The sequence below is a fragment of the Astyanax mexicanus genome, chromosome 7 (assembly GCF_023375975.1).
Source record: "Astyanax mexicanus isolate ESR-SI-001 chromosome 7, AstMex3_surface, whole genome shotgun sequence".
Taxonomy (NCBI): Eukaryota; Metazoa; Chordata; class Actinopteri; order Characiformes; family Acestrorhamphidae; genus Astyanax; species Astyanax mexicanus.
In genome coordinates this window covers 51,492,617-52,069,332 of record NC_064414.1, presented here as the reverse complement: position 1 = coordinate 52,069,332, position 576,716 = coordinate 51,492,617, and the positions used below count along the sequence as shown (strand labels likewise).

General features: G+C 38.1%; 5 protein-coding genes and 3 long non-coding RNA genes across 11 annotated transcripts; 6 read left to right on the top strand and 2 right to left on the bottom strand.

The window, feature by feature from the left end:
• Positions 1-66,377: 66,377 nt before the first annotated feature.
• Positions 66,378-69,541, top strand: hand2 (heart and neural crest derivatives expressed 2). The gene is made up of 2 exons (XM_022684499.2): positions 66,378-67,441; positions 68,821-69,541. Exons 1-2 carry the CDS (start codon positions 66,938-66,940, stop codon positions 68,917-68,919), a joined length of 603 nt encoding a protein of 200 aa, XP_022540220.1. The 5' UTR covers positions 66,378-66,937; the 3' UTR covers positions 68,920-69,541.
• A 7,898-nt stretch (positions 69,542-77,439) lies between these two features.
• Positions 77,440-88,784, top strand: LOC111195947 (uncharacterized). The gene is made up of 3 exons (XR_002651881.2): positions 77,440-77,754; positions 85,652-85,788; positions 87,402-88,784. It is a non-coding gene; the product is annotated as an uncharacterized LOC111195947 (long non-coding RNA).
• An 18,291-nt stretch (positions 88,785-107,075) lies between these two features.
• LOC107196899 (scrapie-responsive protein 1) lies at positions 107,076-112,185 on the top strand. Its single transcript, XM_049481416.1, has 2 exons — positions 107,076-107,353; positions 111,791-112,185. The coding sequence occupies exons 1-2, from the start codon at positions 107,118-107,120 to the stop codon at positions 111,855-111,857; spliced, it is 303 nt and encodes a 100-aa protein (XP_049337373.1). The 5' UTR covers positions 107,076-107,117; the 3' UTR covers positions 111,858-112,185.
• An 8,285-nt stretch (positions 112,186-120,470) lies between these two features.
• On the top strand, positions 120,471-124,551 carry hmgb2a (high mobility group box 2a). The gene is made up of 5 exons (XM_022684424.2): positions 120,471-120,618; positions 121,579-121,751; positions 123,512-123,660; positions 123,762-123,936; positions 124,032-124,551. The coding sequence occupies exons 2-5, from the start codon at positions 121,605-121,607 to the stop codon at positions 124,200-124,202; spliced, it is 642 nt and encodes a 213-aa protein (XP_022540145.2). The 5' UTR covers positions 120,471-120,618; positions 121,579-121,604; the 3' UTR covers positions 124,203-124,551.
• Positions 124,552-135,472: 10,921 nt separating this feature from the next.
• Positions 135,473-185,397, bottom strand: galnt7 (UDP-N-acetyl-alpha-D-galactosamine: polypeptide N-acetylgalactosaminyltransferase 7). Of its 2 annotated transcripts, none has more exons than XM_049481390.1 (12): positions 184,714-185,397; positions 181,116-181,561; positions 149,056-149,222; positions 148,049-148,179; positions 147,555-147,634; positions 146,233-146,415; positions 142,875-142,992; positions 141,305-141,427; positions 140,210-140,428; positions 139,552-139,650; positions 137,903-138,031; positions 135,473-136,607 (listed from the first exon to the last, which is right to left on the bottom strand). In XM_049481390.1, exons 1-12 carry the CDS (start codon positions 184,843-184,845, stop codon positions 136,470-136,472), a joined length of 1,965 nt encoding a protein of 654 aa, XP_049337347.1. In that variant the 5' UTR covers positions 184,846-185,397; the 3' UTR covers positions 135,473-136,469. The 2 variants fall into 2 exon arrangements, with proteins under 2 accessions (XP_049337347.1, XP_049337346.1); XM_049481389.1 differs by lacking the exon at positions 146,233-146,415 and adding an exon at positions 145,797-145,979.
• Positions 139,554-139,996, top strand: LOC125802953 (uncharacterized). The gene is made up of 2 exons (XR_007439995.1): positions 139,554-139,667; positions 139,855-139,996. It is a non-coding gene; the product is annotated as an uncharacterized LOC125802953 (long non-coding RNA).
• A 165-nt stretch (positions 185,398-185,562) lies between the features above and the next one.
• LOC111195934 (uncharacterized) lies at positions 185,563-201,754 on the top strand. Of its 3 annotated transcripts, none has more exons than XR_007439997.1 (3): positions 185,563-185,958; positions 198,842-198,973; positions 201,130-201,754. It is a non-coding gene; the product is annotated as an uncharacterized LOC111195934 (long non-coding RNA). The 3 variants fall into 3 exon arrangements; XR_007439998.1 differs by lacking the exon at positions 185,563-185,958 and adding an exon at positions 190,076-190,370; XR_002651878.2 differs by lacking the exon at positions 185,563-185,958 and adding an exon at positions 193,853-194,127.
• galntl6 (polypeptide N-acetylgalactosaminyltransferase like 6) lies at positions 191,814-505,513 on the bottom strand. The gene is made up of 13 exons (XM_007232148.4): positions 505,089-505,513; positions 501,544-501,839; positions 432,504-432,612; positions 422,812-422,950; positions 415,665-415,831; positions 261,466-261,651; positions 252,771-252,954; positions 227,372-227,489; positions 218,368-218,475; positions 215,049-215,270; positions 201,173-201,289; positions 198,832-198,981; positions 191,814-192,718 (listed from the first exon to the last, which is right to left on the bottom strand). Exons 2-13 carry the CDS (start codon positions 501,676-501,678, stop codon positions 192,551-192,553), a joined length of 1,803 nt encoding a protein of 600 aa, XP_007232210.2. The 5' UTR covers positions 501,679-501,839; positions 505,089-505,513; the 3' UTR covers positions 191,814-192,550.
• Positions 505,514-576,716: the final 71,203 nt, after the last annotated feature.

Genomic DNA, 576,716 nt, shown 5'->3' with positions numbered 1-576,716 from the left:
CTTTACCCTGGCCATAGTTTCAGCCCATAACCTTAATTCTAATCCTAATTTTTATTTTAAGTAAAACTAGACCCTGGATGTAATCATATCAATGATTTTAAATTGAAGTAAATTCAAAAAACTTATCTTAACTTTGGTCCCACTTTATAATAAGTGTCTCTAAGTACTATGTAGTTACACGGTAACAATCCATGTAACTACAGTGTAACTACTGATGAAGTATACATTGTTACAGATTAACTACAGAGGAACAGGTTATGTAATTACACATGTGTATTAAGGTTAATTTTGACTTGTGTAAGTACACATGTGTACCAGGGGGAGTGTACTCACACAAGTGATAGAGTAAGTGTACTTACACATGTGTAACAACGTGTGTGTACTTACATATGTGTAATAGTGTGTGTGATAAGTTGAGTATAAACTTATCCAACAGCTATTGTCTAGTATGTAATTAGAGCTGATTGAGTACACACACATTGTTACACATGTGTAAGTACACTCACTCTATTACTTGTGTAAGTACACTCACCCTGGTACACATGTGTACTTACACAAGTCAAAATTAACCTTAATAAACATGTGTAATTACATAATCTGTACCTCTGTAGTTAATCTGTAACAATGTGCACTTCATCAGTAGTTACATTGTAGTTACATGGATTGTTACCGTGTAACTACATAGTACTTAGGGACACTTATTATAAAGTGGGACCTTAATTAAATGGCTCTAATTTTAACTTTAACATTAGTTAGAACCAGAAATTTTTCTATAAACATTTTCTATAGCCCTAATCAAAAGCCAATAACCCTATTTAACCTGAAAGCAAAATATTAATTCTAATGAAGAGTCTCATTCAACGTGACCATGCAACTTTCACTCCTGTATAACACAAGTCACAATCAGAACCGTGAGTATTATGGGATTATGGGTATATTGGATTCACTGTCTATAAGAACCTCCTTTCTTAACAAAGTCGGCAAAAAGCAAAAACCCTCTAAATCACTGCAGCTCTATTATTTCTCTCTCTCTCTCTCTTCCATTCTCTCTCTCTCTATTTCTCTCCCTCTAAAAGTCTCTCTAAAACTCTCTCGCTCACAGCTTGGAAAGAAATCCAAGCACAAAGCTCACAAATCCCCCGTACAGCCCTTTGGCTGCCATGGACACTGTGTAGGATTGGGTGGGTGCAGTGTGTGTGTGTGTGTGTGTGTGTTAGTGGAATGTGGTAATGCGGTATCTTTAATGGTATCTAGTACTCAGAGAAAAGTCATGCAGCTCAGATAGTCACTGACTGGTACCAAGCAAGTGATCCACCACTGGGGAGAAAGAGAGAGAGAAAGAGAGAGAAAGAGAGAAAGATAGAGAGAGGTGTGGAGAGGGGTGATAGAGGTATACATTCATTTAAGTAGCCTATTTTATTTTTCTGTTCCAAACCTTCATCAGAAAACATAAGCCAAATCTTAAACCTAACTCTAATTTTAACTTAAGACAAAAAACTAATCTTAAACCACACTGTGACCCTAATTCTTACCCTTGTCATCATGTAAAACAAACAAAAAAAACAATTCTAACTCTAACAAAATTAAAAAAGAACCCTAACCCTTCCACTGGCAAATGCCTGGCTCTCTCTCTGCTCCTAATCTTAACCCAACTTAAACGCAAACCAAAAACTAAACTAAACTAACAAAAACTAATTCCAATAAATAACTCTATTTTATTTACCTTTACCCTGACCCTTAACCCTCAACCCGAGCCTAAACTATAAAGATAAAACTTAAACTCGTCCAGGACTTTGTTTCATTCCTAATTACAACTGAAAACCAAAAACTTAATTCTGACCCTCACAATGCTCATAATTCTAAACTAATTCTATCAGAGAGAAAATTAAAGAGAGAACGAGACAAAAAAGATAATACAGACATAGAGATACAGACACATAGATACATATAGACAGACAGCAACAGAAAAAGAGAGAGACAGACAGAGACACAGAATGAGTGAGAAATGGAAAAGAGAGACAGGAGATAGACAGACAGAGAGACAGCGGTACATGCAGACAACGAGGGACAAAGAAAGAGAGAAAGAATCAGAGGCAGGTTGAGGAAGATAGACAGACAGAAAAAGAAAGAGAATGACAGAGAGAGAGAAAGAGACAGACAGACAGAGAGAGAGAGAAGTAGTGAGAGAGAGACACACAGACAGACAATGGGGGAACAGAGAAAGAGAGAAAGACTCAGAGACAGATTGAGGGAGATAGATAGAAAGACAAACAGATAGACAAACAGAGACAGAGAGACAGAAAGAGAAAGAGAGAGACAGACAGATAGACTGTGTACAGTCAAGCAACAGGAGAGAGAAAGAGACAGAGACAGACAGACAGACAGACAGAGAAGTAGCAAGAGAGACATAGAGTTAGACAGACAAAAGGGCACAGAGAAAGAGAGAAAGAGTCAGAGATACATTGAGGGGGATAGATAGTCAGACAAACAGAGACAGGCAGACAGAAAAAGAAAGAGAGAGAGACAGAGACAGACAGACAAATAGACATACAGTATACAGTCAAGTTATGGAAGAGAGAGAAAGAGACAGACAAACAGACAGACAGACAGAGATAAAGTAGCGAGAGATAAACACAGAGATAGACAGACAACGGGGGGCAGAGAAAGAGAGACAGAGCCACAGGCAGACAGACAGACAGCTAGGCAATAGAAAGCTTCAAAAGTGCATTTTGTGTTTCTAGTGTCTCTTTGCTAAAATGAAAATGACAAACAGACAAAGAAAAAGAAAGAAGAGTCAGAGACAGACAGACAGAGATAAAGAGATATAGAGAGACAGACACACAGAGACAGACAAACAGAGACAGACAGACAGACAGACAGACAGACAGACAGAGACAGAGAGACAGACAGACAGACAGACAGAGACAGAGAGAGAGACAGACAGACAGACAGACAGACAGAGACAGAGAGAGAGACAGACAGACAGACAGACAGACAGAGACAGAGAGAGAGACAGACAGACAGACAGACAGACAGACAGACAGAGACAGAGAGAGAGACAGACAGACAGACAGACAGACAGAGACAGAGACAGAGAGAGAGACAGACAGACAGACAGACAGAGACAGAGAGAGAGACAGACAGACAGACAGACAGACAGACAGAGACAGAGAGAGAGACAGACAGACAGAGACAGAGAGAGAGACAGACAGACAGACAGACAGACAGACAGAGACAGAGAGAGAGACAGACAGACAGACAGACAGACAGACAGAGACAGAGAGAGAGACAGACAGACAGAGACAGAGAGAGAGACAGACAGACAGACAGACAGAGAGAGAAGTAGCCAGAGAGACACACAGAGATAGACAGACAAACAGAGACAGGCAGACAGAGAAAGAGATAGATAGAGAGAAAGAGATAGATAGAGAGAAAGAGATAGATAGAGAGAAAGAGATAGATAGAGAGAAAGAGATAGAGAGATAGAGAGATAGAGAGATAGAGAGATAGAGAGATAGATAGATAGATAGATAGATAGATAGATAGATAGATAGATAGATAGACACTAGAAAGCTTCAGTGTCTATCAAGTGTATTTTGTGTTTCTAGTGGCTCTTTGCTAAAATGAAAGTGACAAACAGATGCCGGCGCTCTGGCAGCCGAACTCGGCTCTTCCCAGCTGTTTCAAAATAAACAGAAACGGCGACCCTCGCAAAGTTTACATTCCCCACCAAACTCTGCCTTTAATTATTTTGTAATCTGTCCACAGAGCACTTTTTATCAATGGGATGTTTATGGGGCTGATAGATTAAACAGAACGCATGTTAAACACAGATAAGTGCTACTCCTTCCTGCACTGCCTTTTAAAGCTCATTTCGGTTTGGGCACGGTCCCAGCGATCGGCGACGCTCTGCGGCGCAGCGCCCGATTACACGCTCCAGAGACGGCAGCCAATGAATCGAGGCTCGTGCGAGCCCTGGGGAGCGATTCGTCTCGGGGTGGGGAGGGAGGGAAGGAGCGGAGGGGCGGGAGGGGAGGAAAAAAAGGAAGAAAAAAACTTGAATGAACTCATAAATATCAGGTGACAAATTATAAATGAATGTGCCGAGATGGCTGCCTATTCCTGTGTGTTTATTGAAAAGCAAATGTTTGAATAGATGTAAGAATTGTGTGGTATAAACAGTGGAACGGCCGGAGGAAAAATGATGGGTTCACATGACAGGTATTGGTGTAGTGTTTATTCAAGGCCACGGACGAGAGCGGCCCGGACTCTTCGAGGAGCGGACCACTGTTTCACCCTCGGGGGCCCGGCGAGGAACAGCCCACTTCAGAGAAGACGAGCCGGGATCAAAACACGTCTACAACAGCAGCCGTCTACCAGAACCAGAGAGAAAGAGAGAGAGAGAAAAAAGAAAGACAGAGAGAGAGAGAGAGAGAGAGAGAGTGTGACAGAACAAACAAATTAGTTTTCAGCCCTGTTCTGTCCCTGCTGTATTTTCTCAGTGCATACACATACACAGCTATTTTTTCCATTTAATACTAATTCCCCCTTGTAAAAGTTTAACATTCTGCTAGCTTGGTACATTTAACATATTGTACAGTTAAAAGTATGCTACTGGGACACACATTCCTGTTTTAATAGCTGCCGGTACAATTTTTGCATTTCATACACTCACCTGTACTCTCTTCCTGGTCTGGCAAAGGGCCCTACAATTGTTTTAGCTGCTCTTATATAGGGCCTGAGCAAAATTGGGGGCATGCTCACTAGGCCCATTTTGGGCCATACCATTTTGAGGGGGTTCTTTAGGGATTTGAAATATTTTAATTATTCTTTCCTTTTCTTATTTTCATGTTTATTATATTGGATTGTGGCCTATGACATGAATAATGATTATTTTGAGAATGTATTTTTCCATTGTCTGTTAATTTGATTTATTGTTTGTTTTGTTTATAATTGTATCCCCCTGCAATGGAAAATCTGTTGGTTTTGGCTGGGTTGGGTAGACCAGTGGTGGCCTATTTAAGGCCTCATTTCATGTTGGATAGATGGATGGTTAAGGTTGAGATATGGTATGGTTGGTTGTCGTGTGAACCAATGTACGACTTAAGGAATATGTTGATTCCTTATGTAAATTTTTGTAAATAGATTTTGTTTTGTTTATTTTTTTTTTTGTTTTTTTTTTTTTTGTTTTCTTTTGGTATTTTTCTGCATTTGTGCACCTTCACCAAATAAATTCACTTGCACTGGATGTGCTACTGCAGTTGCCAAATAAACAGATCAACAATTAAAATCCGCATTAACCCTTTGTACGTTCCTCTTTCAGGTCTTAATAACACAGTAATTATATCAGACAGACACATGACCTGATCTCTTTTACTCCAGAAGACATACGGCTGCTCAAAAATATAATCATTTAAAATGTAAAAGGAAGCAGAATTGTAATATTTTCCTGGAACTGATCATGTTTTGATCAAAATTTTACCAAGTGCCTGTTTATATATATATATTTTTTTACATATTTTTGAATGTATAGACTTTATATATATTTACACCTAAAAAATCCTTTCAAAAATGCTTAGACTAGAGTGTTTATGAGTTAAAAGCATAAGAATATTGATGATATATAGTTCAATACATGGCTTATTATTACTTTGATAAAATAGGTAGATTACTAAAAACCTGACACTCAGAGCAGCCTATGCCTTTAGAGCCAATATGGCCATTAACAAAACTAATTTACTATCCTAGATATTTATTTTCAGCTGCTTTTAATAACAAAACGAATATTACAATAAAGTTATATAGAGTCATTCCACAAAATCATGAGTAAAACACTTTTATTTAGGACACATAATAAAAACTATGTACAAAAATGTAAACCTTTCAGTCTAAATAAAAAAAATGTTTAGTGAAAAATAAGTAGTTAGTAAAAATGTGCAAGTAAAATAAAAACTTGTCACGTCGCCTGCATCTCCTTCCACACTACCGGACTCCATTTCCCAAAATCCTAGCAATTATGACGTCACCGTCAGTCGCTCTCATTCACCCAATCACGTTACGCTCCGATGCTCTGACTCACCTGTGTTCTGAAGAAGTTCCTGGTTATGCTCATCTAACTTCCTGTATATAAGCGTGCAGTTTGTAAATAAACACTGCGAGGTATTGTCGACTTTCCTTTACCGCGTGCTGAGCGTTATTCTCCTGTTTTTTCCTGTTGCCTTCTCTTTACGACTTTGTTTTTGGGGATATCAGTTTATGTCTCTTGTTTTGCCCCTTTTGGATTCGATGCATTGTTAGACTGTCTTTTGGTTTCGAACCCGGACTGTGTATTCTACTGCGACTTCTGTATCTGGTGAGATTATTGTTTTCCTGGCTATTCTGTTTGTTATATCAGGTTTTCTGCCTGTTGTTAAACCAGTCTGTACATTTTACTCAGCTAGCGTCACTCCACTCTGTCTGGCGTTACAAACCTATATAAAGTAGTGCGCACACCATACCTAGCTTTAGTTTGAGTAAAAGCAGGTAGTTTCATACTTTTTTCTGTGGACACTTTTGGGTCATTTACTGTGTTATTTGGTTTGAAACATCATATAAATATGTTTGAAGCACTAAAAGTAAATAATATTGGTTGGGGAAAAGCAAATTGCACTTATTTTTTTTTTTTTTTTGTTATGAGTAAAGTCCTTTTTTTCAACACTTTGAGGAATTAGTGGCGATGATGACTTTATGTGATTTACTCAGAGACCCGAGAGTGAATAGAGTAAATACAGCTGATTATGTGTGTTTTGAGCAAATAAATAGAGTTATAATGGAAGAATAAAACAAGAAACTTTGAAGGAGATTTTATTTTTTAGGTGTTATACCCTCATAGATTTTTTGTAGATGCTTTAATGAGATGTATCTTCTTTTTTTCAGATTAAGATTAAGTTCTGCCCTTTCTAACCATATATGGATTATATTTATGTATGAAGGCATTCCTAAATAATTAAGCTGAGAACATAAGGTGTGATTTTGGACGTAAAATTCGTCTGTAGGTTTCTATGGGTTAAACAATTAAAATCTGCATAAAAATCCAATGCTTTGTTTACGGGTAACTCTGTGAACATAGCTTGTGAACAAACCATGTGAAGATTTTGTCTAAAGATACAGAAGAGAAAATGGTAACACTTTATTTCAAGGAGCACATATTAGGCGCTTATTAATGTCTTATTATTTGCTTAATAAAGCCTTAATTATTTATTCTGTGTTATTAAGTGTTATTGGTGCTTAATTAGGGGTCTGTGATTGATTAAATATTGATTCAGTTCTTTTAGTGATCAATTAGTGATGAACAGAACCTCAATTTAGAATATGGTGCACTTCTTGGTCTATTAGTGATTTATTAACCTCTTATTAACTCAATAAACTCCAGCACAGCCATAACCTTACCAAACTCACATATAGATAAAACTGCTGCCAATTCTACACTAATAACATGTAGAATTAGCTAATAGTTAATGTTTAATAATCTAATCAGCTTAACAGGGTGCTAATATAACAGTTTATTGTGCACTATCCAAGAATTCCCCCCCAGGGATCAATAAAGTATCTATCTATCTATAATAAATAATACAGCAATTATTAATCATTTCCACATAACAGACCCCTAATTAAGCACTGAAAACACTTATAAGTAATTAGTAGTGAATAAATAATTTACAAATGTCTAATTAAGGCTTTATTAAGCAAATAATAAGACATTAAAAAGCGCCTAATTTGTGTTCCTTAACATAAAGTGTTACTGAGAAACTATATAGAGAAAAAGGGAGAGTTAGGATAATGTATCTCCGACTTTAGCCTCAGTTTAACTTGAAGTGTCTCTCTCATGATTTATGGTCCTGTGAGGAGTTATGTGGAGTGGACTGTCCTGCAGGAATGTTGTTGATGCTGCACCTCACTGAAGAACTTCCTTCTTCCCACTGAACTGTCTGTTTGAGAAAATGGATGTGTGCAGTGGTTAAACTGTAAAAAAGAGAGAAGAGAATGGAAGGTCATCCTACAGCCCAGTATGCACTGGACATCAATTCAAGATCAGAAAGAAGTTGGACACTAAATAAGGCTCCTATCTTTAACAGCCTTCAAGATAATGTTTTTTAATATTAATTTCCCTTAAGATAGAGGTTACAGATCCAGGATTTTATGGTCATAGTGAATTTTCTTAAATTCATCTCAGTTTTCAGATGCTGGTTCTTTATGCACATTATGGAAAGGGTGGAAGCCAGTGTTTTAGGGCGCCCTCATGTCTATGTTACCTTCTGGCTCTCTTCTTTTAGTTAGGCTGTTATAGGCAGCTCTGTCAATAGAGTCAATAGCCAAACTTAGATCATCGATAATAAATAAGTCACATATATCTCTGTACACTGTTCATATATCCATTAAAGTCAACATTGGGTAGACATTCACAATATTCTACAAAATAAATGGTATAAATCATTCTTTAAGGTCACTTAAATATCAAAAGACCTTTTGAGATTGTTTCAAATCTTATTGGACAGACAATGTTACCATCCAGGAAAAGGTACCGAACCAACTGCACATGGACCAGCAGGATTAGGAACAGCTTCTTTCCTAGGGCTGTTGCCTCTATCACACTCTACAAACTTTAACAGCTGTATAGAAATTTCTTTTTACTCATATTTCATTACTGGTGTATATCATAATTGTTATGCTGTAATCTAGTACTTGCCTATTTATTTGCACTTATTTGCATATTCACACAATGTATTTAGTATTTAGTATCACCATTTACCTCAACACCGCACACTTCAGCTACTCCCATTTTTCAGCTGCTTGTGTCAACAAAGTTTTGTTATACTCATGTATAATGATAATAAAGATTCTCATTTATTCATTCATTGAATTTAGTTTGAAAATCAATGGAAAATATCTATCAAAATCCGAGACTGGGTTGATTTTAAGCTCCAGTGTTGGACAGATTTTGGTTGGACATTGTGGTTGGAAATCAGTGAAGTCACACATCAGTTAAAAAAAACACCTGTTGCGTTTGGTGACTACAGTATGTGGGTGTAATGATTCATGCTCAGTGAATCACTGTTCAGAGAATTGATTGCACATTTGGTTCAAGGGTCGACTCCAGTGAGGTTGAGCTTCACAATGAAGAACTTCTTGGTTTTAAGCAAAATTGTTCTAGTTCTGTAGTGTAAATAAATTAGATCATTTACATTGGAAAAGTCAACAATACGTTTAATTAGTTTGATGTGATTTATTTATTGTATTTATGTGATGTTATGTTTTATAATCAGGGCAATTGCATCAAAATGTATGCTTTTGATTGAGTAGATTCAGTAGTACAAATTTCTTTGGCAACTTGTTTGAGATAATGAAAAGGTAATGTGGGTACAGAATAAGGAAGAAAAGAATGATGTATTGAAATACATTGAAATATTTTTTGCACTTAAAATTTACGTATGAATTCTACCTGTCAGGTATTAAGGAGCAGTAATGCCACTCTGCTAGGTACACCATTATAAGAGTGAATTTTTAGAGAAGTTTCTCCAGCACTTAGGCTGGAGCATTAGCCGCTAACCACGGCACTGGCTCTTTTACTGTTCAGAGTCTAGTATATCAGACTGTAGTCTGCCTGTATGTCTTGTTAAAACAAGCTACAAGCTAATATAGCCCTGGGTTAAGCTCTGCCACTATCTTCGAATCCTGTTCATGCAGTTTGCCATCAGCTTCCAGAGCCCTGAGAGAGCACAATTGGCCTTGCTCTCTCTGGGTGGGTACAGTAGATGGCGCTGTTTCCCCTCATCACTTCTGTTGTGATGTGGATCAGCACAAGGCTGCATCTGTGAGCTGATGTATCAGAACCGAGTCTCTGCACTTTCCTCCGATATAAAAACTTCTGACTTCTGACTTCACATGTGTTGGAGGAGGCGTTTGCTAGCCTTCACCCTCCTGGTGTTGGGTCATCACTACTGAGTAGGTTGTGTGATTGGCCGTGTAAATTGGGGAGAAAATAGGGAAAAAATAGAAATGCAATTACATATATGTGTAAAAAAAGAATGACAGTTTTGTTAAAAATAGACCAGAAAATAGCCGTTCGTTGATTGAGCGCCTTAAAATACGGTGTGCCTTAAAGTTCCCACTGCAAGATTTGTTTAAAACACCACGAACCCACAAAATCTGACTGAACAACATGTTCTCATTAAATCAAAGAGCTGAGAGAAAATATCTGGTCATTTAGTCACTGGACAAGTGCTGCGGCTACAATAACACACTGTGTCAGTTTATGACCCCCTGAATCTTGAGCTGTTGGTAGAGGTAAACATCTGGAAACACTTCACACATCATAGGCTGGTCTGAGGCGAGGGTCCGTGCTGAAAGTTAACTCCAAAGTGGAAAAAGGATGTAACAAAACCTCCCCCATTACTGCATAGAGCCCTAATATTCAACAATTACAGCACTTCATTACATCGCCTCAGATTACGACTAATATCACTGATTGACTCCATCACTGACTAGAGAAGTGATTGGTTCCTGGACCACGGATGCTGAGGGAGCATTTACAGAGTTATCCACATATAAAATAACATTTTACACAAATTATCACATGTATGTGTCCATTCTAGTACAATAAAAAGTCGTGTTATGTCTACTTTAATGGGCATGTATCATGGAAAACTTACATTTCCTCACTTAACAGCTTGTAAAATTTGTTGTGAATTCAAAATGTACTATTAACCCCAGTCCAGAAAGTCCAGCATGGACACACAGCTGAATAAATGAAACCGCTTTTATAGAATTTACCAGTATTACTTGGAGCAGTACAGCCCCAGCCATTCACACTGAGGTCTCACAAAAATGCTAATTGAATGAGACACAATACCGAACAGCCAATCAGAACAAAGCTTTTTAAAACCCCAAATCAGAAAAAGAAGGGAATTATAACAGAATGGAAAATGCAAAAAACAGGTTTAAATGTTGTTCTGTGTTCTTTTGGGGACCTCAAGGATGAGTTGTCCCTGCCTTTTTGGAGTAATTTAAGAAGGCCAGTCACTCCTGGGAAGGTTCACCAGTGTTTCATGTTTTCTCCATAGCTTATTCCTTTAATAAATTAAGGTATCATTTGAAAACTGTAATTTGTATTCACATCAGGTTATCTTATTAAAGTTTTCTTGTCTGATGACTGTAAGTACGAAAAAAAAAAGCAAAAACAAAACAAATCTGTTAAAGAGGGCAGAAATCGTTTTCCACCTATTCACACTGAGGTCTTACAAAACTACTAATTAAATGAGACACAATACAGAACAGCCAATCAGAAAAAAGCTGCTTTACAACCCTAAATTAGAGAAAGGTAGGAAATATGAGAGAATGGAAAATGCAAAAAATAACATATTTTTGTTTTCTATGGACCTCCTGGAGGAGTTGTCCCTGCCCTTTTGGAGTAATTTTGGCTGGCCTGTCACTCCTGGGAAGGTTCACCAGTGTTTCATGCTTTCTACATTTGTGAATAATAATAGCTCTCACTGTGGTCCTCTGGAGTCCCAATCACTTTTTAAAAAACTGCAATTTGTATTTACATCATTATATCTAATCAAACATTTTTTTTATTATCTGATAAATGCAAGTATGACAAAAAAGCAAAAACAAATTTATTTGCTTTTTCAAGGGGGCAAATAATTTTCCACCCATTCACACTGAAGTCTTACAAAACTGCTGATTAAATGAGACACAATACAGAACAGCCAATAAGAAAGAAGCTTTTTTACAACCCCACCCCCTAAAAAGAAAAGATAGGAACTATGACAGAACGGAAAATGCGGAAAAAACAAACAAACAAAAAAACATATTTTTGTTCTTTGGGTACCTCCTGGATGAGTTGTCCATCCCCTTTTGGGGTAATTTCAGTCGGCTGGTCATTCCTGGAATGGAATACTGTGAATACTAACTGTCACTGTGGTTCACTGGAGTCCTATTACTTTTTTACTTAGGGCCATATTTGTTTGGATAGCTTATTCCCTTAATAAATAAAAGTACTTTTTTTGATAATGATAAATGTTAGTATGACAGAAAAAGCAAAAAAGCAAAAATAAATCTGTAAGGGACAAATAATGTTCCATCCATTCACACTGAATCAGAATTAGATCAATCAGCTTCTTTACAACCCCAAATCAGAAAAAGGTGGGACATATAATAATATTGCAAAAAAGCATATTTTGGATCTTTCGGGACCTCCTGTATAAGATGTCCCTGCCATTTTGGAGTAATTTTGTCAGGCTGACAATCTGATAAATTTTGACAATCTGATAAATGTAAGTCAAAGTCAAAGTCAAAGTGGTTTTTATTGTCATTTCAGCTATATACAGAGTACACAGTGAAACGAAACAACGTTCCTCCAAGGACCATGGTGCACATAAACACAGTGTAGACAGAACAATAGTGCAACAGTACAAATGTGCAGACAGACAATACAACACCATACAGACAAAGAAAATAAATAACAAGACAGTGTGCAAATTTTGCAGTGTGCAAAAAAGACCAGGTGAGGTAGTAATTACTCTATTACACAGTGTGCAATAGAGTCCAGTGAGGTAGTAGGGTTTTTAGTGCTTTCCATTTTCTGGGGTAAGTGGGGTAAGAGTGTGTGTGCATGTACAGAAAAACCATCAGTTCAGTCTCTGCAGTTAAGGAGTCTGATGGCTTGGGGGTAGAAGCTGTTGCAGAATCTGGTCGTGCTGGACCGGATGCTGCGGTACCTTCTTCCCGAAGGCAGGAGGGAGAACAGTTCCTGTGAGGGATGAGTGGAGTCATTCACAATGCTGGTTGCTTTGCGGATGCTGCGGGTGGTGTAAATGTCCGTGATGGAGGGGAGAGAGACGCCGATGATCCTCTCAGCTGTCCTCACAATACGCTGGAGGGTCTTGCGGTCAGAGACGGTGCAGGTCCCAAACCAGGCAGTGATGCAGCTGCTTAGGATGCTCTCAATGGTCCCTCTATAGAAGAGTGTGAGGGTGGGTGGAGGGAGACGGGCCTTTCTCAGCTTCCGGAGGAAGTAGAGACGCTGCTGGGCTTTCTTGGCTGTAGAGCTGGTGTTCAGGGTCCAGGTGAGGTTATCTGCTAAGTGGACACCAAGGAACTTGGTGCTCTTAACAATCTCCACAGAGGACCCGTCGATTTTGAGTGGAGAGTGGGTGTGTTGTGCTCTCCTGAAGTCAACAACCATTTCCTTTGTCTTGTCCACATTCAGATGAAGGTTGTTGACTGTACACCAGTCTGCCAGCCGCTGCACCTCCTCTCTGTATGCTGACTCATCACCTTTGGTGATGAGACCCAGCACGGTTGTATCATCGGCGAACTTGATAAAGCTGTTAGAACTGTGTTTTGCAGCACAGTCATGAGTCAGCAGGGTGAACAGCAGAGGACTCAGGACACTGCCCTGGGGGGCCCCCGTGTTCAGTGTGATGGTGCTGGAAGTGCTGCCCCCGAACCAGACTGACTGGGGTCTCCCCGTCAGAAAGTCCAGGATTCAGTTGCAGAGGGGGGTGTTGAGGCAGAGCGAGCTTAGCTTCCTGGTGAGGTTCTGTGGGATGATGGTGTTGAATGCTGAACTGAAGTCTATAAACAGCATTCTGACGTAAGTGTCCTTCTTCTCCAGGTGGGTGAGGGAGAGATGAAGGGTGGTGGTGATGGCATCGTCCGTGGAGCGATTGGGACGATACGCAGACTGCAGGGGGTCCAGTGAAGAGGGCAGTTGTGTCTTGATGTTCCTCATGACTAGCCTCTCGAAGCACTTCATGATGATGGGTGTAAGTGCAATGGGACAGTAGTCATTGAGGCAGGACACTGCGGACTTCTTCGGCACGGGGACGATGGTGGTGGACTTGAGGCACGTTGGGACAGTGGCGCTGCACAGGGAGATGTTGAAGATGTCCGTGAGAACATCTGTCAGCTGGTCTGCGCACTCCCTGAGCACTCTGCCGGGGATGTTGTCTGGTCCTGCAGCTTTTCGTGGGTTGACTCTGCGCAGAGTGTTCCTCACATCCACTGCAGTCAGGCACAACACCTGCTCGTCCGGCTTGGGCATGGTCTTTCTCGCCATCGTGTTGTTTTGTGCCTCAAACCGTGCATAAAAGTTGTTTAGGGCATCAGGGAGGGAGGCATCACGTTCACAGGATGGTGGCATTGTCCTGTAGTTGGTGATTGCCTGGATGCCCTGCCACATGCGCCGCGCGTCACCCGTGTCCTTGAAGTGGCTGTGGATTCTCTGGGCGTGTGCGCGCTTTGCCACTCTGATGGCTCTTGACAGGTCGGCTCTCGCTTTCCTCAGGGCCACCTTGTTACCCACTCTGAAGGCGGAGTCGCGGGTCCTCAGCAGCGCACGTACCTCAGCAGTCATCCAAGGCTTCTGGTTTGGGCGTGTGGTGATGGTCTTGGAGACAGTGACATCATCAATACACTTGCTGATGTAGCCAGTGACTGATGCTGCATAATCCTCCAAATCAACAGAATCGCCTTCAGTAGCAGCCTCCCTAAACATGTCCCATGCAGTGCACTCAAAACAGTCCTGAAGGGCAGAGATGGAGCCTGCCGGCCAGGTTTTCACCTGCTTCTGAACTGGTCTGGAGCGTCTGATGAGTGGTGTGTATGTTGGTGTCAGCCAAACACACATGTGATCCGAGAAAGCAAGGTGGGGGCGGGGCTCCGCCCGGTACGCGCTGGGGATGTTTGTGTAAACAAGATCCAACGCGCTCACTCCTCTCGTTGCAAAGTTCACATGTTGGTGGAATTTAGGGAGCACTGACTTGAGATTTGCGTGGTTGAAATCTCCGGCGATAATAAACAGTCCGTCTGGGTGTTTGTTTTGCAGATCGCTGATAGTCCGATAGAGTTCACACAGAGCCTCTTTAGCATTAGCACCAATGCTAGCGCTGGGTGGAATGTAGACAGCAGCTATTAGCACGGCGGAGAACTCCCGTACTGCACTTGACTATCAGGAACTCCACCAGCGGAGAGCAGTGTTTGGCGACAGTCACAGCGTTGTTACACCATTCCGTGTTGATGAAAAAACACACACGCCTCCACCGCGGGTCTTCCCGGATAGAGCCGCGCTTCTATCGGCTCTGAACGCGGTTAGCCCGGCTAGCTGAATGGCGCTGTCCGGAATGTTGTCGTTAAGCAACGATTCCACAAAAACCAAAACACAGCAGTCTCTGAACTCATGCTGGGTAGTTCGCTGGAGTCGCATGTAGTCCAGTTTATTGTCAAGGGAACAGACGTTTGCAAGAAAGAGCGATGGTATAGCCGGCCGGCTAGGACTAGCCTTTAGCCTCGCGTGGATCCCGGCTCTCTTTCTGCGCTTACGCTTACGCTCGCACCGCTTGCGATGGCACTTCCGCTGGGCTCCGGCATCAGGAAACACCGCGGGCTGGCAGCCTGGGTCTCTTAGCAGGCTAAGCTCAAGTAGCGTCTGCAGAACCTCGTCCGGTAGCGTGTTTTCTGGCTGGTTTCTCCACTGTAGCAGGGTCTGGCGGTGGTAGAACATGTGCACGGGTGTTCCGATGCACATATTTGCAGGAAATAAACGGAAAAAAACGACAGATAGTAACACAAAAGCACCATTTAACGGACCCGGAGCGGCCGCTGCGTGTTAACGCGCCGTCCATCTTGGGAGCAATGGCAGTATGGCAAAAACGTAAAAATCAAAGAAATCTGTAAGGGGTAGATCATTTTTTGTGGCAATTTAAGTTCCGGAAAATTAAAGAAGTTGAAGGCCAAGGCTAGTAAACACAACTCCCAGATTAACATACACATTTAGTGAGTAAACTGCGCTAAATCTGTGTTTAAATGGTGGGAATTCACTAGGCTGTTCTCTAAGTTCTCTAACAGTAAACAACAGTAATATATGGTTTCTAGCCAGCTTAGTTCCATTCTTTATAGCCGTTGTTAGAGCTTGCCACAGTGTCTGTAGTAATTATGAGCATAATTAGCACTCTCATAATTATGTCACTTTCATTTTTGGCAGTGACTGAGAGAGGCAACTAGAGCAGTAAAGCAGGCATGAAAATATACTTTACCAACAGCATTACACACACTGGAATTATGCCCTTTCCCGGTGAATGCAGCAGTCAGGAAAACAAATTGCAATGTAATTTTAGCATCAGTCCAAAGTGGTAATCCTTCCCTGCCTTCAGTTGGACGTTAAGGCCAATGGTCAACAGCACTGACTCCTTTAATTATAGCTACTCTGTAATTCCACTACACCGGGCTTCCTCCTGATGTCCAATTACCCAAAACACTGAGATGCCAATATAAATGTGCTAAATACTGCAGCATTCACTTAGAGAAAACAAACAAGAGACAGAGGGTCAGATTCATTCAACTCACTGCCAGATTTAAAGTTACATTGAGAGAAAACTGCATTAAAACAACCTGTTTGCTCATTTCTAAAAACTACTGTCCAGTTCTACAATTTAGATAGATAGATAGATAGATAGATAGATAGATAGATAGATAGATAGATAGATAGATAGATAGATAGATAGATAGATAGATAGATAGATAGATAGATAGATTGATTGATTGATTGATTGATTGATTGATGTCAATGTCATATTAAATCTAAACAATTTAACTTCAAAAGAAACATTGCACCTGCATTTTGTTTGTTAATCAAAAAACACATTTCGTTTTTATTTTATTTTACATTTTTTTCCCATTTCTCCCCAATTTACACAGCCAATTACCCAACACACTCATTAGGACTTCCCCTATCACTAGTCATGCCCCAACACAAGGAGGTTAATAACCAGCACACACCTCCTCTGATACATGTAAAGTCAGACTCCGCCTCTTTTAGAACTTCTGCTGATGCAGAATTGCAGAGTAGCGACTCGGTTCTGATACATCAGCTCACAGACGCAGCCTTGTGCTGATCGACATCACCCTAGGAGTGATGAGGGGAAAGAGTACCATCTACTGTACCCACCCAGAGAGAGCAAGACCAATTGTGCTCTCTCGGGGCTCCGGCAGCTGATGGCAAGCTGCATGAACAGGATTCGAACTTCTGATCATAGCGGCAGCTCGAAGCCCTGCATTAATAAATTATTTAATTCTGAATGTTTATGCTTCTGTTTTCCAAAAGCCAACAGCTATATCTAAAGTTAAAAAAATGATCCAGGCCAAAGGTGGAACTCGCGTATCCACAAGACAAGCTGTTATCTTTAATAAATAAATCCTCACCCCTGGGCGTAATCTTCTAACCACAGTGTGGGTGAAAATCCTGATGATGTGAGGCTGTGGTTAGTTGCAACATACTGTGAGCAATGCGCTCCAGCACTGAACTGGAGGAGTCAATCAGGGGTCAAACAGTCTGTGTCTTCCCAGCCCTCAGACACCAGCATTACCAGAACAGCTTCACACTGTTTACGCTAAATTTACTGAAGGTTCTGTCTCGTAAACGTTCAGAGCTGCAGAGCTCTATATAAGCAGAGCAATGAATGGATTATATGGGTCCAGTCTACCAATAGTTAGCAAGCAGATGAAGGAGTGAAAAGTTCATCATGAGTTATAGTACCTGTTACAGCAATTACTGTATTTCTTGCTCTATAAGTTACACTTAAAATACTTTCATTTTCCCCAAAATTGCCAGTGCTTTTTAATCCAGTGCGCCAAATACTAAAGTCAGAATACACCACATTTTTGTCCCTCACGATGTTCACTATGTCAGATTTGTTTCGTGTCATACTCAGGGGACTGGCAACACTACACACCCATCATCGTCCACGTCCTAGCATGTCCTTACATGTCCTTGCGTCCTTGCGTGTCTCGTCCACGTTTTTTATTTAACACTAATGAATCTTCTCAGGAGTGGCCTGCCGACCGAAATTACTCCAAAAGGGCATGAACAACTCATCAAGGAGGTCCCAAAAGAACCTAGAACAACCTTTAAGCCCATAGTTTAAATGGTTAGTTTCATGTTTAAAATTATTGTAACATTTTTTTTGTCCTGTTTGTGCTTTTCTGGTCTGTAATTATTAAATTATTTTAAATTTGTCTGCTCCAGTGTATATATATATATATATATATATATATGTACAGTTTTTTTGTGTTTCTTTGTCTGATCATGTGTGTGTATGTTTTCGTCACATGTTACTTTCTGTTTTTCTCAGCCTGGTTGGTTTATATTTAGTATTTTCAATTCCTTCCCCATGTTTTTTTTTTCTTATCCCTTTGTTCAAAAAGTCAAAAAAAAGAACCCAGAACAATACTTAAAGAACTGCAAGTCTCATTTGCTTTAGTTAAGGTCAGAGTTAATGATTCAATAATAAGAAAAAGACTGGTGGAAAATGGTATTGGTAAGAGAGTTCCAAGGCAATAGTGTGCTTTACACTCAAAAACACTCCAATGTGTCAGAATTTAACCAATCCTGTAAAGAAGAGTGGGCCAAAATTCCTCCACAGAGATGTGAAAGACTCGTTGCCAGTTATCGGTAAAGCTTGATTGCAGTTGTTGCCGCCAAGAGTGGCAGAACCAATGTATTAGGTTTAGGGGCAATTTTTTTTTTTACAGAGCTAGATTGGTTTTAGATTTTTTTTTTTCTTTAATTAATTACAATTGTCATTTTAAAAGTGCTTTTTATATCTACTTAGGTTATCTTATCTTAGGTCTGATATTAAAGTTTGTTTGACGATCTGAAAAATATCAGTATGACAAAAAACACTTTTTCATGCTTTAGTATATAAAAAACATTAGTGTATCTCAGAACATCTGTAAAAAAAAAGGCACTCATGGGTTTAAAGGACTAATGTCTGTTTTCTTAAATCTCTTTCTTAGCCAATTAAGGCCCAGTGTTTTTTGACCAGTGTGATACGGTGGTTTGAGATTTTATGGTGCGGTATTTGCTAACCACTTAACAGAACCCCTAATCACAGCATTGTTTGTTCTGAGGCCTCCACTTGACTCCAGTTGGTACACGTCAGATGGTTTTCAGCATCACTGAATGTGTGTTTTCTGTGTATACTTACAGCAGTGTGTTTGCAGTGGTTTCTCACTTTTACATCAACACTTTATCTATGTATGTGTTTTACTGCCCATTCCTAGACAATAATATCACTCAGGTTTAAATGTAGGTCCCACTTTGATTCTGCCAACGCCCCGAATATACTGTAGTATATAATAGGAATTGTCTTGTGCCACTTTGGATCAAAATTGGCCTACATTTGGCCTAATTCCACATACGCTGCCGTACATCTACTTCGGCCCGATTCTTCATGCTATCCAGGTACCTAAAATAAAAAAAAAATGTTTGTATGCATTGTTATATATTTTATATTCATCCGGTATATTTAAAAAAAATAGACATTTTTTATTTTATTTTGATGTTTTTTTGTTTTATTGTACACATATCCAATTTATCATAAGGATGTCTTCCTAAAAAATGTTTTAAATGAGAATTTCAAGTTCTTTGCACAACATCACTCTCACATAACGAGATCTCACCAACTCTGTTATGGCCACACATATATATATATATATATACACTTAGCATTTACCACATGTTAGTATTAGCTAAATGCTAATTCTAGCTAAATGGCAAAACACCAACAAGCCAGTTCATGCTTAACTGTGCTAGTAGCACAAACCTCATTAGTTGAAAGTTCTTACATCTCCCTCATCTGCTGACCTGTCACGGACAGTAGGTACAGATCCCTCCCTCAGACAAAGTCTAGTGGCTCTGATAGGGGTTGCAGGGTGGTTCTATGCAGGTTTTCTAATTGTGAGGTCACAACAAGCTCATAGAAGCTGATGATTCCTGACACCAAACTCTTTCAGCTGATTCACAGAAAACGGATGGATACATTTTTTGGTGTTTGGAGTGTTTATAGGGGCAGTTTAGACCCATGTTGAAATACAAAAACATGCAAAAAGTTAGTTTTAAGATCAAGGAAAAGCCTTAACAAAATAAGGAACTAAGAAAATATTTGAGATATCATTGTCCCATTTTTGTCTGTTTGTGCCTTTCTGGGTCTGTAATTAAACTGTTCATTGTCTGCTTGTTTTTCCTACCATGTGTTCCTGTAGCACACGGTTCTGTTTAGTTTTACGTTGGACCTGCCTTGTAATTAGTGCACCCACCTGTGCCCACTTTGTAGCTCCGCCCTCTCGTTAATCTTCCCCAGGTGATTCTTGTCTGTTCGAGTGTATATATACAGGTTTTGTTTTAGTGTTTCTTTGTTTGTGTGTGTGTGTAACATCAGTTCATGGTTGTTTTCAGTTTTCAGATTTTTTTAGTTAGATGTTATTTTCTATTTTCTCCTGCCTGTTGGTTAGCTAACATTTTACAGTATATTTTATATATATATATATATATATATATATATATATATATATATATATATATATGTATATATATTTTTCTCATCTATTTGTTCCTGAGTCACTGATTTGAGAGAGCATATTTTTCTCCATAAATGATTCCTTTCAGCATATAACTATAAATCAATCGATCAATTAATCAGTCAATTAACCTTTATTTAATTTTGAAGTAAATTGAGGGGGGCTTAGATTTACAATGTAGTCAAGCCAATACACAGGGGAGGGATTGTCAAAAAAAAAAAAAATACATAAATAAAAAGACCAAGCATTTTAATAAGATATATAAAATATTTTTTTAATAAAATATAAAACAAATAAGATAAAATATGAATTTAGTAAGAATCATAAAGCCATAGGTAAGAAAACTTTAGAAAAGCATGCATTTTTAAACTTTGAAATGGGTAAATTTGACCTTCTCATAACATGAGAATTAATAAGGCTTCACATGGGCAGGGAAAGAAATACAGCTATATATATATATATATATATATATATATATATATATATATATATATATATATATATATATATATATATATATATATATATGGATGCTTCTGATCTTTTGAAAAGAGAAAAAAAGAGGTTTTCTTGCTGGTTCATCTCCAGCTCACCACAACGAATCAGAGTTGGTTTTTTTTACTTTGAGATTTCATTTTAAACATTTAAAAATAGATCAATAGACCAATCATCACTCAATTTGCTACTTCAGTAGTTAGCGAGAGTAAGCTGCCTATTTAACTTGTCGTAATGTGTCAAAGTGGATACCTCATTTGGTCGCAGCTCAGCCGGCCCCCCTCCCCTCCGTCCCTGCTCCTCCATCCCTCTATCTTATCCTGGTTGTGAGGATGTGGCTGTGTGATGGCACTAACGATGCCTTTGAAGGAAGATTTATAGCTTTACGGGGCGAGGCAGTCATGCGGTGGAGCAGCAAGACACTGCTAACAGTCCCAGCGGGGCGGCGGGAGCCCCCCCTGACCCCCCGCTGGGCCCTGCAGGAACCCAGTGATACCACCACCGTCAACCCTGAGGGCACGGTCTGGCCTGCAAGTGGACGCACCTTGGATCCATCACTCTCTGGTCCTGATCGTGAAAGATGTCTGTGCGTAATGATCAGGAATGCCTCCGTTTACTGTAGCGTAGATGACCGGACAACAGGGATGTCCATTTATTTTTAGTAGGCTGTTCGTGGAATTCAGTAAAGAAGCCTCTGGAGAAGATGGATCAGGTATGGCCAGTTCAGGTTCAGTTTATCACTGCCGTAGTGTGCAGCAGTGTGTTTTATTCTACAGCTCTGGAAAAAAAAACTAAGAGACCACTTCAGTTTCTGAATCAGTTTCTCTAATTTTGCTATTTATAGGTATAAATTTAAGTAAAATAAACATTGTTGTTTTATTCTATAAACTACAGACAAAATTTCTCCCAAATAATGCAAATCGATTGGTTCATACAGTTTTAAGAGTTTTAAGAGTTCAGAAATCAATTTTTGAATTGGAATAAGCCTGGTTTTTAATCACAGTTTTCTTGCATCTTGGCATGTTATCCTCCACCAGTCTTACACACTACTTTTGGATAACTTTTTGCCTTTACTCCTGGTGCAACAATTCAAGAAGTTCAGTTTGGTTTGATGGTTTGTGATCATCCATCTTCCTCTTGATTATATTCCAGAGGTTTTCAATTTGGTAAAATCATAGAAACTCATAATTTTTAAGTTTTAAAGCTGTAGATGGTCTATATGCATGAGTGTTGAGCATCACATCACATCTCTGAATAAATTGAATAAAGAAACCAGCGCTAGAGTTTTATTCTAGAGGAGAAAGAATCTGATCCATATACAGTACCAGTCAAAAGTTTGATAAAATACCAAGAGTGTACACATCTGTCCTCAAAGCTAAAATACAATGTATAAAACATTTTCTGGTTTATTTACAAAATAATTCTGCATGTACTAGTGTATGGACACAGTAGCCTCGGCAATAACCATGTAACACTACAGTTTATTATATGCTTCTGCATTAATGAATGCAGAACTGTGATAATTTACTATAGTGAGCAAAATTTGTAACCACTGATAAAATACATTAAATTGTTGGCCTAAAGTTCTATAATAAGATCTAAACTATGGATCACTATACACCAATCAATTTGTTCTAAATTACTGATCTAAACCATGGATCAATATACAGGAATCGATTTGTTCTGATTCGCTGATCTAAACTATGGATTTCTGTACACCAATCGATTTGTTCTGATTCGCTGATCTAAACTATGGATCACTATACACCAATTAATTTGTTTTAAATTACTGATATAAACTATGGATCACTATACACCAATCGATTTGTTCTGATTCGCTAATCTAAACTATAGATCACTATACACCAATCGATTTGTTCTGATTCGCTGATCTAAACTATAGATCACTATACACCAATCGATTTGTTCTGATTCGCTGATCTAAACTATGGATCACTATACACCAATCGATTTGTTCTGATTCGCTGATCTAAACTATGGATCACTATACACCAATCGATTTGTTCTGATTCGCTGATCTAAACTATAGATCACTATACACCAATCGATTTGTTCTGATTCGCTGATCTAAACTATGGATCACTATACACCAATCGATTTGTTCTGATTCGCTGATCTAAACTATGGATCACTATACACCAATCGATTTGTTCTGATTCGCTGATCTAAACTATAGATCACTATACACCAATCGATTTGTTCTGATTCGCTGATCTAAACTATGGATCACTATACACCAATCGCTTTGTTCTGATTCGCTGATCTGAACTATGGATCACTACCAATCGATTTGTTCTGATTCGCTGATCTGAACTATGGATCACTATACACCAATCGATTTGTTCTGATTCGCTGATCTAAACTATGGATCACTATAGACCAATCGATTTGTTCTGATTCGCTGATCTAAACTATAGATCACTATACACCAATCGATTTGTTCTGATTCGCTGATCTGAACTATGGATCACTATACACCAATTAATTTGTTTTAAATTACTGATATAAACTATGGATCACTATACAGCAATCGATTTGTTCTGATTCGCTAATCTAAACTATGGATCGTTATACAGCAATCAATTTGTTCTAAATTACTGATCTAAACTATGGATCACTATACACCAATCGATTTGTCCTGATTTACGGATCTTAACTATGGATCACTATACACCAATCGATTTGTTCTGATTCGCTGATCTAAACTATGGATCACTTTACACCAATCGATTTGTTCTGATTCGCTGATCTAAACTATGGATCACTATACACCAATCGATTTGTTCTGATTTGCTGATCTAATCTATAGGTCACTATACACCAATCGATTTGTTCTGATTCACTGATCTAAACTATGGATCACTATACACCAATCGATTTGTTCTGATTCGCTGATCTAAACTATGGATCACTATACAGCAATCGATTTGTTCTGATTTGCTGATCTAATCTATAGGTCACTATACACCAATCGATTTGTTCTGATTTGCTGATCTAATCTATAGGTCACTATACACCAATCGATTTGTTCTGATTCGCTGATCTAAACTATGGATCACTATACACCAATCGATTTGTTCTGATTTGCTGATCTAATCTATAGGTCACTATACACCAATCGATTTGTTCTGATTTTCTGATCTAATCTATAGGTCACTATATACCAATCGATTTGTTCTGATTCGCTGATCTAAACTATGGATCACTATACACCAATCAATTTGTTCTGATTCACTGATCTAAATTATGGATCACTGAACACCAATCAATTTGTTTTAAATTACTGATATAAACTATGGATCACTATATAGCAATAGATTTGTTCTGATTCGCTGATCTAAACTATAGATTTGCTGATCTAGACAGTAAATTCACGAGTTTGAGTCAACACTGTGTGTGTTAAATTAACACTGTTTATGTTAAATTACCACTAACAGTGTTGATTTAACACTGACAAATTTACTGTGTAAACATTTTTTTTTTTTGCTGATCTAAACTTTGGAATCACTGTCCAGAACTAATTTGCTGATTTGGGGTCAGTTTTCCAGACAGTGGTTTAAACCTAGCCATAGACTATATTTTCATTTCAATTAAAAACCTCTATGATGATGTGTAGTCCAGAACCAGGCTTAATCCCTGTCAAGAAAAAAATATATCCCTAAGACTTTGCTGAAAATGACTGAATTGGCATTTAGGAACTGCTGTTTTAAAAATTCTTACCACTGTTAAAAAAATGCAATTAGTATTAAATTGGCTGATTAAATTACTTTACATACCAACACCAGGCATGTAGGAAGAGAGGGGAAGAGAGAGATGAACAGAGCAAAACAGAGAGAGAGACTGAAAAAGAGTGGGGGGGGGGGCAGATTATGAAGATGATGATGATAATCTCGGTTGTTAAGATAACTCCAGGACCTCCAGCTGGTTTCTCCTCCAGATAACGAGGCAGAGACAGCCGTCCAGATCAAGCTCCATTATCAGCAAGTCTTGCTGAGCGCTGAAGCTTGGAGGAGACACACTTCTCCAGTCCTGCTGGACTGTGGGGTCAGGTAGAATTGCAGGGGTCCTGTAGCCAGATCTTACCAACCATCCTAACTAGGATGGTCTTCAATAGATCTTACAGTATACAAGTACTAGTGCATCTCAAAAAAATTAGAATAGCATTAAGAGATCATTTCAGTTTCTGATTTTGCTATTTATAGGTTTATGTTTGAGTAAAATGAACATTGTTGTTTTATTCTATAAACTACAGACAACATTTCTCCCAAATTCCAAATAAAAATATTCTCATTTAGAGCATTTATTTACAGATAATGAGAAATGGCTGAAATAACAAAAAAAGATGCAGAGCTTTCAGACCTCAAATAATACAAAGAAAACAAACAAGTTCATATTCATAAAGTTTTAAGAGTTCAGAAATCAATATTTGGTGGAATAACCCTCGTTTTTAATCACAGTTTTCATGCATCTTGGCATCATGTTCTCCTCCACCAGTCTTACACACTGCTTTTGGATAACTTTATGCTGCTTTACTCCTGGTGCAAAACTTCAAGAAGTTCAGCTTGGTTTGATGGTTTTGATCATTCATCTTCCTCTTGATTATATTCCAGAGCTTTTCAATTTGGTAAAATCAAAGAAACTCATCTATTTCTTAATATTGATGATTATGGCTTACAGCCAATGAAAACCGAAAAATCAGTAAATATTATACAAGACCAACTGGTACTTTTGTCAGTGTGGGCAGTGTGCCAAGTCCTGCTGGAAAATGAAATCCACATCTCCATAAAAGTTGTCAGTAGCAGAGGGAAGCATGAAGTGCTGTAAGATTTTGTGGGAAAACAAAACTGCACTGACTTTAGACTTGATAATAAAACACAGTGGATCAACACCAGCAGATGACATGTCTCTCCAAAACATCACTGATCATCAGTAAATTTTACATTTCATTTGTAAATTAAGGGATCAGAGTCTGGAGGAAGAGTGGAGAGACACACAGTCCAAACTGCTCGAGGTCTAGTGTGAAGTTTCCACCAATCAGTGATGCTTAAACAGAGACACTTTCAGACTTCTAAATATCATATTCCTGTTTGAGGACAGATCTACAGACTGGTGAGAGTTTAATCTCAGTGTCTTCATGAGGGAGAATCACCTGGAATAGTTTTCTCAGCATCTTGAAGGAAGGAGTTTCTGGAGGTGCTGAACAATAGTTGCTGCTTTTCCTTCACGCTGTGAAGCTCCAGCTCATCCCAATTAAATCACCTCAAATCACCATCTCAGTTCATCAGGTTTAGATCAGGGGATTAATGTGGAGGAATAACACTATTCTTTCTGTTTAGTAAATAATTCCATATGTGTCCCTTTATTGTTTTCCTGTCTTACACTGAATGAGAAGGTGCACCCAAAATATTGACTGGTGCTGTAGAATGACAGATGTTATCTGGTTAAATGTTGGTCTTGGCATTGGGTGACTAAAATTAAATTTTAGGAAACCTAAATGTAAAACCAACATCTGCTCAATGTAGAATATTGATAACAGTGGATAAAAGTATCACAAATCTGATTTTGCAAAGGAACACTTTGTATCTTGATGTCAATCCAATGTTGGTTTTTGATGGGCGTGACTTCGATTTACAATCAATAATGATGAGTTTTGTTAGTTTTATTCTAAATTTCGACATTTCCAACATTAAAGTGCCGCAACTTTATGGCATAAAGTTATGGGATTGTTCTAGACTCTAGAATCACTGTTTAAAAGTTTGGGATCCCTGTTCTAAAAACCTAAATTAATCCCAGACCTGATGCTGGTTTTAAACAGCAGGAACTGGGCACGTTGCTGGAGTTGTGGACAAAACAATCTTATCCACCATTTCACCCAGCATGGGTCTGTGAATACGAGAGAAAGAGAGATGAAAGTAAAAGATTAAAAGATTAAAGCTCTTCTCTTTTACAATATATATTTATTGTATCGTTTGGCTGGGCTGGAGATGCAGTGGTGCAGCCATGGTGTCCTGGTGTGCTTTTCTGGTTTCCAGTCCATTTTGTTATATTGAAGCCTGGGGCCTGTAGGGCAGGGAACATTTGTCATGAACTCTGTTCCCTTAAAAGCCATCTGTGTACTGGGTTAATTCATTTCCTCTGCCTCTCCGCTGACCGCTTCTCAATAAAGCCCAACCGAGTCAGTCGTTACAAATAAAGTCTTCAATAAAAGCCCTTTTACCACTCAGCAACACGGCGGCCCAAACCCCGGCACACAGTAATTCAGTATCCTGGGACAGATTCATTCACAGGGCCTGGACCAGAGAGAGAGACAGAGAGAGAGAGAGAGAGAGAGAGAGAGAGAGAAAGAGAGAGAGAGAGAGAGATAACAGGGATGTACAGGCTGTTACAGCTCTGAAACTATACTGTCCATAAGGATAAAATAACTTTTAAACACAATGGAATCAATGGGACCACAATTTAAAAATAGTCCTAAACTTTTTAAAGTGTGGAATTGTTTAAAAAAATTGGAATAATCGTCCTTAAACTTATAAATATTATAAATATTAAAATTGCTGTTCCAACGTGTAAATTTCAATAATGTTATTTATATAGCGCTTTTTACATCAAAGGTTGTCACAAAGCCGCTTTACAGGTAAAACAAGTCCACGCCTCTTATGAGCAGCACCACAGAGATGCCAATTTTATGGTGACACAGTGGCAAGGAAAAACTCCCTTTAAGAGGAAGAAACCTTGGAAGGAACCAAGACTCAGTCCGAGGAACCCATCCTACTTGGGTTGACCCACTCAGTACAAACAAATAACAAACAACAAACAAATAACAGAACAAAACAGTACAGAGAGTTAATGTGAACTATGGCTAATATAACAGGTACTAATTTATGAATATAAGAATGTGATGGGCACAAACTATAGAGCTATGGCTAATACAGAAACAGATACTGAGTGTGTTAATGGTAATCAGTGCAGGGTTGCAGAGCCGGAGAACAACACAGCGGGCAGTGGAGAGCCAGGCTGGGAACATCAGGAACAGCATCTCCATACTGAAGAGATAGATAGAGAAAACAGAAAGGAAAGAAAAAGAAACAAAAAGCAGGAGTTTAGAAGGGTTGTGTAATAATTCTGATGAGTAGAAGGACAGGGCTGATTCCTGAAATTTGGAGTGACTGTTCTATTATGTGGAATTCATGTCCAAAAATATGAAATTATTAATAGTATTCAGATTTCTGTTCTCTTCTATTGTTTGGAATTGCGAGAAAGCACTGTAAAAACTTTGGAATTGCAGCTCTATGAAATCACATAGGTTAACATTTACAATTTCTGTTCACAAAACATTTAGAAATATCGTTAAAAGAACAGATTCACTTTAAAAACATTTAAGATTACTCTCCTTAAGTATGGAATTCCTATATGAAAGTTTGGGATTCCTATTTTAAACATTTGAATTGCCATTCTAAAAAAAATAAATCTAATCTCAAAAAGTTTGGAATTTATCTTATTTTTTTAGGTCAATTTTTTATTGTTTTTTTAACAAAAGTATAGAATTTACAATTCTAGAAAACTTCTTCACAAAAATAGAAAATACAACAGAGGGAGATACAGATATAAAGGATAAAGCATCTCAGCCACTGTCACACCAAACAAATGGAGGGGGGAAAATGTACAAGCTGAGTGTCTAATATTGGCTAATGAGACAAAAGCAAGTGCTTAAGGGTTGATCTAATGGTGTCCCACCCCATAAGTGCAGCTGCTTTAGTTTTATTCATCATTGCAGTCGTCTCTTCAAGAGAGACAACGTCATGATAACAATGATTAATGAATAACAGCCATTGTTTCGAGAGTATTGTTTTTGGATTAAACCAATTAAATATTATAGTCTTTTAGCTGCTTTTAAGCCAGCAAAGATTATTCTCATCGCTTAATAAACTAAGACATGGATTTTTGTCAGTATAAATTCCAAGAATATCAGAAATTGTAAGTAAAATGTAGCTCCAGAATTTAGAAATCACAATGAACTCCCAAAACGTGTAAAAATGTACCAACAGAATTATGAAAAATGTTACAGACAGTACAGTAAGGCGTGGGAACCTTTCTCATTTTATATCTTAAGTATAGGGTGAATTAAGCCCTGTGTAGACTTTTATAGTTCATTAATTGATGAGCTAGATGGAATTGCTTTTATACAATTATAATTGCTGTTGTAAAGTTTAGAATCGCTGAATTACTGATCATAAATTTGGATTTTTTTTACTGTTTTATGGAACATCAATATTCGCAGAGAGACTGTGGTCATAGAGATGCACAGGCTGCAATTCCTGTCCACAAATATCACAGTAGAGTCACTGAAATATCATTTGTGATTTAATATTAAAAGCATTTCTCTCCCACATGCATCTCTAAAACCAGTGCTCCCACACAGATATATCTATATGGATCTGCTGGCTCGTACTGGTCAGGGCGGAGAGGACGGCGGGGTGAATAAATCAGGGGGCAGCTGAACTTCTGGAAAGCCCCGGATCTATTTCTCTTCCTCAGGCTGCAGACGAGGCTCGTCCTCCGCCCGGAGCCGAGCTGCCAAGCGCTTCATCTCAGCTTCTGGCAGCGAAATAAAGGAGACGTGGAGCTTCAGCCTCATCGTTCTGCTCCGTCCGACTGTCAGGATGAGCCTGAAACAGGGTCAGATACAAACCTCGCACAATTCATCAGCTCACGGCTCACTCTCTCCATTTCAGCTCTAATCGCTCCTCCTATAAACATTTTATAAACACATCACGGCTCTGTACACCAGCGTTCAGAAATCTGGATCCTCTGTTCCACAGAAAAGCTGCAGTAAAGGTCACAATCACTGCACACCTCAAAAGCATGCACTTCTACATTTAAAATCATTCGTTAGAAATTTTGGAATGACTATTAAGGACTTTTAAATCACTTATTATGCTTGAAATCAATGTAAATTGCAGTTCTAAAGTTCTAAAGCACTTTTTTAAATTGTTTTATTTTTTATTTTCTCCCCAATTTACATAGCCAAATACCTCACCCACTCATTAGGACTCCCCCTATCACTAGTGATGCCCCAACACACCAGGAGGGTGAAGACTAACACACACCTCCTTTGACACATGTAAAGTCAGACTCCGCCTCTTTTTGAACCACTTCTGATGCAACATTGCCGAGTAGCATCACAGCGCTAACGCTCGGAGGAAAACACAGTGACTCAGTTCTGATACATCAGCTCACAGATGCAGCCTTGTGCTGATCCACATCACCCTAGGAGTGATGAGGGGAAAGAGCGCCATCTACCCACCCGGAGGGAGCAGGGCCAATTGTGCAATTGGCAAAGAGTTGCATGGGTTCGAACCAGCGACCTCCTGATTTGGAAACACTTTTAAATTGCATTTCTAAAGTTTGTAAGCCCTTTTAAATTGTAGTTTTAACATTTGGAAGCACTTTTTAATTGTAGTTCTAACATTTGGAAGGACTTTTAAAATTGTAGTTCTAACATTTGGAAGGACTTTTAAAATTATATTTCTAAAGTTTCGATGCACTTTTAAATTGCAGTTCTAACATGTGGAAGGCCTTTTAAATTGCAGTTCTAACATGTGGAAGGCCTTTTAAATTGCTGTTCTAATGTTTTTTTAAACACGTATTATGTTTGAATTCAATGTTCCAAAAATTTGGAATAATTCTCAACCGTAGTTTTAAAGTTTGGAAGCACTTTTAAATTGCATTTCTAACATTTCAAAGCCCTTTTAAATTGTAGTTTTAAAGTTTGAAAGCACTTTTAAATTGCTGTTTTAATGATTTTTTAAAAATGTATTAAGTTTTGAATCAGTGTTCTAAAATTTGGAATCATTCTTAACTTTAGAAGCACTTTTAAATTGCAGTTCTAACATTTGCAAGCACTTTTAAATTGCAGTTCTAAAGTTTTAAATTACTTTTAAATTTTTTTATATTTTTTAAATCAGTATTAATGTAACAAAACATTTATGAATGTCGCTAAAATAACAGATTCAATTTAAAACACTTGGGGTCTTTTTCCTAAAGTATGGAAAAGTTGCGGATTCCTATTGCAAACTGAACTGAATAATTAGAATTGCTGTCCTAAGGATCAGAACTGTTTTTTCTTGAATTTGGAATTGCAGCTTTTTTGCTGAACAGCAGAATACATAAAATATAGGAAAAAAGAAAGATTACAATCTCCACAAATGTAAAAAAAAATTTTTAGGTTTGTAGTTTATTGTAGTTTATTGAAAAGTTCAGTGTACAGACACCCATTAGACTGGTCATTTCCACTGGAGTGGAATTTTTCTAGAGATCAAGTAGAGAGGTCATTGTTTCTCTTTCTCTTTTCCAAACTTCCCAAAGCATGAAAGCTTATCGGTTATCATAAATTAGAACGTGACCATCCATCAGCAGGACTGAGAGGGATCCTTCATCCAGAGCTGGACCAGACCTCTTCCTGGTCCTCCAGGGAGCAGAGGAAAGTTCATGGGGGGGAGACGTGTCCCCCCACTCACCACCCTCAAAACGCAGGCCATGTTTACTGTAAAAGAAGCGGCTATCGCGCCATGCCAGAATTCAGCTCGCCCGTTTATCTGCGTAACCTTCTTCAAATGGCTTCCTGACCGTCCATGTGAACATAAACATGCTGTGGGAGAGAGGCTCTGGTAATTGGACAGTGCACATCCTTAGGCCTCATCAGTGATAGGGCCCATGTGATCAGAGGTCACTGGGTTTTCTATTGAATTAAAGTTTATTTATTTGTTGTTTAGTCCATTAAAAGATGAGTTTGCATTAAATCAAATGTCCTTAAATTTAAATCCTTTTCTGGCTGTGATTGAATGGGAAGTGAGAGTAGCATCACTTATCAAACACAAGCACAGCCATCACCTTTGACCTACTGTGCATTTGAAGTTTAAAATAACATTTAACGTTTTTAACGTTTTTGGTATCTCAGTTAACTTTAAAATCACTGTTTAAAACTTTCTAAAATTTGGAATTATTCTGAATCACTGTTCTGGTGTTCAGAATGGTCTTCACTATGGTCTTCAAATAGGGCCCATGTGATCAGATGTCACTGGGTTTTCTATTGAAGACAGAATTAAGGTTTATTTATTTGTTGTTGTTTTTTTCCATTAAGATGACTGTGCATTCCAAAAAAATCCCTTTCTTAGTGTGATTGAATGGAAAGTGACAGTAATATCACTTATCAAACACAACAGGAGACATCCCCTTCAACCCCTTCGCAGCTAACTTGGAAATTACTGTTTAATCCCTTTAAATGCCGTGTCCCATATGCAGACTACAGGTGTAGGTAAAACAAAACCCTTTTTATCTGCTGTAAAATAATGTATTTACAGGTTTGAAATCTCCTACAGGTCACATGGAGAAGCTGCCTGTTTTCTCTCTACTCCACTTAAAAATTCCAGATCAGTAACAGGAATCAACCCAAATTCTACAATTTTACGTAAAAAACTAGACAAACATAATGAAACTAAAGGTTTGGAGGACATGAACTCTTTGATTTGTATTCAGGAAAATATTGATTTTAAAATGAAGTTCAGAAAAAAAGTCAATTCTGTCATTTTATTCATTATTTTTTGTCATCACAGTTACATTTTAAATCACTATTTAAAAGTTTAGAATTATTCTATATTTTGACATGTAATATTTTGAACATTTGTAAAAATCACAGTTATGATGTTCAGGATTGCAGTTCTAAGGTTTAGAGTCACTGTTAAAATGTATAAAGTCACTGGTCACATTTTGGAAATGCTGTATTATTTGTTTGAAATTTTCATTGAAATTGGTATTTACATGTTACTCATTATAATTTTAGTCATGTTAAATAATCAGGTTAAACCTTTTATTGACCAGAAGTTTGTTATATTTAAAGTTTTTAGTCAACAATGTGTAACTTGAAGTTTAAAATCACTGACAAAAATCTGGTAATCACTGAAGTCATTCTGAATATGAAATCATTTAAAGTGCCCTCCAAAAGTATTGGAACAGTGAGGCTTTATTCCTGCCGTAGACTGAAAATATTGGGGTCTATGACTAAAAAAAAAAAGCTGAGAGATTACATTATAAAAGATTATAATATAAAAAATTTGGCCATAGCCAGTACAATCATTTGGAATGCCCTGAAGAAGAAAGTCATCACTGGTGTACTAAGTAATGTATGTCGAACAGGTAGACCAAGGAAAACCACAAGAGTTGTTGCCAGAAACATTGTGAATGCTGTAGAAGGATCAAAATCACTAATTAACAGGAAGTATAGGAAATTTATAAAATATATATATAGGCTGAAATTTATAAAGAATACAGATACAAGGTTAAGGGCTGATTATGGACTGATGAGACAGGGATTAACTTTACCAGTGTGATAGAAAAGCTAAAGTTTTGGATAAAAAAAGGATCTGCTCATGATCTTAAACATAGAAGCTCATCTGTAAAACACGGTGGAGGTAGTGCCATGGCTTAGGCTTGCATTGTATCTTCAGGGACGGGCTTATTAACCTTCGTTGATGTACAATGAATGAACCCAGACGTCTACAGAAACATCACTTTAGAATCACTCAAAGAGCTTGAATGCTGTTTATGACGGGTCACTGGGGGTTTTCTTATAAAGCTTGAATTAAAGTTGTTTTTCTGGTGTGGTTTTTCCTGAAAAGATGGCTGTGTGTTCAACTGTTGGCAGTAAAGGTGGCGTGAAATGACAAAAGCGTGTCTGTTTTTGCCTTTGTTTGGCTTCCAAAGCCACAGATAATGATATGAAACAAAAGCAATTAAAAGGGGTTTTGCGAAATCACAATGACACATATCAAACACAACCACAGAAATGCCTTCAACAACATCACCACATTTTTAAACCACACCAGAGATTAAGGCGTACACATGCTGCCTCTGTTAAGAGCAGCTGTCTTCTAATTTCATTTCTGTTTTTCCTCTCAGACAAATGGATGCAATACTGCAAAAGTTTAAAATTAGAGGAATATGTTTTGAATCTTAACTAAAGATATTATGCATGTTGTGGAAGATTTATTAGTTTTTCTTTTTGAACCACAACATGAAATTCAATACTATATTCAGAACAAGGGATTATTTTTTGTTTGTGAACTTCCAGCATAGACAAGACTCATCCAATTGCAAAACAATCTTCTATCAAACTGCCTGATTAGAATGCTTTTTATATGAGCCGCCAGAGCCCCACCCACTAGATCAGTTGAAGAAACAAAATGTCTGTAATTTTGGTTGAGAACCTCAGACAGTACACAGCAGGGTTAGCCAGCAGACTTCGTCTGAGGGAGGGATCTGTACCTACACCGTTAAGCAGCTGTCTTCTAATTTCATTTCTGTTTTTCCTCTCAGACAAATGGATGCAATACTGCAAAAATACATTTAAATTTAAAGAAATATGTTATGAATCTCAGCTAAAGATATTATGCATGTTGTGGAAGATTTATTAGTTTTTCTTTCTGTATCATAACAGAAATTCAACACTATAACCAGAACATGGGATTATTTTTTGTTTGTTTGTTCTCTTATTTTAAGTTAATACTGAAAGGGGCAAACATTGTTATTTCTCTTTTTTTGTCCACTCAGTACAGTGTGCAGTAAACTAGCTAAATAGATTTTATATCCAGGTTAGCTTTTAGCCTAGCACCTGCCTAGAATGATTAAGATAGAAGTTTCCTCACAGTTATTTTGGGTCAGTCATTTTTTTTTTGTTTACAGCTTTTAAAGCATTATTAACAAGTCTTAAAACAAAACAATAAGTAGCCACAGAAGTCACAACAGCACTCTAAACATTAACAAAACGAATGTCCACAAATCAGGAGAAGTATAAAAGACAACAGCATATAGTTTTCAGGTAGTTATTTCTTCAATTTATTATGCAATTGAGATTCAAAGGTTTAAAGGGGACATATTTACTGAAACATAACTCACTTTTTGCGTGCTTTTTTGCGTGCTACTTCCACATTCAAGCACTATAAGCTCAAAAAAAGCTTCATTTTTCAGTCATTTGCTTCTATGAGCCGTTTGGATGCTCCCTTATTGAGACTTCACAATAAGGAAACGTGCATTGAACCACTCATAGAAGATTCTATGATTTTGCTATTTATAGGTTTATGTTAAACATTTCTTCCAAATTCCAAGTAAAAATATTGTCATTTAGAGCATTTATTTGCAGAAAATGAGAAATGGCTGATATATTAAAAAAAAGCACAGCGCTTTCAGACCTCAAATAATGCAAATAAAGGTTTATAAAGGTTTAAGAGCCCAGAAATCAATATTTTTCATAGTTATATATATTAGATATATTTTAATCACAGTTTTCATGCATCTTGGCATCATGTTCTCCTCCAACAGTCTTACACACTGCTTTTGGATAACTTTATGCCTTTACTCCTGGTGCAAACATTCAAGCAGTTCAGTTTGGTTTGATGGTTTGTGATCATCCATCTTCCTCTTGATTATATTCCAGAGGTTTTTAATTTGGAAAAATCAAAGAAACTCATCATTTTAAGTGGTCTCTTACTTTTCTTACTTTTTATCTTCATAATAATATCTATATACAGATGCTATGGCTGCCTTAATTTTTTAATGCCATTTTCAGACAAGTAAACTGCTTTACCTGGAAAGGTGAGCACTTTTGAGTGTGTGCATATAGTGTGTGCATGAATGGGGGGCTTTGCTACATTATCAGGGTCAAAATTAGCCTGGTAATTAGCCCAGAGGTTCTGTTTGAACAGTAGCCGGTTTAACAATGGAGCTCAAAATGCAGGCGAGCGGTACGGCGCATGCAGGAATACTTAATTTGGTCATGTTTGTTGAACTTTCCAACAAAGAATGTGTTTTGACGTTTGGCCAAACAGCAGCCGGTGCCACGTGGAGCTGATACATAATTTTATAATGCATTTCCACAGACTTCAGCTTTGAAAAAATAGGTGCAGTTTACAGAGAACAAGCGCTTATTGTGCTGCTGTCAGCATGGTGTACATTAGGCCTATCTTGTTGTGCTTGTGTTTGAGTGTGTGTGTGATTGTGTGTAAAATCTATTATTTCTGACAACCTGACCAAACATTACTGAATAATTATTACCTTGGAACGGATATCAAAGGCCACTTTAAAATAGGAAAATAAACATGGAAAATCTGATGTTAAGAAAAATGAGCCAAAGAAGGTAACAGGACTACTAAACCCTTGTGTAAAGGCTGTTAATTGTTTCATAGAACAATGATGAACAATGCAAAAGTTTAGCAGCAGAGCAAGAGTTAGCAGATTAGCACTTAGCACCCAAATACACAATTCTTCACAGTCTATGTTTAGCTAACTGTGGGTAACCATCATCCTCTGCGAGATTCTGACAGGAAATCTGACAGGCAGCCTTTATAAGCACCTATGACTTAATAGGATCTGCTTTACTTTAACATTGCAATAAAAATCTTTACCTCTATTACAATTCCATACGATTTTATATTGCGCTCCAACCCATAAAAACATTTATTTATGGCGAGATCGTATTTTATTTTAGGACTGAAGCATCGTGTTCTTTTCTCCGTATGACGGAGGAGAAATCGTCCAGAGTCTGGAGCTCATCCTCAGTTGCACATCCTGATCTCTCGGGGCTTTTATGATGAGTGGCAAAACAAAATATATATCTTCCCCCTCCTTTTGTAACAGGCCAGCATTCCCCGTACATGCAGTTGGATCGAATCCCGGAAAAAGGGATTTGGATGTAAACATTGCAAGTGTTTGGACTTAAAGGACATTGGCGCACAGTCCGAAAGATAAGTGGGATTCATAAAACAGAAACATCAAACGCAATTGATTCATTTCCAGAGTCGAGAAGGCAAAGATTTGGAATAATTCTGGAACGGCTGAGGTTGTGAAGTCCCTTCACAACGAGACAGCCGTGAACTTCTTTAACTTATATGGAGATATGCTAGAAGCTGAACTAAACTTGGACACTTTTTGAGGACATGGACAAAATAGCACATATTGGCAGTATATTACTGTATCTTTAACCCCTTAACAGGACAACTTTTCTGTCAGTTTTCTGCCTGATATTATCCACCTAAATCTCAAAGATTTATATTCAAGTATTATATGAAAAGGTTTTATGGTTGATAATAAACGTTACTACAAATTCTAATTGTAATTGTAATAGAAATTATTTTAAAAAATGGAGTCAACTGACTTAATAGGATCTTAACTCCACATTGCAATAAAAATCTTTATGTCTATTACAATTACTTACGATTTTATATTGCACTCCAGCATATTACTGTATGTTTAACCATGTAACAGACCAACTTTTCTGTCAATTTTCTGGCTGATATTACACACCTAAATCTTGAAGATTGATATTCAAGGTTTTATGTTTGATAAAAAAAAAAACGTTACAACAAATTTTATTTGTAATTGTAATAGAAATTATAAAAAAAAAAGTTATGTAATAAAAGTCTGGGACCACGCCCAGACTCCACACTCTAACTCCACCCCTTATCAATCAACCGCCCTATAAATACCAGCTCTAACTACCTACCTTTCACAACAAAAGTTCGCATCCCACCACCTCCCCATCATCCCCCTTTATCCAATCTACTACCACTTTTCTCAAAAGGTGTGGATATAACTGCAGACTCCTTCAGCTAAGCAGTTCAGAACTCCAGCCTGAAATCCTTGAGTTCCCCCACTTCACTCTTTTCTTTCCATTATTTTCCAACTTGAAATTGTATGACTTTTCTTAAAGGCACCCCATCATTAAAAAAATTGATACTTTACTGTTTTTGTTTATGTTTCCATGTGGGCTGTATACCACTAGGGTACAAAGATTGTCTTATTGGGCATTTAAACGCATTTAAACATCAGAAAAAAGTATAAAGGCCACACAAACTCTCTCTAATACACACAGCATTAAACATCATAAGGATGACTCCAGGGCCAACAGTGTATTCAGCTGCCCATGACCAGGACATTTCATCCCATCCATCTTTCTCCTGTTCATCACACCAGCCATCCAAAAAAATAATCATCTTGAAGAAACAAATTTGGAGTATTCAAAATTCAATTAAGCTGCTTTATTATGGTGCTTTGGTGGGGCCGGTTATTTTTGACCCGTAGAACAAGGGGAGTAAACAAAATGTTAAGATCGCTCAAGGATGGCCTTCCTAAAAAATAGATCATTGAATTCTCTGATTGTTGTAAAGGAAAAATCTTACATTTCCAGAAACGTTACCAGACAGTGACGTGCAGACGCTATGGCCCAATGTGCTTGGGCAACTGCCCTTTTGCCGTCCTTGGCTGATATTGCCCTTCCGAGTAAGGGGAAAAAATAATACAGGCAAATATAATTTCATTTTTCAACAAGATTTTCTTTAATTCGTAATTTTGATTGAAGTTTAGTAAAACAAAGTTTTCAGAGTCAATAATTCAGATTCAGACACCTCGAGAGAGAGGCAAAAGGGAGGGGCGCGGGCGTAGCGGGGGACACGCAGCACGCTTCACTAAAAAAAAAAAAAAGAGCAGCACGAGACCGGGCGACGTTTCAGCCGACTAGCAGAGACCCAAGAGGAGTTTGAAGATGCTGTGTGAGTAGAGCGACTGCCCTGAAGGTGAGCTTGAAATGTAGCCTTCACAGTACTACAAGACATGATCACAATCAACTTCTCTAAAATCCGATGTCGTCGAGTTTAGGATGTTTAGTGATCCTAAATAATCTGACAGCACCTACTGTCCCACGTTTAGGTAGCAAAAAAAAAAACACAGCCAGCTAGCTTGCAGTCAACGTTTTACATGGCTCAGGTTGTTTTGTGGGAGGCTAACCAAGCTAAGTTACATGCAGCTGAAACATTTCATTTTATCAAGCAAGATGAATGACGGACATAAAGCATGAATGAATATGAATTATTCACATGCACGTTGTGTTAATGCAGAAAATTCGAAATGCCCACGAAAAGAGACAAATACAGGAGAGAGAGAGACTCTTTTTTTTTTTGTTGCCCTTTCTTCAGATTAGAGCAACTGCCCTTCAAGATTCCTGTGCACGTCCCTGTTACCGGAACCTTTAAAATAAAATAAAAACCTGTTCAATAAACATCCAGAAAACATGACAAATTAAAAGTTCGAAGAACGTTATCTGTAACATTCAAAAAACATCCTACTAAACAAAAATTGTCAGCAGGGCTTCTGATCCAGCAGATCAAACTTGACCTTCCAGTATCCAGCCTGCTTCTCAGTCCTTTAGGCCACAGTTGCCCCAGTGTCTGCTGATACCATTGTTCTACGAGCATGAGGGCCAATTTCTAGGCTGCAGAACAACGAAACTCTAAACAAATTTGAAAGCGCTAAACTTGGCTCGGACCAGAGTCTCCGTCCTGACGTGGGAGAGCTCGGCACCGACTGTCAGCACTTTCTAAATATCACACTTTCACACGTTCTGGGATCAAAAGAGGTCTTCCACCTCCACTTTCCAAAAAAACGAGAGACACAAAGCTCATTTTCCCATTTCCCACGGCTACTCCAGCTCCCTGCTGACGGTTATCTCCAGCTCCGAGCCCTTCTCTCCCTCATTCTCCTGCTCTGACACATCGGAGTTCACTTCCCCGCGTCCTCTCCCGCCTCGGAGCCATGCTTTTAGAGCCATCCTCAGAGCTCACGGTTCAAAGGCCTGAGGAATGCCTAGCATGCTCCGAAAAAAAAGCTCTTTCTCTGGTGTTGCTTAACTCGGCTGATGCATGGGTTCCTGTTAAGAGCGTTTTTAGCTGGGGCACGTGACCAGCCTCCCTCCCCTCAAATCAGCTCCATATCCTGAGAAAATATGATTCGGGAAACCGGAACGGATTATTTTCTGTCACCGTGTCTTTCAGGGAGGAGATGTGCACATAAATACACACTTCCTTCTCTGCCAAGGTTTCCCCAGCGCCGAAGCTTTAGCCTAAATTATGGCAGCGGCTGTAATTCACACAGGCCAGATTTGTGTTCTCTGAAAATGCGTGGGACGGAGACATAAATTATTTCATCTTGTTCATCTCAGCAAATTAAAACACGCCACTGCGCTTCTCTGGAGTCTCTGGAGTCAGTGATTCACGGTCTCTGTTCAATGGAAGCTAATAGCTGATATAACAGCTGTGCCATCTATTGCTAAACATAGTTTTATAACAGACCCATTTTTTGTGTACGTTTTGTTGATTATTGAGGAACAAAGTGTTTCCTAAAAACAGTGGCAGCTTCAGGCTGTTTAAAGATCAGGAATAAAAAAAATGAAAATTACAGTAAATTGTATCCTTTGAAGCACTCTAAAGAAGGGGTGGAAGGCCCTTTGCAACATCTTAGTATCTGGTGCTCACCACTAAGTATGTGGTGTTCACTGCTTAGAATCTGTTGGTAACCAAATAGTTTGTGGTGCTCCCCAATTAGTATGCAGTGCTCACCACTTACTACCTGGTGCTTAATATCTGTTGCTCACCACTTAGTAGGTGGCGCTCACCAATTATGAATCACCAATATGAATATGTTGGTCATCACTTAGTATATGGTGTTCACCACTAAGAATTTGTTGATCATCACTTGGTATGTGGTGCTCACCAATTATTATATGGTGCTCACCAATTGGTTTGTGTGCTCACCACCTAAAATTTGTTGGTAACCACTTTATATGTGGCGCTCACCACTTTTTACCTGTTGCTTACCAATTAGTATGAGGTGGTCACCACTTACTATGTTTTGCTCACCAATTAGTATGTGGTGTTAACTACTTAGTATCTGGTGCTTACCACTTACAATGTTTTGCACACCTTTTAGGATGTGGTGCTCACCAATTAGTATCTGGTGCTCACCACATACTATGTTTTGCTCACATTTTAGGATGTGGTCCTCACCAATTATTATGTGGTACTCAACACTTAAAATCTGTTGTTAACCATTTTGTATGTGACGATAACCACTTTTTACCTGTTGCGCACCACTCTTTACCTGTTGCTAAACCCAATTAGTGCTCACCAATTGGTGCTCACCAATTAGTATGTGGTGCTCAGCACTTAGTACATGGTGTTCACCACTTAGCATCCGGTGCTTAGTATGCAGTACTCACCACTTTTTACCTGTTGCTTAACCCTTAGTATGTGGTGTTCACCACTTAGTACATGGTGTTCACCACATAGTTTGTGGATTATGAGACTGGGACTGAGACATGGGGAGAAAGTGCCACACAGAAAGACCCCTGTAAACCCTGGCCAAGAATTGAACCCAGGCCTTCCTGCTGCACCACTTACTAGTTTGGTTAAAATAAAAAAAATAATAAATACATAATAAGCATATATATATATATATATATATATATTTTTTTTTTTTTTTTTTTTTTTTTTTGATATTCTGATCATATTTGACCAGATATCTTCTATACATCTTCCAGTTTTCTTGAAGCAAGGGCACATTATCATAATTTATTACAAGAAGGGTCTCTGTAGTGAGCAATTGATCAGTTTTTCCCCTGTGAGAATCACAACCTATAGGACATTTTGGCGACTTTTCCAACTTCGGGGGCACTGGGAGAGGCGGGTGCCCCCCCTGCCCCCCTCTGAGCCTGCCAGTGCTCCTTATAGCTCATCTATCAGATCTTTCCTCTCCCTCCCTCCCTCTTATTCTCTCTTTCTCCTTCTTTCTCTCTCTCTTTCACTCTCTCTCTCCTCTTTAGATTATCCTTGCCAAATTAGCACTAAGCCCAGTGTCATTTGTTACAGTGGTTTTAAAATGCCTCGGCCGATGTGAGATTTGGGCCGTCGCTGGAAGAGCAGGAGCGTTGTTTCTTCTCTCTGGAGAAGGGTGTTTCAGGTCCTCTGAGAGAGCTCAGAGCGATGCGCCGAGGCTTTGAGCCCTGGAGCCCTGCCATTACTCCCATTACCGCACTTTCCTGGGCGCTAACTCTGGCCGAAGCTCCTGACAGTTTCAGCCAATTAAAAAGCGACGGATCGAGCGGCAAAGTGCGATTTGTTTCCCCCTCCTCGGCTCGGCAGGTGATGCCAGTGGAGGTTACGCGAAATTTATAGGAGAAACACTAAAACTGCCAGGCGGACTTAAACAAATGAAGCCTCATCCATCACGATCGCGCTAAAGTGGGGATCATGGGCACGGAGCTCCGGTGCCTCCCGACCGAAGCCCCTGGCCAAATATAGGAAAGCCCGTTATTCCTCCGAGACTTCAAATGGAAAGGACATCTTAGTTCACATTAAATATTGCCCTGAAAAATGACCTGGAGGCGGTTCAGCCGTAAGAAGTGTTAACGTTGGCACTTCCACTGTGTACACTCGCGGTAAATTGTTTTAGTGTTTATTTGACGGGATATGCGCCGGGGATTGATGGATGGGAAATCAGACATCTCCTCTCATCTCCTATCTTTCCTTTTTCAGTCATATTGACTGGGGAAAGTGGTCGAGCGAGAGAGAGGCGCGTGAAAGGCCTGTCATTGAAAACTTCCTCAAGTGCCAAGAAGAGCTAGCTGACTGTACGGCCGGGGAAGAACTGCCTGCCAACTTACCCAGCTTACCCGGCAGGTGCCCTCCATGACTCTCTAGCATGCATCCACTTCATTCATAATAGTTCAAACTTCTTAAAATCCTTTTGATGACAAATAGATCAAAATGAAACCTTATCACACAAATGTGTGTGATAAATTATAAAAACATTGCCATTAGCACTAGTGTAACTTATCATGAACATATGTTCATGATTCAGCAACAAAAAAATACCAATTTTACCACTTGATATCTGTAATATTTACATTTTATTCACATTTAAAGGTCTCATTCCATCGTTTTTTCATTCATTTTAAAACGTCTAGTTATGGTTTCTAGTATGATTGAATGCCATGAAAAAAAGTGCTCTGGTGATCCGGTGTAACGCTGCTTTAGTCTGGTGGAGGAGTGGGGAGAAGGGTGATAGGATTTCAGTACATGCATACATGCAAATATATCGCCTCTGATTGGCTAACAGCACTGCAACACCAGGAGACAGTGAGACGGACAACAGTTAAAAGACATTTTTACACTAATAACAGTCTTTGCAATGTCATATGTTACTTTACAACATGTGTAATAATACCCTGCCAAGTGCAGTTAAGAAACTGACCTAGTCTTAGAGTCTCTGTATAATGATAATGGCGCAATAACTAAAAATATGGTTATGTAATTGTAACTAGTTATGTAATTGCACACATGTCTCAAGGTTAAATTTAATTTGTTCGTGAATTTTCACGCGTAATATTGTATGTGATTAGTTTTGCATAAATTCTTTAGATTTTATTATGGGAAGTTGGACATAACATTCTGCTATGTCTAACTGACACTGATACACATGAGTATTTATAAAACCTGTAAGACTGAAATTCATCTGTAAATTCATTTCCACACATACACTATAGATATCTGCACATCTATATAACATTGTATATTAATATATGCAATCATGCTTAACATATTTCAGTGCAATATCATATGTCAGTATGTCTATAATGTAAGTTATTGTGTGTATTGTTATTGTGTGTGTTGTGGATATTGTGCATACTGTAAATTTATCTGTATATTTTATTTTATTTTACTTTTCGACTGTTGTAAATATTGTTCTCTGCACCCAAGTTTTTCACTCACCTATACACAGAGTACACCTGGACTCTGTGACGTGACAATAAAAAATCTTGAATCTTAATTCCTGGATCAATGTGTACTTCACCAGTAGTTATACTGTTATTACAGTTTATCAGTAGAGATTGTTAATGTGTAACTACATATTTATTATTAGGCATTTTTTTTATAAAGTCTGACCAAAATAACTTTATTTCTTTGAATTTGTTTTACAAAATTCATTTACCGTACACATTTTAAATTCACTATTCATTGTGTCAGGGTGAGGTGCAGAGAAGACGTGGAGGCGGACGTAAACGCAGGTAAGAAATAAATAATTTATTAAATAAATTACAAATAAACAAAGAAACAAGGAACCAGTAACACAAAACAAAGATACACAAATAACCAATAACCAAAACAAACCAGAGAACATAAACTAAACCAACTAGAGATAATTATAACAATAAATAAACAGGGAATATATACAAGGGAATAAACTAGAAATAAACAAGGAAATAAACTATAAACGTGAAAACAAGAAATAAACGAGAAACAAGGAACTAAGGCTATAGGAGACAAGGAAACACTGAGAGAAGCTATAGAACACTTAGAGACAAACAACAGGGGTCAGTGCAAAGACCGACGAAGACAAAGTGGCACAGGGGATCTATTTATATGAACCGGAAACACACTAGAAGTGAAAACACCTGGGGAAGGGGCGGAGCTACAAATGAGACACCTGGTGGAAAACTACTGAGACAGGAGAAACAGAGGAGCAGGGGTCACATGGGGCTAACACACAGGCACGAGAACAGACAGGAAGAGGGCGAGGACGTGACACATTGTTTTATAGCATGTTAATACTGGCCCAGTCATTCAAATATGAATTGAATTGATGTTAAAATTGCAATTTTGCTTATATTTTCAGTTCATCCTTTAGGTTTGTGTAAAGCACTGGAACTTCCTTGAATAGCTGCATGGTTCCTCATGGTTGAGGAAACCCTTGCTTTAAGTGTAGGAAATCTCTGCATGGGGTTCTGGGAGGACACGACAAGATGACTGAAAACAGCAGCATACACACACGGCCTAATTTACAGCCCCACACACACACACACACACACACACACAGCTCACCCAATCTGACCTAATCTGAGAGCTGCAGGACTGGAGCTCACGGCTGCCAGGTTACTGTGTGATTGAATGATCCTAAGTAAGGCAAAGGGGCTTGCTATTCATGGTAAATTATCACAGAAATGTAAAGGCATAGACATTGTAATTGGTGCAGACTGGCCAGGGATGAAGTGAAACCTATTTTGCCACCTGCACAATCTGACTGGTCTCTCAATCAGTGTTTGCTCTAATCAGGATGCAGATGACATGTCTCTCCAAACCATCACTGATCATCAGTAAATTTTGCATTTCATATGTAAATTAAGGGAGCAGAGTCTGGAGGAAGAGTGGAGAGACACACAGTCCAAACTGCTCAAGGTCTAGTGTGAAGTTTCCACCAATCAGTGATGGTTTGGAGAGACATGTCATCTGCTGGTGTTGATCCACTGTGTTTTATTATCAAGTCTAAAGTCAGTGCAGTTTTGTTTTCCCACAATATCTTACAGCACTTCATGCTTCCCTCTGCTGACAACTTTTATGGAGATGCGGATTTCATTTTCCAGCAGGACTTGGCACACTGCCCACACTGACAAAAGTACCAATTGGTCTAATATTTACATAATATTCTATCTTTTTGAGACACTGATTTTTGGGTTTTTATTAGCTGTAAGCCATATAATCATCAACAGTAAAATAAATAAAAGCCTAAAATAGATCACTCAATGTATAATACATCTACTTTATAATATATGAGTTTCACATTTTAAACTGAATTACTGAAAAGTTCTTTAATGCACCTGTACATTTTTTAACCCCCCTGTTATGTTCCGGGTAAATTTGACCCGTTTTAAAGTTTGAAGATCTAGAAAAAATAGTTAAAAGTATTTTTTTCAGTATGAAACTTCTCCAGCTTTCCTTAATTTGTGTGATCAACATATAATATGAAAATGGTCTCACATATTTGCCCCCTGCAAAATCAAAAACTAAAACAATATTGCAATGTTATGTTTTAATGCTATGTATAACTATTGTGTTTTATATGTTGGTCTCTAAAAAGTAATAAAGTAGTGAAACTTTTAAAAAATAGATTTTTTTTAATTCATTTTTTATGAAAAATGAGTGAATTATCCTAATTGAACTATTACCTGTTAGAGGTAAGGAACACCACTGCACTAAATAGTGATAGAATAATTAGTAATGGAGTTAGTAATTAAATATTCACACTGCTTGTAAGGATTTTTGGGGGGTTTTAGACATCTTTTGGATAATTAAACATGCACCGATTCAAAATAACCCCAGAACCATTGCTGTTCCTGACAAATGAACATAATAGGAGGGTTAAATCATTTTATTGATAAATTTTACTTCTCTTTTGACCCCCTTTGGCACTTTTGGTCTGAGACTGGCCTGAGTGGGTGAGGTTTAAGAATGTACGAAAAAGTTTGGAGGGGGGGGGGGGGTTTAAGAGAAACACAACCGCACCTTTGTTAGCACAACCAAACGAATATCTCATGGTCGCCTTCGGAAAATGAACCGGGCTGCACTTTGCGACTTTTCATGGAAAACCCTGTTGTTCTGGCGGGTCAGGTTTTCCATGCATTAGCAATTAACACCTATCATCCATTCATCAAAATCAAGTGTGAAGTCAGCAACGCGGCCGCTCTGGACGTCGGCACACGCTTCTAAACACAGCGCTCCTTCCCTGGCTTCACATCCTGAGAGCGAAACGCCGCTGCACGCCCTCAATCACACTTAACAAATAAACGACTGTGCGGCCTCGGCGCTCCAGCACTCTCCCGGCGTCTTTTCCAGGCGGCTCCAGGCCGGAGAGGTTTGGGCTTTGAGCACTTTTCACCTGGATGCTCCGTTCTCACCACAGAAGAGCCGAAATTTATGGCTTGTTATCCTTTTCTTAAATCTCCCTAACACCATTACATAACATGCCGAAGGTAATGTACACACTAATGGGCACAGGGATGTAAATCCGTCAGGGGGCTGTAAATTAGCGCCAGGCACTTTTGTGTGTGTGGATTACATTGCTGGGGGGATAATGGCCGGCAGGAGAGCGAGCCGGCTTGATGGACGGTGGTTTTGACGCGACCGGTGCTACAATAAATCGGCCGTGGCCACAAATGTAGCCCAATAACTCCCAAACAGCCTGGCCAAGATGTCACCGGATGCCTGAGGTCTGGCTGGTATCGCAGTACTTATCTCTCAGGAATCCTGTTGTATGTAGTCTTCTCTGTAGGCTTCACAATCTCCCTCTGCTTTTAAAAGTCTAATTCCATCATCTTTTCATTCATTTCAAAATGTCTAGTTGTGGTCTCTAGTATGAATAAATGCCAGTGAGCTGTTTTTTGTGAAAAAATGTGCTCCGGTGATCTGGTATAACGCTGTTTTAGTCTGGTGGAGGAGTGGGGGGAGGGGAGAAATGATAGGATTTCAGCTCTTACATATCATATCGCTTCTGAGAGGCAGTGAGTTAGAAAACAGTAAGAAACGTTTTGAAATAAAGACATTTTTACACTAATAACAGTCTTTGCCATGTCATATGTTACTTTACAACATGTGTAGGAATGCCCTGCTAAGTGCAGTTCAGCCACTGACCTAGTCTTAGAGTCTCTGTAAAATTCGAAATCCACCGAAGATCCTATTTAAACCTATTGATACACACAGAGGTGGGTAGTCCAGTTCCTGAAAGTATTTTTTTTTTACTTTTAACTTGTGTAAACAGAACTGTTTTGAAAAAATACACCTACCTATCTCAATTGTACTTGGTGGTGGTGTTCCTCCATAGACTAATTCTAACCATTTGTTCCTTAGCTCTGAGAAATTACTGGGTAAAGCATATAAACACTGATGTGTTATTCGCACAAATAACACAGGAATGAACTGCCATGCTGTTCCTAGCGCTGTTATCTATATATAGCGTCGCTGCCCGGCTTCAGCTCTGCCTGTGGGTGGTCCCATGAATACTAATATACTAACTGATGGGCTATAGTAGACACGGTGCTTTTCCTGATCGACTCGTTTTTTTGTATATTTTTCTTTTACTAGCTAATGCAGACAATGGAGGCTGAGGAACAGTTTCACATACAGCATGCATATACAACTCAGACAGACCTAATGTATTTAAAAAGAACAAGACAAAAAAGATTTTAGCAGAAGGAGACTTTTAAGTGAGGAAAGATGGTCAAGTGTACGCTAAAGCACTTTCAGTACTTGGAGGCAGAAGCACTATCTACTATCTATCTACTATATATTTTGAGGTTTTCAGACTATACTAAAAGTATCTATTATGAATTTTCATTATAGCATCAACCTTAAGTGTATTATAGCAATTTTATCACAGTTCCGTTATCACTGTTTATTGAAAGATTTTGAGATAAAGTGGCTAAAAAATAGGATCTGTTTGGTTATAAACAGATAATTCCATTGCTGCTCTGTTTTTAGCTGCGCTGTTTGGCTTGTAAGCGCAGCATCATTGCTAGGTTACCTGTATGTGGCGGGTAATACATGGAGAGCTTCGGTTACAGTGCATTACCAGCTGATAACAGCACTGATAGATTACCTCTCAGCCAAACACATTGTAGGGTCGGAATTAACTGTGGTATAATATTAAATATTCAGTGTCTGCTAAGAATGGTCCATAAGGGACAAACAAAATTATTCAGTGTCTATAATGAATTTTCCATATACTATTTAATCTTCAGAGTCTACTAAGAATTTAAAAATTATTTTGTATCTATTATGAATTTTACTGATACTATTAACTACTTATTGTCTTCTATTAATTATTCAGTGTCTATTAAGAATGATCCAGAATGTACTAAGATAATTAAGGTAATTATTTTTAGTTTTTCAGTATTTTCTATGAATTTTCCAAATACTATTAATATTATTAATTATTTAATGTCTATTAATTAATTTGTCAGTATCTTCTCTAAACTGAAAAGTACCTTCTACCCTTTTCATTGCTTAAAACCGGAGCTAAACTAAACTCAGAGCAGCCCTACTGCCTCTAGTGGAAACCAGCCTGAACCAATCCTGACGTTCCTGCTGTGGAAACTCACCTGTGGTTGTGTGAGATCTGCTGGTCTAGAATGTAAAAGACAACTTTGGGTCCCTCAAAATGGAATTCCAAACACATGCAGGGATAGAAACGGAAATAATATCTCACGGTTAGCGCTCGCCTCTGCTCATGTTGCAGTAATACCGGGAGAAGCTCCTGCAATTTGGCATTAGCCGCATTAAAAACACATGTCTATCAATGAGCTGTGAAAGCACAAAATAACCCACTAAAGACTCAGTGTTTTCATTCCTGCTCTGGAGGAGAGAGGGAGGAAATCAGAGAGAAGGAGAGAGAGAGAAAAAGAGAGAAAAACAATACAACAATACAACGGCAGCAGAGCCAGAAAGGAGGAGGCCTCACACATCTGAAAAGAAAACAATAACTTATTAGCGCTGACCCTTCATACCAGAGGCTCATTCTGGGCTCACTCTGTAATATCTTCCATTCAGAATTAGCTTAGCATCTCCAGCTCCCTCTGGACACTATTTCACTGCAGGACTGAATGGTTCTGAGTGTTTTTTTCCACACGGCCCAGATAGCAAAAAATTACACAGACCATTTCCAGGCCAAATACGCTTAATTCACCGACATCAAGATCATCTAACAAACCTACACTGAAAAAACTGATGAGTAAAATTTACTTTAAAAAAGTTTTGCAGCTTTCTATGTTTGCTTTTTTTAAGTAAATTAATTTCAGATAAATTTAAGTAACTTCAACTCGGTTTTAAGACTTAAATGTTACACAGAGTAAATAAGTGAACTGAACTTCAGTCAATCCTTTCTTTTATTAAAATTTACTTAATTTCTGCATACAATATTACCTAATTAAAATTACTTAATTTATACAATATTACTCAAATAATCTATGATACATAATATATTATAATTCCTGAAATTCAAATATTTTTAGTTAAAACACACATATTACACTGTCTCAACACATGGAAGGCATGTAATACATTCTTTATACTAGCATACTAAAAAGAATGTATTACATGCCATCCATGTTTTGAGACAGTGAGACTTGGTCTGTTTACAAAATAAATCTTTGAGATTATGTAAATATTTGAATGTGTGTTTTAACTAAAAATATTGAAATTCTAGTAATAGTGTATAAATAAAGTTATTTGTAATTAGGTAATATTGTATGCAGAAATTAAGTAAAGTTTACGAAAATAAAGGATTGACTGAAGTTCAGTTCACTTATTTACTCTATGTAATAGTCAAGTCTTGAAACCGAGTTAAAGTTATTTACTTTATCTGAAATTAAATGCAATTTAAAAAAAAGCAAATGCAGAAAGTTGCAATTTTTTAAAAGTAAATTTACGCATCATTTTTTTCAGTGTAGGCTATGGGGGACAGAAGTAGCAATGGGCCACTGGGTTCTTGCAAAACTGGCACACTACTGCATTCCCAGATTCATTTCTTCAAAAAGAAAGAAATCTTATAAAGGTCAAACCTCCCATAGTTTTCCCAAAGATTCTCAAAATCAGTAGAGATCAATCGCCATTTCAATTTACGATGTATGTTACTGTGCTAGCTAGCTAAAGCTAAGGCTTGCCATATGATCCATATTACCCAGCCAGCCAATCTAGCTAGATGAATGTTAGCAGAGAGAGACTAAAGCTAGCTAAACCCAGATCTCCGGCTATGACTTAATGAACCCTGAACTGGTCATTTTCTCAGATTGACCTCAAAACGAGGTAACATTAGTCAAGTCGTTAGTCAATAGCTCGGTTATTGTAGTATCCGGCTTTTAAAAGACATGTCAAAATAACAAAAAGCTAGCGCTGAACCTTGAATCACATCAGGGCTGAGTGCTGCCTGTGCCAACATACATTTTTTTATGGGCTGCATTGTTACTTGTTACAATCATAAAAATGTTAGGAATCATTCCAAACCCACCTAACTGAGTGAATCAAGAAATCAAGCTGATCTTATTAGAATACCTTGTTGCTCCCATTCTGTCTTTTACTCTGAGAACTTTCCTCTTCTTTCTGTAATAGGCCTTTTACTTTCAGTACTACTACATTTTATAATAAACTACTTGTAATACTTGAGTACTAAAATCAATACTCAAATACTTTCACTTTCAAATTATTTCCACTTAAATGTTGTGCTTACAGAACACTTCAACTTCTTTCTACTCAAGTCATGATTATTATCTAGTCATATTCTGGAGTTAGAAGTAGAAGTTAGTTGTCAACAAACAAATATAGCAAGTGACATAAACTTGGGTAAAAATGTTATTGTTATAATATATAATTTTCTGTAGTAAATTGCTGGAATCTAATTGACCCCAAACATAAAGTGTAAGTCAATTTGATGGTAACAAGAGAGTTAAAGAACATTTCAACTTCTACTCAAGTCACTTTTTGATCTTTTTAATAGAGCATTTGTACTTTTACTCAAGCCTGGGTCTCTAGTACTTTATACAGGGCTGGAAATATCACATTTTTGTGCATTATGGAGTCAAATTAGTTTTTTTTTCTCAGATTTTATCAGTGATGTAAAATATGTTGCTGAAATGATAATCTGGCCTTCGGATTTTAGAATTTGGGTCTTTCTACAGTCAAAGAGATGGACGACTTGACCAGTATGAGTGGATGTAACTATAGCAAAGATGGCCACCAAGTGATCAGATTTGACTGGCTCCAAAGATTTTCTGTAACAGGCCTACCTACATAACACAGTACTGTGCTTTTACTTTCAGTACTGCATTTTACAATAAACTACTTGTAACACTTAAGCACAAAAATGAATACTCAAATACTTCCACTTCCAAAGTATTTCCACTTAAATGTTGTGCTTACAGAACACTTTAACTTCTACTCAAGTTATGACTATTATATAGTCATTTTCTGGAGTTTATTATTATTTTTTTTTTTGATTGGGCTATCACAGACATTACTCAACAGGTCCAAAGATGAGGCACTGGATTAAAAAAAAAAAAAAAAACTTATGGAAGTCTAGAGAAAGGTCATCACCCGGAAGACTGGAGAATGAACACGGTCCCAAGCCACAGAGCAACACAATCCATCCTGGGTTAGTGACTTCATTCCATCCTCCATCCTCCATCAGTCAGCTCTTATGTACTGTAGCTGTCTGCATTCAGTCTTCAGCCAATGGAAAGTTCCAGATTTGGACCTGCCATGCTGCAGCTCATTGCCCTGAAGATTGGGGAGTTAATTGGGAAGAGGTCAGAGCTCTCGCTTGATGCTCCTCATCCATCATCCATCGGCCCGATGCGGGAGAACTGGCGCTTTGGCGTTTAATTCACCATTACAACACTCCCGCTCAATGACCAGCCATCAATATGTATGTTTTGAATGTCCAGACCAGCTGTAGGAGACACGGCGTCTCACAGCCCAGCAGCGCATTACAAATGTTTTCAAGATAATTAGATGTGCAACCATCCATATTCCAGAAGAACACACAACCAGCTGAAGTAACAGCCTGAAAATACGAGCCCTGCATTCACACAGGGCTTTTTTCCTCCTCACACAGCTGTGCTGCGGTTGGATAAGTGCAGGTTTTTCAGGAATTATGGCCCAGAGAGCAGAGCAGGTTAGAGCAGAAGCTGAGGAATCTGCAGGAGTGTGATTGATTGAGGGAGAGATAGAGGCAACCGCACACTGTCGACAGAGAGGACTAATATTGTGTTAAATTGTACAGGGAGGCACCGAAGTGCACAACCCAGATATAATACACATATCCTGAGTTCTGAACTGTGTAAGTGTGTGTGTAAAATAGAGTAGAATAGGTATCCTGGGGTTAACATAATCTTAGTATAATAACTCTGACCTGTCCAGCATATTTATTCTACTGTATTCATCACTGTAACAATAACCACAATACAATACAAGCTTACAGTCTATTCTCATGACAGATTATTGTGTTTTTGCTTCTTAGTTTTGACTTAGTTTTGCAGTGTTAGAAACTGTAGTATTGTAGTAGTAGTTTCTTCAGTATTAGCTAGGGTTTATTAAGTATTGACTATTAATTATTCAGAAATTACTATATTTTTTAAAGTGACCCCTTTTGGGGGGTTCACTTGGTATCTGGTATTATTTGGTATCTATTATTAATTATACACTATCTACATGTTTAGTATTAATTGTATAATAGTTTTAGTATTTAGTATTAATAATTAGTGCTAATATGAATCATTGTATACAACATTAGTGCAGGATCTACTATAAATTATAAAATATCTACTATGTATTATGCAAATTCTGTAATGATTAGTTATGCATACAGTAACAGTTTAGTGCTTTTTCTTTATTTTAAAATGTTCGTCATTGAAGATTAATACTTTTCTAAACTATGAAGAAAATGTATGGGATCATATAGCAAACAACCCAGAATATATTTTTTTATATTTAAATAATTCAATTTTACATTATTCATCTCTGAATAAGCTGTGCTGAACTCAACAAGAGTTTATTACTTGAATTTCTTGTCTCTTAATAAAGTGTTTGAGAGCATCAGTTGTGTAAAGTAGTGAAGAGGTAGAGTTACAGGTATACAGTGAATAGTGAGTATTTGAGTAAGGTTCTAATCCAGATTATGAAAAGCAAGAAATAGAAAAAGATTTTAAGAAATGAAGGTCACTCAATTTGAAACATTTCAAGAACTTTGAAAGTATACTTAAGTGCAGTCTCAAAGACCAAAAACATTATAATGATAAAACTGGCACTCATCAGGACTGCCCAGGAAAGAAAGAGCAGGAGTTCCCTCTGTTGCATCAGAGTTACCAGCCTCAGAAACTCCCAGATTAGAGCACCTAATTGCTAAATGCATACACAGTTACTACATGATTCATTGTGTGTTCCTTCAAATGCTGGATCAATTCAATATTCATTTCCAATGTAGAATTTTTTTTTTATAATAAAATGAATTTATTTTGAATCAAAAGGTGTGTCCAAGCTTTTGACCTGTACTGTATATGATAAAGCATTGTTGTTATTTTCCTGCCTTTTCTCGAGTTTATTTACTTCTCTGAATTTATCGACACTGTGTGTTGCCATTTCCGCAGTGTGTGTGTGTCTGCTATCAGGCATGAGCCGCCATGTTGCGATGTGTGTGTACAGTGCTCACTGTGAGCACGGGTGCATATGGTTCCGATTAGGAGCCAGATTCCCCTTGTTTCATTGGATTTTGGATGTACTGCATAAACTGGTTAGTTGTATTGTGTTAGGAGCCGGGATCATGAGTTATGAATCTCATTTGTCTGTAGAATGGCCTTGCTCTGGGTAAAAAATGAAGGCTTGCATACACACACGGGCTGAATGGAGAGCCTCAGTGTGTGTGTGTGTGTGTGGAGGGGATGTGGCATTGCTGTAGTGGGTGTAGCTGTATTAGAGTGACTTGGCAGAAACCCATTGGCCGGATTGATGATGATTAGAAGGCAGCAGTAGGCCGAGGCTGAGCTGTCCCTCATTAGTCTAATGATTTTTCGGCTTCATTTTATTTGGGGGGAGATTGATTGCTGATAATGCGTAATGAAGCGGCCGGCAGTGGATGAAGAGGGGAAATGGCTGATTGGCTTGTCAGTGTGGATTTGAGCATGGCGTGCCTGCTGTCTTGTGTGTGTGTGTGTGTGTGTGTGTGTGTGTGTGTTATGAATGTAACTAAATGTAAATGCATTATTTAGAATGGAAAGATAACAGTTTCCAAACATACAGCTCTGGAAATAATAAGAATTCACAAAAAAATAATGAGATTTTTTTATTTTACCAAATTGAAAACCTATGGAATATAGATCACAAGCCATCAAACCAAACTGAACTGCTAAAATGTTTGCACCAGGAGTAAAGCAGCATAAAGTTATCCAAAAGCAGTGTGTTAGATTGGTGGAGAAGAATATGCCAAGACGGATGAAAACTGTGATTAAAAAACAGGGTTATTCTGAACTATTAAAACGTATGATCTTGTTTTCTTTGCATTATTTAAGGTCTGAAACCTCTGAATCTTTTTTAATTAATTTCAGCCATTTCTCATTTTCTGCAAACAAATGATATAAATGCTCTAAATAAATGGATTTTGGAGTATTTGCCTGTAGTTTATAGAATAAAACAGCAATGTTTAAAATCATTTTACTCAAATATATACCTATAAATAGCAAAATCAGAGAAACTGATTCAGAATGCAAGTGGTCTCTTCATTTTTTCCAGAGCTTCATATCTGTTAACATGAACAGAGTGAAATGCTGTATTCTTTCGCTTTGTTCTATTTACCTTGAAAGTTGCATGTCAGAGCTGGGAATGACATCAAACTCAAGATACCAGTACCAGTCAAGAGTTCTAAATGAATAGTGAAGTGATCTATCATATTATAAAGAAATACATAAGGAATCCTGTAGTAAGTCTTAAACTAACCAAAATACTCTGTGAAAAAGTATTAAGGTGCTCTTATCTGGGGAGCCGTTCACTTGGAGTTTCTGAGGCTGGTGAATCTGATTAATTCTTGGTCTTCCTTTCCTGGGGTGGTCCTGATGAGGGCCAGTTTCACCATTATAATCCTTCTTTTCGGATTGACTGATCTTCATTTTTTCTTAAAGTATTTTATTTCTTTACTTAGTTGAGTAGTTCTTGCTTCTAATAATCTGAATTAGAACATTACTCAAATATTCACTATTCACTGTATACCTGTAACTCTACCTCTTCACTACTTTACAACTGATGCTCTCAAACACTTTATTAAGAGAAATTAGCAAGAAATTCAAGTAATTGACTCTTGACGAGTTCAGCACAGCTGTTAACTGAAATCCTGGATTCCAGGTGATTCTACCTTATAAAGCTGACTGAGAAAATGATACCAAGATACTGTACAAAGTGCTCATCTAAGCAAAAGGTAATTTGCTAATTTAAAGAATCTAAAATATTAAACATATTTTGGTTTGTTTAACATTTTTTTATATTTACTAAATAATTCCATATATTTTTCTTCATTGTTTGGATGACTTTAATAATAATCTACACTTCAGACTTTTGTTTAAATAATGAAAAAACACTGAATTGATGGTGTGTCCAAACTTTTGACTCGTACTGTATATAGTATGGACTGAAAGCAGGGTGAGGTTACATTGTGAATGTTCCTCAGTGTTTGCTTTGTGTATGAGTGTAATTGTCGTGTTTGGCCCAGAAGGCTTTGTTACTACGCGAGTGTGTGTGTGTGTGTGTGTGTGTTCACACATGTGTCAGGTGTATTCTCATCTTACTGTCTCCAGGCTTTTCCAGGCTGGATCTTGGTGGAGATTAACGCTACTGAACCGGCGGCTCTTTGTTTCTCCACTTTCTGCTTTATGAGATTAGGAAGCAGCTCAGGAGAGCAGGAAACAATGAGCGATCTGACCCTGAGTGTGCACGTGTGTGTGTGTGTGTGTGTGTGTGTGTGTGTGTGTATATATATATATATATATATATACATACTTGTATGGACAACTGTGTGTGTTTGGAGCTGCACTATTCAGTGTATTTTCATTGTAAACCAGTATTGTGACATTAGACTGTTTTGGATTAAGCATCATTATGGAGCACTTTTAAAATATTGGCTCTTAAATTTTTTATTTAAATGATTCTGTAGAACAGCCACGTTTGGTTCCATTTTGCATGATATGTTAGTAACCCTTTAAAAGTTCTTTACCAGTACCTAATGTTTTTTTACGTACATTTCTGTTGAAACATGGTATTTTACTGGGCCAAATGTAGTTCTAGTACATTAAATAAGAAGGTATTTAAGATAGATCAACAAAGGAATTGTACGTTGTATTGCATTCAGCCTGCACATGTTTGGTAGGTACTGACTATTGCATATTGGTAACACCCCACAAGACCTATGTGATGCAGAGCTTTCAGATCTAAAAAGAAATGCAACGGAAAACAAGTTCATATTCATAGTTTCAAGTTTTAGAAGTTCAGAAATTAATATTTGGTTGAATAACCCTGTTTTTTAATCACAGTTTTTGTGCATCTTGGCATCATGTTCTCCTCCACCAGTTTTACATACTGCCTTTGGATAACTTTATTTCTTTACTCCTGGTGCAAAAATGTCAAGCAGTTCAGCTTGGTTTGATGGCTTGATCATCCATTGATCCATTGATTATATTACAGAGGTTCTCAATTTTTAAGTGGTCTCTTATTTTTTTTCAGAGCTGTATCTTATATTTATTTGGTTTAACCTTTATTTAACCAGGAAGTCCCTTGAGATCGAAATCTCTTTTTCGATGACCAAGATGGCACACCATTTCCAGATACAAAAAAATCACAACAAAGTGTTTGCATAAAAGAGAAAAAACAATTAGAACAAACATAAATCAACATTAGAGAACAAAATAGACAAAGAATACATTTAACCAAATAAGAGTAAATATTGTATGTTTACATTACAGAACTCTTCACCATGCAGGGTTTTAAGGAAACCAACTTATTATTAAGCTGTAATTTGTTTTGAAGGTAATTCCAAGACGAAATAGTGCAAAATAGGAGAAAGCTTTCCTGCCCAGTTCTAAATGGATCTTGGGAACCTATAGATACAAAGTTTATGTCCAACAGCAAGAAAAAAAAAATGTAAATGAGTTTTGTTCACGCAACAATAGTTTAATTAACTCAACTGTTTTTTTTTTTCAAGTTTTGTGGGCTTAAATAATTTAGTTTGTTTAATATATATATATATATATATATATATATATATATATATATATATATATATATATATATATATGTTTTCTCAACATATATAGCATATTTTTAAAGAACTATCAATACTATCAACATAATACTGCAGCAACATAAGAGTGAACTCTGTAGCTCCAAACCAACATACTGTGATCACTAGGGAACCTTTAGATATATATTTCAGTGCATCTGGTCAGTCCATGTACTCTGCAAGTATGCATGAGTGTATGTGTGATTAAAAACAGTGAACACCTAAAGTGGAGGTGAGGTGCTGACTCTGATCCATCAGGAAATAAAGTGTGAGTAGAAAGAGGCTGAAAGCAGAAGTGGATGGTGATGGAAAGATGGAGAGGAGGAAAGGAGGAGGCAGTAAAGGCTGAAACACACCCAGACCAGGATCTCTGATAAGCTGGACAGGAGTGGAGATAGCGTTAGCAGAGCACATTCACATCAGAGCCGTCCAGTCTACGGCCATCGCAGCCCAGTGTCCAGCCAATGGGAGAGCGGCTGGCGGAGCGCAGGGGGAATCCTGGGAGACTGTTAAGGGTGCTGGCTGTCGGCAGATGGAGGGATGAGCTATTAGGTGCTGGAAGGGGGAACAGGTGCTATGGGACGGGGCAGAGGAAGTGATGAATACTGGTGATAAGTGTTATGGATGAGACAGAAAGAGAGGAAAGAGTGACAGGAGAGGAGAGAGAGAGAGAGCGAGGGAGGGAAGGATTGCATGTAGTGAATATGTACTGCTGGACGCTATTCAACTTTGCAGTAGTGGACAGTAAAAACATATATATACAGTACTATGCAACCGTTTTAGGCACCAAAGCAAATTACACTATTCCATTTATCTCAGCAATATGGGTGTTTTTACCTGACAAAAAACACCACATATGATTTTAAACAGATGCAAATAAATATACATACAGTAAAACATAAGATTTTCTCATTAGTAACTAACTATAATATATCCTGTGATCCTGTAAGCTGAAGAACAAAGTGTAGAGATTCCAGATTTCTTTGTTTAGTATGATGAGAACTAGAAATAATAACTCTATTAAACTCGGATGAGGAGGAGAGATTAGGGGATGTTTTAAGGAAAGAAAACAGGGCTGTTAAAGTAAATTAACAGTAAAATTGCTGTTTGTATTTATTGTAATGTTGTAATATGTTTTACTGAGTTAATAAACACTTACTGCACAGATAAGTAGATTTTTCTTTACTGAAATTCCCACAGATGCCTAAAACATTTGCACAGTACTGTACATTAATTATAAAAAAAAAAAAAACTAAGCACAACAAAGTAAGAAAATGTGTGTGTGTTTGGTAGATGAATTATTTGTAGTATAAATGCTTCTATACTATAAAATACCATTGGAAAGCCTGGTAAGGAACTTGTAAGGTTTGACTTCTTCTTGGGACACTCACTTCACAGCCTGTCTCTGCTGACATCCCACATTACATGGAACTTGGCCTTCAGTTCGGAGATACTGGGACCAGGGCTCACTCCAAATTATTAGTTTGAAGTTGATCTATTGCATGGGCGCTGTTCAGATCAATCAAATGTGGCATGATGTCCATTTTTGGAGAAGATACCTACTGACCAGTTTAGTAGAACCCAGAACTCATACTCATAGGTGCTGCTAATAAGGAACCAATCACCTGGGGGAACCAGAAGCTCAAATCTAAATCAAAATAAACTGTTTGGCATTGGAAGAGAAGATTTATCAATTTCTTTTGGGCACAACCTCAGCACATACTTTACATTACATTACATTTGGCAGATGCTTTTGTCCAAAGCGACTTACATTAGTGAAGTACAAAAGTAATAGAAGTTAAAGGTAAAAACGTCTTTAGATAGGGTTTAGAATGAGGTTAGAAGTAGTTAGTGTGTTGGAGGTGTTAGGAGAGTAAGTGCTCTTTGAAGAGCTCTGTCTTCAGGAGTTTATTAAAGATAGTGAGAGATTCTCCTGATCTGGTAGTGGAAGGTAGTTAGTTAGAGGTGTTAGGAGAGTAAATGCTCTTTGAAGAGCTCTGTCTTCAGGAGTTTATTAAAGATAGTGAGAGATGCTCCTGATCTGGTAGTGGAATGTAGTTTGTTCCACCATTGGGGAACTCTGTAAGAGAACAGTCTGGATTGCTTTGTGTGAATGTTTGGCAAAGCTTACTTAGCTCTGCTGCTCATCCCACAAATGCATGTTCTTCACAAATGTGGCTCCATTTAAAAGATAAATGAACAGACTTTGCAACTGTATAATATTTTTTTTCAAGAAGTATTGCTTTAACAAAGAAATACCCAATATACCAAACACAAATTTCCTTACTTTTTATGCTAAGTGTCAGTTTGCAGTGATATTCTGTGATATGTTGCCAAGAACATTAAAAGATAAAATAAAATAAAAAAACATTTTGACTAATATTGTAGTCTCAGCATGGAGTTGTAGAGGTTCCTAATGAAGTCTATTCTTCCCATGCACTTCCAATTTTCTCATACAGTTCCTGTAGATTTTGCTTGGTAGGTTTGTTTAATGTTCAGTGTTGATAGCACATCCAATAGCATCAAGGATCAGGTCTGGAAATTCAACAGGCCATGGCGTAATATCTGTGTCTTCAAGACAAGCACTTAAAACAGCAGCAGTTTGTGGATGAGCATTGTCCTGTTGGAATAGCTCACTGGAGTGTGTTGTTTCAGGACCTCATAAAAGTTACAATGAAGACCAACATTGATCTGGCATTGTATGAAATTTTACCCCATCAAGACAAAAGCTGGACTCATCACTGAAGTTAATTCAGGAGAGAGCTATGAATACCCACCAAGTGCCATTCCTGTCATGTCCTTTTCTTGTATCTGTACTGATGTGCTCTCAGTTAAACTATATATTATTAATGTAATACTTGAGTGATTACATGTAGAAGAATAAAGCTAGATTTTATACTTGTAAAGAATTTTAACTTGTAAATAAGGTAAAAATAATAATGTTTAAAAATTACATTAGGCACTTGATTCTAGATAATTAAAATGATTTGCTTTTAAAGTTTTGCATTTATGATCATTTTAATAGAAATCAGCGTACAACATAATTAGCATAATGACATTCTATTAAACATTGGCAAACCAAAAGTAATATTAAAGTAATTTCTGCTAAAATTAGTTTATTTATCAGTATATTAGAGCCATATTTTAAAAGTACTTTTATTCCGGGGAAGTTCTACTCTTCTCTACTCAATTTAACTCAAATACATAGTTTAATAACTAATAGAGGTATACTGATGAATAGAAGTGAACTGAGGGCGAACTTACTGAAAGAGAGAACCAGAGAAAAAGAGAGAGAGAAAGAGAGAGAGAGAGAGAGATAGAGAGAAAGCGAGAATTCTAGTGGAAAACAGCAGGGTTGATGTGGAAGTAGGGAAGTAGGTGTGTCCTCTGAGGACAGGCCTGGGTTAAATACTGGTTATAAATGGACTGAATTACAGTTCCTGCACTGTTTTTCTCACAGCAAGAAAACAACACTCATGACCATTCCTTCATTTGCTGGTGGACAAACTACTGATGAGACTACTGCATTTAGTCTCAAACAAAAGTCTGTGTTTTTCCATTTGCAAAACAGTAATATCATTAGCATGAATAATATTTAAAAATCATACACTTGCACTATTATTTTTAAACAAATAAATAAAGTAATCAAACAAAACCACTTCTGTATGGATACTAAGGTCAGGATTATTGTTTATGTAGAGGTTTGGGTGGTGTGACCTCAATATGAATCAATATTTCAATTAATTTGACTTAAATTACAATTTTTGAGTGATTATTTTTAAGAATTGAAATGGGATTTTTCTTTAGTACAACATGTATGAGTTGCTCAGTTGAGTCAGTGTTTAAGCAGCACAGACTGGAAGAGGTGAAGTCACGTGACTAGAAATTGTAGTAGTATGAACTTTTAAGGGGACAGTACATGAACACACAGGAAAGTATGTAAGGAAAGTATGAACAGAAATTCAACCAAGATAACCTTAGTGGTTAGTGGTTCTGATTTTCGTTCTGAGTTTCACCTGATTTTGATTAATTGGCCAGGCATAGATTTAGGCTTACAACATTTAGCAACACCTCAGTTTAGGACTGTCTGAAAGGGGTTAACCTATTGATGGATTGGCACCAAATAGTGTATTTAAAAAGCAAAAAAGCATTAAGTACTGAAAAACAAAATAAAAAAAGTGTACACTATTAATGTTTAATGAAGAAAAGGACATTCTATTGATATTTATGTTTAGTTTAAGACAGCCAAACAATCTTTCTAAAGGTTGATCAAATATATATTTTATATATTTGTCATGAATAAGCAATGTTTATACATACAGTGTGGGTTATTATTTAATCGTTTTCAACTCCTGTTCAATTTTTTGAAGCTTAATGTGAACCTGTGTGTTGTTCTTTACAAAAAATGCAAAGTTTATTAAAAATGAATAATATATATTTACACTGAAATCAATGGCTCATAACTTTTTCTTGTATATTTAGTGTTACTATCCAGTGAAAACGTTTTCCAAAGTGGTGAGTTTAAAAGAAATGCCGAAAATGCTGTAAACTGTGTAAAATAAGAGTTTCATACACTATTTACACAGTGTACAGAGCAGTTATAGGGTACAAACTATGGTGGAAAAGACAAAAAAATGAATGGACAACAGCAATAAATTCTAATAAAGCATTTGGTATGCTGTTCTTTTATCAAATTGAGCTTGCACAGTTTTTGCACAGATTTATACAACATAGGCATATTTAATATATTTTAAATACACAAAATTAAATATATAGAACAAAGTCGGAAAGAGAAATTACTGTTTCAAACAGTGTTCAATTAAATTCAATTATTTATAAATACAACAAAATTGAGTCTTAATTAAACGTTTATTAAGTTTCTTTAATTATTCTTTGAACTGTGTTCCAAACACTTCTATTAAATTTAGGGGGAGAAAAAACTGGCAACAAAAAGGGAACTGTTCTTTGCAGAGTTGCATCCTCTGCGTAATGGCTGCAGTTCACGGAAGCAGATGAATTGGATTAAATTCTCGTAAATGTCCCTTAAATCTGGCCTTTGCCTGTTCCCTATCAGCTGCCATATCAGATGGGCTTAATGCTGGTATAAATTAAGCTGGCCTGCTTGTTAGGGCTTACCTGAGTGTATAGGTGGGGGAAAGTGTGTCGGCTGGCTGAAGCTGTGGCCGTGGATTAGAGGGCCGACCTGCTTTAATGAGTCCTCCAGAGGAAAAAGCTTTACTTTAACTTTTTTTTTGTTATTTTTATTTAGTTTGGAAATAATGTTTTCAACCTTCAAACGGCGGTAAACCACATCTCGCTTCTTTAAAAAAAAAAGAAATAAAGAAGGGAACACATTGGACACACATGTAAAACATTTTATTGAAAATACATTCATATGCAGTCTTCTGCAATCGTTTGTGCAGACCTATAGTTAAATTGCCTCTGTTTTAGTTTTTTTGTCTGTAATTAAGCCACACCCACACTGTATGCATAATTTTTTTATTCATTTAAACTTACTTTAATGTGTAATGAAATGTAATGTGAATCGGTGCATCGGCTAGATAATAGTATATTAAATGCAGCATATATTAAAAATAAATTACGCGCGTGCAAGCGTTTAAAGACGGAGGCCACATCCGTCTTTGACTCCATTAATTTTAATTAATAATAATAAAAAATAAAATAGCAAAAAGAGAGTGTTTGCTTGGAAAAGAACATTTCATCACGTGTTTAATATAATTAAACACTGATTTACCAAAACAGGTGTTATCTACGATATCTACGGAAATGTTTTGATGAATACGCTGATGAAAACCCAGGACTGTGATTTGCGTGAATTTGTTTATTTTTTTATATATATGCAATTTATTTATAGATATTGATTCAACGTTAATTCAACTGGGATGGTTTATTAAAGGTTCAACGTATAAAGTTGAACAACGTTGCAATATCAACGTTGATTTAATTTTCAAAATCAATACCAAATCCAACTTTGATTCATTTTAAAAACAAATATTTTAAATATTTGTTGTTTTAACGTTGAAACAACAACAGACATCACTTTTTAATCATATATTTTAACCACATTTCAACGTTAAAGGTCGGTGGTGTGCCAGCTGGGCACTCACCAGAAGATGACTATGAGCACGCTCACTCTCTACTGTTATTTATCCTGCAGTGGTTTTAAGATAATGAATAGAGAGAATGGGATTAGAAAATCTGCGGTCACTAACAGAAATTACTAATGAACGTCTGTCCTAAAAGTACTGTCCTAAAAGAACATAAATTATTAAATTAGTATTCATTCAGAAAATTGTATTTTAACTCGTTGAACTCTATTTTTCTCCGTCGGTATATAATATCTATGAATAAATTATGTAATCAAATTCAGCGTTGATTCAACGTTGAAATGCCATCTGGGTCAGATTCACAGGGCACCGCTTTGATTCATATCGCGTTTATTAAACACTTGTGTCATGCTTAAATATTTGGCTGTGCATCAGTTGATTTATTCCCGTTGAATTCAGTGTGAAAGGAGATTGTGGGGTTGGGGTTTTGGGGGGTGCAGGAGTCTGACCAACTGACCTGCAGCATGATTATGGGTCATTAACTGGAGACTCGGTGTGTTTCAATTACTCAAGAACCTCCAATCAGACAGATAAATTACACTGGCGCGCTCACACACAACCACACACACATACACACTACTTAAACACGTATAAATCACTGGCCTTGCAGAGGGAAATTTGTGAATTTTATACATACACTCACTCTCTGACTCCCTCGCTTTTTTCTTACACACGCACGCTCGAGCGTTCACACAGCATTGTTTAACATATAGGTTGTGTGCGGACTCTGCAGAAAGTGAGAGAGAGAGAGAAAAAGAGAGAGAGAGAGAGAGAGAGAGAGAGAGAGAGAGAGAGAGAGAGAGAGAGAGAGAGAGAGAGAGAGACTGACTGCACATTATCCAAATAAAATAACTCACGTGTCAGCTTCAAAATCCTCCCAAAGAGCTGGCGATAAACACACACACACACACACATAACGGACCATCAGGCCTTTTTACATTTTTAGCTTTACCTTTTTACCTTTACCTTTTTTTTACCTGCAGTACAAAAAGGTTAAATATACATTATACTAATGCATAGAGATTTATCGTGTGTGTGTATATATATATATATAGAGAGAGAGAGATACTATTGTATAAATATATACATGTATATACATAGGTTGATCGCGCGTGTGCAAATGTGTATTGGAAGAAAGTGAAGTGCGTGCGCGTGTGTGTATGCATTTACCTTTATTCCCGAATTAAAATAAGCAATTAATAAAAGTATATTATTCAAAAGTAATAGTAGTATATTGTTTTACTAATAGTAATGTTTGTAAAGCTTAAGTTCAAAGATAAATTGTTCTATTCTATTTTATTCCACTATGCCACAGTTTTTACTAAGTAAAACATCCCGCGCGGCGCCCTCAGATGGATCGTTCCTACGTTATTTATATCTTTGCTTTTTAATTGATTAATTTGCATTTGATACAAAAGTTATATATTCAAAACTAACATAACTAGTTATGCTTATTATTATTATTTAATTCGTTTGCGGCTCCTGTAAAATTCCAATTTTGTATCTACATTGGGTACATTATTTTACCTTAAACTTAAACACAAAGACACGGCTTAAAATTGGGCCTCCTTCAGTGTTGTAATACGTCATATGTTCAATTTGATTCATAAACGAATAATTATTTTAGAATAATTATTTTAGAAATGTGTTATTGTCCCCTAATTCCCTTATAAGTGTAAATATTCCAATAGTCCTGTCCAGTCTGTATAGCTTTCTATTAATTCCATACACACTTTCGACCTTCTGTAAAAGTGTCTACTGACCATGTTGGAAAACATAAGCAAAACGGCGATAGATCTTATGCACCTTAAAATTAATTCATTAATGTTTTAAATGGGCGGTTAAAACTATATGGGTAAAAATCAGACAGACAACAATATTCTAATATTTAACACTGAATAAACAATGAATGGAGTGGCAGTCGGAAACACTCAAACACGGAGTTTAAATAGTTCTAACAGCACGTTATGAAGTAGGATATCTTTATAAAAAATATATTTATAAAAATGAATTACCTTTTTTCTATATAATTATGTATACATTTAACTTTGTAAGGAGGCATTTTTATATAGATAGATAGATAGATAGATAGATAGATAGATAGATAGATAGATAGATAGATAGATAGATAGATAGATAGATAGATAGATAGATAGATAGATAGATAGATAGATAGATAGATAGATGTATTTATTTATATATTTGGCTACATGTATAATTCTTTAAGAATACTCACTTAATTGTAAATTCTACCGGGCTCTACGAAGTCACAGGATAAATCCTGCTGTCTGTCTGTCAGATTATTGGTTTTACTATTTACTAACTTAAAAGCAGCGCCTTCTATATGCGTGTAGTTGTCTATATATTGTTAAGAAGCATCAGCTAGCGACTATAACTTAGTGGTAAAATCAAGACATGGTTAAAAATAAAAATACCAATCTTAAAACCTAACTGCCAGTGTTCTATTAAACCCGCCATTAAACCAAAGTTTAGTTTGCAATTGTATCCTCAATATAATAGCACTATATTTAACCACCAAGCAGCAAAACATCCTCTAATCTGCACGATAAATCCAACAGTTTCCGATATAAATGTATTATATATTTCAGAATGCTGTAGTTATCAACAAAACGTTGCCAAAGTTTAAGAGAACTCGTGTAGTGTAGGGCTTTGACGTATTTTCGCCGCACCTCCTATTGCAACATGCAATTGGCTAGGCTGAGGCTCTCCCCTCCTTCGGACCAAGCGGATTGGTGGAGCGATGCGCGACCCCTCCTTCTTTAAAACTTGATTGGCTAAGAAACGTTTTGAGCACATATATGAACTCAGGCATCTCCAAGATGAAGCTGACACCGAGAGCTAAAGAAGATATTCAAGTAGTGCTGCAAGCGTAGAGTGTATGTTTACATGCACGTCCACTGGGATAGGAGCTTTATTTTGTTTGTTTACTTTGTCTATCCAGTACTTTGACACTGAATCGAGTTTCACTGCGGATTTGAAAGCCACTTCAAAACTGCAACTTCAAGTTTCTGATGAAGCTTCCAGCTCGCAGTGATCACTAATGGAGTTTTTTCATGGTGGATATGGACAATGGAGCACATAGGCGTATGTAAGTAGTTGTTTTCCAGTGTTTTCCAGCTTTCCGAACCACGTTTTGGGGGTCAGTTTTGGGTGCTTCTGCTTCAAGTATGCGTCCATGAATAGCATTGCTAGTTTACTGATGGACCAGTAGGACGGTGTTGGCGCTTTGACTCACTAGAAAAGTTCTACACGGCTTCCTGTCCATGGGAGTGCAGTGAGAACCTCAACACGACCAGACCAACCAAAAAATAACCAAGAAAATCAGAACTTTACAGTGGTTCTTCAGTTTTAAATCAGTCGCGATGAGTTTAGTTGGAGGCTTTCCCCACCACCCTGTTATGCACCATGACGGCTACTCCTTCGCCCCGGCCACCCGCTGTCACGAGGAGAGCCCTTATTTTCACGGTTGGCTCATCGGTCACCCGGAGATGTCCCCCCCGGACTACGCCGTGGCTCCCTCGTACAGCCCCGAGTACGCGGCCGGCCCACCGGGGCTCGAACATTACGGCGGCGGGGTTCCCGGGACGGCGCCGCGGCCGGGCAAACCCCGGAGGCCCACGGCCAACCGCAAGGAGAGGCGCAGGACTCAGAGCATCAACAGCGCCTTCGCCGAGCTCAGGGAGTGCATCCCCAACGTGCCTGCAGACACCAAGCTGTCCAAAATTAAGACGCTGCGACTGGCTACCAGCTACATCGCCTACCTCACTGACATCCTAGACAGGGACGAACAGCACGGCGAGGCCGAGGCCTTCAAGGCGGAATTCAAGAAGGCTGAAGCCAAAGAGGAGAGGAGGAAGAAAGAAATGGTACGTGTGCTTTAAATTCTATTTATGTACAAGGGAAATCATATTTGGGTATATTTTTAAAGATATACAGCTTCATAAGATAGTCAGACCTTTCCTTTGCTTGTTCTCTTGATTGAAATGATGCTTAAACGCATTTGTAGTGTTTTCTTTCAAAGATTCTTGAAGTGTGAACTTCACGTACGTACGAAACGTAAGCCCGAGTCGTGGGCCTAATTAAAAACATATATACCAGACAATATGTTTACTTGACAAAAAATTTAAAAGATTTTCACAAACCAAAATAAAAGCGGAACAGCGGTTAATCGTTTCTAAAGTTTTGACATAATATAAATCTGTCAGATGTTATTTACGTTTTGCAAAAAGTTTGAGACAAATTGGCTATTAGAAATATCTTGAAATTAAATATTGTAATTAAGTATTTTTACACTGTGATACAATGAAAGTGAAAAGGTTTTACCTTTGCTTGTAAAGTTGATATTTTGGAACAAGTAGTTTTTTTGCGAGACAGCAAAAATTTTACAACACAAAGATTTTACAACACAGGCCTTCTGTGTTCGTGGTGGCGTTTCTAGAAGAGCTGAAAAAATCAAAACAGCGGATAAATCGGGAAAAATTAGGATGTTGAGATTGTATGTACAACCTCAAAATACGGAAAATGTTTAAAACCTTTCAAGACTGTCATGCAACCTAATGTATCTCCAATATGGCAACTTTAAAGTAGAAAGGGAAAAGTCTTCTTCAATGTCAAAGTGAATATAAACAAAATATTTTAACATAATTATTGACATAATATAAAAAACAAAAGCTAGATTAAAATTATGGCAAAAAGTAAATGACGGATGAAAAAAATAATGTACAAGATATTTACGTAACAACATTATATATATGTTGTTTCAATCAGGCGGAAAAGTCGAGTGCTAGCATTCAGTGTTTTAAATATATATATATATATATATATATATATATATATATATATATATATATAAGGATAGCATGCTTGCTAATAAACAAGACACTGAAGACTATTTGGTATAAGAGATTGTTTAAGTGTACTTTGTCAAGATGTTAAACGGAGCTCTTTAAGGCCCCCTGATGCTAAACAATCGGAGCTGTAAATTCTCATTTTTTAATGTATTTCATTGTTTTTTATTCATGCAGTTAGTATTTACTATATATCATATGCCTGGTATATGATTGCCTATATACATATCGTTTTATGTTATGGATAATGCTTTCGAATCAAAAGATCAATAAAAGATAAAGTAATTTAGGCACGCAGTTTCAAAAATAGTGTGATCTTTATGCTCCTCATGCATTTTTTTCTTCTGTCATTGTAATCTTTATATAAAACTGATTACTTCTCTTGTATTTGAAAACAGAATGAAGTTTTGAAAAGTTCAGGGAGCAGCAGTGAAAAGAAGCCCAAAGGAAGAACTGGTTGGCCTCAACACGTCTGGGCTTTGGAACTGAAACAATGAGAACACAAGTCCGCAAAAAACCCAGAAACCCTTTACGAAAAGACCTTGAAATGCAGGCCTTCCTGTCCCTCTGATTTTTTACACTATAACTTTATTTAATGGAATATTTATGTGCAATTTCCCGCTCCGGACAGTGGATCCCTGAAGAGAAAAAAACATTGCAGAGCTTTAAGAGGAGGATGCCCTCTTGGTAAGGGACTCTGTTGTTGTTGTTATCGTTGTTACTGTTGTTGTCTAGTATGTGCTGAATGTTTTATTTTATTATTTTTTTTTATTTTGTCCATGTCTCACTCTGAAACAAAACCGAGATGTGTGCCACTAAGGTGTACGTGAAGTGTAGGTCTCTCTCTTACTCTCTCTCTCTCTCTCTCTCTCTCTCTCTCTCTCTCTCTCTCTCTCTCTCTCTGAGTCGAATTAAACACTAAGGGGATCGAATCTATGATACAGTTAAAATAATAACGTTTTATTTGAAACAAAAAAAAATGTCATGAAGTGTTAAATATATTGTGATGTTTGTGGTCGTGTAGATCCAAGTGCACTTCCGTCCAGACACGAGAACCTTAAATAACATTGGAGATGTAAACAATGTAATTAATTCAATAAACCACTGTGTTTTAACGAGCTTAATCTTCTTCTTGCATTAATTATTACAAACAATAAACAATTAAATATGTTTCGGAAAATAAGGGATGGCGTGACAGATACAACCAAATGCTATTCTTAATTCAGGAAAACAGACTAGTTTGCGATCTTAACGTGTTTCTTTGCACGTTTTGGAACAAAATCTAAACTGCGGGAGTAAACCATGAGTGGGCCGTTTAAAAATTTGTTGAACTTTCCTCACATTAGTTTGGAGCCATGCCTTTCAGCAAGTGTTTATATTAGATAAAAAACTGCTGCTATCAGTGTCAGTTAATGTGGGTTTGCTGCACAGCTAAATGATGTATGCACCCTTATTTTTACTGCGCAATACAGAACAATGTTGCTAATTGTTAATCGTGTAAGGCCAAACTTAAATGTATAATTGACCAGAATATGGTAGGATTGGACAGACTAGTCTGTTGGGGCTGAGCGACACTTCAAACACCCCTGATACCACTCCCCACACACACAAAATAACAGAATAAAAATTCAACACATTTCTTTACAACTACTTTGTTATTATTTAACGTTATCAAGCTAAAGCTGAGTTTCTTTTTGTATTTTGACCTAAATTGTCAACCACGCTAAAAAAAAATCTAAAACAAAACTAAATTGCATGCATACATACGGGTTCTTTTTCGTTTTTTATGGTTTGACATACCATAAAACTGTAATTGTAAAAAATATATTTAAACATTGACATCCATTATAAGTTAAGGTCTTTTCGTTCTCCTTTTTGAAACAGATTTGTTGCAGGTTTTTGCAAAACAGACACTAAACATTTGAATTATTGTTATGCTAACCTTCCCGCACCAGTAAATATAGTTACTTGATTGATACAATATTGTATCCATAGATAAATATATATACACTAATTATATAACCTAGTTTAACAAAACTAAGTAGGGTTGGGACGTTGGATATCATTGTGTTGTCAAAATCAAGAAGAAACGTGTCTAAAAGCTAGGAGTGAAATTCCAGGAGTAGACTGCTCTCCATTCCACTTTTCTTGCCTAAATCACTGGAGGAGCAGACTCCGTGGAGCCTCAGAAAAAAATGCAAGATTGACATTAGAAGCAGAGTGCTGAGGAGGGTCAGTGTGGGGTAGATTGTGGCCGAACAGCTATCGGATGTGCAAGTGATTGATAAGGTGCCGATCAAAGCCGCTGCTGAAACATTGCATTGGGGGAAGACCATGGAATAAGATTAGCTATAAAACAATAAGGATATACGTGTGTAATTATGAGCGTTCATTGTAATTGTACCTAATTTTCCATAGTGGTATTAAGATGATGTAATTAAGTGTGACATCATAAATGTAAATCTTACATGTAAGGATGCCTGGTGTTTCAGCAGTATTATAGAAAAAAAAAAATTCAAACAGGATGAATGGGTGGGAACCCTTTTAAATGATAAACGGTTCTTCACACTACATATATATAATCACCCCAAAACGTTTCTTATATTGAACGAAAATGATTATGCAATCGCATTGCTCAAAGCTGTGAAAACAAATCACTGAAACGCCTGTATTGCTAATAGTTTATACAAGATGGCATAAACAATATTATATGCTTATAGTAAATAACGATTATGTATAGTCTATAAACTTCTTTTATAGTCTTTTCCTATATTATTGTTAGAATAACCATTAGTAGTTTTTTTTAATGTAGTAAAAGTGAAATTTCTATTTCGATTTAAATTGATTTACATGCAAATGCATTCATGTAGGCCTGTCAGATCTTCATATGAAGGCATGTATATCAGACACTTAAAGCAGAACCCATCAGCGCAGAGAAAAAGACGATTTAAAGCCCATTAGATCGCGTTAGATCATCGCTTGTACTGTACTGCCTGTTTCCACGGGACTCCGAGCGCGCGCTGATAATTATAGTCTGAGATAATTAGTTGTCTCTGTCAAGATGGCGTCCGAGATAAAATTAAAGAGTCTGCTCTCTCTTGATTAAAGATACAGATAATTGTCTGACCTGATGATGACCTGCCGTTGTCAGTATTAGTTCAGTACTAATGATCGAGGCCCGTCCTTCATACCGGCCAGACTTAATGTTGCAGAAGGAAGGCCTACACTAAGGTAAAAGAAGATATACATGTAGCATCATTAAGTTGAGTAGCCCGAGGAAAAAACACTCTAAAATGTAGAGTTTTAAAGTTGCCTTTAAATATTGCGTGTAAACAATAGGAAGAACATAGGCTAATGGTAAAAACGTAGGTTATACATTTTTAAATTGGGCTGGATTTTTTACTCTTTTGCATGTAGTTCAGTGTTTTTTTTATTCGCTATGTGTTAGATGTTTTCAGATGATAACCCCTAACTCTATTCTACCTATCCCTCTTGGGTAATAACATATTGGGTTTTGTTAATTACCATTTATGTAAACAAAAAAAAAATCATTCACATCACGGCATCAAGGCTCACAGGTCTTCTTAACAAATATCTTCAACGGCACCCATCAAATGACTAATGTTAGATAGTAAACCCGTATATTTGTGAGAAAAGTAATCTAGCATCCATTGCAGCATCTTTATATTTAAGAGTGAAATATATTTATAAGCAACTCAATTGAACCCCCAATGCATCGCATTTATTATTTAGAGTAAGATCTAGAATCTAGATGATATGCTTATATATGAAAAGTATGTTTTTGTAGCAGCATCATTTTAAGTAATCTAGAACTCTTTGTGGCACCTTTACATTGAAGAGTGAAATATATTTGTGAATGATGTATTGTGTAGCCATTTGAACAGTCTTTCTTATCTTATTATAGTTATACTTATAATAGTCTAGTCTTCACAGCCACACATCTTTGTTACAACAAGAGTTCTTTAAAGTCAAAGTTAAAAAAGTTTGTTTTAGTGTACAGTTAGGAATTAATATAAATGTTTTATAAGTTATTATGTTTTCTGTAGTTTCTAAGTTACTCCCTACTTTGGTTCTTCTAGTCTATTATATTTTGGAACGAGACGTTTGAGTCTCTGGAGACCATTCTTGAACTAGAGTGTGGGTTCTGGCTACTCTGAAATAGTCCTTAAGTAGGGCAGTGGAGTATTTTGACTTTCCAGCTTGGGCAAAATCCCCACATAAACAAATAGTGAGGAGTGGGTTTCCTATATGTACCGTGGCCATAAGATCACACTGACTGAACACTCTCTCAGAGTAAGATGATCTTAACCCTGCAATGTTTCTTTAGGGGAAAACTGGGGTTTAGAGCAGTGGAATACAAGCCACTTCATTCCCATAGCAGACTGGACACTGTTTGTACACTACGATCAAAAAACTAATTTACAGTAAAAATGACGTATAACTTTAGCTTTAAATGAGTCAGTAAATGGGTAAACCGTTGAGGTCATTAAAACTAGAGTTGCGGCACCAGAGCAAACCCATGTTATGGTGCTATAAACCACAGTTGTGAATCTAAAGAGGTACAAGAAGAAGCTTAAGAGGTGCGTAGAAAATGAACCGTAATTTTCCGTTGTTAGATAACGAATCCACGAATAAACCCGTGTTATTTGTCCCAATTACATAATGCATGATTTACCGGGCAGTAACCAGCCTGAGCAGTCTTGGCTGTCTTTTCTGTGCAATTGTGTTAAACTCCATGCTAAAGCTCTCTCGCACTTACTGAGTCGTGATAGATTTTAAAGCATGTGGACCAAATAAGATCTCTTTCCTGGTATTACAGACATCTGTAAGCGATTAGTTCATAAGTCCCTCCTCCACTTTTGGACTTTTTTTTTCTTCTTCTTCAGTCTGCAGAGGAGTTTAGCAGACACGCTGACGTCACATCAGACGGCAGGGGGGCATCCTGCGCATAAATTGAACGTCATCTTACTGAAAGCATACACCATAAAAAAACAATCTACTGTAGTATTCAGGGGGCCTCTATCACTTGAGTCGTGCCGTAGAAAAATAAAAAATATATATACACACAGTTTTTAAAAAAGTAAACCCGCCACAAATTGACATTTGAAAGATGCCAAATGAGAGCTATGTGGGTTACAAATAAAAAAAAATCGATTTTTGCAACAAATATGAACATTTAACATGTTTAATAACATTTAGCTTCTTTAAACATGTAAATATTTTGTTCGCCAATATGTCGCAAACCGGATCTTCAACACTTTGTCGCATCTTTATTTGTTGAAGAGTTTCAGTAATTATGCATAGACATTCTGCAATGTTGCTCTGTCCTGAAAATGTTATCATGACAATCTTATAAACTCATTAATACGTCCTTCACGAGGTGAACTGAAGCATAGGTTCTCATATATGTATATATAGTTTGGTGAAGAGGGAATGGATCAGGAACGCCACATGCCAGCGCATCATGAATAAAAGTTACCAGCTAGTACCTAATCTAGATAATCAGGGCTTATTCAGGTACATAAGGTATCATAATGCTGTTGCAACTTGAGAAATGTATATAGTAATCAAACATTTCCTCTACTAGAGCACAACACGTCACCACAACACACTATTTTCCGATACCGATTGTTTTTTATCTGTTTTCTCTACATACTACATTGTTTATTATTATTATTATTATTATTATTATTATTATTATTATTATTATTATTATTATTATTATTATTATTATTATTTTATCTTTGCTTATACTTTAACTTTTAGGGTTACAGTTGCTTTTAAATGCAGAATTCTTAAATTCTTAAACTTTTTCCGAAGTTTAAATATAAAATAATGGTCATATATATTTAATGAGTAAAATTCAGTTAATGACAGCCTTAATAATAATAATAATAAGAAGAAGAAGAAGAAGAAGAAGAAGAAGAAGAAGAAGAAGAAGAAGAAGAAGAATGTTTTTCATGTAGCATGCATAGTTTCATTTGAGTGCCTTAACTATTAATATTATTGTTATTATATTTGATGTTTTTAGTATTGTTTTTTGCATTAACGGTGTGGCGCATGATGCCATGTAAGGTGAATATTAATGTTAAAACGAATATCTTTTCCTGACATTGAAATAAATGAAAAACAAGCGCACGTCATTACAAGTGCGGATATCAGTCATTCAGTTAATATCTGAAACTGTGTCCTGCAAGACATCAGCCAGCACTACGTGGTCATTGCCTTTCACATACACATACACAAAATGAATGAATATATATAACATTATAGTTTTGTATAGTAAAATATAAAATACATTTTGCAAACCCAACACAAGAAAATGTTTAAGTGATAATATTTAGCATTTAAAACAAATCTTCACATTTTTAATTATTTATAAACATAAAAGCCTGCTGCTGCTTTGGTGTTTTAATATGTTAAAAAATCGTTGTTGCCCTCTTTATTATTAGTTGGTCATTAATAATGTGTTTATTGTTCCTAATATTATTAGAACGGTTTATGATTCATTATGATTAATATCCTTGCTATTATTTTATTTTATAACAAATAATAAAATAATAATGCAAATAATAAGAAAAAGATTGCTGATACTGTTGTATTAATAATTTAACTCCTGCTGTCGCTGGCACTGCATTATATATTATATAATGCGCATTATTGTGTGTGTGACAAGTCCAATGTCTTACCTGACTGCTTTATAATCTACCATATTTTTATCAGTTTATTGCCATATTCTACTTTTTTCCCCGATTTACTCGAACTGAGAGATTCAATCTTTAACTCCATACCATATAAAATGTATAAGCTGGGTAGCTAGTAATAAAAGATATGTGTTTTATTTGTTAAAAATGTCATACAGATTTCGGTACATATTTTAGCACGCCTACATAATGCGAGATGGGTGTTACTCTGTTACCGAGTAACAGTTCTTTCTAACTGCTGTCTTCGTTGTTTGTTGTAATAAATCATTTTCCTCTGTAATCGAGGATCTGAGCCCATGTTACCGCAGCCATGGTCCATCAGAGATATCTGCCCGCACTAAATACATCAAATTCATACATTTTTAATACACTGCAGCAGAACGGTAGGCGTCATTGCCTTTATGACACACAGTGGAAACACAACAGTGCAAATAGCATAATACTGCACAGATATTATATTTAGTTAAATGTAGAAGTGTTTGTTGTATTAGTTCTGACAATTTATATCACCTGTAGGCTACATTTAGCCAACTATTTAACTACATAGATATCACTTTTTATGTTTGAAAAAGGTTTAAATTTGGCCTTATTTCATACATTTTCGTTTACTTTCCGATAAAGCTTGTTTTCATTACTTTTTAAGCTGTTTAGTTTAAATATAGCTTCTGTAGTGAATAGAAATCAGGTATACTAATAATAGGTATACTAATACCAATAAAGTAACATTTATAGTGTTTTGCATTTAAAATAGCAACTTCAGAATTTATGGTACTATAGGAAAAATAGCGTCTCTATTATTCTCACTCTAGGTCTGATTGCTGCACTATGGAACTTTGATGGAACTACAAAAGAGAGTATAGCCAAAGTCACATTTGTGTAAAACCCTTTAACAATACTTTAAACCTATTTTCACATGCTTCTTTCAAGCTCAGTTGTCACCTATACAAATTTGTTTTGCGTACAAGAAGACCTAGAATTTCTAAAGTCATTTGTGTTTTCCATTATCAATCTTACTGTGTATTATACAATCTTAACTTATATTTATTGTATTAGGAATTTCATTTGAAATTTTATTATATTGACCTAAAGCAGTGATTTGCGCTTTCTTGAAATTCTGCCTCTACTTCTGCTGGCATAATTGTCTGATGTGTTACTTTTAGCCTATTTGCATGTTACTAAGATATGCACTGTAGGAGCATGAAATGACAAGGTAGAACAACTGTGTAAAGCATGCCCTTAAGAGGGAGCTCAACCCGGATTTGCGGCTTCATTGTGCATTCAAGAGAATTACATTTTCTAGCTGTAGGGGGTGTCCAGGAGCAACACAAAATCATTTCCTATAATGCTGCTTTAAAGTTGGGAAGCTGTTCGGCATAACTGTTTCCCTTGTCCCTTTAAATTTGGAACTTTGCTCAGCTTAAATGGAGTTCTGTTAAATTTGGAAATCTTTTTCAACATACAATATATATATATGTATATATTTATATATACATTATATATATATATATATATATATATATATATATATATATATATATATATATATATATATATATATATATTGCTGCAATAAATAAAAACAGATACTGGCAAACTGATTAACCCTCCTATTATGTTCATGTGTCAGGAACAGCAATGGTGTTCCGGGTCCAGTTTGACAAGGTGCATGTTTAATTATCCACAAAATGTCTGAAACCAAAAAAATCCTAACAAGCAGTGTGAATGTTCCATTATTAACTTAAATGTAATTATTCTATCAATATTTAATAAAGTGGTGTTCCATACCTCTAACAAGTAATGGTTCTATTAGGATAGTTTACTCGTTTAAAAATAAATACATGTTTAAACTTTTTTTGTGCTTCGCTACTTTATTACTTTTGAAATACCAACATATAAATTTTAGTTTAGTTTTTGCAGGGGGTGTTTGCAAATATGTTAGATGAATCATGTTCATATTATATGTTTCATACCGAAAAAAATACTGAAAATAATTTTTCCTACATCTTCAAACTTTTAAATGGGTCAGTTTGACCCGGAACATAACAGAAGGATTAAAGGGAGCTCTGTTAAATTTTACATTTTCTCAACTTAAATACAATGCAAATTGGAAAAAAACTAAATATTGTATCAATAACTCAATACAGATACTAGTAAACTGGTTAAGCACCATCAACCAAACGTTGGTTGATTTGAAACGTAATTTTAGTGAGGTCATAGTCAGAGAAGATATTTTTAGCCTGGCCACTTCCATTGCTGGCCTCAAGTGGCTTGCTATCTGTGTATTTTTGTCCTGTTGGTGCAAGACTGCTGATATTACTTCATCGCTTGTTCTGGACGTTTGGCCTTCAATATTACGCAAAAATGAGGCAACCCAACACACACCATCAACTGCACCGTTTTTTGTCCGCCGGAAGATCAGGCCTTGTGCCCCGTTGGTGCTGTCAGCAGTGACAGTTCCCAGATGGAGGCCGCTACTGTATGAGAGATTGGGTTTCTCACAGAAAAAAAAGAAAAGAGAAAACCTCCCTCTCTCAATCCAAACCGTCCTCCCGAAGCCTCTGCAGGCACTTGTGAGCCCTGACGCTGCGGAGAAGAGCCGCCACCACGGTCAGTATATATCCCTAATTATGCGGGAGGGCTGGGGGTCGGGGCTTGGTGGGCTCTGTAGTGGGTATTCTAAAATGTTTGATGATTCGTAGCTTACTTTAAAGCTGCTATTCTGGCGTTTTCTCTGGGAATTTCAGTAAAGAAAAAGATTCTTATCTGTGAAATAAGTGTTAATTAGCTCAGTAAAACACTATAGCATTAAATACTAACAGCATTTTTTTTTTACAAAAAGCAGAGCTTATACAGCCCTGTTTTCCTTAAAAAATCTCCTAATCTCTCCTCATCTGAGTTTAATAGAGTTATTTCTCATCATATTAATCAACACCTGGTTTGGTAAATTCGTAAATTTGGTAAATCAGGTGAGCTGCTGACGGAACTGAACATAATATACACATGCTGGCTGAGGAGCATCCAAGAGAAATCTGGAATCTCTTGACTTTGTTCTTCACCTTGGCTCACAGAATATAACATCATACTTAGTTAAAATGAGAATTCCTTGTTGCGTTTTACTGTGTGTATGTTTATTTGCATCTGTTCAAATCATATGTGGGGCTTTTTTCAGGTAGAAAAACACTCATATTGCTGAGATAAATGGATTAGTATAATTTTAGTGTAAATTTGGTACTGAAAAATTAGTCCCATGTTATAAAGTAATTAAAAGCTTAAGGATCCACAGTTTCATCCCACTTCAAAAAAGCGCACGTCTATAGAATAATACATTAAATCCTATTTATTTAGAAATAAGCAAAGTGTTGTTTTTGTTGGTGGTGGTGGCGGTGTTGTTATGCGAAAGTGGTTCCAGCAGGGGCAGCCTTAAAGGTATTAAATGGTTGTTGACTCGGACCTGTTTTTCTAGGAAAAGCGTGTGATTTGTTCTTTGCAGGTCAATCCACTAAAATCCACTTTTTTTCCAAACAAGGAAATAATAATAATAATAATAATAATAATAATAATAATAATAATATGCGGTAATGCAATATATTTAATAATACAGAAGGCGTGTAAGCCTAATATTAAATATTCAGTACAAAAAAAATACAGTATATGTAATTTTAAGCATGCACAACAACTTTGTGTAATAAAATAATCGGACAACAAGGTTTTTAGTAGCGTATGTTTTTTTTTTAAATAATATTTTAATGCGTGTATATATTTGTTTCCAAAATGTGTGCAGATATAGTGCCGCCATAAAGCGATACAAAACGATGTTAAGTCGTTATATGAAGTGTTTAGCTACATTTATACCAGCCTCTGAAACAGAGAAGCAGGTCAGACCCCCCAAGTAGAGCTCGGACCCCCAACACCCCATTCATTCCGGAGAGCAGGGGGCGACCTGCTCAGTTAAAAACCTTTAAACGAGAGCATAAATCCACACTACACACACACACACCAAAAAGAACACCTCTGCGGTGTGTGTCCACGCGTCCATATCCTTTACAAAAGGAAAACAAATCAATATCGCGACAAAGAAAAAATGTAATCTTTGTGAACACATAATGTAAAGATAATCAGATTATATTGGTGGAAAAAAATATGATAAATCAGTGCCTTTTTTTCGAACCACAATTATATAATAAGGTCAATCACAATCTGAATTTTAATCAATTCAGCCTTGGTTAACCGGTGTAGGCCTATGTTAAATGATAAAGCAGCTTATTGGGAATAAACGACGCAGTTTTAAAGCGACACTTGTTTGAAATTAGCGGTACTTTCACTATATTTATTACAAATAATATCATTCGTCTAAAAAAACAAGGAAAAAACAAAAAAATATATTTTGTGTTGAATTCTGTTTGATCATTTATCCCATTAACAGACTTCTGTAAAAAAAATATATGAGACATCAGTTATAACATGTATTTTATTTGATTTAAAAAGTACTGATGAGTCGCTCTTTCGTTTTAATCCTAAAACTAGTTGAGCAGACATAATTCTGGTTCTATAAAGATCTACGTTTGTGAACACGATGAGTGAGTATGACGAACATCAAATGTTTTTATAGAACAGTTAAACGTTCTTCACTCACACAGCTATAAAACAAGCATGGAACTTTATGAAAACAAAAGTAGTTCTTATTCTATGGCATTTCTCAAAGAATCATTATTTTTAAGCGCATGGAGTGGTATATAAAAGTGATTCTTTAACCAATTAAAACAATTTAAGCAAAAACTCCAATAACACAATCTTGAACATCTTAAGGCTGTGTGCTTGGGGAATTTTCCATTGGCCATATGCAAAAGAACCCCATCATACATGCAAATAATGAAACCTAGGTCGTATAATGCATATATTCTTTTTTATTGATACTGATATTAATACTGATATAGATAACATTGTGTTTGATGGACTCGTATCATTATGTCTCGGTTTATTATTTGATTTACAGCCGGTCATTCCTTAATTAATGTCATATATGCTCTTACTTTTTGTTTTTGTATTCATTAATTTATTCAGAGTTTAGAACTGCAATACGTTTCATTGTGTTCATTAAATATTCAAAACACAGGTACCACGTCATTAAACACATCAATCAACCTTTATTTTCACTCGGGAAAAATATTTAGGATGACCCTCACTTACAATGCTGCCGAGCCTTAACAGCATTAAAGGGACTGAAAACATTGAATAAGAAATTAGAAAGAATATGTAATAAAATAGAAAAAATAAATACTAATTTGAAATCAACATTTAATATAAATGAATAAAATATATATGTAAAATAGAAAATTCTAAAATACCATGAAAAAAACAAATTGACACATAAAAAGTAAAGAATTTATAAAATATAAAATATTGATAAAATGAATAATAATGAACTAAGAACATAAGAATCAAAATATAAAACATTATAATAAAACAATAAAAAGTAATACAAAATAAATAAAATAATTAAAAGTTAAAAATATTAAGAAAAATATAAACTAATTTAAAAATAATAAAAAGAAATAAAAATAAGAAATAAAAATAAAACTCATTTAAAACAGTCACATTAACCTTTGCTACCAACTGATCAATCACATTTTAGTCAAAATATTCCATCAGATTCAGCGCTGTTCTTCAGGTAAATTAGTTAAAAGAGTCTGTCTAAAGTTACACCGGAGTCCTGTAGCGATTCTGAATTAATTGTAGGATTCACATCGTGTTATCGTGTTAAATCATTTACTGTTTCAGGTAAAAATGTATGTATACGTTAAACATTTGAAAAAAAAAAACTATATGATGATGTATTAGATGTATTTATTTAGTGTATATTGATTTTTTCCATTACTGGCAGAATTTAATATTCCATTATATTTTAGCAGAACATAACTGTTTTACTTAAAAAGTGAATATTAATGTGCCTTTTTTACATTCTAAAGTAAGTATTCTGTAAAACAATACTCTATATATAATACTCTTATATAGTTTATAACATACAGTTTAGGCGCCTTGTTCAAATTACTTTTTGACAAATTATTTGTTGTGTGTAATTGAGTGTAATAACTTCACATTCTTTACAAAGACAAATGTCTGCCAGCGATAATGCATCATTTTTGTTTATTTATGAAACCCACTATCTTGCAAAAACCTACACGTAGCGTGTACAAAAGCAATGGCACATTAAATAAGTTATTGTTTTCAAAGTGTATATTGATGCTGTCACGCAAAAAAAAATAGTCTTAGTCGTTTTTCATGTTTTGACACATTTTGAACTTTGTTTAAGGATGTCATGATAAATTGACTAATAGAAATGCTCAAGAATTACTAAAAATATGATTTTTTCTTTTTATTACATTTCATAAAGCTTTAGGAATGTTTTTTTTTTTTCTTTTCCGGCAAAGCTACATTGAGACACGATGATTTTGCGTGACAGCGACTATACACTTCACATCAACGATTAAAGGAACATATGGCATTATAATTTATTATTGGATTTAATATTGAAATTATGCATAAAACGCATGATGTTACTTGTGCCAATCGCGTAGCTTTAAATGTACGTACAGTATTTAATGTTTTCCTTACAACAGAAATAGTTTCTTAAAAGCAAATTTAAAATTTAAGTTTGCTCCCTACGGAGGATTTTTTTTTTTCACCCGTTGTTCGAATGAGTTCTTTTAATTTTTTATATTTATTTTACCATTATGTCTAGAAACTCTAAATTGATTTGTCTGAACGCTATCAACCCAAATATCATTAGTTAAGCCTAAATTATCTTTACCTGGCCGCGCACACGCATAAAATACTGCCCAAATATTACACAGACGGGTTATTCTGGGATGCTGCTGTACCCTTCTAAGAGAGAGGAGACACCAGTCATAAGACACCTACATTATTGCCCAGAGGGTGGGGGTGGTTTTCTTATGTCCAGGCAGAGCACAGTCAGATGGCCAGTGGTCTGTTAGAGCTCCATGCCAAGTTCTTATTTTCAGTAAGATTATACTACTAAATAATAAAAAAAAAAAACATAAAAAGGGCTTACACTATGTTCTTTCTTTGGAGGCATAGAACAAGGTGATTCCACATCAAATAAAAAACATAAAGGGATTACCACATGCTAGAGAGCATCTACTGCAACTTTTGCAAACAATTATATGTAATAGTTCAGTAGAACATTGAGTAATGCAACAATAAATCATTTTTACATTGGAAGTCCACAAATTAGTGGAATTTTTTGTCCTTCTAGGACCCGCGATGGTAAAACAATGGTTTTGTTCTTCTGTCTCATCTGTCCTGCTCACGTTCTTGATAACTGGACTAAAATTAGACTATCACACCATGCTCATGGCTAGACGTCATGGTGTCTATTTGGAGTTGTAAAGCCATTCATAAAATATTTACACACAAGGAGATGAGAGATATTAACTCAAGCATTCCTGAATACGTCTACCCACAATTCTCATCCCTCTCTCTCTCTCTGAGCCTGTATTAAACATGTGGCCAGTTACTTTTCTCTCATGAAAACATCTGTTCTTGTGCACACACCACAGCCCTTGCATTTGTGGCAATGGCCGGCGAAAATAACCTCATATGGCATGCGGTATAATGCAAAACATCCAGTGCATGCTTGTCACAGATACAGTGAGGTATTGGAGAGAGCTGTCTAGTAAAAACACAGGATGTGGCCTTCATTGTAGAAGACCTATATTTTGGCTTTTGTGGAACAGTGGAAAGGCATTGTTACATTGTTCTGGCATTGTTTTCTGTGTTTTCTATGGGACAGAAAGAGGGCTATGTAATTTTAGACATCACTAATGAGAAGTATATAAAAAATTAAACATAAAAATATTTGTGTGGAGATTTTAAGGTTTTTAACTCACAACAATTCACACAGCAATCTTTAAATTCACACAGCTGTTTGTATCATATATTGAAGGTTAAAATAATTTAGGTTACAAAAATGGTTGTGCAGTAAAAAATGCAGATTTTTTTTTGCTTAATCAAATAAAAAACAAATCCTGGAGTAGCACAATAATGAGTACTGTATAGCAACACAGAATAAAGGTAACTTGCTCTTACAGCCTACAACATTTAAGAACCGGCAGAAACTCAATATATAAAATGCAAATGCACAATCAAAAGGATGTAGATTTAAGTAGAATGACTACACACTTAGGATAAGCATTTACATTTGGTGATGAGAGCCAATGAAAAGGAGTTTTTTTTTTTTTTTTTTTTACAAACCATCACTGATGAAAGAGTTGAATTGGTGCTTGAATAGTACTTTTTTAATAAAAGTTAAAAGTTTTCTTTGGCTCAACAGAAAAAAATTCAGGTTGAAGTTTTTTGAACTTGTTTGATTTAGTTGTAATGGTCGTTATGTTCGCTCACTTACTAAAACACAAAATGACTTTTTTCGTGAATTTTTAGGAGTGTGATACCATGGGCAGCTCAGGTTTGTCCACCGTTCGGGGGCCTCTCGGGCCTGGTTCCTAAGCCATCCATCACAAGCAGTAATGGAGAGTTTCTGGAGCAGTCTGCGGCTGACTGTGTTAAACCACAGCGATGACAGCTATCTGCTCTCCCTTGCTAGGCTACCATCACACACTCCTGCCCTCTCTCTTTTTTTTTTTCTTCTTTTCCCCATGAATTCCATAAAGAATTTCCCTACTTATGCATCCCGACCCCTCCCTGCCGTCAGCCATGTTGAATATGTTTCCAATCTGTGTGCCCTGTCATGGTCAGACCTCTGCCCTTCTTCCACAAGGGGAACCCACATCTTTCCAAATCAAACACATCGGATATTCAGCGACAGACATATGACTGCCCGGAATGATTAATGGCAGGTCCGCTTGGTTTATTTAAGGCGGCTTAATCAATACACCATCACGCTGATTAATTTTGAATAAGGAGAGTATTGTGTTTTAAGAGAGGATGTATTACCCTGGCACTCAAAAATCAAACATCGGCTCAATGGATCGGCTCATTCCTACCAAAGCAGGGAATTCTCCAAATCCAAATTCCTAGCAGAGCCAATCTTGGGCCACATCTTTTCAGAGTTTTTTCAGCAGGACAGCTGCGGTGCAGTCGAACACACACACGTTCGTATTCTTTTCCACCAGGGCGAGATGTTTGTGTTGGGAGTTTCAATTTTCATCTTCAACCAACAGGGTTAGCCAATAAAACGCTGCCATGGATCGCACACAGCCCTCAGAGTGTTGGAGTTTACTGTAGGGCTTCAGGTGTTATCCCATTTCAGACCCTGTTTCAGCCCTGTCGGACCGAGGGCTTAAAGCCGTGTTACGTGATCTGATGGAGTGCGGCAAAAGCTCCCCTCCAAAAAAACCCACCTAGATAATCCTGAAGTTGAATACTGAAACTCAATCAGCTTCTTCAGTTTAAAAAAATAGACACAGTTTTACTGTATATAGTTTCTGTCTGTATTTACTGTGTTGTCTATTAGATACATACATGCTGGAACAAAGGATTCTAAATTCTTTGAAAACTGTAATAGTAGAATGACCCTTTTTGCACTATAAGGTTGTGGAGTTTTAGACATCAATAATGAGAAGCAAATAAAACAAATAAAATAAACAAATATGTGTTAACTCAACGTAACACAGTCATGTCCTCATTTTGATTTGACTTAGTTAAATTGTAAAAACATGAACTGAAACAATCTTTAAATTCACTCAACTAGCTATTTCATGTATTACAGGTATAAATATTTTGGCTTTGACAATTTATACAAAATTGGTTTTACAGTCAAATTTCCAGATTCATTTCTTTGTTAAAAAAAACAGTTTAAACTATATTTTTCTTTTTTTTTTCAATCTGTCAAAACTGACAGCACAAGTGTGAACACTGTAGCAACTGTAGCACTGTAACTTGCTCTTACAGCCTACAACATTGAGGCCTGACAGAAACTCATTATATAAAAAGCAAATGCACACTTGAGAGTATATATATTTACTGTGTTGTCTACCATACTCTACTGGTAAAAATGGTTATATATAGTGCCAATAAGATTCTTTGAAACTTGTAATAGGAGTAGAAACCTTTGGAGATTCATATGGAGCACTTTTTAATGGTAATGAACAGTCATTCAAATGTTATTAGGATTCTTTTGTGATTGCAGATCTATTAAAACACATGTTTTGCTGTTTTCACATTATTTTCCACCTAAAAAGTTTCTTTTTACACTGAATTTTGTCAAAATTACTTGGAATTAAATATTTTTTTAAATCTTTCCATCAAAAAAAAATATATATATTTCCCTGCAAAGTTGTCTTTTTTAGATTTCAGAGGAAAGAGTTTTGTGTGATATTACTTATATTTATTGAAATGGCAAAAGTGATTGGATAGCCTTATTTAAATTGATCATAACCTGTATATGTTGTGAGGTGCTATTTCATGAGTTAGGATAGAAATTTAATTTCTGAAGTTGTTTGGATATTTAACGTTCCTTCTTCCACAGTGTCAAGTGTGCACGGAATATACATCACAGAAGGAATTACCGCCCACAGTGGACAGCGCAGTGGGAGATAATGATCATGACCAGCAGCATCTGGCTCAAACTGTCAATGCAAAAAGAAAAGCATCTCAGTGGTGCAGGTCAGTGCAGTGCTCTAAAGATTGCATAGTATATAGAATTATGAAGAATGACTTTTTGAAGGAGTAGCAACTGATGGACTATAATAGACTATAGATCCAGTCCTGTGATACTGTCCTGTAGTGATGATGCTCTCAAGATGTTCAGTATGTGTCACTTACAGATTTAATAAGTTAAAGTGAAGGACAGACGGATTTTTTATACAGAATTTAAAGGTTAATGTGAATGCTAATGTTATTTGGGCAAAAACCTGAAATTATTGGAGTTGTTATTATTAAGACGTAAAAAGCAAATATCTGTTTTTTTTTTAAATAAAATAAACCCAAATCTAATGTTTTATTGTACCTCTCTCTCTCCCTCTCTGACTCCTTTCCTTCTCTTTTAGCTTTTATTGCCCAATCTCTAACAACAACTATTCCAATTTAGTCCTGTTTTTAACCCATAAGAGTCCAAACCAATATCTGAATACTGATGCCCAATTTAAAATTGAATCGAATAAATTCAGTGAGCAGCTTGTTCATGTTTTTTCTTATTATTGTGGGCACATGACTTAATATTTTATGGTTAAATCCTGATGTTAGACAAATGCCACAATAAAAAAAAAACATTAATTAATTGAATGTAACAGTTTTAATGGTTAAAATGGTTGGAAAAGGTATGTAAAACCAAAAGGTGTATACTTTTAAAATGAGCTAGTTTTTAGTTTATCTCTAGAACTAACCCAGTACTGTAATACTGTTCTGCAGTGATGATGCTCTCAAGATGTTCAGTATGTGTCATTTACAGATTGCATGAGTTGAAGTAAAGGACAGACAGAGTACTGTAAGGAATTGTTTTAAAGCTTTTAAAGGTTCATGTGAATGCTAATGTAAGTTGGGGTTTAATTAATAACAGAGCAAGTTATTATTAAATAAGTAAAAAAAAAGCAAATATAATCTAATAGAATAAACCCAAACCTAATGTTTTATTCTCTCTCTCTCTCTCTCTCTCTCTCTCTCCTTTTTTCTCTCTGTTAGCTTGTATTGCCCGTGTCTAACAACTACTTTTCCTATTTAGTTTTTACCCCATGAAAGCCCAAACAAAAAAAAGATTAAAAATGAATGAAATGAATGAAAATAGAATAAACTCAAATATAATGTTTTATTGTACTTTTTTACTGTAGTGGGCACATGAATTCATATTTTAAGGTGAAAAATCTGATGCCAAAATAACACTGTAATAACTTGTATTTTAGCTTCTTGTTCTAGAAATCATAACTCAGATCCAGTTGTATGAAACATAAACCATAATTCAAGTTAATTTAACAGTTTAAATTGTTAAAATGGTTGGAAGAGACAAGTAAAAGCAAAAAGTACACTTTTAAAATGAGCTAGTTTCTAGTTTATCTCTAGAATTCACCCAGTATTTAGATACTGTCCTGTAGTGATGATGCTCTCAAATGTTCAATATGTCACTTACAGACTTAATAAGTTAAAGTGAAGGACAGACTGAGTGCTGCAACCTGAAATTAATGGGGTTATTGTTAAAAAAAGTAAAAAAGCTAATATTTATTTTTCTAATAGAATAAACCCAAATATAATGTTTTATTGTACCTCTCTCTCTCTTTCCCTTTCAGTTTTCAGGCACTTGCTGATTTAAGGAGTGGGTGTCAGGTTGATTTCATGTTTATTGGCAACACGAAAGGGTCCGGGGGTCTGCCGGTGTTAGGGCCTCTCACGGGTGGCCTGGCTGCAGGCGGCTGGTGAGCTCCACCACACCCCGCTGCTTTCATTGCTTTTCATTGCTTTCAGTGCTTTCTCTTGATCATGTTGGAGAGAAAAGGCCGCACCTTGATTAGATGTTGGTGAGGGTCGCCGACGCTGTGGGGTTGGATCCCTGTTCCAGTATCAGCACCACACTGGACCATGCGGACGGTGCAGCTTTATCAGTGTTTAACTAACAGGGACGGTTTTAGAGAACTGTTATTGTAGATTATTCACTGTTGAGGTTCAGTCAGGACAAGCACAGCTTAAGGGATTCAGTGGCACCAAAACAATTGCAGCAAATGGCCAGAGAGTGGACATAACAACAGGAGGCTGGAAATTATTACAGAGCCTAAATAGATCACCAAATTTCCAGATGTTATATCATAATCAGGAGTGCATCAGTTTGGAAGGAACAAAACAAACGTAAGCTGCATCACTGTTTCCATTGTTCATCCTAAAAGCTGAAGCTTTAAGTGGAAGCTTGTGGTTTTCCATGCGGGGAAGAGTTCAGCAGAGATAACTACTGACACTAAAAATACTATTAAGTAAGTCTAATTTTGCTTATCTATTGTTTTAAACTAAAAATAATGTTTTTTCTAAGAATTAACCAATTAACATTCCCTTATTATGTTATATTGCATTATTGTCTGTGACCTTGTTTTGTGTCTATTCTATTCTTATATACAGCTCTAGAAAAAAAAGACACCACCTAAAAATAATGAGTTTCTTTAATTTTACCAAATTGAAAACCTCTGGAATATAATCAAGAGGAAGATGGATGATCACAAACCATCAAACCACCGAACTGAACTGCTTGAATTTCTGCACCAGGAGTAAAGCAGCATAAAGTTATCCAAAAGCAGTGTGTAAGACTGGTGGAGGAGAACATGAGGCCAAGATGCATGAAAAAACTGTGATTAAAACCAGGGTTATTCCACCAAATATTGATTTCTAAACTCTTAAAACTTTATGAATATGAACTTGTTTTCTTTGCATTATTTGAGGTCTGAAAGCTCTGCAACTTTTTTGTTATTTCTCATTTTCTGGACATAAATGCTCTAAATGAGAATATTTTTATTTGGAATTTGGGAGAAATGTTGTCTGTAGTTTTTTAGAATAAAACAACAATGTTCATTTAACTCAAACATAAACCTATAAATAGCAAAATCAGAGAAACTGATTCAGAAACTGAAGTGGTCTCAATTGTTTTCTAAAGCTGTATCTATAATTTTATCATCTGTATGCCTTGTCCAATAAAAAAAAACATGTATCTCCAAAAAAACAACTTCACAGGAGAGAGAAATAAAACCTTCTTAACGTAAAATGGAAAAAGAGTTTATTTCAGGTAATTTTGAAGCATTTCTATTGGTCACTACATCAGGAAATTCTGACATATTATAAGTTAAAATCTGTGGGTTCAAATTCTGTGCTACATTTACAGTTCAATCGACAAAAATGGAGATACTTGTTTTTAATTGAACACCGACGATATTGATCATAAAACTACTTGACTTGACTAACAGTAATTGTTAATATACGTATATCACATTATACACTAAGGTGCATGTTTATATATTGGTGTATATAGTGTAAAACATGTATTTACCTATTTACTTGAGTGGTTTGTTGGTTCTTAAAGATACAATACTGTAAAACATTGTTTAAAATGTTTAAGACACCTTGTATGTTATTTTTTGCAGATTTATTTTGTAATTGACAGAATTACTAAAGAATAACATGCTTTTTACTTTTTTCCAATTAATCTAAACCATAACCGATCTTCTAATCAATTATTTTTCAATTATGAAAAAAACATTAGTTGCAGTTATTAGTAATTTTACTGCATTTTTATCTACACAAATAGATGTTTAATAAAAGTAAATGTCAGATATACAGTGATGTGGACTAGTTTTATGATCTTAACCTTTGCATTATTATCAATAATTTATTGGCAGAAACAGAATCTGGGTACCACTTTAAAATAAGACCACATTTATAAAGTGTTTATAAATAGTTTACAATTAGTTTATTAATGGTTACTAATTAGGTTCTAAATGCCTTAAAAATCATTAATAATCAGTTATAACACATACGTAGAAAGGGCAACAATGACCTGTTGTTTGCCAAATAGTGAACCCACAGCCATCTATATTTTTGCCCTTTCTATGTATGTGTTATAACTGATTATTAATGATTTATAAGGCATTTACAACCTAGTTATTAACCATTAATAAACTAATTGTAACCCATTTTTAACCCATTTTTAACCCTTTATAACGGTAGTCTTATTTTAAAGTGGTACCAAAAACTGCATTATAACGGATGCTGGTAGACATAAATACAGTATAAATTAACTACACATTCTCATTCTGAAGGAATTAGTTGATTTCTTGTGAGCTTGTCTGGTTCCATCACCTGATGTACTATTATTATTACGCTCTAATTTACCAAACCAGATGCTGATATGATATGATGATAACTATAAATAATACTAAGACTCCATTAGGAGAGATTTAAAGAATATATTTCAGTGTTAATAAACAATAAAACATTTTATTTATTATAAATTAGTAGTTCATACAGTTTTATAGGTTTTCTAATGTTTACAGGGGTCTAATCTTTTTGGAGAGAACTGTTTTCTGTTTTCCACAGTGTTTGTGCAGATACACAAATATGCACTTTTTCATCACTAACACACAAACACACACTTCTGAACACAAACACACACTTCTACACACACACAGCCCATATCCCACAGCAGAAGATAAGCAGTGTTTTAAGATTCCAGGCCGGTGACAATTTATCAGCTCTCAGTGGTTTAGTGGAAGAGGCCTGTAGCCCCTCACTATCTCTCCCTCTTCCTCTATATCTCTCTCTATCAATACAAACTATGGGCTTTAGAATGTAAAATAAATATTACTATGTAAAATCACTCATTTGTCTCCATATTAATCAATAAACATGTCTCATAATGTTTTGTGTGTGTGTTATTTTATATTTATAGATAAGGTCCAATGTTTGGGCACTTTTGGAGCAATTATTCTTTATTATTTATGAATATTTTCCACAGTCGAGACATCAAAATTATGTAATACCACAAACACGAGATTTTTTCACAATTTAATATTTTGTCTATCTGAAAGAAAAGGTTATCCAAAATACTATACAGATATTTTATTTATATAATATTTAATTCAGCATTTATCAAACCATACAAAATCATATATATATATATATATATATATATATATATATATATATATATATATATATATATATATATATATAATTTGTTCATTCATTCTAATATATATATATATATATATATATATATATATATATATATATATATATATATATATATATGAATTCGCTTTAATATGTTGTGTCACAGTCATAATAAATATAATCATATTGTCCAACTGTATAATGCACAAACCAAAAAAAAGATTGTTCAACCAAATAAAATAAGCCCACAGCTAGCTTTAGCCAGGATGCAGAGTTACACAATCTCAACTTTGTTATTTCAAACATTTAGGAATGTTTTTCCAACAGGATTAAAGAAGATACACATTTGCTAATACCTGGACTGCTGGACATTATTTCAGAAATAACATTTAGAAGTTTTGTTTTGGAAAGTAACTCATTGCTAGGCATCTACTGAATTACTCATCAAAATCATATTTTGTTATGTTGTTTGTTATGTTGTAATGATAATAAGTGATATAATGCAGATTATATGTCAGTGTATTTGGGCAAGAATGAAAAACAATATAATGAAATTATCTATTTAAAATGACTTATCACCAGTCTGAATTCATAAGGCATTCATTTTATCAGAACTATATATTTTTTTAGTTTTATAGCTTAGTTTTAGCTTTTGTATCATTTTAAACATATATAACTACAATGAATGTCATTGGTTTTTATTTAGATTTTTTTTAACAAAGTTTATTTTTTCATTTTTTTCATATCTATTATAAATGCATTACATTCATACTTACATATTTAACACTTGCTACAGATAAATAAATATGTTTATTTATTTTTTCAAAACATTTAGTTCCGATTCATTTGATTTAGTATGGTTTAATAAATGCTGAATTAAATATGATATAAATAAAATATCTGTATAGTATTTTTCATAACATTTTCTTTAGATATATTACAATATTAAATTGTAAAAAAATATTGTGCATATCATAAAAAAAGTTAAAAAAGCCAATTTCCCTCCCCTATTACACAATCTCGTGTTTGTGGCATTACATTATTTTATGCACATATTTATTTATATTATAATAAATATTATTGACACAGCATTGGTTTTAATTTACATGAAAAAAGTGGATAAAAAGTGATGAACTTTGGGTATTTGTTTTATTAGAACTTTGTTATTTGTGCTCTACAGCTTTCTCTCTATGTTTTTTAGCTCTGTTCTTTATTCTAAACATCTAGCATTTTGTTTTGTAGGTACACAGCATTTGTATATATATATATATATATATATATATATATATATATATATATATATATATATTTTTTTTTTTTTTTTTTTTTTTTTTTTTCAGACAAATGAGAACAGAGAGAACAAGTTAAATTGAGAGAAATGGGCTGAATTGTGTTCCTGGAAGCTCGTGGTTAAGCCCATATGCTTAAAAAATAATGTTAAATGTTTATCTACCCGCTTTTGTATAATTGTTGAATGGTTTGACCCTCCTGTTATGTTAAGGGTCAAATTGACCCGTTTTAAAGATGAAGATCTAGGAAAAATAGTTAAAAGTATTTATTCAGTATGAAACTTATTTTGCTTGCATTAATTAGTGTAATCAACGTACAGTATGAAAATGGTTCATCTCACATATTCGTATCCACCCCCTGCAAAAACTAAAACTAAAACAAAATTACAATATTATGTTTCAATGTTATGTAAAACTAGTGTTTTATATGTTGGTCTTTCAAAATAATAAATTAATAAAACATAAAAAAATATATATGTTTTTTACAAAAACGAGTAAATTGTCCTAACTGAATACCACTGCACTAAATATGAAGAAAAATGGAGTTAATAATGAAAAATTCACACTGCTTATTAGGATTTTTTTGGGATAATTGACACGGGAACACCATTGCTGTTCCTGACAAACATAACAAGAGGGTTTACATATTTTATTTGATTTTATTTTATAATTATTCTATACACACCTATAAAGAATGACATTAAGGTCATGTCAAAAACTAATCACTAAAAACACTTTTAAATTGGCCATGCACACAACACAAGTTTGCATTGATGCCCCAATATTGTGCAGAACCAAAGCAATGAACGCAGTTGGCTTCAGAGAGTCTCCTAAAAGATATACTTTATAAAAAGAACTCAGAGACAGTTTTCCGGGTATTTTATGAGATTACATCATTATAAGAGGTCTTCTCTGAGCCAGTGTGGTTCAGCAGTAGCTTAAAGAGGGTCCTGCTGTACTTTTAAATGGGATTTGTGCTTTTATTACATTGATTCCAGCGTGCTGATGAAAGAAATAAGTTACTCTTGTGAAATCTGCAGTTTTCCTTCTGCCCAGACTGTGACTGCGTTTGATTAGGGATGCTGAGCTTCACCATAAATCCAGTGTTGAGAATAAAAACAGCTACAAGACTTGGCAAATTACAATGACTTCTTGTTTGTGTACGATGCATTTACTTTTTCTGAATCAACTGATAATAAAATAAAGCTTCAATGACAAACTTAAATTAAAATTCACTAAATGTTCACAATAATTTTATATAAGTTTTCTAAAAGCCAAAAGGATTTAGCTAGGGAGGAACATTTGTGAAACTTTAGACCCCTCTAACAATACGCCAATTTATGCAGGCCTTTATGATTAATTGCTGAGTTAAATGTGTAATTGCACATTACAGGACATTGTATGTTATTTATCCGAAACATAGGTAATAACCTAATTCTTGATACTAGATTTTTGCTGTTGTTTAAAGTTCTGTATTACATCAAAAATCCATAAAAACACCACCAAGTGGAGTTAACCTCATAAATTATTGGGTTTCAGTGGCACCTGTCCAGGGTTGTGTGTTCATTATTTATAAAGAAAGAATAAATTAATAAATAATGATTAAAGAATTTGTAATACTAGGAATAATACCCTTAAGAAAATACCATTACCGCATCAGGCCTTGTCTAAACCCGTGCGGTTCAACAGTAAAGCTTTAATCTTTTCTAAATTAGCGTTGACTGGTGCACTACCTTTAAAATATGTTGCCAAAGGAAAAAGTTCAGAGTAAATATTAATAAATAAATAAAAACGTTATAGGAACGATCAGAAAACTTTATTGAACATCTAAGAACCAAAAGTTGAAACGTTGGCACCTGCACATAGATTTACAATATTTTAAAATATAAAGGATATTATATAATAGGAAAATAACATTATATTATCATTACCCTGCTCTACTTCTAAATTGGATTTCTTCTTTTAATACATCGATTCCATCATTTGCACTGATGAAAGAAAGTAATTCTTGAGAAATCTTCATGTTTCCCTTCGGCTGAATCTGTAACTGGGTTTAATCAGGGATGCTGAGGTTCACCATAAATCCAGTGTTGAGAATGAGAACAGCTACAGCACTTAGCAAATCCCAGTCGAGTCGTGGTTGGGTTCGATATAGGAACGCGTCGTGCTTTAGTCTGTCTCATCTTTACAGCTCTGAGAGTAATTACTGTAAGAGTCAAAACCCTGCTGAAATAAAACTGCACGGAACTGCTCAGTGTGGTTAAGCTGGTTAGAATATGTTTTTCTTTGAGTTTGTTGGTTTAACTGATCCCAAGAATGACCAGACTTAACAATGTTCATCAATGCTATGCTATGGTGTTTCTAAGCAGTTGCTAGGTGGTTGCTAAGGTGTTGCTATGGTGTCTGCGGTTGGTTGCTATGATGTCATTAAGCAGTTGCTAGACGGTTGCTAAGGTATTGCTTTGGTGTCTGTGGTGGTTGCTATGATATTGCTAAGGCGTTGCTATGGTGTCTGTGGTGGTTGCTATGATTACACTAAGCAGTTGCTAGACGGTTGCTAAGATGTTGCTATGGTGTCTGTGGTGGTTGATATGAAGTTGTTAAGCAGTTGCAAGGTGGTTGCTAAGGTGTTGCTAAGGTATCCATAATGGTTGCTTTGATGTTGCTAAGCAGTTGCTAGGTAGTTGCTAAGGCATTGCCATGGTGTCTGTGGTGGTTGCTATGATGTCACTAAGCAGTTGCTAGGCAGTTGCTAAGGCGTTGCTATGGTGTCTGTGGTGGTTGCTATGATGTCACTAAGCAATTGCTTGGCAGTTGCTAAGATGTTTCTGTGGTGTCTGGGGTGGTTGATATGATGTTGTTAAGCAGTTGCAAGGTGGTTGCTAAAGTGTTGCTAAGGTATCCATGGTGGTTGCTATGATGTTGCTAAGCAGTTGCTAGGTGGTTGCTAAGGCGTTGCTATGGTGTCTGTGCTGGTTGCTATGATGTCATTAAAGCAGTTGCTAGGCAGTTGCTAAGATGTTTCTATGGTGTCTGTAGTGGTTGCTATGATGTTGCTAAGCAATTGGCAGGTGGTTGCTAAGGTGTTGCTATGGTATCCGTGGTGATTACTAAGATGTTGCTAAGCAGTTGCTAAGGTGTTGCTAGGGGGTTGCTAATGTGGTTGCTCCACACACTCACAGTACTGGAGAGCAGGGGACAGAAAGGGTTCCGGAACTCTTGGAATTTTGGGCCCCCCATTCATTTATATGGGGAAAATTCTACAACACAACAATTGTACGAAAACCGTAGGTCGTATCGCGATAAGTTCTGTAGGTCTTCTGATTGGTCTTCGTATCCCAAAAATTGTGACATGAGAGTGAAGGCCTGAAGTGTAGGCTTACCTATAAGTTCTAATGAGTAAAACACCAAACACAAGCAATGTAATGTTAGGAAAATTACAGGCGGAAAATTTATCCTCCTGAGAACTACCTTTTAACCAGTAAGTCAAAAAACAAAATTTTATCTTTCGACAGTGAGCAGAGCAAAAAAAATACAAGGAGAATAGTTTCAAACATAAAATTGGATGAGAGCTTTGTATCTGGCCCATGTTTCTGTCTGAACTGGCTGTAGAAACCTTTGACTGGGATTCCCACCCTAATGATTTCAATCAATTGAGTGTTGAATGATGTCACGTGGCCACTAGATGATACAGCAGTGTGTCCATATGAGGCCAAAGGGTTAACGTTATGCTAAATTATTAAGTATAATGTTGCAGAGAAGCAGAAATGTGATGTCCTCATATGAGGACGCAGGGTCTATATTTAGGTTATAGATTAAATGTATTTTAATGCAAGCTGAATTTTTTTTTGAGGTCATCTAGTGTACCACCCTGGGATGTGTCAAGTACAACAGTGGTACCTAGGGTTGCCCCCGTCCCGTAAAATACGGAATCGTCCTTTATTTGGCAACTAAATGTTATGATTTATTCCATATTTAAGTAAAATCCACACACCTGTCACTCACACATCAAAACTAAACCCCTCCTCTCGGCTCCACCTATAGACCCTCTAAAACCCTGTGGCTTTAAAGGCAAGTGTTTTCGGTGGCGCGTGTAGACTATTGAGGTAGGATGTTGAGTTTTATGTCGAAAGAATGATCATTTATATAATGTACAGAAGTATAAGCCAATATAAATATTATATAGGGCCATTTAAAGAACAAATCAAACTAATGGATTAAAAATTAATAAATAATAAATTAATTAATTAATAACTATTTTTTATAATATATACCTCCATGTCCCCGGGAGATCACTGGGCAGTGTATTCCTCACAATTATAAACATTTTAACACAAAATACACAAAAATCTGTAGGCCTACGAAGAAAAATACATAGGAAATTAGTTCTTAGATTACACATTTTTGTACAGATTTCTGTGTATTTTGCGTTAAAATACACAGTGATATTTTTGAGGAATAAAGTGTTTAGTGATCTTTACATTAAATATTATAATAAATGGTTTACTCAAAGCACCAGAACTGTGGTGGACATGCCCCGGAGGAGCTGTGGTGGGCGTCCCTTATTTGAAATTCTGAAAGGTGGCAACCCCAGTGGTACATGTAGAATGTACATGAGAAGCACTGATCTAAACCATCTACCAGCAGAAGCTGGTCTGGAGCTGGACTTTTCAGCAGGGCTATAAAAGCCAGCAAGAGAGCTTATAGTGCTCTCAAGCACACCCAGGCACTGCAGCTGTGTTTGGCCTCATCTGTCAGTGCAATGGCAGAGAATGAAACTCAAGAGGCCACTTCGTGATTGCTGTTTCTGCAAAAACAGACTCATTCTTGAGTCTCTCAACCCGAGGCATTAGCCCAGTGATCTACATGCTGTGTTTCTGCCTGACACCCACCCAAACACTCCCCGCCACAACAGCCCACTCAACCTAAACTGTTTGCAGCAATTGAAGGACTTAACTTAATAATGGTTACACAGTGGACATTATTAGATAAATCATTTCACTTAATGCTGAAACACTTACACGGGACCCTTCTTGCCTATTAAAGCTAAGATGGGTTTTACAGCCCCATTACTGAGTGTTGCTTTACTCTGACTAAGAGAATCAGTGTTTCTGTTATTTAGGTCTGTGATTTTTATTTTTTTTCTTAATGCTGAATGACTTGCAGCACCTTTGTTACCTGAATATCTGTTCCCTTCCCAACAGCGCTCTCTTGTGTTCTGAACGGGTAAAGAAAGAAATGTCCATGTCAAGTATGGGGGAATTAAAGGATGGATTTTTGCTGTAGTAAAACATGATGAAAAGTACTTACCTTTGATGAATAGCACACCTCCGTTCTCCCACAGTGTTCTGAGTACAGAAACTTTAACAGTTTGTCCAAACACCCTTCAGACTGGGTGACACGGGGCATATTTGCCACCGTTATCCAGCTCAAATAGCATTTAAAACGAGGCATTAATAACTTAAAAAGTGCACAAGAAGCTTATTAAAAAACACTATTTACATCCTATAACGCGAGCTTCAGCTCCGAGCACCTCCATATTTGTATTGATAATGTCATAGACATAGACATATATATGCATATACTCTGCATAGCGTAGAAGCCAGCGCCAGGAGGCAGGCTATCTGGAGTCTATGTATTTATATGTCTATGTTTTTTAAATTTCAGGACTCTCCGGATTCTAGCAAGGAGGTGTGGAGCTACTTTGAGCTGGATAACTGTGTAAAAAGTGATTTATCAGGGGAAATTATTCCCCGTGTCACCCAGTCTGAAGGGTTTTTGGATAAACTGTTAAAATTTCTGGATCTCTGAACACTGTGGGAGAACGGAGGTGTGCTATTCATCAAAGGTAAGAACTTTTTATCATGTTTTACTACAGCAAAAGTACATTTAAAACAAGGCATTAATAACTTAAAAAGTGCACAAGAAGCTTATTAAAACCACATAATTACATCCTAAAATGCTAGCTTCAGCTCCGAGGGCCGCCATGACTGTACTGATATATATATAGACTCTGCATAGCCTGACTCTTGGCGCCGGCTGCTAGGCTATGCAGAGTCTATGTATATATATGTCTATGTCTTTTTTTTCAGTTCAGTAATAGGAGCACCAGGTGCTGAAGCTCATGTTATAGGATGTAAACAGTGTTTTTTAATAAGATTCTTGTGCACTTTTTAAGTTATTAATGCCTCGTTTTAAATGTTAGGGCTCTCTGGATTCTAGTAAGGAGGTGTGGAGCTATTTTGAGCTGGATAACGATGGAAAAAGTGATTTAACTGGTCAAGTTATGCCCCATGTCTCCCAGTCTGAAGGGTGTTTGGACAAACTGTTAAAATTTCTGGATCTCGGAACGCTGTGTGCTATTCATCAAAGGTAAGAACTTTTTGTCAAGTTTTACTACAATAAAAGTCCATTTTACACTAGAGTTCTCCTTTAAATGACTTGAAGCGCCTTTGTTACCTGAATATCTGTTCCCTTCCCAACAGCGCTCTCTTGTGTTCTGAATGGGTAAAGAAAGAAATATCATTACAGCAGTCTGTCCATTACTTAAACACATACAATTCCAAAGTGACACACGAGTATACTGAACATCCTGGAAGCATTAATCAAATCAAATCAAATCAAATTTATTTGTATAGCGCTTTTTACAACAGGTGTTGGCACAAAGCAGCTTTACAGAAACATGATTACAGGACAAAGAATCAGGCAAAACATTAAACATAGAAAATACAGAATACAGAACCCCCAGTGAGCGCGGAGGCAAGGAAAAACTCCCTCAGAGCTGCAGGAGGAGGAAGAAACCTTGGGAGGAACCAAGACTCACATTTGAGGGGGGACCATCCTACCACTGGTCAAACGGCTTTTAAATTAAAATTTAAAAAGTCTTTTATACATCCATATAGGTTTTATGTATTCAGGAGTGTAATAGCGCCACTAATGGCTTGGATGTAATCTGTAGTGGAGAATAAGATGGACGATGAGCAGCTGATCTGTGGTGGTGGTGGAGAAGAGCTGACTTCAGAAACTTCCATCAGTCTGGCCGGACAGGAGACGCGAGAGCCTGAGGGTCCAACATCGGTATCGGGTCAGACAGGTGGGCAGTCAGTAACTCGGAGGAAAGCAGAGAGATGGAATTAGTTTTGACTGGATTTATGCAAAACCGAGAATATAAAACATTATCAGAGTGTGGCAAATGACTCCGGCAGATCTGAATAAAACAGCCTAACTAAAGGCAGAGAGCCAGAAGGTAACATAGACATGGAGGCTCCCTGAAACACTGGCATCCACCCACTCCACCGTCCACAAACCTGAGTGACCGTGTGCAGTGGGAGAACAACAGCACCAGCATCTCAGTTTACCACAATTCCCTCTGTCCATGAACCCCTGGATCTGCAGCCTTATCTAAAGGAAAAAACATTAATTACCAAAAGCTAAACTAAACAAGTACGTTTTCAGTCTAGACTTAAAGATTGAGACTGTGTCTGAGTCCCGAACATATTCGGGGAGATTATTCCAGAGTTGAGGCGCTTTATAAGAGAAATTTATAAAAAAAATCTAAATTTATAAAAGCATTACACACAGGACAGTGTGTAAGTATATATATATATATATATATATATATATATATATATATATATATATATATATATTATTTTATCTGACCTTATTTACAAAATGCAGGAGCGCTGGGTTAGTCCTGGAGATAAAACTAGCTAGTTTTAAAAGTAATTTTAAAAGATTTTTGTGCTTCCATGCAACCTTTCAGCTTTCTTTATCCATTCAAATGCTTTTAATGAAATGTTTTACATTCCATATAACTAGTTCTGACTTGTTTTCTAGAACAACGCAGTTTTAAATGTTAGGAAATTGCTGTTGCATCATTTATATTACATCAGGATTTTAACCTAAAAATATTTACTATTATTCAGAAATGGGCGAGTTTTTTTTAAGACTTTTAATACCACTCAGAGACAAAATGAAGAGAAAAATAGACATTAAAATAATTGCAATAGCAAAATGTCAAAAAAACACACACAACCTTTATTAAGCAATATTTCAAACAAGCAAAATTTAGCAGTTTTGCACAAACAAACAAAAAATAATCCACATGCCTACAGTTCTGTCTCCTGTAGCTAAAAGCTAGTAATTAATTATCGGAAAATTGTGTCACTGATCCATAAATAACGGTGTCTGTTCTGCTTATTTTAGTTTGTTGTTACATCAGTAAGCTAATTTACCATATCAAATTTGGAAACTGCGGAATTAAAACTAAAATGATATTTTGGCATAATAAGAAAAAAATAATGTCTTTATTAAAATAAACGCATCTTCGTCTTTTTAATACTTTTGAGTATGGATTTCCTGTAGCCTATATAGTGAGGATCATTTATGAAAATATATTCTTTAAGTTAAGTAACTTAAATGGTTTGATATACTATTTCCATTCATACACTGTAAAACATTTTCATCTCACAATAATCAACACAATAAAAAAAAATTATAATATTTTCTGATAGCTACAATCAACTTGATATAAATAGTCAATCAAATGAGCCCCCTACTGGCTCATTGACCAAATACAACTGCTTGTAGCAATACTGAGGAAGATAGATAAAAAGATATAAAAGATATGAAAGGATACATGTAAAGGAAAAATAGTGAACAAAATATAGTAATTAAAAGAAGATGAAATGAAGAATTGCATAAAGATGGAGATACTAAGAAAAACGAAATAAAGAAGAAAATAAATAAGTGTTAAGAAAAAAGAATAAATGCAAATAAATAGAAAAAAGTGAACGAATAAAAGACATTAAAAGGCAAAAAACAGAGGAAATAAAGAGAGAAAATAAAGAAATATTAAGAAAAAGAAAACAGGAAGAGAAAGAAAAAGGTTACAATAAAAAAGAGAAAAACTAATAAAAAAAGATAGAGAACTACATTCAGAGGTAGACAAAGTAAAAAAGCAGGAAAAAGAAACAATAGAACGGCAAAGAAAAAGGAAATAATAAAAGAATGAAAGAAAGAAAGAAAGAAAGAAAGAAAGAAAGAAAGAAAGAAAGAAAGAAAGAAAGAAAGAAAGAAAGAAAGAAAGAAAGAAAGAAAGAAAGAAAAAATGAATTAATGAAAATAAATAATAAAAATGAATGATATATGTATAAAGATGTATAGGAACAAAGCAAGAGAGAGAGAAATAAAAAAGTTAGAATAAAAATAACAAAATGAAAAATAATAAAGATCTAATTATTGTCACAATTGTTTTATTGGAAAATACATTTAAAAATAAATAAAACAGCAGTTTAACGCAAAACGCAACGCAATGTCCAGCAGATGGCGCTGCAGAACCAGCTTTCAACTCGGAAGTCAGAGAATTTCAGGACACCAGAGGGTGCTCCTGATTCAGTACAAAATAAATTGGTTTATATGAAGCAATTGGGCAAAATCAAAGTTTATAACTGTTTATATTTACCACTTTTATTCTAATAATTATACATAGTTTACTAAATTGTTTTAGTACCTTCGACATCATTTTAAAGCTTTTAAACTGTAGTTATAAACCTTCTAAACAAGCACTGATTGTATCTTCAGCATCAGCTCACCAACCACTCAGCATACAGTAGCAGTAGGCTAAAATCTGAAACATGGAAATATACAGGTAAGTTGTCTTTTGTTTTTATTGAATACATAATTTCACTTTCTAAACTTGATTAAATATCTTGGACAAATAGCAAACCCACATACACACAAATTAAAGGTCGGAAATAAAAAAAATATATGAAATTTCCCATCAGAATACTTAAAAATTGACTTACTGTACGTTTACAGTATTTCACTGCAAACTGTAAACTAATGTGTGAAAACTGCCAAAAAAAAAACAAAAAAAAAACATTGAAATAACATTTGTATATGAGTTACTGTCATACTCAGAATCAAATTACAAAATTACTGGTAAATAATAAGAACCTCTAATAATAAATCTCTATGCTCAACCAGAAAAAGCCCATAGAGTCAAGACATAAACTTTATAATTAATATAATAAACTTTACATAATCATTAACAATAAGAAAAGACTGTTGTGATATGGGGCGTCTAAAATAGTGATACTAACATGCCCCATCTTTAGTTTAATATTAAAAGAATTTAGATATTTAACCATAGTTTGATCAAATTTTTACTTGGTAAAGTCAAAATAAAATAAAAAAAACGTGTTCTTTATTATTTTAGTCAATACAGTTTTGCATAATAAAAGTATTCTTTTTTTAAATACATATTTCCTTTACATTCCTTTACACTCTGCCCTGGGGCTTTTATTATGAAGCCCAAAATGGATAGAGCATTAGCCACATTAGCTAACAGCTAACTGGTGATGCTAGTTGTTTACCTGAGATGATGATGATGTTGCTGTGCTGGTTAGAAATGGTAAGTTTTGATGTTTGATATGATGTGTGTGCGGTGTCTGTACATTACTCTGCTCTTCAGTTATGAAGCTCAGAACTCCAGCATTAATTAATTTATCGAAATTAACAGATTAAAATGACATCCCTATAAAATATATGAAATATACACCAAATATAACAGAACTTCTCTGTTTTTTGATGGACAGAAAAACACAGTAAGTTTCTGGCAACAGATAACTGTTATTTACCATTTATACATTTATTTTCTTGAACATTTTCTGCAGTTATGAACTGTATTCCACAGTGATATATCCACACAACAACAGTATTTTGTAAGAAATATAAAAGCAGATAATTTTACTAAGAAAAAAAAAATATTTTAAAAGAAATGTGTAAAAGCATTTTTTATACAGAATTGTTTTTCTTTTTATGATTTTTTTTACATTGTAAATTTAATATTGACGACTATATTAAGGCTTTAGATTCTTCTGTATAAGTATCACATGTATCTTTAAGGACAGATCTGCAGACTCTTGGTTTTAATTTTAATCTCAGTGTCTTCATGAGGGAGAGTCACCTGGAATTAATAGTTTTCTCAGCATCATGAAGGAAGGAGTTCCTGGAGGTGCTGAACAATAGTTGTTCTTTTAAAAAAAATTAGCTACTGCATCTACCTCATCTGTTTTTTTTTATTTAATACATATATATTGCTGCACTAAAAGGTAGTAATTCTCATTTGTGAAACTTTGGTTTATTATCACTTTGAAATAAAGTTGGAAAAAAGTAAGCAATTATATTATTTAGTCATATTTTTCGAAGAATAACTGAAAACATACTTAAATGTGATATATCATGATATATATCGTTATCGTGATCTAAAAAAATCCATATCGTGATATATGATTTTTCCCATATCTGTATGTGCTACAGTAACAGGTTGTGATCTGAAGGGTCTGAGATTGGTGAGCACTCTGTTATATAAACACACGGCTGGGCTGAAGGCCAGGGTGTGAATCCAGTTTAAATAGTAAATCCTTCCACACAACTGATCAGGCTAACACTGATACCCGTCTGTGTGTGTGTGATAGTGTCTGTGTGTGTGTGTGATTAGTGTGTGGTGCTTTGTGTCTTCTCCAGGCTTAAATCCAAGTCAGACTAAAGGCTACAGCAGAGTAAATCTGCATTTCAATACAGCTCATTCACTCAGTGAACTCCACTCATTTACTCCGCCTCAATACAGGGGCCTCAGTTTACACTCGCTGATCACAAACACTGCATAATCCTGGGCGGTATTACCAAAAATGTATATCATGGAATTTTTCAAGACTCTTTAGACTCTTTTTATTATATTTTATTTTATTTTATTTTTTGCATGACTGGGCTTTAATATCGGTTTGTGACTTACTGTACTGTAAGGAGTACATACAGCTCTGGAAAAAAATAAGAGACCACTTAAAAATGATGAGTTTCATTTGATTTTACCAAAGAATTGAATTTTATGATCACAAGCCATCAAACAAAGCTGAATTGCTTGAATTTCTGCACCAGGAGTAAAGGCATAAAGTTATCCAAAAGCAGTGTGTAAGACTGGTGGAGGAGAACATGATGCCAAGATGCATGAAAACTTTGATTAAAACCAGGGTTATTCCACCAAATATTGATTTCTAAACCCCTTAAAAACTGATCATGAACTTGTTTTCTTTGCATTATTTGAGGTCTGAAAGCTCTCCATCTTTAATTTGTCATTTCGGCCATTTCTCATAAATGCTTTAAATTACAATATTTTTACTTGGAATTTGGGAGAAATGTTGTCTGTAGTTTATAGAATAAAACAACAATGTTCATTTTACTCAAGCATATACCTTTTAATAGCAAAGGTCTTTTTTTTTTCCAGAGCTGTATGATATAAAACACTAAGGCTTTAAATTAAGGCTTTGATTACTATTGGGTTTACACAATTATATGAAGAATATCAGACTGCATTAGCAGAAAAAACAGCTGAAGAATGTAAAAAATGCACCTCAAAAGCATAATTGTGATTGTAAAAGAAAATAAAAAAAAAATTTTCAGAATATAAAAAAGTAATTTTACTGCAGCAAAAAGGTTTTTTTTATCACCTACATCTGTAGCCTGTATACGGGACAAGGCATTTTAATGGGTGAACTTATCATATATTACAAAATAAATGAAAGACATCTCCATGATCTGAGTGGAGCATTTTGAGCCACTGTACCTGATGTTTGTTTTAATGAGCTAAATCTGGCATAATCTGTGGCTGCCTGCCTCTGCTGGCCTCTCTGAATGGGTTAGGACTGTACATTCATGTTTTTGGCAGCTTCAGCAGCAGAGTTAAAGATGTGAGCTGCAGTTCAGCTGCAGTGTTTAGTAGATATGATCTTCAGTTATTATAGTGTTTTAGCACTATTTTATAAGTTATTACCTTAAATTAAGACACAAGGCCGACCCTGCGCTCTGATGCCAAATCATTGCAACATATCATCGCTGTCCAATGAAAATCAAGTATCTCCAAAACAGCAACTTTACAGGAGAGAGAAAAAAAACCTTTTAAAAAACTTTCTATAGAAGTCAATGTAAAAAGAGTTTAATTCAGGTCATTTGGAAGTGTTTCTATTGGTCCGTTCATCAAGAAATTTTGGCACAGTGTAATGAACAGTTTGTTTAAATTTTGTAGAAAATCGACAAAAATGGAGATACTTGTTTTTTATTGGACAGCGACAAAATACACCTTGGGCCTTCTTTTTGTAATCTAAAGTGCATTATTTGCATATCGCCCAGCTGGATTTAGGGTCTTTCAGTGTGTCTTTGGTATCGTAGCGGCACAAAAAAAATACGCTTTGCGCAGCTTGAAACACGCAAAAGGCATGTACTACTAATTCTCTTAATTAATCATAGGAGTGTTTTACGCATAATGTGTAATACACCATATAAATCAGTGTGTCACTTGAGATTTCCTTTAAGAGGCAGGTGCGCTCTGACTTTGGCGTGTTCCAATCTTAACAGTGCAGCACTTCCTTCATTCTAACCTGCGTTAATCTGATTATTGTTCATGTAAAAGCTGTATTTGTTCTGCAGCTGACTGTTGACTGTTGTCAGGGTTTAAACCGGTCAGTGGCACACCAAGATAGATGTGTTGCCAAGATAGAAACACACTAGAAGTTTACCTGAACACACAACTACCTTTAATACCCTTGAATCTGTTACTTTTGTAATATAGTGTATTTTAATAGGCTTCTAAAAGTGATGTCTTATTGGCAGTATTTTCCTGCCCCCTGTTAAAGAAGTGAATGTGTATAAATGCTCACACTGTCCACCCTATGGGACGTGGTCCGATCTGCTGGTGCCGCCCCCCCGGCCCGTGGGAGAGAGATGGTGCTGTCAGAAAGGAGAGATATAAGGAGCTCAGTGTGTAAATCTTTACTTTAGATGAGTCTAACCGAGACATTCACCCACAGCCCAGCAGCTTGTACAGGAAAACACACTCACACTCAGGTAAGCTGCTTCTGGACTTTAATGCATGGCATTTAAAAATACAATCTGCTGCTATAGCTGGCAAAAGCAATGAAAATATCATTAATATCAAAAAATCTATATTTTTTCATATGGTGTGCTCATTTTTAGTTATAATTTATTATGGTTATTTAATCCGTGACAGTGTTTTAAGTACAATGTAAAAAAAAGGTAAAATGTAATTATGCATTTATTTTCTTTTATATATTTTTTTCTTTTAGAATGTACATGTGTGTTGATATGCAATACAAAAAAACAGTTAGTCACAGCATATTTTGCTAATCTTTATTTGTAAAGAATACTTTTTATGTTTTATGTTGCATTTTGTTACAATTGCCAGACAAAATATGCTAAAAACAGGTTTCTGGCACCCCTGCTGCCAAAGTATAACACAAATTCTCAGTTTTTTCCTCGTTTCTTGCAGTTAAAAAAAAAAAGCATTTGTAATAGTATTTGTGACAGTGATATATTCTCATAACCAAAGTACTTTTGTGTTAAATTACAGAAATTGTAGCTACTCTTTTTTTTCTTGTTTTTCACAAAGAATACTTTTTATTTCCGGTTTATGCTTTGTTACAGTTGCCAGATAAAAGCTGTTTTAAACAGATTGCTGCCAGAAAATAACCTTTTTTTTACATTATTTTTAAACAATGTTCTTAAAAATCACAAGGTATAACACACCCTATTTGACAGAACACTGATATTTCTGGCAGCAGGGATGCTCGAAAAAAAAAATTGTTTGTTTTTTTATATTTATTTTCTTGCAGTTAAAAAAAATAGAATTTGTGATGGCATTTGTGACAGTGATATGTCCTCATAACAAAATACGTTTTTCAGCATTTATACAGTTAGTTTTATAAAAAACAATTGGCAGTTGATTTTTTTATTATTATTCATGCATTCCATTTATACTGCATATTGTCTTTAAATCACATAACACATTTTAGTAAAGAGTGTATTTTTGTCATTTTAGTGTGATATTTATATTTAAAAAATAAATGATTTTTTTTTTCCTTTGGGGGAATTGGGTGAAGCTAAATATACTCTTAACAGTATAATCTACATAATAAAAGTCCGATATTTAATTAATTATTCAAATTTTACCTAAAATTAACCTAAAATTGAATTGTTTGCAGGATCATAAAGATGAAAGCGGTACTTCTGGTGGCCGTTCTCCTGCTCGGGCTGCAGGCCGGAGATGCAGTTCCCTCCAGTCGCTGGTCCTGTTATAAAAAGGTTCTGAAGGACAGGAACTGTCACAGCATCGGTTTTGGACTTGGGTCCATGAGACCCATTGGATCCCTAGAGAACCATTTCTGGGAGGGGAACAGCTGTGACATGGTCTGCTACTGTAACTTCAGTGAGCTGCTCTGCTGCCCCAGGTAATTCCAGCCTGACACCAGGAGGTGGAGCTATAGAGCTGAAGCTGTGGAAGCCCACTGGGCTGTGAGTGTAGGTCAGGCCAGCAGGATCCAGTCCCAGGCAGCTGCTGAACACAGGCAGCATTGTAGCCATCATGAGGCTCCTATTAATGCCTGCACGTGGGCAGCTGGAGCCGGCCTGGCCTTCTGATTCAGTGCTCTGTTACACACAATTTCCCTCAGCACTGCTGCTGCTGGACAGCCTGAATAACTTACACTGATCTACACTGCAAATAAAAGTATCTTAAATTGGTAGAAGTGTAGATACTATGGTTTAAAATACTTCTGTAGAAGTTGAAGTATCAACTCAAGGTTTTTACTCCAAGGTTTTAGTAAATGTGTAGTAAAAGTACTGGTTTCAAAACTACTTAAAGTATAAAAGTTACAATAATGTAAGAACAAAAGCTTAGGCCGCGCCACAGAGTCCTATAGTGCACTTACTCCCTCCTCCCCCAAAAAACTCATTTTTCTAAAAGTCATAATGACTATAATGTTAAAATGAATTTGGGCGACACTAGGCTCCCTAGTGTTTCAGCTGCATTTAGCTCATGCCTATTGAAAATGAATGTATTTTAGTACAATGTAAATACAGCTTTGAAACAAAAAGAGACCACTTAAAAATTATGGGTTTCTTTGATTTTACCAAATTAAAAAACTCTGGAATATAATCAAGAGGAAGATGGATGATCACAAGCCATCAAACCACCAAACTGAACTGCTTGAATTTTTGCACCAGGAGTAAAGCAGCATAAAGTTATCCAAAAGCAGTGTGTAAGACTGGTGGAGGAGAACATGATGCCAAGATGCATGAAAACTGTGATTAAAAAACAGGGTTATTCTACCATTCTTTATGAATATGAACTTGTTTTCTTTGCATTATTTGAGGTCTGAAAGCTCTGCATCTTTTTTGTTATTTCAGCCATTTCTCATTTTCTGCAAATAAATGCTCTAAATTACAATATTTTTATTTGGAATTTAAGAGAAATGTTGTTCGTAGTTTATAGAATGAAGCAACAATGTTAATTTTACTGAAACATAAACCTATAAATAGACAAATTTGAGAAATTGATTCAAAAACTGAGGTGGTTTCTTAATTTTTTCCAGAGCTGTAAATTAAAGAAGTTTAGTTGGACTTGAGTTTGTCTGGAGTTTTCTTGAGTCTCTGCACGGATCATCTTCATACTAGACTACATAAGTCTGTGCAAGTGTGATAGATCACAGTATAAACCAATAGGGAGTCAGAATGGTATATGTTTATACTTCTCCACATCCAATCACAATCAGATTCACTCTATCTGGATGGAGAGATTTATCTGGATAGGGGTTTTATTGAACGAAGAGAAGACGGAATGAAAACGAGGATTGCTTTAGCTCAACACAATTTAGTCATAGCCAAAAGTCATGGGATAATTTGATGAAAAGTTACCTCAGGGGATGGTTTGAGAATGCCCGTAACTGTATAAGTTATGAGTGAGGTTGATTGTAGTATAGGTCTATGTGAATTATGTATGTTGTGAGTCTGAAGTTGTGAGTAAGTGTGGGTATGTAACATTCCTCCATCCACAGTGTCACGTGTGAACCGGGAATACATCAGAGGAGCTAGTATTACCATCCACAGCAAACAAACAGGGGCAGGTCATGTTCTTCAGCTTTCAAGAGACATGGCTAAAGTAATGAAACATGATACGATAGTGCTTTTCCCATGAAATTTGCCATGTCCGTGTATGTGTGAAACCTTTAAAGTTAAGATTTTTTAACAATTCTTCACAAATATGGTTCTTTAAGAAACCAAAAGTTATTTTATGGCATTGTTCAAATAATCCTTCCATGAATCCAGAAAGAGACTGGGCTATTGAACACGGTAGGGGTGGTGGTGTTATATTCTATTTTAAAGTTGCCATATTGGACATACATCATTTATAAGTTACCGTATTTTTCGGACTATAAGGCGCACCGTATTATAAGACGCACTATCAAAGAACGCCTATTTTCTGCTATTATAGGGCGCATCGCATTATAAGGCTCGTTAAGTGACACTAGAAAGGGTGCCTATATCAAAGTGAACAGGGGTGGCGCCATGTTTCCCTTCCCCCACCGGGGGTGGTCGCTTGCCGGTGGAGCGTCTCAGTATATATAAATCTAGCTCTCTCAAAGTCAAACGAGTGCTGGATATTAATCTACACAGATTCCTCTCCTGAAAACTGTTTATTTGGGTGAGTAACGTGCTTCAGTTTATTTACAGTAAGCTTAGATTTCCAGATGTCCACTAAGGCTTGCTGCACCAGCGTTAGCATAGCTATCCGCTAGCACGCTAGCTAGTCACCTAAACTAGTAAAGTTAACCCAAACTTAAACGACAGCGTTACACTGAGTAATCCTGCGTGTTCTGGTAAGACAGTGAGATATTAGCTAGCGATTCGTCCCCCGTAGCTTGTTTTAACACTGTAAACAAGCAGATTACAGGCTGATAAAACTCACCTCTGAGAGAGTTAGCGCTTAGCATCTAGCTAATGCTAGCCAGGCAAAGCAGCACAGACTTACAGGCCGATAACTCACCTCTGAACGGTGAACGCTTAGCGATTAGCATCTAACTCTAATAATACTGCTCCAGCAGTATTAAAAGTGCTAAATTTAGAAAATACTGATCTCTGAACAGTGAAAAAGCTAGCTAGCTAAGCGGTTAGCATCTAGCTAATGCTATTGCTGCTCTGCACGGAGTGTGTGTTTACTGCTCCTTACACCTGACGGGTAAAATTTAGATAATACTGATCTCTGAACAGTGAATAAGCTAGCTAATGCTATTTGCTGCTCCAGCCTCGGAGCTGCACGGCTCTGGACTCTGTATAGCACTGAAACTCTGTATAACGCTGCACGGAGTGTGTGTTTACTGCTCCTTACAACCTGACGAGTAAAATTTAGATAATACTGATCTCAGTGAATAAGCTAGCTAGCTTAGCGGTTAGCATCTAGCTAATGCTATTGCTGCTCAGCCTCGGAGCTGCACAGCTCTGGACTCTGTATAGCACTGAAACTCTCTATAACGCTGCACGGAGTGTGTGTTTACTGCTCCTTACAACCTGACGAGTAAAATCCATACAAAAGGCGCACCGTATTATAAGACACACTGTCAATTTTTGTGAAAATTAAAAGTTTTTAAGTGCGCCTTATAGTCCGAAAAATACGGTAATTGTTAATCTACTAAATTAGACATTGTAACAGTGTGACAAATGCATATAACAATGTTTCTTCCATTTACTTTATTTGATTACAGGCAGTATAGGCAGTATAAGTCCAACATATTTTATATTCTATCAGAGTAACCCTTTCAATTTCAAATTCAAAATTATGTGACTGTTTTTATTACATCAAATACAGGATAAAGTACCTGGATTGCCTCAGTTAGCTTTAATATGATATTGCACATATTAGCCCTATTGTAAAGCCTCTGTACTACGTTGGTGGGCGTGGTGGTTTGGAAATAAGATAAATTCAGGTTCAGGTAAATTTCTGGCATGTTTCTAGGAAATACAGGAGCGCCACTGACTGATTAAAACCCCTGTCTTAGCCATGCATTGCACACTCTAAAATCCAGCTTTTACAACAGCAATAAACATATTAAAGAATAAGAGGGACCACTTTAAAATAAGACTACCTTTATAAAGGGTTTATAAATGATTTACAATTAGTTTATTACTGGTTACTAATTAGGTTGTAAATGCCTTAAAAATCATTAATAATCAGTTATAACACATATGTAGAAAGGGCAACAGTGACCTTTTGTTTGCCAAATAGTGAACCCACAGCCATCTATATTGTTGCCCTTTCTATGTATGTGTTATAACAGATTATAACAGATTATTAATGATTTTTAAGGCATTTACAACCTAATTAGTAACGATTAATAAACTAATTGTAAACCATTTATAAACCCTTTATAAAGGTAGTCTTATTTTAAAGTGGTACCGAATAAAATAACTTTGCTGTTCCTTTAAATAAACTGCTGGTGTATCTTTACAGTGTGAATGAGCAGCTACCAATTTTAGATTAGTATTAATTTTCTTTTGAGTTTTATGGATGTTTTAATATTTGTTTTTAGGAATGTAATTTGTAATAATAATTCTTATAATGTTAGTATTTGTCTAGCTGGGAATGTTATGTGATAAACGTTCTAATACTGTTGTGATGCAATCTATTATTATGTCACACTTTCTTAGAAGGTTTCTGGATTTTTATGTCTGTAACATTATAAACTTCCTTATAATGTTCTCTGTTAGCTGGGACATTATGACTTATGTATTATGTACATTATGTACATATTATATACATAAAAAAGCTCTGCCAGATTCATACAATATCAAATAACTTTACATTTGCTGACAATAACTGTATTATGTTACAGAGATATCTTCTTTGGACCAAAGATCTCCTTTGTGATTCCCTGTGAAACAACTGAGAATGTGCTCTGAGTCGTCTGAATGTTTCCTGCAGTCAGGAAGAGGACGAGTGACGGAATCATCTACATCCACAAACAGAAACGCCAAGAAACCACATCCAGCACTATACCTGTTCACACCTGAACACTTCATTACAGTTTAGCCAGATGGTTTTACATTTGGTAATAAAATGCATACTCAGATATGTAACTGTTTTAAATTCGGCTCAGACCACCTCCTGAAGTGGTTTAAGTGATCAGGTTTGTATCTGTCTGATAAATGCCATAAATGTTCAACCCTAATCCCCAAAAGTTGGGATGCTTTGTAAAATGTAAGTAAATGTAAATAAACGCAGAGTACAATGCAGTGAAAATCTTATAGGCTTATGTTTTATTCACAATAGAATATACAGTAGAACACCTATCAGATTTTACCTACATTTTACCATTTCATGAAAAACATTTACATTTACATTTTGATGCACCAATGCATCCCAAAAAGGTTGGAATGGGGCACAAAGGATGGAAAAGTAAATGTTACTTATGATTGGGTAGCAAAAAAGCAGAAATGGAAAGAGCTTCACAAATCTGTGACAAACTGTGTCTAAAGAAATCTGGATAAATTTTTGTAAAATAAATTGCATTGTGAAAATGTAACTGATTCTTAAAGTTTAAAATGAAATCGGCCCTGGTTGTGGTTTGTAGTGAAATTTACCTCAGCTTTCCAGAAAGTGTGATTAATCACAGTTAATTTATTGGGTGGCCAACACTTTTCACACAGAACTAGATTGGTTTTCATAGTTTTTTTCACTTAATGAAATAGATCAGCATTTAAAAAAGTGCTTTTTATATTTTTTATACTTAGATTATCTTTTTCTGATATTAAACTTTTTTAGAAAAAACGTAGGTATGACAAAAATGCAAAAACGAAATAAATCTATAAGAGACAAATTATTTTTCACATCACTGTATCACACCAGAATATAGAATAGTCTGTATTCTTAAAGCTTCTCAGAGTATTAGAGCTGATTGGGGATATGTTTCTGCCAATAAAAATAATAAATAATAAGAGAAGAACCAGAAATGAGCATTCATTCATGAATACAGCCCTTGATCCATCTAAACAAGTTTATTCATCATGAGGATCTGAATATTAGAGCCAGGTGTGCTGGATTTGGATGGAAACGAGTCCAGTGGCTCTTTGGGACAGAGGTTAGTCCCTCAGTCTTATGGGATTTAGTGCTAAAATCAACCGATGCACATGGAGCTTACAGAAACCATCATTACTGCCATTTATTAAATCTATTCAAAGCCGGACCTGGCGGCAGCCCAGTGAGAGAGCAGAGCGGGAAAAGTGTGTTCTTAGTTAGTCTGGGGGGCTGAAAGCATACAGGAAACTTTTAACACATCCAAAAGTGATGTTTGATGTGCAATTTTTGATGACAATAATGCCAGAGTGTCCATACAGCAGAGACAAAACACCATAATGGTTTTAATAAATGTTCACTTTTTATAATGTTATTTTTTGACTTTTGCAGTCATGGTTTAACAGATGGGAAATATTGGAGTAATTCTACTCAATATCTGTACTTAAGTTGTGTTTTGGAAGTTTTTTTTTATTACTTTTTATTTTATTTTATGTTTTTACTTTTGAATTAGACCAAGTCAGATTGTGATAAAGTGCTCATACTCACACTATAGTAGTTTCTGCTTTTTAATTGAGTTAAATTGGGTAATAATATTCTTTCTCTTATTGTAGTGTAGTTTCCAATCTTTTAATTGAGTTACATGGTGAAGCAGTACCTGTATTTTCACTATAGTACAGTTTCTGCTCGTCTAATTGAGTTACATAGTGATGCTCTACCTGTAATTTCACTATAGTACAGTTTCTGCTCATTAAATTAAGTTACATGGTGGTGCATTATCCATATTTTTACTGTATTACAGTGTCTGCTCTTTTAATTGAGTTAAATAGTGATGCAGCATTTGTATTTTCACTGTAGTACATTTTCTGCCGTATTAATTGAGTTACATGGGGTTACAGTACCCATGGTCTCAGTATAGTGCAGTTTCTGCTTTTTTAATTACATAGAGTTACATAGAGATGAAGTATCCGTACTTTTACTGTAGTACAGTTTATGCTCTTTTAATTTAGTTACATTTTGATGCAATACCACTTGTCACAATACAAATGTTCACTTTAGTACAATTTCTGCTCTTTTCATTGAGTTAGACTGTAATACACTAGACATACTAAAATACAGTTTTTGCTCTTTTAGTTGAGTTACATGGCGATGTAGTACTTCTACTTTTACTATAGTACACTTTTTGCTCTTTTATTTCAGTTACACATACTGTAGTACAGTGTCTGTATCTTACACACCCCTGGATGACTCTACAGTTTGATATAAAACTGAATAAAGAGGGTGGAGCTACACCACTCCCATTTTTACAAGCAGGGTTCCAAAAAAGATAGAAAAGGCAAATGTACTCTTAAAACTGCATACACAGTTTTTTTTTTTTCATTAAATGTATTTTTCCATCAATCCAGCTTGAAGTGGCTACTATCTGTATCTGATATGATTTTACTCAACTTTGTTCATACATACTGTGTGATTGATTTCATGTGTCTGTGATGCTAAAACAGTAACACACTTAAAGTCCTTAGTTGAGAAAGAAAAGCAACATTACAAAGTGATCAATTCTTAGCTGTCCATTATTTGAAGTGGACCAGAAAAAAATTAAATATACTGGGCTTATACTGACTGCAATCAAATAAAAGCCAAAGCAAATGTGAGAAACAATGTGTTTATATGTACTATATCTGACCTGAGTTTTACAGTAAACATATTTAAACTATGATTCTTGCTGTTCTTTTTCATTTTTGAGATTTGAATAGTCATTCATCAGGACTAGGAGATTTATATATGGTTTAAAGTTTTATTTTAGTCTTACTCTGGTCAATCAACCAACAACACCATAATTTAAGTTTGGGCTCACCTCTTCCCATTCAGTGTTTTTCTTTATTTCATTATTTAATTAATTTTCTACATTGTACATTTATATTAAAGACATGAAAACGATAAAGGGGCACATATGGAACTACGTAGTAAACAGTGAAAAAGAGTTAGTCTTCTGATCTAAACCTGATGAACTGAGATGGTGATTTGAGGTGATTTAATTGGGATGAGCTGGAGCTTCACAGCGTGAAGGAAAAGCAGCAACTATTGTTCAGCACCTCCAGGAACTCCTTCCTTCAAGACGCTGAGAAAACTATTCCAGGTGACTTTAACTAATAAAAAATAAATGTGCTACTTAGAAGAATCTAAAGTATAAAACATGTATTGGTTTGTTTAACACTTTTATTCACAGAATAATTCAGCATGTGTTCCTGTATAGCTGTAATATAGTCTTCAATATTAAATTTACAGTGTAAGAGAGAAAACACAATAAGAAAGGCTTGTTCAAACAAACAAATATCATTGTTTAAAAGCAATATTAATAATGCAGATTTTTAAAGGTCACCTTCCGTCGTTTTTTCTTTCATTTTAAAATGTCTAGTTGTGGTCTCTAGTATGAATGAATGACATGTGAGCCGTTTTTGTAAAAAAAAAAGTGCTCAGGTGTCTCTGTATAGCTCTTTTTTAATGGACTGTTTTAGGGGTGTGTCCAAAATGACCGGATTCCAGCTTTGCTCATGAATATTCATACATGCAAACAGAATGCAAATATCTCTCCTCTGATTGGCTAGGAGCACTGCGACGCCCCTCCACCGCTCTGCCGCTCACTGCCTCCCACCTCCTAACTGATGAGCGGTGATGTTGCGTCGCTTCAGCTCCGCCTCTGGGAGTTTCTCGAGCCAAGGTGGGCTGGTCTGTGAGTTTCTGCCTACGTAGGCAGAAAGATAATTCAAAATTCACCCGTTTTTCGGAGGGGCGGAGGGAGGATTTCTTTGCTTAGCTCCTGCAGACAATGGGGGCTGCAAAACAGTTTAATGTGCAGGTGTACACATTCAACTCGGAGAGACCTACTGTATTCCACAAAAAACAAGAAAAATCGGATTTTCGCGGAAGGTGACCTTTAAATAACAACTGTATGTTTTTTGTAAAGTTCATGTTTTTAACAGTGTTTAAATCTTCTCGGTACAGCAAATCAAAAACTATGACACTGAACTTTTTTTTTTTCACTCATATACCTCCATCCCTGCAGACACACCCTCCTAGATGCCCTATTTTTATTTTTTATCATCTTATCCAATTCTGTTCTCCTAGTTTTCCTTTTTTTTAATTGTCCACTGCTTACATGTTTGCAAATTCACACTGCTAAATTTTTATATAACTGTGTACTTGCACTGTCTGCAGGGCTAACATCAGTCATATTCTCAATATGCACAGAAACTGGTGTACATTGTTGTTTTTACTGTGTTTAACTGTACTGCCGTAGTTATATCTATCATTTAAAATCAGTTTTTAAAAGTATCCAAATTATTTTTCTCCTTCATTGCTCCCTAATTTACTCTCATTCAGAACAAACTGCCGCACAGGGTTCAGTCTGGCCCATTTGCCCCCCTCATACTCACCTTTTGTGGTGTGTTGAAAAACTCTCATCTGCACTCATTCAAAAGCAATGTGGCAACTTCAAAGTCCCCCAACACCTGAGATTAGCAGGGGGCAGTCTATCGTTTAACCCCACTGGACAGCCATCATCGAGGTGTGTGTGTGTGTGTGTGTGTGTATGGACTGGTGGAGGGGTGAAGTGAGAAGAGTTGTTACAGGGCTTTAAACACACAGGCCTGGGTTACAGTATCATGGTAATTGCAGCCCAGACGGTTTAGCATGTGAGAGAGCTCTTCATTGTGAATTATGCAATAGCAAGACCTCCAAGTGGAGCAAATTAACCTACAGACAAATAAGACACTAAGACAGGGAGATTTCTATTTCACATAAAATAGTGTGCAAAAGCTTTAGGCACCTATAAGTAGTAAGTTTATTTAAGTGTACTATTAGTGTACTTTTTTAAAATTAAAATTAAACAAGTATGTTATCAGTTTACTTTTTTGTACTTTTTGTATCCGTGACATACTAAACATAATTATACGTAATTATACTTGGCTTATACTGTCAAGTATACAAAAAATCTAGGTATATTTGTCCTTCTCCTTAATCTTTTGATGAAGATATACTTCAAAAAAAGTATAAAAAGGTATATCTAAAGTACTTATATAAAAAGTATATAATTTGGCTTGTAGTTTGAGGTAGAAAAGCTAAAAGTACACTAAGAGTAAATAGTACACGAGGGGCTCTGAACCTGATCATTTAATGTTTAAACAACACAAAACAGATAAACATTTAGCAGATTTTATAAAAAAAAAAATATATATATATATTCTTTAAGATGTGAAAGTTTTGTAACAGGCTTTATTATTACTATAATCATATACATACTTAATAGTCTAGCTTTTCTTTATATGTGTAGTCTAATAGTAAATCTAATTAAAGAACAGTTACAAAGACCTACAGCTAAACCTAGTAGTAAACTTCACACTGCAAAAATAATAAATTAGAAGTAAACTGTAAGTATTATATCAAGAAGTTCACTTAAAGATTAATAAGTATATTTTAAGTCTAAAACCACTAGACTAGTAGTTTACTGAGAGTATCCTTAGAAGTGTATTTTAATAAGTCAAAAAGTGGAAAAGTTCACTTAAAGTATACCTGAACTACTGAATAATTTTGTGCACAAGTAGTAAACTTAGAGTACATTACTAGTAAGCATACATAAAATTATACTTTTATACACTAAAATTGGGCCAAATTGTAAATCAGATGATTCAGTTCATTTAGAGCTTTGATGGCAGCAACTTATCTTTAAAAAAGCTGAAGCAAAGTTCCTGTATAATTTTTAGATGCATTGTTGCAAAAAATAAATGTGTTTATGATATATCGTGAAAAACATGTGTCTAAGACAAATCATTGTATTCTTTCTTTTTTAATGTAATTTTAATTTCTTTACCTTTACAAATCATCCCAACATATTTGAAACTGACTTGGAACATAATTTTATTTGTGATATATACCACAAAAAACACAGAAAAGACATGAAAACAACTTTAAATTTTGCTTTTCAGGATTTTTTGTGTCTTTTCCCAAATACAGTATACTGACCGTTACTGTATAATTTGTAAAACAAATCAATGTATGACAATGGCAGATACAATAAAGAGAAACTGGTCACCAGAGCCATTAAGAACCTCTTTAAAGACGTTAAATCAGGGTTGGAAGTTGGGTTTGGGGGGTTGGGGTGTAATCAGAGCTCCAGTTGTTCCATTCAGTCAACAACAGGATAAGCCCCCCAGGCCTGTAAGTGAATCTGGGGACACTTTGGTGCATAAAACACATTTATTGTGAACTTAAAAAAAAAACAAAAACATTAAAATAAGCTTGCAGAATAAGTAGTGTGCTTGTATGTATTAAATGTTTGGAGTTTATCTACACCCAGTGGTCTACATATCTAAATTCTCCTCCTCCTGTTGTTGTACTGTGGTGGCTGTGATTTGGCTGTGTATCTTATATTCCAGCCTTTTGTTGCCTTGTCCCAACATTTTTGTGATGTGCTGTTGCCATCAAGTTAAAAAAAAAACATTTTTTGCATGAAATGGTAAAATGCTGTTAGTTTAGTTAGTTTATTTGTGAGAAACAGAAAGAACGCAGAGTAAAAAAACATAAAATCCGTTCAAAGACCATTTATTCAGCAAAAAATATATATCTTACCATGTGAAAACTCATTAAATGTAGGATAAATATCCAATATTTCTTTTCCTTTTACTTGTTTTAAGTGATTTAATCTACTAAAAGTGTCTTATTGTATTGGCAATTGAACCTGCCATTGGAATAAGACTAATTAACCAATTAAATGACTCGAGCAAAGAAAAGTTATTCTTATAAAACTCAGACAGTGCAAAAATTAGACTTTTTTTATAGATTTAAGTTAGATATAAGATGATTTAACTTGCTAAGATTTAAATTTTTGTTGTGTCCAAGAACTTTGAATTTGACTTTTCAGAAAGTGTGTCTTCGCAATGCTTTGTATATTGAAGCACATTACAGAATTTTGCTGTATTTGTTATATAGAGCCTACACAGGCGCCTGATTTCTAGTGATAGTCGGTATGCAGTTGATATTAACGCTATTTTAATAATGCCCATATCTGAACATTACTGTGTGTACACTAAGAATTGTTACCCCAGATGCAAAACTCTCCAAATCAATGCACAACTCTTCAAATGCACAAAGCTTAGTAATTCAGCACAGCTCAAGTAAATATGTGATCAGTGGTCGTAATTTTTTCATTTACTTTTTATTTATTTTTCGTCCACATCTTGTATGCAGGTATATGTTGATTTTTTGTGTGTAAAATACTTATGATGTTTTATTGTTATTGGTTATGTCTGTTGGAGCTATAGTGGCTTATGACGATAAAAATAAAACAACAAAACAAACAAACAAAAAAACGGTCTACATACTTTCAATTTCAGTGCACTGTGAATTCCATTGAATTCCATTCCAATATATATATATATATATATATATATATATATATATATATATATATATATATATATATATATATATATATATAATAACAAGATATATATATATATATATATATATATATAAAATAACAGGATGCAATACAGGCAAAAGTAAAACATGGTCACCAACATGGATGATGTATGGGTTTAGGGGCGGGGCAGAAACTTAGCTGGTTGGGCTCATCTGTGTGCCTCTGATGGTGGTTTTTTTTTAAGTTTAGAAACAGTTAATATAGATTTTAAGCAAGACTGATATGTTTCATTACTTCAGAGGAACATATTTCAGCTATTATTGACAAAATATTAAATATGATTTAGGGTTTAGAGGCTTAATCTTTAAAGACATTAAATCACGAGTTGGGATTGGGTGGAGGGTAATCAGAGCCCCAGTTGTTCCATTCAGTCAGCAACAAGATAAGCCCCCAAAGCCTGAAGTGATTCAATCTGGAGACAATTTTGGTTCATTAAACACATTTATTGTGATAATTTTTTGACCAAACACATTGAAATAATAATTAAACAACATCTCAGAAGACATTTGATTGTGTGCATTAAGTGTTTGGAGGATATATATGCTGGAAATCCCCCCAAAAACAGATCCTACACTGACAGGACCTGGATAGATAACTATCTATCTAGCAGCCCTGCCTCCTCCTCCTCCTGTTGCTGTAGCTAGGTTAACTACAGTGGGGGTTTGGCGCCATTAACCAAAACGAGCAAAACAAGAACGGATTACAGCTTGAAAACACCTTATCACACGTTATTTTCTCTCTTTAAACGGTTTTAAAGCCTTTAACTCTCTTTTTATAAGACCCCACACGTCAAATATCCGCCTTTTAAGGCTGCTAAACATTAAAATACGAGTCAATCCCGCTTAAATCGCCGCAAAACCGCCGTCCATTTTAAATCCTCCTCTTTAGCCAATAGCGAGAACACAAACATAACCGTCACCCGCTGGGGCTGAGGGGGAGTGATTGATAAATCCAACAGCCAATAGAGGCTTGACATTCTCTTCGGTGGGCGGGAAAGTTTTGAATTTTGAAAGTGAGCAGCCAATCAGAACATGCCCTTGAGGGCGGAGCCCCGGAGGCATTTAATCAGGCTGGAGCTGGGACCGTATCGATAGCAGAGACTACAGCAGTGGGGAAGAGGCGCAGTGTGATTTTTCTGAGGGATAGAAGTGGATTACTTTGTGTATTTATAGGTAAGTGTTCATTTTTCTGCTTTAAATTAATAGTTTGGTCCTGTTTTATCTCGTGTCTTTGAGAGGGATGGGTTAGTTTGTTGGAAATTGTGTTTTTAAATAGTTTTATTAGAGCTAGAAATGCTACTGGCTTTAAAATTAGGATTGTTTAAAATTTAGTAGGCTTAAGTTATAGTTATATTCTTGCGTTAAATGTAAGTCTTAGTTAATGTGTTTTGATATTAGCTATTTATTTTCTTTATCTAAAGTATTAACATATCTAACCAACCTTAACACGTTTCTACAAGTAACTAAGCTAACTAACTTAGCTAAATAAAATAAAAGGGTGAAAAAATAGGGAAAAGCACATAGGTTAGCTTAGCAACATTTTATAGCCAGTTAGCTAACCTAGCTATTTATTTATAACGTTAGTTAAAACTAACTTTAAAGTTATCTAGATATCTACAAATACGCGAAAATATAATAAAATAAAGCCGTATAGAATCATAAAGGTTCTAAATTGGTCACCCTAGCCGACTTAAACTAATTTAAGAGGGTAACAGTGTTTTAAAACCCTTTAAAACAACTTTAAAATGGTATAAAACGAGTAAGCTAAGCTAATGTACTAGTTTAGGCGGGAAACAAAATGGAGGGGCGCTTACAGCAACGCTGAAGTTGGCTTCTTGTTAGAGCTGTCCAGTCCACCTTAAATGGCGCATTAGCTAACGTGTTACGTACACTATGGCGCCTTCACCGCCCTCCTCGGCTCTACAGTGTAACAGCCGCTCTATTTAAGGTGGACTGGAGAGTTCGTGCAGCTCGTGCGTCGTGGTGCGCTCAGTCTAGCTATTGTTCAGTGAGCTCCACTGGCAGGAACCTGATCGGATTAAAGCGGCTGATACGTTTGCTGTAACTGTTGGCTGCGTGATTCGGTTCTAAGAAAGCTGTTTATTCAGTTTTGTGTGTTTTTCCTCTCCGCAGCTTTTTAACCACAGACTTTAGCCGCCATGGGTAAAGATCCGAACAAGCCGAGGGGAAAGACTTCTTCCTACGCGTTTTTTGTGCAGACCTGCCGGGAAGAGCACAAGAAGAAACACCCTGGAACTTCTGTCAATTTCGCAGAGTTTTCCAAGAAGTGTGCTGAGAGATGGAAGGTGAGTTATTTTTATTACTTTATTATTTAAACGCTTTTAATAGTTTTAAGCTTCTTTTTAAAACTACCCGGATTTTTTTCCTGGTTTAAGTTCTTTGCGTAAGCTGAGATTCGACTCGTGAGCGAATCGTTTGTATAACTCGGTTCTTTTGGATTTATTTGAGCTAAACGAGTCTTCCGGGCAAATCTTGTTAACGTTATATATTTTCTGTTAGGTTAAGAGTTTGCTCTTTTTATTACTTTATTGTAAAACTGTTAACACTTAGCTCCATTTGTTCTGGTCCAAATTTTGAGCGAATCGTTTGTTTATCTTATTTTGAACTTAACAATTAGCTTATTTCTTCTAGACTATTTGTATTTTTAAGTTATAACTGCAAATTCCTAATTTCTGTAATTAATTTAAAATGTGTTTACACCAATTAAGCTTCGTTTAATTTTGGTTTGTTTTTCCAGGTTTAAGATATTTGCGTAAGCGAATCGTTCGTTTAACTCGACTCTTTAGGATTTATTTTTGAACTGAACGAGTCTTTCAGACTAACTTGCTTTTTGGGTTTTGTTTTATAGTTTACATTTTTTATACGCGCATGTGAACTTCAGAGTTTGTATATTTTGTTACTTGAATGTTTAACCATTTAAACTCATTAAAACTACACTTTATTCCTTTGCGCAAACTGAGATTCGACTCATGAGTGAATCGTTCGTTTAACTCGGTTGTTGCGGATTTATTTTTAAACCGAACGAGTCTTCGAGACTAATGCTTGTTTTTTTGGGTTCTTCATTCTTTTTATACTGGATAATACTGTTTTTTTTATTTTTATTCTTTTAATCTTATTTTAAAACAGGCTTGTTTAGTTAATTTAGTGCAAATTCTTTGCTCAAGCTGAGATTCTTTAATTTATAATAAATGATTACAGTTAAGTTATTAATTTTAAAGGTCAGGTAAAACATGTTTTGCAATGACTTTTGTAAACTGACATTTGATTTTATAAGAAACTCCTTATTTAACTGAATTCCTTAGAATTTCCGGTGCAAGTGAGAAGTGCAGCTTAATATAGCTGACGAGTGTTTGTGTGAATGCTATGGTTAATGTAAGAACCGACTCGTGATTGGCTTGTTCATATGAACCGATTCACTTGAATGAATCTTTCCAACGCAGTTGTTGCAGTGCGTTTCCCATCACTGCTTCACACTGGGCATGTTTTGAGTGTTTTTCCCCTCCCCCTGTGGGGGTTGGTAGTAACTGGAGGTGTCATAGCAGGAGGCGTGGCTTAAGCGGAATGGATGAGAAAGCAGGGCTGTGCTGAACTGACAGGATCTTCTTAAAAGCCTTAAATTCATATATATATATATATATATATATATATATATATATATATATATATATATATATATATATATATATATATATATAATATAATGAACCATTATTTGTTTTAAATCATATTTTTTGAAAAAAAAAAATATTTTGAATATTATCTTCCATATTAAATAGTTGGCTTAATTACTGCCTGTAGTTTATTATTTGCCTTTATTTAGGTAGCAGAAATGATGCTGTGTAGGCATGGGGAGATTTAGATTTAATAAATAACCCCAATATTGCACTGAACTCTAATTTTAGTTTAAGAACAGGTTCATATTTGTTTGTGCAAAGCAAAATGTCAAATAAAGGGATCATAAACTTGCTGGAATTGGTCTTAATTTTGTGTTGGTGGTATTTTATTTTATTTTTTTAAAAGTTTTTTAATTTGTCCTGTTTCACAGACCATGTCACCCAAAGAGAAAACCAAGTTCGAGGACCTGGCCAAAAACGACAAGGTCCGCTACGACCGGGAGATGAAAACCTACATCCCACCCAAAGGTGCCAAGAAAGGAAAGAAAAAGAAGGACCCAAATGCACCAAAGAGGCCACCGTAAGTTTAAATGATTGATTTTTTTTTTTTTTTGACAACGTGAAGGAACATATTGTGTTTTAAGATTGCTTTATGTTGACTTATTCTTGTTGTTCATGCAGATCTGCTTTCTTCGTTTTCTGCTCCGACCATCGCCCCAAGGTGAAGAGCGAACACCCCGGTATCTCCATCGGTGACATCGCAAAGAAGCTTGGAGAAATGTGGTCCAAACAGTCTCCCAAGGACAAGGCCCCATACGAGCAGAAAGCCATGAAGCTGAAGGAGAAATACGAGAAGGTAAAAATGCACACACTAGTGTCTATTTTCCTGTGTTCAGTTTGTTTTTGATGGAACTTTAAATAAACTAATTCCGTTCGTTGTCGATTTTGAAGGATGTTGCCGCGTACCGCGCTAAGGGGGCAAAGGCTGATGTTGCAAAGAAGGGCGGACCCGGCCGGCCAGCAGGCAAGAAGGTGGAAGCCACAGATGATGATGACGACGATGATGAGGAGGATGAAGATGATGAGGAGGAGGATGACGATGAGGATGATGACGATGATTAATAAGTTTGTCAGGAAACTTGAGCTGAATTGTTTTTCAGAACAATGTGAAAATGCATTTTATTTTTTTAGCATTTGAGTATTTTCAAAACATGTACAGGAATGTGTATAGATCAAATACATATGAGGTCATGTACTGTTTTGTAAATTTGTCAGCTGTTCTTGTTTCTTAAGCACTGCTTTCTTTTGTTTGATAGCTGTGGTTTCTCTCTATACCCAACATTTTTTCCACTGCCATTGTAAGGAAAATGAGGAACAATGTTATGTAGTAGAAGTCTCAATTTTTTTAGACATTGAGCTTTAAATTTGTGTAGACAATTTTTATAATAAAACTTTGTATATTATGATTAAACTTTGAGTTTTTATTAAACTGTTTTATTATTTGGTAACATGCTTGCTTTTTTACCAAGTGCTAAAATGTAGAAGCCACATATGCATCACCCCCAGTAACTTGTTTTCATCAGGTGAAAACCTCCAATTTATAGCCGTTAATCCAAATAAAATAAAAATATATTGATGTAAAAATATGCAGGTGTAGGCATACCTTAATTGATGTTTGAGAATAACATGTCTGTATTTTAGAACAGAACTTAAGTGGTGTTGAAACACAATTTGTGGTAACATGTTTTTGAAAAATAGCTAATTGGGGAAACGACATGGATCTTAGGAGCTTTGTTCGTCTTTATTATTTTTCCCCACCTACTAAAATTGTCTATCCCAGACTATTCTTATCTTTGTCTGCATCTTTGGACTGTTTTTGAAGTATCTTAGTTTAATGAAAATTGGGTTTCCCTAAACAGCTGATCCTTGATTTTGGCCCTGTCATCTTTAGCATAATGCATTTCCTTCTGAAAATGGACTTTTATTAATGTGAAAGTAATGGTCTGTAGTAAGATTAAAGTTATAATAAATATAAGTTGATACTTTTATTGCTAAACATCAATTTTTTTGAAATACAGAAACTGTTGCCATTTGTGTTAACAGTTCTATTAATGAAAATAATGCTGAATTGTTAAATCAAGTTAAAACAAAAGGTTTTACAGGATCATTATTCAAAATAATTTACTTGAACATTGTCAATGAAATATTGACAGTCCAAAGAGACCATTTTTGAGAGTAATTGTTATGAGTAAGTACAACAATGTAAAATAAAATCTTGATATGCAAAGAATATAGATCTAGAAAAAAACAAGATTAGAGGAAGTATGATCCTAGTATGTATGCTTTAAACTAAGCAGTGACCAATATTATTGCACATAGACTGAGGCAAATAAGTATCAACGATTACATGAGTGGTAATATTACATATATTGATGGTATATAGGTCATCATAATGAGACACTAACTTACTATTATGAGATCTAATACTTATGGCATACTATCTCAATTGTGACTTATTTTAAAATGACATACTACCTCATACCTCATACTTTCTGTCTCAATTATGACTTACTATCTCATTACTGTCTCATAATTACAACTGAGTATGTCAATATGAATTACTTATAATTATTACTTACTATTTTGTAACAATGACTTACTGTCTTATAAAAATGACTTGCTGTCTCGTAATGATTTACTTTCTCATAATTATGACTTATTATCTAATAATTATGACTTACTATCTCATAAAAATGAAGTACTGTCTGATAACAATTAATTACTATCTTATAATTATGACTCTCATAATAATGACATTGTATGTCTGTATGTCTCATAGTTATGGCTTAGTATCTATAGTTATAATTGAGTATCTCATAATTATGACTTATTATCTTATAATTCTGAATTACTGTCTTATAATTACGACTCAGTATCTCATAATGACTTACTGTCTCATAATGATAATTTATTGTTTCATAAGTATGTCTTACTGTCTTATAATAACGACTTACTGGCCCATTATAATGATGTACTGTCTCATAATGATTTATTTTCTCATAATTATGACTTTCTAGCTCATAATTATGACTTATTATCTAATAATTATGACTGAGTATCGTAATTATGAGTTAGTATTTTATAAGTATGACTGACTTTCATAATTATGAGTTAGTATTTTATAAGGATGACTGAGTATCCCATCATTATGACTTATTATCTAATAATTATGACTGAGTATCTCATCATTATGACTTATTATGTTATAATTATGATTTATTGGAAGACCCTCGTTTTTGTTTAGTGTTGGAAATGAGCTTTAAACAAATCCACGGTAATAAATGTAGAAATAGTATTTAAAATATAAATGGAGCTCGGAGACTGCTTGGTAATCAGGTGACCCCCAAGCTGCTTTCTGGTTGGTTGTATCTTGTAGCCAATCGCGTCCGTGTCAGTGTTTGTATCCTCGTGTGATTGGACAGTTCTCAGCTCGTTAAGGTGCGCAGGTCATACCTGTCAAGTCTCCCGTTTTGGCCGGGAAACTACCGTATTTTACTCCTCGTTCCCGCCGTCCTCCCGTATTAGTACTTTCCCGTAAATTTCCCGTATTGTATTGAAATTTAAAAAACTTTATTATTAAGGATACGGGGCACTGACCGCGGTGTGCCTCTAAACCAATCGTGGTGCCGGTTCAAGGAGAAAGTCCCGCCTTTCAGAAGAAACAGCCAATCAGCGGAGCGCAGAGGAGGGTCAGTGTGGGAAAGACCCAAACTGAACTGATCAGGGGTGGAGTGATCAAAAGAAAGAAGTATCAATTAAAGATTAGCAATTGTGTAGGCCCCTTAGGACTAATTTTTGCTGTCCTTTTAGTAAAACCTCATAATACTATTTTTTAGGTCACCATTTTGCAGAATTTGTGCACCCTTTGTTCAATTTAAAGGGTTTTTAATTTGGCTGTATTAAAAGAATGACATATGTAGGAATGTCCACAACATTTCAGTGTCAACAGAGGTAGACCTATCAGATTCTGATAATCTAATTGTAGTGTGTAAAGCCAGGCGGACACTGTGCGATTTTTTTAATCGGATGCGTTCTGGAGAGCTCAAACAGCACGTTTGAATCGTTTGTCGTGTATGAACAACGCCTGCGATTCATCTGCACACACTGTACGGTCCGACTGACCTGCTGCGACGGGGGAGCTTACACTGCACGTCTAAACGCAGCCCGTAGGCGGAGCTTTCTTTGCGTACAAACTCTCGCTTCAACACAACGCCTTGCAAAAGAAAGCGCTTAGCTTTGCTTATTTGTGCCCTGTTGTGCGCTGAAAGTCCACGGAAGAGACGTACATGGACTCGCAGGTGGCTGAGGCGACGTGGACTCTACGGGTTGTCCGTTTTACAGAAGGAGAGCGCATAGAAAAATGACTGCGCGTCAGGCTGCGAAAGAAACACCAGCAGCTTAAATAAAATAAAATAATTTTATTTTTTATTCTGTTTATTGTTTATGTAAAAACTGGTTTTGCAACACTGAATATTAAACAAGCAATCGGTTATTCACACTGGATAGGGACCCTCATTTACAGTGCCGCTGAGCATTAACAGTTTAAAAGGGATTAATAATATATATAAAAAATAGGAATAAAAACTGACATTTATTATAGACGAATAAAATATATACGTAAAAAAGGATAAATAGGACCTTAAAAAAAGATCATAAAAATTGACATAAAAGGGAAAAAAATTATATCTTATGAAGATATATATTTAATGATTTGATTAATAAAAGAAGAAAAATAATTTAAATGAATAAATAAAAAATATAAAATATAAACTCATTAAAAATTCGTTTAAAATAACCCAGGCTTTCTGCAGAATAATCAAAGTTTCAGTTAGTTTCAGTTTCAAATCATGAAAACAGCTCACCAAAACCTCAAACTATTCTTTATATTTGACTATATTTACTTACAGGTCCTTTGCTTGTACTTACAGGCCCTTACTTATTTTTATTCAACTGAACTGAGTTCCTGTAGCCTCGCGCTGAATTCAGCTCCGCGCTGCGAAAGAGAGCGAGAGAGAGGCGCAGCGCATTTTGTCTGATTTATCTTGATTAATTATCAGTACATTTATTAGCTTTAGTAAGTTTAATAGCACTAATTATACTACACTTGTCCGACCTTATTTATTAAAACGTTTATTTTAGAAGACAGAGGTTATTATGCGGGCAATGCCGCGCGCAATGCCACGCGCTGCGCTAAGCTGGCTTTGCGTGGCTAATATTCTGGAGCACTGGACGAGATTTTAATTAATAAATTAACATATTTATAATTTTAATAAATTTGCCCTGGCGAAAAGAAACGAATTATAAAATATAGCTTTATATTTCTGTGCATGTTTTAAGTTTTATATAATTGACGGGCAGCACCAGAGGCTGACAATGTGCTTTATTTTTCAGATATAATAGCAAAGTGAAATAAAATAAATTTATGTTTGTCAAAGATATTTTCTCTTTTAATTTTTCTTTTCAAAAACTCCAGCTATTGACTGAGAATAAGCATCTGTTGAAATTCTTAAACAGCAGAATGCCTGTGTCTGCTATATTAAGCTATAAGTCTGTGTACCGAACATAAATATAAATCCTTATAACTGACAGAAATAAATATGACTAATAATTATTTATAGTTACTGTGCAGATTTTTGGGAAAACAGGTCGTGACGTTAAGAAATCGGCCCGCAAAACAGCTCACACTGTGAGACAAGCGACCAAAATTTCTGGCATGTCAGAAATCCCTGGTCGCGTCCGACTGCTCATTCGCAGCTCCTATGGGCAATTAATCGGACATCGCTTCCCCTCTCACACTGCACGACAAACGACGCACGATCAAGCTAAAATTCGGCCCGATCATGAAATTCAGTCGCATCCGACCAGATCGGGCTTAAAATCGGGCTAAAATCGCACAGTGTCCGCCTGGCTTAAGTGGTTCACAAGTGGTTATTTTAGATTTTTTGTAAACCTGTCTTAAAATGTAAGGGATACTGAACCTCAGTTGGGCTGGTGGGACGGCTTTAAGCGGACGGATGAAAATATCCCTTATTTTTAAATCCAAAACTTGACAGGTATGGCGCAGGTGCGCGTGATTAGAGCTGTAGGCAGTCGCCGCGTTTGTTTGATATGAAGGAAAATTCGGTTTAATCTGTAAATTAAACGCTTTCAGTCGCGTTTAAGAAGAAGAACATGGAGATACGAGCTCTGAGCAGGTCCAGCAGCAGGTCAGTTATACAGCTCACTGTTCTCCCGCTCTTTTCAGCCCAAACAGAGCTTTAAACCGTGTTCTCACAGTCCTTTACAGGAGCACCTCACTACATTACAGCACCATCAAAAAGTTTCAGTATTTCAGTAATTCAGTTAAAAAGAGTGAAAATCATATATTATATAGATTTATTACACACAACGTGATCTATGTTATGTTTTTTTTCTTTTGTAGTTGATTATTATGGCTTACAGCCAATAAAAACCAAAGTAAAACGCCTCAAAACATAAGAAATATCACCAAAAAGTTAATTTACTTCAGTAACTCAGTTCAAAAAGTGACTATATTATATTATATAGATGTATTACACACAGAGTGATCTATTTTAAGTGTTTGTTTATTTTATTGTTGATTTATTATGGCTTGATCAATGAAAAACAGCATCTTAGCAAATACCAGTTGTTTTAAAAGCTTAGTTTAAAAAATGAAGCTCATTTTATATATGTTTTTTTCAAGAAATACAAAAATGTATGTGACACAGAGCTGACAGATATTGTAAGAAAAATAGTGTTGATATTCTCAAAATATAATTGAGTTCAGTAATTGTTAAAAATGTGAACCCATTATATTATATAGGTTCATTTTACACACACAGTGATCTATTTCAAGAGTTTATTTCTTTTAATGTTAATTATTATGGCTTACACACAATGAAAAAAACAAAAAATAGCAGCTTTTAGAAATTTTTGAAAACCATCAAAACATTATTTTATTTCAATAGTTTAGTTAAAAATGCGAAGCTCATATTATAATTTAAATTTTTTTCTTTTTTTTTAACACTAATTGTATGACACAGGGCTGAGCGATATTGTAAAAAAAATAGTCTTGATATTGTTAAAATATAGTGATTGTTATTTTCAGTTACGATTGAATTACGATTAAAAATTGCTTATAAAATATAAGAAAAGGTGTAGAATATGAAAATTCCTGAAACATAAAATATTTCTTTACAGGTTTTTGACAAAAAAAAAAAAACAAGCCTGAATCTCTACTGCGAGTCACTCTGCAGCTTCTACTAGTGCATCTAAAAAATAAGAATATAATTTGAAAAGTTAGTTTATTTCAGTAATTCAGTTCAAAATTTGAAACTCATATATTATATAGATGTATTAAACACAGAGTGGTCTATTTTAAGCATTTATTTCTTTTATTGTTGGTGATTATGGCTTACAGCCAATAAAACCCCCAAAAATCAGTCTTAATTGTTAGAATATCAGATTTAATTTAGTTCAGTAAATCAATTTAAAAAGTCAATCTAGTATATTATATAGATTCATTACACATACAGACTGATCTATTTCAAGAGTTTATTTATTTTAATGTTAATTATTATGGCTTGCAGATGATGGAAAAAAACAACAACTAAAATCAGCATCTTTATGCAGAAATAGGAAATTTTGAGTACCATCCAAAAGTTATTTTATTTCAGTAGTTTAGTTCAAAATGTCAAGCTCATATTATATGCATTTTTCAAGAAACACAAAAATGTGTAAAACACAGGGCTGGGTGTTATTGTAAAAAAAAAAAAAGAAATCTTGATACTCTTACAATATAGTAATAGTGATTTTCAATCATGATTTCATTTTATTTGAAAATCACTAAAATATAAGAAATATGAGAGAGTGTAGAATATGTAAATACTTATTCACAAGTTTCTGACAAACACAAGCCTGAATCTCTACTGAGATTCACTCTGCAGCTTCTACTAGTGCATCTCAAAAAAATTAGAATATCATTGAAAAGTTACTTTTATTTCAGTAATTCAGTTCAAAATGTGAAACTCATATATTATATAGATGTATTACACACAGAGTGATCTATTGTAAGAATTTGTATCTTTTATTGTTGATGATTATGGCTTACAGCCAATGCAAACCCAAAAGGATGCCAAGTCCTGCTGGAAAATGAAATCCCTATCTCCATAAAAGTTTTCAGCAGTGGGAAGCATGAAGTGCTGTAAGATTCTGATTCAACTCCCAGCACCTAATGATTGTTATAGCTATTTAAAAAAACTAATAATAATAAAAAAAAAACAGTTTAGATAAAAGTTTAACTCCTTTTATCATGTTTATTTTTGTTTGTTCACATATACAGCTAAAAAATAACATTTCTCCCAAATTTCAAATAAAAATATTGTCATTTAGAGCATGTATTTGCAGAAAATGAAAAATGGCTGAAATATGACCTCAAATAAAGCAAAGAAAACAAGTTCATATTCATAAAGTTTTAGAAGTTCAGAAATCAATATTTGGTGGAATAACCCTGTTTTTTAATCACAGTTTTAATGCACCTTAGCATGTTCTCCTCCACCAGTCTTACACACTGCTTTTGGATAACTTTATGCTGCTTTACTCCTGGTGCAAAAATTCAAGCAGTTCAGTTTAGTTTGATGGCTTGTGATCATCCATCTTCCTCTTGATTATATTCCAGAGCTTTTCATTTTGGTAAAATCAAAGAAACTCTTAATTTTTACGTGATCTCTTATTTCTTGACCATATGACTTTAATAGATAAACTCATGAAGTCATAAGAATATTGGACCAATTGTAGGAATGAAGTTTTGTTATATAATAATGCAAACTTTTCTGTAAAATCACATTTAAAAACCCATCAGAATAGAGTTAATAGGAGAGTTATGCATGTAAATAAATAACCACCTTTAACGTTTTTTCACCAAAATTGTCAAAATACGTAAAACTATAGACTTATCTTCATCAGCATTTTTGACGTGTCTGAATTTACTGGAAAAATCACCTATTTCTGTCTGAAAATATCTCTCCATGGTGCATCATCTTAAAAATAGTGCATATTTTTATGCACATAGTTGTGGTAAATACTTGTTTCTAAAAAAAATGCTGAATTTAATTCCAAATCTGGTGAAAATGTGATGCCAGGGTTTAGTGAAATTCTACATCCAAAAAAAACTTTTTTTCATCCAATTTTCTACAAAATACGTAGGACTATAGTGTGATCATCAGCTTTTTTGAGTAATTTTCTAAATTATAAGTGTCTAAATTTAATTTAAAAAAATCACATATTTCTGTCTGAAAATGTCTCCACATGGTGCATCATCTTCAGTGTAATGCATATTTTCCTTAACTATTTTTTATTTATATGAAAAACACTAGACCGTAGCTATATAGGAATAGTTATATTTTTGAGAATAATGCTAAATTATGTCAAATCATGTAAAAAAATTCACCATAGCATTTATAGGAAAGTTATGCATCTAAATAAATCATACAAATCCCGTTTAAATTTTTCACCAAAATTGTCAAAATATGTAAGATTATAGTCTTACATTCATCAGCATTCTGGACCATTTTTGCAGTGTATGAATTTGCTGGATTTTTTCTGTCTAAAAATGTCTCTATACAGTTTATCATCTTAAAAATAGTGCATATTTTCCTTAAAAAAAGATTTTTTTATTGGTATGACAATCACAAGCAGTTGTGGGGAATATAAATATATTTTTCTAAATAATTCTAAATTATCTGTTAAATCACAAAAACATCAGTATAGAGTAGGGGTGGGCGATATGGCTCTAAAATAATATCACGATATTTCAGGGTATTTTTGCGATAACGATATACTTGGCGATATAGGAAAACTAAAATAATTCATTCATTTCAGGAATATAGTATAATAGTATAACAGCATAATCATAATGTGGCAAAATAAATAATATAGCATAAAATAATATAATGCAGCAAAAAATATTGCAGAATATTTAGTGCATGCATATAAACTGCAAACTAAAACAATTATACAATAAATACACCTAAAGCTTCACAGTAAATAATAGACTACTTTTAAGACAGAACATCTCTATTATCACGATATGGAATTATGATATTTCTGTGTCACGATATATTGTATAAGATATAATATTGCCCACCCCTAGTATAGAGTTTATAGGAGAGTTATGCTTCTAAATAATTATAAAAATCCTGTTTAATTTTTTCACCAAAAGTATCAAAATGCTAAAGTCTTGCAGTCCTACCTTCATCAGCATTTTTGGACAAGTTTTGAAGTGTCTTAATTTAATGGAAAAATATTTATTTTCTGTCCGAAAATGTTTCTATATTTATTCATCTTCAATATAATGTATTTGAATTTTTTGAAAATTATGCTAAATTAGCTTTCAGATCAGGTGGAATCATAGCATCTGACGAGAAAAAATACCTTTAAACATTTTGCCAAACTTCAAAATACATAGAACTATATAGTCTTATCTTCATCAGCATTTTTGGAGAGTTTGAAATGTCGTAATTTAATAGAAAAATCACTTATAGACATAAATCACCACCACTGGTGCTTAAAAATCTCCAAAATAATGTGCATTTTCCTTAAAAATCACCTTTTATTGATATGATGATAATCACAACTTGTTGTTATAAAGTAATATTTCTAAAAAAATTAAAAATTAGTTTCAAACCTGGTGCATGCCAGATTTCAAAATGTGATGCCAGTATTAATACTAGTATTCTACATCCAAATAAATAATACAAATCACCTTTCAAATCACTATAAGACTATAGTCTTACCTTTATCAGCATTTTGGTCCATTTTCAAATTCAGTGTCTGAATTTAATGGAAAATCACTTATAGCCAAAAATGTCACTACATGGTGCTTAATCTTCAAAATAATTTGTATTTTTTTTAAGAACTATTTTTTTTATTGTTTAGAAAAATCTTTACCACAACTTAATATTTTTTCTATACAATAAAGCAAAATTTACTTCCAAATCAGGTGAATATTTGATTCCAGTGATGAAGTATTCTTCATCCAAAAAATGTGAAATCGATCTTTAATTTGTTTTCTCCAAAATTGTAAAAATACACAAGTGTAGTCTGACCTTCATTAGTGTTTTAACCCTTTATTAAGTAAGTTAGTATTTAATGCACAAATCACTCATTTCTGTCTCAAAATATCTCTATATGGTGCCTCATCTTCAGTTTAATGCATATTTTCCTCCAAAATCTACTTTTATCGCTGTGAAAAAAAATTAAAAATCAGGTGGAAACATATTAACTGTTTACAGGAGAGTTTATGCATCAAAATACAACAAGAACATTTTTTTCGCCAAAATTGTCAAAATACCCAAGACTATAGCCTTATCATCTGATTTTTTGGACCGTTTTGGAGTGTCTCAATTTAACGCAAATTAAAAATAGCCATAATAAATCACCACATGGTGCTTTATCTTCAACATAATGCGTATTTTCCTTAAAACTATTTTTTATTGTAATGAAAAAAACTTTCCAGTTGTGGTAATAAAGTTCTTTCTAAACATAATGAAAGTTTTGTTCCAAATCAGGTGAAAATGTGATGCCAGTGTTAATAAAAGTAAAAATTCAAGTATTTTTCATAAAAAATAAAACCTCTTTCATTACCTGTAATTCTCCAAAATTGGAATAGAATTAGAAATTCCATAGTCTTTCCTTCATCAGCATTTTAGACCCTTTTTGAAACGTCTTACTTCAATGGAAAAATGATATAAATATTTATATATATATATATTGAAAATGTCTCTATATGGTACATCTTCAAAATAGTGCATTTTTCTTAAAAATCATTTTTTATTTGAATAAAACGGCACAGTGTAGAGTCTATTTTAGAGTTATGCATACAAATAAAACATAACAATGATCATCTTTTTTTAACCCAAAAAATCTCAAAATATGTAAGACTGTAGTCTAATCTTCATCTACATTTTGTTTTAACTGTCTTTATTTATTGCAGCCATCAATCATTTCTGTAAATGTCTACATGCTTCATCTTAAAAATAGTGCATATTTTTCCAAAAATCAACACCAGTGGTGGTAAGTAATTTTTTGAGAATAATGGTAAGTTGTCAATTTATATGAGAGTAATAATTTTTTATTTATTTATTTTTTAAACACTTGTTTTACCTTCCTCAGCATGGTCACAATGCTATGGCCCTGTTGTCTCGTGATAATATTATTCTTTGGCATCTTATTGTGATATCACACGTGATGCCCTGTGATTTCCACCCCGTGTCCCATGACATGTGGCATATTTTATATTTAGATGTATGTAAATAATCACAACAACAAACTCATGATGTTTACAACGACTGTAAACTGGTAGAAAGTTCAATTTATTCTCTTGAGAAAACAGTGCCAATATAACTTTATAAGTTAGATATTTACACCTTCACGAGGCTCACTGCGTCTCAAAATGTTAATTTAGAAATGATCATATTTACATTGTACAAAAAATAGCATACGCTGCAGTTATTTAATTTTTGCCCACATGACGCGCCGCTGCTCCTCATTATTGGGATTGCTGATATTTGGCAAGTGACAAAACCCATTGTCCAGTGATTCTTATTAGATTTAAATCATCAGTTTTCACATAACAAGTAAACATTCCCGATACCAAGCAGACATCAATGCAAATAGAAAAAAATAAATATATACCCTCATTTCTATTGTTAACCCTTTGCCTCCAAACCCTTTTCCCAGTTCCCAGAACTTCATCCCCAGACATTTCTTTACTCATACTTCATGGAAAAATGCAGTTTTCAGATTTAAAGTTTCACTGTGCCAAAGACCAGAGGATTTGTGTGGAGTGTTTCCTCTCAAACATGATGAATGTCCAGTGTTAACCTCAGTATTAAAACAAAAAGAAAAACTTCTCATAGTGGTATTAATCCATATGTCTTGCAGTAAAGAAGACTAAAAGCTTTCTAATGGAGCAGCGTAGAGTTAAAATCGTGGTTTTAGAACTTTCAGCTTTTCCATGAGCACCTTCTCCCTAATGCTGCAGTCAGAAAAACCCTCAAACCCACAAAAAAATAAAATAAAATAAAACAAAGCCCGTAGCAGCATGAAGACCGGGAGAAAAAAACGCTTGTAAACATAATGTGCGATGGAGTGGGGGATAAAAAAATAAACATAAAAAGTAAAAAGTGTCCGAGTTCATGATAGGCGCTCATGGCTGGAGATGATTTAAAATGCAGGACGTCTCCTTCAGATGTATTTACACTGTGAACACCTGGAGCTGTAAACAGAGCCGGAGAGAGTCTGCATTGCTTTAAGTCCTCAGTCGTGGAATCAGACCGCCATGATGTTGTTCATTTCCCATTTCTGAGTGCTCTTGCTGTTGTCACAGTCAGAGATGAAGACTTTGTGCAGGACGTCCGAGCGATCTAAACACTTCCCCGTCGGTATGTGTGTAAACCGGTGTAGATCCTGAAAAACAGAGAGAAAATAATAATCAAAAAGGTAGATGATTAAAACCCTAATTAATGTAAAAGTGTGAACAAAATGCATGTTATTATTACAGGGTTAACTAAAGGGGAAAAATATTTTATATACTAGTAAACATTGAAAATTACTTTATTTCAGTAATTCATTTCAAAAAGACTTTAGACTTGATAATAAAACACAGTGGATCAACAGCAGCAGATGACATGACTCTCCAAACCATCACTGATCATCAGTACATTTTACATTTCATTTGTAAATCAAGGGAGCAGAGTCTGGAGGAAGAGTGGAGAGACACACAGTCCAAACTGCTTGAGGTCTAGTGTGAAATTTCCACCAATCAGTGATGGTTTGATATATTGGAGTGACATGTCATCTGCTGGTGTTGATCCACTGTGTTTTATTATCAAGTCTAAAGTCAGTGCAGTTTTGTTTTCCCACAAAATCTTACAGCACTTCATGCTTCCCTCTGCTACTGACAACTTTTATGGAGATGCAGATTTCATTTTCCAGCAGGTCTTGGCACACTGCCAAAAGTACCAATTGGCCTTATATAATCATTTTTTTTTTGGCTGTAAGCCATAATCATCAACAATAAAAGAAAAACACTTCAAATAGATCACTCTGTGTGTTATAAATCTATATAATGAATTTCAGAGCTTGTCCTGCTCATGGAATCAACTGGAATGCTCTAATAGCGCTTTTCCTCTCAGGTGGAATCGGCACTCTTCTGGTTCACAGACCTAATTTTGACTCGTTTGCTGCGTTTCCACCAACAACAGTGGCTGAAAAGCACTTTAGCCTGAATAGAACTGGTGAAAAAGTTTTCATACATAAGGTGCACCAAATTATAAGGCACATTAAGCGACACTAGTAAGGAACAAGGGTGTTGCCTTGTTTTCTTTCTAATTCAGCAGGTCTCGTCCATAGAGCTTGTTTGAACACCCAGACTCCACTCAGATATACTCGTCTCTGAACAGCAAAAGAGCTAGCAGTTAGTGGCTAATGCTAATACTGCTCCAGCCTTAAGTGCTGGAGAAATTTCTATGAAAACTCACCCTTAAAACGCTGTACTTCAGCAGTGTGGCTTTACTGGCCCTTACACTCTGACTGGTAGAATTCATACACAAGGTGCACCCCAAAATTAAATATTTAAATGTGTCATAGTGCAAAAAATGTGGTACATAATGGCCAAAAATGTGTTTGCTTATGTTTTTTCTTATTAAAAGTATTCAGATATGCTCCTTTTATCATAATGTTGCCTACAGGCTCCAACTTACCTTAAAGTACCTCCATTCAGTGTTTTCATTCATATTGCAGTGTGTGATGATGACAGCTGAGCCATCTGCTCCCTTCGTCAGGCACTGGTCGTACTGCATCAACTGGTTGGCTTCATTGATTCTGAACAGCTGTAAAACAGACATCAACACCAGCTGTAACACAGCACAGGCTGCAGCAGGCACAGAGCATGTGCTCTACTGAGGTACTGGAATGCATATGGCACTGTGTAAATGAACAGAGCTCAATGGATTTGGTTCCACTGTAGAAATGAACACCCTCACTTGATTAGATAATTTAATTCTACATCTTTAGGATGATGCCCTATGTCTAGAGTGTGATTAAGCCAATTTATTATTCCTAATTCCTAAATAAAATGAGACTTTTTAAAAGCTTTCCATAACTAGACTTCTTCACTGAGCTAATTTACATGATTCAGAGCTGGTCCCCAATCGGTAAATGGTTTACTTCTAAACACTAACAAAATATAATAGCATAACACAGCAATTATACTCTTTTAAGGACAACTAAATTTGTAATTAATTATAGTTGGGGTTAATATATATATATATATATATATATATATATATATATATATATATATATATATATATATATATATATATATATATATTATTCACAGACTTTAGTCCACACTGTATGTATGGAGTCTGCAGTTATTGAAGCACTGATTGGTCATTTAGCATGACTGGATAGAACACTGTTCACTGTTATACATGTGAACAAACATACAAATAAATACAATAGACCCTATCGCCATTATTAAGGTCATGTCAATTTACTGTAGGACAAGTCAATAATGTAGTTATTGTGACAGGCCTAGATACAGGCCAAAAAACATCGTTTAGCATAGTTTTTTTTAGTCTTGAGTTTTATAGATTTAGCAAAATTGCTAACTCCTAAAATTAGCCAATGCTCTATAAATGTTTTTAAAATCTTCTTTTCTAGGTGGTTCTACTGCTTGACTGTATGATAAAATGATAAAATATCCTATAAACCATTGCTCATTTTCAAGTAGTCCTAACGTGTTTCAAAAAATAAAACAAAAAAGTTGATTATATATTTAGATAATGATACTGGCTATCTAAACTTTCCACTTTCCTCACTATAAAAGTTCAATAGTCAAAATAGCTTATAATGCATTAAGTCTTAAAATTATGGTATTTTGTAAGGCACAGCTTTGCATGTTATTAAACACTTTTATATTGTTTTAGTCGCTTTGGACAAAAGCGTCTGCCTAATGTAATGTATATTTCTTTCTCTTTTATTCATTTGTTTCATTGTTTATTTTATCTGTAAATGTTGCAATAAAAGGAGTTAGCAGTTCCTCAGTGTGGATGTATAATATCGCTGTAAAAAAAAAAAAAAGTGATCTAAAAAAATGCCAGCTTTACAGAAGAAAATTGGTCCATGTATATATTGTAATTTTGCAGCATTTCTATTGGTCCGTTCATAATGAAATTCTGACACAAAGAAGAAACAACTGCTAGAGTCACATTATATAACATAAGGTGAAAAAGTTTTTGTGTGGCAGCGACATTATGCATCATGAGGGGTTTTTTAAAGAGTAAATGTACTAACGTAAAAATAAATAAATAAATAAATAAATAAATAACCCAACAATTCTCACCTGATTTCCTCCCATCCTGTGGCACGGCCCGATCTCCACATTCCCACCGTTTGTGTGGCCCATGCTGTCTATACAGTAACTCGTGTCATATCCACGGATCTGAGCAGAACAGATGAGTGAGTGATCTATATTGTACTTATAAAAATGGTTTAAAAAAAGGGTAGACTATATATGTTCTGTATATTGGAAAAGCTTTTAAATACAAAAACCATTTAGTTTCAGAAACTAAATGGACAGATGTAGATGTGTATACAATAATAAACAGAGCTTTTCAATGCAGTCTTGATATTCTCTCTGTTTCAGGAATTCTCTTGCTCAAGGCTGAACTGGAAACTGTCCTGGACTTTCATGCAAGCTGTACACTCACTACTTTACATTGTACCAAAGTGTCAAATCTTCAGTGTTGTCACATGAAAATATATAATAAAAAATTTACAAAACGTGAGGGATGTACTCACTTGTGTGATCTTTTTAACAAATACAAATACAAAAAAAAAAGAGGTAATTTTTGGTCACATGCCATCTAGCCTAAATCTCAAAAGTGCCCATTTTTTCCTCAACTTCCAGAACTAGACCTAATCTCTGCCTGAGAAACCATTCCAATATGGTTATTTTTGAGCTGATAAAGTCTAAAGGGTTAAATGTGAAAGCAGTGTACCTCTCCCCACTCCACGTTCTTGGGCGGTAAAGGATAGTGGATGGGAATATCGTAAGCAATTTCCTCCATGAACCACTTGAAGCTCTTGCAGCGATGCTCCTCTCTGAACTTCTTCAGAGGGCCGATGTCTCCGTAAGCCAGAGTGAGGGTTTCAGGACGACTGGCGTAGAAATAGTCCTTATACTCGTCCCACCAGACCTCCACCACACGCACGTAGTTCTGCACACAAGATCAGATCATTCAGGTTTGTTTCTTATTGTACATGAACATGACTGCAAATATGTAACTGTAAAGTCCTGATGTAACATGAATAAAAACAATTTCATAACTTGTATTTGAACCCTTTCAGACCTGAATTATGTTCCAGTGATGGAACAATAGAACAATGCTGTTTTCTGTCTGTAATGCACACTAAATAAGACACTATTATACTGATTTAAAATCTATATTAAAATAAATCAAATTAATTAAATCTAAACATAATAAAAAGCATTTTAAACGACTTAGCTTGTATTTCGTTGCCCTATTTGTTCTGTAGTGCTGACATGATTTTTATTTTTTGTTGTCCAGTGCAGTGGGCGGGGCTAAGCTACTCTTTTATTGGCTGGTTTATGATCTTTTCAGATGGACAACAATTAGTGTTCTGTGCAACAACACAATAAAAAGAAACTACATGATATCCATTGTAATTAATGCAGGGTCTACAAGGGTTAAGATTTTGTTCTATACATAATTTCAGAATCTCGGATATATCGGGTAGAATTCATACATAAGGCGCGCCGGCAATTTTTTTGGAAAATTAAAGGATTTTAAGTGCACCTTGTTGTGCGCAAAAATACGGTAATGAAATATCGAGAATCTTTAGCTTTAAATTTTGTTGCCAAAGTAGAAATTCTGCAGTGATCATGCATCACTGATGTGTCAGTCAATATCAGCATCACATATAAAAGCCATAAAAAACTGGATGGACCTACAACAATAAAGCAGTTTTCTTCGATTTCCCACTGGGTAGTTCCTGCTCTTTGCCTTTGTAGGGCAGAAAAGCTCAGCAAAATGAGAGGTCTAAGTGTACTAGTGTGAGAATGGGGGGCTGACCTTAAGTGTGGGGGAGGAGCCCACATGTGCAGGAGGCGGATTTCCCTGCCATCCAGACAGACGGTAGATGTGTCCCACACGAGAGCAAGGAGTGAACAGAAGCTGTCCTCCACACTGCCATATCTACACACAAACAGATACATACAATAATCATACAGAGGTAATATACAGTAGCTCCGGAGCCCAATACTGAGAGCGAAATACCCCTCTAGCCCACACCTGGCATAAGGCATATATATGTACAGTGGCTTACAAAAGTATTCATACCCTTTGAACCTTTTTTACATGTTGTCACCTTACAACCACAAACCTTAAATGTATTTTACTAAGATTTTAACTGTCTTCACAGAACAGGTGTATTTATACTGAGACTAAATTACACACAGCTGGAATATATTAACTAATGAAGTGACTTCTGAAGGGGATGCAGAGTAAAGGGGGCAGAATACTTTGGCACATCACACTTTTCCTGTTTTTATTTTTTAATCAAAGTCTGTTTTATTAAAGATTTTTGGCACATACAGGATACAAACATTCTCGTGCCCTTTTAACCCCCTCCCTCCCTGCAACATCACTTCCTTTAGACCTGCATAATGTAAAAAAAAGTCAAATAAAATTCCCTTCACACAAATGTCAAATATAAGCATGTAAAAATGTAAGGATAAATAGGAAATACATAAATAAAATTAATATGTATATAAAAAAACAGATTTATACGCAATGAAATAGTAAAGAATAAATAAATAAATGCCTGCTGTATATTACATGTCAAAATTTAATAGGTCATGTTTCCAGCTTCGATGTTTTCCACAAATATTAATAGTTGCCAAATAAAACCTCTGTACTGTACCTGTGTGTTTCCAGAATTTCAGAAAGAGTGTCAAAAATGGATTGCCAAAACCAATATAGCTTTGGCCATGTCCAGAACATGTGTAATAGATTTGCTGTTCTTATTTGATTACAATTTTATATCATTTTCGTTCCACTTCGCAACTATGTTCTACTTTTTTGTTGGTCGATCACTTTAAAAGATTTATTTCTAATTTTCTACCATTTTCCTCCACAATTTAGCTAGGCAGATTGTACCATGCATACCAAGCTGCTTTCCAGCTGTATATCCGGAGGAGTGATGCCACGACACAAGGAGGGTGGAGACAAGCACATGCCTCCTCTGACACATGTGAAGTCAGACTCCGCCTCTTTTTGAACTGCTGCTGATGCAGCATTGCCGAGTAGCATCACAGCACTAACGCTCAGAGGAAAGCGCAGCGACTCTGTTCTGATACATCAGCTCACAGACGCCATGTGCTGATCAACATCACCCTAGGAGTGATGAGGGGAAAGAGCGCCATCTACTGTACCCACCCAGAGAGAGCAAAATCAACTGTGCTCTCTCAGGACTCTGGCAGCTGAAGACAAGCTGCTTGACAGAGATTCGAAACACAGACACAATGAATAAGCAGGTTTCCCAATACTCAAGAAAACCCAACTAGTCATTGTATTTTGTCTTTAGATTTCCACAGTGCAAAGTATTCCGTTTCATAAAATAAGATAACAGAAATTAACATACCTTATATGATATTTCAAAGTTTTCTCCTCCCCAGATCTGCAGGCCGGGATCATACAGGCCCAGCTCGAAGAAGAACTCTCGCTCAATAGCAAACAGCCCACCGGCCATTGCCGGAGACCTTACAGACGCACAGACACAAAGAAACAAAAAGTCAAACTCTCAAACTGTAAACTTTCTAATCTAGCACAGAAGTTACTGAAACCACTGTCTTTTGGGTTGGGATCCTAACTAATAAATGGGCTTTTTGTCTGACTCAGAATATCTAAGGATCGGGTTGGGACATGGATATGCAACACAGGACATAAAGGGAACCAGTTTTCTGGACATAGTTTAAAGGGTCTTAAAGGTTTTTCAAATTAAGCTCTAGATTTCATATATGTAGATTCAATGAAGTTTATAGTTTAATTGCTATTGTAAATATCATGGAAAAAAAAAGACAGAACAGGGCTGGTTTGTTAAGTTTAACTTATACTTTAAGTGTGTTTTTTTATGAAGTATACATTATAATCCCTAAAATAAAGTCACTAGCAGATGACATGTCTCTCCAAACCATCACTGATTGGTGGAAACTTCACACTAGACCTCGAGCAGTTTGGACTGTGTGTCTCTCCACTCTTCCTCCAGACTCTGCTCCCTTAATTTACAAATGAAATGTAAAATTTACTGATGATCAGTGATGGTTTGGAGAGACATGTCATCTGCTGGTGTTGATCCACTGTGTTTTATTATCAAGTCTAAAATCAGTACAGTTTTGTCTTCCCACAAAATCTTACAGCACTTAATGCCTTCTTCTGCTTTTATAGAGAACTTTTATAGAGATGAGGATTTTATTTTCCAGCAGGACTTGGCACACTGCCAAAAGTACCAATTGGTCTTATATAATATTCTAATTTTCTGAGACACTGATTTTTGGGTTTTCATTGGCTGTAAGCCATAATCATCACCAATAAATAAAATAAATGCTTAAAATAAATCACTATGTGTGTAATACATCTTTATATCACATAAATTCCTGAAATAAAGTAACTTTAGAATGATATTCTTTTTTTTTTTAAATGCACCTTTATCTATAAATGCAGTGAAATCCTACTTGGTCTTGGCTTAAACCATGTCTAGAAAACTGGTTCATAATACCCTTGATTTCAGAAAAGAATGGAAAAAAATCTAAAAGACCCCTATAGGGACAGTGTACACAGTACTGTGCCAATTCCAGACTTCATGGTGTATGTATATTATGTATTTTAAGCCTAGTCAAAGACTAAACACATTGCTAATGCTGCTAATTCTCCATTTAAAATTACAGTTAAGTGCATTTGGCCTGGACTAGGCTGCATGTTTATAAAGGAAACAGCTAGAGTAACCTAAATTAATGCCCACATGAGTCATTTCATACTGTTATCATCATTACATACTGGATGCCACAGAGCCTGCATAATGCTGTAAAAGCAGGAGCTTCCAAAAACATGTTATGAAGCCTGCAGCAACAAACAGTTTTGGAAGTCAAAGTTCTAGAACAGACACACATTCATTATGGAGGCTTCATGGCACATACTGATCATGGTATTCATTTTAAGATGCTACAAAAGCCTGTGTTTGGGTGTAATCAGTGTATTTGTGCACAGAACTCAGTGTTTAAATATGAATTTATTCATGCAAGGCGGTGAATGGTTAGGGGTTAGGTAGAATGGGGATGACTGATCATTAAGATGATTAAATGGACAAGCAATCCTGGATATATATTATTCAAGATATTAGCTTATTGTTGTAGTGTACATTCATGTGAAAAAACAAAACAAAACAAAAACAAAACAAAAAAAAAACTAAACAAAACTAGATCACCCCATATATATTTTTTGTTTAACATATTTAAACATATGAACAGTTAAGATATTTAGAGTATCTACTTCTTGCACCATGTATGGTCATTATTTAGTCATTTTGTTGACATTATTATCTTCTATTGTGCTTTTTGTATTTGTTTGAACTCTGATAAACGTATCCTGTGTAACAGATAAAACTCTTGCTCTTTATTTTCTGTAATGTTCCTGATGAGGGCCAGTTTCATCATAATAACGGTTTTGATAGTCTTAACAACTGAACTTGAGGTTACTTTTAAAAGTTCTTAAAAGGTTTTGGATTAACTGACCTTCATTTGTAAAAGTATTTTTTTCTTTACTTAGTTGAGTAGTTCTTAGAACATTACTCAAATATTCACTATTCACTGTATACCTGTAACTCTACCTCTTCACTACTTTACTTTAACTGATGCTCTCAAACACTTTATTAAGAGACAAGAAATTCAAGTAATTAACTCTTGATGAGTTCAGCACAGCTGTTAACTGAAAGCCTGAATTCCAGGTGACTCTACCTCATAAAGCTGACTGAGAAAATGCAGTGAAGATCTGTCATCTAAGCAAGAGGTGCTACTTTGAATAATCTAAAATAGACTTTTTTTGTTTACTAACTAATTTGATGTGTTTTTCTCTTCATAGTTGGATGACCTTAGTATTAATTTACAATGTAGACAATTTAAGGGGTGTCCAAGTTTTTGACTGGTACTGTTTAAAACCTCCATCTCTCCTATGTTTAAATAAATAATAATAAAAAAGACATTTTAATGGGTTGTCCTATTTCTATTTCTTTTTTTCACATGATTGTACATATAAAACAGTCATGTTACGGTGGTGGTAGTAGTAGTAATAGTCAGTAATATAATGCATTCCAATCACACTCAATTCAATTACATGCCATTGTGCTGAGATTATTGCTTAGCCTTGTTATTGTGAGTATATATATATAAAATCAGCCAAATCTTCAGTGTCAGCATTCAATGCAATGCAAAAGCACAATGCGCACAAACCCATCACCACACATTAAACGGGTTATAGCCCCCAATCAGTTTGGAATCAGGTTGGGAATTACCGATAGGGCTCAGTTCTAGTTAATCTCAGCTGCTTCTCCCTGCTATTGAGCGGCACACGCTTCCAGAGCATGCTCCAGTCCCATGCTCCTCTGGCAAAGCCATCCTCGTCCCCCCCGCCCTGGGGCTCTATGTTGTAAGTCTGGCCATTGATGGAGTCAATGAGAGGCACCGTGCACACCGTTCTAAAGCCAGCGATGGAGGATGGATTGGGATAGGGAATGAGGGAGGGAGGGGGGGACATGCAAACCACATATACACACGTATACACAAACATATAGGCAATACAGGGGTGCAATCATACACATTCACGTCCACGGGATGGATGGATGGGGAGACATACAAACAGAAAAACAGAAAAAGCGAGAAAAAAAAAAGAGAGAAACAGAGGGAGGTTTAATGACCATGCTCTGGGTGACCTGTAGGCTGTGTGTTTACCGATAGGGCTCAGTCTTATGCTTTCTTTTAGCCTTCTCCTTGCTGCTCAGAGGAACCCTCTTCCACAGCAGGCTCCAGTCCCAGGCTCCCCGGGCCAGCCCGTCCTCGTCCCCGCCCTGCTGCGGCTCTATCGTATAATCATTGCCGTCTATGTAATCTATCAAAGGCACTGTGCAAACCGTTCTGCAAACGTTAACCACACAACACAAGAGCAACGTTACACTGTGGGAGAACAGAAAACAACAGGAAACAGTCTCCGGGGTTCGAGGCACGGCCGCTGCTGCTGTAACGTTTCAGAGCTTACACCCATTCCTCGCGCTACAGTTATGAGTCATATGTAGTTATGTAGTCTTTGCAGTGCGCTCTCAAAAATGTACCCTGTGTTGGTTTAGAATAAACATATCAAAGTTAATGTCAAACAAGAAATAAAAATTCGCTCAACATATGCAAACACAGTAATGATCTGGGGTTTTATCAAAATTAATCAGTATTTAAGTATTTTATTTGATTATACAAATACAAGTAAAGGTCATATACAAAAGTAATGTATAACAGTCATTCTACACAGTATACACAATAAGCACTTTATTAGGAATCCCTGTACTCAACCTTGGATACTCTAAATGGTTTTTAAATATGGCTCAGATTACAAACATATACAGTTAAAAAATCCTTCAATTGACCAAATACTGAAAGTGCAACTTATAATCTTGTGCGGCTTATGTATGAATTCTTGCAGTCAGGTATTAAGGAGCAGTAAAGCCACTCTGCTGAAGTGCAGCATTGTAAAGGAGTTTTGGTGAAGTTTCTCCAGCACTAAGGCTGGAGCAGGGTTAGCAGTAGCCACTAACCACAGCGCTAGCTCTTTTGCCATTCAGAGGCAAGTATATCGGACTGTAGTCTGTGTGTTTGCCGTGTTAAAACAAGCTATATGGGATGAACCGCTAGCTGATAGCTCCCTGTGTTACTTGAACATTCAGGGTTGCTCAGTCTAGCGCTATCGGGCGGCACTTGCTAGCGTTGCTGCTAACTGTGATAAAATATTGGAAATCTAAATCTTAATGTTAATAAACTGAAGCGCTTAATCTACACAGATTTCTTAAAACTGTAAGTTAACATCTAGCACTCATTTAACTTTTAGAATTACAGTCTGTTTATGGATTGTATTAGTACAGCATTTCTAAAAAAGTGCTTAGTAAGTTTATTCTAACAGTAAATGTCTGTATATCAACATAATTTCTTTCTGCTAAACTGCATCAGAAATGCCTATGCTATTGTACTACTTCTATTTTGACTTTGGCATCAGTAGCTAATGGACATACCTGTCTTTAGATATGGGGGCCACCAGTGGAGCATACCAGTTCACCCCAACTTCACAGTGAGCATCCAGGTAGATCAACACCTGAGAAGATGAAACATTTTAAAACCAAGCTATTCTATTATGTTTATTTACACTCTGTCAGAGGATGCCAATTTCATCGTTTCTGTTCAATGTTGAGTATTAGTGTAGTATCTTGTAGCATTTGAGCAAAACAAGTAATTTGTAAATAATTATAATTTTATGCTGTTAAATTACACTTTTTGTGTTATATACCTGGCCAGTGTGCCCTCTAGTGCCCCCTAGCTTTCTACCCTGTCTGAATCTCATTAAGCCCTGTCTCCACTCACTGAGATGGATGTAGATGGAGACCAACTAAAACTGAGGGTGAATGCATTTCTTGGGGGCACAGTCTCTGACATACTGTATAAACTACAGCATAAAATGAACAAAAAACATATTTATAGTATCTTTCCTGCAGCAATAAACAGTACATACCTGTCCAAGTGTGGCTTTGCGGGCCCCTATACTCCTGGCCTGGATCAGTCCTTCTCTTTTTTCATTGCGGAACAGTTTAACCAGCCCGTTCCACTGCTTTATATACTCCTCCAGTCTCTCCTTCAGGTGAACTAAAAAGATAAAAAAGAGATAAAGAGATAAAAAAAGGGAGAGAGAAAGAGAGATTTACGTCCACTAATGTAAATACAATATAAAGTGCTTATAATTCTAATAACATTGTTTTTTTTCTTAGATTTTTACCCCAATTTTCTTCCCAATTTAGGTATACTGATTATCCCACCCACTCAGCTCGTCAGCTGTATATCTCCCATCAACAAGGAGGGTGAAGACTAGCACGTCTCCTCCAATACCTGTAAAGTCAGACTCCGCCTCTTTTGGAACTGCTGGTGATGCAGCATTGCCAAGTAGCATCACAGAGCACTCGGAGGAAAGCACAGTGACTCAGTTCTGATACATCAGCTCACAGACGCAGCCTTGTGCTGATCTACATCACCCTAGGAGTGATGAGGGGATAGAGCGCCATCCACTGTACCCACCCAGAGAGAGCGAGGCCAATTGTGATCTCTCAGGGCTCTGGCAGCTGATGGCAAGCTGCATGACTAGGATTCGGACCAGCGATCTCCTGATCATAGTGGCAGCGCCTTAGTCCACAGGATATAATCGTCATTGTCACCTTCAAATTTTAGTGTCGACTAATCATTAATTTGTAACGCCACCACACTACACAAAGTACTAAATATGAGAACATCTCACTTTTAAACATCTTTCGGTCATTGAAAGGGCATTTAAATGCCACCTTCAGCTGTTTACTTAATTTTAAAGTGATGGAGCACGGGCAGAAATAATCATTGATTAGCTAACTAATGAAAAAAAAAAAAGATCAGATCATTCTTACTACCTAATACTCATCAGTTTCAGCCCTTTTTATCCACACACAGGGTTTGTAAACATCTTTCCTATACATGCTGTATATCTCTGTGCAGTACCTTTATTGCTGAAGTCGTCGATCATGACGATCTCGGCCAGGTATCTGCGGGGCGTTCTCTTGATCACGCTGTGCACGGTCCTCATCAGGGTAGACCAGCCCTCGTTATGGAACACAATGATCACGCTGGAGGTCAGCAGGTTCTCGTCATAGTGCCAGTACTTACATCTAAACACAGAAAAAACAGATCAGGGTTTAGTCAGACAGATCAGATTTCAGCTTTAGATTTTATGTACTAAAAATATTTGCCAATAATTTATATATGACCACCTTTTGACCAGATCCACACATACAGCTGTCTATGTTTATGTATTTACTGCAGTGGTGTAAAACTGAAACACAAATGTCCAGTTACAGGCGGCGCACAAGAGCACACATGTATACCTTATGCAGTTCTCACATAATGTTCAGACTGGAGTTTTTAAGGGAACTCTCATTTCAACTGCATCCTGCAGCAATTTAAATCATCACGTAAACCTTGTATCTCAATCTTCGTTGTTTTTTACTGCCATTTTGATAATAAAAATCTGGCAGCTGATCTTTACATGTTTATTACACAACAAATAATTTATATAATATCAAACAAATTAAGTACAAATAAAAGGGATGCATAATCATATCATATCGATAAAATGTTTGTTTGGAATCATTGTATCATCATTGTTCTAGTTTCTAGAATATAACATCCAAAACCAATTAATTTTGGGGAGAATCTAAAGGAGTTTAGAGCATTTTGAATTTCAATATAAATATCCATATTTGACACCATTTATCAATAATGTATGTATAATACATCACAAATGAAAATTATACAATATATCCCTTTATCGATACTTTGTCCCATCCCTAGTTTTAAAATAACTGGTCTTGTGTATGCGAAAGTGCTAACAAAATAACCACTATGCAACAAAGTGTTACTTAAGAAAAACAAGCAAAATGCACTTTTTTGTTGTTTTGTGTATGTTGGTGTGTATGTTGGTGTGCGTGTGTGTGTGTGTGTGTGTGTGTGTGTGTGTGTGTGTGTGTGTGTGTGTGTGTGAGAGATTCTGAGTGCTGCAATTTCTGCTGTAACAGGATCTGACCACGTATATATGTACACACACACCCACCCACAATTATGCAAACACACCCACCCACCCACACACCAAACACAGACTTAAGAATCTGCCGCTGCTGTAACAAGATCTGTATGCGCGCGCGCACACACACACACACACACACACACACACTGTGAAGGCCATCTGTGAGACAGGAAGGCAGCAGCCTTGCTCAGTATTTCCTCTCTGTGGAGTGCCCAACACGCTTCCTTATTCACTATATCTCTATAGTTTCTCTCTCTCTCTCTCTCTCTCTTTTACTCTCTCTCTCTCTCTTACTCCCCCTCTCTTTCTCGTTCCCTCTCTCACCCCATACCTCCCTCTCTCGTGTTCTCTCTCTTTCATTCTTTCTCTCTCTTTCAGTATCTCTTTTATTCTCTGTTGTACACTTACATTCGTTTTCCTGTTTGACTGAACAGTGATCAGCCCATGCACTTGAGTTGAAGTTAGGGGTGTAAGTAATTAACAATATATATTGCTTTATTACAACATTATATTTTACAGTACTTTATCAATCTCAAAACACAGTATTGGTGTTTAATGAATACTTTATATAGAAAAGATTGGTGTGAGACTGTGGCTCATTTTATTTAGTGTTTAAAACCCCACCAACTTCTCAAGGGTCTAACTTTTTTTACACAGAATTTATGCATGTAATACTGTGTTTTAAATACCATACTTTCTCCAAATATCTGATAAAAAACTATATTACAGAGCTACACAATATGACTATTTTACTGTACAGGGACAAATTTATTATTGTGATGTGTGCAAATGTGCTCATTGTGTGGCATTGATTACTTGTGTTTGGGTGGCGCTAGGAGGAATTTCAGTTGCTAAATGCCTCTTTGAGAAATAAATGCATCTCACACCTCCTCCTGAAGTGTTTTGGGTGTTCAGATTTTTATTTTTTTTTAAATGTCTCTTGGGTGTGTTTGCACTTTACATTTTTTAAGCGGCATGGCCTTTTCTATATATAATCCTGATGCACAAGGCAAACACAGTTATCAGGTATAAACAGGGTCTGAGTTAGAGCAGGGCAATGTTATGATTTTTTTTATTGTATCATGATAAATGTATTATTGTGATAAATGGTACGCATCTCTGAATATATTGTGGATTTCATCAGTGCTTAAAAAGTCCACTGTTGGGAAAAAAACTGCACATTTCCTTTCAATGAGAGTAATTGGTCCTATTAAATTGGTTAAAGTGAAACATGTCAAATAAAAAACACAAATTTTAATAACTATAGTATTTAATTTGCTTTTTAAGGAATCTGCCACTACTAACAAATTCTATGTATGTGTGAAAATATAAAATGTATTAGAGGTGGGAATCATAGGGCATCTTATATGATATCACGATACATTGCCCACTATATCGATAAAATCACAATAGTGTAATTCTGTAATACTCAATAGGTTAAAAGACAGTTATCTACGATGCGTCACAGCATCTGTGTTACGGAAGAGAATTAAATGTTCCTAAATAATCAAATACCAGCAATTATAGATTTATTGGCGATTTATTTCACAGAATTTAACAAACAATATGCTTCACTGCAGGTTTACCCTATTCATTGATTATAGCGCCACCATGTGGAGTAATGAAGCAGTAACTTTAGTCACTTAAGTCTGATTGGGGGCAAGTTTTAGGGAGTTTAGAGCATCTCCGTTTTTATAAATATATCCGAATTGCATCACTAAAGGAAACTAGAGGTAGTTGATTGTTTCATCAATATTTTGACCCAATCCTATTGTGTACTGTAAAAAAAAGATATATACATTTAATATGTTAGCCCAGCCCTAATATATCGTCTTGTCTACAGTATCACAATATTTTTTAACATATTGAATTACCAAAACCCATGTATTGTTTGATGTATCATATAGCCCGGATCTTGCTCATAAACAGCTCTAGCTGGAGTATCTGAATAGTTGTGTGTGGAGTTTGGACAGGGATGGCTCTGTAAACCACAGGTTGGCAGTAGCCTGTGGCTATTTTTAGCCTGTTTGAGCTCTAACAGATCTCACACACACACACACACACACACACACTAAAGAGAGTGGCGGTTGGGAGTTAAGGGAATTTCTGGGTCACATGGGGCAGAATAGCATCTGCAGACTGCAGGCTTACAGAGAGAGTGTGAGCGCGAGTGTGTATGCGAGAGCGTTTGTGTGTGTGTGTGTGTGTGTGTGAGAGAGACTTGTTGAAGTCACTGAATGAGTGTGTGAGCAGTTCTCAGTGGAGCAGATGAAGAGCTGAGCTCCAGGCTGCTTTATTGCATTAACTCTGAGTGAAGGGTCTCTCTGTGAAACTCCTTCAGCGCAGTTTGCTGGAGTATTTTCCTGCGTGTGTTTGAACTGTGTAAGTGTGTTTGCAAATTCTCTGTCAAAACCACTCAAGTACAGAAAAAACACTATAGATGTATGCAAATGCTAATTTATGCTGTTGTAGCAAGGACTGCAGAAAGTCTACACAGTACAACATCTCTCAGAAGTGTCAGCTCTAGCGCCTCTGCTGGCCTGTTGCAGTATGTGTTAGTTTCTATCTCTTCTATCTAAAAAAAAAAAAAAAAAAAAGACAAGCTGTGCACTTGCACACCCATGTCAGCAATAGGTGCAACCTACCATAGCTGATTATATAAATTAAAATTAGGAGTATCCACAAACATTTGTACATAAAATAACTTCATCTTAAAAGGAGAAATCGGGTGTGAAATGGACCTGGTTTTACTGAAATGTGATAATGAGTACCAAATTTTGTTGAATAGCCAACCTCCATTCTCCCCTAGTATTCCTAAATACATTACTTTTAGCTGATGCTCCTAACAGGCTTACAATGCTATTGATAGCGGCATAGTGTTATTAAGGCAAAGAAATGTCTATTTTAACAACAAGCTCAAAGTAGCTACAAACTTTACTGTTAGAATTCTGAGGCTCTGATATTTAAAACGAGGCACTAAGAGCTTTAAAACTGCACAGGTAGTTTATTAAACACACTATTCATACACACAATACTTTTAAGTAGTTCTCTGGTGCAGTTATCTTGAAAGTAAGTCACAATAATCCAACTGATGAGCTCAAATGAATAGGTAGGATAGGGGAACAGATTGCAAAATTAATTATTTGAAAATGCAGGAATCCAAACTGCAAAAATTAATTTTACAATCTGTTCCCCCATGTAGGTGGAATATTCAACAAAGGTCTGTATTCATCATGTTTCACTAAACCATTCAGTCCATTTGACACCAGATTCCTCCTTTAAAGCGACACTAAACCCCTTTAATTTGGTGAATCCACCTAAATCCACAATTTAAAAAAGGCTAAAAATGGACAGGGGCAGTTTGGGAGGGGCACTGGGTGATGTATGGGTTTAGAGGCGGGGAAGGAGGGAGAGCTGATTGGCTAATTGAGCTGCAGCAGCAGCAGTGTACCTCTGATAGTGGAGAGATGCAGATGATTGGACGTCACCAAGGGGGGTGGTATTACTGATGAACTTATTTGCATATTGTGATGTGTACCAAAGTACACGGACACATCACCCATACCTATAGTTATACCCACAGTTGTACCTGAGAGGGCGCTGCAGAGGCAGAGGTTAGGAAATGTTTATAAAAAAATTAAGCACAAAACGTTGGTATGTTTCATTACTTTAAAGGAACATATTTTAGATATTAATATACAAAATATGGTTTAGGGTTTAGTGGCTCTTTAATAAGACAATGTAAATGTACTTGGAGTCTGTTGCTAAGCAATAAATTGAAAGATGTTGGTTAATAGCTGGTAAGCACATTTTAACACACTTTATTTTTACAGGTACTTAGTAAACTAAACAGTCCACTTCTTTACAACACAATATTAATAAAAGCAAAGGGATCAATTTTATAAATAGAATTCATATTTATGTAGAGTTTCTAAAATTGGTTTGTTCACAGTTCACTCCTCTCCCCTTTAAAGTGTTTAAAGGGACGTGTCTGAGTGACTCACGGCTCTATAAAGGAGGTAAAGCCGTCTGGTTAATCTTCTAAACAGCACACACACCGACTCCCTGCAGGAGGCTTTGGGACGCCTCCATCAGATTCTGCAGTGCTCAGAATACCTGCAGCAAAACACAGCCTGAGCCAACAGACGGAGGAGGAGAGAAAACAGCTACACTGCAGTACAGATATACCGTACAGTACAGGGGAGAAATAGAAGACTCAGGTTAATGTATTAAATGTATTTATTACAGAGCTCCAGCAGAGATATGCTGCAGCGTGATAATCAGTGTGTGATCTGTGAGTACTGGCAGCTCTGCTGAAGTGTCAGTGAGATGTTTTATACAGTAAATGTTAAACCAAAATCGCCTGTAAAATCAATGATTTTGTGAATAAAAGCAGACGAGAATTTTTCGACATTGGGGTCAATTTGGGGTCAGTCTGTATACGAGTTGTGCCATATTGTTCTGTACATGATAATACTGATTTAATTTCTGTATGTTGTGATATGCAGTATTTAGCAATCTATATACTGGTTTGTGTTAACTTGTACAGTGCTAGGAAAAGGTTTATACACACCCCTTCTCATTTAATGTTTTATGCATATCATTTTTGTTTCTACATTGTAAATTTAATACTCAAGATATAAAAACTATACAGGAACAAACATGGAATTATTTTGTAATCAACAAGTATTAAACAAGGCAGAATATGTTTTATACTTTAGATTGAAGTATTCAAAATAGCACCCTTTTGCTTTTGATGCAAACTTCACCCACTCTTGGTATTATTTTCTCAGTCGGCTTCATGAAGTAGAACCTGAAATGGTTCTCCACCTGAGGTTTTGTTCACTGCTTTTTCTTTATTCTGTTCTCCAACTCTGCCTAAAACACCTGGGTTGGGTTTTTATATCAGGTGTGTACACGTGTTCCTTTATAGTAGTAAATAATAAAAAGTATATATAGAAGTTTAAAGTTTGTTTCTATTAAATGTTTAACACTTTTTATTAATGTTAAATGATGAAAAAGTAATGAGAAAGACCATGGGGCAGTGATACATTTTAAGAAAAAAAAAAAAAAAAAAAAAACGGTGAAACCAATTTTTGTAGTTTTTTTTTATTTATTTTGCCACATTTTTAATCACTGCATAACTAAATTGTACAAATATATTAAATGTCTCATTATAAAATAATAATACTAAAATACATAGACATTTTCCCTCCAATTCAAAAACCAACAAGTAGTATCAGAGCACTCTGATGCTCAGATAAACTGACTATTTCCACAACCGCTCACTCAATTCCTAAGAAACAGCAGGATTAGCCTGAACTCCACTACAACTGGAGCTTCAGTTCACTTTTATCAGTTTGGAGTACGATGTGTGTGTGGGTGTCACTAAAAACACTTTCAGCTACTGAAGCTACAGAACAGGTAGAGCAACTCACTTTTCCGATGTAGCAACAGAGTACAAGACTCTAGAGAAACAGAACAATGGCCTGGGGTAGAATGAAGCCTCAGAGGACAAAATAAGCTGTTTGGAGGGTCAATGGGTTATTATATACTTTAAAAACACAGATAATTAAAACATTTACTTATTAATTTTACCGTATAATACAGTGATAACTTTTTCAGTCTTATCAGTAATGGGCCAGCGCGGTTACAAAGTCTAAAATCCTAAACAACTAGTTTAATTTGTTTAATTAGATACTTTTAACTTTTAAACATATGGTAGGGCTGAACGATTTTGGAAAATAATCTAATTGCAATTTATCTATAAATTGCGATTGCGATTTAAAATGCGATTTTTTTGTCTTCAAGTATTTTTCAACAACAGAAGCAATAAATCAATCTGTTTAATAATAAACAATGTCAGATTTATTTAAAGCACAGATAACAATAAAGCAAAAAAATCTATGCTTTTCCTTTTCATCATTTGTTTTTTTTATAGAAAAATAAATAGATCAATAGCTTTCCCTTTTCACCTTTTTTTTAAATTAGGAAAAACAATAGATATACAAAATTTAACTTACTGCTCTCCAGCTAGTAACATCATGAAAAATTAAAGTGCAAAAAACATAAAGAGAATCTGCTTTAACCAACTCGTTATTTTCTGTATTTGAAGATGCAGCACTGGTCGTTGGCATTTTAGCCTTGCAAATACCACACAAGGCTTTGTGATGTTTTTTTAAATGCTGAAAAAGGTTTGTAGTGTTACCTCGCGTCGTAGCAACAGTAGCAAGGCACGTTTAGCACAGTACCTGTATCTTCTTTTTTAAAGCCAAAGTAATTCTACACAACTGATGTGTTCCTTCGAGCCTGAAGCCATTGTGCAACAAGGGCGTGTTCACACCTGTAGTTCGTTTCTAATGAGTTCGTTTACTTGGAGCGTTTTCTCGCTCTGTTCGGTCTGGTTTCCCACAGGCATAAATGTAAACGCACCAAAATGCCCATCAATAAACCACGCGAGCAGCCTGTGTCCTCTGATTGGTCAGAGCTGTCTGACACGGGAGGACATTAAATATAAATATACGAAAAAAGTAAATACAGCGAGAAGATTTTGTGTTCCAGCACAAATATCTGTGCTTTAACACTGAACGCTGAAACGCTGCACTTTCAAACAGCGCAGATTTATACATAATAAACAGAGCAGTGAATGCAGCGCGTGCATGGACACAGTGTTTGTTCATAGCTGTGGTAATTAGCGTTATCTAGCTAACATATTAGTTTAAACTATGCTTGCTTTTTTAGCAGTTTAGCTCAAATAAATGGCTTATATTTAATAGCTGGATCCGATCGAGACCGGATCACGTTCGCACCACAAGTGAACCGCTCCAGAGTTCGTTTGGTACTGGACCGAGACTACCTCCTCTAGCTGGTCTCGGTCCGGTTCTTTTGATCCGCACCCCAGTGCGATTACTGTTTTTACACCTGCTCAATCGAACCGCACTAAAGTTACAAACGGACCAGAGTTCGTTTTAACCGGACCAAATAGTGCTGGTGTGAAAACGCCCTAAAGTGCGCTGTGTTGGCTTCACTTCTCCACCTCCCTGCCTTCTGCTCGGGTATGCTCCGCTCGTCCTCGGCTTGGCTCGCTCCCAAGTCACGTGACCAGTCAAATCGCAGCCAGTGCGGTTAGAGAATAGCGTTTTAAAATATCGCGAGATTATCGCAAATGCAATTAATCGTTCAGCCCTAGTAACACCCAACAATTATTCAGACCTGTGATTTACTAAAGTGCTATTTTTATTTTACCAAATAAATACAGTCAGTTATCTCTGCTGAAGAAAAAAAAGTGCATCTCCAATTGTCTGTAAGGTAATGTAAAATCATTTTATCACAAGCAGTGTTGGGCTTTTATACAGGTTTATTTATCGTAAATTTATATCCTGCAGTATAAAGGACATCTGCTGAGCTCAAACCTCAAACGATGCAGAAAAGTGGGAGAGAGGGAGAGGGGGAGAGAGAGAGAGAGGGAGAGAGAGAGAGAGAGAGAGAGAGAGAGAGAGAGAGAGAGAGAGAGAGAGAGAGAGAGAGAGACAGACAGAGAGAGAGACAGAGAGAGAGAGATTTACCGCACAGCCACAGCCTGTACTGTCAGCGTGAACACTCGGGCCCTGTCTCAGAGCGCCTGCTGTCCTAATAAACCAGCCTGCTGCAGACATGGACATGCCAGTAAATGTCCAACACTAATGAATAAACACTGAAACGACCCCAGAGAGAACGTGTCTCTGTGGGAATGTGTGTTTGAATGAGAGACACAAGCAGAAAGAGATTAAAAAGAAAGAAAGAGAAAGAGAGAGAGAGAGAGATAATATAGGAGTGTGTATGAGGAGGGAAAAGGCCTTGTTTTGGGGTGAGGTCAACAGCCTTCCTGCCCAAGTTGTGGTTTTACAGAACACCACAAGAATCTAAATTAAGGTTCAGGGCATTCCATATACATGACCTGTATGTATTATGCAGTACTGTGTAAAAATCTCAGGCAGTGTTGGTTGCGTTTCTGCTTGTAAAACAGTATACTGTAGGTTATTGAGATTTTGGCTGGAAGAACACAGTTAGAAGAACCACCCCGGAGTTATTATTACCGGTATTTGGGTGGTGGGTCATTATTTTCAGCACTGATTAGCATGGTGATGGTGTAAGAGGTGTCGGTGTGTGTGCTGTGCTTGTTTAAATAAGTAGATCAGATACAGCAGGGCCGCTGGAGTTTTTAAACACCTCAGTCCACCATCAGCATTCTGTGAGTGGTGTCCTGTATCCACTGATGAAGGACTAGAGGAAAAAGCAGCAACAGATTCAGATCTTCTGTCTCTGACTTAACTTTATCTACAGGGTAGAGCAGCTGTAGGTAGGAGTGTGTAAGAGAGTGAAGGACAGTGAGGGGTTAAACACTGTTTAAAAACTCCAACAGCACTGCTGCAGTTAGTATCTGATCCACTCACTGTACCACCAGCACAACACACACCAACACCTCATACACCACCACCATGCTAATCAGTAATAACTAGATTGCAGTTCCTACAGAAACTGCGAGTGTGATTGCAGTGCTGGCTGGTATCTGCTATGGTGTTGCTAAGGTGTTGCTAGGTGGTTGCTAAGGTGTTGCTAGGCGGTTGCTAAGGTGTTGCTATGGTATCTGGGGTGGTTGCTAAGGTGTTGCTAGGTGGTTGCTAGGTGGTTGCTAAGGTGTTGCTAGGCGGTTGCTAAGGTGTTGCTATGGTATCCGGGGTGGTTGCTAAGGTGTTGCTAGGTGGTTGCTAGGGTGTTGCTATGGTATCCGGGGTGGTTGCTAAGGTGTTGCTAGGTGGTTGCTAGGTGGTTGCTAGGGTGTTGCTAGGCGGTTGCTAAGGTGTTGCTATGGTATCCGGGGTGGTTGCTAAGGTGTTGCTAGGTGGTTGCTAAGGTGTTGCTAGGCGGTTGCTAAGGTGTTGCTATGGTATCCGGGGTGGTTGCTAAGGTGTTGCTAGGTGGTTGCTAAGGTGTTGCTAGGCGGTTGCTAAGGTGTTGCTATGGTATCCGGGGTGGTTGCTAAGGTGTTGCTAGGTGGTTGCTAGGGTGTTGCTAGGCGGTTGCTAAGGTGTTGCTATGGTATCCGGGGTGGTTGCTAAGGTGTTGCTAGGTGGTTGCTAGGGTGTTGCTAGGCGGTTGCTAAGGTGTTGCTATGGTATCCGGGGTGGTTGCTAAGGTGTTGCTAGGTGGTTGCTAGGTGGTTGCTAGGGTGTTGCTAGGCGGTTGCTAAGGTGTTGCTATGGTATCCGGGGTGGTTGCTAAGGTGTTGCTAGGTGGTTGCTAAGTGGTTGCTAGGGTGTTGCTAGGCGGTTGCTAAGGTGTTGCTATGGTATCCGGGGTGGTTGCTAAGGTGTTGCTAGGTGGTTGCTAGGTGGTTGCTAAGGTGTTGCTAGGCGGTTGCTAAGGTGTTGCTATAGTATCCGGGGTGGTTGCTAAGGTGTTGCTATGGTATCCGGGGTGGTTGCTAAGGTGTTGCTAGGTGGTTGCTATGTGGTTGCTAAGCTGTTGCTAGGCGGTTGCTAAGGTGTTGCTATGGTATCCGGGGTGGTTGCTAAGGTGTTGCTATGGTATCCGGGGTGGTTGCTAAGGTGTTGCTAGGTGGTTGCTAGGTGGTTGCTAAGGTGTTGCTAGGCGGTTGCTAAGGTGTTGCTATGGTATCCGGGGTGGTTGCTAAGGTGTTGCTAGGTGGTTGCTAGGTGGTTGCTAAGGTGTTGCTAGGCGGTTGCTAAGGTGTTGCTATGGTATCCGGGGTGGTTGCTAAGGTGTTGCTAGGTGGTTGCTAGGTGGTTGCTAGGGTGTTGCTAGGCGGTTGCTAAGGTGTTGCTATGGTATCCGGGGTGGTTGCTAAGGTGTTGCTAGGTGGTTGCTAAGGTGTTGCTAGGCGGTTGCTAAGGTGTTGCTATGGTACCCGGGGTGGTTGCTAAGGTGTTGCTAGGTGGTTGCTATGCAGTTGCTAAGGTGTTGCTATGGTATCCGGGGTGGTTGCTAAGGTGTTGCTAGGTGGTTGCTAGGTGGTTGCTAGGGTGTTGCTAGGCGGTTGCTAAGGTGTTGCTATGGTATCCGGGGAGGTTGCTAAGGTGTTGCTAGGTGGTTGCTAAGGTGTTGCTAGGCGGTTGCTAAGGTGTTGCTATGGTATCTGTGGTGGTTGCTATGGTGTTTCTAGGTGGTTGCTAGGTGATTTATATGCATAAATTAGATTAAATGGTGTTTGCACGTTGCTACGCAACGTGCAAATACATCAATCAGCTATGCACGCTAGGTTGCTCTGGCCGTTCGGGGGTGTCCAAACTTTTGACCCGTGGCTCCATTACACACAGTACTGGGGGGCCGGGGTGTCCAAACTTTTGACCCATGGCTCCATTACACACAGTACTGGGGGGGGGCCGTGGTGTCCAAACTTTTGACCTAACGCTGATTTATCCCATAGCTGCTCCATACACTCACAGTACTGGAGTTCTAGCTACCTGTCCTTCGATCTAGCTGCCGTCCTCCGATTGGCCCCATTCATTCCAATGGGGCCACTTCGTACGACATTCGTACGAAATCCGTACGTCGTAACGTTTCGTAACGCATATTTTCGGAAAGAGCTCAATAAGTTCTACAGGTCCTCAATTGGTTTCATCTTCGTATTTCAAAAATTGCGACGTCCACGGGCGTGCAAAGTTCTGCCCATTCATTTTCAATGGTCAAAAAAACGCGTACTTACGAAGTTTTTACGAAAAACGTAAGTCCGATCGGAAAGCTGTATACAAGCCCACCATTCCCGATACGGACGCACGTTTTCTCTTTTGAACGAAGTCGATATTTCGAAAACTGCGGCACTAGTTAACCGGACAAAAAACAGGTGGAATAATAATAATAACTAGATTGCAGTTCCTACAGAAACTGCGAGTGTGATTGCAGTGCTGGCTGGTATCTGCTATGGTGTTGCTAAGGTGTTGCTATGGTATCCGGGGTGGTTGCTAAGGTGTTGCTAGGTGGTTGCTAGGGTGTTGCTAGGCGGTTGCTAAGGTGTTGCTATGGTATCCGGGGTGGTTGCTAAGGTGTTGCTAGGTGGTTGCTAGGTGGTTGCTAAGGTGTTGCTAGGCGGTTGCTAAGGTGTTGCTATGGTATCCGGGGTGGTTGCTAAGGTGTTGCTAGGTGGTTGCTAGGTGGTTGCTAGGGTGTTGCTAGGCGGTTGCTAAGGTGTTGCTAGGTGGTTGCTAGGTGGTTGCTAGGCGGTTGCTAAGGTGTTGCTATGGTATCCGGGGTAGTTGCTAAGCTGTTGCTAGGTGGTTGCTAGGTGGTTGCTAAGGTGTTGCTATGGTATCCGGGGTGGTTGCTAAGGTGTTGCTAGGTGGTTGCTAGGTGGTTGCTAAGGTGTTGCTAGCCGGTTGCTAAGGTGTTGCTATGGTATCCGGGGTGGTTGCTAAGGTGTTGCTAGGTGGTTGCTAGGGTGTTGCTAGGCGGTTGCTAAGGTGTTGCTATGGTATCTGGGGTGGTTGCTAAGGTGTTGCTAGGTGGTTGCTAGGTGGTTGCTAGGGTGTTGCTAGGCGGTTGCTAAGGTGTTGCTATGGTATCCGGGGTGGTTGCTAAGGTGTTGCTAGGTGGTTGCTAGGTGGTTGCTAGGGTGTTGCTAGGCGGTTGCTAAGGTGTTGCTATGGTATCCGTGGTGGTTGCTAAGGTGTTGCTAAGTGGTTGCTAGGTGGTTGCTAAGGTGTTGCTAGGCGGTTGCTAAGGTGTTGCTATGGTATCCGGGGTGGTTGCTAAGGTGTTGCTAGGTGGTTGCTAGGTGGTTGCTAGAGTGTTGCTAGGCGGTTGCTAAGGTGTTGCTATGGTATCCAGGGTGGTTGCTAAGGTGTTGCTAGGTGGTTGCTAGGTGGTTGCTAGGGTGTTGCTAGGCGGTTGCTAAGGTGTTGCTACGGTATCCGGGGTGGTTGCTAAGGTGTTGCTAGGTGGTTGCTAGGTGGTTGCTAGGGTGTTGCTAGGCGGTTGCTAAGGTGTTGCTATGGTATCCAGGGTGGTTGCTAAGGTGTTGCTAGGTGGTTGCTAGGTTGTTGCTAGGGTGTTGCTAGGCGGTTGCTAAGGTGTTGCTATGGTATCCGGGGTGGTTGCTAAGGTGTTGCTAGGTGGTTGCTAGGTGGTTGCTAAGGTGTTGCTAGGCGGTTGCTAAGGTGTTGCTATGGTATCCGGGGTGGTTGCTAAGGTGTTGCTAGGTGGTTGCTAGGTGGTTGCTAGGCGGTTGCTAAGGTGTTGCTATGGTATCCGGGGTGGTTGCTAAGGTGTTGCTAAGTGGTTGCTATGCGGTTGCTAAGGTGTTGCTAGGCGGTTGCTAAGGTGTTGCTATGGTATCCGGGGAGGTTGCTAAGGTGTTGCTAGGTGGTTGCTAGGTGGTTGCTAAGGTGTTGCTAGGCGGTTGCTAAGGTGTTGCTATGGTATCTGTGGTGGTTGCTATGGTGTTTCTAGGTGGTTGCTAGGTGATTTATATGCATAAATTAGATTAAATGGTGTTTGCACGTTGCTACGCAACGTGCAAATACATCAATCAGCTATGCACGCTAGGTTGCTTTGGCCGTTCGGGGGTGTCCAAACTTTTGACCCGTGGCTCCATTACACACAGTACTGGGGGGGCCGGGGTGTCCAAACTTTTGACCCGTGGCTCCATTACACACAGTACTGGGGGGCCGGGGTGTCCAAACTTTTGACCTAATGCTGTTTTATCCCATAGCTGCTCCATTACACACAGTACTGGAGTTCTAGCTACCTGTCCTTCGATCTAGCTGCCGTCCTCCGATTGGCCCCATTCATTCCAATGGGGCCACTTCGTACGACAATCGTACGAAATCCGTACGTCGTAACTTTTCGTAACGCATATTTTCGGAAAGAGCTCAATAAGTTCTACAGGTCCTCAATTGGTTTCATCTTCGTATTTCAAAAATTGCGACGTCCACGGGCGTGCAAAGTTCTGCCCATTCATTTTCAATGGTCAAAAAAACGCGTACTTACGAAGTTTTTACGAAAAACGTAAGTCCGATCGGAAAGCTGTATACAAGCCCACCATTCCCGATATGGACGCACGTTTTCTCTTTTGAACGAAGTCGATATTTCGAAAACTGCGGCACTAGTTAACCGGACAAAAAACAGGTGGAACTAGATTGCAGTTCCTACAGAAACTGCGAGTGTGATTGCAGCGCTGGCTGGTATCTGCTAAGGTGTTGCTAGGTGGTTGCTAAGGTGTTGCTAGGTGGTTGCTAAGGTGTTGCTATGGTATCCGGGGTGGTTGCTAAGGTGTTGCTAGGTGGTTGCTAGGTGGTTGCTAAGGTGTTGCTAGGCGGTTGCTAAGGTGTTGCTATGGTGTCTAAGGTGGTTGCTAAGGTGTTGCTAGGTGGTTGCTAGGGTGTTGCTAGGCAGTTGCTAAGGTGTTGCTATGGTATCCAGGGTGGTTGCTAAGGTGTTGCTAGGTGGTTGCTAGGTGGTTGCTAGGCGGTTGCTAAGGTGTTGCTATGGTATCCGGGGTGGTTGCTAAGGTGTTGCTAAGTGGTTGCTAAGGTGTTGCTAGGCGGTTGCTAAGGTGTTGCTATGGTAGCCAGGGTGGTTGCTAAGGTGTTGCTAGGTGGTTGCTAGGCAGTTGCTAAGGTGTTGCTATGGTATCCGGGGTGGTTGCTAAGGTGTTGCTAGGTGGTTGCTAGGTGGTTGCTAGGGTGTTGCTAGGCGGTTGCTAAGGTGTTGCTATGGTATCCGGGGTGGTTGCTAAGGTGTTCCTAAGTGGTTGCTAGGTGGTTGCTAAGGTGTTGCTAGGCGGTTGCTAAGGTGTTGCTATGGTATCCGGGGTGGTTGCTAAGGTGTTGCTAGGTGGTTGCTAGGTGGTTGCTAGAGTGTTGCTAGGCGGTTGCTAAGGTGTTGCTATGGTATCCGGGGTGGTTGCTAAGATGTTGCTAGGTGGTTGCTAGGTGGTTGCTAGGGTGTTGCTAGGCGGTTGCTAAGGTGTTGCTATGGTATCCGGGGTGGTTGCTAAGGTGTTGCTAGGTGGTTGCTAGGTTGTTGCTAGGGTGTTGCTAGGCGGTTGCTAAGGTGTTGCTATGGTATCCGGGGTGGTTGCTAAGGTGTTGCTAGGTGGTTGCTAGGTGGTTGCTAAGGTGTTGCTAGGCGGTTGCTAAGGTGTTGCTATGGTATCCGGGGTGGTTGCTAAGGTGTTGCTAGGTGGTTGCTAGGTGGTTGCTAGGTGTTGCTAGGCGGTTGCTAAGGTGTTGCTATGGTATCCGGGGTGGTTGCTAAGGTGTTGCTAGGTGGTTGCTAAGGTGTTGCTAGGCGGTTGCTAAGGTGTTGCTATGGTATCTGTGGTGGTTGCTAAGGTGTTGCTAGGTGGTTGCTAGGCGGTTGCTAAGGTGTTGCTAGGCGGTTGCTAAGGTGTTGCTATGGTATCCGGGGAGGTTGCTAAGGTGTTGCTAGGTGGTTGCTAGGTGGTTGCTAAGGTGTTGCTAGGTGGTTGCTAAGGTGTTGCTATGGTATCTGTGGTGGTTGCTATGGTGTTTCTAGGTGGTTGCTAGGTGATTTATATGCATAAATTAGATTAAATGGTGTTTGCACGTTGCTACGCAACGTGCAAATACATCAATCAGCTATGCACGCTAGGTTGCTCTGGCCGTTCGGGGGTGTCCAAACTTTTGACCCGTGGCTCCATTACACACAGTACTGGGGGGCCGGGGTGTCCAAACTTTTGACCCATGGCTCCATTACACACAGTACTGGGGGGGGCCGGGGTGTCCAAACTTTTGACCTAACGCTGATTTATCCCATAGCTGCTCCATTACACACAGTACTGGAGTTCTAGCTACCTGTCCTTCGATCTAGCTGCCGTCCTCCGATTGGCCCCATTCATTCCAATGGGGCCATTTCGTACGACATTCGTACGAAATCCGTACGACGTAACTTTTCGTAACGCATATTTTCGGAAAGAGCTCAATAAGTTCTACAGGTCCTCAATTGGTTTCATCTTCGTATTTCAAAAATTGCGACGTCCACGGGCGTGCAAAGTTCTGCCCATTCATTTTCAATGGTCAAAAAAACGCGTACTTACGAAGTTTTTACGAAAAACGTAAGTCCGATCGGAAAGCTGTATACAAGCCCACCATTCCCGATATGGACGCACGTTTTCTCTTTTGAACGAAGTCGATATTTCGAAAACTGCGGCACTAGTTAACCGGACAAAAAACAGGTGGAATAATAATAATAATAAGAAGAAGAAGAAGAAGAACTAGATTGCAGTTCCTACAGAAACTGCGAGTGTGATTGCAGTGCTGGCTGGTATCTGCTGTGGTGTTGCTAAGGTGTTGCTAAGTGGTTGCTAAGGTGTGGCTATGGTATCCGGGGTGGTTGCTAAGGTGTTGCTAAGTGGTTGCTAGGTGGTTGCTAAGGTGTTGCTAGGCGGTTGCTAAGGTGTTGCTATGGTATCTGGGGTGGTTGCTAAGGTGTTGCTAGGTGGTTGCTAAGGTGTTGCTAGGCGGTTGCTAAGGTGTTGCTATGGTATCCGGGGTGGTTGCTAAGGTGTTGCTAGCTGGTTGCTAGGTGTTTGCAAAGGTGTTGCTAGGCGGTTGCTAAGGTGTTGCTATGGTATCCGGGGTGGTTGCTAAGGTGTTGCTAGGTGGTTGCTAGGTGGTTGCTAAGTTGTTGCTAGGCGGTTGCTAAGGTGTTGCTATGGTATCCGGGGTGGTTGCTAAGGTGTTGCTAGGTGGTTGCTAGGGTGTTGCTAGGCGGTTGCTAAGGTGTTGCTATGGTATCCGGGGTGGTTGCTAAGGTGTTGCTAGGTGGTTGCTAGGTGGTTGCTAAGGTGTTGCTAGGCGGTTGCTAAGGTGTTGCTATGGTATCCGGGGTGGTTGCTAAGGTGTTGCTAGGTGGTTGCTAGGTGGTTGCTAGGGTGTTGCTAGGCGGTTGCTAAGGTGTTGCTATGGTATCCTGGGTGGTTGCTAAGGTGTTGCTAGGTGGTTGCTAGGTGGTTGCTAGGGTGTTGCTAGGCGGTTGCTAAGGTGTTGCTATGGTATCCGGGGTGGTTGCTAAGGTGTTGCTAGGTGGTTGCTAGGTGGTTGCTAGGGTGTTGCTAGGCGGTTGCTAAGGTGTTGCTATGGTATCCGGAGTGGTTGCTAAGGTGTTGCTAGGTGGTTGCTCGGGTGTTGCTAGGCGGTTGCTATGGTATCCGGGGAGGTTGCTAAGGTGTTGCTAAGTGGTTGGTAGGTGGTTGCTAAGGTGTTGCTAGGCGGTTGCTAAGGTGTTGCTATGGTATCCGGGGTGGTTGCTAAGGTGTTGCTAGGTGGTTGCTAAGGTGTTGCCAGGCGGTTGCTTAGGTGTTGCTATGGTATCCGGGGTGGTTGCTAAGGTGTTGCTAGGTGGTTGCTAGGTGGTTGCTAGGGTGTTGCTAGGCGGTTGCTAAGGTGTTGCTATGGTATCCAGGGTGGTTGCTATGGTGTTTCTAGGTGGTTGCTAGGTGATGTATATGCATAAATTTGATTAAATGGTGTTTGCACGTTGCTACGCAACGTGCAAATACATCAATCAGCTATGCACGCTAGGTTGCTCTGGCCGTTCGGGGGTGTCCAAACTTTTGACCCGTGGCTCCATTACACACAGTACTGGGGGGCCGGGGTGTCCAAACTTTTGACCCGTGGCTCCATTACACACAGTACTGGGGTGCCGGGGTGTCCAAACTTTTGACCTAATGCTGTTTTATCCCATAGCTGCTCCATTACACACAGTACTGGAGTTCTAGCTACCTGTCCTTCGATCTAGCTGCCGTCCTCCGATTGGCCCCATTCATTCCAATGGGGCCACTTCGTACGACAATCGTACGAAATCCGTACGTCGTAACTTTTCGTAACGCATATTTTCGGAAAGAGCTCAATAAGTTCTACAGGTCCTCAATTGGTTTCATCTTCGTATTTCAAAAATTGCGACGTCCACGGGCGTGCAAAGTTCTGCCCATTCATTTTCAATGGTCAAAAAAACGCGTACTTACGAAGTTTTTACGAAAAACGTAAGTCCGATCGGAAAGCTGTATACAAGCCCAACATTCCCGATATGGACGCACGTTTTCTCTTTTGAACGAAGTCGATATTTCGAAAACTGCGGCACTAGTTAACCGGACAAAAAACAGGTGGAATAATAATAATAATAATAAGAAGAAGAAGAAGAAGAAGAAGAATAAGACTTAAGAAGAACAATACTGTGATTGCATTACTGCAATCACACTAATAATAATAATAAGAAGAATAAGACTTAAGAAGAACAATACTGTGATTGCATACTGCAATCACACTAATAATAATAATAAGAAGAAGAAGAAGAATAAGACTTAAGAAGAACAATACTGTGATTGCATTACTGCAATCACACTAATAAAAGCTGCTCTGTAAGATCCTCAGAAGTGAAGAGACAGAAAATGTAGAAACAAAGTGTTTATATAATAGATACTACTACTTATACTACTGCTACTACACCATAAATGTATTAAACATGTGTAACAATAACACTCCTCCTTCACTCTTTAGGCTAGAGGTCACAGAGCCTCTGTGACTGTCGACTGTCCAGCTCTTTCCTGTCTGTTTATTTTGGTCGCATGGAGAAATGCCTGACCGTGCGTGTATGAGCCACAGTGCTGAGGACATTCTGACAAAGCCAAGAGTCCCACCCTGCTGGAGATGAGGTCGACTGGGTCGATGATTAGAGCAATCCAATTAACCCTTTCAGACCTGAATTACCAACAGTGATGGAATAAAATGTAAAAATTCTCTGTCTGCAATGCACAGAGATGGACTTTAATATTCTACTATAAAATAAATCCAATTAACATACATATATATATATATATATATATATATATATGGGAGCCTGTCTGTAATATTCTACATTTTAAATTGACCATTTTATTGCATAAATCATCCTTAAACAGTAAAGCATGATTAAAAAGTGTTCTTAATTACATTAAATTAGTAAAAATAAGCCGTTACTTTCCCTAAAAATGGCTCTAGTATTGCTGTTTTTCAGTGGTTTGCAGTGGGCACGGACAAGTTACTGTTCAATTGGTTTATTACTTGTTCGTTGGCTGGTTCACGGTCTATTCTGATGGACAACAGCTCTCAATAGTGTTATGTGCAAAATTTTAAATTAAAGAAAGAAAATACATGATGTCTGTTGTAATGGCTGCAGGTTCTGCAAGAGTTAAAAATCACAAACAACAAACAGGCTCGTTTTTCTGTTATGTATTTCCATTAGCTGTGTGACTTTTGATCAAAATCTTAGCACAAGGCAAAAAAATACAAGAATTTAGTTTTTTTTTTCACCAATTGTACTGAATATTTTTCAATATTTCTAAGTATTTTGAATCAAAGAAGACGATATACTGTTTAATATTTGATTAATCAGGCTGAGGTAGGTATCAGGCTCCAGCATGTGACTGAAATAAATGAGGTTAATTTTGAACCGCTTTGCAAACACTGCCATCTACTGGTCTGAAACATCTGAGGCAAACGCAACAGTACAGAAACTCCAGTACAGGGGGAGTAAAACCCTGACTACACACTGATTTCACTTGATTTAACAATTTAATTCAGATTTTTTTAGGAAACCATTTGCAAATTTCATACATTAATTATTATGGCACATTTTAGTATTCCTCTTAAATGCATCAAGAGGAGCTAGTGCAACACACACCAAACAGCCATAAGATATTACAACAATCCAAGTGAATAACATGGATTACCTAGTCCCCAATGGCACCACTCAGAAGGTGGAACGTATATATTAGGCAAAGAGTGAACAGTCAGTTACTAAAGTACTGAAGCAGGAAAATTGGGCAATTGGGTAATAGCTAGAAGACTGGGTCAGAACTCCGGAACATCTGGTAGATCATGTGGATTTTTTCCCAGAATGCTGTGGACAGGACCCTATTAAAAGCTCTCCCTATCACTAGTGATGCCCCAACACCAGGAGGGTAAAGACTAGCACAAGCCTCCTCCGACACACGTGAAGTCAGACTCCGCCTCTTTTTGAACTCCTGCTGATGCAGCATTGCCAATTGTGCTCTCTCAGAGCTCTGGCAGCTGATGGCCAGCTGCATGACCAGGATTCGAACTAGCAATCTCACGATCATAGTGGCAGCATTTGAGACCACTGGCCACTCAGCACCCAACACAATACAAGATTAATCACTATCTGCCATAGGAGTGGGACAAAATATTGAAACTGTGATATACTATTGCAGCGATTTAGTATGAGATACATTATCCATACGTGGTGTCAAAAACGCATATTGTTATTGTTATTAGGCGCTCCAAACTTCTGAAGACTTGATTTCCAATACGAGTTACTGAAATTACAGCTTCATTACTCCACATGGTGGTGCTAAAATCAAATGAATAGGGTAAACCTGTGGGGAATAATACTGGTTGTTAAATTCTGTAAAACTGACACCAATAAATCCATAATATATGGTATTTGCTTATTTAGAATCATTTAATCCTTTTCAGTAACACAGATGTCAAAGTATCGTAGAGAACTGTCTTGCGCTATATTGTGTATCGAGAAATCACAGTTATATTTAGTATATTGTATACCTTGATATCATCATTATTGTAGGCAACATATTGTGATAATATCCTATAGTAAGATGCCCCTCTGTGAGATGAACACCTTCCCAAAGTCTAATAAATCTCTGCTGTTTTCCACCAGTATCAACCTCCTCTAGATTAAGAATGGATGATCCTAGGGTTCAAGAGTGTCAGCTTTCCAAACCCGGGGAGCTAACCCACAATCCTGTCATCTAACTGCTGAGCACCTCTCCTACAGCATCAAGACAGCATAGTGCAGTGCACATGATATGGAACATTAAACATATCAAAATCACAACTCAAATTAAAAAGCTAATAAAAAAACAACTTTACTATATCAAGGGTGTATGGGTTTCCGTGTGGTAGATAGCGGTGTGCCATATCGTATCGCACGCAATATCATTGCCAACATTTTTGAATATGGTGAACGATATTATACCCTGAAGTATGGTTCCACATCACCCACCCCTACTTATTACTACAGGGTAGTACTTTTTTTTTTTGCCTTTTTTTAGCAAAATAAAAATTCACACTGTTCTCATTTCCAATTACATATATCTACAAGAGACAGATTATATCTGTCCAGTATCATTTATCTTACTTTAATCCTGGATATATGGAGATATTTGGAGTGCATTATTAGTAGTTATTATTAGTTATTATTATGACTTTCTGGATCATTGACTTCTGTTACAATTCTGATAAAATTCTTGTATTTTTTAAAATCTCAGTTAGGGGTGTGCCATATCATATTGTATGCAATAATACAATACAATTTTCATTTTGTTGCCATATTAACAATAGTGTTTTCTTGAAATTACAGTTTTAATTAAGTGTTTTGTCATATCACCAAGAGTATTGTTGTCGCAAAAATACCATTAAGTATTGTAATATTATTTTAGAGCCATACCGCCCACCACTAGTGTTAGGGCTGCCAGAACATGATTTTGAGGATCAATTTAAACTCCAATACTTTAGATTAGTGCAGATTAATGTTATACAAACAAAGGAGGGCCAGGCCCTGTAGTGATGCAAGAATGCCAGCGCTAATATTTATACCACTTATATCAATTTCAGGCATCAGAGAGCACAAATACTATAAAGCAGTTACTCAACCAGTAAATACTGTTCATTCAAACTAAATGACTGTTTTTTGGTACAGAATATTGCCTATTTACCAAAACATAAAACTTATAAATAAACAGTACATTACAAATAACAGGAATTATAAGCACCTACTGAGTAGTTAAGTCGTTTAGAGTTGGTATCTTCAGGTACATTAAAACCTTCATGCATCATTATAGGTATCAGTAGGGGGAAATGTTAGTAGGGGTGTTGATGCATTCTAAGTTACAAGATTAATACTGTTTCATGTATATAATGTTTTGGCTCATCGGTGTACGTTGCGTTGTGTACGTTGCACACAAATGGCGGCTTATTATCTAGTGACAGACAGTGTTATCAGTGTTAGTGAGGGAGGGTGTGTTATATTTAACACACGTCACACATCTGTACTTTGAATTCCAGCGTCAGGTACAGAACCAGCCAGACAGGTTTCACACAGCTGCCGTTATTACCCTGTAATCTGATTTCTTTATCAGTAAAACGTCCTTGTGTCTTCAGCCTAGTCTGTACTATATGCACCTTCACCTACACAACCTGTAGTAGACTAGCTTCAACTGCAAGGACAAGTTTATGTTTATGTCGCGGTTACAAACACAGCCTTTTCTAGCATACAAAAAAAGACTAAAATCTTCAGCAGGAAACTGACCCATTCTAATGGAGCATTCTGGACTGTGTCTGGACACCAGCCAGGCCTAAAACAAAGGGCACCTCTATTGAAAGAGCATTTCTTCATGTTGGAGGTGCGATTCTGGGTGTGAGTGCCCAGGATACAGAAGGTGACTGCTATTAGAAGCTGAACACAGCTTTACAGATTCTTTTATAGGCATTGCTGTGTCCTCAGAGATGAAGAAATAAATATTGCATTATGGTTCGGAAGTGATGATTCAGAACCACACTAGATTTTGGGCTGTGTATTGGCAAGAACGTGGCAATACGATACATCAGATCATATTAAACAGAGGTTACAATTTAATATATTACAAAATATATATATAACAAAACTGGGAGCAGAGGTACAAAAAGTTAACTTTTTATCCAATCAGAACAGTGAAATTGAAATATATATATATATATATATATATAAAAAAAAAAAAAACACTGCCCTCTAGTGGGTGGAGTTTGACACAAGATTAGTCACTTTCTGCCATAGGTGTGGGAGAAAATATTAATATTGTAATATATTGTGCCATTTTCGGTTAAGATATTTTATTGACATGTGGCGTCAAATATGGGTATTTTTCTTGAAGCTAGGCGCACTTAAAATCCTTTAATTTTTTTTCCAAAAATTGCCAGTGGTCTTTATAAATCCAGTGCGCCTTAGATATAAATTCTACCAGTCAGGTATGAAGGAGAAGTAAAGTCGTTCTGCTGAAGTACAGCATTAAAAGGGAGTTTTAGTGAAGTTTCTCCAGCACCAAGGCCGAAGCAGTATTAGCATTTGCTGCTAACCGCAGCGCTAGCTCTTTCATCATTTAGAGGTGAGTCAGGTGTGGTTTATATAGTGTTGTGTTTAACCTCACCAACTACATTGCTGTGCATACTCTGGCATTCGATCAAAGAGTTCTGACTGGATAGGAAGTAAACTTGTCTTTTACTGAAACTGTAAAGGTGTCATTATAAAAACACACAATCAAAAAATATTGCCTTTCTTACAGTATAACAATATGCTGCAATATACTGAATTGTAACTTCTATACTGTGATATGTATTGTATCAGCCAGTACACAGCTCTAGGGGCAACAGATTAATGTTCAGAGAGTCCTAACCTATTGGCAATACTTCTTACAGGGTTCATACACTTTTTAACCAATAATTTTCCATGATTTTTTCATGACCTTTCCATGACTTCAAGGCACATTTTCATGACCATACGATTTTTAAAACATCAGTGCAAACATAGACAATAAAACCAAAAATCAACCAAAAGTATAATTGAAATTGATTATAGTAGGTCTAAAATGAACCTGACACACAGTCTTCAATAATAAAACGAGAGCTCAGTTGTGCAGGGCTGAATTACTGGCTCAAAATAGATTTTCTCCATCAATAAACGGAAACCGAATTTCCATGACTTTTCCATAACTTTCTGGGCATTTTTATTTTGACTTTTCCAGGTTTTTCATGACCATATAAACCCTGTTCTTAACAGGAACTAAATAAGCTGTGTGTATACATTTACACATCTGTGTAACAATAGGCACAGCTTAAAGTTATCATATGCATTGATAAGAAGTGCCCAAACAATAAACACAAAGCACATAGTGATTCTATTTTACTCCCATTAAAACTCCAACTCTGACACACCTGTTCTAGCTAAACAGGTCCTCTGAATTCAGCAGCTAATTGGTTTAGGTGTGGTGGGTTTAAGCCGGAGCTGAACTATGTGTGACGTTAAACGTCCAGTAGGATGATTGAGCCTGTGGGATGATTCGGTTTCGCATAAACTACAATTGCATCTTAAAAAAATTGAATATCATTAAAAAGTTACTTTATTTCAGTAATTCAGTTCAAAATGTGAAATACATACATTATATAGGAGGTACAACACACAGAGTGATCAATTTTAAGCGTTTATTTCTTTTATTGTTGATTATTATGGCCTACAGCCAATGAAAACCATAAAAATCAGTATCTCAGAAAATCAGAATTTTATTATATAAGACCAATTGGTACTTTTTGCAGTGTGGGCAGTGTGCCAAGTCCTGCTGGAAAACGAAATCCGCATCTCCTTAAAAAGTTGTCAGCAGTGGGAAACATGAAGTGCTCTAAGATTTTATGGGAAAACATGGTTTGGAGAGCCATATCATCTGCTGGTGGTTTTTATCTGCAAAATCTTACAGCACTTCATGCTGCACTTCTTACAATAAAGATGAAAAAAAAAGAAAGGTGTCAGTTTCACAAAATTTGACAACCAATAGCCTCTTCACCACAGGTTTACTCTATTCATTTGCTTAATGGAGTAATGAAACAGTAACCTTAGTCAAATGGGAGATAAGTCTTGAGGAGTTTAGAGCGCCAACATTTTAGTGAAAATATTGACATTTACGTCATATATCTACAATGTTTTGGACAGCAAAATTTGGCAATATATCGCAATATTGATATTTTGCCCAACCTCTACTGAAGGCATGTCCATTAATTGTATGATAAATTAAAAAAATTATATATTGTAACAGGCATAGTAAATAGTAAAGCAAAGGCAGAGAAGAAACTGCAGGGCCACAGCTAGTTTCTGTCACACCAGTCTTTACATACAGCATTACCACAGTACTGACATTCAGATAATCCCCCCTAACACAGAGACAGAGAGAGGAAGAGAGACAGAGAGGCTTTTCATCCAGCCATAACAGAGCCAGATGACATTAAATCAGCAGAATTTACGTAACTGGGCTGATACGACCCTATCTGAGATGTGATTATGCAGAACGGAGTTAATATAAAGCCAAGGATTGAGCAGCGAGACTGCATTACTGCTCTGTGTAAACTCTCACTAGCCTTCACTGGTATCTCCAGCCAGAGTTGGAAGAAAACACACACACACACAAAAAAAACTGTTTTAAATACCTAAATCGAGAAATACCAGCCTTGACACACTTGCCTAAGCCACGTCACAGAAAAGGCTTGTTTGGAAAGCAGGTGTGGTACCTGGTCTAATATGCACTTTGCATGGGTGTGATAGCTTGGAGGTAAAAAAAAGAGAAAGGAATTGCTCACAAAAGCAGCAATTTCAAACTGAACTGATCGCTTATCTCAGAAAATATCTGAAACATCTGCCCTGCCCAAAATCTCTACTTGCTTTGTTTGGTCCGCACTTTTAGTCTTTTTAATCTGGGCGTGAAAGGGGGGCGTAAAACACAGTCTGAACCAAAGCACCAGAGTTTGATCCAACCAAAAGAGATGTTCTCTGTGGTCCGGATCTACTGAACCATGATCCGGTTCTCCTGCAGTGTGAAACACTTTTCTAGATGGTTCTAACTCTTTGACCAATTACAGGAAGTAGAGTCAGTCTTTAAACTTTAAATCAGAGGAGTAAAGAACTGGTGTTGTGCCGAAATCCGTCTCCCCTCTGCGTGCAGACGTGTCCCGCAGCATGATGAACACAAACACTTAGACTGGGAATTAATTTATTTACTGTAACAGTAGATTAACCCTTATTTATAAACACAAATAAAAGGAATCTGTGGAGAATCTTTTACACTCATTCTGCTGCAGAAACTCCCTTCAAGCCAAATTCCAGACATTTCACAAATTGTTTGCGTAATTAAATCAAATCAAACACATAAACAAAGTGATTCAGAGTGGGTTTGGTCCAAAATCCTAGCTCTAAAGAAGTCACAGCATTTACAGTGCTGGAAAACTGTTTCAGATGTCTATTAACTCACTATATTCCACCATAAGGATCACTGATCAGAAACTACAATCTACACATCAACACAGGAGCTAATACATCCAATGAAACTTATTAGTAACACTTTACCATAAGGGTACATTAATAAACAGTCCCAATGACAGAACGTCAACTAATTATTAGCTGACGCTAGTTAAAACGTTATTTATCATTACAACATTTCAAACTAAAGTCTCAATTCATTTTAAATAAAAAAAAATCTTAAGCAATCTTTTTCAATTATTTAATGTTTAAAAATGTCCTAACTAGTGTCAGTTAACAATTAGTTGAGACTAACAATGTGTACTCCTGTCACAGGTACTGATATTTGTGACAATTAATTGTTATAAACATGCTCACCTTTCCTGTCTTATTTTTTTTTTAATGTCTCATTCCATAGTTTGTTTTATTCATTTTAAAATGTCTAGTTGTGGTCTCTAGTATAATTGAATGAATGCAATGTGAAGTTTTTTTGTAAAAAAAAGTGCTCTGGTGTTTCTATTTAGCTCTGCTTTAGTTCACTGAATTAGTGGTCTCTGAAGAAATACAGGATTTGGGGTCTTGCTCATGAATATTCATACATGCAAACATATAGTATTTCACAAAGAACAAGAAAAAGTGGACTTTAAGGAAACAGTGTACTAAAATAATCTATAACTAGTCTTATATAACAAATCTAATACTAATACTAATACTAATATAATAATATAAACAACATACTATAATATATAATATAATATAATTTAGTATAAACAATATAATACAATCATTATAGAGCCCACTCCTACATGAACCTATACCAAGCACCAGTCTTGTACAGCCTGCAACAGCATTTACCCCCCTGCAAAAAGTCACAGTGACCTCAGTGAAATAAACAATTTCTTCCCAATCTGTAAGCAGTGCTCTGATATCTGTACAGTATCTCTGCTATCATTATCACAGACACTACACCAGGATCCTGTTTACACACCTTCATACATTAACCACTTTCAGTATCTGCACTTCAGAGGGTTTAAAGTCCTGGAATTTACTGTGTTAGAGCTCCATTTGAGTCAAAAATAATCCCTCCATCTGAAAGAAAGTAGAGGATTTGTCAACAAATGGCACAGAGTAATGCAGTGCCACAGAATGTTCCCTCTGTGATGACACTCAGCCATAGCTGAGAGCTGAGCAGAAAGTTGAGCTGAGGTTTAAATAAGCTACCTGTGTGCACTCGCTAGAACCTTGTACTAACAATTGTCTGAAAGCCTAACAAGATTGACAATACATCTTTCTTTTATGTCAAAGTTAAAATATATGATAGGAAATATTTTATTTGACTAAAAAAATGCAAAACTGCAGGTGATCTTTTTAATATTTCGTAAGTAATCTTCAAGTGCAATTTATCATATGCAGCAAAATACAAAACAGCATGTAAGTACTGCAGTTTTTTTTTTTTTTACCATAAACCAAACAACTTCTCTCCTGTATGATCTCACATGAGTCTCTTCAAACCTCCCCCAAACCTCCCCCAAATCTCTCCCCCCCCCACCCCCGAGTAAAGTTTCTGTATTCAACTGACCCCTTGAGGGTTCTATACAGACCTGGCAACCTTTTAACGAAGCTCATTCCATGTCATTCTGCAGTTTAAACCATGAATGCAGGAAGGTGTTGGAGAGGAAGATGAGAATTGTTGGACCACATGATTAACGGATAATGGAACAATGAAAAAGAGAGAAAAAAGGCAGATCGCACCAGTGCTTATTTTTTATATACCAAGGATTAGGTGATAATACTGCATATTCCACTTAAAAAAACAATTAATTATTATCAGTATAAATAGTTATTTTTGACCTAAGCAATTGATATGCTGGCTTTTTCTTAGCACCAGTGGTGTTTTCAGTCTGACACACTTCCTACCCTCCTCTCACGCTGTCTTTGATCCACATCAAGTGCAATCTGACTTCAACTGCATCAGAGAAACAGTGTCTGCAACAGAAAAACCACATCAAGTGGAATCCGAGGGGTTTTAGAAGTACAGGTTTACCCTACAGCAACAGCAGGATGCTCTCAGCAGGGCTCCAATTAGAGCTGGACATCCATCACCACTCAGGCAGGTGTAGCTGCAGCGCTTGAACTGTATCTACGAGCCGGTTTCTTCTGGGATCAGATTCTAGTATCTCAGAAGCTGCCATGTTAACAGCAGCGCTGGCAGATGTGCGCAACAGCACAGATATCAAAGGATAAAAAAGATAAAGAGGAGGTGAATTTAACGGTCTCACCACACAAAACACGCACAGGCCTCACAGTATATGGTGACTTAATCGGTATCGATGTACGAGGATATGGCAAAAGTCACGGGACAGGAGCTAGTTCTCATGTAGGCCTGTCACGATAGTTACATTATCAACTTTTACAATAAATGAACATGACTTTAATAATATGTCATAATATCATTGTGATATTGTCTATTGTGGTTATTTGTGTTTGTTCACACACATATATTATATATATATATATATATATATATATATATATATATATATATATATATATATATATATATATATATATATATATATAGAGAGAGAGAGAGAGAGAGAGAGAGAGAGTGAAAAGTATTTTAGCCAGTTATCCAATAATACAATATTGTTTATCGCAATAATTTCTAGAATGATATATCGTCAACAAAACATTCTTATTGTGATTTTTACTCCAATGAAAATGAACGAATGCTGCACTGATGTGTGGGTTGGGATGTGTGTGTATGGAGTCTCTAGCTTTGAATGTAAATGGGATTTCTGCCAGACACACTTGATGTGTTCCAGGGTTCATACACGTTTTAAACAATATATTTCTAGGATAATTTTCATGACTTTTCCATGCATCCAAGGCAAATTTTCATGATTGTGTGATTTTTAAAACATCAGTGCAGACATGGACAATAAGATCAAAAATCAACTAAAACTATAATAAAACTATACAATGTATTATAGTAGGTCTTTAATGAATCAGATATCACATTTTTAATAGCAAAATGTGTCAGATCCTGAGAGCTCCATTGTGTAGGCTTAAAATTATTAAATTAACTCTGAGCTGACGTATTTTTTAACTCAAAATAGATTTTCTCCATCGATAAACTGACACACAAAGATTTCTTGAGCAAATTTCCATGATTTTTTCAAAACTTTGTGTATTTTTATTTTTCCAAAACTTATCCAGTCCTGGAAATTGCTATTTTCAAATCCATGACTTTTCCAAGTTTTTCATGACCGTATGAAACCTGCTGTTCATACAGGTAGTTTCACAGACAGACACTGCCAGTCTCCATCATTACCACACATTGCACTGTCCACTGTGGGTAGTAAATAATGCCTTCGGTTACACAGACTGTCACATCGTCTACCATGAACATGCTGGCTAGTAAGGCAGCACGTTATATGGGGAAAAAATGACAGGATAAGATAAAACCTTACAATGTATTAAGCTGTGTGCATTCCTAAACCATCCTCATAATCAATTTACATACTGGTGTTCATTTTAAATAGCTATTTAAAAAATGCAGACACATATAGGGTAAATTTACTTAAAGTTAAATGTAATATTTGTAGTTCAAGAATTACCCATTCAAGAATTAATTCTTGAAGTAGGTAAATTTCATGTTTGATGGCTGTAAGAGTAGCATTTTAAAGCAAATTAACAGGGTCAAACCTAACCAGGCCAAGTACACCCTCCCAACATGGTGAAGAAGATAGGTTAAACAATGAGACATCTGCATTGCCCACAAAGTAAACAGTGACAGTAGTGATGAGACACTATTTGGAACAGGCTCCTCTGACAGATCATAATAATAGATATTATTTAATAATAATAGATATTTTGGTTGGAAAAACAACCTTCTAGCATTAGGCTTAACCCGTGTTAATGTGGTGTAGTTGCACGGAAAAAAACAAAAAAAGATTTTCCAGAAATAGATTAGAATGTGATGTGTGATCAAATGAAAAATCTAAAAAAAAAAAAAAAAAAAATAAGACTTTTGCAACATAAACATACATACAGTTCATATATATGTATACCCACATGTGGCACGCTCAGAGATCTGGCAATGCGAAACAAAGAAACAAACAGCTGTAATGACTAGCCCTACAGACAATTGATCTCTCCTGTGAAGTCAGTCGTTACCTATATAGCGCACCCACAATAATGCACATATTGCTGGTGCCTGAAACAGTTTTTCCACTCTGTTGTTTGTAGCAGAGATGTTTAGATTGCTAGTGTAAAAATGTGTGTAATCTTGATCAAATACTTTTTAAAAGTAGTCAGCATGAACTAAAAGTGTTCACTGTTAAAACAATGTGAATCAGAATAATTACAAGGCATCAATAAGCAATTACAGTAGAGAACATTTTTCCACACTGTCTCTGAGGGGGATTCCCACCATCTGAGGGCACTTGAGAGCTTTTTACTCTCATTGTAAGCATCCTAATGGTTATGATGAATTGTAAAATGATTACAATATAATACACAATGGTTTACCACATGCATATATTGCTGAATCCAAGAACTTATCTAATAAACCAGGGGGAAACCTACTTATTCTGGTTTTCTGTAAACACACTGTTCTGTAAATTCAGATTATTTAACATTCTAAGCACATTTAGAGTCAATATATCCTATTGCAAAAAGTGTTAAACTTAACTCGACCTGACTGGTATATTATAGATATTCTGAAGTTCTCTAGTAAGAGGCAAGTACTGCAACAGATATAGCAATGGTTGTAATGAATAACTACAGATTACAGTCTGAACACACCCTCTAAAAACACATTCTCTCCATTGTAAAAGTGTAGGAGCAATACAGTTTTTATTAGCTCCATTTGGGAGTAGTTAACTGGGGAACTTTTTGAATCCTTATCAGTGTTTTTATCACACACACACACACACACACACATATATATATATATATTAGGGGTGGACAATATTATATTGTATACAATATATCGTGACAGAAATATCATGATATTTAAAATCCATATCGTGATAAAAGAGATGTTCTGTCTTAAAAGTAGTCTGTTATTTACTGTGAAGTTTTAAGTGTATTTATTGTATAATTGTTTTAGTTTGCAGTTTATATGCATGCACTAAATATTCTGCAATATTATTTGCTGCATTATATTATTTTATGCTATATTATTTATTTTGCCACATTATGATTATTCTGTTATACTATTATACTATATTCCTGAAATCACCTATATCGCCAAGTATATCGTTATCGCAAAAATACCCTGAAATATCGTGATATTATTTTAGAGCCATATTGCCCACCCCTAATATATATATACACAGCATACCATTTGCCTAAGTGGTGTGAAAGAAATGTTCTTTTATTGTAGTATAAATTGGCATTATAATTATCATGACAGGCCTAGCTAGGATAGTGACGATAGCTCAATTAACTTAGACTTAGCATTTGTTTGTTTATCTTCTCTCTGTAAATTTCAGTCATGTAACTTACTAAGAAATTAAAGTAGTACCGTCAATACTACCACAAGGTGCAACGTGATGAATATTTGAAAAGTACAGGCGAATAAATCTTTTTGCTCTGAGGGGCCAAATGGAATGGATTATTTATATACCATACTGAATCTTTGACTTTTGATCCATATTTTCTTTACTTCAGATGTGGGTTTTCGATCTATCATCTTGTAAAATGCATGTGAAAAAAAACACATTTTTAGGGGCAGCTCAAAGTGTTAACTACTCTTTCCTACTGAACTGGACTAAAAACAGATTTCAATCACTAAACAAAACAAGACGCAAACCATAAGCTGCCATAAGTGTCATAAATACAGAGTTTACAACTCTAGACACACACACACACACACACACACAAAAAAAACCATCATACTCACTCTTCGTGCCGCAAATCACCGACAGTCCTGTCCAGTGAGATCATGTCGCTGGCCACCATGTTGAAACCGAACTCCTTGATGCTGGCCTGAACTGCATCTTTGTACTCCTGTCCCAGAACAAAAGGTTTACTGCCCTCCCCTGGACCTTCAGGAATCCCTGGTGGTTCTGGCTCTTTGGGCTCAAAGTTGCCCAGACTGCCCTTGCGCAGCACGGGGTCAGAGTACACGTTACTGTGGGGTTTGAAGGTGATGTACTGTTTCTGAATGATGTTCTGTTGATCCTGGGCTTTGAACTTCGGGTTTGGCTTGTCTGCACCGTTCTTCTGCCGGATGGAGTCCAGGTCCACCTCCACACCTTCTACATGGGGCCAAGGGACGACGGGTTTGAACTGATCGGCTACTTCGTTTTGAGGGTTGGGTGGGAGGTTTGGAGCATCTCTTCCTTCCTAAAACATGAAGAACATTGGCAAAGTGAATCAATGATATTCCATCTCCTAATACTAAAAAAAAAAGGTTAATAAAAAGCCCTAAAAAAGATTAAGTAAATCAGCCAAGGCCAGTTTGATGCAGTTGCACCTGTAGGGGTGCAACAAATAATAGACTTCGCAGACTATAATCATATGAACTGATTACATGAAACTTTTAATGTGTAAAATAAGGAAGAGAAAAAACAGAGTATGGGAGAAGCAATTCCCACATTATATCAAAGTTATCTTAAAGTAATAAAAACAAAGTATCTAAATACAAATAATTATAGCAATTATTATAAGAAAATGCATTTTAGTTTTATTTGTATTTTATATTTGAAGAAAAGTTGATTTAATCAATTAATTTTTTAGTTAAGTTGCTCATCTATTGTTCTCACATTTAGTTAGCAGATTGGTCTTAATATATTTCATATGTATGAACTACTAAACAGTCCTACCTACAAACCTACAACAATAACACCATCTGTGTTAAATGATGTCTTAAAAGTACACTCTTATTGTTGCATTTTCACATGTACCATCATTGCTGCATGATATTTTTACTGTGTCTTAAATGAGTCTACAATGTTACATCCTCTACGCTAGTATTAAATGAACTATGAGTGAAAACTGCTGCTCATCTGCTAGGCTGGTAACCACTTCCTATTTCTCACCACTGTCTCGACCTGACTAACAAGCAGCTGCCAGAACTGCCACATATGGCAGACAACAACAAGAACTGAAGCCATATTCAGATAGCTCTTTGCCATTGCCTCTTTCACTGCTTTGGGGTATAAAACACACAACCATCTATACCCACTCATACAAGATCACTTCTTTACTTCTTACTTCAAAGAAATTCTTCTTCTCCTCTTATTGGCTGACCATCTTAAGCACAAAACAGGTTATTTGAGCTCATTAGCCAAATTTTCTGTAATGTTAAACATCTCATGCACCATCGGATCGCCTTGCTGTATATTTGCATAACCATAGCACACATTTCCCTGCTGCATTGCCAAGCCTGCTGACCAACATGACCATCAATACAAAGTTGACCAACCAACATGAACAAGTTGGTTGATCAGCATGGCCTGCAAGAACAGCATGAACAAAATGCCCAAAATACAACAAACACTACACTGGTTGAGAGCTGGTTAGCCAGTTACCTTACCAGTATATAACATGTCTTCATCAGGATGAGCAGTTCTCAAATCACCCTGACCATCAAAATTGGCCAATAAATACCATCTCCAGCTCAGCTTAGAACATCTAAAACTAGTTATCAGCAAGAACTGGTCTTGAACTAGATTTTTCATTAACAAAATCTATTGCGACAACATTATACTCGCTACCGAAGACAGGCTTAGAACATCTGTTACCAGCAAGACAACTGGGTTTTTCATGACCGCAATGCAACAACAATATACTGGCCATTAAAGACCACCAAAACCAGCTTAGAACATCTGAAACCAGTTACCAACAAGATACCTGGGTTTTTCGTGACCAAAAAACAACATATACTATACAACATACACTATACTGCCCATTAAAGACGGTCAAGGCTAGATTGGAATATCTGGAACCAGTTAGCAGCAAGAACTGGTCTTGAATTAAGAACTGGTCTTGAATTCATGACTAAACTCTATGCAACAACAATATACTCGCCATTGAAGACCATAAAGACCAGCTAACATCTGAACATCTGAAAGCAGTTGCCAACAATATAACTGGGTTTTTCATGACCAAAATGCAATTTTCTTTTGGGATCAATAAAGTGCTATCTTATCTTATCTTATCTTATCTACTAAACAAGATAATTTTACAACATCTGAAACCAGTTACCAACAAGAACTGGACTTAATCTGGATTGTTCATGACCAAAATCCAATCCAAAAACACTATACTATACACTATACCAAAGTCAAATTTAGAACATTTGAAACCAGTTACCAACAAGATAACTGGGTTTTTCATTACCAGAATGCAATGAAACATACTATACTGGCCACTAAAAAAAGACCAGATTGGAACATCTAAAACCAGATACCAGCAAGCACTGGTCTTGAACTGGATTTTTCATGACCAAAATCTATGCAACAACAATATACTCGCCATTGAAGACCATAAAGACCAGCTAACATCTGAACATCTGAAAGCAGTTGCCAACAATATAACTGGGTTTTTCATGACCAAAATGCAATTTTCTTTTGGGATCAATAAAGTGCTATCTTATCTTATCTTATCTTATCTACTAAACAAGATAATTTTACAACATCTGAAACCAGTTACCAACAAGAACTGGACTTAATCTGGATTGTTCATGACCAAAATCCAATCCAAAAACACTATACTATACACTATACCAAAGTCAAATTTAGAACATTTGAAACCAGTTACCAACAAGATAACTGGGTTTTTCATTACCAGAATGCAATGAAACATACTATACTGGCCACTAAAAAAAGACCAGATTGGAACATCTAAAACCAGATACCAGCAAGCACTGGTCTTGAACTGGATTTTTCATGACCAAAATCTAATGCAACAACAATATTCTCACAATTAAAGACCATCAGGACCAGCTTGGAACATCTGAAACCAATTACCAACAAGATAACTGAGTTTTCCATGACCAACATGCAATGAATTACCAGCCTTTCAACCACACTGACCATTAAAAACCTGACTAACTTGTTTAAAACCAGTTACTTACCAGCAAGAACTGGATAATTCAGCAGTTTGGTGAGATTAGCCATAACAATAAATCATAAAGATCATATAGAAAAATAAGAGACTAGCTGAGTAGCTATGTTTAAATAAGTCAAAAACATCAGCAATATTTAATTTAATGTATTTACGTTAGCTAGCTAGTTACGTTAACATCCTACCTCGCTAAGCTAGCTTCTACGTTAGCTAGCCACCTAGCTAGCAATCTCCATGACAACGGCACTGGTTAGCTGGCTAGCTAGCTTAGCACGTATACATACAGCGCGCTACAGCTAGCCAACCGGCTAACCTGAACGTGTAAACAGCGCAAATACAACAAAAATGACCTAAAATAACCGATTAAATCGTGTAAATTCGCGAAATAAAACCACAAAATTATTCATAAGCAACAGAACAAGGCTTACCAGCTTAGCAAAGGGGCTGTCGTCGCCGGGTTTGGGAGATAGAGAAGACCAGAGCAGAACCAGCCCCAAAAACGTACCGATTACCAGCAAACTCCGCAGTAAAAACCCAATTTTCACCCTCATGGTTCGCATAGAGAAAGGAGCAGCTGGTTATCCCGAGGTGGAGGACATTAAAGCCTGGAAACTAAAGCCCCAGACTGAGGAAGACTTGAGTGGAAAGCTTCCGTCTGTTTCAGAGAGAGAGCTGCCCTTCAGAAAGCTGGAGAGCTTGAGAGCAGCCAACGCCACTAAAGCAGGGCGAGCAGAGAGGCAGATCTTCAGCAGCTACAGGAGCTAAAAGAACCTCTGTAGAAGCTCAGATAAGATGAAATCTCTCCACGTTCACACATCTACAAATACCCAAACACCGTCAGAAGCTGCCTGATGATTATAAACACTAACAGACACCTATAACTGATGCTAGCTATGCCTCACTGCTCTAGCTTAGCTAGTTAGCTAACTAGACAAGCTGACTCTGCTCTATACTAATTAATATCTACAGCAGTACTGAGGCTGATCTTAAGCTACGGGAGCTAAAAGAACTTCTGTAGAAGCGCAGATTAGCTGAAATTATTCAACAGCTACTCATAGAAACATCTAAACACCATAAGAATCTGTCTGATTACTAAAAAGACACTTAAACTCTACATAAACTATATATAATGCACAAAATCAAGCTTCAAACTGACTAATACTGAATGTAACTAGACCAGCTGACTCCGATCTACACCATTCAATATCTACAGCAGAATTAAGGCGGATCTTAAGCTACAGGAGCTAAAGTAATATAATATAACACTGTCTACACATAGGCTGACACTAAAACACTGTAGGACTATAGGTCATATACCCTATTATAATGTGCTCTAACTATATATCTATAGACTCTGCTCTATTACTACAGTAGCTATATCTACAGCCAGAACTGAGCTGCTGAAGCTGCTGTAGTTAGTATTCTTGAAAGAGCTCCAGCAAAAAGAGTCCATGTGCCACCTCACACACTCATCCACTCCCACCCACACTGCCACATTCACACCTAACATGAGCACACACGGATATTTGCCTGAAACACACGGATATGCTGACTAGGCTAATTGCCTATCCCCACTGCCCTCTATAGACACCTCTAATGACCCCATTAGGAGACTTCTTACACAGCAATCATGAGTATTAGAGGAAGCTACAGCAGGCAGAAGTCAAGCAGAGGTAATGGCTGGTTCAAGCAGAAGTAACTAATAGAAGCAAAAAGTTATAGTGAAGTAAAAGTTTGTGCACAGTAAAGCTTTCATAGCTTTAAAACTAATTTATATAGAAAGAAAAGTTGAGTCAAATTGAAATACTGGAAAATCTCCAGCATCTATCAGCACAGGAAATAAGGTATTCTAGATGCTGTTCTCTGTTCTGCAAAAAATGTTGAGCCTAAAATAAAATGTTAACCTCAAAATAAAGAAGTGAGACTGACCACACAGCTGTACAGGCTGATAAATACTATTGTTTTCCCCACTTGGTGTAAGCATAAACTTAATGGAAGGCATGAGCTAGTGTTACTTTTTTCTTTGGTTAAAGTTTGTTTCTTCTCTTGTAAAACAGCCATTATGGAGACAGTTGTGTTATAAGTTGCCAGACAAAAATTGGACATACCTTCTCATTCAATGTTTTTCTTAATTTTTTTTCTATTACATTTATTATATACATTTATTAATTTATTTTCTATATTGTAGATTAATATTAAAGCCATGACAACAAAAAGTATTTATCCTCCACATTAATCCCCTGATCAAAACCTGATGAACTGAGATGGTGATTTGAGGTGATTTAATTGGGATGAGCTGCAGCTTCACAGCATGAAGGAGAAGCAGCAGCTCTTTTTCAGCACCTCTAGGAACTCCTTCCTTTAAGACGCTGAGAAAACTATTCCAAGTGACTCCACCTCATGAGATTAAAATACTAAGAGTGTGCAGATCTGTCCTCAAAGATAAATATGCTAATTAGAATAATCTAAATATAAAACATATTCTGGTTTGTCTTCACTATTAAATTTACAAAAAAAAAACAAAAAAAACAAAATGCATTTAATGAGATGAGGTGTGTCCAAACTTTTGACTGATACTGTACTGTGTGTTACACATACATTTGTATATGTTTGTATGTGACTGACACATTTGTAAATACGTTTGTATATGTGTCACATATTTGAATATGGTGCAAATACATGTTGTATGTAAATTGTCCATGTGTATGTTTGTTCACATGGACAATTCTAGTCATTTTCCAGTCGATCACAGTCATTACCATCCACTGCACTGTCCAGCAGAAGGCAGATTCTCACTGAAAACTATAGGAAGCGTTTAGAGGCTGTTATTCCTGTAAAAGGAGGATCTACTAAATATTGATTTGTGCCCTAATTTATGCACCTGCCTAATTTAGTTTAAAGAATTATTGTACACTTTCTGTAAAACCTATAAACTTAACTTCTTAAATATCACTCTGTTCGTCTGCTATATAATATATTTAACTGAAATTGCTGATCTGAACAACCAATGATTTATAAAGGAAAATCATGAAAATGCTAAGGGGTGCCCAGATTTTTACATACCACTGTACATGACACAGTGGATTGAGTTAAATACCCACACAACTTCAGAAATTAAATATGAAAAATGCTGTTACTCCTAATATTTTTCTGAGACTGTCTTATATATAATCTGCTCAGAAAGATATCCTGAAAATTAATATCTAGAACAATAGATCTGCACAATACTGCACATATCGTGCACATGATCCTCTGCAGTTGTTACCAAGAGATACCACAAGATATGTTCACATAGGAGAGAGATCAGATTGAGAGTACAGATAAAGTTCTGAAATCTGTTCTCTGTAACAGCAGACAATAATGAGTCAGTCTGATTTTCTAAAAAATTAACAGCGTTTGAAAGAACATGATGCCCCTATGAATAATAATGAAAATATTTTTGCACTGATACCATTTAAGACCTATATATGGGCCTGGTGAATACCGTATGTGCTCTGACATTTGAAGCAACACTCTGTTTCTGCTGTAAAATTGTGCTGTGAAAGAGGATGAACTGTCAGATGTGAAGTGGAACAGCAGATGGCTGTCCAGAATTAGAACAACACAAAAGTTGATTAAAAAAAGAAAGAAAGAAAGAAAAAAAAAAAAAAAAAAAAGAACACGTCTCACTCCACTTGTATGAAAGGGCCTTAATCCAGCCTAATGTTGTGATTTCTCTATTTTTACACTGACAAAAATGTCAAAAGTCATGGGACAGCAGGATGTAAGTTGTACATGATGTGTTCGCTAAGGAGATTATTCAGAAACACCCACACTTCTTTATGTTGTGAGGTGCTATCTTGTGAGTGAGGTTGCACACTGACCAGTGTGCTCATCAAAAAGGTGACAGGAAATCTGGAAGCTGAAGTGAGGTCTGATAGTGGGTGCAGATGGATAGGACATTTTGGACCATTTCCAAAGCTGTGTGGGTATTTGACATTCCCCAATCCACAGTGTCACATGTGTAGTAGGCTTGCCCCCTACTATGAGTGCATTTATCAGTGCATTCATTTGGAGAATTTGTGCTTTCACTTCATTATATTTCCAAGAAAGTCTTGGAAATTTTACCAGTCATGTTTCTGAGGATAAGTTTATTGCTTAACATGCCATAAAATTCATACAAGTACTGTTGTTCTGGGAAACTATGATAAACTGTCTTTGTTTAAGAACAGAGACCCCCCATTAGTCATTGTATTATATACACCATTAAATACAGAAATGCAAAAACTTCTACATTATCTGTCAAAAATTTCTTTGCTTTTAAATATTTTAATGCTGTTTTGGCTTAATTTTCAGTTTCTTTTCTCTGTACTGTTCCGTGTGCAGTTACCTGGGAATTGTGAGTTGAATCAGTTGGGTTTCAGCGTAATAATCACTGTGCTGTACTCTGGCCTTCTGGATCCAGTTATGTTATTTCTGAGTGTGGTCCTGTTTCCTCCAGGAAGTGGGTCAAACCAGTGGTGTAAACAGGCTTTTTAATAGAAAAAAAAAAAAATTCTAACTCTAACTCTCATTAAAGAAATATTTTTATTTTGTACGTGTTTGTACAGTATATTGTTGCAGCTGTTGTATCTTACTTTTTGATCCCTTCGCCTTTTGTCCTTAAAAACAATGTGAAAGTTCTTTAAATTGTGTCAATATTCATTGAAAATCCATGCAGAAATAACAATTCAATATTGATTTATTTATTATATTATTCCAAATGTGCCCTCTCTTTAAAAGGGAGTAACTGCATGCTATGCTCGTATATTATCATTGTAGCTGGTGCACAAAATGGTCTTAAAATAACAATAAAATAATGTAACACAATTATTTCTGGGACAATATATTGTCCAAACAAAAACAGTTACACACAGTGTACCTACCATAAGTATTAAGTCTCGTACTCCATGCCACCAGCAGTGCTGTGAATATGAAGGAGCAGGTTGGTGGAGAGCGCCCCCAAGTGGACACCTACTGGAACATACCTTTATTTTGATCCTGTTGATGTTTTTTTTTCTGCTTTTAAGAAGAACAGAGTCTCAGACAGGCAGCCTCCACAACAAACACCTAACTGTAATTCACAGTCAGCCCTGGCAGAAAACAACAGCAGCTTTCATTCTGCGATGAACGATAGACATCTGCAGTATGATCTAAATCAGGGGTTCTCAACTGCTCTCAGCCTGTGACCCACATTTTCTTATGGTCATTAAGTCACGGCCCACTTTTATAGAATACAAAACAAATCTATTATTTGAAAAATAGCCTTTAGAAACCCATTTACACATAGATATGCATGCAAAGTGAATTTATGAGCTTTTTTTAGAAACTGAGAAGCAACATGACAACAACTGTATTAAAATTACTACAAAAAAATAAAATTATATAGACATTTTTATATCAAAACTGAACAAAATAAAAAAGGCCACAAAATTAGATATATTTCACTTCTCTGCATACCTCTGCATTCAGAGTACATTTGAAAGAAACTCTCACTGTCACTTTTTCCCCCAATATAATACAACTACAAAATCACATTTTTACTAGCGCTCACTGGGGGTTCTGTATTTTCTATGTTTAATGTTTTACCTGATTCTTTGTCCTGTAAACATGTTTCTGTAAAGCTGCTTTGTGACAACACCAGTTGTAAAAAGCGCTATACAAATAAATTTGTTTTGATTTGATTTGACAAGCTGTCCGCAACCCGGCCAGAACGTATTTGCAACCCACTTTTGGGTCCTGACCTACCAGATGAGAATCACTAATCTAAATACCGTATTTTTCGGACTATAAGGCGCACCGTATTATAAGACGCACTATCAAAGAACGCCTATTTTCTGCTATTTTTCCATACATAGGGCGCATCGCATTATAAGGCGCGTTAAGTGACACTAGAAAGGGTGCCTATATCAAAGTGAACAGGGGTGGCGCCATGTTTCCCTTCCCCCACCGGGGGTGGTCGCTTGCCGGTGGAGCGTCTCAGTATACAAAATATAGCTCTTTCAAAGTCAAACGAGTGCTGGATATTAATCTACACAGATTCCTCTCCTGAAAACTGTTTATTTGGGTGAGTAACGTGCTTCAGTTTATTTACAGTAAGCTTAGATTTCCAGATGTCCACTAAGGCTTGCTGCACCAGCGTTAGCATAGCTATCCGCTAGCACGCTAGCTAGTCACCTAAACTAGTAAGTTAACCCAAACTTAAACGACAGCGTTACACTGAGTAATCCTGCGTGTTCTGGTAAGACAGTGAGATATTAGCTAGCGATTCGTCCCCCGTAGCTTGTTTTAACACGGTAAACAAGCAGATTACAGGCTGATAAAACTCACCTCTGAGAGAGTTAGCGCTTAGCATCTAGCTAATGCTAGCCAGGCAAAGCAGCACAGACTTACAGGCCGATAACTCACCTCTGAACGGTGAACGCTTAGCGATTAGCATCTAACTCTAATAATACTGCTCCAGCAGTATTAAAAGTGCTAAATTTAGAAAATACTGATCTCTGAACAGTGAAAAAGCTAGCTAGCTAAGCGGTTAGCATCTAGCTAATGCTATTTATTGCTGCTCCAGCCTCGGAGCGGCACGGCTCTGCACCGGAGTGTGTGTTTACTGCTCCTTACACCTGACGGGTAAAATTTAGATAATACTGATCTCTGAACAGTGAATAAGCTAGCTAATGCTATTTGCTGCTCCAGCCTCGGAGCTGCACGGCTCTGGACTCTGTATAGCACTGAAACTCTGTATAACGCTGCACGGAGTGTGTGTTTACTGCTCCTTACAACCTGACGAGTAAAATTTAGATAATACTGATCTCAGTGAATAAGCTAGCTAGCTTAGCGGTTAGCATCTAGCTAATGCTATTGCTGCTCAGCCTCGGAGCTGCACGGCTCTGGACTCTGTATAGCACTGAAACTCTCTATAACGCTGCACGGAGTGTGTGTTTACTGCTCCTTACAACCTGACGAGTAAAATCCATACAAAAGGCGCACCGTATTATAAGACGCACTGTCAATTTTTGTGAAAATTAAAAGTTTTTAAGTGCGCCTTATAGTCCGAAAAATACGGTAAGCCATTCCAATGAATAACAATATAACAGATATATTTAAATCGGACTCATAATGACAGTTTATGGAGCGGACCATGTCTGGCTCAGACAGTATGGGCTCAGGGAGAGACAGGCTGGATCTTCTGAACCATTACAGCTTTACGCAAGTCCAAGATATGCATTTAATAACGTTTAGAACATTTTTAAGAAAAACATTTTAAGCATTAAATCTAAAAATAAAATATTATTTTGAATTTTCATCAATCCAGCACCTGTTCAACGAAATTGAGTTAGAGTCAGTGTGTACTGTATATAGTTAACCAGCAGAGGGAGACAAATCCTCACTTTAAAAAGCAAAACACCTGCATAGAAACTAGTAGGCATTCTTGTCTGTACTGTTAAACAATACAATTCATTAAACTGGATCACTCTATCATAAAAAGAGATTTCTTTCGAACACAATATCATACTGTTTTGTTTAGATTGACTTTATTCAGAATTTTGATGGGAGGAACTGGGGAGGGAGGAGGGAGGATGTGGCGATGAAAGAACAAAAGTAAAACAACTGATTTCATCATTTCATTTCTTGAGGGCAAATCTCATTATCAGCCATTCCCTTGATGTGGTGGTGAAGAAAATCGATTATAAGCATAATAACTTATCCTTCTGAAGATACTACCAAATAAATAGAAATAAATATACAGTTTAAACACACCTCCTGGAAACCAAATGGCAGTACTAAAAACAGCAAATCACGTCCGGTCTCCTGTACAGTACAAATCCACCTGGCGATACTGAGAGAGAGAGAGCGAGCAGCAGTGTTTAACGTTCATCGTTTATCAGACTCGCTGCTCAAATCGCTGCTCTGGATTTCAGTGTGTTAGATATGCCCGTGGTGAAGGACCTCCAGAGACAGATACAGAACCAGTCAGAGAGAGAGGGTGACTGTGCACAGGTTCTCCTGGACCTGCAGGGTGTTTGTGAGTTTCCCATCAGCCCTGTGTCTCCCAGACTCCGTCCGGTCCAAGTTCCCTTCCTAACGAGCCGAATCCACGAATCCCCTCCCTCGTCTGCTCCGGCACCTCGCGGGCGGTGGATGGGGTGGGGCAGTACGGGGCCACACTCGGACGCTAAGTACATCTACCCCCCATGCTAAGTGTCGCGAGGGCCAGTCCCCTGGCCGACTGCGCCTCGGGGTCCGGTCCTAGGAGCTGGTGACACTGTTGAATTTGTCCAGAATGGTGGTGTTGACTCTCTGGAACAGCCACTGCTGCGTCTCGGACTGGGGATTGCACTTGTTCATGAAAATCCGCTTATCGGCAGGGCTGCAGTCCATGCAACCGCTGCTCACCAGGTGGTAAAGAGACTTATCCTACAAGCAGGAGAAGAAGAAGAGAGAGAGAGAGAGAGAGAGAGGAAATAAATAAATAAATAAATAAATAAGAGTAAAGGGGAAACACAGTGGCAGTGACTCTGGCAGCGGTCTAATCCTTCTCTTATCTCCCGTTCTCCTTCAGTCAGATTACAGGGCCAGAACTGAGCAACCAAAACCACTGCGATTTCTACACCCCCCACCCCGATACCCCCCTCCATAATCAGAAAAGCTGACTTCATTTCATGGTTTGGGCTTGGAAGTCAAACCAGTGAGAAAGCTCAGAGCACCAGAGAGAGAGAGAGCAGGGAGAGGGACAGGGGATGAGAGAGAGAAAGAGAGAGAGACAAAGGGAGAGAGAGAGAAGAAATTAGAGAGTGTAGAGAGAAATAAAAGAATAAAAATAAAGAAAGAAGAAGGGCATTGCAGAGAATAGAAAAGAAAAGAGAATGAGAGAAAGTAAAGAAAGTATAAAGTAGAGAGTGAAATAAAGGTAGAAAGAGATTAAGAAAGGAAGAGATAATAAAGAAAGTAGGGGGTCAGAAAAGCATAGAGAGAAGAATGCATATAAAAGAGTAGAGAGAGAAATGAAGGAAGAAAGAAAGTAAGACAAGACAGATAAAGATGAAATCGAGAGAAAGCAAGAGTAAAGAAAGAGAGTAAAGAAAGTATAGGTTTTAGATTTAGACAAAAGAAGAATGAGAGAGATAGAGAGAGAGACAGAGAGAGATACAGAAAAAGAAAGAAAGTACAGGGTTGAGAGAAGAGAAGCATATAATGAACATGAGCGTGTGAGAGAGAAAAAAAAGGAGAAAGAAAGAACGTAAAGTTGGCAGAGAGAAGAGAATAAGAAGGGCAGTGTATATGGAGAAAGTAGGAAAGAAAGAAGCAAGAAAGGGAGGTAGAGAAGGGAAGGAATGTTGTCAATATTTGAAGCTGCAGGTTGTGAGCATGCTAAGCAGAGTGTCAGGTGGGAGGAACAGAGGCCGTGTCCCTGAGGGAACGCTGGGATTGGACAGGGGAACCGGAGGAGGAGGTGCCTCAGGGCTCCAGCTGCAGCCCTCTGTGCATTTTCCTCTGGCTGAATTACGGCTCTCTCTGCCTCGGGCTCCTTCCCTGCCGGGCCCACCTCTGTCCTTTCAAGTGCATATTGCCTTTCTGCTGCGCCGCCATTGACCTATCCCACAATGCTGATGATTTCTCTAGTGGAGCCGGGATGCCCTGCGAGAGGAAACAGCTGGGTGTTGCTTCATATTCTCCTGCTGGAAGGCTGAAGAAATGCAGGTGCCATATCAGTCTCCATTATTTATGGCCGGCCGTAATGTGGACCTCGGAGCAGTGAGCGTGGCTGTGTGGAGCTGCGCAGTAATAAGGCTACCACCTGGTCCTGGCCCGGCCCTGCAGCTACGGTAAAACGGGTTATACTTTATTGACCACGCAGAGTAAGGGGAATTTCAGGCCAGGAAAGCGAAGCAGCAGAGTTTTTCCCTTATTTCATAAGGGAAGCTGGAATCAGTATGTGAGTGAAAATCAGTGTATCAGCAGTGTGTATCAGCACCTCTCTTTCTATACTATAGAAGCAAACTTTAGACATTGAACATAGTTTGGTTAATTAACTGTATCTGCACTCTTTCTACTTTTCTACTTTTCACCTATTTCATTAATTCAAACCGTATTTTTGCATTCAGTCATATATAAAACACTGCTGTAACATTGGCCTTCGCTATTCTGCAGGCTGCAATTGAGGCTTACAGTGTTTATATTGTGCATTATGACCAACAAATATAAAGATATACATTAATTTGGATTATTGTGTCTATTTATTGGAGGCCCAGTTCATTCATATACAGGTGTGTATCCTTGCAGTAGTTCTAGGTTTGGAAACATTCATTTTTATTTTAATATGTAAAGGCAGAATAGGTGAGCCTTGAGTCCAGCGTTTATTAACAACCATAGCCTAGAACCTCTCTCTCTTACTCTGCGATGTATGATGTTAATACGACTTTTCACCTACCAATTCCATTAATGGATGTTCTGATTGGAAATTAAATGAAAGAAAAGGTGATCTATGACCGTATCTGTGTTCAGTCATTTTATCCAATGTTGTAATATTGGCCTTGGCAGTTATGCAGTCTGCAAATGAGGCCGAGATTTAATCACAGTTTTTTTTTTTTTTTTTTACTGTGACCAACAAATATATAATATATAAAATACTAGTGCATACAATTTAACTGAAACTTTTATCCACTATTATTGTAAAGCAAATTAATCATGTTAACAAGTTTGGCCCCAGCTTTCTCCTATAATTCCCTGTTTTCATAGAGATTGATGGTGTATTAGTGGTTTTGTTCCTTTTGTATCTGTAAGAGTACAGTTAGAGTAGATACAGAATCAGCAGCACTGTAATCTGTTGTACCCATACTGCTGCGTAACATGCCTACACATTGCCAAGGGGAGATGGAGTTCAGCACAACACCTATTCTTTTTCTTCTAGTTTGTTTTACAGTTAAGGACTGCCTGCCTTAACTTGCTGTAATTGGTCTGAAAGTCTGAATCATCTAGAAAAGTGCTTTCACACTGCAAACAAACTGAACCACGGTTCAGTAGATCCCAAATCTACTGATCCCAAATTTTGATCCTTTGGAAAAGTCCAAACTTTCAAACCAAACAAGATTTGTGTGAAAAAGATACACATTAAATTTGGTTATTTTGTGCACATGAAACAGGCCTAGTGTGTGTACATACGTGTAAGCTATAGCTCCCCATTATCTCTTTGTACTGATGTTTTTGTTCTGTTATTTGTTTGCGTTGTCCGGGTCGACCAGAGAAGGACATCACTTGTTATAAAAAGCTCTATATACAGATGCATCTCAAAAACTTTAGACTTGATAATAAAACACAGTGGATCAACATCAGCAGATGACATGTCTCTCTAAACCATCACTGATTGGTGTAAACTTCACACTAGACCTCGAGCAGTTTGGACTGTGTGTCTCTCCACTCTTCCTCCAGACTCTGCTCCCTTGATTTATAAATGAAATGTAAAATTTACTGATGATCAGTGATGGTTTGGAGAGAGATGTCATCTGCTGGTGTTGATCCACTGTGTTTTATTATCAAGTCTAAAGTCAGTGCAGTTTTGTTTCCCCACAAAATCTTACAGCACTTCATGCTTCCCTCTGATGTGGATTTCATTTTCCAGCATTTGGCACTCAGTCAAAAGTACCAATTGCTCTCATATAATATTCTAATTTAGTAACTTTTCAATGATATTTAAATTTTTTGAGATGCACCTGTAAATACATTGTATTTAACTGAATTGTGTAGGTGTTTATGTGTGTGTGTGTGTGTGTGTGTAGCAGATAGCCTGATGTCTCATTGTGAAATCACACTCTTAGATCCACTTAAGAAATTCCACTGGAGAGCAGAGGGTGATTCCCCCCAACCTTGAATGATAACACTTTAACGACTTTTACGACCATTTGCTGAAAACATCTGTCTCGCTAAAAGCATCTGAACAAAGACCCATAAACTTTGGGGATTAACATGTCACCTGCTGATCCGCTATCTTCGGAGCACACCTCTTAAACAGTCACATCTAATTTACACACTCACGCACACAGCATGACCCTTTTACTGGCCCAGGACCCGTGGACCATTTAACAAGACAATACTGCCACCCGCAGGAGAAGAAAGGAACTTTTCTTGGAGCACGAGGCTATGATCGAAAAATTACATATGTATATGTTTTTACAATAACTTAAATAACTGTTGGTTAATTCTAATATTGTGAGAAGCAGGGTATCAAGCAATGTGATGAAACACTTTCTAATCAAGAGAACAATTTTGAGGTTTACCTTCATTTTCTTCTACAGGTTCCAGGCTGAAGAATTATGTCTTGTTTGTCATTGGTTGAACTATTGCAACTAGTCAGCGTAATTTTAACCTTTGCTTTGGTTATATAGATACATTTTCCTGTTTAGTAAAGAACAAAGTATGAAAGTATAAAGGTATAGTGAATTTCTGATTTAAAGAGGTCTGAAATTATGTTAACCAGAGCAATGAGACCCGCATTCCTTAGTGGGGGAGAGGTGTGAATTACGACGGCCAGAGTTCTTATCTCTTCAAATACACAAGAGAGTCTGCCTTTTCAAAAAGGAAATTTAAGGCTGAAAAATGTTAAAACATTAAAAACAAAATGTGTTCTTAAGACGTGAATGAACATTAACTACAAAAAGAATACGGATGGCAACAAACTAGCAGTCTGGTTAAAATAATTACTTAAAAGCTATCAGGGCATGTTTCCACAATACTTTAATCAGGTTAATAACCAAATCTTGAATTAATAAGTTTAAAGTTCATAACGAGTTTCTTTCTTTCCTTTCTAAGAGTCCGATGCGTGGAAGTTAGTGTATTCCCTGGTCATGTGTTATATTTCTTTCCATTCTTACACCTCAAAATCAACTATGATTATCTAATTGTCTGGTTAGGATTTCAGTTCTGAGATGTTTATTCATATCACTAAAATGCTATGCAACAGTGGGTGAATGTGGGGAAATTGTGGGTTTTCTATGTCAAAGTATATTTTAAATAAGCAATTGTTTAATCTGATCATTTAAGAATGTTAAGGTTTAAGTTAATAAAAGAAAAAAAAGGGGGAGTCGTCCAGGCAAGACTCCACCTACCTGGAGCTGATTGGGTTTTTAGAGATTATACTTGCAGTTAGGAAACCTATCACAAGTTAGGGCCAATACGTCACGAAGGGAACGTGTTTTCCAATAAAGGGGGATGTTAGTTCATTCAGTTCGTGGTTCGTGGTTCGCAGTTCGGAGTTCGTGCGCTTTTTAGGTTTAGTTAAGTTCAATTTTTTTCTTAGAAGTAATTTTAACTTAGAGTTTTAGTTAGAATTTTGTACTCTCTCTTTTGTTTTACTTTCTCTTAGATTCAGCTTAGTGATTCTTAAGTTTTTGAGTCATAGATCTAGCTTGAGCTGCGCTTGCAGCGCATCCGCGCTGACCAACACAAGTCCAGCGATTATCAACAGAATTAGAGAATTAGGTGCTTCCAGCTATTGAAACCACCTTAGCGCTACGGAGCTGCCTATAGTTCACCGCTCATCTTTAGCGTTATACATCGCTCGCCGTACCAGACCCAGACGCGAAGAGAATCCTGAATCAATCAGCTGCCCGGAGCGATCGCTCCCGCTTGCCGTTGGAACCGAAGCCCTGCTTGCACCGTGAAGTCCACCTGAAGAACCCGCTTCGGCCACTTGGATCGAGCTACCCTTCCTGGCGGTCGACACCAACGGTTCCCTTCGCGGCAGAGACGACACCGGTTGCCCGAGGCCGGTCAACGCAAAGTGAGGCGCTGGTTAAATCTCTAATTCTCTGGTGGCGTTCTGTTGGTCTGGTTAGGTTGAGTCTTGCTAAGTTTTCAGTTATAGTTATTCCCGGTTGAGAGATGGTGGGATCTCTGTCAGCTCCATAGTTCTAATGTAATCTAGTTTAACTCAATTAGCTTGGATTTAGAGCGTTTTGCTTCTTTAGTAGTTAGTTCGTTTATAGCAGTATATAATCACTTATAATCTTGTTTAATCTCCTAATATTCTTATAGTGGGTTTAGTTATTCATATTTAGGTTTATCTCCTAGTGGGTTATCATAATTACTTCCCCTTTGGTATATTAAACTGGGTATTGATTTGTTTATTTTTATCTACTTATACATTTCTGTTGTTTGGGTCTAAAGTGTTTTGAGTTATTCATATATGCGATGAGAAGGTTTGGTTGTAAGACTGTTATCATCAGCGTGCTTGAATTTCACTCTGAAATTGTTGTTTGAATTATGCCCCTTATCTAATTCTGCATATATCCATGTATTACTTTTATTCTAAATAAACATTACTTGTTTTAGCCAATTCTTGACTTAAGTGTGTTCCTCCCGTGGTTCAAAGACTTTCTGAAACCGACAAGAACTCACCCTGAGGTTAAATATAAATTTTGTAGCTAGCCGCTACTGGCGCCCTATTAACCTTTAATATTAATATTAAAATTAATATTGATATCAGGTAAATAGTTCGGTATCCCTTGTAACCACTACATGTGTGTGTATGTTACCTTGCGGTAGCTCCAGTGTTGGTTTCCCCTCATGCCGTGGCAGTCGTACAGGGTGACGGGGCTGCTCTGAGAGATGGCGTCGAAGCAGAACTTCCTGGTGTGTAAAGGATCCCCGGGCCTGATGTCCTCCCTCCAGCCAAAGGTGAAGATCTATGGAAAGTTGGCACACACACCACATTACACTCTCTACAGCTGTACTGGTTCATTAGCTACACTGTGATTTTGCTGATAGAGCAGGGATGTCCAGCCTTGTTCCTGGAGATCCACAACCATGTCGAGTTTAGTCCCAAATCTAATCTAATGTACAGTAACTAATGCACTAATTAGCACTACTAACAGGCCAGTAGGCATGTTGTACTGTAGTTGATTATATTTGGTTTAATTACATTGTAACAGCGATACAAACCAGTTCGAAGTGCATCATAAATCCTGTTTGTACAGCGTATAATCTAAACCTAAAAATAATTCAATTAAATGTAACAATGTCTTTAACTATGCAATTATGTAACTTAAATTAGAATGTATTAAAAAGCAATAATATTAACCAAACTGTTGAGCAGTTCTGAAAAATAGAGCTATAATCTCTTATAAGATGTAACTTGTAGTCGCAGCACATTAGCTGTAGATGATTAGAACATGGTCAGAGAGGATATGGGACGAGTCTTTCTCTTATTTAAACTTATTTAAAGTGATTGAATCACCATGGTCAGACCCAAAGAGCTTTCTGAGACCTTCAGAAAGAAGGATGTAGATAAAGATGAGTTGGAGAAAGGGATTTAAAAAAGCAAAATCGGAGCAATTGTGTATTGTATTATATGGTGTTTATTATATGTGTTTGCATTATATGGTTATTACATTATATGTAGGATCATCTTTTAAAAAAATAATACAGTTAGCAGAGGTGGCTCATGCGACATGACAATGACCTGATAAATCTACCAAGCAACAGCCCAAAAGAGTTTTGGAACTGGCACACACAGCTGAAAATATTCTGAATGGAGGAGTGGGGGAAAAATGCTCCAGTCAGTGTTAGCAGACTTTTAGATGCCTAATTGAGGTAAAATTGAGGTAAAATTCTAGCTCCCATATGTCAAACACAAGGCCTGTGCTCCACAATTTTTATTTTGAAATTCTATTAATATTAGCCTTATTTCACTACAATCCTCATCATGCATATCACAAAAATATCTGAAATTGTTTAAATAAAGATATAATAAGTAAACATTTTCCGATTAATGATGTGCCATATCATTCACAGTAATACTGTCATAATTTGTACGTTGTACGTTACAAAACAGACACAAATATACAGATTTTTTATTTCTATTGAATGTTTGCAACTGTTAAATCAGGGTTTGTACGGTTATGAAAAACCTGGAAAAGTAATGGAATTTGAAAATAGCAATTTTCAGGCCTGGATAAGTTTTGGAAAAATAAAAATACCCAGAAAGTTTTGGAAAAGTCATGGAAATTTGGTCTACAAATCTTTGTATTTCAGTTTATCGACAGAGAAAATCTATTTTAAACTACAAATACATCAAATACGTCAGCTCCGAGTTAATTCAGTAATTCAAGCCTACACAATGGAGCTCTTAGGATCTGACACATTTTATTATTAAAGATTGTGTGTCAACATTTTATCTGATTCATTTTAGACCTACTATAATCAATTTTAATTGTAGTTTTAGTTGATTTTTGGTTTTATTGTCCATGTCTGCACTGATGTTTTAAAAAAATGTATGGTGATGAAAATTTGCATTGAAGGCATGGAAAAGCCATGGAAATGTGTTGGTTAAAAGTGTATGAACTTTTATGAATGTAAATTTATTTGTATAAATGTAAATTTATACAAAAAAAATAGTTTATTTTATTGCAGCATTATGTTGCTGAAAGTAATAAAATACTTTTTAGTGTTTTGTCATAGAATATCAACAAAAATATTGTTTACAAAAATATTGTGCAATATTGTGATATTATTATTGAGCTGTATCCACACCCCTATTTCAGATGACTGTATTTAACTATGCGATCATGTGAATGTAATTTAAACATGTAGGAAAACAAACAAACAAACAGCAGTAATATCTCCAGACCTCAGATCAGTGTGAAATATCTCTGAGACTGGAGTTCTGCAGCAGGAGCGCACAGGCTGTTATATATAGCAGGCCTTGGTAACTGAATTCCAGGCCTAATGGCAGATTTCAACCTTTCTCGACATGTAACTGTTCTAATGAGTTACTGAACACCTCATTACATTTGAGGCTAATGACTGGGATCTAATGAGGTGTTTTGTGACAGACGCTCCCCCGGCTGAAGGATGCTGCTCTCCAGACTGCGCTACCTGTTCGTGTGCCCAGGTTCTCTCTGCTCCCTCCTTCAGGCAGGTGTCGAGACGGAGCTCGGTGCCTGTCGAGCCGTGTTTGGAGTCGACGCACAAACCCGACGCGGCGTTGCGGATCTGCGCACACAGAAAAGCATAAGGAGATCAATAGGAATATCATTCATGCACACTTCTGCTTCCTCAGGGTGTATAGAATACCAATACTCTGTTCTTTCTGTTGTTTGTTATTTATGAAAAACTGCTGATGCCTTGCTTAAAACAGCAAGTTTTGGATATTTTTCTCCATAGTTTTAGTTTCTGTGCCAACTTTAAGTCAGCTCTGTGAAAGAGTATCTTTTCTGATTCATAATTCATATTCATGTAATTCAGGTTTTCTTACTTATATGGGTGATTGTACTATTAGAAAAACGTTCATGATGCCAGGTTATAAATGATGCTAGATATACATATACTTTTTTATATGTGACAAAATATACAGCTGTAATTGCTCTGAAAATGTTTAGGCATCAGTACATTGCTGTTTTGGCCTTGTTCCCAACACAGACTTTCAAACCTGTTGTAATAAAATGATAAAAAACATGATTAATGTTGACTCAACATTGACACAACAACCTGTGACTTTGGTAAGGAACGCATTAGATGGCGTTTGAGGAAAATGTAAGCAGAGGTGGACCATGCACCATGACAATGACAAATGACCTAATCCATCCAGCAATGGCTCAAAAGAAAGAGACAAAGTTCTGGAATTGCCAAGTCAAAGCCCAGATCTGAAAACACACAGATGAAAGTATTCTGCTAAGAGGAGCAGGAAAAGATAGTCCTAGTCAAGACTCTCAAATGATAAACTCTCATAATATAAATTTAAATAACTTATGATGTTTTGTTTGTTTTTAACAGTTTAATTATTTGATGTTTTGTTTGTAATTTAGTTGTTTTGCTTGTTATTTTCTCTTGAAATCATATTTCTTGCATTGATTGACAATTAACTCATACTGGTAAACTCTTAAGTTGTTCAGAGTTGGCTCTGGCAGGGAGTCTAGGGAGAGAACCATCATTAAGTCTTTACTTTAAAGCATGTAAAAACTTTCTTCATATATTCACAAAAAAATTATCAAATTTATCAACTGTTGAGATATAAAAAGAGCTCCTAAATTCAAATATGTGGATGATGCAGAAATACCTATTTAAAAGCAATAGAGAACAATTAAGTGTTAGTTCACATAGATGAGCCCTGACACTACAGCATTATAAACTGCCCTTCAGAAATATCGATATCTTCAGGGTTCTCAGATAAGATGAGAAAAACATCTTTGTTACTCTTAGATCTATTTTATTGATCCGGATGGAAAACACAAGCCATTATACATGCAACGTAAATAAACCTAATTACACACTGCATATATAATTAGAGATATATTACAGGTGGAGTGGATGAGCAGAGCTGCTGTAAATGTTCTGCAGGTCTGATGTTGTGCTCTTCTCTGCCCCCCTCTCCAGAGTCAGTGCTAGTCTTTCTTATCAGTTTATTGAGAAGCTGGGCTCCAGCAGAACACAGTGCAGGAGGGAACACTTCCCACAGCAGACTGATAGAGTGACTGCAGCCGGCTGCACACACTGAAAGAGCTGAACCGCTGTTCTATACACACTGTCCGTGTTATCAGTTCAGCTGGACTCTGACTGTTGTTCAGGTGGACTGCCTCTTATTCTCTGGACTGAACTCTCTCTGTATACTCCTCCTGCATGGTCAAATGGCCTCTTATCCCCTTCTTTTATATAATTTTATTATACTAATTGTCACCCATTTTCTCTCAATTTAGCTAGGCCAATTGTCCCACCAATTCAGCTGCTACTCAGCTGTATATCCCCCATCACAAGTGATGCCACAACACAAGAAGGGTGGCACAAGACTAGCACATTTGAAGTCAGGCTCCGCCTCTTTTTGAACTGCTGCTAAGTATCATCACCCTAAGAGTGATGAGGGGAAAGTGCGCCACCTACTCACCCAGCGAGAGCAGAGACAAGCTGCATGATTGGGATTCGAGTGATCTCTCGATCATAGTGGATGATGCAGAAATACCTATTTAAAAGCAATAGAGCACAACTGAGTGCTAGTTCACATGGGTGAACCCTGACACTACACAGTAACAAACTGCCCTCTAGTAATATCAATATCTTCAGGGTTCTTGGATAAGATGAGAAAAAACATCTTTGTTACTCTTAAATCTATTTTATTGATCCGGATGGAAAACACAAGCCATTATACATGCAACATTATTTGGTCAACCGGCCTCTTATACCCCTGTTTTTATCATTTTTATTTCTAAATTCTCCTATTGTCTCCCAATTTAGCTACACCAATTGTCTTATCCATTTAGCTGCTACTCAGCTGTATATCCCCCATCACTAGTGATGCCACAACACAAGAAGGGTAGCACAAGACTAGCACATGTGAAGTCAGACTCCGCCTCTTTTTGAACCGCTGCTGATGCAGCATTGCCGAGTAGCATCACAGTGCACTCGGAGGAAAGTGCAGCGACTCGGTTCTGATACCTCAGCTCACAGACGCCTTGTCAGCTAAGAGTGATCAGGGGAAAGAGCGCCATCTACTGTACCCACCCAGAGAGAGCAGAGACAAGCTGCATGATCGGGATTGAGTGATCACTCGATCAAAGTGGCAGCGCTGTAGACTATTGGGCCACTTGGTGCCCCCTCTTATCCCCATCTTGACTTTAACTAAACTGACTTGTAGGAAAGGAACTGTGGAACTGTGCATGATAAATACAATACCAAATGATCAGCCATAACATTAACACCACCTTCTTGTTTCTACACTCAATGACTCGGTGATCTCATCGTCTCCACTGATGAAATACGAGCTATTTGTGACACTTTACACTCCAGTCTATAGTCCACCAACAACATCCTGAGTGGGGTCCTGAGTATTAAAGAACAGTAATATTTTATTTGGGAGAAATAATGATAATCAGTGTCCTAAAACAGCCATTCTTGCAGCATCTAATATATTTATTCCAAAACAGAGTGGTCTAATCAAAAGGTTGGACACACCTGTTTTAATTCAGTATGTTTTCTTTCGTTTTATGATTTTTGATATTCTAAATTTAATATTGAAGACTATATTTAAGCTATATACAGAAACATGCAGAAATTGTGTTAAAAACAGAATATGTTTTATATATGATTTTTCTAAGTATCACATTTATCTTTGTGGACAGATCTGCACACTGCACACATTTTAATCTCAGTGTCTTCATGAGGAAGAGTCACCTGGAATAAGTTTTTTTTCAGCATCTTGAAGGAAGGAGTTCCTGGAGGTGCTGAACAATAGTTCACATCTATCAGGTTTATATCAGGGGATTAATGTGGAGGACTAACGCTTTATTACTGTTTACTAAACACAAAATTACATATGTGTCCCTTAATTGTTTTCAAGTCTTTAATATTAATCTACAATGTAGAAAATCAATTAAATAAAGAAATAAAGAAAAATATAAAAGTCAGCATCAGTGTAGAGTATATGCAGCATTGGCTCGGTCTGTGTTCAGAGGCTGACAGTAGGCCTGTGTGGGAGGATGAAGGCATTGTTTCTGAGTTTCTGTTCTGATCTTTCTGATTGTGCACAGCTGTGGGGTTTTTAGAGTTCTTTACTGTTCTTTTAGATTCTGTGCTGAAGTTTCAAATGCTACAGCCATCAATCCAGTTAAACTACTGCGTTTAACTGGATTAGTGCATTTACTACTCTCACTTCATAGTCCGATTACTGCAGAACATTGGTCAGTAACATCGGTCAGTAATCTGATCAGCATGTTTACGTGAACTTGGGAAATCAGACTTTGAATGAGTATGTAATCAGATTTTTGCAGATTTTTGCTTTGCGACCAGCCAATAAACTCACAGTGAACATCACGTAAAACCCGAAACTGCAATATAATCATACATCAACTAGAAGATGCAGATTATTTAAACCTTTATTATTTAAAATAAATATTTTAGCTGTGTTAAACACATCACTTATTTCCACTACTATGGTCTGTTTTTACGCATTCGCGGACTACGACATCCCAGAATATTCTGGTTGAGAGACTACATGCACTTTACATGTGCCAAGAAATTGGCAATACAATACATATTGCGATACAGCTGTTTGTGATTCAATATCTCAATATATTGTGATACTGTACACAAAGCAATATATTGTGATTGGTTAAATCTAATTATAGAAAAATAAAAATAAAAACAGTCATTTTATAAAATCTGAATAAAATAAAAGTTTACTTTTCTTATCCAGTCAGAACACAACACTGCCATCTAGTGGCTGTGGTCTAAACAAGGCACAAAATGAACCACTGTCTGACACCAATCTTTACAGGTAAACTATTAATAAAAAAAATCAGGCTGTGTTTAAAAAAAAAAATGATACAGTACTGCAAAACAAAATATTGCAATACTTCGATATGTCAATACTTTCTTACACCTCTAAGTGTGAGTGCATGAAAAAGAGAAGGAGAAAGAGAAGGACGAGCAGCACCGGAACTTTCTGTCATTCTCACAGCAGGGAGACATTCACTGCTTCGTTCTCCATTCCTTCTATTTTTTCCTTCCTTTTTTGATTGACTGTCTCATTTGCCTAATTCTCGTTAAGGCATTCAGGTGTGCTGGCTGGTGTGATAGAAGAGTTCAATAATGCATGAAAACTGGAGCTGCAGTGTGTGAGGAGCACGCTGGGCAAGCAGGTTCACACACACACATACACACACACACACACACACACACACACACACAGACAGAAAGTCATGAGGCCAGCAGGACTTGGAGAAAGTGCACACACACACACACACACACACACACACATTTACATTGGTTTTGTGTGGCAGCGGGCATTAATGCATGTGCCCTCTACTCAGCTGGTCGCATATGGGTACATACAGTACACTAACACCAATCGACAAGAAAACCTCCAAAAATGTCCTAAAAACCTCCTAACCTTTCAATAAAAGTTAATATAAAAAGATTGGATTTTTTAAAATAATTCAATACTAATTTTACCCAATTTTCTTCAAAATTTGAAAAGCCAGTTACCCAATCCATTTCCATACGAACCCCCCTTTCACTAGTAATGTCCCCAACACTAGGAAGGCAAGGACCAGCACATGCCTCTTCCGAAGTCTGACCACAGACTCCGCCCCTTTTCAACTTCTGCAATACTGCAGCATCACTAGCCATTCAGTGCACTTGGAGGAAAGCCCCAGATCCCCAGCTCTGATACATCAGCTAACAGATGCCTGTGTTGAACAACATCACAGTGGGAGTGATGATAGAAGAGAACGCCACCTACTGTACCCACCCATAGAGAGAATGGCCACCTGTGCTCTCTCGGACTCCGGCTGCTGCTGGAGAAGAAGCATGATCTGAGATTCGAACCTGCGATCCTCAGATCAGTTCTGGATCATTTCTATTGGTCTGTTCTCCATAAGTTAGTTCAATGTGAAGAACAACTGCCAAAAAAAAACCCCAAAAAATTGGATTCTCGGTTTTGTGTGACAGTAATGTTGATAGCTACAAATAATAAAAGACTAAAATAATACCAGAGGTTGAAAAGTGATGTAAAACCATCACTTTTTCAAATTTTTATATCAACACTATTAGTACCATATATTTCTCAATATAAGGTGCACCGTATTATAAGGTGCACTATCAATGAACATCTATTTTCTGGTTTATTTTATTAAATAATTCGCATCAGATTATAAGCCGCATTAAGCGACACTAGTAAGGAAATGGGATATCACCATATTTTCCTACTAATTCAGCCCGTCTTGCCGCTGGAAGTAAAATGAGCTTGTTTTTTCCCCGGTAAACATGCAGAATACAGTCCAATATACTTGCCTCTGAATGGCGAAAGAGTTAGCACTGCGGTTAGCGGCTAATGCTAATGCTGCTGTACCCAGCCTTAGTGCTAAAGAAACTTTACTGAAACTGCTTTATAACACTGTACTTCAACAGAGCGGCTTTACTGCTCCTTAATACCTGATTGATATAATTTATACATAAGGTACACCATATTATAAGGGGCACTGTTGATGTTTGGGAAAATTAAAAGATTTTAGAAGCGCCTTATAGTGAAATCACATGCAATGCAGAATGCAGATGCACACGCAGTGTTTTCAGCTCAGTTTCTTCTGGGAAAATTACATCTACTGCTTCCAGGCCCTGAATAAATCACTGATTAAAAGGAACATAACCAACATCGCTGCTGAAATGAGCTTCATGTACACTGTTGCAGCTTGTTCTGATGGTTCAGGCCTCTAAACAAAACTTTTTACAGTAAATTTGCTGAGGCTGGGTGCTGTGTGACACATTACATCTCCCTCACACTGTTCTTTTATTACGTTTAGATTATCTCTGAATTACCGGCTCTGTCTCACACAAAGCTCCTAAAGCGCATTAGTGCCTACACGTACCCGCCGACAGGATAAGCATTTTGCCATGTCATGTTTTAAATGAAGATATAAAGCTGTAAACAAACTGAAGAAAGCACAATCAAAGGCTAAAACAATGGTGCTCTAACTCCCTGCTTCAGCCATGAAAGCGCTCATAACATAGACATAAAAAAGTGCGGCATTTTAGCACATATGTATTAGGGGTGGGCGATATGGCCCTAAAGTAATATCACAATATTTTAAAATACTGAACATTTTTGAATTCATTTCAAGAATATAATACTGCAAAAAATCTGTAAACATTTATCTATTTTGTAAAAACAGTAATTTAGTAACAAAGTTAATGTAATGATGTACCAAAATAAATGATTTGGTATATGTAACATAAAAATAATGTAACAAAAATATCTAATGAATTTTTAAATATTTTTTAAAATGTTGATTTTATTGTGAACAATAATATTGCACACCCCTTATACACACTGGCATGCCAAAAGTCATGGTAGCCATGAAGCATGATGTAATTTTACCCTGCTGCCAGATTTAAATGTTGTGAGGAGCTATCTTGTGTCATGTATGTACCAGAAATACACCAAAGAAGACTAATATAAATTTACTAAAAATAAGACGTCTTGTTTAAACAATCACCGTAGACCCAACAAATAAATTATTAAATTAGTTGTCAACTATTTTATGTCATACTATGTCATAGGTCATACTATTAATAACGCACTCTTTGTATGTAATATTTAAACAAAAAAATAGGGGCCAAGTGCTCCAGCCGGTTAAGCGCTGATACTATGATCGGACAATGGTTCGAACCCCAGTTTGCAGTTTGCCATCAGCTGCTGGAGCCCTGAGAGAGCACAATTGACCTTGCTCTTTCTGAGTGGGTCAGCACGAGGCACTTGTAAGCTGATATATCGGAAAACCTAGTCGCTGAGTCTTCCACCGAGTGGGCTGTGATGCTACTCAGCAATGCTTCATCAGTAGCAGTTAAAAATAAGGCGGAGTCTGACTTCACATGTATCGGAGGAGGCCTGTGCTAGTCTTCACCCTCCTTGTGTTGCGCCATCACAAGTGATGGGGTGGGGGGGGCAGCTAAATAAGAGGGACAATTGGCCTAGCTAAATTGGGAGAAAAAATGTGCTAAACAATAGGGCTGGCCCGAATAGCGTTTTTTGAGCTCCGGATATTCGGCACTGATTCGAAGCGAATATTCGAATATTCGTTTTTAAAAAAAGAGGTAAAAAAAAAAAAAAAAAGCAAATCACGGCCCCTTTAATCCACTGAAAAATGTTCAATTTGCTCTGACCGACGAGACATATTCACCCCGGATTTTTGGTGTTTTTATCCCGGATTTTTGTGTTTTCACCCCATATTTTTTCTGTTTTTAGCCCAGATTTCTTTGTGTTTTCATCCCGGAATTTCTGCTGCCCCACACCGCGGCTTATCCGCTGCGTAAGCAGGCTAGGAGGCTGCTGCTGCACGGTTTCTCCGCTGCGCAAGCCAGCCCAGTAAATTGCTGTTTGTGTTTTCACACTTAGGTTATTTGCTTAAAAAAACAAACAAAAAAAACGTTTGTTCAGGAAGTATTTTATATTCTTAAACATTGTTAATTATATTAGAGGACAGTCATTGTAAACTGTACTTGGTCTATTTCGGTTAAAGGATTGTGCAGGGCATATTACTGATTTTGTATTTTTGCACTTGGGCTATAAGCTCAATATTAAATATTTCGTTTGCTTAGAAATTATTTTATATTTTTAAACCATTTTAAATTATATTAGATAAGAGGAAATTCGTTCAGACATAATTTTTGTAGGCCAGGCTTTTGTAACCGATTTAGCCCCTACTGTTGCCACATTACCCCTTACGTTTTATTATATAAATCAGTTTCGAAGAGCCTGCATTTTTTTATCATGTATAATAGAGGTCTGCGCGAGACTGATTTTTAAACCCACTCTTCCACGCTCCCGCGTTTCTGTCTCGTTACCGTGCCGCAAAAAAATTGCTTCTTTTAATCCCGCGCCCGTCCGCCACATACACATTTCTGCCGCTCCCGCCCCACGTTCCTAATATAAATTAAATAAACTACATTTAATGCTTCAAATTTACTTATATATTTATTAAAACAGCAGCGCTGAATAGTGTGGTCCCGTTCCTTACCCCAGTCCAAACACCATCGGTGTGTGCGTGTGTGTGTCGGTCCATCCTGCGCGTTGAGAGTTTTCTTTAGGTTTTTTTTTTTTTTACAATTATTACAGTTTTCTTAACTATTTATTAATTTGCTCCCGCATCGTCTGGATTAAACTCCCACTCCAGCCAATAACAGTTCAGTTCTGTCCCGCGCGCAAGATATTCTGACGGGACCCGCGAGAACAGAAGTGGTTAGAGTGAAAAAAACGAATATCCGAATACCAAAATTAAAAACCGAATACCTACTCAACGAACGAATATCCGAATACCCGAATATTCGGGTCCAGCCCTACTAAACAATATATTGTGCATCCCTACTTCATGGTTTTAGAGTCTCCACAGAACACAGAAACTGCATCCAGTGAGGAACCCAGGACCCCAGTGATGGGAGGCAAACATGTTAACCACTAAGCCACCGTGCCACACAAAAAGCCATGTGTGTCATGTCACATTTCAAAACCGACACGTCAAACAGTAAACAAACTAAAGAAGCACAAGCTAAGGCCAAAACTACAGTGTTCTGCCTCCTGCTTCAGCCATGAAAGGCTCTATTTTTTCCTGAGGCAAGAAAAAAAAAAAAAACATTACATTTATTTTCCCATTCATTATCAGTCTCTCTCTCTCTTTCTCTTTCTGAAATTGTGTGCTCAGGACTCCCCTGCTCCCAGGTTCTCAGATGAGTGACATATTCAGGACGAGTGAATTGACCTTTCTAGCATTCTAACAAAGCCATCCATTAGGACAGGTCAATTTACTGCTGGATGCAGACAATTTGGTACGAGACCCCATTTCTGTAAGGTCAGCGCAACTAGAAAATGTGTTCAAATATATATTTATATGTATTTTTTATAGTCCCTCGTGTCTGCGCTCAGCCATTTAAACGTGTTTCCCCGTTCTTCTTTTCTTTCTCGAAGCCGCTGTTGTTAAGCCTTGAACTACACTAAGTGGCTGATGTGAATAGAAATCACCAGAAAGCACGGCTCCTTTCATAGCTCTGAACGCTCTCCGCCAATGCTGCGAACACAACACAGACATCAGTGATGGAGAAAAGCGCTTTGATTTACTCCAAATAAACCACCTACGGTAGCACTGCCACACATATGCACACACATTCATCACTCATACTTAATGTCATTCACAACAACCTAGTACAATATGCATGAATAGACATTGCTTATTCAAGCCAAAGCATTCAACAACAGACTGCTCAAAACAAGTGTTCAGTAAAACTATGGCCGTGTGAACTGTTACTATTGTTGTTACTATTGTTGTTATGGTTTATCCTTGTGTTTTTGGACATCACTATTTAGCCAAATTCCTGTGGAAACACCACAATAGAAATCACCTGGTTTACCATAACGAAAACCTGGCAGCATTTAGCAACCACTTAGCATTTACCTCAGCATTCACCTGGAATACCATAGCAACCAGTGGGGACCACAGTAACTCAGCAACGATCCTGTGTTTCCCTCAGAAAATGCACGTTTCCAGTTTAAAATGATGATCTTTTTAGCTGCAATCATGACATAAACCAAAATAAGATCACAATAAGGAGATAAAGTGCAAGTCAAAAGTTTGGAAATGGCCCCTTCATTCAATTATTTCTTTCTTTCTTTCTTTCTTTCTTTCTTTCTTTCTTTAATTTCTTTTCCAAAAGGAAAAACTGTAACTTTCAATGAAAGACAAAGTAAACTGATTTTATTCTGAGAGACCTCACACCTCACAACTTATACAATCTTTCTCAAGCTGTTTTCTGTGATAATTGAGCTATCCCATCATTTTTGGCATGTCTGTGTTAAATATACACTACATGTCCAAATGTTTGTGGACACCCTTTTAATAAATGCATTTTCAGGTACTTTAATTTTATGGGCCCCTATTGTAAAGATGCTCATTGCTGTCTTACACCCCGCCAACAGTCTACTTTTAAACTTTGTTCCCTTAAATGAGCTGCTGGCGTATCTTCACAGCGTGAATGTGCAGGTCAGTATCCTCTACTGAGACGCACAAAAGCGCTGCACAGTTAAGATACAAACGGGCCGAAGTCAGAGCTCACCTGCCTCTTAGGTAGGTAAAGGTAATGACAAGTGACACTCTGAATTGGTTTATTTCACTTTATGAGTAAAAAACACCCATGATTAATTCTAATCATCATATTAATTCATGCCTTTTGCATGCTTTGCGTATTTTTCCTGCTCTTACAATACCAAAGACACACTGACACACCCTAAATCCAGCCGCGTGATCTGCAACTGACTGCTGCACTATAAATTGCTACTGCCAATAACATAAAATTAGAACTGGCACCATGTCTAATGCCAGGCTTGGGATATAAAGGTGTATAAATCCCTCAGTATTGAGCTGTGGAGCTGTTAAACTGTATTCTCTGGAATAACGGAGCTCCAGACAGCTGCTTTACTCTGGAGGTCTAACTCTCAACTTCTAAGAGTTGAGCCAGACTGACTCTCTGCATTGTTTGACTTAGCTGAAGTGCTAGTGCTATTGGAGGTGTGTTAAAGTGTGTTTTAAAGTGTGTGTGTGTCTGTGTGTGTCTGTGTGATAAGGAGCTGTGCATACATCTGACTTGTTTACCCACGGTGCCATTCTGCCAGTCAGGGAGGATGGTGCATTGACCTTTTGCCCTCTGCAGGAGCAGATCTAGAGACACACACACACTGACACACTGATTCTATTGCTCTCTCTCTCTCTCTCTTTCAATCTCTACCACCTTCCTTGTTCTCTCTATCCTTTCTGTTGTCTGTTAAAAACACCCCCCCCCTCTCTCCCTGCACCCATAGGGATGGTTCTGAATAGCCAATGAGGCTGTATTATTGTGTAATGCATCAGGCTGGGTGGCAGACGTCTGGCTCAGGCGAGGTGGCATATGAAGCTATCAGCCTGACAGTCCAATTACTATCATTCGGCCTCAGGAAAGGAGATATTTACCGCGCGCAATTCCCCACCCCGAGCAGCTTCCCAAGACCTACACCATTCATTCCTGCCTTTTACCGCCTATTCGAGGTGCTAATGCAGAGTAGCCCAATAAATGGCAGGGCGGAGCCGGAGCTATAGGTGCTCTAATGGGCTTTCTGATCTGCCTCGTCCAGAAAAAAAATTTACCTGGAAACTGAAAAAGCCATCAGAGGCAGAGAGAAACCCACATAAACAGAAGCCTTGATGGTGAGTGCCAGAACTCCAATTAAATCTGATGTGAAATTAATTACATTTGGAACTTATTACTCACCAGCTCAACCACATTTACGCCACTGAAAGGAAAAAATGTCATTCCCTCGTGGAATTAATTTCGACGCGACGCCTATAAACCACATCCATCAGCCGTAATTAAAAACGTCCAATCAAAAAAAAAAAAAAAAGGAGCATGCATATTAAGTCCAGTGTTTCCTCAGCAGTCGTGGTCATATGCTGTTGCAGCAGAGCGTCAGGAGTCGCATTATAAGGAAGATGTCAGTAACTGACGGACGCTCCCCCTCTGCTAGGCCTACACAGGTGATATTACAGCCAGTAATGAATTAACCGAATAGCCTGTCCGTCTGCATTAGGAGTAGAGGCTGAACAGGCTCACACAGCTGCTGTGTAGTTAGGAGCTCGTATCTGTGATGGAAACAATGATGGTGTTATATATATCAGTGTTTTAACCCTTTAAATCTGAGCCCTTTAAATAACAGAGGAATAGCTTTTTTGTATTTTGTACAATTATTTTATTTCTTAAAGCTATAGAAATTAGATTTTTTCATTTATTGTTATTACCATACATATATTTTTTTACATTTTATTTCTAATTTCCTCCCATTTTTCTCCCAATTTATCTGAGCCACAAGCAACAAGCAGGGTGAAGACTAGCACATGCCTCTTCCGATACATGTGAAGTCAGACCCCGCCTCTTTTTAAACTGCTGCTGATGCAGCATTGCAGAGTAGCATCACGGCGCGCTCAGAGGAAAGCGCAGTGACTCGGTTTCAGACGCCTTGTGCTGATCAACATCACCTTAATTGTGCTCTCTCAGGGCTCCAACAGCTGATGGTAAGCTGCATGATCGGGATTTGAACCAGCGATCTCTCGATCATAGTGGCAATGCTTTAGACCACTTTGTTTGTACATTATGTAAATGTAGCACACCTGCTAAAATCTATGGCAGTGCATCCAAAAAAAAAAAAAATAGCGTGGCATTTTTTTATTATAATATTAGTACTTCTGTCACGATAATACATTTTTTGGACAATATGTACACATCAAAAATAACCCAGATAAACAGTAGTATTGTCATTTTAAGACAATATTCCATGCCACTGCTAAACTCTGCAAGCTTTGATTCTATATGCCGATCCACTGTCCACTATTCTGAAAACAGATTTAAATAAATGGGACAGAGACAAGGACTGGGAAAGCATCTCTGAAGATATGTGAGATACAGCAGATACAGCATAAGAAGTGTGTCTTTAAGAGAAGACTCGACCACATGCCTGTAACCTCAATGAAAAATACATCTCCTCCCAGCCTGCAGTGTATCTCATAAATCAGTAAGCATCTGCCCATGGTCTCTTTCTCCCTCTCTCACACACAAATACAGATACAAACTGGGCTGAGTTGTCTTCAAGAGGCAGGACTGACAACTGACGAGAGCGCTGTTTAGCTGTGTAACAAAGTAGTACCTAAAAATGTGTGTGATAGCTATTGTTCAAATGAGAAATTAGTAATAGTCATGAAAGAAAATTTTACTCTGATATACATCTGATTTTCTTATACATTTTCTAGTGCACTCATCATTAAATGTTCAAATTGGGCCCTATCTTTCACCCTGCACAAGACGTATCATGATGCTCATTGCTATTACAGTCTCTATGGATGATACTGAATTACAGTATTGTGCAGATGTTTTAGGGATGTGAAGGAAAAAAAGTTTCTTATCTGGGTATTAAAACACTGATAATAAAATCAGTGCATACAGAAAGTAGTGTTTTATCACAAGCTCACAAGTTCTCAACTACTTTATTCAGAAAAAGACACTACAGTATTCTAATTCTTTTTTTACTGGATTTATGGAATCTACAGTTTTTACAGTATAAACTCTCTTACGAAAATTATTTATGTGCCTACCTCTTTGAAATGTGTGTACAATAGTTTATAAATATAATATAAATGTATGCGGCTGCACGTGACTGAGTGTGTGTGTGTGTGTGTGTGTGGTACAGCTAACCCACCTCTCCCCATGCAGCAGGCAGGGGCTCCACAGGAGGGTAGTATTTGGGCAGGTCCCAGGCCACCGTGTTCATGTACCATTTGAAGTCTTTACACTTGAGGTGCTTGCGCAGCTCCTTCTGAGCCGTTAGGTCTCCTGTGGAGAGGTGGCGGTACTCAGGTCGGCGCTGGTAGATATATTCAGCAAACTCATCCATCCATGTCTCTGCCACTCGCTTCAGATTCTGAGAGAGAGAGAGAAAGAGAGAGAGAGTGAGAGAGAGAAAGAGAAAGAGAGAGAGAGAGAGTTAGTGTGGTAGTGGGGAGCTGCACTTCCTCCTTCACTGTTTAAAATCAAACCAGATTGATTCACACAGATTCTTGTTGGAGAAGGTGTTTATTTTTTGGTAAATAATGTATGTTTTCTTTACAGTAAACTATATTATGAAGTCTTTTAAAATTAAATTATTTAAGTTAGCAGGTTGTAGAAAGAAAGAGAGTAAGACAAAAAGACAGAGAGAGAAGGGTTATGGGGAAAGAAACAGAAATGAATGAATGATGATGAGTGGGATGGGATGAGCACAAGAGACAGAGTGGAAAGAAAGAAAGTAAGAGATAGTAAAAGAGCAAAACAATGGATGAATGGAGTGGCAGAGAAAGGGATGGTGGGGTGAGAAAAAAAAACAGAGGGAAAGAACGCAGTACAGAACAGAGAAATAGTGAGAGAAAGGTCATGGGGCGATAAAGATAAGAAGGAAACAGAAAGAAGGAAGTAGGGAAGGAGAGAGAGAGAGAGAGAGAGAGAGAGAGAGAGAGAGAGAGAGAGAGAGAGAGAGAGAGAGAAAAGCATGATAGAAGTGAAATTTAAAGAGAGAGGCCAATAAAGCAAGGGACTGCATGGGGAGAAAGAGAGAACATGAGAGAGGGCTAAATAGAGAGAGGAAAGGATGATGGGGTGAGAAACAGACGCCAAGACTAATGTACAGAATAGAGATAAGTAGTTAGGGAAGACAAGGAAACAGAAACATGGAATGTACATAAGGAAGTGTTGGGTTTTTTTCATTCTCTCTTTTCACAACATTAGTTATCTCAAAATCAAAGTCTTTACCAAACAAAAAGTGAGCAGATTTCAAGAGCAAAGAGATGCAGGCTGGCTATTGGTTACAAACTGCCTTGTCTCCTCTGACCAGGAACATTTATATATTCATATATTGCATTGTATGGACATACATGGTCATTTGCATGCTAGAAGCTATCTTTACCTTTGAATTTACCTCTACATTAGGACTGAGCACATTGTTTTTCCACAGATAGATCTCCTAGCTCATAGGTCAGCTTCTTTTTACTCACTGGGCCTTCTCTGCTGCCACGTACACCAAGAATTCTCTCTCTAAAAGATCTTGGTACACAAGTATATTTCTTATGCATGTTCAAACTCCAAAAGAAGAAAGTAGGGAAAGATGGAGAAAACAGTGACAGAAAGAAAACAAGAGAGAGAGGAAAGCAGAAGCAGTGGGACTGATAAAAGGGAGAGAAAGAGAGGGATTGAAGGAAATAAATTCCATCAAATAAAGTGACGTGATTTCATGGGGAGAGTGTCCAGCAGATCCCAGCAGAGGGCCACGTGTTCTCTGAGTGACATGCAGAACCCTCTCCCCAGGCTCATTAATATGTGTTGAGTGAGGATCCACTGGGGGAAGAGTCAGATGTTCATTAGAGCAGAGCATGTCTGAGAGGTTTGATACAGAGCTGTACATGAGCTACACAGAACACTGGAGCGAGAACAAAAGCAGCACAACTCGGCCTGTTAATCACCACACACTGAGCAGTCTGAGCGTCTGCAGCTGATGCTATGCTCTCATACACCATAATACCACCCTGGAACAAACTGTTTACAGAGAGCATTTGTTCTAAACGTCTGTTATAAAGTGATGTGCAACTATGAGCTATGTGCTGCACACTGTTGTATGCTATTGTTTACCCTATTATTACTGTCTTCCACCAGAGACTATGCTCAACTTTTTTTTTCTCAGTTTACTACATTCGCCATCAAAGAAACAAATGCAAAAATGGCTGCACCCAGAAGGAAAGGTTGGATTGCAATGCTATTCAGAAGGAAGATTCATTTTTATCATAAAATAATAAAAACTTACACTGATATGAGTAATTCTTGATCATATTTATGGAGCTAAACAAACAGAAGTAGGGGGTAAAGCATGTGTAACATGGCAACATGCAACATGCCAGATATCCTGGCTTTTTGAAGTTTTAGAGGTTCCTAATGGTGTCCAGTGACAATCCATTTCATGCAGATCCAATGTCCTCACACAGTTCCTGCAGAGTGTGCTGTAGGGGTGGAGTGTGGATAGCGTGTCCAATAGCAGCATCCCACACATTTTCAATCAGTGATATATCTGGAGATGCAGTTTTTCTTCAGTAATTCAGTTTAAAATGTGAAACTCATATATTATATAGATGTATTACACAAAGAGTGATCTATTTAAAAAAACCAAAAGTTAGTGTCTCAGAAAATTAGAAAATGATATAAGACCAACTGTTACTTTTAGCAATGTGGGCAGTGTGCCAAGTCCTGCTGGAAAATGAAAATGAAGCCATAATCATCAACAATAAAAGAAATAATCGCCTTAAATAGATAACTCTGTGTGTAATCTATATAATATATGAGTTTCACATTTTGAACTGAATTACTGAAATAAAGTAACTTTATACTTTATAAATATGTAAGAGTTCTGGTCTCCTGGCAGGGATGAAGCACAGCATATCTCTACTGGATTTTGGTCCATATGGCGACTGAAGCCTGAATTATACAGTGCGTGGCAATGGGTGGTAGTGGTGAATCACTGAGACATGTCTAAAGCTGGGTCTGATGACTCACACAGACAGATCCCAGAGTTACAGCACTCCAGGAAAATCTCCCGAAAAGAGACTTTTTCTTAGAAGTTTCTTAGAGAAAGTTTGAAAAGCGTGATGCAGAATGTACTGGAAGCCACAAAACCAGACTATACAAACTGCTAATATAACTATATAAAATATTTCTTATTACATTTTACACTGATGTGTATAAGCTATGGCAATGTCATTTATTTGAACAACGCAGTAAATAAGTTATACATTTAAAAAGTAAAGTGTGAGGGGCTCTGAATGGTATAGTACATGCTGCCAAAATTCTGCATCATGCTGCAGCCAGAGTCGGTCAGCACAGGCGTCTGTTAGCTGATCTATTCATTCTAGATTGCTTCCAGACCACACATACGCTAAGTGCTAAAGGAGACAGCATGTATGGATGCAGGTGACTGGACTATGACGTTGTTCTGTACTCACTCTAGCCAGGCTGGTCCCTGAGGGCACTTTGTACGGCACGTACTTCCTGTAGATGTGGCCCACCCTGGAGCATGGCACATCATACATACTACCTCCACACATCCACACCTGCAATAAACACAAAAACACAAAATAAAAACATTTCAATGCTGATCTGATTTCTGATTTATCCTCTTTCATATAGTGAAAAAATCATCACACAACAACTACCAGTACTCAATATCTCTAAACACAGAACAGGCAGAGATGCAGACCCAGGCTGACAATAGTTCTGAACAGGTCTGAAGAGACTCATGTGAGATCATACAGGAGAGAAGTTGTTGTGTTTATGGTAAAAACAGCTGCAGTAGTTGTGCGTACTGTTCTGTCTTTTACTGCATATGATAAATCATACATAATTCATAATACAGAGTAAAATTAATTTACATCCAGTACAAACTGATTCCTTGCAAATTTGCCTTTTGCAAAATTCAATCATGTATTTAAAAAAAAAAAAAAAAAAAAAAAAAACATATATTGTTAAAATCTCATCTCGTCTCACTGTTGTGAACCCAATATCTTGTCTTGTCTCGTGTGATGAGTGTCTTGTCACAGCCCTACTACTAGTGCTACCAAAAAGGCACCAACCAAAATGTCTCGGTGCTTGTACTGTCCCTCTCTCACTCTCATTTGCGCTGTCTCTCCTTCTCGGTCTTCTTTTCTTTCTCTCTTTACCAGGAGATATTATAACACGGTAAAAAAAATAAGATCTGTCAGACCTGTCCCCTCTCAGTAATAAAGGGAAACACCAGCATTAAAAAAACAATCATGATTTGAATTATCATTTTTAAATGATAGACACCACCAGCATAAATATATAATTACATTTTGCCAATCTAATGCTGATATATATACAGTGCCCTCCATAATTATTGGCACCCCTGGTTAAGATGTGTTCTTTAGCTTCTCATAAATTGAGTTTTGTTCAAAATAATATAGGACCACGATGGAAAAAAAGAGTAAAATACAACCTTTAACTCAAGTGAATTTATTCAGTAGGAAAAAAATCCCACATTTAGAAATAATTATTTAACATCAAATCATGTGTGCCACAATTATTAGCACCCCTGATGTTAATACTTTGTACAACCCCCTTTTGCCAACAAAACAGCACCTAATCTTCTCCTGTAATGTTTCACAAGATGGGAGAATACAGAAAGAGGGATCTTTGACCATTCCTCTTTGCACATTCTCTCTAAATCATCCAACGACCTGGGTCCTCTCCTCTGCACTCTCCTCTTCAGCTCACCCCACAGGTTTTCAATGGGGTTGAGGTCTGGGGACTGAGATGGCCATGGGAGGAGCTTGATTCTGTGTGCGGTGAACCATTTCTGTGTAGATTTGGCCACATGTTTAGGGTCATTATCTTGCTGAAAGACCCAGTAACGACCCATCTTCAGCTTTCGGGCAGAAGCCACCAGATTTTGTTTTAAAATGTCCTGGTATTTTAGAGCATTCATGATGCCATGCACCCTAACAAGGTTCCCAGGGCCTTTAGAAGAGAAACAGGCCCACAGCATCACTGATCCCCCGCCGTATTTCACAGTGGGCATGAGGTGCTTTTCTGCATACTCAGCTCTTGTGTTACGCCAGACCCACTTAGAGCATTTGTTGCCAAAAAGCTCTATCTTTGTTTCATCTGACCAAAGCACACGGTCCCAGTTGAAGTCCCAGTACCGCTTAGCAAACTCCAAACGTTTGCGTTTATGATTGTGAGTGAGAAATGGTTTCTTCCGTGCATGCCTCCCAAACAGCTTGTTGGCATGTAGATAGCGCCTGATGGTTGTTTTGGAGACTTTGTGACCCCAAGAAGCTACCATTTGTTGCAATTCTGTAACAGTGAGCTTTGGAGAACTTTTTATTTCTCTTATCATCCTCCTCACTGTGCGTGGTGGCAAAATAAACTTGTGTCCTCGTCCAGGCTTGTTTACCACTGTTCCAGTTGTTTTAAACTTCTTAATAATTCCTCTGACAGTAGATATGGACAGGTGTAGGCGAGTAGCGATTTTCTTGTAGCCATTGCCTGACTTGTGAAGGTCAACACACATCTGCCTCACTTGAATTGTATGTTCCTTTGTCTTTCCCATGTTGAAGATAAATGGCCTCTGTGTCACGTCATATTTATACCCCAGGGAAACAGGAAGTTGTGAATTACTAATTAAATGTTCCTACATACTCTGATCAACTTCGTAAACTACTGTAGAAGTGACAGAAATACTTTTATTAAATTTATTTCCTAAGAATTGTTAGGGGTGCCAATAATTGTGGAACAGGTGATTTTATGAAGAATAATTATTTCTTAGTCAGGGATTTTATTTCCCCCTTAAAATTTACTTGAGTTAAAGGTTGGACTTTACTTTTTTTTCCATCGTGGTCCTATATTATTTTGAACAAAACTCAATTTATGAGAAGCTAAAGAACACATCTTAACCAGGGGTGCCAATAATTATGGAGGGCACTGTATATATATATATATATATATATATATATATATATATATATATATATATATATATATATATATATATTTCAGTGTCAGTTTGATATATCTAATAACTGATGGACACAGTGCAAAAGCACACCTCAGATGACTCTATTTGTGGCGTGCTTGCAGAAATGGCTTCTTTTGCATCACTCTCCCATACAGCTTCTCCTTGTGCAAAGTGCGCTGTATTGTTGACCGATGCACAGTGACACCATCTGCAGCAAGATGATGCTGCAGCTCTTTGGAGGTGGTCTGTGGATTGTCCTTGACTGTTCTCACCATTCTTCTTCTCTGCCTTTCTGATATTTTTCTTGGCCTGCCACTTCTGGGTTTAACAAGAACTGTCCCTGTGGTCTTCCATTTCCTTACTATGTTCCTCACAGTGGAAACTGACAGGTTAAATCTCTGAGACAACTTTTTATATCCTTCCCCTGAACAACTATGTTGAACAATCTTTGTTTTTAGATCATTTGAGAGTTGTTTTGATGAGCCCGTGATGCCACTCTTCAGAGGAGATTCAAATAGGAGAAAAACTGGCAATTGGCCACCTTAAATACCTTTTCTCATGATTGGATACACCTGGCTATGAAGTTCAATGAGGTTACCAAACCAATTTCGTGCTTCAGTAATCAGTAAAAAGTAGTTAGGAGTATTCAAATCAATAAAATGATAAGAGTGAAAAAAGTTTGGGCACCCCTATTAATCTTATATATATATTAATTCTTAAATTCTTAAAAACTGAAATGCATCCAGTAATATGCTTAAGGAAAATATTTGCAGTTTAAAGCAGTTAAAATAATGCTGTTGTTTTTGTTCTTAAGAAAACACTACAAACAAAATGCTTATTGTTTTTATTTTTTGTTTCAAAAGATGGAGTCTCTCATGGCATGTATAGACAGTATGAGAATGAGATTACTGTCAGCTGTCAGAAAAAGCTAAAAAAAGTATTAATTGGGTATCAGTATCGAATTTTAAGCTATCATACCGGTATTGGTATAGAAAAGTTTAACACGATCCCCAGCCCAATCTACTACCTATCATGACCCCCCCTAACCACCAATGGTGACACACATTTGAAACCATTGAACAATCCTAAAAATACTGCTGGCTCTGTGGAACTGCAGACAGATGATAGATGATTATGATGAGCTGCTTGTTGTTGAGAGCTTGTTCTTTTGAAGTTTAGTCTTCTTCAGTCTGCAGCTCTGGGCTGGAGGAGGAAGAGGAGGAATTCTGCTGGGCCTGTGACACACAGGGGGAGGTGAGTGGGCCTGAGGGTAGGTGGAGACACTTCCTGTCTCTGAGGGACGAGTCTGAAGCTCTTCTCTTTGTCCCCTCTTGCCCTCCTCCTCTTCCTCACCGTCTCGCTGCGTGAGAGAGAGCTGAGTGCGGATATCAAACGGCACGGGTCTCTCTCTCCCCCGCTGGGGCAGCTGCTTTAGCACTCAGCCTGACTTCACACACTCGGTCCATATGGAGATCCATCTCTCCTCTGAGCACAAACCAAAGACAGCCATGTAACAAATGAGCTTTTTATGAATAATTTTCACAAGTTTATTCATGTTTTTTCCGTCGCATGTGGAGAGGCCGAGTAACGGAGGGGGCGGCGTTGCTGGGGAGGACTCGTGCTGCATTTTTGATAAAGCCGCCCACGTCCGACAGATGGACGCGGCTCGGTTAAGGACAGCTGACCGACACACAGAAGTAGCCAGACCTGTGCATTAGTCCAAGTTTCACTGTAAACGGCTGTAAAACTGCGGAGGCTGAATGTCAGTGCTGCTGCACCGGAGTGATAAGCGGAGTATTTCTCGCTTTATTATATTATTTACACGATTAACTTCTCCTGAAATTGCAAATGTTAAATGTCACAGTTTTGTGCAGCCTGATTTAGCTCATTTTTGCACTGTTTAAGACTTTTTACAACCTAAAGTGGTCTTTAATCACTGTAATAGCAGTAACTGCAGTCTTCAAATGAAACCTATGTGCTAACTAGGGGTGTGGCATACAGTATCAAACATCACATCATTTTTAACATGATAAAAAAACTCAATTTTGTGATAATTGTGACTGTATTTACTTTTAATTGTTGGTTCACAGTTTATATGCATGCAGATTTTTGTTGCTTCTTCATTTTGTTACACTATTTTTATTTTATACAAAATCAGGGTCATGGTAAGTTACTGTTTATGAAATCAATGATGGTTTGGAGAGACATGTCATCTGCTGGTGTTGATCCTCTGTGTTTTATCATCAAGTCTAAAGTCAGTGCCGTTTTTTCCCACAAAATCTTACAGCACATCATGCTTCTCTCTGCTACTGACAACTTTTATAGAGATGTGGATTTCATTTTCCAGCAGGACTTGGCACACTTGGTCTTATATAATTTTTCTACACACTGATTTTTGGGTTTTCATTGGCTGCAAGCCATAATCATCAACAATAAAAGAAGTGAACACTTTTTAAGATGCACTAGAACGCTCTTACCATTCTGCAGAGGGAAATGTGGTTATAAGGCTTGGGTGAAACAGATGTGTTGGGTGCTGTAAGACTGTCAGCAAAGGCGCTAGCTGAAGAGCTAATCTATGAGTATGGGATTTCGGGTGTACAGGGTAAACCTCACAAGCATATCTAACTCATCCACATTACTGGAGCTTCAGAAGTGAGCCATTTCTCTCGGCTTGGATGATCTGGTGTTGGATTCTTTTCTACAGAATGGTAATTGCAGACGTATGGAGATGTGAGTGAATGTTTCAAATTTAGCTCCTTCAACCACAGATGCAGCTCCTCTTCTGTGGAAGGTGGTGGGTGGAAGTTTAAAGAAATTCCTCAATACTACAATCTTTTAGTGTTGTGTTGAACACTGCTGTTCAAGCTGAATTCTTCTCTTCTTCCAGTTTCTGTGACTCTCTTTCACTTTTAGTACTCTTAGTTCTAACACAAAGTGAATAAACATGGCGATCTCTCTGTCGTCATGCAGAATACTGTTGATATATTTCAGATTAACTGTCAGTGAGGAGATATGAAGCTATGAAATTCTCATGTCATATCCAGGTTACTTTATTATAAGGTTGAGGATAAGGATATGCATCCAGAAATGAATTTAGTCTAAAACTTTGAATGGATGCAGCTCAGTTGAGGACATCTGACCTACCAATAGATAAGAAGACACCCGGACTGTGCAGGAGTCCAACTTTCACTCTAAATACGGCTGTAAAATTGTGGAGGCTGAACGTCGGTGCTGCTGTGGAGTGATAAGCAGCACATTTTTCACTATTTACAGGATTAACTTCTCCTGAAATCGTGAATGTTAAATGTCAGAGGCGTCTGTGCATTTTAATTTTTAAGATAGGAAACAGAATTTGACTGGCAAAGCAGAGAGAAACAAAAAGAGAATCAAATAAAATCTGCCAAAGGTAATCTTAAAAAAAAAAGAGGCAATTTAGCTCCAGTACTATTTTTGCCGTTGCCATGGTTTCCCGAGGAGGAAGAAAGGGCTGCGTTCCAATAACAAAGTTCAGTGATGGTGCGCGAGAGGAGAGAGCCTAATGAAAAAGGAAGGATGGCAGGTATGTCATCTCTGATAAAGAGAACACGTTCCCTCCCTCGTTCGCTTGCGTGCGCCGCCTCCGGTTCTGGCCCTGCTAATCAAAACCGAATCACCTCAGAGCCGCTCGCAATCACAGGATCACACGCGCTAATTAGTTTCAGCAGAGGGGCCAGCCTAAAAACCACGCCGCCGCCGTCGCTCATCTCTTCATAACAGCCCGTCTGTCCTCTCAGCTCCGAGCCCGCGGGCCATCGTACACACGAGCGTGCGAGAGAGAGAGAGAGAGAGAGAGAGAGAGAGAGAGAGAGAGAGAGAGAGAGAGAGAGAGAGAGAGAAAACAACGAACTCCAGCCCGCAAATTCACTACGACTTCATAGAGCTGTCAGAAAGCAGAAACGCTCGTGTGAAATCACGGAAGCAGACGGGAAGCTGATATACGTCACGCAGGGAGGCGCCCTGAGAGCTGTGCGTTTAGTCTATCTGCTTTTTTGCTCCGTCTGAAGACCGAAATTTAAAGCAAGCGGCAAAGAACTCTCTAAAACACTGGATCACAGACTGAGCCTAACAGCAGCCTCTGAAAGCAGGATGCTCCATTTATAGTCTGTGCAGATTTGATGGAGCACTATATGGAGGGATATATTATATATATATCAAAATCACTTTCACCTTAAGAGATCTCACCAACTCTATTCTCTTCAGTTTCAGAATGAGCCGTTTAGTTAATGCTAAACTTAAACTATTCGAAAGTACTTACATCTCCCTCATCTACTCACTTTCCACAAACAGTAGGTACAGATTCCCCCCTCAGACAAAGTCTGCTAGCTATCCTGCTGCAGGGTTCATACACTTTCAAACCATTTTTTTAAATTATATTTTTTATAACATTTACATGCCTTAAAACCAAATTTTCATGATCATATGATTTTTAAAACATCAGTGCAGACATAGACAACAAAAGCAAAAAGAAGCATATATACATCATGCAGGGAGGCGCCCTGAGAGCTAGCGTTTAGTCTATCTGCTTTTCTGCTCCGTCTGAAGACCGAAATTTAAAGCAAGCGACAAAGAACTCTCTTAAACACTGGATCACAGACTGAGCCTAACAGCAGCCTCTGAAAGCAGGATGCTCCATTTATAGTCTGTGCAGATTTGATGGAGCACTGCTCCATATTTTCTAATCGGTCCAGGGATGCGGTCACTGTTCTCTCCGACTGACCCACTTGAGTTAGCCCGGGTCAAGAGCTCCGGGTGCAGCATCTCAGGACCAGCAAAGATGCGAGCACTTACTTCAGCCCAGTTTTGCTCAGCCTGATTTAGCTCACTTCAAGTGCTATGGAATCACTGCAACAGCAGCAAAGTCTTCAAACTAAACATACAGACCTTAAATTAAGCTTTCTTTTATTATTTTAAAATGCTCTCCATTGTAGATTAATACTAAAGTCATCCAAACTTTCAAAACAGAATATGCTCTTGCTTAGATTAAACAGTTTTGCACATCTCTGCTGGATTTTCTCAGTCAGTTTTATGAGGTAGAGTCACCTGGAATTCAGGCTTTCAGTTAACAGCTGTGCTGAACTCATCAAGAGTTAATTACTTTAATTTCTTGTTTCTTAATAAAGTGTTTGAGAGCATCAGTTAAAGTAAAGTTGTGAAGAGGTAGAGTTACAGGTATACAGTGAATAGTGAATGTTCGAGTTGTTCTAATCCAGATTATGAGAAGCAAAAAATACTCAACTAAGTAAAGAAAAAGAATTCTTTAAGAAATTAAGGTCAGTCCATTAATAACATTTTGATGAAACTGGCTCTCATCAGGGCTGCCACAGAAAAGGAAGACAAGGAGGTACCTCTGTTGCACAGAAGCAATTTCACTGTCGTTACAAATACAGTTTTTAAGGAAAATGTAAAACTAAAACATACTGTCATGGCCGAAAGTGTTGGCACTGCAAAACATTTTACAGAAAATTATTATTATTTATTTTTTTTAGTTAAAAAAGAAAATTCTTAAATACTTAATTTACACATTTTGTTAAATACATTTATTTCCTTTGCGTGTGTTGGAACGACACACACTATATAATTTCATGCAAAAATGGACTGGACAAATAATTGGCACCCTCAACTCAATATTTGGTTGCTGAATAAATAACTGAAATAAGTCGCTTTCTATAAAAAATAAGCTACTTACACCACTCAACTGGAATTGTGGACCACTCTCCTTCTGCAAACAGGTCTCTTATATTTGAAGGGGTTTCTTCTCCAAACAACAATTTTAAGATCTCTCCACAGGTGATCAATTAGCTGGCCAATTCAGAACTCTCCAGCGTTTGTTTCCATCCATCTCAGGGTGTTTTTTAAAGTATGATTGGGGTCATTGTCCTGCTGCAAGACCCATGATCTTTGTTAATCTTCTGATTTTATGATTAAACACAGTAAAGGCGTCCACTGCCAGAGGCAACAAAAGAAACTCAAAACATCTTTGAATCTCCACGGTCTTATTTCACTTCGTTAAACAGCAGAATGATGTGCTTTACCAAAAAGCTGTATCTTGGTCTCATCCGTTCATAAGTCATGTTTTCAAGAGGGATTTTGGCCTTCTCATTAACATTTTGGCAATTAAATTGTTTCAATACACATGAAGAAAATACATATGTATCCAAAATATTTGTGAAATACTTTATTTTATGGAAACATTTCAGAGGTGCCAAAACTTGATTATGGCCATGATCATTTGCATATGTACTCTGGAAGCTTCAAGCTTACACAAATGATAAAAAGCTCCTAACAGGAATCCATTTGCAGCATAATTAGACATAACTGGTTTCTTGCTGTGAACAATTTAAGTGATTGCTAATTTCTAAAATGATGTTGAACACTCTCACAGAGCTCGCAGTGTGTGTGAGGATCGCGCTGTGTTGTATAAGGCACTTACTTACCTTAAAGGATATTTCATACTGCTCTCCTCCCCAGATCTCCAGGCCTGTGTCATAACCTCCTAACTCCCAGAACCACTGCCGCCTCACAGCAAACAATCCTCCGGCCATCACTGGAGACCTGTGGAGGACCAAGGAGGACCGAAATGTTCAATACTCTCTCTCTCTCTCTCTCTCTCTGTGTCTTCCTCTCTCATACAACACACACACATTTCATAATTCATTTATTACTCTGGGTCCTGTTGAAGCTCAAGGACACCACAAAGGAATTCTACTCATAGAAGGTCATAGAGAGAGTATGTGCAGTCTATAGGTCCACGGGTAGAGTAAAGTAAAGATGCTGGGAACAAAACCGAAAAAGGAAAGTCTCTAAAGCAGAGAAGTGCTTCAGTAGCCTCAGGCTGCAGGGGTACCAGGCTTTCACTCACAGGTTTTGTTCTTTTTTTCAGAGTGTATACGGAGATTACACTTCAGCTGAAATTTACTGCTACACACTTCACTGAATACAGAACAGCACAAAACAGAATCAGTCCAGACCACACAGGTATTAATACAGAAATAAAAAATGTGGTGTAAAGTTTTACATCAAAGAATTCTTCAGTGTTCATTACAGCATCTATCAGCTCGTCCGTGTCTCAAGGCCGTTCAGGCTTTCATGCTATAAATGGATCCGCTGTAGCACTCAGTGACCTGATCAGATCATTCTCCAGTAATATATACACCATCAGCTACATGTACAGGGGTTGGACAATGAAACTGAAACACCTGATTTCAGAGCACAATAATTTATTGTGGTGACGGACAGTTTTGGTGGAAACAGGAGAGTTGAGGTGCACATTGAATTCTGCGTGATTTGATCAGCCGTGGTTTTATGTTTTTTGGATAAAATCCGGGTTAGCACCCGAACATCCCTTTCAGACAGCTTCCTCTTACAGCGTCCACAGTTAATCCTGTTGGATGAGGTTCGTCCTTCTTGGTGGTATGCTGACATTATCCTGGATACCGTGGCTCTTGATGCATCACAAAGACTTGCTGTCTTGGTCAAAGATGCTCCAGCAAGACGTGCACCAACAATTTGTCCTCTTTTGAACTCTGGTATCTCACTCATAATGTTGTGTGCATTGCAATATTTTGAGCAGAACTGTGCTCTTACCCTGCTAACTGAACCTTCACACTCTTACAGCTCTTACTGGTGCAATGTGCAATTAATGAAGATTGAACACCAGGCTGCTCCAATTTAGCCATGAAACCTCCCACACTAAAATTACAGGTGTTTCAGTTTAATTGTTCAACCCCTGTAGATGCTGGATGTAAACCTGAGATCACTGCGGTTAACATTACAGATATGTACTACACTCCTACACACTGTGTTCAGAAGTGGACTGAACCCAGATCAAAGCGAGACAGGACCGCTGCCCTGTGGGTGGAAGGTACTAATGCAGAGCTAATCCTGCGGCCCTGTCCAGTTCTACCACGTGTTTCAGGGTTTCATTCACTGCGCACTGGCATGACTGGGAGGAAATGTCAATACAAGTTGAATCAGGCCATTTTGAGAAATTATAATCTAAGTTTACGATAAGTTAATAATATTGTAAGAAATTGAATTACAATGTACCTCTATAGCCTTTAAAGGGGATATTATATATATATATCAAAATCACTTTCACCTTAAGAGAGCTCACCAACTCTATTCGCTTCAGTTTCAGAATGAGCCGTTTAGTTAATGCTAAACTTAAATTATTTGAAAGTACTTACATCTCCTTCATCTACTGACTTTCCACAAACAGTAGGTACAGATCCCTCCCTCAGACAAAGTCTGTTTGCTATCCTGCTGCATGGTTCATACACTTTCAAACTAATACATTTCCATGACTTTTCCATTTCTTAAAACATATTTTCATGACCATAATATTTTATAAACAAAACGTATAATTGATTATATTAGGCCTAAAATAAATAATATAAAATGTTGACACACAAACTTTAATAATAAAATGTGTGTCAGATCCTGAGATCTTTGTGGGTGGGCTCTGGTTTAGGTTGCCGACTGAAGGGTAGTGCCAGCTTCCCTCTACTGACAATTTTCATAGAGATGAAGATTTCATTTTCCAGCAGGACTTGGCACACTGCCCACATTGCCAAAAGTACCAATTGGTCTTACATAATATAAACATATTATTTATTTTCATTGGCTGTTGGTCATATTCATCAACAATATAATACATAGTTGTACCATTTTCAATAATGTAATAAACCCACACATTTAACAACATTGTGGTGATAAATGTAGTAAAAATTAAATAATCTAATTATTTAATAATTTGCCCCCAGTGTACAGAGTCTGTGTCTGTGCTATACTTCCAATAATGTAATATATTATTTATTACATGTTTAAGTTACTGCATGACATTTAAATTGCATGTTTAAGCTTCATGACTTTATTAAAATATCATGTAGTCAATAGTTGTATTGTCTCTACAGTGTGCTGCTGGAGTTGTGTGATTTGTAATAGTAGCAGTCAGAGTGATTAGATGGGAGCACAGCTACAGAGATTTACTGAAAGAATATTTACCAACAGATTAACACTATTTCAACAGAATTAAAGCACTTCAGTCTTTAATGAATATTCTGGGTTTGTCTAATCACTCTTAGAGTTTACTAAATTCATTTTTTTAACATTTCTTGTAGAACGTTGGGCTGTAAATATTTTTTATAAACACTACTATCACAAGCTCATTTTCTATTTTTTCTTGAACTTTTTAATGGTTTTACTGCATTATTTCACCTTGTAAACAAATCTCGCAATATAAAATGTCTCAATAATGGTGATATATTTTTTAAAACACTTTTTTAAAACACAACTATTATTATTATTATTATTATTATTATTATTTACAGTGTCTGCTACTTGACTTCAATTCATAAAATATCAAACATATTGTGATATACATTTTGAATGCACACATTAAAAGAGCATACATTAAAAGAGCAGAACATTAACAGTACATACAGTTGTATCTAAAAAATATAATATAATTGAAAAGTTACTTTATTTCAGAAATTCAGTTCAAAATGTGAAATCTATTTTAAGCGTTCATTTCTTTTATTGTTGATATTTATGGCTTACAGCCAATAAAAACCCAAAAATCAATGTCTCTGAAAATTAGAATATTATATAAAACATATTGGTACTTTCGGCAGTACCTCGGGCAGTGTGCCATGTCCTGCTGGAAAATTAAATCTGCATCTTTATTAAAGTTGTCAGCAGAGGGAAGCATGAAGTGCTGTAAAATATCATATTTTTTTGAGTTTCACATTTTGAACTGAATTACTGAAATAAAGTAACTTTTTAATGATATTCTATATTTTTTTGAGATGCAACTGTATATCTGGACCTCTTTTTCTGACAATCATTTAGAAAAAAAGACATACACACCATATAACCAACATTTAATAATCAAACACAGACATGGATAATAAATTAAAATGTGCCCAAATGATGAGAGGAATAAGAGACACAGGGGACGGAAAGTGGGAGAGGAATAAACAATAATCATGGGAGTGGGGTTTGTGGTGAGACAGCCAAACAGGATGAGCAAGAAGGCGCCAAAATCAATTTGCTCTCATGTAATACCCTCCGGCCCACTTCCCTCCAATTTAATAAGATGCTGAAATATAGCAGTCGACTCAATTAAGCCTGCTAATGAAGGAGCAAGCACTTCACTGGCAAAATTACCCAAGTCTTTCTTCCCTTTCCAGCACTCGTGCCAATAATAGCGAAGGATAAGCAAGCAGATTCCGAGGCTTTGTACAGAAAATTCTGGAGGACTTAAGCTGGACCAGTCTGCTGCTCCTGCTGATGATGAGTCTGAGGAGGGATGGCTGGTGGGCTTGGGGGAGGGGATGGAGCTGGTTATAACTGTTTGATCAGATCAGTTCTTGGACAAAATGAGAAACCAGATCAAATAAAGTATAGTTGAGGTGGACAATAAGGATCTAAAGTAATATCACAATATTTCTTGGTATTACTGTGATAACACTATTTTCGTTATAAAAAAATGATATGACAAAAAAATGAAACTTAAAAATATACCACTGTACTAATTAAATTATAAGATTTAAAAATAAATCCTGTAGTTTTTAATAAAAAAAAAAAACATCAGCACCCTGATTTTGTATAAAACAATAGTGTTACAAAATAATGTAAAAAAAATCTACCACAAAACTAAGGTGAAACATATCTAATGTATATAAACTGCAAAGAAACAATTACAGGTAAATTTAGTATGTAGCAAAATAAATACATAATTGACTGCCATCGAGAATATTGCAATATCACTATATTAAGTTTTTTATATTATTTAATACAATACGATAAGGCTAATACTGGCTAATAATGATAAAATAGTGGATAGAGTTCATTGAGGAGACATGCCAGAAGAAGTATAGGCTTTTTAAAGAAAATTAAATCAAATCCACCTTTTCTACTTATCATTAGATAGACAGACAGATAGATAGATAGATAGATAGATAGATAGATAGATAGATAGATAGATAGATAGATAGATCCCTAAATTTTTTGTGACCCTAAATTTTGACATGACCTCAAATTGTAAACTTTAACGCGTTAAACAAAAGTGAAATAAAACTTTTTAAACTGAATAGGAAAAGTCTGTAGCTTTTTATACACTAAACATTAATCCATTTAAACCAGATCTTGTGACCGAATGGTCAGAAGTGAAGAGAAAAGAGGGAGAAATAAAGGAGGAAATGAAGAACCTGCACCTCTTTTACTGACTGCTTAATTAGACAGAAATCTGGGGGGAAAGTTTAGGTCGATGGGAAGTGTGTGTGTGTGTGTGTGTGTGTGTGTGTGTGCAGGTGAATGAACCACTGCAGTCTCTGATCACGGGTGTTCCGCACCAGTGAAGCATGAAGTCAGGTCAAAAGCCCTTACAGCCTTACAGACAGATACAGACACAGAGAGAGAGAAAGAACGAAAGAGAAAGAAAGAGAGAGAGAGAGAGAGAGAGAGAGAGAGAGAGAGAACGAGCAAGAGAAAGATAGAGAGAGAAAGGGAGAGAAAGAAAGAGAGACAGAAAGCACAATTAAATGACAAATTCCATTCAAATGCCAATTCTAATTTGGCTTAATTTATTCCAGTCAATTACAGAACCAGTATAGCTGGTACCCTGATATTCAATGTTTTTTTTATGAAAAAAAAATATCAGGCAGAGTGAAATTAGTGAAAATATCTACCAAAAAAAAAACATAAAAACAAAAAAGAACACCTGTAGACCTTAATTTGGACAATGTCCATGTTATAAACACTTCAATAGCTGCACTCAGAAGGACGTGTTGGATTGCAGTGCTATTCTAAAGGAAGATAAAGGTCACCAAGAACTACAAATGGTATATTTTTGCGCTTCACATAGGTGTGTGTCACCATCTCCATCAAGAAAAATGCAGAACTTATCACTGAAGATGACCCGATGCCATTTCATCCCTGTGTGTAACAGTTTGCACGTTCTGGTGCAATGTTCCAACAGGACGATGCTTATCCACATGCTGCTGGCACCTTAAGAGTCTGCTTTGAAGATACATAAGACTATGCTATGGCCAACAGTATCACCAGACCTTATCTTTGATGATGAAGCTGCATGTGATGGATTATCACAAAGACTCCATTAGGAACCTCTACAACTCAATGCTAAAATGTCTGGCATGTTGCAGCTTTACACATGCATTACACACTACTTCTGTATGTGTAGCTCAATAAACATTACCCACATCAGTCTAAATTTAAAATGATTTGTTGCTGCTGGTAATCTTTATCTTTTTCTTCTGCCCTTTATCTTTCTTCTGAATAGTTTTTCAATTTAACACTTCTGTCTGGGAGTAACTATTATTTTAATGATCAATGTATCAGCAATACCTGAAACCAGTGACCCCTATCGCAATCACCATAAAGAGTCCCCTCATACAGGTGGTTCTGATACAATCACACACAGAGAGAAAGAGAGAGAGAGAGAGAGAGAGAGAGAAAGAGAGAAGACAGAGAGAGGAAAGAGAGAGGGAGAGGAAGACAGTGAGAGACCTGCTGCTCAGACATGTGTGAGACAAGGTGAACCCTTTCTGTTGGAAGTCCACTCTAGACAGCAGGCACTAAATCAGTGTGACCGTATACACACACACACACACACACAGACACACACACACTGTTTGCTCCTCATTCTGCTCAGTAAGCCTGGGCATTGTCAGATGTCAGGTGTGGCTCTCAGCTTAAGCTTAGTTTCCTCTCATCACACACAAACTCAAACAAACACCCTTTTCCTTTGTTTATTCTTTATTATAAAACTATATAGTTGTTAAAATGCATGTTGAAAACACTGGTCTAAGACACTATGTGAGGTCTTATTTTTTTTAAAGTTGCTCAGATCCCCTATTCAACCACTAGACAGAACTGTGGATGTGGTGCAAGGCAGCAACCTCTCACTTATTAGCAATGTGTAAGACTAACATGTTCAATGGAAATAAGATAATAACACCACTTCTAACTATTAACACCACTAACTAGACTCCCCTCTCCAGAGTGCATCTTTCAGCCCATATATTGAATAGCTATTAGCACATCAACACGTCAGATTTAAGAAATATCGCTAATCACACAAACCAGCAAACAGTGCATAGCACATTTGATCTCAACTTAAAGGAAGCAGCAGCAGTCGAAAAGATTAAGGAATCATCTTCAAAACAATGGAGTTTTTAGCACCTTTTAACAGCAGATGTAGCACATTTCAGTTTGTTTCCACTTTTAGGTTCACAGTACAGTATGAACCAAGGATTACCAATCTGAATCCCGGGTAATGCTGCTTCTCCATCAGCAGCCAGAGTCCGAGAGACAATTGGCCTTGTTCTTTCTGTCTTATAACTCCTAGTGTGATGTTGATCATCACAAGTGTCTGTTAGCTGATATATAAGAGCTGGGTGTCACTGCACTTTCCTCCAAGAGTGCTACTACATTAGCGGCAGGTTAAAAAGAGGCAAAGGCTGGCGTCATGAACTGGAGGAGGCTTGTGCTAGAGTCTTCACCTTCCTAGTGTTGGGGCATTACTAGGGGGGAAAGGGTGAGTCCTAATAAGTGGGCTGGGTAACTGGTCGTCCAAATTAGGTATAAATGCGACAAAATTAGGAAAAATCCGCCTCTAAATCTTTACTCCTGGCTGGTATAGTGTAGTTGGTACAATGCTACCTTCTGCAAAACAATTAAATTGTTAAAAAAATCAAGACAGAGCATTCAATGTTGCCAAATGCCATAAATGTGAACTCACACACAGAACAAAACAGGTATTGTTTGTGAGTTTTTCTTTTTTGTTTGCTATGTTGATGCAGTTTTTAAAATAAAAAGTTCAGAATAGGGTGAGAGAGAGAGAGAGAGAGAGAGAGAGAGAGAGAGAGAGAGAGAGATGTTGACACATAGATCAGACTTGGCATTTAAGCAAACTCTGAGTACGGCTAATGAAAAGCTCTGCTGAGTGAATATGCCACATTAATATAAATGGCACATCAGGCCAGCACAACCATGCAGGTCCAATAAATTGGCAGGGCTGATATAAATGATCCAGCTTACTTTTACCAATTTGAGTCTGTGCAGACAGGAGCACACACACTAAGAGAAAAAAGCTTACACGACTCTATCTGAAATAAAATCAAAGTCTCCCCAAATTCATCAAAAAACATCGAGAAATATTCTTACAAATACACTCACTTAAAACAGAGTTAAATTCCGGAGAGCGAGATAAAAAGATAAAGATAAAGATAAAGACACCGAGTCAATTAGCTTTAAAACTTAAATTATTTAGACGATTTTTGAATGATTTATTCGGTATATTCAAAGAAAATGAATATACTGAATGATAAACCATTTAAGAGAATAAGGATAAAAATCCCTTAAGAACAATGTTTTGTCATAATAACATTAAAGTAACAGTCTGTATTATTTTGTTTCTAAACTAAAGGAAGAAAAAGCATTTCTGTGTGGAGGAGGGACTAAATATTGTGTTTAATGGTATCAGTGTGCTTGAACCACACTGAACTGGCTCAGTTTTACTGAACGTGAACGGCTGGTGGAGCAACAGAGACTTCAGAAGAGGAAACTGCACCCTTCAGTTACTGTCTGGTTATGTGCAAATGCACACACACAGCTTGTCTAGTCCCTACAGAGAAACCATGTCTAATACCAGGCTTGGTTAGAGGGGTTGAAAATCTCCAGTATTAAGCTGTAGAGTACTTTGTGATTGGATAACATTAATAACGCTCTTGTCTCTGAATGCAATCATCTGCAAAAAAATGCATGCAAAATGCGATTGGCTGAGAGGAATTCTATGCATGCAAATACATTACAATAAAGGCTTTCTGTATAAATCTCTGAAGGACGATGATAACAATTAAACAGCCAACTTTACAATGACTGATAACGAGTCAGAATACAATTTTTTCGGGATACTGTTTGAATTGCATTGTTGGATAAAAGTGTCACTTTAATTTATTACTATGCATTTGCAATGCTAACCATAGAGAAAGATTTCCTCATGCCTTCTTCATTCTATCCTCCCTCACAGAGCATCCCTAACAACAGCTTAAAACAAGCAGGCTTCTCTCTCTCTCTTTCTCTCTCACTCGCTCGCTCTATCAAGGTAAAGCAGCCTGCCACGCAGATGTCAATCACAATTTACATTCAAGGGATGAGCTGCTGAAATCCAATTAAGTTCCTTCCAAATACAACATTTATGAAGCTTAAATGTCTTTGTGGAAGGAGGAGGACACAGCGCTCTCTCCCTCTTTCTCTCTCTTTTTCTCTCTGGCCCCCTCCTCTGATTTTCGCCCATCCCTTGCTGCCATTTCCATAAATATAAATGCACTATTTACTCCGGTCTCTGGCAAAATTCAGCAGGAAGATTTTCATTCCCAGTACAAAAGACCCATTTGGCAAAGTCCAATCTCTGGAGGGAGAGGGGAGGGGGGGGGGGGATTGGAATAATCAATGATTTCTCCGTTCTATTGTAGCGCTCTGTATTAAATGGTTAAAGTCGCTGAGAGCTGGGGGGATTAGGGGGAGATTTGCAGAGGGAAATCATTTGCAATGCACATCCATACAGCCAAGGTCAGTGTGTGCCAATGAAGGAGAGAGAGACAGAGAGAGAGAGAGAGAGAGAGAGAGAGAGAGAGAGGGAGAGAGAGAGAGAGAGAGAGGGACAGAGAGAGAGAGAAAGGGTGAGAGAGAGGAAAATTGGGAGAGTAGTATTAGATGGACAATAAGAGAGAGAGAGAGAGAGAGAGAGAGAGAGAGAGAGAGAGAGCAGGAAAGCAGGTAAAAGGGTGAGAGAGAGGGATAAAGGGAGAGAAGTAAGTACTGGATAGACAGAGAAAAAGAGAGAGAGAGTAAAAAAGGGAAAGGCACACACACACATACACACACTAATGAGTGAGGCTCGCCCTCTCCGTTTTGTCATTTATCACCCATTTCCGTAATCCCTTTACCCTGCACCGTGAAACTTCATGCATGTGCACATTCCTATGTTTAAGCCTTGGCTACGCATGCACACACACACACACACACACACCCCTCAGAGTGTGTGAACCACCGCCGAAGCACATCTACACACATTCATTATTCATCTGCCTCATCAGCACACAGCGGCGGAGACCACGCCGACCCATGTGACCCCATTCTGGCGCGACCTTTCTAATGAAGCAGCGTCCAGTAATGCCTGCAATCTATGGAAATGGGCCTGAGCTGCAATCTTCTCATCCGTCCGCTTTATTACACCGGTCAGCTGGGAGAACTGTGTGCTGCGAGGGGCGGTGCTTTCCTCGCCTGGCCAGAAGGGGGTGATATGAGGACAGAGATAGAGTGGAGGCTGAGGGCTAGAGGCTGAAACCCCAGCAACCCCCCCCAAACACACACACACACAATCACTGAAGAAAAATAGAAGAAAGAAATAACTCAAACTCTACTTTTTTCTTCTGACAGAAAAATGTTCATCAGCACTTGTTCATATAGTGTAACAGAAATATTCAATTTTCTAATATAAATAATAATAAGAAGATGATCAATTAATCAATCAATGAATAAATAAAAGATTCAAAGCATATTTCACATAACAAGGATACACTTGTTAAAAGCTTAATAAAGAGGATTTATCAAGATTCCTGAACGTAGGAGTATAGAGTTTTATTAAAAATATAGGGTCCGTTTTCCAGACGGGATTAAGCACAGTCATAGACTTAATGTGTTTCAATGGAAAATCTCTATTTAAAATGCTACAAAGCATATTTTAAAATATCTAAGCAGTGTTTAACACATAATTTATTATTGTCGATTGAGTGTTAATGAGTAAATTAACACTTACTGCTCAGATAAAGATCTTTTTTATTCTTATGAAAGATACCTATGAATTTTAAACAGTTCTGTAACATCACAAAAAGTATACATTTGTTTCTTTTGCGGTTTAAGTTTGGTCTGGGAAGTAAAGGAAAAAAAACATTGGTTCAAGAACCACATTACATACTTTTATTTTAAATAAGAACAGAATATGGGACTATGAGGGGTTCAGTGGGTTCAGGATTGCTGGTCTGAATATTTGAATACTGAGATAATGCTCCTTCGCTATCGACAGTCGGAGTCTGAGAGAGCACAACTGACTATGCTCTCTCTCTGCATTTACACAGCTCCATCGCACCAACGCACATGATCGCACTGCCCCCCTCCAACTGGTCACATGTGGGCATTACAAAGGCTGCGTTTCCTGCGTTGTCCAATTAAATCGGTTTAATGAATGGGAAATGCTTTTATATAAGCTTTATTTCTTATAAACTAATACATATAAAAGTGTATTTCTAAGTATAAATGTTTGATTGAGCTTTATTACACTGTCTAGTCAGCAGCATATAAGCTAACAAAAGCAAACTTTTTCCAATTAAATTAGATATTAATATTTAAAAAACCCACAATCCCCAACAATCCCAACAATCTCTGCAACCTTTCTCCATATTGTATTACTCTGATCAGAGTCCTGTAAATCAGCAGGGATTTAATATAAAGGACAGGAAAGCCTGAAACTTCTACTCCATGAGTCTCTGGAACGCTTGAAAGTGGAACTAAAATGTTTTCATACACTGCACTGAGGGCGCATATCAGGCAAACACCTGCTCTCTGATTGGATAGAGGCATTGTGTTGGATTCATTTGTTTAAAAAGCAAACCTTGGCTCAACGTTTCATCACATCTCATCCCCCACACTTGACTCATTGGACCCATGATGCTCCTCGTGACTGTGTCTGATGGAGCTGACGCTTCCCATTGAAAATGAATGGGATACGCAGCTGTGCGTTGTCATAAAGGAGCAGTGTAAATGCACAGTAAGAAAAGAGGCGGAGTTTGTTTTCACACGTATCAGAGGAGGCATGTGTTGATCTTCACCCTCCTAGTGTCGGGGCGTTACTAGTGATAGAGGGAGTTCATACTGTATAAACAGGGATTGGGTAATTGGTCTTCTAAATTGGGAACACTGATTCTTTAATTCCACCACACCCACCATATCTGTGTATTTCTCAGCCCTGCTCCTCTCTGTCTGAGTAACGCATGGAAGCGTCCGATCAGTCGGCACACAAATGAGCTGTGATCCAGATAGAAGCATCTCTTTCATCTTGTAACAGGCGCTAAGATCTATATTAAGGCATCTTAGCCGAGTACGTTTCACACATGAGAATGCAGCAGCTGCTCACTCTGCCAGCAACTTCCTTTTTTTTTAAGCAGCCAATCTGAATGCAGGCCTGCTAACTGGCGAGGCTCTTTACCCCTTCGTTAGATCAGGAGACTTGATTTCTCCATCTTCCAGCAGAATAATCTTCTGCTGTGAATCTTTTCCCCCTTCATGCTTTCCTTCTGAGAGAGAGAGAGATGGGGTAAAGAGAGGTAAAGCGAGTGACATCTTCACTTCCTGTGGCGTAGTGGTGGAGGAGTGCGTGCCCACGCAGGAGGGATGAGCGTGCAGAAGAGACGTCAGCTTAGCTTCTCCACTCTCTGACTGACTGCTCTCGGCTTCAGGAGGATGCTGGAGAGCTTCACTGAGGGAGAGGCTGGATATTAATGCTGAAGTGTTGCCAGTGAATGAGGGATTAACCTCCTGAGACCCAGATAAAAAGGTTTTAAAATTTCGTGTTTTTCTAGTTAATTTAAAGTGACAGAGCATTTAGAGATTTCTGGAAAGATGAGGATGTCTAGTAGTTATGCTGAGTATACGGAAAAAAGTACATTAAAAACATGCACAGTAGTGCTGTCTACTTTTTTAGAGTACATAGATCTGATGGTTTTAGTAAGGACTCTTTTTTAGCACTCTCTTTCAGCACAAAGGCTGCTTTAGTAATTTAAAGAGTTTGCTGTATTAATATCTCCAGGATCACAGGAGCTCTTGTATCAGCATCATTAGCAGTGTCATGGTTGCCCAGGTAACCAGTGAAAAACCTATTTTTGGAAAGCCCAGGATGTATGTTAGATTTTAACACTCACAGTGAAAATTTAAGTCTACAATGGACAAGAATCAAAGAAGGATGCAGTAAAGCATATAGCTCAAAATACGATTAATTTTAGTTATTTTCACTTACTTGTTTACTTACTTACTTCACTTACTCTAGTACCAATAAAAAGGTTTGGACACATTTTAAATTCTGTGATTTGTCATTATTTTAAAATGTTCTGCACTGTAGATTAACACTAAAATCATTCAAACTATGAAAAAAAACATGCAATTATTTATTAAACAAAAAAAGTGTTGAACAAACCAGAATATGTTTTATATTTTAGATTCTTCAAAATAGGTACCTTCTCTGGCATTTTCTCAGTCAGCTTTATGAGGTAGAGTCACCTGGAATTCAGGCTTTCAGTTAACAGCTGTGCTGAACTCATCAAGAGTTACTTGAATTTCTTGTCTCTTAATAAAGTGTTTGAGAGCATCAGTTGTAAAGTAGTGTAAAAGGTAGAGTTACAGGTATACAGTGAACAGTGAATATTTGAGCAATGTTCTTATCCAGATTATGGCAAAAACTACTCAACTAAATAAAGGATATTTTATCATGTAGGAAAAAAAAAAAAACACTGAATGAGAAGTGGCGTTCCCAAACTTTTGGGGGACTAAAAATATTTTAAGGCTTTATGTCTAAAAATTAAAATTATCAGTGCAAAACTTATTTGTTTTTAGAGCTCATCTCTGTATCAGTGAGAACAGTATTTTTTGGAGTTCAGGCCCTTCCATCAGCATGTAATAATATGGTAGGACACTGTAAGATAGGGGGGAAGTTTGGGCTGGACTTCAGACAGATTCTGCTGTGTGGCAGAAGGCCAGGACTCTCTGATAAAGTGGAGCCAGAACTGAGAGATATTGCAGAGTTTAAAGGAGGAGTTAAGGGTGCTTAGTTGTAACACTGTGTTGAAACCAACATCAAAAGCCTGTTATAAAAAAAAAAAAAAAAAAAAAAAGTGTGTGGAGCTGTACTTACCAAATAACAGGCTCTGTAACTTGCTTTCAGTGTAATAATGATGAAATAAATGCATGCATAAACAAATCAATAAAGTTACTAATTACAGGGTATCTGAAGTTAACTTATTTTTTACTTTTGCATCTCAGTCAGATCAGCAATATAAATTGAGTTAAGCTTCGGAAACATTAGTAAAGAAGCTGCAGCTACAATGAATTGAATATTGTTTAAGATCTTTAGTCTGTGGCTCCTCCCCCTCAATTTGTTTCTTTCAATCTGTAGTTTAGAACTACACCTATAATATTAAGTTTATGTTCCCAGACAAAGAATTTGTACAAAACAGAGTGCTGAGCTCTTGCTGGGGCTTGAAATTACAATCTTCTCATATTTGAAAGGCAGCAGTTAGACTGTAGGGCCACCCTTAAAACTAGATTTATGGGAGCACAAATGTCTAACTGCCTGCTTGTCAAGAGGAAGAAAATCATATGTTAAAATTAAAACATTAAAACATGGTTCAGGAGGAACATAATTTCACTACACTGTGTTCCTGTACTCAGATGTATTAACAATAAAAGCCTTTTGACTTGACTTGAAAACCATTAAAATCACAGCCCTCTGTGGTCTGGAGTCTCAAAATAGGAAGTTCAATATTAAATATTGAAATTTGCAGTGTTTGATTTTTTTTTTTTTCTGACCTTCTGCCAAATGTCAACTTTGCTTGGTTCCAGTTTTTTCAGACAATAATGTACATTTCTGGCATCACTAATAAATACCTACACTCAATCTAGCACTGACCACAGATCAGCTTTCAAAAACAACCAGTCAAAAACGAACCACACACGCAAAATCATTAAGATACACAAGAGCATCATATGTAAAGGAAAATGTGATGCTTTCCATTTTTTCCAAAACAAAACTAAACAAATTAGATCTTGAATTGTGAGAGTCATGTGTGGGCTTTTATATTTTCAGGACATTGGACAGCAACCCAGACACACAGTCCAGTCAGTTTTCACCTGCAGCAAATCAATTACCAGCAGTGATGAGAGGGGATTTACTGCAAGTGTGTAAATCCTTCAAGTGTCTCTCTTTCTCTTCCTCTCTCTCACAGACACACACACACACACACACACACACAACCAATCATATATCCAAGCACAACACACACAACCGGCTGCAGCAGCCTGAGACGTCACTGTGCAGTTCAGGACCAGACATTACTCAGATCAGTACCTATATACCTTTATAAAGTACACATTTTTATTAATGCACACAGCACTGTTTTGGTAGCCAGGTCATAGCCATGAACTGAACTGAACATTGTGGGGTGGAGGATCTACTGGGGGGAGAACTCAACAGTTCATGGGTTGAACTTTTTATGAGCATGAGTAAACATGGATCACTGTAATGACTGAAACTGTATTCAGATTTGATACTCGATTTCTAACAAACAACAAAGAAATTAAAGGCTAATGTACAATTTTTATTAAATAATTATGGGCGTGTTTTGGGCGTAATCAATTGTCGAGTCAATTGTCGATGTAAGCGTTTGCATAGCTGACAACAGACACCGCTATGAGGAGAAGTAGTACATTTTTCGCATTCAGTAGCTCCTCCATTTCCATTGGCTGTTGTGCTTATTACATGGATCTCCGTGGAAACGTGCGCCCAAAGTGTAATTACGGTGTGTGGCAGTGGACAAACAGCTATTTTATTAAACGTGAGGTGATGAAACTTAGCTTAGAGATAGCTGTGCAGACAGGAATAAAATTATTGGAGGACCACGGAGTTTAGTGAAAAACAGTAAGTAATTCAGCCTGTAATTTTTGTCAGAGGACGTCTAAGAAAAACACGTACATGGTCATTCCAGACAGAAATAAAATCACAGAGGACCCCCATAAAAGAGAAAATTACCCCAGAACCCCCTGAGAAACTAATAACATCCGGATAGGGATAAAGATTTACAAAAACAACGGCGATTTATGGGACAAAAAAGAAGAAAACGCTGTTTCCATGGGAGAAAGAGATCTTGTGACATCATAGCCCCTCCCCCTCCCTCTTCTGCCCCCAGCACACACACACACATACACACACACACACACACACACCCTGAACCCCCCTCCTCCAATCAACACAGTACAGGAACTTTTCAAGAACTGATATTTCCCCCCCACGACTGTAACATGTAAAGAATGTATGCACTAGTTCACTTTACCAGCCTTAAGCTTTTATATCTCTACATTTGCACTAATGTATATATGGGTTCTGTTTATACTGATACTGTCATTCCCTCTTTAACCCCCCATCATTCCTAACTGGTACACTCTCACTCTTACTGTATATTGCACTATTGTCTTGTGTCTCTTGTCTCATATATGTCTATATCTGTGACCTTGTTCTATTTTACATTTAGATAGATAGATAGATAGATAGATAGATAGATAGATAGATAGATAGATAGATAGATAGATAGATAGATAGATAGATAGATAGATAGATAGATAGATACTTTATTTATCTCGAAGGAAATTTGGTATCTCTTATTCTTTTACATATATATTTTTTATTTTGATGTGCTTGCTGTAACTTTGGGAAAGAGAGTAAAGTAATTTCAATTCTCTATATATGCAGGATTGACAATAAAACTACTTGACTTGACTTATATCCCTAACAATAGATGGAAACATTGACAGATCCTACATTTTTACATCATTATATGGGGCATATCTGACAATAAATACATATTGTGAATATTGCTGCCTGGCAGAGATGGTCAAATGAGAAGTCATGAAAAGTCTGGAAAGCTAAGTTATTTCTGAACCCCCCTATAAAGACAGTGTGAACACACAGGGGATACAGCACTGTGTTTGTCAGCAATGTTTTCTCAGAGCTGATCTTTTCTGGTAGAAAGACAGAAAGAGAAATGCTCAGCTAAACAATATCCAACACCACACAGAGATACAGCTATTCTATCTACAACAGAACAGCTCTAAAATGAATGCTGATCGTCCTCATTCTGACACTGTAGGGAGGCAAGCTGACTTCAATTAAAAATGAAAAACTGATGAAAATGCTGACTTTGTTCAGACCCTGAACAACTGCATCTGTCCACCACACTGACCACTGCACTGCTGAGAGAGAACAAATGGCTCCCACTCTGACCTTGCAGTGACTGAGACAGAGTGTCCTCAATGCCATTCAATTAGAAAAATGCTCTATAAAAATCTCACAGAATACAGCAATGGAGAGAAATCAGGGGGTGAGAGTGGGTGATCACAAAGGCAGCAAGTTTCAATACATTTAAACTTAAGATAAGGATTTGTACACTTATATACTCTTCTGTATGTTATTTCTTTCTATTGTTTTTCTTATTTTCGCTTATATTAATTGCACTGACAGTAATGACAGTAATGTATAAGCCACTTAAAAGTGCTTCTGAATGCAATTTCAAGCACATTAATAGCTTAAACTGAAAACAGACATTTCCATACACTGTAACTGATTGCTGTAGTTTTTTACGGTATAAATCATACAGTAAAACAATTAATAATTTTTCATTGTACAACTGTAGAACATAGAACATCGAACATTTTTTTATGTACTATTAAATGCTTCATCTCAATGTCCAATTTAGATAATATTTAGCTAAGATATGGAGTAAACTCTACCCAAATAAGGTGAGAGCAAATATAATCAGTAGAGGGCACCGAGCGGACCAATGGTCTAATGCAGCTGTCACTATGAACAGGAGATCACTAGTTCGAATCCTGGTCATGCAGCTTGCCATCAGGTGTAGCCGGAGCCTCGAAAGAGCACAATTGCTCTGGGTAGATGGTGCGTTCTTCCCTCACCACTCCTAGGAATCAGCACAAGGCGTCTGTGAGCTGATGAATCAGAACCTGCGAGGTGCTGCGAGCTGGAAAAGAGTGCTAGTCCTCACCCTCCTTGTGTTGTGCCATCACTAGTGATGGGGGATATACAGCTGACTGGCAGTTGAATGGGTGAGACAATTGGCCTAACTAAATTGGGAGAAAATGGGAAAATTTTGAAATAAAATTATTTTAAAAAATGTATTCTGTAGATTCTATAGATTCTGTTACTTTTTACAGTCTATAATTGGGTAAAATTAGGAGGCTTATGCATGAAATAGATTTCTGTGTTTTTGCCTGATGTTTAGTTTCACAGCAAAGCAGTAAATTCCTGGAAAGCATCTTAAATATAACCACCTGTTTTTTTTTCCTTGAATGCTAGTATAGTATAGAATATACAGGTGGCTGCTGTTTCTATAAAGCATCCCAAGATGCATTGTGTTGTACAGTTTTACAACAGAACATTGCTAAACAGATATATACTGTATGTTTTAGTGTAAAAGAATACAGGAAATGGTAACAGTGTAAAATATCCCTCACACACATAATTGTGTAAAACAAATTGTAGAGACTGTGCAGGCATATTTATTTGCTCTCTCTCTCTCGCTCTCTCTCTCGCTCTCTCTCTCTCTTTCAGTCACAGCAGGCTACTCCTTTATGTCCTGCTGTGTGACTCTCGCTCGTCCCTCTCTCTTTCTCTCGCAGGCCGTAATGAGGATCATCTCCCGCCATTCAGCGTGCATTACTGTGGCTATAAGGAAAAGCACTATTTTGTATTGATCTTTTCCGCTGGCTTCGATTTTTCAGCTTTTCTCTTCACAGCTCCTTTCATGAAAGGTCTAAAACTCAAGGAATAATAGAAACCTTGTCACTGGTAAAGAGGGGGAGGTGCGAGTGTGTGTGTATGAAAGTGAGAGCGAGAAAGAGAGAGAGAAAAAGAGAGAAAGAGAGTGTGCGTATGTGTTTGATTGATTACTCTGAATATCACATTGTGTGTAAAAGCTTATAATAATTAAAGCATGCCCAGTCTCAGTGGTCTTTCATCAGCGTGCGAGTTGTGAGCATACAGTCCGTGTCTTAATTAGCACTTTTGTACCGAGCTTCAAAGCCGCTGTGTTTCCAGAACCAATTTGAAAAGTTTTAACAGTACTTTTCACAGTGATTTAGCTAATTGGGCAGGACTTAATAACGTTTTGGACGTCTCGGAGCCAAGAGTGACAGATGGAGATGGAGGAGTGTGTTGTACAGTGGTCCTCTGTCCTCGTTGGGATCTCTGAGCGGCGCTCTGTCTCGGCAGGTGGGGACGGTCTGGCTGGAGACAGGCAGGACGAATGAGCAGGGAAAGGAAAGGGCGGAGCATTTTATCTCTTCTACAGGTAGCCTGCCTCTGGCTGAGTCCCGGAGGGCTTAGACTGGAAACCTGCCAAAAGACTCATGTCTCACTATGTGCAAATATCTTCAATCTTGGCAATAAATCTCATATTTCTCTCTCTATGAGATCTCTGTTATCACACCCACACAAATCTCTCCCAGCCAGTTTCTACTTATAAATAGACACACATTTTTTTTTACTAGTTTCATCTAATCTTATCAAGTGAAATTCACCCCATTGCTAGATAATGAATCATTCCATTTCCTTATCGTTTACTTTTAGATAAGATAAAATATGGTAATTTTATCTTCTTCTTGGACAGGCAGCATTTATAGACTATATTTTGTGGGTGCAGAGTGAGTGCACACAGTTTAAATACACGATATACGAAAAATAAATAAATATATAAATAAAGTTTCACTTTATTCAGAAAGAGATGCATTAGTATACCGTTGTTAGTTATACTATAATACAGTATGAAAGTTCATGGTTATCATACTATTTACATTTACTAGGGCTATAAATATCATGTATATACAGTCCTTAAAGACATTTTTCACAATACACAGTATTTGTCTTGATACATTTATCAAAATCTCTACTGCAGACTCTGTTGAATATATAATAATAATGGGACAGTGACGGCTCAGTGGCTCAGGTAAGAAGCACATTCTGCACATATACCAGCACAAATATGATCATTATAGTTTCTCGCCTTATCTAAGAGACTCCACTGCAACAAAACACAAGCGCTGTATTCATGAGAGTGGGAGTTAAATATGCTATATACGGTGAGTGGGTGAAATATGCTGGTATATGCTAGTTTTTTATCTTATATATGTTGTACATAAAGCACTCACTTGGAGCTCTTTGAGAAGGCAGATTCTATTAGTAATATACATTATTATTTTTGTAACACAATTAATTACACCACCAAGTTTGACCCCAACTTGTGCTGTAATCTGTCCCAGCCTCGCCCAATGGGGACTTTTTTTTCTGGATTGGTTTGTTGGTTTGCTTGTGGTGAGAACGTGATCCGGTCCCGATCCGACCCAGCTATCAAATATACTTCTTTTTCATTGAGCTAAACTGCTGATAGAGCGCAGTTAAATCTGATATATTAGCCAGATAATATACTGCTATGAACAAACGCTGTCTCTGCTGCTCCATGCTGTTTGCACTTGCAGTGATGTGCAGTGTTCACTGCTCACAGCCCCGCAACTCTGTGTTGCACAGATATATGCACTGCAATACAGAATCTTCTCACTATATTTACTTTCTTGCTCCTGCTCCAGACAGCTTTGACCAATCAGAGGAGAAGGTGTGCCCACATGATTTATTGATGCGCACTGTGATGTGTTAAGGTTTACACCTGTGTGAAACCAAACCAAACAGCGGGAGAAAACGCTCCTAGTAAACAAACTCATCAACTGATCCGGACCATAGTAACAAACTACAGGTGTGAAAACTTCGTTTTATACTCAGATAATTAAATTTTAATTTAGAAATTCTTACCACCAAGCTGTGATGTTTAGAATTAAATAAAAACTCCTCTGTCTTTATTCCAGTGCTACACATTGGTTTTATCTCCCCTCAAACATACAAGTATATAGTAATATATTAATTAACAACACTAATATAAACATAATTACATTTTATTTTTTTTACATTCATTCTTTAATTAATATTTAAATATCTACTATAAAAAAACTTGGGTCTAAAGAAGAACAAGTTGATGTTGATTTATCGTAGATTTATCGTAGTTAATATCAGAATATTGTGATTAATCGGATTAAATTTTTTTGGCACGGCTTTAAAATAAGGCTCCTTTATAAAGGGTTTATAAATATTTTATAAATTAATTTATTATTGGTTATAAATTAAGTTGTGAACACTTTAAAAACATTATTAAGCATTTACAACACATACATAGAAAGAACAACAGTGACGATTACTTTTTTAACATACTATAAAAAGTCTGTTTAGTCATCTGATATGTTATTATAGTTAAATGAATTAAGTTATTAACAGAAACGTTTATAATGACTGATTAGAAAAAATAAAGTAAAATAAGATATGAGGTTTAACAGTATAAATGAAAGTGGAATCTCTATTTGGTACACAACATGCCAGTGTTGCCCTTTCTATTTATGTGCTGTAACTGCTGATTAATGGTTTATAACCTAATTAATAACCATTAATAAACACCTTTATGAACTATTTATAAAGCCTTTATAAAGAAGCCTTATTTTAAAGTGGCACCAATTTTTTTTTAACCGATTGACACCACTAATATATAAATAAACATTACTTGCTAACATACTAATTTCTGCAGATAATAAAAACAGGTATCTCTAAACAAACACTCTCTTATTTTTTACACTAACTCTCCCACACACCTGCAGGCGTCCTGAGGGAGGAGGACAGAGCCCAGTGGCATTCAACTGCTCCAGACACTCACACACACACACATACACACCACAGGAACTGCAGTTTATCTGAGGTGTGTGTGTGTGTGTGTGTGTGTGTGTGTGTGTGTGTGTGCAAGAACGTATGCCACAGAACCATCAGTTCAGAATGAACACACACACACATACACACAAACACACACAAACTCAGAAGATGATTTCCTCCAGACCTCACCGCCACCTCTAAAATTAATCCTCGGCTTAATGCCTGGTGTGGCTGGTCAGAGGCAAAACGTGCTATGGTGTGATAGGGGACTGAGAGTGTATACACACATGAGAACACACACACACAAACACACACACACACACACACACACACACAAACACCAGGATCTTGCATGCACAGGCATGAACAGACACATTTAGCTCTGAAATCCACACAAACCCAAACATACCACAATCACACAATCACTCACACACTCTCTCACTCTCTCTCATACACACACACACAGGCTGTCAGACTGTGCTGTAGTCCTGAGTGCTCATCTGCTGTGTTACCCTCCACACTCGTGGCTGAGTGAGGAACAGAAGGCTGAGATGAGGAGTGGAGTGGACACTGATGACCGGTCTGATTCTGCAGGTGAGGACCACAGCTCAGCTCTCAGCTCCTTCCCCACTGAAGCCTGCAGGTCTTTCCTCTGGCTGTGTGGAACATTCAATCTAACAGCTCAGAACACACACAGAGGAGTGCAGCTCACACAGACAAGCTATAGGAACCTTTTCCAAAACTGTGAACTTCTCACTGTTTATGTTCCACTCTGGATAGTGCATATATGAGCTAGAACTGGGTGATATGACCTGAACATTTTACCTTGATTGCGACAAATGGTATTATATGGTATTAAATGGTAAATGGTAGCATTAAATGGTATTATAAGAAAAAAAAATGAACAGAGCATTTTTCTTTGGTATAAATAGTTTGAGTTGCTTATTTAGATTTAGAGTTTCTCCTCTATGACACTGAATATAAACCCAGCCTGTTATGATGGGAAGGAGTCATGTGATTACACGCACGTTGGTATATTTTTTAGAGATGGACCGATCCAAAAAACAAACTGTTGAAACTGTTGCAATTTTATTGTGAATGGTATTGTATAGCACAGTCCTATTCGATAGACTTTCAATAAGAGGCAGGAAGGAAAGAAGAAAACCGTAGCGCTGTAGCAAAGTGCCTGAGTACACTAAACACGAGCGAGCTAGCTATAAAAAATCAGATTAAAAAGAATCTCATACATCCATTCATTATAATAAATAAATAAACATCATTACACGCATATGCACATACAGAATCTCTCTCTCTCTCACACACACACCTGTTATTTCAGTCTCCGTCAGCCTCTGGCCATTTGAGAGAAGGCTAGCGATGTCACAGCGAGATGAAACGGCGTGAGATGCCGGCAGAGACTCCTCACATCCTGCTGTGAATTCTATCAGCGCTCGGCAGACTCTCTTAACTAGAGGTCACACACCTCTCTGACATTTCGTGCGTCTTCCATTTGCGGCGCTCAGTGTGTTTTTAATGAGGCCGTTCTCAATCTGAAACAGCAGCCCTACCCCGACGCAGATCAAAAGCCCGACCCGGCGCCCGCCGCTGGGTCTGGGAGGAAGTTAATGCATAGTTGGCGGCAACAAAGAGGGAAAAAATGTCGCCGAATTCAACAAATGTGACACCTGACATAATTGGACATGGAAGCTATTTGCTCCTTTGAGATGCATCATCAAATGAAAGGAGAACGGCGCTGGAGGGATTTGTTCCATGTGTTTGTCAGGAATGTGCTGCTTTGAAATGTCTGACAGCGTCTGTGGGAGCTGTGCTGAAAGCAGAGGCAGATTAGGATGGCACCTGCCTCACACACCGGCTCTCCATATAAACAGCCCCGGCTGATCTCACTCACAGAGTATAAAGCCAGCGGTCAGCGGTCAAGCGTAACATTATGACCATCTCCTTGTTTCTACTCCTATTATCCATTATTTTTTTAGCTTCACTGATCATATAAGACAATTTGTAATTCTATAATAATTACAAACTGTTTCCTGTATCTGTTTCTCTGCATACTTCATACTCATTATCCTCCTTTTACTCTATTCTTCAATTCTCAGGACCACACAGAACCACTAATGAACCACTATTGCAGTGATTGGCACTGATTAGCATGGTGGTGGTGTATGAGGTGTTAGTAGAGTGTTGTGCTGGTGGTACAGTGAGTGGATCAGATGCAGCAGTGCAGAGTTTTTAAACACTGTGATTAACCACTCTCCACTATATTTGTCCTTCATCGATATGCTGAGCACAAGGAAGCTGTTTGTGGACTTTTTTCAGTCCAGCAGTGAGATTAAAATGTTTAACACTCCAGCAGCACTGCTGTGAGTAAAAACAAATATGATATTTATTTATAGAGGATTTTCTTACTATGGTCTAAAAAGTGAAAAAGTTCTGTTTTGTAGGACAAGCTTATGGAAATGAAATAATATTGTCACACAAACTCAGTGTAACTGACTTTAAATTTAAAAAGTATGTGGAGATTTACGGCACTCTGAACAAACATAACTGCACCAACAAGGCTAGAGTTAGTCTCTAGTTTTATACAGGAATGTTCTGTTCTATCTTAAGTGTTTCAAGATTACAGGAGGCAGAATGTAACTGTGGCACTGTTTTAAATATACACTTCTGTTGTCATGCTGTGAGGGAATGCACACAGTGAACTTTGTTGTTTATACCTTTAAAATTATACATTTATATTATATTGATAAAAATACCACCATAATGTTTATTTTTATTTTTCAAAGCAGTAGATAAGGTCTTCAAGCTTCATATAAATATAAATTAGCTGTTAATACACTTCATTAGCACCTGCAGGTTTTATACCTTGGCTTTGTTTATTGGCCTAGTTTGTAAACGTATCAATAACACTACAGGTTTAACAATGCAAATGCTATTTTTTTTTACTTTTTCAACATAAAAACTACTGGACTGTCCCATGGTACTGCAGTGCAGTGATACGGAGGGTACTACTCCAAATGATGAGGAGTGATGAGGGGTAAGAGTGCCATCTACCCACCCAGAGAGAGCAAGTCCAATTGTGCTCTCTCAGGGCTCCGGCAGCTGATGGCAAGCTGCATGACTAGGACTCAAACCAGTGATCTCCTGATTGTACTTGCAGCATTTAGCCCGCTGGCAAAAAAAAGCCAAAAGAAAAATTATCAGATTCAGAAAATGAACGAAGCATGCGTTTAACTTTTGACCTTACATTAATTTCCTGTTAACCAGAGCTTATTTTTTTGCAACTTATAACAATATCCAAATGGAGCGTTTTTAATTTCATACACGTTCAGACTGTAGAGTAGAGACTGACCCTGAGGCTTCAGATGATGTTAATAGGTCTCATGAAGGTGCTGACCGTGCTTGTAGTCAATGACCTGCACCAAGAAAGGCGAGAGGATGGAGAGGTAGGCTGGCTTACGAACGCTAACGTTTAATAATAATACAGCGCGTGTTTAACAAAACCTCACATTGTAACTACTGTAGAGAGGATAGTGTGAATGACTGAGTATCAGGGGTGGGATAATATGAAAGCCTAAGTTATAGAGCACCGCTCTGAAAAGTCAAGCTAGCCCAAAGCACCAGCAAAGAAAAGAAAATCACTGAAACTGACATGTTTCCTGTACACATGTCTGTTTGCTCTTGCACTTTGCGAAGTATTGCTAATCTTTCCTTTTGTGTACTGAGAGGTCTTTCCTGTTTTCTGTTTTGTCTACCTGTTTTCAATATTTTCTTGCTTTGGCTTTTAACCAATTTGTATCCATGGTTCATGTCTCTGCCTTGCCATGCCTGGACTGTTAGCTCTTATATATTTACATTTATTACATGTTCATTTTATGGCATTTATCTGATGCTCTTATCCAGGTCTTATACAAGGTTATTCCTATTACAGAGGTGAGCCAATATAACGTTAGGAGTCTTGCCCAAGGACTCTTATTGGTGTGGCACAGCACAGTTACCCCAGTCTCCCACATGGTAGCTCACTCAGAGAGTATAGTTGGTCAGACCATCCATACTCGCTTTGGGTAATATTTGTCATTGTGAACAACAGCTGTCTTGCTGTATCAGTGCTTAATGATGATAAATCAGATGCGTTGCTGATGAGAAAGTGTACTCACTCGTATGGGTTGCTGGGGTCAGACCCCTGGAGCTCAAGAGGAATAGGGATGCGCTTGTAATACATCTCCCAGTCAAAGGCCCCTCGCATGGCGTCCCCAGCCTGAGCCTCGTATCCGAAGTGGTTATGGTCGATGACGTCAATCATGGGACACACAATGGTTCTGGGGTTCTGGGCTATCTGGTCTATCAAAAGGGAGAGTGAGGTAGAGGAAGAGAGAGAAAGAGAGAGAGAGAGAGAGAGAGAGAGAGAGAGAGAGAGAGAGAGGAAAGGAAGTGAGACAGTGTTAGTCAAGGCCGCCACATCTATCATCTATATCCTTTTCCTTTGGTGTGAAGAGGGAGAGGTGGCTGCCGGGTGTCTCGAGAGTCCGCGTCCGTCCCCGCCTCGCTTGGCCTCTTTCGCCGCACTCGCCCGAGCGTGGAGGCCCTGTGAAATTGAAGCCTCTACGGCCACCCAGCGATTAGAAACAATTACACAGCTTCAAAGTGGGTTTGGTCTACGGAGGCATGGAGAGAGCGACTCGCGGCCTCCAGCCACAGCCCCCGCCACTCAGCCGCCACTAAAGCTGGCCCAAATCTGTCACCCATACCACTCTCTCAACACTGCTGCTCTACCAGAGAGAGAGAGAGAGAGAGAAAGAGAGAGAGAGAGAGAGAGAGAGAGAGAGAGAGTGAGTAACAGAGGAAACTTCTATTGTACTTTAATTCAAGTGTTCCTGAAGGACTGTTGGATGGGAGACAGCAGTAATTTACACTCAGTCACCACAGGGACAGATCCAGCCTTAATCCCCTTTACCACACTCTTAAAATAATAATAAAAAGGTGCTTCAAGGTGTAGGCCTGTCATGATAACTACTTTTACTGGACGGCATACAGTATTCTCCAGACAATAATTGCAATAAATATGCCTGTCACAAAAAACTACTACTTCTTGGATGCAATATCATTAAATAAAGCATTGCAACAAACAATATATTTGTTACTGGGTACCTTTTTTATTCTACTGATACATAATAATAATAATAATAATAATAATAATAATAATAATAATAATAATAATAATAATAATGTAATTACACTCTTGAAAAAGCAAGTACATTTAAGGCAACTACTCTCTCCAGAACTCTTTTATTGCTGTGGTAATAAGAGAGTTTTTACTGCATCATATGTTTTTATAATAATGTGATTAAGTGCCTACATTCTCTACTCCGCACTGCACGTGTGGTAAATTCCTTTTTAAAAGGTAAATGCAAAAGTTCACACCCATGCAGCTCTTTTAGTTCCAAAAAATGGTTTGCATTTTCTTCTTCTGCCACAGTCCAATCTGTGTGTATGTAGATATAGTTTTTGTTTATTTATCAGTCTTTTTGTGATTGGCTAGAATATTGGTGAAGTTGCATGCTGCCTCATGCTGATTGGTCAGAGCTGTCTGGGACAGAGCAGAAAGTAAATACAAGAAGAGGGATCTGTGTTTCAGACTAGTGTATATTTTAGTGTAGTTTAGCATGGGGCAGCAGAGATGCATTATTTAATAGCTGTAGTAATTATCTGGGTAATAGATCAGTTTAAACTGCACCTGAAAAGCCATTCAGCTAAAAAAAAATGAGGGATAGCATATTTTATACTTGGCTCGGTTGAATCGAGATCTGATCGCTTTCTCACCACAAACATGCTTAAGTAAACAAACAGGTGAGGCAATGCAATGGATGATATCAAGGTCAGCCAAAAAAGATTGATGTTGTGAACATTTATTGTGCAAACCACTATTATGTTCCTGAAACCTTATTTCTGTAACCTTACAGGCTTATCTTCCTGGAACCTAAAAAGGTTAAAGCATGGCAAGTTCTTTCTCCAGAATTAGATTTTTTTTTTCTTTTATTAATGGTTAACTGAATCTGTTTTAAGGGGATGTGGAGTGCGGATCCTTTTAAAGTAAAAACTTTTTCATTGCTGTGATAATAAGAGAGTTTTTACTGTATCATGTGTTTTTATAATCATGTGATCATGTGCCAACATCCTCCACACCGTACTGTATGTATAGAAAATCCCTTAAAAGGTTTAAAAAGGTAAATGTGAAAGTTCACACCCTCACAGCTCTTTTAGTTTCAAAAATGGTTCTCCTACAGCATCACTCAAAGAACCCTTTGTAGAACCTTGCCTTTGTAAGTGAGCGGCTGCTGAAGTGTTTGAGCTAAGCTTGAGTAAGAGCGATTGTTTGGATTGCGTCAATATCATGTGATGACAGAAGAACCTCTTATAGCGTGATGCAAGATCATGAAAATATCAATTCCCTCAACATTATATCAGCAGACGTCCTGTTTGGAGGAGTCTTGTGCGTGTGTGTGTGTGCAGTGGAACAGAGACAGAAGATGCTTTTCCTGAATAGCTCTAAGCACACAAACAGGCTGCCGGCTCTTGCCAGTACTCACAAACATATCCATTGATTTTCGACTGTCTTTGTTTTTGCTCTGGCTCTCCGACAGCGCTCCTGCTTACTCGGGCAGAATCCTCTGCTTTGTTCTTCCCCAGTTTCAGATGTGGCTCTTAAGCAGCCTCAATCTCAATACCCAGGATGTTTGCTCAGTTGCAGTATCAACAAGAGGATAGGACGGAGAACATTTCTAATTAAGAAGGAATAAATAAATAAATAAATATATCGCAGGGAATTGGCTCGCTCATTGTGTGGGTGGAGAGCACCGGTTCATGCTCCACCCAGAAATCCAGAAATGCCTTCTGTCAGAGCAAGCTGAACAATTTCATTCACGCTAATGAGAAAACAGCCGGATCATTATTCAGAGTTTATGCACGGTGTTGGGTTCTACATTTAAAATGCTGTGTTAGTGCGGTGAGCGTAGTCTACACTCTATAAGTACAGATTTGTACCTAAAAGAGTACAAAGCTTGTCTCTGGGGCTGTATCTTATATTGAGGTACAAAAAAGTACCTTTCAGTGAAAGTCCTTTTTTGTACCCATGGCTTTTGTGCCAGTAAAGATTATAAAGATTATAAACATTATCATCAACTGAATATGGCTCAAGAACTTAATGATACAAAATTGTCTGGCTTTCAAATAAAAAATGTGCAATTTAAATATATACTGTTTATTAGTACAGTGATACAGAATACTGAATGTACCCTTTGGCTGCAGGTTAAATGGTACAAATTTGTACTTATTACTGTTAGAAATGACTTTGTACTTCAGAGGGAACAAATCTGACCCCGTAAAGACCAGTATTGTACCTTTGAGGGTACAATTATGAAGAATGTACCTTCGAGTACAAAAAAGTACTCATACCGTACCTCTGTGTTTTTAGAGTGTAGTGTAGTGGTTCCCTGTGTCAAAATAAGGTCTGATTACCCACACTGGGTAAGTTCACTAATCTACACCAGTGTTTCTCAATCCTGATGTCACCCTGTATTGCACCCTGTTATTGCTTTACCTTCTCCCAACACATCTAATTCAACTAGTCAGTGTATTAAGACACACTTTTAGAGTGTCAGTGGGTGTGGAAAGCAGGTGAAGCACTAAAATGTGCAGAGCACTGGGACCAGGACTAAGGGTATTTTCTTTGCTGTAGATTGTTTCTCTGGTCCAAATGCAAGAAAACACAATACTAGTACTACTACTATTATTACAATTACTATAATTATTACTACTACTAATACAATTATTACTACTACTACCACTACTACTACTATTATTACAATTACTACTACTACTATTATTACAATTACTACTACTGCTACTACTACTACTACTATTAATACAATTATTACTACTACTACTACTACTACTACTACTACTATTATTACAATTAATATAATTACTACTACTACTATTAATACAATTATTACTACTACTACTACTATTATTACAATTACTATAATTACTACTACTGCTATTAATACAATTATTACTACTACTACTACTACTATTATTACAATTAATATAATTACTACTACTACTATTAATACAATTACTACTACTACTACTACTACTATTATTACAATTACTATAATTACTACTACTACTATTAATACAATTATTACTACTACTACTACTACTACTACTACTACTACTACTACTAGTATTATTACAATTACTATAATTTCTACTACTACTACTATTACAATTACTACTACTACTATTATTACAATTACTACTACTACTACTACTATTACAATTACTACTACTACTATTAATACAATTATTATTACTACTACTACTACTACTATTACAATTACTATAATTACTACTACTACTATTAATACAATTACTACTACTACTACTACTACTACTATTACAATTACTATAATTACTACTACTACTATTAATACAATTACTACTACTACTACTACTACTACTACTACTATTACAATTACTATAATTACTACTACTATTAATACAATTATTACTACTACTAATATTATTACAATTACTACTACTACTATTATTACAACTACTACTACTACTACTACTACTGCTATTACAATTACTACTACTACTACAATTACTACTACTACTACTACTATTACAACAACAACTACTACTACTATTATTATAATTACTACTATTACAATTACTACTACTACTACTACTACTACTACTACTACTACTATTACAATTCCTACTACTACTCCTACTCCTACTACTACTACTATTACAATTACTATAATTACTACTACTATTCTTATTACAATTACTACTACTAATATTATAATTACTACAATTACTACTACTGCTACTGTTATTACAGTAACTACTACTTATATAATTACTACTATTACTGCTTCTGTTATTACAATTACTACTACTACTATTATTATTACTGTTACTACTACTAATATTACTACTATTAATTCCTCTACTATTACTACTAGTACTATTAAAATTACTTTAATTACTACTGCTGCAACTGTTATTACTACTAACACTAATAATATTAATAATACCTCTACTCATTTTATTACTACTACTTCTACTAATATTACTATTAGTACTACTATTACTACAACTACTACAACTACTACTAATATCATTACTACTATTAGTACTATTACTACTAATATTATTACTATTACTTCTAATAACACTACTACTTACTACTAAATTCTATACAATAACATGCATAGAAATAGGATTTAGTTTAGTTAAAACATGATAACTTAGGAAACCATCTCAATTCTTAAATGGTTGTTTGCTTTATTAAACAATACACATATATTATATATATATGGTGTTGAGTATGTAACTTTAAAGAATAATACATGCTCTTTAACATGGTTTCTCTATTGCTATGGTAAAACTGTTAATTACCTACTAATAGACAAGAGTGTTCTAGCCTTGCTGCATTTCAGTGCTTGGGATATACAAGCTAAAATTAACATTTCACATTTCTGTAACAACATTATAATAACAATAGCAATATTATAACAATAATACAATACTAATATTTAATAATCATTATAATAATTCATAATACTTTTCCTCATATATTCAGCGTCAGTTCAATGTGATCCCACAGTTCTCCCAGGACAGACTGGAACAGTAACACAATAAAGGAAGGACACTTAAATGAAATAATAACTTCATTTTAGAGACCCTAAAAGCTAAAGCTACATGCTAATTACATACAGATACAGATACACACGCTGTGAGTTTATAATCAGTGCTAAACATGTTTACTACTGAGCCAACTGTTCAGTTCAGTCATCCCTCAAACAAGCTGAGAGATAGCTCTGAGATAAATAACTGATCATCACAGTGATTTATCAGCCTACTGCCGCTTTGGCAGAAGCATCAGTCCTTCTAATGAGTTTACTGACTAGACATGCACTGATTTTAAATAAACAGCTGTATTTAAACAGTTCAGAAACAAAAATCTGAAGGCATGTTTAATTAGTGTGTGTACCAAATGTGCTCACAAATAAATATATAAATAAATACATAAATTAGCTACTTATTTTACATTTATTTTATATAATAACAGTTACTTAAAACAGCCACTTCAGAATCATGTTGGTGCTCCTTAACTGTAACAGGGAGTAAGGGTGTGCCTTATCAGATCATACACGATATATCATGACACAGTAATATTGTGATTTTAAAAAAATCTATACCATAAAAACATTGATAAAGGTATTTTACGAATAGTTGTTTATGATAGCAGTTTATATGCACACACTAAATATTCTGCACTAAAGTGTTTTTGGTAGATTTTGCTACATTACACATTTCCTGTTACATTGTTTATTTTGTTTCCTTTTTATTATTTTTATTGAATGCTTACTCATATATTATACCGAAACTCATATGAAATAAAACTCTGATATATATTTTTTTTGTTGCAGTAGTATATTTTTTGAGATAACTTAAAACATATCAGTGTTTTTTTACATCACCTAGATTATAAATATTGTAAGAATACCCTAAAATTATGTGACATTATTTTAGGGCCGTATTGCTATGAAGCACTATGGAGCTTTGGTGGAGCTGTATGAGATCTCTTTCCAGAGTGCTGCCTAACCTGAATCATATTTGTAAAACTTTGCAAAATTCTATAATATTACTCAATACGTCCTCAGTCCACATGCTTCTTTCACTTCAGGTGCTGCTTCTGAATCTTGCAGCTTGTCCAGAAATGCATGTGTACAGCTGTCCATGAGGGAGTGCTCATAGCATAATGTGTATTTATAGCAGTGGTATAAAAGTGAATTACACATAATAACCATAGAGGGAGCCGTACACAATATACTGTGATGCAGTAATATTGTGATTTAAAAAATCACAATATAATATTGTGATATTAGCAGTGTTACCTCTGAAAACAGTCTATTACTGTTGTGAAGTTTTATGGGTACGTGTGGTACAATTGTATATTTTTCTAGTTTATATGCATGCACTAAATACCCTGCACTTTTTGGTAGATATTTTTGTTTTTATACTACATTATTTAATTAATGGATACTAATTTAGAGTCTTGATAAGTTACTAGTGTTTAAAAATAGACAAAAATTCTGATTGTTTTTGTTTCTGCTAAATGTTTAAAACCCAAATACCCTGAAATATGGTGATGTGATTTCGGGGCCTTATTGCTTACCACAAATCTAGAACAGTTTTTTACCCCAATCAAGCAAAGTTTCTTTTGATAAATTCAGCCAATTACAGCGAACTGGCCAAGTCTCCATTGTGAGGCTGAATGGCTGAAAGGCAAACTCAGTAGTAAATCATGGTGGAGCGTTAGCACCTGTACAATGTGAACGGTGAGCAGTAAATGGGAATGATGTATGTGGATGGCTTGGAGGACGGAGAAAGTGGTGTAGGTGTTTCAAAGCTTTTTTATTTTTTATAGCAGGTATTATAACACAGCTGAATGCTGGGAACTGAACACGTTTGGACCACATGAAGGTCTCAGCAGGGTGTAAATCGCTACCCGCTTCCCTTAGAACAGATATACATAAAGGTTCTGAGGAACAGAGGAGAGAGAGAGAGAGAGATAGAGATAGAGAGAGATAGAGAGAGATAGAGAGAGAGTATACGAAAAGTAGAAACTGCTGATTCTGTTTTATATTTTATCATCCAGTGGCAGGAGTGTTGGGCTTTGAACACACAAAGCATTTGATTTGTGAAATTGGTAGATTCAGAGGAGTGAGATAAGCAAAGCACATAGGAAAGCGTTTTTTTTCCACAGAGGCCGTTTCCCATTGAAACCAAAGAAAGAGAGTGAGGGCATGAAAAAGAGAGATGAGGAGAAAGAGAGTGAGAGAGTGAAAGCAAAGGAAAGGGGTGGAAAGGAAGAGCAAAAGAAAGAGCAAGTTGAAAAAATGGAGAGAAAAATAGCGAGAATAAGAGAGAGAGAGCACGTGAGGAGAGAGAGCAAGAGCGAAAGAAAGAGAGGAGAGAACGACATATAAAGGGATAGAGAGAAAGGGTGTATGAGAGAAAGAGAGGGAGAGAGAGAGAGAGAGATTATGGACCCTATCGTACACCCTGCGTAAGGCACGTTGTGATGCTCATTGCTATCTTACACCCCATCAACAGTCTATTTTTGTGCCTTTCCTATAGGTATACCCAGCGCTCGTACACACCCACTCATTAAACACACACACACGGACGCACTGCAGAGCACAAACCCAACTTTTAAATCAACAATAAACAGAATAAAGAATAAAATAACATTACTGTTCCTTTAAATGAGCTGTTGGTGTATCTTCACAGCGTGAACGTGCAGGTCAGTATCCTCTACTGAGATGCACAAAAGCACCACACTGTTAAGATACAAACGCACCAAAGTCAGAGCTCACCTGACTCTTAAAGGGAATGACGACTGGTACACTGATTGGTTTATTTCATGTTACTCCCAAAACACACCCATAATTAATTAATTAATTAATTAACTGTAAGTGGATCTGTGTGTGAACAAACTGAGAAGAGAGAGAGAGAGAGAGAGAGAGAGAGAGAGAGAGAGAGAGAGAGAGAGAGAGAGAGAGAAAGGGTGTGAGTGAGAGAAAGAGGGAGAGAGAGAGAGATCATGTATTAGAAACAGGTCAGACTGTAATGGTTCTGTGTGTGAACAAAACGAAGAGAAAGAGAGAGAGAGAGAGAAAGAGAGAGAGAGAGAGAAAGAGAGAGAGAGAGAGAGGGATCATGTATTAGAGACTGGTCAGACTGTAATGGTCCTGTGTGTGAACGAACCGAGGAGAGGTGGTAGCCAGTTGATGTTGGTTTCACAGTGAGAGTCCAGGAAGGTGAGAACTTCCCCTTTAGCCACGGAAGCTCCCAGCAGCCGCGTGCGGATCAGACCCTCACGCTTCTTAGTGCGAACGATACGCACCTTCGGAAATCTCGACATGTAGTCCTCCAGACGAGCCCCCAGATGATCTGAGAGAGAAAAAGAGAGAGAGAGAGGGGTTAGAAATTTAACCTTAACATTAAAGCAGTAGTCCCCCAGGGAAGGAGACACAAAATTAACAACGTACAGTGTCCCAGCAAGACCATCCCTGCAACTTCTTATATATTTAAAAATCTGAATCTGACTGTTGTTCTTGGTGTTGTACTTAAAAATTATAATAAAAACAACTCCAAAGTGAATTAAATAAATAAATGGACATAAAGGACTTTTAGAACATTTCTATTGGTCCATTCACCATAAAGTTTACACAAGTTAGACAGAAACTGTTTTTTTTTTTTAGATTTCCAATGCTGAAAAATGAATGTTACTAAAACAATCTGACTACGCAGACTAGAAACAATCCTGAATGAACAGATTGAATAAAACACTGTTTTGAAGAAAAAAAATGAATAAAAAGAGATGGAACAAAAAGACTCTTTAATCCATATTTCTAGCCAACAAATATCCAGTCTGATCACAGCATGACCAGAGCAGCCTTACACTCCATCAGCAGACCCACAGAAACTGCTGTCAGTCAGTCAGGAAAACACAGGGTTTCCAACAGCAGTATCTAAGGCAAGGCACCTCACAGAGCTACAGACAAGTACTGAGGCATTTTCCTCAAAAAAATGACCAAGTATAACAAATTTGTTTCAGTTTTTAACTGGGATTTCTTTATCTACTTTTAAAAATCAGTGTTAGACCACAGACAAATCAATGTGCTCCTTAAGAGAGCTGAGCAACCAGAGCAAACAGAGCAGCCCTGCAAACTAAATCACATCAATCACCTTTTCAAGACTTCCAAGACTCCAAAAGCGTGACTCAATTCACCAGAGCAATCAGTTCAGCAGAGATCATTATCTTTATTAACACAATTCTGACAAACAGCGCTCCAGCCTAATGAGAGAAATGCAAATCCGAGATCAGAAACTTTACACTGAGCTTGTGTTTCCTATATTTTTTGATAAATATTTTAATATTTTTAAAATGTCTAGTTGTGGTCTCTAGTATGAATGAATGGCCTGTGAGCTGTTTTTTGTGAAAAAGTGCTCAGGTGTTTCTGTATAACCCTGTCTGTGGGCGGTCATGAGCCGAGGTGGGCGAGGCCAAGAACTCACTAGTTGACGTAGACTTCTGAGCCTTTTCTGATCAACTTGTGTTACTGAAGGTTTTCTTTTACTAGCTACTGCAGATAATGGTGGCTGAGAAACAGTTTCATATGCAGCATACATATACAACTCGGAGATAACTACTGTATTTCACAAAGAACAAGACAAATTTAAAGAAACCTTTAAATAATTTTTGCACAAACAAAGTTGGAACTTGTGTACACTGAAAATAAGGTCCAGTGAAATACAATGGGTTATCAACTTTTTTTTTTGTTTAATTTACACTTTGTCATGCCTATAGTACTGTCACCACTGGCTAAAAGCAAGTAATAAGTAACATACCTAGAAATAGCGCCCCCCTCAGAAACCTCAATAATGCTGATATTTAAAGTAGTTTAATAAACTTTGGAAGAGTTCAGACAAATTTGTGAGTTTACAGTGTAGGACTAAAAATCAGAATGTGCTACACAAAAGCTCAAAAGAGCTATAGGTAGGGCGCTGAGTGGTCCAGTGGGCTAAAGCGCTGCCACTATGATCGGGAGACTGCTAGTTCGAATCCCAGTCATGCAGCTTGCCGTCAGCTGCCAGAGCCCTGAGAGAGCACAATTGGTTCTCTCTGGGTGGGTAGAAGGCATCTGTGAGCATCAGAGGCGGTGATTGGCATTAAATGGGTTGGAGGAGGCATGTGCTGGTCTTTACTCTCCTTGTATTGAGGAATCACTAGTGATGGGGATACAAAGCTGACTAATACCTAAAAGGGTGGGACAACTGGCCACATTAATTTAGGAGAAGAATGGGAGAAAATTAGACATAAAATAAATTAAATAAAAAAGAGCTATAGGTGAAGTACATTCAGAAGACATCTACACAGTTTTGGCTGCATCTCAAATCCAGTGCACTGCACTGTTGAATGAAGCACTCTAAGAGTTTAACATCTAAGAGTTTAACACAATTTAACTGCCAACATGTTGTGAGGCTAATTAACCAACTAACACAGCACAGTAACACTACCACACAGCGACCTGAAAAACAACAGATAAAACATCCCTACTTGAAACATGTGAACAAAAGCCATCAAAGCAATCCAAAATCCAATGCCACTGGGTTCTAAACAGAGAGTCCAACCTGGCAGAGCATTCCACCACTGTCATACATCCAAGCAGGGACAGATCCAGAGAGCCAGTGACCACAATCCAACCATAAACAAGGGCAAAGGTAGGAGCTGAGTGGTCTAGCAGTCTAAAGTGCTGCCATTATGATTGGGAGATCGATGGTTTGAATCCTGTTCATGCAGCTCGCCATCAGCTGCCGGAGCCCTGAGACAGCACAGCACAGGTGGGTAGGTGGTGATTTTTCCTCTCATCTCTCCTAAGGTGATGTTCACGTGTTGGAGGAGGCATGTGCTTCTAGGCTTCACCCTCCTTGTGTTGTGGCGTCACCAGTGATGGGGGATATACATCTGAATAGCAGCTGAATAGGTGGGACAATTGACCTAGCTAAAAGGGGAAATGGGAATTTGAAATAAATAAAAAAAATGGAAAAAAATAAAAATTAAATCTGACCGGTAAGCGAATACTACTCATAATGTGTAAATGTCTAGAAACATGCTGTATAATCATACAATATATTTACAACAACCTCATATTGAGATGTATTAGATATGACTAGTATTGATGTCCCAAATACCACAATCTGATCAAATTACCATAATAATGTGAGTAAGGTTTTCATAGATAATCCAGCATTTTAATTTGAATAAAAAAGCTTGTTTTTTATTGTATGATATAAATAGTTTTGTAACCTACAGTATCAATCTGTATCATGTTTGATCTCAAATTACTTATTTGTAAAGTTGTACAATGTGCAGAATTTATGAACTTTATCGTTAATTAAAATTATTGTCAGAGAAGCACCTCCCATCATTATGACAAGCCAACAATCAATGAGAATCAGAAACCAAACACTTCCAATCACCAAACCCTCTAAACTAAAGGACCTCAAGGTTTCTGCCTGAGTTCTCTGGACCACTGATCATTAACACCTCAGTTGAGTCGCTTGACTCCATCTCTCATCTCATTAGAGGTCAGGACATTAAATGTTGTCTTCTGAACTTGAGAACACGAGGTCAGCCCTCCTGCAGTGACCAGCATGATCGACTAAACGACTGAAGCTTAGGCCAAGACTCTCCCAGGTCAACCCACTCTAACCAGACCCCAGACACACTCTAACCGGGGTCTGAGAAGCATTCTAAATCTAATCAGACACCACTGAAAACAAATGCAGCTGCTCAAAGCATACAGTTAAAAAGACAGGAATAATATAAAATGGGTGATTATATCAGGGGATCAGGACTGACCAGATACTTGAGTTATAAAAACAATAAGGTTGTTTAATGACATAATTAAGTTGGTTTGACAGGTAACACAGCAGTGTTTAACCAACACAGGAGTAACCATACAGCAAATAGATCAGACATGAATTAGGCTGAGGCATAAAACAGGGTTCAGAACCACAAAGGAAACAAACAGGACACCAGAACCAAAGGCTAAAGACTAAAAGAGAGTGAACCAATGGGAAAATAGGGATTATACATGAAATGGCAAACAGACAGAAAACGATTGGTAACGCAATGAAAAGGTGTTGGCAATACTTCACAATGACTAGACTGTACAAACAAGAGGCTAATGGGAGGAACGCAGGTGAACACAATGGTTAGTAATAGATTAACAGGTATGTGGGACTAAGAATGTAGGAACTCATTGGTTGGTGTGGAGCATATGACAGAAGGAGGTGCATTATGGGAAGTGGAGTTTCTGGAGTCAGCAGGGACAGAAGGGAGGCCTAAAAGTGACAGTTATTAACTGTGGAAATTTAAAGGCGTAATTTTGATACTAAAGTTGAAATAAGAAATGCTAAATCCTAAAAACAGACATGATTCCAGACAGAAACAGGCTAATAGATTTAGAATGATTTAAGTATCCATTAAATTCAGCAGTCCTGTTCCTACATTGCGAACAAAAGACAAAAAGCACACTAATATTACACTTTAATATCGATAATAGTATGATTGCTGATAAATTACAAGTGTCTGTTATGCAACTTGTGATTTACATGTTCTGCTGTTATTTCCATCATAAAAAAGTACAAAACTGTTTTAGTGAATTCATAAAATAACTTTTTGATTTCTAAAAAAAAAAAAAAAAAAAAAAAAAGGTAATCATGAAGAACTTTTACAGTATCAAAACCTTTTATTTTGGCTTCTCTAAACCTGTAAAAGGCTCTTCACAAATATGTTTTCCCCCATCTTTTTATGGAACCAAAGGTTTTTTTTTCTATGGCACTGTCTAAAAACCCTTGGTATAAATCTTTATTTAAATTGTACTGACCACATCGACTATTCTGCACAGATACCTGCTCTAATAAAGCAAGAACTGGGTTTAAAATAGAACTAATCAGACACAATAAGGGAATAAGAGCTAAAACACTGTATATTACCTTATATAATCACACTCTGCATCTACCCGGTCTCTTACTAGAAGTTTAATTAGCATTGTTGCTTAGTGTTTAAATGGAGTGAGCTGCATCAGCAGTAACTGTAAACAATATAACACTCTAAGTGCTGTAAGTTCTCCCCAAACTCCAGAGTTATTATGGTCTAGTATACTGTATGTTGGTTGCGTTGGTGAAAGCGATTAGGATCCCTCGTGTGTGTGTGTCTCTGTGAGAGTGTGTGTGTGTGTGTGTGTGTGTTAGTAGTGTGCTTCAGCAGCAATGATGTGTTAATCTAATCTCTGAATTGTTTCTGCGGTCTCTCAGCCCCATTCAAGGGCATTAATGTTTAACGTCCCCTAAGATCCCCCCGCTGTTAACACTTAATTGAATTGTTGAATTGGCCTGTGTTTCTTGAATATTAACCAGACGCGGTGGAAACCCTACCTGCGCTGCTTCTATTGTCTGGCGCCCCCTTACTGCACGACGTTCCACTGCGCTTGTGGAATAAATGTACTGTTCTCTAAATGAACAATCAAGCTCACAACTTGCAAATCCAATTAGAAATAATTTAATAACATTAGTGTGCTTGCTGTGAGGTAACGGGGCTAGCAGTCTCTATTAGAAAGCATTGGGTCGCCGCAGGGCGCTGCTTCACAGAACCTGTGTGTGTGTGTGTGTTGGTAGAGAAAGGAAAGCTCTGCCACGCTTGCATGACGGTGTTCATAAGAACGAGAAACTGTCAATGCAAACAGAAGCGAATGAAAGAGGGGAATAAAGGTACGGTGTCTTGCGGTGCTGGAGGACTAGGCTAATGTGTTTGACCTGTTTCAGCAGCAGAGTAAAGCCCGGATGCGGCGGCTCGGCTTTGGCGGCTCGGTGCGGCGAAACTTTATCTTTTGCACACATTATTATTTGTTCATTTCGGAGGCAGTGGGAGGCAGCGGGAGTCTGCAGCGGCGTCGAGGAGGCTGCTCGTGCAGGATTCAAATGCAGACCATTAATACCTGCATGAGCCCTATCGCTGCCTCCCAGATGTGCCGTGTGTGTGTGTATGTGTGTGTGTGTGCGTGTGTGCATGATTAGACACATTGTAGGCTCTGGATTACACACAATAACGCAAATGTGCTGTAGGGCTTTAAAGGGAGGGAGGGAGTGGGTGGGCAGCCGTGGGGAAGCGTAAGCAGGCTGCAGAGACACTGAATGTTTTCCTCCTGTTCAGGCCTGTCATGTACAAAGCTGAGCTACACACTGCTTCCCTTTCAGAGAACTGCAGATGGAAAAGGACGCACCAGAAAATGTGCACACAACACAACTCTACAACTGATTCATACAGGTCAGCACTACTGCACAGCACACTGTAAACTACTAGTTTTTATTTTTCTCGCAATTTACCAACCAACATATTAGGATTCCCTGATCACTAGTGATGCCTCAGCACCAGGAGGGTGAAGACTAGCACACACCTCCTCCAATACATGTGAAGTCAGACTCCGTCACTTTTCCAGCTGCTGCTGATGCAGCACTGCCGAGTAGCATCACAGCGCTAACGCTCGGAGGAAAGCGCAGCGACTCGGTTCTGATACATCAGCTCACAGATGCCCTTTACAGATTTTTTCTGTTTTTGCATTTTTGTCATACATACATTTTTCAGGTTATCAAACAAACTTTAATATCAAACAAATATAACCGGAGTAAATATACAAAATACTTGAAAGATTTATTTATTATGGGGAAAAAAAACGATCTAACTAATCTAGCCCTGATTAATCACACTTTCTAGAAAGCTGAGAACAAATTTACTACTAACAACAACCAGGCCTGATTTTTTTCCATAGCTGTAGAACCATAAAGTTACTTAAATAGAACCTGTCTGACAACATGAAGCAGATAATAGATCTCAAAAGCCAACATATTATACCCCGATCTGAAGAAATTCAACAACAGATGAGAAAACAAAGTCATTAATCATCTATCAGTCTGGAAAAGGTTACAAAGTCATTTCTAAAGCTTTAAGACTCCAGAGAACCACAGTGAGAGCTATTATTCACTAATGAAGAAAACATAGAACATTGGTGAACCTTTCCAGAAGAGGCTGGCCGACCAAAATTACTCCAAAAGGGCATGAAAAACTTATTTAGGAGGTCACAAAAGAACCCAGAGCAACAGTGGTGTACAAAGCAGAAAAGCCTCTAGCTCTGTATGCCTGTCTGTGTATTCCATGTATAGGTTTTGGAATACTATTAGAATAATTGATTCCAATTATATTTAATGTATCCTCCATTTTATTTATTTTTTCATACATAATGGGAAAAGCTTGGTGTATTTCAGCTACTCTCTACAGTCTAATTAAATAAGTAAATCATTCAGAATCAGTCTAATTCCATAATAACTGGATCAAATTAAGCTATAATGAAACTAGTGTTGTTTTTTTTTGTTAGGTGAAGTTTCAAATTCTCGAAAAATGAAAGGAATTAAGAAAAATGAAATATGATGGAAAAGTCTAGAAAAGGTCTGTTTCTGAGGCTGTTGATTCAGAAGCCTACTGATGAGCTGGATCAGGTGAAGCACTATGTTCAGTGCTCTGAACCTCTAATACTAAATGTAAGGGCGATCCCAACCAGATCTGACATTAGAAAATTCGTTTAACCCCAACAAGAAAGTTTCATTTCATTGTTGATGTAACCTCCATGAATTCAATGACAGAAAAGGGCCGCTGTGCGACTCTGTGCTCTTTGTTCCAGATTGGGGAGGGGGGAAGGGTCCCGGGGGGGGCTGCAGGTCCCTGCCCTCATACCAAGCACAATTTCTCACACAACCCCATTTATATCATCACACAACCTCAAAGACAGAGTGACCCTCAAGTGTCAGAACTGTCATAGTCCAGTGAGTGCTCATATTAAACAAAAAGCTGCTCCTGTTTCCAGCCCCCAAATGGATCCCAGTATAAATACAGGGTGGTCTTGTGAGGTTTGTGTTAGAGATATGGTGCACTTTTATAGCATCCCCTTGTGGAGAGTCTTGTTTTAAAGATTTATTTTTCATTTTCACCCAATTTACCTAGACCAATCCTCAGTTGTATATCCCACATCACTGGTAATGCTACAAAACAAGGAGGGTGAAAACAAGCACATGCCTCCTCCGATACATGTGAAGTCACAGACAACTTGTGCTGATCCACATCACCCTAGGAGTGATGAGGGGAAAGAGTGCCATCTACCTTACCCACCCAGAGAGAGCAAGGTCAATTGTGCTCTCTCTGGGCTTTAGCAGCTAATGCCGAGCTGCATCACCAGAATTCGAACCAGCAATCTCCTGTTCATAGTGGCAGTGCTTTAGCTTAAGAAGTCTTAAGCCTGTGCATGAGTGAGTGAGGGCAAAAAAAAAAAAAAAGATAAAAAGGGCGCTCTTTAGGTTTTAAGAAGGATTGCCAGAAGTGATGCACAATATATCATGTTAGCATTGTCATCACAATGTGTGTTACATGATAGTGGGTGCAATGTCACATACAACAAATCACACACATAATTCTACACAATTCCTGGATGCACAAAATGCATTAAGTAATACTATGACATGTTACATCACTTTTTCAGGAGAATCTGGTTAACATGGCATTTTTTTAGTATAGCAATTCACATATACAAGTGTAATATAGATATTACACTTATAAAATGAGGTCAAAAACTGTCAAGAACTGCATCAAAATAAATGCACAGTACAATTTCTACAGGATTAATTCCCGGTACATCTCATCCTCGATGAATAAAATATCATTCCGATGCTACTGGCCAAGCTTAAAATGCACTAAACTTTAACAGAGGTTCAGAGCAGCCGCAGAGTACAGGCAGAAAAATGCTACACCAACACTTTCCTGTTTGCGACAGCGTGATAATAAATCTAGCAATTCAATGACAATCACTACAGCCTCTCTCAGGAGTCCAGTGACACATCAGAACATCCACTGCAATTATGAGCAGGCCAAACCCAGCGGGACAGCTGTGATCCAACATAAAAGTGAGCGGAGTGAGAGAGAGAGTATGTGGGCTGTTCCCTGGTGAATGTCAAACAACAGTAGAAGAAGTGTGAGTGCCAGAGGCTTGTTCTCTCTCTCTCTCTTTCTCTCTCAGTATCAGTTGAGACTCTGCATCAGCCATGCGCAATTGGGATGAATATAATCTATATCAGACAACCATAGAGTTGGCAAAAGTGGCTCAGCCGCTTGTCATATTATACTTGGCAACCAGGGTGTTGGTCATACCTATTAAGTCTGCAGTTTTGGCCGGGAAACTACCATATTTTACCCCTCTTACCCACCGTCCACCAGTATTACTACTTTCCTGCATATTTCCTATATTATAATATAAGAAAAAACATCATTAATGAGGAGACAGGCCACAGAACGCTGTGTGAATGGTAAATATCCTAACGCCAATCATGTTGCCAGTTCAAGGATTAAGTTCCACCTCTCAGGAGAAACAGCCAACCAGCTTGCTGGTTTTGCGGTGGAGAGTCAATGGGCTAGTGGGTTACTGGGGAAGTCACTTAGGACTAATATTTATTAATATTTCTTTCAAAAATGTGTTTTAATGTGTCATAAAACGTAAAAGAACTATTTAGAAACAAGTAAATGGTTTACATTATTATACATACATTACTATTACATTGTTACATGAAATCCATTGTTGACGTACTGTTTTGCATACTTTATTAGGAATGGATTTACTAATAGAAAATATCTGATCCATATAATTTAGTAAAAGCTGCATATGTAGGAATGTCCACACCATTTCTGTGCAACAAAGGTAGGCCAATCAGATTGTTATCATCTAATTGTAGTTTGTAAGTGATTCACAAGCGGTTATTTTAGATTTCTTGTAAACCTTGTCTTAAAATGCAAGGGATACTGAACTCGGTTGGGCTGCTGGGACGGCTCGAAGCAGGCGAAGGAAAATGTCCCTTATTTTTAAATCCAAAACTTGACAGGTATGGTGTTGATAAAAGCAGCTCAGGCAAATTTCCATATTATACTCAGCATCCGGGGTACTGGCGCAAGCAACCTGGGCCAATTTCTATATTATATTTGGCAACCGGGGATTTTCTATGAGGCTATGAGTCTTCCATCACTGACCACTTAAACTATCTATATCACAGTTTCTTTCACAGCCAATCACTGGACCGACTTTGCATTGTGCATGAGATGTTTCTTAAACTAGCACTGTCTGTAAATCTTGCCATCTATGTTTTCTGGGCTGGAGAGTCTCTACTTTGTAAATTCTTACCCTTAAAAACTCTATCTAGACCAGCTAAGAGACTTCATGCCTTTGTCTGCGTATGCCTGTATTTTTCCTCTTGCCTGCTGGGGAACTATGTGTGTTTATGTCGTGGCTGTTTTATTTTTTATTTATTTATTTATTTTTTTTTTTTTGTTGCTGATGCAGGACATCTTCAGGTTTAAAAAAGGCACTTTATATATTGAGAGTATTGTTATTATTATTATAGTCACAGACACATTGAACACACAGTTAGAATTCACCTGCCGAAAGTGAAAGTATATTCAGCACTTTTTCACAGTCTCTTTCATTCTTTTTGTTATCATCTTACACTAACATTCTGCTCTCTCTCTCTCTCTCTCTCTCTCTCTCTGTGTCTTTTTCGCAGTTCCCAGGGTGTCTGGCCTTCAAATGCACAGCCTCAATAAAACTGACAGTCGCTCTATGACTCTCAGAGCACTGGCTCTAACTGTGCACAGAGGGAAGAGCATCAGAAGCAGAAGCAAAAAAAAAGTTTGGTTGTTGCTGTGGTAAAAAAAAGAGCTGTTAGTGAAAGTTATCATAAGTTGTTAGAGTGAGAGATGTTAGAGTAATAGTTTTTCAGTGTAACAGCTTTTTCACTAATGGTTGTTACAGTTACAGCTGTCAGAGTAACACCTGTTACAGTAACATAAGAGCTGTTATAGTAACATCTATAAAACTATGACTTTTTAGAATAAAAGCTGCAAGAGCTGTTACAGTAACATTTGTCAGAGTAAGAGCTGTTATAGTAACATTTATCAGAGTAAGAGCTGTTATAGTAACATTTTTCAGAGTAAGAGCTGTTATAGTAAAAGTTGTCAGAGTAAGAGCTGTTATAGTAACATGTGTCAGAGTACGAGCTGTTATAGTAACATTTGTCAGAGTAAGAGCTGTTATAGTAAAAGTTGTCAGAGTAAGAGCTGTTATAGTAACATGTGTCAGAGTAAGAGCTGTTATAGTAAAAGTTGTCAGAGTAAGAGCTGTTATAGTAACATGTGTCAGAGTAAGAGCTGTTATAGTAACAGTTGTCAGAGTAAGAACTGTTATAGTAACATTTGTCATACTAAGAGCTGTTATAGTAACATTTTTCAGAGTAAGAGCTGTTATAGTAAAAGTTGTCAGAGTAAGAGCTGTTATAGTAACATGTGTCAGAGTACGAGCTGTTATAGTAACATTTGTCAGAGTAAGAGCTGTTATAGTAAAAGTTGTCAGAGTAAGAGCTGTTATAGTAACATGTGTCAGAGTACGAGCTGTTATAGTAACAGTTGTCAGAGTAAGAGCCGTTATAGTAACATGTGTCAGAGTAAGAGCTGTTATAGTAACATTTGTCAGAGTAAGAGCTGTTATAGTAAAAGTTGTCAGAGTAAGAGCTGCTAAAGTAACATTAGTCAGAGTAAGAGCTGCTTCAGTAACAGTTGTCAGAGTAAGAGCTGTTATAGTAACAGTTGTCAGAATAAGAGCTGTTAAAGTAACATTAGTCAGAGTACGAGCTGTTATAGAAACAGTTGTCAGAGTAAGAGCTGCTATAGTAACAGTTGTCAGAGTAAAACCTTATATAGTAACATTTGTCAGAGTAAGAGCTGTTATAGTAACATGTTTCAGATTAAGAGCTGTTATAGTAACAGTTGTCAGAGTAAAAGCTGTTATAGTAACATTTGTCAGAGTAAGAGCTGTTATAGTAACAGTTGTCAGAGTAAGAGCTGTTATAGTAACAGTTGTCAGAGTAAGAGCTGTTATAGTAACATGTTTCAGAGTAAGAGCTGTTATAGTAACAGCTGTCAGAATAAGAGCTGTTATAGTAACAGCTGTCAGAATAAGAGCTGTTATAGTAACAGCTGTCAGAGTAAGAGCTGTTATAGTAACATGTGTCAGAGTAAGAGCTGTTATAGTAACAGTTGTCAGAGTAAGAGCTGTTATAGTAACATTTGTCAGAGTAAGAGCTGTTATAGTAACAGTTGTCAGAGTAAGAGCTGTTATAGTAACATTTTTCAGAGTAAGAGCTGTTATAGTAACAGTTGTCAGAGTAAGAGCTGCTAAAGTAAATTTTTTTCAAGGTAAGAGCTGTTATAGTAACAGCTGTCAGAGTAAGAACTGTTACAGTAACATTAGTCAGAGTAAGAGCTGCTTCAGTAACAGTTGTCAGAGTAAGAGCTGTTATAGTAACATTAGTCAGAGTAAGAGCTGTTATAGAAACATTTGTCAGAGTAAGAGCTGTTATAGAAACAGTTGTCAGAGTAAGAGCTGCTATAGTAACAGTTGTCAGAGTAAGAGCTGTTATAGTAACATTAGTCAGAGTAAGAGCTGTTATAGAAACAGTTGTCAGAGTAAGAGCTGCTATAGTAACAGTTGTCAGAGTAAAACCTTATATAGTAACATTTGTCAGAGTAAGAGCTGTTATAGTAACAGTTGTCAGAGTAAGAGCTGTTATAGTAATAGTTGTCAGAGTAAGAGCTGTTATAGTAACATTTGTCAGACTAAGAGTTGTTGTAGTTACATTTGTCAGTAAGAGCTGTTATAGTAACATGTTTCAGATTAAGAGCTGTTGTAGTAACAGTTGTCAGAGTAAAAGCTGTTATAGTAACATTTGTCAGAGTAAGAGCTGTTATAGTAACATTTGTCAGAGTAAGAGCTGTTATAGTAACATTTGTCAGATTAAGAGCTGTTATAGTAACATTTGTCAGAGTAAGAGCTGTTATAGTAACAGTTGTCAGAGTAAGAGCTGTTATAGTAACATGTTTCAGAGTAAGAGCTGTTATAGTAACAGCTGTCAGAATAAGAGCTGTTATAGTAACAGCTGTCAGAGTAAGAGCTGTTATAGTAAAAGTTGTCAGAGTAAGAGCTGTTATAGTAACATTTGTCAGAGTAGGAGCTGTTACAGTAACAGTTGTCAGAGAAAGAGCTGTTATAGAAACATGTGTCAGAGAAAGAGCTGTTACAGTAACAGTTGTCAGAGTAAGAACTGTTATAGTAAAATTATCTAATAACATTTGTCAGAGCCGTCGCTGACTGATATCCGACCAGTTGAAGATGCCCAGCAAATATTTGGCATGCTAAATATCTGACCCAGTCAGCGACTGGGAGTCAGGAGCAGCATCTACCTACAGCCAATGGGATCACAGAAAGAGAGAACCACTGGTCCAAAACACATTCTTCATGGCCAGAGCTGTTTATGGAGAGTCTGACCAATTTCTGTTTCCAATATATATTAGTTAATTGCTGTTAAATGCTAGAGGGAGCTAGCATTTGAAAAAAGTTTAAAATAATAGTGACTACTAAATACTATTTTGAGTATTCCTTTAAGTTTAGAAAGTAAAATAATAATAAAAAAAAAGCAAAGAAAGTGTGCATGTAAACTGCCATTTTTCTGCAGCAAACAGGGTATAGTCGCTAGCATTACTGCTATGAGCTGATTGGTTGGTGAGCTTGAGCTAGAGCATGGAGAGTTTAAAATGGTTAGAACATATATTTCAGTATAAAAGTGATCAGACTTTTGGACTTACTTCAAGTGCGTATTCTCCTGTATAGAGATTCTCTGGTTTGCATCACCAGTTCACACGTTTAGTTCTGATGTTTTTTCGTGACGAAACCTGTTTTTGGAGAGCAGCCAGGTGAGTCCACAATTTCCCTCTGTGAAAAATCGTGTAATTCGTCACCCTGTGTCGCCGATCAGTCATGTGGTACGAAAGACTTAACAACTCAACAGCTCGTGATTTTATCAGCACAACTAGCCGTATAGTGTGAACAGCATAACAACTGACGACTCAAAGTTGTGTAGTGTGAATCTGGCATAAGAGATGATCGAGTATGTGACTGATATATTGATCATCATAATGCTTACTCTTTTTTTTATTTGTATCCATATACCTTCCAACAGTTTTCTTTTCACCTTGAACTCTATCTCTCTCTCTCCTCTGCTACAGTATGGTCTCTCTTTCTGAGTTCTCATTCCTCAGTCCTTTCCCTCACTCTTACAGTTCTCTCTCACTTCTGAACTCTTCTCTCACTCCGCCTGCCTCTGAGTGGTTGATTAAATGGGCTCATAAATCATCGGTGTTGATGTTTGGCAGGCCTGGCGGTGAGGAAGGAAGTGGCAAGTAAACAGTTAGGGAGAAAAGGGGGAAAAGTTCCGCATGCCAAAGGCAACTTCATGACAAGTCGTGATGAAGGGCTGCAATGCTTGCTTGTTTGATGGCTCACAGGCAAAGCGTTTTAAGCCGTTCCATCCCCAGCGGGGTAGATGATTTCATCTGGGGTTTCCTCCGTGCTCTGCCATTAGGGCTGATAGCTGAGTAAAAGCTTAAAGCTTGCTGACAGCTTTTACAGACAGTCTGCGAATCTTCGCTGATTTATCCATCATTCATATTACATCCTGATTTAAAGGGTCAGAGATGAGCTGCTGTAAGGCGAGCTTCGTTAGAGTGTGCTCCTAAGATATGTGCTCGTAACATGTATCAGAAAGGCCAATTTAACTACAGTCCATGAAATCCTGTGCTAATAGTGTTGTTCTGATATGCAGAACAGAGCCAGCTTACTTCCAAGGGGCCGTATCATCAGAGGGGCTTGAAATGAAGCCCCCCACCAATAACTGGTAGTAAACAGTAGGAGTCTACAGAGGTTTTCCTGTATTACTTCTTCACACAATCACGTCTTCTTTATCTTGAGTGTTTTAAGAGGAAAACTGAGACTCTTAAGTGAGTTCTGAGTCTCTGACTTTCTGAGTTCCTGCAGTCAGATGCTTCACTGCTGGAGCTAGCATGCAGATGAAGTGCACTTATAGAGATAACACACACTCAAATATAAGCAACAAAAAGAGTCATTTTCAAACAATTTGTCACAAGAGAGCGAGAAATTCACCAATTCATCATTTCACCAGGGTTTGTTTTAAAACTAGTAATGATAGGAAAGCCATTGGCACAAGCTTGGAAATAGAAACAGTTCATATCAATCAATCAATTAATCAATCTTTATTTTTTACTGGGTAATACATTGAGGGGAACCCTCATTTTCAATGCATCCCAGCTATTACAAGTTAGGAATGGGGAATGGGAAGTTAGGAATGGGGAATGAAAAATAAATTAAAATTAAAATTAAGTATTTATTCAAGTGAGCTAAAATACGAAAGGTCCAAAACCAAATCTAAATTAAATGGTAAAAGCATTAGAAAAACAAGCAAACAATAAGATTTTTTTAAGAAGAAATAAAATAATTCAGAATAAAAGGAAAAAAGTGGACAGGCTAAAATGTATAGCGATAAAATCAATTAATTAAAATGGTAAAAGGCCATAAGTAAAACAAGGAAAACAATAAATAAAATGATTTAGTGTCTCCAGTTTTACCAGCTGAGTGTCATTATTACATGGAATTGTTTGTGATTAGCTATGTTTAGTGTAATAGACGCAGTTTTAAAAGAGGTTTTTGCTGCATCAAATCAAATATAGTATATAGGGCTGCATACTTATGCAAACTACTCTACCACATACTGCATCACCTGTCAAACATGGTGGAGGCAGTGTTACAGCATGGGAATGTATGAGTGCCACTGGGTTAAGGGTTTTTTTATGGATGATAAACAGCATGATTTTTCATTAGCTCTCTAATAAATAAAAAAAAGCATATTAAAAAAATGATTTACTGGTGTTTTGTGTACTGAGTATATGACTCTTGACGCAAATTCCACTACACACTGCATCACCTGTCAAACATGGTGGAGGCAGTGTTACAGCATGGGAATGTATGAGTGCCAATGGAACTGGGTCACTGGGCTTTACTGATGATGTGACTGTAGATTCAAATAGATGTGTTAAAAAAAGAAGGACATGTCTGATTACATTTGTTTTAGCATTAAAGCAGCTGTGTACTTATTGGCTTAGGGTCAGCTGAGTTTGATGGATGGAGGTTTTTGCTATATTATTAGGTACTGTACACAGGGCTGTCAAACATGGTGGTGGCAGTGTTTGGTCAAGGCAAGTGTGAGTGCCACTAGAACTGGGTCACAAGTGTTTACTGATGATGTGACTGTTAATTAAACTAGATGGATGAATTCTAAAGGAGCTCTAAAAAGAAGGACATTTTGGATTATAATGTATACAGAATGGATTGTGGTCAGCTGAGTTTGATGGAATGGACACCACTTTGATGGAGGTTTTTGCTATTTTATCAATTGCTGTACATTGGGCTGTCAAACATGGTGGTGGCAGGTGTTTATTGATGATGTTACTGTTGATACAAGTAGCAGTATGAATTTTAATATAGATGGTTAGCTAAGTTTGGTTATTGGAGGTTTTCACTGCATTTTTCCCTTATGACAAATATAACTCTACACAACATTTAGATCAGTTAATTGCTTATTTAGTATAATTCAATTCAGCAACATATTAACGTTTACTACACATATTCCTCCTTTCTTGTTGATAGCAAAGAACAAGCACAGGCTTATTTTAATGTCCCTACCAGAGCAAGCATTTTTCTGTGTGTGTGTGTGTGTGTGTGTCAGACAGTGGCTGCTGGAGCTGTAGTTAGAAAGCCAGCACCAGCCCCAGTGCGCAGCCACGTTGTCTGGAATAAAACAATCGCTAAGCATGGCTACCCAGAGCATGCCGCTGCCACTGCCTTTGTTCATAATGTAGTGTGTGTTTTAGAAGCGTGCCAGGGGCCAGTTTGTGAATAAGAGAGAAAAAAAAAAAACACTGTTCCCCTCCCTCCTCCACTTTCCTTGCTGGCTCCAATTTACTCAGCCGCCGTTTCCTCTGGGGAAGACGCACACACTCTTGAAACGCTCATAAATCCGCCTCTGTAGCGAGATCACTGTTCTGACTCAATTCCCATTTATTACATCGCTTCTTTAAAGAGGAGATGAAAATGAGGTTTGCGTGCCAGTGGTGGAAATCCAAAGGGACACCCAAACACAAAACAAGAGGAATGTCTGACGACTCCACAATCAGCTTTGCTTTAAAAGAGCACCAGTCTTATAGCAGGGATAGGGTGGGCTGGGCTCCATTTGTAACCAAATGCAACTCCTGGAGAATCACGGCCAGTGCTTTTGAATGTGGAGAAGTTGGAGAGTGTTTTGAGCAAAATCCCTCATTATGTGCAGAGATAATGGTGTGTTTACTGTACTGCTGTCTTTCTACATATGTGATTTGATGTGTGATCTTCCACTACCAGATCAGGAGCATCTCTCATTATCTTTAATAAACTCCTGAAGACAGAGCTCTTCAAAGAGCACATACTCTCCTAACACCTCTAACTAACTACCTTCTACTACCAGATCAGGAGAATCTCTCACTATCTTTAATAAACTCCTGAAGACAGAGCTCTTCAAAGAGCACATACTCTCCTAACACCTCTAACTAACTACCTTCTACTACCAGATCAGGAGAATCTCTCACTATCTTTAATAAACTCCTGAAGACTGAGCTCTTCAAAGAGCACTAACTCTCCTAACACCTCTAACTAACTACCTTCTACTACCAGATCAGGAGAATCTCTCACTATCTTTAATAAACTCCTGAGAGACTGAGCACTTCAAAGAGCACTTACTCTCCTAACACCTCTAACTAACTACCTTCTACTACCAGATCAGGAGTGTCTCTCACTATCTTTAATAAACTCTTGAAGACAGAGCTCTTCAAAGAGCACTTACTCTCCTAACACCTCTAACTAACTACCTTCTACTACCAGATCAGGAGCCTCTCTCACTATCTTTAATAAACTCCTGAAGACAGAGCTCTTCAAAGAGCACTTACTCTCCTAACACCTCTAACTAACTACCTTCCACTACCAGATCAGGAGAATCTCTTACTATCTTTAATAAACTCCTGAAGACAGAGCTCTTCAAAGAGCAGTTACTCTCCTAACACCTCTAACTAACTACCTGCCAATGGACAGCATAATGTAATGCAAATTGATATGACAGAATACAAAATGTTATGACAGACGTCCTCAGAATGGCACAAACAAAGACAGTTTGTTGTTTGGTCACTCCCTAGTCAGTTCTCTACATAGGAAATTCTACATATTGATTAGTTAAGGAGTTTATGGGCCCTATCGTACACCCTGTGCAAGACAAGTTGCAATGCTTATTGCTATCTTACACCCCGTCAACAATCTATTTTCACGCATTGCGTCCACACACACATTGACATGCTGCAGAGCAAACCTGACATTTAGCTTAACAATAAACATAATTAGGGAATAAAATAACATTACTGTTCCTTTAAATTAGCTGCTGGTGAACCTTCGCAGTGTAAAAAAAAAAAAAAAAAAATCCCAGCCTGGTTTGTAAGCGTCCGTGTTAAACCGTGTCTATGCTCAGAACCATTCGGCCCTGCAGTGGAAAAGTGGCTAAAGTTGCCACTCCTGGAGTGCTATTGTCAAGTTTGAATGTCTTCTGAGCACCAGTTCGTCTTTCTCTTTAAACCACAGAGACAATAGTGTGTTTACTGTACCATCTTCTTTCTCCATGTGATACCATAGAGTTGCACAGACAACAGATTCCAGTCAGTATTGTAGGATTCTGCCCTGTGGGACTTGTCGAGACTATTGGAGGGCGTGTTTAGTTCAGGTCTGTAAAAACATTATCAGTTAGCCTTTAATCAAACTAACAAAAAGATAACATCAGATGTGGTACTTTCCAAACGCTCTGCACAGACCAGTACATATCACCCTCAAGACATCTTCAGCTAATTAAAAAGACTGAGAGCACAACCTCAATGGAAATCAACCTCGTTACTGAACACAAAGCGAATAAGATAACATTCACAACCTAATTTGTTATCAGACTTGCTTAGAGGCTGCAGGCCCAGAACAGGAAAAGGCCGGATAGTTCTGTTTTATCTGAGAAAATATGACGAATCTTTCTTTCAGAATGCGCTATCGTCGGATAAAGCCGCTAAAAGCATCGCTCTCTTTCATTTACAATTTTTAATTGGACACCCACTGGTCAAACTGGGTTCAAAGAGGTGCAGTCTTTCAAAGTGTCGCCACAGATACGATTCTGTTTAGCTGAAACTATATTCTGCCCCACTTACCCAAAAAAACATGAATGCCTTCAGTGCGTCAATAAACAACTCAACTGAGACAAAACAAAGACAAGGAAACAATATATAAAACACTCAAATTAACCCACATGACACCATGCTGTCTGTATACTACAAATGCACCATAAGTATGAAATACATGTGAAGGACTAAAACTAATAAAACTATTTTCTACTGCAGGGCAAAAGAGTTCTGAGCATGAAGGGTATATATATTCCAGCGTATTTTCCACATGACAATGGTTAAGCCATTGTAATGCTTAAAAACGCAAGCTAACATCAAATAAAGGTAGACATAAAAAGGTCAGAACTTATTGGTCCATCTCCATAGAAGTTGTTATCAGCAGAGGGAAGCATGAAGTGCTGTTGAAAGATTTTGTGGGAAAACAAAACTGCACTGACTTTCAGTCTAGACTCTTTAAGTCTAGTTTTATTTTAAGGCTGTTTTATTCAGATCTGCCGGAGTCATTAACCACACTCTGATAATATTTTATATTCTCTATTTTACATAAATCCAGTCAAAACTAATTCCATCTCTCTGCCTTCCTCCGAGTTACTACCTGCCCACCTGTCTGACCCGATACCGATGTTGGACCCTCAGGCTCTCGCGTCTCCTGTCCGGCCAGACTGATGGAAGTTTCTGAAGTCAGCTCTTCTCCACCACCACCACAGATCAGCTGCTCATCGTCCATCTTATTCTCCACTACTAATTACATTACATACTAAAGACATTAGTGGCGCGCTATTACACTCCTGAATACATAAAAACCTATGTGGATGTATAAAAGACTTTTTAAATTACTTTAAAAGCCGTTTGACCAGTGGTAGGATGGTCCCCCCTTAAATGTGAGTCTTGGTCCTCCCAAGGTTTCTTCCTCCTCCTGCAGCTCTGAGGGAGTTTTTCCTTGCCTCCGCGCTCACTGGGGATTCTGTATTCTGTATTTTCTATGTTTAATGTTTTGCCTGATTCTTTGTCCTGTAATCATGTTTCTGTAAAGCTGCTTTGTGCCAACACCTGTTGTAAAAAGCGCTATACAAATAAATTTGATTTGATTTGATTTAGACCTGATAATAAAACACAGTGGATCAACACCAGCAGATGCCATGTCTCTCCAAACCATCACTGATTGGTGTAAACTTCACACTAGACCTCAAGCAGTTTGGACTGTGTGTCTCTCCACTCTTCCTCCAGACTCTGCTCCCTTGATTTACACATGAAATGTAAAATTTACTAATGGTCAGTGATCCTTTTCTTTTTACTGTATTACTTCTAACATTTGGCTGTATTACTTCTAACATTTGGCTTCAGAAAACCTGCAGGTCAAACGGACTGAACTTCATTGACAATTTCAATCTGTTTTTTGGAAAGAGAGAGTTTTTCAGGCGAGATGGACTGCACACCAACAAGAGAGGAGTCAAATTCCTGTCAGAGAACTTCATTTTTTCTCTGTGCAACTTCTCTGTTCCCACTGGTGAAGACACGTCAGCTTTAACACCCAAGGACACTGTCTGCAGTACAGAGACACAACATCCTCCCCCCACAGAGACTGCGGAGTTATCGGACGGGAGCCATGATCTGCTGTATCAGCTGCCGGAAACACCGCAACTGCATGAACACTCCACACCATCCTCCATCTCCACCTCATCATCATCATCCTCCATCTCCACCCCATCATCACCCCACCTGAACTTCCCAGCAACCATGGAGAAGCTGGTATCTGCAGGGACAAGGCTGACGCTTTCTCTGTCAGCGAGTCCTCAGGTACAGCGGAAAATCAGCTCAACTTCTCCTCCACAGTCACCTACTGCCTCACGGACACAGCAACCCCCATCCTCACCACCACTACACTCCCCAATCAAGGAGTTAGTAAAGGGGACCAAAATGAAGCCCAGTGAACATGAACATGAGGAAGTATTAAACAAACTCCCCCCACAACCCAAAAAGAAGAGACAAGCTCCTAAACCACCGGACAGACTGCTCCGCTCTCGACTTCTTCACCAGCAGGAGCCCCTCCCACCTCCCTCCACCATAAGGGAAGAGGCCGCCACAAGTAATCCAGCAAACTGATATATTTTGGGTCCGTGCTGCTACAGTGGTGAAGTCAGCAGTACATGTTTTCAAAACAAGTACGGACCCTGTGTGCCAATTATCTCCCCCATTCCAGTTCTTATCAGAAGCAGAAAGAACAGAGAGTATAGGTCACATAATGTGAATATATCCAACTTGCAGTATGTAAATTGTAACCCACAGGCTTTGGAACAAAACACACAGGTTATTAAGTTAGCTCTACTAAATATCAGATCTCTTACAAACAAGTCCTATCTAATTAATGATTTTATTACAAATTATGGGCTTGATTTTCTGTTTTTAACAGAGACATGGTTAAATTCATGTAGTGCTGAAAGTGTATTAATTGAGTCGGCTCCACCAAACTTTAACTTTTTAAATGTCTCACGTACCGGCAAGAAAGGTGGAGGTGTAGCTATGCTGTTTGATGATACTTTCCAATGCAAGCAGTTATCACTTGGTGACTTCACATCTTTTGAATATTTAGGTGCAGTTTTAAAAGGGACACCAAGAATATTACTAATAATTGTCTACAGGCCTCCAAGGTACAATGCTGATTTTATTGATGATTTTACAGATATGCTGTCTTTTATTTCTACTGAATTTGATCATTTTATTATTGCTGGTGATTTTAACATTCATATTGATAATTCCAAGGATAATTATGCCAGAGAACTCTATGATGTATTTGACTCTTTTGAACTCTCTCAGCATGTGACTGGAAGCACACACTGTCATGGTCACACCCTGGATTTGGTTATTTCAAAGGGTCTCAACATATCAGCCTCTATTAAGGATGTTGCACTATCAGATCACTACTGTGTATTCTTTGAAATGTGGACTTCAATACACAGTGAAGCCAGACAGATTAGGTACAAGAAAAGGCAGATAAATGACATGACAGCTGAACTTTTTGTGAGCAAAGTGTGCTCTGCACCATGCAAACCATCAGACTCTGTAGATACTCTGCTGGATAGTTTTAAATCAAAAACTGCTAGAGTTTTAGATGAGATTGCACCAGTTAGAGTTAAAACCATGCCATGCAAGCAGAAAGCTCCATGGAGAAATGATGCTGCAGTTCAGCTCCAAAAGAGAGAATGCAGAAAGGCTGAGCGCAGATGGCGTAAAACCAAGCTTCACATTCACAAAGAAATTTTTAAAGATAGATTGCGTGATTACAATAAAATAATGTGCACATGTAGACAAACCTACTTCTCCAGCATTATTAACAATAATATTAACAATAGCAAAGTTCTTTTCACTGTGGTTGACAGACTAACTAACTCACCTACATATATGACCTCTGAGCTAGTTTCAACTGAGAGATGTAATGAGTTTGCTAAATTTTTTAATACTAAAATCCACAATATCAGGCAAGACATCAGTACATCTCTATCCACCAAGGAGCCCATGTGCTCTCCAAAACCATGCATCATAGTCAACATGTCCCAGTTTAATACTATTAATGAAGAAGTTTTAATTGATACAGTGAGACATCTCAAATCATCCACCTGCAGTCTTGATACATTACCAACCAAGTTTTTAAAGAATGTGTTTTACTCAATATCAGCAGACATTCTTCAAATAGTAAATACCTCACTCATGTCGGGTGAATTTCCAAATTCATTAAAAACAGCCGTTGTGAAGCCTCTCTTAAAAAAGAAAAATTTAGATACAAACTTATTAAACAATTACAGACCAATTTCTAATCTACCATTCATTGGAAAAATAATTGAAAAAATTGTCTTCAAGCAAGTTATGCACTTTCTGTCCATAAATAACTGTCTAGACCAATTTCAGTCAGGTTTCCGGCCCAATCATAGTACTGAGACTGCGCTTATTAAGGTTATCAATGACATTCGCTTAAACACAGACTCAGGAAAAATGTCTATTCTACTACTGCTGGATCTCAGTGCTGCTTTTGACACCATTGACCACAACATTCTCATAGATAGACTTGAGAACCGGGTTGGACTTTCTGGAACTGTCCTAAAATGGTTTAGTTCATACCTTCAAGGAAGGAAATACTTTGTGGAAATGGAAAATAATGTGTCTGAGACTGTGCCAGTGACCTGTGGTGTACCCCAGGGTTCAATTCTTGGGCCACTCTTATTTAATTTATATATGATTCCTCTGGGTGAAATCATGCGTGACTATGGGATATCTTACCACAGCTATGCAGATGACACTCAGATCTACATGGCCCTCTGCCCAAACAACTATGGTCCCATTGACTCACTGTGTAAATGCCTTGAGCAGATAAATAAATGGATGGGACAGAACTTTCTGCAGTTAAATAAAGATAAAACAGAGGTTATTTTATTTGGGAATAGTAATGAGAGGCACAGACTAGCTACCTATCTGGATTCAAAAAGTCTAAAATCTAAAGAACTAGTGCGTAATCTTGGTGTACAAATGGACTCTGATCTCACTTTTAACAGTCACGTCAAAGCCGTCACCAAATCAGCATTTTATCACCTCAAGAACATAAATAAGATCAGAGATTTTCTGTCTAAAGCAGATCTGGAGAAACTCATCCACGCCTTTATTTCTAGTAGGATTGATTACTGTAATGGACTCCTAACTGGACTCCCAAAAAAGACCATCAAACAGCTTCAGCTGATTCAGAATTCAGCAGCCAGAGTTCTGACTAGAAGTAAAAGAAGGGAGCACATCACCCCCATCCTTAAATCCCTACACTGGATACCAGTATGTTACAGAATAGACTTTAAGGTACTGTTACTGGTGTATAAATGTGTTAATGGTGCAGGACCAGCATATTTATCTGATGTGCTCCAGCAGTATGAGCCGAGCAGAACTCTCAGATCATCAGGAACTGGTCAGCTAGAGCTGCCTAAAGTAAAAACTAAACACGGAGAGGCAGCGTTTAGCTACTACGCTGCTCTTAAATGGAACCAGTTAACAGAGAGTATTAGAAGAGCTCCAACACTAAACATGTTTAAATCCAGACTGAAAACCTACATGTTTGATCAGGCTTTCAGCTCAGTTTAAAACACTGCAGCTCCGCCCACTTTTATTCTGTAACGGCACTATTATATTATGTTTTTTCTTATTTTAATTTTATTTCCAATTCCTTGTTGTTCTTTTACATGTTTTTAATTTTACTTCTCTTTGTTTTAATCATGTATGTTTTATTCATGCTTTATTCTTATTTTATTTTTATTTCAAATTCTTTTTGTTCTTTTACATATTTTTAATTTGACTTATCTTTATTTTTATTTTTTTATTTGATTTCTCTGTGTATTTTCTAATTTGTAAAGCACTTTGAATGACCGTTGTGTATGAAAGGTGCTATATAAATAAACTTGCCTTGCCTTGCCTTGCCTTGCCTTCTAAATAGTGCTTTTAATACGGTAATCATTGACCAAACAAGACTAATTATTGATAATTTTAATGTAATTATTTGCTAAATGCATTCACATCCTCTAAACAACCTGGTCAGGGTTTTAAACTGGATTCACAGCAGCACAACGGTTCCCAGATACAGTTCTGAAGTGACCAGCCAGAATTCAGAAAATTAATTCCCAAGTGGAAGACAGTACAGGTCCTCCTCCAATCAGGAGAAGGAACTGCTGAGAGGAGAGGTAATTGATATTCCTCTGGTTGCCAGGTGTGTGCATGGCAATGTGGCTTGTGAGAGTGAAAGACAGTGATGGCTGCAGGAGCAGAACAAAGCCTTAGCCCGGCTGGTATTGATCTAGAAGCCTCCTCCATGTCAGAGTGGAGAGCAGCAGGAATAATTGTGAAGATAAAGAGAGCTGTTGCTCTGCTCTGGTGAAGGCAGGCACACATCTTTCCAAGGCTTTTTTATCCGCTGTCCCTGCCCAATCAAAGGGCACCTGGGTAATTGGCCGGGCTGCTATTTGAGGCAGCTGGAGAGGTAGTTCCTCTCAGATAGCCTCTTCTCTTCTCTTCTCTTCTTATTGAAAAGTCAGAACTCGGAGCGGGTTTGTTTACTGCAGGGGTTAAACGCCGCCTCATTCTGCTGCACCGTGGGATACTCATTCATGTCCCTCGCTCCACGGAACGCTCGGCTCCGCGTGAGCCGCACTTCGTTTAAAAGGTCCGGCGACCGGTCAATGCAGTTCCATTAAAGGAGACAAGCTCATTCATCTCCAAAGACACCGCTGAGAAGCCATGCTCTGAAAACTACCACCCAGCCCAATCAGAACCCACTGACTGGCCTGGCTCTCCCGACATGCTTTTTGCTTTCCTTACACATGAGATGTGCAATAAGAGGAAGAGGTGGGTGCTGCCTTCAGGCTCCGGAGCTGTGCACCCAGCAGGCCTTCAAAACCAGCTTCACTCAAAACAGAAAAAGGACACTCTTTACCCGTCATTACGGGCCGTGAAAACACGGCGCAGCCTCGTCTAAGCCGCCCTGCTGCATCCCCCCATCATTTGGACAAACATACCCAGTGCACAGACGGGATATCTAAGAGCATCTAAGAGGAGTGGGCTTACGAAAGGCGAGGAAAGGGATGGGGGAGGCTGGAGAGAGCGGCGGAGGGGAAGCTGATCAGAAGGCTGGGAAGGAGGACAGTGACAGCTCCTGGCAGCTCAGGCCTTTCTGCAACATCTTCATGAGGGAAACAAACAAGCACTTCTGAGGACGGGATACGACTCGGCAACAGCCGCCAATTTGTTTCAGAACAACAGCGAAACAAGGCTTACAAGAAAACAAAAAAAAAGGAAGAAGTGTTAAAACTCTAACTATCAACACTTTTGCCAAGTTCTGCCCAAACTTCTGCACACACACACAGACACACACATATATACAAAAACCCTGAGGTAATGGTACACACCGTTTCAACAACATCAAACATCGTATACGTTGTACACAGTGTTCCCCAAACAGTTCTGTGCCATCCCAGATTAGAGATAGAACGATAGATAAAGATGGAATCGCTGTTTCTTTAGGACACCGATATTGTCACCGTGTTTATTTGCATGTATTTAAGCACAGGTCTGCTGCTGTTGGTGGCTTCCTTTTCCAAGCGAAATATTTTAAATAGTTCCATAAACTTGATAAACGATGCTAAAACACTAAATATTTAAGTATTCAAAACAGATATTTTTCTAATGTCCTATTGAAGCCATTAGAGGCATTACAGTATTTAAGTAGCTGTTTATCAGTCACAATTTCCTTCTTTCTCCTGTTAACAAATAAATTAAATTCAGTGCATTAATTATCCTTCAAGCTTCAGTATTAATATATTTAAAAGGGCTATAGTTACTGATCTTTAAGCTTTTTTTTACCTTTTTGAGAGTATTATCACTTGTGCTGAATAAATGATTCTGTACGCAGAACTGATTCTGGGTTCGTCTAGGGGATAAGATTTATTGTGTAATTCCATTTGTCTCTTTTCTGAGTGAATACATGCTGTTTGCTGTTGTTTGTCTACTTTATTTGGATTAAACATTCATACAGCTCCCAGATAATGTTCTTTTTTCTCTCCAGGCAGGAAAGAGCGTTTAGCTACACATTACTACAGTACTACTTTACACTACTACTTTAGCTTGTTATGCTAATCGGCTAGCGTTTGTAAGCGAGCTGTACTTGCTTCTTAGGCTGTGCTGTTCTACACAGTGCTCAGCAGTGCCTCTAGTGGTATGGCAGTATGTGAATTCATTCATAGCTCTAGATAAGCAGATTAAAATGAAACTTCATGTGAAGCAATGCAGCTTTGCACATGCAAAACAGTTGCACAGCTTAAACTGTTATAGAAATAAACAGCGAAAAATAAATATCATAAAGAAAATTGGATTTGGACTATTTCTACCTGGTGCGTGAACATCGCCAATGACTAGATTTAAAGACTGTTATTTTTTAACAAATATGTATTCTTTACGAGTCTCACAAGGCATGTTTACTATGTCTTCTGTCTTCAAGCCTTTCAACCATGTAAGTTCACTGTGAATTCAATTTATGTACTTTTTATTTTTTTTTGCATGTGCATTAAAGCCCATATGACAAAAAAAAGATTTTGTATTCAGTGTAATATTGTAATATTGTTATTGCGAAAATACAGTGAAATATTGATATTACCATTAATCTGGAGTTTAATTACACATTTTTCTTTTTTTGTTGCTTTTGTATTTAAACACGTCATGTTAACAATAAAAATAGGATTAGTCTCATATCTAATCGAAATGAATCAAAACATCACATTTTCTCTACTAGTTTGTAGAGAGTCTTCAGCCTGGTATTGCAGCCCATGGGTGCCTTTAAGCTTTCAGACTGTGTCTCACAGTAACGCAGACAGTGCTATACTGCTAGATCAACAAAAAATGTTTCAACAAACTGCCTGAGCAAACAATAAGAGCAGCAAGAGTCTGCAGCTGATGAGAGATGAGGAAATATCATGAGACTGGGAGGAAAATGAGACGTCGGTGATGGACGGCCTACTGCTCAGGGAAACAGTCAGCAAAACACTGGGGTACAATGGCGGACTGAGGACGCGATGCTGTTTCATTTTATCATGAATAATATGATAGTCAGTAGAGAAAAGCAGAGTAGAAGCAGAGGCAGAAGCAGAGTCCTCTGATAATGCTATGGATACTTAATGGTTCACTAAGATTTGCAGAGAATTTATGTCTAAAGAATACTCTGGACGCAATTATCTTACTTTGTTTGATTCTTTAGCAAAAAAGAAGTTAAAAAATGACATGAAATGAGAGAAAATATCAATATAACAATACTGAATAATGTACAAGAGATTGCTCTGAGGAAATGAAGCAGTATAAATGCCACTAGAACATCTGTCAAATACCCTCTGAGAAGGGATATGACAGTAAGCTAGTCAACATCTTCATACCCAGTGGTCTGAGAATGCTTTTAACAGCCCCATGCGGTGAGAAACAGCAGACTGCCTCATGCATTTGGCACCTTTATGAGCCATCTCATTTGCACATCCTATTACAACACTGTATTTTTCTCGGCTATATAATAACCACCTAATATCATTGCTGCTGGCTCTGGTTGGTTGGCTGGTTGCTTATTGTCCAATAAACACTGAGGCATGAAGAGCTGCACTTTTAAAACTGAGAGAACACAAAGTGAATAAGGTATATGTGTGCATTAGATTGTAAATGTGTGCAGAAATTACGTGAAAACTTGTTAAATGGTAGCTTTCTTTTCACTGTATCAGTTTATTGTTATGAACTGATACACTGAAGTGAACTAAATTGTGGCAGACCTCCATAAGCTGGAAAATCATGAATATTGCTTTTTACAGTCTTCTCCAAAAGATTTGTAACAGTGTCAATCCATTTATTTCTAATGTAGATTGACAAAATTTGGGTTTGATAATAAAAGATGAATATGAAAAAAAAATCTACATTTTAGCTTTTATTTCCAGGCATTTACATCTGAATCTGATATACAGTTCAGAAAATAGCAGATAGCATTAGAAAGTCGTCACTGGTGTACTAAGTAACAGACAATAAACAGGTAGACTAAAGGAATGCACAGCAGTTAATGGCAGAAACATTGCGAGTTAAGAAAGACACTTAAATAACTTTTTAAGTGTCTGTATCGTCATAGCTTAAGCTTGCATGGCTTCTTTGATAAGATGAGCTCATTAATCTTCATTGATGTAGATGACCCAAATGACCAGCAAATGACCCAATAATGACCCAAAATACACTGCAGCCCAGAAAAGCATCACAGAAGAACAATACAGATGTTTAGTGATGTCTGTGGATCACCGATGTGATGCAGTTACTGCAAGCAAAGGATTTGCAAACTAATATTAAGTCTTATTCCTTTAATTCCACTTACCTTTACGTTGAACTGTTTCAATACTTTTGCTCACAAGAAAAAAATGGGTGGGTTCAGAGAGAAGGTGCTATCTTCTGAACTGTGTATCAGATCTAGATGTAAAATGATCTAAAATGTTAATATTCTGTCTTATATTCATCTTTTTTTTGGAACGTATTATTTATTTATTTTACATAGTACTATATCATTTACAATACAAATACAATTCTACATATTCCTTTTTCCAGTATTTTGCATTATTCACATCAATTTTACGGCAGTATAAAAAAAAGTACAAGCAAAAAAATCCACTTCCGAATAGTTCAGTCACATACACACTGAGCATTTAAAAAGAAATTTACAAATAAGAGATGGACCACAAAGGACACCAATAAGTACCACAAATACACAGTAAATTTCCTCACTGTAAAATTAGATGCTCAACAGGGTCCCACCACTTAGTAAAATTCAGTTTTTAAAGCCTAAGTGTATATGTTATTTGTTTCATCTGATAAACATCCTATAGCTATTGTATAAATAGATTGTATGCTGGGGGGTCTTATTTTTTTGGACCTTTCGACCACACCATCTCATATTCATCTTTCAATGTCAAACATGAGTTTTCAGTCTACAGCAGAAATAATGGAATCAGCCTCACTGTTCCAATACTTTTGAAGGGGAGTGTATAAACTAAACTATTCTCCATGCTGCCACTATAAAATGATAAAAGTATTTTTCTTTTGCTAAGCACATCACATCACATCACAGTTAAATTCCATGAAAGACTGGATGTTAAGTAAACACAATAACATACAAGTAGTTTTGTAGCTTTTTCTCCAGAGGTCTCCAGAAGCTAACGGTGTATTCATATGGTACTCAAGGTCAGGCCTTTCAATAGTATGTGTGAAAGGTCTAACTATGAAAAACCTTGACGTGACTTTCTTTCAAAGCACATGCACCACCTTAAAGTTAAGGTTTTACTATATCTGCCTTATTGTTTGTAACTAATATTAAAGTAACACAGAATGACCTTTTTCCCAGTGTGCAGAACCCAACACAGACTCAGTTTATAACCATGTTAAGTTAACCATGTACAGCCCATGACTTTTATTTGACCCTAAGGTTGTTTTGACACTTTAAAGTCAGTGTTAGAGTTATTTGCTACTTTCTTCCAGATCTTTCCTCTGCATGATCCTAGTTTCACTGTCCTCCAAAACTTTTCTACCTGTATTCTAACCGCACTGTGTAACCCAGGGGAACACTGCATCACTTTCTGAGTATTGGCTCCTCTGAGAATTTCTCTCTTTTTCTCCTAGGACATTTTTTTTTTACATTCTCCCTCTGCGGGATTAGCTACATCCACAGTTCTGGAAAGCTACTTTTATAGTATTATAGGTCAGAATCCTAATAACTGACAGGTTTACTGAGAAATAAGAGTGAATAATGTTGCAGTAGCACATTTATAAATGATTTATACAGCCTTTATACAGTTTTGCTATTTGAGTGACAATACCACATTTCTTACTCTTTTGAATTATTGATTTTAGCGATTCTTTGCAAAACACTGCTCTCAGAGTAGACTGCTTAATAAGAAACAGACAGAATCATCTGACACTCAGCTCAAGTCTTGGAACTCTCCAATGGATAACATTTTTGACTGTCTCTTTCTTATTATTGAATCATTAACACTGAGTTTAACTGAGACCTGCTTGTTCTGGGTTTTTTTGTGACCTCCTGGATGAGTTGTCCATACCCATTTGGAATAATTTCGGTTGGACAGCCACTCACTTGTGTTCCTCATAAAATATGACTTTCTATATTCCATATTGAGATTCAGATCAATATATTCAACCAATACAGTGAATTAAATTCACATTTTTATACAACAATTCTTTAAATACAACAATGGATAAAACTTACAAATATCCAATCAACAACAGTTATGTTAATTTATGTGATTTTTTTTTTTTTTTAGGTCTGCTGGCTTCAGAAAAAAGTCACTCTCTGCCAGACAGTCTAAAATTTAGCACAACAGTACTGAAGGCTTAAAGAAAACAGCTTATACATATACGTATATATATATATACACATTTTTTATTATTTAAATTATTTAAAGACAATTGCTGCTATATTTTATTTTAAAAATATTGTCAGTTTAGCACTGAAACAAATGTCAAGCAGTAGTCATTAATATGTATAAGCTAATTGTTTTTGACTGAAGAATAAGGGTTACTTCCCTGCTTCATATTTATTGTTGCACAAAGCCGTCACTGCTCAGTTCGATTATTCTGGTCTGGCCTAATATTGCTGTAGAACTCACCACGCAAAAATACCTGAATACTGATCATCACAGTTTAAAAACACGGCCCACAGCTTTCCACCAGCTCCCGCCATGCCAGCACCCAAACACTGAATTACATTTAGCCTAAAAGCTTTTCTCTAATCGTTATTAACAGGCAGCCCGACGCAGGAGCAGGCAAAGCCAATCATCAGGCTGCAGAATGGAAGCAGACAGATAAACTAGTTTGGACATTTGCCAGGTAATTTATTGAAATTATAAGTTATTTCAAGCATTATAAGTCCCGCGTGTATCGAGCAGGCAGCTTGAGTGCAATCTCATTATCTGTCCATTTCACAAATTGCTCCTTTAAAATGAATTGTTCATTTGATGATGGTGTGCTAGTGAGAAAGGGTGATGTCCTTACAAACAGCCATTTTCACAGTTAAAGCTACTTATTTATTGACTTGCTTTTTGTAAAGAAGAGGTGAAAAATGTTTGGACAGAGTAATATGACATTTAAACAAAGCTAAATAAATAAGTTTGTGAGAAAACTTTTCCTGAATTGAAATACAGAATATTTATATTTAATATAAAAGCTGCTTATAAGGTAGAATGAGCAGCTAATGAGTAAAGTGCTTATTTATTTACAGTAAGCTTAGAGTTCCATATTTTGTCCATTATAAGGGTGAGGTTTCATTGAAGTTTCACTAGCACTAAGGCTGGGTGCAGCAGCATTAGCATTAGCCGCTAACCGCAGCAATAACGGGATGTCAAATGTCGCCTGATAGACTAGACTAAAGAACCCTGAGTGTTTCAGTAACCCAGGGTGCTATCAGTTAGCGGTTCGTCCCACATTGCTTGTTTTAACACAGTAAATACGTAGACTACAGACTCACCTTTGAACGGTGAAAGAGCTAGCACTGCGGTTAGCAGCTAATGCTAATGCTGCTGCTCCCAGCCTTAGTGCTAAAAAAACTTTACTGACAACTCACCCATCCTTATGACGCTGTACTTCAGTGGAGTAGCTTTACTGCTCCTTAATGCCTGACTGGTAGAATTTATATGTAAGGAGCACCAGATTATAAGGCGCACTGTTGGTTTTTGGGATAAATAAAGGATTTTAAGGGCACCTTATAGTCAGAAAAATAGGGTAATAAAGTCAAATAAGTCAACTACCAAAATAATCATAAGTTGCACCCTAATTGTACAGCCATTATTGGAATGCACGCTATACACTACATATTAATTTCTGCAGTTATTAAGATCTAAACATAGACAACCAAATATTCCACATCTTTATCCTATCTTTATTTCACAAAAACTTGCGGAAACTGAGTTAGGAACATTGTGCATTTTTGTAGAACACGTCAAAATATTTCCACTGAGCTGCCACTGCCTCTTACTGCTGCCACCGCCTGTGACTGCTGCCACGGCCTCCTCAGGGGAAGGAAAACAGATTATGTCACAGATCGGCTGCTTTTCGGAGAAAGTATTTTCCGCACCAAACACAACAGAACAGAAAAGCACAAACTACTTACAATATATCGTCCCTTTCCCGAGATGTCCACACACACCTGCGTAATAATATTCCACCTGAGAGGGCAATCTAACACCTCCCAATAACCCCACCAGCACAAACAACACCAGCCACCGGATCAGACGCATCTCAAACAATAAAAGCTCACTATTCAATAAGAGAAGATCCAAAAACAAAAATAATAAAGAGAGAAAAACAAACAGGAAGCAAAGCAGCTGTGTGAACTCCACCAGCCGAGCACCTTCAACTTCCACTGCGCCGCTCCGCAGATAAACAAGCCAGCAATGAGAGCAAATATTCACTTCACAGCCTATATTAAACAGATAAGCGAATAAATAGATAAATAAATAAATAGGTCAATAAATAAATAAACATATTACTGCAGACTTCTTAGGTCTGCGATTGGGCTGAACTTGCTGGACCAAACCAGTTTTAAACGTTCTATATAATTTGTAAATGACCATCTGCAGTTGATGTGGTGCACTGTATGCTTATTAAAACTATTATAAGCAGTAATTAATACTGGAATGGACTCTAACTTTTGCACATGACTCTAAACAGGAGAGAGGAACTAGACTGATCTGATCTGTGGGATGTATGTGTGTGTGTGTGTGTGTGTAGGATCTCCTGTATTGAATGTCAATGTGAAGCCACTTGTCTGTTCACATGGGAAATTATAGCCAGAAGCCGCTGGTCACCATCATTACCTCTCACTGCACCACTGTCCACTGTGAGAGATATCACAACTTGTTTCCTAAGTTAACACTTCATTAACAAATAACACACTGCTATCCCATGACTTTTGGCATATTAGCATGCATTAGGACTGCCCTGATAATAATATTTTATGCTTATCGTACAACATACGGACATGACCTCAATAATGTATATTGTTTTAAACAGCAATAAGATCCCTTTAACATGAATACACTGATATGAATACTTTTATTGAATGTATGTCTTATCTATTTGATTGATTATTGATTGGTTCATATCCCGTTCATGCAGCTTGCCATCAAGATGGCACAATTAGCCTTGCTCTCTCTGGGTGGGTAGATGGCGCTCTTTCCCCTCATCACTCCTAGGGTGATGTGGATCAGCACAAGGCTGCATCTGTGAGCTGATGTATCAGAACCGAGTCGCTGCGCTTTCCTCCGAGCGTTAGCGCTGTGATGCTACTCGACAATGCTGCATCAGCAGCAGCTCAAAAAGAGTCCTAATGAGAGGGTTGGGTAATTGGCCTTGTAAATTGGGGAAAATTGGGGGGAAAAATGCAATGTCTACATATTTGAAATAAATAAATATTATACCATGCTTTAAATGGGGAAATTGCTTAATTCTGGTAATTTTCTGGCATTATATTTGTAGTATTAAATGGTCTTAAAATGACAATATCATTTATTGCAATAATTTATGGCACAAAATAGCTTACAAAGAAATCTACTGTGACAGGTGCACAAACACACACACACTCTGACACACACACACACACACACACACACACACACACACACACACACACACACACACACACACACACACACACACACACACACACACACAGACACACACAGTAAAGTCTGTTCAGCACGGTTTTCTTATCTACCTCTGGTCAGGTGATATTTTCCACGCTGTAAAAGAGCCAGGAAGGAGACGTATAATGGACAGTCTCCCAAAATATTGGCTTAATTAGCCAGTGGCTCCACGACCCAGCCAGCCAGCAACAGATGGAGCTGGAACAGGACGAATAAAAGTCATCTGGATGCTGCGATTGCCAGCCAGAGAAAGAAAAGCCCTTTCCTGAGGCTAGAGGAGAATTGGGAGTGGACGGTCGGGTCAGTGGAGAGATGGCAGGTGTGGATTCAGTAGCAGGGAGCTTGACCTTTCAGCAGTGGCCAGATTTTATAGAGCAGACGTTCACCGATTAATAACCATATACATCACATCCCCTCCGAGCTGCTCCACTTACTGAGGGAGATGGTTAATGCAGGACTCATCAGTCTGACCAAGTCTGTAATCTCACAGCACAAGTGTGTACACACACACACACACACGTGCTGTAGTCCTGCTAACTGTTTGGAGATCTTTTTAAAACGTTTTAATAAAAAAATGTTAACACTTAAATATTTAGCAACCAAAAATACATTTTTCTTCTTTTCAGCTGAAATTTTTAGTTGAAAAGTGACTACTTATTTTCCTATGTCAGTGTTTAATTTATTTAATGGTAAAAATAAAAAGAGCTTGGCACTTAGCCTTCAGCAAAATGTTTTATTTTGTTCAGTTTTGGCTGCACAAAAATTATCTAATCAAAGGAAAACAATTTAAACATTTGTGACAGAACTGAAACTCCCCTGAGGAAAAAAAAGGCAACAGTCAAATATACTTCCAAAATAGTTCCAGACAATGGGCCCTATTTTAGCAATCTATATCACACTGCTCAATTGCACATTGTGCAGCTGGATTTAGGGTGTGTCCGTGTGTCTTTAGTATCGCAAGGCTGCAAAAAATATGCCTTTACTCCGCTGAAAACATGTAAAAGGCATGTACTAATTCGTTTAATTATTCATGGGTAGGCTTTTGGATGTAACATGAAATTCACTATTCACTTTAAGAGGCAGGTGAGCTTTGACTTTGGCTTAATCGTATCTTAACAGTGTGGTGCTTTTGCGAGTCTCAGCAGAGGCTATTGACCTGCATGTTTACACTTCCAGACCATTTTAATGGCGTAGGTGCCAGGCGTGAAAATAGACTGTTGATGGGGTGTAAGATAACAATGAACATCGTGACGGGCCTTACACAGGGTGTAGGATAGGGCCCTCAGAGTTGCATCCAAAGTTCAATGTCCTTCCAACTTTGGAGTTTAGGCAATGTCTAGGCCAGGGGTTGGCAATTAGGTTTTCCCACGGGACAGATATTTTCCAAGCCATTATGTGGCGGGTCACAAAAAACTTTTTTTTGGAAGTTTTGGAAAATAAAGTGTAATGGGATGGTAGCTCTCCATCCCAGAGAACTGGGACACAGTCCAGAAAAAAAACGCCCTTATAAGGAGCCCAAGAACGGGCGGAAAAACGAGAACAGGTGGAACTAAAATCACGCCAATCACAAGAGAGAGAGAGAGAGACAGGGGAGAGATATAAACAAACGCTCTCCGGAGCAGCATTTTATTTAATTATATATATATATATATATATATATATATATATATATATATATATATATATATATATATATATATTTTTTTTTTAATCATTCATTATAGCTCAAACAACCTCACAATTGCAGAACCCTGGTCTAGGCAATGTTGGAGGTAAAGGTCAGTCCTGTTGCTGTTTTTTTTTACAGTTGTGTCCCTTTTAATTACTTTAAAAAATCAACGTCTGAGTAACACTAGAGTTTAATGTTACCAAAGTGTTGTTTTTTGACAGGTGTGTGACTTTGATTTCCAACCAAAAGTGTCTGTCCAATTGACTATTAGATTTATTTATTAGACCACTACATAAAATTGATGTGTGGTGTCTGCTGGGAAATAAGTGTGTATAAGTGAGGAGAGGTTGTTACTATGGTGTTACCCATAGAGATGTATGGAGATCACCCACACATCCTCATATTGACATCATTTCAACAGGGTCATATTCATCCAATTCTAGTCTAGCTAATTCCCCTGCTTCAGGGTAATACCCCAATCAGATGAGAGAGAGAGTACTCATTTAAATCAGCACCTCGTTTCTGTTCGGGTTCTGCTGTAGTTCACGTTGTAGGTCTGTAATGGAATTCATGGTAAATGTAATTCCCCTTTTATCTGTCTATCAATGAATATATTGAGAGTAATACTGAATATAAGGCGGTGAAGGGTGTGATTTGAATAGTAATGATGTAGTCGTGTCCAAATGAAAAGAGAGTAAGAAATAAAATACACTTTCAGTATTTCTGCTTCCTCACAGAAATTCAGCCAGAAGCCTCAAAGTGGTGACACCCACTTTCTTTCCAGCAGCAGAGTAAAAAATGCTGATTAATGAGCGGCGTGGCGTGCAGGGCTGAATGTGCTGCTTTGGAGATAATCCAGCGAGCGCGGGTGAGCAGCAGACGTACAGTAGGAACATGTCTTTTTCCATTACGCTCTGCCTCTGACTGCGCTGTCCTCACGTACCTCAGCCCGAGCTTTCACCACACAATACATTTAGTTACAAAGCGTTTTCCATTCTGAGCTCCGTCCGACGCTGTGCTTCCCTGTAAAGCCGACCTAAATGCCATGGCTTGAAGCCAGGTTCATTAAGTGGTGAGGAAAAATATCAAATCCCTTTTAGCAGGGTCATATCTGCAGCTCCGCACTGCACTCATCAGCTCGTGTTCTGCTCATTTCAGTCCAAACAAAACATTCCTAATGTTCAAACACAGAATCTCTGTCCTCCATAAGGAAAACTGCACAATATGAACATGTTACTCTATTCACTGTCTACACAATTCTGTTCCGGCAGCGCCAGGCGACGGCAGCAGCTGGCTAGCTCTCCGGCGAACGTGTAGACTTTTGGTTTATATTTCTGTTTTCTTGTGCACCTACTTGCACATACTTCCAGAATGTGCAAACCTATCATCGCCTACGACAGAGAAACGCTGCTAGACATCGGTAAGCGCTGTAAGGACATAACTTTCAGCCTACCGTTTGCTGATACCACGCTGGACATTGTCCGCCCCAGCAGACCGCTGCCGTGCTCGGCCCCGCATCCGACCGGAAGAAGCAGGCGGCGGGCACGCGAGCGTAGCCAGAGGCGGGGGAAGCGAGCTGGTGTCCGAGTGCGGCTAGCTAATCTAGCTAGCATACCACTTCCCACGCTGTTGCTCGCAAATGTCCGATCACTAGAGAACAAACTGGACAAACTGAGACTCCGGCTCACTACTGATCGCCAAACCAGAAACAGCTGTGCTTTCATTTTCACGGAAACCTGGCTCCACAACGGCATCCCGGACTCTGCCATCAAGCTAGACGGGCTAACAGCTCACCGCGGTGATCAGACGTCCGCATCTCTAAAAACAAAAGGAGGCGGACTCTGTGTGTTTGTAAACAACCGCTGGTGCACCAACTCCGCTGTTATTGAGCACTGCTGCTCCCCGGACCTGGAGTACATGGCGGTGAGATGCCGCCCCTTCTACCTCCCCCGGGAATTTAACGTAACTTTAATTTGGGCTGTTTACATCCCCCGTCAAAGCGATGCTAAGCTAGCGCTAGCCACACTGGCTAATGTCCTGCTGGAAAATGAAATCCGCATCTACATAAAAGAAGTAGTCAGCAGAGGGAAGCATGAAGTGCTGTAAGATTTTGTGGGAAAACAAAACTGCACTGACTTTAGACTTGATAATAAAACACAGTGGATCAACACCAGCAGATGACATGACTCTCCAAACCATCACTGATCATCAGTAAATTTTACATTTCATTTGTAAATCAAGGGAGCAGAGTCTGGAGGAAGAGTGGAGAGACACACAGTCCAAACTGCTAGTGTGAAGTTTCCACCAATCAGTGATGGTTCGGAAAGTAACTTTCAAATTTTGTATGATACGTCAATAATGCAAATTATTGTGAGTTTTCTAATGATAACAGTAATTGATGTGCTTATTCATTTATTTGACTACAGTAACTGACAACCTGACTACTCGGTACCGTCATCCTGACAGAAAGAAGCAGCAGTTCTGAACCCCTGTCTTGAAGACGCTCTGAACTGCACTTTTTGTCACAGTAAGCTGCCACAGCTATAGACGTCACAAAAAGCTCAAAAGGTCAGATAATGCTAAACCAAGCTCTCAGTGTAATAAGCTGTAAATGACTCAGAAATGTGAGTGAAATTATCCGGCGCAGGCGTGTCTTCTGTCCTCTTACACTCTCTCTGCTGTGACTGAACCCGATGTGAGGACAGGACTGGGGGTGTTAGAGGCTATTGAACATGTGTCAGGATAAAGCAATAGTGAATGCTTTAGTGCTCTGTCTATATGTAATGAAAGAAATAATGAAAGTGAGACTGCTTGTCTCAGCTTATATCATACAGTAAAGGTCATTTTACTGCCTAAAACAGAGTGCTGGTGTGCTGGCAGTTTCGCCATTATTAATGTGCACATTTCATTTCTTTATGCTTCTTTCGAGCAACAATAAAATCAGATTGAGAAGTTTTTTTTTTTTTTTATTGATAAACAACAGGGGTGTATAAAAATATACTTGTTTTTGTTTATTTGTTTTGTAATACTGTACTGATTAATAAAATACAGTAAGGCAGTACAGTATGGATAAAACATAACATTTGATATCATTAGATATTCTTATATGGATGTAAACTGTAATAAATTAATTCTCTACATGAATGTATGCTTTTTGGAAGTGTTTTCTGCACTTGGCTGGGCTGCACTCATTTTTCCTAGTCTAAAAAGTAGTCACCCTACCTCACTCTGCCTCATTTCACCTCACTCTAAATCACTCTGTAATTCTACCTCGATTTAACCTGATTACATTACTCTTCCTTTGTGTACACTACTCTACCTCACTCTGCGTCACCATGTATCGCTCTACGTTACTCTGCGTCACTCTACCTTACTCTGTATTGCTCTGTTACTCTTCTTTACTCTACTCTGCTTCACTCTGTATTGCTCTACGTTACTCTGCTTCACTCTACTGTCTTACTCTGTATTGCTCTACGTTACTCTGCTTCACTCTACTGTCTTACTCTGTATTGCTCTATGTTACTCTGCCTTACTCTACTCTGCCTTACTCTGTATTGCTCTATGTTACTCTGCCTTACTCTGCCTTACTCTGTATCACTCTACATTACTCTGCCTTACTCTACCTCACTCTGTATCACTCTTCGTTACCCTGTCTCACTCTACCTTAATCTGTATCACGCTACGTTACTCTGCCTTACTCTGTATCACTTTACGTTACTCTGTCTTACTCTGTGTCGTTCTACGTTACTCTGCCTTACTCTGTATCGCTCATCGTCACTCTGCCTTACTCTGTATCACGCTACGTTACTCTACCTTACTCTGTATCACTTTACGTTACTCTGTCTTACTCTGTGTCGTTCTACGTTACTCTGCCTTACTCTGTATCGCTCTACGTTACTCTGCCTAACTTTGTATTGCTTTATGTTACTCTGCCTCACTCTACTCTGCCTTACTCTGTATTGTTCTACGTTACTCTACCTTACTCTGTATCGCTCTACGTTACTCTGCCTCACTTTGTATTGCTTTATGTTACTCTGCCTCACTCTACTCTGCCTTACTTTGTATCGTTCTACGTTACTCTGCCTTACTACGTATCACTCTACGTTACTCTACCTTACTCTGTGTCGTTCTACGTTACTCTGCCTACAGGTAGGAGCCTCACTAAAGCCCGCCGTAATCACCTGCGGCTAAAAATCTGGAATTTGTTTTAAAGCTCACCTTCCGTCGTTTTTTCTTTCATTTTAAAATGTCTAGTTGTGGTCTCTAGTATGAATGAATGACATGTGAGACGTTTTTGTAAAAAAAAAGTGCTCAGGTGTCTCTGTATAGCTCTTTTTTAATGGACTGTTTTAGGGGTGTGTCCAAAATGACCGGATTCCAGCTTTGCTCATGAATATTCATACATGCAAACAGCATGCAAATATCTCTCCTCTGATTGGCTAGGAGCACTGCGACGCCCCTCCACCGCTCTGCCGCTCACAGCCTCCCACCTCCTAACTGATGAGCGGTGATGTTGCGTCGCTTCAGCTCCGCCTCTGGGAGTTTCTCGAGCCGAGGTGGGCTGGTCTGTGAGTTTCTGCCTACGTAGGCAGAAAGATAATTCAAAATTCACCCGTTTTTCGGAGGGGGGATTTCTTTGCTTAGCTCCTGCAGACCATGGGGGCTGCAAAACAGTTTAATGTGCAGGTGTACACATTCAACTCGGAGAGACCTACTGTATTCCACAAAAAACAAGAAAAATCGGATTTTCGCGGAAGGTGAGCTTTAATCACCGGCAGATGCCCATGGTGAAGCCTTTCTGTGCCAACTCTCATCAGCATCTGTTGGACAGAAATTAAAAAATGTAATAAAAAATGACTCTGCATCACGTGCTTGTGTAATTTTCCTTCTTTCAGTGTGAGAGGAAACTCTGACCTCTGCTAAGCTGAGCAGGCAGGAATCCAGAGCGTGAGTGTGAAATCTTGTGCAAGCTGCTGTGAGAAGCAGTATTTGGCACAGGAAGCACACAAGGTGGTTACAGTACATATCAGAAGTATATGACTGTAAGCTCACGCCAAACAGCCTGCGGGAATAAAACTGTCAGCATTGCGTCACAGAGCCGCTATCGTAATACTGTCACTGTAACGATGAGGAGACATGCAGAGAAAGAAAAAAAGAAAAGAATGGACACTTTCACACCCACCTTCCCTGGTCTAGACATTTAGGATCTGTCCCAACTGTCCATTATACACTAATAATAAATGGTATTTGCTGTATACTGATATTAATCCTTTCAGACCCTGCATTCATTGCAATAGACATCATGCATTTTCTTATTTATTATGTATTTTTGCACTTAAGAGATAATGAAACGTATTGTGCATTATAACAGACATTCATCAGCTAATCAAACAGTAGCAAAGCATTCACTGTACTCACACAAAAAAGAGAAGCTGTTTCTATGTATGTATCATGGATATTTGAGTATACCCAACCTTATCTTTACTACTGTCTATTACAACATACTTAAAAAAAATATCCAAACCAGGTTTCACACTGAAGTTTAGTGACTGAGTGCACTGAAGAACTTTACTACACACAGAGTGATCTATGTTTTGCTTTTATTGTTGATGCTTATGGCTTACAGCCAATTAAAACCCAAAAATCTATTAGAATATTATATAAGACCAACTGGTACTTTTGCCAGCGTTTTTTGCAGTGTTAAAAAAAAAACAAACATACAGTACTTCAATTTTTATGTAGATGGAGATTTTTTTTCCAGCAGGACCCGGCACACTGCCCACACTACCAAAAGTACCAATTCTATTTTTTTGAGATGTATCTGTATACATATATCCTTCTACAAAGCAATCAACCTCTAGTACGCAGATGAAAACATCCAAAATTTGGTCTGGAATTTCAATGGGGAAAAGAAAAAGAAAGAGAGAGAAAGAGAAACATATGTCAGGAGTAAACAGGAGGTAACCACACGGCCTCCACATGGTTGGGCACGTGCTTGTAAATGCATGTGTTGAAAGCTGTGCACCTCAGTTCAGCACAGTTTTGCGCTGATATTTCCAGTTACAGCTAAATTCATGCCTTTTTATCCCAGAAATTTATCCTTATACTTTTTAAAAAGCCATTTATATGCCTTTTTTCCTCGGGTTTTGAGTGCTTGGTGCTGACTCAGCTCTTGATTGGTCTGGGCGTGAGACAGCGCGAGTGTGGGGGCGGGGCTGGTAACATAATGAGCTCTGCATTGTTTAATATCACAATAAATATTGTTGAAAAAAGAACATTTGCAATGTAAAATGTTTCCAATATCGTGCAGCCCTATTCCCCACTCTAATATTATTAATAATTTCTACTAATAATTAATAGAAATGGGTGCGTTAAACTGGTATGTCCATTGGGGCATCTAGTGTATGCAACCTGGTCCCACATATACTCTTAGTATATAATAGTATGTTGTCACTCCACTGTATATACTGGTATACTGGGGTTGGCCTTGAGGCTTTTATTGTTAGTTTGTCTGTCTTTCCCATCCAGTCTGATGTATAATGGAGAAATAGGTATAGAAGGAAAATCACAGAGCCAGATAAAAAATACATCAAGCATGAGAGAGAAGCACAGAGAGAAAAACAAAGCGTTAGAGAAAGGCAGAGAGAGACGTAGAGAGAAAGAGAGAGAGAGAAAGGGGGAGCAGGATAATTTACAGAAAGGCTGGAGAGAATTCATAGCAATTTTGCAGCTGTTCTGGGCTTTGGATGGTTATTTTGGCCACTCTAACCCTAGCTGCATTCAGTCCTGCCGCGTGCAGCTTTGAGTGCGGCTGAAGAAGCCCGTAATGCCTCTCTTGGCTGAGCCGGGCCCCCGCCGTTAGGCCACGCTGCTCTGGGAGAGGGCCATTGCCGTGGACAGAGGCTGTGGTGATTACAGGCTGATGTGGGGGAGCTGTATCTGTTCAAGTCGGTCACCACATCGGCTCCAGCCACCTGCGTTCTGCTCCACTTTCCCACCTCCATCAGCCGTCGTCTGACTGTCACACTCAATTACAGCTGCCGCGTGTGCCGCCTCTGGCCCGCACGCTCCGCAGAGACTGGACACTGATTTCCAGACGGCGCCGGAGGATGGAGGAAGGGACCGGGATCGACCTGTTCGCTCGTCCCGCTGATGTTTCCTGTCACTGAGAGGGGAAAAATGACACGGGAATGTGGTACAGACCCGCACATGACGCTCTCATCAATTCCGCCGAAGCGCTGCCGCACACTCCCGGCAATTATCCTTGACATCCATCGGGGGAAAACAAACCCTTCAAGGTCTGTTTAAGAACAATCACCGTGCCTAATTGAATATGTCAAGACTTGACGGATGGCGGCGAGCGGCTGGGGAGGAAACTCGAGGGAAATGCCCCAGACAATGTCACACGCTCCCTCGTGCTAGAGGTGCGCATGGTTAACCGGTCCAGGTGCCTGTAGTTGGATGCTGAGATCAGAACTGGGGTATTCATTATGCTGCATATCAAAGCCAGAGAGGAAATACTGTGTTGCTGTGCTACACTTCACTGTAGATTACTATGACTAATGCTGCTGTGTTTACATGTTGATTTTAAAAGAATGCTGCTCCTAATGCTGCACCCAGTGGTGGCATGCTTTGCCGTGGCATTACTGAAATACCTGTAGTGTGTCTGGCTGGCTGTAAGCAGCTTGTGGATTGTGCATTCAGAAAAGTTAGATATTTTTTTATTTTATTTCACTAGAAAGCATTTAGTACTTGCTCTGTTTGTAATACAGTAGGGCTACACTCACATTGCAAGCCACATTGCTCAAATCTGTTTTTTTTTTTGCTCGGATCAGATTTTTCTATCTTGATGGTTCACATTCACAAATGTAAGTGATCTGTATCTGTGTGTAATGTGAACGAATCTGTCCCTGAAACGCCTCACATGCTGCACATTGATACCTGTATAAACTCCTCCTTCTTTACCAACAACGTAAAAAAAACTCATATTAGAGAGAGGAGAGACTCGTAGCTTTATAAAGGGAAATGGATGAGTTAGCAGCTCATATGTGGAGCATCTTTTGCTGGAGTGGAGAATCAGTAAACAGCTGCTCTGAAGTTCATGCTCAGGTGGTGGAGGTGAAAAAAGGACAGGCGGTTTGCTTTTGCTGTTTTTTTTTCGCAGCTATAGCTGCACAGCTGCACCAAGTGTGGGCATAGCAGTATGGGTACGAGAGAGAAGCACGTAGCGCTAATTCTAATGCTAATGCATAACAGTTAAACGACAAATGAATTCCGATTTGACCGCTCACATTCATGACGCATATCCATGGATTTGATACGTATCTGATTTAGAACCACATATAAAAGTGACACAAATCTGATTTGAAAAAAAAAAAAAAATGGATTTGGCACGTTCACACAGCCATGAAAAAATTAAGTCTGAGCCACGTTGAAAAATCGTCCCACACTGCATTCATTTATACTAGAGACCATCACAATATTAATGAATAAACATAGGATGAGACCTTTAATGAAAAGAAGATTAATAAAATAAGGGGGGCAATTGTATAAAAAAGTAAACATTTCCCTGATGATTTGTAATACAATACAATACAAGGACAATACAACAAGGGACAACTAACCCAGGATTCTATTTGTTTAATTTTTACAGGCAGCTGTGAAAAATTGTGTTTAATTTAGTGGCATATTGTGACCCCCTAAAGTAGATATTAAAGCCTATAGTAATTTAGTTAATTAGTTAGTTAACGTGTATTGGTTAGCATGTTAAATGTGTTTAGCAATTCAATTAAAGCTTAAAGTTTAATTAGACTAAACTACAATATAGGTATAATAATTGTTTATTGTCAATTGTTTAAATTCTAAAAGTAAAAAGATATTTTTGAGAGATAAAAAATGAAGAGAGATACTAATGAATTACCTTCTTCTACATTTGACAGTCAGAGTCAACTTAAATATTAAATACAGATTAATCAGTACTTTTTAATCAAAAGCTGATCAAACTCGTCAATCCATAGTGTACATACATAATGTGTACAACATTCCTTGACGGATGACCCCATCCCTAAATAATCTTTGGAGTTAGTTAATTATCTAGGTTTAATTGCATAAGGAAAAAAACGCTATTTTTTGCATAGATTAATGTTTATTTGCTGTTTTCTTCACCAAAACTGACAATATTTCACAGTTTAATTGGATTGTTTCACTCTTATGGATGCAGAATATCAAAATCAGTGAGAATGCACATCCCCAACCCATGTACCCGGCCTTCTCTTTGCACGGTCAGACGCTACTGCTATTCACGCTCAACGCTTCCTCAGCTGTGCGCTGACCCTCAACAGCGTCAGCCATGTTTTCCGCTGCATGCGTTAGCTATTTGCAGAGTGGCTGCTTTGATGCTGGGAGAAAACACTACATTATTCATATTCTCTATGGTAAATGTTAGTTTACTTTAGCTGAATAAATAGTTGTTGAGGGTGATTATGTCTAAGAAGACAAACAGCCTATAAATGGCTATAAACTGCTGTATGTTAAGCAGCTGTGTGGTGTGGAATGTATATTAAATAGTAATTAAACTAAAACTTTGATTCAATCCAGGAATATACAGCATAGCTAAAAAAGGCTCTAACTGTGAACCTATAAATGTTGATTATTATATAGCTATAGAGCTGCAATTATCATATAGGGCATTTTATAGTTCTATAATAATTACAGACTAGTTCTGTATCTGTTTTTCTGCATACTTTATTATTATCCTCCTTTCACCCTGTTCTTCAATACTTCAATGGATTATTCTCAGCACTGCAGTGATTAGCACTGATTAGCATGGTGTTGTGCTGCTGGTACAGTGAGTGGATCAGATACAGCAGTGCTGCTGGAGTTTTTAAACACTGTGTTTAACCCCTCACTGTCCTCCACTCTCTTTTACACACTCCTACCTACAGCTGTTCCACCTTGTAGATAAACTAAAGTCAGAGACTTGCTTATAAATAAGATACATGTCATATATTAGTGTAATCATTTACATATATATTTATTTGTCAATTTAACACCAATTTAGTATTTTTTAGATTTAGTTAATTTATTATTCTTGGAGTATTGTATGTGGCATCCTCAACGAGGAGCTAAGAAATAACTGTTGTAGAAGTAAACTCATTTTGTACTGAAAGAAGCTCTGAAACTATTGCTGTACAGTTTGTGTCAGTTATTCTCTAGTTCCTTCATCAGTGCCCACAGGATATTGTTATAGAGACACTGCCCATTGGTTGGATATTATTGGTTGGTGGACTATTCGTAGTCCAGTAGTGACACTGAGGTGTTTAAGAACTCCAGCAGCACTGCTATATCTGATTTACTCATACCAGCACAACACACACTAACACCTCATACACCACCACCATGCTAATCAGTACTGATCACTGCAGTGCTGAGAATAATGACCCACCACCCAAATAATAATAATAATATTAGCTGATATGTGGAGGTTTTCTTTCCTGTATTGAAGAAGACCAGGGTGAAAGGAGGATATTAATAAAGTATGCAGAGAATCAGATACATAACTACAGTCTGTAATTATTATAGAACTATAAAGTGCTCCTATATGCCTAATGGAGCTAATACAATAGGCAATCAGTGTAAAACATGGAGGTGGTATTAATATTCTGGACTAATATTATGGACTGTGTAAATGCCTCACAGTACTGGTAAAATAAGCTAAATGCAGGATGTTAGTGAGTGAGCTACTTCAGAGGTACGAGACCGAACTCCAGTAGGGATCTCCAGAGCGAGGGGGCGAGAGACAGCAGACAGTCTGAGAGGTTTCTGCATGACCCCAGCGCTCTGAGCCTAAAGTGCTGCCAGGTTCCAGATAGCTTTGCCTTCACTTCAGGACGCTGGCAGGCCTCTCATCCCGCCTCTGCGAGACTGTGATAAAAATCACCGCGCTGACGCCAAGCACAGCTATTTCTTTATGGCTCTCTGAATTGCAGTGACATTTTCTTTTCATTCCTCATTCCAAGAAATGTATACTATCCTTTAGGCATCTCTCCTGCTCCTCTGTAGTCAACATAGCAGAGCTCATACTGTGATTGGGAGAGGAGGGAGGCGCTGGCTTGGGGGTTTCAAGTCCTATTTGGCTTTAGATTGCCGTGGCAGATTTGTTGTCTGAATTGTTCAGAGAAAGCAACGCTGTAATTCTCGGCCAGTATCTGCGGGGAGAAGTGAAAAAAAAAAAAAAAAAAGTCCCAGCCTTGACTGTGATGTCCCTGTAATTGCCTTTGAGGCTCCCTGATGCTGTTGTGATGTGCAGACAAATTCCTAGCGTGCGAGAAATCATCCTCATCACCTGCTTAATCATAAGTGTGAAAGTCTTGATCTAACAGCTATTCTTTACCAACAATTCACAGTAAGATAAAAAAGACATTTAACTGAAAAAATGAAACACAGTCAACATAAAGCACAGACTGCTTTAATGTGTTTAATCAACTGATTAATACACAAATGCACAATATTGGCAGACCACTGGGCTACTACCACTTTATGTATTAGCTGGCAGCACCTCCAGCATCAATCTTTGCTGGAACACTACAGCATCTAGAAAGAACAAATGTGCCGGGATTTTCACAAGTTCAATGAAAATGCACATATATCCACACATAAAATAAACACAAACATCCTCAATCAATGCAGTGTTCTTTACCGTCCATTGAATGTGGAAAAAGTACATGGGATATCAGAATAGCTTTACAGCATCTTAGGATGCTTTCACATCATCTCTGATCCTTCACACCCAGGACACCATCTGTTTTAGAGTCTTTCCTCAGGGAAGCGTTTTAGCCAACTGAGGATTAAGACCTTCAGACAGCAGAATAGCTTATTTCCACATGTCATCACACTCATGAACAGCTAAACACTACAACACAACATGCTGGATACAGTATATTACATACTCATGGCTGTTACACACAATCCATATCCAAGACTTCCTGTCTCACTTCTTCTGCTCTGCACTTTTAATTTATCTATTAACAGTGTCTCAAAACACTCTGTATTTTCTGTCTCAATCATTTGGCACAACACCTGGAAAGGAATCTGGTCAAACTGACAACGTTTAACAAAGAGACTCCATCCACACAGGTAATGAAGACAAGATAAAGCACAGCTCTTCAGTGCATTCAGTCACTAAACTGCACTGGATGCCCACTGGAGTCCTGATTGGTTCTTAGACATGCTGAGAAGAGTTACCGTGTAGAGATATTGTGTTTAGCCTGTATTATTGGCAGAATTCTAAGCAATGCATCTTAAGATCAATATCAGGAAGAACTTTGTTATCCTGGGCATACAGAAGAATACACTGAGACTGAAATGTCCTCCTCCAAGACCTTGGTGTAGAAACACATAATACAAAAGTCAGGAAAGCACAGAATACTACTATAGAAGACTACTGGATCCAAATACAACACATTCCTATACAACAGCGAACAACTCAGCTCAAGGGCCATTAATAATAATAATAAATACAGCAGAATGCAATAACTATGCAGAACATTTCAGTGTGCAAGAATGTGAAGTGTGTAAAGACTGCAGTCCTGAAGAGATTAACTGTGTAAAAGTGTATATAACCTTTAACAGCAGCACAGGACTGTTGTTCTGTATCAAACATATCAAATTGTGAATTGACTGTTACAATACAAAAAAGGCTTTTAACCATTTTATTTTTTTTTTGTATTAACTGCATTCAACTTTACTTTTCAATACATTCTGATTGGTGCCCAGAATGTTAAACTGTGTTAAAATGGTATAGTTTAATAATGTGAGCTCAGCAGATACAAGTGGCTAACTGTGAACACTGTAAAAAAAAAAAAAACTGTGAAAGGAGGTTGTTCCTCCACCTTCTTTTAAGGTGGTATCTAGGGTAAAAAATAACGCTTGACAACCGGCTAAAAACAGTTCTCTAAATGTTCACTGGCTTTAAAATTTACAATGATTTAATTTTCACACATTATCAGTCAGTTCCTGGACAATGATCAAAGTCATAGACTATATACTTTTATTCCAATGGAAAACACCCATTCAAAATTCTGTTAGTCCAGAACTTCTCTGTCTGGGAAACTGTGCTTGTCTTAGCCCTGCGTAAGGCGTGATGCGGTGCTTATTGCTATCTTACACCCCGTCAACAGTCTATTTTCACACCTTGCGCCCACACTGTTAAAATAATGTCAGAGTTTAGGAATAAATCTACACTGATGGGCGTGGTGGAAAACACAGGTGCTCCACTGACTAAATAAAATCCTGACAACAGTCAATAATCAGAGTCCACTCCTATAGGTGCTCCCAGTGCGCATACACCACCGCTCATTAAAAACACACATGGACGCGCTGCAGAGCGCAAACCTGACTTTTAGAACTCAAGAACAAACAGAATAAAGAATAAAATAATATTGTTGTTCCCTTAAATGAACTGCTGGTGTATCTTCACAGCATGAACGAGCAGGTCAGTATACTCTGATTAGACATGCAAAGCGTCACGCTGTTGCGCCAAAGTCAGAGTTCACCTGCCTCTTAAAGAAAATGACAACTGACACATTGATCGGTTTATTTCACGTTATGCCCAAAACACATTATTAATTAAGAGAATTAGTTCATGCTTTTTGCACATTTCGAGCTGTACAAGGCATATTTTTGCGCTTTTGTGATACCAAAGACACACCGACACAACCTAAATCCAGCTGCATTATACGCAATTGACCGGTGCACAATAGATCACTAAAAAAGAGCTCTCAGTCTCATAGACCCGGATTAAGATTAATTCTAAGCTAAAATGTCTTTACAGTTTAATTATGTCAATTTAGTACAAGTCTAGCACAACCTAAAGAGAAACTTTACTTCCTTTGCCTGAAGATGTCAAAAAAGTGCCGTATTAACTAGTCTAGGGTTTGGGTATATGCTCTGTCTGGGAAACAAAGCCCAGACATCTTTTCTGTCCAGTTGTAGCTGTTCTTTCCAGATATGTTGTGCAATACCTGTGAAAACCTTTTATTTATCTAAGATTTATACTGTTGCATAACACAACAGGGACAGGACATCTTTTACCGCTGTGTTTCTGACCTCTGTGTCTGGTCCTCAGACTCAACGCCCATCAGCTCAGAGGCCACAGCCAAGTTACAATTACAGGCAGAGGGGGGGGCTGGCAGGGGGCCACTTCTGAGTTGCTGGACAATAACTTGTTCAGTCTGGCTAAAAGTGAAGAATTTAGAATTTACAAGACGCAGAATTTTCCAGAGGAAGTAACTTTTTTCCTACTGCCTTTTATGATGGACTTCAGATTCAGGAATCAGCCCTGTCCTTCTACTCATCAGAATTATTACACAACCCTTCTAACTCCTGCTTTTTGTTTCTTTTTCTTTCCTTTCTGTTTTCTCTATCTATCTCTTTTACATGTATGGAGATGCCCTGTTCCTGATGTTCCCAGCCTGGCTCTCCACTGCCCGCTGTGTTGTTCTCCGGCTCTGCAACCCTGCACTGATTACCATTAACACACTCAGTATCTGTTTCTGTATTAGCCATAGCTCTATAGTTTGTGCCCATCACATTCTTATATTCATAAATTAGTACCTGTTATATTAGCCATAGTTCACATTAATTCTCTGTACTGTTTTTGTTCTGTTATTTGTTTGTTGTTTGTTTGTACTGAGCGGGTCAACCCGAGTAGGATGGGTTCCTCGGACTGAGTCTTGGTTCCTTCCAAGGTTTCTTCCTCTTAAAGGGAGTTTTTCCTTGCCACTGTGTCACCATAAAATTGGCATCTCTGTGGTGCTGCTCATAAGAGGCGTGGACTTGTTTTACCTGTAAAGCGGCTTTGTGACAACCTTTGTTGTAAAAAGCGCTATATAAATAAAAACTGAATTGAATTAACCAATGCAACCAATGAGTGAGAGAGGAGAACATTTACATTAAAGGTGGGACTGGGCGATATGGGAAATAATCTTATCATAATATAAATCAAAAAAGAAAAAAAAAATAAAGGTTTATTTTTACTCATAAGTGACAGAATAAGAGAGTTATGGCCGAGCTCACTAGCAGGCTCAGAGCCTTGTGGACAGACACTAGGACGTTCACATCTTGCCAGGTGGGTACAAGTTGGTCAGACAGCTTTTAAATGAATTTAATAAAAATGTATTATACATCCACACAGGTCCAAAATATAGTCATTATTGGACTTATTTAATTTAATTTGACAGGTGATTTCGATTTAGTTTTAATCTTAGTCTTTTGACTAAAATATATAATAGTGTTAGTCACATTTTAATCCTTGGTTATTATTAAGTTTGGTCTAGTTTTAGTCAACGACAACAAACATTTCTTTTAAGTCTAATACATTTTAGTCATATAAAAAGTATGTATTACTTATGTTTGACTGTTTTTCTATTTTAGATTTTAGATTAGTTTATTAAAACAATAGCCTTTATAATAATAATAATAATAATAATAATAATAATAATAATAATAATAATAATAATAATAATAATAATAATAATAATAATAGTAATAATAATAATAATAATAATGATAGCCAAGATCGTTTTATTGCCCAGCACTAATTTAAGGTATTTAGCAGACACCTTTATACAGAGCTTGTATTACACCTGTATTACAGAGCTAGTACTGGTCTGAGTCACTAGCACAGCCTAGTGACTCAGACCAGGAATTGAACCCCAGTCTCCAACATGGGGTGGTAGCTGACTGACCAGCAGTGCTACACTCAACACCACACAGAGACAAAAGCTCTATTAAAGACAAATAAAAGATAGAAATGTTTACTTACATAAACACGTTTTGCTAGTTTGGACCATGACATGAACATAGGATGATTTGGGAGAAGAATTGAGAGCATTCATGTTTTTTTGCCTTTTAAATTTATTACATATCAGAGAATCCCCATGCTATCCCAATGTATTTTGAGCGTTGAAAAATCAGTAAAAAATACATGGCATAAGACTAATAATCTGAATTGCAGCCTGATTTGATTATCAACTGGTAACGTCAGTCATTATGGATCAATCATATGGTTTTTGGAATAATGAGATAGCATAGACAGCATGCATGTATTAATGTTTAAAATAAGCTCATATAGCCATTTTTACTTTACTTTAAACATCACATGCACATCTTTTATTAAGGGAAAAAGTGCTACCCAGCATTAAATATCAACTGGCGAGACTCCAACTGATGATTTGACATGTCGGCTTTCAGAAGGCAACCCTAGAGATAGCAATTAAATGGGGGTATGGTGGTAGAAGGTTGTGAAGACTTGTCAGGGGCGAGTGAACAAGGTTGAGATCATATTTATAGGATGCAAGATTGGCAGAAGGGGCTTTAGGTATGTTTCCCCATCCAAAATATTCATATTTTTTATAATCACTTTAAATAAACATTTCCATACTTTCATACCACCCAAAACTCATGATGTGCTTTATCAGAAACAGAAACAATGATTGAAATTAATGAGGCAACAACAAAAACCGTAACAATACTGTGAAAACAAAAGCTTAAAAAAATTGCACAGAAAAGCCCAGATGCTGGTTTCCATTCTCTCACTCCTCAGTGGAAAACATATGAATGTAAATGGAGCTAACCCTGCTCCAGCAGCCTCCTTTATTAATAAACCCACTCACTCTGCTCCTGATGCAGTGGGAGCCATTGTTACTCTATCGGGCCTAATCACAATGAAGCACTGATTTGTTTCTCACAAAGCTGAATGGTTGATTACTGTTGTTTTGATATATTACTGATATGTTAGTGAGCAGATTTAAGCCTCACAGTGCTCCATCACACACCACACAAGAGCCCTGTTAACTACCACTGTCATAATCATCATGATTTAAATGCTCTGCTAATGAACAAATACTAATGAGAAGATAATCATAAGCAAATGCGTGATATTAACAGCTCCTCGTTTTCATTTATTTAATAACTGTTTTTTTTATCACAAATCACAATCTTTTCAGTCATTACAACTTATTCATACACGTATTCCTCATCCATTCATACATATCTCAACCAATAATAACCCATGCTTTGGATTAGTAGGTAAAAAGTGAGAGTGAGCCGCTTGCAGTAAAAATGAGGAGTAACTTTAATCAACATGGTTGAACCAACAAAAGTAGTTAAAGTACAAACACAGGTAAATCCCAGAGACCAAAGTCTAACCAAAACATCAGAGCCAAATACACAGTCCAAAAGGGATCAACAGAGGAAAAAAGGGTCAGAAACAAGAGCAAAAACACCAAGGTAAACTAGCAAAGAGAGGCAAGACAAAAATCAGAAACAAAAGGCAAAAATTGGTCAAACACTGAAACAGACAATCAAAAAAATAATGCTCAGTATGCAGCTGAAACAATACTTGTGAAATGCAGCACAACAAACCAGTATTTATACATGTAAAAACAGCTGAAAACAATCAAATCACTGGTGAGGCTGATCTTCCAATCTGGTGCTGATTGGCTGCCTGAGACACATGACTGGGAAGTGCAATCTGGTAATTAGAGAGAGGAATAAGAGCTTATGAAGGTGGAAAGGTTTGTATATTAATTGTAAGGCGGGGCAAAGTGTCTAGGCCAGGTCTCAAAAAAGAGATTTAAATCTTAAAGGGATTTTGTGATTAATTAAAGGTTAATCATATTTTAATACATATTTATTAATATATGCATCTATCAATCCATTAATTTATTTGTTGATTCATTGATGGATTGATGCACTACATACTGTTGTATTGCAAAATCAAACGAATATATATATATATATATATATATATATATATATATATATATATATATATATATATATATATATATATATATATATATATAAGCATTTCTAAATACTTGAATGCATAATGTCTTTGCTGCTGGAAATAAATAATAAATAAATAAATAAAATAAAATAATATGAAATAAAGAGCCTGTGCATGTTTCAAACTGAGTAATTCCTTATTGTATTCAAAGTGTCACTTTGTGTTTCTTTAATTAAATGTTTATTCCTATGCCATTAGTTTTTTTATGCCAGTAGAGAAAGATCAAGTGAAAAAGGGAGTATGGAAATGCTTGCTAATTTTAATTAAAATAGAATTAAAAGACAATAAAATGTAAAAACAAAAGAAAGAAACAGAATGAAATGTGCATATAAATAATGGAAAACGCATAAAAATCAATACAGTAAATAAAAAGCAATGGTTTAAGAGTGTTTTGAGTTATTTTGAGCAGTTGTTCACTATAAAAAGAGCAACCTGTTCTCAGAGCTGGAGCTGACTGTGGGTTCTGACTGACAGCTACACGAATCCCGGGGGGATTAACTCTGCTAGTGCAGCAAAGCCACGCCGAGCAACGCGAGCGGTGGGAGTTCTCTCTGCTGCACCATATTCATCCACACCTACACAGCCTGACCTTCAACCAGCCGCAGTCAGGAGGTGATCTGAGATTATCTGGGGTCAAGCCCATTATTGAGAGATACAGTATAAAGCTCTCTCACATCCTCTCCACGCCGCACTAAACAATGCTGCTCTGTGAACAGCGTGGGCTGAAGCTGCTGCTGCTGCTGCTGTCTGTAGCTGATGAAGTAAAGCCTGCTGTCACTATTAACAAGCATTTGTTTGATTTTTCAAACAATTCTCATCTGTAGCGAACATGTCTGACAGCATAAAGGCGGCGATTAAGGCAGGGATCCAACACGAGCCGCACACACAAACAACACTGACAATAACTGCAGAAAACTATTCACAAGATCCCTGAAAATTCATTACCAGACAGAATTAATCCAGGTGAGATGGAACTGCATATTGAATGCTTTCTTTCACTGGCAGAAAAGTAATCATTCAGGAGCTTTTTCTCTGTGGGAGGCGAGACACATGTCATCAACGAATACAATATTACTGTACAAACAGCCTGAAAATCTATTAAAACAGATAACAAAGTCCTCAATTAGGAACTGATAAAAGTCCCTACCATGGCCATATCAAACATTCAGGCTTTAAAATTACTCAAAGTGGCTGTTTTTACTGAAGGTATGTGGGAAGGAGGTACAGCACACTGTATAGCATTATTAAACCAAATGCTAGTACGTCAATGCCTCTGTGAAACACTTTCAAACCTTTTTAAATTAGGACAAAAAAAAAAAAACGAAAAAGGGGATTATATATAACCTGAGTAAATATAAAAAGCGCTTTTTAAAATCACAGTTTTATTTATTCATCATTTAAAAATCTCTAGTTGTAGTCTCTAGTATAAATGAATGCCGCTGAATTAGAGGTCTCTGAAAAAAGACAGGATTTGGGCTCTTGCTCATGAATATTCATGCATGTAAATATCTTGCCTCTGATTGGCTAACAGTACTACAGTAGAGAACGCCTACCTGCTTTCTCCCACAGTCAATTTTACAGCTCTAAAACTCAAAAGGACAAAATGTTTTCAGAGATACTTTAGCCTTAGTTATAAAGATACAGCACTGAGTGAACTGCTCTCCCCTGTTTTAGCGGAAGAAGACCTTTTTGGGGGGGAAAAAAATTATCCAAACCATACTAGCCCTGTTTGAAAAAGTATGTGATGGTCTGGGGCTGCTTTGCTGCTTCAGGGCTTGGACAACTTGCTGTAATTGATGGAACCAGGAATTCTGCTGTTTACCAGACAATCCTATAGGAGAATATCCAGCCATCTGTTTATGACCTCAAGCTCAGGTGTACTTGGGTTCTGCAGCAGGACAATGATCCAAAACACACAAACAAGTTCACCTCTGAATGGCTTAAAAAACTAAATGATGTTTTTAGGAGTGGCCTAGTCAAAGTCTGATTGAGATTCTGTGGATGGTCCTAAACAGTATGTTTATGCAGAAAATCCTCCAATGTGTCTGAATTAAAACAATTCTGTAAAGAAGAGTAGAACAAAATTCCTCACAGAGATGTGAAAGACTCGTTGCCAGTTATCGCCAAGAGTGATACAACCAAGTTATTAGATTTAGGGGGCAAACACTTTTTCACAAGTGCCTTTTATATTTACTTTGGTTATCTGTGTCTGATATTAAAATGTGTTTTGATAATATGAAAAATAGCAGGATATAAAAAAACAAATACAAAAGAAGTTACTTTAACTTAAAAAGTAAAGTTTCAGGTTTACCACATTTTGAGTGTAAAATATATTGCGATTTGAACTTAAAAAGTGAACGTTGGTTCAACTTTGCTTTACTATACAATTTTATGAATTACTAAAAAAAATGTGTTTTGAAAAGTTTTAATTCATTTAAGGCAAAAAAAAATCTATTAGATTAGATTTGATTAGTTTTAACTTATTAGGGTTTACAGTGTACGAGTTGTGATCAGGCTTTAAGGTAATAGTGTTTATGCTAGACATCGTCTCCTCCAGACTATGAAAAAAATAAGAAAAAAAAGGTGAAAAAAGGAAAAATGAGTTTTGAGGAAATGGCTTTTGATATTTCGTTTGCCAGGAAAGGAGCTTCTTGATGGGGTCTTTGCAATTTCTTCCCAGTGTAACCGATTTTCCAAAAGACCTTTTCAAGGAGTTGTTTCACAGACACCCTTCTGAAATGGTTCCTCAGCGCTGAGCACATTCTTTGAAGCACCTTTTTTAAAAAAGCTGCTCTCCACGCCACACACATCCCAGCTCTCAGCCTGTGTATCATTATTCCTCACAGCGCAGGCTATAAAGCATAACCTACCCGATTATACACGTTTCACCACTGATTTCCACTACAAAACTGCGGCTGCTGAGTGTGTTTGTGTTAGATTCTACCTCATAAAGGTCTCTACTTTATATTAGAGCGCTTTAACTGGCGGCAGCGATAAAAAAATAAAAACAACATAAAACGGCGAGATACAGCGAGAAACTGTGCGCGCTTATAAATTATGCACAAAGTTCAATCAAATATTCATGACTGCAACATTAAAAATATGAAATATTTGCTTCCTTGATTGCTTGCCGACTTTAAAATTGGTTGGAATGCGAGTCTTTTCCATGCTAAGCTTCTCTAATGGCTCGTGTTAATAAACCATAAAAGACGTGAAGGCTTTTCAGGCTGCCATCACTCAAACCTGCTTCACATTCCGACGCAGTGAATAAAAGCAAAGCTCCACACGCCAAGGAAGCATCAACACTTAATCAAATCCAGCCGCATTTCATTTAACTGCGGAACTTTACAAGACAAGTAAACAAATGCGACTCAAAAGACTGGAATAATACGTCTTAATAAGACTCAAAGACCACTCAGATAACTCAATAAGGAGTCGACACACTTCCCTCTGATTACGCTTTTGTACAGTCTGAAAACGACGAGTACAGCTGGGAGTTCCCCATGCACACACACACACACACACACATATGCACTGCTTCAGTATTCGGCTGCAAGGATGACAAAATAAAAGTCTTAATTATAAATCAAGCACATTCGCTCACTCCCAACAAACCACCCTCCGCACCCTTCACTCAGGGAATAGGCTTATTCAAATCATCCCAGTCTGCGGATTCCGGCGCCTCTGGGTTCTGCGCGAGAGTTGTAATCTGGGGAAAAAGGAAGCGCTGCTCTACAACAATGGCCATTGTTAAACACACGCTTGTCTCTGCTCTCCAACATAGTGAGCTCTTTGCAAATTCCAGACTTTTATTCCGAGCCTTTACAAACACTCTCAAACACAACAGCAGGCTGGGTAACTATCTGGCGGCTGCTATCTGCTAAATCTGAGTAAATAAAGGGATTTAAATGTTGCTGTGCTGTGTGTTGCTGTGCTGTGTGTGTAGAGCTGCGTTCTCCTGAGAGGATGCTGGGACGCACTTAACCGCTTTCCTCCGCTGAGCTCTGGTCACTCCGTGCAGGTTAAAGCAGATTCTCTATATTCTCTATATGCTGAGATCAGCGGCCTCCTCTCCTTTTTCATCTCTATAATTCAGTGTTTATTTTCATCGTTTCATCACGGCTGTGGTTTGTGTGGTTGTGGCCATGTTAACATTACACAACACAACGCAATTCAGATGGTCAGTGCTCAGATCTGATCTTTCAGCCTGGGCAGTTCACATTCATTTCTGTAAGTGGACTATATTTAGGAGTAGGTGGTGTATAACTTCACCTTCTGGACTGATTGAAATGCTTCTTAACAAGGCTTCTCAAACTGTATTGCATCTTGAACATTGGTATATATTACAGAGATATTTAGTAGTAATGTATACGTAAAGCACTATTTTTGTGTCGTTGTGTGTCTTTGGTATTGTGAGAGTGCAAAAAATATGCCTTGCACAGTTCAAAATGTGCAAAAAGCGTGTATTAATTTTCTTAATTAATCATGGGTGTGTTTTGTGCGTAACATAAAATGAACCAATCAGTGTGTCACTTGTCATTCCCTTTAAGAGTCAGGTGAGCTCTGACTTTGGCGCGATCGCATTCTAACAGTGGGTAGCTTTGTGCGTCTCAGCAGAGGATTCTGACCTGCGCTTTTACACCGTGAAGACACACCAGCAGCTCATACAAGGGAACATCAATGTTATTTTCTTCATTATTCTGTTTATTGTTGAGTTAAAAACAGGTTTGTGCTCTGCAGAGTGTTCGAGTGTGTGTTTTTAACGAGCAGGGGTGTACGCGCACTGGGCGCACCTATAGGAATAGACTCTGATTCTTGACTGTTGTCTGGGTTTTAATTTGTCAATGGCGCACCTGTATTTCCTGCACACCTCACTTCCAGACCACCATGCTCATCAGTGTAGACTTATTCCTAAACTTCGACGAGATAAACTGGGTAAGGTACCCAATACATATGGAGATAGAACCCGAGACAAGAGCAAAACACAATAACTCCTGCAGTCGGACTTGAGTCCCCACTGCTTTGATGCACTGCCATTACAGTGGATGCATGAACATCCTTTATGAACAGGTCTATATGAGGCAACCTTAAAATGAAAAATTGCCACCGATATTGAGGGATTTTTCTAAAAAGCAAAGGAACTACATACAGTGAGGAAGTCTGTAAGTTGTTGATCTCCATATTTAATCTACTTGTGCAGCAAACACACATTTACACTCAGTATCATACAGTGAGCACACATGTTCAGAGCAGTGGGCAGCCATCACTGTGAAGCAGTGAGGGTTAAGGGCCTTGCTGAAGGGTTCATCAGTGACAGTCTGCAAAGCCTGGGAATCAAACACAACAATAGCCCAGTGCTCTAACTCTAAGTCACAAGTTTTCACTGCCCCAAACATACCATCCAGATCTTTCTAAAGGTTTAAGTTTAAAAACAGCGTAGTTCATGTCTGGTATTAGGCATGGTGCCAATATGTTCCATATGTTTACCTGCTCCAGAGAATCCTATTCTAATGGCAATACTTCTCTACAATGACTAGACAAGAAGAACTAGACAACAAAATCAGAAGTGTGAAACTGAAAGCAGAAAGCTAATAAACAACCATGTTTAGTGTTTGAACAGGTCAATCTAAAGCGTGAGAGAGATGCAGGAGAATCAATATCAAGCCTCCCTGCTTAAGATGAGTGTTTATGATCATTACTGCATGAAATGAAGAAGCAGAAACAGGCAGAGAGACACTCGTTCTCACTTCGTCTCTGTCTCTGAGACTCTCTCCACTCATACTCTTGTGATTTTTGAGTGTTACTGCATCCCAAGCAGCCAAACAATATTGAAAAGCTCTAACGAATGCAATTCAAATTAAATCAGAGAGGAATTCTCATAAGCTGGAGATGATATCAGGAAGACCACACACGTATGTATACGCGTCTCCTGCAAGAGGTCATTAATTTATAATCCACTGTGCCATCACAGTATTTCTTCCACTTATGAATCTTGACTTAGACCTAGATTACACAGACAGAGGAAGAGCGAGAGAAATGCATCTCCATATTCAAACAATGAGCAGTCAGATAGCTGCAGTAATGGACTTTCTGATTGAAGACTTTGATTATCATCTTATAGCCATCCATAAATTGGTTTATATGAGCGGTGATGACTAAACAGAGCGAGAGGGGGGGGGGGGGGGGTTTAAGGAGATGATCTATGAATTTCATATCCCCCCCACCCCCAAAGCGTGCAAAACACACATTTGCTCGGTGAGCAGATCCACAGAAACGGAGATCAAAACAAGGTGATAAAATATTTATTGCCTCTGGTGGGTGTCTGGGCCTGGAAATGTTTGCATATATTTTTGGCAACTGTTTGGGCGTATGTGCATGACAGCTGAATGGGTGTGTTTGTTTGGGATTTAGAGGCATTCCAATATTTTTTATGACTGTAGTATACAGTAGTATGGGTGTAATGTGTTGAATACAATTCGGTGTAGTCTCGATTCAACACCATTTTAATACATAACAAATAAGGATTAACTAAAAATGAGTCCAAACTTAACATCTCACCATTATAATATAATTATCACCAGATTAACTAGAATTAATTACAAAACTGGAATATCACCAGCACCTTCCCTCCTAAACACATACAGTAAGCATAAATGCACCTGACACAAATAATCCCAATAGAAATGTACCTAAATTACTTAATTCTGAAATAAATCTGTTTACAATGTACATAAAACACATCACCAAGATCATCACTATCAAGATTATTATTATTATTATTATTATTATTATTATTATTATTATTATTATTATTATTTGGGTAGTAGGTCATTATTTTCAGCAGTTCAGGGATTAACACTGATTAGCATGATGGAGGTGTATGAGGTGTTAGGGCCCTGTCGTCTACCCTGTGTAAGGTGCATCACGATGCTCGTTGCTATCTTACACCCTGTCAATTGTCTATTTTCACACCTATTTGCACCTGTGCCATTAAAATAGCTTTGAAGTTTAGTGTGGTGGTCTGGAAGTGAGGTGTGTTAGGTAAATGTCTGGTGTGTTTCTATCTTGGCGGTGGAAAATGTATGCGTGCCACTGACTGATTAAAACCCTGACAACAGTCAACAGTCAGCCGCCCAATCCTATCTTATTCATGCTCAGCGCTCGTACACCCCTGCTCATTAAACACACACACACACACACACACACCCTGCAGAGCACAAACCCGACTTTTAACTCAACAATAAACAGAACAAAGAATAAAATATCATTACTGTTCCCTTAAATGACAGGTCAGTATCCTCTGCTGAAACGCACAAAGCACTGCGCTGTTAAGATACAGACGCGCCAAAGTCAGAGCTCACCTGCATCTTAAAGGAATTATGATTTTATTTTATGTTACACCCAAAACACACCCATGATTAATTAAGAGAATTAGTGCATGCCTTTTGCGTGTTTCGAACTATGCAAGATGTGACACAGATGCAAGATGTTTTGCACAATCATGACGCCAATGCCACACTGACACGCCCTGATTCTAATTCGAAATTAACCTGTGTGCTATAGTTTGCTAAAGAGAGGTTCTCTGAGTGAGTGTTTTGCTTGTGGCACGAGTAGGTCAGATACAGCAGTGCTGCTGGAGTTTTTAAACACTGTGTTAAATCACTCACTGTCCTCCACTCTATTACACACTCGTAAATACAGCTGCTGCTCCACCTTTTAGATGAAATAGAGTTGCCTGTGGTGATTGTTTTCTCTCCTGCGATGTTCTGATCACTGCAGAACATGGTGAAATGAAGATAATAATAATAAAATATGAAGAGATACAGATACAGGACTACAGTCTGTGATACTGAACTACAATAAGTAAGCAAGTGCTCTAATATGATTGGGAGAGCTGAGAAAAAAAAAGAAACAGGATGGTATATTCTCATTTACCATGTTAAACAAGAACACTTGAATGAATAGCCTTAAGCTTTGGCACATGCTTTTGTGCTTTAATGCATCTCATCAAACGCTGCAGACACAAAGGGCAGCCCTTCTTTCATAGACTGATTCATACACTTTGACACAATTCAATACAGCGTGTTGTACCGTTTCCCTCTCCCTAGGTATGCATGTACTCTTCTTATACGAGCCAGCAGACAGCATGATAATTATCAAAGGCAATCTTGTATCATCAAATGTTTATGGGTCAATGAGGCTTTATGGGATTACCGCCCCCGGATTAGGTCTGATATGTGAGGATTTGGAGCCATTTGCTTCAGCCAGCTAATTAAAAGCGGAGGAGCTGTTGAGGTCATTCAAAGGCATACTCCACACTCCCCTGCCTGGACTAACATTAATTACCCCCACCACAGCACAGTGCCCGCTCTGAAGCGTATCGTTAATTACACACGCACAAACAGTCAACAGCCCTCTACTGGTGTGTACACACACCCACAACCCTCGCTTATTAACCGGCCCCTATCAAAGCAAAGGGTTCTGTCAGTAGGTGACAAATGTCATTCCCTGAGACACGCTCTGAAATTACAGGTGTGAATGGTGCTGGGAGAGCTCTCTCGCTGGGTTTGAGGAGGGGAGGGAGGGAGGGGGGGGAGAGAGAGAGTGAGAGATCTAAAGGTAAAGAGAGAGAGATAGATAGAGAGAAAGAGAGAGAGACAGGGAGGTTGTGATCTAAAGCTTTTCTAGACTAAGTGCTCCGAAGTAATAACAATAAAATGGGTGAAATTTTCATGTTCGCACATCACACTGAATCTGAGAAATGAGAAAGAGACGGGCTGACAGAAAGAGAAAGAGAGAAGGGCAGAGTAAAAATGTCATTCCTTTCCTGTCAGTGTAGGAATTACGGAGAGTAGCTCAAAGAGTCTTTTTCATAGAAATTCAGGAAATTTAGACGTATGGTCAGATGACAGCTATGAATGAGTGAAAAAGATGGGAGCACTGCTATAGCTATATCTACTTTCACTTCAGATACTTGATCTACTTAAATCAAAACACATCCTGCTACATCAGCTCTGACAACACCCAGGCCTTTCAAATATCAAAAAATATGAATACATTCATCCCAGTCTTTTAAAGAACCCAGGGCTCTATTTTAATGATCTATAGTGCACCAGTCAATTGTATATGGGGCACCTGGATTTAGGGCGTGTCGGTGGTGTCTTTGGTATTGTGATGGCGCAAAAAATACACAGCTTGTAACGCATAATTTAACGTGGAATAAACCAAGTATCAGTGTGTCAGTTGCCAGTCATTTTAAGAGTCAGGTGAGCTCTGACTTTGGCGCGTTCATATCTTAACAGTGTGGTGCTTTTGTGCGTCTCAGCAGAGAATACTGACCTGTGTGTTCACACTGTAAAGATACACCAGCAGCTCATTTATGAGAACACTGATGTTATTTTATTCTTTATTCTGTTTACTGTTTATGTAAAATCTGGATTTTCATGCTGAGCATGCGTAACGTGCACGGCGCTCCTGCATGGCTAAATTTAGAATTGGGTGGCTGACTCTTGTCAGGGTTTTAAAAAGTTAGTGGTGCACCTGTATTTTCAGCCTCCAGACCACCACGCTCATCAATGTAGATTTATTCATAAACACTGGCGCTATTTTAACGGTGCCTGCACAAGTCGTGAAAATAAACTATTGACAAGACGTAAGATAGCATAAGCATCGCCATGCACCTTGAGCAGGATGTACAATAGGGCTCATAAGGTTTTGGTCAGTTGCAATGATCTATCTGCACCTACACACAAAAAATATCAACATATGTAGAAAAAAAATAAAATAAAATTGAGCATCTTCCTGAAGCAATCAGTTTGATGGGTAATGATTTACATGCTAAGATTATCAGAAATCATTGGTTTATTTTAGGACTGTGGATTTTTGGACTGTGGTTTATTCCCTGACTATTAGACAGCGCTCTGTCATCAGAATTTATAGATTTGTGTCAATGCACATCTTTTTAAATAAGACAATTTCAGGTTTTCATGACACTGGCCCTTTAAATCCTTCTCTCACAGTCTCAGTAAGCAGCCATGTGAACGTGGTCTGGTCTACTGGTCTGGTTCTTCTTCCATAACTCCTTCTCACAGTTGACCTCGGCTGTTGTCTTGGCCATAATAACCATTAATCACAGTGTCCCGGGTGAGCTAATGACCCCCTCCAGACTTTGACGAGGACCCACACTCAAGGACACCATCACCGGACAGTCTGCGCAATCTCTCTACACAGCCAATGCGGATTCAGGATAGCCCATCCTTTACGCGCTGATTTAGGACCAGTTATCTTTATTTGAATCTTAAACATAACAGTAAAAATAGAGAAGCAGGTTTCAGATCAGTGAGCTATAAGGACACTCCCCTCCCCGCTCGGTTCTTCTCCCTCCCATAGGCCTCTATCCACACAAGATGGAGTATTCATTACTCTACCATAATTAATAACCTGGGCCAGATTAATTGGTCAGCTTAATCAGATGTGATTGAGGAGAGAGGGAGTAATGAACCTCGGTTCTTTTGCCTGCTCCCGGTGGTTAATAAAGAGAATGGCTGAATGGTGGAGGAATTACCCATCTGGGTATAGATCTTTAGCTTCAATAGCACCACACCACCTTCTAAAAACTTAAGCTTTCCAGGAGTACAAATGATAAAACAATACTAATGTTTCTTTTGTGTTATTCTGCATCTTAATCTTGTGTTGTTTGTGCTTGGGTTGTTTTCATTCAGATAAAGCAAAGCTCAGAAATCTCACTGAGTTCATTACCCAAAAGTTGGCGTTTTCTGACAGAAGGCAAACAAACAAGAATATGATGAGGTCTTTAACCGTATACAATATTTGTCTATTCGTTTATGCTTTCTTCGCGTTCTTATCTGTATGCAGGAACGCTCTGAAAGCATTTGATCCCTGACTCTTTGGAAAGGAATTAAATTCACGTCTTTTGTCTTTAAATAAGGATTCTTTCAAACTAACTACTACACTAGATTTGTTTATGGCTGTTGGCTCACTAAACGCATCAGCAAGAAAAGGCTGCCTGGGAAAGAAGCAACAAAATAAAGGAAAGAAAAAAAAAGAGGGGGAAATAACAGTATTATTTCTCTAAACACTGCAATGTGTATACATATTAAAACAAAAATAATAATGAATGGGGGTGCCAAGTGGTCCAGAGGCCTTGCTCTCTCTGGGTGGGTACAGTAGATGGCGCTCTTTCCCCTCATCACTCCTAGGGTGATGTCGATCAGCACAAGGCTGCCTCTGTGAGCTGATGTATCAGAACCGAGTCGCTGCACTGTCCTCCGAGTGTGCTGTGATGCTACTCGGCAGTTCAAAAAGAGTCTGAGTCTGACTTTACATGTATCGGAGGAGACATGTGCTAGTCTTCAGCCTCCTTGTGTTGTGGCATCATTTGTGATGGGGGATATACAGCTGAGATGATTGGCTAACAATCATGTGACTGTACGTGGTCCGTATCATTAGAAGCAGATTTAGCAATGTAAATTGATGCAAACGTTTGAGATATCCTTTTAAAATCTTATGTACAAACCCCAATTCATGAAATGTGCCCTAAAATGAAAGTCAATCTATGAAGATTTTAAATAATGTGTATTTAAATATTGAAAAAAATGATATTACCTCTATTGAAAAATGTTGATTGTGGTATACAGTACCAGTCAAAATTTGGACACACCTGTCAATGTTCTCTTCTTTTGGACTAATTTTTAAAAAGTGGACTACTATTTAAAAATTTTAAATGTGTTTTTTGACCAGTAGTGTACCTTTTTTATTATAGAAATTTTTAATAAAATAAACTAAAATAAAATGATCATTTTGTGGCATGTGGATACTAGTACTACATGAACTAGGTTTTGTGCTTGATATAATGCGGAATGTAATTAACACAAATCAAACAAAAGCAACTTGTTTCTTTTCTTTTGAGTTGGAGTTTGTGCTGCTGTGATAGTGGCCGGTGTTCCAACAATGGGATCTGGCTCTGATTAGCAGCGCTGGAACAAAAGAAAATACATAAATTCCTAAAAGGAAAACTTCAACAACACAGTGTCGCAGTCTATCAAACTGAGATGAAAGGAGAAGAAATGAAGTCTTCATGGCAGCGGAACTGAAGAGAACAGAGTGGAACAGTGTCCAACGTTTAAAACACAGACTGTATGAAGACAACAGGCTCTCTCAGTCTGACGCTGTGATGGAGAGCTAGATGAGAACAGTGGACGGAGGGCTTTGTGTGAGTTTGTGTGTGTGTGTGTGTGTGTGTCTGTGTGTGAAAGCCAGAGAGTGAGAGATGGAGGCATGGAAGCGGGATGAAAGGAGCATGCACCCGGGGACCCTTCTGTGTCAAAGCCACAAGAGCAGCCCAAAGGCCCTGTCTCGACACAGCAGCTCAACACAAACACACACTGCCTTCACACTGAGAGAACTACAGACGTACAGGTACACAGACCGGCCCTGACGCAACACCACTGCAACCTGTTTACACTGTCCTGTCCAGCATAATGATCGTACGTGAAGGACTGCGGCTGAAGGCATGGATAGAGATGTGTCTCTGTGATAAACACACCCCCGAGGATCAGCACACTGCATGTGCTGACGAGCGAATGAGGAACAGGCCGGAAGTGATGAGGCGGGAAAATCTTCTGGGCTGGATATGAATAGTTTGAGGGCAGCTCACATCAAGGATGACTGAAGACACTGAGGGAGTAGAAGTTTGGGTGACAAGCCTAGCTGTAACTACGAGCAGGAGTGGCTTCAGCCCACTTAAAATACACATGGATTTAAGTAAGTAAATGATGTGGAGTTGATGGTTGATGCTGCAGTTGGTCTGCAGGTTTAGATTCAGCAACAGTATGTGCTAAAAGAATGAGGTCAGCTGACTACCTGAATATACTGAATATAGACCAGCTTATTCCATCAATGGATTTATTTTTTCTCTCCTGATGAACACGGGTATATTCCAAGATAAGACAATGCCAGGATTGATGGTGCTGGAATTGTGAAAGAGTTCAGGGTTCAGGGAGCACGAGATCATCATTTTCACACATGGATTGAGAGAGTTCACCACAGAGTCCAGATCTTAACCTCATTGAGAATCTTTGGGATGTGCTGGATGGAGAAGAGCTGCTTTGTTCAGTGGTCAGACTCTACCATCATCAATGCTGCTGCAAGATATTGGTGTAAAATTAATAAATGAATGCAACACTGGATTAAAATAAATCTTGTGACATTGCAGAAGCTTACTGAAACAATGGCACACTGAATGTGTGCTGCAATCAAAGCTAAAGGAGGTCAGGCAGTGTAAGACAGACAGACATAAAATTGCCCACTAGCATTTATACAAGTTTACGCAAATATATAGGGCTGCAATGTTTAGTCAATATAATCATGGTGTCGATTCTAATATTTAAGGCTCACAGCTTAAATATAAGAATCGACTGTTGGTTTGTCTTTGCTATCGTAACAACGGGAAAAGTACACCTTCTGCTTGCCATTCCCTCTGGGCAGACTGCTATTTCAGCGGCACAGCTACCTAGTACCTAAACATTGAAGAACAGTGTCAAAGTAGAATAATAATGTATGCAGAGAAACAAATACCACTATTACTATACATATGTAACTATTAAACTATATCCTATATGTCGTACTGTATATGATCTGTAAAACTGAACAAATGGACAATGAGTCCAGAAATAAAGGGGTGATCATAATGTTATGCCTGACTGGTGTGTACAACACTTTTGGTATATAGAGGAGTGCATCTATTAATGCTGATACATTGTGATAGTAAAACCTACTTGAATCAGAATGATAGGAGAATATTAAATTTATTGGTAGAAATTTATGTAAAGGTCATATCTGTAACAAATGAAAAAAAAAAAAAAATACACAATTATGTATCTTATATAGCTACCCAATTCCTATTAGACTTGTTTGAACATATTAATAATTGGCAGTAGACTCATGCTGGTGCCTTTCTAAGAATAATAAACACACACACACACACACACACACGCACACACACTCTTAAACACACATAGATGTGTCAGGACTCCAAGAACGAATGCAAGTGATGGATAACGGAGCCAGTCACAGGAAACAATGTGGGATTTACACAGGGTGTCAGCGTGACAAGGTCAAGATCAGCTGGCGGAACAGTGAGAGTGTGTGTGTGTGTGTGTGTGTGTGTGAGAGAGAGAGAGAGAGAGAGAGAGAGAGAGAGAGGGAGGGAGAGAAAGCAAGCAAGGCCGACCATCACCCCACGACTTTTTTCTGATTACTCACTGCATCACGACTCACATGCATTGAACTCTCACTGAATATGGATGAAACGACAACCCCAGACTGCAGCCCGTGATCTGCAGCGAGACAAGAAACTCAATTAGATCATCCGCACACTCTCAACAGCTTTTGTCAGCAGTGTTAAACGATTCCCCTTAGTGTGCGGTCTGCGAGTGCGGAGCGTGTAAATGAATGAGCTGGCTGTTGCCATGCTGCCATGCTGAACTCCCATACTGAGTTCACAATTACCAAAATACATCAGTAAGACAATATTAGAGTTTATAATTCACCTAGTTTGTGCTGTCTGGATGTAAAACATGCAGGTAAGACTGGTGCTGCACTATATGATTTTTGATCTGAGTTTAGTCCTGAATCTCAGTCTACAGGTGCATCTCAAACAATTAGAGTTACTTTATTTCAGCAACTCAGTTCATTGTGAAACTCATATATTATATAGATGTATTACACACAGAGTGATCTATTTTAAGCATTTATTTTTTTAATTGTTGATGATTATGGATTACAGCCAATAAAAACCCAAAAAATAGTGTCTCAGAAAAAAAAAATAGACCAATTAGTACTTTTGGCAGTGTGGGCAGTGTGCCAAGTCATGCTGGAAAATGAAATCCACATCTCCATAAAAGTTGTCAGGGGAGGTAAACCAACATCCGCCTCATATGTAGTGTTCAAATGTAGTGACCTCCAACTCTATTTGCAGTTTTTGTTTGTCTTTTTTTTTTTTTTTTTAGATAATCATATAGTGGCGCAAAAGATGATAGTAGCAAGGTGTTATGCTTTCATTTCCTTTATGACGTGAGGAGCATGTTTTGGGGTGAGTTTAGTTTGGTTCAGCAGCAGGTTGGAGTCATGTAGTGCACTACAATAAGTGTATTATTGCCATTTTGTGCGGAAGTTTGCTTATAATCTGCTATAAGTCCTAAGTGATATTGTTTTATTGAGTTCATATTTTTTGCCAAAATAGTTGGCACCATTTAGAGCTATCAGTGTGCTAACCAATGCTTTTTATTGTCTTGCAAACACATCAAAACTTGTATTAAGCCAATACGAAGAAACACAAGCAGTTTTTCTATGGATCACATTTTAGTTTTAGGAAAAGCCTTAACAGGTTTCTGGAAAAAACACAAGCTTTTTTATTTCTAATTTCTTATTCTTATTTTTATTTTCTAATTTATCTGGCCAATTGTCCCACCATTCAGCTGCTACTCAGCTGTATATCCCCAATCACTAGTGATAACACAACTAGCACTCGCCTCCTCCGACACATGATGTCAGACTCCACCTCTTTTTGAACTGCTACTGATGCAGCATTGCTGAGTAGCATCACAGCGCTAACACTCAGAAGAAAGAGCAGCGACTCGGTTCTGATACATCAGCTCACAGATGCAGCCTTGTGCTGATCGACATCCCCCTAGGAGTGATGAGGGGAAAGAGCGTCATCTACTGTACCCACCCAGAGATAGCAAGACCAATTGTGCTCTTTCAGGGCTCTGGGAGATGATGGCAAGCTGCATGACCGGGATTCGAACCTGTGATCTCCCGATCCACTCTGCACTCCAACACAAGCTTATCTACTGAGATTCCCTCTGGCAGCTTATATATGTAAAGATGTACATTTTGTGTACATTACCTCTTTTGTTTAAATTGCATTCAAACAGTAATTTGATTTTAATCACATTAATGCGATTAATCTCCCAGCACCACTCTTTAAAAGTTGTGTAATGTAGTCTTTGACTTAAGTGTGAAGGATGTGGAGAACATGCAGTTAAGTGTGAAAGACGTGGAGAACAGGTAAAGGTGAATAAAGGGCACGCAATCTGTGTTTCTCAGACGCTCTGTGCCAGATGCATGCAGGAGCACCAGACAATAGACTCAACTGAGCTCATTAATGGAGACTGACCTTTAAAGAAAAGCCCAGATAACCTGTGAAGGTAACTTTGGGAACTTCGCAGTGTGTGTGTGTATACACTTGTGTGCGCGTGTGTGTTCGACTATAAATGAGTTGTCTGCTTATTGTGTTTCTCCGTAACCAGTGGTGATGCTGTCAGCAAATGCAAGCTGCCAATCAAACAGGTTAAAGTACCCCAAAGACCAACCTGCCATGAATATTAATGAGAGCAGAGACAAGCACAAATCTCAAATCTGTATCTGGATGTAGGCCATGTAAATTTGCTTAATCTCAAGCCGCACCACACACTTCGGGTAATGGCATTGCATTATGGGTAAATAAAAAGATGACTAACTTTGATGCACTGGCTTGTGAAATGATAGACAGATGACGGTAACTGCAGACAGCCCGTGTGTAATGCAATACCTGCAGTACGGCTGCAATAATTCAACTCGCTTTGCTTCATTTACTCCATGCCAGATGGATGGCGATGGAAAGTGCACAAAAAAGCGCTAAGCTGAAAGGATGCCAGAGCTGGTAAACTAATGCTGCTGCCCCTTTGGGACTCTGAGGAGAGCAGAGGAACGAAAAGCCATCAAGATTCATTAATTATTCACCTGTGAAAATATTAACACAGCTAATAGTTCTGAGATAAGGTATTCCTGATCACACTTCCACTTCCCAAAGCAAACAAAGGCACATCTCCCAAGGACTGAGCTATTAAACAGCACGACTCTCTGAGGAGGGATCATGTGTCTGAGAGGTGGCGCCGAGAGCAGGTACGCATTTTCTATTTCCTGTGAAAAGTTGACTGATCCATGTCTTTGAGGCTTCATAAAATAACTAAAAAATATATACTGTTTTTCAGCAGTATATCCCCCATCACTAGTGATGCCACAACACATGGAGGGAAAAGAGCGCTATTTACCCACCCAATTGGCCAGTTGAGATCTTCGATTAAAGTGGGAGCGCTTTAGACTGCTGGACCACTCGGAGCCCTAAAAATAATATATTGTGTTGTTGCTGTCAAAACAGAACTTTTATAGATTATATGGACAAAATTATTGAGACATCTGCACGCTCTACTACACTTTGAAGCATAGCTGTGAGGTCAAGATGTTGGATGACCACAACCCAACCTCATCCCCAACTTCATCCTAAAAGTATTAGATGGAACGCCATCATTCCAGAGAACACAGTTCTTCCACTGCTCCACAGCTCAATATATACTGTAGATTTGAACCCTGTTCTATGGGCAAACTTCTCTTCTCTGTGTGTTTGCTTTAAAATTGTAAGACACTCCTTCTTAGCTGTTCCACCTTGTAAATAAAGTAAAGCCGAAGACGATGTTGTGTTGTCTGGATCTTTCTGACTGGGTTTTATTCTAAGTCTAGCAGCAATACTGAGGCATTTAAAAACTGTAGCATCACTTCTGCTGTGTCTGATCAGCTCAGATCAGCAAAACACCAACACTGCTGGTTTAAATTCTGAATCCTGGTCATGCAGCTTGCCATCAGCTGTTGGAGCCCAGAGTGTGCAAAATTGGCCTTGCTCTCTCTGGGTGGGTACAGTAGATGGCGCTCTTTCCCCTTATCACTCTTAGGCCGATGTCGATTAGCATGAGGCGTCTGTGTCGCTGCGCTTTGCTCCGAGCTTCAGCACTGTGATGCTACTCGGAAATGAAGCATCAGCAGCAGTTGAAAAAGAGGTGGAGTCTGACTTCAAGTGTCGGAGGACTAGTCTTCTAGTGTTCACCCTCCTTGTGTTGTGTGGTATCACTAGTGATGAGGGATATACAGCTGAGTAGCAGCTGCAAGGGTGGGATTATCGGCCTACACTCTAAAAACACAGAGGTAAGATATGAGTACTTTTTTGTACTCAAAGGTACACTCTTCATAATTGTACCCTCAAAGGTACAATACTGGTCTTTACGGGGTCAGATTTGTTCCCTCTGAAGTACAAAGTAATTTCTAACAGCAATAAGTACAAATCTGTACCATTTAACCTGCAGCCAAAAGGTACATTCAGAATTCTGTATCACTGCACTAATAAACAATATATATTTTAATTGCACTTTTTTTTATTTATTTGAAAGCCAGACAATTTTGGATCATCAAGTTTTTGAGCCATATTCAGTTGATGATAAAGTTTATAATCTTTATAATCTTTACTGGCACAAAAAAATGGGTACAAAAAAGGACTTTCACTGAAAGGTACTTTTTTGTACCTCAATATAAGGTACAGCCCCAGTGACAAGCTTTCTACTCTTTTAAGTACAAATCTGTACTTATTTTTCTTAGTGTGTAGCTAAATTGGTTGAAATGAGAAAAAAATTGTAACAAAATTATATATATATATATATATATATATATATATATATATATATATATATATATATATATATATATATATATATATATATAACTATAAAGTGTCCTATGTGATCGGCAGAGCTGACAAAATGTGAATTTAGAAATAAAGTGGCCAGTTGGTGTTTATACAGTATAAATATAATAATAAAGTGATTTTACTTCAGTATTAATTAGCAGCTTCTGTCAGTGCCTGTTGATCCTCAGCATTAAGATACTGTATAAGGGTTGTATTCATGAGCAAAAATGGATTGGACGTTAATAATCGTCCTAATGTTTCTTTCTTCTACACTCCTGTGAAAAACGCTTATTGAAACACAATTGGGACCAAATGTGATAAAAACTCATGAACGATCTGACTGCTGATGATTGCTGACATTATAACAAGAGAATACAACATGTGACCTTTGGTTTTATTCCCAAAGTAGCCCTGCCACAAACAGAGAACTGTGATACTAAAGATCTGAAGAGAAATCTGAAGAGCTCGGTGTCCCCCTGCATTTCACAGGCAGTGTAGCTTGTGTTGCTATATGAGAAAATGAGCTGTCACTTTTATGTTCTCACTTTCTCACTATATATCACTATACACTTTTCCGCTGCGCGTGTAATTACATGTTTGTGTAGCATATTAGCATGCTGCAGTTAGCTGTCTTTAATACCTTCCCACACTGAATATTATACACTGAATAGGATATAGTACTTTAAAGGGACGGATGTGGCGAGGCAGACCCACACTGTGTTATGACAACCAAACTAGTAGATCAATTTGAGGAGGTATTAGACTAAAGGAAACATGCTCTGTCTAATTATTTTCACAAGTGGCCCTATTGTACACTCCGTGCAAGGCATGTCGCAATGCTCTTTCTCTATCTTACACCCCATCAACCATCTATTTTTACACCTTGCACCTGCACTGATGAAATAGTGTCGGAGTTTAGGAATAAATCTACACTGATGGATGCTCTGCAGAGCACAAACCCGACTTTTATCTCAACAATAAACAGAATAAAGAATAAAATAACGTTACTGTTCCCTTAAATGAGCTGCTGGTGTATCTTCACAGTGTGAACACACAGGTCAGTATCCTCTGCTGAGATGCACAAAGAGCCGCACTGTTAAGACATGAACGCGCCAAAGTCAGAGCTCACCTGACTCTTATAGGGAATGACAAGTGACACACTGATTGGTTTAATTAACGTTACGCCCAAAACACACGATTGATAAAGAGAATTAGTTCATGCCTTTTGTACGTTTTGAGCTGCGCAAGGCGTATTTTTTGCGCTCTCATGATACCAAAGACACACCAACATGATCTAAATCCAGCTGCAGGATCTAAAATTGACCGACGCACTATAGATCACTAAAATAGGGTCCGATAACTTCAATGTTAATTTATAATGAGAGTGAACAAAAAAATCTGATGGGTTGGATACCCGATATTGATGTGAAAAGTGGTAAACTAAGATTAAAATACATTTTGGTTTGGTAACTGCATTCATTGTGGACCTCTACCTCACTCTACTTCAGTTTACTTACTCTACCTTACTCTACTTCACTCTACTTCAGTTTACCTCACTCTACCTTACTCTACCTCACTCTACTTCAGTTTACTTACTCTACCTTACTCTACTTCACTCTACTTCAGTTTACCTCACTCTACCTTACTCTACCTCACTCTACTTCAGTTTACTTACTCTACCTTACTTTGCTTAATTTCTATGTCACTCTACCTTGTTCTGCCTCACACTACTTCATTCTGCCTGGCTTATCCTTACTCTACCTCAAATACCTCACAGTGCCTCGCTCTACCTCCAGTGTAGTTATGTAATGTAAGCACAGTCTGCAATGTAAACAGCTCCCTCTGTTGCTGCACACAGGCAATACAATTTGTGTTGATTTTATTCACAATTTAATCACAGCTCTCGCTATGTGTTTATCTTGAAAACATAATACAATAATATGAATCGCTAATATGATTTATCTTAGAGCCCTAAATTACACCATATGTTACATACACATATTCACTATGGTTCACTATGATCCAGCAGAGTAGAGGGGAAATTATTTAAATAAATATGGAAGGCTTGTAATATGCAAAATGTCCCTCACATCCTAATCAGGGGGCCTGTAGCTGTACGCAAGTTCCGCGTTAGCCGGCCTTTATTGGGTCACTGTAGAGCTCTTACAGTATCAGTGATTCATTATGTTATCAGCCGAGGTGAGCCGAGCCGTCTGAGCCTCCGGGAGCAGGAAGTGAGCGTTTGGGTCTCTGTGGAGGAGAAATGCTACAGCAGCGAGTCACGGAGCAGCAAACGCTCCACACAGGAGACCGGCACAGCGGCGCGAGCTGCCAGCCTGCTGCTTATTGCCACTCTGTCCCTCCCTGACCTCACCCAGTCACTATGGGGCTGGAAAAAGCATGAGAAAATGCTTCTTTATTGGTCTGCAGCGTGCTGTATAAATAACTCCACAGGGGGGTTGTGCTGGGGAAGTTTGCCAGACCTCACTGACTCTGAAGGAAGAACCTTAGACCTCTCTAACCACCCACGTATATATGCGTGCGTGAGCGTATTCACATTCACACTTAAAGCTGCATAAAATAATGATTTGCTAATCATTATAAGTATACAGTAAATGCTGGCCTTTGCAAAGTTGCATATTAGCCCTCAAGCTATTTAAACTGTGTGCTGTCCTGTGAGCATCCTGATCAAATCTTATACATGGGCAAACGAGTTTCTGTTAGGGATGTAAGATTGTGGGTATCCATCATATTTATAACAATATAAGGATCTAATGCAGCTGAATTGCTTGAATACATTGTAAATTTTACATTGCAAATGTTTCTTTTTTTGACAATTTTTATCACGATTTTAAACAATGCAGGCCCACACAACGTCACCAGCCCTGCCCCCACCCGTGCATTTTCTCGCATCCAGACCGATTAAGAACTGAGTCAGCTTTAAGCACTTAAACCTGAGGAAAACAGCAAAACAACAGTAATCGGCCCTTTAATCAGGCATTTAACTGGCTTTTTAAAAGGTAAATAAGAGCATTTTTCAGGGATTAAAAATGTGAATTCAGCTGGAAATATCTTTGCAAAACTGTGCTGGACTGAGGTGCACGGCTTTCGACACATGCGTTCACAAGCACGTGCCCAACAATGATGTGTTTACTCTGGCTCTGGCTCTCCCACTCCTGCTCCTGCTAAAAAAATATACTTTGAATAGCAGCATTCCAGCCCAGACTGTAAATGATATTTACATGATATCAAAGATTGGTTCATCAAATTATCTGGTTGTATTTTTTTTTTTCCACTTCATAATTTTTTTTCCCCTTTCCATAGACAAGCTCTCAATCCGCATTTACTATTAGCCTCGAAAAAATCTAGTATATGGTGCCCAATGGTACTTTAAGAATGGAAGTCCTACTAATAAATCTTTACTAAAGCACAAGAATAGTGAACACCACTGTTCTTACTATGTGTTTTCAAAGCTAATATCCAAAGCCTATATTTAAAACACCACAAAAGCTGTCCTATAACGTCATCATGTGTGATGTAAACATCTCTGCACATGAGTAAGGGTGTGCTATTTCGTATTGTACACAATAATATTGCAAACATTTTTGAATATCGTGAAATATATTATACCCAAATATATTGTGCCATATCACCCACCCCTAATTATTTGCTGTTTTTAAAAAAAGAAAAATTCACACTGTTCTCATTTCCTATTATATACTTATATATTAGAGACAGATTATATCTGTCCAATATCATTTATTTTATTTTATTTTTTATTATATCATTATTTTGGTACCACTTTAAAATAAGACTACCTTTATAAAGGGTTTATAAATGGTTTACAATTAGTTTATTAATGGTTACTAATTAGCTTGTAAATGCCTTAAAAATGATTAATAATCAGTTATAACACATACGAAGAAGGGCCAACAATATAGATGGCTGTGGGTTCCCTATTTGGCAAACAACAGGTCATTGTTCCCTTTCTACACAGGTGTTATAACTGATTATTAAAGACATTTGCAACCTAATTAGTAACCATTAATAAACTAATTGTAAACCTTTTATAAACCCTTTATAAAGGTAGTCTTATTTTAAAGTGGTACCATTATTTTTAATATCTCAGTTAGGGGTGTGCCATATCATATTGTATGCAATAATAACATTTCCTTATCATGTTGTTGCAGTAGTGTATTCTTGAAATATATATATATATATATATATATATATATATATATATATATATATATATATATATTTTTTTTTTTTTTTTTTTTTGAATTTTTTTTTTTGAATTTTTTTCATATTGCCAAAGAAGATTGTTTTCATGAAAATACCATGAAATATTGTGATATTATTTTAGGGCAATATCGCCCACCCCTAATGAGCAGATAAGAAAAAGTCCAGGATGTTAGTTATAGTAAATGCTCACACCTCAGCCGCTTATTGCATCTTCTCTCAGAGGCTATGAGTTAATTTCATCTGAAAATCATCCCTGCACTCAAAGAGTCATAAGGATGTATCACTAAGTGACTGTGTCATCATGTATAATCCAACACACCAGTACAGAGCACTGATACACACCTGATTCAGTGATGGTAAAGTGGGCTGGGATGTGATGAGGCTGAAACAATACCCTGCAGGTAAATCCGCTCTGGAGCTCAGACTGTCACACCTACACTAAACCTCTTCATTCGAGTGTGTTATGATCCCTACAGGACACACTAGGTAAATGTCTAATGAAACACACATTCAGCTTCCTGGAGACACCTCACACCTCAGATCTGAATGAAGCTGCCATCTCTGAATGAATAAAAACGATAGAGCACGCAGCTACAATGGGCTGAGGCTCAGTACTCTTCACTGGATTCTAATGATGCTTGATCTTTCCAATCCATTTGAAACGGACCTGGAAATTAAATGAGAGGATTTGAGAATTATGTTTAACTGGAGAGGATGATTTTTCCTCTCAAAGCCCACTAGTCAAAATGGGTTTAAGAGTAATTCTTCTACACTTCAAATCAGAATTGTCTACACTTCCTTTTTTATTTTTTGACTGTGATATTGTTTGTTGTTTATGAACGAAAATTGTTTCAATAATGAATGAATTAGTAACGTAGTCATGTGAAACAATTAGCAGAACATGAAAAAAAGTTGTTAAATGAAAAATATATATGTTAAATTTAATTAACTAAGTGCAAAAACACACCCTATATTTATTACTTCATAAAGCAATAATATGCAGCATTTTTAATTTAGAACAGCAGCTTCAAAATCAAGTAGAACCGTAACTTACATATAAATGGGGGCTTGGAACATTTCTTACTGCATGATATACTGCACTGTGTTCCAGTGTGTATATCTGTGCAGTCTGAAGCTGCTTTAACAAAGAATGTTAATTTTTTTTCTGATGCACTTTTAAACACAATGTTTTTAATGGGACGAAGTGCAGATATACACTTAGTAAACAGTCTCACGGCTGGGAGCAGTGAACGCTGCACATACTGCGCGTGTAAACAGCATGGAGCAGCAAAGAGAGCGCTTGTTCATAGCTGTGGTAATTAGTGTTATCTGGCTAATATCAGCAGTTTAGCTCAAATAAAATAAGTATTTTTGAAAGCTAGGTCCGATCGAGACCAGATCATGTTCTCACCACAAGTGAACCGCTCCAGAGTTTTTTTGGGACTGGACCGAGAAAACTTTCTCTAACTGGTCTCAGTCTGGTTGTCTCTCCGAGGTCTTTACAAAGAAGAGTGTACCATATATTGAGATAAGTCTGGTAAGACATGTTAACCGATTTCAGAACTATTAGACAGACAGACAGACAGACAGACAGACAGATAGATAGATAGATAGATAGATACTTTATTGATCCCAGAGGAAGATTCTGGAATCAGATATTCAGATATTCAACTGTCTTCTAAATTATTTACAAGTGAAACAATTGATCAAGTAAGACTATTCTAGGATGCTCGAGATTTACCCACAAAATTAATAAATAAGTCCATAATAATTCTAAAATAGCATTTAAATGGAGATTTTCCACTGAAATTAAAATTTAATATTGAACTTGGGTCCTAATCTCTGTCCAGAAAACCAACCCAACATTGATGATTAAAGAGAGACCAAAATGGGCGGTCTGTTAGTAAGAGATACATGTTGTGAAAACAAATATTTTAAAGACATAAAGACATTACTCCAGGTGTATGTTTATATATGTGTCCTCCAATCTTTCAGTATTCATATTTGGTTTCCTGCACAGAGATTAAGGCTAGTCTTAGACTATATTTTGCTTTCAACTCAAAATCCCCATCCAGATAAATGTCTGTCTGGGAAACTGTTAACCTAAACGTGTTAAAAATAAGGTTTAATAGGGGGCTGTATATTTGACAGTTATCAGTGCATTATAAACATTTATTAGAGTTATTTTTTGCAGGCATAGCAACATTAACACTGCTGTGTGAACCAGAGAATAGAGATACAGTGCTGATTAGCCTCAGTCTGGCACTGCTATTATTTAGGTATAATAATTAGGCAAATGCACACACCACTGCTCAAACATATTAGACCCCTCCAACGCTTTCAGCAGTCCACTGGTGGTGCTGCACTGCCCGGACAAGACAACTGTTTTTCTGATTTCGTCATTTCAGTGACATCTTCCTTCCTGCCAGTCAACCTGTCATCCCTGCAGCTCCTCTCCTCATCTCGTCACAGCTGAAACTGAAACTTCTACCTCAGCTTTACTACATGGTGTTTTAATGTGAGCCGCAGGTCAAACAAGCCTGAGGACTTTCAGAAACTTGTCTTCTGATGCTGCTGTGGATTTGGGTCCATCCGTCCTCCTGCTGTCAGAGTTTCCCCCAGTTTCTCCAGACTCTTCTGATGGTTTAGGATTATGTTCCCCGAAATCCCCCGGCTTTACCTACAATTCGATGCAAGATGTAGAAGCTGGCTTTATAAGAAAGTACTGGGGCAGGTTCTTGAACTACATACTACACTGAAAAAAAATGATGACAGAATTTACTTAAAAAAAAAGTTTTACAACTTTCTGCATTTGCTTTTTTTTAAGTAAATTTAATCTCAGATAAATTTAAGTAACTTTAACTCGGTTTCAAGACTTAAATGTTACATAGAGTAAATAAGTGAACTGAACTTCAGTCAATACTTTATTTTGGTCAAATTTACTTAATTACCTAATTACAATTATTTAATGTGTATAATATTATTATATATTTTTTTTTGTTAAAACACGCATTCAAATATTTACATAATCTCATAGATTTATTATGTAAACAGACCAAGTAAAGTTTACTAAAAGAAAGGATTGATTTAGCAAAAAAAAAAAAAAAAAAGTAAAATTTACCTAAAATTAAATTTACTTAAAAAAAAACTTTTTTTTTAAGTACTGAAAAAATCCATCAATTTTTTCAGTGTAGTTCTGGGATGTGATGTCAACACTACCTAGTTTGCGATTATTTTAATAAATGATAGACACATTTATAGATGAGGCATAGTCATGTCACTACACATGCAGATGTAGCTTTTTTAAAGGTAAAGTACATGAACTCACAGTTAAAGAAGTATTACCAAATTACACAACAATCGATATGAGCAAGATTCATTTGGTTTAATTGTTCCGAATATCGGTTTTGATTCATTTTAGATTTATTTTAGCCCTATAAAACAGAATTTTGAATGGACACTTTCAAGCTTTAAAGAACGTACAGTGTTAAAGATAAACTATAATTCCTATTCAGCAAACTGATCCTATATCTCAGAAAATTGTAATATTATATAAGACAAATTGGTACTTTTGGCAGTGTGGGCAGTGTGCAAAGTCCTGATGAAAAATGAAATCTGCATCTTCATAAAAGTTGTCAGCAGAGGGAAGCATGAAGTGCTGTAAGATTTTTTGTGAAAAAAAAAAAAAAAAAATCATTGACCATCAGTAAAATTTGCACTTCATTTGAAAATCAAGAGCACACAGTCCAAGCTGCTAATACATCTATATAACATATGAGATTTGTTTCTAGACAACCCTTAGCTATATCACCTTTATCATTGCTGACACAGATGTGCAAATGCACACACAGCTTGTCCTGGCAATAGAATAGGACGCTCTGGAGCAGAGAAATAATAACCAATTGCCACCATGCCTATTCAGCTTATCACTGAAGTTGGTTGTACCAAATTCTCACAGCAATGCTAAATACAGCAAAAACTAGTACATAGAAAATAAGATTACATTTAAAGGTTAAATTATTATTTTCTGAATCCATTGGTATTAAAGGAAACAATAAATGAGCAGGTGTCCCATTACTTCTGTCATGCTCTGAGAGCAGCAGCCTCATAATGAAAACCTGCAGCAGACGTGATTGGATAAGACTAACAATAGGTGAAAATAACTAGGGGAAATAAGAATTACACGAGGACTCGGAATGAGTGCTTTCTAATTGAGAATTAAGCAGAGCGGCCTAATGATTTTACACACACACACACACAGAATGTAGAGAATGATTGTGATGTTATTAGTGTGCTGAGCACTGATGGCCACACTACATCCCTGTGTGCACGACCCACAGAGAGAAAGCCTCATTTCTGATGCAGCGCATCACTCACTCTCTTCCTCCATTCTTTCCTCATTCTCTCTCTCTTTCTCTGTCTTTCTGCTGTTCTATCTTCTTATTGTTCTCTTTCTTGCTCTGTCCTATCTCTTTTATTCTAGTCTTTCTTTCTCTTTTTTGATTTGTCCACTATTCTTTCTCTCTTTCCAATTCCCTCTCACTTGTTGTCTTCCTTCCTCTTGTTTTTTTTTCTCCTTTTCTCTTTTCTCTATCTCTCTCTTCATTATTTCTTGTTTTCATTCTCTCTCTCTCTCTCTTGATCTACCACTCTCCACTGCTGACACATATGTGCAAATCCACAATCAGTGATGGTTTGGAGAGACATGTCATCTGCTGGTGTTGATCCACTGTGTTTTATTATTAAGTCTAAAGTCAGTGCAGTTTTGTTTTCCCGCAAAATCTTACAGCACTTCATGCTGAACCTCTGCTGAGAACTTTTATAGAGATGTGGATTTCATTTTCCAGCAGGACTTGGAACACTGCCCACACTGCCAAAAGTACCAATTGGTCTTCTATAATATTCTATACACTTGTTTTTGGGTTTCACATTTTGAACTGAATTAATGATATAAAGTAACTTTTCAATAATATTCTAATTTTTTAAATGCACTTGTGTAACATTTGTAGTGTAGTTTCCCAACTGCAAAACCAGAAATATTGCTTTCATGTGATGGGTTGTACACTGCACACAGAACTTAAATGGGACCTGAATAATATTAAGTTGAGCTGTAATGATTTGGGAAGCCCAACTTGGTACCAGTAACAACATACATCCAATTAAGCCAAAACATGCCGCACTTGTGAGTAAACACCCTCTTGTGTTAAATATTAAACGCTGAGAGGTCGTAGTACCATGCTGACCCCTTGCTGGCCTTGCTGGGGTCGCTCTGTGGTTCGGCTGAGAGGTAAATCAGTGCAGGCTAATGCTATGCAGCCATGCTATCCTCAGCCCATGGGAAAAAGCTCCAGGTGTGAGCTGAGACCTCCACCACCTCCCGCAGAGCGTGAGAATGACAGCAGTTAGAGCAGGCTGATGGAGCTGAGCGGAGATGGAGAACCACAGCTCATTATTTCCCCTGCGGAAGCGCCAGCGACTGCACAGGTTTTATTTTCCCACTGGATCCAGACACGACATGCAGCGTGGCCTGGAGCGAGAGAGCACGACTCAAACACACTTCAAATATCACCATTACTGACCCACACGGAGACAGAAAACTGGACAACTGAGATTTTTCCACAGATCACCACTTTCTCAGTGGGATCTCTAGACCATTTCACTAAATCCTTAAAGCTACATCACTAACGCTCATTACACAAACAAAAAAGCAAAGACATGAAAAGAGAAATAGATGGAAAATACACTTCTGGAGTGCCATTACATTTGATCACTGGTAGCTAGGGGTGTACATTATGAACATAAAATGATCTGTCTGATAATGGTTTTGGAAATCACGATATTGATGTGTTCAAATGTTTTTAGAGGTTTTTAAGCTTCTGTTTTGAGTGCAGTCATTTTCCCCAGGATAAGAAGTAGTTTGGTGTGTGTGACTGCTGTGGACCTTTACCTCACTCTAGTTTCATCCATTACATTCATTCATTTATATACATTCATGGCTTTTAGTTGACACTCTTATCTAGAGTGACTTACTGCGTTATTCCTATTACAGAGGTGGACCAATGTAGTGTTAGGACTCTTGCCTAAGGACTCTTATTGGTGTAGTGCTGTGATGTGGTGGCTCACTGGCAGATTGTTGTGTTATCCACTGCACCACATCTCGTTCCACCTCACTCTACCTAGCTCTACTTCACTCCAATCCGCTCTGCCTTGTTCTAATTCATTCTAACTAGATCTTACTTGCTTAACCTCACTGTACCTCACTCTGCCTCCAGCCATGTTATGAAATGTGAGCCGAGACTGCAGTGTGGAGCGCCCCCTTTTGCTGCTTATGGGTGATACATAATACATACATTAAGTTGGCTGTTCACAGTATTACTGCAGCTTTTTGAAAGACTGTGAAAACTCATATCATGATAAAGCAGCCCCACTGCTACTGGTGTCCATCTCTCCCTGAAACAAAGAGCAATGCCATCATCATCTAACTGACCTCTACAGAAACATTACCCCAGCCCATCACACTCATATCTCCTGCCAAATTACAGCTCAGAATAGATCTGAATACAGATGTGTGTGTGTGAGAGTGTGTTTACTGGTGGGAAAAAGGAGTGTGTGTCTGAGAATGAGAAGAGAAATATCTTATACCTCTTAAGAGCTGATTATATTTTATGAAGTGCTTGTTTTGTTGATTAGACAATCAGAATAATGAATAATCCCACTGCCAAATATTTGCTTGAAAAAATTAATCTTAGCCTTATTCGTGTGTTTAGATAGTACTCATGCTTTGTTTTATGTACCCGCAGAAGCTCACAATGATCTAGTCTATTTCTAGTCAGTCTTTTAACCTAATATCTCCCCCTATTATGATTTATTATATAATACTAATAATATATTTTAAAATTTGATAGGTTTAATTAAGGTCTTTTGGTATTGTGTCAATGTCTCAACCTTAATTATGCTACAATGACATTTAATTTTGTGATAAGATTACAGAATTCAGATTCTGATCTGGTGAAAAAGAAAAAAACTATATCGTTTTTTATTTTTTATTTTTATTTAGAATATTACGAAACTGTATATATATTTTCAATTCTTGGTAGGCCCATGCCTGAAATAAGTCTTTTTATTCCTACTGCGGTGAGCCAGAACTGCTGTCACGCCTGGTGCGCGCTACCAATCAGACTGTTCCACTCAATTCCACTGTGAAATTGAACCTGATCCAGACATGTCTGAGCAGCTCATGACGGCTGAAATTGACTAAGGTACAGGTAAAATAACCAGCAGATGAATGTCCACAGCACCCAGTGACTGGTTACAGCAACAGATTTAAGTAGGTAAGGGCCTTAAATTCTAGTTTAAACTGATTACATATTAAACTCTGGGTTAAGAAAGAGTTTGGTTTCAGGAATCAGCTGTTTGAATGGCTCCCTTATTGTGATGTTAGCTGTCAATGCAGAATCACAAATCTGAGTTTCACCTGGAAATGTTGCATTGCATTGTGGGAATTGTAATGATTTTAGAAGCATTGCTATGATAGTTATAGTTAAGTTGGCAACCGTCCATCCACTTGTTGTGTAGAATAAATGGCAGATTCCATCAATTATTCCGTTCTTTATTTTTATTTATCTCTCGATGTTTTGTGTACAGCGTATCTGATATTCTGCCTTTTGTTTCTTAAGATACCAAACACATACCAAAATGTGAGTTTCAAACTGTGGTGGACTGTAACCATAAAGTAAGACCACTGGGCCTCCTTCACCTCCTTTACTATTTAAAGAGTTTCCTTAAATTTATTCTTGAGAAAAGTCACAAAAAAAAATTGCCTCTGATTCATAATGCATTCTCAGCTAGTGACATCCATTATGGGAATATATTAATAATGACAGATATATGCATGTACAGTGCCCTCCATAATTATTGGCACCCCTGGTTAAGATGTGTTCTTTAGCTTCTCATAAATTGAGTTTTGTTCAAAATAATATAGGACCACGATGGAAAAAAAGAGTAAAATACAACCTTTAACTCAAGTGAATTTATTCAGTAGGAAAAAAATCCCACATTAAGAAATAATTATTTAACATCAAATCATGTGTGCCACAATTATTAGCACCCCTGATGTTAATACTTTGTACAACCCCCTTTTGCCAACAGAACAGCATCTAATCTTCTCCTGTAATGTTTCACAAGATGGGAGAATACAGAAAGAGGGATCTTTGACCATTCCTCTTTGCACATTCTCTCTAAATCATCCAACGACCTGGGTCCTCTCCTCTGCACTCTCCTCTTCAGCTCACCCCACAGGTTTTCAATGGGGTTGAGGTCTGGGGACTGAGATGGCCATGGGAGGAGCTTGATTCTGTGTGCGGTGAACCATTTCTGTGTAGATTTGGCCACATGTTTAGGGTCATTATCTTGCTGAAAGACCCAGTGACGACCCATCTTCAGCTTTCGGGCAGAAGCCACCAGATTTTGTTTTAAAATGTCCTGGTATTTTAGAGCATTCATGATGCCATGCACCCTAACAAGGTTCCCAGGGCCTTTAGAAGAGAAACAGGCCCACAGCATCACTGATCCCCCGCCGTATTTCACAGTGGGCATGAGGTGCTTTTCTGCATACTCAGCTCTTGTGTTACGCCAGACCCACTTAGAGCATTTGTTGCCAAAAAGCTCTATCTTTGTTTCATCTGACCAAAGCACACGGTCCCAGTTGAAGTCCCAGTACCGCTTAGCAAACTCCAAACGTTTGCGTTTATGATTGTGAGTGAGAAATGGTTTCTTCCGTGCATGCCTCCCAAACAGCTTGTTGGCATGTAGATAGCGCCTGAAGGTTGTTTTGGAGACTTTGTGACCCCAAGAAGCTACCATTTGTTGCAATTCTGTAACAGTGAGCTTTGGAGAACTTTTTATTTCTCTTATCATCCTCCTCACTGTGCGTGGTGGCAAAATAAACTTGCGTCCTCGTCCAGGCTTGTTTACCACTGTTCCAGTTGTTTTAAACTTCTTAATAATTCCTCTGACAGTAGATATGGACAGGTGTAGGCGACTAGCGATTTCCTTGTAGCCATTGCCTGACTTGTGAAGGTCAACACACATCTGCCTCACTTGAATGGTATGTTCCTTTGTCTTTCCCATGTTGAAGATAAATGGCCTCTGTGTCACGTCATATTTATACCCCAGGGAAACAGGAAGTTGTGAATTACTAATTAAATGTTCCTACATACTCTGATCAACTTCGTAAACTACTGTAGAAGTGACAGAAATACTTTTATTAAATTTATTTCCTAAGAATTGTTAGGGGTGCCAATAATTGTGTAACAGGTGATTTTATGAAGAATAATTATTTCTTAGTCAAGGATTTTATTTCCCCCTTAAAATTTACTTGAGTTAAAGGTTGGACTTTACTTTTTTTTCCCATCGTGGTCCTATATTATTTTGAACAAAACTCAATTTATGAGAAGCTAAAGAACACATCTTAACCAGGGGTGCCAATAATTATGGAGGGCACTGTATGTTAATGAATGCAATATAATGCATTATAAGTATTTTTATAGATTCTAATAAACATGACATTCATAGAAAGTGTTTAGACCCTGCTTTAATTACAATGGACATTGTGTTGTTTATTTTTTCATTTTTTTTGTTGAACAGAACACTAATTGTACTCCATCATAATAGATCATAAACCAACCAATGAAACAATAACTTGGCCCCGCCCACTGCACTGGCCCAAAAAAAGCAGCAACTCAGACATTAGGGCATGACAGCACTACAGAATAAATGAGGCAAAGTAATACAAACTCACTATTACTAATTGAGATCTGTGATTTAGAACCCTTTTTTTTCATGGTTAAGTAAAAATAGTTAATTGGATTCATTTTAATGTAGATTTAATATTAGGATAGTAATATCAGTAATGTTGTGTGTATTAGAGACAGAAAACGTCATATAGCCTTCATATATATTTCCATAACTAGAACATAATATAGGTCTAAAATGGTTTAAAACGTAATCCATCACAGCTAAGACTTAAAGAAGACAGAAAAAAAGATAAGGGAAAATAGGACACAATGCAGAGAAAGGGAGAGAGGAAGTGAGGGAAACAGCAAAGCCATGTAGGTTGTAGTAGTGAGAGTTTTGTCAGCAGTGAATAAATAGGAGAGTGTATTTCTGGGAGTGAATGGGGCTGTATGGAGCGTGAGGGGACACTGATTGTTACTGTGAACTGTAGAGTGTCCTGCAGTGATTCCGCCCCCTGTGAGCCACTCACAGTCTCTTTACTGCGCCGACTGATCTGAGTCCAGCTCAGGCAGCTTTGTCCTCCCAGCCAAAGGAAAAGTGAAGGGAGAAATTGAACAGCAGGCCGTACCCGGGGGGGGAGAGCAGCCGTGCTCCTGCCGTGTTGTACTGTTGTATGGTGCTGTGTTGTTATGAGAGAAGAGCAGGTTCACTTTTCCTCTTTCTCCTTTGTGATGGATGTCCCATTTGATCAGCCCCCCTTTGGGTTCTCTCTCTCTCTCTCTCTCTTTTAGTGAACAGGGAAATATAATGGCTGCCACGGCCGTCATCAGACAGAAAGAGCGGCGAGACACTGCGGCACCAGACAGAAAATTTAGGCCCTGACAGGTTTACTGACAAACCCCTACCTTTCGCAGGCAGCGCGAGAGACGGCTAGGCTAGTCAATAAAACCCACATTCTCACACGCGTACACACACACACGGATGTAAATCTTCCCCGATTCTATAATGGCTTCTCAACATCAATGCCAGCCGCTGATGAATGGCCCTGCTAGCTCAGCGAGATGGGAAAGCTGCCTTTACTGCCTCTTTGCCAGATGCTAAGACACTAACTTGCCGCCCGTATTGCTCGCAGAATGGCCGCTGATGGTGCTTAGGACAACACAGTTACTTCTACAACACTTAACAGCCTATTACACATCGGCTCCACTTTATCCGTCTGTTAAACGCTGTACAAAAGCAGCTCGCGCTGATTACGCAGTGCACAATCTGCATTAAGAACAATATCAAATCAATTTATTGAGGCATATTAAGCTCAGAACTGTCTGTAGAGCAGTGTAGTTTAGACTGCAGAGAGCAGAAACAGCATCGCGGGTCTCTGTCGGGGCTGTTGACCTCTGATCTGCTGTTTTGTTCCCTGCTGTAAACTGGAGCAGAGTATGGATCAGGATTAACCCCCTGCTGCAATTCTTAGCTTATCACTAGCAGCCTCAGAGTGCATTTATCACACACGCACACACACACACAGGATTCTGGCAAGGCTTTTTGTTTCTTTCTTGTCTGCTGCATTGTCTCTGTTAGAATAACAGTATAAAGGAATATGTTGGGAACCGTTACATTCAGCTGGTTTAGCTGGGGAGGTAGATTTTCTTATTGATTCATGTAATGTTTATGAACTACATGCACCCACTTCCCTTTTTTCACTGTCAAAACCAGTGAAACTGACATCAATAAACCCATGCCACAGAATCTGTCTGATTCTTTGTTCTGTAAAAAAACCACTATTAAAATACATTTGAGAAGATTTTTTGATTTGACTCTGTTTTGTATCATAGAAATTTGTTTTGTGATTTATTGAGTATCACAGAATCACAGTATCTTAAAAATACATTATTCCACATCTGAATGTAAAACTAATCCCACCTCAATAGAGCTTTGCAGTTATTTAAACCAATTTTTCTCAGGGTACTTCAGCTGTGACCTCTTCCATTTCAACTCAATAAACACCCTAAAGCAGGGTCTTCTTCATGTTCTCCCTCATGTCTGAAATAAAAACTCAATAAACAGTGAAAGCCCAGCTCTGAACTCCAGGTCTGTTGTAAACAAAATCTATTGTACACACTGCACACGACGCTTTAAAATGTTTATTGCTATCTTACACCCTGCCAACAGTCTATTTTCACGCATTACACCTGTTCCGTTAAAATAGTGTCGGAGTTTAGGAATAAATCTACACTGATGGGTTTGGTGGTCTGGACGTGTTTCTATTTTTACGGTGGAAAACGCAGGAGCTCCGCTGACTGAAATAAACCTAGACAACAGTCAACAGTCAGCCTCCCAATCTTATCTTAGTCATGCAGGAGCACAGTGCACGTTGTTCTTGCTTAGCGAGTACACCCTCACTCCTTACATTCTTTACAGTGCACAAATTCAGCTTTTACACCAACAATAAACAGAATAAAGAATAAAATAACATTGACGTTCCCTTAAATGAGCTGCTGGTGTATCTTCCCAGTGTAAACACGCAGGTCAGTATCCTCTGCTGAGACCCGCAAAGTGCTACACTGTTAAAATATCTATATCTAATATGGTCTTTTGTACTTATCACACATGGAAGCTACCAAACACACTGAACACAGGGGTTTTCAACTGTGATAAAAAACTCTTGGGTAAGTAGTGTGCAGGTGGGTGCATAAATGGATGGATAAATGGGTGAATGGATGGATGAGTGAATAGCTAGATAGATAGACAGAAATACAGAAAGAAAGATTAGACTAGATATATACTTTATTACTAGCATTTGCTGGTTGAGTAACCGCACATTTTAAAATTACTTTCAATATTCATGAACAAAAACTGACAGTAGAAGATGTTTTCAAGAGCCCACTGGATGCTTCTTTCAATCAGTGCAATGAGTCAACACTGACAGGTCAACACAGCAGCTTTCACATGGTCAGATTGGAAAGTTCACTTTTCTGTTTTTACCTTCAACAAATCTGCAAAACCCAGAAGGCCATGCAGCGCTCCTTTCTGCTGGGCTACAATGTAAGTTTTTATTTTATGCAAACAGCAGCGGTTCAGCACGACTGGCTTTTCTGCCTCGGATGGAAAGATCTTTTAGCTCTGCAATCTCCACTACAAGGCTGTGCATCATCCATAATACAAATCAAGGTGATGACCTGCCTGCACTGCTCTGTGAGTGAGAAAAGATTCCATGTGTTTTCTCACAGACTCTCAGAGACGGTTCAGAGTTTAAACAAAAAAATCAGTTTCTTCCTTTCACACATACTGAATGCATAAGTTAGAGATGATTCAGAACCTATCTCTGTTTTTCACACTCTCTCTTTCTCTCTCTCTCTCTTTTAAAAATGCTGGATGTGAGCATTCCAATACACCAAACAGCAGAATCTCTGCTTTGCCAGAAGCAAAAAAACATTAACTGTTCCTTCCAGTCTTGCTTCATTTAAAGATCCTCAAATGCACACGGATCAAGATTATCAGTGGAGCTCTGAAAGCAATTATGCGCGATGTGACTGTTCTGGCTGTTTTAACTGCATTATCTTTTCACGTTGAGCTAATGAATGGATCAGCGGAGATTAAGCAGCGGTTTCTGAGGGTCTGGGGAGAGAGAGAGAGAGAGAGAGAGAGAGAGAGAGCGTGAGGAAAAGTAAAGAAAGGAGAAGAGAAGACCTTTGCTAGGTCACAAGAACAACAAGCCTCTTCAGTGTTGCCAAAGTCAGTCTCGCTGTGAAGGGAGATAAGGATTAGGGCCCTTGGCACTCGATGGAGATTTCAGATGATATCACTACTGTATTATCTCAATGAGAAAATCCTCCATGAACTTAGAGCAGAGCAAAATCAATAGACCATCAGAGCAGAGAGAGGATGGGCTATCGTGATTCCAGCCTGGGAGAGCTGTGCACGAAGAACACACACACACACACCAACACACACACAAAGAGACTAGGACAATACAATTCATTGTTTCTTAATCACTGTTACAATACTGCCTTTTCTTGATATCCCTAAGGATCCAGTATGAAAATAAGCGCTCTATATCCCTGGCATCCCAAAAGTCATTGGACAGTAATATTTGCCTCGATCTTAAAGCATTACCACAGGGACAGCTTATAGATGCTGACATCTGTGTAAGTTGCAAGATGTTATCTTGTGAGTAATGTTTAACTGTGGCCAGCATGCTCATGGCAAGGATATGTAAATTATCATTATGTAAATTATAGAATTGAGCAGACTAGACTAGACCCATCATAATCTATAGATAAGAATCTATGCACATTGGAATAAAATGTTCTTAAAATGACAATAATATAATTCATATTGTAATGCCTCTTAGACATATCTGCATGGATAAAGGAACACCACCTTTTAACTAAACCTGTCCAAGACTGAACTTCTGGTTCTACCAGCAAAACAATCAAACTAACACAATTTCACCATAACCACTGACTCACTCTCACTCTTCCCAACAAAGGTTGCTAGGAACCTGGGTGTTCTGGTTGATGACCAGCTCTCCTTCACACACCATGTTGCCTCAGTTGCTCGGTCCTGCCACTTTGTGCTTTACAACATCAGACAGATTCAACCAATTCTAACACAACAGCCCACCCAACTCCTGGTACAAGCAGTGGTCATCTCACACCTCGACTACTGCAATGCCATACTGACTGGCCTCCCGGCCTGTGTAGTACAGCCACTCCAGAACGCTGCTGCTTCAGAACGCAGAAGTGCGTCTGGTCTTCAACCAGCCAAAACCACAGGCACATGTCAGTCCACTGCTGAAAGAGCTCCACTGGCTACCAGTTTCTGCTCGTATTAAATTCAAAGCACTTATGATTTCATAAAAGGGGATGAAAAAGCAGCTCCCCTCCTACCTACACTCACTCCTGAAGGTCTATGTTACCTCCCGGCCACCACGCTCCTCCAGTGAACGTCGCCTAGATTTTTTTTTCTTCATATTTACACAAAGCATTCAAGACTGTTCTCATACAGAGTTCCCCAATAGTGGAACATATTATATTTCACTACCAGATCAAGAGCATCCCTCACTATTTTTAGGAAACTCCTGAAGACAGAGCACTTCAAAAGCCCTGTCCGGACGGGATTAGTTTCTCCGGGGGGCGTCTGTGAAAAATATTTCACACTTCTACTTGATAAAACTCTTGTATCCGGACTGCAATTGAAAAACAGGAGGACCAGTGAGTTTTTTGGCTTTCTCTGTCATGTGACATCGCGTTCAGTAGCTCCTCCAATTCCCCTCACCGTTTTGTTCATGTGGATCTCCGTGGAAACGCAGGCTCAAAGTGTAATTACGGTGCATGACAGGGGACAAAAAGCTATTTTATTAAACGCGAGGAGACGAAACTCAGAGATGTGCGTTTGAACGGGACTAAAATTACCGGAGGACCACAAAGTTCAGAGAAAAACAGTAGATAATTCAGCCAGTAATTTTCTCAGAGGACGTCTGAGAAAAACATGTACATGGTCGTTCCGGATGGGAATAAAATCACAGAGGATAAAAACCCCTATAAAAGAGACAATTACCCCAGGACCCCCTGAGAAATGAATCCCGTCCGGATAGGGTTAAAGAGCACTTAATCTCCTAACAAAAAGCATCTGTTAAATGTAATGTAATGTAATTAATCACAATTATTTTGTCCAAAAGGAAATGGGTTCCTATGACAGGCCTTTATATTTAGTTAAATGTAGTGTAGTGAATATCATTCTATATCAGTTAGAAAATGCTAAGACTCCAGCTTTCGCTTCATAGTGTGCCGTGACCATTTTGACCAATAAGTTCCAGTTAAGTGTATTTATGGGCAATCTATTGTAATGATTACCTTTTTGCTTCAACCAAAACTATTTAAAGTATACTAAACTACAATAGCATTTTGTTTTTGTGTGTTTTTGTTATCTGATAAGTTGTTAAGTGATATCGCAATAGGCAGCAATATAACAGTCTACACTGTGCAATTCTGAGACACACACACACAATGAAAAAAAAGATTAAAGCACAGACAGACACTCAGCATTCAGCAGCCAACATTCAGCAAAACACAAACACAGAGAGATTGTTAAATAGAGCAGGCTATAAATAATGCTGTTTAACAGATATAAATATCAAAGCCTTCATTACTATAAAACCCCATATCCATTCTAAATTGCTGTGCAGAGAATGAGAACAGCACTTCTGTTACACTGCCAGTCTGTCAGGGTTTATTTTATAATAATGGTTTACTCTGCCATTCTTCATCACTTACTGTCTCACACTAAGTCAACCTGTAAGCTCTGAATCAACACCAGCGCCTCTCATCTGTATCAGACGCTTCAGAAACCAGTCAGAAAGTTGGTACTGATGACCTGCCTGTAAGCACCGGTTCTTCTGCTGGGAGAAGAAAGACAGAACATCAGCTTCTCCTTAATGCACAGCGACGGGAACGTCACGGCTCGTCCTCCGCGGTGCGGGAAGTGTCTGAAGTGAATAAGCTAGCAGATTTGATGATCATTCTCCAGTTTGGAGCAGGAAGAATGTCACCACAGGAAACAAACAAAATCAAAGATATTTGCTGTGAAATCATCCTGGATACTCTGTCTGAGCTCAGCAGAAGCTCTGATGAGTTCTGGAACATTTTCTCTCTATTTTTGTCTGACTCCTCTCCACACACTCACCAACAAAAGCACAGCAGGAGCCTCTCTCCCATTCCATCAAACGTGGCTTTGAAACACAATGAAGGTATCGATGATTTAACCTTTCTTTCTCGCAGGCTTAAATACAGACTCTTGGCTCTATCGTACACCCTTTCTACACCCCATCAACAGTCTATTTTCATGCCTTGCACCCGTGACATTAACATATCGTCAGAGTTTAGGAATAAATCTACACTGATGGGTGTGGTGGTCTGGAAGTGAGGTGTGTTTAGGTACATTTTTGGCATTTTTATTTTGGCTGCAGAAAACAGAGGAGCTCCACTGACTGAAATGAACCTAGACAACAGGACACTGTACACTACACACAGACACAAAGAATAAAATAACATTACTGTTCCCTTAATTGAGCTGCTGGTGTATCTTCACAGCCTCTTTAACGGAATGACAACTGGCACACTGATTTATAATTTATTTCATTTTACGCCCAAAACAAACCCATGATTAATAAGTACATGCCCTTTGCATGTTTCAAGGTGTATTTTTTGTGCTCTCACAATATCAACGACTCACGACATTCACAAATACAGCAGCATGATACGCAATTGAACGGTGTGTTACAGATCACTAAAATAGGGCTCTCTTTCTGTACAGGACCACAGTCAACAGCACAGCTTAGCTAAAAACAACTAAAAAACAACTAATGTGGTTAATTTCTGTTTTAGTAACCCATTTAACATAATCTGGTGGTGATCAACCACAGCTTTAGACCATTAATGCAATCAAATCCTCACAGCAATCCTACGAAATTAAGAAGAAAGTTTTCCATGAACAGTAGAGACATATACTCTAAAAAAAAGCATGATAAATATTTTAAATACCCTTGATTTTGACCGAACAATGAATGAGTGGGTATCCCAATACTTCCATAATGTCCATATATAATGTAGCTTAATGATGTTTGCTGAAACGGTAGCAAATAGAGTTCAATTTTGCCAAATTTCATGATCAACTGATGACCATTAAAAGTTAAAAAGATGTTTCTATTTTGTGTAAAGCGGTAAAAGATTATGCAACACAGTGACAATGTACAATATTAGTATAATAATATTAATAATAAGAAGAAAAAAGTCACATTTAATTTTTTTTTATTGATCTCACTATTATTTCCTTGACAAGTTGGATTTTTGTTTTCTATGTTTTCCAGGAATTCCCTATTTTTTTAACACTTTAGGAGATGCTAGGACCCTAGAAAGAAAAAAACAAAGCCCCTGCTTAATAGTAAACCCTGCCTGGCATCATATATTTTCCCATAGTGAAAAATGGTTTGGCTCTGTGGTGTAACGCAGTAATAATTGGGGCTGAATGCCCGCTGCTGTGGAGCTCCTGGGAGACTGAACCCCATCATTGACTGGGCAGCACCTGCACACAGACACATGCTCTCCTCCTGTCGCACTGAGACACACTCTCAAATGCAGCTTTATAGGAAATCAATGAAGCCAGCAGAGCCCAGCAGACTGCTCTGAGAACAGAGGAAGAACTGGGGCTTCTCCTTCTGTCTGTCGCACTGTACGTCTGTCTTTTGTTGCCCCAAATTGCACACTCTGAATCTATGAGACAATGAATGAAATACTGTAAGTAAATAGAATAAAATCATCAGCTTTATTTAGCACAGGTAAACTAAAGTACAGTGTTTCGGCTTATTTTCAGGGCTGCACAAAAAAAAAAAACCAGTATGGATTGATTTTTTTTTTTTTCTGAAACATGTGAGACCTTGAGTTAAAAAGTAATAAACCTATAACCTAGATTTATAAAGGACACATAAAAAGAAAAAAGAACGATAAAAAGATGAATGCTATAACAGTCAGTTCTATAGCTGTGTCTTAAAGAGTCTTTGCAATTCATTCTATAACTGAATAGTAATAACTGCAATCAGTTTGTACTGTAGTTACTGATGAATACACCTAAGTATGTAATTATGCTTTAACTAAATTCTCATAAGCCACACCGTCTTGCCATGAGCACACTGCCCACCTCACACACACACACACTGTAAATATCTACTGTGTCTAAAATGCAAATCTAAAAAAATGACCATTTCAAATAAGTATGTATACTTCATTACTTATTCATGTAATTAAATAGCATGTACATTTAATTAAAATAATGTTTATCTGAATAATACTAATAATTCTACTCCTACTACTACTACTACTAATAAGAAGAAGACGAAGACGAAGACGAAGACGAAGAAGAAGAAGAAGAAGAAGAAGAAGAAGAAGAAGAAGAAGAAGAAGAAGAAGAAAAATAAGCTGAAGATGAGTTTTTATTTTGATAATACAAATGTATTATAATACGACATAGCTTTTGGGAGCTAAAGAATGTTTTTAAAGACACTTGCCTCACTTTTTTGCATAGTTTTTCATATTAATATATATTCAGTGATAAATCAGTGCATGCCAAGAAACATACAACAAATATAAACCCTAATAATAATGATACATCATGCTTTGTGTAATGTGGCAATGTGAAAATGAATTAACTGGAAAAAAAATTGCATTAAATTTGAGAACCTACTTCTGCAACAAAATAAATGTTAAAGTTAATTTATATATTATATAAAATAACAATAATGTAAGAAAATAAATAATGTAAATGTAAAAAATGTAATGTAAAATCTAATAAAGTGCAAAATAATTTAAAAATATCACAGTAAAGATAGATACTTCTAATACAGAAAACAGCTACAGTATTATTACTATATTATTGTGTGATGATATACTACGTACTATTGGATATGGCCCACCTGTAATAAACACACAAACAGCTATATATTCTAATGTGTATTCAGTTCTGCATACTGAAAGGCTATCTGCACAGGCCTGTACAAAGATCAAAACACCAATGGTGCATAAACATAGCTTGTTTCTGTTTCTCCTTCACTCTGATAAATGGGTAGATGCTCCTGTAGGTTGTTTGTCCAAAATAAATAAATACAGCAAGCACAAAGCAGAAACATGTAAACATGTCAGGACCCGGTGCAGTGCTGAAAGCTGCCTGGAGCGAAGTGAAATGAAATGCATGACAGCGTGCATGTCTGAGTACTGATCCACTGAATTTGGGCCTACTGCAGAGAGTTTGCACAACACTGTTTTTGCTGTTTGAGAGTTTGATTTGAAGCGGGTAAAGATGTGCTAGCAGGGCTCCTACACGCCGCTCTCTGCTAATAACTGTGTTGTGTTTAAGACGGCGGCTCTCCCGCTGTGTTGCGCTGAGCTTGCGTAAGAGCGTGTTTTTTAGGCCTGTTGTCAACACACAGATTGTTTTATTATTTAAAATGATCAATACACACAATAGAGTTTGTGCGTCTGTGCAACACAACCGTTATTTGCACCCAACCAACCTCCCTGTGATACCATTATTCCCATTTAAAGAGTGCTTAAGGGAAATGGTGCTTTGTCTTCATATTTGCTTTCATTTCGCCTCACAGGGAAGAGAAGCAGATAGTCCTGTGATGCAGTCGGGCCCTTTTGTAATGTGAGAGCGTATTTAATTACATGGCCCTGGCTTCATCTCTAATAACGTGGAAACAGCACTGCGAGGAGGTCGGGAATGAACTTTTTATTCATCTAATCCCCCTCGAGTTCGCCTCTGAAATCTTTATGAGGCCAAATTATGCTGCGGATCCAGCCAGCCCCCTCTTTTCTCCCTGCTCTATTTTATATGCTGGTGGAATCGGTCAGGGGCCGGGTGGTGTCTGAGTCACAAAGCAGGGTTAATTTCACTCGCCCTCACGCACAAAAGGAGAGAAATAAGGCAACCTGTGGCTGGAGGCTATATTAAGACACATTAGAGGCACTGCAGGAGATGACGTACCGAGCACAAAGTTAGCCTCGCATCAGCACCGCTAGCTGACTCTACAGTACACATTTTAAAGTCAGTAAAAGAACGGCAATGACAATTGACTTAATTTAATTATATATCGTCGCTGTCCAATGAAAAAACATGTCCACCTACTGTACTTTCTGTAATAATAATACTTTAGGTACTTTTATGCAGGGGTGTCAACGTTTTGAAATAAGGAAATTAAAATCCTCTCTTCATTAACTGAAATAAATTTTCCATTAAGCCCATTTCTGCATCTTTTACTGGATAGTTCTATCTTCCTTATGGCAAAGAGAGTATGGAAAGATTGGCTGGCCAGACAGACGCAAAAAAAAAAAAAAAAAAAAAAAAAAAAAAAAGTTTAGCGCTGGCTTCCTCCACATTCATTATCTGTTACACACTGGTTACATTGCTTTTTAGATATTCTTTACTTAGAATTATCTTCAGCTAGAGTCAATAGAGCAAATCCAAATATAATGAAATATAATGAGAATATAATGGCTGAATGGAATTAAGGATATAAAAAAGATCCTTCCTTTACCATGATCATTTTCTAGTAATAGTCTTTGTTTTGTGTATATCGTCGCTGTCCAATGAAAAACACTTATCTCCAAAACAGCAACTTTACAGGAGAGAAAAAAACTTGTAAACTTTCAACAGAAGTCAATGTAAAAAGAGTTAATTTCAGGTCATTTTGAAAAGTTTCTATTGGTCCGTTCATCAAGAAATTTTGGCACAGTGTAAAGGACAGTTTGTTTGTTCAGATTATGTAGAAAACTAAAAATCAACAAAAATGGAGATAAGTGTTTTTAATTGGACAGCGACGATATATTGTGTATACATGTGGTGGTTGGAAGGTTGTGGGTAAGGTGAACTGGAAGCGGTGGGGTGGATCTGGGTGGAGTGGGATGGGTGTGCATGAGATTTAAAAGGGATAGGAAAACATTGTCAGTTTTGTAATGCACTACATTGTTATATCTGTTATTTACAAAACTTTTAATAAAAACTTGATAACAAAAAAAGAAAACATGTTCAAAACAGCAAATTTACAGAAGAGAGATAAAACCTTCTGAACTTTCAATGAAAGTCAATGTAAAAATAGTTTATTTCAGGTGATTTTGGAGAATTTCTATTGGGCCTTTTATCAAGAGATTTTGACACAGAGAGAGTCTGTGTAGTTCATACTGTGTAGTAAACTAAAAACCAACAAAAAATGAAGATACTTGTTTTTCATTGGTGAGTGACAATATTTAATAAATTATATGTTCTGTTATATTATATATTATTATATTATATATGTTTTAAATGAACAGAACAGTGACAGTCTGTATGTTTAATAGATTTGGAGATCTATCGGGTGCAGTGTGAGACTGTGCTTTAGCAAGAACTTGGCGATACAAAGCTTCTAATGATACATCGCAATACTGAAATCAAGGTAATATACTGCATTTAAATTTTAAAAATATTGTCATATTTATAAAATCTGAGCAGAGGAAATTAATCTAACGATGTTTGTTGGATGTTTGTGCTCTCTTTTAGCTTGTCAGCTCTCTTCAGTTCAAGTTCTGTGATTCTTTGGTTTAACAATGGGTAACGTAGCCATTCTGATATCTCCATGTTTGCAGTAGCTTTTATTTCAGCACCATTAGCAGCACTGTGGTTAAAGAAGTAACCAGAAAATGCTGTATAGAAAAACCCTTGGGAAGACCAATCAGACCACTCTTTTTTAAAAAGGTCTCAAAGAGTTTAAAAGATTAAGAGAATAATGCTTCCATGATCCATTTGGATGGTTCTCTTATATTAACACCAGAATAAGGAAATTTGCATAGAGCCAACCTGGCGCCACCCCTCACCCGTCAACCCACTAGATCAGTTGAAGATATGCCATTTTGGTCTGCTGGTTTTAAGAGCACTGTGCATAACATGCTGATCACTAAGGCATAGGGCGTGGCTACAACAGCTTATCTCCATAAAAGTGACAGAGCCCTTAAACGGCTCATTTATGAACCTTATGAACATGTAGAGCCCATAGACCTATTCTAACTTGTGTAAAAAGAGGTATGATATTTCATTCTCCCCTCACTAATTGCATAAAAAAATCTTTAAAAAAATAAAATAAATAAATAAATAAAATAAAAATTACAGTAAAAAAGGCTGTGTTTTTGCCCTTATCAGCATAGTGTGTACTTTTTTTTTTATTAGAATAGCTTTTTTTAAAAAAAGCAGGAATATTGAAGCTACTCTCATTTTAATACTATTTCTGAATACATTTGTTGAGTTGCCACAATACGGGTTAATGTATTCGTATTCTGACAGACACTATTGTATATTTCCAGTAGCCTTTAGCACAGGGCACGCTTCTCCGACAGCCGCAAAATTAACCTGTTTCAGCCTCGTGAATAAAGCATGAGGGGACTAAAACTCAGCTCCCCGTCAGCGTGAGGGTGAAGGGGATTAAGCGCCCGGGCCAGTCCGCCAGTGTTCCTGGCCGTCCCCTTAGGGTGGCTCTGCTGTCCCCCGTCAGCAGGACCTGATGAACTCTATTCATTATTCAGACCTGCAGTAACGGGTCTCACTGCGCAGCTGCGCCTCAGGGCCTGTGGCTACTTAAAGGAGAACTCTGCAGCAAAGAGTGGAGCTGACACCTGCCTGCACCAACAGGTATCATCATCAGCAGGTGAGCAGAGAGTCTGTATTGAGGTATGGGGCTTTGAGACACATTGAGAAAAAAAAAAACATTCCAGAAATGTTTAAGCATTTTTATTAATCCTGCCATATTGTATGTAATATTTTTACATTGTCAAAATATTGGGCCCTGTATTAGTGATCTAAAGCGCACCGGTCAATTGCTACTACTTTCAGATTCAGCACACTGATAAAAGCTCTAGTCACAGTCATATCATAGAAGTGTAAAATCTTTTAATATTACTCGTCTGCCTTGGTACCCATGATTTTACTTTCAATTAATGTATTCTATCTCCTCTCAGCTTGTCCAGAAATGTGCGTTTCCTGTTCAGGTGGTGTAAAGCATGAACTACACTCCCCAGCTATAGAAGGAACCCAAGAGTAAGAGATATCAATTTCCACCAATGCTCCTTTATCAAGGTCAAATATAATTATAAATCCTCATGGTCATTCAGCCTTAACTAAATAATGTATTTAAAAATATAATAAAGCTGTCTGGTTCAGGGTGATTTATACCGCGTGATGAGCCAGCAGCTGGACAAGAGTAGTTTAAGGAGGACTCGACTCAGGTTCTCTCAGATATGGTAGAGTGCAGTGATGTGTTTGGAAGTCAATGGCCCGAGCTCTCTGCTGTCAATGAGGATGTGCAACTTCAAAAGAAGCAAACAGCAAACCCACAATGTGCTTCAGTCCAGTGGTGTCTCATTGTGAGGAGCACGTCTGATCTTTCCCTGCCTTCATGCTAACAAAATGTGCGCAGAGTGAATATCAATAACACAGCCCTGTAACTCCAGTTAATCGGTGGGTTTATGCAGGTTCAGCACCAGTAGCTGAGATGTTCTGTGAGAAATGTGAAATCAGCTTTAAATGCAGAAGTAAAGTTTCAAGGCAGCTGTATTTGTTCAAATCGATATGCTTTGTTTTCTAAGCAGCTCATGCTTTTAAACAGTGAATTGGTTCACGATTGGTTTGAAGACCCAATTACCATCCTAATTTGCCAAATGTGATGCAGAGTTTTCAGTGAATCAGCCGAATTTAAAGCAATTCTATGTTTATGCATTGAAATAAGGTCGTGTGCCCAGTGGGATGACATTTATCCTCACTGCTTCATCAAGTTATGCACACAGAGGTGTTTCCTGAATTCAATTTAGAACTGTCCAGCTCTGACACAGAATGAATAAACCTGATGAAATAAAGCAGTGGAAACAGCATGAGCAGGATTTAATGAGACACTGGGAGTTCTGCATGAGCACAGTGAGGTATATGAATGTAGAGTGAGGTAAAGTTAGACAGAGTGAGGTAGAGTGAGGTAAAGAAAGGTAAAGTGAGGTACTGAAAGGAAGAGTAAGGTAGATTTAGGAAGATTAAATGTAGAGTAACACAGAGCGAGGTAGAGCAAGGTAAATTGAGGCAACGAAAAGAAAGATAAGGCAGGGCAGAGTGAGGGAGAGCAAGCCAGAGTTTGGGAGAGCGAGGCAAAGTGAGGGAGAGCGAGGCAAAGTGAGGAAGGATGAGGTAAGAGTCCACAGTGAATCCACAAACCAACCTACTACTTACTACTCCCCACTTTTTAACTGCCCAAATCTGACACCAAACAAATAAACCTGATGAAATAAAGCAGTGAAAACTGCTTTAAATAAAACGAGACGCTGCATATTCTGCTTGCGCCGAGTTAGGTAGAGTTAGATAGAGGTAAAGTGAGACAAGACAGAGAAAGGTAGAGCAAAGTAGAGTAAGACAGAGCGATGTAGGGTGAGGTACAGCAAGAAAAAGTAAGGCAGATTTAGAAATAGAAGGTACAATGAAAAAGAGTAGGATACAACAAGGAAAACTGAGGCAAAGTATGGTAAGGTAAAGCAAGGTTAAGTTCGAGCGAGATAAATTGAGGTAAAGTGTTGGAGAACATGGGAGAGTTAGGTGGCATGAGGCAACATATAGAAAAGTAGAGCAAGTTTGAGTCAGGGAGAGCGAGGAAGGGTAAAGCGAGGGGGAACAAGGTAGAGTTGGAGTGAGAGAGATAAAGTAAGGTGAACAAGTTAGAGTGGTAGAGAAAGTAAGAGTGAGGTAAAGCGAGGGAGAACAAGGTACAGCAAGTTAGAGTGAGGTGGAGTGAGGTAAATGTCCACAGTGAATCCACACACCAAAATCAAGGTTCATACACTTTTTAAGCAATAGATTTACATGATATTTTCATGACTTTCCCATGCCTTCAAGGCAATTTTTTCTGACCATAAGATTTTTAAAACATAAAAAAAAAATCTATTAAAACTATAATTAAAATGTATTATAGTAGGCCTAAAATGAATCTGACAAAGTTGACACACAATCTTGATCCTGAGAGCTCCATTGTGTAGGACTGAATTAACTCTGAGCTGATGTATTTGATGTATTTGTAGCTCAAAATAGATTTTCTCTGTCAATAAATGGAAACACAAAGATTTGTAGACCAAATTCCCATGACTTTTCCAAACTTTTCTGGGTATTTTTATTTTTCTTAAACTTATCCAGGCCTGGAAATTGCTATTTAAAAAAATAATTCCATAATTGTTCCAGGTTTTTATGACCGTACGAACCCTGCAAACTAGTACTTACCACTTCTTATCCTGGAAAAATAAGACATTTATCCTCACTGCTTTATCACGTTATGTACACCAAGGTTTTTCCAGAATTTAATTTTGAACTGGCCAGCTCTAACACAGAACGGATAAACCTGATCAAATAAAGCAGCGGAAACAGAATGTGTGGGAGTTAATGAGAAGCTGGGAGTTCTGCATGAGCCTTTTTTTTACTCTCATGCATACAAAAAGCAGAAAGATGAGTATTACTTTGGGTATTCAGTATGTTTTAAGGGTTGAGTGAGAAAAAATAATCAGATATAAAGTATAATTATTTTTATCCATGATATTCATGCACAGCAGATGTCAGAAGAACGATGTACAAACACACACAATCACACACAAAGAAACAGAAATGCACACTGGGTAGGGGAATGCTCATCTTTCCTCTTTAGTGGGCAGAGGTGGACTTCTACTGCAGGTTAGGAGTTATTACTGTCAGACAGTGACAGAGTAGCTGATCTTCACTGCTAAAACTGGACACAGTAAAAAAGTCTGTGTGACGAAGCTGAGAAGGTGCTCTTCTGACGCATGCTGCCTCATTTATTTCTCCTTTTATAAAGGTGTGATTATCACTGAGAATCTCCTGTCTAGGTAACAGACAGTACTATTTATTTGGTCGTGTTAATAGTGACGAATTATGTGATATCACAATGCAAAAATGTGACAGTGTGTATTGTGTGGTTGTTTCTAGAGATTTATTTGCAGAGGAAATACAAATAAAAAAATAGATCTCCTTTATATCTCTGTAGTTTTATCTAGACAAAAAATAAATCAGACAGAAAGGCAGAGGAGCCTTTGAGGAGAATGAGTCTCCTGCGGCTCAAATGTGTCTCCTGAGATAAAGAGCTCAGTAATCTTATATTTCTCCTATTGAGGTTTAATATAGATTTGTCACATAATAACAATAACTTAGTAATGACCAGAGTCTCAATATGAACTATGAATATGAAGTATTTCTCATTCAAAGACTAAGAGCCTTTTGTAGCTGGATTGCAATTTAAAATATCGGCTACTATTAGATCTTTTTTTTAATATTTTTTTTTTTTTGAATCAGGCATTTGATTCAGTTGTACATTGAAGTTTTAGTACATGGATTTGCACTTCAGGTGTTATTTCAGTGATCAGATTCTACACTGTAAACTCAAAAGTTGTTTGAACCCAAATAAATTTAGTCTGTTTTACATAAAATTGGAGTTAGTTGAACATTTATGGGCACATATACTGTACTATTCAAACTGAGATCTTTGAGTTGAACCAACTCACAATCGATTTGCATACTGGGTGTGTCCCCCAATTTCTGGCACTCACCATCAGTGTGTAGTGATTCCTCCCAGGCTAGCTTAGGTAAACTTGTAGATCACCTATTATAATTAAATGCTTGGTCTCTGTGTTGTTGGCTGTAAGAACAAGCATCATTTACTGAGCTGCAGTAACTCTGTGTTCTCACTGTGCTCTCAGTACTTTTAATTCTTTAGTGCTCTCTCATCTACTTTTCTATGAGTATTTAAAAAAAAGAGTTGAATGAAACCAGAAAGAAGACTAAATACAAGTTCAGGAAAATATTCATTTTAAATATATATGTATATGTATTTGTTAAGTTCACTGTACTTAAAAATTATATTACATGAACTTAAAAAACTTAGAATTTATTAGGTAATCGGTTACAACAAAAGTTTTGAATTTAGTCAACTTATCGGGTTTTACACACTTAAAAAACCTACTTGCATTTACAGGCTATTTAAAGTAGAAACAACTCAAGTAAACTGTGTAGATTTAACTATGATTTGAGTACACTTAAATAGCAAGCATAAAGTGAACTTAACTTGAAAATAACAGTTATAATAGCTTAACTTTTTCAAGGCAACCGGTTTCCTCATTTTTTGTATGTAAGATCAACTTATCACATTTTACAGTGTACAATGAAATACAATGATAATACTTGGGTGATTTTTTTTGTTCATAAAATAAAAAGTTAAAATGATTGGACAGCTGTTTTTTTTTTTTTTTTTTTTGCTAGAATTGAATTTGTTTAATTAGCGTGACCAAGCTTTAGTTCTTAACTTCTAAATGATTTTGGGTATTTCTAGCTTTTGGGCAAAGAGGGATCAGTGGCCATTAATGACAAGGCTGAGTTCCATTTGTCTAATGGTATTTCTCCTAAGCAATTTAAGGAGAAATATCTGTGAAAAAAAGTGAGTAAAAGCGACTTAAGTGAGAATCACAAATACGTCATTTGAGACAAAAAAAATATTTTTTTTTTCTTGTTTAATTAAGATATATTGCCTCTTAATCTGATCTAACAACGATCAGAATAATGATGGTGGATTTGGAGCAATGCACAAAGCCTTCTCCAGCAACAGGATAAATCTGGACTCATCAGACCTTCACATGACCTTCTTTCATTGCTCCAGAGTCCAATCTTTTTTGCTGGTTTTCCTCACTGATAAGTGCTTTCTTAAGGCTACATAAGTGTTTAGTCCCAATTCCTTGAGTTCCCTTCACACTGTGCGTGTGAAAAAGCTCCTACTTTCATTGTTAAACATATCCCTGAGTTCTGGTGCTGTTTTTCTATCATTTGATTTCTCCAAACGTTCAAGTGATCACCCATCACAATCATTTTTGAAATTTTGATTTAAATATAATCGAAATATCAAATTGTGAACCCAGTATCATGAATTGAGTCCTACTTAGAAAATGACAGTGAAAGACAGAAGCTAATAAAAAAAAAAAATCCAATAATTATAATTTAATCAGCTGCATCCAGACTGAGTAAATTCCATATTGTTTAATTAGGTAATATTTTTAGCTTAATGTCATCTGAAACATCTGCTTCTCTGGTGGCAAAGAACACTCCAACTGGCAGGAAACAACATAATGATCAGAAGGTAATAATGTTAAAAAAAATTAGCATGAACCAATAACTGTAGAAAATGTGGACGCTGTGGTTCAATTCTCTTGCTTTCTTTAAAAATAAAGCCAAATTTTCTGCCATTTTGTCAAATTTCCCATTAACTTTAGTCAAATTTGACTGCATTCCTAAGTGTAATCCTGCATTCTTATGATATATTTATACATGTGTTGCATTGCTGTATGATTTTGAACAGTGTAAAGTAATGAATCTTAACGAAACAGTAATAAAGCATCACTATACGCACAGCCTCCCCAAACCCCAAGTGAGTCCCAATGGTTCTATTTGGGGCTCCCACCAGCTTCACTCTAGGGAGTCCTCTGCCTTGGGTCTTACTTGGTATTCATCATTCTTTGCGCTTCACATGGTTTCTGATGCTCAAGAGGAATGAAATAGGAGGTTATGCTACGTTTACATTATGACAGAAGACTGCAAACTGGATATTCCATGTTTTTCAATGGAGCAGGAGTGAAAAATTGGGTCACCACCAGTAATAATGGCAGCACAGCGTAACCCAGCATAAAGTTTCATCACAAGTTCAATTTTCCAACGTCTGTAATCATGCCATAGTGGTAGAATAGAGCAGATAAAGATGTGTCAGAGAGGAGAGTGGAGTGGCTTGTGGTTCAACTCCAGTGGAGGCTGGTCATATTCCATAACATAACCCAGACTAATGCAAATAGTTCTTAAATTATGTCAAAACTAGGGATGTAAAGGTACAGTGTGTCCATGGACTGGTTTGTATCATGGGTTTTCGGGCTGCAGTTTTGGTCAATTTTGACATATCAATATCATCTTAACTCTAACATGCTGTAGGTTATTTGCCCTTTCTATTTCAAATCAACTACTCACAGTTGCAGAGCTACTTATTCTTGCACTCTGTCAAAAACAGACAATATTAAACATTAACAACGTATTAAACATTAATGTTTTGTCATCAGCGAGCCAGATAAGGACAAGAACCAGACAGAGTCAGTTGTGGGCAAACTCAAACTCTTAACAGGCAATCAGCAAACTCAAACTAAAGAGTTCTTTTTGGAAGAAAGTGAGGCTTTTTGGGCACAGCGGAGGTTGGAAATAAGTTTAAGGTGGAGAGAAGAAAAAAACAAACAAAAAAAAAAAACAGAGCAAAAGTATATTGAAGCAAACAGAGCAAACTGAACAGTTTGATAAAATACCAAAATCGGTTGTTTCCATAGTCAATACGATATAACTTCATATTGATATGAACAGTTAAAACTGCAAAAATCCCATTAGATGTTAAAAAAAGTCTAAAAATGTCAAAAAATGAACATCAATCAGTGTCAGATGCTGTAATGCCATGTATTTTAAAATATTAGAAATGTGTTGCAAAATGTATCAACATCATAATATACACAAAGTATGCTTAATATTATGAACATCTCTTTGTTTCTACACCTATTATCCATTTTTTCAGCTCCACTAATCCTATAGGACACTGTAGCTCTATTGTTGTCCATAATATTCTATTATTATCTTCCTTTCACCTTGTTCTTCAATCCTCAGAACCCCAAAGTGCAGAAAACTACCATAAAGCAGCTATTAGAAGTATTATTATTATTTGGGTGGTGGGTCATTTATTTTCAGCACTGCAGTGATTAGCACTGATTAGCATTATATTGGTGGTTTATGAGGTGTTAGTGTGTGTTGTGTTGGTACATTGAGCAGATCAGAAACAGCAGTGCTGCTAGAGTTTTTAAACACCCTGTTTCACTGCTGGTCAGAGAATAGTCCAACAACAGAAAACCCCAAACAGCTCCCTGTGGTCACTGCTGAAAGTCCACTTATCGCTGTTGCTACAGGGTTTTGAGCTGTGCACAGAGGCACAAAAAGCATCCTGTAAGACCAGAACTCAGAGAACGCAGTATTTATAACTAGCATTTCTGTTTGTTCCATGCTTTAAATATCCACCAGACGCCGCTGATTCATGCTAAAACATCAATTTAGCTTTTATTATCATGGGACACACAAGCAAGCCTCTTATTCCCACAGATTAAACAACATGGAGGGAGGCATCAAAGGCCATTACTCAAAGACAGCAGGCGCATCTATTAATGAGAGCCATCTATCAAATCTGAGTATTTACCTCAGCACCAGCCCACACTTTCTGTGTGTAATAGATTTATGGGTACTTCAGAGAGACTCGCATTATGTGCTGCAAAGCTCTTCTGATATCAGATCTAGACTGTTAAAGGAAAACTCACGCCAACAACCAGGAGACACACTGCTAGCGGCAGACTTATCTAACGCGGGCAATATTAAAAGAAAAGACTTTAGAAAGACATAAAACTGTAAGAGAAAAACGAGAGTACGGTTAGTTTCAGAATATGACATTTGAAAGACGAGGCCTTTCATAATAACACTGCGATTGACCTCTTGCACAATATGTGTACATGACCTTGACAATTTTTGCTCACCTTGAGAATGCCCATTGTGCTTACTTGTGTGTATTTTATAGCAGAGACTTCAATCTTAGCCAATAGTGTGTTATGTTAACCTTGTTTTTGGACAATATATATATATATATATATATATAAATATATATATATATTTTTCCAGAAACAATTGATATAGAAACTATAAACACTATTATTGTCATTCTGGAGATATTATTGTTATTGTATGGTACTGATGTAGTTATAATACATTAGTATAATAAATAATTCATACATTGTGTTTAAAGAGCAATTCGATCATTGGTTCAAATCCCAGTCATGCAGCTTGACATCAGCTGCCGGAGCCCTGAGACAGCACAACTGGCCTTGCTCTCTCTGGGTGGGTACAGTAGGTGGCACTCTTTCCCCTTTTCACTCCTAGGGTGATGTCGAACAGCACAAGGCTGCATCTGTGAGCTGATGTATTGCTACTGTTTACTGAAACACATTATCACAGATGCTTTTATTTTTTTTTTGTAAACCAAAATAGTTTTTAGGCCAAAGCAGCTTGAAGGTTAGATGAGAGCCACATGTGTTTAGCTTCTGCTTTCTTTTCTGTTAATTACCCTGAATAAATGCAGTTAGCACAGGGTGTGCTGTTCCGCAGAGGATGCCCCACAAGGCCTGTGTGTTTTGCATAGTGCATTTCTTTTTTTTACATCTCAGTCTGTGTGTGTGTGTGACTAAAGCTTGAGCTTTCTGCATCTGTAGGCTCTTCACAGCCTTGAGTGCTATAAGTTAGTGTAGTACACAGTTCAGTTCTCACAACCCCTCAGGAGCAGAACTGTGCTCAGTGTACTCAGTACATACTTTCACTTCTTTCCAGCTACAATAAAAAACTGCAACATAAAGCGTAAAATTCCCTCATTACAGCTAAGCAAACTGCATGCAGAAACACAGCAGAAAGAAGACGGTGCCTGTAGGGACGTGAGCTAACACCACTAGTGCCAAACGCTGTCAGAACGTGACCTCTGTGAGTTAGTGCTCATACTGAAACAGCCCACAGGCACTAAATCAGAACCAAGTCTCGTCCCTTTGTAACAGGGCTGCAGTTATATAGAGAAGCAGTCTGTAAAGTGGGGTCCGCTCACTCGCAGTGCTTCTCTTTAGAGCCGGCCAGGCCCAGCCTCTCCTCCCTCTCTTTCCTCTCTTCCCTCTTTAACGAACGGACAGAACGAGTGGCCAAGAGAACGGATGGTCTTGAGAGGGGCATTTACTGCAGTGATTTGCCTCTGGTTTCTTAGCTTAGCCATTTATTTTCCCGGACCCCTGGAGCATGTCAGGGTTAGGGCACCCGTTGGCGAGCTGGCATAAATCAGACATTTCCTTGATAACAATGACACTGAAGTGTTATATGACCCTATTTTTCATCCCCAAGCACTTTAATGGAGTAAATCAAAGCCATTAAAGCTTAACTCCGGCGCAGGGCCGAGTGGTCACCAGAGCAACCTATTGGATCCGATGATGGTCTTTCTGTGCAGTCCAATGACTCAGACACAGCGAGCGCCGAACATTTTCCATCATGTTTTAATGTGCTGCTTCTTACGGTTATTACTGCAAGGTCTGCAGTGTGTAGAAATGAATAAGGCAGATCAGACTAGAACCACATACAATATATTGTAGAGTGATTTAGTCCAAATTGGACTATTTGTCCTATTTGCATAGGAGGAGCTCATGGTTATTGTGTGACTTAGTACTGAGTGATTTTCACGATTAATTAGGTTAATTCGATTACAGTTTTAATGTGATTTTTAAAATAAAGTAATCACGATTTTACATACTGTGACGTGCAGAGACGGGAGAGCCGTGGGTCTGCCCACGCCATGACACTCAGCCCCTGCCTGTCCCAGCTGTCAGCCCTCACTCAGAGAGAGACGCTATAGGTGAGAGGAATGCTGAGGCAGAAAAGACACTTAAAAGACTGAAAGTTATAAGTCAAGCGACTAGAGCCTCACTGGGCCAGCAGAGTTATGTTTTGAGTTGTTTTTGGGTGTTGGTGGAGGGCATTTCAACCTAAATAAAGGTACATTTTGAGTTAATTCACTCCTTTTATCTGTCTCTATGTGCTTCCTGACTGCCGGGACACAGTGGCCACGCCCCTATCGCCAGGGGCACCATCACAATGCGGACATTTATCTTTTTAAACAATAATAATCTCTCCTTCAAAGTTTCTTCTGTGACTCATTTAGTGTGTTATTTCTGAACTTTCCATTACAGACCCGAATTCTGAAGTATAATTCAGTGTATGTCAGTGTGAGTTTCTTTGTGTGTACACAAGTTTTTTTTTTTTTTTTTTTTTTTTTTTTTTTTTTTTAATATAGGCAAACCTAGCATAAAACCATTTCTTTGTTAACTGAAGTTTGATTTTTAGTAGGAGGGAGAATTGATTCTGAACAATCGAAAATCTGAACATTTTTAGGCCATAATCGCCCAGCACCAGTATGAGTGCAATCTAAGATCTATGGCTACATTTATGCAGCAGGTTAAAGTTGTTCAAATCTTGTTTTTTCTCAACAAATACTAATTTATTTTAGGTTTAGACACTTTCCCACCTTTTAATTTTTCACCCATATCTGACATTTGTCTGAACATTTCACAATGTGCAAATTACATCCATTTGCAAAACAGCAACGCTTCATGTGAATTTTCGGTTCGGCCTGAATCATAAGAGCTGTAAAGCAGCGTAGGCTGACAGCTTGGTATATCACAGAGAATGTGTTCAAGCTTGACGTAAAAAGGGCACATTATTATTATTTGTTCTATTTCCACAAATGCTGTGTGAAGATTGGACATTTGAGATGACGTTTTAATCATAGATTAAATAGATCACAATTTTACTAACTTTAATTGCATTTAAGTGAAGTGATTTAAATAAATCTTACGTGTTCCACATTAAGCAATGTCCCACATTAGGGCAAGCTATTTGCTAATAGCCATAGCATCCAAAACAGCCAGAGGCTTTCTTTCGCCCAGAAAAAAGAAAAAAAAAATCTCCTCCAATTTAATACAAATTGCAATAATCTGCATTAATTACACCCGCTTCATTAATTTAATGAATTGCTGCTGTCACAGCTTTGGGACGTTACAGACATCATGAGCATGTGTGTGGACAAACAGCCCTCTTGTGTCTGTCTGCAGAAAGCTGTCTGCGTCTGCTCGCCGCTCTTCTGTTAAAGCCTGACCTGCAGATTCTTCTCCAGCTGACATCATTCTGTCTCTCTCACATGTATAATCATAGGGTTGTGATAGGCCAATGAGTTTTATTAAATGGAAGAGATGATTCAGATGGATGGAGGGTCTTTACTGTATGAGCTAACAGGTCCTCAGCCATATGGAGGAAATGAGGACATTCTTCATTTCTAAACCATCAGCAGGTAATAACACACACAATATTCACTGAAAACTCACCCTTATTACAGCTGTACTTCAGCGGAGTGGCTTTACTGCTCCTTAATACCTGACTGGTAGAATTCATACATAAGGAGCATTGGAATATAAGGGCACTGACAATTTTTGGTCAAATTAAAGGATTTTAAATGTGTCTTATTGTCTGAAAAATACCTTCTTAACTCTAGAACGCTAAAGCCGGGTGATTTTCACCCACATCATTTTTTAATTAGATTTTCATTGGGTTGCTGCTGTTTGAGTTGCAAGGGACTTTGGGGAGCATCAGGGCGATGATCATTGATGTCATTAATGTTAGGGTTGAGTCCCTCCTCCCATCTATGGATTTTTTAAGAGGCGTGCATTCAGGTGATTTTCTTCCGACGTTAATAATAGAGAGAAACACTAATAACATATATTTTATGTGTGTAATTTACCTGATGTATGTTAGTGTTTGTGTGTTTAAATCAGGTGATCACATGTCCCAGGAATGGGTGGACCAAATACCAAGTTCCCAGCAGCATTATTATTTAAAAAAAAATTGTTAGGACATTACCTGTTAAAGATTACCTGATTTTTCAATCATTTTTTCTACATGTTGTAGGGTCATCCATGGTGTTTTTTTTATTTTATTTAATGTGATATTGTGTATGTTGTTAAAAAAAATAAAGAAGGGTTCCAAAACTTGTCATACAGTGTAAACCCAACGTTATTGATGGTGTTACTAATTTTAACATTAGTGTTCTAGGGTTAACTTCTATTAGGCAGCCAGTCAAAATCAAACCAATGCATGGATAAAGTAAAAAAAAAAAAAAGTAAAACAAGGCAACATTCAGCTAGTTTATAAAACTTTTTGCAAACTTATGCCAGCCCTCTGGCCTAGCACCACTACAGTGTGGGATTCATTGTAAGTGTGAACCTACCAGCGCCAAAAGCAGCAGGGTGCTTCTGCTGTGCTGCTGCAGCCATTAGTAGCACAGAGACTGACATGGAAGTGACAGTGTGTGTGTGTGTGTGTGTGTGTGTGTGTGTGTGTGTGTGTGTGTGTGTGAGAGAGAAGACAGACAGCAGAGTCAGACAGAGCAGGAGTCATATGAGTGTAAGAGAGAGAGAGAATGAGCAGAAGAGTCAGAGAGTGAGAGACTGGGAGAGTGAGGCTGCTGAGATCCTGCTGTAACTCCAGGTGAGAACAGTGATATCGTACTCAGTAACTGTCCAATCAAACCTGCGAGACTGCAGCTCCAGTAACCAACAGGCAGGTACAAGATGTATGTGAAGGCGGCGGCACACAGTAGCAGAGTTATGACCTAGCCAGAGGCCACAAAATCCAAGTACAAGAGTCCCCCGTGGAGCTATAATGGCATTATAACAGTGCCAGAGGAAAATGTCAAGTTTCGTCAAGGCAGAGAATAGTAATGCAAAAGGGCACCTTGTATATGAGCAAGCAAGTACAAGTGGCGTACACATGCCAGCCTGTCAGTAATCTAAAACACTGTGAAACAACGAGCAGCCTTGCTTCTCTGCAGACACTCAACTGCAGTGGGTCTCAAACTTTGTAGACCATGTATCAAATTATAATCACACTAAAACATCCAATTACCACCTACTGGGGCTTCTGTGTAGCCTTGCCTGCTTTAGCAATCTGCAAATAACCGATTTCACTATTGTATCTGGTCAAAGAAGTATGCCACCTGAAGCACTCACTAGTGGTCCACAGACCATCCTTATGGACCGCGAGTGAGTTTCAGTTTTGATGAAAACAATGGGTTTTAGTGATGTATAGCGCACTGGTTAATAACTCCTAAATTTCCTTTGGGATAAATAATGTATCTATCTCTCTCTCTCTCTCTCTCTCTCTCTGTCTCTCTCTCTCTCTCTCTCTCTCTCTATCTATCAGTGGCGGATGCTGGACTTTCAAGGAGGGGAAGCTCAATTTCAGCCTACATCTTAACATATGTAGTTTTATTAATACGTAAATTCTACTCTCTACTTTTTTTGTAAACAAAAGGCATTATTTTCAAGTTTTCACTACACAACAAAAAGGTGTCTTTTTGGTGTCAATCTTTACATTGAACAATTACATAAAAAAGACGCTATGACATAAATAAACATAAAATGATCAGTAAAAAAAACATTACGCAAAATCTTTAAAGTTGTTAAAGTAAAAAATGCAGGTAAATTTAGTTCCTTTTTGGACACTTTTAATTTCCTTAAATTATCCCTTTATTAATGTAAATTATTTCAATTATTTTTAATGATAACACAATACTTACTACTGGCCCCTGTAGAGAAATGAGAAATGGCCATCAGTACATTTTATTTGTTACAGCACTTCCAGTCAGCCAGCTCACTTTATCACACCAGAACAGCTGAAAATACCTGTTACTTTTTCCCACCTTTTACACCAAATTACTCTGAGCAGTTGATCTGCCCTGCTGTTTAACTTACTCTGAGCAGTTGATCTGCCCTGCTGTTTAACTCTTAAGTTTTTCTTCGTAAGGAAGACTATCAACTGGCTTCTCCAAAACGGATTTTTACACTAAAAGATCGCTGATTCGCTCATTTTGCTGTCAATCAAAAAGGGACTCCGCCTCAGACAGATCATCCAATCATCATGCAGAAGCTGAGCGTCCGGGCCCGCCGAGGCCAGCCCACTGCCCATAGACCCCCAGAGACGCTGAGCATCCGATGGGCGGGACAAAGCCCAGCATTTATCCAATGACTCGTCTCGTTTCGCCGCGCGCTTTGCTCCGCTATTGAAGTGTGTGCACTGTTTAAAGCAGCGCAGTGAAGCTGCGGGAATGAATGAGAGGAAAGCCGCAGCTTTACCAGTGATAAGAAGCTGATTCTGAACTAAGTTCAGCGCGTTGTAGCACATATTTAATCAGTGACATGTACATATAACAGTATATATTTAATCACTTATTTTTTTACATTTTAGGGGAAGCTGAGCTTCCCTTGCAGTCTTAGAGCAATCTATCTATCTATCTATCTATCTATCTATCTATCTATCTATCTATCTATCTATCTATCTATCTATCTATCTATCTATCTATCTATCTATCTATCACATCATGCTGTTTGATTAAGGACATGTCATTCATCGTTGGTATCATGAGGACGGTATAAAAAAAAATGCCTTGCGCAGCTCAAAACACGCAAAAGGCATGAACTAATTCTCTTAAATAATCATTTGTGTGTGTTTTGGGTATAACGTGAAATAAACCAATCAGTGTGTCAGTTATCATTCCCTTTAAGAGTGAGCAGGTGAGCTCTGACTTTGGCGTGTTCGTACAGAGGATACTGACCTGCTCATTCACACGTTCACCAGCAGCTCATTTAAGGGAACAGTAATGTTATTTTATTTATTCTTTATTCAGATTATTGTTGAGTTAAGCGGGTGTATATGAGCACTGGGAGCACCTATAGGAATGGACTCTGATTCACTGTTGTCTAGGTTCATTTCAGTCAGTTGAGCACATGTGTTTTCCACCACCAAAATATATAGAAACACGCCAGAAATGTACCTGAACACACCTCACTTCCAGACCACCACAAACTCCAACACTATTTTAACAACACACGTGCAAGGCGTGAAAATAGACTGTTGATGGGGTGAAAGATAGCAATGAGTGCTTTGCACAGGGTGTAAGATAGAGCTTAATGTGTTTGAAAGCACAGCAACAAATTTACTGTGTTAAGTATAAAGGCAGCGTAAGTCATAAAAAACTATAAAAAGTGTAATTAAATATTGAAGGCTCAGTTTAGATAATGAGAAACAAACAAAAAAAAAGAACACACTGCTAAAGTGACGTTATCTCTGCATGAGTTACTTCTGCAATTTGTTCTTATTTTTGAGTTCTTTTGAAATTAATAAAATAAAATGGCAAAACAAACACCATCAGACTCAGAAATCTCAGCCACGGGTGCCTGAAGCAGACAATTAGCTACCAAAACAAATCAGCAATGGTGACGCCTTTCCCCAGAAAAAAGTCTGAAAGGAAAAACCAAACATCAAATACTTTAACTTTTTAGTCTGAGAGAGGGAGCTAATGATGTGAACCAAAAAAAAAAAAAAAAATGAACACAAACACACTATTTATCTTTTAGCTCTTGCTCATGGTTTAATTTTTAGGAAATAAAAATAAATTAATTAACATAAAAAGCCTTTTTCTTGTGGGACATTATGATTTATTGTTATGAACAAATGAGAAGTGGAAAGGTTGGAAAGGTGGAAAAGGTTGAGAATTACAATGTCTACATGGCAACCCTGTAAACTATATGTGCTATAAATCTTATATTATTACTAAATTCATTAGTACTGCTGTTATGAGAAGGAAGAACTGAAGTGAGATTAAGTGAGTTTAGTATTTTTTTTTATCTAACAGACAAACAAATGGAAAGTTATATAAATTACAGCTTTTAAACATTACTATTTGTGTAAACGCAGAGTTGATCATTCATTCCACACTGAGGTGTACCGGTTTGTGTACCAGTTGGGATGTTCAGTGTAGGGAACTACTGCTGTACTGAATCCAGTCCTAAAAAAAGAAGATGACCTTGTGGTTCACATGTTTGATATTTAACTTCTCTCCTGGCCCACAGGACTGATGTTGCTCTCCTGCCCAGAGCTCATCCACATGCAGTGCTTCTCATCAAGGCCAGTCTTCAGTTGCCAGTGTCTTGTGTTAAACTGCTGCCCCTGAGCCCTGCCGCAAATCTGCGAGCTGCAGCCATCCTTCATGAACAGCTGGCTGCTGCCGCCACTGTAATCACGGAGCGAGGAAGAAATGCAAAACCCAGGGACTTGTTGACTTACAAGATGAAACACTGGAAGAATTCACACCTCTTCTTATGCAAAATATAGTCATTGCAATGTGTGCATGTGCAGAAGATGTTGTGCAATGTCATACAAGCCATGCGACAATTAGATTGATACGAAAGGAAAATTCACACTGTTCTTATTTATATATATATTTATAGATTATATCTGCCAAATATAAATTATTTTACTGCTACCTGTAATTACTAGAGAGTCTTGTAAACATCAGATGTTGTATCACAGATTTCAGAAAGAATCTGGTAAAAAAATAATCTATTATTTAATATTGCAATATATTTAGCAAAAGAGCATAATATCCCAATGCATTTTTTTCAATACTGTGTAGCCCTTGGGCCTGTGATCTAAAGTTCTGAAGCTTTTTCTAATGAATATAATAAAATATAATATATTATAATATAATACAATAAGACATTAAAGCATAAACACTACACAATTGCCTAATCTAAACAAATGCCAAATAAGCAATATGCATTATATAAGTGAAAACAGGCAAAATAGAGAAACAAGCATTTTATGTGATGGAAACTATTATTAAAAAGCCTGATTTTTGCCCATTTGTGCATCTGTTATGCAAATCTGAATGACTAAGAATGCACAAGTGATTCCAATGACACGTCACCGTGCCAACTGAAAAGGTCAGCAGACTGCACAGCACTGAAATACTGTAAGCATCGTTCACCCTGACTGGAATAATGCAAGTGATAAAAGTAGAGAAATGGATTTAAGACAAATGTTCAACAGATCAGTGTGAAAGAAGCAGGTTTTTGCCAAGCATGAATGCTGAGGATGAAAGAAGTCAGAAGAGGAATGCCCTGTATCACACTACAGACAGAAAACTGCCAGAATCACCTAGAACAAAGAGCTTCTACATACTGCAGTGCCTTGCCTAACATTGAAAAAATAACAGTAAAGTAACTTATTAAGGCACTACAGCGCTGACTCTATGATTAGGAGATTGTTGGTTCGAATCCCGGTCATGCAGCTTGCCATCAGCTGCCTGAGCCCCGAGAGAGCACAATCTCTCAGGGAGAGTAGATGCCAGTCTTTCCTCTTATCACTCCTAGGGTGATGTTAATCAGCACAAGGAGTCTGTGAGCTGATGTATCAGAACCAAATCGCTGTGTTTTCCTCCGAGATAGCTGGCTAGTTCAAAAACAGACAATGGCTGACATTACATGAGTTGGAGGAGGCGTGCGTCTTCACCCTTCTTGTGTTATGGCATCACCTGTGATGGGGACATACAGCTAGCTAAAATAGGAAAATTAAAAATAAAAATTTAAGTTATTACAGATAATAATTTTATTTAACTTTATTTAACTTTATTTAACTTTATTGCTTTAGTTTCTACCTAAAATGTTTTGTGGAAATTCACCTTTCTGTTCCATCTAGCCATGTCATCTGCTGGTGTTGATCCACTGTGTTATATCAATTCCAAAGTCAGTGCAGTGTTTTCCCAGAAAACCTTACATCAATTCATGCTTCCCTCTGCTGACACCTTTTATGAGTAAGTGGATTTCATTTTCCAGCAGGACTTGGCACACTGCCCACACTGCCAAAATACTAACTGGCCTTATATAATATTCTAATTTTCTAAGACACTGATTTTTGGTTTTCATTGGCTAGAAGCCATAATCATCAATAAAAAAATAAATAAACACTTAAATAGATCACTCCATATGTAATACACCTATATAATATATGTTTCACATTTTCAACTGAATTACTGAAAGACTACTGATATTCAATTTTTTGATTTTTTTTTTAATTATTTATTGGCACTAATAAAGACACTATTAAACATTACTACATTTGGATGCTTAAGAGTATTGTAAAAGCCAGTTAACAGTTAGTTGAGACATAAGCTGCTGTTTTAATGTAGCCTTACTGTAAAGTGTTTACTCTTTATACCTGTTTTTGGACAGACATAAAGTACTAAGTACTTTAGACGACCACAAAACACTTTAAAATGTAAGAATACATTTTCAGAAATTCTCCACACTGTGCACTGAATGTGTTAATTAAAAGAGAGAGTCAATTAATATGCAGCGCATATGAGCACAGTGGAGCTTTCTTCCCCAGTCAGTTTAATTGTTCTCTGTAGTTTGACACAATGAATCTTATTATTATACTGAAGAGAACAGGGGAAAAAAAAGAAAAGAATCACGTACACATATGGGTCTACTTTTAGCAGCTCACACTTTGTTTTCCTCGAATATTCTAAGAATGCAGCCATGGAAACAGCGAATGCTACAGTACTGCTGAGCATCTTTTTGCATATCTGTTTTGCATTCCACAAAGCAGCCATATGTTAAAAGTAGGAGGGATGAGTAAGCACAGTTGGGTTGATCTGCCATGAGTTCACTAGTCTGTGAAACAAGGTCAGGTATTTTAACCCGGAGGAGCTTGTAGGGAGTTCTGATTACGGCTGAACGGCGAACGACTCACCTACAGCCGAGCGCGGGTCTTTTAATCGGGGGTGAACGCGGTATTTAGATTAGCAGATGGCAGAGTGGTGCAGCGATTCACTGAGCCCAGAGGAATCATTTGATCTTGATTTACCTCATCACCTTCTTTTGTTTGCGTGATGAAAATTACAGCTTGGAGTTTATAGTAAAAGCTTTCTGGGAAGGAGTAAAAAAAAAAAAAAAGAGTGAGATGATTGAGAGGCAGCTGCGTAATGACCGTATCCCTCCATGTTTGTCTTAATGACCATTTTGCATCAGACACTTTGGAATTAAATCATGGTTTCCAGGACAGTGATTTTTCATTAGCACTGGAGTGGGCGAATAATAATGAACAGATCTGTGAAAAGTGTGTGTGTGTGTGTGTTTGTGTGTGTATGTGTTTGTGTGTGTGAGGGTATGAATGAGTGAAAGAAACTACAATATCGCTGATTCTGGAGGGATGTAATATAAGTGGTTCGGTGGATATAATGATTTTATTGGCTCATTAGTTTAAAAGGCTGCAGATGGTACGCAAATGTTGTATAAACAAAGTGTATATTCTTTCTAAACACACATCACAAGTGAATACATTAGTGTACCATAGGGCTGTGTATTGGCAAGAACCTGGCAATACAGTACATATTACGATACAGGGGGTTTCATTTAATATATTGCGACATACTGTGATAATGAATTATAATTCTTTTAACCTTTTTTTTTAAGTCAGCTTTTTACAAAACCTGTCATATTAAAAAACACCAGCTTTTGCACAAAATAAATCCAAATAGAACAGTAAGATCCAAATTCAACAACACTAGCTTTGCACATTTTTTTTATTAGTTTGCTGTGTTGACTATATAATTTAGCATATAGTGCTATGGTTGTAACGACTACTGCCATAATGCTCGGGGGAAAGGTTGTACACAATGTCAGATCACCTTTGGTCTTCATTACAGGCACTTTGACAGTGCAAAGTTACACTAATAAGGTTGTGCAAGCAGAGTTTTGCTTGAATATACATATGCTATACCGTGGCCAGCCACATTGCTAGAGCTACTCCCGACTGTAAATTTGTGGGACACTACCTCTGTAATCAGTATGTACAGCTTAATAAATTTCACCCATGTCAGTCTTAATTTTAGGTTTCTTCACACTGTAAAATTGACCCTTCCAAAAGGTCTTTAAAGAATATTTGATACTAATTTTGAATAGCCAATTCACTATTCTCCAACAGCTGGGCAAAAAACTATTTAGTCAGACACTAATTGTTTAAATTCCCCTACTAAAGATGAGAGAGGTCTGTAATTTTCATCATAGTTCCACTTCAACTATGAGAGAGAAAATGAGAAAAAAAATCACATGGTAAATGTTTTTAGTAAATTGTTTGTAAATTTTGGTGGAAAATAAGTATTTGGTCACTAACTAACAAGCAAGATTTCTGGCTGTCACATACCTATAACTTCCTCTTTAAGAAGCTCTTCTGTCTTCCACTTGTTACCTGTATTAATGGCACATGTTTGACCTCGTTATCTGTATAAAAGACACCTCGAGTCCACAGCCTCAAACAGTCAGACTTAACCATGGTCAAGACCTCGAGCTGCCAAGAGCTGCCAAAGGACACCAGAAAGAAAACTGTAGACCTGCACCAAGCTAGGAAGAGTGAATCTACAAAAGGCGAGCAGGTTGCTTGGAATAAATCAACTGTGGGAGTAATTGTAAGAAAATGGAAAACATACAAGACCATTGATAATCTAGAATCTAAATAGACCTTTTTGGTAAAAACTCAACTCGTCAAATAATGCTGAGTAATATCCCAAGAACACAATACCTACTGTGAAACATTGGGGTGGAAGCATAATGCTTAGGGGCTGTTTTTCTGCTAAGGGGACAGGACGACTGATGACGTACTGTGAAATTTTGAGCCAAAACCTCCTTCAATAAGTGAGAGCATTGAAGGAACGCGGCTGGGTCTTCCAACATGACAATGATCCCAAACATACTGCCTGGGTGCCAGTTTGCCAGTTTCCAGACCTCAAGACCATAGAAAATTTGTGGTGGGAGTTAAAAGTCTGGGTTGCCCAGTGACTGCCGTAATACATCACTGCTTTAGAGGAGATCTGCTTTGAGGAATGGGCTAAAATACCAGCTATAGCGTGTGCAAACTTAGTGAAGACTTACAGAAAACGTTTGACCTCACTGCCAACAAAGGGTATGTTACATGTTATAGTATTGACATGAACTTTTGTTTTTGGCCAAACACTTATTTTCCACCATAATTTACAAATATTTTTATTTATAATTTCCAATGTAATTTCTTGGATTTTTTTCCCTATGACTTTCTGTTTGTGCATTTGATGTAGGAGTAGTAGGAGAACTTGCACAATCAGTGCCCCATTGTATATGTGGTGTAAGGACTGTTCATAAATCTCTTCCAATCATCCTCTTTTAACTGCAATTCATAAGTATACTGTGATTCATTCATCACATGATTCATACTTTCAGTCTCTGTGTTTCCTCAGTGTCTTTGTGAAGTCTTGTTAATGCTGTAACTAATGTTTTCTGAACCAGTGTCCTGTTCCTGGTTCTCTGAACAGGATTCTCTGAGCACTGCTCTGCTTATTCTTGTCATCACTGTCATTACGAGCAGTCACACACTATTACTCAGCAGGCACACGCTCATAATCTCACATTCCACGTACAGCAACAGGAAAACACAGAATGTCTCCGCATTCAGGGAAGATCAGTGAATAGAAAGCATCTAAAACGACTGCTTCTTTTTATATATGCAGTTTAAATAAACTCAATGAGTGAAAAAGCCTCTAAACACTTTAAATTATGAACCAAAGGGTACATTCCAGAGTAATCCACCCACACACTCCGGCGAATACTAATGCTCTACTCATCTGATCTCACCTTCTCTTTAACTACACAATGAGCGCTACTTTATGTGGTGTAGCTACATCATATTCCTCCAGTAAAAACTCAGGCTTGGAGTTTAAGAGCCTCGGCTGCAGTCTGTCTGAGCCATGAAGATTTCTTTCAGAGACCTGACCTCATTTTCTCCTGCAGTATGCTGATATTTCATGGAAAGCTCAACTTAAGGCAAGGGCACATATTAAAGTTTCAACATCCGCAACGACTAATGTGAACTGTCACTCGGCCTGCCTGCCATTAAATACGACTGGTCCCTCTGTAGTGCTGCCACTGTGCCTAGCTAAATGCCACCTGGCATCAAGCTGCATTAGTGATGCCACATTACACCGGCTATGACATGAATATTTTACTCGTCCAGGTGGGAAAACTGCAGCTCTTGCAGTTCACTAAATCAGTGAAGTGTTCTTTCTAGGACAAGGCATTTGCTGTTATATTTTCTATAATATTTCCATATTCCGTATATTTCCATTTAAAATCATGATTGTAGCTATGTCAGACAAAAAGAATGACATTTATTCATACATTCAGGCAAGAATCGTACGATATGCATCAAGATACTGTGTTTACAATTCAATATATTGCAAATCTGGCGATAAAACACGACTGTTCTAAATCAATATTTTTTATAAAATCTAAATAATAGGAAAATGCAAGATTAAACAACAGTATATAACACTGCTATCTAGTGCTCAGGGTTTAAACACAACCACAGAGTAAAACAAAGTCTGCCACCAATCTTTATATGTAAAATAGTTATTTTAAAAACTATACTGATACTATGTAATCTGTTAGTATTTTGAAATAAAATATAATGATTCAATGAACCATTGATATTTTTTCACACCTCATGTGTCACGCCTGGTGCTGAAAGACTCAGCTCTGCCTGGGCTCTCCAGCCTCTGAACTACAATACCCAGAATGCACAAAAGTGACGACATTCTTTCACACAATTGCATGTCACTGCACTTAGCACCACCATGAAGTCAATCACCGGAATATTGAACACAATGTTTTCCAACATACATAAACACCGTCAAACCACACACGCGTCCCCGAGTATTTGTCGATTCTTTACTATACAAAGTGTTTATTTCTCATGTATGACCTTGTTTCAATTTTTGCCTTCCCTCTGATATCTCCTGCCTGTGTATGACCTCTGGACTGTATCTCATTTAGAGTATGCTTGCTCTCCATTGTTGCTATTTACTGGTTTTGGCCCTGCTTATAAATATAGTCTACAATCTTCTACAGAAAACTAAGCTATTATGTTTATTATTGGTTTTGAATCCATTTTAATTAAGAAAAGGAAACCAAAACATTATTTTTTAAAACTAATAATTATCCAGCAGCAATGGGAACATGGACAGAAGCAAGAACAAAAAAAATCACGATGAGAGAACACTGTTACTTGCTTCTTGCTGCTTTTAAGGGTCTTCCTTCATTCAGCGTCGTGGAAAGGCTCTCAGCACACGGGTTTGATGATCTCAAAGAGCAGTTTTCCTCTGCCCCTGTGGCTGGCGCTGGCACTGGGAGGCCACAAAAGTGGAGCTTTTTATGTGCCTGCGGCTGCTGTGCAGCTGCTCTCTTCCCATTAGGAGTTCCCCCTTTTTGGCAGGTGTCACCGGCCGCCAGATGCATCACAGAGACCTGTCGCATCATTAAGCCTCGAGCGCATTGCTGTGGACGGAGAGAAAACAGGCGCTGGCAGCGCTAATCCCGCTGCTAACCTGTCCAGATGAATAATACATCGGCCTGCCAGACAAATGTTAAACAAAGTAGGAGCGGACAACAGCTTGCTGGGTCAGGAGATCGGCTTCTCTTCATCAGACAGAGTAAGCAGAAAGCTTTTCCTCTGTGGATCCTCAGGGGCCGCTCCACCCTGTGTGTTTGAGCTGGTCAGAATAGATTTTGTCCACCACAAACACTCTCTTATCTGCCTTAGTCAGGTGGAATAAGAGCACCTTAATTGCAAGAAGGCAGTAAGTGTGAAAAAACAACAGCAGGGTCTCAAGTCTAGTATGAATGTTGGAGCCATGAAAAACACAGTCCACACACTTGGTATTATTATTATTAATCAATCAATTGTTGCAGTAGTGGGATTAGGCTTTCAACAGAAGCACCACCTTCTCTAAAAGAGCCCATGGCCCAAGCCTGATTAGTGTTTTAGTTATAGAATAAGATCGCTGGTTAAAATCCCAGTCATGCAGCTTGCCATCAGCTGCCAAGGCCTTAGAAATTGAACAATTGGCCTTGCTCTCTCTGGGTGGGTACAGTAGATGGTGCTCTTTCCCCTCATCACTCCTAGGGTGATGTGGATCAGCACAAGGCATCTTTTAGCTGATGTATCGGAACTGAGACAGTTGGAAAAGAGGCGGAGTCTGACTTCATATGTATCGGAGGAGGCATGTCATGTCAACCTCCTTGTGTTGTGGCATCACTAGTGATGGGGAATATACAGTTAAGTAGCTAGCGAATTAGCAATAAAAAAAAACCTCTAAATTATACTAAATTTACGCAAAAGAACTAATGATTTCTTCACACCTATGCTATTCTAGTACCTCCTTAAGACACCTGACAAGAATTAACATGTTGACTACTGTTAATCATCTCTGTAAAACCTGCATTTTTACTCCCAGACTGAAACTGATAATATTTCAGGGCTGTATGCCACCTTATTCACTCCACAATCTAATAGGAAAGCATTGCTCATAAGATAAACACAAACACTTGGTCACAGTGACACATCCCTCCTGTCCTCTCCACTTAAACACACTGAAGACAAATCACACAGCTTTGCGTCCACTTTTAAGAAGAACAGCAGAGAGTAAAGCACATCCAGGCCTCAGCAATCATTAATGCCTCACCCCTAACCACATCTGCATGCATTCAGCAGCTTTGTGATAAAAATAAAACACCTAACATATGCTAATGACATATAATTGACCTGCACATGTGCTGGAAGTACAGTGAAATATTTCACAGCCACACAAGGGCACAGCTTCGCTACTCAATGCTAATTTGTGTTTGCCGTATATTTTAGCATAGCAGAGGCTAATGAACTGCATACTGCTACTGTTTACAAACAATTAATGCTGCGAGTCCAAGGTCACGCTCACGTGTGATTTAAGATGCAGAATTACTACCAGCAAAGTAATTTACAGCACAGAACATGACAGAGTTTCCAGCATCTAAATCACAATAGAAAAATAGACAAAACATTCTGAGAGAACAGTCACTCATGTGGAAGACAAGGTGACGCACAATAGAGCATCCAGACATTTTTATAAAGTGATGTGAAGACTCAATAAGCAAGCACTGTATTTTTCTTTTCTTTAAAGGAGAAATCCGGTTGGAATTTAACTTGGGCTGTAGTGAAGCATGAGAACGAGCACCAACTTTTGTGGAATAGCCCCACTTCTATGCTCCCCGAGCAATCCCAAATAAAGCACTTTCAGACAATGCTCCCAACAGGCTTACAGTGCTAGTGATGGGGGCATAGAGCTGCCTATGGAAAGAAATCACTATTTTTACAGCATTTACAAGAATTCAGAGGCTCTGATTTTAAAACCGAGGCACTGAGAGCTTTTAAAGAACACAGATGGTTCAGAGAATATCTCATTTAAAATAGACAATCAACAATATAAACACACTTTTATGGAAACATTTTTCAGGACTTACATATTCGAAAACAAAAATACAAGTCGTCTCTTTATATATATATATATAAAACACTTTTAAACATTAAACAGAAACTGAACATTTGAATATATTTTTTTAATAACAGTAACTTAAACAAGACTCTGACTTTGCATAAAAGGGGGTTCAATTCCTGGCCTGGGTGACTGAATGCTGTGCTACACCAACCTTGACCTACACCTTGAGCGAGACTCCTAACACTACATGGGCTCAGTAGTAGCTGTAGTAGGAACAACCTCAAGTCACTCACGTAAATGCCATACATGTAAATGTAAATATAAATTTAGTGCAAAAAAATGTGCATAAACTGCAAAAATAAATAATTACACAGAAAAATCCACTGTGTCTCAATACAGTGCGTGTGATACAATATGGCACACCCCTGTTCTCAATACGTATCTTGCACACATGGTTCCTGGATACAGGACAGCCCAACTGGATAACAGAAAGTTCTATCTATGGGTTCCATGATGGCTCCACCTTGAGTCTTTTGTACAGCAGCTCTGTCTGTATATCAAAACCATCAGTAAAAACACCATCTGTCCCCTACCATTTATCTGCTATTTGGAATGGTAAGCTTCACAAATTTTAAGCACTGTATTAAATAATGTCACTAAAATTGCAACATATTAGTCACCAAGGACATCTGGCTACTCACACAATGAGGCATCAATCAAAAAGCATAGGTTCTCTGAGCCCCGTGATTGCGATCACGTGTAATGAGGGATTATATCTCATTTGCACACATTATCTCAAAGATGCACGCTGTCAATTACCCACTGCTGACAGATGTCCCTGCATGAACACAGTGATTGGGATCTAATGGATAATTAGCCTATTTTCTCTGTGTTATTCACAAACAAAAGAGCATTTCACACAATAGCTTAATAATTAGAGCTTCAGTAAAGCGGCTGTGCACATCACTGTACACATCAGCAGCACTGACCTATTTTACTCTCTATTCCCACTTTATTACAGATCCTCCTGTTCACTGAAAACTACTGTGAAGAGCAGAAAACCAACAACACTTTCATCCAGCGTCTGAATGACAAGGCAGTTCATTTTGGGTTCAGATCAAATACTGTCACTAATTATGAGCTAATGAGAATGAGCCAATCAAGCCCCTCATTACAAAGCAACACTTGCAAGAACCATTATATTGTGTTTGTTTAAATCATTATTTATGAAAACTGTCACAGTATAAAAACAGGATAAAAATCTGCTATATTTACATATTTACTAAATCTAAGAAAAAAAAAAGAAAAGTTAATCTAACAACAGAATACAACACTGCTATCTAACGGGGTGGGGTTTAAACACAACACAACACAAACAACTTCTGACACCTGACATTTTGTAAATGTACATGTAAACTAATAAATAAAATACTGTTATTGTTTTTAAAACAAAATATTGTGATACTTCCATTTGCTGATATTTTCTTACACCCCTAAACACTTGTGGCTCTCTATATTTGCTATATTGAATATAAAAAAATAATGTAAAATAATACATACATTTTAACAAGTGTTATGAAGTGAACAGTACATTACAGTTCAAAACTAAATAAATAAATTAAAACAAACAACAAAAAAACTAATAATAGCCAAAAATAAATACATATTAGTTATATTTTAATATTAATATTAATATTGAAAGAGTCTAAAAGTTGCCGTAATTAAGGAGTTTAATATTAAGAGACATCATAAAATGAAACAGCAATTTGAAAAATCCTAGTTTACACAGCACTGTCAAAGATAAAGATAGTTAGTCAAGTAAAATGGAGTGTAAATGAAATAATCAGGAAAAAAGTATTATTTAAAGTGGTATATTTCATTATTTGTTTTATTACAGAGTCTGTGGCCCGTGACTTCAAATATATTTCTCCTTCTGGCCCCCAACAAAAAAAGTTTGGACACCCCTGAGTTAATAACACTCAATCCAAGGTGTTATACATGAAATGTCACATATTCAAACCATTTAGAAAGAAATAAAGGTAATTAAAGTAATTTAAGAATTAACATTAAGAATTAAAATGTATAGGTATCTTCTCAACCAACCATTCTAGCAGAATTTGCTCGGGAAAAAATGTATGCTAATGCTAATGCTGAAAAGACCTGCAAAAGCATCTTTGTTATTTGCATGGCAATAAGCAAAGCACAGGACAGAAAAATGATACCCATGTAAAGATAATTGGTTAAACTACCCAAAGGGGACAGTATAACTTTAATAAAATCAAACCAAATCTCAACAGTGCATTAAATACCTCACATCAATACCTGAGCATCACACAGAACTAACAGGGTTGTGTTTTACACAGTATGTGGGCGGGTAGGCACTTTAGATTCTCAAATAAATGTGCACAGATATTATTAAATATTATTAAAAATGTGAGTTTTTCTGGGGGTAACCTCCCTGAAATCAACTTTTGCAACTTGGGATGTCTGATTAAGCAATAGAGGACATAGAAGTCCAGGGCAAAAACATTTTTAGACAGGGTCTAAAGGAGGCCGAAGAGAAATAGTGGGACAGAAAAGGAAAGGAGGGGAAGACAGAAATGAGGTTAGAAGTAGTTAGTTTGTTAGAGGTGTTAGGAGAGTAAGTGCTCTTTGAAGAGCTCAGTCTTCAGGAGTTTATTAAAGATAGTGAGAGATTCTCCTGATCTGGTAGTAGAAGGTAGTTAGTTAGAGGTGTTAGGAGAGTAAGAGCTCTTTGAAGAGCTCTGTCTTCAGGAGTTTATTAAAGATAGTGAGGGACGCTCCTGAACTGGTAGTGGAAGGTAGTTTGTTCCACCATTGGGATACTATGTTTGAGAACAGTCTGGGTTGCTTTGTGTGAAAGTCTGGAAAAGCTAGGTGACGTTCACTATAGGAAATTCCTTAAAAACTTAAAATCCTAGCAGCATAGCATCTCAGCATTAGAGCTACAGTATCTAATGGTTAACAAAAAACTGAGTTCAGGCTTATTAGTCAATAAGCAGTGCTGTGAAGGTCCACCATCGAGCAATTCCAACCTTGAAGAAACTAATTTTGAACCCCAAAATTACCCAGAGTTACACTTTGTGAGCCTCCTGCAGCCCCTGCATCCTTTCTCCACTGGCTACTGAATCAGGCAAGCTGCATGCACCAGATAATTTCAAATGAAATGAAGAACTGATGCACAAATAAATAACTGAAACAGACAGTAGCGTACGCTCTGGGGCTCGCCATTCCACACTGAGGCATTCTGTCTCGGATAAATATCTGCGAAAAAGAAATCCTTCACTAAAACAGTTTCATCAAATGAGAGAGAGCATTTCATAATAAATTTAAAAGCTGTGCATGACTGAGTGATCAAATGAGACCCGGCATTTGACATGAGACATGTAAACGCTGTTTTGAAAAGCTGTTTTGATACAGGCGGTAATACACATGTTTATCACACAGCCATGCTCTGTAAATTCATTATTTCCTGCAGGCTTTACTCAGGACCCGAATCTAATTAACAGAGTCTTGCTTGAATAATAGCGATAGTCACCTCCACTTTTATTATCACTGACAGTTGTCAACTGAGAAATTAATTAAAAATCCAATTAGCCAGACTTCTAAGTACTACAATCCCCTCTCAGCACTGCAGTGTTGCTGTCAATCTATCAAACAATGGAGGAAAGTTCTCCCAACAGCAGTGACCTACCCGTCACACACAAACATACACTGTTAAACATGAGCTCACATAAAACCACCAGAGAAGACTTTGTTTATCAAGACTGTTTTGAACAAAAAAAATTCTAAAAGACACATCTGGGAAAAAATAGAGAGAGAATGTGCGGATGAGAGATAGGGCATGGGTGAAAGAGAGAGAGAGAGTGGTGAGAGAGAGAGAGAGGGTGAGAGAGAGTGTGTGAATGAGAGAAAAAGTGGGTGAGAGAAAAAGAGAATTGGCGAGAAAGAGGGAGTGAGTGAGAGACCAGGTGAGAGAGAGAGAGAGGGGGCATGGGTGAGAGAGAGAGAGAGAGAGAGCGGGTGAGAGAGAGAGTGCGGATGAGAGAAAGAGTGGGTGAGAGAAGAAGGGCATTTGGGAGAAAGAGGGAGTGAGTGAGAGACCAGGTGAGAGAGAGAGGGGGCATGGGTGAGAGTGAGATAACGGGTGAGAGAGAGAGAGAGTGGGTGAGAGAGAGTGCGGATTAGAGAAAGAGTGGGTGAGAGAGAGAGAGATACAGAGTAATTGAGAAAGAGAAATAGAGAGAGAGAGAGAGTGGGTGAAAGAGAGGGAGTGAATGAGAGACCGGGTGAGAGAGAGAGCGAATGAATGTGTGAGAGAGAGTAAGAGAGCGGGTAAGTTAGAGAGTAGTAGTTTTTATATTATAACTTTACAGCTTCACCGGGTGCTATCAATTCAATTAACTCATAAACTGTTTTTATTTACAGTTTACATTTATATTAGCCTACAGATGAACATATGGTCAGCTGGTGTAACTGGCTACAGATCCCAATGCCCAATAGCAGAGAACATGATTTTTAGAGAACAAGGGTCCAGTATCTTCTAGAACAGGGGTGTACAAACTTTTTTTGTTGGGGGCCAGAAGGAGAAATATATTTGAAGTCACAGGCCACACTCTCTAATAAAACAAATAATGAAATATACCACTTTCAATAATACTTTTTTCCTGATTACTTTCATTTACACACCATTTTACTTGACTAACTATCTTTAGTTGTGTAAACTAAGGTTTTTTCGAATTGATGTTTAATTTTATGATGTCTCTTAATATAAAACTCCTTAATTGCGGCAACTTTTAGACTCTTTAGCCCGTTTTTCTGCGCTAGAAATGCGCACTCTCTCCGCTTTAAGACTCTTTTGCCCGTTTTTCTGCACTAGAAATGCACACCCTCTCCGCTTTTAGACTCTTTGGCCCGTTTTTCTGCACTAGAAATGTGCACCCTCTGCGCCTTTAGACTCTTTGGCCCGTTTTTCTGCACTAGAAATGCGCACCCTCTCTGACTCTTTGGCCCGTTTCTGACACCTAGCGTTCAAACTTTGAATCTCACATTATAAAAACCAGCTTAACAGCGGGCCAACTTTCATTCTATTTCTAAAATACCTCGGAAATGGGCCGCAAATGGCCCGCGGGCCGTAGTTTGGACATCCCTGTTCTAGAGTAAGCTAGAATGAGGGGGAAAAATGAATGCCATGCTGGACGTAGTGAGTGATCTGCTCCTGTTGTTGCATTTAGCCTCTTCTAAAATGAGTCAATGAGTTCCAAATAAGACACTATTCAGTTCAGACAGTCCAGTAAGTAAGTACAAAAAAGCTCTACATCCATCCAACATGGTGCTTTTGCCATTATATCCTCCTCTTTCTTTGAGCAAATGATGCTGTCTGATTGATGAAGCTTAAATGAGGTAAAGCACCTTCATCAGCTCACTATAAGTTAGACTTCTGCACTGCACACTTAATAATGTGAAATCTGTAGCCAAAAGTGAGCTGCATGCATCGCAGCCCCATAAAAGAAATGTCACATTTGCACACATCGGATGTTAAGAGTTATCTATAGCTTTGTTGTGGGTGAGGTGGACGAGTGCACACGCTGGCCCCTGCATCCCCGTGCAATGATTTGTCATGTCGGACTGTAACAAACGAGCTCATCTCTCCAGAGCGGCACATTCATCAGTCTCTGCGGCGGGGCACGCGGCGGCTCCTGTGTAGCCTGTGGTGTGCTGCCTGAACGCTGCTACCCATAGCTCACACAGTCTACAGCCTGGCTGTCCTCAGTGCCACCAGGCAGCACACAGGAGCTCCGCATGAGACACAGCACAGCAATCCACTGCCACCTGTGAGATCCTGCACCACAGAACAGCAGCTTAACTCAGCGCAGCACAGCTGTTTAAATAGTGAGGAACAGAGCTGCACAAAGCATGGAAAAGTCAATATTCTTTAATACTTCATCTCAATAAAAACCCTATGAAAGGTTTGTTATTTACATAAGCTAGAGGAGTTCTTTAAAAAAATTACAGTGTTTTTCCTTGTCTTTAATTAAATAAATATTTGGAGCCGTTTGGAGCTGCCTTCTGTATCCTGTGTTAATTTGGAGCATAAGTTGTGCACTTGTACACAAGGTTCTGTAGACACAAAACCACTAGGAGCAGTACAGCACTCAGCTGTATGGAAAGTTTTGTGTTCTTGCCACTGCTTCAAACAGCCGGTGAGAGATCAGCATAGATTTAAAAGTTGATGTGGAAACTCTCGATGCAGCCAGACGTCTGCGCAAACGCATGGACAAACAGCAAACTACAGCCTGCACAAAACATATGTGTACAATAAAGGTATTACACAGTAAATAGTATAACATATTGCAATACTCTGTTAATTACCGTATTTTTCTGACCATATGGCACACCAAATTATAAGGGCACTAGGGGTGTGCCATATCGTATCGTACGTGATAATATCGCCAACAGTTTTGAATATTGTGAATTATATCGTGCAATATCACCCACCCCTAATTATCACATCAGGGGTCTACTTTTTTTTTTAACTGTTTTTAGCAAAAGAAAAAAAAAAAACACAGTTCTCATTTTCCATTATATATTTACTAGAGACAGATTATATCTGTCCAGTTTCATATATTTTACTTTAATCCTGGATATATGGAGATATTTGGAGTGCATTATTAATATCATGACTTTCATTGACTGATAAAATTCTTTATTTTGTAATATCTCAGTTAGGGGTGTGCCATTTCGTATCGTACGCAATAATAAAACTGTAATAGCAGTAGTGTATTATTGATTTATTTATTTTTTTTATTCAGTGTTTTGTCATATCGCCAAGAGTATTGTTATCGCCAAAATACCATGAAATATCGTGATATTATTTTAGGGCCATATCGCCCACCCCTAAAGGGCACTATCAATAAACGTCTGTTTTCTGGTCTGAACGTATGTTTTCATACATAAGGTTCTCTGGATTATAAGGTGGATTAAGCGACAAAAGTAAGAATGCCAAGATTGAAGTGAGCATGGTTGTCGCCATATTTTCGTTCTAATGACGTTCATTTGGGTGAGTATAGCGCTTCCGTTTGTTTACAGTTACCTTCTATTTTTCCAATATTTTGTCAAAGTTTCTCCATTACTAATGCTGCCTGATAGTCCTACACTGAGGTACCATGAGTTTTCTTGTAAGCCAGGGCACTATCAGCTAGCTGTTTATCCCACGTAGTTTGTTTAACACATAGAATACAGTCTAATTTACTCACCTCTGAATGGAGAAAGAGCTAGCGCTGCGGTTAGCGGCTAATGCTAATGCTGCTGCACCCAGCCTTAGTGCTGGAGAAACTTCCGGGGGCCCTTATAAAGCTGTACTTTACTGGAGTGGCTTTACTGCTTATTAATACCTGACTATTAAAATTCATACATAAGGCGCACCAGATAACGTAATTAAGAACTAAAAAACCAACACTGATGTAAAGATTGGTGGCAGACAGTGGCTCATTTTGTGTTGTTTTTAACCCATAGCACTAGAGGGCAGTGTTGTACTTTTTGATCCCACTGTTCTGACTGGATAATAAGTAATTTTATTTTACAATATTGAATTGTATCTTCTGTAAAGTGATGCATACTATATTGCCAGGTTCTTGCAAATACATCATGTCTCATAGACCTTTTTGGTGCTATTATCATTTCTAAAAGGTTAGTCACCAACACGATAAACATTTTAACCAGACAAAAGACCACTGTTTCCAAGTTCTTTAAAAGAGAACCTCTTACTCTGGCCATTGGTGTTACTTGTCTTTGTAACACTGAAAGCTGCATTCTTTATTTCAGGCAAAAGTCTGTAATAAAAACTAAGCAAAATCCATGACCGACACAAGATGTCTCTGTGACTCCATTATGTCCTGTGTTGTCCTGTAATGTGTGATCAATCGGCTGAGTTGCTCAGGTAGGCTAAACAGAATTGTACATGAACTCAGCACAAGCATCAATACCGCAAAACACTTGAAATTTCATTAAAGGCATTTATCCTTTACATAAGGGTTATATACAATTTGGAAGTACTCTTTATTTCTGCTATAGACATCAGGACTAGAGGCTGGTGTTTAGACAATAAAAATATACATTTTTTAATACATATTTTAGTTGTTGTGTGGACATTAACCAAAAACATTGTCATTCCCCAAATTATAAGTTGGTATTTTTAATACAGCAATGTATTCAAGCCCTCTCCTGATATAATAAATAATCATTTCAGTAGCAGGATGTCAGCAGTGTGTCTGTGTATGCTGCAGAGTGGGCCAGAGAGGAATGTGTATCACACAGTGTGGCTTGATGAAGTATTATTTTAGCTTTGTCCGGGTTCTGCTGGGAAACAACACTTCACTCTGCCAGTGGTATTAGCAGCTGGACTGGATTTATCACTGAATGGAGCGGCTACTGCTTGTAATTAGCAGCTCATTAAACAATCAGAAGCATTCAGGGCAGTCCATGATCCATCTAGAGACTTGCAGAGCTGGCAGCAGACACGGGGCAAACAAACAATCCTCTGCATTCAACCCTCACAAAAGTTGCACTGGCTGTATTGTTGAGCATCTGTTTATTGCAGAAATAACTAACCGTGCCAGGCACAGCTGTGGGTAACCTTTATATATGTATTTATTTTTTTTCCTCCTTACAATTTTCAATTTGTGAGCTTCTTTCAGAGCCCCAATACAGGAGGCAATTTATTCTCCCAGCTCGATTTCAGTTGACAATACAGAGTGAACTGGGTACTGATAACCACCCACCACACAATGGTTTCAACCTCCTCCTCTGAGATGGAGCAAGCCACACGTTCAGTCATTACATCTGAGCAACATCCATCACGGCTGCTTTCACACTCCCACGTGAGGACGGCAGCCGGCACTCTACAGAGATGTCACTCTGTTTCTCCAGGGCAATAATGGCTTTGTATTGAGCAGGGGCACAGATTGCTCTAAATGGAGAATAATTTCTAGCCATTCTTCAGCAGGAAAAAGGTGACTTGGTAAATTATAGAAGTTTTTTATTTGGAGTAAGGGTGTTCCTCTGTCGCCTCCTCTTTCTCTGCGGCCGGGCGGAATCGATAAACGGCGGCGATATGATAATTGTGATGGTTTTTCCCTCCGGTCGGCTGCTCTTGAAGATAACCCGCCCTAATTTTGAGATAGAAGAGGATCTCGTTAGGGGGTCCCTCTCTAAAGTTGCCATGATAAGAGTCATCATGCTGAGAGACTTGTGGGCAGGCTATCAGCCCTGCTGAGATTCATAACACAATGACCTGGGATGAGCTGCTGCGTAGCGCCAGACACCTCTTATCAGTGCAGACTGAACTATTAGAAATGCAGCACTGATTTATTCCAGTAATAACTCAAACTCTGTCTCCGACACAGAAACACTGCTCACTGATTCCATTATTTAAATACATTAAGTCTAAAAGTGTTGTAGCTGGTGTTTGGTCCTCCTGTGGCTTCGAGGAACACAGTAAGGTTGCATGATTAATCAATCCTCGAGCCCCAGTTACACACTGGAGTGCTGCTATTGTGAAACACTGAATACTAAAGACTAGTTAGTCATCACCACTGAGCAAATTTATACTGGCCAACAACCCAGGTAACAGAGAACTTTATAATGACATTTAGCCACTCTGCTCTGTGGAGTCATATGCATAATGAGAAAAATGAGAACAGCTCTTTATCTGAGGAGCTCCTGCTGCTGTTCCTTACTGTATGGGTGTTTTAATTTGAGTAAAATAGAAAAACAACATACAGCAATTATTCACAAAAAAAAAATCAATCCACAGCTCGGAAAAAGTTCCTCTCGTCCCCTAGACGAGGCAAGAATCAGTCCTGGGTACAGAATTATTTATTTAGGTCATAAAACTCCATAAAAAAAACTTTGGATACTTCAAAACTTAAAAAAAAAAAAAAAAAAAAAAAAACCTTCAAGAGCAGTAACTACAGCCCTTTTAAATATATTAATACTGTAGCTTGCAGGATCATTTAAATGCACACTAAACTGAATTTATTTGATGACTGGAGAAAGAAGGAAATCGTGGCTGATTTTGTGGCTTTAATAATAACAATTGTAATTTGATATTAAACTTGTTTTAACTTGTGCAATAGAGCTATAGAGAAATATCTCTTTGAATATTTTAGGTCTTTGAGTATTTTAAGTCCATTTAGAGTGTTGTTTAATTCTTCATCTGTTTTTCTGCTAATAAAGTCTGATTTCTTTATATATTGTTAATTTCTTGGGACAAAGTAAACCCAAATAGTAATCAAAGCCTTAATTTAAAGCCGTAGTGTTGTTATTTGTTATTGATATTATATGTACTCCTAACAGTAGAGTAAATCACAAACTTATATGAAAGCCCAGCCATGGAAAAAAATAAGAAATAAATAGATAAAATAAAAATACGGTGATATACTGTGAAGCCACCAGAATCTTGAAAAACCGTATGATATAAAAATATAATTAAAATGCATGGCCTAAAAAAAATAAATGGTAGTGCAGGGCTTGTGTAATGTGTCATATACTCACAAAGTTTCTCAAAATGAAATTTAATTCACTCTTTAGAATTAACCCCATTAAAAACACTGTGTATATAAATCCCTGTAGGTACAGAATTGAACTGTGGAGTTAAAAGTGGAAACAACCAAAAAAATACAATCAAAAAACATTGTTTTCTGACAGTTAATGCTGTGCTGATAGCTACTCACTGTATATATGGTGAAAATATGTACTCTGAAAAGGGGAATCCAGTTAGTGGGGTTACGATCTTTACTCTCTTTCCTCCATGAGGTGCATTAGATTTACAAGTTTGAACAGCAGAAGCACTGAAAAAAAACCAGACTGTTCTGAAAACAGGTTGCTAATGTGTGTGAGAGGCTGTAGCCGTGTGTCAGCTGAAGCTTTCTGTGATCGAACCGCTTTAACAGAAATCCCAAATATGATCTAATCTGTTTTTAGAATCAGATAAATTAGAAACACACTGTCCAATCATATATATATCGATATACATAATTCCCAACATCTATAATTTCTTCCTATTGGCAGTATTAGTCGCTACTTACAGCCTGAGCATGAGTATCTGCCAGCTAAGGAAATGGCTGATAAGAGGTAGTGGTCTGGTAATGATGTAAATAATGGAGCCACTGCTGCAGTAATGATTGATTAATGGTTTACAGCTTTTTAAAGAGACTAGCTGCTGATCACCTTAATAAGCGCGCTGATGCTACTGAATAATTCAGAGCCCCCTGATGGTCTGGAAAATAGGCTACTACATAGAAAGTCATGGATATCTCCTCCGCATCATCACCTGAACCTTTTAATCCATATTTTAAAAGAATCTGAATTAAATATAAGATGAGAATTAATCCACAAAGTATCTATCGTGGACCATCAAAATCGATAACAGAAAAAGATAAAAAAAAAAAAAACATAAAAACACTGACAGAATCAGGGTATTTTAAAATTCAGAAGAGTAGAACTTCACATTGATTTATTTTTATACATTTTGTTTCAAGTATTTTAAGAAAAATCTTGATAAACCAAACTTTTCCTCTGAGATATCACACAAAATCGTAAAGTTTATAAAGTGTGTGCCATATCATATCATATCATAATAATAGTGCCAACATTTTTTTTATATGGTGAACAATATTCTACCCTGAAATATGGTGCCATATCACCCACCCCTAATTATCACATCAAAAATTACACTTTTCTTATTTCCCATTATATATCTACTAGGAGATATTTGGATTCCATTATCAGTATCATGATATTCTGGATCATTGACTTCTGTTACAAATCTGATAAAATTCTTAATATCTCAGTTAGGGGTGTAACATATCATATCACATGCAATAATAAAATTACATTTTTATTTTGTTGCAGCAGTGTTTTCTTAAATATATATATATATATATATATATATATATTTTTTTTTTTTTTTAGTTTTTTTTTTTTAGTTTTTTTTTTATTCAGTGATTTGTCATATCGCCAAGAGTATTGTTATTGTGAACATACCATGAAATATCGAGATATTATTTTAGGGCCTTATCGCCCAACCCTTTGAGGAACCCAAAGTGTCCAAAACCAAAGATAAATGTATTTTTCTGAAGACAAAAATGATATCAATCCTGTAATTAAACATCACTGGTTTCTGAATTATTCTTAAGGTCAACAGGATTCAATACCCTGGCATGCTAAATACACACATATCCCCACAGGTCAGTGCACCGTTCGTGACTAGGTCTAGATCAGACAGACCAAAAAGAGTTAAGCCACATAACAGTGCGTAGAAGAATTGAATGAAATTAGAAGGAAATCCTAATTCAATGATCTTAATCTATTTTACATTACTGCAGGGTTTCTGCAGGTCGCGACACAGAACATAGATAATAGAACATTTAACATAGATAATAACTTTTCAATTTAATTTGCTGTATCACTCAATTTTTTTATCATTATCCGATTTATTGGGTGCCGAGTTGTCCAACGGTCTAAAGTGCTGCCACTATGATCAGGAGAACACTGGTTCGAATCCCGGTCATGCAGCTTGCCATTAGCTGCTGGAGTTCTGAGAGCACGCAATTTGCCTTGCTCTCTCTGGGTGGGTAGATGGTGCACTTTTTTCCCTTCATTACTCCTAGGGTGATGTCGATCAGCACAAGGCTGCTTCTGTGAGCTGTTGTATCAGAACTGAGTTGCTGCGCTTTCCTACGAGTGTTAGCCCTGTGATGCTAGTTGGCAATGCTGCATCAGCAGCAGTTTAAAAAGAGGCAGAGTCTGATTTCACATGTGTCTGAGGAGGCATGTACTACTCTACACCCTCCTTGTGTTGTGGCATCACTAGTGACACAAGGGGATATACAGCTGAGTAGCAGCTAAATAGGTGGATTTTTAGAAATAAAATGATATACTAGTTTGAGTCTGTGTATCCTTTATGTTATATACTATGTGCCATCCAGTGTACAGCGAGGCCAATCAGCATGCCTTTGTGCAGACAGCAGGTGATGAATTTATCTACAGATTCATGACAAATGCAAGACAGCTAAATAATTCTAATGACCTATTGACAAGCAGCAGTAGAAGAAAGCACCATGTCAGGATCACCTCAAGGCAAAGCACTGGCTCTTCTGCGACCCTCTGCAGCCCACGCTGGCACACTGTACTCTAACCTCTATGGCCTCATTTTCCTTCACTGACTCAGATGACCTGCCAATGAACTTGCTTGAAATGTGTTTTGGCAACTATTGCAAATGTAAAATGAAAGGCTGAGGAGAAAATGAGTGTAGCTCAGTGTAATTGAGAGGATTCTGCTGGTGAATCATAATGTCCAGATACTAATTACTGGATTTGGGGATGGGTAAGAGGATGAGGAGCTAGACAGGTTTGGTACAACTGTGCACTGCTGGAGACCAACAGAAAAAGCAGTTTGGAATCATTGGTTGACAATCTAATAAACTGTTTTTAATAGGGATACCGTAAAATTAAATATTTTGGACAAAACCAAAGAAAAAGAAACCTTTAACAGAAGAATGAATTCCAAACACAGTTTTTTTTTTTCAGATTTACACTGATTTCTCTGTTTCGCCATTGTATTAATTTATTGTTTTTGCTTTACTTTATTAAAAAAACGTGGATTGGAGGCACAAGACTACAGGTCAAAGAAAAGCAAAACTTAGCTCAAGTAGCTGCAACACTAAGGACACTAAACAATGCTCATTGGTATCTTACACCCCGTCAACAGTCTATTTTCAAGCCTTGCACCTGCGCCGTGAAAATAGAGGCAGAGTTTAGGAATAAATCTACACTGATGGGTGTGGTGGTCTGGAAGTGAGGTGCGTTCAGGTAAATTTCTGACGTGTTTCTATATATTTTGCTCCACTTACTGATTAAAACCCTGACAACAGTCAATCATCAGAGTCCGTTCCTATAGGTGTTCCATGAGTGCTGTGTACACCCCCACTCATTAAACACACAAAGACACACTGCAGAGCACAAACCTGACTTTTAACTTAACAATAAACAGAATAAAGAATAACAAATTATTACTGTTCCCTTTAATGAGCTGCTATTGTATCTTCACAGCATGAACACGCAGGTGTTAATGCTGCATTGTTAAGATATGAACGCACCAAAGTCAGAGCTCACCTGCCTCTTAAAGGGAATGACAACTGGCACACTGATTGGTTTATTTTATTTTACGCCCAAAACACTCCCATGATTAATTAATTAAGAGAATTAATACTTTTATGCTTTTTGGATACCCCTAGTCCTTAAAATCATGAATTAGATTTTACCTATTTGCACATACTTAGCATGATTTTCAGCCAACAAATTCTTGTTGTACGCGTGTTAAACACATTTTATGTACCGGAAACAGTAAAATGTGCAATACCACAGTTTTTCAAGCCTGCAGTGACAGAACTTTTCTGTATGAGAAAGCCTCTGAGAGGGACAGTATGAAGCCGTTTGATGGAAGCTGTGACAGGAAAAGGAGAGAAGCTCCCATCATTCCTATCGTGTGTGTGTCCAGGATGACTGATGGTTGGGCTCTCTGCACCTCTATCAATCAGCAGGACGTCTCTGAAGGATGCAGCCCTGTCACAGCAGGAATTACGCCCCAGACGTGTGATAAGGTCACCCGGAGCTCGCGACAGCACATGTCTCTCTCCAGGGGCACCACCACACAAATGTCCTCACCCTTCATTTGGCCAGTGCTTCAGGAAAGACAGAGAGCCTGACAGCTTTAGAGAAGTCATTCTGAAGGGCTGGAATTGCGCTGAAGAATGGAACTCATAGAGAAGCTATTCACTCAGATCAAATGGTGGTTTGCTGGAATGGAAAGAAGGATGGATGTGCTTTGTGGAGCAGTGAATTCCAAGTTCTAAAGTAACTCTAGTGTTTTCTCTTCTATTGAACAATGTATGCCACAACTGCAAACCTACGAAGAAGGGCCTACATACACTGCCCAACCCAGGAAAGCAGAGTGCTAACTAGAGAAGCAGCCAAGAAGCCCATGGTCACTCTGGAGGAACTGCAGAGATCCACAGCTCCAGTGGGACAATATGTCGACAGGACAACTATTAGTCATAAAAGCAATTCAAAAGATGTTTCGTTTGCAGTTTGCTACAAGTCAAATTGGGTCACAGAAAATGGTCTTTTTGCCCTTAATGAAAAATGTTATGTGTGGTGTAGCATAGCAACCTCCAGACCAACATTCAGGTGTTTAGGTGTTAGGCTTGGTTCCACTCTTCAGTTTAGTGGCTTAGCACCTAGAACTTTTCAATGTCCTGTCACAATCTACTACATGGGTTGAGTCTCTCTGTACTTCACATTGATTAGTTTGTAGAATGTGGTGTCAAATTCTTAAACTAATGTCCTTTCTAAACATTACACTAAATAGCAAACCTAATACAGAATAAACTGCTTTCAACACAGATGCTGCTATTAACATAAATTTATGACAAATATGTTGTGTTTGATACCGCACACTCCTAAATTACAGATATAGTAGGTACAAGAGTCACAAACATAAGTGTTTACATCCAAACTGTTGCTGAGTTGGATTTGGGCACAACACCATTTCATTTTCTTCTTGTATTGTTTAATATGTGATAATATCCTGTCTCAACTTTCTGTAATTTCTAATTCTAGAAAGGTTTTACACTTTGCAGATGAAATGAGCCATTTTTTTCAGTGGAAATAAAATAAAACCCCCTCTTTTAGGGTGTTTTTACACCAGCACTATTTGGTCTGGCTGATCGGTTAGTTTTGGTAGTTGTAAAAACAGTAATTGTATTTTGGCTATTTGTAGATCTGTAGAGCACAATAGTTGAAATCATTTGAACTCTACGTCACTCTGTGCATCTGCTGTGCTTCCCAATGAAGACAATAGTTTTTTTTTTGCAGCAGCAGCAGCAGCTTTAAATTTAAATTCAGTGTGAAAGCAGTTTCACACTGCATACATATGCATACATTTATACACAGCCCCAGATGGCTCTCGCCAATAAGCAGATGAACATTTTGTTGGACTTGTGGTTTTCCATGTGTGAAAACAAACCAAACCAATTCAAGAGGGAAAATACTACAAGATAAACTTGTGAAATGATTCAGCCCAGAGAAACAAACTACAGATATGAAAACACTATTCTGAGCCATTATTCATGGTACATTTCACACAACTTGAGACCAAATGATAAAGCAGGTGTGAAAGCACCCTAAAGACCTCTGCATACTTGTTGTGAAAAACAAATTGCGAATGTTGTAAGAAGCTAAAAAAATGCCAGAGCAAATCTACAAGCTGGCAAACTTTCTGAGGTTTCGTTTGCCTGTCCAATCAAAGGCATTGTCCTGTAGTTCTTTCAGCCATGGAGTTCGCCCAGCTTCGATGAGCCATGTACGTGAAAAAGTGAACAAAGCTGCAGCTGTTCTCTTTCTTTACTATTACGTCACATTGTTCATTGAAGCCAAGCGAATGTCATCTTCACAGGAAGTCCAGTTCAAAAAGAAATGTATTGCTTCCTCTTGCATAACACTAAATAAATAAATAAATAAGCATTACCAAAACTTCCCATCAGATTATACACAGACAACCAGCATTGCAGGGAATATTTCTGGAAAGGACATAATCATAAAGCAGATCCACAGTAGAGCTGCCTGAAGCTGAGGAAGAAGCAGCTAATCTATAGAGCAGAAGAGCCTGTAGCACAATAGTGCTGATTCTCATTGTGGTCAAGGTGGAGAAGTGTGATAACAGTGCCCTTGGAGGAGGCTGAGGTCCAGTCCTGCAGCTGTAAGTAGTTCAGCCTCTTGCTCACATTAAGCTTTTATTAGCCAAGAAAGGCCTGCAATAGCCATCATCACGATGGACTCCTCGCAGAGCGCCGCAGCAGTGGGCAGACGGGCAGCATGGGCTTTGGAGAATTTGTGCTCCATCGGATGGTGTAAGAGGGCATGTGTGCTGCTTCTGGCTGGAGGAACAAAAGGCCAAAAGGTCGAGCAGATTAATCGAATCCTAAAGGATGTCTCTCAAGTCGCAGGAGCCGAGGAATGTTAGTCCTGATAACCACCAGCCTCTTACCCCACCATCCACCAACCCCACCATCCACCATCCTCCAACCCCACCATCCACCAGCCTCTCACCCCACCATCCACCATCCACCAGCCTCTCACTCCACCATCCACCAGCCTTTTACCCCACCATCCACCAGCCTCTCACCCAAACATCCACCAGCCTCTCACCCCACCATGCACCAGCCTCTCACCCCACCATCCACCATCCACCAGCCTCTCACCCCACCATCCACCAGCCTCTCACCCCACCATCCACCAGCCTCTCACCCCACCATCCACCAGCCTCTTACCCCACCATCCACCAGCCTCTCACCCCACCATCCACCAGCCTCTTACCCCACCATCCACCAGCCTCTCACCCCACCATCCACCAAACTCTCACCCCACCATCCACCAGCCTCTCACCCAAACATCCACCAGCCTCTCACCCCACCATGCACCAGCCTCTCACCCCACCATCCACCAGACTCTAACCCCACCATCCACCAGCCTCTCACCCCACCATCCACCATCCACCAGCCTCTCACCCCACCATCCACCTTCCACCAGCCTCTAACCCAACCATCCACCAGCCTCTCACCCCACCATGCACCAGCCTCTCACCCCACCATTCACCAGCCTCTCACCTCACCATCCACCAGACTCTCACCCCACCATCCACCAGCCTCTCACCCCACCATCCACCAGCCTCTTACCCCACCATCCACCAGCCTCTTACCCCACCATCCACCAGCCTCTCACCCCACCATCCACCAGCCTCTCACCCCACCATCCACCATCCACCAGCCTCTCACCCCACCATCCACCAGCCTCTTACCCCACCATCCACCAGCCTATCACCGCACCATCCACCATGCACCAGCCTCTCACCCCACCATCCACCATCCTCTCACCCCACCATCCACCAGCCTCTCACCCCACCATCCACCATGCACCAGCCTCACCCCACCATGCACCAGCCTCTCACCCCACCATCCACCAGCCTCTCACCCCACCATCCACCATGCACCAGACTCTCACCCCACCATCCACCATCCTCTCACTACACCATGCACCAGCCTCTCACCCCACCATCCACCATGCACCAGCCTCTCATCACCCCACCATCCACCATGCACCAGACTCTCACCCCACCATCCACCATCCTCTCACCCCACCATCCCCCATCCTCTCACCCCACCATCCATCAGCCTGCATAAACACAACAGGCAATATCATGCACAGTAAAAATGATCTTCAAGTTAATTTATCATACAGTATTTCAGTAATGCAATTATCGTATCAGGCCCCTTTTTTTAAAGTCTTGTCACAAAGACAATACATGTCAGAGTATTGTGTTCTGGCTTAAGATGGACAGGCTAGCTAACTCAGCCAATACGTGCCAGCCCCGTCCCGCTCGACAAGAGCAGAAACTTCAATAGTAAGTTCAGGCTTATGAGTATTGACAGCATTTCTGAGGCAGCTGACGAGAGAATTGGATTTTGCTTTAAGCTGTGGTGCTGCGGAGGAGCCGGGGGGGAGAGGAAGTGACAAAGAGTACATCACTGTCTCTTTTACCCATTCCAATCAATCCCATCTCAGGTCACTCCAGAGAGCGTCTGGCATTTGCAACCCCCACCCTGAGAGAAGCCTTGCAGAGACAGCAGAAAAGACAAGTACATCTCGATAAGGCTAATCTCATCTACTGCCACCGCTGTCTTCAAACTCCAACTTGGAGGATAATTAATAATATTGAATATCATGATCATTTAAATTCATGGCAATTTTGGGCAAATAATATTGTATTGGCACAGTTTTCACTTGTTTGTGTTCAGCTGCTTTATTTTAATGAATAAATAATAATTATTTTATTCAACACATTCAGGTACATTAAGCTGCAGGCACTGCTGACACAGATGCGCAAATGCACACAGCAAACTCTCTCACATACTCATCTTTATATCTCTTGACTTTGGAACAAACAAAGAACGAACAGGTGTCCCAATACTTTTGTCCACAAGGTGTATTTGTCCTGCCTGGTGCCGAAAGCATTCCTGTCTCTCCCACATTTAGCTCTACCTGCGATCTCCAACATCTGGACTACGATACCCAGAATGCATCAAACACTGACATCACTCCCTGAAGCAATCACATAACTCTGCACACACCACCAGGAAGTCAATCATCTGAGTATTGATTTCACCTGTTCACCTCAGTATATATACACCTTCATTTCACACACACCTCGCCGATAATTGTTTGGCTTACCCACTTTACAAAGCATTACTCCTTGCTTGTTATTGCCTATCCGTTACTTTTGACCTTGTTTTTGTGTATTACTGACTCTGATTTTGCCTGCCCTTCACTACTACCTACCACTGTGTATGAATCCTTTATTTAATAAAGTATTTTAACTTCATCTTCATAAGGAGTCCTGTCCAGCCATGATGGTATTTTCTAGGAAGAATGAGACACCGACCATCACAGACTTCTAAAATAAAATAGTCATGACTTTTTTTTTTTTTTTGCATTGATATGATAATATCAATTTCCATTGTCACATTAAATTGCGCACTAAAATTGTAAAAGTTAGACATAGATATACCAAGCTATCACATACATAAAAAACAGTCAAAAGGACCTCTTAACTGTTGTAAGTTGTAATAAAAAAAGTGAATATGGTTTATGATCACTTACTGTATGTCTGATATTTGATGTGTGCTTTTTAAATTTACAATGGAAAAAGCAAGGCTAATGGTAAAAACAACATTTAAATACCCAATCATAATCAAAAACAACTTTTTATTAAAAACTAAGTCATGGAATTGTAATACTGTTAACATGTGGAAATACTACTTTGCAGTATTATTTTACTTTCAATTAAGACAGCAATGTGCAAAACGATTGCAGAAATGTGTTTGTACTTACAGATGAATGTGCTGTAAATCCCTCTGATTGTGCATTCAAATTAAATGAAGATCTATCAATATTTAAAACTGATTACAAGCTTTCTGCAGATGTGTATTCACAAAGAAGTTGGTGGCATTTTACATCCAGTGTTTGTTGGAGAGCAAACTTGGAACATTTTGGCTGGTTGCCTGCAAATATGTACCTAAATAATATCTAACCTAAATCATATTTACAACATTTTGTGCTACAGAATTTCTTTAAACTACCAGCTGATTACTTAACTATTCATTTTAGATTCAAGATCAAGATTCAACACTTTTTGAGAGTACAGGTGTACATGTGAGTGAAAAACAGAGTGCAGGTTTCCACAATTGTGCAGAGAACAATATTTACAACATTACAATTAACACAATATATACAATACACACAATTACTTAAAATATAGACATACTGACAAATGGTATTGCATGGAAATACATTAAGTAAGACAGATTATCTGAAACATATAATAAAAAATAACTATGAATTGTGTAGTTATGAGTGTGAGGAGTTGCAGAATGGAGCTACACATGAGATTCTGCCATTTAAGGACATAAAAAACAGCTTTGTGGTTACCTGAGGCTAATAGCTGAGAATAAGCAAAGTCAGTAGATAAACAAGTTTATTGTGTTGTGACATTTACAGTGCATGTGCACACATGGAGACACACACACACACAGTTTCTCAGACGCAGTTTTTTGCTGGCATACCTTGACAGTGAACGATTACCTCACCGCACATTTTGTGTATGACAGAAGCGAATCTTGCAAGCTAAACATGTTCCCCGCCAGAGCACAGGGGAATGTCCTTGAGCTATTCTGTACAAACGAGGTGGAGTGCTGCATGATAAAATCTCTGCAGTAATAAGCTTTTCAGGAGCTACAGCTTTCTGACACACATAAGTTGTGACGCAGACAGCGGGGTATCGGGCGATTTGCTTGCCAAGCCCCTTTGAGTCCTTGACAATTAAAGACAATGTAATTATTACAATCACCCTAACTCGCTCTGAAAGCTGACACCTGCACAATGTGAGCCACTTCACTCAGCACTGCTGGAAATCACCTGAAAAAGAGCCTTTTTTTCTTCTTCTTTTGTTTTTTTCTTTTTTTTTTTTTTATCCGGCCCTTATCAGCAGCTCTGTGAAAAGTGTGCAGACGTACAAAACACATCATATATCCGAATGCGCACAGAGAAAGATTAAACGTGAAAAAGTTTTCTTTTCTTTTATATTTCAGATAATTCACTCAGCAGCTTTTCCGGGCTTCGTTTAGAGAAACGATAAGAAAAGCAAATGCGAGGCAAATACAGCTCTGCAGAAAAATCCATTGGAAAGCTAATTTCATGCTATGTGTTGGCTGTTAGGTAAGAGCCATTTCAAGTAACGTTCAAGTAGAGTTTGTGGGTAAATTGCCCTAAAATGTCCACGATTTCTTAGCAATGAATAATGCTGGAGGTAAAAGCTGTGGTCTAATAGTTCCTGCAGCTCCGGAGAACTAATGTGCCCTAAGCTCTCTGGACTCGGGAGCGGTCGACAGATCAATGTTTGTAAGCCTAATCAAAGCCATTCCATCACATGATTTAGCTGGATTAATTACTTAAACTAAAACGCGCAAAGTTTGTCCCTATGAGACTGACCTGTAGAATAAATGGGTTCCTCCTGGTTTATTGATCATCTTAACTTAAACAGTTTTTCATTCATTTATCTTCTGTTGACATTAACTGGCCCTTTTGGTCATAATATGCTCAAATAAAATGATGTACAGCACCTGATTTGACCTTTTTTTAACTTTTAAGTTTTTTTTTCACACAAGATAACTAAACTGCATTTTGTTGATTTAGAAGTATCCACTTTATCACTCAATACTGTTTAAATATCAAATATGTTGATATCAAATATCTATTATTTAAAAAATATATGGCTGTCACTGATAAAGAGTTAACGCATGCAATTAATTTGTTATCAGTAATGCGTTATTATTATTATTATTATTTTAACTTAATTAATTATGTCACCAAGTTTGACCCCAACTGGTTGACTGGTTTTGATCTGACCAGCTATTAAATATATTTCTTCGCAGTTTAATCCAATATATTGGCCAGATAATTTACTGCTATGAACAAACGCTGTCTCTGCTGCTCCATGCTGTTTACACACTAAAAGTGCAGTATGTGCAGCGTTCACTCCTTGCAGCCACGGTACTCTCCACTGCACGTCTCGTTGAAAACATTGTGTTTAAAAGCCAGACGGACACTTTTCCGGGTTCTGTGTTAATGCAGCTTCACACTGTACTGTGCAGATATACTAGTTAGATAGCTGGAACACAGAATCTTATTTGTATATTTACTTTCTTGCTCATGCCAGACAGCTCTGACCAATCAAAGGAGACAATGTGCCCGCGTGGCTTATTGGTGCACATTTTGGTGCGTTTAGTTTAAGTTTATGCCTGTGTGAAACCAAACCAAACAGAGAGAAAAACACTCCAAGTAAACAAACGCATCAACTGATGCGGACCATAGAAACTATAGAAACTACAGGTGTGAAAATGCTCTTTTATACTCAGCAAATTAAGTTCTAATTCTAATTCAAAAATCCTTAAAACCAAGCTGAGATGTTTACAATAAAGTACAAAAAGTTTATTCTATACAATTTGTCATAGATTTTTTACTCCAGCGCCCCACATTGGCTTTATCTCCCCTCAAACAGACAAGTATATACTAGTATTTTAAGTAATTACATTTTTTTCATTCATTCTTTTATTTATATTTAAATATCCACTATAAAAACTTCAGTTTTAAGAAGAACAAGTGTTATCAATCGCAGTTAATGACAGAATATTGTTGTGATTGATTGACACCACTAGTTAAAACAGATGACATGCAGGAAACACTGAATAAAGTTCACTATACACTGTCTGAGAGAAACTGTGTGTAAAAACATTGTGATAAATACTGTGAAAATGTCTTTAAATAAGATGATATAGTATTTTTACCATATTGCTCAGCTCTATCAGTATGTATTTCATTGTAGCATCTTAAATTAAGTAATATATTTTGTGACATAAAGGTTGTCCATTTCTTCCAGCCCTAGTGTGTTCCTTCCCTTCATGCTGTATGCAGAGAGAGAGCTGTAGAGCTCACAGTAATTAACTGCAGACATGTTCCTGAAAAAGCAGACAAATGCTGGACAGTAATTACCACAAATCCTGCCTCCTCAACATACACATTTAAACACGCGGCTGCAGAGTGCTGCTGTTCAGCAGGGTGCTTTCACTGCTACTTCTGATTCTTTTCTTTCCTCTCTCAATCCAGCATCCCATAAAGCAGTCCCACGAGTACACTCCTGTAATACTCTACTGGCCCTGAGGAAGCAGTAAATCTCCTGCATCTGCTGGAATTGAAGCAGTGCTCATGTTTAAGCTCTGTGTACTGTATGTTTTCCAACACATTAGCCTACTAGCATGCAAAGCTAATGCCAAGGTAATGGTAATGGGAGTTTAATTAGCCTTCAGAAAGATTTAACACTCACTTCTGTGCATTTAAGTATCAAGGTCAGGCTGAATATCATCTTTCATGCCAGCAATTTAATATCACTCGATTAGAACGCTGTCTAAACTTGAACTTTAATTACATGTTCTAATTAAATGCTATCTATTAGCATAGATGCACATGCCTCTGTAATCATCTCTAAGCTATCATTTTGCAAAACAAACAAAGAAAAATTATATATATTTATTTATTTGCTTTGTTTAGTTCAAGCTCAGTGATGTGTGACACTAGTGAGGACAAAAGAGCATTTAGCATTTCAGTGGTAAAGCGTACAGCACCGTCACGGGTCCCAAATGACACAGTGAGCTTCAATAATGAAGACACAATTAATTAAAAATCAAAGCATGGAATGAATTTTTCTGCAATTTGCAGTCCAGGTTTAATGAGAGCTGGAGTAGCTGAGAGCTTTACATTAGGGAATTTTGCACTAATATATATATATAGTCAAACAAACTTTAATATTAGACAAATATAACCTGACTAAACATAAAACGCATTTTAAATTATGTTTTTATTTATTAATGGAAAAAAAAAAAAACATCCAAACCTATCTAGCCCTGTATTTACCCAAAGTCCTGGGTATTATCAAGATGTTTGTTGGTAAATGTGAGATGGGTCGTTGTGTTCTTTTTGGTCAGCAGTGTTTTTTTTTGCCTTGGAGACCATTTTCACCCAGTCTCTTCTTATTATTATTGAATCACTAACACTGACCTTAATTGAGGCAAGAGAGACCTTTAAATGTTGTTCTGGGTTTTTTGTGACCTCCTAGATGAGATGTTCATGCCCTTTTGGATTAATTTCAGTTGGTTGGCCGGTCACTCCTGGGAAGGTTCACCAATGAGTTTTTGAATAATAGTGACTCACTGTGGTCTGCTAAAGTTTCTAAATGTTTTAGAAATTACTTTGTATTTTGTTTTCTTATCTGTTTTTGATTTTCTTTCAGAAAATGGCATTATGTGTTGCTTTTTGAGATCATTAAGCTGCTTCATGAACCTTACTCTACCTCATTCTGCCTCACTCTATCTCAGTTTACCCGACCTCACTAACCCACTCTAAATTGCTCTACCTCATTCTACCTCACTATACCTTGCTTTACCTTGCTCCGCCTGTAGCCTTGTTAGGCATGAAGCCCTCTCTCCCTATGCACCCAACAATGTTATCACAGCTCTTTTGATTTGTGCAAGATATTGCAAGATGTGCAAGATAAAAAAATACAATTTATCGTACAGCTCTAATATACAGTAATCTTAATTTTAGATTTTTCCAAGTGAAATTAGTTCCTCAGTGAAAATCTATGTTGTATAGTTCCAAGCTCTAACCATTACAAGGGGAATGCTGCTCTGTTTTTTTTTTTAGAGTTAGGTTCACTTTATAATCAGCACTGACAACAATTTTATAATTTAATATTCCTGTTTCATTACGAGTCTTCAGTGTTATTTTGTTTTTATTGTATAATCATGTTCCTTTGATTTATTGTGTGTCTTTAAGCTGCTTAATTTAAATTGTTTTCAATTGTATCTTTCTTTCATTGCTTTTTTAATTATCCTGGCTTTGTTTGTGCTTCCTTTAATCTTCTTTGCTCTTTTTTTATTGTCTTGAATTAATATTAGCTTTATTTGATCATTGCTGTGGTGCATCTTGAAGTGCACTTAATAAGTGATGTAGAAATATTTATTCTTTTTATTATTACTGATGTGCTGTTCACTACCGAGAGACTGTTGATCCAGACAAGGTCGTCCATTATTTGAGGGAACACCAGGGACAATGTTGTGTTATATAGTGAAGGTCAATAAATATAGAGAGTTCTGTATTTGCTGTGCCTTATTAAAAGGGCTGAACTCTACAGTAAACTACAGAAAAGTGTATAAGTGTAGCGAAATACAGAACAAAAGGAAACACTCATCTTTTCTAACAGCTCATAAAGAAGTATGTTTGTGTGAAGAGTCTCATTCTTAAAGTTTTCTTGCTTTAAGACTGTCAATGTCACAGTGCAGACTGCAAACAAAGGTTAAAAACAAAGCACTCTCTACATTTCCATGAACCCGTGGGCTGTCCCATGGCCAGGTCTGTGCAAAATCAATAACTTTATACTACAGTATATTTGATATTCCCTCTTTCTGAGTGTCTGTGCTTATGAAAGACAGTAGCGTGACACTGTGTCAGTCAAGACTTCCATTCACTCCATACTAACAAGAGCTCGCTCTCTTTCTCTGTCTGTCTCTCTATGTCCCTCTGTGTCTCACTGACCTGAGGACTGACAGATGTGGACAGTCCTCTTGAAAGCTGCCATCCAGATAAGACAAGGTGAGGTCTGCTAGCTGTAGGTGACTTCTCTCCAGTATATTGCATATAGAGACTACAGACATACTGTATATCAGCTTTGGATGAAGATTAAAAAGTACAGTAAAATAAAATAATAACAAGCTGTTATTTGCAGTATGATACACTCTAAACTAATTTACAAGCTATTACTGAAAGTTAGCCCCAGGGTAAAATCTTTCATAAAGTTATTTATCCACTACTTAAACCAAAACCAATTTGAATATGATATGAGTTGATATGAGTAGTTGTGATATTGCAGGATCACCAAGTATTATATGAACGTGATGAATATGATTAGTGTATTGGTGAATGTTAAGTTGGTATCAGTGGATCAGACACAGCAGTGCTGCTGGAGCTTTTAAACACCTCAGTGTCAGTGCTGTACTGAGAATAGTCCACCACCAGTGTACTATGTGCAGCGTACTGTGAGCACTGATGACAAACACTGTAAACTGTGCAGTTACAGAATCAGAGCTTCTGTCTCTGACTTTACTTTTTCTACAAGGTGTTTCAGCTGTAGGTAGGAGTGTGTACTATAGTGAAGGACAGTGAGTGTTTAAAAACTCCAGCAGCACTGCTGTATCTGATCCACTTACTCTACCAGCACAACACACTAATAACAGCTCTGTGGTGGTCCTGTGACCACTGAAGAACAGAGAGGACTAAAAAAGTACTCATATGCATAAAAATATATATATATATTCTTTAAATTAACTGTTTTTTTTTTTGTTTGATTGATCCACACAAAACAGAACAGGATATGCATGATATTGCAATATATATAGCAAAATTAAACAGGTTCTGTAATGTCATTAGACCCGTCCCCACCCACCCCTTTATTTGGGCAATTTAAATGTAAAATTTAAATTTAAAAAAGTAAATACCGTTTTTTCTGGTATTAAAAGCATGATTTTGGCTGTAGCTGGAAATATCTGTGCAAAACTGTGCCGGCCTGAGGTGCACAGCTCAGAGACACAGAGACAGCCCCCTCAGAAAATAACAACACTGTGTATTGTTATTTAACCTTTAAATAAAGTAATTAAATTATTTCAATGAATGAAACTTTTTTCTAATGTTATTAAAGTAATTGTTTTACCAAAACAATATTACTATAGTTATATACCAGCACACATCTATCTATACTCTTACAATATATGTTGTTCTGGTCTTTACACTAACATAACTTCTGAAAATCTAATTACAGTCATTGGTTCAAGACATAAATACCTCACTATCCCCACCTGCTGGGCACTATTCTGATTTTGGAGAACTTAAAAAAAGGCATGCCTATTCTATTTTTGTTCTGCCTGAAGAGACCTATCATCACATACACACTGATCTCAACGATTCGTAGCTACTCATATCCATCCCAACTCTAATCATCATGACGATCATCAGCACCATCGTCCAATCACAGAGCAGTGGACAGGAAGACAAAGTGGTGATGCTGGTGAAAGCTATCTGTGCTCTGCTGAGGAGGGGGACAGGATTACAGTTGACCTCCCAGTAGGCTCATATCTGATTCGCTCTGCCAGCTCATTGCTATTCTCCCTCCGGGTCAGAAATCTGTTCAGAGAGACTCCAGACCTCACGTGAGGCCATCAACCGTCTGGCAGGGAAACGGCCAGTGAGCCAGGGCTCTGTTTAACATGGCAGAAAATCATCTCACACGCGTAATACACACACACACACACACACACACACACAGGCCTAAAACACTCCACTCTTCACAAGGGCTACAATAAGCAACCAATTCCAAAATGAATTATTCTTTTTTAATTGTTCAATTCATCAGCAAAATGTATTTTAAGTATTGTATTTTTTAGACTATAAGGCAAACTTAAAATCATCTAATTCTCCCAAAAATGTATGCCGCTTACCGCAGCGTTAGCTCTTTCGCTGTTCAGAGGTGAGTATATCGGACTGTGGCCACCGTGTTTACCGTATTAAAACAAGCTCCGCTGCTGCTAACTGTGACCAGCGCTGCTTCTAACTGCGCTAAAATACTGAAAATCTAAGCATACTGTAAACAAACAGAAGCTCTTTACTCACCCAAATTAACAGTTTTCACGTGAGAAATCTGTGTAGTTTAACATCCAGCGCTCGTTTAACATTAAAATAAAAATATATATATATATTTTAAGAATTACAGTTTTGTTTACTTGGTCGCTTCCCCCAACTTCCCCAATTAGAAGGGAAACATGGTGACACTCTTGTTCCATACTATTGTTGCTTAAAATGTGCTATATCTTGTGCGCCTTGTGTATGAAAATAGACCAGAAAATAGACATTCATTGGTCAAAAACTGTTTTAAACTAAAAAAAAAGATTAAATCACTGAAGAGGCCTATGTAAGAGGCCAGGTATAAAAAAGGCTTATGTAAGACACTTAAGTCTAATTCTCATCAGCAACATTTTTTCATATTTGAATATTCTTTATATAATCCTATAAAGTTTCCTCATGGTGATTCATGTTTCAGTAGATGCTTAGGCAGGACATGTGCTGCTTTAACACACTTTCTTGGAAGCTGCCCAGACCTAAAACCTTAACAATCACTTTATCATCTTTTTTTTTTTTAGTTTCTGGCATTTTTCATCTTACAGATGATGATGTAAATGAATGTAGAAACATCACTAAGACAACCTATCAATTGCATTACATTTTTAAAATAATCAACTTAAACAATGATAGATAGATATAGCGTAAAGAAATAGCAGTGCAGTACCAATTTGGAAATGGCAGAACATACCAAACTCAACACAGACAGAAACTAGTAGATTCAATCTACAACTCCAGGTACATGAAGGTGTGCAGCAAAAATGTAATTAAAAGGCTCTCCAAGTATTTTTGAGCATTTCTATTCCATGTGTTAATCTAAAATTATTTACACAGTGTACAAAGCAGCTACAGGGTTCCACTGCTGGAGAAAACTGGGCATAAAGAGGACATAAATGAAGATACAAGTCTCCTGTCTATCCCACACTTAGCTCTACCTGCAATCTCCAGCCTCTGGTCTACCCAGAATGCACAACACACTAACATCACTCCCGTACACAATCATATGACACTGCATACACATGGCACTACCAGAAAGTCAATCACCTGAATATTGATTTCACCTGTTACACACACTATATATATATATATACCCCATCGCGTCAAGTATTGCTGGATTTTCCCCGTACAAAGCATTTTGCCTGTTAACATCTCATTTTTGACCTTGGTTTGTATTTACTGACTCTGATTTTTACTTCGCCTTGCTGTGATTTCTATCCACAACTGTACCACCTCAATTCTTTGTACACTAGTTACCGTCACTATTTGCCAGCTTCAATCCGCTGGATAATGATAGCCGCACAAAAGACAGACCCCCAGAGGCACATGGATGGAAAGCAGGGTTGCATCTTACCTCGGTCGCTGTAGTCATCCACCAGTATGATCTCAGCAATTAGATGGTCTGGTGTGCGGTTTACGATGCTGTGAATGGTGCGCAGGAGAGAGCTCCAGCCCTCATTATGGAAGGGGATAATGATACTGGTGTTGGGGAGGTTTTCCAGGTAGAGCTTCTGTTTACAGCTGAAAGAAAGAAGAGTGGAAAAATGGATAGAGAGAGAGAGAGAGAGAAAGAAAGAGAGAGAGAGGAATTAGAACATTGTAAGTCCATCAATTCTGGAATAATAATTTGTTTAACATAAAAGAAAAGGTGAGCGACCTGTGGGATGAATAAACTGCAGAGTATACTGTATATGGGCAGATCTGACTGCGCTGGGACCAATGATGCAGTTTCTATTATAAATCACTGTATAAAAAAAGCCCATCCTTCCTTTGCCCTAATAAAGCATTCAGAAATCCACACATTAATTGAGTTTCGACAAAGCCGGAATTGGCAGACGTAGCAGCACTTAACGGCTCACGAGAGTCTTTCTAATTCACCACCCTGACAAACCTGACAAGCAGCCTGTAATTTATTACTCCCCCACAGAACCTGCAAAAGCTTGGAAAGCTTGGCTGTTTATTAACGTTACCATCCTTCAACGGAATAAAAATAATAAATTAATAAATCAATTAAAAAAGCATTCAATTATAAATATATCATATCTGGACTGTAAATGAGGAGAACAAACCCCACAGCGTGAGACAACACAGGCAACTTAAACATCTGCTGCTGTGTAAATAGGTTTATCCTGGAGAACAGCCAGTTTGTGAAATGACGGGAGCAAATATAACTCCCTGTCAAAAAATTCTACAGTATGAACCGTACAGCTGAGGAGAAAAGGGGCCAGCAATTTGCATTGTAATGACTAGATAGAATCATTTGCCGCTGTTAGGTAGCATTATCTCACAATGTGCAAATCATCTCGCTCGCAGCTTTCACTGCATACATCACATTTAAATTCAACAGACGCCTCAAAACCACATGAAGAAAAAATGACAAATCATTCATTTTTTACTGGATAGTCAGCATGTTTTTTTTCTTTATATATATATATATATATATATATATATATATATATATATATATATATATATATATATATATATTATCTGTTGTTCCAAATCTATAGACAAAACAAATTGAAGACAGTGTTTCTCTCTCAAATAATTTGAATTTACATAAAAATACACTTTTATGTGAAGTACTGCCTGCAAACTGTATGACAATATATGAAAATATATAATTTATTGCACTTTTTTATAAGCAAAGAATAAAAAACAGACATAAAACTGAGTAAAGGATTCAGGCTTCTTCCATTATCAATAGGCTACACAAAAGGGACCCTGAGCAGATTTCCTTATGTAGATTCTCCAGGGGAGTGTGTCATTGCAACAACCGGATCACATAAATTGTAGCTGTTTTTTAACAGTGAAGTTTTTTTTCCATCTCCTATAAAACTGCAGTTGTGGAGATATGAGGTTCTTGCATAACGTCAGTGGTCCAAATCAAAACATCAATAACAATTGGCGTACTTAAGGCAAACATAATTCACTAAAATGTGCCTATAATGAGGCCAGATATGATCCAAAATTTCTTTAAAAATCCATAAACCTATACAATAATTTCCATTTTATTTATTTTACCCAACTTTAAACACGGTTTGGAAAGTGGTCAGTGCAGCTACTGGTGTTTTTGGACATGACAACGACTTAAAGGGCTCTATTTTAGCAATCTATAACGAACTGGTCAATAGTGTATTGTGCTGTTTGATTTAGGGCATGTCGGTGTGTCTTTGGAATTGTGAGGGTGCAAAAAATACCCCTTGCATGGCTCAAAACAAAAAAAAAAAGTTCTGAACTAATTCTCTTAATGAATTATGGGTGTGTTCTGTTAAAAATAAACCAATCAACGTGTTACTTGTCATTCCCTTTAAGAGTGAGAAGGTGTGCTTTGACTTGTGTTCGTATCTTAACAGTGTGGTGCTTTTGTGGGTCTCAGCAGAGGATACTGACCTGCACGTTCACGCTGTGAAGATAAACCAGCAGCTCGTTTAAGGAAACAGCAATTTTATTTTATTCACAGGGTTCACAGGCGCTAAGCGTGCACAACGCTCCTGCATGGCTTAGATGGGCAGCTGACTATTGACTGTTATCAGGGTTTAAATCAGTCAGTGGTGCACCTGTATTTCCTGCCACAAAGATAGAAATACACCTTACTTCCAGACCACCACACCCATCAGTGTAGATTTATCCCTAAACTCTGAAGCTACTTTAGACTGTTGGTTGGTTTTTAGATAGGAACGAGCATTGTAACACTCCTTGCATAGGGAGTATGCCAGGGATTATTTTATTCCATTTTTAATACCCTACTTCTTCCTGGGTGTGATCCACTCCATGACAGCAGCCCATGTTTTCCATCACGCTGTTCACACATTAAGCCCACAGCTGCATCGCTCTCAGTCAGTCACCCTCCACCCCCAACTCACAGTTGCTCCGGCCTCCATGCTGAGACGCTGATTCACACAGTAGGCCATTTTCACAAGCAGTCTCGGAGTCAGAGCACTGTTACTGGACCAGTTAGAGCCATTTAATAACACACACAGACGAGGCCCTGGACGAGAGCCGGGCGGCTGCTGCTCTGAGCTGTATTGAGGATGCAGGACGCTGTCTGCAGGCAGTGTTACAGATCCCGCATGGAGAGCTGCAGACATTCACAGGGCCTGAAGATAAACAGCCCTGCACCAGGAACGAGGCCTCAATCCCGTCTGCTGCTGCAGAGCGGATGCAGGTGGATTAGATGGGTTTACAGCCAGCAGTGGGAGACCAAAACTGAAACCAAAACAGTGACAACCGCTATCTCTGACAAGAAGAGACTGATAAACACTGTACACATATACAAAAAACTAAACCAGAGACTGTAAAAAAGATGGACGCCGTGTCGCCCGTTCCCATTCATTCAATGAAAATTAAGCCAAAATCTGCAGTAGAGACCAGAGGAGGGAGGAAGACTGTGGAGAGACAGTCTACTCATTTGAATAACCCCGCCCCTGAGGGCTGCCTCCACAGAGCTACATAGAGTCCATACAGTCATTGGTCCCACCCTGGCTAAATGTAACCCAGCCCTTTTACAATAACCACACCTTTCTGAATAGAGCTGAATAACGTTTAAAAAACTAATTCTGTGGGGATATAAAATGTAACAATATAAGCAGAGGTTACACTAGCTGTTGCATTTAAATAATGGAGGTAGAATTACAGCATATTGGAAAAAAAAAACGTGATTGAAAGTTGTCTGTTTTGCCATTGAAACCTATGGGGATGGGTGGGGTTACACAGCTTTCTGAAACCGAACAGCAGGGGGTGCTCGACCTGTGGTGGCTTCACTTTTGAGAGACGATGCTCTGTCCAGCTATACACAGTCTATGAACTAAACATTTTAAGGCTTCTAGAATGTTCAGCCTTGACGGCCTTTCAAAGGTTCAGTGTGTTCCCAGCAACAGCTTATGACAGATTCACACTATACAACTTTTTGGTCACGAGAACTAAACGCACACAAGAACTATCAATACCATACCAGTGAATCTCCAGAGAACAAAATACCTACCTAAAGTGAGATTTCCTATTTTTCTCTCACTTTAGCTAGCCTAATCGTCAGCTTTATATCCCCCATCACTAGTGATGCTACAACACAAGGAGGGTGAAGACCAGCACATGCCTCCTCTGACACATGTGAAGCCAGACTCCGCCTCTTTTTTAACTGCAGCATTGCCGAGTAGCATCACAGTGCACTCGGAGGAAAGTGCAGCGACTCGGTTCTGAAAAATCAGCTCACAGGCGCCTTGTGCTGACTGACATCACTCTAGGAGTCATGGGGGGGAAAGAGCGCCATCTATCCACCCAGAGAGAGCAAGGCCAATTGTGCTCTCTCAGGGCTCCGGCAGCTGATGGTAAACTGCATCCACAATATGAGATTTTTTAAATATGTACTAATTTTCTTGACACAGAACAATAGCAAATGTTTCAGTAGAGCAGACATAAATTGTAACGCTTTTAAAACAGTTATAAGCTTTTTAAATGTTCGCCCAGCATTTAAATGTTAGTCATTAGTCAGCACACAGTAGCAGTAATGCTAGCATCTTTACTGCCTAAATCCAGTTTGCTGTAAAAAATGGAAATGCATAAGTAAATGTTCTCTTTGCCTTTTTTGCTGCTCTTGAGTCACAGTTGCTGACTGGTCTAGGTATTAAACATGCTAGATATTTTCTCGGCATCTGTGAATCAGCTGTGATTACTCAGCTACAACTCACAAACGGCTTTCAATGGCTCACACTACACAATTAAGTGAACACAGAGTGACCAAAAAAACATTTGGCAACAGGAAAACCAGACAAAATCATGTAGTGTGAACTAGGCATTATAAACTTGCCCTTCCTGAACCTAAAGAACGAGTGAACTCTGACATTCTCCATCCATCCTCAGCTTCACGGAGGAGTCAATAGGACATGCGCCTGCCGAGGCACGACCAATCTTTCATTATCGACAGCCCTGTAACGAACTCCAGCCGCCCGCCGGACTTTGACCCTTAGGTATGTGGGATATAAGTGGATTTGCTCTTGCCAGGGGAAAATCCATGACTAGAACGCAGTTTCTGGGGGCAGCAAATGACGCGGAGTGGTGAGCCTTCTGAGAACAATTAATGATCAATCCATCAAAGACCTCATTTAGCGAGAGAGCGTGTGTGAAACAAGCCCATCTGCTCCAAAGCAAGTTAATGGAAACACTGTACAACTCCGTCTTTTATCTTTGGTTATGACGTCCTTCTGTGAAATAGACTCACTCACAGTAGAGACAAAAAAATGGAAGAAAACTCTCATTCCAGTCATATTTGCAGTGGAGTGTACCTAAATAACTGATTCTCAAATAAAAGAGTTATTTTGAAAAGCAAAAATGTTTAAAGTTTAACAAAAATGAAGCTCTAAGAAAGATCTGAAAGAACTTGACAAGTTGCCAGATTTTTTCAATAAATGTTAAACATCTAATAAAAAATGAAGGCACAGGTTGTTAAAGATAAAAACTGTGCTTTATAATCCTAAAGTAAAGTCAAAGTCATAGGCCTGTACCTTTATCATGGCATGCAGCAATTTATTTATTGTGGAAATTAGTTAAGACCTAACCAGCAGACAGTCAATGAACTAGTGAAAATTGTAATGTATGAGTGTAACGTATGCAATAATGTAAACTACAGATAAACTAATCAGATTTACAACGTGTTCAACCTGTGACTGTAAAAATGCTAACAATTATCAAAATGACTAAACAAGTTCAATGTATGTTTTATTTAGTGGTGTCAATCGATAAAAAAAGCCAACGAGGGGCACTGGAATAAAGAATGAATGATTAATGGGATAGAACAGGGGTATTTAATTAGAATTCAGTTTGGTCTTGTTAGAGAAAATGTCAAGGCTATGGTCCGGACCGTCACCAATGGTAATTTATGTTTTAATTCAGTGTTTTATTCTGTTTACTGAAGAAGCCTATAGTAGTTCTGTCAGTGTTTTATCAACAACTGAAAGACAAAACAAATGACACATACTAGTATATTTCAACAATATTTATTGTTTTAAATAGGCCTGTCCAATAATTACACTATCAACCTATCATAAAATAAATGGAAACACCCTCAATAATTTAACATATCGAGTCTATTAACGTGAATCTGTATGTTCAATCTGTTATAAAATGCTATATTTATTCTATTTGATTGTATTTTTATTAGATTTAGGCCAGCCTGTCATAATAATAATAACATGAATGATAAATCGTACAATATATGAATCAATTTTTGCTGAACTTGGCCAAAATATCAGCTTAAAAAAAAAAAAAAACAGTAGTTTTATTTTATTTAATATTATTACTGTAACATACTTTATTATGTTGTGGGTAAAACCATAGACTGCGTATAGCTGGACAGAGCATCGTCTCTCAAAAGTGAAGCCACCACAGGTCGGGCACCCCCTGCTGTTCGGCTGCAGAAAGCTGTGTAACCCCACCCACCCCCATAGGTTTCAATGGCAAAACAGAACAACTTTTAATCACGTTTTTTTCCAATATACTGTAATTCTACCTCCATTATTTAAATGCAGCAGCTAGTGTAACCTCTGCTTATATTGTCAAATTTTTATATCCCCCCAGAGTTCGTTTTTTTAAACATTATTCAGCTCTATTCAAAACAGGTGTGGTTATTGTAAAAGGGCTGGTTATGGGCGGGACCAATAACAGACCATCAGCACCGCTCTGCAGCCTGTGACCGCGAGGCAGCCCTCAGGGGCGGGGTTATTTAAATGAGTAGGAGCTCTCCACAGTCTTTCTCCCTCCTCTGGACTCTACTGCGCAGACTCTGGTCTCAGAATCGCCAAAATGGCGGAAGATTTTGGCTTCATTTTCATTGAATGAATGGGAACGGCGACACGGCGTCCATCTTTATATACAGTCTATGGGTAAAACTGATGGGGGAAAGCTGTAAAGCACGTAAACCATAAAGACAATAAATGTTCTGCCGCTTTAAATGTAATTGCTCAGAATTAAATCCTTCTCAGTAGTTTATCGGTTTGGGTCCGGATTGGACAATTAGTAGTGACCCCTGGGATAGAGGAAACGTTTTAAATTTTATTTTAAACATCTCAGCTTGGTTGTAATAAATTTGCAGAATTTCAAACATGTGCACCACGCGGGTAGCAAGGTGTACCGACCAAATGAACCGTAGGTGTGGAGTTTGGACGTGTGCCGCCCCTGCACCATGCGTATATGATGGATTCCAGTGCATAATGCACGCACATTCCTGATGCTAGTGTGGACGCAGCCCATGTGAACGGTGGAAGTTGGGGTCAAACTTGGTAGCGTAATAAATTTCCATAAAAAAAATATATATATATTTTACTGATTCCAAATTAATCACATTCTTTAATTAGTTAAACTGAGCTGTGTTACTGTCAGAAGTTTGTATGTTGGAGAGAGGTCCAGGGTCTACCCATGTAGGTTAAATGTTTCATAAGCTGATATGAAAAGGTCTTCTGAAGGAGATGTCATGCAGGGCAGAGAGTTGCTTTTCCAGCTCTACTCACTTTGGATGTCTGATGTCAGGTAGAGAGCGATCCAGAGCGATGTTGTTGCTGACGTAGATGTTAAAGCCATTCTCTTTGTACACTGAGTCATCACACTCATCCTCCGCCAGCGGATACGGCTTTCCGTGCTCCCCTTTCCCTGCAAAACATCAGCACAGACGTCAACTGGGAGTGTGTGTGTGCGTTTTTGCAGGACTGCATTGGCAAATGTTATCCTCCTGTCCTGTAAATTCTGAGGGCAAATGATTGGAGTAAACAATGCTAAACATAATCATCATAATTTTAAGAATGTGTAGGTTAAACTGCTGCTTATAACAGCTGCCTGTGTATATACCTTTCTAAAAGCAGAAACAGTACAGTACTGTAATGCTACTGCACAAGTACCTTCTTCTATACCACTACTGCAATTACGTACTTTTACCACCAATTACTCTGTTACCTTATTAACCACTACAGAGGAGAAGAAAGGACAGAAAGCACAGATGTGCATTAATAATACCCATCATGCATTAGCAATATGGTTCTGCAGCACAGACAACTCTTCTGCTATAGCCCTTTCCAGCACTTTAGGACTCATAATCTATAATAACTTTATATAATAAACCACATATAATTAATTGTCTTTTGGTTTTACCTCATTATTGTGGGTTATGTTCATGTGTTCTCTTGTTTATACCCTTTATAAATATTTAGTGTGCAATAAACAACTCCACAATGTGCCACTTCATCACATACAGGCATAAAACAGCACATCAGATATAGGGCTGGGTATCGAAATGTTTCAGTACTACAGAGTACCGAAAAGTAAAAAAAAAAAAAAAAAAAAAAAAGTTTCAATACTTTGCATGAAATGTGCATAAACACGAGAAGTGCAGAGAGAATGCACAGCACGGTAAAAACAACAGTGACTCCACACAAACACACACAAGCTGTTTTCTCTCACTTGCACTGTCTCTCTCTCACTCACACTCCTCCCTCTCTCTTTTACTCGCTCTGTCTTTCTCTCACTCGCACTATGTTCCCCTTACTCCTAATTCTCTTGTTCACTCGCTCTGTCTCTCCCTCTCTCACTCGATCTGTCTCTCCCTCTCACTCGCTGTCTCTCCCTCTCTCACTCGCTCTGTCTCTCCCTCTCTCACCCGCTCTGTCTCTCCCTCTCTAACTCGCTCTGTCTCTCCCTCACACTCGATCTGTCTCTCCCTCTCTAACTCGCTCTGTCTCTCCCTCACACTCGATCTGTCTCTCCCTCAAACTCGATCTGTCTCTCGCTCTCTCACTCGATCTGCCTCTCCCTCTCTCACTCGATCTGCCTCTCCCTCTCTCACTCATCTGTCTCTCCCTCTCACTCACTCTGTCTCTCCCTCTCTCACTCGATCTGTCTCTCCCTCTCACTCGCTGTCTCTCCCTCTCTCACTCGCTCTGTCTCTCCCTCTCTCACCCGCTCTGTCTCTCCCTCTCTAACTCGCTCTGTCTCTCCCTCTCTCACTCGCTCTGTCTCTCCCTCACACTCGATCTGTCTCTCCCTCTCTAACTCGCTCTGTCTCTCCCTCACACTCGATCTGTCTCTCCCTCTCTAACTCGCTCTGTCTCTCCCTCTCTAACTCGCTCTGTCTCTCCCTCTCTAACTCGCTCTGTCTCTCCCTCTCTAACTCGCTCTGTCTCTCCCTCACACTCGCTCTGTCTCTCCCTCTCTCACCCGCTCTGTCTCTCCCTCTCTAACTCGCTCTGTCTCTCCCTCTCTCACTCGCTCTGTCTCTCCCTCACACTCGATCTGTCTCTCCCTCTCTCACTCGCTCTGTCTCTCCCTCACACTCGATCTGTCTCTCCCTCTCTAACTCGCTCTGTCTCTCCCTCACACTCGATCTGTCTCTCCCTCTCTAACTCGCTCTGTCTCTCCCTCTCTAACTCGCTCTGTCTCTCCCTCACACTCGATCTGTCGCTCCCTCTCACTCGCTCTGTCTCTCCCTCTCTCACTCGATCTGTCTCTCCCTCTCTCACTCGATCTGTCTCTCCCTCTCACTCGCTCTCTCTCCCTCGCTCTGTCTCTCCCTCTCTCACTCGATCTGTCTCTCCCTCTCACTCGCTCTGTCTCTCCCTCTCTCACTCGCTCTGTCTCTCCCTCTCTCACTCGCTGTCTCTCCCTCTCTCACTCGATCTGTCTCTCCCTCTCACTCGCTCTATCTCTCCCTCTCTCACTCGCTCTGTCTCTCCCTCTCTCACTCGCTCTGTCTCTCCCTCACACTCGATCTGTCTCTCCCTCTCTAACTCGCTCTGTCTCTCCCTCACACTCGATCTGTCTCTCCCTCTCTAACTCGCTCTGTCTCTCCCTCTCTAACTCGCTCTGTCTCTCCCTCACACTCGATCTGTCGCTCCCTCTCACTCGCTCTGTCTCTCCCTCTCTCACTCGATCTGTCTCTCCCTCTCTCACTCGATCTGTCTCTCCCTCTCACTCGCTCTGTCTCTCCCTCGCTCTGTCTCTCCCTCTCTCACTCGATCTGTCTCTCCCTCTCACTCGCTCTGTCTCTCCCTCTCTCACTCGCTCTGTCTCTCCCTCTCTCACTCGCTGTCTCTCCCTCTCTCACTCGATCTGTCTCTCCCTCTCACTCGCTCTATCTCTCCCTCTCTCACTCGCTCTGTCTCTCCCTCTCTCACTCGCTCTGTCTCTTGCTAACTCAAGTTGTCTTACTCTTACTTGCGATGTTTCTCCCTCTCTCTCACTCACGCTGTCTCCCTCTCTCAGTCTCTCACTGATTTGCGCTGTTTCTTGCTAACTTGCACTTGTCTTTTTCTCACTCTACCTTTCCCTCATTCTCATTCACGCTATCCCCTCTTCACTCTCACTCTCTCTTTCTTTCACTCACGCTGTCTCCCCTTCTCTCTTACTTGTGCTCTTTTGCTAACTTGCACTGTCTCTCACTAACTCGTGCTGTCTTTCTCTCATTCACCGTCTCTCCCTCTCACTCGCTCTGTCTCTCCCTCTCTCTCTCGCTATGTCTCTCGCTAACTTGTGCTGTCTTTCTCTCTCACCGTCTCTCCCTCTCACTCGCTCTGTCTCTCCCTCTCACTCGCTCTGTCTCTCCCTCTCTCACTCGCTCTGTCTCTTGCTAACTCGAGTTGTCTTACTCTTACTTGCCATGTTTCTCCCTCTCTCTCACTCACGCTGTCTCCCTCTCTCAGTCTCTCACTGATTTGCGCCATTTCTCGCTAACTTGCACTTGTCTTTTTCTCACTCTACCTTTCCCTCATTCTCATTCACGCTATCCCCTCTTCACTCTCACTCTCTCTCTTTCTCTCACTCACGCTGTCTCCCCTTCTCTCTTACTTGTACTCTTTTGCTAACTTGCACTGTCTCTCACTAACTTGTGCTGTCTTTCTCTCACTCGCTGTCTCTCCCTCTCACTCGCTCTGTCTCTCCCTCTCACTTGCTCTGTCTCTCCCTCTCACTCACTGTCTCTCCCTCTCACTCGCTCTGTCTCTCCCTCTCACTCGCTGTCTCTCCCTCTCACTCGCTCTGTCTCTCCCTCTCACTCGCTCTGTCTCTCCCTCTCACTCGCTGTCTCTCCCTCTCACTCGCTCTGTCTCTCCCTCTCACTCGCTGTCTCTCCCTCTCACTCGCTCTGTCTCTTCCTCTCACTCGCTGTCTCTCCCTTCCTCTCACTCGCTGTCTCTCCCCCTCACTCGCTGTCTCTCCCTCTCACTCGCTGTCTCTCCCTCTCACTCGCTCGGTCTCTCCCTCTCTTACTCGCTATGTCTTTCGCTAACTTGTGCTGTCTTTCTCTTACTCATTGTCTCTCCCTCTCAATTGCGCTGCCTCCACCTTACTCTCACTCGTTCTGTCTCTCCCTCTCTCACTCACTCTGTTTCTCACTCGCTCTGTCTCTCCCTCTCTCACTCACTCTGTCTCTCACTCGCTATGTCTCTCGCTAACTTGTGCTGTCTTTCTCTCACTCACTGTCTCTCCCTCTCACTCGCGCTGTCTCAACCTTACTCTCACTCATTCTGTCTCTGCCTCTTTAACTTGTTCTGTCTCTCACTAACTCGCATTGTCTTTCTCTCACTCGCTCTGTTTCTCTCCCTCACTCACGCTGTCTCTTTCTGTCTGCAATTAGCTGAATAAAACTATATAATAACTCAGTATAAAGCAAATTAAAGGCGACAGAGAAACTCCTTCCTGCTTCCGATCCACCAGTTTTTATCAACTGAGCGGAAAAAGGAAGAAGATGTTTACTGAGAAAAAGTTTAGAAAGTTTTAATAAAGCTTCAGTAAACTGATGCAGGTAATGTGGGTGAAGCTGTATGAATGGCAGTGTAGCAGCGGATGATTACGGAGTGTTCACGGGGGCTGGATGTTTTCCTTTTGCATATTTGCAATCCTATGAGGAATTTCTTCATGAGAGACTGATTTCAAAACAAACCATCATCCCACCCATCCAGTTAATTCATTCTGACAGATCTTTTGTCTGATGTACAAAAATCACTCCGCCTGAGAAAACAAATCCCGCCGTGCAGGGCGTCTCCTTTGAAGTGAGGAAAAATGGAAAGTTTCCAAAACAAAACAAACAAAAAAAAGTGTGCTTGACTTTATTACAGTGCAAATTTCAATATGGCCTCAGCATTAGTGAAGAGGAACAGCCTCATATTCACACTCCTCCTTTCATGTGAAAATAGTAAGAAGTGATTGAGGTGTGTGAGAAGAAGTTTCCCTGCAGGTTTTACCTTCTGAAATGATCATGTTTCATATGGAGGCCCTGCCAGAACCACTAATGAAAGCATTCTGTCAACAATTCAAGTGGCAGATGTCACTCATTTGTCTCACACAATAGTGCATTTTTAATGAGCTCTCTATCTGCCACTATCTACAGTGTGAATTCCCTCTCCTCCCTGTGTTCCAGTCTCTCGCCTCGACGCTCAGTCAATCTGAGAAGCAGCTCGTTTCTCCGTGTGCATAATTACAGTAACCTCACTCCCACTCCTCAGGTTTTATGCATACTAACACTCCTACGTAGCAACCCACTGAATATACACTGGTGTAAAAATTATTTCCCCACTACAGATTTGACAAAAAATGTTTTTTTTGTCATACTGGTATTTTTTTTGATTATCAAACAACTTCAATATCAAACTAAGATAACCTGAGTAAATATAAAAAGCACTTTTTAAATGACAAATTCAATTTGAAAGAAAAAAATAAATATATATATATATATATATATATATATATATATATATATATATATATATATATATATATAAACCAATCTAGCCCTGTGTGAAAAAGTATTTGCCACTTAAATCTAATAACTTGGTTGTATCACTCTTGGCAGCAACAACTACAATCAAGCTTTACTGATAACTGGCAACGAGTCTTTCACATCTCTGTGAGGAATTTTGTTCCACTCTTCTTTACAGAATTGTTTTAAATCAGCCACATTGGAGGATTTTCCAAAATAAAGATCATCCACAGCATCTCAATCAGACATCGACTAGACCACTCCAAAACCATCTTTTTTTTTTTTTTTTTTAAGTCAACAAGGGGTGGACTTCCTTGTGTGCTTTGGATCATTGTCCTGCTGCAGAACCCAAGTTCGCCTGAGTTTGAGGTCATGAACAAATTTCCAACATTTTTGACCGGTCTCTTTCTTATTATTGAGTCATTAACTGTGTGCTTAACTGAGGCGAGCGAGACCTGCAGTTCTTTAAATGTTGTTCTGGGTTCTTTTATGACCTCCTGGATGAGCTGTCCATGCCGTCTTGGAAACAATTTCAGTCGGCCGGTCACTCCTGGGAAGTTTCACCAGTGTTCAATGTTTTCTCCATTAGTGAATAATAGTGAATCACTGTGGTTCTCTGGAGTCCCAAAGCTTTAGGAATGACTTTATAAGCTTTTCCAGACTGATAGATGATCAATGACTTTGTTTTCTCGTCTGTTTTTATTTTTATTTTCTTCAGATGGGGATATAATAATGTGTTGCTTTTTGAGATCTTTTATCCGCTTCATGTTGTCAGACAGGTTCTATTTAAGTAAATTCTTGATTTTACAGGTCTGGCAGTAATTAGACCTGGTTGTGGTTAGTAGTGAAATTAAACTCAAATTTCCAAAAAGTATGATTAATCACAGTTAATGTATGGGGGTCAAACACTTTTTCGCAAAGGGCTAGATTGGTTTGGATAGTTTTTTCCCTTAATAAATTTAATCTTCATCTAAAAATAGTTTTTTATATTTACTCAGTTTATACTTGACTGATATTAAAGACAAAAATGCAAAAATAAAATACTTTTCATGCTATTGTACTTTCTTTCTTTGGCAACTGTTAAACTGAAATACACAATAGGCCACCACACAGCCTCTAAAGCTTGATTAATTCTATAAAGTCATTCTTCAGAATGAGTGCAGCTCAATTTGTTTGAAATTAAATAAATAAAGTCTGTAAAATTGACATTTGCAAATATTACCAAACTACTTACGAGATACACATTTACACACAGCCCCATATGCACTCAAATTAATCCTTTGAGTTGAATCAACTTATAATAATTTGAGTATAGTCTGTTGCCATTAGCATCTTCTGTTTCATTGGCCTCTAGTATCATCAGTATCATTGCATAGTGAGAGAGTGCCTCCCCAGTTTATGCCACTCACTGTCAGTGTGTAGTCACTCCCCCCGGCTACCTTACCAATAATACAACCGTTTTTCTTCCAATTACTTAAGCAAATTCAACGTATCCAGGTCTACAGTGTGGAGACACTTCAGTGAAGCATTTAATCAGATTTTAGTGAGCCCCAGGCCATACAGTTGGATGTTGCTATGGCAACTTGTTGATCCATTTTGCTATGTGGTATATACTAACCACTGAAACAGAATTGACGGTTTCTACTAATGACATGGAGCAGCCTACAGCTGAAAGTCATCCCACCTCACGTGTACTGGTTAAACTGCCACTGTCTACAGTCACACAGAAAGCAATTTGTTGATCTAATGTGAGAGGATCCAGAAAGATCCATTATTCATCCCCTGGTTTCATACACTGACGTCTAAAATTAGTCGGGACTCATGAAAAATAAATGCAAGGCTTTTATTGCTATGCCTGCTAACATAAGATTTGTCACCAACAGATGGTGTGCATTGAAGGCACTCTGACGCAGCGCACTGTGCGTCATGATCTGATGTGACGGGTCAAAGCCAGAACAGTTGGGCCGGGTTGGCCATATGCAGAGGGACACGGGGCTCTGGCTACAGTCAGGAGGGAAGCCATCCACTCTCTAATCTGGCTAATCACTTTGCTTAATACACTGACTTACGACTCCATTATACTCGGAAGGCAGTAAAGCTGTAAACCGTTCTCAAGTGTTCTCCTTGAATTATTATTCTTATCTGCTAACATGGATCTCTGACCTATAGGAAATATTTCTGAGTGTGTTCAGACGTGTCTGTGTGGAGCTGAATTACTGAAATATTATTGTTAATTAAAATAAAGAATCATTAGATATTGGATGTAAAAAAAAAAAAAGTTCTAAGCGTGTAACCATATTTAGAACTATTGTTGAATAATACAATCATTTAATGAAAACTGAAGTGCAAAATTCACCTTGTGTATAAATGCTACCTGTACAAATATTTGTATGGAAGGTATAGAGTCATCCAGCGGTCTAAAGCGCTGCCACTATGATCTGTTGGTTCTAATCCCAGTCATGCAGCTTGCCATGAGCTGCCAGATTCCTGAAAGAGCACAATTGGCCTTGCTCTCTTTGGGTGGGTACAGTAGATGGTGATAGCTTTTTTGGCATATGTACAGATAATACACAATTTAACTTCAATTTGCTGTTTCCTGGGGCTGTGTATAAGCAAGCACTGCTGTTACAATTAAACCTATCACCTGTTTTTATATATGTGACAGGACATCTGTTATATTATACCTAGTGGTGAAGTCGGTTAATCATACTTTTTTCTTCTTTTTTCTGGAATTATAATATTGCTGTCTAATCACTTTAAAACAGCTGTATTGGGTGTCGAGTTGTCCAGCGGTCTAATACACTGCCACTATGATCAGGAGATCGCTGGTTAAAATCCCGGTCATGCAGCTTGCCATCAGCTGCCCGAGCCCCAAAAGAGCCTAATTAGCCTTGCTCTCTCTAGAAGGGTAGATGGCACTCTCTCCCCTCATCACTCCTAGGGTGATGTAGATCAGCACAAGGCTGCGTCTGTAAGCTGATGTATCAGAACCGAGTCACTGCACTTTTCTCCAAACACGCTGTAATGCTACTCTGTTACAATGCTGTGTATTGTGTATAATGAATATGTCTTCAAATATTGAACAAATACTTAAGTACTGCTGAACAAGACCCTGCACACTACTGTAATATTACTGTTCATATTAAAACAAAGAATGAAAGCTTCTAATTTCTAATAAGATTCAGTAAGCATATAGAGAGACATTATTTCCTGACTCATTCCGTTCAATCTGTGAAAAAACTGCTGGAACCAATAGCGCATTAGATGCACTGAAAGTATTAGTCCTGACTCAAGGTTAACTGTAATTCTTTGGCTGTGTATTCTGAGGGCAGTGTAGGGTAAGGGATGTAACCTATAAATGATATTAAAATAAAGTGAGCTGGACAGCATGATGCTGTGCTTGGCAAGACAGTTGGTACTAATAAGACACGTCTGCAACCAGCTTTTACAAAAAGCAAAGATGCTCCAACAAGCATTTCAACAGTACTTTATCTCCTTAATTATAGGGACCTAATATCCCTATAAATCCATGCTGAAAAAGACCCCTAACATTATTAAATATACTGTTAACTCAAATGGATCAATAAAGCCCCTTTTAGCCTGAAGGCTAACTGCTAAATCAACACTTATGCCCTGGAAAGGAATCAGAAAAAAAAGTCTAGGCCAAAAAGAAAAAAAATGCAAAAGTAAAGTCATTAATACAAATTTCTTGAGTACAGTGATAACACTAAGGGCTCTATCGAGGCTCTTTGCTACCTTACACCCTGTCAGTGTCTATTTTCACGCTTGCACCTGTGCTGTTTAAATAGCATCAGAGTTTACACTAATGGGTGTGGTGGTCAGGAAGTGAGGTGTGTTCAGGTAAATTCCTGGTGTCTTTCTATTTAGGTGATGGAAAACACAGGAGCTCCACTGACTGATTAAAACCCTGACAATAGTCAGTTGACAGAGTCCATTCCTATATGCTCCTAGTTCGAGTACACCCCCACTCGTTAAGCACACACACACAGACGCACTGCAGAGCACAAACCCGACTTTTAACTCAACAATAAACACAATAAAGAATAAAATAACATTACTGTTTCTTAAATGAGCTGCTGGTGTATCTTCAGGGCGTGAGCGAGCAGGTCAGTATCCTCTGCTGAGACACGCAAAAGCACCACGCTATTAAAATACGAACGTGCCAAAGTCAGAGCTCACCTGCCTCTTAAGGGGATAACCAACTGACACAGTGATTGGTTTATTTCATGCCAAAAAAAAAGTATGTCCTTTTTTCTGTTTCAAGCTGTGTAAGGTGTATTTTTTGCACACTCACAAGACTAAAGACTCACCAACATGCTCTAAATCCAGCTGCCCAATCCGCATATGACCGGTGAGCAATAGATCACTAAAATAGAGCCCTTAATGTGGTAACACATCTAAAAATAAAGCACAGAAGGTAAATGGATGCAGTGGACATACCAACACGCAGCTCATCTCTCCTGATGCTCTCATTGTCATGCCAGTCTCTCCTCCTTAAGCCATCCGTCCAGCTGTAAACGTGTCCATCACTCAAACCCAGTGGGTACCCCTGAAAAGACAAAAAAAACAGAGAAGCATATTCAGATCTTCATTATCATTAGATCTACTGTAGGTTTACCAAGGGAATTGTAATACAACACATTAAACAGGCATCCAAATAGTAAAAAAATATATATTACTATCAATCTTGTCATGATTATTAATATGAAGTCGCAAAATACTGAATTTTTATGATTTCACAGATTTCACGATGAAGCATGGTGTAGGGTGAAATGGGTTTTACCCTCCCATCGCTGACTCAAACAATAGTAAATCCAAAAATAGTAAATAAACTGTTTTCTTAACTAGCTAATTTGGCAACATATCTTGAATCAATTTATTAGGTGATAGAGCTGGGCGATATGGCAAAAAAAAATCTTTGATTAAAAAAAAAAAAAAAATCAGATTTTCGATTTTCGTGCGGGACAGAGGGGCGGGGCTAAGCTCACTCTAAAGTACAGGAGTCCACAGGGGAGCGTCGGTGGTGAAAATTAAAACTCAGAGAAAATCAATTTTCATAAAAACACATCGTCTTTAACTGTAAATTCGAATTAATCGAATAAATCAATTAATCGCCCAGCTCTATTACGTGATGCACTTTTCTGATCGCAAAACTTAACCTTCAGCTGGTAGAAGGAGTCTGCGGAAGAGTCACCACCAGTGCATCGGCTTTATTTACAAGATTCAAGATTTTTATTGTTAAATAAAGGTGTACAGGTGAGTGAAAAACTTGGGTGCAGGTTCTCACTAGTATGCAAAGAACAATATTTACAACAAATTAGAAATATAATTAAAAAAAGAACTATATAAAAAATAGTACAAATACAGTATACACAGTATACACAACACAAAATAATTACACTAAAGACATAATGTACTGCACTGTAGATATGTGTTACAATAAAGGACATTTTCCTAAATGTGAATTTAAGCATTTATTTATTGGATATATATATATATATATATATATATATATATACTTCTTTTTATTGGAGATTAGTTGCACATTTCACACTTTGTCACGGTCACTATCTCTGCTCACTGAATCATGATACAGTAGCCTATTTCACTTTTCCTGTGCCTCAAGGACGCTCCAGTCCAAATCTGTTTCAAACACTCACTCCACTGTTAGTCAGTAATATCACATATGGCGGCTACTGAACTGCCAAAGCAGCCATAAATAAACCAAGCAACAACTTTGCAGTCTTCCAACAGCTATGTGGCAGGTCAGCCATTCTGATCAAAGTGATATGCATACTTTTGTGCGCCTTTTAGCAGCAAACATTACATAAAGTTTCAGTCTATAACTGAATATTATTTAAAAAATACTATTCTTTAGTATTTAATACTTTTTTTATCCCTACCATTTATTACACCACTACACTCCCCAAAGTCACCCCATAAGATCCACAAACTTTAACAATGTTAGTGGCACATACATACGGTATGCTATTCTATATGTCAGTTGTTAGAAGGTAAGAAGGCAAGATGTACTGATGCCATCATTGTACTGATAATGACAGACATATATACATAGACTCCGCATAGCCTGCCTCCTGGCGCCATCTGCTACGCTATGCGGAGTCTATGTATATAAATGTCTGTCAATATCAGTACAGTGATGGTGGCGCTCAGAGCTGAAGCTAGCATTATAGGATGTAAACAGAGGTTTTTAAAACGATTTTTGTGCACTTTTTAAGTTATTAATGCCTCATTTTAAATGTCAGGGCTCTCCGGGTTCTAGCAAGGAGGTGTGGAGCTACTTTGAGCGGGACAACTGTGTAAAAAGTGATTTATCGGGAGGTAAATTATGCCCTGTGTCACCCAGTCTGAAGGGTAAACTGTTAAAATTTCTGGATCTCAGAACGTTGTGGGAGAACGGAGGTGTTTTACTACAGCAAAAGTCCATTTTACTCCCAAGTTCTCCTTTAAGGGAAATTATTGAATGTATATTTACTTAATTTACAATACTAGACTCAAATCTATAAAATACTGTTTTTTTGCATTGAGCACAGAGCACATATTTCTCTTTATAGTTGTGTGGGAGGTTTTCCTGCATTGAGAGGAGACTGTAATCGCTTTAGTAATCACATGTGCATGCTGTGCATGCTGCATGTCTGCTTTTGATGTCTTCTGAGGATTTTGTGTCGTTGCGTTTGCGATGACTTGCCGTGATCTAATTTTCAGTTTGTGTTAGACAGCTCCCGGTTACAGCACAGAGCAGCTCTCAGATTTAATACTAAAAAATACAGATGATGTGTAAGAGGGTCATCATGCACCTCTGTTATTCTGACACCTCGTCTATCAGTGCAATAAAAGCTAGCAAGTAGCAGAGAAGTGGATCTGTAGAGAGACTGATCCACGGTTTGTCCACTCTCTGCTCTCTCAGCACTGCTGTATTAATGGGTATGAATGCTGTGACATTAGATGCTCTCTGACTTTGGAAGCTGTGGTGGTTCATCTTTGAGTGGCATCCAGTGACAGAGTACAGTTAATAATAATTCCCAGCATGCATTTCCATTAACCAATGTATTATCTTCTATTTTTTTCTATGTTATCCGGCATGTCACAAAAGACCTTATGATGTATGAATGAAATGAAATGCTTTATATACATAATATAATTTATATGTACATATGCATATATATATTACATAGGTAGATTACTTTTCATATATATATATATATATATATAGGTAGATTGCATTTTAGATTTATGTCAAATTTGGATTAAATCTCATAACTCTCACTCTCTTACTTTTATTGTTATTTGATGTTTTTTGCATTATGTTTTTTTTTCATTGTTACATGAATAGAAAATAGAAAAAACTATACTATTAGTTACCTAAATATTTTCACAGCAGCAGAACTGCTGTATTTTAAGGCAGTTTATGGCTACTGTACAAATGTATTATAAGCAAGCTAAGCTATGCTCTTTGTTGTGCATTAGTTTACAATTGATTGTCAAATTCTATAAACCTAATGTTTTATCACAGTATCATACAGCATGATCATGCAACATACTGAATATAACAGAATGACAGTATCATGATCTGATTATAATCATGGGAAATGTACTGTGATAATAGTGTATTGTGAGATTCCATGTGATTTCCATCCCTAGTAAACTAAACTTACTTCTACCAAGAAAATAAGATTCATCAATCTGAACTGCATTGATGTTGTGACTTTTTTTAAATTCAACTATTTCTTAAACATATTCCACAAAGCATAAGCATAAAAAGTGTTCAAAGTTATAAAGATACAATTAACCCTCCTGTTGCGTTCATATTTCAGTGCATGTTTAATCAACCAAAAGATGTCTAAAAACCAAGAAAATTCTAACAATCAGTGTGAATATTTCATTACTAACTCCATTGCTAATTATTCTATCAATATTACATATCCAAAATACATGTTCAAACTTTTTTCAATGTTTTACTGCTTCATTACTTTTGAAAGACCAACATATAAAAAGTGTAGTTTTTGCAGGGGGTGGTTGCAAATATGTGAGATAAACCATTTTCATATTATATGTTGATTACTCTAAGTAATGCAAGCAAAAGCAGTTTCACACTGAAAAACTGGCCCAATTTGACCCGTAACATAACAGAAGGGTTAAATATATTTGAATATGAATAAAATCCCATTGTGTAAATCACATTACATTAATCACATCAAATTGTGTGCAATTAATAAGTTTTTTTATTTTTTTGTTTGAAAGCCCTAATACACATAAAAGAACACTACAGGTATAGCTACGTGCGGGAAAATGAATAACTCAAGAATAATAAAATGTGAATTAAAGTCAAAAAAGAAAATCTGAACTGCAGGAGCTGAGAGGGAACAGTCCTACTGCTGCCAGCCACACTCCCTCATCAGAAATGTGCTTTCTGACAGGGAGGCTAAGTGGCACAGCACAGGTGGAACTGAAGCGAGGTCATTACCGTAATGGCAGCCGCTCTTCAAGAGAGCACGCTCAGAGTAATTTGCATAGCTCCAAAGCTTGACACGAAATAATTGCCTCGGCCAAAAGGTAATTCTTTTCTTTGAGAGCGCAATTTTGGCCCGCTTCTTTTATTAAGGCCGGTAATTTCTCCCCTTCTGGTGTTCTGGAGGAAAGTTTGGAGACGGCTCAGGGGTTCAACTCGCAGAGGAGACGGAGCTCATGCCCAGCTCATAAAGGCAAGGTCACACCGAGTCAAAAGCAGCTGGAAATATTTCATTACCTGGCCCCCAGGGCGTTGCTGGTAACAACGCGCTCTGAATTTCTCGGAGCTAACTGGCACCTCGGCCGTCCGCTCTGCTGCCCTGTGCTCGCTCCAGAGCAATCAAGCAGGGCGGAAAGGGACACTTAAAGAAAGGAGATTAAAAATGGCACACTAAGCACAAAATTCATTATCAGTCAATGCAGAACCATTTCCATGCCTAGCTACAATTTCAGACACCTAATAAAGAAACATGAACTCCCCTCTAAACAGTGAGGACAATGCTGTACACTGTTAGTTCTGCTGCGCACTGAAAATATTGGGGTTTAACATTACAAGATCAACATTTCAGCTTTTATTTCCACCTTTTATCTGAGCTTACCCATTTTTCTTGCGAGAGAATGATTTGGGACAAATTAACCTAAAATATATTAAAGTAAAAAAGACTACAGGCCCTATCGTAGACATGCAAAAGGCACGTCACAATAGTTATAGTGTATAAATATTTTTTTTTATTCTAATGTTTTATATTTTCATTCTTGTTCTTAGTTCTATGATTCATTTAATCATTTCTTATCATTCTTAATATTTAACTTCACTTTTACTATTATCTTTTTTATTTATTTTATATTTTATAAATGTTTTATACATCTTTGTATGTGTCAAATTTGTTTTTTATGGTATTTTAGAATTTTCTGTTTTACATATATATATATTATTTATATATATATATATATTAAATGTTGATTTAAAATAAGTACTTCTTATATTTCTTTATTATTTTTTACTATTTTATTTCTTAATATTTCTAATTTATTACTAAATGTTTTCAGTCCCTTTGTTGTTGTAAATGCTCGGCAACAATGTAAATGAGGGTCACACTCAATGCTTTTCCCTGACTTAAAATAACGGCTGGTTGATTGATTTATTGATGTGCTATCTTCTATCTTCTACACCCCGTCAACAGTCTATTTTCACGCCTGGCGCCTGCGACGTTTAAATAGCTACAGAGTTTAGGAATTAATCTTCACTGATGATCAGTGATGGTTTGGAGTGACATGTCATCTGCTGGTGTTGATCCACTGTGTTTTATTATCAAGTCTAAAGTCAGTGCAGTTTTGTTTTCTCGCAAAATCTTACAGCACTTCATGCTTCCCTCTGCTACTGACAACTTTTATGGAGATGCAGATTTCATTTTCCAGCAGGACTTGGCACACTGCCTACACTGTATAAAGTACCAATTGGTCTTATATAATATTCAAATTTTCTGAGACACTGATTTTGGGTTTTCATTGGCTATAAGCCATAATCATCAACAATAAAATAAATAATGCTTAAAATAGATCACTCTGTGTGTAATACACATTTTGAACTGAATTAATTAAATAAAGTAACTTTTCAATGATATTCTATTTTTTTGAGAAGCACCTGTATATGTCATATTTTTCAAATCTATACTGTACAATGCCATTTATCAGAATATGATAAAAGAAACACTCTTCTGCTTATATCTCCAGTATTTTTGGTCTACCTCAAGTTTAGTATTCAGTCACACACTTCATCTCCAGTCTGTGTCTGGGCCACGTGAAGATCAAACACTCCTCATCTTCAAAAACAAGGGTAAACAATTTAACAGGCATCCAACAAAGTGAAGAGTCCAAGAATGCAGTGGCATCTTCTTTTTATCTTCTGTTCTGCCAAGTGTATAACGCCAATCTAAGAGACAGTGAAGGACAATGCAAGTGTATGCACCACAACAGCCTACAGTACTAAAGCACCTAAGTTACACTAGCTCCAAATAAGCAGATTAAGATCAGAGTCCTTTCTGTATCTTTTATCATGCAACAATTACAAAAACACAGTATTGATTTTAATTCTTATTTTACATGTAAAAGTGGTGTCAGACAGCGAATCATCCGGCAGCACTGCCGAGTAGCATTACAGCACACTCGGAGGAAAGTGCAGCGACTCGGTTCTGATACATCAGCTCACAGATGCAACCTTGTGCTGATAGACATCACCCTAGGAGTAATGTGGGGAGAGAGTGCCATCTACCCTTCCAGAGAGAGAGCAAGGACAATTGTGCTCTCTCGGGGCTCGGGCAGCTGATGGCAAGCTGCATGATCGGGATTTGAACCTGTGATCTCCTGATCATAGTGGCAGTGCATTAAACCGCTGGACCACTTGGCACCCAATACAGCTGTTTTAAAGTGATTACACAGCAATATTATAATTCCAGAAAAAAGAAGAACAAGTGTGATTAACTGACATTACCACAAGTTATAATATAACAGATTTCCTATCACATATATATAAAAATATATTGTGATGTGTTTAATTGTAACAGCAGTGCTTGCTAAAACACAGCCACAGGAAACAGCAGATTGAAGTTAAATTGTGTGTTATCTGTACATATGCCAAAAATGCTATCAAACTACAGAACCAAATATGGTAATCACATTCTGAGCTCCGCCTTCCAGTTTATTTGTTCCCAGTCCAGCATGATTTCAGAAGCCTACCGCACGAGCTACTCAAAGCTTAAATTGGCGTTTCAGGAGCTGAGCTTTAAAGGGCTCTTTAATAAATGTAAAAAGCTTCATCTACATCTCAGCATTGCACCTGACCCTCCTCCCCCACAATCTCAACATTTCTGCCATTCAGATTCGCAGCCACTTTTAGCCATTTTCTGGCAGTCTGTCAACCCTCGCTTCCTCCACACCAATTCCAGTAAATTTAGCAATTACTAGCTTGGGCCAGAAAGCAGTGGGGTGGCAGCCTGCACAATGTCCTGCTTAATTAGAGTGGCCAACGCAAACCTGTGGTAGGTTCCCTCTTCACTGTGTTTTATTTCACACATCTTTGTCCCAAATTAGAAAGATCTTGGAGCGGTGCCTGTACACTAACAAAGCAAATGGCACACTGAATAAAACAATTAATGAATAAAAAATAATACAAAAACAATCCTGGATAACACTAAACAAGCAAAGAGTCAACAACTCAGGATTTTACATGTAGAGTGTATATAAAAGAGATATAAAACCGTAAGTGTACAGAGGTTGGACAATGAAACTGAAACACCTGTCATTTTAGTGTAGGAGGTTTCATGGCTAAATTAGAGCAGCCTGGTGGTCAATCTTCATTAATTGCACATTATTGCACCAGTAAGAGCAGAATGTGAAGGTTCAATTAGCAGGGTAAGAGCACAGTTCACAGTTTTGCTCTAAATACTGCAATGCACACAACATTATGGGTTACATACCAGAGTTCAAAAGAGGACAAATTGTTGGTGTACGTCTTGCTGGAGCATCTGTGACCAAGACAGCAAGTCTTTGTGATGTATCAAGAGCCACGATATCCAAGGTAATGTCAGCATACCACCAAGAAGAACCAACCACATCCAACAGGATTAACTGTGGACGCTGTAAGAGGAAGCTGTCTGAAAGGGATGTTCGGGTTTTAAACCGGATTGTATCCAAAAAAACATAAAACCACGGCTGATCAAATCACGCAGAATTCAATGTGCACCTCAACTCTCCTGTTTCCACCAGAACTGTCCGTCACCACAATCAATTATTGTGCTCTAAAACCAGGTGTTTCAGTTTCACTGTCCAATCCCTGTATATTTACATTACGGTTGGGAAATATTGTAAAAAAAAAAAAAAAAAAAAAAAAAAACTATTATTCAATAAAAAAAATGTTATTTATATAGAGCTTTTAACAACAAATGTTGTCACAAAGCAGCTTTACAGAGATACAGGTCAAAGCCTTACATAAGTAACACCACAGAGATAGTTCCAACAGTGGCAAGGAAAAATGTTCACAAACCTAATTTTTAACCGGTTCACCACGTTTCCACCAACAAAAGTAGGTTCCACACGCAGGAAACGAAGAATACCAGTTTCTTTATTGCAAACTGTGTTCACCACCACTGTGCAGCGCCCTCTGTTCATGATGTATGATGTGGTGTTTTGACGGTTCCACTGAAACTGGTGGAAAAGAGAGCTGGTTCACTAAAAAAGCACCTCAGTTTAAAATTTAGGGCTGGCCCGAATAGCGTTTTTTGAGCTCCGGATATTCGGCACTGATTCGAAGCGAATATTCGAATATTCGTTTTTAAAAAAAGAGGTAAAAAAAAAAAAAAAAAAAAAAAAAAGCAAATCACGGCCCCTTTAATCCACTGAAAAATGTTCAATTTGCTCTGACCGACGAGACATATTCACCCCGGATTTTTGGTGTTTTTATCCCGGATTTTTGTGTTTTCACCCCATATTTTTTCTGTGTTTTTAGCCCAGATTTCTTTGTGTTTTCATCCCGGAATTTCTGCTGCCCCACACCGCGGCTTATCCGCTGCGTAAGCAGGCTAGGAGGCTGCTGCTGCACAGTTTCTCTGCTGCGCAAGCCAGCCCAGTAAATTGCTGTTTGTGTTTTCACACTTAGGCTATTTGCTTAAAAAAACAAACAAAAAAAACGTTTGTTCAGGAAGTATTTTATATTCTTAAACATTGTTGATTATATTAGAGGACAGTCATTGTAAACTGTACTTGGTCTATTTCGGTTAAAGGATTGTGCAGGGCATATTACTGATTTTGTATTTTTGCACTTGGGCTATAAGCTCAATATTAAATATTTCGTTTGTTTAGAAATTATTTTATATTTTTAAACCATGTTAAATTATATTAGAGTAGAGGAAAGTCATTGTTAATGACGTTATTGTACTAGGTCTATTTCGGTTTAAGGATTGTTGCAGGGCATAGCCGTATTACTGATTTTGTATTTTTGCACTTGGGCTATAAGCTCAATATTAAATATTTCGTTTGCTTAGAAATTATTTTATATTTTTTAAACCATTTTAAATTATATTAGATAAGAGGAAATTCGTTCAGACATCATTTTTTGTAGGCCAGGCTTTTGTAACTGATTTAGCCCCTACTGTTGCCACATTACCCCTTACGTTTTATTATATAAATCAGTTTCGAAGAGCCTGCATTTTTTTTTATCATGTATAATAGAGGTCTGCGCGAGACTGATTTTTAAACCCACTCATCCACGCTCCCGCGTTTCTGTCTCGTTACCGCGCCGCAAAAAAATTGCTTCTTTTAATCCCGCGCCCGCCCGCCACATAAACATTTCTGCCGCTCCCGCCCCACGTTCCTAATGTAAATTAAATAAACTACATTTAATGCTTCAAATTTACTTATATATTTATTAAAACAGCAGCGCTGAATAGTGTGGTCCCGTTCCTTACCCCAGTCCAAACACCATCGGTGTGTGCGTGTGTGTGTCGGTCCATCCTGCGCGTTGAGAGTTTTCTTTAGTTTTTTTTTTTTCCCGCTCCAGCCAATAACAGTTCAGTTCTGTCCCGCGCGAAAGATATTCTGACGGGACCCGCGAGAACAGAAGTGGTTAGAGTGAGGTGGAACTCTGGAAAGGAGAAAAAAAACGAATATCCGAATACCAAAATTAAAAACCGAATACCTACTCAACCAACGAATATCCGAATACCCGAATATTCGGGTCCAGCCCTATTAAAATTCTCATAAGCCCAAATGGACCTGGTTCAAGAATCAGAGTTCTTTTGGTGCAAAAGTGCTGTCAGAGTAACCCATCCTCCTCTGGTCGACCCGGACAACACATACAAATAACAGACCAAAAACGCCATTACAGATACGGCACTCATAGAACACCTCTTAGCCAATCACATTGCAGGGTCGGAACTAATTGTGGTACAATACCCAGTATTATTATTCAAGTATGACTCTACAAAACGATGGCTTTGAAAATGCCTTATATTAATGTGTTCTATATTCCTATGAACGGATATTATAAGGCATTATAAATTTGTAGTTTATTGGTGCGCAAACTCATTAACTAATCTGGACCATAGAAACTAACTAAAAGTGTAAAAATGCTTTTTTATACTCAGCAAATTCTCAGCAAAAGTTCCAATTCAGAAAGTCAGAAATTCTTACAACCAAGCTGAGATGTTTGCAATAAAGTAAAAAATATTCTATTCAATTTATCTTGCACTCTTTATTCCAGAGCCCCATGTTGGTTTTATCTCCCTTCAAACATACAAGTATATATACTAGACTTTAAATTAACCCCACTATATATATAACCCCAATATAAATATAATTGCATTTTACATTTCTTACATTCATTATTTTATGTACTTTTTAATATCCAATATAAAAACTTGCGTCTTAAGAAGAACAAGTATGATTAATCACAGTTAATCACAGAATATTGTTGATTAAATTTTGTAATCGATTGACTCTACTAGTAAAAGCACAAAAATCTCCTGCAGACACAACCTTCAACATTCAATCCAGCACACACACACACACACACACACACACACACACAGATACAGTAAATCTCTCTATGGAAATATTTGTTTATGTACTGTAAGACGCTGCAGCTGCCCTGGGCAGGAAGACGTGGCAGCAGCTCATTACGCCACACTCAGCAGAGTCTGGCCATGTTTACAGTTCAACTTTTCAGATGGATCAAATACTCAGGCTGAACCTGATCCAGCTCAAAACCTGTCTGTAGGGCTTCTGGAACCAAATCAAATATACCTGCATGAGTTCTGCAACCGGTTCAGATCACCTGTAGGCAGAAGTATTCGATCCATCGGCAAATATTCCTTCTCAAATACAGCATTACCTCACTGCTCCTGAATCATACAGAAAATACACTAAACAGACTTCTCAGAACTCTTCCATCAGTCAAGATCAATTACTTTTACTTTTGGGGAGTTCTTCTAAAACTAGACCATATATAATTACTTAGCACAAATAACATTTATATGTTTATAATTATACCCAAATACCTGCTTTTAGAGTGGCAAATTAACTAATTTTAATTTTGCAACTTTATTTACTATTTCTTTTGTACAAATGGGTTGACAACTGTGCTCAGAAATTACAATTAAATTTTCCTCATTTGTTCTTCAACTATTCAGATGTTAAGAAGTTTACACAACTGCAGTAAACTGGTATGAACAAACTATGTTAGTAAGACAGTTTCATATATACACACAGATCTCACAGATCTGACATTTATAAATGCATATTTTTAAATAAATTAAACAGATTAGTTGATAGAAGTTGAACATATGAGTACATAGGGCTGGGTATCGAAATTGTGCACACAAGAAAAGAGCGTGCAAAGAAACGCAGATCATTCAAATTGTCCACACACTGCCTCTGTGCTGAAATCTCTCAGATCCTCATGCTGTCTCTCTCTTATTTGCTCGCTCTCCGTCAGTATAACAGTATGAGGATGAGATTACTCATGTCGGCTGTTAAACAAATCTCTTGTGTGAGAATAACTATCACTTTTTTTGTATTTTTGGTTGCAATTTAGAAAAATAAATATTTTAAAAAGTATGGTCTGGGTATCTGTATTGAAAATTTTAAAATGATACCCAGCCTTATGTGTATACCATTAAGCATTGGAATTACTATAATTAAATAAAAAAAGAATTGGCAAGTTGGCCCACCCTGTGCAGATAAAACAGATTAAACTTTTTTTAATGCCTTACACATGGTTGTTTATAGGAATTTTTGAACAATCTTCCAGAAGATCGTTGGTGAGATCAAACACTGATGTTGGACGAGAAGCCCTGGCTCACAGTCTTCACTCTAATTCATCTCAAAAGATGTTTTATCGGATTAAGGTCAGGACTCTATGCAGGCCAGTTAAGTTCTTCCACAGCAAACTTGCAAATTTGTTTGTGCACTGGGGTGCAGTCATGTTGGAATCCCCAAAATGTTTCCGCAGAGTTGGGAGTGTAAAATTGTCAAAAGTTGCTTGGTAAATGATGAAGCATTAAGAGTTCCTTTGACTGAAACTCTAAAAAAACAACTCCACACCATAATCCCCCTCCACCAAACTATACACTCGGCACAAAGCAGACAGACAAGTATCGTTCTCCTGGCAACTGCAAAACCTAAAGTTGTCCATCGGAAGCTTATAACATTCATTAATAAGGTATAATGCACACCATACAATACATTATGGATACAGGATTCATTGGAAGCAAATAATTGATTGTGAAAATTCTGCAGATAATTTGGGTCTGTGTGTCATCAGAAAAATATATATAAAACCATAAAATAGTACCAGAAAAGTCTTCCCCCAGCCCCCAGCAATGCCCCTGTTCTTGATACAGCCTTACACACTCTGGCATATTCTCAAACTGCTTCCTAATGAGTACCTGGGAAGCTTTATCCACAGGTTGGAGGATGATACACATGTACTGTTCACCAAGTTACTTGATCAGGTGGCTCTTAAGTTTCTTTTTTTATATAGTTTTATTTGAATACATTCTTATTCTTCTTTTCTTCTGCTAGTCAACATGAGCCCAGTCTAAGCTTATAAGAGCTAGCTTTCACTATTAATGCACTCAGGAAGAGGCCTAGTTTCTCTGGCAGTCAGTTATAATGGGATTCATTTCAAAGGACTGTGTGTACCTGTCCCCAAGTCAGAGTTCTTACATTAAAGTGCAGAGCCCGTCTCCAGACGTTACTTTGCCTTAAAACCTCCGTCTCCAAAAGAAGCAATTGGAACGACACTAGCCTGCAAAGACCACATTTGTGAATAATCATTCATTCCCACATTTCAACCCTGTATTTTACACAATGCCTCTCACTTCATTTCACACCCCTCTTCTTTCATCTCTTTCTTTTCTGCACAGATAAGCGGGCAGCTGTTTCATGCGCTTGCCAGCACTGCTATCTAATTATGTCGTTTAGAGGCGCTGTCTAAAACGTAAAAAAGAAAAGAAAACATATTTATTTATTTTTTCACAGCTTCTTCCGACTGCTTTTAAATGGAAGGCTGTCCACAGACCACTGCTTACAGACCACTGCTTCTACGCCGGCATTGTGAGTACCAGTGAGGCTTGCTGTGTTTGGTAAGCAGAACCCTTTCAGATGCACTTTACTCAGCCTGCAAACAGACCAGACCTCTGTGTCTTTGTTGTAGAAGTGAATGGTCCAGGAACATGTGTGAGAGCTGGAAGAATACAGCACCAATCATATACATGATTTTTAATAAAGACATTTGTTTAATTCAGGTGTAAGAAAACCTTTATATTTTACAGTATCAGTATTACAGTATTGATGTCAGAATGGCCAGGCAGACCACAGACAAATATAGATGTAAAAAAATACAGTTTTAATTTACAAAACTATATAGTACTGGGGTTGGACAATTACAGTGAAACACCTGGTTTTAGACCACAATAATTTATTGTGGTGATGGACAGTTCTGGTGGAAACAGGAGAGTTGAGGTGCACATTGAATTCTGCCGTGATTTGAGCAGCCGTGGTTTTATGTTTTTTGGATACAATCCGGGTTAGCACCCGAAAATCCATTTCAGACAGCTTCCTCTTGCATCCACAGTTAATCCTGTTGGATGTGGTTGGTCCTTCTTGGTGGTATGCTGACATTACCCTGAATACTGTGACTCTTGATACATCACAAAGACTTGCTGTCTTGGTCACAGATGCTCCAGCAAGATGTGCAATGTGATATTAATAAAGATTGCCCTTCAGGCTTCTCCAATTTAGCCAAGAAACCTCCCACACTAAAATGACAGGTGTTTCAGTTTCATTGTCCAACCCCTGTATGTACAGGTTTACCCTAAGGGGCATGAAACAAGAAAACCACATACCAGACAGTCTAAAGTCAAAACCAGGCAAAAAAGTATCAAAGGCAAATCTAAGGGAGTAGTCAAAGTTTACAGCAAGAGTTCAAAACCAGGCAAACACAAAATTACAGGCAAATCCAGAAAGATATAAAAAAAAAATACACGAGTAGGGTCAGAAACGCAAAGTTAACATAGAGTTAATTTTGTGCTCTCTCAGGGCTTCGGCAGCTGATGGAAAGCTGCATGACCGGGATTCGAGCCAGCGATCTCCTGATTACAGTGGCAGCCCTTGAGATGGCTGGACCACTCGGCGCACTCCAAATTCCACTGTTTTGATCCTACTGATTAGTTAATTTTACATTGAAATACACATCATTATTTTTTATTATTTTTATTATAGTTTACAGTACTGCAACATATTGTGCTATATAGCGATAAATCAAATTGTGACCATTGTATCACAATCCATATTATATTACCAAGTTCTTGGCAATACACAGCCCTCCTGGTAAAGAGATGCGGCTTCCTTGTGAAAACATTCAGATGCAAAATCCTGCATGCTCACCACCGACACATATCAAATACTCTACATTCCAACGTGCGAAGAACAAAGTCATTTGCTACAGCTAAGCACTAGTTCTCCTGCTGACAAAACCTGCTTAACCTTCTCTACGTTCTCTGAGTTCCCCAGCACCAGGGCCGTATCTGGACTGCAGGATGCATCCATTATCCAAGCATGACTGATCACCTACGCTCCGCTAATGAGATTGCCATCTGCACATCATAGCATGTTTGGTATCCTGGACATACACAAGCCCTGGCTGCCATGACGCAGCCCATGATGAACTGGCCCCAAACGGATGTCCAGTCTAGTAGAAAGCAGCATGCTCTGACCTACATCACTCGGCTTCTGTTTCCAGCGCAGTTAAGGACAAGGAGAAAAGCTCATTCATCCAGAGAACAGATAACAAACGCAACAGTCAACAATGACAATGATGGTGATTGTGATGATGATGATGGTGGTGATGATGATGAGACTTGAGACATCAGCCGTCAGGGCATCAACTCCCTCGGTTCTTGGCAGTGCCTCATTGAAAGTCATGAATAGATGATGAAACTGGAGTGATTTGAATGTTTTTGCTCTGCTGTTAGGAAAAAACAGGTGAGCAGGGAGAGAGGGGGCAATCAGAGAGCTGGCACAGGGAACACCAGTGCACAATATGGGGCGAAATGCAGGAATTCTCTAATATAGGAACAGATTCTGAGTGTGTATACTGTGGCGTGAGGAGGCGGGGGAGTTGTGGGTCCGCCCCACGCCAGAGCGCAAAGCCATGCCTGTCTCAGCTGGCCCGCATGAGGGCTGATTGAGCCGCCAGTTGAGACAGGCATATATACTCAGCCTCCGCCACTATTTGGGGGGACTTCGACTGGGGAGCTGAGGGCTGAGGCTGCGCGGACGCTAAAACAAAAGAAACTAAAGAAACTACTGAACTATAGAGCCCCACTGGGCTAGCGTTATGTTTTGAGTTGTTTTTGGGTGTGGTGGAGGGCATTTAAAATAAAGGTACGTTTGAGTTCATTTACTCCCCGTGTCTGTGTTCTCTGTGAGCTTCCTCCTTCCGGGTCACAGTGGTCACGCCCCTAACCCCAGGGGCCTACCACAATACACACAGTGAAACATGAGATATGTTGGCACAAGCACCGTATTTTACAGACTATAGGGCGCATCGAATTATATTATATGAACGTCTATTTTTTGTAATAAATTTCATTAATATACCATTCATCAATAATTAATAACTGTTATTTTTCAAATTTTAAGAAACTAAAACAATGCTATCACATTTATAAATATTAATGAGCGCTAAGGGTGTGCCATATCATATCGTATGCGATAATATCGCCAACATTTTTGAATATCGTGAACAATATTAAACCCTGAAATATCGTTCCATATCACTCATCCCTAATTATCACATCAGGGTGAGGCTTTTTTGCTGTTTTTAGCAAAAGAAAAATTCACTGTTCTCATTTCCCATTAAATATCTGCTTGAGCCAGATTATATGTGTCCAGTATCATTTATTTTACTGCAGCACTGTATATATGGATATATATATGGAGTGCATTATTAGTATTGTGCAGTAGTATAAATTTAAAAAAAAAACGATATCGTCAAGAGTATAGTTATCGCAAAAATACCATGAAATATCGTAATATATTTCATGTATAATATATTATTTTAGGGCCATATCGCCCACCCCTAATGAGCGCATTTGGCAAAAGGAACTGCAATTGATGAACATTTGCACAGTTTAAATTTTTTATTTACTAGCGATTTATTAATGTTTAAATTCTGATGAGTTAATGATTTGCTAACATTTTTTATATGAATATCCATGCTGATAAATAAGTGTCATGTGTGAGCATTTGTTTATATTCAAAATCTGACGAACTACTACTTTGTTTACATCTACTGATTATTAGGTAAAAATATATGAATGAAAGTTATTATAAAGTGTTACCAAACATTTTCTTTCAAAGTCAAACAAGTGCTAGATTTTAAATCACACAGATTTCTCTCCTGAAAACAGTTTTTTCGGGGGAGTAAATTGCTTTCCTTAGAGTAAGCCTAGATTTCTAGTACTTTAGCGCAGTTAGCAGCAGTGCTAGCTGCAGTTAGCAGCGGCCCTAGCTTAGTGCTAGTAAATGCTGCCAGACAGCGCTAGACGGAGGAACCCTGAGTGTTCCAGTAAGACAGGGCGCTATCAGCTAAAGGTTTATCCCACATAGCTTGTTGTAACACGGTAAACACACAGGCTACAGTCTGATACACTCAACTCTTAACAAAATGAAAGAGCTAGCGCTGTGGCTAGCGGCTAAAGCTACTGTTCCAGACTTGGTGCTGGAGAAACTTTACTGAAACTCCTGTATAACGCTGTACTTTAGCGGAGTGGCTTTACTACTTCGTACAAACTGATTTGCAGATGTCATTCAGAAGGTGCACCAGATTATAAGGTGCACTGATGATTTTTGGGAAAATTAAAGGATTTAAAGTGTGATTTATAGTGCAAAACATTGGTAGTGATTTTAGTAAGATACACTATATTACAACAAGCATCTAGACTTGTAAACTGCAATCAAGCCTTGTCACACAATGCACAATGCCAAGCACACCACCACTGGACTCTACACAGCAGTGGAGACATCTCTGGAGTAAGGAATCATGTATCTCTAACTATGTCTATCTGATTGATGAGTCTGGGTTGGTGGTTGCTGGTAGAATGTATCTGACAGTACTGTTTTAAGTGTAAAGTTTGGTGGAGGGGGGATTATGGTTTGGGGCTGTTTTCCAGGATTTGGTCTCAGACCCTTCGTTCCAGTGAAAGGAACTCTTAATACATCAGCATAGCTCCAGACTTTAGACAGTTTCATGTTCCCAGCATTGAGGGAACAGTTTAGAGACTATACATCTATATAAATAAATGAGCGACTTTAGTCTATATAATCGATATTGTCAATTGTCAAAGTTAATTATTAATTTAATTGTTGACAAATCGTTCATTCATAACAATACCGAATTACACAAACTGTTTGGGACAGAAGCGCAATGAGAGCTTGGTAATTGGATCACTCTGACAGTTTACACACACACACACAAAAAAAAAAAAACACTTCCAAAAAAAAACACACACAAAAAAAAAAATCTTCCAAAAGTGCCCAAATACAACAGATTACATATTTACTCATTAAATATCAGTACATACATTTCCACATTTAAACAACATTTAAACATTTAAATGCCGTTTAAATCTCATGTTCAGCTGTTTCTATTGTTTTTAGAGATGGAGGACATGGCAAAAATAAAATTAAAAATAATAATCAGATTAGTCGACTACCAAAATAATCATTAGTTGCAGCCCTAGTCCTGATATTACCCTGATAAAACAGGCCCTCTCATCTAACATAGGTCTTAATTCAATAGCAAGAAATTACAAATTTGATAGAATAGCAGACAAAGAACATGAAAATCTGACTTTAACAAAAGCTATCTTGCAAACCATGCTTTGAGTTTAAACACCTTAGGGATTTTGTTGTTTTTCATTTTCCTTACATACAACATTTCCTGTCCAGCCTTTACTCTTCAGACTGAGCTAACAAATCCGTCTCTAAGAGGTTCTGCTTTTCAGACAAAGTCGCTAAGAGGTCTCCTGCAGGTCACAGAAATGTCAGCTGAGGGTCAGAGAAAGGTCTCCTGCAGGTCACTAAAAGCGTTGGATCACAGAATAAACCGCAGTACACTCATAGCATAAAACTGCTAAAAGAATAATAAAGTGTAAATAAAAATATTTTTTTTTCTCTCTGACAGCACTGGACAACACATCAAGATCGAGAAAGTCCCATTAAACCCCTTTCCCCTCCTACTTAGCCATATCCATCTGTTTTGAATGTAAGGTGTTCTAATTTTTTTGGGATAAACTCTGACCCCCTCACATGTTAAGAAGATGCAGTGGCGTGAAAAAGCATTTGCCCTGTACAAATTTCTTTGTTTTTGCTTTTTTGTCTTACTGATATTTTTTTTGATTATCAAACAAACTTAAATATCAGACAAAGACAATAAATTTAATTATTATTTTAAATATTCAAACCTTAAAAAAATGTTTGCCCCTAAACCTAATAACTTTGTTGTGCCACCAACCAGACACACTGGAGGATTTTCCAGCATCTCAATCAGACTTTGACTTTTTTTAGTTTAAGCCATTCAGAGGTGGACTTGTTTGTGTGTTTTAGGTCATTGTCCTGCTGCAGAACCCAAGTACACCTGAGCTTGAGGTCATGAGCAGATGGATGGATATTCTCCTTCAGGATTGTCTGGTAAACAGCAGAATTTTTTGCTTCCATCTTTTCTGAAATTATGAGTTAGTTTTAGACCAGATATAACAGGACACACACCTTCCAAAATGTTCCCCTTTTGTCACATCAGTTCAAAGAATATTTACCCAGAGTTCCTGGGGATCATCGAGATGTTTTTTGGCAAATGTCAGCTGTGTTTTTGCCATGGAACTCTCTTCTATGGCGACCATTTTCACCCAGTCTCTTTCTTATTATTAAAATAATTAAAAAATTATTAATCACGTTAATTTGAGGATTTTTATGCAATCTATTTCTGTGGGATTTTTTTTTTATGTTGCTGAAACTCACTGTTCTAGAAGGCTTGTCTGGAAACTGCACACTGCCTGTGCACTCTACTGTGGGTTATGTGTTCCACTACTTGAGGAAGAGGCAGACGAGCCAGTTGCCACAGCCGTAATATTAAATTGAGTAGAATCGATACAAGCCATTGTACCATGAATTGAGCAGGTAAATCAAAGATGGCTTCAATAGAAAATGAAGGTTGCTATGACACTGGTGATATTTCCATGGCAACAGAGCTAGTATATGGTGTACATCTGTAAAGTGTGCTTATCTGCTCATATAAACAAGGCAATTTCAATGTGCTTTCAGTAGGAAAATGCTCCAATTTAGCATACATCTTCATCAACAACTCATTTCTGTACAATCAAGCCAAGACAGCATCTCAGCATCTCAAGGCACAATCTCAGTCCTACAGAGAAAAGCATTCATGTTATAAAACCTTCAGCTTTCTAAACGTCTCCATCCTTTACCATGTTTTAAACTATCAGAACAACATCGACCAACCAACTGCGCCACCAGATCCTTCCACACCTGCACTGTCCGCTATAGGCTCTACGCACATATGTCTTCCAGGTTGTCATATATTGGCAGATTATGCAATATGGCAAAAAATGATATCACAAAATTTGGTAACATTTTCATACATATTGTGTAACAAAGTCTCATTCCGACTATACTAGTGCATAATTAAAAATTAACTTCATTTCAGTAATTCAGTTCAAAATGTGAAACGCATATAGATGCATTACACACAGAGTGATCTGTTTTAAGCATTCATTTTTAATGAAAACCCAAAAATCAGTGTCTTAGGAAATTTAAATATTATTTAAGACCAATTGGTACTTTTGTTAGTGTGGGCAGTGTGCCAAGTCCTGCTGGAAAATGAAATCCGCATCTCCATAAAAGTTGACAGCAGAGGGAAGCATGAAGTGCTGTAAGATAAGAAAATCTCTATTAAGGGTGGGCAATATGGCCCTAAAATAATACCACAATATTTTAGAATGTTTTTGCGATAAGGAGATGCTTGGTAATAAGAAAATATCACCCAGCATCTCCTAGTTTATTAATTATAAGAATATACCATAATAAGTAAAATACAATAAGTATAACAGCTTCAAACATTCAGCAGAAACCAAAGAAATCTGTAAACCTTTGTCTTTTCAGTCACTTATATTCACCACCATACATATAAAATAATAGTAATACTGTAGCAAAATAAAGAATTGCATGAAAACCTTACAAAATACTAAAGTGCACAATATTTAGTGCATGCATATTAAAAAAACTTAAGCAGTGGGATAACACCACCGCCTGCCAGTGAGCTACCATGTGGGAGACTGGGGTTCAATTCCAGGTCTGGGTGAATACGCTGTGTTACACCAATGAGAGTCCCTGGGCAAGACTCCTAACACTACACTGGCCCACTTCTGTAATAGAAATAACCTTGTAAGTCACTCTTAGAGTATGGAGTATCACCAAAAAAATGCTGTACATCTTCACAGTATGGGTTAATTCAAACGTCTTATCAAAACTAACTACTTTTTTCAAACTAACTATGCTTTCTCTCGCAAAACAGAAACTAGACAGCCGTTATATCAGCCAATAGAAACATGTCACATAGAGCCTCTTTGCTTCATCATACTGTACCAGGTGATGAATATGCCTTTGGTACAGTGGAGTCAGTGGTAATGTGGAAGTCATACAATACAAATGCAGTTTCATATGGTCAAATTCACAGTCTGGATAATAATAGCTGGAAATATCAACACCGGCTGATGTTGTTGACTGATTTTGATTAGAGGCAAATGTACCCCACTGTGCACCCTGAAAATCTAATTAGCACTACTGAATGTAGGGTTTGACAGCAGCTGAAATGCACATTTAAGCATGCTGTGCACAGCCTCTTCTCAATAGCCCTCTCTGTTCTGATGTATTTTGCTATAAAAACACGACTCACTGGTCCAACTCACTTGGCTTCAAGCTGAACAGCTTCTTGGACGCGGACGCCAGGTTTGATGCAGATTTCTCATCATTATGGCACACTTTACTGCTTTCTGCTCCTCGGTTTTTATTTCAGTAAAGCCCTTCCCCACAAATAAAGCTGCTTTGTGTGAAACACTGATGGCTATGCTGAAATTGAAGTGCATTTATGATCTTGTATCTCCTTAACACAGTCTTTTATTGTAAAATAAAATTTCCATATAATTGCTTTCATCTTGTATATATTATTTATATGAGAAACTTGCACTCGCTTTTATTCGCTCACACAGGGGTGGGTCAAAATAAAATAAAATAGAAATACCCACATAAATTAACTGTGATTAATCACACTTTTTGGAAAGCTGAGTTCAATTGCACTACTAACCACAACCAGGTCTGATTACTCCCAGACCTGTAGAATCAGGAAACCATGACAGCATGAAGTACATAAAAGGTCTCAAAAAGCAGCACATTAATCCCTGATCTGAAGAAATAAAAAAAAGTCATCTATCAGTTTGGAAAAGGCCTGCTGACCAAAAAGAACGCAACGACTCATCTCACATTTGCCAAAAAACATATTGATGTTCGCCAGGATCAGAAAAAGAACATCATATTTAATGTAAAACATGCTGATGGTAGTGTGATGATCTGGCAATTCTGACAATTTATTAGGTTTAGGGGGCAAATACTTTTTCACACAGGGCTGGATTGGTTTGGATACGTTTTTTTTCCCCCCTAATAAATACAATTATCATTTATATATTTTTATATTTACTTAGGTTATTTTTGTCTAATATTATAGTTTGTTTGATAATCATAAAACATATCAGTATGACAAAAAAGCAAGAACAAAAGAGAAAAATACATTTGTAGAGGGAAAATTATTTTTCACGCCACTGTACAGATGAGCGACTCTGGCATAAATCATACCCACATTTAATCAGACATGTTACTGTAGGGTTTTAGCTTTCATGGGACTTTTGGCACTATAGTTATATTCCATCCCTCTCAGGCAACCCTTTCTCACAGGTAAATCTCTGCTCGTTCACACTGTTAAACGTCTGGCCTGGTGGCAGGTCTAACAACAGAGCCCCTTTTGCATTTATGCAGAAGTAGGTGGACTGTGTTTGTTCTAAATACACTCTTCAAGCTAAAAACACATTATAACTGTAAGCAGCAGACACATGACTAGTTCCTCTGCCAGTGTCTGTCTATCTCTAGTAACCCAGCAACCTGCACTCTTCCACAATACAATAAGTTTAACACCTTGAAACCATATTCTCATTTACAGGCGATGAAAAAGCAGAGCAACAGCAACCTGCACATGCAGATGACCAGTTCTAAACAAATACCACTGCAGAAAAAAAAAGAAATTAACATATTTGGACAGAATTCACACAGACAAATGAATGACCTTGGGCAGATGAAATAGAAAAGGGGACAGCAGCAGACTGAGACGGCTGAGAAAAAATAACTTTTGGACACCATAAAAATAGATCCCACAATTTGACTATCCTGACTGGCTAGACTACCTTTACTCCAAACCTGCTCAACATGAAAAAAAAAAGAATTGCTAATGATGAGGAGTTTAAACAGTAAAACACTAACATGGAAAAATGTAAATGCAATCCACAAGAAGCACTGCTTTTCGTTACCTGCATGCAGAATATGAGCCAAAATAAAATGCGAAACCACCATTACATTACATTTCACTGCACTTGATCTCTTTACTGACAAAACAATATACAAAAATGTACATTTTCAAAACCAAATAAGAATTGCACACAAACTTCCTTTAAATGCATCAGGTCAACTGCACCGTATTTCACTGTGTGGTGCTGCGAATGTTTAAAAGCAAATCACACTGCACAGGATTGCAGTTCATCTAGGAGGAGCGTGGTATTCACTAGGGCTGAGTTACCTCAAGCTACCTTAAGATACATAATTCTAATACATTCTACCTCCTAACTCTTCCTCATTCTACCACCATCTACTTTACTCTGCCCCCACTGTACCTCAATGTACCTCAATCTGCCTAACTCTACCTTCTTCTCTCTCACTCTCACTCTATATTTCTCTATACCTCCCTCTCCCTCACTTTACCTCACTCTCCTTCACTTTACATCACTCTCCCTCATTTTACCTCACTCTCCCTCACTTAACCTCACTCTCCTTCACTTTACATCACTCTCCCTCATTTTACCTCACTCTCCCTCACTTAACCTCACTCTCCTTCACTTTACATCACTCTCCCTCATTTTACATCACTCTCCCTCACTTAACCTCACTCTCCTTCACTTTACATCACTCTCCCTCATTTTACCTCACTCTCCCTCACTTAACCTCACTCTCCTTCACTTTACATCACTCTCCTTCACTTTACATCACTCTCCCTCACTGTACCTCACTCTCACTCACTTTACCTCGCTCTCCCTCATTTTACCTCACTCTCCCTCACTGTACCTCACTCTTACTCACTTTACCTCACTCTCCCTCATTCTACCTCACTCTCACTCACTTTACCTCACTCTCGCTCTACCTCACTCTCACTCGACCCCACTCTCCCTCACTCTCTCTCATTCTACCTCACTCTCACTCACTTTACATTACTCTCCCTCACTTTACCTCACTTTACCTCACTCTCCTTCACTTTACATCACTCTCCCTCACTTAACCTCACTCTTCCTCACTTTACCTCACTCTTACTCACTTTACCTCACTCTCCCTCGTTCTACCTCACTCTCACTCACTTTACCTCACTCTCCCTCACTTTAGCTTACTCTCCCTCACTTTACCTCACTCTCACTCACTTTACTTCACTCTCACTCACTTTAGCTCACTCTCGCTCTACCTCACTCTCACTCTACCCCACTCTCCCTCACTCTCCCTCATTCTACCTCACTCTCATTCACTTTACCTTACTCTCACTCCCTTTACCTCACTATTCCTCACTTTACCCCACTCTCCCTCTTCTTCGCTCTACCTTACTCTCCCTCGCTCTACCTCACTTTCACTCTCTCACTCACCCTCACTCTCATTCTAACTCACTCTCTCTACTTCACTTTATATCTCTCTACCTCATTCTCACTCTCCCTTGCTCTACCTCACTTTCACTCTACCTCACTCTACCTGACTCTCATTCTACCTCGCTCTACCTCATTCTCCCTCTACCTCACTCTCCCTCACTTTACTTCGCTCTCCTTCGCTCTACCTCACTCTCACTCTCCCATGCACTACCTCATTCTCACTCTACCCCACTCTACCTCACTATCACTACACCTCACTCTTACTCTACCTCACTCTCGCTCTACCTCATTCTCCCTCTACCTCACTCTCACTCTACCCCGCTGTACCTCATTCTCCCTCTACCTTACTCTACTTCACTCTCACTCTACCTCATTCTACCTCACTCTCACTTCACCTCACTTTACCTCACTCTGCCTCACTCTATCTTGCCCTAGTTCCTGTCTAGTTTTGTCATGTGAGCAGAGTCTGCATTGTGAACAGCTCCCTCTGTTGCTCTCTGCAGGCAACACAGTTTGAGTTTGCTATTATTCACAATGTTATCGCAGCTCTTTTAATACATTTATTATGAAAACTCATATTGTGATAATAAAAATACGATGTATTGCACAGCCCTAGTTTTGAATTAAAGAAACCTCTGTGCTAGTATTCACAAAGCATCACATTTCAGCACTGCTGTTTTGTGACCAAACAGTGATGGAGGTCTGTAAGGAGTGTAGCACATCTATTCCTGGATCTGCTGTCCTATTTTGTGATGCTTTGTGAATATCGGCCGTGATACGTGCCTCCAATACAGGCATGCTGGAGTCGCCTGTCTGTGTAAACAAAGTAACACAATGGGCATAATTCATAAATTCAAGAACACAGCACAAAGAGAACGAAGGCTTTGATTACATTTACTGTGATTATGCTGCGGTATTATCACTTCATGACTAATCTATAAAAAACATCAGATGTAATCTTTGAAATATTTTGTTAAAAAAGCATAATCCATCACATGCACATCTATTATCCATCATTCATCCAGCATTAAAACATAAATCTGCATCTGTCTGTTAATCAGTGTCTGGGAATTTGATCCAATTATCTGTGGCGATGTGTAATCTAGGAGGGATTATGTCTGTCCTAGAGAGTATTATACCCTTTTATAAATAAATAAACAGTACAGATTACAGGATTTCTGCTGCCACAGCAGTTTAAGCAGATATAACAAACTGGACCAACAGCAGCAGATGACATGTCTTTCCAAACCATCACTGACCATCAGTTAATTTTACATTTCATTTGTAAATCAAGGGAGCAGAGTCTGGAGGAAGAATGGAGAGACACACAATCCAAACTGCTTGAGGTCTAGTGTGAAGTTTCTACCAATCAGTGATGGTTTGGAGAGACATGTCATCTGCTGGTGTTGATCCACTGTGTTTTATTATCAAGTCTAAAGTCAGTGCAGTTTTGTTTTCCCACAAAATCTTACAGCACTTCATGCTTCCCTCTGCTGACAACTTTTATGAGATGCAGATTTCATTTTCCAGCAGGACTTGGCACACTGCCCACACTGCCAAAACATCTTATATTGGTCCCAATTGGTCTTCTGTGATACCGACTTTGGGTTTTTATTGGCTATATGCCATTATCAGCAACAATAAACAAGAACAAGAAACGCTTAAAATAGATCACTCTGTGTGTAATACATCCATATAATATATGAGTTTCACATTTTAACTGAATTGCTAAAATAAAGTTACTTTTCAATGGATTTTATATTTTTGGAGATTTACTAGTAAATGTAACAATATTTGTATGAAAAACAAACAAAAACAAATAAATGCAATAAATATGCAACATATAAAAAAAAACAGGCATTCTTTTTTACAGCCCTCTATCGACACAAAACACAATCATAAATAAACAACAGCAACCGTCTACAAATGGAGGCAACTAGAGAAAAAAGAAGAAAACAAAAAACAAAAAAAACAACAGTGCTATACACTACTTACATGCCTTATTATTCCAGTGCTGTTTCCTGTTTACACACTTCACACTCTCCACACTGAGCTTACAGCAAAACAGCATGTACTGAGCATACATGTCACTGTGTCTGTCTCTAATCCATCAGAAGGCTACCACTGAAAAAACACAGAAAAAGCTTAGGGCCAAAATGTATTTTCCAATTTATTTCAGCACTTAAAACACCCCGGGATACCATGAATATAAAATATTCCTCAGTGCCTCTCTTTCTCTCTCTCTGACTCCACAACAAACACAGACAAACGAAAAACAAATGGAGAGAAAACCGTAACAAGCTCGCCAACTCTGAGAAGTTACGCTACAAAGGGATGCGGTCGCATCTGGATGAGTTTGATGCCTTTTGTTCCGGAGCAGAGGCACAATGAGAGGACAAGTGAAGGTTATTAAAAGCCAGATCAAAGCAGCGTTTGTGGAGAAACACTCGTGTCTCAGAAGAGCTGCTGAAGCTGCTTCCTCTCTCTTGGTTTCCGATGCTTCGTCGGTGCGTGGCGGCTGACACTCCAGCCAGCAGTATGAGAGCGCCTCACTCACTTCTGATGCTTCAAAGCGCCGGATGCTGAGGAAACGCTGCGGCGGCCGTCTCGCTGCCTGCACGAGAGGTTTGTTTGTTTATTTGTGTGTTTTATTTATCACACCACGAGGACGTATCTGTGTCTCTCAACAAAGTGTTGTGGAAACCGTCCAGAACATATACATCTGTTTTTTTTTTTTTTTTACCAGGCAGGAAACTTTATGTTCTCTTGGCTTTAAGAAGCTTTGAACAAATGGAGGAACAGTTAGTCCTGCTGAGTTAGTCTAGTGAAAGAGTGCTACATCGATGTCCTAACATCTCATCATCGTACCACAGCATCACTGTTCACTCTCACACTCGACATTAAACTGCACAGTAAAGCAACTATATTTTTCAGACTAGTAGGTGCACTATCAATAAATGTCTATTTTCTCGTCTATTTGTATATATAATGTGCACCAGATGATAACATGCATTAAGCAACACTAGTAAGGATGCCTACTTTGAAGTGAGCAAGGGTGTCACCATGTTTCCCTTCTAATGGGGAATCTGGGGGAAGCGCCTAAATAAACAAAATTGAATAAAAAAAATAAAAAAATACATTTTCTTTCAAAGTCAAACATTAATCTACACAGATTTCTTTTCTGAAAACTGTTTATTTTTTTACAATTAACTTAGACCTCCAATATTTTATCTTAGGGTGAGTTGTCAGTGAGGTTTCTCCAGCACTAAGGCTTGGTGCAGCAGCATTAGAATTAGCCGCTAACCACAGTGCTAGAGGAATGTAAATGCCCCTTGATAGCACTGGACTGAGAAACCCTGAGTGTTCCAGTAACCCATGGCGATATCAGCTAGTGGTTGATCCCCATGTAGCTTGTTTTAACACGGCAAACACACAGAACAGAGTCCAATATACCCCCCAATATACTTTACTGCTGCTTAATACCTGACTGGTAGAATTTAGTCATCTGCCTGATTCAGTCATAGCCTGTTTTAATAGGGCAGTGCCACAAAAAACAACTAACGAAGGCTTGTAACCGCTGTACTGACCAGTGACTCGCTAGAACATGCTGTCAGTGTCAGCTGGAGGAGTCTCTGTCTGTGACCGGGCTCACTTTGACCACAGCACATGCTTTAACGTCTTGTTTTCAGCAGCAGCACTCTCCCATTGCTGGAGGCAAGGTTGCAGCGTCAGTGTCTGTAATGATTAGCGAGTTCTCACGTAGACGTTCTACTCTCCATCTTAAGTACAGACACATGGCTGTTAAAGAATCTCAAAAAGAGAGCATCAAAACTTCATACACCTACATACATCTACTGTTATAGCAGATAGGGCTGAGCATCATTACTGACTCACACAATCAATTCGATTACAATTCACAAGGTCTCAATTCAATTCATTTAAGAATATTTCAGTTACTGCCACTATGAGCGGGGGGTCGCAGGTTCGAACCCCCGTTTCTGTTACAATTACAGGTTTTGTTTGAAGAGATTTTCAGAGAAATAATGTAATAATAGTACAATAAACACTCAACATATCATTATCAAAATTTGTTTTTACATGAAAGAAGAATCCAAGATAGTTTCATCAATGTTTTATGTTATTATTTAATGTGTCCATAGCACATTGAGTAATATAACTATTATAAGCATGATTCTTACACATTTCTAACACAACTTCAGTGTCAGAAAAGAAAAAGACGTTGAGAAAGGCTTTGAATTTTTAAATATATAAATATGTTTGGATTGTTTTTTATTATTCTGAATGTAACTGATGCCACATTTAAGGTGGAATGGAAAACTCTAACTGGTTTGAAATCTAAATGTAAATACAGTACTAAAACTAAAATTGGGCATCTTGTTTAACTAGTAGACTTTAGTAACATTGAAAGAGTGAATAAATAATAGTTTTACTGTAACTTGGTGCTAACGTTAGCTTAGCTTCTCTAAAACTATGACACTACATACTATGGCCTACATAGGCCATGTTTAAGGTAACACAGAAAAACAATTAACTATGGCACGTTTTGGAACTGCTTGTCTAAAACTGCTGGTTTAATCTGCTATGATTCGGCAGATTGATGATGTTTAAACAAAGGAAAAAAAGGCTACTTGTAAAGATCTTGGGTGTATATGAATCCATATCGGATCTTTATAAATAAGACTGATTTAAATCATAAAAATATATTTTTTTTAACCCACCTCTAATAGCAGCCTATTTTTCTATTTTTCACTGTAATTATTCAAAACCACATGATCACATATGATGCTCACCACTGAACAAAGAACGCATTCGAATGAATCCAACAGCAGCGGATATCATCAGTCTAAAAGCCTCATTAATCAGGTTTAAAACAGTTCATTCACCAAAGGATAAATGGAGCATTCAAAGATAAACAGCATGTCTCAGGAAATTTAAGCATAACGATGTTACACAACATCGTTGAGTTTAATGGCATGCAGGTAGTAGCTGTTCACTTTTGGAGAAGTGAGAGGATATGAGTTTTGGTGCAGTAGGCATGCAGTGCACCCATGTGTATTCAACAGTGCACGAGTCTGTTTACGCCAGCGAGCATGGTATGCATTTTGCATATGCAGGAGAGCTTCAGGGAGATGCAGGGTGGAAATATCTAGCTGTTTTCCAGATCTTTGCTGCAGCACCAGCAAAACCTCAATGTAAAAGCTGTATGAGCTTGTCAGAGATGCTGGGTGTTAAGGGACCACATTCTCCCTAAGGGTTCCCACTATGCATGCAATATACAATAATAAAAAAGAAAATACACAAACAAAATGTAAAAATTGTGCAAATAAACCCATAAAATACTCATGATACCTGGACTGAACCAACATCATGCTTAGAGCATGCTCTCAGTGTCAGTTAAAAGTGTCTGTGTCTGTTCTCAAGCTCACTATAACACCACATGCTCTAACGACTTGTTTTTTCAGCCAAGTTCACAATTGCCAGACTTTACTACTAAATGCAGTACTTTTGCTTTTACTTGGATTAAAGCATTTTTCGTGATGCATATAACAGGTACAAGATAGTCCATTCACAATGTATTTCAATACGGTATTAAATTTTTTTTTTTTTTTTTTCAATTATTCCCCATTTTCTCCTAATTTTGCTAGGTCAATTGTCCTATCCCTTCAGCTACTACTCAGCTGTATATCCCCCATCACTAGAGATGCCACAACACAAGGAGGATGAAGACTAGCACACGCCTCCTGCAACACATGTGAAGTCAGACTCCACCTCTTTTTGAAATGCTGCTGATGCTGCATTGCTGAGTAACATCACTGGCACTCGGAGGAAAGCGGTTCCGATACATCAGCTCACCGATACATCACCCTAGAAGTGATGAGGGGAAAGAGCGGCATTTACGGTCCCAGATAGAGCAAGGCCAATTGTGCTCTCTCAAGGCTCTGGCAGCTGATGGCAAACTTAAATTGCATTACCCACATGCAACAGCAGAGGGAGCTCTTCAGACTGCCAATTGTGCTCTACATGACATAACAAAGCTGGAGGCATATCATGGTCAAGTTAAAGTGTTAAAGTGAGGTGGTAGAGTGAGGTAGAGGTCCACAGTGAAAGCAAAGACCAAACTACTTCTTAGTCTGGGAAAATTAATGCTGTGGCAAAAAAGTGTAACTTAATTTTTTTGCATTTCACATAAATGTTTGACAATTTTCTCCACTTGTCGGAGTGGAGACTGGCCTTCTACAACCAATAGAAGCTTCCCAAACTCTAGCCCTAAATGTTCTCAGATTTCTCTCCCCTTTCTTTAGTCTTTTCCTCTAATAATCACACATTCAAGCACTCTAATAAGCATGTTCTTTACTAAAACTAGACTTAAGTTTCACATTATTGACTAAATCGTTTACAACAGTAATCTAATGGATCTAATAATGAGCTTAATGTTATATATACAACACTCTAAACTGCATGATTGCAGTAAACTCCAATTTACATGAATCTTATGACAAAGCCGAACAAACAATTCAGAATAAAACCCACCACTAATCACTGTTTCTAATAAAAGCTGGCCATAGTTTCTAATCTGCAGGCTGTATGATGCATTTGAGTATGATGAGGTATTTACAGTACTGAGGGATGTGGTGTACATGGGTCAAGCACATACTAATCACTGCGTGCTTAAAAGAGAGAGAGATATACATTAAACAACAGGTTTTTTCTTATTGTGCACGCAAGAGAGAGAGAGAGACAGAAAGAGAGAGAGAGAGAGACAGAGAGAGAGACAAGATCAGGAGCAGCAGGGGGGTGCAGGAGGTGACCATCATTACGCTTGAGAAAATTACATTTGTCAGAGGGGTGCTGATCCTCGGTAATCTATTGTTGACCTCCAGCCGGGGGGTCAGGCCTGACTGCAGATACCAAACACAGACACAGAGAGAGTGAGAGCTAATCATATCACCACACACTGTAAAACAACAGCCCTCTAAACAAGTACCTGATACAGATGTATGATGATACCATAATCATATCACTATGAGCAGGTAATTACTTTGCACTTTACACCTTTTCAAGCATATACAGTGGCGTGAAATTATATATATATATATATACTTTTTATACATATTTTTTAGTTTGTTTTTGCTTTTTTGTCATACTAATGTTTTTTTTCTGATTATCATACAAACTTTAATATCAGACAAATATAAACTGAGTAAATATAATACATATATAATATATTTATCTTTTTAAATAAAGAATTGTTTATGTTCTTTTCTATATATTCTATGTATATGTATCTATGTATATATATATATATATATATATATATATATATATATATATATATAGTTTATGTGTATGTATGATTATTTATACCATATTTATCTGTTCTTTTTATACCATACATATTTTATATGTCGTTTGTTTTTTGTGTTTTTTTTTATTTGTGTACTATTGATCTTATTTTTTATCTATTCTATCTTTGTCTCTGTTTCATGTGAGCAGGCGGTCATCAAAACATTTTACTGTGACATCTTGCTTCCAAAAATGTGGCAACATGCCACTGCCTCAAGGACAGTGAGTAACACCCCAATAAACAACTGTTAATAATTACAGTACAATAATTATTATTATTATTATTATTATTATTATTATTATTATTATTATTATTATTATTATTGCTATCATTGTTGTTATTACTGTTATTGTTTTTTTTTTTATTGATATTTATATTAACGTTTTCATTAATGTCTCACTATATGTTCAGTTTTTTGACATTTGTGTGCTTTGGCAAGACAGTGTACTTTGGCAGTTTTTAAAATTTTATTTAAACATTGAATTGAATTGAATTGAGTTGTATGGTATATCCCTTTTACGTGACAAACTTATTTGATTTAATTTAATTTAATTTAATTTAATTTAAATACAAATATTTGAAGCCACAATTAATGCATTTGTGAAGAATAGAAAGTCTATGTGATGCTGGGCAACCGAAAATTAGCATTTAAAACCGTTCAAATCTTCTACATATGCGTTCCTTTGTTATTCAAATGTTTTAACCCATTAACCATTTTACCCATTTTGGCTCCAACATCCTGCCATAATTCACTCTTATTCACAAACTCTCATACACTGTCTCAAATTTTCTTGACGAATGGACCAATAGAAATGGTCTAAAAGGACCAGAAATAAATTCCTATTACATTGACTTCTATTAAAAGTTAAGAAGGTTTTATTTCTATACTGTGAAAAAGCTGTTTTGGAGATGTGTGTTTTTTACTGGACAGTGATGATATGCCTCAGATAATTTTTTTTATCTATCTGATGGTCAGTTATTTAATGCTTTTCTCCTGAAATCAGGAAACGCACAGAAATATACAGCTTACATTTTTTTTAATAATTCTCTTTCCTATCTCAGATATGTGCCCAGATTTTACAGAAACATATTAATTCTACAAACTCATAAGGTCTCAAAAGCATTTATTATAAAAAATACAAAACGAGTCGCACCTCAACATATAAAAATTGTGTCTGTGATGTTCGGCTCGATTGTTTACTCAATATTTGTTTCCTCTAGTTGTAGAAGGTGGAGTGAAAAAGTGTTGTAGGAAACGCAGCCAATTCATCACTATGACACGCTTATTGTTCAGCACATGCTGCACACTCGCCTCTTTCTGACATAATAAATGTTAACTGTATTACTGCTTTAATGAACACCTCCAGCAATCTCAGGTACTAATATTGTGTGAACTGACAAAAGAAACCAAAGCAGACACTTTATCTTCAGATTAAACAACTTATTTTCTCACAACCACAACAATTTGTATTACAGGTGAGGCTGGTCTAAGGGGTGGTCTATTACCTATTACATTAACTCACATACGTCACTTTACGACAAAACACCTAGGCACCCATTTATCAAACAAGGCACTAAATATATACACTTTCAAAGAGTTTAATACATTTAGCAAATAGCTCTGATTCAGATCAGAAAGCCTGGGCAACACCAATGATTGTTCAAACTGATTTAATTCTGATTCTCAAGGTCCTAAATCTTTTCTAGTTCAATATTAATTTATTTCACCCTTTCAGACCCTGCATCCACCCAATGAAAAAGTTTACCAGCCAATGAAACAATAGTTTAGCCCCACCCACTGCACTGGAAAACACAGCGATTATTATTTTTTATTATTCTTGTTTAGGAAATGTTGATAAAATATAAAGGTTAGTATTAAATATAAAATAAAAATGCAATGGACATAAAAACAAATCAATGTTTTAGTTATTTGGATTTCATTTTATATAGAGTTTATATTAAAATACTACAGCCCTGTTTTGTGTACATGACATTCTATTTTATATTTTTCATATTCTACATTTTCTACATTATATTCTTATATTTTCCCATCACTGGAACATAATTCAGATATGAAAGGGTTAAGAAGATACTAATTACAATTACAGTTACAATTACAATTTGTTTGGATATAAAAAAGGATTTTAATTGAGCTAAAGTTTCTTTCAAAATACAATTATTAAACATATTAGTAATTGAGCTCCAGCCAGATCAAAGGGATTCAAACCATATAAATCTCAGGATATGTAAATAAAAATATTAGATAATTTAAAGAAGATTGAAGATTTTGAATGAAAACAATTCGGCAACAAAATAAATATAAACTTTTTTTAGTATAAATATAAAAATTTCATACATACAAGAGAAGAGTAACAAATCAATCTATAAACATTTGGAAATAGTAACTTACCAAGAACCTGATTTTGTATAAAACAATGTAACAAATATACATATCATATCAAATAATGTAATGACAAAAATCTAACCAAAAACTAAAGTGCAACATAGTTAGTGCATGTAAATTACAAACCAAGACTTCAAAGTAAATACAGTAAAATAGCAAAATCTATCTAAATACAATGTGTTTAAGAATATCACAATATTACTAAACTAAGTACTTTTTTATCGTGTCAGAATTTTCTGTGATATTATTGCATATAATACTTAATTAATATGACACACCCCTAATCTCACAATATAATAGTATCACCATACATTTGTCCATGATAACAATGATATCACAATACTGTGATTCTATGATATTTAATATATCACAAGACAATTTTCAATTGTACTTAATTTGCATTTGTTACTGTTACCGAAGAGGATAAAATACTCCTAAATAATCAAATAGCAGGAATAATGGATTTATTGCCAACTGATATTCTTCAGCGCAGATACACTCCATCATACAAAACCGTGACCCACAGCATTTTCATTAGCATAATAACACTGACTGTAAAACCAGACACAAACAAAACGAAACACAATCCAGTTCTTGTTTAACACTAAGGTACTGTAACTCAGGTGTATCTAAATGAAGGTGGGTGAATTATAAACTAGAAATAGCACAAAAGCCTGAGGTAGAGCACATTCACCCCTGTTATCTTCTTTAATAACTCACCCTGCAAAACTAACAACACTCCCAGGCCTCCAGCCATTTTGATTAATGAGACCTACTGCTGCTTGGCCTTTGTATAACGATGCCCTCTCCTCAGGCCTTAGAAGTAATTTCCAAGGTTACTGTTCCCTCTCTAAATAACCAAGTTATACTTTTCTGCCCTTTTGTGATGCTTAGAAATCCAAGTGTATAGACTATTCTGAAGGTACACTCTGTTCTTTTGTAAAAAGGAAAAAAAAAAAAAGAAAAATAGACTGATTACTGGCAATTCCACACCAGCTCACCTACAGCCCGTCTTTAAAAAATGAAAGCACACACTTGATTCTACATTTTGGGGCATCATAGGCTCTATCACACACCCTGCACACCTTGGACCTGCGCTGTTAAAATAGCGTCTGAGTTTAGGAATAAATCTACCATATCAACTGATGGGTGTGGTGATCTGCTGGAAGTGAGGTTTGTTGGTTTGTTTCTATATATTTTGGTGGTGGAAAACACAGGGGCTCCACTGACTGAAATGAACCTAGACAACAGTCAATCATCAGAGTCCATTCCTATAGGTGCTCCCAGCGCTCATACACCCCGCTCATTATAAACACACACACAAACGGACGCACTGCAGACCACAAACCCAGCTAAATTTTGACTAAAAAATAAACAGACTAAAGAATAAAATAAAAAAATTCCCTTAAATTAGCTGCTGGACACGCAGGTCAGTATCCTTTGCTGAGACGCACAAAACACCGCACAGTTAAGATACAAACGCGCCAAAGTCAGAGCTCACCTGCCTCTTAAAGGGAATGGCGACTGACACACTGATTGGTTTATTTCATGTTAGGCCTAAAACACAAATATGATTATTTAAGAGAATTAATTCATGCCTTTTGCACATTTTGAGCTGTGAAAGGCCTATTTTTTGTGCCCTCTCGACACCAAAGACAAACCAATACGCCTTCAATCCAGCTGCACGATACGCAATTGACCAGTGCGCTTTTGAGGAGCTTATATAACCACCCATTCTAAACACATTGGCATCAATGTGTTGTCAGTAGGGATGTGCCATATCGTATTGTACGCGATAATATCGGCAACATTTTTGAATATCGTGAACGATCTTATACCCTAAATATATCGTGCCATATCACTTGCCCCTAATTATCACATCAGAGTACTACTTTTTTTTTTTTTACTGTTTTTAACAAAAAAAAAAAATCACACTGTTCTTATTTCCCATTATATATCTACTAGAGACAGATTATATCTGTCCAGTATCATATATTTTACTTTAATCCTGGATATATGGAGATATTTGGAGTGCATCATTATTAGTATCATGACATTCTGGATCACTGACTTCTGTTACAAATCTAATCAAATTCTTGTATTTTTAATATCTCAGTTAGGGGAGTGACATAAATCGTATGCAATAATAAAATTAAATGTAATTTTTTTGTAGTAGTGTATTCCTGAAAAAAAAATCATATAATTTATATCGTTATCGCGAAAATACCATGAAATATCGTGATATTATTTTAAGGCCATATTGCCCACCCCTAGTTGTCAGTGTGTAGTCACTCCCCCTCTGCAGTTCTAACAGTAGTTGTGAAGATACAGCAGTCAGCAAAGCTGTAAACACTTTTATACACTATGTTCCTCAGCACTCAGACACCCTGCCCTCTAACCTTATGTGGCCAAACACTTGGTGGTGGAGTTGTTGAGGTTCCAGAACACGACCACTGTTCAATAATAACCACTCACAGCTCATAGTGGAATATCTGAGCATTTCACCAGCTGGGTGCCATCCTACTATAGTAGCATGCTGAAGTTCATGATAAAAAAAAATGATGGCCAGAAAAAACTGGACACCTATGTGTTTTTGTTTGTTTGTTTGTTTGTTTGTTTTTTGCAATATACAGTTTCCCTCACCTACAATAAATCCAACACAAATATAACCTTTCTTGTATTTTTCAGTTGTAAAGTCATTACTTCCATGAAAACTGTATAAAAAAACACGAAAAATATACATCATATTCATAGTCATATATTATTATACCAAAGTTATAACAAAAAGAGTATTAGCATTAGCTTTCTAACTTAACTGTATGAAACATTTTAATTACAATAAGAAACAACAGTTATTACAGTGTAATTACAGTGTAATAATGTATTGGGAGTGAACTTTACACATAAACAAGATATGTCAGTGTTATGTTTAAAGAAAGTAGGGAAAACAGCAGTGTTGAGAAACGATACACTATTTACAGATTTCTGGAATGAAGCTTAATTGAGCTAAAACCTCAAATATTGAATGGTTTCATTAATTAAATTAATGTAAATAAATCCTGTGACTGAGACTGAGTGACACCTTAGTCTGTGTCTCTGTAAAAATCATTATATTTAGTAGGTCTAAGTGTCACACAGTTATTTTAAAATCTAGTCACGTAAATACATTTCCACAGTATCTTTCTTTCCTTTGTTAATATTACAAAAGGGCAGATTTTCAGCTCATTGACTTGAAGTTGTGTGGCAGGACATGTTCAGTGCATTGATTTAAAGATTGCAGAGGCCATTACAGATTGCAGGTAATAAATAACAATCGTTCTGAAGGTGTTCAATTTCTTCTGTTTGTTTTCTAAGAATTCATCAATAATTCCTCTCATATATTACATGTTTAATTCTTCAGGGCAGAAAAAAAAGAAAAATAAAAGTCTGCCAGCAGGGTTCTTTGTTTGCTGTGTCTCATGATTTTTCTAATAGCAAGTCACTCGAGTGTGCTGCATTGATTACTTCTTTAATTGCATTTTTCTGTGTTTTTCTATCTGACAAGCACTTCTAAAGCATAACAGAACATTAGGGGTAACAGATCATGAAGAAAGACCTTGTCTGGAGGGATATATTATATTGAAGGTATGCGTCACAGTTCAGCTATTACTAATAAAACAGTACAGAACTAGCTGAAGATTGATTCAAGCAAATGTAATCAAATGGCACTTTTAACCAACTCCTTCTATTTCTTCTGTTCTTTTGAGAATCCCTTCATTTTCTAGTGTTATTCATCAGCAATTCAATCACATGGACCCTGAATCCTAAAATCACTAAAAAAACACTAAAATTGTGATTCTAAGCCCTTTCGCACACCCGTGTCGTGTTGCTCTTTGCTATCTTACACTCCATCAAAAGTCTATTTTCAAGCCTTTTGTTCGTGTCATTACATTTTGACAGAGTTTAGGAATATATCAACACTGATGGGTGTGGTTTGTCTGGACGTGAGGTGTGTTCAGGTAAATTTCTGGTGTGTTTCTATCCTAGTGGCACAGTTCAGGTGCGCCACTGACTAATTAAAACCCTGACAACAGTCAACAGTCAGCCGCCCAATCCTAAACAGAATAAAGAATAAAATAACGTTGCTGTTCCCTTAAATGAGCTGCTGGTGTATCTTCACAGTGTGAACGAGCAGGTCAGTATCCTCTGCTGAGACCCACAAAAGCGCCTCACTGTTAAGATACTAACATGCCAAAGTCAGAGCGCACCTGTCTCTTAAAGGGGATGACAAGTGACACACTGATTGTTTTTTTCATGTTACACCCAAAACACACCCATGATTAATTAAGATACTTAATTCTTGCATTTTGTACGTTTTGAGGAGTGTAAGGAGTATTTTTTGCATCATACCAAAGGCTCACGACACACTCTTAACCCCTTAACGCCTGTTGTTGCAAATATGCGACTAACCGTTTGATTCAATCAACCTGCCAAGATAGCGCCTGCATTCCCCCAATGCCTGTTAGTGCATATTCGCCACGGACCTAGGAACCTTTGACAATTTACAATTCAAATGAATCTAGAATGCAAATTAATGAAATGTTTCCTGTAATATTTGTGTATATTGTGTTGGTGACAGTAATTGGTGTTATTTATTATTGAATGCCTGCTGTTGAGTGCATAAATAAAACATTGATTTTTCACTGTTATATTACTCTGTTATTGTTATCTTAGTATGGACCATTATGTCTGCTGTAGCAAATTTGCAACATACCAAATTTACCCCAAATAGACCATATTGCCTGTTGTTGCAAATTTGCAACATACCAAAATTTCTATTTATTTTTGTGCAAAAGTGAAATTAATAATCTCAACAATATTTACTATCTACTTAAAGGTAAAACACACATGAAACATTTTTTCATATACAGCTACATTAATTCAGGCGTTAAGGGGTTAATCCAGTTGTATGATGCACAATTCACGATGCTCTATAGATCACTAGAATAGGGCCCTAAGTGCTGCATAATAAATTAACAAATTCATAATACTAATTAATAACAGTAAATATGGGAACAAATACATATTTTTTGGGCATGTTCACTTTCACATATTTTCTACCATTAAAATTAAAACTACACAACTTTGCAAAGGTCTAAGGCATCAGCCATGTCAAATAAACAGCACACATACGCTTTTATAACTGAACAGCACCAGAACAGCACCAATCAATCAGTTATTGAACAATATGATTTAGTATCTAAAACGCTTTTGAGTGTTAAGGGGGTTAAAACAGCCAGTTTCTACCAGTGAGATATTCACGAGACAATCAATTTTACCAGCAATTCACAACCCAACTGGCAAACAACCTACAAGTATATGGATTGCTGGCTACTACTAAAGTTTTCCATTTAGTTTTTGTGCCTCAGGGCTTGAGTCTGAACCTCCTACACATACAGCAGTTCTGATAACAGGTAAGAGTAATAATTCATGTGCTGATGTGCCTCGCAAGAGCAATGCAGGAGAAAAGCAAGTCTTTAAAGTCTTTACAAATGGATGTCTGGAAGAATAAAAAATGCATAGACATATATTGAATAAAAATTACATGTATTTAATGGGAGGCGAGTAATGATTAAAACAAAAATGATTAAAGAAATGAGACACTTAATCAAAAAAAGAGCAGCAGCTCAGTTCACCAATGACTGCTGCAGGGCTCATTCCCTGGTCTTAATGTTACGCCATCTCTTCCTCCCCACGGTTTTGACTCAGCACAATTCTAAATATATTCCCTCAGATGGAGGTGAAAAAAACCCACAGGGCCTGAGGCTATGGGTGATCACTCACACCACCACTTAGAACTGCTGAAGTGTTTTAATGTGTGCCTTTAATTATGGGCTGGCTGCGTTCCAGGACAGAGGTGGAGGAGAGCAGGTGAGGAAAGGAAGGTGTGGAGAGGTGAACGCCTGGAGATATGGACACCCGTGTTCACCCATTTTAACAGAACATGAAAGTCCTGTTGAACAATATGAAACTAAGTTAGTAAGTAAGTAAGTGAGTCAGTGAAGAGTAGAGGTGGAACAATATCAATATTGTGATTTATTGTATAATTTTTGTTTGTGATACATGAACGATACGTGGCGTCAAATATGAACATTTTTATTGAAACATAGATGCTCTAAACTCTCTAAGACTCATCCCTCAATTTGGGATTTACTAATGTTACAGCTTCATTACTCCATGAGGTGATGTATAATTAAATGAATAGGGTAAACCTGTGATGAAGAATATTGGTTGTAAAATTCTGTAAAACTGACACCAATACATCTATAATTCCTGTTTTTTTTTTTTAATATTGTGGAGCGTTGTATCCTCTTCAGTAACACAGATGCCGTAAAGTATTATAAAGAATTGTCTTGCAGTTAGGGGTGTAACAATGTGCTCTGCTGGTGATACAAATCGATTCAAGGTTCAGGATTCAATATTCTCACAATATTGGAAACAAATTGTGAATGAGAGAAAAAATAGATTTGTTTTTCATGTATATATAAACAATGCAAAATGCACCATGTATAAATATCTGTATATGCACTATTTGTTATTTTATAAGCACTATTTTAAGCATTAACAAATTACTCTGCTGTTAAATTTCTTAATTAATTATTTGTTTTTTTAAGTGATCTACAGTAAAATAATCATCTAGTTGTCTAAGCTAAACAATTGAGTACAGTAACAAAGGAAATTGCAGCTACCTAGCCAAAAAGAAAGTCTTCACTTGGATTTATGTAAGTAAATGATGTGGGGTTGGTTGATGCTGCAGTTGGTCTGCAGGTTTAGGTTCAGCAACAGTATGTGCTGAAAGAATGAGGTCAGCTGACTACCTGAATATACTGAATATAGACCAGGTTATTCCATCAATGGATTTATTTTTTCCTCCCTGATGACACGGCCATATTCCACAATGACAATCCCAGGATTCATGGTGCTGGAATTGTGAAAGAGTTCAGGGTTCAGGGAGCATGAGATCATCATTTTCACACATGGATTGAGAGAGAGTTCACCACAGAGTCCAGACCTTAACCTCACTGAGAATCTTTGGGATGTGCTGGATGGAGAAGAGCTGCTTTGTGCAGTGGTCAGACTATACCATCATCAATGCTGCTGCAAGATCTAGGTAAAAAATGAATGCAACACTGGATTGAAATAAATCTTGTGACACTGCAGAAGTTTACTGAAACAATGCCACAGTGAATGTGTAAAGCCGCAATCAAAGCTAATGGCAGTCCAACAAAATATTAGATATTGTTATTGTGGGAAATGCATTGCCTTAAACCCTGTGATTGCCACCCGTAGTGTAAAGTCTGTGAGTGTGTAAAGGGCAACCATAAACCAAACTTTAAAAAAAATACTCTGAGACAAACAGGAATTAATACGCTGGTATTTTTCATTCTAATCATCAAGCGGCACGTAGCGCTGGCTGTGCAATGCATTTTAATAGAGCCGCAGTGACAAGACGAGAGTCTCTTTAATTCAGGCATCCGTTTAAAGCGTTGAAGCGCATGCAAGAAACCACCAGGGCCAATTAGTTACGATGTTAAACTGCAGATACGGACTAGTCCAATTTAAGAAACAAATACATTTCCGAGGGCACTTGCTTGAGTGGAGTGCACTCAGCAGCCTGTTGATAGCTGATTAAATATTAGCGCGTGGCGAGGGAGGCGCGCTGTATTTATTACCCGCGCCTTTCAGTTCCTCTCTGTTTAGAGGATGCATTTTTAAAGTAAATGACTCTATGCTCAGGGGACCTCCCCGTTGCCTCGAAACATTAGAAATAACAACTGGCTACACGCGAGTGAGCAGGGAGGCTCCTTACGCTGGGAGAGAAAAAAGGAAAGATCTGAGAAATGGAAATGAGAAAGATGAATCTGGGTCATACACTTTCAGGAAAGATCTCTCTTGTTCAGTGGGGAGGGAGGAGGAGGGTGGCGGATGTTTCTTCAAATGACATTGGAACATAAAGCGAACCAAAGAAAGTTCCATTAAGTCACACAGGAAGAGGGTATTAATGGCAACCTGCGCGACGGTACCGCACTGGAGCGGGGCACGAGGGTAGCTCTCGCACGCGTCTATAATGACCTGAATATGTGACGTTCGCACTGTATGGTGTCCCCCTGCATAATGTATAAAGCCGGGGTGCTGATTTACTTAATGCTCTTGTTCCCGTGAAGAAACACAGGACGTCTCTCCGGTGCGCCGGCGGTGCTGCATCTCACAGGTATTTCTGACCTACCTTTCCTACTTCCTATTCTGATGCCTGCTTAATCCTGTTCCAGACCGTGGCACTACATCAAGACAATGCACTCAACCTGAATCCGGCTTCAGCAGAACACAAAACGTTCAGTGTAATGGACTGCCATGAGGCAACAGAGGACGGGACAGCCTCCCGTAACCAAATATACTTGAATATTTTATACAACTATACATAGAACATTTTCTAATGTATTGTCAATCAATTCTAGAAAAATGTAGTTTTTAAAACTAATTACAACTACAACCGTCACTCTTTTTCCCATTTTCGCCCAATTTAGCTAAGCCAGTTGCCCCCACTATTCAGCTGCATATCCCTCATCACTAGATACATATGAAGTCAGCCACCATCTGTTTGTAAAATGCTGCTGATGCACTATTGATACAGCATCACAGCGCACTCGGTTCTGATACATCAGCTCACAGGCGCCCTGTGCTGATCCACATCACCCTAGGAGTGAAGTGAGGAAAGAGCGCCATATACTCACCCAGTGAGAGCAAGACCAAACGTGCACTCTCAGGGCTCTGGCAGCTGATGGCAAGCTGCATGACTGGGATTCGAACCAGCAATCTCCTAATTGCTGGTTCAGGATCACTTTGACAATGACACATTTTGTAATACATTAAAACTTACTGAATAAAGCTGATGGAAAATGTTTGAAAAATACTACTAATATATTTAATTTGTGACAAGTATGGTTTATGTATGTAGGTTGGAAACTTTATTTGGCCCAAGCATTTTAAATTATGTAAAAAAAAAAATCTGTTCCAATTACCCTGCTAGTGGCAAACATTATTATTATTTCAATAACTCCAATTGCAGAGGAAATGTTCTCAAACAGTTGTAAAGAGCATGTAAAGAAACACAAAGGAGAGTTAGAACTTAGCCAGCATCTAAGCTCATTCTCTTCAGAACTCCATAAATAGACAGCTGTAGTACTCTTGGACAACTGTAGTGTCTTTCAGGTATTAAGATAAGATATAACCTTCTTAACCAGCTCAAAAGATTATAAGCGTATGTAGATTTGTGATCATTTAAGTTGGAACTGTACAATAAAATAAATAACTAAAAACTAATAAAAGCTAATTATAGCTCTTAGTCATAGAGGAAAATTAAGGGTTGGACAATATCAATTGATTGCTGCATCACCTTTTACACCTTCCCACTGCTCTGATTGCATAAAAAATAGACATATTTTGACTCAGTGTTTTTAAATATCACATAAATATAAATATGATGATATGATGGTTGGCTGCAGAAGCTTATTGAAACAATGCCACAGTGAATATGTGCCCGAATCAAAGCTATAGGCAGTCCAAACAAATATTAGAGTGTGTGACCTTTAATTATGGTGGTGGTGATTTTTTTTTTTTTTGGCCAGGCTGAGTTTTTACTTGCCTTTCTCAATACCTCAATATATTGAATTGTGATACTGTGCCAATACACAGCCCTAATGTTTACTCTGTTTTTTTGGAAAGTGCTCTCATTAATAAAGCATTCTTTATTAAGTTTCATTGCGACACATAGAGGTTGTTGTGTAAACAGGAGCATGCATGCACTTGCCAGTCACTCGAGATGATCTTATACACAAGCATGCATTGTTTATAGAGAGCCACGAGAGATGGTGAAAGGCCCCAAGCAAATCTTCTGCTTGTTCATTATGTTGTCAGCGACTCGCAGGCAGAAATGACAAAAATGTCAGCTCTGAGCAGTAATTACATTTCTAATCCCTATGATAGAAGATAAACATTGGTGCAGAGTCTAAATTAATATAGCTGATGGGGAGACTCATCCATAAGAGAGCTGTGCAAACATGCAAATAAATGCTCATTTGTAACACTAACAGATACATGGATGGAAATTGGTGAAGGGTCCTCTCTGCCTCGCTGCTTCTCCAGTAATGTGAATCTCACAAATGACAGAGCTAACCTAAATTATGCTGTGAGCACTGTCACGCGCGGCACATTTGCAGCTACATGTATTTGGGGAAAATGATAAAAGACAGAGGTTGACGAGTGGTAGAAACTGGAGCTGGGCGATAAATCGATTTTATCGATTCATTCAAGTTTACAGTTAAGGATGATGTGTTTTTATGAAAATCGACTTCCGCTACCTGCTCTCCCTTTTGGCACTTGTAGTTCAGAGTGACACAAGTACACAAGTCTGTACTCCCGTACTTGGAAAGAACGGACTTGGGAAGTTCAGATTGCGAGTGTGGACTCCCCAGGACGGGAGGAAGTGGGACGGTTGTTGTGTATTTGGAACAGCTGTGTACTTGATGACGTCACCCTCTTAGAGGAGCGGAAAGCGTTGTTCCGAAAACATATGAGCACATTTTCACCTAGCCGCTTTCTTAACAAATAAACCACATATCTGAAGTCCAAACCCCTACATTCTCGCCTAAAAATAACTTTAAACATTATTTTAGCACACAGCAGTACTGTTTTAAAAACGTACAGGTGCTTACAGTTATGTACCTTCTCCTCCTGCATTACGCTGATACTGCTGCGAGGTGCATTCTGGGTTATCAGGCTGTGAGAACTCCACACAAGTCACCTTCCATGCATCCTCGATAAAGTGGGAGGAGCAAGAGCACATCCGGGTATTAGTTGTGTACATGGCAAACTGCGATCTTCTGAATTGGAACAGTACTTGGGCTGCGACTGATGACGTTTCCCGAGTCCACAAGAACATAAGTACAGACAAGAACGCAGATTGAGAAACGGCCATTGATTGGGGTAAAAGTCAGTGTTTTTGTGAACTAGTTTGGTTTTATTGCGACGGATGCAGACCAAATAAGTCCTCACTGTACGATACATTTGAAAACGGTTGCTTCTAAAGAAAGCAGCATGGCGGATTTATTCGAATCACTGCTCCCAGCTGAATTAATGCAGCCGCACCACTAGCATGGTGCCAGTGGCATACATACCGTGGAAAAGTCAAGATTCATTAACCTGTTAAAAGTTTTAGACCAGAAGTACATGCTACCAAGCCAAAAATACACTTCTGAAGTTGCCTTTCTACAACTGTATAACAACATACGCCAAAGTATCACTGAAGAGCTGGAGGAGTGTGATACTAAAATCACACATTGTCATTTTTACAGCTTAATAACCCTACAAGGTCTCAACACATCAGCCTAAAGCATATATATATGGCTGGAAAGAAATCCTTTTCATTTTCAAAAAAACTGCAGCAACATCACCCTCCAGTGAGGATCCGAGATGAATTAATCCATTGTAGAAAACACAAAAATTATTTCATAGTAAGTTTCTGTGACTCTTTTACTACTTTATTTTTCAGTTTTTAGTCACAAACATGCATTCAGAAGTATAATCTAGGGTTTGTCTCAGAGTTTATCCGCAGCTGTGTGTATAAGAAGTCAGAGTGTTATATCAACGCATGGGCTTGTCTACACTCAACCCAAAGCATCTAAACACCACACAGATCACATGGTAATTCACAAAATGTAAGCAGAGTTTAAATGTTTCCCAGCTTTTAAATGCCTTATTTTTTGTCTATTATAATTGTATTATTATTATTATTATTATTTCTTTTTTCAGTGCCTGTCTGGTTGCAATTGAACTCCAAAAGAGAAATTTAAGTGAAACCAACATAAAGGTAAACCTAGTTTTAAATCCTTTCTTTGTCATCTGTAGTTTGATTTTTCTCTTTTTTTAAGGCCATATTACCCTGCTCTACTAAAAACATTGCTTTTGGGCAGCATTTAATTTGACAGAGTAAAGGAAAGAATGAAGCATTTTATAGTTCAAGTTTTGTCAGATGGGCAGATCTCATAAAACAGGGATCTGAACAAATCTGGACCATGGAGCTGTCAATCACCAGCAATACACGGGGGGTATGTGGTATGTCATGTCACCGCACACACAGTGACAGATACACCAGCCTTATCTGAGTTGAGCTGATTGGGATCTCTACCCCAACAAAGGAGTCGCCACAGAAAATAAAAAAACTCCACTGCAGGCATTGTCATTGTCATTTTCAGTGTGATGCACAGTTCCACTGAGTTTTACATACATTTATTTACTTAACTTCACTCAGCATCACTTAGCAGATGCTCTTAGCCACTGTGACTTACAAAACAGGAAAACAGCAGATGGCACAATGATAGCAGTATACAAAAAAAAAAAACACAAGCTAAAGACAATAGCTTTAGTCACGTTTGCATAAGTGTAATTTAAGTGGCAGCAACAGAAACAAGAGCAGTAATAAGAATAAACAGCAGTAAGTACATTACAAGTGCAAGTGAAGTGCATAAACAGAAACATTTCCTAAAGCATTGAGTGTGAGACTGAAGAGTGAAGGGCGGATCTTATATTCAATACTGTATAAAACTTTGAGACACTTGAGAAGCTCCTTATCTGGGTAAAAACTTATATTATAATAAATATAAATTGTTTTACAGCATACATTTGTCATTTTACATCACTATGTTCTAGGGCTGTAAAATAAATCATATTTTTATTGTTATTGCAATATAGGTATGCACGATAAACAACATCAAAAGAGCTGCAATATTGTGAGTATCAGCAAACTCAAGCCGCATTATCCGCAAGCAGCAACAGAGGGAGCTTTTTACACTGCAGATTATGATCACGTGACATAATGAGGCTCAATATAGAGTGAGGCAGAGAGAGAGAGAAGTAGGGGTAGAGCATAGCTGAGAGAGGTACAGTGAGGCAGAGCAAGACAGAGTGATGTAGATATAGCAAGGCACAGATAAAGTAAGGTAAAGTAAGGCAGAGAAAGGTAAAGTGAGGTAGATTGAGGCAGAGTAAGGCTGAGAGAGCTAGATTGAGGCAGAGAGAGAAAGAGTGAGGTAGAGCAAGGCAGAGTGAGGTACAATGAGGCTGAGAGAGGTAGAAGGGGGTACAGTAAGGTACAGCAAGACAGAGAGAAGCACAGTGAGGAACAGTGTGGTACAGCAAGGCTGAGAGAGGTAGAGCAAAGCAGAGAGAGAAAAGAGTGAGGTAGAGCAAGGCTGAGAGAGGTAGAGAGAGGTACAGTAAGGTAGAGCAGGGCAGAGAGAAAAATAGTGAAAAACAGTGAGGTAGAATGAGGCAGTGCACGGTAAAGCATGGCAAAGAGAAGTACAGAGAGGTAGAGTGAAGTAGAATGAGGCAGAGCAAGGTAGAGAAAGGCAGAGAGAGGTAGAGTGAGGCAGAGCAAGGCAGAGAGGAGTAGAGTGAGGAAGAGCAGGGCAGAGAGAGGCACAGTGAGGGACAGTAAGGTAGAATGAGGCAGAGCAAGGTAGAGAAAGGCAGAGAGAGGTAGAGTGAGGCAGAGCAGGGCAGAGAAAGGCAGAGAAAGGCAAAGAGAGGTAGAGTGAGGTAGAGTGAGGCAGAGCAAGGCAGAGAAAGGCAGAGAGAGGTAGAGTGAGGTAGAGTGAGGCAGAGAAAGGCAGAGCAGAGAGAGGTAGAGTGAGGTAGAGTGAGGCAGAGCAAGGCAGAGAAAGGCAGAGAGAGGTAGAGTAAGGTAGAGTGAGGCAGAGCAAGGCAGAGAAAGGCAGAGAGAGGTAGAGTGAGGTAGAGTGAGGCAGAGTGAGGCAGAGCATGGCATAGAAAGGCAGAGAGAGGTAGAGTGAGGTAGAGTGAGGCAGAACAAGGCAGAGAAAGGCAGAGAGAGGTAGCGTAATGTAGAGTGAGGCAGAGCAAGGCAGAGAAAGGCAGAGAGAGGTAGAGTGAGGCAGAGCAAGGCAGAGAGGAGTAGAGTGAGGAAGAGCAGAGCAGAGAGAGGCACAGTGAGGGGCAGTGAGGTAGAGTGAGGCAGATAAAGGCAGAGAAAGGCAGAGAGAGGTAGAGTGAGGCAGAGCAAGGCAGAGAAAGGCAGAGAAAGGCAGAGTGAGGTAGAGTGAGGCAGAGCAAGGCAGAGAGAGGTAGAGTGAGGTAGAGTGAGGCAGAGCAAGGCAGAGAGGAGTAGAGTGAAGCAGGGTAAGATACTGGGAAGTAGCGTTCCACAGGGAATCTGTGTAGTTGAAAAAGTTGTACAGCACAGCCAAGAGAGGAAAAACTTTGAGGAGCTTAAACTAAACTGTATTTTATATCAGAGTCAAGATATCCAACAGTGTTATTACTGCACACTACAGCTGTTTTTAATATCATACACCCATACTGTGATCTATTGTTATTATCTGGAGACTAATACTACTACTTATAGCTCTCAGGGGTTATGTCCAGGAGAAATCTGAAGAATCTTTGTTCTTCAGACTATATTTATAAGATCTCATCAACCTTCTTTAGAATGAGGAATTCTTGTTTCTATTTATTGTATTTTTTTTACTAAAAATATCGGTTGCTGATTGTGAATAATGTTAAACCGTTACAAACACCTTATCACAGACAGAAAGCAGTTTCACAAAATGCTGTTCTAGTTCTTGTTCATTCTGTTTCATAAAGTGTTTTGTGGATCCAGCATGGCATCAGTCTGTGAAAGCACTGACACGCCCATCAAAAATGCTTATCAGGGGTCCAAACATCCCCGAAATCAGAAATAGTTACTGTGTCTCAGCCCACGTACAGTTGTGGTCAAAAGTTTACATACACTTGTAAAAAAACATAATGTTATGGCTGTCTTGAGTTTTCAATAAGTTCTACAACTCTTATTTTTCTGTGATAGAGTGATCGGAACACATACATGTTTGTCACAAAAAACAGTCATAAAATTTGGTTCTTTCATAAATTTATTATGGGTCTGCTGAAAATGTCACCAAATCTGCTGGGTCAAAAATATACATACAGCAACAAAATTTGTCAATTTTGGTGATGTAGCGAGTTGTGTCAATCAAATTAGCTTCATGTCATGGCCTCTTCACTTCTTGTAAGTGATTCTGATTGACTACAGCTGTTGACTTCTCATGAGCCCATTTAAATAGGGGTCATTTGACCCAGTGATTAGACTCAGCTACAAAAGCTACAATGGGAAAGTCAAAGGAACTCAGTGTGGATCTGAAAAAGCAAATTATTGACTTGAACAAGTCAGGGAAGTCACTTGGAGCCATTTCAAAGCAGCTACAGGTCCCAAGAGCAACTGTGCAGACAATTATAAGCAAGTATAAAGTGCATGGAACAGTTGTGTCACTGCCACGATCAGGAAGAAAACGCAAGCTATCACATGCTGCCGAGAGGAGATTGGTCAGGATGGTCAAGAGTCAACCAAGAATCACCAAGAAGCAGGTCTGCAAGGATTTGGAAGCTGATGGAACACAGGTGTCAGTCTCCACAGTCAAGCGTGTTTTACATCGCCATGGACTGAGAGGCTGCCGTGCAAGAAAGAAGCCCTTGCTCCAGAAAAGGCACCTTAAGACTCGGCTGAAGTTTGCTGCTGATCACATGGACAAAGATAAAACCTTCTGGAGGAAAGTTCTCTGGTCAGACGAAACAAAAATTGAGCTGTTTGGCCACAACACCCAGCAATATGTTTGGAGGAGAAAAGGTGAGGCCTTTAATCCCAGGAACACCATGCCTACTGTCAAGCATGGTGGTGGTAGTATTATGCTCTGGGGATGTTTTGCTGCCAGTGGAACTGGTTCTTTGCAGAAAGTAAATGGGATAATGAAGAAGGAGGATTACCTCCAAATTCTGCAGGAAAACTTAAAACCATCAGCCCGAAGGTTGGGTCTTGGGCGCAGTTGGGTGTTCCAACAAGACAATGACCCAAAACACACATCAAAAGTGGTAAAGGAATGGCTAAACCAGGCTAGAATTAAGGTTTTAGAATGGCCTTCCCAAAGTCCTGACTTAAACCCCATTGAGAACATGTGGACAGTGCTAAAGAAACGGGTTCATGCAAGAAAACCATCACATTTAGCTGAACTGCACCAATTCTGTCAAGAAGAGTGGTCAAACATTCGACCTGAAGCTTGCCAGGAGCTTGTGGATGGCTACCAAAAGCGCCTAGTTGCCGTGAAAATGGCCAAGGGACATGTAACCAAATACTAATGTTGCTGTATGTATATTTTTGACCCAGCAGATTTGGTGACATTTTCAGCAGACCCATAATAAATTTATGAAAGAACCAAATTTTATGACTGTTTTTTGTGACAAACATGTATGTGTTCCGATCACTCTATCACAGAAAAATAAGAGTTGTAGAACTTATTGAAAACTCAAGACAGCCATAACATTATGTTTTTTTACAAGTGTATGTAAACTTTTGACCACAACTGTACATTTTTTCTTCCTCTTTTTTATGCATTAGCTCCAACACTTGTGTCAGATGAGAGGGAGAGAAGACGCAGCCTTGAGTGATGCATTCAATGCGTCAGAGCTACAGTACATCTGCGCGAGCTGGTGTCAGTCATGGAATCAACCCGGGAATTAGGAGAGCATCTCCAAGAACAGAAACACAAATAACGCTGCAGATGAAAAAAGAAACAATAAGGCCATGTAAACAAATCAGTCGCAAAGTGGCTGTCACGCTCGGCGGAGAGGGGGGAATCAAACGGCGGTGCGGTGCTGATGTGAGGAGAGCCTGACAGGAGCACGTCACTAATCTACTGCCGCAATTGGCTTTCTCCAAGGATGCTGATGAGGCTGTCAGATCTGCCTTTGTTTGTGGAGAACTTTCGGGCGAATAATAGCCACAGGGTTTACAGACACAGAAAATGTTGCAGAAAGTCACTACAGAATCCCTGATATATGAGAACAGGCAGATACTTGAAGTGAGGATCAAGACGTCCTCCTGGATCAAAAGATGTTGCTCTTTCAGCTAATTTTCTCTAAACATCTACTGATGTTTAGTGCTGGGCGGTATGACCAAAAATGTCTATCACTGTATTTTTGGTTATATATTGTTTTATTAATTTTTTTTTTGCATGACTGGAATTTAATATAGGTTTGTGACTAACTCTACTATTAGGAGTACATACAGCTAATATGGGTTTACTTTGTTCCAGAAAAATTACACAATATATGAAGAAATCAGAATACATTAGCAGAACAACTGCTGATAACATAAACAATAGACCTTAAAAAAAGAGATATGCCAACAACTTTAACACGGCTTTCTTTACTAAACTAAATATTTTATATTGTACCTTAAACACTATAAAAAACCTAACATATTAAAAATGTAAGTATTAAAGGAGATATTTCTCAAAACCTTTACTGCATAAGTAAGACACAATTTTAATATCAATTTACAATATGTAATTATTGAACCCATTTGAGGCATTACAGTATTAAAATCAGCCACAATTCCCTTCTTTCTCCAGTTAACAAACAAATTCAGTTCAGTGTGCAAGCTACAATATTAATATATTTAACATGGCTATAATTACTGCTCTTGAAGTTTATTTTCAACTCGTATCCAGAGTTTAATGGAGTCTTATTACTCGTGCTGAATGAATGATTTCGCACCTAAGACCGATTCTGGTCTAGTTTGGGGGAGCCATAGGATTGATTGCTTAATTCCATGTGTCTCTTTTCTGAGTGAATTATTGCTGTTTGCTGTTGTTTTTCTATTTTACTTGGATAAAAACACCCATACAGTGAGAAACAGCAGCAGGAGCTCCTCAGATAAAGTGCTTTTATAACTGATAAACTGATAAACTGGCTAGGTCCACAGGGCCTCAAGCGGTATAGCAGTATGTAAAAAAAATGCATACTAATATATAAAGCGGTACACCACACAGCACTAATTCTTCATAACGACGCAGAATGGTATTTGCTATTAGTGTAGAAGCTACAGTGTTATTTATTAATAATTAATCAATCAATTAATAAACAGAAGATGCATGCACCCTTCTGCAAAATGGTCTATTAATTCAAGCTAGCCAGTCAATTGAAAATTAGTCAAAGCTGAAATTTAAAAGTTCTAAACGATTAATTTTTAAAGATTCGTAGCCAGGCTGTTTTAACTAAACCTAGCACTATGAAAATACATATTTTAAATGGTTTCATTTAACAATGCAATAGAACAGCCATTTCTGGATCCACAAAGTAACATGTTTGTAAAAACTCTTAAAAAATCACCTAAATGCACTCTTCACACCTCTCTGAGAACTGTGTGGCTTGGTCATAATATTCTAATGATCGTGTATGACCGACAGCTGTCTAACACTGGCAAATGAACATGCGTTTACATTACCATGGCAATACACACTGCAATACACATGGAGAAGAATAACTTCTAAATAGCTTGCTATTTAGCTCACTAAGATGGTTACTAAGCGTCAGCTTCCAGCTCACCGGTTCTGGTTGCTCAGACTCAAAGAGAGGGCGGCGGAGCTATGTTACCCTCGTGATTGGTCAGGGTTCTGCTGATATCAGCCTGACCCACACTATTAGACCCGCACATTCTACACCCAGTGAAGAGTGATGATGGTTAAATACAGCAAGATTTACTAGACTTTGGGAAGAAATTAAGTATATACTAAGAAATACTCAACCCTAAACTTAATTAACTCAATTAAAAAGAAAACTCGAATGTAGGTTCCCAGAAGCTACACTCTTCCAAACACCATTCTTAACATCTTACAATTTATAAATTACAAACATTGTGCTTTGTGGAACCAAAGGTGGTTATTTTTAAAATTGACACCGTTCGATACTTCATTTTAAGGACCTTTATTTTTTAAGAATGTGTAATCAAAATACCTGCAGTTGTAATCAGTTTCTAATGCCTAGTATTCCACAGAGCAAGCCCTGAAAGGGTTGATACGTTTAAGTGAACATTAAAAAGTTTCACTAAGCAATTACCAGCCAATTCGACCATTAACACAGGAATGTGTCTATAAGACTGAAAGATGGGACTCTTTCATTACAGTGTGCTGTCAGTTCTTCACCCATGTACAATTTAATAAGTCCCTTTAGTGGTGAACTTTGAGGTCAGTGCGTTTCAAATCCCACTAAAAGGTAATGATACCACATTAGTCATGAGAGGGGAATGAAATGGTTCTTTGAAGTACAAAGGTAAAAATAAATGGCTGTTTAATAAAAAAAGACAAAATCGAAATAGAAGAATAGCCAGGGAGAGTAAAAAAATGACTGAAGTGAATAATAAGCATGGAAAAAGGCACTTTTCTGCTTATAAAAGCAATGAAATCTAGATATATGTGTGTGTGTGTGTGTGTGTGTGTGTGTGTGTGTGTGTGTGTGTGCTGTGCATGTGAAATATGAATATAAACTCACACTAAAGCTACTCTAGTAAACCGGCTAATAAACCTTAATCTTCGCTGACCACGGGGAATCTTCTGGACAAGTTTCTCATTCATCAGTCAAGACAAACAAAAGTAAGCTTGGCAGAGACATGTGGTTGGGGTCCCCCATTAATCTTAATAGGGAAGCATAATAAGGGACGTCTGTATGCGCGGACATAATGCCATAAATAACTGGAAAGCAGAAGGGCAGCAGCAGTCTGAGGAGAGTGGAGCTTGTCTTTTAATGACCAATGGAAGCAGCAGGAGCAGCCAAAGGCAAGGAAGGCCCTTGATCCATGTTTCCCGTTTGTTCTATTTCTTTGTTCTAAGGCGTGGTGCATGTGGTGTAGCATACTTCTTTGTGAAGAAAGCGTAAGGTTAGGGGCTGGACAATTATTTGATTCAAATTACCAATGTTTAACATGATAATATTTCAATAATGGGGAAATAATTACTAAACAAATGTTCAATTATGAATTATCAGTCAGAACCCACAACAGGGCTGCATTAATCTGGTGACTACATACACTAACCCACGCAATACATTTGAATTAACGTAGTGCTGGGAGGTATTACGGTTCATTCGGTATACTGTGGGGGGAACCAGAGGCGGTATGTGTTTCTCTCATACCGCCATACCACTAGAGGCGCTGTGGAGAACCGTGCGGAACAGCACTGTCAAAGAAGCACACGCAACTCTGTGGAGACAAACGCTGGTCTAGCTCCTCCCGGACTGGAGAGAAATCAGAAAACCTCCTGCTTCTGTTTCTCACTGTATATGTGTTTTATCCCAGTAAAATTCACTAATGGCTTCAGAAATAACATATTGTAAATTGATATTAAACCTGTGTCTTCCTTGTGCAATAGAGCATTTGAGAAATATCTCTTTGACTACTTAAACATTGAGTATTTTATTCCATTTATAGTATTATTTTTAGTTTTTGTAATGTTTTGTAAAGGAAGTTGTGTTAAAGTTGTTGGCGTATCTATTTTTTTTTAAGGTCTATTGTTTACATTCTTCAGCTGTTTTTCTGATAACGGAAGTCTGATTTATTCATTTATTGTTTAATTTTAAGGGACAAAACAAACCCTATACTAAGCAAAGGCTTAATTTAAGACTTAGTTTTATATCATATATACTTCTAACAGTACAGTAACTTACAAACTTATATTAAAGCCCAGTCATGCAAAAAATAATAATAACATAAAAATAATAAAAATACCGTGATATATCGTGAAACCGTCAGAATCTTGAAAAATACAGTGATATGCATTTTGTCAATACCGCCCATCACTAGAGTAACGCACTATTTATTTTTTTTAACACAAGGTAATTATGCCACCAAGTTTGATGCCAACTTCTACCCTAATCTGCACCACTGTACGGTTGAGAGCACTCTGTGTGCGATTGGCTGCTGCTATGGCCCTAAAATAATATCACAATAGTTCATGGTATTTTCGTGATAATGATACTCCTGGTGATATGACAAAACACTGATTTAAAAAATATATATATTTCAAGAATAAACTATTGCAACAAAATGAAAATTTAATTGTATTATTGCATACAATATGATATGGCCTACACCTAACTGAGATAATAAAAAAATAAAACATTTTTGTAATCAGATTTGTAACAAAAGTCAATGATCCAGAATATTATGATACTAATAATAATGCACTCCAAATATCTCCATATGTAAAGGATTAAAGTAAAATAAATGATAATGGACAGATATAATCAATCTCTAGTAGATATGTATTGAGAAATGAGAAAAGTATGAAAAAAATAAATAGTACCCTGATGTGATAATTAGGCGTGGCTAATGTGGCATGATATTTCAGGGCATAATATCGTCCATGATATTCAAAAATGTTGGCGATATTATTGCGTGTGATACGATATGGCACACCCCTAGTGTTTAAGTGTAAGTGTACTTGAGTGGCAACAAAAAAGGTGCTACATAAGTGTAATTAAAAGCAAGTAAGAACACTGTATGCTCCTGTAGCCTCTCAAATGCAGTGTGTGATGAAGTACACCACAAGCAGTGGCTTTTATACTGTTCAAATCGATATTGACATTATATCGAAACAGCACTAAGTTTTGTGTACAGAAGATAGAAGGTCCAACTACAACAACACTCGGTAAAGAAAAACCTTCGCTTCATTAATGCAGCAAATAAATTAACCAAATAACAACACTATGTTTTGTGAGGGTCTAAACGTCCTTTTAATCGATAGGGAAGCGAAGCGTACTTTCAGTAACACAAAGGCATTTTTTTTTTCAGAGGGATCGATGCAGGTCCTTTGAAACAGCCGGTGTCAGAGTCTGGGGATCTGAGTGCCAGGACAACAGCACTGGCAGAGAACGTGATGGTTAACCTCAAACTGGGAAAGAGCATGAAGTGTGACAGAGTGCATTCCTCTGCCCAAAGATGTTAGGAATCAGAGGAGGGGAGCGGCCAAGCAGCAAACTCATACTGAAACACTGCCTCGCAGAGAGCAGCACACACACACACACACACACACTAACACACACACTCACACAAACCTATTCACTGGTTGCGCATCTCTGTGGTAGGTCCTGTCAGTTGCTGCAGTGCTCTTCTCCAGTGCTGTCACATACATTGCTGTACAACCCAACCAAGTTTCTCCTCCCACTTCCTCTCCTCTGGTACCCATATTAGCCCACAGGTGGTAAAATGAAATTCTGAATTATTCCAGCTTCAGGAAATAATGCATACTTGCTGTCTTTGCAGCCGGAATACTAGTCCCAGTTGTCCCCAGGTCTGTTTTATCATAAGTCTTTTTCATGGTATACTGCAGCTGCATACCGAGTTTCCTCAGTCCTGCCCAGTCCCTCTCACAAATACTGCAAATGTTCCTTTTTCTGTTAGATCAGTATACACTCCCCTCCAAACGTACTGGAACAGTGATCAACAGTCCAGCTTTCAGCAGAAGTCAACAGGAACACTTTGTCTGTCTCATTAAAGTAAGATGCAACCAAACCAACTAGGGAAATCTTTATGATAAGCAAGATAATGAGCCAAAATACACTGCCAAAACTACAAAGTTCATCAGGGGCAAGTAGTGACAGGTTTTTAGACTGACTTATTACTATAAAGGTCCTATAGAGAATACATTTCCCTGCTAAAGAGGAGACTAAAGAGAGTAACCCCCCAAAACATATAACAACTGTAAGAGGCTGCAGTAAAAACCTGGAAAAGCAAACAAGAAGTTTATTGAAGAAGTGATTTCATTGCAGTAAAGGATTTGCAACCTGCAACTGCTTATTTTTTTCAGACTATAAAGCGTACTGCATTATAAGTTGCACTATTTATCATGAATTTTATGGTCTATTTTCATATGTACCGGATCATAAGGCACATTAAGTGACACTAGTAAGGATGCCTACATCGAAGTGAACAAGAGTGTTGCCATGTTTCCCTTCTAATGGAGAAGCGCCTAAATGAATGAGCACTGAACGTTAATCTACACAGATTTCTCTTCTGAAAAACGCTTTTTATGTTAGTAAAGCGCTTCTGTTTATTTACAGTCAGTTTATATTTATAACATTTAGTCTAAGAGTGAGTTTTTAGTAAAGTATCTCCAGCACTAAGGCTGGGTGCAGCAGCATTAACATTAGCTTCTAACTGCAGTGCTAGCGGGACATAAATGCCGCCCGATAGCACTAGACTGAGTAACCCTGAGTTTTCTGGTAACCCAGAGCAATATAAGCTAGTTGTTCGTCCCACGTTGGCTTTTTTTAACACGGTAAAGAGCTAGAGCTGCGTTTAGCGCCTAATGCTAATGCTGAGGTACTTAGTGCTGGAGAAACTTCACTGAAAACTCACACTTATAATGCTGTACTTCTGTGTAGTGGCCTTACTGCTCCTTAATACCTGACTGGTAGAATTCATACATAAGGCACATCGGATTATAAGATGATTTTTGTGCACTTTATATATTATTATGTAAATCTTATTCACTTTAATCTATTTTAAGCTAATCCATTTGCTTACAAGTAAAATAAGTAAGTTTAGACAGAAGGTGCTATCTTCTGAACTAAGTATAAGATCCAGATGTAAATACCTGGACATAAAGCTGAAATGTTGATCTTTTGTCATAATTTTTTTATGTCAAACATAAAATGCTTTCAGTCTATAAAAGAAAGAACAGGATTTGCCTTACTGTTCCAATACATTTGGATGGGGGATAAAACTAGAAAGCTATTAGCTGGTAATGACAATCAGCTGACAACACCTAGCAGAATTTATCTCTATTTTGCATATTAGTATTTCAAAGATGCTCTGCTAGACTCTAATTAAGCTGGATAACGTCCCCGACTGACTCACAAATATGCTAATAGCATCAAGGAATTGTTCTTTTGAATGTGTCTTTTTTATCATTACATTCATAAGTAACAAAAAAAAAGAAATTCATTTAATAAAGTGTAAATCAGCTCATTTCAGATCCTGCAAAAGCCCAACAATAAATTTACAGACAATGAAAGAAACAAAGCAAACAGGGAAGGTAAAATTATATAATATCTCTAACCACCTTTCCAAATGTCTCTATTTTTAAAAAACGACATGGAATAGTAACAATGCACTAAGCACTGCACAGCTCTCCTCTACAACTCTATTATGTAAGGTAAATTTATACACCCTTAGGAAAAGGTCACCAATTAAGGTAAAAGAAATGAGGGTGGCAATTACCAAGTGCCTGCTAATTACTGTCATGGAAAATTCAAAGATCGCTGCTTCATTACTGTAATTGAGTTTTCTGACTGACATTTTATATTTTCACAGAGAAAATGAGAAGTAAAAAAACGCTAATGAGAACTTTGCTGTACTACAGTGTAATCATGGCTAAATCTGAATCCAAAAGCACTGCAAGATGGCATTTGCAATTCTAATTAAAGTCTTCCAGGATTTTCACACACTGCTTCTTCTTCTAAAATAGAAGACTCTAAAGTAGCGTGGGTAAACGTTTGCATTGTGCTGTCTTCAGGTCGACATGACATTCGCAACTGCAACTAAAGTCTTCAGAAAAATGCTGCTTAGGTTGTATATAAATTATAACTGTGATTAGTTTGAGTGGCAATGTGTTGATTAAAGGGAATTGATTAACTATTTGTCTGAACTCAAATAAATTAATCCTGTTTTACATAAAAATAGGATCTTCATTCCAACATTACTCAACTATTTTGAGTTTTCTGAAACTCACCATCAGTGTGTAGTTACTCCTCTCAGGCTACCTTAGGTAAAACTTGTAGATTATATATTTTGATTAACTCGCTGGTCTCTGTGTTGTAGGCTGTAGGAGCAAGCATCATTTTCTGAGCTGCAAAAAATATATATTATGTGAACTTAAACTTTATTATGTAATAGGTTACAACAAAAGTTTTAAGTTTAATGAATTTAATGGGATTCACAGTATAAAATATTGTATCAAAATATTTAAAGACATTAACAATACACATTATCTATCATAATGTTTTGACACAGCAGTGGCAGATTCTTAAAAGCTGCTATTCAAATTCTCTACCAGGAATAGCACTGTTAATATTACTTATTATTACTATATTTTCCTTAAACATCATCCAGTTGGGTTCAATGTTTCTTAACTGAGGCGAGTAATAGCTGCAGTTCTTTAAATGTTTTTTTTTTTTTGTGACCTTCTGGATGAGTTGTCTATGCCCTTTTGAAATAATTCTGTTCCATGTTTTCTCCATTAGTAAATAATAGCTCTCACTGTGTCCCAAAACCTTAGAAATTACTTTGCTTTTTTATATTTACTCAGCTTATATTTGGCTGATATTAAAGGTTGTTTGATAATCTGGAAATGTAACTATGAGAAAAATGCAAATACGAAAGAAATCTGTAAGGAGTCAAATATCAAAACAAATTAAATCAAATCAAATGTATTTGTATAGCACTTTTAACAACTGATGTTGTCACAAAGCAGCTTTACAGAAATGTGATCACAGGACAAAATCAGCCAAAACATTAAACATAAAATATACAGAATACAAGAACCCCCAGTACCCAACACAATACTTTGTCATGCCACTGTATCTATTTTTGGAACAGTGTAGAACAGTGTAGAAAATGCCTGATTGTATTTTTAAACTCTTATTAATGCTTAAGTGCTTAATGTCTTTATGTCACTGTGTTTCCTTGTTCATAACCACCAGCACATGGTAATAATCAGTCTTACAACCTACAAATACACTAGTCATTGATTCATATTGTAGGGGGTATGAGTGAGACAGTATGAGACATGCTCTCAATCGATCTCAATTCAATTATGAGGTGGGGGATAAACAAAGGGTGATGTGATTACTTTTGAGAAGATCAGACCGACATGTCAGTGCAAGTCGATTAAATGCAGAGAGATGAGTTTGTGTGTGAATCACTGCCTCCAGAAATAGATAAAATAAGCAATGGCTCATGCAGATTTAAACTCCCAGATAAAACACCCGTGCCTTATATCAGTACTGTTACTACCTTCACATGCTGAGGCCTTGAAATGGAAGACATTTCTAATATGATACTCTTAGCAGAGTGAATGATCAATCCACTAATGAAACTTCATGACTGTGAGCACTGCTCAGTTCCTCAGTACACCACAACACCGCTCGAAGCATTCTGACAGTACTACATACAATTACAACTATACAGAAGCCATAAAATAGTCACAGTAGTTCTTATGTAAGCTTAAATTTACACTGAAAAAGGTAGCCAGGCTTTAAGTAAAAAAATGTACGCTAAAGCTAAGTTACTTTAGCTAATGTTTCTATCCTAGTTCTGTTCTCTCAGCTAGAAAACAGCCAGTTTCTGAAGAGCTAGTAAAATGAGTAAACTTATACCAAGCATGATAAATAATGCTAAACGCTTTCTTTCATTTTAATTATCCGAAAAGAGCGTAGAAAATACTTGCCATTCAGTTCAGCAGTGCTCTAGTACTCAATGCTGTGTTATGCTTCTTTATGAAACACTCCAAATTGTTCTTAATGGCTCTAAAATTGCATATTTTAAAACTTTTACCCTTTTAATCTATCTCTGTTGTTAGTATTGCCCAAACCTACGAAAAAGGTATTAAAAAAATACAATTTATTGGTGGATTTCTGGTTCAAATCCAGGTAATGCAGCTTGCCATCAGCTGCTGGAGCCCAGAGAGAGCACAATTTGCCATCTTTTCCCTCATCACTCCTAGGGTGATGTCATTTCGGCACAAGGCTGCGTCTGTGAGCTGATGTATCAGAACCAAGTCGCTGCACTTTCCTCCGAGCGTTAGCGCCGTGATGCTACTCAGTAATGCTGCATCAGCAGCAGTTCAAAAAGAGGCAGAGTCTGAATTCATATGTATCGGAGGAGGCATGTGCTAGTCTTCACCCTCTTTGTGTTGTGGTACACTAGTGATGGGGATATACAGCTGAGTAGCTGCAGAAAGGGTGGAAAAAATGGCCTAATTAAATTGGGAGAAAATATGAGAAAAATATATATATATACATATAATATAGCTTACATTCTAAAACTGAAAAGTGACACAAGCACAGAGTTGGTGCACAATAAAAGAGCACAATGAGTCAATGACTTTTTTCTATACTGTAGGTGTAAAAGTGATTCTCTGTTACAGTTAAACACACTCTCATTTTACTGTGGTTATGTTTCACCAGTGACAAATATCACCTTGTGCAGTGGATTTTAATGCCATAAATCTGCACACACTGCAAGGATAGGAGCCATAAAACATAAGAGGCTCCGCTCTCCTTGAATAACAATCACCCAAGTGGAGGAGTCAGTCAAAGCTGCCAGTTCAAACTGCCGTATATTTATTAGAGCATTTCTCTGCAAGCTTCAGGATAAATAACAAGGATCAGACAGGTAAAACACAGAACGAGCACCTGTGTACACGACTCACAAACAAAGCAGAACATATGAAAATAACTACATTAAGCCCATATCTCAAAGTCCAGTCCGGCCTAATTGCTTTAATTTAGCGCTGGGCGGTGTGACCAAAAATATATTTCATAGTATTTTTCAAGATTCTGGCGGTTTCACAGAATTTCATGGTATTTAGGGGTGTGCTGTATCATACTGTACGCAATAATATCGCCAAAATTGTTTAATTTCGTGAACGATATTAAACTCTGAAATATCGTGCCATTTCACTCATCCCTAATTATCACTTCAGGGTACGACTTTTTTACTGTTTTTTTAAAAAAGAAAAATTCACACTGTTCTCATTTTCTACTAGAGACAGATTATATCGGTCCAGTATCATTAATTTTACTGCAGCACTGGATATATGGAGATATATGGAGTGCATTATTAGTATTGTGCAGTTGTGTATTCTTGGGGGAAAAAAAATCTGTGTTTTGTCATATCGCCAAGGATATCGTTATCGCAAAAACACCATAAAATATTGTGATATTATTTTAGAGCCATATCGCCCACCCCTAATGATATTTTTATTATTAGTATTATTATTATTATTATTATTATTATTATTATTTATGTAGATATTTTTGTATGACTGGGTTTTATATAGGTTTGTGACTTTACTCTTACTGTACTGTTAGGAGTACTGTAAAGCATACACACGTAAGCTGTAAATTAAGACTCTGATTACTATTGGGTTTAATTTGTCCCACAAAATGTACACAATATATGAAAAAATCAGAAAAACAGCTGAATAATGTAAACAATACACAACAAAACTGTCCACGTCACGCATCGCCGAGATTCGGTGTAGAGCAGGGTGTAGGGTGCGCTGTAGGTTCGTGTAAATTGGCAGGAGTGTAAATTGGCTACAAAGAGCTCAGGCTCCAGTGTGTTAGCTTGTTATGCTAACTGGCTAGTGTTATCTAGCGAGCTGTCCCAGAGTGTTTGTTTGACGGCACTGTTCTACACTGTGCTCTGCAGCGCCTCTAACAGTATGGTGTTATGTGATAAATCCATACTGTTTCTAAACTGACGTATGAACCGCCCAGCACTACTTTATTTTTAGATTTTTATAATTATTAGTTACTTCTGGGATTGATATAGAGGCAAGCAGCACATTTAGGGCGATTTTAGACCAGCACTATTTGGTCTGGTTAAAACAGACTCTGATTGGTTTGTACTCTTAGTGTGGTTTTATTGAACCGGTGTAAAATCAGTAATCGCATTTGGGTGCAGGTCAAAACAATCGGACCGAGACCTGCTAGTGGGGGAACGAACTCTGTAACTGTTTGCTTGTGGTGAGAACGTGATCCAGTCTCGATCCCAGCCAGTTATCAAATATGCATCTTTTATTTGAGCTAAACTGCTGATAAGGCGCAGTTTAATTTGATATATTAGCCATATAACACTATGCTATGAACAAATGCTGTCTCCTGCTCCATGCTGTTTGCACATTCGGTTTGTGCTGTGTTCACTGCTTGCAGCCATGCAAGCCATGCATCTGTGCTGCATGTCCCATTAAAAACACTGTGTTTAAAAGTGCAGTGTCAAATTTCCACCGTTTTGTGCTAAAGCAGCTTCACACTGCATATATATTAATGCTGGAACACAGAATCTTCTTGCTATATTTCTTTTTTCTCGCTCCCGCACCAGACAGCTCTAACCAATCAGAAGAGACAATTTGCTTGCGTGGTTTATTGGTGCACATTTTGGCGCATTTAGGTTTATACCTGTGTGAAACCAAACCAAACAGATGGAGAAAACACTCCAAGTAAACAACTAATCAGAACCATAGAAACCAACTACAAATGAGAAAACGCAAACTATACTTAAAAGACAAACTATACATTTATCACACCTCACACCTGATCAAGCCTCAGACCTGATATTCAGAAAGAGCGTTGAGGGAAATTCAGTTTCACAGCTTGTATCGCAAAGATGAGTGGATGGTGAGTAATCACGCTTGCGATTGTATTAAAAGCATGTGTGTTTGTGTCACCCCTCCTGGCTAAAAAGTAGGAGAGAATGGAAAATAAGGGCCCTTCAGAGGCTTTCTGTCTCCTGCTATAGTGTTATTAGCTTAATGGAGGTGCCAAGCTCATAAGCCTGAATAGGTCCATCTCCCATTGTTTCACGAGCCAGAGAGTAAGTGGTTTTATATCACCTTGCACTGCTACATAACCCACACTCCGTATGAAATACTCTTTAATCTCAGGAGACGCGGGCGAACAGCCTAAGACATTGTTCCCGTCATCACCTCATGAGGCACATCAGAGTAATCAAGTTTAAATTGCCTCTCTCCGGAGAGGGTCAGGCTGCCGCTCTTATTACCGAGGCTCACATCGAGTGTGGCTGAAGTGATGATGCTGAGCGGGAGGGTCGACATGAATGCAAAAAGTGTGTGTGAACATGTGTGTGTGTGTGTGTGTGTGTATGTGCCTGAACTCAGGCATGCATGCAGGTAGGCGTGTGTAAGTGTGTGTGTGTGTGTGTGCCTGTGAATGAGAGTACACAGTGCTAATATGTTCTAATATAACATATTATGCTGTAAGGTGAATAACTGAAGGGTTTGAAGCACAGAAGCAAATGATGATGCTCTCCTCTGAATAACATAAAGAACCATAATTATCTCTTTCCCTTCATTCCTGGGAAAAACACAATTACTGAAAAAATAACCGTATGGTGATGAGTTAAGAGAACAGATGGAAAAATGCATACGGTCCATTAGGTTCCAGCATGTGATACCATTCCCGTACCTACTCAATTAGACACTCAGTTACGTAATTCCATGTGGTCTCATCATTTGCCTGAGCAAAAATAAATTGCACAGTAAATTGCATTCAGTAAAATGCTCAAGATGGATGAATTCAAAAGAAATTCTGTGACGTTTGGTAGCAAAAAGTGTAATAACTTCACTAGATCTCTCACCCAGAGTTGTTATATTAGTGAGTGTTGTTATGACCATAATAAAGCCCCACCTCCCAATCGAACTTCCAACTTGATATAATAACTGAATTATGGCTATAGTTCTCTCGAGGTCTTAGTTATTATCCTCGCTATAACAGAATTTAGCTGGCGGCCCAATGCTGGCTCGGTTAACAGACTGAGGGTGTCAATGGTGATGGGTAACAGCTAACTGGTGATGCAAACTGTTTTCCAAGCTAAATTAAAAGACTGTTTTTTTATAACAGAATGATATTACTGTGCTGGTTAGACAGTGTACATTAAGCTGTTTGGTATATCTGTAACTAATTTATATCTTGTACATTACTGTGGTCCTCGGGCATTAATTTCAGAACCGCAATATGTAGTTACTGGCTCAAAGTGACCCTTGGGCACATACGGAATTATTCCAAAGCCCTATGTATCCATGTACATATGTCCACATGTGTATTGTATGTATATATGGATATGGTGACTAGTGAGTATTAGCAGTGAAGTAAAATTTCATGACCTGAAATTTTGACCCAAAATTGAGCTTGTACTTCACTGAATATTAATGTATTTACTACTGACCATCACCCAGTAGCCGATGCAGCTTAATCATCATTATTAAAGAAATCGATGCTTCAGGATCCACTAACACATTTTAACACCCCACACTTAACAGGGCAGAAGGACATACAGCCACAGTAACATGCAATGGAAAAACACCAACCCACATATCTCCACTGAGTACACCTCTGCAGACAACCCATCAATCAATCATTCTCTCTCATCTTTCACATCTTTCTTTCTACTGCAATTCAGTGCAAACTACGCATCTAAGGAAAGCGTTTGGCCCAGTCGACTCACATTTTCTTTGAATGGAGATTATATGTGGGGGGATAAGTCATTCATCAAACATATAATTTGGTCACTATTCAATTGTTTCATAGCCAACAACCTATTATTGCAGGAAATTGAAGTCTACCCTTGTGTCACACCAAATTGAAGCTCTGGGTGGAAAACACTGAATTCTTCATGACAAGGCCTAGGAGACTAATCACGAAATAGCTTCCATTTCCCCTCCATAATTTCATCCAAACTCCCACACAATAGATTCTTCTCCTTTCCTCATTGTGGAATCATGTGTGTAGAGAGAAATGTGTGTGTGGGTGTATGTGTGTGTGTGTGTGTGCCCCTGTCCACAATTCTGCTCAAATCATTCGATGCACTCTTCACCCATGCTCCCATTGTCAGTCTGACTCGTGCATTACCATAACGCATCTCTCTGCTACGGCACGGAGGGTAATTGCAATTACTACATCTCTCTTCCTCTTGTCACTTTGCAGGCAAATGGAAAGCGACGATAACGTTCTTCCGTTTGCTGGCACGACGTAAACACGGGTGGTTCAAAGAGGGATCTGAGGACAGCCGGCTGAAAGAGCCAGAGGTTGTGTCGCCCTCTGCCTGCTCTGTGCTCTCGCCTGTTGGTTGACAGCGGCAAAACCTCTCGTTATCGCCGCGCTATCTGTGACTAAAGTGCAGGGTCTGGCTGTTGTCAGCAGGGTGATGGGCAATGGCCTGCTCAGATGGGATTTAGCTGATTGTGTGGATGGGATGTGTGGAACGCTCTATCGTCTGTCCCTGCGCTGAATACAATGCTTGACGCTTGTTTAAAAAAATCGAGAGGAGGTTATCAGTGCCGGCACGCACTTATCAACATGTGTCCGTCTCATAATGGTGGCATTGTGCGAACCACCCATTGAGACTACATGGGCTCTGTTTACCCTTGAGAGGGCTTAGCAGTGAACTGTCACAGGCTGTTCTGCACACGTCTCTACAATAATATAGAAAAGAGAGTTGGATAGAGAGAGAGAGAGAGAGAGAGAGAGAGAGAAGCAAAGCAAACCAGAGGGAAGAAAAAGACCATAAAACAGGCGCATTAGAAGTCTGGGTCTGGGTTTCAGATCATTCGCTGGACTTCGCGTTTCCTCAGGACTGATATTCATTTAAGCTTCATCCAGCATCAATGACAGAGGGTTTTAGTGATCAGAGGCCTGATCCAATCACAACTAATTGCTATTGGCCGACCAAGGAGGACATATATAGAGGGAGTTAGTCACCAGTGTTCTCAAGGGCTTATCAGTGCCGGAGCAATAGCTGAGCTGTCAATTATCTTTCCCCTTCTGACAGAGGCACAATAAAAGGCAAGGATCTTTCATCCGGGGTGGAAAACTCCAGTTTTCTGAGACAGGAAATGTGTGACACCTAGGGGATTGCGCCTGATCCCAGGGTGTCCTCGTTCCTGCACTGCCACTGAAGACGAGCCTCCTCCCTGCACAGCGCTCTCAATCAACTAATCATAATCTCATAAAAAAGAAACTGCTAGAGAATCAATAGGCTGCTATCTTGAATTCGCTTTGCTACGAGACATTACACATGCCGTGAGAACCATTAATGAAGTGGCTCTGAGGTATGAAGCACTTTTAAATGATCCGGGCAGAAAACAAAAGCAGGGGACAAAGGCTAATAGAGGAAAGGCCTACCTGTCACACTGCTTCTAATTGCATTAGATTATTGCACAGGCAAGCATGCCAGATCTGTCAGATGCATTTTGAGTGGGGTGCAGAACACAAGAGGCGGTCAGCAGAAGGGGAAAGGCAGGACCCTTGTACAAGGTCCGCTGATATTTTTGTCCCTGTGAACAGTGGAGCTGCTGCTCACTGATTTGGCTGTAATGAAGTGAGTGGCTTTGCACCGCGTGGCCCGCCCAGGGCCAAAGCCACGCAAACCCGGACAAAATGAATGAGAAAGAAGCAATTACCCAACGCAATAAACAGACTCAGGTTTCTCCCCAGAGTGTTGGTAATGCATCATTGTAGCTGAAACCTGAAGCAGGCGGGAGCCGTGCAGCAGAATCTGAACCAAAAAAACATGCCAGTTCTTTCCACCTTCCTTTAAAAAATGATCTGCACTTCTCTCAACACAATCATATCTAATAAAATGTAAAGCCAACACTTTACTTGGAATCAGAACTGTCTGCCTAGTAGACAGTTTCTAATTGTCATACTTTATGATTTCCCAGGGAACACAAACATGTATGATGAAATAAATGCCTGGAAGAAAACTGAGCGACTGCTCATTAGAGCCAACTAGCTTAGTAAGCATCCTCTGCAAGAGCTCAATTTACATCTAGCCTATAAGAGCTCGCTGTTAATAATAAGCCCACCAGTCATATTTTACCTTCACCTCTCACCGAAATCTTTCTGACACAAGTGAGAAAATGACTGAGAGCCGCTAAATGAACATTCAGTGGCAGATTTCGGCAGATGCACACAATTATAACCCATAATTGCACTTAACCTCCTGCCTAGAACAAAAATCTTTCTGTGTGATATTTTTTTGCCTAAAGGCAAATCTGCTGGCTTCCTAAGTGCTCCTACATAAATAATCATGTGGGATGCAAGTGCACGGCAGTGTAGGATCGACTGGAAGCTTGGCGAAGCGCATAAAGACATGTTTGGCCATTTTGGTCTAAATAACAAGGTGGGATCTTTTTTTTTATTTTCTGGTATACACACTATACACAATTTAGGACTTACATCAGCTCAGAAAATATGTGGCCAAGCATACCCACTAGGAAATGAAGCCAGACTGCTGCATGATATTAAAGCTCTCCTGGATGGGTATAGCAAAAATAAAAAAAAACATGAGCACAAAACAGAGAGCACGTATGCCGCATTTTTTGGACTATAAGGCGCACTTAAAATCCTTAAAATTGCCTTATAATCCGGCGCGCCTTATGTATAGATTCTAGCAGTCAGGTATTAAGAAGCAGTAAAGCCACTCTGCTGTCTGCTGAACTACAGCGTTATAAGGGTGAGTTTTCATTGAAGTTCCTCCAGCACTAAGGCTGGGTGCAGCAGCATTAGCATTAGCCACTTACTGCAGCGCTAGTGAGTATATCGGACTGTAGTCTGCGTGTTTGCCATGTTAAAATAAGTTACTTGGAAACAACCGCTAGCTGATAGCACCCTGGGTTACCAGAACACTCAGGGTTCCTCAGTGTAGTGCTATTAGGTGGTGTTTCTGTCCTGTTGGCACTGCGGTTAGCGGATAATGCTACTGCCTTAGTGCTGGAGATACTTCACTGAAAACTCGCCCTTAGACAACCTTGTTCACTTTGATGAAGGCATAATGCACCTATGTACCTAGAAGGAGCGCACAAATACAACAATGCAATCCAAATCCAAGCAATTCAAGTGTAAGTGTAGTTCAATATTAATTAGTTTACAGTAAAACATCACAGATACACTATACATACGAAAGTATTGGAACACATGCTCACGTTTGTTTCTTCTGAAATCATGGCCATTAAAAGAAACATCCTGAGCATACTAATGCTTTTGTCAATGACTGCGATCAATTCCTCCCAGGAATGTTCCAAATACTTAAAAAAGCCTTTTCTGGGCAACCTTTTCTAAAGACAAAAATAGTGAGCAGATGTCTCAACACATCTGTCCACACTGAGTACCTCTGCAACAAAACTACAGTGGAAAATCTGAATGCTAAACATAATAATGGGCAAAGTCATTTAAGAACCCAAAGGATGCAACAACATAAAGAACACATACTGAGAAACATGAGCAACAGTGTTGGGTTTAATACTATCTCTCTATGATACTATCTCTCTTTCAGTGTATAAAAAAAGACATGGGTCACCCCAGACCACTCGATAGGACGTGCTGATGTAAATAAAGAAGCAGTTTGGGAGCTTCACTCACCTGTTCTCCAGGTTCAGGAGACTTCATCAGGTGTTTCTCTCTGTACAGTGACCACAGACCCACGTTGGGCAGGAAGATGAGCGTCACGGTGAACAGAAAGGCCATCTGCAGGACACGCTTCTGCCTCCGCTTCATCGTGGTGAGGAGGACTCGGAGCACAGTGCTGCCGCTGCTAATGCTGCTGCTGCTGCTGCTGCTATTGTTGGAGATGAAGGGGGACAAGCAGTGGAGGGGCTTCTATCACTTTGGCCACGAAAACGCACCGCCTTCTCTCACACACCACGAGAAAGTTTCCCCTGAAACAGAGGGAGAGAGGGGGTTACATAGGGCTAGGCAATGCAATATCCCAATATTTTATTGTACTGTCATTTGGAAAGTATGATACTGGAGAAATACATACATTGAAATTAATGTTAGAATTTTTACCTGAAATGATATAATCAATCCAAAAGGTAATGATAATAATAATGATAATTGATATTGTGCAGATATTTAATTTGCCTTATTTGAAATTGCCTTTTTTCATTTCATGGAAATGAACCGAGTCGTTACACTTTCCTCCAAGCAATGTTGCATCAGCATCAGTTCGAAAAGAGGTGGTGGCTGACTTCACATGTATTAGAGGAGGCGTGTGCTAGTCTTCACCCTCCTGGTGTGTTGGGGCAATTCTAGTGACAGGGGGAGTCCTAATGAGTGGGTTGGGTAATTGGCTGAGTAAAATTGGGGAGAAAATGGGGAAAAAAGTAGAAATAAAATAATAATAAAATGGATCAAATGCATGTTATATTAGAGAGAGTATATTTAATCCTGTTTAATTGGACACAATGCAAAAAAGCAAAAAAAATGTAACAAAATTGCAATTACTTTTATGTATCTGTATCTGTCTGTCTTCAGTATTGTGATATAACATTCCCACCCTTTTGTTCAGTCCTAATGAAGGTTACCAGTGTATCTGCACATTTCCTAAATCCAAATGTAATGACCTTTAAGACCTTTTTAATACCCATAACAAAAAGAGATTAAATTCCAATACCAACCCTGAGGCTTTAATATTATATTTCCATCAACTGAGCATAAAGACAGAACACAATATACGTCCATGTGACATTTTCAGAGTTATTGTACCAATTAAAAGCAGTATTTTCCTTCCTTTTCTCAGCTAAACTGTTCAGTGAGTTTGACAAGAACTTTTCTCTCTTTCCTTTCAGGTGTGTGGTGACAGATTAAAAAAATATAAAAATATATCTTGGCAAATTTATTAACTTCAATCTAGTGAACGCATTTAATATCTCTTATACTCCCTATTGTGATGTAATCTTGAAAGCAAAAATGTGCACAGTTTCATTTCTCTACTCTATTTATTGCTTTAAAGAACTTTTTAATACCATTACTGCTGAGAAAATGTGTATACATGCTGCTACAGAGAGCTATAATTTAATTAATTAATTTCCTGCGACTAATGCAAACAAACTACATTTTGAAGGTACAATATATAGTTTTAAAATACCTGCATTGCAAAATTAATATTATTACCCAACAACATAAATCCCTGAACAAGACAGTTTGAGAGCTATAACTGCCTCTCTTTTATAGCAAGTCATAGTGTCTGCAGTACTACAGTAGAATAAAGCTAAAATTAAACATACCTGTAGAATATTTAATAACCTTACCTGTAGGATAAAATAGGATAAAGTAGGATAAAACATTTGTGCAAATACCAAGCAAAGTTGATCTTAGTTCTCTAGAAGCTTTGCCACTCTTTTCAGTTTTGCATAAATTAAATAGCCTATATGGGTTTTGCAATTAACTGCAAAACTATAACTTAATAATAATAATATTTAATAATACCCAAGCAGAGATATAAAAAAAGCACAATATGACAAAATAAATGAGCTATTGTTCTGTATAAATTATTGGCCTTTTTTTGCTTAATGAAAAAGTGATTTTCTGGCCATTTTCGACCAACCAAATTTAGTTGCCAAATATTCAGTGCACCCCTAATAAACACGCAAATTTGGTTGACAAATTTGGTGCTTCTTTGCCATTTTGACCAAACACATTTTGTTGCCAAATAGGTGTGGGTGATATGCCTGTAATATAGCATCATGGTATTTTCGGGTACTTTTGCGATACTTATTATATTGGCGATATAAAGTCGCAAAACAAATGTGATCAAATTCAAGAATTACCTACTGCAACAAAATAAAAATGTATTTTTTAATACAGTTTCTAACATTCAGTAGAAACAAAACTGGTAAACTTTTGTCTATTTTGCAAACAACAGTAGCTTATATTTAGCGCATTCATATAAACTGCAAACATAAACAATAGTACAAAAATATGTTTAAAACTTCACTTACATAACAGAACACTTTTAAGACAGAATACTGCCATTACTTTCATGATAAGTTTTTACTTAACTTACTAACGATATTAGTGTCATGATATATTGTGTACGATAGGATATGGCCACACCTCTTGCAAAATATTCAAGTATATTAGTACCTGGCAAACTACAAAATATATTTGGTTGCCAAATATCCAGTGTATCCCTAATAAACAGATACATTTGGTTGACAAATATTGAGCTTTTCTGCCATTTTATCCAAACATATTTTGTTGCCAAATAGGTGTGGGCGATATGTCCGTAATATAACATCATGATATTTTAGGGTCTTTCATACTGTTGCGATAAAGATATTAATGGCGATATGACAATTTTTTTCAAGAATATAAGGTTACAAGGGCAACAAAATAAACTTAATATTTAGTATTGTAAACGGTTTCAAACATTCAGTAGAAACAAAACAAAATTTGTAAACTTTTGTCTACTTGGAAAAAAATTATATTAACTACAAAAATAAACAATTATACAAAAATACCCACAAGTTCCACTTTCAGCCACTTTCAAAATAGAATACTGCCATTATTACCATGATAAATGTTTGCTTACTTAGCTATGATATTAGTGTCATGATATGTCACACTGCTCTTGCAAAATATTCAGTATATCAATAGTAAACTCATACATGTGTTTGCCAAATATTCAGTACATCCTAGTAAACATAAATCTGGTTGCTAAATACGAGTTGTAACATTATCCCTGGTAAACACAAACTTGGTTTCCAAAAATGCAGTGTATCGCTAGTTAGATTAGTAAACACGGCTACCTGTAGGACCCATTAGCCACAATACTACTAGATTGTATATTGTGCCTTTAAGACGCTTTTTAAGACTTTTTAAGGATTGGTTGTTACACTGGGTTACGAAGACTGACGTTACACAGGCTGACAAGAGAGAAACAAAACAAATTAACGTTAAAAACGGCACGTAATGGAGAAAAAACACAGATAATGTGGCTAACCAGCTGGCTGGACACATCCTCCAACACTTTATTGCCGTTACAATGAACAAATCACGGTTTTATCCACCGTTTCCTTCATCTAAGCTGCAAAAACACCGAATTTAAGGCTGTTTTAACGTTAACACGCGATTAGCCTGGAAGTAACGGGTTAAAATCGGTAAAAATGATGAAAACCACTCACTGTAGAGGCGTGTTTGCATGTTGACACTCACACACACACTCTCACACACTCTCACACACACATACACACACACACACTCCTCCAAAAACACACACACGCGCTCGCGCCGCTCGGTAATCCTCCTCCTCTGTCCGTATATAATAAGCGGCGTTGCTCCTCAACTCTCTCCTCCTCGCAGCCCGGCGGTTTAAACAATCCCAGCGTTTTTACCCGTTTTAACGGTCACGCCACGCTCAAATTCAAATTCAAATTTGAACCGCGCCGCGCGCTCCCTCCTCGCTCGAGCGTTCCATCAGAGTGCTCCTGTTGCAGGTTATTAACTGTGTTTCTGCTCGTCTCGCGCGCGCGTCCTCGCTCATTCCAGGCTCGCGGCTCTGCGCTCCGTCCTCGCGCGCCTTCCCATCGCCTCGGTGTGTGTATGTGTGTGCGTGCGTGTGCGCGCGCGCAGCGAGGAAGCCACGTGTGTGCGCGCGCGGTAGCCGAGCGTCGGTGCAGCCGGACGAAGGAGAGGGGCTGGTGGGGAAGATCTGATACACACACAATACACACTATACACACATACACACGTATTAAAGTTGACAAACATATACACACGTACACAAACACAAATGTACATAATACTTATACACAAACACACGTACACAATACATGTACACAAACACACAGGTACACAAAACATATATAGAAACACACATGTACACATATTCACAAACACACTTGTACACAATACATACACAAACACACTCAATACATATACACAAACACATGTACTAAATACACATACACCATACATATAAACACACCTGTACACACACACACACACAGTTAATCAGTCATAAACAAATACACTCACAAACACATATGTTAAATTGACATCACTTCATACTATAACAAAATGCACACACACACAGCTAGATATCAAACATATAATCACACTTTCAAATGATGAAACACATGCACAATTACATCAATTACATGCTGTAACAACATGCATAACAACAGACATAAACACACATACACACACACACACACACATATGGGTGCCCCCCACAAACACTTATATTCAAATGGCATAATGATAAAACAAGATGCACACAGTAAGCATATATACAGTATATATAACACACACAGATATTAAAGTTAACAAACACAGAAAGGAACAGTGCAGAGGCACTGTATGTATATATATATATATATATATATATATATATATATATATATATATATATATATATATATATATATATATATATACAAACTCTCAAGCAAACACACAGTTCAGCTCTGACATAAACAAGCACACAAACAGACACATATGTTCAAATGATATAATGATACAATAATATGCACACACACACAGCTAGATATCATACATATAATCCACCTCCCAACACACAAACACACACACACACAGTGAAGCTTTCACACAATCAAACACACCGTCTATACAAACACACATCCACATAACATGATTGCATGCATAAACACACACACACAAACATCTAGATAGCATAAGTGCCCCCCACCCCCACACACTGTCAATGTACTGTATATATACATACACACAGCTACTACATATACACAAATGCACATCCAAACACACACACACACACATGTACACTTTAAGTTAACAGACACATGCAGTAACAGTGTAGAATCATTTAAACACAATCATATGGCATAACTGCATTCTTTGTATAACAACATGCATAAACAGCAAACATTTAAAATGCACCCCACCTACATTACATATATACAAACACACACACAGTCATGCATTAACTTGTGCAAATACACATCAACGTAGATAAGGCATATATATCAAATAGGCTTTAGGCATACATAAAATCTATACATACACACATGCATGCATACAGCCTAGACAAGCATATAGATGCATCCACATACACACAAGCACATTCAAACACACATACAAACAGGTTTACATCTATACAAAAGCAGCAATACAAATAAGCATACAAATGCAGCTACACAAAACCACACATACATATAACTGCATGCAAACAGGTATGGACACACTAAAAACGTAAAATTATACTTAAAACCACACAGAGGTGTTCTTCTATACAAACACAAATACCCACAATTATGTATGTAAACTAACAGACACACATTTAATGTAGCACATATACAAATGTGTCTGCACACAAACACACATACACAAAACCATGCACAAATAAATACACACAAACAAGTGTCACATAAATATTCACATAAACACAAACACTGTTGAATGCATATACACAAACACATAAAAACACACAAATCACACAAAGAAAAAACATATAGGTACACACAAAAAAGCAAGAGCAGAAACACAAACACAAATACTGAATGTACTGTACAACCATACAAATGCATCTAACACAACCATCCATTTACAGTATACATACACACCCACGCATGTTTACATTAGCACACATACAAATGCATCCACAAAAACACACTCACACACACGCACACACACACAAACGCACACACAAACAACACCTACATGAACGCATAAAACATGTATAAACAGACACACAAACATATTGTCGCTGTTCAATGAAAAACACATCTCTATTTTTGTCGATTTTTTTTTTACTACATAATTTAAACCGACAAACTGTCCCTTACACTGTGCCAAAATTTCTTGATGAATGGACCAATAGAAACACTTCCAAATGACCAAACAAACTCTTGAAACAAACTCTTTTTACATTGACTTCTATTTAAGAAGTTTACAAGGTTTTGTCTCTCTCCTATAAAGTTGTTGTTTGGGAGATAAGTGTTTTTCATTGGACAGCGACGATATGCACCATTATACAAGCATTCATACCATATTTTTTTGGAGTGTAAGGCACATGGGATTATAAGAGCTAGCGCTGAGGTTTGCGCTATAGTCTACAGTCCAATATACTCGCCTTTGAACTGTGAACGAGCTGTGAAATGCTACTGTGAAATGCTAATGCTAATGCAGCTGCACCCAGCCATAGAGCTGGAGAAACTTCACTTAAAAAACTCACCTCTATAACTCTGTACTTCAGCAGAGTGGCTTTACTGCTCCTTAATACATGACTGGTAGAATTTATATTTTATTATATATTTTTTAACATGTACATGACATGTGCACACTGCATAGACAATGGACAAAAGTATTGGGACGGCTGCTCATTCATAGTTTTCTACAAGATCAAGGGTTTTAGTGCATCCTAATTTTGTTGGGGGTAATTATCTTGGTACCACTTTAAAATAATGCTCTCTTATAAAGGATTACAATTTATTGGCGGCGCGTGCACACGCTGCGGCTTACCCTGTCTTCCTATCCTGTCCTGTTTCCCCCTTGTATGTTATTGTATGGATGGGTTGATGGCTAATTTCGCTGGTTGACCATGTGACAATAAAGGCAATTCTATCTATCTATCTATAAATGGTCTATACATGATTATTAACTATGTTTTTAACATATATGTTAACGACTCCAGTCGTCCATCATTGTAGGGAACACAGTTGTGCTGCTCCACAGCCAAATGCTAGCTAGGTCTTTATACCATCTAACCCACATCTGGCATGGTACCAGTCAATAGGTACATGTTTATTATCTGCTTCACAGAGTCCTATTTGTGACAGAGTTTCTTTTTTGTTTCATTTTCCAGCAGGACTTGGCACACTGCCCACACTGCCAAAAGTACCAATTGGTCTTATATAATATTCTAATTTTCTGATTTTTGGGTTTCCATTGGTTTAAACCATAATCATCATTAATAAAATAAATAAATGCTTAAAATAGATCACTCTGTGTTCTATTACATCTTTATAATAAATGAGTTTCACATTTTAAACTGAATTACTGAAATAAAGTAACTTTTCAATAATATTCTGATTTTTCTATTCTATTTCTGAAAGAATGTCTCTAACATGAAATACTATATAAGGTCTGTGTGTGCATTAGAATGTCTTCTTCAGAAGAAGCTGAGTAATGCATTTATTAGAAGGAGTGTCCACATAGTTTTGGATATATAATGGTTCTACACAGACACCCACACTCGCAGTTCTTCTGCTTCTCAATTCTGCAGTTGCATCACGCTGGGTCAGATTTTCACCGACTTTCAGATCTTTTTGCTCGCGCTCACGACTCGCCTTTATGTTTTTCCATTCTGCTTTTCTTTCTGAAGGATCGTGTCTGTGGGTAGACTGTAGGGTTGCTCCTCCAGAGGCCATTGCCTCTTTGAAGTTGTTTATTTATTTATTTATTTATTTATTTATCTATCCTCAACCAGATGCCTGGATAGAAACGAAGGTGAGAGGGAAACAAAGGCTGCCACGGACACTTTGCTTATGAAAGGAATCACTGTACTCAGGGGTTACCACATATTAATCCCTGCCTCCGTGCTCTCTGACCAATCAGAAACGAAAATCTGTAGAGGCTAGAATGTTATACACTGTTGTATACCGCCACAAATATGTCCATATTTTTAAATGAAGACAATCAATCACCAGGCCGACATGTCTTAAACCTGAATTACCAAGGCCACCAACAGAGGGGGCCAGTGATCATGCCCTGCTCTGCAAACCATCTGAACAGGCTTATCTTTACAGCACAAAAATGATATACCGATTCATAAAGTGGAATGGCAGCGGAAAATCCCACCGTATATAATTTTTACTTCTATTAAAATGGATAGCCCAAAGCAGGAGTCATTTCCCTGAACTCACAAGCCGGTTCAGATCAACCTTGAACCAGAACTTCATGCATAATGACCTTCACTTTATGAGCCGGCGCTCTCTATCAGTTTTACTCACCAGAAACTACCCTATAAAAAATGACACTTCAGAGGAGGAGGCAGCTTTTGCAGTTTAAATGCTACAGACTGTTAACCTGAAGAGATGCTTAGATACAATATATGGACAAAAGTATTGGGACACCTGTGTATTCAGTGTTTCTTCCAAAAATCAAGGGTATTAAAATATGTATCCAGCATTTGTTGAAGTAACTGTATCTACTGTCAGGAGAAGGCTTTTCACTAGATTATGGAGCATTGCTTTTGAGATTTGATTGCATTTAGCAATTGCAAGAGCATTTGTGAGCTCAGAATGTTCAATGGATGGTCACTACCTCACCTGATCCCTCAACTAATCAGGAAAAAAGGTATCGTACAGGTACACTTTTGTCCACTAAAACTGCAACTACAAAGGAATAATTGCATATAATTGAAAAGTTACTTTTTATTTCAGTAATTCAGTTAAAAATTTGAAACTACAACAGTTTCTACAATCAGTGATGGTTTTGGATACTGATTTTTGGGTTTTCATTGTCTGTAAGCCATAATCATCACCCATACAATAAATAAACACTTAAAATAGATCAATCTGTGTGTAATACATCTATATATAATATGAGTTTATTTTAAGATGCACCTGTATGTGTCTGACCTAGGAGTCTGACCTACAATAAATGTGTTTCCATAAATTTTCATTTTCGTTCCATTCATCGAACGTAAGTATTTATTCAAACATTATATACCTATGTGAAATAATTGCTGTAACAAACGGAGCAGAGACAGGGAAGCAGAGCAGACGGGAGGCGGACTTATATGCGGGTAAGACAGACTTTAATAAATAACTGATAAACAAACAAACAAACGGGAATAACGAATAAGTATATGCACATAAACAAACAAACAGGGACTAACGTAAAACTGATAATAACTAAACAGGGCTAGGGAATATATACAGGGATAAATACGCGAATATGAACAAAACAAAGAAATAGCATGACTTGAAAATAAACGTGACAAACAACAGACTAGAAATAAACAATAGCAGTAAATACAAGAAACGTGGAGAAAGCTATAAAGTGAACGTGGCGAGACAGACAACACGGGAAGGTGCAAAGACCGACAGCAAACATAGGCTAACAGGTACTATTTATAGTAACATTTATAGAAACACTGAACACCTGGGGAAGGGGCGGAGCTACATGTAACACACACGTGACGGAAAACTACTGGAGTAACACACTAGGAAACGGGGAAAACACAGGGAAACATAGCGAGGACGTGACAATTGCCCTCTCTTAGCTATTAAACCAAAAATTCATTTAACCAAATGTAAATGATAATTGGGTTCAGTATTTCTAGCTTTACCCAGGCATAATTACTGGATCTAAGCTGTCTATCAAAAAGCAGCACACGATGCCATGTTCTTAAAAGATGTCAAAGCAAAGGAAATCCAGTGAAATCTCACAGTCTGAGCTCCAGCACTGCAGTGAACCACAATAAATTACATTATCCACAAATACAGAAGAATATAAGAAAATGGGGAGCACCATAAATCCAAAAGAAGCCGAACCTCATTTCTAATACAGGGAAAGGCAAATTCAGGACAATCACTGCTGATACAGACTCATCAGCTGCACTCCTTGTACATAATCTCCATAGAAACGCATCGCTAATAGAATGAGACGGTGCCACACATGAGGTCGGCGTGCCCAGTGCCAAGTGTTGGCAAGAGAGATTTGAAACACACCCCAGGCCCCTTCAGCACTGGCCTGAGAAGCAGTGGAACTGTGTTCTCCTGAGTGATGGAGCTCTGTCAAATACCTTTGGGACGAGCTGGAGAGGCAAAACGAATCGTTCAGTGTCCGGACATGACCTTACTCATGCTGTTTTGGCTCAATGCAGTACAATCCTCCTGACAGCAATGGACTAATATCTACTGAAAAGCCTTTGGAGAGGAGCAGAGGATGTAAGTTGATCAAAGACTGCCAAACCCACCTGTTAATACCAGATGCAGCAAATATTTTAAGAGAAAAAACTAAAATAAAATAATAACCTAATATTATGTACCGAACAATGACCAGTTAATTTTCTGCTCAAATACTGCATATCAGAGAGCAGTGAGTAAACTTCAACAAACTACAGGTTTAAGTTCATTTTTGCACTTGATTCTCATAAATGTAATTAAAAAAAGCATTTAGCATCACTTATCCTGCTTTAAATCCCTTTATTATGTCTGGCTGCCTTTTTTTGTGTGTAAACTTCCCTCACATGTGAAATGTGAGTAGCACTGCTGAGGTACATTTACGACTGCAATGGCACTACTAACAATATATAGCCCTTCTGAAATCAATTCATGATTAGAATAGCACTGCTGAAGTAAAAATATATTGTGCTTTGTTATAATGGTGCTTTATCTGCTTGGGTATTAATTTTTTATGTATACAGTGTTTTAAGACCAAAAATGCATTTAAGCTAATTAATTTAATCAGTATTAAAAAAAAGGTAATGGCAAGATTAACCATTTCAGACCTTGTGTCAATTATATTGGACATCATGCATATATATATTTTTTTCAAATGTTTTGTTGCATAGAACACTAATTGTGTCCTGTTGTTTATAAGAATAGATCATAAACCAGCCAATGAAATAATAGTTGAGCTCCGCCCACTGCACTGGACAAAGAAAAACCCTGCAACTCAGACATTAGAGCATGTCAGTACTACAGAATAAATTTGGCAAAGTAATAGAAGCTCATTATTACAAATTATTAGTGGTTTTGTAATTTAGAACATTCTTATCATGCTTAAGAAATACAAATTTTAGTTAATTTTATGTTAGGATAGTAGTGTCTTTTTTTGTGTGCATTACAGGCAGAAAACAGCCTTCTTGTATATTTTGTTTTTCATCCCTGGAGCACAATTCAGGTCTGAAAGGGTTAATATGAAAAATTGTGTTTTCAAAATGAACATTCTTATTAATAGCTGGTGTCTACAAACATTTCAACACACAGTATAGTTTATACTACATCATTTGGAGATGAGGACAAATACAGTGGGTTGTTGAGCACATGCTGCAGTGAAATAACAGGTGTTACCTGTCCGAGAAGAGAAAACAATGTAGCTACCTGCCGACTGCAGACTAAGACAGACTAGGACGCAGTATCTGGCCATATGTTTCAGCACCACGGACAGCAGACTCCACACAGAGCTGCCTTCGTCTTCTGATCCCTCCAATCACATGCTCTCCACTGTCTCTCTCAGAGTGGAGAACAGTGACAGCGTATGGAGAAAGCTACATTATTGTGATCAGATTAGCATTTTTATTCTGCATATGTCTTAAAGCTCTTCAAAATCACCATGAGCTACAGTGATGTGGATTTTGAATTAAAGGCATGCTGTGAGAAAACAATGTGCCATAAGGGATTCATTGATTAGATATTTTAACCCTTTATGTGTCATATGTAACATATTTTATACATGTTGAGACTCCTGCAACATTAAAGTAATAATCACAATTAATGACCTTCATTTACAATTAAATAGTATATAAATGATGACGATCATACACTGCATGGCCAAAAAAAAAGCCTTTAGCTTTCATTTCAGCATTTCATTCTGCAATGTCACAAGATGTATTTCAATCCAGTGTTGCTGGATTCATTTTTCACCAAGATCTTGCAGCAGCATTGATGATGGTATGATGAGTCTGACCACTGCACAAAGCAGCTCTTCTCCATCCAGCACATCCCAAAGATTCTCAATGAGGTTAAGATCTGGACTCTGTGGTGAACTCTCTCTCAATTCATGTGTGAAAATGATGATCTCATGCTCCCTGAACCCTGATCTCTTTCACATTTCCAGCCCTGTGAATCCTGACACTGTTATCTTGGAAAATGGCCGCACCATCAGGGAAGAAAAAGATTAACCATTGATGGAATAATCTGGTCTGTATTCAGTATATTCAGGTAGTCAGCTGACCTCATTCTTTCAGCACATACTGTTGCTGAACCTAAACCTGCAGACCAACTGCAGCATCAACCAACCCCACATCATTTACTTACTTACATCCACAGTAAATGAATTTAACCACAGCCCACAAACCAAAGTACCCACAGAAAACCTAAATGGACACAAAACTTCTCATAGACAGTAAATGAAGTGGAAATAGAACTTGAACCCACAGCCTGTAAACTGGAGGAGTGCCTTGAGGAAACCCTAATGCACAACCAAACTCCTCACAAACAAACTCCCCAAACTGGTGTGGGAATTGAACCCATAGCCTGGAAGCCTAAGAGTACCCGAAAAAAAAATACAATATAGACACCAAACCAGTCATAGATTCCAGAGTACCTGGAGTACCCATACGGACATGGGGAGAAAACACACCAAAAGCAGCGTCAACAGAATGTGGATCAAACCTACAACCCCAGATCTCTGGAGCTGTGTGATATGTGAATTACCTACAGTAATGCCACCTATCATTAATAATATAAATAAGAAAATAAATTCAGATACTGGATTTGGAACACCAACATATAAAGTGCTACTGCAACCTTCTCTAACTTCCACTAAAACTAATGTCATTGGACGGCTCAACACAATTGGAGGAGAAAACTACTACTTATTCTGTTACATAAGCTTACAAGCATCCTCATTGGCTAGCATCTTGTCAAGTGATGGGGAATAGGAAGGTCCATCCTACCCACCCAGACAGAAAAGCCAATTAATTTTCAATTCAATTCAATTTTATTTATATAGCGCTTTTTACAACAGAAGTTGTCACAAAGCAGCTTTACAGATAAAAATAGGTCCACGCCTCTTATGAGCAGCACCACAAAGATGCCAATTATTGCATTGACAACAGTGGCAAGGAAACACTGGATGGAGGATGGAGGAACCCATCCTACTCAGGTCCACCTGTTCAGTACAATCAAATAAAAAACAACAAACAAATAACAGAATAAAACAACATAACAGAGAGATAACGTGAGTTATAGCTAAAGCTAAAGGTAACATGAACTAATTTATGAGTGTTAAAATGTGATGGGCACATAATGGAGAGATATGAATAATATAGAAGCAGGTGCTAATCTACCAAAGTGAAAAGGTGATGAGCACATAATTGATAATGAAAAGCTATGGCTCATATAGAAACTAGGGGTGGGCGATATGGCTCTAAAATAATATCACGATATTTCATGGTATTTTCACGATAATGATACTTTTGGCGATATGACAAAACACTGCATTTGAAAAATTATTTAGAATTGTATTATTGCATGCAATAATGATTTTATGAATTTTATGAATAATGATATTAAAAAATAATAACTTTAGCAGATTTTTAACAGAAGTCAATGATCCAGAATGTCATGATAATAATAATATTGATAATGCACTCCAAATATCTCCATATATCCAGGATTAAAGTAAAATAAATGATACTGGACAGTTATAATCTCTAGTCTCTAGTAGATATATAATGGGAAGTTAAAACGGCAAAAAAGTAGTACTCTGATGTGATAATGTGATGTGATATGGCACATATTACAGGGTATAATATCGTTCACGATATTCAAAATTTTTGGCGATATTATCACGTACCAAACGATATGGCACACCCCTAATAGAAATAGCTTCTGAGTGTGTTAATGTTGGTCAGTGCAGGGTTGTAGGGCATCAGGAACAGGGCATCTCGATACATATAAAAGAGATAGATAGAGAACACAGAAAGGAAGAGAGATGGAATTAGTTTTAACTGGATTTATGTAAAACAGAGAATATAAAACATTATCAGAATGTGGCTAATGACTCCGGCAGATCTGAATAAAACAGCCTAACTTAAGGGAGAGAGACAGAATTATGCTATCTTGGAATCCTGTGACATCTTTAATAATCAATCTCTAATAATCAATCTCTCAATTAACCCAGTCGACCTTAGTTTCTCACATAGGATTTTTCTAATGTAAAAATGTAACAACAGATCCTATGAAAGAATGAATTTGTGGGCATGAGGAGTTCAATTAAGTCCAGCTGGAACGATATAAAGCTGTTAATTTATCCCCGTATGTGTTCCTTCAGAGCTGGAGCTTTTACTGTGTAAATATCACACTGAAATCCTGGAATGAAATTCTGTGAAGTGTCTGCCCGAGATTTTCAAAGCTGGCAGAACTCTGTCACACACTGAGCGCCCAGGAATGGAGCTGTGTTTCTGGATGTGGACAGGGTGTTAAGTTTTACAGAAGCGCACACTCGGAGAAATAGGTCAGCTGGTCGGAGCACAGTCAGCACAGCTACTCCCGCAGTCTCCACAGCGGCTCGGCTCATACTCCATTCAGGAGCTTGGACAGCAGCCACAGTAAGTAAAGCGTGCTCCGGGGGCAGAACCTGTGGACGGATCTGTGTTCATTTGCCGACGCTTATTTAACTAACAAATAAAAGTGTCTACTTTAGAAGTATTTAACCTTCTTATGTGAGGATCGACCGCACTTTTTTAACGTGTGAGGAGTGGAGAGTGAGGAGGAGAACTACTTTGCATTCTACTGTATTCTGTTGTTCGTGACGAAGCCTCAGCGCTTATGCTGCATGCTGATCGTGTTTCACCACTTTAAGGGCAGATTTTATGCTTGTAAGCAGAATTTAGAGCTGTTTTATCTACAGAAACTTTTCATATACTAAGGCTGTACAGTGCAAGCCTGGATATGTTGAATTTACTACAAAAAATAATAATTAAGATATTATTATTAATTAAGACTTTAATTTATTTTTAATAATTTATTTAGCCTAATTGCAATTTAAGTTACATCAATTGTTTTGCACAAAATTACTTTTGCTGTAATTCTAATTACGATTTAGTGTTCTTTTTGATTTCATATCATTTCAAGTATATATATATTTTTTAAAAAGGCTATAAAATACACAGTATATCACATATAGGCAACTGAGAGTCAACAGCTCTGAAAATTCTGCATGGCTTAACAGCCTTCAACAACGAGATCAGGTAGGTAATTACAATATATGATTATATATGATATATGATCTACAAGTTAATTAATAGCTAATCAAATATAACATTTTTTTTTATTATCTGCTCACCAGAAGCTGAACAAGCCCAAAATGTGTTTCTAAATGTAAAAACATTTAAAACAGAATGTAAAAAAAGGATGTGATTTTAAGCTGCCTAACAGGACCATCATCAAACCTGAAATTTTTTTCTGACACTAGTTTTTCACCAAAATCAATATACACTTAAATAACTAAAATATACAGTGTATATACTGTGCATTTATATTGACTGAAATCAAGAGTATAACGTGTCAAATCTTGTTGATGCTGAGGTCTATTTAACCCTTGTGTGGTGTTCATATTTTTGTTATTCGTTTACTTTGTTACTTGTATTTAATTCAGCAAAATTAAGCAATTTTACATTAAAATGCTTTAGATATGCTTGCTTCACCTAAATTGCAAGCAATATAAACAGCTTACATGGTTAATATTTGCCCTTTACCTTTTTTATGTTACATTTCTTTTAAAAAGTGCTACTCTTTTTTTTATTAGTTTTTTAATAAAAGGTAAAAGAAAATGAATTAAACTCAAGATATGACAAATGAAGCAATGTTTATTAGCCCTTGGCCAAACATACTGTATGTAATATAAATGTGTTGGGGGGGGGGGGGGTGTACAGTGTGTGTTTATCGAAAATGTGTTTTAATATATGTTTTTCACAAAACATGAGCCAATGCCAATGAGTTTGAGTTAGAAAATTTTTTTTTTTTGCATCATTTGATGAAAAATGAAAACGAGTCCCACAGACCCGAACACCACACAAGGGTTAAAACAAAAGAACTTAGAAAAGCAATGCATGTATGAATGTATCATTTCAACCCATGATTGATTGTCAAGCTACAAGAAAACAAAAAAATCTGGCAACTATGGCAGCATTTCTTTACTACAGTTTAATACAGCTTTAATATTTGCTGCAGTTTTTAAACTGCTAAAGAAGTTTCACAGTCATGGCTTTTCTTTTGCATTAAGCATTGAGCGCCCCCTAATCTTTAGAACACCCAATGCTCAATAGTTGGCATCTATACAAAAGCATTGTGACTCAGATTTATCAGTTTGATCTAAACATCAGTGATGAAAATTCACATAATCTCGCTTAAACACAGCCGAACAGCTGAAGGTTTTATGGGTTATTTAAGGAACATATTGGACTGTGCATGTTGTATTTTTACTGACTTTAGCTTAGTCTCTGTGGGTCAGTTTCCCAGACATGGATTAGGTATAGTTTTAGATTAGATTTCCTTTCAGTTAAAACAATCTCCATTCAAAATGCTGTGCAGTCAAAGACTCCTCCCATACTGATTACATACACTGACGTGAAAATTTGTATTTGCCCCCTACAGGTTTCTGTTGTCTATGCTTTTTTGTCATACTGATATTTTTCTGATTATCAAACAAACTTTAATATCAAACAAAGATAACCTGAGTAAATATAAAATGCACCTTTTACATGATCATTTTATTTAGTAAAAAAAATATATATAAAAATGAATTTAACCCTGTGTGAAAAAGGGTTTGCCCCCTAAATCTAATAACTTGGTTGCATCACCCTTGGTGGCAACAACTGGAAACAAGCTTTACCGATAACTGGCAACGAATCTTTCACATCTCTGTGAGGAATTTTGTTCTACTCTTCTTTACAGAATTGTTTTAATTCAGACACATTGGAGGATTTTTCAGCATAAACTTCCTGTTTAAGATCATCTACAGCATCTCAATCAGACCTTTACTAGTCCACTCCAAAACCTCCATTTAGTTTTTATTTAAGTCATTCAGAGGTGAACTTGTTTGTGTGCTTTGGGTCATTGTCCTGCTGCAGAACCCAAGTACACCTGAGCTTGAGGTCATGAACAGATGGCCAGACATTCTCCTTCAAGATTGTCTGGTAAACAGCAGAATTCCTGGTTCCATTTATTATTTGTCCAAACCCTGAAGCAGCAAAGCAGGTCCAGACCATCACACTACCACCACCATGTTTATTTTTCAGAATGATGTTCTTTTTATACTTTCAATACTTTTTTATGCCACTGTAGGTAGGTAGGTAGATAGATAGATAGATAGATAGATAGATAGATAGATAGATAGATAGATAGATAGATAGATAGATAGATAGATAGATAGATAGATAGATAGATAGATAGATAGATAGATAGATAGATAGATAGATAGATAGATAGATAGATAGAATCTGAGACTAGACTTAAATACTGTCTGGGAAACTTCCCTTAAATGTTTCTGGAAAAGTGTAGCCTCTTAACTACCCATTAACTCAAGCTCTTACACCAATCAGCCACAACATTAGAACCACTGTTACTGCCTTTTGTTGAGTAAATTCCAATTGAACCAACGTGAAAAATGGACTCCATAAGACCTCTCACAGTGTTTTGTGGTTTCTGGTACCAGGACAAAATGTCAGCAGCAAATACAAGAAATTCTGAGGTTAAGTTCTGAGGAGAAGCTTCCATGGACCACTTCTTGGGCTTAATGACCCGGTATTATACTCTTGGTTGGTACTATCAGCTGTATATCAGAAACACTCCACAGGTCTGCCTCTTCATCTGACTTTCGAACAATTTTGTTCATGTAATATGTCAGTGGTGGTAATGTTGTGGCTGATTGGTAAAAATGTGATCAGTTTGCTAAGTGTTGCCAATTATTTACGTAAATTAAAATTTTGTATATTGTATAAAATGGTTTATAATCATTATTTACAATATATTGCCAATCTCCAATGGAAATATAATGAAATATAACTGTAGTCTGACCATACAATCAAGATTAAAGAATAAAATTTGACTAAAAGTCTGACTTAAGAAACTAAAAAGTTACATTTCATGCATTTAAAGCTGAAAGCTAACTTGACCTGCAGTCAGTGTGAACAAAAGCTCAATTCCTGCAATAGAAGCCTGTAAATGAGTCTGCTTTATCTGCAGAACTGCCCATTCATCTCTCCAATCCGTAATACAAATAGGATTGGACAGGGAGAACACACAAAGACTAAGTATAAAGTAACTCCTAGAGGTGACTCGGAAATTATGAAAATGAAATTTTATTATGCATCCAGAGTGCGTATTAACATCTGCACGCTCCGCTGCTGTCCTCTGCATCGTAAATGAAAAATCAGGCAGGTTTTTATCTTACGCTGAAAACAATCTGTCACTAAAAAGCGCTTGTGATGTACGACAGCCCACCTCGACCCCCAGCATCCTCTCTGACATTGCTGTGATTGACTTCAACCCTCCATTAAAAATAATCCAATCATATCTCAAGAGTACACTGACCTTGAGGTTGAACAGGAGAGAACCGAAAATGCTCTTTCGTGTTCATACAGAAATTATATATATATATAGAGATGTTACATGTTGACTCATCATCTCTATGACGATAATCTCAAAGGAGACACACACTGACAAGCATTCAGGACCATCAGACATCACTGTTATGGCAGATGGCAGAACACACTGGAACAAATAGGCATTGCAAAACAACCATTTGGAAAATATATGGCAGTATGTAGACTTTAAATATAAACTGTATGTCCAAATGTTTGTAGACATCTCTTCTAATAAATACATTCAGATACTTTCAGTTGCTTTCACTGCTGACACAGATGTAAAATTACAAGTATTACCAATAGAATAGGACTCTCTGTAGCAAAGGAACATGAACCCATTGGCACCATGACTTATTGCAATTACACATTTTCTTATATGTTTATTTTTGGTGTATTGGAACAAAAAGCAAATTTAATACATTCCAAAAATGGGCCTTTTCAAAACTGTGGGTAAATAACTTCATTTCAAGCAAATGATGCTCATGTACCCTCATCATTGGCCAGCAACAGGTGTGTGCAATATAAAACTCACACCTGAAACCAGATAAAATAGAGACAAGTTGACTCAATATTTGCATTGTGTGTTTGTATCTGTGCCACATTAAGCATGAAGAACAGAAAATAACTGTCTGAGGACCAAAATTGTGGACAAACATCAACAGTGTTATGGTTACAAGTCTTAATATTTCTTTGTTCATGGTGCACAACATGAACAAGAACTTTACAACCAATGACATGAATGGAACATTAAAAAAATACAAATGTTTGCATCACAGGATAATACGTTTGGTGGATAAGCAGCCCCAATCAAGTTCCAAAGAAATTTAAGCTGTCCTGCAGGCTCAGGGTGCATCAGTATCAGCTTGAACTATGCACCCATATTTAAATAAAAAGAAACACTATGGCAGGAGACCCAGGAGGACCCCATTGCTGACTACTGACACAGAGACATAAAAATGCTAGATCGCCAAAATGTATGTGGGTAAGTCAAAATTATTTTGGGAAAATGTTTTGTGGACAGATGAGAAGAGTGTTTTGTTAAAGCACATCATTGTACTGTTTACCAAAAATGAAATGAGACCTTTAAAGAAGAGAACGCAGTACCTACTATCAAATATGGTGGAGGTTCAAAGATATTTTTGTGTTGTTTTGCTGCGTCTGGCACTGAGTGCCTTGACTGGAAGGCATCATGAAATCTGAAGATCACCAAAGGATTTTGGGTTGAAATGTAAGGCACAGTATTAGACAGTTGGATCTATGTCATAGGTCATGGGTCTTCCAGCATGACGGTGACCCCAAACATGCAAACAACTTCCAGAGATAGATAGAATTAAAGTGCTTTGGAGTTCTGAAGGGGCCAGAAATAAGTGCAGATCTAAATCCCATTGAACCCTGTGGAAATATGATCCAAAATTTCAGTTAAGGAGTGTAAGAAACTTGCTGATGGTTGATTTCAGTTTTTTTTTCTAAAGAATGTGCAAACATATATTAGGTTGAGAGATTTTCATCCAGCTCATTTTTAGAAGCTGGTGTGGAATTATATTAATTTGGGCTTCTTTTCCTTCGTTTTTTGTCTTGTTCCAATACGCACAAAATAAATAAACATGTGTATAACAAAACATTTGGAAATATATAAATATATATTGGGGATTCAAGTTTCTGCGATACTAACATCCACCCCCTCACCATTTGTTATGCCTCTGCCAGTGAGCACATGCTATGTTCACAAGGTGAGTTGAGTTGTTAGCTTGAGGGTAGGACCAACGGGTCAGCCTCTGCTACTCCCATACACATGTTTTTGGGTCGGCAACCAGATGTACGTTACAACTGCAAACAAATACTTGCCCAAGTAGGTCTGGGTACCCAGAAGTCTAAAATTGCTATTTGGAAGCAAGAGAGCAATTATTAGAAAAAAGTAATGTATTAAAATTTAGACTGATATGGCCAATCTTTATAAATCTACACATACATAAGTAGTGTGTAATGGATGTGAAATGTAGTAACTATTACAACTAGTAGTGTAAATTTAATGCATGGAGTTGTAGAGGTTCCTAATGGAGCCCTGTGGTAATCCATCCGATGCAGCTTCAATATTCTCACACAGTTCCTGCAGATTTTGTGGTAAGGTGTTGGTAGTGTTACATTCAGTAGCATCCCACACATTTTCAATCAGTGATAGGACTGGTGATACGTCTGGTCATGGCAAAGCATAGCCTCTGTGTCTTCAATGCAAGCTCTAGAGATTGCAGCATCTTTTGGACATCATTGTTCTGTTGGAATAGTGCATTCAGGATATATAAAACCACTGATTGCAGAACTTAATTAACTAATAATGTTTGTCTGTCAATGTGCCTGTAATGAGGACTTATAAAGGTGATCTGGCGTACCATGACACCAGACCTTCTGGACGAGGGATGAGTAACAACAAACCATTCATCTTGCCACTGACCATGGCATCTTCACTGTTATTCTCAGTCACTCTATGAGCCCTATCTTAGCAATCTATAGCACAGCTGGATTTAGGATGTTGGTGTGTCTTTGGTATCTCTAGGGCACAAAATAAATAAACATTGCACGGCTCAAAACATGCAAAAGGCATGAACTAATTCTCTTATTAATCATGGTTATGTTTTGGGCGTAACGTGAAATAAACCAATCAGAGTGGCAGTTATCATTACCTTTAAGAGGCAGGTGAGCTCTGACTTTGGTGCGTTTGTATCTTAACAGTGTGGTGCTTTTGTGTTTCTCAGCAGAGACAGATACTGACCTGTGTGTTCACACTGTGAAGATACACCAGCAGCTCATTTAAGGAACAGCAATGTTATTATATTTTTTATTCTGTTTATTGTTGAGGTAAATGTCAGGTTTGTGCTCTGCAGCATGTTTGTGTGTATATGTGTGTGTGTGTTTAATGAGTAGGGGTGTGCAAGCGCTGGGAGCACCTATACAAATGGACTCTGATGATTGGCTGTTGTCAGGGTTTTAATCAGTCAGTGGAGCTCCTGTGTTTTTTCCACCACCAAAATATATAGAAACACACCACCACACTCATCATTGTAGAAATAGTAAATTTATTCCTAAACTCTGGCACTACCTTAACAGCATGGGCGCAGGGCGTGAAAATAGACTGTTGACAGGGTGTAAGATAGCATTGAGCATCGTGACAAGCCTTGCGCAGGGTGTACGATAAGAACCTGTGACAGTCTGGCATGACTATGAACCATCAAGTTTAATTTCTGTAAAATGACAGCTGTGTTTTTACACGTAACTTTAACATGCCGTGAGTACGTCTAATAAGCCTATTAACTCTGATGTGCCTCTGAGATCTTGGAGGAAAAGTGAATGTGATGTAAAAGACAAACAGCAAGACTTTGGAAAGCGTTCCAGTTCTGTTTGAGGCACGAGGAACGAAATCTGTCTGGAAGTTGAGGAGGACCAAAATAGTTCCTGTCCGCCAAATTCGACTGCTTGTAAAGTGATGAAGTGTCAGTAGCGCTCATGTTGACGCGGCGCAGTCATGTGTGGAGATGATGTGGAAGACAAGCGCAATTAGTTATTCTAATCACAGAGCAGTGAGCTAAATGTCAAGCCTACAGCTAGTTGTGAAATGTGACAAGTGAGCGTTTGTCTACTGAGATGACAGACAAATTGGTACCTGCAGGAGAGGGATCATTTTAAGCATTTTTGAAAACTAAGAGGGGGAAGTAGACACATAAACACACACATATATACACACACACATATAAACATACACGTGTACGCATGCGTCAGAACACAGCCAAGGCTGTGGAGTGGGTGGATCGATTGAAAATAAGTGAAGCATGAAGTACACAAACAAACAAGCAGCCTCCAGTATATGGAGTTGGCACTTACAGTAACCACTGGAATGCGCACACACACACACACACACACACACAAATAAACACACACACTTTTTATGCATGGCTACAAATGAAAATGAACCTACAGCCCAGTCGATATCAAATCTAAAGAGTCCTAATGAACACGTGCGCAGGAATGCTGTAATGGTACGCGCTTTAAAGAAAAGCGATAAGTTGAAACAGGAAGCAGGAAAGAAAACACGTATCAGACTTTGATTCTTTAATCGGAGGATCTTTATAAGGGACCCAAGGCAAAGCGCAAAAACTTTATTCATTAGACGAGCCTTTGAAGTAGAAACGAGATATAAAAACACATAAAGCTCTTTACAAAGAGCCGAGACGCCCCATTACGTACATCCAACCAGGTAAAAAGGTCAGACTGAAGAGAGGCTGGATGGACGTGGCAGTGGTGGAATGCCAGAATGTACAGCCTCGGCTTTGCCCTTGTGTCTGCCATGTTTTCTGTCTTATTCAATAGCTGCATTCCTAAGCCAATGCTGTAGATGATACACTAGGTAGCATTTCTTGGACACTACATCATAGAGGACTGTTGCATTGAGAGATGAGCTCTTTATGCTCTTTATGATGGCTGCGTCTGAAATGTAAGAAATGCTGCCTACTCAGACAGAATTCTTGCAGAGTGTTAATAATTAAACACTATGGGCCCCCTATCATACACCCTGCTCAAGGTGCGTCGTGATGCTCTTTGCTATCTTACACCCTGTCAACAGTCTATTTTCACATCTTGCACCCGAACTGTTGAAATAGCATTTATGGAGTTAGAGAATCAATCTATACACTGAAGGGTGTGATGGTCTGGAAGTGAGGTGTGTTCAGGTAAATTTCTGGTGTGTTTCTTTATATTTTGGTGGTTGAAAACACAGGAGCTCCACTGACCGATTAAAACCCTGACAACATCTCTGACTTTGTTCATGCTGTGAAGATACATCAGCTGCTCATTTTTAAGGGAACAGTAATGTTATTTTTTTCTTTATTCTGTTTATTGTTGAGGTAAAAGTCAGGTTTGTGCTCTGCAGCGTGTTTGTGTGTGTGTGTGTGTGTGTGTGTGTGTGTTTAATGAGTAGGGGTGTGCAAGCGCTGGGCACATCTATAAGAATGGACTCTGATGATTGACTGTTGTCAGGCCCTCATGATACCAAAGACACGCCAACATGCCCTAAATCCAGCTGCATGATCAGCTGCATGCAATTGACCGTTACTCTATAGATTGCTAAAATAGTGCCCATTGAGTTGAATGTGAGTTGAATATCAATTAAGCATCATTGAAGCATCTACAATGGACCATCCAAACAAAGAGTTACTAAACCTTTACTAAACCTCTACTAAACTCCAAAATGACAAATTATGGATGATCAAAAATCTTTTAGTTGAACTCAATGTTAAAAAAATTATTAAACTGATCTTGGAGCACTTATAATCAGTGTTGGGTACGTTACTTTGAAAAAAGTAATTAGTCACAGTTACTCGTTACTTCTCCAATAGAGTAACTGAGTTACTAACGGAGTTACTCCACTATAAAAGTAACTAGTTACCAGTAAAAGTAACTTTAGCATTACTTTTGTTATTCACCCGTCAAAAAAAAGAAAAGAAAATCAATTATGTATTTACTACTATTATTAGAAAAATAATAAATTAATATAAACCCAAAATGTTGACAAAAATATAATCTAACGAATAAAAAAAAAAAAAACCTAAATTCTCCACACAACCAAAGAAAATTACTAAAACATGTAATACTGGAAAAAAACGGCAAAAACGGAAAACGCGTCTGGGGATGAAATTAAACAAACCAAGCCACACTCAAAGGAAATATGTATATGTAAACAAAACAAAATAACGGACAAAAACAACAATCTAATGACTGTTAAAATGGTATTAATATAAGAGTTTAACAGCTGGATCAAACAGCTTCACCAAAAGAGAAAGCAGCAGCAGCACCACAAAAACCGGAGCAGCTAAAAAGAGCTTAACGTCCTTAAATCGGAACTTGGCCTGTCACGGCAATCACTGAATTAATTAGAGCACGCAAATCGTCACAATTGTGCCTCACTTTATCACGCCAAACCACATAAACCTACAGGCCCAGCGGCCAAAAGCTCAAGCTCACCGGAAAGAGGAGGGGTTAACCAGGGCGGCTAAAGTAACGTGCAGTAACGGGGTGTCGGAAATGATAACGGCGTTATAGTAACAATCAGAGTAATTAGTTAGATTACTCGCTACTGAAAAAAAGTATCGGCGTTACTCCCAACACTGTTTATAATTGAGTCAAAAATGTCCAAACTGGATTTTTTGGAGGTTTTTGCGTAACAGCAATACATATAAAATAACAAAAATCTATCTGCTGGATGCTTCCATCTCTATAGAAACAGCAGCATACATAAATTTTCATACAAACCAACAAACCATCAGACCCTGTGAAGCAGTCCATAACGCCTACCAGCATGGTGTGCAGAATCCAATGCAAACAGCACATTAAGAGGACAGGCGTAACACACAGGCTCACTAACAGGTCCCTCAGCTCTGCGGTTTGTGGCCGTGGCCCGTTCGCCTGTTCGCTTCGCTGTGTTCTCCACGGAGCTCAGAGGAGACGGCTGCAGAGAGCAAAGCAAACCCGGCTCCATTTAATCCCTCTTGACTGGGAACAGGGATTTGCGGGTACGCTTGTTAACCGGACACCACTGTTCCACACAGCGGTACAGAGCACACATCTAAAATTACTCACACACTGAATGCGCCGCCGTCGTCATGCCTCGCGCTGTCCGCCGCTGCCGTCGCTCAGAAAGACGCCAGCTTTGTAGGTCACGCAAGCTGTATCGCGCCTGCTGTTTACTGTTGACAATTATTTGGGGAGTTTTTAGATGTTATCTACAGCTTTAGATTGTTTTTCATGCCTGTCATCTAGCACAAATAACATGACTTGGCTGCCCTCCTCACTTTAGGGCGAATGCCCCTTGAGCTTTCTGTTGGTTATGCCTTAATACCAGTGGCAGAAGCAATTTATCAAGCCTCCAGTAAGAAGCTGGAAACAGAACGTCTCCAAAGACAGAGCTCCTCTTATGAAAGTGGCAGGCTGTTCTGTCTTGTAGACACTTCTAGTTATTTTCAGCTGTGTTATAAACATAGGCTCTTGGAATAAAGCTACATCCATGGTTCTAACTGTAATGCTAAATAAATTTAATATTTTGTTTTTGGAATTTAATCTTACTTCACATGCAATAACGTTACTTTATTTCAATAATTCAGTTAAAAATGTGAAACTTATATATTATATAGATCTATTGTTGATGATTATGGCTTACAGCCAATGAAAACCCCAAAGTCAGTAACTAAAAAAAAACTGAATATTATATAAGAGCAATTGGCACTTTTGGCAGTGTGGGCAGTGTGCCAAGTCCTGCTGGAAAATGAAATCCACATAATCTCCATAAAAGTTGTCAGTAGCAGAGGGAAGCATGAAAGGCTGTGAGATTTTGTGGGAAAACAAAACTGCACTGACTTTAGACTTGATAATAAAACACAGTGGATCAACACCAGCAGATGACATGCCTCTCCAAACCATCACTGATCATCAGTGAACTTTACATTTCATTTGTAAATTAAGGGAGCAGAGTCTGGAGGAAGAATGGAGAGACACACAGTCCAAACTGCTTGAGGTCTAGTGTCAATCAGCACAGTAGTGTTGCACCATTAAAATAGCAATCCGCCAAAGTCAGAGGGCACCTAACTCTTAAAGGGAATGGCAAGTGACACGCTGATTGGTTTATTTCCCATTATATCCCACAACATTATTAGATATTGTTGAATTTAAGATAAATATACCTGTTATATAATTAAAGTAATCAGTATTATCACAACATTCATTAAAACAGTGCAGAACTGCACACCAATCACACCTAATAATAAACCAGATATTACAGCAGTTATATTTACTGCCAACAGTCTGCAAGATCACAGAGCTGGCATGTAAGTAAACATGATATTATTATATAAGATCAACTGAAAGAAATTGTAGATATAAAAGTACAAGAGATGCTGGGAAGCTCTGTTCCCAGTGGGCAATATTCAGAGACAGGCTGCTCAAAACTGTACAAATTAACACTCGCTTTCTCAGTAAAGTACTGTACAATTCTGGCACTCTAGCCTTTATTACAAAACCTTCTGTAAGCTGCTGTATTTAAAGAAAGTGGTGGATCAATGTACACTGTCAGGAAAAAAAGAAATGTACAGTTTAGATGCATTTTCCAGGCCCCAGATACAAATATTATACATAAATGTGTGTCCCATTGGTGTAGAATGCCATTATATGCCCAACAGTGTAGCTTAAAAGTGCACTCCATTCACTTTTACAAGGAAAAAAGGCATTTTTCCACCATTTCCCAACGCAATGCAGCTCAAAAATGACAAAGGAATATAGTACATTTATGTTACCTTAAAGAGCCAGTAAACCCTAAACCATATTTTTTCCAAGAATATCTGAAATGTGTTCCTTTGAAGCAATGAAACATACCAGTCTTGCTTAAAATTTTATAAACATTTCCTAACCTTTAAAAAACATTTGGAGTAATTTTTGCCTCTGCAGCGCCCCCTCAGGTTCATCTGTGCTATAGGTGAGGATGATGTGTTTGTGTACTTTGGTATGCAGACACATCACAATATGCAAATCAGTCAACCAATAATACCACCTCCTTGTTGATGTCCAATCATCTGCATCTCACTGCTATCAGATGAGTTAATCAGCTCTCCCTCCTGCCCCACCCTTAAACCCATAAATCACCCAGAGCCCCTCCCAAACTACCCCTCCCATTTTTAGCCTTTTTCAAATTTGAGCTGAGGGGGAGTCAGCTAAATTTTTGGGGTTTAGTACCCCTTTTACAGAGCCACTCCAGTAAATTGTAAGGATAATTTTTTTTTTTTTTATGATAAATATTAAGATTGTTGAGATAAATTATAATAGTGTGATATTAGGACCATTTTATTCCATATTTAAAACGGTATTCATAACAGCATGATAATACCATTAGACTAGTGGAATTATAATTATTATTAATAATTTAAATTTAAAATGTAATTGAAATATAATTTATATGAGAATATTTGTAAGCAAATATAAATTAACAAAGCCAACATACCAGCTTATTCATATTAAAGGTGTCATTTTACATTTAGTACTTGCTCTCTTTGTAATACAGAGTCAAATCAGACTCCGCCTCTTTTTGAGCTGCTGCTGATGCAGCATTGCTGAGTAGCATCACAGCGCTAATGCTCGAAGAAAAGCACAGTGAATCAGTTCTGATACATCAGCTCACAGATGCAGCCTTGTGCTGATCCACATCACCCTAGGAGTGATGAGGAGAAAGAGCACCATCTACTGTACCCACCCAGAGAGAGCAAGGCCAGTTGTGCTCTCTCAGGGCTCTGGCAGCAGATGGCAAGCTGCATGACTGGGATTCGAACCAGCGATCTCCCGAACATAGTGACAGAGCTTTAGACAGCTGGACCACTCGGCGCACCCCCACCACCACAACATTAATAAAAAAAAAAGTCTCAGTTCCTTATTGTTTACAACATTACTTTAGCTTAATTTAATTGAGTAAAGTTTAATAGTGTCTTAATTAGTGTTAATGAATAATTATTTGAGACATTAATGTAAAGTTATTTGTAATTTGTATTGTAAAGTGTTGCTAAATGTAAAAATACAGCAGAATGGAATATAGTGGTAAGCATCCACCAGCAGCAGATTGACCTGCTGTGTTTAAAATAACAATATAATGGATAATATTGGAAGTCTCTGTTGTGCTATTCCTAATAGGAAAATGCATCATTAATTAAGAGAATGAAGCTCAATACAGAGTTAATGATGTAACCCTCTGGATAGATAAAGCAATCAATGTGAGGCAGTAAACTGTTTGGATCAGGGCTGGCTTTACGTAAGATATCAAATCGATACAGTTTTATCCCCTTAGATTTTATATATTGGATGAAAGCAGTTGAGTACAGTTACAGTATGTCCAGAGACTAGCCTACACATACCTTGGACATGAATGAAAATAAACGACATAGCAGTAATGGCATTTCAGTGATCTCTAAGATTAGGGATGAATGGCTGAATGTCTCTTGGAGATACTGTACCAGTCAAAAGTTTGGACACCTTTTTTCTGCATTGGACATTAATACTAAAGTGATTCAGACTATAAAGGAACACATAAGGAATCATGTAGTAACTTAAAAAAAGTGTTAAACAAACCAAAATATACTGGAGCTGAGCTAACTTTAGGTTTCTGAGGTTGGTAACTCTGATGAACTTATCCTGTACAACAGAGGAAACTCTTGCTCTTCCTTTCCTGGGGTGGTCTTGATGAGTGCCAGTTTCACCATTATAACATTTTTGTTGGTCTTTGCATTGACTGCACTTGAGGATACTTTCAAAGTTCTTGAAATTCCTCTTTTCCGACTGACTGATCTTCATTTCTTTAAGTATTTTTTATTTATTTAGTTGAGTATTTCTTGCTTCTCATAATCTGGATTAGAACATTACTCAAATATTCACTATTCACTGTATACCTGTAACTCTACCTCTTCACTACTTTACTTTAACTGATGCTCTCAAACACTTGAAAAAGTGTTCAAGTAATTAACTCTTGATGAGTTCAGCACAGCTGTTAACTGAAAGCCTGAATTCCAGGTGACTCTACCTCATAAAACTGACTGAGAACATCCAGCAGAGAAGTGTAAAACTGTCTAATCTTAGCAAGAGGTGCTACTCTGAAGACTCTAAAATATAAAAAATACAAAAATTCTGGTTTTTGACACTTTTTGTTTACTAAATGCAAATGCTAAAAAAACTGTACTGTATATTTTTTAACTCTATTTTAAAAAATCCCAATTGCAGGTGAATGTAACCAACAGCTTGGTTAATTATCTGTAATAAACATGCTGTCCCTCTGTAGCCTCAACTGTACATTTTCAACTGCTTTTTATTAAAGTGTCAGTCTGTTACTTTCTGGTTGAGGTCATTTTTTAAAAAAGGAGCACAGCTTTATACACCTCAACTTTAATAATTCTTGCTAGCAACTGCTTTTCAAATTGGGTGTAAAACCTATATACCTGGCACCCTGTCTATGTGTACAAGCAATAAAAAAGCCCACTTTTGTTATATTTGTTGTTACTTTGCAACCGCTGCCATTTCAGATAAACCTACAGCACCTATCAGTCACGTTTTACTGAACAGGCCTCTATCTAATTTGTGGAACAGCTGATATGGAATATCACAGTATATTTGCAGCAAGTTTTGGTTGAAAATATATTTTCTTTCTTGCTCCTCCGCACACACGCTCTGATATCCACCCACTCCTACAGTAAACCACGGCTTATCGCAGCAGGTCTCAGCCACTGGTTGTGCTCTGGCTGCACTTCCCGTCCCAGCGTGAAGACGTTTCTGATTTGCAGCGGTTATTGCGACAGCCAGTGTTTCAATAATAAACACTAAAATTATTCATCAAAAATTCACAGCCGAGTCAGAATGACAACATAAACATCTCTTTAATCCCGGCTGCCGAAGCCCGGGCGTTCTGCGGCGCTGTGATGAGGCGAGTCGGCTAAACTGTAACAACTCCGGTGCTTTTTCAGCACAGATGGACCGGCGGAGATGAAAGCTGGGGATAAACCCTACAGCTGCCATTCAAATCGATGCTGGAGCGGCCTGCATGCGCCGTGATAAGGGAGAGGACACTGCCGGGCCCTCCGGAGCCTGCTGGAGGAGAACTCCCAGGTCGGGCTTCAATCAGAAATACTCCTCCTGACTGAATTTACAGAGCCAGTCTGTGCTCTTACAGGAATACTTCACCTTAAAAACGCCAGCATTGCTAAGAGCTAATGAAAGCTTGTAGGGCTGACATCTGGCTAACTGGCTCTCATTCGTTTTCATTTGCTGTTTGCTGTGCCAGTGGGTCCAGGAGGAACGTCCCTTTTAACTTCAGAGACTGCGAGCAGAAGGAGGCTGCTGATATTAAAATAACCTCCACTTTTATTTGCAGGTGATGCATCCATTGAACCTTTCACTCCTTTCTTCGCCTTCTGGGTTAGAAGAGCTTAAATCACTTTTACTGACCATTTAAGTGAAAAGTTTTCTTTTTTCTCTATGGTCCACCATCTAGAACATGCCTAGTTTTGCCTATTTGAATTAACCACTTAATTTCCTTTATATGTTCTATATATCTTAAAACATGGTATTCAGTGAAAAAGTGGACAATTAAACTCATTATCAAACAAATAAGACCCCAGTTTGTTTTAAATAATCATTTACAACATGAGAAACAAGCTAACCAGAGTCATTTTCGCATGCAGTGGTGCTGAGAATGAAAACTCTACTGCCCTATTTTAGCGATCTATAGGTGAGCTGTCAACTGTGCAGCTAGATTTAGGGCATATCTGTGTGTCTTTGCTATCGTAAAGACAGGAAAAGTACATATTGTGTTGCTTAAAACATGCAAAAGGCATGTACTAATTATCTTAATTAATCATACGTGTTTGTATTGGGCATAACATGAAATAAACCAATCAGTTTGTCACTTGCTTTTCTCTTTAAAAGCAAGGTGAGTTCTGTCTTAAAATAGCGGATTGCTATTTTAAGGCGGCAGCTACCTGGACGTGTCCAACGCTTCTCAGCAGAGGAAACTGACCTGCTTGTTCACACTCGTACATTCTGTTTATTGTTGATATGATATATAGCTGCCAACTGGACTGTGCTATGGGTTTTTGCATTGCTGATTGTCTGCACCTGTGACAATTCACTGCCAAGATAGCAATGAACATCTGACTGTTAAGGGACCTGTGTTTTTTTTGTTGCTAAGATAGCAATACGCCAGATATTTACCTGAACACAACTAATTTCAAGACCATTGTTGCTATTTAAACGACGCAGATGGAAGGTGAGAAACTAGATGGGTGTAAGGTAGGGTGTAAGATAGCAATGAGCATTTGCCTTTGCAGTCAGTTACTCCTAGTAGTGATGCAGGGGACAACATGTGTTGCCTCTCAGGTAAGGGTTTCCAAATGGTTTTTGAACAGTGGGATTATACTCGTCCACATACACCAAAATCCCCCCCTCCCAAAAAAAACTTGGTATACTTGGAAAATTTGATTTGTTCTACCCGTTTTAATATGCAGACCATATTATTTTTCAGCGATAGAGAAAGAGCGCTAGAGATTTCACAGCTCACAGATGATATCTGACTACCTGTCTGATATCTCTTCAGAAAGACAGTCAGATATGGATGAAGGCCCACTACCTAAAATTAAATTTGGACAGGAGAGAAATCATCTACCTGTGTGAAAACCATGCTTCATAACTGGACACCTGACACTACTAAATCCATCACTGTCTAACAGGCAACTGTGCCAAAAAAAAAAAAAAAATGGGTGTATCCGTAAATTTCCTCCATCCAAAAACTGACCAACTTCTTCAAACCCAATGACCCAATCCCATTTCTAATATGTGCTTCTACCACTTGTTTTTGAGTGTAATGTATTATTGTATTAGAGTTGGAACTGAGTTACTAGGGTAAGTGGTCTCCTTCTAATAAATGAGAAAACCCATTAAGAACCAGATATATTGTCAAATAAACAAATAAATCTATTTTGCATCTATTTTTTGTATCTATTATCTATTTTAACAACTGCTCTTTGGTGTAAACTGGATCGTGAGATCACAATTTTGTTCCACCTCATGTACCACATGTGATGCGAATGACAATAAAATCTCCTTGAATCCTTGAGTTTATTTAGAGCTTAGTTAAATTTTCTCTTTAAAAGAGACAATTTTATTGTTGCTTTCTTCTTGTTCTTTCTTCTAAATGATAAATTTAGCTAGCTAGCTAGCCAGCTACCGGGATGAACTACTGGCGATTTTCAAATGCTTGTAGTGAAAAAAGGCAATATGATACAATAAAGCTACATTAAACTAAGATAATGCAATGGTTTTCATAAGTTTAAACAAAAACAATTGTGCATTTGTAGGTTTCTTTGGTGGCTTGTGCGGCATTCTTGCTTGTAACCCTTTGTTTAGCGGTGTTGTAGTCCTAACACTTCCGTAAATTTTGTGTATCCGTACATTTTCTCCTAGCAGAAGCTGCTCAACTTCTTCAAACCCAATGACCCAATCACATTTCTCCCATTTGTGCTTCTACCACTTGTTTTTGAGTGTAATTTTAAAGTAATTTAGTCCTGAGGTGGAACTGAGGTACTAGGGTAGGTGGTCTCCTCCTAAGTGTTAAATGAGAAAACCCTTTAAGAACCAGATATATTGTCAAAATAAACAAGTAAATAAAAGAACACAGCTCCATTAGCAGCTACTAGCGGTGCTCTGTAGATGACCCTGCCAGTCTACTGAGGTAAATTTAGAGTTAGAGTAGAGTAGCTAGAGCTTAGTTAAATTTTATCTTTCTATATTATTGTTGACCACCACAAATTTCTTAGTGACAGTTAGCTAATGCTAGCTATTTGCTCTCTTCTTGTTCCAGTTTTTCTGTTTCACCTTAAATACATCAGTCTTAATAACTGCTACTGCACTATTTAAGGTGGAATGATAAGATTAGCTAGCTAGCCAGCTACCAGGATTAACTACTAGCGGTTTTTAAATGCTTGTGTAGTGTTCTTGTGCAGTTTGTTGAAACACTGACTAAACACCAAGTTAAACTGGAGCCAATGAAGACAGAGTCATAGTAAGCTTGACCATTTACTCACTCTTCCTCATTAACATTGAGGTGAAAACTGTAAACAAACAACACAAAACACATGTTCTGTCTTAATTATACAGTACATTGTAGTTGGAAACAATAATGTGTGTACAAAGCTGTCCTATACTCTGACTAGCGATAACCATGCGGTTAGCTTCTCACACAGCTCAATGCACTTTTAACTAAATTAACAAACATAATTCCTAACCATATCAACACAGGTAGCTGAACTATAACACAATCATTTTGTTGGTTGAACTTACGGCATTGCCTTATTGATATTTGCCTAGGGTGGAGGTGGATGAGGTTGACTAGCCTCCTGACAAGCAAAACAGCAGCTCTTGAAATCCCCCGGAAGTAATCCAAACAGGAAGTGACATCATACAATAAATAACTAGAAAAATAACACAAATTTCTTCCAAAAAACACTATGAAACATAAAGTTAATGGTCTTATACACCTTCTTTGTTTTTACAAAAAAATAAAAATTGTTTTTAATAAAAATCTAAAGAAAAAAAAAAATTAACTTGATGCATTAAGCAACAAAGCTTGTTATGAAAAAATGGTTATGATAGGGCAATATGATAAAGTGAAACAACAATAAAATAAAGATAATGCAATGGTTATCGTACACATGTTTGAACAAAGAAAATTGTGCATTTATGGGTTTCTTTAGAAGCTTTTGCTGCATTCTTGATGATGACGTCTTGTAACCCTGTGTTTGGAGGTCTCAAATCCCTAACACTTCCCTCTACCTCTCCAGCCTAACAAGAATCGGGACTCCCTTCCCCTTTGGCATGCACACACAAAACAGAGGGGTGGGTCTATGTTATAGGGACAGGGAATGAAGTAGGTTTAAGCTTAAATAATGTATCTGCATGAAGCTCATCTCCAATGTTGGACTATTGATGGCACCTCCTTCCAAGCCTTTTCTCATGCTCCATTTCTCTTCCTCAGCACTTTCAGTACAATGCATGAAATATTATTTTTGCAACAACCTTCAAATGGGATCCCATGTGGTTTCTCTGCTGAGATCATTCAACTGGCTTCCTGTGGAGGTAACAATCAGATACCTACATCCCAGCTTAGGTCTTCCAGTTCTCCAGCTCTGTGCTCTTGATGTTTTCCCACAGGGATCCCACAGGGTTCGGTACTGCTCCTTCAGTTTTTTGCTCTTCTACAGTATCCAAGCATAGTCGCTCAGAATCACATCTTTTCTCAGAATCACATATTTTTTGGATTAGTAGGATCTAACAAGCATAAACTAAACTTTGTCTTTGTACAGGAATTTATTTTTGTAAATTATTTATATGGAGACAGTAGTTCATTTTATAATTTAAAATTTGTCCTTGCCATTTGGGATTAGAAGGATCCAATTAGTCTTAAAGCATAATTTTACCTTTCTACAGTAAGTAAATAAACTTTTTTTTACCTGGCCCATGTTTATTCTAAGACTGTCTGTAGAAACTTTTGACTGGGATTCCCGCCATCTTGTTTTCAATCAATTGAGTATAATGTTGTCATATGAGGCCAAAGGGTCAATGTTTAAAGGGTCAAGAATTAAATATCAAGAGGGGTCTGAGTGGTCCAGTGGCCTAAAGCACTGCCACTATGATCAGGAGATTGTGGGTTTGAATCCTGTTCAAACCCACCGGAGCCCTGAGAGAGCATAATTGGCCTTGCTCTCTCTGGGTCAGAACATATCGCTCTTTCCCCACATCACTCAACGCAACTGGTACATCAAAGGAGCCTGGCTGAGAATGGTCCTTTAAAAAAAAATCTCTATAAATCAAAAAGCTACAAGCACCCAGAAGCTCAGGAAAACTCCCTGTTCCACCTCTATTGCCAAAGAGAGCAAATCACTAATCCTGGGCAATGGTGAAAATCTTTTCACACTGACAATAGCAGAGATAGAACAGCTGGCACACCAAATGTGACACAGCAAAGAGTCTCCTGGTAGAAATTTCACTTATGCTTTTATATTAGTCTATGGGAATTATCTTGTCTTTTAATTTATAACTTCTAATTATATCACTTTTAGAGGACAATTTTTGTAATGTTTAAATGTTAAAAAGACTTTTTGACAAATGTATTGCAATAATTTAATTTTGCTTTATATGTTACATGAATGTTATTTTAGGTTTTTTAGTTATCTGTTTTTTTGTAAAGTGTCTGTTATACAGTATACAGAATTTTGTTAATCTAAATAGATGCTTTAGCTCAGACAATATGGCTTTTTTTGCCTCTACATTCCCTTTATATTATGATACCCCTTGTGAAAAGGATGTGTTTAAGAGCCTTAAAAATATATTCCATTAGGTAAAGAATACTAAAATAACATTTTGTTTTTAATATACTCAATAAAAATGCTCATCAAATATACTTAAAGTGTGCTTCAGTTTAGTTTTTTGTTCCAGTGTCATTAAAGTATGTGCATCAATACACATAGTACCTTTACAAGATAATTCATGTGTATTAAAATGATGTTTAAAAAAAGAACACAAACTTAAATCTACTTGAGTTTGAAGAAGACAAAAAAGAAAAAAGCACTCAAAAGCACAACCTAATGCTTTCATGGGATATTTAAATGTAGCTTAATTACAGTAGAAAAATGCTTAAGTTGCCATTAGTTGTTCCAAAATAGTTCATTTACTGAAGTATGTATTTAAATACGTATTAAGTTTAATGCTAAAAGTATGTATTTTTCAATGTTAAGTATACTTTAAAATATATACTTAAATGCACTTTTCTTTTGAGTATTTTAAATAGTGCAGAAATAAGCTAAAACTAATAATCTGCAGCTTAAACCAGCAAACATTTTCTTTCAGGGTTTTTATTTGTAATTTTCTGCCGCATTTTCACCAAATCAAACAAGATTCCTCTCCAATAAATCCAATGACGAAACGGTAGCTGCAGCAAACCTAAACCCAAACATCTTTTCTGAACTTAGGACATCAGAAATGCAGACAGCACGAGCACATCTGACGAGATTAGTCACCAAGTTCACGGATCTGTATCGTCTCAGCCGCTGCACAAAACTGTCAAGTTTGGCAGACTGAGATGTAAGCCCCTGCAAAGGAATGCTAAACCCCCAAACAGACCTCCCTTAAGAAACAGCGCATCATTCCGGCGAAACACGAGGAACTTTCACCACTTCTGAGCTCCGACGCAGAGGAGCGTGAGCCGCAATTCACACGCAGCACGCTTTCCATTTAAAACCACGGCACACGCGCCCGGGCTTAATGATACAGGAGTGCTTTTCAAACGGAATGAATGGAAAGTCTGTGGAGATACACAGGAAGAGGTGGCAAATTATAGAGAGCAATCTTCTTAAGTCTGCCAAAGCTTTGGAACAGATGAATTTCTACCTTTCAGCTCGGAAAAAGGACCCCAGAGCACACGGCAGAAGACAGGCTGGAAATGATTCATGAGAGGAAAATTGGTGTCCTCAGCAGTCAGAGCTGTCAGAGGAAATCTCTGTGGAAAAACTCCAAAAATGTTGGCCATCAAACATCACCAGCGCTGACTAATATCAAAACTTTATAAAGCGCTAAGTACGTTTCCACCGTGAACAGTCAATCACTAAAAAAGTACTACACTTCTTGCTTCATTTTTTTTTTTTTTTTACTTTTGGAGAAGATTCAAGTCCTGTTATGAGCAAGGTCAGCCTGGCACTGTGAGCCCGATGTTGCTGACTGTGCGGGTGAGCCGGACCTCGCGCCAGAATTATGACTTTCAGGAAAAAAGGCATAAAGCACAGTAATTGCCTGCCTTGAAAGGTGAGTCAATATGTAACATTGACTTAGAGGCCCTATCGTACACCCTGTGCATGGTCCTTTGCGATGCTCTTTGCTCTATGCTATCTTACACCCCGTCAACAGTCTATTTTCACACCTTGCAGCCATGCTGTTAAAATAGCGCCTGAGTAAAATAATCAATCTACAACATATATCCACTGATGAGTGCGGTGGTCTGGAAGTGAGGTGTGTTCAGGTAAATTCTGGCATTATGCTATATATTTTGGAGGTGGAAAACACAGGAGCTCCACTGACTGATCAAAACCCTGAGAACAGTCCATTTCTATAGGTGCTCCCAGTGCAAAACTTTGTGCAAAAAAATAGGGTGTGACAGTGGTGTAAAACTCTGCGTGAATGTTGTAGGATGACAGTGAGAGTAAATGGAAGACAGAAGCAGGTACTGTAGAGTGTGTTAAGAACTCAGGAGAGTTTTGAATATGGATTACTGACAGAATTCCTACAATTATTCCATTATTCCTACAATCCTGCCGAGGGCTCATACTACTGTGCTTTCTGCTTGGCTAAGCCTGCTTAAACTCAGTGTGCAAAAGTTTGTGGGACTCCAGTGAATTTTAAAAGGTTTGTATAGGATCTACTGTACCTCTGAGTGGTGGAATGAAGCATCCCTGTATTTTGACTTTATTTTGAGTCTTTAAGGCAAGCTCTTGAGATGCATAAGCATTGTCCTGTTGAAATAGCACAACCAATGATGGTATAGTTACTAATTACTGATTACCAGAGGTGGTAAGTAACTAATTACATTTACTCACATTACTATAATTGAGTAGATTTTATGAGTAATTTGTAATTTTTAAAGCAGTTTTTAAAATAGGTCATTTTACTTTTACTCAAGTACATTTTGACACAAGTATTTTACTTCACTACATTGGAAAACTCCCCGTTACTGAGTAAAAAATTAAATGCTGGGAACAAAAAAAAAACTAATTGTCAGAATAAAAAAAAAAAGAGTTTTGTTCTCCATGGCAGTGCAGCTAAACTTTTCCCAGCAGTGTTTATTACGGTTAGCGAGAGAGACTCTCTGTGTGAATCAGCCGTATACTTAATTTATTTAATTTAATAATGATTTAATTTATGATTTGTTGTCCTTTTTTACATCAAATAATTAAAAGTAACTATGTAACATGTACTCAAAATACATTTTAAATTAAGTACTTTTTTACTTTTACTCGAGTAGATTTGTAGATGGGTACTTTTACTTTTACTTAAGTAGAATTTTAGCAAAGTAAAGGTAATTTTACTCAATTACAATTTTTCAGTATTTTTTTCACCTCTGCTGATTACCCCTATAATCAGTAACTTCGTTACTTTATGGAGTACTTGATTTTAAACTCACTTCATTTGAAGCTTTGCTTTACCTTTGGGATTTGATCTGCAAAGGCCTCCACAGCTTTAGCCAGTTAGCATGTTAGCTTGCTAGCCTGTTGTTATTTTGGTGTTGTTGCGCCTGACAGTTCCAGCAATAAAGCAACAACTGTAAACCTCTTTCTCGACCATCCTTTCAACATGTCCAGCTGGACGCTACAATAACTTTTACTAAAGAAAATTACAAAAAATTATTGCACAGTGACTTCAATCTGAATTTTTTAGGAAATAGTAATGCATTACCTCTGTAAACCTCTGTTTACATCCCATAATGCTAGCTTCAGCTCTGAGCGCCGCCATTACTGAACTGAAAATAACATACAGACTCTGACATATATATATATATATATATATATATATATATATATATATATTGTGGTAGGCCCCTGGGGTTAGGGGCGTGACCACTGTGACCCGGAAGGAGGAAGCACACAGAGATACACAGACACGGGGATTAAATTAACTCAAAACGTACCTTTATTGGCTTTTAACGCCCTCCACCACACCCAAAAACAACTCAAAAGAACATACTATGGCCCAATGGGGCTCTAGAGTTTCATAGTCTCTTTTTAAAGTGCTGACTACGAGTCCGCGCAGCCTCAGCCCTCCGCTCTCCAGTCAAAGTCCAAGTCTCTCTCGAGTGTGAGCTGAGGCAGAGTTTTTATGCCTGTCCCAGCTGGCGGCTTAATCAGTCCTGAATGCACACCGGCTGGGACAGACATGGCTGTGAGTTCCGGCGTGGGGCGGACCCACGGTTCCCCCGCCTCCTCACGCCACAATATATATACACAGACATATATAGACTCAGCATAGCCTGCCTCCTGGTGCCGGCTGCTATGCTATGTGGAATCTATGTATATACATGTCTATGACATTATCTATACAAATATGGCAGCGCACGGTGCTGAAGCTAGCGATATGGGATGTAAGCAGTGGTTTTTAATAAGCTTCTTGTGCACTTTTTAAGTTATTAATGCCTCGTTTTAAATGACAGGGCTCTCCAGATTTCAGCAAGGAGGTGTGGAGATACATTGAGCTGGATAACAGTGGAAAAAAAGATTTATCAGGGTAAATTATGCCCCGTATCACCCAGTCTGAAGGGTGTTTGGACAAACTGTTAAAATTTCTGGATCTCTGAAAGCTGTGGGAGAGCGGAGGTGTGCTATTCATCAAAAGTAAAGAAATGTTATCATGTTTTACTACAACAAAAGTCCATTTTACACCGGAGTTCTCCTTTAATGATTAAGTAGGGGTATTACAGACAAAGTGAATAAGAACGTATGAAGGACATTCCAGGATTTTGGTACATTTCCTGTCCCACCACTTACATTTCAAATGTACATATTCAAAATATCTAAATGACTATTTTTTGTGAACAATGTACTTGTTATAAGACAAACTGTAAAATATGGTGGAAAAATAAGCTCCTTAGATATTATTCAAAAGACCGAATACCTTTGGACCACCTCAAAAAATGGCCGTTTTCTCTTGTCCCACACATTGGGGGACAAACTCCTTTGGCAAATTTAACAATTAAAATAAGCTCTAAATAAATGACTTCCTCTTATATATTGTTGATATACATCTCCTTTACTTATGAAAACAGCTTCTTTGGTTTGCATTGTTTTGCATGTTACAGTTTTTTTATGCTATTAAGTTGTGTCCCACAACATGCGCTCAACCCTGTTACCATAAGGAATTTTACCTGCAGAGAAAGAGTTAAAATATTTGTCTACTGGCACAAAGGAAGTTACATCACAAGGACATTTTCTGCCCACATGGCAAGACCAAGAGTAAGTGCTCTAACAATTTTCAAGTTTTTTTTCAAAATATGTTTGTCCAAGTTCTGTGTGTTACTCATTGAATGCTGTGCAACCCTGTTACTCATATTGTAAGACTAATAATGAGTAGAGTCCAAATTTTACTTTATATACTTATATAACCATGTTTGTCCTTGATCTTGTATACATAGCTAAATTTTACAGTTAGCATCTGTTCCTGGGGTAAACCACAACTTAGCCTAGATTTGCAACCCTGTTACTCGCAACCCTGTTACTGTAAGTTACCAAATTAGATTATATATTGCATAATCTAATAAAAAAAAACTGCTTTGATACCTGAGCTTGACGAATCAAACTTTTTGATAGTCTATTACCTGTATTTAATAAATATCTGACTAAAAATGATCAAACTGAAGATCAAATTTTCAGAAGTGACCAGTGACCCCTGAAATGTACCAAAATCCTGGAATGTCCCTCGAATGTATGGATGATTTAAAAATGCAAATACTCTTTATTACATCTACTATATGTTGCTGACTGTGCATAAGCAGGGCATATCGTTTATCATTTTGCAGCCACGGTGATTTTATCATATGATGCGAATCTTAATTGGCTGTAATAATCAGACATGCCTGCAGGATTCATTAGACCAAAGGGCAAAATGAATTAATAAAGGGTCATGAATATCCTCTCCCAGTAAATGGATAGTGATGTTGGTAATATTAAAGTATATGCTTGGGTAATTAGGGTTAGTCTGCAGTGCATTAGTTCAATCTTGTCTCACTTCTACATACAGAAGTACATGCCTCCTATAGAATCCAGCATACATCATTAAACAGATGCACATTATGTAGCTGTAGCTGTAAAAGTAATGATGCAGGATTATTAACTATAGATGACTGATGGTTAATAATTATCTTATCTTCATATCGAATGGTCTGCTCATGTTTTGCAGCTTTCCCTTCAAATACTGTAATACTGTACATTCAGAATGATGACTGCTCTGATAAAAGTATTATCATAAGTCTACTTTTTTATGATATTATATTCCTTCAGTATCTTCTGCATAAGAGAAGAAGAAGACACTGGGAGTATCTCACATTTGGAAAGAAAGAGGTTTGGTTTTATTGTAAGGCAGGCAGAAAGCCTCAAAAGAATGCAATTGCTTCACTGAACAATGACTTTCAGAGAATTCAGCACAAGGTCACCCACCATGCCATGCTTCCACAAGACAGGAACCACTTAAAACAGGTGCCTACCTTTCCAAATGACACCTAAAAGAGCAGCAACCGTGCAGAGCACACGCAAAGAACACAACAGACGGGCAAGAGAGCGGTGCCCAAATGTTTTTCCCAGATCCATCCGCACCTAGAAGAATATGGTGCATTTGTTCAAGTGTGAAAGCTGTTTTTGTGCCAGGGTGTGGTTCCTTGAAAGCAGTGATCTGTGGTTTGTACTTTAACTACAGTCCCAGTCTAAAGTATGGACACAGCTTTTCTTTCAATGTTTTTCTTTATTTCTATATTTAATTTATTTTCTACATTGTAGATCAATATTATAGACACAAAAACAATTAAGAGACACATATGGAACTACGCAGTAAACAGTAAACAAATATATATTTTTTTTCTCCTCATTAATCCCCTGATCTAAACCTGATGAACTGAGATGGTGATTTGAGGTGATTTAATTGGGATGAGCTGGAGCTTCACAGCGTGAAGGAAAAGCAGAAACTATTGCTCAGCACCTCCAGAAACTCCTTCCTACAAGACGCTGAGAAAACTATTCCAGGTGACTCTCCCTCATGAAGACACCATGAAGACCAAGAAAGTGCAGATCTGTCCTCAATGATAAATGTGCTACTTAGAAGATTATCTGAATTATCTGAACTTTCTACTTCTTACATTTTTAACAAAAATAGCCTCCTTGCTCCTACATTTAATTTCAGCTCGTTTTCATTCCAGCTTCTCATCATTAAATAAAACCCCTATCCAGATAAATCTCTCCTCCATCCAGATAGAGTGAATCTGATTGTGATTGGATGTAGAGAAGTATTAACATATAACCTATTGGTTTATACTGTGATGCATCACACCTGCACCCCCCCCCCCCCACACACACTCACACTCACACACACACACTCCAGCAAAAACATAGCAGACTATGCAGTCAAGTATGAAGATGATCCATGCAGAGACTCAAGAGAACTCCAGCTTTACAAACTCCAGTCCAACTAAGCTTCTTTAATATATTTACATTGTTCTTGGTTTGAAATACATTCATTTTCAATAGCCATTTATGCAGCTGAAACACTAGGGAGCCTAGTGCATCCCAAATTATAGTATCAACATTTTATGTTACTTTATAACATTATAGTCATTATGGCTTTTATAAAAATGTGTTTTGGGGAGGGGGGTAGTGCACTATATGATTAAGCTTTTGTTCTTAATGGCTTTTTCCCCCTATTTTACATTACTTTTACTTTTATACTTTAAATAAGTAGTTTTGAATCCAGTACTTTTAGACTTTTACTTAAAGAGTAAAAAGCTTGAGTTGATACTTCTTCAACTTCTACAGAAGTATTTTTAAACACTAGTATCTGCATTGAGAAGTTGTTTTTAGTTTTTCATTTTACTTACAGGGGTTGGGCAATGAAACTGAAACACCTGTCATTTTAGTGTGGGAGGTTTCATGGCTAAATTGGAGCAGCCTGGTGGCTAATCTTCATTAATTGCACATTGCACCAGTAAGAGCAGAGTGTGAAGGTTCAATTAGCAGGGTAAGAACACAGTTCTGCTCAAAATATTGCAATGCACACAACATTATGAGTGAGATACCAGAGTTCAAAAGAGGACAAATTGTTGGTGCACGTCTTGCTGGAGCATCTGTGACCAAGACAGCAAGTCTTTGTGATGCATCAAGAGCCACGGTATCCAGGGTAATGTCAGCATACCACCAAGAAGGACCGACCACATCCAACAGGATTAACTGTGGACGCTGTAAGAGGAAGCTGTCTGAAAGGGATGTTCGGGTGCTAACCCGGATTGTATCCAAAAAACATAAAACCACGGCTGATCAAATCACGCAGAATTTAATGTGCACCTCAACTCTCCTGTTTCCACCAGAACTGTCCGTCACCACAATCAATTATTGTGGTTTAAAACCAGGTGTTTCAGTTTCACTGTCCAACCCCTGTAAGTTTGGCACTACTGTGTTTTTATATAAATTCAATGCATTGCTTTTTTACCATGTTGCGTCAGTGGATCAGGCGAAAATTGGCCCTGAGGATTCCTCTAAGCTGGCTCCGCAATAAGGAGCCGCATATTAAATTATAGATTCTGTATGCAGTGTTCCTTCAAAGTGGGCGGCCGAGCTGTGTCCCACACATGGCTTTGAAGTGCTGGATTACCATCCGTTTAGCTGATAAAGGTGTTTCAGTGCAGTGGGAGCGTCTCCGTTTTGGGGGAGCCCCTACCCTCGGGTGTTTGCCCCCGGGACACGAACCACCTGCCAGCAGGGCCTGATGAAACTCGATGTGATACATTTATGGAGGATCCCCTATGAGGAGTTTGGGGTGTTGTATTATTCAGCAGTAGCGGAGGCAGTGCGGCGCTGGAGGAGGAAAGGCCTGTGCTGATAAGGCGAAAGCAGAACGCAGGCTGGAGATACGAGATGAGCTTCTTCACTGCAGACGTAAACACGCTTTAAAAGCATGGAAGAATTCAGCTCTGCTTCACAAGTGCTTCAGCGCATTATGCAGCGTGTTTTTTCTGTCTATCTCCATCACTTCTGCCTAATTAAAGCACTTTTAATCATTTTAGCGCTGGTGTTTAGCATGCTGCACTTAGCATAGTTCCATACACACAAACACACACACACATGCATATGCTGTTATAAAAAGAATGGCCATAATCATCACGGTCATGCAATACATTTTAAAACATGGAGAGACTAGTTTTAATGATAAAAAAAGAACAATGCATAATACATTAATACCACACACACACACACACACACACACACACACACACACACACACACACACACACACACACAATATATATATATATATATTATTCAGTATATATATATATATATATATATGCCTTAGAAGGCAGTAACACCCAGTAGATAGCACATCTGGCTAGAATTGTATATACCAGCAGTCAAGTGATCTTTTTGACCATTTGTTCACCATAAATATACTATTACAGCTAAAAAATATAATTTCATGTTTTGAACATTTTCACTCCTTTATTCCTTAATCATCAATGTTTTTTATTCTTACTTGTCACTGCTCATTTGTTATATTATGTTGATGTATCTTTGAGCTTTGTTTAAATTAGATTTTGTACTAATTTCCTCAATTTATCATGGGTGTGATTTGGGCTTAACGAGTAATAAACCAGTCAGCCACTACCTTTAAGAGCCAGGTTTGCTCTGACTTTGGCGGATTGCTATTTTAACGCCGCAGCTACCTGGACATGTGAAGCGCTTCTCAGCTGAGGAAACTGACCTTCTTGTTCACGCTCGTTCATTCTGTTTACTGTTGATGTAAAAGTTGGGTTTGTGCACTGTGCGTCTGTGTTGACAAGATAGCAATGAACCAAGATAGCAATGAACCAAGATAGCAATGAAGGTCTGACTGTGACTAGGCTGTATTCAGTCAGTGGAGCTCCTGTGTTTTTCATTCCCAAGATAGCAACACACCAACAATTTACCTGAACACACCTCATATCCAGATCACCACGCCCATCAGTGTAGATTTATTCACAAGCACTGTTGCTATTTAAACGAAGCAGGTGGAAGAATATGTGGTGGGGAGTAGGATAAGCTCTGTGACACACCTTGCACAGGGTGTAAGATGTGTAATATAATATAGGGTATAATATATTCTTAATATATGTTTATTATCCTGTCCATTTAAACAGAGTTTAATCAGTCAGATCATTGGTGATTGGTCAACAATGCAATTCACTTACCAGTCTCAAAAACCAAGCACATTGCTAAACTTTGTAATATTTCATTTCTCAGCTGCCATTAACAGAGTCTTCTATGACTTTTCTTTAAGAGGTCAAATGTTAACTAGCATATTAACAGAAAGTTCAAAGCAACTGAGCACCAAGAAAAAGAGTAAATCTTGCTCTGATTCATCCTGTGTTAATGTAAACTATTTTTGTGAAGAATTCATAATCACAGACTGTGAATTGAAACTGGGTCCACACAGAAGTAAATTACACTGCGGTACAGTGTAAAGAACAGCTGCTAAATTCACATTCACATTAATATGAAAAAAATTGACTAACCAAGAATAAGATATAAGGGTATGCACTGATGTACATACGAATACGAATAGTGTACACGGTATTATATCATGTGTATGACGTTTAAAGTGACAAATTACTCTGTCCTATGTGCAACATTGGAACACTGGAATAAACGAGCTGTTGCCACATTTTGCCTCCTGTAACATCTTTATACTGTGAGAAATAGCTGCCAGAAAGCTCTGGAGACCGAGACAATGTTGCAGAAATCAAACCCAGCATGTGTGTGTGTGTGTGTGTGTTGAATAATTGGACGCAGTGTTTTAGTGTTTTGCGTGGACAGGCGGTGCGTTACGTTACGGGATCTGAACTTCTGAATTTAAGCAGATCTGAACCATAATGAGATGTTTCACCGTGCTGTAAAGGACTGTGACAGTCTAATACCTGGACCGAAATGCCACATGACAAACATGTAATAGATTACACACACACACACACAGGGTATTTTTAAAGCTACATTATTCACACAGCCAGCGCCGCATGCAGATTTACGCGGGAGCGGCTAAAGGTTGATAAAACGTCCCTTGCAGGAACGCGAGATGGACAGCGTCTGGCAAATGGCTCTAATTTTGTGGATGAAAATAGATAGGGATGAATAACTAAATGTCTGGCGCGATTTTTCTTGCCGTGACAGCTCTCCCTCCGGGCGTTTTCTCTTTTACATGCTCTGTTCAACCTTTTTGGAGGTGGGAAATCTATTGAATTTCAATTTCTCCTTCTGTGGGGAGAGAATACCCTCAGGTAGAATATTTGACACCAGCACATTGCTGGAATGAAATGATATCTATATCAGGCTCGGAGAGATCGCGCCGGGGCAAGAGAGACTTCCAAGCACCTCCAGAACATTGGGAGAAAAGGCCATTAGATATGAGAGCGCTGGCAAGCCGTGGAGGTGAAAAAGACATAAATTGTAGTTAAAGTCTCACTTTGAGATAAAGGATAAAAGAGCAGAACTGCGCGGGTGTGTTTGTGATTGTGTTTGAGCACTGCTGCACCTTTGTGTTGCTGTAGACAAGAAAATAAAATAAAAATATCTGCAGTTTATATTCACTGAACACTTTATCCCAAACCTTTCTGATGTAGAGTTAGAGAATAGTTGCTTCTCAAAGCTCTAAATGATTGTTCAAAACCAGGGGTGTCCAAACTTTTTTTGCTGGGGGCCAGAAGGAGAAATATATTTGAAGTCACGGGCAATACATAAAACAAATAATAAAATATTATTTGTTAAAATACCACTTTAAAAATACATTTTCCTGATTATTTCATTTACACACCATTTTACTTGACTTACTATCTTTATCTTTTTTTTTTCCCATTTTCTCCCCAATTTACACAGCCAATTACCCAACCCATTCATTAGGACTCCCCCTATCACTAGCCTCAACACACCAGGAGGGTGAAGACTAACACATGCTTCCTCCGATACATGTGAAGTCAGCCACCGCTTATTTTCGAGCTTTCATTACCGAGCAGCCAGCGCGCTTGGAGGAAAGCACAGCGGCTCGGCTCCGGTACATCAGCTCACAGACGCCCTGTGCTGCAGACATCACCGTAGGAGTGATGTGGGGAGAGAACGCCATCTACCCACCCAGAGAGCAGGGCCAATTTTGCTCCCTCTAACGCCGGCAGCTTGATGGCAAAGCTGCATGAGCTGGGGTTCGAACCGGCGACCTCCTGCTCATAATGGCAGCGCTTTAGACTGCTGGACCACTCGGCGCCCCAGTACTATCTTTATCTTTGACAGTGTTGTGTAAACTAAGATTTTTAAAGTGATGTTGCATTTCATGATGTCTCTTAATATTAAACCCCTTAATTACGACAACTTTTAGACTCTTTGGCCCGTTTTTCTGCGCTAGAAATGCGCACCCTCTCCGTTTTAGACTCTTTGGCCTGTTTTTCTGCTTGAGAAATGTGCACCCTCTCAGCTTTTAGACTCTTTGGCCCGTTTTTCTGTGCTAGAACTGCGCACCCTCTCCACTTTTAGACTCTTTGTGCATTCAGGGAAGTGTGAAAGTGAATCCAGGTGTGAGAGTATCTTCAAATAAGTGTGTAAATTCAAGTGAGTGTGAATCTGAATTCAGGTAAGTGTGAGTGTATTCAGATGAGGGTGCATGCTTTAAGGTGAGGGTGATTTCAGGTGAATGTGAATTTTAATCCAGGTAAGTTTGAGCATCTTCAGGTGAGAATGTGAATAAAACTGTGCATTCAGATGAGTGTTTGAGTCCAGGTGAGTGTGAACGTGAATCCAGGTGAGTTTGAGAATCTTCAGATGAGAATGTGAGTATAATTCTGCATTCAGGTGAGTGTACAAGTCCAGGTGAGCATGAACGTGAATCCAGGTGAGTATGAATTTGAATCCAGGTGAGTGTCAATGCGAATCCAAGTGACTGTAAATGTATTCAAATGAAGGTGCGTATGTCCAGGAGAGTGTGAACATAAATCCAGGTGAGCATGAATGTGAATCCTGGTGAATGTGAATCCAGGTGAGTGTGAGTATTTTCAGATGAGAATGTGAATATAATTCTGCATTCAGGTGAGTGTAAGATTCAGATGAACGTCAATGTGGATCCAAGTGAGTGTGAATGTAAATCCAGGTAAGTGTGAACGTGAATCCAGGTGAGTGTGAATGTCTTTTAACGAGGGTGCATATGTCCAGGAGAGTGACCATAAATCCAGGTGAGCGTGAATGTGTATCCAAGTGAGTGTGAACCTGAATCCAGGTGAGTGTGAACCTGAATCCAGGTGAGTGTGAATTTAAATCCAGGTGAGTGTGAACCTGAATCCAGGTGAGTGTGAACCTGAATCCAGGTGAGTGTGAATTTAAATCCAGGTGAGTGTGAACCTGAATCCAGGTGAGTGTGAACCTGAATTCAGGTAAGCATGAATGTGTATCCAAGTGAGTGTAAACCTGAATCCAGGTGAGTGTGAACTTAAATCCAGGTGAGTGTGAAACTAAATCCAGGTGAGTGTGAACTTAAATCCAGGTGAGTGTGAACCTGAATCCAGGTCAGTGTGAACTTAAATCCAGGTGAGTGTGAACTTAAATCCAGGTGAGTGTGAACCTGAATTCAGGTGAGTGTGAACCTGAATCCAGGTCAGTGTGAACTTAAATCCAGGTGAGTGTGAACCTGAATCCAGGTGAGTGCGATCTTAAATCCATGTGAGTGTGAGTGTTTTCAGATGAGGGTGCCCTTCACTAGTCAGTGCAGGTGTTTGCACGAGTGTGTATCTATATATGTGTTTGAGACAGTTGGTGGATGAGCTGCTGCTGCTGATTAGTGTCCCACCTAAGTAAGTTAACGAGCGCATCACAGGGGGTGTGTTCAGGGTCATAGCCTCATTTCACTCTTCAGAGAGAGACAGCAGCACACACACAGTCCAGTACAGAAATGTGACGAACACACACACTCACACACACTCTCACACTCAGCACACACTGCTGTCTGCTAGCACCTTTTTTTGCAAATACAGGTAATACATTTACTCAAAACTCTGCATGCACTTACATTTTAAGCAGATAAGTACTGTATTTTTTGCACTATAAGGTGCACTATTAATGAACATCTATTTCTGGGTCTATTTTCATACATAAGGTGCACTAGATTATTATGAGGAGCATTTTAAGAGACACTATAAGGAACTTCTAATTCACCAGGTCTCGACGCTGGGTGGTGGTTTTAGCTAACTAAGTTAAGTAAAGCTAAGCTAAGTAATAAAAGTAATAAAAAGTAATAAAAAGACTTTATTTTAAATTGAAACAAGCATTTGATGTTAACCTACACAGATTTTTCTCCTGAAAACTGTTTATTTGGGTGAATAAAGCGCTTATATTTATTTACAGTAAGCTTAGATTCCCGAATTTCTCCAGCACTAAGGCTGGAGCATTAGCATTAGCGGCTAACTGCTCCAGCAGTGCTAGCCAGGGTTAGGAACAGGCTACAGGTCGAGAAAACAGGTTCATATTTAAGTTTTAAGTTTAAGAGTTCAGAAATCAATATTTGGTGGAATAACCCTGGTTCTAAATCACAGTTTTCATGCATCTTGGCATGTTCTCCTCCACCAGTCTTACACACTGCTTTTGGATAACTTTAAGCCACTCCTGGTGCAAAAATTCAAGCAGTTCAGTTTGGTTTGATGGCTTGTTTGATGGATAAAAATGGTTTCATTTTTATTCATCTTCCTCTTGATTATATTACAGAGGTTTTTAATTTGGTAAAATCAAAGAAAATCATTATTTTTAAGTGGTCTCTCATTTTTTCAGAGCTGTATCTTTCATTCCTGTTGGTTAATGTTGGCGTCCTTTATGTTCTTTAAAGCACACTGTGAACTTCAGTAAGTCACAGTGACATTTGACATTCCAGTCGACAATGTGTCAGACGCTGGACTGTAATCCAGTCACTTAGCCTTTAGAGCTGCTCTCATATACTGACCTGCCACTTCATTAACACCATATCCTTGCTTCTACACTATCCTTCCACTGAATCAGCTTTACTGATCATTGCTTTACAAACTTATTTGCCACCCTGTTACTTAATAAAAGGGATGAAACATGATTTTTGTCATTTATGTTTTATTTTATTTCATTTTTATTTTATGGTGGGCTTTTTTCTCTCTTGATTGGTTATTGTACATACTGTGACAGCTTACAGTAGCCACCTAACATAGCATAGTTTAGCATAGCATAGTATAGCATAGCATAGTTTTGTTATAGCACAGTGACAGTAGTATTTAAGTACAGGGGTTGGACAATGAAACTGAAACACTTGGTTTTAGACCACAATCATTTATTGTGGTGACGGACAGTTCTGGTGGAAACAGGAGAGTTGAGGTGCACATTGAATTCTGTGTGATTTGTTCAGCCGTGGTTTTATGTTTTTGGATACAATCCGGGTTAGCACCCGAACATCCCTTTCAGACAGCTTCCTCTTACAGCGTCCACAGTTAATCCTGTTGGATGTGGTTGGTCCTTCTTGGTGGTATGCTGACATTACCCTGGATACCGTGGCTCTTAATACATCACAAAGACTTGCTGTCTTGGTCACAGATGCTCCAGCAAGACGTGCACCAACAATTTGTCCTCTTTTGAACTCTGGTATGTCACACATAATGTTGTGTGCATTGCAGTATTTTAAGCAAAACTGCTCTTACCCTGCTAATTGAACCTTCAGTCTTACTGCTCTTACTGGTGCAATGTGCAACTAATGAAGACTGGCCACCAGGCTGCTCCAATTTATCCATGAAACCTCCCACACTAAAATAACAGGTGTTTCAGTTTCATTGTCCAACCCCTGTAGTATTTAAGTAGTATTTGAGTAGTATTTGGCATTCCACTCGAAGGTGTGTCAGACGCAGGCTGTAATCCAGTCACCCAGCCTTTAGCACAGATACCTGTAGCACTGTCAGTCCCAGCAATACACATGAATGAACAAGCGGGTACCTCATCCCACCTGACCCCTCCTCACCACCACCGGCGTCCCCAGGAGTAAATCGGGAGACCTGTGACCCTGTAAATCAACCAGACAGGGAGCTCCGCAAAAAAGGTCAGGCCTGGTGTAATTACAGCTAATTAAAACGTGCCGGCAAGATGGAGCTGAAATTTACCACCACTCATTAAAGCCGAGCAGACGCCGCTAATTGGACATCAGCCCCCCCTGTAACTCACTGCCCTGCTAACTGTCACTCTGAATCGCTGTTATAAGTCACCGTGAATGAAGAGCGGCGACAAAGCACCTTTCAAACGAGGCGCAGGTGGCCTGCTCGCAGCCCGAGTGTCAGGAGTATAGTGGAGGCTGGAGCCGGTTGTTCTGAAATGAATTATGACTGTGTTTGGTACATAAATCTGCATAAATGTCACAAGAGCATCTCAGGAAAAACTGAAACACAAGAAAAATGAAGGACACAGCCCATTCAAAAAAACCTGTCCAACATTTCTAATGTACATAAAAGCCAGTGAAGGTTATAACGCTGCGTAAAAGGGCAACTGATCTGCATAAGAATAGCAGCACCCTGCTGGAACATGTGTACACAGATCCTTATCTGGAGGAAGCTGAATACCACAGTGAAAAAGCACACAATTGCAGCACTCTGGTATGAATGCAATGCGATTTGCATTGAAATATGGGATACAATGCTAAATGCAGTATGGTGCACTTGATAAATGCCTTTTTAAGGGACAATATTCTATGTTTCATTTGTATGTTTATTTGTATTTTGTCCAAGGCTGTTTGTGTTGCTATGCCTTTAAAAAAAAACTGATATTATACACTATTTTATTTCCAAGAAAACATAGAATAGCATATCTGGAGCAAATATAAACATGAACCTATTTGCAAAATGTCTATATGTGTGTTGGTTATCCAACATCCTGACATCACCCATGCTCTTGTAACTGAATGCAATCTAATCCTCACAGCAATACTCCAACACAATCCAGCTAATGCTCACTCTGGACAGTAGAGACAGAAAGAAATAATGAATAAACAGGTGCACCAATACTTTTCTCTATATAGTATAACCCTTCCAGACCCTGTGTCCATTGAAATGGACATCACATGTTTTCTCCATTCTTGTATATTATTGCACTTAATGCGGGGGACCTGTTGTCCATCAGAGTAGACATTTATCGGCCAATCAAACAGCATATTAGCCCAGTCCACTGCACTGGAAAATTCAAAGTTAATGAGGAAAAATGTTTTTTTTTTTTTCCTATCATGTATTTTGTTTTACTGCATATATATGATGTGTAAAATGAAAGAAGTTATATAAAAGTTATATAGGATAAAAATAACAATGTTATATTAATATTATCCATTCTTTTATTCATGTATTTACTGAATACTGTTTGTGAGTGCATAACAGAGAAAACAACATTTTCTTTCATGACTGGAACATAATTCAAGGGATAAGCTGATGATATTTGTTCTGATTGGTTTTTCAATATATTGTTCCTTCAGTATGAAAAGGCCAAGCTAAACCTCCCCAAGGTCCATTAAAAAAGTTCTGGTCCATCAAGGCATGGACTCTTCATGACCTCTGAAGGTGTTCTGTGGTATCTGGCACCATGACATTATCAGAAGATCCTGGAAGTCTTGCAAGATGTGAGTTGAAGCCTTTGATGGATCACATCACTAAAACTTAGGCACCCATGACCCTGTCAATATTTCACCATTTGTCTTTTATTTGGAGCACTCTTGGTAGGTACTGTGCTGTGCATACTAAGAACACCTCAAAAGACCTGCCTGATGTTCTGTAGATTAGTTTATTTAGATTCTTACACTATTTTTTTTACCCACTTTCCCTACTTCAACAAATCAACTTCAAGAACTGACTGCTCAGTTACTGCCTAATATATACAGAAGCCTGTAGATGAAGATAATCAATGTTTTTTACTTTACCTGCAAGTTGTAGTAGTAAAAATGATGATGACTTGCTGTCTAATATCTAGATCCCACCCTCAACAAATACACTCGAAAAACCCACCCATCAACATGTGACACCACAGCAACCACTTGTCAAAATCTAAGCAACCACCTAAGACACCATAGCAATCACCTGGGATACCACAGAAACTGCTAAACAAGCACTTAGCAACACTATAGCAACCACAAACATCATGACAATCAAGCACCTACTTACGAACACCTCAGTAACCACCTTGGGTACCATAACCACCTAGCAGCTTCATAACAGCCACCAGGGATATCACAGCAGCCACTTAGCAATGTCAAACCACAGAGCAATACATACCAGTAAGTGGAATCTGCTTGTACTTTATCTAACCATACTGTGGCTATGGCTATTTCTAAATAACTATTTTTTCCCAAATTTAAATGTTTTTTTCTAGATAATCAATATTTTTGTTTTACTTTACCTGCAATTGGTGATAATGAAAATGACAATGACTTGCTGCCTAAAATCACCCATCAACATGTGATACTACTTGTCAAAATCTAAGCAACCACCTAAGACACCATAGCAACCACCTAGGAAAGCACAGAAACTGCAAAACAAGCGCTTAGCAACACCCTAGCAACCACAAAGCAACATCATGACAATCATGCACCCACTTATGAACACTTCAACAACAACCTTTTGTACAACAATCACCTAGCAACTATTTAGCAGCTTCATAGCAACCACCAGGGATGTCACAGCAGCCACTTAGCAATGTCAAACCACAGAGCAATGCATACCAGTAAGTGGAATCTGCTTGTAATTTTTATCCAAGCATACTGTCTTTCTAAATAATGCGTTTTTCTAGATTAAAATGTTAACTTTTTACCAGGATGCGTTTCTTTAAGGATCGGTTCCTCGCGCTCATTCGCTTCAGTTTTATGAGCACACAAGTTTAAATATTCACAAGCCCACTTGACTTAACACGGCGCAGGATAAGACCCCGGGCTGACTGTTAGCGAGATGAATGCAGCTTGCTGAACAACAGAGACAATTAGCTAGTTTGGAAGCACTGGAGTCAGAAGATAAGACACATGATTGGGTTAATTTGGAAACATTGCCTTCTGAGCATGACTAATTCATGGGGGTGAGCTAATGAAATGATTATTATGTAAGAATTTTATGTAACTTGAGTTGAAAATGGTGTGAATGGTTTAAATGCTTGAGTTGCAGGAGCCTGAACTGCTAACATGATGAAAAAACATGGCAATTTACGGGCAGTTGCCTGCTCTCTGAAAGTCTAGACCTAACAGGAAAAATGGTGATTTTACTGATTGACAAGGCAAAGTACGAGTTTCCAGTCATTATCTCCATCCCTCACACACCTCCCCACACACTCCTGCAGGAAGTGAAACGCTGGGCTCTGACCTCTCTCACTCTTGTTTTGCGAGTGTGTGTGTGATATTGGCTCAGAATAAGAGACGTCGGAGCGTAATCGCCTCTTTATCTGTCGCTGTATCTCGACAACTGCAATTAAAGCTCTCTCTGGCTGTCATCTGCCTCCACTGAACGCATTCACTTTCCATCAGATGACATGTTCTCTCTCTCTCTCAATTTCTTTCTCTCTCAATCTCTCTCTTTTTCTCAATCTCTCTTTCTCTTTCAATCTCTCTCTTTTTCTCAATCTCTCTTTCTGTCTGCCTTTCTCTCAATCTATCTCTGTCTTTCTTTTTCTCAATCTCTCTCTCAATCTCTCCCACAATCTTTCTCTTTCTTATTGCCTCTCTTTCAATCTCTCTCTTTCTCTCTCAAGCTCTCTCTTTTTTAATCTCTGTCTTAATCTCTCTCTCAGTCTCTTTTTTTCTTTGCCTCTCTCAATCTCTCCCACAATCTCTCTCTGTCTCTCTTTCTCTTTCTTATTGCCTCTCTTTCAATCTCTCTTTCTCTCTCAAGCTCTCTCTCTCTCTTTTTTAATCTATGTCTCAATCTCTCTCTCAGTCTCTTTTTTCTTTGCCTCTCTCAATCTCTCTCACAATCTTTCTGTCTCTATTTCTTTTTCTTATTGCCTCTCTTTCAATCTCTCTTTCTCTCTCAAGCTCTCCGTCTTTTTTAATCTATGTCTCAATCTCTCTCTCAGTCTCTTTTTTCTTTGCCTCTCTCAATCTCTCACAATCTCTCTGTCTCTATTTCTTTTTCTTATTGCCTCTCTTTCAATCTCTCTTTCTCTCTCAAGCTCTCCGTCTTTTTTAATCTATGTCTCAATCTCTCTCTCAGTCTCTTTTTTCTTTGCCTCTCTCAATCTCTCTCAATCTCTCTTTCTCTTTTAATCTCTCTTTTCCTCAATCTCTCTCAGTCTCTCTTTCTCTTTCTGTCTGCCCCTCTCTCATTCTCTCTCTCTCTGACTCTTTTTCTTTTTTAATCTCTCTCTCAATCTCTTTTTCTCTTTGCATCTCTCAATCTCTCGCATTCTTTTTCTCAATCTCTCTTTCTCCCTCTTCTATCAATCTCCATCTCTCTCTCTCTCTCTCTCTCTCTCTCTCTCTCTCTCTCTCTCTCTCTCTCTATCTCGCTCTCTCTCTCGTTTCCTATCCTGTGTATGATCACAGCTAACATAGAACGTTGTAAAAATGTTAAGCAACATTTTGAAAAGGTTCCAGGAAGGTTAGCCTGTAATGTTACAGATATTTTGTTCCATCAATGTTTTGTTTGCATCACAACGTTATTGGAATGTTTCTCCCATAATGTTCCCAGATAGACAAATACAAACATTCTGGAAACGTTTAAAGTAACATTTTCAAGACTAAAATATAAAACACTGGTGGAGTAGTGCAGTAATATTCCTAGACATAAAAAAAACATTCCAAGAATGTCCAGAAAACTAGACAGACTGAACACTCAGAGAACATGGATTGTTACATTCTACTAAATAAATGTCAGAAGGGATGTTTTATCACAGACTTCACACAGGTCATAAATTATCAAATAAATCTAAATCTGAAACTCCTACTTACTGTACCTTTATTTCTTTACATGTAGAGCCTGTAGAGACCGTGTGCTGCTGTGTGCTATTATAATATACTGTATCAGTCCCAGTAAAATTCACTATCTTGTGCAGGATTGATGGAATGGTAGCAGATGTGAGTCAGTGCTGGTTTTATGAACTGTGTTATTAAATATATATATATATATATATATATATATATATATATATATATATATATATATATATATATATATATATATATATATTTATTTTTATTTTTTTTATCTGCCTACATTTCAAGTACAGACAGACTCAAATGTGCTACTTTTCAGATCATATAACTGATCAGACATGATTAAAAATTTACAGTAGCCCAAAAAGTTGTAGGTATTATGTATTACAAATTTTTCACACATTCTGGAATCTAAATGCTTGTTTTATTTACATTATATATCTAAATTCCAGTACTAATAACCACAACTGGCAATATTTTTAGTTAGAACAGTTAGTTCTATATATTTAAACATATTCTAACAGGTTACTACCACAATATATATTATATTTAACAGTGGCAAAATGTATTTTACAGAAAAATTAAATGCGAAAATAGTACAGCATTGAAAGTAATATAACATATAGAATATTGCTATTATAAATATAATGCCAAACACTTATAATATATAATGTATTTGTTCCTGAAAAGCAGCTGATATGTAAATTACATTGAAAAGAAAGCTATATTTATATATTTTATATTTTAATTTATACAGTTTTTTACTATGATGGTTTGGCATTTCTTTTGCTTTAAAATCTATGGACATTTTTACAGTGCATGTACACAACAATCCCACAATCCCTACAATCCATACAATCCCACAATAAGGGGCCTACTGCTGCGCCATCCTTACCATTATAGATGCCTAGTGAAAAGCCTGGTGATACAGCATTGATTTTAAAGCAGGATTGATCTTGCCAGCTCAAATATCGATCCATGACCTTATACAAAGTAAAAGGAGGGCTTTATATATTGTATTATCACTGTTAGGACAAAAATGATGGGTCTTTTCTCCAAAACAGTAGCAATCAAAGTCATTTTCTACCATTTCTATTGGTCCAATCATCGTGATATTTTCACACAGTGTGTGAAGAAAGGGTTGCTGGCATTTTCTTTTTTTTATATTTCATAAAAATATTTAAAAAACCCTGTTACTGTCAACATCTAGCATAGCCTGTGGTGTGGCTAACAGTGCACCGCCAGTGTATTCGGATAATTGCTATTAGTGCCAATTATGTGAGGTAAAAGTGGGTTCTCTGGGGGAACGGGAAGCTTTGCAATGTGTTTTGACATTTTGGAGAAAATCCAGTACGTCGTGCAGCAGCAGCCTTTAGTTTCTTTTTCCTTTCAGTTGTAAATTTGAGTGCTGTGTTGTTTTATAAAAGGCAGCCGTCCCTGTAAAGCGCAGGGTCAGACTGCTGTTTAATTACTGTCATTTAAATGCAGCCTGAGCCTCGGCGGAGGTGAAGCCAAATCAATGCGCGCTTGAAAGCAGAGAAGAAGCATTCGCAAGGTTATTTTATTTCATTCAGGTACTTCTTGGCAAAACATCTGTTGCTGCATTATTTCTGCATTTTACGTTGGTGAAAATGTGCACACATGGTATGAGATATCTGCTGCCTCGTAGGAAAGATTATGCAAATTTAAAAGCGCTTAAAAGGAAAAAAAAAAAAACAGTAAATCAGTGCTGCTCGCAGTATGTCACAAATAATACATGATGCTCTAGACTTTTGATGTCATATTTAAGCCCTGTGCATTGAACAGGATAAAACAGCAGTAAACCCATTACGCCTCAGGATAGAGATGGGAATTGGGAGTAGAGATCAGGTGTGTTTTAATGGGGTGTTGTATCATATTGCGTTTGCGATAATACAGAAATTATAACAGCCTTAATGGCAGCCTTTTAGTACAGCTTTTCTAAAGCTTCCCAAAGGTTTACGGCTAATATGACTATAGCTACTGTAACGGCAGACAGATAGGAGTGACGCATGCCGAGTAAGAGGTAATGACAGGTTTATTTACAAGATGAATAACAGGAATTATGAGCCAGATAACTTGATAAACAATACTCTCACCGAATAAAGAAACCATAGTAGTGAAAACAGTCCAGGATCCAAAACCAGAAACGATACAACAAATCCGATAAGGGCAGAGGCGAAAGGCAAAAACCCGTAATACAGAAAAATAGGTCATAACAAAAGGCAGATAGAAAAATACAGGGAAATAACACCCAGTATGCAACAAAAAGCCGACAATACCCCGCAAAGAATAAACGCAAACTGAAACCTCATATACCGGATGCAAATTAGATTGAACCGGAACGTCCTAGAATACAGGTGACTCTGAACGGGGGAGCATAAGACGATTGGGTGAAGGTGAGCGGATGACGGTGACGTCATTGCCAGTGGGTTTTTGGGAAATAGAGTTCAGGAGTGTGAAAGGAAAGCACTGCGGCGTGAAGCTGGGAGAAGAGCCTAAGTACCACTGCACTTCAGAACCCTGAAATCTAACACTGAGAGAATGAGGAGGAGTTTCTTTCCATATGCCGTTCGTGCATCAAATGAGGACAGAGGTTAGGATACTGAATATTTTTACAGGTATAAATACACTGGACTTTTATTCACAGTAATGTGGATATGCACATATATGTACAACATATACTCACACATACACACACACACACACTTATCTTTGTTATGGATTTTTTAAATTATTATTTAAAGTAAATTTTATCCCTTTATTTGTTTATTTTTTCCTCTCTCTCTGTTGTTAATGTGTTTTGTTTATTGCAGGTTTTTATATTGTCTTTTATATTGTCTTTCTAACTAGATATTGTGCACTAACCGCAGTTCTAGTTGGACGTTTATGGCACCTGATAGTGCTAGACTGAGTGTTTTGGTTACAATCAGGGTGCTATTAGCTAGCGATTCATCCCTATGTAGCTTGTTTTAACACGAAAAATAAAACAAACACGCAGACTACAGTTCAATATACTCGACTCTGAAAGGCGAAAGAGCTAGTGCTGAGGCTAGCAGTTAATGCTAATGCTGCTGCACCCAGCCTTAGTGCTGGAGAAACTTCATTGAAAACTCACCCTTATAATGCTGTATTTCAGCAGAGTGAAGGAAAAACAGCAAGAGAAAACTATTCCAGGTGACTCTCCCTCATGAAGACACTGAGATTAAAATATCAAAAGTTTGGAGATCTGTCCTCAAAGATAAATGTAGTATAAACAGTGTTGGGAAGGTTACTTTTAAAATGTAATCCCTTACAGATTACTGATTACATCACTCAAAATGTAATTTGTAACGTAATCAGTTACATTACTTCAAGTGAGTAACGTAATCTGATTACTTTGGATTACTTTAAATATTGTCATTTTTTTAAGCCTGAATGAATGTAGCAACCACATATTGCATATTATTCTTTTATTTTTCTTTCCAGTTAACAAATAGATAAACAAATAAAACAGCCTTTTCAATCACTCTATAAAAATACTTATGAAACCATTTCATCAAACAATTTTATGAAACACTTCTATAAATTGATAATAAAACAATTTAAAACCAAACAATGTAACAACAACTGTAAGCTATCTATTTGCAGGTTTGCCACCAGTGTTAATTTTGACAACAAATTTTGATTTAGTCTTAGTCATAGTTTTGTGACGAAAATAGTATTTAGTTTTAGTCACAATTTAGTCATCTGAAATGTTTTTAGTTTTAGTCGACTTAATGTCATAAGAATATAGTCGACTAAAATTACAGTAAATTTAGTCGACAAAAATGTAAAGGGTGTAAATGTAAATGCTTTTTCATCAGTTCCCTTGAATTATTAACTCTACACGTATACAAAATGAAACGTTTAATAACCACTTGAGTAATATTGTTAATGTTTGAAAGTGAAATATATTTATATATGATTTAATGTATATTATTATTATTGTAGGTGTGTGACTATACATATGTTACATTTAAAATTTTGCTCTAGAAATCAGGTCATAAAACATCTGAATAGTTAAATTATAGTTTAAACAGAGCTGTAGATGCAAAAACAACTTTTAAAGGATCTAGTTTTATCTCCAGCACTAACCCAGCACATCTACTGGAGCTACAGTCTATAAATGAGATCAAAAACACACATTCACACACTGTCCTGTAGAGATGCTCTCAGGATGTACTGAGAGACTTCATGAGTTAAAGTGAGAAACTTATGAGAAAGTGCTGTAAGGAACTTTACACAGACTTTTGGGTTCATAGATTCACTTATTTTATTGTTTTATTTTGGTTATATTATTGAGTTCCTTTCTGACCTGCTGCTGATTTAACACTAGCTATATCTTTCCCAGTGTGAGACTAAGCAGATGATCTGATCTTAATGAGTGAGTTCTGTATCAGTTCTGTGTTTTAGTGCACTGCCGAGTTAAACACCCCATCAGCTCATGAAATAACATCAGCATTAAAACGCGGATCTCTGCATGGAGATCTGTGTGACTCTGGTCTGCAGAAGCTGAAAGATTAGTGGTGTTTTTACCGGAGATGGAGTCTCTGTTTACACATTATCTTGTTTTTCGCGACGTCAAAGGAGAAATATATCGCCTCTCCCCTCTCTCTCTCTCTCTCTCTCTCTCTCTCTCTCTCTCTCTCTCTCTCTCTCTCTCTCTCTCTTCCTGCTGAACACTGTCGAGTTAACTTCCAGTCGAGCTCCGTAACGACAGGTTAATTCCCGGGTTTGTAACTGAGCGCGCGGCGCCTCCGCTAAAGTAGCAGTGATTGGATCTCTTCCTAACTGGTCCCTACCTTTCACAGAACTAAATCAGTTCTGATTGGATTTCGTCCCTGCCAAACATTTTCGTCTCGTTTTTATTCGTTGACCAAAATGTCAGTTAATTTCGTCTCGTCGTGTGTGCGGAGCCGCTGTCTGCCCCTCCTCCCTGTATGTGTGTGTGTGCAGCGAGACGGGAGGAGGGGCAGACAGTTCCCTGTCATATCAGAGCGATTTCACACCAAAATGTTATTTGCGTTTTTTCGGTGTTGGATTGGAAGAGCAAAAATAGGAAAGTACCGCAATGTAATCCTTTTATTTTAGCAGAGTAACTGTAATCTGATTACCATTTACTGAAGCAGTAACTGTAACGGATTACAGTTACTCATAATTTGTAATCTGATTACGTAACGCCGTTACATGTAATCCGTTACTTCCCAACACTGAGTATAAAACATATTCTGAATTATTTATCATCTTTTTTGTTTACTAAATAATGCCACATACAGTATGTGATTATGAAGAGCTTTAATATAGTCTTCAAAATTAAATTTACAATGTAAAAAATCATACAAATAAAGAAAACACATTGAATGAAAAGAGATGTGTCCAAATATTTGACTGGTGCTTGTAAGGGGGAAGTTTTAAATGTAATCATAGTGTTTTTAGTACAGTTTTTTTTTTATATTAATAGCTAATATGATTATATAATGTGTCAGGCAGTGATACACTGGAGAATTCCTTACACAAACCTGAATAACAAACCCTAAACCTCCTGCTTTACCTCAGACCTCAGCATCCGTCTGCAGCCTGCAGTCTAAAGCCCAGCCTTAACTAGTCTTCACTGAACCCTGAGTGAACTTTCTCAAGACAGGTGGAGACTATTGATTTGTTTACCAGGCATCAAGGTCACACACTGAGACACGCGTGCACACACACACACACACACACACACACACACTCTCTAAGGTGGAGGTGTTAGTGGTTGGGGAGTCAGTGGTAGCCCAAAGTGCAGGTGGACAGCTTGTTATCGTGGGTAAGGTACTGACCCTGTCAGAAACAGTTCCAGTTCAGACATCTGACTGACTGAGCCTCGTTAACACAAACTAATAACACAAACAAGCTGATGATTCCTTTATTATACCTATTATTATTTAATAAACAAGTTATATCAATATATGTAGCAGGGATGGACTGGCCATAGGGAGTGTCAAAAGTATTGCAAGTCTAGACACTAGTGTTTAAAACGTATCAACTCAAGCTTTTTACTATTAAAGTAAAATTGAAAAAGTACTGGTTTTAAAACTACTTAAAGTATAAGAGTTATATACAGCTACAGTATATACAGCTCTGGAAAAAAAAATAAGAAAGCACTTAAAAATGATGAGTTTCTTTTCAATTTTACCAAATTAAAAACCTCTGGAATATAATCAAGAGGAACATAGATGATCACAAGCCATCAAACCAAACTGAAATGCTTAAAATTTTGCACCAGGAGTAAAGGCATAAAGTTATCCAAAAGCAGTGTGTAAGACTGGTGGAGGAGAACATGATGCCAAGATGCATGAAAACTGTGATTTAAAAACAGGGTTATTTCACCAAATATTGATTTCTGAACTCTTAAAACTTTATGAATAGGAACTTGTTCTCTTTGCATTATTTGAGGTCTGAAAGCTCTGCATCTTTTTTGTTATTTGAGTCAATTCTCATTTTCTGCAAATAACTGCTCTAAACGTCAATTTTTCCAATGGGAAGTGTTGTCCGTACTTTATAGAATAAAACAACAATGTTCATTTTCCACAAACATAAACCTATAAATAGCAAAATCAGAGAAACTGATTCAGAAACTGAAGAGCTGTATATATATATATATATATATATATATATATATATATATATATATATATACAGTATATATATATATTAGATGACTGCTATTTACTGCTATTTACTTTTGGCAGTGTGGGCATGTATATATACAGTACAGGCCAAAAGTTTGGACACACAGTGCTTTTTCTTTATTTTCATGACAAAACTATGAATGAACACATGTGGAGTTTAATACTTAACAAAAAATGTGACATAAAAAAAGTATATTCTACTTTCTTCAAAATAGCCACCCTTTGCTCTCAATGAGCTTCAAGAGGTGGTCACCTGAAATGGTTTTCCAACAGTATTGAAGGAAGGAGTTCCCAGAGGTGTTTATTAGCACTTGTTGCTCCTTTGCCTTCTTCACTCTGTGCTCCAGCTCACCCCAAACCTCAAATCTGGATTGGGTTCAGGTCCGGTGACTGTGGAGGACAGCTCATTTTTTTTTAAATACATAAAACTCCACATGTGTTCATTCATATTTTTTGATGCTTCAGTGAGAATCTACAATGTAAATAGTCATGCAATGAATGTCTTATGTGATATTCTAATTATAATCTAACTTTTCAATGATACACTAGTACATATAACTATGAATATGAGACATTTCCAGTAATAAAAGCATAATTATGACACAGAATCAGATTGATACATATACACAGTGTCTTTGTATGTCCATGAAGAAAAATAGACCGCTGCATTTGAACTCTGAGGAAGGGTCACACGGTCCTCTGTTCATCATCACACAGATCAGTTTCTCAGTTTCTGCTCGTTTAACCTCATTCTCCACTGCGCTTCTGGTGGAAAACAGAGAACAGAAATGGGGCATCTGTCAACGATTTCTACAGAACATTGCTGTATTTTGATATATTGTTTTGTTGCTGCTTCATAAAGAAAACACTCAGCCTCTCGAGCATCATCGCTTTAATCTCTCTTTCTCTCTCTCTCCCTCTCTCTCTCTCTCTCATTCTGGAACTCTCCATAGCCCATTCTTTCTCCACCTGTTCTATTCCCATACTCTCTCTCCTCTCCTTCATCAGCCACGATTCCCTCTCCTCCTCGCCTATAATCTCTTCACCTGTGTCTCATCATCCATAGCTCCACATCCTCCTCTGACCCCCCCCCTCTCCTCTCCTCTCCTCTCCTCTCCTCTCCTCTCGTTATATCTTTGCACATCCTGCTTCTGTTGCTCACGGCAACACCTCTCCTCTCTCTCCTTCTTTCCCTCCCTCCTGACATCCTGTCCACCTCTCTCAGTGTTTCATCTCACACAGGGTTTGAAGTCAGTCTGGTGGTCTGTTTGAGTGTGGAATGTGTGTGATCGTGTACTCCAACGTTCAGATGTTTGGTATCAATGGGCCTCATACACTCGTATCTTGCCAAGCCTTTCCTTACACTAAATACAGGGGATGGACAATGAAACTGAAACACCTGTCATTTTAGTGTGGGAGGTTTCATGGCTAAATTGGAGCAGCCTGGTGTTCAATCTTCATTAATTGCACATTCCACCAGTAAGAGCAGAGTGTGAAGGTTCAATTAGCAGAGTAAGAGCACAGTTTTAATCAAAATATTACAATGCACACAACATTATGGGTGACATACCAGAGTTCAAAAGAGGACAATTTGTTGGTGCACGTCTTGCTGGAACATCTGTGACCAAGACAGCAAGTCTTTGTGATGCATCAAGAGCCACGGTATCGAGGGTAATGTCAGCATACCACCAAGAAGGACCGACCACATCCAACAGGATTAACTGTGGATGCTGTAAGAGGAAGCTGTCTGAAAGGGATGTTCGGGTGCTAACCCGGATTGTATCCAAAAAACATAAAACCACGGCTGATCAAATCACGGCAGAATTCAATGTACACCTCAACTCTCCTGTTTCCACCAGAACTGTCCGTCAGGACTAAATGGCACCCATTCAATGAGTCTTTCTGCACTCTACTGTTGTTGAGCTAATCTCAAGAAGCTACATGAAGTTTGGATGTGTGTAGTGATGAACTCTGAAGCTACATGAAGTTTGGAGGTGTGTAGTGATGATGAACTCTGAAGCTACATGAAGTTTGGAGGTGTGTAGTGATGATGAACTCTGAAGCTACATGAAGTTTGGAGGTGTGTAGTGATGAACTCTGAAGCTACATGAAGTTTGGAGGTGTGTAGTGATGAACTCTGAAGCTACATCAAGTCTGGATGAAGGTGTGTAGTGAAGAACTCTGAAGCAACATGAAGTTTTGAGGTGTGTAGTAATGAACTCCTGCTCCTCAGCATCCGCTGACCCCACTCTGTCATTTTACACTGACAGAGCACAGAATCGAACTTCAACAGGGAAAACGTGAATTGAGAATACACCTTTAAAATGTGTGTCTGTAACTTTAAGAAACACAATCAGAAGTGTTGTCACCCTGAGAGAGGAAAGGGAGGAGCTAAGAGCATGGTAGAGAAGGAGGCTCAAGCTGCAGTGAATGGTGGTGCTCCATTTTAGGATCCATCCAGAGCCATCCTAATGAAATATAAGGTAAAAATCAGGAAATACTGAACAATATAAGGTTTAATTGGCCTATAACAGTAGTAGATGCCTATATTGCCTTTCTAAACATGTATTTTGGATGAATCATAACCAGATGCGGGCAGATGGCATTGTTTCTGTGGGGTAGTGTGCTCCTCGTGGTCAAGCCTTGTATTTTTCTGGGTTACAGAAGCTGTTTGTCCAAGTTCTCTTGATGAAATGCTCAAGTCTTGTTGAGTAAAGCTGAGTAAATCGAGGTGAGCTTAAAAACAAATATAAAAAGAGCTCTGTTAATGGTATTAATGTGGTATTAATGTTATTTATCTATTTTCTGTAATTAGTGCCACTACCAAATACTGTGCAGTGTTCTAAGTTAGGGTTCTACAGTGTATTAATTTTATTTTTATTGTTTTAAATACAACTAAATCAACTCTGATAAAAGTCTATAAATCTGTACACTGCAGTTGCAGTAAGTCAAAGATAGGTGGTGCAGTGTTGTTGTGCATTGAGACTAATATTTCTGCTCAGCAAGTGCTGATTGTCTTTATTTTGCTTTTATTTCATATTTGTTTTATAATTAATATACATTTTATATTCAATATTTCATAAAAATCCCTGGGGTGGGATCTATCGGAATAAAATACCCCAAAAAAAGTATTTTGTCATTTGGTGTGCGTCCTTTCCCCGGTGACATGATGTACAGCACTCAAATCAAGAAAAGGATCCATATGACTCCTAAGAGGCACAAAGCGTCTGACAGTGTTGGGTTAGTGAATGTATAGTGTTGCTTTTAATTTTCCAACTAAACACTTGGAATTCTTTTTGTAAGGTGATGGCAGTGCATAAATCGAGTAGCCGCTCTCATGTCAGTTATTCATGCTGAGATTTCTTATCTTGTGTACATTTTACAGACATACTGTATGTAAAATTGATCTAGTCTAAATGGAACTACAGTCCAGTTAAATAAGAACCGAGCAGAACCTGTAGAGGTTCATAAGGAGCTGGCGAGGGGTTGTTGAAAGGTGGATGTTGCAGCAGTGAAGCAAACAAGCTGTAGAGTCTATACCTGCTGAGAGAGCCTGAGGGAGGTGAGCGGAGAGAGTGTTTGGAGGAAGTTCTCAAGGTTCGTGAGGCTGTGGTGGTGCGATGGTGTGATGGTGAATGAAAGTGGCGGACCGATGCTTATTTTCAGAATCTCCACTGTGTGATTCATTTCTCCACCAGAGAGAGAGAGGGAGAGGGAGAGAGAGAGAGAGAGAGAGAAAGAGGGAGGAAAAGAAAGAGGACAGAGGGAGGAATGGCCTGGGGATGTGGACTCTACCTTCTATCACTCTTCTTCACACACAACTCTCTTTTTCTCTCTCTTTCTTTCTATCTATTTCTTTCTCTCTCTCTCTCTCTCTCTCTCTCTCTCTCTCTCTCTCTCTCTCTCTCTCTCTCTCTCTTTCTCTCTCTCTATCCCCCCACCACATCAGTATCAGGGGAGCAGGAGAGAAAAAGGATAAGAGCTGCCTGCAGCAAGGTGAGAGAGCGGTAGTGTGTGTGTGCACGCACGTGAGTGTGTGTATGCGTGTGTGTGTGTGTGTGTGTGTGAGGGCTGTGATTGTGAGTCAATGACAGGTTTGAGCAGGTGGAAATGTGTGTGATGCTCAGCGCACTGCTCCATATGAGAAGTGACACTTTGAACTACACCCACCTCCGCACACACACACACACACACACACACACACATAACCCTGTTACCCCCCAGCACTGAGGTGAATCACCTGTTCACAAACAGCCAGGCACTTCAGAGGAAGGCCACTGTTGGGTCAACACACACACTGAGAGATAACTCAACCATATGATTCAGCAGCGGCTGTAATAAACTGAGCAGTAAGTAAACAGTTGACCTGTCCAGGCTCCGCCCACACACAGACCTTGATCTTTACAGCAGATGCTAGGCTGTTGCTATGGTAAAGTGTCACCACGGTATCCCAGGTGGTTACTATATAGTTCTTCTGCAACACCCTGACCCCACCCCCTCCACCCGCCGACCTACACATAGATTTATATTAGAACTACATATTCTCTGTCTCAACTTAGTTATATGAGATTAATGCACATTAACAGCCCAAAAATACAGATACAAACGAAAAAAACAATGCTTAATATTCCTACAAGTACAGCCGGCCAACTAATATCACTCATTTGTATGTCTACAGTACGCCAGGTCAGCCAAAACATTAAGAACACACAAAAACTCACCAGTCAGACAGCCTATAATTGTGAATTAGTTTCACACTGAATGACAGCCTTTAAAAAAGGCTTTTTTATATAGCCCCTTCAGCACAGCACCGAGAAGGGGTTAAACAGTCATGGCCCCGCCCCCAGAGTGAAAATCATGAATCTGATTGATTGAATTGTCCTGCGACTTCCTAATATACTCATGACTACAACCTTTAAAAAATCAGGAGAAGGGGCAGCAGTCACATGGGGGCAGAAGCCATTTTAAAAAGCTTTGATTGGTTAAAACCGCTGTCAGTCAAAAGTCATAAGAGTCCAGTAGCAACTGAAGAACACAGACTTATATTTTGAATTAGTAGCTGTTTTTTATTTTAGTTAAAGTTATAAAATATATGCTTATAGTTTACAATAACTATAATATATATTTCCTGATTAAATATTGTGAAATGATCTACATATACTTATTGTCACCCCTTTTTCAGGACATTGCTATGATGTTGCTAATGCTAATTCATGCAGTTGCCATGACGTTGCTTAGAGGATGCCAGGGTGTTCTGAGGCAGTTGCTAAGCAGTTCATTCCTATGGTACAAATCAATATCTGATCCATTCTACTGCTACTCGAAAAGAACACCTCCAGTCAAAAGGCTGAATATAAACCCAAATCGCACCAAATAATCTGGAATTGCAGAATTTCATGTTTATGTCGTACCAGCCAAATATTTGGACACACATTTCAGTCGTTACAATTCAGTGTTTTTTTTTTTTTCATTATTTTAAAATGCTCTGCATAGTAAACGAAAACTAAATTCATCCAGACTATGAAGAGAACACGTGGAACAAGATTCCAGTTCTGGCAGAAACCCTAAATGTAACTGCAGTGCTGATTTGTGGCTGGTTGCTATGGTGTTACTAAGTGGTTGCTAGGTGGTTACTAAGGTGTTGCTATGGTATCTATGTTGTTTTTGTATGGTATTTCTAAGTGGTTGTTAGGTGGTTGCTAAAGTGTTGCTTTGCTATCTGTGGTGGTTTGCTATGTTGTTTCTACACTCTAAAAAACAGAGGTACGATATGAGTACTTTTTTGTACTCGAAGGTACATTCTTTATAATTGTACCCTCAAAGGTACAATATTGGTCTTTACAGGGTCAGATTTGTTCCCTCTGAAGTACAATGTCTTTCCTGACAGCAATAAGTACAAATTTGTACCATTTAACCAGCTGAAAGGTACATTCAGTATTCTGCATCACTGTACTAATGAACAGTATATATTTAAATTGCACATTTTTTATTTGAAAGCCAGACAATTTTGTATCATCAAGTTTTTGAGCCATTTTTAGTTGATGACAATGTTTATAATCTTTATAATCTATACTGGCACAAAAACCATGGGTACAAAAAAGGACTTTCACTGAAAGGTACTTTTTTGAACCTTAATATAAGGTACAGCCCCAGCGACAAGCTTTGTACTCTTTTAAGTACAAATCTGTACTTATATTTCTTAGAGTGTAAGAGGTTGATAAGGTGTTGCTAGATGGTTGCTGAGGTGTTGCTATGGTTGCTATGGTGTTGCTAGGTGATTGCTAAATAATGTATTCACATAAATCAGAATTTGTTTTATATTTTAGAATCTTCAAAGTAGCACCTCTTGCTTAGATCAGACAGTTTTGCACAACTTGGCTGCATTTTCTCAGTCAGCTTTATGAGGTAGAGTCACCTGAAATTCAGGCTTTCAGTTAACAGCTGTGCTGAACTCAAAAAGAGTTAATTACTTGAATTTCTTGTCTCTTAATGTGTTTGAGAGCATCAATTGTAAAGTAGTGAAGAGGTAGAGTAGAGTAGAGTTCTAATCCAGGTTATGGCGAGAACTACTCAACTAAGTTAAAAAAGTACCCACAAATGCAGTCTCAAAGACCATTAAAAACCTTATGAGGGAACTGGCTCTCATCAGGACTGCCCCAGGATAGGAAGACCTGTGGCACAGGATAAGTTCATTAGAGTTTTCAGCCTCAAAAACCACAAATTTAATATTATTTTGATTGTTTATCACTTTTAAGTTACTACATGATTTATTATGTGTTCCTTCATAGTCTAAACGTTTGGTTGGTTCGGTGTATATCAGTATTGGTTGTTTATGCATTAATTAATCATTCATCATGCATTAATTAGATGAATGCTGTCTCTATTAAAACTCTGGTTATACGTTTTTAAACTGTAATTTCAGCTGAAAACAAAAGGTTTTGTGAGAAGATTCATGCAAATGAACTGCATACAAATAAAATCAAACTGTGAACATTCTATCAACATTAAAATGAAAAGCATGTCAGTCTACTTCATTATAACACCTTACTCATCCAATCAGCATAATCTATTTAGAGTGCTGCAGCGGAGCTGAGGCTTCCTGATCTTCTAAGAAGGATGCGGGTGGGATTTAGGATTTGCTTGTTCATCTCTGAAATAATTCCCCATTACGTCTGTCACACAGTTCCACACACAGTTACAGAACACAGCTCTCAGTGCTTTAGCATACAATTAAACAGATGAATGGGCTCAGTCCATTTATTTTAATTACTGCTGTTCTCAATTAGGGGAGAGAGGTCTGCCTGTGTGGACAGTGAAGGGCCCGCTGCTCTCTCAAACACACACATTTTGGTTTTGTTATTCTGGTGAGGACTTTTCATTCACAGGTAGGCAGCATACTATAGGAAGCGAATAAATGCTGACAAATGGACTATATATATATACAGCTCGGGAAAAAATGAGGCAACTTAAAAATGATGAGTTTCTTTGATTTTACCAAATTGAAAATCTCTGGAATATAATCAGGAGGAAGATGGACGATCACAAACCATCAAACCAAACTGAACTGCTTGAATTTGTGCACCAGGAGTAAAGCAGCATAAAGTTATCCAAAAGCAGTGTGTAAGACTGGTGGAGGAGAACATGATGCCAAGATGGATGAAAACTGTGATTAAAAACCAGGGTTATTCCACCAAATATTGTTTTCTGAACTCTTAAAACTGTTAAAAATGAATATTTCTGCAAATAAATGCTTTAAATTACAAGATTTTTATTTGGAATTTGGGAAAAATGTTGTCCGTAGTTTATAGTTTATATACTTTTTTATGCGTAACATTTACTAACCTTTAATGACCCTTACAAGTAAGGTGTGCCATAATTTATCATACACAATAATATCATACTGTCACGAGTTGACCCAGGCAGGGAGACGAGGAGGCGGACACAGGTGCAGGTAAGGGCGATATAAATAAATAATTTATTAAATAAATAACAAAGAAACAAGGAAACAAGCAACAAGTAAACATGTAACAAAGAAACACAAATAACCAATAACAAACTAGAGATAATAATAATGATAAACAAACAGGGAATATATACAAGGAGCTAAACTAGGAATAAACACAAAGAAGGGGTATGTACAAGGAACTAAGGAACACGGAGCTAAACAAGAGACTAGAAAAACCAAACAAGAAATAAACAAAACTAAACAGGGCAGGGATATATTATACAAGGGATATACTAGAAACAAAACACTAAGCAGAGGACTGGGAAACGAGGAAATAAACAAGAAACTAGAAAACATATACAAGAGATTAACTGAGGAAAACACGGGCAAAGACTAGGGCTATGGAACACGGAAGAACACGGAGAGACAAAACAACAGGGGAAGGTGCAAAGACCGACAGAGACAAAGTGGTAGACCAGGGCTATATAAGGAAACAGGAAACACTATAATTAGAAACACCTGGGGCAGGGGCGGAGCTACAAATGAGAAACACATGGAAAAGTACTGAGACACAGGGGCACAGGTCACGTGGGACACACACAGAGACATGAGACAGGGCTAAGACATGACAGAAGCCTCCCCCTAAACGCGCAGCTCCCGAGGCGCGTAAAAACAAACCCCGGGGGCTGGCGGCGGGGAGAGGCCGGGGAAAACAAGAGACGAAACCGGGGACTGAAGCGGAGACAGGACAGAGGACAGAGACTGGACGGGAGACTGAACGGGGAACTGAACAGGAGACGGAGACTGGACGGGGAACTGGACAGGAGACGGAGACTGGACGGGGAACGGAGACTGGACAGGGAACTGGACGGTGGACGGAGACAGAACAGGGGACGGAGGCTGGACAGGGAACTGGACGGTGGACGGAGACTGGACAGAAGACGGAGACAGAACAGGACACTGGACAGGGGACGGAGACTGGACAGGGAACTGGACGAAGGGTTGGACAGGTGAGGGGACCGAAGACTGGACACTAGACTGGACAGGGGACGGAGACTGGACGGGACCGGACATAGGAACAGGGACGAGAACATCAACAGGGACAGAAACGAACACTGTAACTGGGACGGGAACAGAGACAGAGACAGACACGGGTACAGGGACGTAAACAGAGACAGGGACCAAAACAGGGAGAGACATGGGGACCAGAAACACGGGTGGGTGCCCAGGACTGGCAAATGTCTGAAGGGAAGTCCAAGGAACCAGCCTGGGCACAGTACTGGGGACAAAGTCAGGGGACCTCGGTGCCTGCCTGGGTACGTGGGACCTGGGGCCAAACAAAGTTCTGGGAGCAGGAACCGGTGGGGTAGTGACTCTGGCAGCGGGAGCTGGTGCTGGCGGCGCGGCGACTCTGGCAGCGGGAGCTGGTGCTGGCGGCGCGGCGACTCTGGCAGCGGGAGCTGGTGCTGGCAGCGCGGCGACTCTGGCAGCGGGAGCTGGTGCTGGCGGCGCGGCGACTCTGGCAGCGGGAGCTGGTGCTGGCGGCGCGGCGACTCTGGCAGCGGGAGCTGGTGCTGGCGGCGCGGCGACTCTGGCAGCGGGAGCTGGTGCTGGCGGCGCGGCGACTCTGGCAGCGGGAGATGGTGCTGGCGGCGCGGCGACTCTGGCAGCGGGAGCTGGTGCTGGCGGCGCGGCGACTCTGGCAGCGGGAGCTGGTGCTGGCGGCGCGGCGACTCTGGCAGCGGGAGCTGGTGCTGGCGGCGCGGCGACTCTGGCAGCGGGAGCTGGTGCTGGCGGCGCGGCGACTCTGGCAGCGGGAGCTGGTGCTGGCGGCGCGGCGACTCTGGCAGCGGGAGCTGGTGCTGGCGGCGCGGCGACTCTGGCAGCGGGAGCTGGTGCTGGCGCGGAGACTTGGGCAGCTGGCTCTGGCACGGAGACTTGGGCAGCTGGCTCTGGCACGGAGACTAGGGCAGCTGGCTCTGGCACGGAGACTTGGGCAGCTGGCTCTGGCACGGAGACTTGGGCAGCTGGCTCTGGCACGGAGACTTGGGCAGCTGGCTCTGGCACGGAGACTTGGGCAGCTGGCTCTGGCACGGAGACTTGGGCAGCTGGCTCTGGCACGGAGACTGGAACTGCTGGAGCAGACACTGAGACTGGAACTGCTGGAGCAGACACTGAGACTGGAACAGCTGGAGCAGACTTGAAGGCTTGAACAGCTGGAGCAGACTTGAAGGCTTGAACAGCTGGAGCAGACTTGAAGGCTTGAACAGCTGGAGCAGACTTGAAGGCTTGAACAGCTGGAGCAGACTTGAAGGCTTGAACAGCTGGAGCAGACTTGGAGGCTTCAACAGCTTCAGCAGAGACGGAGGCTGGAGCAGCTTCTGCAGACACGGAGGCTTCAGCAGCTTCAGCAGACACGGAGACTGGAGCAGAGACTGAGGCTGGAGCAGCTTCTGCAGAGACGGAGGCTGGAGCAGCTTCTGCAGACACGGAGGCTTCAGCAGCTTCAGCAGACACGGAGACTGGAGCAGAGACTGAGGCTGGAGCAGCTTCTGCAGAGACGGAGGCTGGAGCAGCTTCTGCAGACACGGCAGGAGTCCGGGGGCGTGGCTCAGCAGCCGAAGACACCTCGGAGATGGGCGTGGCCGCCGAGAGAGTTTCGGAGCTGGGCGTGTGGAGATCCAGCGCTGCTGCTGTGAGGCCTGAAGCCGCGGGTGAAACAAAAACCCGGACTGGATTTGTAGCCTCGCCGGTAAAGTCGATTGCAAGCAGCGCGGGGCCGCCGGTAGAGACCGGCGCGGGAAAAGTTTCTAAAATAGTCCCGGAGCACGGCTGGGTTGCCGCGGAGATAGTCCCAGAGAGCGGCTGGATCGCAGCGGCGGAATCCAGCTCTGCAGCCGCCATGAAAGCCAGCTCCTCAGCCTGAGGTGCTGGCGCTGCAGCTGTGGGGCTTGAGAGTGCGGTTGCCACAAAATCCCGGACTGGATTAGTACTCTCTCCGGCTGAGTCAAGCGCGGGGAAAGTCTCTGCTCGCGGCTGGCTCGCTGGGTCGGAGGTCCTGTAGCGCGGCTCGGCTGCTACCGCGGAAATCACGGGGCACGGTTCGGCAGCTACCGCGAGGAACACGGGGCGAGGTTCGGCTGCTACCGCGGGGATCTCGGGGTGCGGTTTCACAGCCGTCACAGAAGTCACGGAGCGTGGCTTAGCCGCTGAAGACGCTAGCTTGAGAGGCGCCGGGGATGCTAGCGCCTTAGCCACTGGAGAAGCTAGCTCTGGAAGCGCCAGTGAGGACAGAGTCTTGGCCGCCGGAGGAGCTAGCTTTGGAGGCGCCGGGACGGAGCGCGCCTTGGGAGGCGGACGGACGGGAGTCGGCGTCTGGAGAACCGGTGCTGCTTTAGTTCTCCCCGGGGTGGATGCCGCTTCCTCCAGGAACCAGGGTGGACACATGTGTGCTGGAGGCAGAACAGCCCCTGGAGGCAGCGGCAGACGAGCTGGTGTAGGGAGAAAGTCCTCCTCCTCCTCAGAGCTGCTGGGAGCGCACCCGAGAAAGTCCCACGGGTCCCGCTCCTTTAGCCTCGGGTACACGGAGGCACCGAGGCTAACCGCACCAACCCTTAGCGCCCCCCCAAGAAAATCCTCCCCGGAAAAGGGGTCTTCTTCCGGCTGGCGGGACCCCTTAGAGCGCCTACCCCGAGGCCTGCGGCGTCCATGAGGCCTCGAGGTTTCCTGCGCCGGGATCCCGCCTGGAGTACGGCGAATCGCCATTCTGGTGCCAGTCCAGGCAGAACCTGCTGTGTCCATGTTACGGTCGGTCTTTCTGTCACGAGTTGACCCAGGCAGGGAGACGAGGAGGCGGACACAGGTGCAGGTAAGGGCGATATAAATAAATAATTTATTAAATAAATAACAAAGAAACAAGGAAACAAGCAACAAGTAAACATGTAACAAAGAAACACAAATAACCAATAACAAACTAGAGATAATAATAATGATAAACAAACAGGGAATATATACAAGGAGCTAAACTAGGAATAAACACAAAGAAGGGGTATGTACAAGGAACTAAGGAACACGGAGCTAAACAAGAGACTAGAAAAACCAAACAAGAAATAAACAAAACTAAACAGGGCAGGGATATATTATACAAGGGATATACTAGAAACAAAACACTAAGCAGAGGACTGGGAAACGAGGAAATAAACAAGAAACTAGAAAACATATACAAGAGATTAACTGAGGAAAACACGGGCAAAGACTAGGGCTATGGAACACGGAAGAACACGGAGAGACAAAACAACAGGGGAAGGTGCAAAGACCGACAGAGACAAAGTGGTAGACCAGGGCTATATAAGGAAACAGGAAACACTATAATTAGAAACACCTGGGGCAGGGGCGGAGCTACAAATGAGAAACACATGGAAAAGTACTGAGACACAGGGGCACAGGTCACGTGGGACACACACAGAGACATGAGACAGGGCTAAGACAT

Coding starts and splice junctions, on each gene's coding strand:
- hand2 (XM_022684499.2), top strand. CDS start 66,938: ATGAGTTTAGTTGGAGGCTTTCCCCACCACCCTGTTATGCACCATGAC. Junction 67,442..68,820: donor AGAGGAGGAAGAAAGAAATG/GTACGTGTGCTT, acceptor ATTTGAAAACAG/AATGAAGTTTTGAAAAGTTC.
- LOC107196899 (XM_049481416.1), top strand. CDS start 107,118: ATGAAAGCGGTACTTCTGGTGGCCGTTCTCCTGCTCGGGCTGCAGGCC. Junction 107,354..111,790: donor GAGCTGCTCTGCTGCCCCAG/GTAATTCCAGCC, acceptor ATTATGTTACAG/AGATATCTTCTTTGGACCAA.
- hmgb2a (XM_022684424.2), top strand. CDS start 121,605: ATGGGTAAAGATCCGAACAAGCCGAGGGGAAAGACTTCTTCCTACGCG. Junction 121,752..123,511: donor AGTGTGCTGAGAGATGGAAG/GTGAGTTATTTT, acceptor CCTGTTTCACAG/ACCATGTCACCCAAAGAGAA. Junction 123,661..123,761: donor AATGCACCAAAGAGGCCACC/GTAAGTTTAAAT, acceptor TTGTTCATGCAG/ATCTGCTTTCTTCGTTTTCT.
- galnt7 (XM_049481390.1), bottom strand. CDS start 184,845: ATGCGAACCATGAGGGTGAAAATTGGGTTTTTACTGCGGAGTTTGCTG. Junction 149,223..181,115: donor GGTGATTTGCGGCACGAAGA/GTGAGTATGATG, acceptor TTCTGTGTTTAG/ATGTAAGTACTGGCACTATG. Junction 146,416..147,554: donor GCCCCCATATCTAAAGACAG/GTATGTCCATTA, acceptor TAACGTTTGCAG/AACGGTTTGCACAGTGCCTT.
- galntl6 (XM_007232148.4), bottom strand. CDS start 501,678: ATGAAGCGGAGGCAGAAGCGTGTCCTGCAGATGGCCTTTCTGTTCACC. Junction 422,951..432,503: donor GAGAGATGAGCTGCGTGTTG/GTATGTCCACTG, acceptor GATGTTTTGCAG/GGAAAGGGGAGCACGGAAAG. Junction 192,719..198,831: donor AACACTGGAGCTACCGCAAG/GTAACATACACA, acceptor TCCTGCTTGTAG/GATAAGTCTCTTTACCACCT.